Here is a 535,850-nt window from a genome sequence, read left to right as displayed (position 1 = left end):
AAAGAGCAACGTAGCTATGAACGGGCATAACATTTTCATTGAAGGATTTTGTCCTAGCGAAGTCGGGATTCTTTAGTCAAGAAACACGATATAGAATAATTACCACTACGGAGCTCCTCGCATAACTTACTTTAAGAATAGGCATCGAATATGATGCAAAACTTTCCATAACGGGCGACATAGGTGGCTTATAGCTGTTTTCAGCCCGGCGCAAACCAATACTTCAGCGGTAATATCTGCAGCGTCTCTTGTACCCATGTTTTGATCCCAGTAGTGCAGTCACTAACTTCACATTAAACTGCAGGACTGAGCAACACAGGCAATATCGAATGTAAACAATCGAAATCTAAAACATTGTCCATAACGACTGAGTTTCGAGAAGCAGGCTCACATTTGATAACTGCAAATGACGCCGACTGTCGTTCCTGATTTGGCGCACCTTTCCAAGGACCTCTTGCAGCTTTGGGGACTGGCTAGCTTCAGTGGACGCTGTAGCTTCGGCCGAGTACTCGCTGTGTACGGCAAGGGAGTCCGCTAACGTTGTAGGCTCCTCAGGAATAGCTGTTCCTTGTGGAGGCTCTTCGATATCGTGTAGCGGGATTGGCGGCACGGAGTCATGAATTTCGTCGGCTTTCATGGTAGTTATGGCCCCATCTCGCTCAAGCTGCCGCTTCGCCTCACCGCTTCTCCGGCTGTCAGGAATGATTGCTGCGATGAGAAAAACGAGTGCGAGGCCACTGACAAGCGCCACCAGCGTCTTCTGGGGAAGTGACGGTCGCCAGGGCAGGCCTTCGAATGGCGGCGATATTGAGTCGCCGTCGTCCTCCTCGGTGTCCTCGCTCTCAGAAGGCGGGTGGCTTGCCTCCGTACCGCTGTCGGCCTCGTCTTGGTTCCGTGCCGTGAAAGAGCGCCTGACGTCATTGGGGAACCAAGATGGCAGAATGAGTCTGCTGCTTCCCAGCAGATTGAACATCGGCGTGGTTGGGGCTCCTGGCACCGATACCGGGGGAGCACCTCTGCCCTCCACGGACAACTCTGGGCTGTGCGAGTCGCTGCTGGCATGCGAAAACGAAGTGATCGAACTGCGGCTCTCGTTCAGGCTTTCCTCGATGCTCAGGGACAGAGGCGGTGATGTGTCGGTTTTACTGCGCACTTCCTCGTTGCCTTTGGGCCTGTACTGGGTCGTCGGAACCGGCCGGGCGCCCATTTCGGAGAGTGGTTTCTGTGGCGTCTGTGCTGTTGGTGCTAAAGGCGCCGGAGGCAGTGGCTGCGCGGGCACGTCAATCTGAAACCTCAGCGTTTTCGTTGATGCTTGTTTCAGGGGCTCGAACGAACTTTGGGTCGACTTCAATATCCCGGGTCGCGAAGGCTTCGGCGGCAGCTCGAGCTCCTGCTGCTCTTCGTCGGCAGGCTGCTGCCGCGTTCTCTGCGGTAATGGCTTCATTGCGGGGCATTGCTCCTTGAGAAGCAGGGGCAACTGAGGTGCTGTGCAAGTGCGCTTTTTGGCCGCTCCCCGGGCTCGTGCCACGTGGAAACCAAGCACGCTGCTCGATCTTTTCTTCTTCAGGACCGGCCCCGGGCCACGGCTTATAACTTGGAATAAACGCCAAGCAACATTTTTAAATATCTCCAACTCAATACTCAGAAAGCATCCCTGTCCGTATTACTCATAGGCTACGAATGGTGACGTTATCTAAAAATATTCCCTGCGAAAATATCATCGCTTCGTTACAAAGTTCGTGTGCCGTGGGCTGCTTGGGCTGTGGATGGTGGCACCATGTAGAAAATGAAGCAGCATTGTGAACGACAAGCGCTTGCTGCGCGTAGAGTTTGTCGTCTTGGGTTCGCAACATGTGCTCTTCGAATTCAGTTTCAGGCGATGCAAATTAAGCATGTAAATAATGTGAACGTTTACTATTGAATAAAGACAACGCGGCTACAACTTACCAATTTGCATCCATCTGAAAACAAAACGAGCCCTAATCGCAAAATGTGATTTTTTAGGGAACCTGATAGAGGAGGGTGATGTTTCAACCATTTAGGAGCTTGTATTTCTAAAAACAATGAGAAAAAATTCAGGGCGGTTGGTGCAGGTGGCATTTACAGCACTGCGCAGCACGCATCGTTCGATCAGAGGGAAGTGCACTATGGAAGAACAATTCAGAAGATCAGTTCAAATGTATCGACTAGGTCTCCGGCACACATCGATGATCTGAAATAAGAGTGCCGAGCACTGATTCTTCAAGTCATCAATTTCGTTATTTTATGTTTTCAATCGGGGCATTCCACGCGCCAGACATGTTTTAGTTAGGCTGCCAATATCGCTGTCTGTCCAGAGCCTAAATATCCGAAAACGTGTTCAGCGAAGACATGCAGCGGAGTATGCAATGCTATATATATATATATATGTGTGTGTGTGCGTGTGCATGTGCGTGTGTGTGTGCGTGTGCGTGTGTGTGTGCGTGTGCGTGTGCGTGTGTGTGTGCGTGTGCGTGTGCGTGTGCGTGTGCGTGTGCGTGTGTGTGTGCGTGTGCGTGTGCGTGTGCGTGTGTGTGTGTGTGTGTGTGTGTGTGTGTGTGTGTGTGTGTGTGTGTGTGTGTGTGTGTGTGTGTGTGTGTGTGTGTGTGTGTGTGTGTGTGTGTGTGTGTGTGTGTGTGTGTGTGTGTGTGTGTGTGTGTGTGTTAGGTTTATTTACAGAGATGACTTCACATTAGCTGGTGCGTTCACTGAACGTGGCGAGCTTATTCACCCTTCCTTCTGGCGAGCTTCTTTTTCACACTTCCTTGTCCTCTCCTCTGCGCTTCCTGACATTTCCCCCTTCGCCGAAGAAGCCCCCTGGGCTGTCAGTCAGAGTCTTGAGAGTGACAGCGCTTCATTCTTGAGACATGGACGACTTGTGTTTTCCGAGAGGGGCGACCTTGGGAACATTGGCGAGACACCCCGTAGTTCAAGTCATTGATGCGTGGGAGCACTACAATGGGGACTATGTAGTACGGCAACAGTTTCTGGGACAAACTACGCTTGCGGAGACGTGTTCAGAGCCATACTAAGTCGCCGATAAGGTAAGAGGCATCCGGATGCCGACGACTGTAGCGCTGCTTAGAGCGGTCCTGCGAAGCGAGCGTGCGAGTGGACGAGCCTCTTCAGCACGGGGGACGGTGCTGGAAACAGGAAGCTCGGTGTGGAGAGAGAGCGGCAAAATGGTGTCGAAAGCACGCTGAGGCGGACGGGCATAGAGAAAGAAAGATGGACCATAAGCAGTTGTGACATACTTCGAGGTGTTATAGGCATATGTAATGAAGGAAAGCGCGTCGTCACAGTTCTTGTGCTGACAGTCGACATAACATCGCCTATATATGTTTGTCAGTGTCGGGTTTTACGTTCAACGAGGTGGTATGGTGTAAAGTGACGAAATTGGCAAGTACAAAAGCGCCGAAGCTGTTCCACTACATCTGCCGCAAACTGGCCGCCACGGTCACTGATAATGACACTATAAGAGGCCCATGACGGAGGACGACAGCTTGAAGAAGAAGAGATGTCAGCGGCGGTGGTGGAAGGGATGGCGGCAGTTTCACAGTAATGCGTGAGATGATGAATGCACACGATGACCCAACGATTGCCTTTGGACGTGCGGGGAAACGGACCTATGAAAAGAACACCCATTTACTCATATGGCGTGGTCGGTGTGTTACCGGATGTAAGCAGCCCGGCGGAGAAGTCGGGGGGAGCTTGAACTTTTTGCACTGCACACAGTAGGTCAGGTAACGCTGAGTCGTTCAACGTATATTTGGCCAGTAGAAACGTTCCTAAATGCAGGTAAGGGTCCTGGAATCCCAAGTGCTCAGCTGTAACGTCATCGTGCATTGAGTGTAGAACAGAGGACTAGAGACTAGCCGGAACGACTAGCAGAAAGCGTGCACCACCAGACGAGTAATTTTTCCGGTAGAGCAAACTATCGCTGATGCAGAAATAGGTTTCAGATGCCGGATCACGAGCTTTTTCAAAAAGCGGTACCATGTCTTAATCTTGGCATTGTTTTCCCTGGAAAGTGGCAAGATCCGGAAATTGTACGGAAACGGCGGCAAGATAGTCATGAAAGTTGTCATTGCAAAGAATATTCGCGATAGGGAGCCGCGAGAGGGAGCCGCGAGAGGCAGTCAGCATGGGCGTGTTGGCGACCACTTTTGTACGACAATGTAAAGTTGAACTCCTGAAGGCATAATGCCCAGCAGGGCAACCGACCGCAAGGGTCGCGCAGATTCACCAGCCAGCAAAGCGAATGATGAAAAGTGATGGCTGCAAAGGAACGTCCATAAAGGTACGAGCGAAACCGCTGTACGCCGAAAAATATGGCAAGACACTTGCTCCGGCACGGTATAATTGCGTTCAGACTTGCTGCAGTTGCGACTTGCGTAAGCGACAACGTGTTGATTCCCACCATACCGTTGTATGAGCACAGCACCTACGCCGATGCCGCTAGCGTCAGTGTGGAGTTCAGTGGGAGCGGCCGGGCTCAAATGACGCAGTATGGGCCGAGAAGTAAGAAGAAACTTGAGTTGGCGAAAAGCAGGATCATATTCTGGATTCCATTTGAAGGGAATATCTTTCTGCAAGAGGCACGTGAGCAGGTATGCTACGTGAGCAAACTTAGGGATGGAGCGCCAAAAGTAAGAACGAAGTCCCAAGAAGCTCCTCAGTCCTTTCATAGACTTGGGCTCTTTGACGCAGTTGGCAGTTTCAATCTTCTGTGGGTCGGTAACACCCTTTTTGTTAACCAGATACCCAAGCACAACGATCTGGCTTTCTCCGAAGCGGCACATCTTGGAGTTCAGCACGAGACCGGCTTTCTCCATACAGTTAAAAGAAGAACAACAGCTAAACGGCTGTTACGCTGGGCAAAGGTCCTCCCGAAAATCATTACGTCCTCTAGGTAATACATGCAAATTTGTCATTTAAGTTCACGCAATAGGGTATCCATGAATCTTTCAAAGGTAGCCGGAGCGTTGCATAGGCGTAAAGTCATCACATTAAATTCATATAACCAATCTGGAGTCACGAATCCAGTCTTTTCTGTGTCTTTCGGATGCATCGGGATCTGCCAGTATCCGGACTGTAAATCAACAGAGGAAAAGTAGGAAGCTGAATGGAGGCAGTCAATGGCATTATCACCGCACGGGAACGGGTAAACATCCTTCTTTATGAGAGTGTTGATGCGGCGATAGTCGACATAAAATCGCCTTGTGCCATCTTTATTTTTCACGAGAATCCCAGCGGCGGCCCACGGGCATAGATGATTCCTGAATAATTACTAGTTTCATCATGTCACGGAGCTGTTCGTCAATTATCTTACAGTCTGAATGTGAGACAAGGTATGGCGGCCGTCTAATCGGGTGTGCTGACGCAGTGTCGACCATGTGATGGGTGCGGGAAGGTGGAATCGGTAGTGGCTGATCCCGAGTAGAGTCGAACACGTTCACATGTTTCACAAGAACTTCCATCGATATTCGGCGGTCGTTGGTGGGTAGCGATTCGTTTATCATGGACTGGAACTGGGAATCGGTAAGACCAAGAGGTCTAGTTGAACGAGGAACGCCGTCACTGAACGCGGCGATGTGTATATAGCAAGTCGTTCTATACTTCGCGGCTGCGAATTTCGACTACGAGTGCTCTCAATTATTTTTTATGTTTCGGTGTATTCTTGAAGTTTTCCTCCTTTGGGAGGCTTATGGTAGCCTTCACAGCATGCTCTGATATATACGTATACCTTCGCGGCTGCGAATTTCGACTGCGCATGCTCTCAATTGTTTTCCACTTCGGTGTATTCTTGATGTTCTCCTCCTTTCAGACGCTCTGATATGTACTTCCGAACTTCACGGCTGCGAATTTCATCTATGTGTCCCTCAATGTTTTCTTCTACTTCGGTGTATTCTTGACGTTTTCCTTCTTTGAGCTTGGTTGGTTTCTGGGGTTTAACGTCCCAAAGCGACTCAGGCTATGAGAGACGCCGTAGTGGAGGACTCCGGAAATTTCGACCACCTGGGGTTCTTTAACGTGCACTGACATCGCACAGCACACGGGCGCCTGGCTTTTCGCCTCCATCGAAAAGCAGCCGCCGAGGCCGGGATTCGATCCCGCGTCCTTGGGAACAGTAGTCGAGCGCCGCAACCAGTGCGCCACACCGGCGGGGCTTCCTTCTTTGATCTCATGGTAGCTTTAGTGGCGTGCTCTGATATATACCAGGGCATGCGGTTAAGGCTACCATAAGTGTCCCAAAGGAGGAAAACGTCAAGAATACAACGAAACAATAAAAAATTGACAGCACTCGTAGTCGAAATTGCCAGCCGCGAAGGTCGGAAGTATACATCAGAGCATGCCGCTAAGGCTGCTATAAGCGTCTCAAAAAAGAAAAACGTTCTCAAGAATACACCGAAGCAAAAAAAAAAAAAATTGAGAGCACGTGTAGTCGAAATTCGCAGCCGCGAAGGTCGGAAGTATATATCAGAGCACGCCGCTAAGGCTACCATAAGTGTCAGAAAGGAGGAAAACGTCAAGAATGCACCAAAGTAAAAAAATTGAGAGCCTGCTTAGTCGAAGTTCGCAGCCGCGATGGTCGGAAGTATATATCAAAGTACGCCTAAGGCTAAAGACAAGCGGTTAAGACGAGGGAGCTCCTGTCGTAGCATTATACAAGCTAAGCAATCAGAACTTAATAAGGCCATTAGGGAATTAAAATAGTACTATTTCAAGCGTACCTTGCCGAATTTTATTCGAACTGCACCAAATAAATTCTGGAAATTTTTATGCAAAAAGAAAAATTCAATTGATTAAATATTGCATGACGGAGTGGTTCTCGTCGAAAAACATCCATTGCAGAGAAATTTCATTGCCATTTTCATGGTCTGCTTTCTGAGCGCTCTACAGATGAGCACCGTTAATCATGCATGCTTGGTTGTCTCAGACATTGTATCGCCTTCTGGTGTGGTTGCTATGCTGTTAATTCTCCAAACAAAAACATCCCCAGGACCTGACGGAATACCTAACAGTTTGCTTCGTCGTTATGATGAAGCGATTTCAAAAATTTTGGTTATAATTTTTAATGCCTCAATATCATCTGCTAGCCTTCCTTCTGACTGGAAAACAGCACGCGTTGTGCCGGTGTTTAAGAAGAGAGATGGTATTTAATTATCGCCCAATTTCCATTACTTCAAGTTGATGTAAATTAGTTGAACTTATTATCGCAAATGAAATTACTAAATTTCTAACTGAAATTAATGTCTTGTCTTCTTATCAGCATGGATTTAGGAAGGGTTTTTCTACTGTAACACAGCTATACCTCTGTTATCCATAACTTTGCAAGTGTTTTGAATAAATCAGGCCATGTTGATGTTATATTTTTGGATTTCGGTAAAGTATTTGATCTAGTTTCACAACGTAAGCTAATTCACAAACTTCATGTGATCGGTCTTCCAAACCCTATATATTATCTGGGTGTCTTTATACCTGACTAACCGAACTCAAGTTGTTTGCATAGGTGATCATTTCTCTAAACCACTTCCAGTAACATCAGGAGTGCCACAAGATAACGTACTCGGGCCGCTGTTGTTTCTCATTTATATTAATGATATCAATGCAATAGCTGACCTGATTCAAATTCGGCTCTTTGCAGACGATTGCGTTCTTTTTCATGAGATTAACAATCTTAGTGACCAATTACTCCTTAACTCTAGCCTTAATAAAATTCAAGAATGGTGCAATAAGTGGGATATGAAGCTTAACACAGATAATATGGTCGTCATGAAAATAACGAATAAGCGAATCACACATTCATTCCCGTAAAATCTTCCGTCTCATCCTTTAACTGAAATCAATGAATACAAATACCTTGGAGTCACTATAACTAATAAACTTAAATGGAACCGGCATGTTTCTAAATTATGCGCATCCTCATGTAAAAACCTTTCCCTTTTACGACACAAACTAAAACAAGTTCCGCCTAATGTAAAGCTGTTAGCATACTCGTCAATCATAAGACCCAAGCTTGAATATGCCTCCACTGTTTGGGACCCGTACACAAAACGCAACATACACGCACTCGAAATGATCCAACACAAAGCTGTTCGTTTTATTTTTTTCCAAGTATCGTGCAATGAACTCACCAACCGAACTAATGAAGCAATATAACATCCCAACACCCGAATTACGAAGAAAGATTCAAAGACTCAATCTTCTGTTCTTGCTGAAACAATAAATTGTTAATGAACTCCTGGCCTTACCTGTAACCAATAAACACACATCTGACAAGAAATCGTCATAAACATAAATTAACTCTATAGAATTCTAGAGTAAACGCTTTAAATATTCCTTTTTTCCTCGTACTATAGAAGACTGGAACCGACTGCCACCTCACCTAACAAACAGCATCGACTCGATTGACCTAATTCAGTCTTGACTACCTTGACTAACCTCTTATTGTGTTGCTGCTTTCAGTATTTCTGTGTGTTTGAAGGAATAAAAAAAAAATCTCTTATACTGCTTTCACTGACGTATTTCATGTGATTATTGTACAAAATGTTCGATGTTTTCTACCCCTGGCTGCCATGATTATTGTGTTCTAGGTGTGTATAATTTTTTTCGGAGCGCGCGTTCTACTGCAGGCCCCAAATAAACGTTTTACAATCCAAATATATCTAATGTAATAGTATTATTGTTGCCACTCCTGCTAGGGCCCACCAAAGGGCCTGCAGTATATTGTAAATAAAATAAATAAAAAGAAGAAATTCATCTAACAAACAGCATCGACTCGATTGACCTAATTCAGTCTTGACGACCTTGACTAACCTCTTATTGTATTGCTGCTTTCAATATTTCTGTGTGTTTGAAGGAATAAAAAAAAATCTCTTATACTGCTGATTTCACTGACGTATTTCATGTGATTATTGTACAAAATGTTCGATTTTTTCTACCCCTGGCTGCCATGATTATTGTGTTCTAGGTGTGTATAATTTTTTTCGGAGCGCGCGTTCTACTGCAGGCCCCAAATAAACGTTTTACAATCCAAATATATCTAATGTAATAGTATTATTGTTGCCACTCCTGCTAGGGCCCACCAAAGGGCCTGCAGTATATTGTAAATAAAATAAATAAAAAGAAGAAATTCCTGCGTCACAGTTATTTACAAACGCTTTTTCGTGAGGTACGGTATTTGTGAGAAATATTCACACTCAAGCCGATTTCCGCGTCTCAATATCAACTCCAGATCAAGCCATTCAGTTTTCTCAATATTTCTTGTTGATAATACGGTACGCCCCTCCTATAGAGTTACACTGGACAAATATTTGATCAAGCGTCACGAGCAATCTTTTGCCGCGATCGTATTCCTCCTGAATTCTAGGAGCACCATGAACACTGCCGCCTGCAGAACGATTCTGGTTGAAATGCAGCGCAAATTGCACAAGCGGCACCATTTTGTTATCGTCATCCTCTACGGCTAACCTCTTGAAAGGGACGTGCTGACAGCCTCTCTTTTTTTTTTTTTTTTTTTTTTTTTTTGCGGCGTGCTGCAAGATTGAAGTCTAGCTTCGAGTTATGTAATCTTCATCCTTTATACGAAACCAGCGGCAGGCGGCGCTTTATGCCGGTACAATGTAGTACAATGAAGGTGCCAGAATGATCAAAAGGAGGGAATTGTGGGAATACAACAAGTATTAGGTATTGAGGGGCACTTGTAAGGTAATAATAGTGCTAGCGCGTAATAATGATAATATTAATTACATCACAGAAAAGAAAAGGCGCAATATCTGTCACACTTGTTCCGTAGACACCTGAACCTCGCCGTAAGGGAAGGGAGTGAAAGTGGAAAGACAGAGAGGGGAGCCATAGTGGAAGGCTACGGAGTAATTTCGACCACCTGCGTATCTTCACCGTGCACTGACATCGCACAGCCCACGTACGCCTCTCCTCTTCGGCTTCATCGAAACGCATGCCGCCAACGGTCGGCATCCAGAGCGTACTTTCAGGAATGCGTTTTCGGGCCCAAAGTCTGAAGTTTTGTCAAGATTACACATAATTCAGAGAGATGTTGGACGAATAGCACTAGGTTCCGACAGCAAAAATAAAAACGAAGTGGGTCAGGGAGATATGGGCTCGGCATCTGTCCAAACACGGGAAGCTGAAAAATATTAAACGAGGAATGAATGAAGAAATTGAACGAGAGAAGTTGGGAAGATAACTATGCCGACTAAGTGTTGCCCCCCAGTGGAGTAAAAGGAATGTAAAACTAACCATTAAGTACACTGGACACAAGAAAGGAGAAATAAAAAGCGTGAACCTACAAGTAAAACACAGTAGGAAAATTTGTAAAAAATGTATGGAAAAGAAGCAATGTGTAGAGCTGTACCGAAATGGGAAAATGGAGATAAGGTCTTTCTCTGTTAACTCGAGACATTTCCTTGCTATTTGAAGCTATATGATCTACCTTATTACGCGAAGCTACAAAAGTAACTAACAAAAGATTGAACATGTGCAGCGAGCGGTAAATCCGTAGAAGCAATTGAACATCTAATACTCGAATGTGATGGTCTCCATCCGGACGTCGACGCAAGCACATTCACTTTAGCTGAGGCCATTGGGTTTAGAAATGCCAACAATCAGGTAAGCGAATCTGCTGTGGACGTTTCCGAAAAGCGAATGAACGATTGGTGGTTGAAAAGCACAAAATAGTATAAGGTTACAACTTTACGAATAAAAATTTACTAAACATAATGCCGAGCTAGTTAAACTTTATAACATTGAAGAAATGTAGGGAAAACTGCGAGCATAGTGGCAACAACCACCACCCCATTTCAAAGGGAACGCCCTTGAGTTCGATCCATTCATCCATATTCACCCCGCAGGGGTGGTCCAGGGGTGAGGGTGCTCGACTACTAGTCCCAAGGATGTGGGATCGAATCCCGGCCTTGGGGGCCGCTTTCCGCTCAACGGGAAAAGTGAGGCGCCCGTGTGCTGTGCGATGTCAGTGCGCGTTAAAGAACCACAGGTGGACAAAATTTCCTGTGTCCTCTACTACAGCGTCTCTCACATCCTGTGTCGCTTTGAGACGTTAAGCCCCACAAACCACAAACCAAACTCTCACCCATATTCAGCAATGTGGCTAAAAAAAAGCGTTCGAAAGATCACCGAGTACACCATTCCAGCATTGCATCTGTAAAAAAATGTTTAAGCATTTAAAATGTATAAAATACACGTTTGTAATCTATCAACTACAACACGCGGTTTGTGTAACTGATGATGCAAATGAATATGACGTGATTTTGTGGAAAATAAAAGTCGCAATGACAATCAAAAGATAAGCAGTGTCGAAAAGCGCACTCAACGGACTCTCAAATACGCCATTTTTAGGATACAGCAGTTAGCGATTACAAAGTTTGAAAACGGAGTCACCGACTTTGTTGATTCATTTTCGGATAATGTTAATGCGCACAATATCGTAAATTTAATACTTGAGTGCCTTCTCTTCATCAAAAGTTTTAAAATTATTGTTTTCTACGACATAGATCATGGCCGCCTTGCTCGACTAGGGACCTTCACTGACTCCATAGACATGTCTCTCATATTTTTCGAAGTGCGAATCTTTAGATGTTAAAAATCCCGAGAAGGTTAAAATGTGCGTATGTTGTGTTGGTGGCTAAGGAAACGCCTGGTATTGTCACCTATAATTCCTCTCACTACAACGCAGCTCAAGGCTTCTTCGTTGAAAGCAAATGGAATGTAAAGCATTGCATCATAGCTAATAGTGCTGGCGAATTAGCTTCATGCCAAGATACGGATCAAGTACGCACCATAGAAAAGAAAAGCTTTGAACATAAAATGCGAGCCTATTTGAGCAACTGTTCACAAATACGCGCGACATGGAAAACGGGAATAGTAATGTTTTAACGACCAGAGAAATTCGAAGGAAGCTTTTGACCCCAATTAAACTTGTTTTATACGCGTTCACATGTTGCTGGAAGACATGTCTCAAGCTTCGTCAAAGTAAATGGAAGCAACAATAGGAGCTCACACAAGCTTGTCGTGTTTACAAAACGTTTCTCGAAACGATGTGCCTGTCCAACTCACGTATATCCGGGGCCGAGAGTGTGCAGGAGCTCCTTTGAAATTTTGCGCGGGAGTTCGAAATCGCAAAACCCTTCCAAAGGCCCTGTACGCTAACTCTGCGAGTCTACGCTGTCGCAAAAGATGTATGCAAGCGTCTTGCAGTACAGACGTGCGACCGTCCATGCCCGAAGTTCAAGAGAGGAAGGAAGGGGGTGAGCGAAAGCGTGCGTATGGAGCGAACATTTTTCTCTGAAGACGTCCCTTTAACTTCAAACATTTTAATAGGGGCTGTGTCACTCGGCCTCTACGCAGGAAGCAACCGAGGCGGTAAGGCTGGAAAAAACATTCAACACACTCCTTGCGTCTCCATTGCGACCAAATATGTGAAGACCCCACGATGTGAGTTTTAGAAATAACCGCAAAAGTGCGGCTCTCTGTCTTGCTTACGGCAGCGCGTACTGCGGACGCGGCTTTTTGTATGGGCGCTTTAAAGTCCTATCATCGCTTACATTAAAATTCCTTCATGTTAGCATTAATTTTATAGTATTTTGTAATAACTGCATTTCGTTAGGCCTGTGCATGTTAGCAGTCATCCAGTCTGTGTTAGCTGCATATTTGTGAATTTCAGAGCTTCGAAATGTCTCAATGAAACGGAATCCAACGAGGGTTGTAAAATCGTCCTAGCTCTCGGGATCCTTAATGGAGATATCCCAAAGGACTATATCATAGCTGTGTTGTTTGCGTATCTGCTTGTTGTTCGAAAAACTAGCGTGAGATTATATATATATATATATATATATATATATATATATATATATATATATATATATATATATATATATATATATATATATATATATATATATATATATATATATATATATATATATATATATATCTCACGCTAGTTTTAAAGCCGTATACAGACAACATAAGGTTCGTATACAGACAACATAAATACCTAAGAAAGTAGCAGGGGGGACAGCGGCCGATGTAGCTCAGTTGGAAGAGCACCGGACGCGTTATTCGGAGGTCGTGGGTTCGGATCCCACCATCGGCACGTTGTTTTTTCTTCTACTTTGTATCTAATTATCTTTCGCCTAAACAGATTACATTACTAATTTCTGTGATTATTCAAGTAAACATTAAAAAAAAAGACATAAGGTACCATCCCCAACGCTTTCCTTGGCCTCACCGACTGTTGGCTTCTTTCCTTCATATATATATATATATATATATATATATATATATATATATATATATATATAAAGGCAGTGAGAATTTTCGTCATGGCTACCCGTTATATAGCCCGTGAAATGTAGGCTCTTCCCGATTCCATTATTCCGCATTTTGTTTCAACTTTGGGCTCAAGGGATACAGTTTATTGCTACAGGTGCGTAAAGTGCCTATTTGCCATTGTACCCATACGTTTCATGTCGACTACACACCGGAGCTTTCACTGTTAGCTCATGGCTAGATAGCAAAACCCTATTTGTTTTTTTATCTTAAAGGCCACCTCGGTGATGTACCTTAGACAACTGAACACTGTTCCGCAATCTCCAAGGACACGATTTGGTTTCGGGACATGTTGAAAAGAATACTCAAGAAGTACTCTTTTCTAGATTCCAACAGTGTACGATACAATGCTGTTACTATAACAGATTACGAACCCTGGGACAAGGTTTCCTAATTAGACTCCGCAGCCCTTAAAAATTCCTTGCGTTGGATCTCATTGGTGCACCTTTTGCTGCATCGAGAATTCATTTAGCGGCTTGAAAACCGGCTAAAGGACATTTACCTGAAAAATGACTCTCCAAAGGACAGGTTTGCGCTCTTGATACGGTGTCTATCCTTGCCACCCTTTTAGATAGGATGTATTTTCTTGTGACTAAAAACAACGTAAACTCGAAACTAAACGTAAACGACGCTGTCCCCCTTCTCTGACGAACGTGCAAAAACAAATCTGGCGTTTAATTAGCGTCGTGTCACCCTCTCTCCATAGCTGTTTTTAGCCGCAGGATCATGCACCAAACCGCCCATATCGCCACCCCGTACATGTGTTTTCTGAACAGCTCTTAGAGAGAAGCCATTATCTAAAGGCTTTGCAAGCAGTCTGCATACATAGCCCCTATTGTAAATACCCGCATCCAAAAAGCCAGGCACGCTCAGCCTCCGCATGCAAGTCATACATTTGGGACATTCTGTCCCCGAAATAAATATTTTTGGGCACCTCGGTTGAAAACGCCCACTGGATAGAAAAACATTTCTCTCCGGACGAGTCGTCACTTACGACGTCATCACAATTTCTGAAACGACAGCTGTGCAACCACATGCTGGAAAAAAAAAAAATGGGGGAAGGAGGAGGCACACAAATTCCCCCATTGAAGGGTATTGCGGGAGAGCGTCAACTGATATCCTGTCCGCGCTTTCCCTTGAGGATCGTCGTGCGCCTACATGCACTTTCCATCATCACTTAGGAAAGTTCGCTCAATTTTTTCCTTTATTATCTACGTGTGCTTTTGCCATAAACAGCCGCAACGTACCGAACTCTACGAATAATGCCAGTCACAGATTTCAATTCTCGCTTTAACCGTGCCGTATGAATGCATGCCTAGGAACAGCGTCTTCAACCTTTCATATGCAAATAGCCAGTCATTTTGAAATGAAATATCACACAGCGTAGGTATAGATATCCGGTTCAGTCATGCCTTCCCAAGGCGCGGAAAATGCGTCTATCTGCTACAGATGTCGGCCTGTCGGAGAAAACGCCCATGTACGTTAACGAGCATCTCAGCACGCTGCTGAAAAAGCTGCTAGGAATGACAGTGGCAAGAAAGAAAGAGATGAGCTGGCTGTATGCGTGAACGAAAGACGGAAAAATATTTGCCCGCAAAACCGAAACATCCGGAGTGCTTCAGATAACGAGCAGCAGTGATTTTGAAAAGATTGTTTAACAGGTTTGGGTGACGCCCTAATCGTTTTATGATATATAGTCGGATACCAGATGGCACCACAAGCATCGCCCTTGCCCCTTGTTCGAGAAAAGTACATTTCTTTCTTGCATATAAATGCTCAGTCAGCCAGAAACAAAGATGAAATAACTACACTTTTGGACTGTTTTAATTTTAAGTTTAATACAAAAATTTCCTATGGTCAGCTATAGAAAATCATTTGTATGGTCGGCTATAGAAATTTGGCCCAAATATCTATAGCTGCTTCTATGGCTGTCTTTAGGTTTTTCTATAGTCTGTTCTATAGAAGTCTTGTTCTATGGACTTATGGCTCCCTATTTACTCCAGTCTTTAGCATTTTTTATGGTCAGCTATAGAAAATCCTTTGTATAGTCGGCTATAGATATTTGGCCCAAAAAGCTATAGCCGTTCCTATGGTAGTTCTTAGGTTTTTCTATAGTCGATTCTATAGCAGTCTTAACCTATTCTATAGACTTATGGCTCCCTATGTACTGCAGTCTTTAGCATTTTAGCATTTTCTATTGTCGCATACAAACGTTTATGGCCAGCTATAGAAAATTCCTTGTATCGTCGGCTATAGATATTTGGCCCGAAAAGCTATAGCCTGCTATACAAGCCCATAATCTCTGGACTGATTCTGGTGTCCTAATGTAAGTATTGCAGTCTTCAGCATTTTCTATGGTCAGCTATAGAATATTCACGCACGTGTGTGTGCGTGTGTGTGCGTGCGTGCGCGTGTGTGCGCGTGTGTTTGTGCATGCGCAAGTGTGTATGTGCATGTGTGTCATGCTCTCTATCTTCGGACGTTAATTTCAATTCGATAAATAAATAACTGAAAATTGTTCAGCAGTCCCCATGAACGAATATACCCATGAAACCATCATGGGTCAAAAGTACTCACTGCAGGCGTACCTCCATGCGGCGACATTGCTCCCACCAGCTACATCATGATTGTGACGTAATTCATTTGTCGTACAGCATTGTAGTTGATGACACACGGTTTCTCGTTGCATACAGCACACAACTCGTATTCAAGCTAGAGTACAAGTCGCACGAAGGATTCGAACCGGCGATATATGTACTTTCATATAAGGGAGTACGCCTACTGGTCTATAGCTTTTGGTATATACAATATTCTTTAGCCAGCTAAAACAGGTTATATGAATTGCAGTCTGTAGCTTTAGAGGCATTGGCATTTCTATAGACGGCTAAAGATAACTCTATGGCTACTAGTCTATAGCTTCGAGAGCATGCAGTTTTCTATAGCCAGTTAAAGCAGCTTATATGACTTACAGTCTGTAGGTTTAGAGGCACATACATTTCTATGGACAGCTAAAGATAACTGTATGACTACAAGTCTATAGCTTCAGGAGCATACACTTTTTTATAGCCAGCTAAAGCAGCTTATAAGGCAATCAGTCTGTCGCTTTAGAGTCATTTAAATTTCTATAGCCAGCTAAAGATAACTGAATGACTAATAGTATATAGCTTTAGGAGCATACACTGTTTCATAGCCAGCTAAGCAGCTTATATGGCTTGTAGTCTGTAGCTTAAGAGACATTCACATTTCTATAGACAGCTAAAGATAACTGCATGACTAATAATCTATAGCTCCAGGAGCATAAACCTTTCTATAGCTTACTAAAACTGATTCTATGGCTTGCAGTTTGTAGCTTTGGAGCCATTCAAATTTATAGAGACAGCTAAAGATAGCTATATGACTAATAGTCTATAGCTTCATGGACATATGGTTTTCTATAGTTAGCTAAAGAGATTTTGTATGGTTCGGAAGCTATAGACAAAGTGGTATAGAATTTTTTATAGCTGCCTATAGATATTTCAATGGCACTTTATAGCCGACTATAAAAGTCCATAGACAGACATAGCTAACCATAAATTTTTCCATTGAAGTACATAGACGATTTTTGTATGGAAGTGATGGTAACTGAAACTTGGTACCAGGATGATTCAGAAGCCCTTCGTGTGCGCGGCTGTCAAACCTTCCACTTGAATCGCAATGGGAGGATAGGGGATGGTGTAATGCTGTTTATTGAAAGATGCATTTCAATGCGACATTGTTGACTCTTTTTCTGTTATAGCTGATGATTACGAAATGCTAACTTCGAGATGTAATATGACTATTTTTTCTGTGGTATACCATCCGCCTAAAGATATAAATAGTGCTTTTTTTTTTTCGTTTATTGAAGCATTTCTAAGTTGGGTTAACGAAAACGACTGCAAACTAATTCTCGGCGGAGACTTGAACATTGACCTTCGCATTCGTCCCCACAAAGTGAAGAATTGTACTGCACTTCAGAAACTAATGTGTTCCCTGATCTCATAGAGCAACCCACTCGTGTACAGCATGGTACATCCACACTCATAGACATTTTTATCACAAACACTATAAATGTACCGATCAGTTCAGGAGTTCTTCAAACACATATTAGTGACCCCTTACCTATATATTTAGTGCTTAGTCATAAAACGTTCCAATTAAAAGACACGAAGCGGAGTGTTAATACATAAGGGCAGATAAATTAAAGCACCCTGGAGGTTTTTTATAAATTACTTTCTAAGATATCCTGGGAGAGCGTTCGTTCAAGCACTGATGCGGAGGGGGCTTACAACACCTTCATACCTTCATAAATGTCTATAATGATTGCTTTCCCTTCAGAGCCCACAAACGGCCACGCAAAGCACGCAAACTTTGGATTACTGCAGAACGTATCAAAGCTATAAAGCTGAAAAATGTTATTTATCAAAAGTTTTTGAAATACAAAAACAAAACCGAATTAGGGTGAATTCAATAAACGTAGAAACAGAACAAACAGCTTTTTACGGAAAACTAAAAAAGAGTACTTTGAAAACATTTTCATACAGGACACGAAGCAAACTCCATAATTCATTTGGAAAAAATTAAATACGCTCCTAAACCGTCATCCTGGTGCAAATGATAACCCCAACGAGATAACTGTAAATGGTACAACTCCTGCAGGAGAAAATTTAGCTGTAGCTTTCAATAATTTTTTCACATCAGTAGGAAATAGCCGTCATGACCCAAGCTCTACAGATTTTATGCACCGACGAACAGAAATGAGTGCATTTTTATCTCCAGTAAATGCAGACGAGATCGTGTCTACAATAATGTCTCTAAACAATACTACTTGTACTGATATAGATGATTTACAGATTCTGCCACTTAAGTATGTTACTACTATTATAGCTCGTCTTTTAGAGTACATAATAATAAAATATTTTCATGCGGCCAAATTCCTCGCCGGCTCCAATTGGCTAAAGTTACTACCATTTTTAAAGGAGTGAGAAATCTAAGACGTTTAACTACAGGCCTATTTAAATACTCCCTGTTTTCTCCTAAGTCGTTGAAAAACTAATACACGTTCGAATGAGCTCATTCCTAACCAAGCATCACATCATGACACAATATCATTTTGGGTTTACAAAGAAAACGATCCACAGAAAGCGCCTTGCTTGCGCAAAAAGAAATCATTCTGAATAATTTTGAGCGTGAATTTTATACACTTGGAATATTCGTAGACTATTCGTAGACTATTCAAAAGCATTTGACAAAATAAATCACACCATGATATTAAATAAATTGAAATATTATGGTTTCAGAGGCTTTTTCTTATCTGTCATTAAGTCCTACCTACAATACCGCCAAAAAAGGATACACATAAATCACTCTTGCTACAGCTTCGAACCGACCATACGGCGTTCCACAGAGAATCATTTTTGGGCCGCTGCTATTCAACTTATATATTAACGACCTTGTTAACATATTCATTTGTTATTTATGCCGACGATACGAGCTTATTTTTCTCACATCACAATTCACCCCTGCTTGTTAAAAAAGCGAATGAAGTGCTTGATGTACTGAACACTATTAATTCTTTAACTTTAAAGGTCTCGAAGACAAAATCAGTTCTTTTTCGCCCTAAAAATGAGCCAGTTAATTCCAATATTGACCTTCGACAAGGTATTTCGGTCATAGATTTGGTACCAGTTATAAAAACGTTAGGTGTTCTTTTTCAAGAGAATATGCAGCTGAGCGCGCATACTGACCTTGTTCACTCCAAACTTTCGCGAATAGTAGGTATTCTTGCACGCTTTCGCTATTTTTGACCAAAGCACATTAAATTGCTCTTATACAACTCCCTTTTCTTGTCCACACTGTCGTATGGTTATTTGGTACGGGGAACAACGACCTACGCAAAAATGTCCAAAATCTATCGGCTACAGAAAAAAGCTGTAAGAATTATTTCCAATGAACCCAATGACGCACACACAGAATCTATATTTCATGACCTTAGATTACAGCCATTACCGAACCTGTTCAACGCAATTCTGTTAAAACGTTATTATACGTATCGCATAAATAGTGACCCTTTCCTTGAAACACTTGCGAAGCTGACTCCAGTTGAAAAAACGTATGGCACACGAAGCAGTAAGGTTTGGAAGATTCCCCATACCCGTACCAACTATGGCCGCCAAATGTTGATGTACATGCTACCACAAGCTCTTACTTCCTCTGTTAACAAGTCCAGCTAATCTATACAACAGTATATGTCCTCAAATAAAAATATTGTTAACACATGCAGTTCTGTACCAGCCAATACTAGTTCTATTCTCTAAATGTACTTTGTAATATAAAAGCCGTCGTTATGTTTATAATGGTTTTTTCTTGTTTTGTTGCGTTTTGTCCGCTGCTGTATTGCACTGTAACGGGGTGCTAGCCTTTGTCAAGCCATCGCAGGCTTTTTACTACCACTCTGCAGCATCACGAGTACTGTGTAATCAGTGTTGATGCCAAATAAAATTATTTGTATTTGTATTTGTATGACATGTTTTTCCTTATTGAGCTTCATAGCTTGTGGAAGACACGCATGTCGGATCGCAACGCTAAACCTGTTGTTCCACCTAGACTCTATTTGAGCAGAATGATGCTGCAACTGAACGACATATATGATGAAAATGACTTTCAACCTGATTGGTTTTCGCTGGTGACACGGTGTTTATCTTTGCCTGCCTTTTATCTGTGTTTTCTGTTGTGCAGCTCAGCAACGGCTGAGGGCTTTGTATATAGTCTGTGTACATAACACTTTCTGCACACAACCACGTGTAATGAATACCATATAAGAAAAAGAAAAAAAAAAGCCTTGGAGGCGCAATGCATTAGCACTACTTACCTGGGCACTCAGCGAATAAATCATATGTTCGAATCATGTATGTGCGACTTTTTTTGGATTTTTATTAAATTGCAACAATAAAATAACCTACCAATATCGTTTCTGGAGGTGTTCCCTTTTAGGTTGCAGCACATGATGTTTTTAATTCTTAATAGCCACAAAACCAGCCGTGAATATAGCCGCGAGGGGATAGCTTGACAACAGTAACACTAATTATTTTCGCTGTTATCATTTCCTGCCTTTAATGAATGTATGTTACCTTTAGGTTACATTCAGAGAAACCTCTTGGTAACAATCGCAGTTTAGCCCGCTGACAGGCAACCAGTGAGGAGAAAGAAGTTTCGGGACCGACGTATCTACGCATCAGCCCCAGCCCAAGGCGTCCAGGCACAGAGACTGAACTAGAAACGAAACGATTAAATTGCACTAGTGAATATACTATTTACATAATTTAACCAATGCATGCTTCGCAGCCTTTGAACAATGCTAGCAGGGATGCTTTCTGAATATTGTGTCGGAGAAATTTAATTATATTTCTTGGCGTTTATATTCCGCCTCAAGACGTGGCCCGAACCGTTTCTGAAAAAAAAAAAAAAAAAAAAAAAAAAAATGATCGAACAGCGTGCTTGGCTCCCACGAGGCACGAGCCCAAGGTGTCGAAACTACACCAGCTTCGCACCCATGGCCCCAACAGTTTTCAGTCAAAACGAAGCTGTCGCCTCAAGTGCGTGGAGACCAAGTGGCCAAAGAAGCACTGCTTCCGTCCGATCAACTTTAACAATTGCCCAAAGTGAGATAGCAAGCCAGGGGATGTTGTAATGCAAGGGAAGAGACTTCTCCAAATGGCTCACCGACAACGATAAAAACAGGATCCTTCTCCGGTTCCTTGCGGAAAATAATTTACACGGGTTTTATATTATGCCTTATGGCAAACTTGCGTATAAAAAAAAAAAAATCACTTCCACTTTTGTCTCATGGGGTTGCAGGGAGCTCTGCACTTAACCTCAGCAGTTCCTCGCATCACAATAGTAAAGGTGTGATAAATGCAGAGGTGGTGCTCTGATGCATTGGGCATATGTAATAGCATACTTTAAGTGTACTTTCTACAGAGGCTTTAACAAATCAGGCTTTAACGCACACTTTCGTTGGGGAAGCTGTTTCCCTAATTCAGCAACCGCGATTCCCGTTACGCTAGAATAGCCTTGCCAACATGGCAGAGCGATTCGAAGCAGCACGTCTCGATCTCATCGGAGTGCACTCGACGTTTTTACTGTGTACACGTTCAGTTTGCAAGTTGAGGTGGCCGTAAACGGCACATCGGGATTTTGTTCGGCATCACCCCGCTTACAGCAATATTCAAGAGCGAGTTAGCTACACAGACAGTTGGCCGTCAGACATACTGAAGGGAATTTTAGCACCGCCAATAAGAAAGCCCACAAGTACCCATACTCTTCTCTTTCTTGCGTGATGTCTCCGTAGCGAGAAAAATCCAAGTGTAAATAGCCTTTATTTTTCATTTCGAGGGAAGGCCCTGCTTCTCCTAAGTTTAAAGAAAAATGTCGGCGTGTTGGCAAAAATGGCTCAGCTTCCAAAACCAGATGACTTTGTAGGACTGAAGTTTTCATCGCATCTTCGTTTGCATACGCTTCGCTTGACATGAAGTTAGGATAAACTACGTAATAGAATGCAAACTAAATGGAATTCTAAATTTTGGTAGATTTCTTCTATCGTTCGCCACCTAAAAAGCATGTATTGTAGGTTGCCGCGAACAACTCAAATGTTTATTTGTTCTTTCTATAGGCAGCCGCCCGTATTCGTTCTTATCACTGTGATTCTAGCGCACGAATCAATTCTGCATTTTTGCTTCTTCATGCTCGTTGTCACGAGACGCGATTTTATTATTTCCTTCGTTGCGGCAGATGATTTGAGATGTATCTGGAAAGATTCCAGCCACGCGCTTGTATTTACAGTGTTCTATGCTAAACTAGTCTCCAATCGCGGTTTTATCTAGCTGTTTCTTCAACGCTTTTAAATTGAGCGATGACGATTGAAACGGGCTTTCTTAGTTCGATGACTGATGAGCACATTTGTTGTTATTGCTGTATATGCTCTCCGGCAGCCATATCTGCGCAAGCCGCAAACAGACGATGTACAGATCGCAAAGCGCACAAAAACACACTTAATGCACTCTTGTGATTGGCTGAAGAGGTTTGTTGCATGCAAAGAACTTATGAGCTATTTTGTATGCAGTCCTTTAGTATATGAACCTTCCGGAACATATCACGTGACCTTCGAGGCCGCTGAGTATGGGACCAAGGACTCGGTGCTCTCGAGACGTCCTGTGGAGTCACGTTCTGCACTTGCCTCATTTTGTCTTATAAGATGGGGGCTTTCACGCTGTATTTTAAAAACGCAAAGACAGGCGTGAAGACGAGCAAAGAACACACTCTTCGTCGTCTTCACGACCCGCTGTATGACGTCCTCGCTAATCAGCCCACAAGCTTTCATGTCGCCACAAAATGACTTGATAACCATGTCCTTGCTGGTCGTGTTAGGCCCTCACGACCTTTGTCTTCTCACTTGGGATATACTTGCACTATTGCATGATGACAGCGCGGTGATCAAATTCCAACGAAAATGATAGCTACAATATTTAGAGACAAGAAGAGAGCAGTGAGGGTAAGTGAGCAAGCAGGATTTAGTGGTATATCCTATATACATCTCAGTAGTTCTGAGCCATAGATGTGTCGGTGACCCTCTGTGAACCGTTGGAAGTGATGGGGGACCCCTGCAGTAATGAGGGGGAAGGGAGGCTACAAACACAACATGCGGCAGGAAACAGTTTCCTTTTATTGTTTCCCGACAAAAAAGTGGTCGCACAAAGGGCCACATCACTTGTCAATTAGTGGTGGAGTCAGGTTTAGATAAACTCAGCGACATTTATATCTTGTTTCAGTATTTGCTTGTCAAGTATGCAGGTCTGGAAAAAGCACGTTTGCATGCACGTGTTGTGGAACGCTCGAACAAAAGCATTCATGCAATCTCACGGAGAAATGGAAACATTTCTGCAGCCCCCAGCAAGAATGCCTGAAGGCTTACTGTGGCGATGTTTACCTGCATGGCTTTGTTTTCCTGAAGCTCCATCAACACATTTACAGCTTCAAGATGATCATGTGCAAAGCAAAGTATGTCATCTTCAAAAGTAGCCACAGTAAGCCATGAATTTTGGTAAGATTTTGGGAAATACTTCATTTCGCACCTTTTGGCCCTGCGGTGGTGGGAAAATCGAATTTTTGATTCCTTCATTTTCGCGGTCTCGAGAAGTGTGCTGAGCTATCTGAGCTGAGCATTTTTCTTGAAAAATACCTCCTAATTCGCACCCTTTAGTGTTAAAAAGTCGCGAATATGTGCGCTTGGCCCTTTTATAGTGAGGCCAAATCACGCATTGTTTCGATCGACCGCAGTACGAGAAATACACGCGCTCCTCCGGCATTCCCAGTGGCGTCACGAGGGGGGTGCGGTCTATACCGGGTGCAGCTGGGCAGCGGGTGCAGCTGGGGGGTGCAGGGAGGGTGCAGCTGGGCAGTGAGAGGGATGAAAAGGCGGGGTGGGGGGTAGGGGGCGAAGTGAATTATTGAGGCGCGCATTGATGACGCTGAAACACTGACTGGCAAGTGTGGTCTTCTCATAGAACGAATATTTGGTTGTTGTGCGGAGTGCTTGAAAACACATGCCTTAGTTTATGCCAGATACCGCACGCCATCTCAACGTTGGACCGAGCCTGCGTACGTGCGTGTACCCTGGAAACACCAGCATTAACCTGATACCCATCGGAAGCTTCTGCGCGAGAGCGCGGCCGCGCCGCCGCAAGGCCTCTTCTTGTGTATGTGCAATTCACTCTCCTTTCCCATGCGAGGACCGCTAGCACTATCCTCCGGCAGTCTTTTGTGTTTATCTTCCGTCCCTTTCTCACCCCTCGGCCCAGTCACACATCTGCCTCACACTTTCTTAATAATAATAATAATAATAATAATAATAATAATAATAATAATAATAATAATAATAATAATAATAATAATAATAATAATAATAATAATAATAATAATAATAATAATAATAATAATAATAATAAAATTTATTATTTCCTTTTTTCAGTACAAATGCAGGCCTGCCAAAGCCTCCGGAGGACTGAATGGCAGTGCCCCGCAGTAGACAGCATATAAGCCATGCACCGAGCAGACATGTAAAAACAACAACGAAAAAAAAGCGCACGAAACAACAAAAAAACATTGAGAGAAGAAAGTGGATTCAAAAGAGCGAACGCAAAAATGTACACACGCCAGGTGAGAAAACATGTAAAAACATAAGTAACAAAGCTGTGTACTGGAACTAACATCTTAATTTCACAAGACAATCCTTCACTGTCGTTTTGGAATTAGCAGAAAATATTTCTTTGGGTAACCGGTTAAGAACAAAGAGAACATAATGTTTTCGAAGACGCTCGCCATAGCGTGTACGCACTCTAGGCACGAGAAAACGATATCGCGACTTCACAGATCTTTCACAGGAACACAAGGTGTGCAAAAATCATTTGACCTGATGTGTTTAAAAACTATTGTTTCAGAAAATAGATGAAAAAAGTCAGGCATACGTAAAAGTTTTAAAAACGTTACTATGTTAATCACGTGACCTACCATGTAATACTGATTTAAGGGCGGATTTCAGTAAACTGTTCACTTTCATTCGCCAAAAGGCAGAGCAGAAATAAAAGCAGTAAATACCATAGCGTAACACACTGTAGGCTAAGGCGTATACTATTTGCTTGCATACATTCATAGGGCAAAGGGACTTGACATGTCGAGTACAGCAAACACGCAACTTTCTGGAGCTGAGAACATACAAAAGACGAATGAGTATTCCAAGACATGTCGGAATCAAAGAATACTCCTAAGTATTTGACTGTGGGCACAGGCAATATTGACGGACACTTGCAATGAACACAATTAGGTTTGTTCAAAAGAAATGACACGCCATTAGGAATTCCCTTTATATAATTTGAAAAAATACTAATTGTGTCTTTTTATTGTTAACATTTACTAAGTTATTGCTAAACCATTCCATAACAAACTCGCTGTCACATTGAACAAGACATAATGCTATCTTATGGTCCTTGTTTCTAGAAACTAAGAGCGTATAATCAGCATATTGAAAAACACGGCACAGTTTCCAAACAGAGCTCAAATCATTGACATATAAATTAAATAAAATAGGTGCAAGTATAGATCCCTGAGGAACACCGGATGTTATCTGCTGCTGGCCACTTCTATATTTGCCTAATGCAACAAGCTGTGAGCGATTGGTTAGATAATTAACAAGAAGAGACAGAAAAGGAGCTCTAAACCCAGAATTGTGGAGTTTATCTGACAACACATCATGATTAACGGAGTCAAACGCCTTGGACACATCCAAAAATATAAGGCACAAGCAAATTCATTTTCTTCAATGCAGCTGTTTAGCAGATCACATAGATCATCTAGCGCATTCTGCGTACCACGACTCTTAATAAACCCAAACTGATTACCAGAGAACAAGTCGCGAGCTTCAAGAAACCTGATCACCACCGTCTAAATATGTTTTTCTAAAACAAGCGCAATACCTGGTAGGATTGAGATACCACGATAATTTTCAGCTTTATTTTTTACTCCATTCTTGTAGATAGGGATAACCATCGCCTTCTTCAAGCCCTCAGGTACTGTTTGGGGGAAATTATGTCATTGATAATCGCGAGCAGAACATGCTTTAATCGTTCAAAATTTCTGATAAGAGTATCGACAGAGATACCAGCCCACCCTGGAGACTTTCGCCTGCTAACGCCATAAAGGATGCAACGTAGATCGTCCTGAGTGCAAGAAGGCAGAAATGCTCATTCAAGCACCAATTGCATGCTGTGAGATGACCGATTACGTACTGTTGAATGTGCGGCCAGACCAGCAGTCGAAAAAAAGGCATTGAACTCATCAGCAAGTGTTAGAGATAACACCCCAAAGTTCGGAGTAATGCGTTAGCCCTGTTGCGGGCAGACCTGTGCAGTGCCCTGAATTCAGTGTTTGTAGGCGAACGCCTACGACGGGTCCAAGCCATTTCCCTTTCTGCAATAGCCTTTATAACATCGTTAATAATCCACGGGCAACCAGTCTTTATTTGCTTAATGATTATAGTTTGTTTTTTTTTTTTTAACAGGACTCTAACAACTGTGAGAATGTTTCAACGAATGAATCGTAGAGAGAGCTTTCAGACGTGTGAGTTAGGAAGAGATCCCAGTCGTACTTTTCAACTGCGGAGTCAAGTTGATGTCTGTCAACGACATCGATTGTGTCCAGTTTATCTTGCTTCATAGCCGTTATACCAGCATGTGGAAAAACAAGGCAGCCAACAAAGAAATGGTCAGACATTTTTTGTTCTAAGATAAATGAACTGGATTCATTGTGTTCAAGGCGAACGTGCACGTGGTCAAGGCATGATGATACTAATTTACTACCAAACATTTCAACGCACGTGGGAAGGTTGATTATGGCAACAATGCCGGCATCGGCAAAAGTGTTTAAATAATCGTTAACAGATTGTTTTTTAGCTTTTAGAAGGTCGATATTAATATCACCAATCATGCAAATACAACCCTGTGCAAAGGTGGTCTTGCTGAGCTCTTCGATGAAGTAGGCAATATTTTGCAATGGCGGGCGATACATTGCAACCACAGTTATTTCAAAAAGTCCCTTGTGAATGCAGACAGCTAATGTTTCTGCTATGTAGAAAGAGATAGTAGTCGTTGAAACCCAACAGTCCTTAACAAAAATCACTATACCGCCCCCTGACCCAGAGTCACGAGTAAAGAAAAAGTTCTTGTATCCCAGAATCGAAATTTTCTGCGAATGGTTATGCGAAGTGTTAATCTCAGTCAAAACGAATGCATCAGTGAAATCATTTAATACATTTGCTACAAAGCAAAATTCGTCCCAGTGATTCCGTAGGCTTCTAATGCTCACATGAAGAACAGTAAAACAACTTTCAGTGGTAGTAAGGAATGTGTCATGTAAAGCAGAAAAATCACGAAGTGAAAGCAAACTAGAATACATGAGAAGAAAGGAGGCGATTAAGATAGCTTAAGTCAACTCAGATGAGTCCGACAATTGCTTAACACAAATGAATGGATCCCCTTCCTTCTTACGTAAGTAAATGGGACCGTTCTTAACCCACACGAAATCGTAGGCCTTTGCCTTGGCTGCAGTGCGTGACGCCCAAAAAAGTTATCTGTTGTTTTTTGAAAGGTTCTCAAAACGCTTAAAGGGCCGGAACGCATGTTGCTCACTGGAATGGAATGTCTGATCACTATGCGCTGACTAACAAAAAAATAATAATGAGAAGGAGGGTACCCTTAGCACGGCCAGGTTAATCAAAAGGGGAATTGAGAGCGAATGTACCCAAGTAGTCAAGTAGTGCATTATGCTGTTCTTACCTTTTTTCTCTGAAAAAGGAAAAGACACTGTTAATATGAGAAACGCAACTGAAAGCATTTAAAAAAAGATAGCCTGGAGACGCCCACCGTTTCCCAGCTCCAAGAGGGCATTTCGCGTTTGAGAATTTCTGTTGGTAGGGCATCAATGTGCGTTGGTAACTTTGCATTCTGTATGCAGAAGTCAACTTGCACCTTTTGGAGAAAAGGAGAGGAGAAACGTTAAAGCTAGAGAACGCAAAGAGGCTTTCACCTATGCATATTTGGCATGTGAAGGTCTCTTCTTGGGATCTAACTACAACGCATAGCATTAAATGTTTCGAGGAACGGGTTCGGTTATAGAAAGAGCTGAAATAGTGTTTCTCGGTGAACTGCTTGTTTTTATGGTGTCATGCTTAGCGATCCCCCTTTTTAAGCTTCTTCCTTAATGAATTTCCTCGCAACTTATACGTGCTGGCGTTTGTGCCTTTTTCGGAAATATGTGCTTTTGATGCGATGTTTTGCTAAATTATCAGTAGTGGGGCACAATCGCTGCAGCTGAGTGTTAAAAATAAAAATAAAATAAATGCCACTCCACTCGCATGGCATGTTTGGGTGCAGAACGAACTTGACCCTAAAGCAAACCATGAGGACAGAGGAGGCAGAAAGGAAGTTACGATTCGGTGCTTAAAGGGGCCCACAAACACCTCCCGAGCATTGCTCGCAAACTATCTCTGTCGCTAGGTTATGCTGCGATACACATAGGAACGTAATAAAACACGTCTACGCGCAGCACAGGCCCCGCAATCCTATTCGAAAGTTGGCGCTCTCTTTCCTTCCACTTTTGCTGTCCCCCCTCCGTGCAACGCGTCTACGTACATGCGTTTTGGAATGACTATTGGTCTGCTTCTTTGCGACGTCACGCATCCATAAAACTACCACTCATGCCAAAATAATTGTAATATCAGGAAAGAAAATTAGAATGTTTTGTAGACAGAAACATTTTTTGAAAGCATTTTTCCTTGCACTTCCGGTGTCACGCGGACACCGCGGTAACCACGGTAACCACGGCGCGGTTGCGCGCGGCGACCTCGTTTCAGTTCCCTGCGGGGCGCTTTCCACCTGTGTATGTTCTCGTTTCTTGTGTCTCCCATGCGAAATGGACCTCGAAATCGGCTTACCGGTCTCCAGCATTAGGTCGGTGCCTTAAATGCCGTGTCCCAGTGCACCGCGCCGTACGTAGTGCAGCAAAATTTCGGAGGCAACCGCTCCGTTCCCGTGTCCACCAAACCAAAATATGCACCTCGGATCGAGTCAAGGCGACAACATACGCTGGTAAGTAATGTGTTTACTAGCCTGAATATAGCGCATAGATAAAAGACGGTTTCACGGGTGAAATGAGTTAGTCATTGTTGTGATCTATCAATACTATGGCGGCTTTTAAAATCCTACAGCTTCAACTGTTGACTTGATTGCATCAAACTTGTTTTGTCACGTAGTAAGTTTGTAGCGTATGAACTTTTGTCTTATAGTAAATTAGCTAAGACAACTGTACCTACCTGGCTCGGCCGTGCGCGATGGGCGAACCCGTGGTATCATGTGCCGGCGTTGGCAGCTTTCGGCCCCTGATACTGGCGCAGATTGCGGGTTCGCATTGTACGCAGCAACAATGAATTAAGCACCCTTACCTAACTTACTACGAGCAAATAAAAGTTACCGCAATATCAAAGCTCCGTGTGCAGTTTCACCACAAACTACTGATCGGTTAGGCCGGAGAGATACAAGACGCCGCGGTAAACACGTATTAGGATTCGCATGCTGTATCTGCCCCTTGCAAGGTTTTACATGACGTTCAGTTATGAGGAGGCACCGAAGAAACACAGAAAACAACTTTATTTGGAGAGGAGGCCTACAGTATTTCTCTAGATAAGTCCTAGAGCATATTCCATTATGTCCTGAGGCAGTAAACAATTGACGTTATTAAAGAAAAACTTCTCTCCGCAGCGAAGCGTTGTGCTTTCTTAGTCGCTGAGCAGTATAAGTTACCGCTAAGAACACAGTATTATATCGCGCACATAATAATAATCAGCGCAATTACACTGTTGTCTTGTAAACTGTGTACCTCAACGGATGGGGAACAGCGAGCCTGTGAAAAGAGAGATGCGACATGGTCACTTGTGAAGTCGGCTCACTTTAATTACTTCCATTTACTTCCAGCTTGACCTCAAGAAGCTGAACAACTCTGATCGGCATAATTATTTGCTATCTAGCTTTACACACACCCTGAACTCATAGTTGCTCTGTCTTTCCTACTTTTTGTTTCAAGCGGCAGCTTTGATGCAATACTTGAAGGGCCTGCGAGCGGTCGCACACCATGTGGAGTTGCCGCGATAAGCAAACAGCAACATGTTTTGTGTGCACATTTGCTTGGCCTCAGCCAGAAGCGAAACACAGAGACATGGGTACACGACTGCACTCACTACGACAGAATAAGTCATATGAAACTGCGCTCCAGCTATTGTTAGTCGCAGCAAACATATTGAAACAATTGTTTTGGCTCCAGCGGCCAATGCTTTGCCTTGCTGATGCCAGTCTGTTGGCAATTGGGTTAAGTGTACTGACAGTTGTACTTTGCAATTGAATAGTCAGGATGAAGCACAAATCTGCGCCTGTGTGCAGCAATTAGGTCTTCTTTTGACGGTCTTTCATAGGCATCAGTCATAAGGTGGCGCTCTGAAGCTATGCTTGCAGCTGTGTCTCTGTGTGAAGAGCCCTGAGACCGTTTCTCTGCATCCTGGAGGAGCCTCTGGACGTACGCTGCGTGAAATAGTCATCGTGATTACAACAGTTCACTCAGTTTTTTGTGTAATAATATAAGTAGAACAAAGTTTTAACTTACAAAAAGTATGCTCCATTTTCACTGGAGCGGCACTGAAGTGTCCTTTTCTTGATTTTGCCATTTTCACTTTCCAGCCGTCCTCTCCTTTTTTTTTCTGTGCTTGGAGCTTGAAAGAATTTTCATTGAAGTGAATACCAACCAGATGTGACCTAAAAAGAAGGTAAATATGAATGAATTTCTCATACTTTAGAAAAAAATGTGTTTCTTGTTGCCTACAAGCAAAATTATGCCAAGTAGAGGCTACTATAAGAAACCATTATGCATTATATTCACATCACTGCAGCAGAGATTGCTTCTGTTTTAGCTTCTATATCCAGCGCCTTTATATCAAATTAAGAATGTAATGCAATGATCTTCAAGCAGCAAAGTGAATGTATGACATGGGCTATAAAACTTCATATCGTGGATCACCCGTGTTCTCCCTGCTATCGTATTCTAGCGATCATCATTAGTCCAAGTGATCAAGTGAACCTTGAGCATTCTTTCAGTTTCAATACATTAGCTTGGGGACATTCGAGACGGTTCTAGAGGGGTCAGAAACTTGAGCTGATAACTTCCAGTTCTTTAAAAACTACCTTTGTCTTGGGACTGCACTAAGATGAGGAGCACAAAAGAGAGACGAGGTGTTTTTCCAGCCAGCCCTCCATGCTTGCCCTCAACTTTGTGTCATTGCAGTGTCTCAGCTCATGTCATTTCTGTCTGTATGTATTCCTGGTGCACTGTTCTTTATCTCATCCCCATCTGCCTATTCTAATATGACAGCAATGACTTTCAATGAGGACCCTTGGGTGGCCTGTGCAGGGTCTCGTTTTACCTGGCCTGATAACATGAAAGCTCCAGATAAAGCACTGCACTAAGGAGACTGAAGTCAAGCCCAACTTCCATAAAAAGAAAGCGCCAAATGCGTCCAGTAACACAGCAGCTTCCCCCTCCTCGCATTAAAGAAAACCAAAAAAAAAAAAACCTTTGAACTCTTTTTCTCTAAACCTCAGCACTAGACCATGAGAAAGACTGTTTTGAGGTGCTTGAAATTGGTCACAAAGCAATTTTTCAGCCCTCCAGGGCTATTCCATAGCACAAACTAAAAGCGATCTGCTTAGCTGCAAGTTCCAATGGGCTGCTTAGCAAGTTGAAGAATCAAAGGGAGCAAAAGGAAATGGAGAAAATGATATGAACTTCTGTTTTTCTTTTTCGCACTGTGCTCTATTTCCTTTGGTCTCTGTTCCTTTTATAATGACAATATTATGTACATACATTAAAAGCTTCATGCAAGGATTTATTATTTGCACATGCCATGCAGAAAAGTTGGACTACATAGTCACACTGGAGTGAAAAATAATGTCTTAGTCTTCTCTTTCATTCAACAAACCTTACTTACATCCCACCATCCGAGTATGCAATTGATTTGGGATCAAACCTGATGACAAAGTTGTGAAAAGATTCAAGGGAAGATGTTTGGGCTTTGGGAGACAGTTGTCGAGTGTCAATCAAAAACTGGGAGTTCTTCAGAATGGAGTTCAGCTTCTTAAAAGCATGTGATGTTAAAAATATATACATAAAAAATATATATATAAATATTTGGCTGAGGAGTTGCAGTGTTGGTGTGTGTTCTAGTCAATCGTAGATGCTGAACCTGCTTACAGCTGCTGCGTTGCAGCTGAAAACAGTTTTAGCATCATATTCATAAAAAGACCCCAGGTCTTGTACTACTATATTATGGTGAAAAGAGGCATCATACCTGCATCTTTTCGGTCAGCAGTCCAGTACCGTAACTACTGAGCCACCATGATGACCGCACATTCATTTCTCTTTTTCCTACCTTCCCTTACAAGATTGCAAAATACAGAGGTTAACGTCCACAAGAGGAACATGCGCTATGAGGGATGCAGTGGTAGATGGCTCTAGATTAATTTCCTCCACTGGTGTTTTTAACATGTGCCTTCAGTGTACACAACACGATTGCATTGTTTCAACTCCATTGAAATGTGCCCACTGTGATTGAGTGTAATACTGGGTCCTCCAGTTGTGTAGTTAAACACCCCAACTGGGCTTCCCATGTTATGTACATTGCGTGCATTGTTATGTGCTGTATAGGTATTTTGTACTTGTAATAACATCTGCTCACACACTATCTCCTTCATGTATGTGTGATTTTTGCACTTCTCTGTACATATATGAGCAATTCATATGGTCATGTTACAATCATTGTTTTTTGCAATATGTATGATGTATTTAGCTGTGCAGCATTCTCCTCGCAACTGCTATAGTGTTTACTAATGAAAAAAAGTTGAAGGCACGTACAGTGTAATTAAGGCACGTAATTACTCCCTTATTTAAATAAGGGAGTAATTAAGCATTACCATCCACCCAAGCGCAGCCATGTGGCAACAAAGTAAAGCTGTACACCTTTCACAGAAACTTTATGGCATACTTTTCCTGGTTAGCTCAGGTGGCAGAGCTACTGCTTCAGTGAAGCGGTGGCCACTGTCTCCTGCGTATCCAAAAATGATGCACAGTTAAGCCAGTCATTTATTGTTGATCTCAGTACCATTCAAGTTCGCTCTACTATACAATAAAACATTAATATCAAATAGCCCACAATCAGGCTTTCAGGGGCATTCAGGGCATGCAGAAAACTATTGTATTGTTGTATTGTATTCGGTTTAGTGGCGCATAAGCAGCTCAGGCTATCATGCACCAGGCACAAGGTTGTATCTTGAGTTTAGTGGAGTATATGTATTCATTCTACAGTTTCTTTGAAACATTTACTTCCTTTAGGAAGCTAAAAACGCATGACAGATCAGCAAGACCATTTCCACCTAAAAAAAATGCTAGATTGAACGGAATGTGCTCATTGTAAAATCTAGTAAAATATTTTTTCCTGTGTTTCAAGTCCTATGCACGAAAATAAAACATGGTTTATGGTGAGTTCCTCTCCGCATTCTTCACACAATGGTTTTTCTTTTCTCAACAAGAAATGCGTAAAGTGTGTATGGCCACATGAAGAAAACGCATGCTTAACATGTTTATCTGCGCATCGCGGTAAGGGCAGCCTCGAACCTTTTAGAAAATCGATGCCATATTTCGTGCAGAACACAAACGCCTTCTATCTTGGTTTCTTGAATAGGAGAGGCGATTTTCAAGAGCGTTGAGTGCGTCTTGTGTTTCTGCTATTAATAATTGCAATATTAGGGGCTACATTACACGCCACACGTATGTATCGTACAGTAAATTGCACCTTCCGCAGATATGCCCACTACGTGATGCTATAGCTTGATATATGTAGCCGCGAGGTAGCCAGGCTTTCTGTGCTTACCCAGGAGGAACTCCTCATCGTCCAGCAGGCCTCGTTGTACGTCTTCGCGCAGCCATGAATAGCGCCATGAGAAAGCGTCGTGGTCGCTTCCAGGGCAGCGGGGGTCAATAGCCAGGATCTTTAAGTTGGCGTCGCAGACCTGAGACAAAACAAGTACAAGCTTGTTAACTTCCGCTGTCGAGGCCCGAAAGCGATTCAATCAAAAACAGGATGAAGACTACTCACAATCATGGTGTTGAGGGCGTAGTATCCCTTCTGGCACCAAAAGGCGGCCTTGTATGCAGCATCACCCCTTGGCTCTATGATGGCGATGAGGGTGCCGTCGATGCAACCGACGACACCGGGGATGCTGCCGTGGCGAAGGAAGCCTTCCTTCGCCGCCGCCTTCTCTTCGGGGCTCACCAGAAAGCCAACCCACCCCTTCTGCGAGCCAACGTTGACTATTGCCTCCGCCACCCGACGCACGCATTTACTCACGGTCGGCTGAGCGATGCCGACGTTCACTTCGTTTCCAACAGCGGCTTGAAATCCGCCGGTGGCAAAGAAGCGCAGCGCACACAGTACCTGACGCTCCACAGACAGCGCACTCTCCCGCAAACCTCCCAGTTCATCGGCTAGTTCTTCACACAACCACCGCGCAGTCTCCTTCTCGAGTCGAAACTGACGCTGAAACAGCTCGTCTAGCAAGTCAAAACCGTCTTCGTGCACTCTCCTAAGCCGTTCGCTGTGCCGACGCAACAAGCGCACGATCATATACACGTCCGCCATTTTTGCTCTCAAACGTTTCCGACTGCTTCGGCCGCTCTCAAAAAAACGCTCTCAATTGGCGGCCATATTTAGGTGCTCAACGTCATCGTCTCTTTCGTGTTCATGACGTCTGATTATGTCCACCGGTGATGCAGAAAACCAATATGGCCGCCGGTCAGAACTGACCAATGGGACATAGGCCTTTGAGAGCGATTTTGAGAGCGATCCGTTTGATAGCGGTGCGTAATCCGGCCCCTGATTTTTTTTTTTTTTTTGAACTTGTAGGTCTGCACGCGGAAAGAACAAAATTAGGAGCGACACATAAGCTCCACCTTTAAGGGTATGGCTACGACGCGATAGCGACCACACTACATTTAAAGCCCCGCTTTAACCGAGCAGTGTGAACGAGCGTGCCTAACTCGGCGTCCAAGCGTATTATGAGGTTAGCTCTTATTAAAAATGGGGGAGGGGGAGAGCCTTGGCAGCGCCGGCACGAGAAATGCAGAACGCTCGAAGCTCGGGACTGTGTCATTTGGCCGACACTTGTCTGTGCTACCTCTGGTGACCACACACCAATCTTTTCCGGTGTTAATTTCACCTTAACTCCCGAGACTTCACAGTTGGTCATTCATTAACTATAACAATTTTTAGTTAACTTTGTGCTTCACTCTTGAGTCAGTGATTAACACGGACGAAGAACAAAAATCAAAACGCTTATACTCGGTAATATAGGATCGCCGTAAGAAGTCTGAGTTCTTGGTGCGGAGTTGAATACTGCAGCTGTTTGGTGGAATGCTGATTGTTCCCGGGATTACAGACGCAGAAAGACTTCATGAAAGAAACTCCTCCACAACCAGTGCCCTAAAAACTGGCATGATTTTAAGTCCATTGCAGCTACTTTTAAACGTACAATTGCAAAAGCGAAGGAAGAGTATGACGCTTAACATTTCGATTTTCTTTCTTATTCTGGCAACCGAAGCGCTCTTTTCGGGTTTTTACGGTCGCGGAAAAAAATTCCGGCTTCCCAAAATCTACCTTCTCTTGTTTTCACTTCTCACGAAGCAATAGACACGATTGAACAATTGCCAAAGGACTGGAGAAGCGTTTCTCGCCTGCTCTTTCACGCTCAATGTCTGTGGTACCAGTGGGTACAGTTAAGTATAGTTAAACATGACCCTCAAATTAACCTTTCTGAGCTTACTCCTATACTGATGAGATTGCCAGCTGTTGCTCCTGGCCCTGATTATGTAACTTCGAAAATGATAAATATCCTCTCTGAGGAGTCTCCTGACTCGTTATTAGAGCTAGTAAACTATCCCCTCAAAAGTGCTTGGGTACCTCCAGAATGGAAACTTGCCAAAGTGGTTCCTTTATCAAGAACAATGGTGGTGCCCATTCGATCTCCAGCCGAGCCAGGTCACCTACAGACTATATCTGAAGTATCTGAATACGCACCGCAAACGGCTCGACCGGGATGTGATCGTCGATCTTGAGGATTCATTTGACGGTGGGGCAGCGGTCGGCTACCCAGCACCTCCACCAGATCTGTAACGTAACGTTACACAGAAAGCGCTCTGGCACCGAAGAACACCAACAACCAGTCAGGTCAGCACGAAAGCGGAGCACAGTTTTCGCTTCGTCGTCTTCTCCGAATCGCCCGTTCAAACCTTCGTCGTCTATGAATGGCATGTGACAATATTAGACCAATTTAAGCACCATCAAACATTGTAAGATTAATTGAAAAGGTCATACTTATACGTATTGCGGACTTCGTGAACCAAGAAAATATTTTCAGCCCGTTCAAGCTGTACCATCTGGAATGCGCATGCCGACCTCGAGAGTCTAGCTTTTCGTGCACGGCGCCAAAGAATGCATGTTGCCTTGATAATCATCATCATCATCATCATTTATTTCCAACATGTCTTTGGGGTCCCCAGACGAAAAAGCTGTTGAGAAACAGCTTGAGGGTACCTGGGGCCCTTACAAGGCAGCAGCATACAAAGCATGTCTGTGCCACGACCGCTCGATGGAAGCGGCCGTGTCTGTGCATTAGCATCTGACAAAAATCACCATTTTTTTTCAGTGTACATGTCAAGATCACAAGCAAAACATACACAGATCACAAATATCGCTAAAAAGGAAAAGTAACAAAGAATATTCAGCAATATTGCATACCCAAAGCTTGTGATAGTGTAGGACAAAGCATTTTATTCCAAAATTCGTGCTCTTCAATTTCCACTTTACCAAATAGCGTGGATATCTGCATTCTTTCAAAACCGAGAGTTTTTCTGCTTATTAAATGGTGTTCATTCTGGTAGATCCATCGAGCCGGGAGTTTCTCAAGGGCAGTCCTCTTCACCTGCGCTTTTATACTTACTACTCAGCCCAATTCCAATTAATCATGCATCTTTTTCTTTCTTTTTTTTTTGTATGAGTTCCGGACGAAATAATTTTTAAGGCCGGGTTTGGTCTTGGGGATGTTTTTTCCTAGTTGCCGCTTCTCCAGGGGCCGTTTCTACCGAGGACGTTTTTTCCGGGGCCGTATCGGGGGGCCAATACCCCGACCCCTTCGTTTTGAAGGACTGGAAAAATGTCCCCAAATTGTGGCCAAATGTTTGTTTAAGTGACATACACGTGTACCTTGTTCAGACGCCCGGCCCTAGCTAAACCACGGATAGCTCGAAGTCCTATCGCTCGTTGAAGGCCTACGTTCTTGCAGTGGTAGGGCAGTTTTCATTGCCGACGCTGGCTTAAAGTGCCGCTTTTTAAAAGCTAAAGTGGCGCCGTCGCAGAGGACCGCCGGCAAGCTATATGAAGCCTGGACGCTTTTGCACAAGGACGGAATCCTACAGGCAGCTGACTGCACATGCATGGCCGGGCAAGCTGTGTTCGGTGTGACGTCGAGCAATAGCGTTTTAGGCAGGAATATGAATGCATGCGGCAAATAGGAAGTGCATTACCCGCAAATCGTCCCGCCAGAATATATCATTCACGCGTGAAATCAGCCTTGATACGTAGAGCATAGGATCTCGCATGTTTTGATCGTGTTTTGCGGTTTTCGACGTCGCTGGTTCGATCCTGGCTGTGGTTGCATGCCACTAATCGATGGGGCCAAAGTTGAAAGCGCGCTCGTGTGTCGTGCAGTGTCAGGCCTTAGGTGGCCAAAATGCGCCGGATCCGTACTATGCGACGTGCCTCACAACCCATATGCCGCCTGAGCATTTCAGATCCTGCCTATCTGTCCTTTACGCTTGAGAGTCTAGCCTTTACACTTGTAAGTCGTACTACCAGTTTGCTACAATTAAAATGCTTATTACCCTCTACCATCCCTGTGCACGCTGAACTTTTTCTAGAGGTTCTGGCACTTAAGTTGCTGCAATAGCTCGATTGGTAATCTACAAGTTTCAAAGTGTGCGCGCTCTTGTAATGCTTGACATTTAACCGTAATAAACATTAATCTTTTAGGTTAGGAGAAGCTTGCACGCATGTGGCTTATTTACTCTTAAAAGTGGAAATGCTCGTTTCATCTGGACTCACTCGGTCCACTACTTCGCAGCTTTGCCAGTGGAACAACAAGTTCCGCGAGGTGTACGTAACATTTTTTTATTCCCTCTAACTACTCGATCTTCATTACCTTAGTTTTAGCTTAAACTCTCTGACAACATACTTTACTTGTTGTTACTTGACATTGAGATGAGCTGCGTATATATGAGCTCAACAGAGGTTGAGTTGAGCACCCTTTTTGAGGAAAAAAATGTTAACGAAGAAGGTAAAGAATGAGCTATGGCTTGCCTTCTCAAAGCCCCTCATTTTCTGGACACAAAATAACCTGCAGTCAAACAGTTTAATGTAAATCATCAAATAGTGTAATAAGTCCAGTGAATGATAAACTAGCTGAATTCTAGAACAAATCAGCATAGTTCCGCAGATCCGGTCTGTGGGTGTTGGCTTCCATTTATCTCGTCGCATGCGTGCTCCCACACTTTCACGAGATTTTCGTCCCTTGGAAAACGAAAAACGCGTATACCAGCTGCCTTTCTTGGCGCAGTTGGCGCATCCCGCTGCACAGCAGCTCGTAGTCATTACGATTCAGGGTCGAGGCAAAGGCCCCAATGCCCGCAATGAAGATTTTTGTTGCTAGCGCAGCGAATCTCTATGCGATCGCATGCATTCAGGGGACTGTTTTGCCCATCGGCATCTGCGGCGTAAACCAGAAACGTCACAACCGTGACGTCGCTCGCATCGTGTGGTACGTACCCGAGGAGATGGTCTATTCGTCTATTCGTGAGCATGACAGATTCGGCAGGCCGTCGCCCGGCAGGAACTACGTCGCAGATAAACGCCACTTTGGGTTGGGCGGCTGCGCTGCTCGAGCCGAGGTCGAGAAACGGGTGGTGGTGGTGGTGGTAGTGGTTTATTATTATCAAATAATCAAAAAGAAGGAAAATAGTGTTGCCGACCGCGACAACTGCTATCTAAGAAATCTAAAGCACCTGAGCGGTGGCCAGCGGTAAAGAAAGGGTATAGGGAGAGGATAGCGAGGGGAAGTACAGAGGGGAGCGATAGGAAGAAAGGACAGGGGGAGCTTTGTACATTATTTACAAAATACAAAAGGTCAATGAGTTCGCGTCGCTCGCGCGCATGTGTCCGAGCACTGTCCACAAATGCCTGCGCGCGAGCGGCCACTACAATATTTTACAATATAGTTGCATGGGTCTCGATGCTGTCCGGGATGATTCCGAGTATCTCGCGACGTGGCTCTGCGGATGCGGTACAGCGAAGCAGCATGTGCTCCAATGTCTGCACTGCACCGCAATCACCACACACGTCGCTCGACGAAAGTCCGTGGCGCACTCGTCTTACCCCGGGTCACACGCAGCCGACGCGCACTCGGATGAGCATTGCACGCTGTAGGCGCGACGATGAGCGCGCGCCGACAACAGGGATGCACTCTGTGGTCCAGGTGTTGCTGACGGAGGTGGTCATAGATCACCGCACGCACGTCCTCCAGAGTGAGAGGTTCGTCGCTGGGAGGAAGCTGATGTGCAGCGGTGGCGAGTTCATCGGCTCGCTCTTTGCCGTGTATGCCGCAGTTGCCGGGCACCGAGAAACGGAGTCCAACGGCGCTGACTCGCAGCGCAGATAATCAGCGCTTCCGTGAAAACGCAGTCTCGGAATTTGGAAGCTGACTAGAGTATTTCTTCTTTTTTTTTTTTTTCACATAAAGGTGGCTCTCCACTGGCGCATAGTAAACTGAGTTAAGTGAACGGTAGTGGTTCACTTCGCCGTGCGTGTTGGCTAAACTCGACACGCGAGTGCATACGCGATGCTGATGATGATGATGATGCGTTGTGGCTGCACCCTTTGTATCAGGTGGGCTCAGTAATGTGCCCTAGCCGAGTGAAATAGATGCGCAAAACGCCGACAGCGCCGCCTGTCGCCAAAGCCGCAAAGCGTAGGCGGGCTCGGTCGAGCGCTGTTCACGTCAGCGTCTATGCGCGCGCGCCGTGTTTTCGTATTTGGTCGCGGTTTAACAGATATAACGCCACTGTCAACCTTTAGCAATGTCCGGGAAAAATTGCTGCGTAGTTGTTTTTTCGAAAAAACATAAACCCTTGCTAGGAACACGTTTGTGTAAGTTTCCAGTGATGCTATACGAGAACGACGGCGACCGTGAATCGCGGCTGTTCGACGCAGAAAGCAAGCAATCGCACCGAATGACATTTTTTTCATGTTAATGTCATTTTTTCGACGAGCTGCTACACGGCCAAAGCTAAAGCCATTTCCAAATTATGGTAACTGTGATTGATATGCAAATATTGGAGTGCCTTCAATATGTTGCGAAGATGACGGCGCTGTAAACGAAAGCAGCCTTTAAATTGACGTTCATGTCCTGCACACCTTGTAACCAACCTCTTGATTAAAACGATCAATTACGAAGTCAGCGGTTGTCTCGGCAGCGTTTGTTTACGAAAGGGTACGGAAGGTACGCACGTCTGCGCTCGACTGTGAAACGCGTACGAGTTTCAACAATGTACGTTTTCCGCACTAAAGCAAGTGTCAAGAGCAGCACGTAACATAATTAGCTAATTAAGTAATTGCAAAACAAAAAATTGCCTGTAGCGCGTAAGGAGGCTGGCAGTTGTATGCAACTGGTTTCACTGACCTACCTGATATATATTATTTTGTAACCCTTGGTTCAAGTTAGCTGGGACACCCGGTATATATATATATACCGGGTGTCCCAGCTATATATATATATATATATAGCTGGGATATATATATATATATATATATATATATATATATATATAGCTGGGATATATATATATATATATATATATATAGCTGGGATATATATATATATATATATATATATATTTTTTTTTTTTTTTTTTAAACAATTGCAGTGGCCGCTCGCGCGCAGGCATTTGTGGATAGTGCTCGGACACTTGCGCGCGAGCGATGCTAACTCGTTGACCGTCTGTACTTCGTAAATAATGTACAAAGCTCCCCCTGTCCTTTCTTCCTATCGCTCCCCTCTGTACTTCCCCTCGCTATCCTCTCCCTATCCCCTTTTCCTTCCCGCCGGCCGCAGCTCAAGTGCTTCAGTTTTTTTAGATAGCAGTTGCCGCGGCCGGCAATACTCTTTTCCTTCTTTTTGATTATTTATAAAAAAAAAATCGACCACTACCACCACCACCACCACCACCCTTCTTGTCAGCCGTTGTAATAATGGAGGAGCAAGGGTCAGCGTCCTACCTCCCACCCCACCTCCACAGCTGTTAATGGTTTTAGCAAGCCTCTTGAAGACAAACTTCCACTCGTCTTTTTTTTTTTTTTTTTTTCTCCTACTGTGTGGGGGAGTAGGGGCTCGGGACAGAGGTGACTGTTCTCAGAGAAAAGGGGGAAAATTGCTTTTCTTACACATTCTCTCTGCGAGCGTTGGTGTGAAGACGCAGTAGATGATTGTGCGGGAATTTTTCTCGAACCCATACTACGCCGCGTGTTCACACAATGGCGGCTAAGACCACGAGTGGTCGCTTGTCTGTACTCGGTGGTCGCTGCGATGTCCAGCATTGCTTCTGGGAATGCTTTTGTACGGGTGGGTGCGGCTCCACGGTTTCAGTACAAGGTCACGTTGGAACTTCTCATGGTGGCGTTTTTAGAGCCGACAAGTGTTCATTCAAATTAGCCTGCCTGCGATTTTTTGGCAGCACAATAAATGCATGCATCGAAGGGCGGAGGGATTTGTCTACGTAGTGAAATAGGTGGTATTTGAATAGCGATGAGCAATAATACTGTTCAGGGTGTTTCCTGTCATTTACGTGCCGCGATAAGATGAGGACGTGTAATGAAGGCTGGTCCCACATATTCAGGAGGGAGGCTGGGCAAACCCTTCAATTTACTCCGTTTTATTGTTGCCTGATTACCGGAAAAAAAATTGATGCAATTATACCTCCGCATTTAACGTCGTAGCAATATACACCCGACTTTTTTTTTTTTTTTTAGTCGGAACTATACTCTTACTCCGCGCAATTTTTGTGTTGTAAAGTTTTATTTTCAATTTTGTAATGCCAGTAAATCTCGGCTAATTGAAAACTTTGTTAGAGCGTTTTAGAGTATTTTAGAGCGACAATACTTTTATATTGCAGCCGCCTTTGCGGGCGCCTGTGTCAAACTGCGGGAGGCCGTTTTTACACGCTCTAAGTTCTTTTTGGTCCTTTTGGGATCAACAGGGACCGTAAGTATCAAAGACTTAGATGTGCTAGCAAAAAGACTAACGCCATGCGGGGAGCATGCGAGACTGCCGATGTACACATTTCACTATATAGGCTAATTTCTCGGACTATAAACGATAGCCTGGCACCAAATATTGCAGGGACTGTAACTATAATAATGTTGGCATATATTTGGGATTTTCAAAATTAATATGCAGATTAATATGCCGATAAAGCTAAAAAGTGCCAAAGATTTTTTTTTTTTTTAATTCTTTACACGCCTATGTAGAATGAGAGGAAGAAGATGGCTACAAGGTATGAAAGGGTACTGAAGCTGAACAAGGGTAGAGGGAGAGGGGGAAGCCTCAGTTCCCAGCACGAGCCAACTTTTCAACAAGTGGACTTGTCTTCGTCTGTGCAGAGCGTTCATCACTGGCAGGGGTTTAAATACGCTTTTGCTCCCGAAGAAGAAAATCTGGGGAGTGGGAGGGAGCAAGGTGAGTGAGAAGAAATTGTACAGTTAACGCTATATAAGATTGTTAGGCCAGCACTTCGACGTTCGGGTAGCCCCATGCGTAAGCTGCGGCTCCTTTGCACGCCGCCTGCACAGCGCCAAGCTGGCCGTTTCAAGGTGCGGGCACTTGGGGTGAATGCACGAAATCTCTTTTCTCCATCAAGAGCCTGTTGCAGTGACCTTGGACTCTCCGGTTCCCTCTTCCCCTTTCGGAGTCGGCTTTGGTTGCTTGCGAGGCCTTGTACGACAGAGCTCCCCCTCCCCAGCTAGGAGGAGGAGAGGGACCTCACCGGGGGCGTGGGATGGGTGATTGTAGGTTGGTGGCTTATGTGTGACCTTGGTACATAGCACTTTCGCATCCCAACTCCTCTGTGGCAACTGCGAGTTTGATCCGTCCTGTGCGGCACTTTCGACATACGTTTGAGAAATTTATTCGAACCCGACGTTTCGGGACCAACTCGGTCCCTTCCTCAGGGGCGACTAAAGTTCGAGGCCCGCAGTAGCAAGCAGCGGCCCTCGCTTCCCCGTGGTGGAGGGTAGCGTCCCGGGTTTCCTGTTCACTGCTGCAGCTGTCAGCCGGATGAACCATGACTGGACGTGACGTCTATTGAAAGGGTTGGTCTCCACATCAAGTACGCTCACCTTCTCAAAGGCGATTTTCTGGTCGCCGCGTTCCCAGTGCTCGGCGAGGGGGCTGCTTTCCGAGTTCTGTTGCCGGACGTCATTTTTGTGTTGATGCGTACTCCTCTGTGAGAACGGGGAGTTTGATCCGTCCTGTGCGGAGGCCCCGAAGACGCGTGGCTCAAGATCTTCGCAGCGAGCATCTGCATCCCGGCGATTCCTGCGACAGGACTTTGCACCACGCAGATAAGCAACGCAGCGTTTCTCGTGCTGTCCAAGTCCAGCTTTCCGGAGAATCATGTGAGTGCTGTATTCGATAGCAATGATCTCAGCTTCCAACGCGTGCGAAAGTTTGCGTCTAGCGTTTACCTCCGCCGAGAACGAGCACTTAAGACTGCCGTAGAAATGCAATGATGGGTTTGTCTTGCTTGATTGGGTTTAGTGCCCCAAAGTGGCTCTGGCTATGGGGACGCCGTAATGGAGGACTCTGGATAGTCTCGACACCCTGGGTAGTGCAATAAACAAGCCTCTAGCATTTCGCCCTCCATAGAAATGCGACCGCCGCGGCCGGGATCAAAGCCGCTATTTCGGGCAGCAGCCGAGCACCGTAACCGAACAGCCACCCAGCAGCTTACCGATGGGGCGCGTTTAAGAGCACAGCTCTTTGGGGCCCGTTCTTGGGTTTCGCGTTGGTCTCGTAACCAGCTCCGCCCCACTCTTCCTGCGTGGCGCCGACCACGCGTGTTATGAATGCTGCCTCCCTCCCCCCTCCCCCCCCCCCCCCCCCCCTTTTTCTGCTCCCGTTGCCGAAGCGGCGGCTCGCTATCAGCGATCACGGTGCATGCATCCCAAGCCGAAACGCAGAGCCACGTTATCTTGACTCGCTAGCGGCGTCAGCGGCATCAGTCAGTCGCTGCTATCTGTTCGTCGCGCAACGTACCTATGCAACCTCCCAATAACTTAACTGCTCTCTTCGTTTCCCCGATCACGAAGCTTCTTTCATGACAGCCAAGAACTGTTAGTGGAGCGTTTCTTGGAATACGTGTGAAAAATTAAAAAAAAAAAAAGAAATAGTTGTCTGTAAGTGCACATACGTGTCTTGCTCGAAATCTTTGCCTCGGTCTATCGAAAAGGTGAGATAGCTGATGAGCTCCGCTCAAATTTCGCATTAGGAAGTAACGTAATCGTCAGAAATTTTTTATATTAACCTGAAGCAACTGTGGAATATATTAACGTACTAAAATCATGATTAACCAAGCTATGCCTTAGCTTTCGCTATGTATATCCTGGCATAGCCGAGCTAAGCCACTGCCAATTAGTTTCGCCATATAACCGAAGCGAAAAAATCCGCAGGAACCGTTCCGAACCGTCTGGAGCACTGTACAGCCTTGCTTTTAGTGCATCGCAGCAGAATTTGACACGCGTGCAACTTTTAGGTATTTTCGAAAGCATTTATTCTCTCAGATAGCGCGTACAAAGCAAAGCCTGGTTATGAAATCAATAGTACAATTGCAGAAATCTGCAAGTGAGCTTCTTTCCAAGGCTTGTTTTCGAACCAAAAGGTCTCGTTCCCAGACGTCACAGTCACATTATTTGAAGAAGCGAACAGAGGCAACTTTCCTTTTCTAACAAAAGTCTGGAATGTCCAGTTGACTTCAAGATGACTCAGGGAGAGGCATCGAAAATATACAATGGTTGAACGCCACCCCTTTATATGCAAAAAAGGGGATGAAGGGGGTGAAGATAGTCCAGCGCGTTGCTGCTCCCGCATTACTGGTTTTCGACCCATTCGTCGCGCTCCCTCCCTAAATCACTTTCGCGAATCGCCAGCATCAGTGCCCCATTGAAAGGCTTCTGCCTCTTTTCGTTTCAACGGTTTGAACAAAGACTGCGAGTGCGTCGACTGGGGACGAGACCTTTTCATTGCAAAACAAGCCTTGCAGAGAAGCTGACACAGATTTCTGCAAATGGTCGATTCTTTTACAGAACCCGGATTTTTTTTTTTTCTTCAGACTACGGAAATAAGAACTGCAGCTTTTTGTTGCATAATAGTGTTTTCAGCTCCCCTTCAGCGAATTTGTCGAATAACATCAGCAACTGTCGCATATGCAGTGACGAGAAGATTTAACCTCGTCCATAGCCATGAACTTCTGTACCTTGTGCATGTGAATCCGATGCGAGTCGTTAAATTCCTTATGCGAGTGAAGGAACGAGTTTGTTGGCTTTGAATAGGAAACGCGGGACTCTTTCCATCTATATGTTTTCTTCCGTTTCCAATAAAACTGGAACCGACTCGACTTTTGTAGAATTCATAGGCAGGTCCCTTGCACCAGCCCACTGGCATATACTCCGACGAAGACCGACCACACTTGGCAATTCCAAGCATGGCCGGTCTCGAGGGAGAGCGCGAGTTCTTTCTTACGGCCTTGTGAGTCGCCGCGGGAACAATGGGAACGTTTCTCCTTGAGTTACGCTCTCCGCCGCCGCAAGGGGCGCGACCTGCTCACTGCTCACTGGAACATATTAAAAGAAGAAGGTATCGGTTATGAGATAATAGAGTTCCTACAGGAAATCTACCGGGATAACAAAGTAGAAATTACGTGGGAAGGGATAAGAAGTACGGAGGATGTAAAAGTATGCCAAGGATTAAGACAAGGCTGTCCTCTATCACCGGTGCTGTTCATGCTTTATATGATAAACCTGGAACGGAGGATACAAGACAGTAACCTAGGTTTTAACCTGTCATATATATTAGGTGGAAAGGCGGTAGAGCAGCGCCTCCCCGGTTTAATGTATGCAGACGATATTGTGCTGCTAGCTGAGAATCTGGAAGAATTGCAAACTCTAGTTAAGTATTGCGGAGACGAAGGGGACGCTCTAGGCTTCAATTTCAGCGCAGTTAAGTCGGGTCTGATGATTTTCAACGGCTCAACTGATCAGGGTCTTAAAATACAAGGCCATGAAATACATAGAGTAGCAGAATATAAATATCTGGGGTTATGGGTAAACAAAGGATTGGCATACATTGGAAAGCATGAGCAATCACTTAAGGCCAAAGGGCGAAGGAATGCCGGGATAATGAAGCATAAGGCATTGTGGGGATACAATAGGTATGAGGTTTTGAGGGGTATTTGGAAAGGAATTATGGTGCCCGGACTTACTTTCGGAAATGCGGTTTTGTGCCTAAAATCACAGGTACAGTCGACATTAGAAATAAATCAGAGATCCGTTGGACGATTAGCACTACGTGCCCACGGCAAAGCTACAAATAAGGCGGTACAGGGAGATATGGGCTGGGCATCTTTCGAAGTACGGGAAGCTCAGAGTAAAATGTTATATGAGGAACGCCTGAGGAAATTGGACAGTAACTGATGGGCAGCTAAAGTATTTAAATACCTGTACTTAAAAAGAAAGGGGACTCTAAGGACCTTAAAAATTACAGACCAATCAGCTTACTGTCTGTTACGTATAAGGTATTTACTAAGGTAATCGCTAATAGAATCAGGACAACCTTAGACTGCAATCAAGCAAAGGATCAAGCAGGGTTTCGGAAACGGTACTCTACTATCGATCATATCCATACCATCAATCAGGTGATAGAAAAATGCTCGGAATATAACCAGCCCTTATACATAGCATTCATTGATTACGAAAAAGCATTTGACTCAGTTGAAACCTCGGCAGTGATGCAAGCATTGCGAAATCAGGGGGTAGACGAGCCGTACGTGAAAGTGCTGGAAGATATATATAGTGGCTGCACAGCAACTATAGTTCTGCATAAAGAAAGTAACAAAATTCCCATAAAGAAAGGTGTTAGGCAAGGAGACACAATCTCCCCAGTACTATTCACAGCTTGTTTAGAGGAAGTATTCAGAGACTTGGAATGGGAGCAGTTAGGGATAAGGGTAGATGGAGAATACCTCAGTAATCTGCGATTTGCTGATGACATTGTCTTGCTAAGCAACTCGGGGGATGAACTGCAAATAATGATTGATGACCTAGACAGGAAAAGTAGAAAGGTAGGCTTGAAAATCAATATGCAGAATACTAAGGTAATGTTCAACATCCTCGGGAAGGAACAGCAGTTTACATTAGGTAGCGAAATACTGGAAGTAGTAGGCGAATATGTCTACTTAGGACAGGTAGTAACCGCAGTTCCGGACCACGAAAAGGAAATAACAAGAAGAATAAGATTGGGATGGAGCGCATTTGGCAAGCACTCGCAGATTATGACTAGCAGCTTACCGGTATCGCTCAAGAGGAAAGTATACAACAGTTGCATCTTACCTGTACTCACCTATGGGGCTGAAACGTGGAGGCTAACCAAGAGAGTTCTACTTAAGTTGAGGACAACCCAGAGGGCTATGGAACGAAAAATGGTAGGGGTAACATTAAGAGATAGAAAGCGTGCAGAGTGGGTCAGAGAAATAACTGAAGTTACCGACATTCTAGTAGAAATTAAGAAGAAGAAATGGACATGGGCAGGACATGTAGTGCGAAGAGAGGATAACCGATGGTCGCTGAGGGTAACAAACTGGATTCCAAGGGATGGAAAGCGTAGCAGGGGGCGGCAGAAAGTTAGGTGGGCGGATGAGATTAAGAAGTTCGCAGGGGTCAAGTGGATGCAGCTAGGACAGAACCGGGTTAAGTGGAGAAATATGGGAGAGGCCTTCGCCCTGCAGTGGGTATAATCAGGCTGATGATGATGATGATGATGATGATGACTTAAAAAGCGCTGACTCACAATGGAGGAAAAGAACTAGGAAACTAACTAGTAAGTATATGCTAGTCACAAGGACGGAGAAATAAAGAGCATTAAGCAACAGGTGAAAAACATAGAAGGTAAAAATTGGATAAATTCGAAGGAAAAGAAACAGAGTGTGGAATTATACCGAAAGTGGAAAATGCAGATCAGGAAGGAAGATTTCTTTGATAACTCAAGAGGCAGTGCCCTACTTTTTGAAGCTAGATCAGGGTGCCTTAGAACACGCAGCTACAAAAAGAAATTTAGCAATGGAGATGACGCATGTGCTGTATGTGGAAACTCCAGGGAAACAATTGACCATGTTATACTCGAATGTAATGGTATCCATCCGAAAGTTGATGCAGGAGTAATCACTGTTCCTGAAGCTCTGGGGTTTAGAGTAACAGTGGCCGGGTGAATAAACCGGCGGTGGAAACTAGCAAAAACGACTGGAAGATTGGTGGCTTAAAAGCAGAGAAGTGACATAATGTTAGTAATGTAGGAAAAATGAGCATGATAGCTACTGCTACCACCCCGTTTCAAAGGGGACGCTCCTATATTCCATCCATCCCATCGCTCCCCGTCTGCTCCCGCGGCAGCGGGTGGCTTTTGGCTGGTTTCGCGCTGTCGCTCGCGAGTTTCGTGGTGAGTGCAACCCCGAAATGAAAGAACACAGAAGGTAGATGCTGCAGCGGCATGTCCCCAACGTACTACACACGTGAACGGATATAAAAAACAATGTCGTTCAGCAAACGTTCGACAACCATGACATACATTGCGGCATGGTAGCTACTTTTGTCCATTTTAATCCGAATTTTTCCCAAGCCTGTGCAAGAATAGGAACAAAAAAAGAAACTGAATGACCAGTGATCACATCAAAGCTTCTTCAAGGCTAACATGACAGCAACTCGTCTGCAACAGCAAAACAGTCTTTCAGCGCTAGATGCGAAACCATCCATGTAGCACCGAAGATGAAAATAATTTCATAAAAATGTAATGTAATTGCAAAATGCTTGCACGATATGAAGTATTATTATAACAGTCAAAGTAAACGTTGTAGGGTTGAGTTTTAATTGTTATTACAATTCATATATTAGCCAATGTGTGGTATTATAAACATTATTTTAATTTTGCAAATAAACATTGTTTTAATGAAATTTTTTACATGATATTAAGCTTATTATGAAAACAATCAGAAATGGCTTGATATTCATGACACCACTTGTGCTCTAAATGGTAAAAAGAGGCCAATAAATGATGAAGGTGATGCTCGATGCTGTCGCTTACAAATGCGTTCACCTGCTAAATCGAAAGTATGCAAGAAACTTCTAAAGCGTTAAAGAAGGACACTCTCATTGAAGACTCATTTCAAGCCCTATATAGCGACCCATTGAGGCTCTCTTCGGGAAAGTAAGGTTAATGTGCGGAAGGGAACGACATATGCTAGATGCGAGGGCCGTAACAGCTAGCGGCACATGACTACATTGTCAAGACGGGCGTTTCATCTGAGAGCAAAATCGAGGCACTGAAGGAAGTGATGGCATCTCCTACCATCCCATTTCCCACTGTCACATACTCCGGTTTACCTTACGCCGCTGGATATATCGTTTAGTTAATCAACTTCGGGTGTGACGCTTGCGCTATTCTTGAAACTAGCGAAAGAAGGAGCCCCATGTAGTACTCTCTTCTACGAGGACAATATTCTAGAGGACTGCATTATCCGAAACCAGAGCTTGTTGCCCTTGGGCAAGCCTTTTTTTTTTTTTTTCGAAAAAGCTGCCGTGCACCTACTGCACACAAATGTTTTCGAAGTACTTAAGATCCTGATTCAGTCAGCATTTCAGAATTCAACTCTGAGTTGCCCGAAAGAAATTGACAACAGCTGTGTTATTAGGTCCGCTTCTTTGATGTTTGAAAAATTTTTCAGAATTCTTCTTCTCAATTAATTATACCAGGAAAGTGACACAGAAGACCAAGAGGCCAGCTCATTCTTATGTGCACAAGTCGTGCAGGAAGATTTTGAGACTGAATTTTCTAGACGCAAGTCGCATTTTGATGAATTTTGATGATAATATGTAGTGCAATGTGTAACTTTGAAGGAAATTTTTTTATTGTTTGCCGCTCTTTTCTATTCTGCTTAACTGTTTATGCCCGTTTCCTTGATTAAAAGTAGTTGCGAGACTACATATACATCTTCGGTCTTTCAACCGACTGATATGTTTTGAACGAAGCTAGAACAACCCACTCCACTAGACAAGTGAAATTTTAACTATATGAGTAAATTTTTGTTTTTTACTCTGAATCTGTGACGCGCCATGAATTTTCTCCGGTTCCTCTTTTGATCTAAATGAAAACGGTAGCGGTTGACAGAATCTCCACCCAGTAGTTAACTATGCACTCCAGTCAGGTCGCGCAACATCTGCTTCCAACATTCAAAGGCACATTGCATAGCCTTGTAAATTTATTTTTGTGCAAAACTTAGGGGCAAAAAGTATTGAAGTGTACTTGAAGCTTCATTCGACCGTGCACGGCCGCACTGACAAAGGCGCGCGCGCGTGTGAGCGGATTGTTGGCTGTATTTTATTCCTCGTACGCGATAAATGTTCGATGCTGATTACGGCCTTTGTATAAACCATAGGGGCGGAATGGCAGGACCTGCCGGTTGCAACTGACGCGGGCGAAGCTAAAAGCGAGCACGCGTTTCCCTTGCGCGTGAACGGCTGTAGCGGATGAGCAGCAGTGGGTTAGCAGTGGGGCGGTGGCAACCCCACCGAGGCGCGGCGGGCGGTGGAAACAGTCCCATTGGAGAGGCCGTAAGAGAAGAGGAGCGCGCTCTCCCTCGAGACCGGCCATGGGCGAGGGTACTTGCCCAGCTCGCGGACGGCGGGAAGGTGCTTGGTATCTCTAGACCACGGTGGAAGAAAGAGAGGTGCTCCGACAGCGCCGCGAGGAGCGGCCGCTTAGTGTGACTTTTACGCATGACGCAGCCGCCAGGGGCAGCACTGGTACTGGGGGCCTATGTCGTCGCTCGTTTCGCTTGCATTTCTATGGGCGCGCCTGGGACGGGCGCTTGATTTTGACACATAGGGGCGCTCGCCGGCTCTAAACAATTTTTTTTGGTTGCAGGTATGTACCTTTATCTTCCTGACACGTTTCTGGGTTATAATTCGACTCGGGGCCGCATGAATGATTTTTTAACTGATATGCAGCTTTGCAACTGATATGCAACTGATTGCAACTGATTTTTTAACTGATATGCAACTGATATGCAACAAACACGAGTAATAAAATATTTCCTGAAAGCACTCCTGTGAGCGGCGTGAAAAAGCATCCAAAGCAGTACAAGACGACCATGTGAACCTTCACAGCTGCTAACATATGCAAAGCTTCAGGTACTGTCGCGCCGAAAAAAAAAAAAAAGAAAACAGTTTCGTTCGCGCACTACGATGTTTCAATTTCTTCTCGCCGTTACTTTTTCCGGTTGATAAAAAAAAAAACGCTAATGTCCTGACTTATTGGATTACGCACAATTGTAGAAGGCTTTTGCTGCAACCCAAATGTAAACATGACACAAGAAACGTAAACAGCGGAACTCGTAGGCGCACCTTTGCTCGCATTTCTTTTTATTACCATGCACATGTACGTGTCGTGCATTACAGCGCAACTTGAAAGTACGATGCTATAAGGCGATTCCATGTAAGCTCAAACAAAGGATAGTCTGCCGACCTTATAAACTGATTTTAAATTTTGATATATGGTTGACCGATGACTGGAAAGAAGACATCTGCAATTGGTATTGCATGCAGCCAATTTTTTTTTCGGGGCACAGGAAATTAATAATAACGAAGGAGTGGAGTGACGCGGTTATCTTCTGTGCTGTTTTTGAGAAGTTTCGTTATTGATTACAGAAAGGATAATAAAGTTAGGTAGCTGAAAATGGCCTCACTAAAAATATGCAAATTTTTGTTTGTATTCAAATATTTTGGCTTTTTGGAAAGAGTAGGTTATTTTATTTGCATGAACAATAAAGAAGAGGTTGGTGCCGCATAGCGGTTGCGGCTACTCCTTCCAACCAAATAAGAAACACCTGGCCTGTTTTTATAATATTTCTCAAAGTATAATATTTGGTTCAAAGGAAAGGTAAGGTGCAGTATTCGTCCGAAATGTTCTGTGGACACCTGACCCGCGCCTTAAGGGAAGGGACGAAGGTGGGAGTGAAAGCGGAAAGAGGGCTAAGGAGTAATGGGGTCTTTATTGTGCGCTATCACACAGCACACGGATGAATTTTTTTTCGCCTCCATGGAAACGCAGCCGCCGGCGGTCGGTAATGAACCCTAGTACTCGGGCACTGTAGTCGGGCATCTTAACCACTGCACCATCGCAGCGGTGCGAAATCGGCCCAGGAAATGAAATTTTGTCTAATTTGCAGTCCTTTTTCTCAAAAAACGTTTGTGGTAGAGCGGCAATATTTCAACACTATGTTCTTAAACTTTGTCCACATATTCTCCTTTCCTTCAGCTTTCAAATTTATTGAAAACATATTGCATAATTTCATTGTGCTAGTAATTACGGCCACTCAAATAAAGCCCTTGCGCAAGTCTCAGCGCACGACGCAGGTTTCAAGATTCTACGACATTTGTGTATCGCGCACTATTTTCCAACAGTGGCATAATATTGTACTTAGTCATTTATGTCTTGACGTTGCAAATTAGCTGGCAGACACCGTAGTGAACGATTCGGAAATTTGTACGCGTGGTGTTCCTGATGCGCTTGTGGCATCGGGCAGCACAGAGATGTTTTTCGAATTTTTCCTTCACCAAAACACGGATTGCACAAAAATAAGATAAAGTTCAATGAGCAAGCAACGTATTCCGAATATTGTTAGTGAAATGAAATTGCGAAGGTCATGGAGAACGGCCTGATTAAAACAGAATGTTATTGGCTGCAACCGTTTATTTTCATAATTCCACGATGCACATGCCCTTCATTCCTGTGCAAAATTTCTTTGTTTCTTTCATGCAGTCCAGGCTATGCGTGCCGGCATGAAGTGTGAACTGCTGATCAAACGCGCGGCAATAGACACAGTCTGACCGTGTGGATGCCGTCATCTGAGATAGGCACGCGCATCCGGCTACATATAGCTTTGATTTTCTTTGTGTTCGAAGCTTCGCTTTACCACTGAGCGCTACGTTCATTCTGATACCATCTGGCGCAGCGCAGTTTCTCATGTGGCAACGGCTATCGTACTTGCGAGGGTGAAGAGGCGCTCAAACCTCCCCGACGGCGCTTTGATCTTGATTCCTTCACCGCAGTGTTATCGGCGTCTGGTTGCCGTGCGAACAAGGGGCAGGCTCCATTGCACGTGCGTTGAACAGCTACTCAACAAACATTGCAGCGGCCATGAGGCCAGACGTGGCAATAATCCGCTAGAAGCGCGCCCGGTGCGTGCTCCGGAGCGGCGAGCGCAGCGTGTCGTCTGCTCGAGCAGACGACGCGTCTTTGTTTGATCGGAAATGGAGTTATTTCATTTTGAAGGTAGCGCGAAAAACGAGGACCAAGAGTAGAAGGACACAACACGAGCGCTTTTTCACAACTAAACTTTTTATTGAAGAACACGGAATAAATACCCATCTCGCGAAACTAAAACACAAGAAACAAAAGGGATAGCATCAAGTACAGGAAAAGTGTAGGGCATGATACAGCTGGTGGGGGTGCTTACTGATTAAGATAAGATGTAAAAACGAAAGCACAAAAGCCTCATAGACACGAAAGCAAACAAGACTTACCAAAAAAGATGAAGGAAGCGACGGTAGATATTAGTTCCATGTCTGGTCTAGATATGAGAGTTCTTTTTGTGTTAGAGCAATCGACGGTGCGCTTATGCATGTACTCCCTTGTCTTGATATGTAAAAAGCCTCCGTGATTTCACGCTGAAGTCGTTCCTTATGAGTTGACAATATTTCTGCTTCCTCGTAAAGGGGCTCACATTTTTTCTTGCACAACGGCTTACACTCCGGCTTACAGTACGGCTTACAATCTTGACATCCCTTGCAATGGTCAACCAAATGCGAGGACTTTGACCCTGATAGCGATTTTTCGTGTTCCTTTAGCCGTACATTTACAGTAGGTCTTTCCACAGGAAACTGGCAGCTCGTATACCACCCCCGTTTTGCAAGGAATGAACCCTGAAGCATGGCATACTTTAGATCTTTTCTTATTTTTGTTTTGTCCGTTCCGATTAGCCATCATTCTGCCTACTAAGCCACACACTTTCTTGAGCTTGTTTGGAGCGGAAAAGATTACCTTTACACCATAGCGTTTGGCCACGTTGCTGAGATTGTGTGAAAGTCGATGCTTGTATGGTATCACCACCTTTTTCTTTTTTGCCATATCGTCAGAAGACTTCTTTGGTGCGTTACCTTTTACCCAGCGGATAAGTTTATCACATGCGAACCTGATTGCGCTGTCCGGATAACCTGATGTCTTTATTCTATTCACCTGTTCATGAAAGCTTTTCACCATGTCATGGATGCAAGATTTTACCAGGACTGAACGCAGACAAGAAAGAACAATTCCGTTTTTTACAACTTTCGACTGTATCATGCCCTACACTTTTCCTGTACTTGATGCTATCCCTTTTGTTTCTTGTGTTTTAGTTTCGCGAGATGGGTATTTATTCCGTGTTTTTCAATAAAAAGTTTAGTTGTGAAAAAGCGCTCGTGTTGTGTCCTTCTACTCTTGGTCCTCGTTCTTCGCGCTACCTTCAAAATGAACCAGATTCAACTCGCCCAACTTTCAACCTTACTACCATGGAGTTATTTGTTTAGTCAGCGTTACGAAAGTTTCTACCTGCTCAGACGTTGGGGTGTAAATATCGCTAAATAAATATCTAAGGGTTAGAGGCTTTTGATGCTGATTTAAGTGCGAAATTGTGAGCGCGCGCGCCGGTGCTTCGTAGGCACGCCAGCAGAACCGGCGGAGAGGATGGGCCCCAGAACACGTGCTGCCCCTAGCGGCTGCCCTCTCTTCCGGCCACGCGCTCGCTGCAGCGCGGCCGCGCCGTCGGAACACCTGTCGTCCACCGTGCTCTAGACCAAGACCGCCGCAGCGTTGGCGACCGCTAGCAAGTTGTTCATGTTTTTGAATTCTAGAGTCGGGTCGAGTCAGCCTGTCGAGTGAAAAAAAAAAAAAAAAAGAGTTAGGTTGTAAAGCAGGCGCCAGAGCGGGTCGAATTGACTCTCATGCAGGTGGTAGGTTCCGGAGCGAATGGGAGCGTCAGCGAAATTCTGTGCTTTCTATCCTCATCAGCGATAGAAAATAAACGGAACTCTCGTTAGTAAAAGGAAGCCGAATCAAACGCGAACAGTAAGTGCAAATATCAGACGCTAGCAAATAGCCCGTTTCTCCTCCTTGAGAAGATGGCTGAGTCGTCTCAGGCTTTCATTTATTTATTTATTTATTTATTTATTTATTTATTTATTTATTTATTTATTTACACATACTCCTAGCCTCGTATTTGAGGCCGTTGCAGGAACGGGGCACAATATACATTGAAACAAAGTTTCACACTTTTTGCACACTTCATCATACATCGCTAATGAATTTTTAGGCCCTATGCCCCACTGTTTTAGAGATTTTACACAGCGAATGAATTTTTAGGCCCATCCTTTACGTCACTTTTCATCTCTTCATGAGACCTCATAACCAGCCCATTCTACCAGCTGGGGTGGGCTGTTTACCTTGTGTTTGACACTCTTTGGTCTGAAATGTTCTCACGCCATTAAAACCCACTATCATCAGAGTTCATGTAGACATCAAGCGCAGTCGAGTAAGAGTGATCGCGCTTACCCGACGCTGACTCACGGTGCTGTCGAGTCCATGCATAGAGGGCCTATCTAGTGCGATTCCGAAATGGTTAGTTGTACATGGGCACTTTCTACACCCCCCTCCCCTCCGCCGCGGTGGCGCAGTGGCAAGAGCGCTCGGCTTACTCAACCCAAGGACGCGGGATAGAATCGCAGCCGCAGCGGTCGCTTTTTGTTAGATGAGAAAAGCACAGCGACCGTGTGCTGTGCGATGTCAGTGAACGAGAACCCCAGGTGGTCGATATTTCCGCAGTCCTCCACTACGGCGTCTCTCATAGCTTGAGTTGCTTTGGAACGTTGAACCCTGCTCAACAACCTACTATTCGGATTGCGCTGTAATTTGGTCCCCAAGTTATCCCCACTCCAATAAGCTTGAACACCTCTTACTTATACAGGCCGTTGATAACAGCGGTGAGATTGCTTCAGCTTGGGTGAAAGCCTTCCGGCTTCACATCTTGCATTTCCTCGCACAGGATCATGATCTCGCCGGACAAGATACAAAGAGCGAAAAGAAACGTTAAGGTGGCGCGGGTATTTGATAGCAGCTGTAGCAGACACGTAGCCAGGATTTTCTTCCGAGGGGGCCCAAGGCAACTTTCACCCAGCGAAGGTATGCTTTCTGAGAACTTTGTTGTGCCTCGTTTACGTAACTTTTGGGAGTAGACTTTAGTTTTAGTGCCTCATGTTTTCAGTTCCCATTAATTAGGATCGCACTTTCGTATGATCTGGATCGTTTTTCCTATGTTCGTTAGTTTTTGAGGTTTTACGGCTCATAAGCAATTACGGCTATCATACTCCAATGCGGCTTTGCCATTTTGCAACGTTTGCATAAAACAATAAAAGCGGCGAATAAAGTTGTCCACTCATCACGTACTCGCTCCGGGCGTCAAAGCCCAAGTTGATCCACCGCAGAGTCGTTTGAAGTCAATTGCAGCTCTGCTGGATACACAGCGCGGGTTCCAGTAAAAACGTCCCCGGAAAATATAACCCCGGAAGAAAAGTGCCCATTTGCCAAGCAGGAAATAATGTCCCGAAGCGGGTGCAATCAAACGTGCTGTAACGCAAAGCTTCACCTTGCCTGGCACCCACATTATTAAGGATGAATTATTTTTAACGTCATTGGCTTTTACTGATTTTGTTTTGCATCTTTTATAATTTCAGCGCAAATTTAGTTTGCATTTTGTTTATAACGTTTTTTGATGTTTGAGATTTCACGCTGTGTAGATTGCATTGTGCTAAAAGGCGTAGATTGCTTTCCCCGTGGCGTGCTGCAATATTGTATGTTATACATTCCGTTAATTCTTCTGGTTTGAAGTCATAATGATACGAGGCGTTCATAACAAAAATAATGATGATAGCAGAAAATTATTGGTCGGTCGAGGGCAAGTGCCTCTCTGGATCATACTGTGCTTCAACAGCATTGGTCGAACTGAGCTGTAATGTGATGTTTTATGACATGACCTGCACTGCACTGTCGTCGTGTGATCTGGTACTGCAACAGCGACCCCGTCGATAGCGCCTTCGTTTTCGCTTTTTTCTTTTGCGGTATAGAGTGTGCGCTGACCGGGTGTAGGTAAAAACGTTATCGGAAAAGAGGTCCCCGGAGTTACGGCCTCAGAAGAAAAAGCCCCTGAAAAACCGGCCACCATAGAAAAAAACGTCCCCAAGGCGAATATTCGACCCAAGAATTCACGTCGCAACAAATGCACATTTATTCCATTCTTTTCTGGCTTTGACAAAAATGCAATCATAATTTGGGACCTGAGTCATCTGGGCGCCTAACGTGTTTACATGCACTGCGAAAAATCGTGGTGTAAAAGTCATCTGACTCTTTATACTTTGCGTGGATCCGAGCTCTGCAGGGCATTCAGTACTCATTAAGGCAGGTCAAATGAGGTCGGTAATATTACCTGCTGAAAGCGGTAAAAGCATCTCGGGACGTGATAGTCTTGGGGAACTGCCCAAAACAGAAGGCTTCTCTAGAACTACCCCGAACACCTTCCGAGGATGAGGTTCGGCTGTTCTTCTGATGGTGCACAATCCTTGCTACACTACTGGTAGTAGTGGCGATGCTGTTGGGGAAGGCTATGCCGAGGCTTAACCAGTTGTTGACCACTGTCACCCTAAGGCGTCGCTCAAAGCTTCCGATCCGATAGAGCCAGTGGTGAGCGCTCATTTTCCCCGGAAATGAGGCGAAGACACGGCGCTGGCGTAGTTTACCACTGCCATTCTTTCTTTTCTTTTTTTTTTTTTTACTGTTATGAACGTCCCCCTATCAGTTCGGTCACTCACAAGCCTGGAAGCACTGTAGTATATATCACTGGAGCTCTTTTTTTTTTTTTTTTTTTTTTTTTTACTGTTATGAACGTTCCCCCATCAGTTCGGTCACTTACAAGCCTGGAAGCGTTATAGTATATATCACTGGAGCTCACCACGGGCAACTGCAGTCCCTGCTTTGGGACATTTTTCCTACATCGCAAATATGGACTTTTTTCGGGGACGTTTCTTTCGGGGACGTTCTTACCGGTGGGCCGGACGCTGCGAACAGTGCTTCACATGGCCATTGTGAACGACCGGTTAAGGCTGGGACTGCCGTCCCTCAAAATCTCCATCACCACTGGAAGTGTGGCAAGAATTCTACACTGTCGATATCGAAAGACCTGACGCCCGCTGCTAGTACGTCGGCAACGATGTTTCAGTGATTCCTCCTAGCTGCCATGTATCTTCGATACTATCTTTAGAAATGTTGTGTGTATTGGTATTAGTTATCGTGTCCTGGTTGGTTGGTTCACAGGAAGGGAAAGGCGCAGTATCTGTCACACTTGCTCTGTGGACACCTGAACCGCGCCTTAAGGGAAGGGAGGAAGGTGGGATTGAAAGTGGAAAGAGAGAAGGGGGAGCCGTAGTGGAGGGCTACGGAGTAATTTCGACCACTTGGGGATCTTTAACGTGCGCTGACATCGCACAGCACACGGACGCCTCTTCGTTTCGCCTCCATCGAAACGCAGCTGCCGTGGTCGGGTTCGAACCCGGGAACTCCGGCACAGTAGTCGGGCGTCTTACCACAGCGCCACCCCGGCGGGGTTTACCGTGTCCTGAAAATGAAATTATCGGAGTATCGGCATCGAAAAAACATTTTTAGTGTATCGTGTATTTTAACGATACCGATACTTAAAAAATGCAAATATTTAAGCCGCTGTGAGACTAGGTTACTGCCCTCACTCAGGTCGTAGTACATGCCCCGAGGCAGCCGAATTTCCTCCAAATGCCCCGTCCCCTTGGCGTCAACCATATTTCCAGATTACCATTCTTTAAAACTGATGGAGCCAATGGAAAGTAGTTGCTCACAAGGTTCTTTACTTGTGAGCACCGAGTGCTAACCACCAAGCCGCTATGCCCTTAACAGGCACACGGAAACAAAGGAACGAAACGAAAATTAGAAGGGTTCAACGCTGCTGAACTAAATATTGAGCGAAAGCATTAGCTGCGGGTGACCGAGTGTTCTTCTTCCTCAGCCCACATATAAGACCCCGCTTTAGCCAAGCCGTATGAACGTGCCTTAGTGGCCTATAGGGGTAACGTGAATGCCAGGGTCCTAGCAGGCTGATTCCGACATAGCACTCCCATGTGAAACGAGAGACCCAAGTTGGGCAGCTCCTGCCAACTGAGCCGCGGCTTCGACCGCGCCACGCCGACCGCTTGAGTTGGGAGCCCATCTCTCGTTTTTGCGTCACGTGGGGTGTGACGTACGTCACATCGTCACGTGGGTAAGACGTGCTACCGCCACGCTACGCCGACTGCTTGAGTTGGTAGCCCAGCTCCCACGTGGGGTGTGACGTCACAGTGTCACGTGGTTAAGACCTGGCTACGGCCGCGCCACGCTGAAGGCTCGAAACCTAGAGTAGTATTGCTTTCGCAATAAAAACGCAAGGAAGGCGAACATGCAGTGGGGACCATGCACGCTGCTGTACCCCTAGCTATTCTCCTACCATTTTCCATCCGACCCCTGTCCGTCTCTGAGGCTCCCGATTCCAGTCAAGCAGCGTACTCAATGTAATATCTAACGCAGTAAATTATGCACGACCCTTCTCCAAACCCCTGGGCTCAGCGTGTCGGCTCCGTTTTTCGGCAAGAACACGAGCTTCTAAGGCCTCAGTCGGCCACGGTGCAGTCAACTAACGGCCGTTCTTGTATTTTAGACCATTTGATTGAAAACAGATCTATTTTTTTTTTTGTAACTGCGCTGGAAAGGGACTTTCACTTTACTTTTTTTTTTTCTGGGAAAACTGTTACGTCTAAAATTTCATGAAAAGCACGACTATAAAGCTATGAATGTAATATTACTGCACATAAGTTTAAATAACATTTAGGCCCTGCGAAAAATTTTTTTTGCCAAAAAAATTTCTGCAAACTTCTAATAAAACGCGTAAAAATATTTCTGTATCTTTAGAAAAACTTCACTTTTTTTTTTAAGTATGCGGATTGATCGACACCATATTCGTCACTCTCTGGTGAAAAAAAAAAAAAAAAGACTTCTATTTTATATCTACAACCAGCCGTATTCTCACGCGATGCTAGTGAAACTTGAGTTTCATGACCACCTCTAGAAGTCTTGAGTTGATATGGCTATGGTTCATTCCCAGTATCCGCTTTAAGGCATCTTCTTCTATTACAGCACTGAGGCGTACTGAAGTGCGTATGTAGACTGACTTCTCTCATTTGCCTCGCTTTTAGCACGCCCACATCGGTCTCTTTCCGGACTAATAAAAACGTTTAGCCATTTTATTTGTTATTTTCCTTCTAGCTTTTAGCAATATGCAGAGCTTCAAAAGTCCGTTATCGCACTAATAACAAGATAACTGCTCAGTCCTCCAAACGCACGCAGGTTGCACTTTTTAGCACAGAGAAAACGAAGGGGCCGCCGGCTAAGTAAAGTATATATATAGTATTAAATGAAAACTAACACAAGGAGTTTCAGACGTATTTGTATGTATAGTTAAGTGGTCACAGGTTGGTTCGTGCCCCGCCGGTGTGGCGCAGTGCTAACGGCGCTCGACTACTGCTCGCACGGATGCGGGATCGAATTCCGGCCTCGGTGGCCGCTTTTCAATGGATTCGAAACGCAAACCACTGTGCACTGTGCGGAACGATGCCAGTGCACGCTAAAGAGCCCCAGGTGGTCGAAATTTCCGGAGTCCTCCACTACGGCGTCTCTCATAGCCTCTGTGGCGAACATCCATTCCGCAACCTTCCCTTTCGATCCTTCCAGAAACATGAAACACGATATGGTGTCCCTCCAGGCAAGAAAGCTGGGGACCGCCGATGGCCTTCCTGGCGAAAAAAAAAAAGAAAAAAAAAAGAAACCTTGGTCTATTATTCGACCTCGAAGCCTAATCAGCCGGCGCCTGCCGGTTGTACCACCTGGCGGCAATTCCAGCCCTGAGCCTGCATTGTCCCACATTTTACCTGGAAGCGTACTACCTCGGTTCAGTGTCCGAGCACTATGCTTTTGTAAGCCGTTGTACTCGGCCTTGCTTAAATGGCTGAATGGGATGAGTTCGCCACAGCGGCGTCTCCAAGCCGGCGTCTGCTAGAAAAGGAAAGGGCCTTTCTCGCGTGTCCGTCCACCCCAACACCGCGCCGGGCATTCACCACGACAGTCGGCAACCGACGCAATATTTCAGGAGTGGCAGGTTGTAAAATGCTATACCTGCATGCACGCCTTGGTCTCGCTGGGGCACAAAGGGATTGCAGGTGACCGCCAGAATGTAGTTATAGTTTCTCAGTCTTATTTGTGGTTGACCACAGTCATGTAATTCTCTTCTCAGAAGGCGAAAAACCTCTTTTAGTAGAGCGAAGATGTTCTAACGCAGACATAAGTGGCTTATACCCTAGTTACACGCCGTCTTAACCACGGTTACGCTTAACCGGGGTTACCGGGGTTGTTCTTCACCTCATTCCACGTCTGTAGCGCTGTTTTTTCATCATGTCACCATATCAACTCGTCCAGATGTCTCTTCTATTACCGAACTTAACCACGGTTAACCGCCAAACGCGGTTCGCTGCAGCACCGCCGTTCTCGGTTACGGCGCCCATTGCGGTGATCGGCGGAACGAAGCTGCATTTACAAATATCCTATTTATATATGGTTCTCGGAGTTAACCGGAGTGTCGTCCGACAAGGCGTGAACAGCGCGGTCAAGCACAGCACGATGGCAGCACCTCATCTACCTCCGTAAAACACCGCCGCGGGGGCCCCTCGGCCCCTCCTCCGGCAAAACGTTTGCGAACGACACAGCGTATAGATAGCGCCGATCTCAGAAATAAAGCGAGCTAACATTTGTTGGTGTCTGCAATACTGCGCAGAATATTAAGAATGAATCACTCTTTGTAATGGCTGACCAGCGGTAAATTGCTGGTAAGAGCGATAACCGCGACACAAGCAAGTTTCTGCTGAAGCTAGCTGCCGCCGGTGCATTGGGCTCTACCGCTCTGCTTGTGCTAGCGTTGCTATTAATGCTTCGCCAAAGTTAATCATATCGTTCTTTTACTATGGCAGAATAAGATTCACAAAACGGTAGTTTCATGAGTAGACCATTTACGAAAGCGTCGATTAGTTCCAAAGCCCCGACTGCCGCGGCTTCGAAGCGAAACAAATTAGGCCTAGTGACGACTAGGGGGTTACGCACGACGCCGTCGTTCGCCGCGCTAGCGCGCTCCACCGCCGCGGTAAAACTAAGCTCGGCCTGCTCGCAGCATCCAATGATTCAAGCGTTGCGAACTTGCAGAATACAACTAAGGTAGCGATTTTTTTTTTATGTTCCGCTCAACTACAAGCCCCGCAAACGATTCTGCAGAGACAGGACGGAGCTTCAGTACGTAATCGCTGCGATGTCGGCCGTAACCGATGACTTCGGGTGGCACATTAGGCAACGGCTATTCTATGCGCCTGTCTTTAAATGTGATATAGTAGGCAAAGGAGTACATTGTTGAAGCAGACCCGCTCGTACGCTTCGCGCAGTCGGGCGCCGACAAGCAGCCTCCGTCAACAGGCGCCGCCATAACCTCGGTTAAAGACGCAAACCGAGGTCGCCAAGCTCGGTTTGCGATAACCGCGATTAGGGGTGTAACCATGGTTTGACCACGGTTTTGCGTAACCGCAGTTACGGTAACCGCGGTTAACCCTGCCCGTGTGTATTACCTGACTGCTGCTACGCAGGCGAAGTACAGTCGCGGTTGCCCCCGCCCCTGTCAGCGCGCGTGCGCAAGAAGCTTCTGGTAAGCTAAGCGATCAATACGGTAAGTTTGGCGCCTTCGTAATATAGCACTCCTTTTTCTGGAGCGCTGTATGCCCTTTTTTGTTGGCTCAGTTTTCGGCTCAGAATGTGTACGCCTTCTGTGCCCTCCCGTTTCACCTTTCTGACCCGCTCGCATATGTGGCATGGCCGCACTATGTAGTCGCAAGAAGATCTCCCTGCTCTTGGGCTCTGTCTTTTTTTTTTTTTTTCCTGATTTCTAGGTTACTAGAAAGTCGCACGCCATACTCCTGATTAGTTGGTTCACGGGCTAATTATGTTACTATATCTCGTCCTCTTACTCGTGCTGTGACGCTCTCTAATCGACTGCGTTGTTAGCGGACACTCATTGATAAGGTTGAACCCTAATTTATTGAAGGTCGATTGAATTTTGAGGGAAATGTCCGCAGCACAACATAGGACAAACACGCCTCGGCGCACCGATTGGTTCGTTCGGTTCGTCGCCCGCGCTCGTCTCGCCCGCGTCCATTTCCTTCGTGAGGTGGGGGGTGAAGTATAGTGTACTATCCTCTCTTCCCTCCACGCGCTGGGCAAGGTGTCACTGGAACCGGTGGGTGACCTTGCGGCGCCCGAGTGTGTTGCCTGGCCGGTCGTTGCCACAAGCGTGAGGGTTGTCAGAGGGTCTGAGCTGCTCAAGCCGACGAGTTCGCGGAAAGAAGGAACATCTTTGTAGTAAGCACCTGGGCTGGCAGCATAGTGGGCCGCTCGATTGCTCCCCACTGGCGGCAACGTAGCACTCCCAAGGGCGTTGTTGCTCCGTGTTTCGTCACGGTCATTCTCAGGTTGACTAGATTCTCCTGAGCGCAATTAACAGCCTGTTCTAACCCCCGCTACAGAAGCAAAGTGCACTTCCCTTGGATCGAACAACACTTCCAGTGCGCGCTGTCGCATGGCAAAAGGTGTCATTTTGAAATGATGGTGGTTGCGATGGGTATTTATTTATTTATTTTAAATACCTTACAGGCCCATTAGGCATTGTGTAAGGGGGACGAAAAAATTATACAGTGCTATATATATATATATATATATATATATATATATATATATATATATATATATATAACGTAAGGAAACATTCAAAAATACAAAGCATGGTGATTAATATATCAACAAACAAATTAGTACAGAAGAGCGCACGAAACGACATGGAAATGATTATATCACTAAGAAAAAGATATACGCGACACAGATTAAAGCACAACGGTACACACACATATTATGCACAATGAAAAGCAAGCGGCACACAGTGCCCGGTATAGCGCTTAAAAAAAAATGGTAAAGGGGAAAAATATAAACGGAAAGAGTGCATGGGCAAACACAAGTAAATAAAACCCATCTAAGGCATTTAACATCTGCAACAAATTTAATAAAATGTACATATAAGACAAATAAGGCTAAGTGAAGGCTTCAGTGGTGTAATGTGATGAGTTGGCGATGGAACGCTTCTAGATTAGGAAGAGAAGCGATAATGTCTGGCAGGTTATTCCATAATCTGATGGCTCGTGGAAGTGCTGATGAGTTGAAGGCTGATGTGTCACCATATATTCTTGTAAAACTGAGGTGATTGTGCAATGTTTTGGACGTGCGGGATGGAACATCGAAACGAAGCGAACTTGATCTATGGGGGTATACATACTTGTGAAATAGTGTTAGGAGAGCGATGTCGCGGTGTGTACCTAAGGATTCTAACGAAAGGTTACTTTTAATTACAGTGACACTTGAATGGTAGTTATAGTTTCGAGATATGAATCGTGCTGCCCTATTTTGGATGGATTCTATTGCGATGATCATGTTATGATAGGGAGACCATATGGATGAAGCAAATTCAAGCAGTGGACGAACAAAAGTAAGCTAAGCTAGTTTACGAATATTAGACGGAGAGTTCCTGAGATTACGTCGTAGGTTTGACTTTGAGGCGGCAGCGCATATGGAAGGACCGTGAAAGATCAGAGGAAAGATATTTGTAATGGGATACGTCAGGGAGTGAATCATCTTGAATGCGGTATGGAAAGCTGGAATTGTTTCGTTTGCGGCTAAATGGCATTATTTTGCACTTCGTTACGTTAAGGGTCATTAACCATGAGTTGCACCATTCGTTAATAAGCACAAGATCTGACTGGAGCGCCAAGTGGTCATTAGAAGAATTTATAGGGCGATATAAGATGCAATCAGTTGCGAAAATGCGCATACAAGAGGTTATATTATTAGGTAAATTATGTATATAAATAAGAAATCATAAGGGTCCGAGCAGGCTATAGCTTGCGGCACACCGGAGATAACAGGGGAAAGATTAGAGCACAGATTGTTAACAAACACGAATTGTCGCAATGTTTGAAGCTTAATATGTGTTTGAGTGCATACCTAAAAAAATGCAATTTTATAGCAGATACCATTCTTCCAAGCTCATTTTTACTGTTTAATTTAGCATCTCATTACGTGTCTAACTACAAAAAGTGCGCGATGTCACACGAACATCCTTATCTGCGGTTACAGTAGCGGCAGTTTTCGCTGACGCGGATTTTTCGCACGGCATAACCGACGCATGCACTATGATTATGAACCGTGGACAGAGCCACGGCCGCTCGCGTGCGCTTCCATCGAGCGGCCGTGACAGAGCGAACCGCTTCCTTCGGCCGGCGCTTGAGCGCATGCAACGATGTCGCACAGCCGGAAGCTTTCCAGGCACGGAGTTGCAGAAAAGACACATTGCATTGATGCCGCCTGAGATTGAGCGGCGGTACTCAAGACATCGGAAAGTGGCTGCAGCCTAACGCTCTTCGACCACGGCGGCACTAATGGGCCTTCGTCTGGGACTGGGCCTATTGCTTAGCATTGCTCCGCCACTGCCCAGGTGTGCACTGCTGTGTGACTCCCGCGCCGCCCTCAGCCGCCTGCAGACTCCCGGCCGCGGCACACCGCTGCTGTGCGCGATACGCGAGCGCCTCGAGCACCTCGCCGAGCGAAAGTGCAGCATTCGCGTGCAGTGGGTGCCCGGCCACTGCGGCATGCACGGCAATGAGCAAGCCGACGAGCTAGCCACCGCCACACATCAGCTGCCTCCCAGCGACTAACCTCTCGCTCTGGAGGACGTGCGTACGGTGATCTACACCCACCTCCGTCAGCAACACCCGGACCCACGCATCGCGCGAGGAGAACGCATCTCTGTTGTCGGTGCGCGCTCATTGTTGCGTCTTCAGCGTGCGATGATCGTCCGAGTGCGCGTCGGCTGCGTGTGGCTCGGGGTAAGACGGGTGCGCCACGGAGTTTCATCGAGCGACGTGTGTGGTGATTGCGGTGCAATAGAGACATTGGAGCACTTGCTGCTTCGCTTGACCGCAGAGCCACGCCGCGAGATTCTCGCTGCCTATAGGGCGCTCGGGTATGGTGGCTTAGCTCGGGCTCATCCCGGACAGCATCGAGACGCTCCTATGGCCGCGAGGCAGTGCGCGCACCCGTGACAGGACAATGGTGAGCCTCTGTGCATTCATCGAGCAGGCGGACTTGAAGTCTCGCTTGCTCTTCGCCAGGTAGTGCGTGCGGGGCCCGAACGCTCCGTGTGTACTACCTTGGACGTATGCTGCCGGGCGCCCCACACCAGCAGCTTGTGCATTGTGTCGCGCACGCGATCTGTCTGCGATAGGACGCTACGCGCGCGCTGCTATATACACCAATGTAACTATATATATATTGTAAACAATTTCATTGGCCGCTCGTGCGCAAGCAATTGTGGACAATGCTCGGACACTTGCGCTCGAGCGACGCGAACACGTTGTCCTTTTTGTATTTTGCAATTAATGGAAAAAACTACCCTGTCCTTTCTTCCTATCGCCCTCGCTATCTTCTCCCTATCCCTTTTTCTTTCTCGCTGGCTGCCGCTCAGGTGCTTCAGATTTTAAATAGCAGTTGCCCCGGCTGGCAGCTCTTTTCCTTCTTTTCGATTAATAATAAACAATTACCAAAATTGAGAAAAATATTTCAGGACTTAATCATATGCAGCTTGTCCCACGTAACTTGAACCGAAGCTTAAAGAATGAAGGGCACTTCAGACGCGAATAGAACTGGATGCATAATGTTGCTATTAGCTTGGAATTATTCAGGGCATTTCTTATTTTCCCCCTAATTGATTAAATGTTTTATTTTATTTATTTATTCAAGTACCCTAAAGGCCCGGGCGGGCATTACATAGGGGGGGGGGGGGGGGGGCGGAAAGTGGGACAACAGTACAAACAATGCATCCAAAATTGCGATAAGTATACAGTGGTTAACAATATAGCCAGGCGCAAAATGTTGAAAAGCTAGTGCTTCAAACACTCAAAATAAAGATACAGATGGCACCTAACATTCACGTTTTTCGAAGAGCAGCGCTTTAATACGAACATAAAAAAGAAATGCAAAGATGAAGGTTACAGCTCGAAGTGATTTTTAGTCCGGTTACAAACGTTTCATAATCACTGGAAGATGCAATGGTGGCAGGCAGCAGATTCCATTGACGGATGGCGAGGAGGAGAGGCGAGTGAAAGAACAGATTGGTTCCAGCAAAGATGGATTGCACTTTCAGTTGGTGATCAATGCGTGGGAATACATGATGAGCCGGCGTGATATGATACAACGCAAAGGAAGGATTACTATAATATAATTTGTAGAAAAAGGACAGTAAGGAAAACATTCTTCGTCTTTCAAGAAGAGGTAAGTTGAGGGCTGTTTTTATTTCAGTTATACTTGCTGATCGCGAAAAGTTTTTAGATATGAAACGGGTGGCTTTATTTTGCTGAGACTCCAATTTTGTTACTAGGTATGCTTGATGAGGGTTCCAAATTAAAGAGGCGTACTCCAATTTAGAGCGCACTAATGTGGTGTATGCTGATAGCTTTGTGTCTGGATTAGCTAATCGCAGGTTGCGTCTGAGGAAGCCGAGTGTTTTGGAAGCCTTATTGATGACCGTATCTAAGTGACAGTTCCATGAAAGGTGTGATGCTAAATGTACACCTAAATACTTTATGATGAGTACCGATTCAATACGCACGTTGTTCAAAGTGTAATGGAATGGTTCGGTGTTAGATGTTGTGGTAAATCTGACAAGTTTTGTTTTTGAGGAGTTAATTTCCATTTGCCATTGTGTGCACCAATTGTTGATCTTATCAATGTCTGATTGTAAATGAGTGCAGTCTGAAAGATCAGTTATCTGTCTGTATACCACACAATCATCAGCAAATGATCTGACCGTGGAATTTAGGTTATTACTGATATCATTTATATAAACTAAGAACAAGATAGGTCCGAGTACAGACCCTTGCGGCGCTCCAGATTTAACGGAAGAGTGGGAGGAAGAATGGCTGTTAACAAAGACTGATTGATAGCGATTAGCCAAAAAACTCCTTATCCAACAAATAACCTTATAATTTATGTTTAAATTTTCAAGCTTCTTTATTAGACGTATGTGTGGGACTTTGTCGAATGCTTTGGCGAAATCTATAAATACGGCGTCTATCTTAGAGTGCACATGAACAGCATGATGGAGGTCAGTAACCAATTCAAACAGTTGTGTTTCGCAAGACCTACCATGTAGGAAGCCGTGCTGACTGGGAAAAAAGAAGTTATGCTTCACCAGATGACCCATTATGGCGGAGGAGATTATGTGTTCTAGCAATTTGCAGCTTATATTGGTTAAAGAAATTGGTCTGTAATTTGATGGCAGAGAGGAATCACCAGATTTGAAAATGGGTATGACACGCGCAATTTTCCAGTCGTATGGTACACAACCCGTATCAATGGATTGCTGAAAAATAGCAGCTAAGATGGAGCATATTGCAGGCTTCGCTATTTTTAGTAATTTAGGACATATGTTATCGAGGCCGGGTGCAGAGTTAGCAGGGAGGCGGTCTATGGCAGAGGATACACCTTCTGCTGTGACAGTTATGTCGGGCATGCTTTCGTGTAGCTCTGGAAATTGCAGGTCAGTAGGTAAAGGGCTCTCATCTGTGAAAACTGAGCAGAAAAATTGGTTGAATTCCTCTGCTACTTCAGGGGAGGTAAGGAGCTTTCCTTCTTTAGTTATATTGACACTGAGGTGTGTGTACCATAGTTTAGATTAACAACGCGCCAAAATTTTTGAGGATTGTTCTTTGACAGACGTGAAATGTCACTGTTATAGAACTTGTTCTTTGCGATTTCGATTTCAGTTTTGCACTGTTGGGCATGTGTACGATACTGATTCCAATCGTGCTCAGATGCTGACTTTTTAGCTTTCGCGTACAACCTTTTCATTTTGTTTATACATCTTTTGACGCTCCTTGTGAACCATGTGCTCTCTGTAGATGTGGTGATGGTGACCTTAGGTACGTACCAAAGTTAGTTTATCCCGAATAAGAGACCAGTTTTCATTCGCGTCCCGCGAACTGAGGAGCGAAAAATATCTGCAGAGAACAATGATAGCTCATTAAGTATCATATCAGTATTTGCTCTGGTATAATCAAATATAATTTTATTTGCTTTTTCTGGTTTGTTTCTGGCTACTGTGAAATCGCACTGCAAAATTTTGTGGTCACTGAGACCATCCAGCAAGTTTACAGACGTTTGGTCAGGCTGCGTTGTCAGCACTAGATCTAAGATTGAATCACCACGCGTAGGTGTGGAAACCATTTGATGTAGGTTGAAAAGTGCTAGCACATCCATAAAATTCTGACATTCACGCTTTCTTGCGCCGTGGAGGGGCCGGCATTCCCGCCACTCAATATTCGGATAATTGAAGTCACCTGCCAGGAATATTGGTGAACGTGGAAATTTGTTCTGTAGGTAAGTTAGGGATTCATTCAGTTTTTCAGCGAATTCCTCGCGTGAATCAGGTGGGCGATAGCAGACCCCAACGGCGCAAGTTACCGATGATGATAGACGTAATGCAACCCACAAAATTTCCAGGCACGATCCTGTATCAACATGTGCTTGCAGGCTTTTCCCATACGGCAACTAGTACCCCACCACCGCGCGAAGTAACGCGGTCTTTTCTAAATAATGAAAACTGGCTGGACAAGGATAATTCAGTATCAGCACTATCGGGCGATAACCAGGTCTCTGTACCCAACAAAAGGTCGGCTGAGCATGCGTCGACATATGCACACAAATTATCTTGCTTTGGAAACAGGCTGCGAAAGTTTGACACTAAAATTGACAATACGAAGCTTATGGGTTTATTCTGTAGTAAGTGTTCCTGAGCGGCCTCAGAATCAGAAAGGGCAGACATTTCATTTGTTCCGCTATTGTCACAAACATCCACTTCTTTGGAATCGCGCTTTGGGAGAGCAATCACTTTTCTAGTGGCACTGTTAAATGAGTACAGCACGCGTTCCGCGTGATTCTCCTTCCGTTTGCGTGCATCTTTCTGCACGGACGCCGGCGCTTAATTGTAAGGAAGCTCGGGCCATCTTTGCATGGACCTCGTTGCTTGTAAAGAAAAGTGCACCACAACTGCGTCACAGGGGGCCGCCTAAAGCCTTGGTATTGCGGAGCAGTTGTGCTTTGATATTCGCCGGTGTTTCCATGCGAGATCAAACAAAGGATGGTCGGTCAGCCTTATCAATTTATTTCAGAATTTTATACATTGTTTCTTGATGACTGGAAAGAAGAGATCTGCAATCGGTTTTGCCACGAAACATTTTTTCAAGGCGCAGAAAATTAATAATGACGAAAAGGTGAAGTGCCACACTTATTTTCTCTGCTGTTTGGTTATGATTGACACATTATATAATAATTAGGTAGCTGAAAATTGTCTGGCTATTAACGTATGCATGTTTTCATTTGTATTCAGTTATTATTGGCTTTTGTGGGTAGAGTAGGTGTTTTTATCTAATTTTTCAGTCTGCCCAGGAAACCAACTTTTACTTCCCTTGCAGGCTTTTACCTCAAAAAGTGCTTGTGAAAAAGCTGCGATAATTCCACGATATGCTCTCAGCATACTTATCTCTTGACTCCTAAAGCTTACATTAAATTACTGTTTCATTACAGAAATACGATCGCGCTAATTTCAGGAAAACTCCGAACAGTAAAAATTTCTGAACCCAATTAAAAAAAAAACATTTTTCAGATTTGCTAAACTTCGTCAACGTTTTTTCCTTTACTTCAGCTTTCAGTATCATTAAACCTATTTCGTAATATTGATGCATTAGTAGTTACAGCCACTCCAATAAGACCTTTACGCAAGAATTTGCAATCGTTGTAGATCCGTCTTCTTGCAATTGCCCGCAAGCATATAAAATGCAATCAGGATTGGATTTCAGGTTCTTAAAAAATGCTTAGCTATACGGAAAAGATGTCGATGGAACTGAGGACGTTAATTTTGAGACGATTTGGTTACGCTCAACCCAGAATTTGGTTTCAAGAGGCGGCCCACTGGCAGCTTGTTTTCGGACCGAAGGAGTTCGAGACAGTAGTACCTCTCCGGTAGCTGTTCAACGCACGTGCACTGGAGCTTCGCTATTCTACCAGCTCTTTGTTCGCACCACAACTAGACGCCAGTAAAGCGATGGTGAAGGAAGTGAGATCAAATTGCTATCGGACAGCTTTGAGCTCCGTTTCACCCGCTTGTGTGACAGCCGCTGCCACATGCGAATCTGCGCTGCGCCAGATGCGATCGGTGGAAATCATGAACGTGGCGCTCCAGTCGCAAAGCGAGGTATCGAACGACAAAAAAAGAACTTAAGCAAAACTAACGCTAACCGGATACTCGCGCCTATCTCAGATAACAGTAGCCAGGCGGCCTGAGTTGGGTCTTTTGCCGCGCTTTCTATCTGCTGTTCACCTGCACGCATAATCCGGACTGCATAGATAAAAACTATGCGTAGAGGAATGAGGGCAATGTGCGTTATCGAATCATTCGAATAAACGATTGCAGCCCGGAAACACTGTGTTTTGAAGCGGCAGTTCTCCATGACCCTCACAATTTTTCACTTTCACTTGGAATACGTTGCCTGTTCATTGAACTTATCGTCTTTTTGTGTAATCCCCGTTTCGGTGAAGGTAAAATGTGAAAATCGTCTGTGTGGTGCCCGATGTCACAGCGAATCAGGAACTCGACGCTTACAAAACTGATTCCGAATCATTGACTACGGTGTCTCTCACAGCTAATTTGCAACGTCGGGACATAAATGAGTAGCTAGAATATTGAGCCAAAATTTAAAAATCGTACGCGATTCACAAATGTCCCAGAACCTTCAGACCTGCGTGGCACGCTGATCATTGTGTAATGACCTTATTGAAGTGGCCGTAATTACTAGTGCAACCAAATTATGCAATATGTTTTAAGCAAAGGGGAATAGGCGGACAAAGTTTAAGAAATATAAAATTATTTGTCTCCATAAATTTTTATTGTTCGCTGTTTTCTTGAAATTAGCGCGATCATACGTCTGAATATTAAAACGTTATATAAATATAAGCTTTCGCAGTTTGATAGATAAATATGCCGAGAACATAGTGTGGAAGTATTGCCGCTCTACCACAAACATTTTTTGAGACAATGGCCTGCAAAATAAGCAAAATATCATTTCCTGGGCCGATTTCGCCCCGCCGCGGTGCTGCAGTGGTTAAGATGCCTGACTACTGTGCCGGAGCACCCTGTTTCGATCCCGACCGCCGGCGGCTGCGTTTCGATGGAGGCGAAAAAAAGAGGCGTTCGTGTGCTGTGCGATGTCAGTGCACGTTAAAGATACCCGGGTGGTCGAAATTACTCCTCAGCCCTCCACTACGGCACCTATTTCTCTCTTTCCGCTTTCACTCCCACACTCCTCCCTTCCCTAAAGGCGTGGATGAGGTGTCCACAGAACGTTTCTGACAGGTACTATGCCTTTCCTTTCCTGTGAAAACCAATTATTAGAGATTAAGAAATTTCATAAAAACAAACTAGGTGTTTCTAATAAATTTGGTGGAAAGGAGTAGCCGGAACCGCTATTCGGCACCAACCTCTCCTTTATTGTTCATGTAAATAAAAAAATGTGCACTTCCCAAGAAATCAAAATTATCTGAATACAAACAAAAGCATGCATATTTTTAGTGAGATCATTTGCAGCTACCTAACTTTATTATAATTTCTGTTCAATGCAATCAATAACCAAAGTTGCCAGAATCAAAAGAGAACATAAGCGCGGCACTCAACTCCATCGTTATTATTAATTTCCTCAGTTCAGTCCAGTTCAGTTCAGTCGCTCAGTCGTGTCCGACTCTTCGTGACCCTATGGACTATGTCACGCCACGCTTTCCAGTCTCTCACTATCTTCCTAACATCACATAACTTCATCTGCAGGGCCTCGAGGATGCCATCTAACCATCGCGTTCGCTGCCTACCCCTTCTCCGGCAACCCTCAACTTTTCCCAACATCAAATTTTTCTCCAGCGACTCCTCTCTTCTCATCAGATGACCAAAGTAGCTGAGCTTTAACTTTAGAATTTGACCCTCCAATGAGCAGTCAGGGTTTATGGTTGACAATATCGACTGATTTGATCTTCTGGCAGTCCAAGGAACTCTCAAGAGTCTTCGCCAGCACCACAATTCAAACGCGTCAATTCTTCTGCGGTCAGCCTTTTTCACAGTCCAACTCTCGCATCCATACATCACAGCTGGAAAGACCATAGCACGAGTTATACGGATCTTGGTTGACAGACTAATGTCTCTGCTCTTTACTAGGCGGTCAAGGCTAACTATTGCTTTCTTTCCCAGAAGCAGGCGTCTCCTAATTTCATGGCTGCAGTCTCCTTCCGAGGTAATCTTGGAGCCCAAGAAGAGAAAATCTGTCACAGCTTCCACTTCTTGTCCATTGATGCTACAGGACTTGATAGGGCAAGACGCCATGATCTTTGTCTTTTTAATGTTCAGTTTAAGCCCAAACTTCTCACTCTCTTCTTGTACGCGCATCAGAAGCCTCTTGAGTTCCACTTCACTTTCTGCCATTAAAGTGGTATCATCCGCATATCTAAGGTTGTTGATACGTTTTCCAGCAATCTTCACTCCAGCTGAAGACTGGTCCAGTCCGGCCTTCCCCATGATGCGCTCTGCATATAGGTTAAATAGGCAGGGCGACAGTATGCAGCCTTGCCTCACTCCTTTCTCGATCGGAAACCAATCAGTAAGACCATGCCCAGTTCTGACTGTGGCCTCTTGCCCGTCATACAGGTTCCTGAGGAGACAGATTAGGTGAATTGGAACTCCCATCTCTTGGAGAGCTTGCCACAATCTGCTGTGATTTACGCAGTCAAACGCTTTCGCATAGTCAATAAAGCAGAAGTAGATGGGTTTCTGGAACTCTCTTGCTTTTTCCATGATCCAGCGAAGGTTGGCCATTTGGTCTCTAGTTCCTCTGCCCTTGCGAAACCCAGCATGCACGTCCGGAAGCTCCCGATCCACATACTGCTGCAGCCTACCTTGGATGATTTTCAACATCACCTTGCTAGCATGCGAAATAAGCGCGATCGTGCGGTAGTTGGAACAATCTTTGGCACTGCCTTTCTTTGGAATGAGGATGTAAACTGACCTCCTCCAATCCTGTGGCCACTGCAGGGTTGTCCAAATCTTCTGACATAATGTATGCAGAATGTTAACAGCGTCATGGTTGAGGTTTTGAAGAACTCAGCTGGAATGCCATCAATTCCGCTAGCTTTGTTCTTAGCAAGGCTGGCTAAGGCCCATTCAACTTCACTCTTCAGGATGCCCGGCTCGAGATCAGTAATCACAACCGTCTTATGTTGGGTTTGCACATTCGGGTCCTTCTTGTACAGTTCTTCTGTGTATTCCTGCCACCTCTTCTTTATCTCTGAGGCTTCAGCGAGGTCCTTGCCTCGTTTGTCCTTTATCATGCCCAGCTTAGCACAGAAGCTTCCTTTGATATCTTTGATTGTCTTATACAGAGCTCTTGTGTTCCTTAATTGGCTATTGTCCTCAACTGCTTGGCACTGTATGTTCAGGAAGGCATTCTTATCTCTCCTTGCTATTTTCTGAAAATCCGCATTGAGAACCTTGTATCTTTCTCTTTCCCCCATAACTTTTGCCATCCTCCTTTCCTTAGCTATTTGCAAAGCCTCTTCGGATAACCAGTTTGCTTTTTGCATTTCTTTTGCTTTGGAACTACCTTAGTAGCAACTTCTTCTATTATATCACGAACATCAGTCCACATCTCTTCGGGCTCTCTGTCTTCTAGATCTAATTCTTGAAATCGATTCCTCACTTCCACAGCATATTCTAATGGAATTTGATCCAGATCATACGTGAAAGGCCTTCTAGTTTTCTGTGTTTTCCTCAATCGAAGCTTAATTTTGGCAACAAGAAGCTGATGATCGGTGCCACAATCGGCCCCAGGCCTTGTTTTTACTGCTTGTATAGCGCTTCTCCATCTCTGCCGGCAAAGAATATAATCGATCTGATTCCTGTACAGACCGCCCGGTGAAGTCCATGTGTACAGGCGCCCCTTGTGCTGTTGAAAATGAGTATTCGCTATGGTCAGGTTGTTTTCTTGACAAAACTCTACTAGCCTCTGCCCAGCTTCATTTGGGTCGCCAAGACCGAACTTGCCTATAATTCCGGATATTTCTTCACTCCCGATCTCAGCATTCCAGTCTCCTATGAGAAAAACTACGTCTGATGATGGGGTGCGGTCTAAAAGGCATTGTAGGTCCGCATAAAATCTCTCAACGTCAGCTTCTTCAGCAGTAGTGGTCGGTGCATAGACTTGGATAACTGTTATGTTGAAAGGGTGACCTTAGATCCGAAGTGAAATCATTCGGTCGTTTTTGGGGTTGTGCCCTATATATAGCACTGCTTTGCCCATTCTTCTGTTTACTATGAGAGCGACCCCATTCCTTCTCTTGGATTCGTGCCCACAATAAAAGACATAATGGTCGCCGGAGTTACATTCTCCCATTCCGGTCCACTTGAGCTCGCTGATACCCAAGATATCAATGTTCAATCTGTCCATTTCTCGCTTGACTACATCCAGTTTATCTTGCGTTATAGATCTTACATTCCATGTTGCTATGTGATATATCTCCTTGCAACATCGGACTTTCCAGTCGCTTCCCGACACATCCACAACTGAGCGTCCTTTTGGCTTTAGCCCAGCCGCTTCATTCGTCCTGGAGCTACTAGGAATCGCCCTTTGTTCATCCCCAGTAATATGTGGGACGCCTTCCAACCTGGGGGGCTCATCTTCCGGTGCCATATCATTAATGGTATTGTGACTGGCCATAGAGTTTTCTTGGCAGGAAATACTGGAGTGGGCTGGCATTACCTTCTCCAGTGAATCACATTTTGTCAGAACTCACTGCCGTGACCTGTCTATCTTGGGTGGCCCTACACAGCAGAGCTCACGACTTCATTGAGTTTCGCAAACCCCTCCGCCACGACAAGGCAGTGATCCAGGAAGGGGATTAATTTCCTATTTCCTATGCCCCGAAAAACAAAAATTTGGCAGCAAAACCAAGTGCAGATATCTTCTTTCCAATCATTGGGCAACAATATAACAAATTTTAAAATGAATTTATAAGGTCGGCCGACCATTCTTTGTTTATCTTACATGGAATCGCCCTATAGCATCCTACCTTCAAATTGTGCTGTAATGCACGACACGCACGTGTACATGGTAATAAAAAAAAATGCGAGCAAAGGCGAGCCTACAGGTTCCGCTGTTTAAATTTCTTGTGTCATGTTTACGTTTAGGTTGCAGCAAAAGCCTTATACAATTGTCCGTAATGCCATAAATCAGGACATTAGCGTGTTTTTGCTATCAACCGGAAAAAAGAACGGCGAGAAAAAATCAAACAGCGGAGAGCGCGAACGTAACTGTGTTCATTTTTTTTTCAGCGCGACAGTACCTGAAACTTTGCACATGTTAGCAGTTGTGAAGGCTCACATAGTCATCTTGCACTCCTTTGGATGCTTTTTACACGCCGCTCACAGGAGTGCTTTAAGGAAATATTGTATTACTCGTATTTGTCGTAAACCGGAGAGCTGCATATCAATTAAGAAATAATTTATGGGGCCCCGCGTCGAATTATAACCTAGAAAATGGGCAGAAATATAAAGGTACATACTTCCAACCGAAACAAAAATTGTTTCAAGCAAGCGAACACCCCTATGTGTCAAAAACAAGCGACCGTCCTAGGTGGTGGTAGAAAACATTTATATAGGACAAATACAGGAGGTTATGCGTGAGCTGACCCTGAAGGGCCCAATCCTCACAAACACTAGGTGGAGGTCCCTAGTTCGGGACCCCAGTGGCGTCTGCCGCCGCTCGGGCTCGCCCGACTAAGGCCCGTTGGGCCTTCAGCCGAGCAGGGTCGCCTCCCAGTCCTCCCGGGTTGGGTTGGGGTGAGGGGGGATAGCCGGATTTGAGGGGCAGGCCCACACCATGTGGTAGATGTCCGAAGACACCACCCCACAGTGCGGGCAGCTGCCAGAGAAAGCAGGGTCGAAGTGTTTTAGAGCTGCCGGGCACAGCAGTGTGTTGGTATAGAGGCGGAGTAAGAGCCGCTCATCCGCCTTTGAAAGGCCTTTACACGGGCGGGGGTAAAGGCTGTGGCTAGATTGGTAGTAATTTACGATATCTTTGAATGTATAAGCCGGATTAGGATCAGCGTCCTGGTCGGAGGGGGAGGAGGAGGAAACTTCCCGGAAAGAGAGCGCGCGGGCGGCGGCGTCGGCAGCCTCGTTTCCAGCCAGCAACTGATGAGCAGGAGCCCAAATAATATATCGGGTAGCGGGGTCCCCAATGTAGGAGCTATGTTGAAGTATTCGGTAGGCTAGATAAGGGGTCCAGCCCTGTTCGACATTCCGACAGGCCCCTCGCGAATCGGAAATTATACATTTCGAGTCAGAGTGGGAAGCAGCCAATGCTATGGCGACCTCCTCCGCATGAGTTATGTTGCGGGCCCTGAAGCTAAGACCGTTGACTGTTTTCGCCTCGTGGACGACTGCGGGGCGAAAACAGTCAACGGTCTTAGCTTAGGCGCGCCCATAGAAACGCCCGCGAAACGAGCGACGAGACAGGCCCCCAGTACCGGTGCTGCCCCTGGCGGCCGCGCCATGCGTAAACGTCACACTAAGCGGCCGCTCCTCGCGGCGCCGTCGGAGCACCTCTCTTTCTTCCACCGTGATTAGAAGTGACAGTGCTTGCGAAGGTTTTGCGCGCCTTTTTTAAAATCAATGCTGTGCACGGAAGCCGTCCGTATATTGGTCTCGGAGCAGAGTTTACCTTGAAGGACTCAGGACACTAGTTTTCCATTAAATGAAAGCGAAAGCAACTACGCCTGACCAGCCAACAGATTTCTTTACGAAGGAAAGCCTAGAACTAGACGAGAATCTGAATTCAAAAGCGGTTAAGGGGATTTGTTTGCAAGACCTTGGCATCGAGAGCCAGCTGTTAACGCTGACAGAATTGCAAGAGGCACTGCAGACTCTTGACAACTTTCGTGTCTGTGCTACTGTGCTAGAGGCCCCTCAGGGGAATGCGTACCCTCACGTGCACCCGCATAACTCATTCGTTGATGCTGACGCGAAGGGGCGTTACAAAGAATGCTTCATATCCGTGTTGAAGGCAGCCGAGTAGTCGGTGCGCGCGTTTGCGACATACGCCTCTAATTCACACACACACACACACACACACACACACACACACACACACACACACACACACACACACACACACACACACACACACACACACACACACACACACACACACACACACACACACACACACACACACACACACACGCACGCACGCACGCACGCACGCACGCACGCACACACACTCACACACACACACACACACACACACACACACACACACACGCACGCACGCACGCACGCACGCACGCACGCACACACACACACACACACACACACACACACACACACACACACACACACACACACACACACACACACACACACACACACACACACACACACACACACACGCGCGCGCGCGCGCGCGCGCGCGACTCCGTGGGTCGTTTAAACACGCGCGCGTATATATACGTAAAAAATGCTTCATATTGCTTCTTGTTTCAGTTTTATGTTTAGGTCGACGCTTCAGGAGCCCTGCCTTTCTCAAGACATTCTCAGTCTTGAGAAAGGCAGGGCTCCTACCGAAACTTCGACTAATAAGACAAACAAGAAGTATGAAGCCTTTCTTTTTTGCATGTGCATGCATCCAGCAACCACACACACACGCACATATATACATCGGGTGTCCCAGCTAACTTGATCCAAGGGTTACAAAATACAAAATAATATATTTGATGTAGGTCAGTGAAATCAGTTGCATACAACTGTCAGCCTCTTTGCGCACTACTTGCAATTTTTGTTTTGTAATTACTTAATTGGCTAATTATGCTAATCTTTCTCATTTATTAAATATCGACTTTAGACCAAAAATGGGAATGGGAAACTTGGAGAGCGCCTTCAGAAACCTCCATTCCAGTAATTGCGATAACGTAAGCATCACGTATATGTTTTTCCGGGTTCAGAAGAAATCCCGCCAAATACAAATAAAACCACCTGATTAGCCCATTCGCGCGCCACGATTGTGGTGCTCTCTGTCGTGGTTTGCGTGAACAAAATCAGCTGCGGCCGTGTCTCCTCGGCCTCGTTAAAGCGGCCGGCCGATATGCCTGCGATCATGGAGGATGCCTGTGATCAACGTTATAGAACCAGGTTCAGTTTGCAAACTCCCCGCCTCCGCTGTAAATTGCGGGCGGCGCCCGGCGCCTTTCTCGGGTAGATGGCGCGGCGGTCGAAACCGGCTCTTGACTGACGCCTTGGAGCGGCAGCGAAAGCTGCATCGCGATGGGCAAAGGGCAGCATTTCCGAAGTAATAATTTGTCTGAAACAATAATGCGCTCGCTTTTTTTTTTTCAATAGCTGCAATCTTCATAGTCATAAGGTTACGAACTAATGTAAAACCTTGTAAGCAGCCATTCTTAAAATGCAGCAGCCCGCTCGCGGGATGTTTGTCTGGTTTTCGCCAACAGGGAAGACTATACTTTTCAGGTATATTTTACGCGATGTGTGCGAACAACCAAACGCCACACGCCTGCTTTTGAGAAACTAGCTGTGTGTGCATGCTTTAATTAAGACGAGTTGTCTATGTGTCAAAAAGCTTCGAAAGCAGGCTTTACAATCTTTTCCCTGCCACACTTGACAATTGGAATAGTGAAGTACCGGAATAGCGGCATGAGGGACCGCCGGTCGTGCAATTTGCCAGACTCAATAGGTACTATTCCGCTTTTGGTTATTGTTGGTTAAATAATCTGAAATGAAATGACCCTTCTTGCGTATATTGATCAATGGGCAATTTTAATGCGTAGCTTTACTTGTTTCTTACCCGCCGTGTACGGAATGTGTGTACAGAATGTGTCCGCACATGATTGCACTCGACTAACTGTAGTTCTCCGTTATTACCCTTTAATTAGTTAATTATGACTATACTGAGCGTTACATCATTAAGTAATATATTGTTGGATTGCTTTGTAAAGTATATACTATCACTGGATTAGTGTAGGACTTATTTAGTAGTCAATAATTAGTTATCCGTGAATAAAGTATATACCTTCATGCTGCAGCATCAAATCCAATATCGTTAGATAGCTTATGACTAATATAACTGCACTCCTGTATTGATTATCGTAATTAGTGAATTGTGATTAAATGCGAACGCCACACTACAGCATCAGATCATCTATCTTTGGACAGCTTGTATCGAGTACGACTGCACCACTGATTCATGCTGCTAGACAAGTTGGTGTTGCATTTTGCTGTGGACAGAAAGCGCGGTAACTTGCAGAGGGATGAAAGCGTAGACAAACGCAGGCGACCGCGCTGCGTACGTATTTTCTTTTTTCTCTTCAAGTTGTCGCGCTAAGTTCTCCACACCGCGCACTGTTTCTTTTTGTTCTTTTTTTTAAGGTTTTGAGGGTTTTTTTTGGAAGAATTTTCGGAATGTAAAGGCGGTGATATACTCCGACGTAGCGCGCGCGCGCGCGTTTCACGGCGACGTCACGTCGGCCAAAACGCGACCTGCTACATTCCGGCGGCTTGCGGCGTTTTCCGACGCCGAATGCATCCGGATGCATTTCGCGCGGGTCGCGCCGGGGTATTGAGAGTGTTGCTCGGGGAAGGCCGCATGTGCATAGAGAAAGAGATTGGTAAAGAGCGGACACTCCCATAGGGCCCAGCGGCCCATTTGACTGTAGTGCACCGAGCGGCCGGCGGCAACTACTTCCGGTCTTGCTGAAAGGCGCGGGATTTGAATGCTAGCCACGCGCTGCGCCCTTCCCTGCCCTTTTGGCGCATTATATTGGTTTTAAATGGTCTGCTAGTGTTTCTATTTATTTTCAGCATGCTTAACAGGAAAAATAGCTTCCCAGTTCTCTAAACTAGCCATCAGCGCAGCTCCGCCGCTGCGCCATAGCCTTTGCAAAACAGTATTGCAGAAAAGACGCCAAGTGCTTTGTGAAATGAACATTTATTTTGCTGCATATAAAACACAAGAGATGCAACAGATGTAGACGGATGCATTGACAATACTTGACACACATTAGGCGATGTGCACAATACAGAAAAATAAAAATACACAAGGTGAGAAACAGCACTTAGGTAGAGACAAAAAATAGCATAACTGATTTCCGAATTATTGCAAATGATATGTAACAAAACAGGCAGTATACATTAACTACACACTCCCAGTCGCGGCTACCTTAGCAAGGGTAACTTGTATTTTCCAGGGCAGGGAGGAGTACCGACGCTTGAGGGAAGGCCACGCCATTCACTCGTCGCATCTGCCGAGTTTCGGCTGCAGTCCGTGGGTTCATGCAGTGCTGTTGGAAAAGGAATGAACATGATGCAGAAGGTTGCAATGAAACGTAAGGCCACTGCACCGCGCACACATCTGTGCATGTGGGTGGGTAATGGTCCAGAACAGAAAAGCTGTCATTCGTAAAATTGACACAAAAGCTACTCTTGCAACGTAGAGGTCAGGAAATGCAGGCTAACCGAACCTATCTGAAAATGCATTTCTACAGAGCGTGAAATAACAGCCACTAAACTAACAATATTCCTCAAGAGCACTGAACAGCTGAAGCAATGAAGCTTGCCGCATAATGAAACATTTTTCACTTTAACGTTGTCCCGTTAAAAGCAACGCGACACCACGCAAAACTAGCCGTTCGCAAAACCGCGGCCTGGCCTCACCGCGGCCGGCGAGCACGCCATGTTGGCTTGCCTTGCATACGCGACTTTGTGAAGCGCAGACCACCGCGCTGAGCTAAACTGCCCGAAATGCCTCGCAGTTTTACTAGAGTGAAACATTTGTCACCTTGCGGTTGCCCTGTAAAACGCGACAGCACGCAAAACTAGCCGTTCGCAAAACCTCACGCCATGTCACATGTCGTCGCGGCCGGCGAGCCATTTTGGCGAGCGCCTTGTCATGCCTGTTGGCTGCCCTTCACGTGCGACTTTGTGAAGCGCAGACCGCCGTACTGAGCTAAACTGCCTGAAATAGTGCGTACTTTGACAAGAAAGTCAAGAATAAACATTTCTCACTTTACCGTTGCTCTGCTAAACGCGACACTTAGCAAAACTAGCCGTTCGGCAAACTGCGTCAGCATGGCCGCACCGGCCGGCGAACACGCCATTTTAGCGCAACGGCGTGCCTTAGTGCCTTCACATGCCACTTTGTCAAGCGTGACGAGCTAAACTGTTCGAAATGACGCTGTTTCCCGGGAACACAACATATTACACCTCGGCGTGGTTGGGAACCGCCAGAGTTAAGGCGTAACGAACTGCGCCTGAACAGCCGGCGCGCCTCACGAGCTGCGAAACTTATTGGCACCGGTCGGCATGGTCAGCATAAACTTCTTGAAATGCAGCGCAGTTAAGCAAAAAACGTTGCTCACCTTGCCGTCGTTTCAAACCGCTGTCGTTCCGCGCAGCAGCCCACGAGAGGTCTGTGCCGCGGCGATGCACAATCACCCAACCGCTCCCTTCGACAACTTGTCGTCTGCTCCAGCGGACTACCGCTGCAGCGAGTGCCGTCGCGCGCGCGTCCGCGCACGCGCATGTTGGTGCCGCCATCCATCAATCGGCGGCAGCGCAAAAAGTCGCGCGTCATTTCCTGGGGCCAGTTTTCGTCGAGTGACCGCTCTTTACCAATCTCTTTCTCTATGGCATGTGCACCCTCTCCCCTCGTTGCTTCTCGCCTTCTGCGCATGCGCCTGTCTAGCTGCAGGCGTCTCTCTGCGGTGGAACCGGTTTCACTGTAGGGAGCCGGTGTCGTGCCTGGTGTGGTGTCGCCGACTTGACGTATCCGACTTCGACCGGCGCTTGCCTGCGTGCCGAAAACGACGGAGTACACTGGCGACTCGCGGAGGTCGCGCGGCTCGATTCGTCACGGAGGGGTGACCCGCGACAAGCGCCGATCGACGACGAGTGTTCACATCGGCATCGAACGAGATTTGAACGAAGAGCCGACTTTCGCGCCTTTACGGACTCTGCTTCACTGCTAGTGGTAGATCAATTGGAACTCATTTCGGGTATGAATATGTGCAATAATCAGAGAGGAAGTAGATCTTATGGTTATGCCCATGTTTAGGGCTGTTTCGACAGTCAAAAGCGCTCTAGTTCAATGAAGACGGAAGCGGCGGTGGTGTGCGCTCTGTTGTTTGCAGTCTCGCGCAATAGCAGGTCACGAAATCACCTCATGCCAGAGCGTCGAGCACATGATAAACAGTACGGGTACAAACCTGAATTAGTACGTTTCACTCTCGCAGTGATCCTTGACATGTGTGCCAAAAAACTGCGGGCGCAGTAATTCGTGCACACGCACGCATGCACACTTGAATTTTTCCGCCCAAGGAAGAAGGAAGAAGCGCCGCGGGTTGGCTGAGGAGTTCTGCGACTTCAAGTCGCGTCGCAAGAAATAGGTCAGCGAGCGACTCTCAAACTACAGGCTGGTTCACACTGGCGACTCGAGGAGGTCCTGCGGCTCGATTCGTCACGGAGGGGGAGACCGGCGACAATCGTCGATCAACAGGAAGTGTTCACACCGGAATGCGACTCGCTTAACGGCAAACCCCTCTCCGAACGAAATTTTGAGGAAGAGCCGACATTCGCGTCTTTACGGCTTCTGCTACCGCGCTCGGGGTAGATCAATTCGGACTCATTTCAGTTATGAATATGTGAAATTATCCCCATGATTATCCCCATGTTTAGGACTGTTTCGACAGCCAAAGCGCTATAGTTCGACGAAGACGGAAGCGGTGGTGGTGTGTGCGCTGTTAGCGTTCTCGTGAAATAGCAGATCACGAAATCGCCTCATGCCCGAGCGTCAAGCACTTGACTAAGAATACGAGTACAAACGCGAATTAGTACGCTTCACTCTCGAAGTGATCTTTGACATGTGTGCCCAACAACTGCGGGCGCAGTAAGTCGATCGTGCACACGCGCGCATGCACTTTTGAAATTTCCCGCCTTGGAAGGACTCAGAAGCGCTGCGGATTGGCTCAGCAGTTTTGCGACTTCAAGTCGCGTCGCAAGAAGTCGGTCAGCGAGCGACTCCCTCAAACTACTTCAAACGGGTCGCTGGCGACTCGTTCGGGTCGCCCCCTCCGTGACGAATCGTGTCGCGCGACCCCCGCGAGTCGGGAAGTGTGAACCAGCCTAGAGGGATTTGAGCGCTCGTGTAAATGCCGCTTATTCACGGTCACCTGAAATGTGCGTTCAATGCAGCTGCTTTCGATTCGCAGACTACCGCCTTCGATTACAGCCTCTTATCTGTTCCCTTGATGTCCTTCTCCCACTGGTCGTGCAGGGTCCGTCGGCGCCGAGAATAGATACGCTATCGTTGCTTGAGCGATATCCACTTCCACACACATCGGCACAAAACATGTTCGTTTTTTAGAAGGCCGCTTTACCGTGGACATGCTTTCTTTCAACATTACCATGAAGAACGACCATCACGATACACACGCACCAAAAGTTACACACACACACGCAGACGACAACGGCGGCTGAGCTTAACGCGACCGTCTGCAAAGCGGAATCCTCTGCTAGCGTGTGTTTTCGCACACCTACTTTGCATGCGCCCCTAAGCGGCGTCTAGTGGCAGTCATTGCGAATGTTGCCACCCCTTCCTATGGGGAACTGCCGGCGCACGGCACACTAGCCAGTATATTCTAGGCACTGTATCGAAACTGCTGCAGGCGACACAACCGAATCCGCGCTATGGTGGTGGTGGTAGTGGTTGATTTTTTTTTATAAAATCAAAAAGAAGGAAAAGAGTATTGCCGGCCGCGGCAACTGCTATCTAAAAAAACTGAAGCACTTGAGCTGCGGCCGGCGGCAAGGAAAAGGGGATAGGGAGAGGATAGCGAGGGGAAGTAGAGAGGGGAGCGATAGAAAGAAAGGACAGGGGGAGCTTTGTGCATTATTTACAAAGTGCAGACGGTCAACGATTTCGCATCGCTCGCGCGCAAGTGTCCGAGCACTGTCCATAAATGCCTGCGCGCGAGCGGCCACTGCAATTGTTTACAAATTATATATATATATATATATATATATATATATATATATATATATATATATATATATATATATATATATATATATATATATATATATATATATATATATATATATATAATACCATTGATGTATATGCATAGTCGCGCGCCCGTAGCGTCCTGTCGCAGACAGATCGCGGGCGCGACACAATGCACCAGTGGGGCGCCCGGCAGCATACGCCCAAGGTAGCACACACGGAGCGTTCAGGTCACGCACTCACTACCTGGCGATGAGCAAGCGAGGCTTGAAGCCCGCCCGCTCGATGAACGCACAGAGGCTCACCATTGCCCTGTCACGGGTGCGCGCACTGCCTCGCGGCCACAGGAGCGTCTCGATGCTGTCCGGGATGATTCTGAGCGCCCTATAAGCAGCGAGCATCTCGCAACGTGGCTCTGCGGATGCGGTACACCGAAGCAGCACGTGCTCCAATGTCTCCACTGCACCGCAATCACCACACACGTCGCTCGACGAAAGTCCGTGCGCACCCGTCTTACCGCGGGCTTACCCCGCGCTGTTACCGAATTGTGGCGGATCACTACCATTCATTGTCTGTTCATTTCATTATTGACTGGAACGTTCGGTGTGCTTAAAATATATACAGGAATTGCGTTTGCTGTGTTTTGTTTGAATAATACCTCTTGATTGTTGATTTAAGGTTGTGATATTTGAGGCACTATTTTTTGTGTTCCTGCAGTTCTGATTGGACGCAATGTTACACTGATCGGCCAATGGAAACGGGTGTAAGGCGGGAAGAAAAGGGGAGGGGGAAAGGTAGGCTGCGTGCGTAAGCACGGCAGGTCTCGAGGGAGAGCGCGCTTCTCTTCTCTTACGGCCTCACCAGTGGGGTCTGTTTCCACCTCCCGCCACGCCTCGATGGGGTCGCCACCGCCCCACTGCTACAGGGGCTTTAACTGCTTTAACTGCTACGCCTCTGCTACCGCCGTTCACGCGCAAAGGAAACGCGCGCTCGCTCTTCACTCCGCCCGCATCAATTGCAACCGGCAGGTCCTGATATTTCACCCCTCATGGTTTATCAAAGACGCCGTAATCTGCATCTAAGATTTATCGTGTATGATGGAATAAAATAGTCAATAATCCGCTAGTGCGCGTGCCTTCGTCAGTGCGGCCACGCTCGTGTCGAATGAAGCTTCGGGTACACTTACTTCAACACTTTTTGCCCCTAAATTCTGTGCCAAAATAAATGTACCAGGCTATGCAGTGAGTCTTTGAAAGTTGTAGGGTGACCTGACGCGAGTGCATGGCGAACTGATGGTGGAGATTTTGTCAACCGCTGCCGTTTTCGTTCATAGCAAAAGAGGACCGGTGAAGATTCATGGCGCGCCTCAGATTCAGAGTAAGGAACAAAAATTTACTCATATAGTTAAAATTTCAGTTGTCTAGTGAAGTGGGCTGTTCTAGCTCCGTTTAAAACATATCAGTCGGTTGAAAGACCAAACATGTATATGTAGTCTCGCGACTGACGCACATTATGACAGTCAACAAAAATAGCGCAGGGACAGAACAAGGAACAAGCAAGGACACACATGAGTGCTTGTTCCTTGTTCTGTCCCTGCGCTATTTTTGTTGACATGCGTTTCCAACAAGCCCGAACTACCACCTTAATGTATGACCGACGTAGTCTGTTTAATACATAAACAACTTTTAACCAAAGAAATGGGCATAAACAATTATGTATAATTGAAAAGAGCGGCAAACACTAAAGAAAGAGGTCCTTCAAAGTTACACATTGTACTGTATATTCATCAGTTCATCAAAATACGACCTGCGGCTAGAAAATTTAGACTCAAAATCTTCCTGCACGGCTTGTGCACATAAGGAGTTGGCCTCTCGTTCCTGTCTGTCACTTTTTGGCATAATTAATTGACAAAAAGGATTCTGAGAAATTTTTCAAATATCAAATAAGCGGATCTTATAACATATGACTGTTGTCAATTCCTTCCGGGCAACTCAGTGGTGAATTCTCAAGTGCTGATTGAATCAGGATCTTAAGAACTGCATGGCAGCTTTTTCAAAAGTCAAAACTCCACTAGAATATTGTCCTCGTAGAAGAGTGTACATGGGGCTACTTATTTCGCTAGTTTCAAGAAGAATAGCGCAGTCATCACACCCGAAGTTGATTAACTTAACAATATATCCAGCGACGTAGGTTAAACCGAAATATGTGACAGTAGGTAATAGGATATGGCAGGAGATGCCATCACTTCCTTCAATTCCTCGGTTATTGATTGCGGCACAGCAGAAATGATCTTTTTTGACATCGACGCAAGGTGGCTTGATTTTGCTCTCAGATGAAACGTCCGTTTTGATAATGTAGTCAAGTGCCGCTAGCGGTTACGACCCCCGAATCTAGCACATGTCTATCCCTTCCGCACATTAGCCTTACTTTCAGAAGAGGGCCTCAATAGGGTCGCTATAGGGCTTGAAATGTGTTATCAGTGAGAGTGTCCTTCTTTAAAGCTTTAGAATTTTCTTGAACACTTTCGATATAGCAGGTGAAATCAGTTGGAAGCCACTGCATCGAGTATCACCTGCGTCATTTATTGGCCTTTTTTTACCACTTCCAGCACAAGTGGTGTCATGAATATCAAGCCACTTTTGATTGTTTTCATAAGCTTAATATCGTGTAAAAATCTCAGTAAAACAACGTTTATTTGCAAAATTAGAATAGTGTTTATAATACAACACATTGGCTAATATATGAATTGTAATAACATTTAAAACTCAACCCTACAACGTTTACTTTGACTGTTATACTAATACTTCATATCATGCAAGCATTTTGCAATTTGCATTACATTTTTATGAAATTATTTTCATCCTCGTTGCTACATGGAGGGATGGTTTCGCATCTAGCGCACGAAATACTATTTTTGCTTTTGTAGACGAGTTGCTGTCATATTAGCCTTAAAGAAGGTTCGATGTCATCACTGCTCATTCAGTTTTTTTCTATTTCTATTCTTGTACAGGCTTGGGGAGATTCGGATTAAAATGGACAAAAGTAGCTACCATGCCGCAATGTATGTCATATGCTTGACAAACGTTTGCTGAGCGGTAGTGTTTTTTATATAAAGACTCCGTTCACGTGTGTAGTACGCTGACGACACGCCGCTGCAGCATCTGCCTTCTCCGTTCTTTCATTTTTGGGGCTGCACTCACCACAAAACCAGCGGGCGACAGCGCGAAACCAGGCAAAAGTCACCCGCCGCCGCTGACGGCGGAAACAGATGCACAGCGAACAGTGAGCAGGTCGCACGGTCGCACTCCTTGCGGCGGCGGAGAGAGTAACTAAAGGAGAAAAGCTCCCATTGCATCCGCGGCGATTGAGAAGGCCGTAAGAAAGAGCGCGTGCACCCCCTCGAGACCGGCCGTTGCGTAAGCTAGTCTTTCTTGTGTTTTGGCGGCCGGTGGGTGTAGTCGGTGAGTGCGTGTAAAGCTGATTTCTGGGTTGTGAATTTTGAGCTCATCATTTCTGCAGTGACCAAAATGGAGCCAGAAGCAAAGGCGCCTCATCAGAAGCGCACGCAGCGCGCAGCACATCGGGCTGCCGGCTCAACTTCAAGTCCCGAGCCGGGGTCCCATTCAGCACTCGATTGTTCGGTGAGCCTATTTTGTCACGGAAGGATTCGCATACCTCCTTTCGATCGTTTGGTCACTGAAAAGTCGAGATGGGTTACTGATGAATGGTTTCGTTTTCCCACGTGTTCGCGAGCTCATCATTACCAAGAATGAAGTGGTGAGAAGTGGCGTCGCGTAGTTTATTTGTTTTAAGCGCGCGCCAAGATTTTATAACGTGCACCTTCTGCGCTCGCGTTTGCTGTTTCTTACAGTAGCTGCTCATTACTGCATCTTTTAAGGGTTCCACTTTGCGTTTTTAGTTGTTTAGACGGAAATGTGGCTTATGTGTGGCACGTTCAGAAAGTGTGGCCGCCGAGTAGTAACAAAAATGTAATGTGACTTCGTATCAAATTTGTGACGTAACCGTTCATTGTGCAGCGTTTATAGTGGTGTCATACCCTTTTGATTCCCATTTAGCATCCATATGCTTGTCAAGTTTGGAGTATAGGTCGCGATAGGGATTCGAATCGACAGTACATGTACAGGGTCGTCCACTTTTCGGAGGGCCATTACACGCGATACGGCCGCGTATGCAGGAGAAGTTGAACCTGGAGGAGCTTCTTAGGGTGACCTGCTGCCGCTTCGGTTCATTGTGACTGGCCGTGTCGGATGACGAAGCCCTTTGAAGAGCGGGGCTACGCGCTGGCGTGTTCACCCTGAGAGTGGACGACTAATTCTGTGCCATTAACTGTTGGTGTAGGGGAGACAAATAATACATCCACTTGTGGGAAGTAAGCGGTGTTTCAGTGCTGAACTGCCAAGTACTGCTTTTGCAAATCTTGAACAGAAGTTGTGCTGACTCTCTGGTAATTTCTTTAAATCGCTTGTGTAGCAAATATAAAGCAGTATGGTCATCACTGCTTAATTGCATTCTATAGTGAATGAAACAAGTTAGCTATATGTCCTGCAAAACTCATTTCAATCAACTGCATGAAGGCCGTAATTAACCTCAGAGACATATTCTGTGTGCCAAATCTCATGGGGCTTCATTTCCTGCAGACACTGTTAGTGCAGAAACTAATTTAAATTTCAGGGTGCATTAGAATGCCTGGTGCTATGGAAGCATTTGTTGGTTTTCATTAAGAGTCATAATGTCTGATGCAAGCCGACACAGAATGAAAAGAGGAACATAAATTAGTAAGCTCTAAGAGAGGTCTGGAATTAAATTGCACCTCCTCTACAGCTAACCCTTTAGCTCGCTGTTTTGAAGCACATTAAAATTTAGAGCACCAACACCATGAAGTGATGCTTTTAGGTGCTACATTGCCGGTTGCTGGTGGACCAGCATGAAGCAACGGGACTTGGTGATAATGCAGCACGTTTTTATTGTCGCCGAGTTGCTGCCTCATCCTTCAGTCGTCTCTAGCAATTAAAGAATCATAATTCTGATACACCGTTTTAAAAACTAAATAGTCTAAAGTAGGATAAAAGTACTGCTGAAAATTCGGCTAATGGATCACATTTCTAAGGGGTACACAGTGAGTTATGTTGAACTTCATTTTGCAGTGTGCACAATCATATGAGGAGATTCTCTCCCAAATCTTTCAATTTCATTGGCTCCAAGCTATCACCGTAATATAAGAGCAATGTTATATTTTTGATGTTGTTAATGACCTTTTTTTGCTAATGTTTTAGCAATGTTACATATTAAGACTGGTGTAATGTGTCGATAAACATTTAAACAATATAAATCTAACATATGTGCAACATAAATGTAACATTCCTGGAAATGTAGAGCAACCTTGCACACACATGTGCTTGCGATAGTACATGGCTGGCACGCTTTACAACAACTTCGTCAAACAGTACAACTCCTACATTCGCCTCTGAACAATTATTGTTGGTTGGTTGGTGTGACTGTAGGAAGAGGGAAAAGAAAATGCATGGGCCTGCTACTGGCTCTGTAGCTGAGTCACTTCCACTGCCTTGTGCGGACAGAGAAAATAGAGAAAAAGAAGAGGGAGAGAGACGCTCATCACAACAGCCGTCGTCTGGCACTGAAGTGGTGGCGGGTGCAATGATGGCCTACTGCGAACAATATCAGAGTCAAGCTGTTATGTTCATCATCGAAGGATGCGCAACAAGTCATATTGGCAAATGGATATTCATCAAAACTTTCTAACAAAATATTAGGACTATGCTTGCATTTTACGGCAGGCATCATTTCAAAGCTATAGTTGCAAAGAAGTGTATTGAAAAAACATGCTGGGATTTTGTTTGACATGTACATGCTATGTTGCCTTATAGTTAATATCCAAATATTATTTTAAAGTTTAGAAGACAATATTAGAATAACATTTATTTGTAACATTAAAATATTGTTTGCAGTGCAACATAAAACAATATATAACACTATTATACCATTCAAAAGTCAGCATTAGTATAATGCTTCTTTCTGCTAGTATTAGAAATATATGAGGGAACATTAGGCAACTTAGGTAACAGCTTTATAGCATTATTCTAATGTTCAGTGCTACTGGGGCTGTGTTTTTCACATCTGTACAAACATCAACGCAGAATGGGAATGCTGTCTTTAAGTTCACGCATTTCTGTCCTGCAGTCACGTTTAAAATTCTCAAATGCCATCACCAACTCTTGCATGTCTTTTTTGTTTCTTTTTCAGACTCTTTCCCAGTATTTTTCACATTCCCTTTTCTAATTTAAAGCATCACGTAACTGTGGCAGTTTTTGACAGCAGTGCACAATGAGAAAAAAAAATATACGCTAATTAGGAACTGTTGTACGCAATGATTCCCACTTGCAAAAGCAGAGAACATCCCTTAGACCGGTGTGCTTGGTGCACTGTCATCAAACTGCATAGTGGACTCGTTGAGGATGCCTTTTTATGCTCTGGATGGCTCTAGTAACGCTGACAGCCTCACCCCATGTAGGTTTCCATGATGTAGGCACTGTATTGCAAGCAATGATCTAGCTTGCTTCCAAAATGCTGGCTGCTTGTGAACAGGGCATTTTTGTTGCGAGGTAGAAATATGCCTTGCAGAAGATTTGCAAAAGCAGAGAGCATTCCTTAGGCCAGTGTACTTGGTGCACTGCCATCGAAATAGATATCAGTACTTGCTGCATCAGTTATTTAAAAGTGGCACTTGCTGACATGCTAGAGGTGGTATTATCCTCTCACATGACCTAAGATGGGAAATGCATATTAACAGCATTGTATCTTCTGCTTTGAAACGGTTGTTCTTGTTGAGAAGACGACTTCGTGAAGCACCACCAGAAACTAAACTATTAGCATATAATACATTTATACGACCAGTTCTTGAATACGGTAACACAATTTGGTTCCCTTATACACAACAGCTTATTAACAAAATCGAAGGAGTACAGCAAAAGGCAGTTAGATTTATATTTAACAAATATAGGATCACTGATTCGCCATCCCACTTGCTTAAAAAAGCCTCTATTCTTACTTTACAAAACCGCACCAAACTTGCACGACTGAAATTACTCCACCAGTTATTACACAATGTGCTAAACATAGATAGCTCGTTGTATATATCCTTAGATGAATGCAGACCTTCCTGCCATAAACACCCACAAACTCTCAAAGAATATTCTTTCCGTACCGAGTGTTTTGGATATTCATTTTTTCCACGTACAACTACCGAATGGAACGGTTTGGATCCACACATCACTAACAGCACATCATTGCCGAAATTTGTAACCCTTCTAGAAGAACTACTACACAACACGTAAATCATTTCGAACCAAATATAACAAGCCAATCACAATACTCTACATGACAGCTATTGTTTTACTGCATTATTTACCTTGTTTAACTGCATTATTACCTATATGCTGTGTATGACATTGTTTATCACCTGCTATTTGTTTTTTTTTCTATATTCATGTATTTGTAACCTTAGTATTGCCATTATTGTAGTCATTGTTCAATTATATGCCCATCCTGTAAAAATCCCAATGGGGATTGACAGTATCTGAAATAAAAATAAATAAATATGGATTGTTTTATTTTCTGTTTAGGAGGGGGAGGAAAAGCAGTGAGAGGCTACCGAACAACCTCCCGGAATTCCTTTTTTTAGGATCATGCAAAGCACACTGAAAATGAGCATCTAATAGGACCTGTTAATCTCTAAAGCATGCTGTTTGCTTGTATGTTAAGCCATATGTAGCAGCCATTGCAGCTGCATCTGTAGTTATAATAGATATATAATGGCTTGACTTATTTTTTTTTTACTGGTGATAACTTTTAATAAATGCAGTAAAAGTGAGTACAATGGTGACTAGTTATTGAAATGAAATAGGTGGCAATGGGTGCTGTTCAAAATAAAAAAAAATAAAAAATGAATCTTTGCACCTGCCGTCATGTGTTTAACGGTTTATGCCAGTGCTGTCTCTTAGTTTTTTTTTTGACACTTTTTGATGCATTCACCGCTCGTTGCCCACCTTAGTTTGTTTTTCCTGGTTTCTGCTGGTTACCTTCACCCTTTTCGATTGTTTGCAGATAATTATTCACTGTTCTTGCTGCACACAAGTGGCAAGAGTAGTGAACAGCAACAGAGTCCTTAATACACTTGCTGGGGGTGGAACTTTGTACATGCTCTATTATAAAATGTTGACATACAGAAGCAGTCATTTTTTTAAATTTGTGATCTCAAATAGAAGTGATATATGCATCGGGATGACATACCCCGCACCTCCACCAAAAATGTTACGTGCCTGCCACCAAAATGTTACGTGTCGTTATGCCTGCCATTTACATGGTCCTTGGAGGTGCATGTGTGACTCCACAGCATGCAGTTCAGGTTTGAGCAGCACTGTATAGGTCACTTACTACGCTGATCACGTGGCCTGCCTTATTAACTAGCACAAGACCTGTAGCATATGTCTGATGCCATAAGCTGATGCCCTCTGGTCAGAATCATCATCATCGTCATCAGCCTGCTTATACCCACTGCAGGGCGAAGGCCTCTCCCATATTTCTCCACTTAACCCGGTTCTGTGCTAGCTGCATCCACTTGACCCCTGCGAACTTCTTAATCTCATCCTTAATGATCTGGTCAGGATCATGCAGTGAGAAATAATCATGTACCTAGAGAGTAGAATTAATGAGTATCTTGGAGGTCATGTGGGACCGAGGAGAGTCATGGCGCCAATGGTGCCAGTTTGATTATACCCATTCCTCCATGGGGGGCTCTATTCAGTTCTACCCTCGCTTCCTGTTTTGGAGGTTTTGCAGCCTTACGTCTAGGCCATCCTATTGAGGGCATTTCTCTCACCCCGTGAGAGAGTTTACATAAATAGATGAAATAGAGTTCAGTTGAAAACTCAGTCCCAGCTTTGGGTCTTTGGCCTGGTTCTTTCTTATTTTATTTTGCAAAATCGATGCCTAATTAGTTGATTGCACCATAGTAATTTTGGCTAGTATCCAAATGCAGAATAGTTGCAAAGAAATAGCAAACATTTATTTTAACAGTATATAACATAAACAGTCATAACAATGTTGATTGCAAATTTAAGAGGAAAAGCACAGAAAGTCAGGCCACAAAAGCACAGACCCAAGCATGAAGCATATGCACTTTTATTCCTAGTCAGCCAAGAAAAATATATTTCAATAAATCAAAATTTAAGTTATTTTGTACCATCATGAGTTTTATTCCTTATCAGGGTATCATAGTATTCTAATAGCTTTTGACCATAAGTGTTGTGGCAGGTGGTAGGTTGAATCTATTAGTCCCCATTGTTGTTTGTCTCAGTCGTGTTCTGAACAGTGTAATTCATGTTATTGTGTTTATTACTTGGGCTTTTTCTAGTCTGAATTCAATTGATGTGGGTAGTATCCTCAGCTGCAGAATGAAGAGCTGGTTAGGGGCAGTTACCTTGGGAAAGGCCATAAGGCAAACTGTACACTTCTGCACACAAGTAACTCATTCTAAATGTGTTTTATCGATATGGCTCCATGGCTCTAGGCAGTAGCACAAGGGACTTTGCTCAAGCACAAGATGCAATATATGCAAAATTAGATCACAAAAGAATTCTTCAGCACTTTTCAAAATGTGACGTCCTTATACTAACTTAGAGAAAACACTTCTAAATTATGCTGCCAGTGAATATCTAACATGAAGACAATACCCAAATACTTAGTATGAGAGACAAAAGCGAACATACTATTCAGGATCAGGCTTGAGTTGTCGCAATTATATAATTCTCTTTCCTTGAGTGGTCACTCTATGCTTAGTTTTCTTGGTGTTAAGAGTGAGCCTGGCTTTGTCTCATCTTTTTCTCTTTCTTGCTGTAAAGATGGCAAAGTGATGGATGCATGAACCTAGGCAAAAAGTTAATTGTTACATGTTACAGTAGACAAAATTGTTTACAGTGCATTTGAAACTTCAGCTCATCCAGATAGAACTTTTCGCTTGAATAGCTGGTGCTTGTCATTGAATAAAGAAGCATCAATGCTGACAAAGAGGAGAGAGCATCTAAGACAAGTACTTAGGAGAGGCATTCAAAGGCATATCCTTTTCACTGTGTTTTCTTTATCTGAATTGGCATCTGTTTTTATAAGTAACTGCAGCCCGTTATGTGGCACAGGTATAGCGAGTTAGAATAATATATAGCATAATGGCCAAGGGTCAACACTTGGCCCCTAAAACATTGTTTCAGCATTATTTCAAGACACAATGATCGCAGTGCTGTTGGAAAAATATGGATTGTAGTGGCACTGGAGCAGCTGTCGTTTGGCACACTGTTTGTTGGCTTACTGGCTGCACACTGAAAAAGGAACTATTTCATTGTTTTATGCACCAGACACAAGCAGCGTAAGACGAGTTACCGATCTCCTTGCAGACAAACTAAGAAAAGCCACAGCAATTTGTAAATGCATTAAAGAGTAGCCGATAGAAGTGCCTCCACTTTGTGTGGTATTGTGTGGACAGGTGTCCCATAGGAAAACGCTCCCACCCACTTCATTGTATATCCTAGTTCACTCTAGCACAGGCTCATATTGCTCAATTAGACTAGCCAGCACAAGGAGATAGTGACATCATTCTGTGATTCTGTGCAGGAAGGTGATGGAATTCCTGCAACATGTTCTTGTCAGCTGGCACAATGTATGCTGTTGTATCAAAGTTGCAGCTCTTTGGAACTGACACCACTGCATGACTGCAGAGCCAACAGTTTCTTGTGTGAGTGAGCAGTTTCTTGCATGCAGGTTGGCTCCCTGGTGTGGGGCCAGCTGGGCTCGGCACGTCCTTGGCCAGCTGTGGTCGTAGACTCGGCCATGTGTGGCCAGGCACCACCTGCGTCTGGCCGCGTGTGGGTCTGCTGGCTCGCGGAATACAAGGTCTCCCAGGTGGGTCTCTCTGGGCCACTGTTTTCATGGGGCCTCACTGCGGGAGTGTGTGGTTGTCAAGCAGTGCAGTAGCTGTCGGCAGAGGCTCTAAATTTTTTTTGACATGTTCCCCAAAAGACATCACGCAAGGCACAATATAAAATCATCTTCAGTTCATATTTGTAGTTTTGGCTCTTTTCTGTGTGCGAAAGCACTGATCTACAAGTTCAGAGTCTAGCAATTCGTATAATGTTTGCGTGTCCACAAACTGGTTGTGGCAGCAGTGCCCTCTTAATCTTGCCTGGGCAAGTACACTGGCTTCTGAGGCTGTACAATCAATATTTAAGAGTCAAGACACAAACACTGTGGCAGGTGGTTTCTTTCATTATAACCAGGTTCAAGTAGGGTTAAATCTCCATCATTTTGTAGCGTGAGCTACAGTGGCCAACATTTATAGATCCTTTTCAGTTCCATATCTCCTCGGCGCGCCCGCAGGGAGCAGGCGGCCTGTTGCTGCTCCCGCCACCGCGGCGCTACTGTCGACCTTTGCGCCAGGGAAGAGCATCGTCTGCTATATAAGCGCCACGCTCCACTCTGCTTCCCGAACTGCTCTGAAGCGTTGCTCACGCTCAGTGGCGTCATTTGGACTTGAGTGCCATGACACTAAGGACAATTGCTGCTTAGAAAAAAATGGGTATCTCTAATCATTACTGCTTTGGGCAGAACAGTCACTTTTTTGCATGTGTATTTCGCCATTTGGTTTTAATGCCTGCGTACATATACATTTACGTATACGTGCAAACAATGACAGGTGCCACCGCAGGCTCCAACACTTAATGATCATTCAATCTTGCCAGTCGTGTTAGGTGTTAAGCGATAGGTTATGCAAGTACTCCGGTCGAAAATTCATCGGCGTAGTAGTTGTTGTCCGCATCGCGCTTCGGAAATATAAGGGGGCCTGAGTAAAAGATATCGTACCGTGGTAATCTCTAGTTCTAGTGATTGATGACCGATTGGTCTGTGGTAGACGATAGTGAGTTAACGAAATTGCTGAAGCTAATTGAACGGGGAATTAAAGAAATTGAAAAAAATATGAAAAATGGGGTTCAATGGTGTCAGGATGCTCAGAATGGAAGCCGATGCTCTAGGATGCTAAATAAGTAAATTTCAGTGTGCAGTTGATGAATTAAATAATTGAAATAGTTGAAAAAATGAAAACTGGGTTAAGAGGTGTACTGCTCAGAACGAAAAGACAGTGTTAGCTGATGCTAAGTATCGGTGAGTAAAAAATTGTAGAAATAAAAAAAATTAAAAGTGACAAGCACTGTCTGTATGTGCAAAATGCTACATCATCTTAACAGCAGAGCACTAGTGTCCCCCTTTTTTTTAGATTTTCCAATGTGATCTATGTATGTTGCCTTGGAAGCGAGAGCATGCTCGTTATGCTCACTCATTTTTCATCACGTTTCGTACAAATTAACGTTTTCCTCATCATTATTGTGTTGAGCAATAGCAGACACGCCACCCCGAAAAAACTGTGTGAGGCGTACGTGTGAAGCCTCTGACAGTTGATACAATCTGAATCCTAGGCTTGAGGTGCTTAAAGGACTGCCTTATAAAGGATCGACACACCTCCTGTTATTGGGATATATTCTAACCTGCCAGGTCTCATATACTTTCATAAGGGCTTTTGGTGCTTTCTTCACTCCCTTTCCAGAGTTGGTTAATATTTTTTTCTGCTGGCTAAAACCGCACGAATCAGCCAGCCCCTTGAAATTACAGCCGCGAAGTACACTTTTTTTATAGGTTAATATAGTGCACTTTATGTTTTCTGAACCTTCATCATTTTCAAAAGCTTTGCACCCCTTCTATATTTAAAAAGAAATTCGTCCTGTTTGTAGTTAACAGTTTCTCCACTGTTAAAGGTCCAACAAATCTTGCATAGTTTCCAAAGCGTGCACAATCGTTTTTTCATCTCTTAGCGAAGTCATTGTCAGGTCCATATGGGTAACATTAACACCAGTTGTCTGAAGCCAGATATTCTGCGATTAATGATTCGCGGACTGCGGCACTAGCTGTTAGTAGTACGCCTGCATGAAAAAAAAAATCACCTTATGATCAATGCCCATTTTCATTCAGAGCCGATCTCTAAGTAACCATAAAGCGGAAATTTTTTTCCCCAATCAATTGATTCAATTTCACTTGGCTGATTTACTCGGTATCATCTGCACATCGCTTTGCGTTGTGTCACTTAGTGCAACTCTGGTGGTTCTTCTTTCATATGCTAGGAAATGCATGTTGCCTACGGGACCATGCCGCTCGCTAGATTTTGACCACTTTTTCGAGAAACGCATGTTACATGTTTGTACAGTTTAGCAATATAACCTCTTCCCAGAAGTGTGTGTTGCACACGCTTCATGTTCGCAACAATTTGGCTCTCCGGGGCACCGTTGTCTCCCAGTTGTAAGATAAATGGCCATTTGGCGGCGAAGAGAAGTGTCTCTTCTCCCAGTTACGCCGGTGCCTGCTGAAATATTACGGCTCAAAACATATTGTAATATGTTTCCTCAGTCCTAACAATTTCTGAAAAAGATAACAGAAAGTCACCACCTACCCTCGGAATGATTATTTTCAAAATTTTGCGTTCGATAAACATTCGGTAACGCGGGGTACTTGTAAACTGAATAATAATTCATGGCCAATACTGCCGCCCACATTGAACTGCAGGGTTAAATGTGCAGTACAGCTGAGGATTCGCAGACATTCACACAGAAAAACAGGATATTTGTATGATAAAAAGCCCCCCTAAATTAGTGCACCCAGCTACTGCAGCGTCGGTCGCACTGCCGTATCGGCGAGTAGTCAGCGTGGTGCAAACTTCGACTGCAGCGTCATCTCAGTGCCTAGGTGCAAAACACGGGCGCTTTTGGAGGTGCAGTTTCAGAACTGAAAATGATCTATAAATGATGACAATGACAGCACTCTCGCTAGCTTCGTGTGGCTGTGGCAATCGTACTGTGCATGTGCAAGGAGCAACTGATGTCACTGTGCACGGCTCGTGAGCGTCACCATCACGATTGATTAACAGGAAAGGAAAGGTGTAGTATCTATCACACTTGCTTTGTGGACCCCTGTACCACTCTGTAATGGAAGGGAGGAAGGTGGGAGAGAAAGTGGAAAGAGGAGCTGTAGCGGAGGGCTATGGAGTAATGTCGACTACTTGTGGATCTTTAATGTGCATTGATATTGTAGAGGTGGAGGAGGGTGGCTGGGTTGGGATGGAGGCTACCAGTCCCAGCCTGCCACTGGTGGTTGTACCTGTTGTAGGCCTTCATTGAACCTACCACCGCTTCAGTGGCAGACGACGGCTGTTGCAATGCACGTTGTGTAGCATGAGCTACACTGGCCGCACTCTCGCTGGCTTCACGTGGCCCCTGGATCATCAGCTGGGGAGTTGCAGATGAACTATGTGTTGTAGAAGGCGACTATAACTGGACGCTGGACTCTCTTAGCACTCCTCTGAAAGAAGAGTTTAACCTGAACCTGGCCAGTGATCCTTACATCCAGACCACTCAGTGGGGATCTATGATTGACCTCGTCTACCATAGGCAAACCCTCCGATCAAAGTACTGTGTTAGAGCCATAGAGATGGCTACCTGCTACTTTACCGACCATTGGGCCATCTTTGTGGAAATTTAGAAGCAGCAATCTGGAGAACAAGGACAAGAACAATAAGAATTGCAATAATAAATAAATGCTTTACAATTTACTACTGCATAATGACTCATCTTTAATGTAGCCATAATTACTGTCGTGACGCTGTGACTAAGTCGACCTGGCCTTCACTTGGTAGCGTGCAGAGACTCGGGGTTGATGAAGGATTGAATCTTCGAAGTTGGTAAAATATATACAAGCAGGTTTATAGGCACTTTGAGAAAACTTATTTACATGAAAAAGAAGGGTATATCAGAAAAATGGCAAGCGTTAGGAGTTCATAGCGAGAAGCATCTGGATGAGCCGTTTACCCAGGGCTCAGAGCCTCATTTCGTGCTCTGCAATGTCCTTAAAACCCCCTATGTCCAGCCCCTCTCTGAAGATGCTGACCAACCAGTTCCAGGGCACGCCCCTCAGATATCGGCATCCAATCGAACACATCACTGCACTGATGGTCTGATGCACTGACTGGTCCGGCATTGTTTCGTTGGGCGTGGTCACTTGTTGGCGGGAAGAGCTTGGGAACGGCGAGGAGGTACATTTCTATTCTTCAGCAAAGATCCGATATGCTGGTTCCAGCAAGTGGATTTCCTTCTCAGAAACCCAAGTGCATGTGCGCGCCAGCATTGTCCCTTTCCGACAATTGCAAATCTTTCCTGCCTTCCCGGGAAATCCTCTAATGGCCGTGCTCCTTTCTTGTCCTGTACGTCAGCAGACGTGTCACTTTGTCGTCTCCTTTGGACAATAGACATTCTTCACTTGACAATAGCGCTTGACGGGAAGGGTGAACAATTGAACAAAAGCACATCCGGCAATTTCTCACAGGGCGACGTTTCTTTGTATTTTTCTTGACGTTCCCTTGACAGGGCCAATTTGGCATTTGCAGGGTCTCAACAAAGCAAAACAGGCTCACACAAAAGGATTCATGGAAACAGGCTCACTTAGTGCCCTTGCACCAACAGCACATATCCACAGCACATATCCATGCCTACAGGCGAACAATAGAGCGCGCAAGTGTGGACCATGCACGGTCATAACATTACACATACTGGCGGAACTAGTGGTGTAGTCATAGAGAACCAAGATAGTTGATAAAGCTTTACCCAGGTAAACAACTGGAATAGCCAGATGTGTAATAACGGAGGACCAAGGTAAATGACAAAGCTTAACCAAGCTAAACCAGTGCCTCATGCTATGTATATCCTGGCATAGCTGAGCTAAGCCACTGCCATTTTCTTTTTCTGATGTTGCAAGCTGTCAGGTGCACTTAATGATGTGTTGTGAGAATCCAGAACGTCATTGGGTGCATGCAAAAGTTATGCATGTAGCACTGCTAGCAAATGATAACAGGCACTTGGTATTTGTTTTCATTGATAGTAGGTTTACACAGGCGTGATTGTCACTGATTATAGACACCTGGGTCATTTAGGTATGAGGGTGGCACCAGTTGACTGTTATTCCATGGAAGTATTGGTGGCTTCACCAAGCTTTCCCAGAGCATCAGTGCTGCTGCTCTTGACATGCACTGTGTGATCCACAGTATTGTGTGCAGTGAACAAAAATGAATTTGGTGTGACTCATTTCCTAAGGCCCTTATGGTGGATAGCCGCAGATTGTCCTGCATCTTGAACTAAGGCAGAGCTTTCTATGACAGCCAGTAGCATTGCAACCCTGGTAGTGATTTTTGTTTCTTGTACCTTTGGCTTCTCTATTATCTAAGAGGCATCGCTCATCAGACAGGTGTGCAGGTTGCTTTGCATGCGATGGCTCAATGAATGTATATGGTAGAGCAAAACGGGTGGCACTTAAATTCAAGGGACAGTGAGAATTTACAAGAGTTTACAAAAAATTTCTGAAATCTGTATCAAAATGTACGAAACTAAATGGAGCTGAACAACTGTAGCCAGACTTATAGTGCCTCATTCTTGGATGTTTTTTCATGTACAGTGACTATTGCAAAAAATGGTCTGTCACACAAATTTTCTGGTGTGGTCAAGTGGGCCATATCCGATCTAACTGTAATTGGTGAGCATTTCTTGGCTTAAGGGGACACTGGTCTTAAAACTATTTTCGTTATTTACCAATCAAAATTGATGCAACTTGGTGGGTTTGTGTAGTTTTTTGTGCAGATTCCAAAACTGCAATTATTTCTTTTGTGATCCAATTATTTCACGAGATATTACACAAATTATTCTAACTCTTACACGAACAATTACAAAATGACCACTGAAGAAAAACTTTAGATGAACACATTGCTGGACACTAGAAAGAATGTGGAACACAATGTTGCAAGCAATTTTTTGATTAAGCAATTATTTCTTGTTTTATTGCATAACAGTTCAAAGGGCAAAATATAGCATATAATGGTCACAAAAAAAGCCATTTTAAAAGTTTTGAACAAGAAATTAAAAAAATCTTCTTGCAACATTGTGTGCTCCACATATTTGGCTTCATGCTGAAAAAGAAATTATTACTCTATCTTCAATAGGTACCGAGATATTAAGGCCGCAAAACTGCAAGTGTTCGACAATGCATGTTTTGAGAAAAGAGCAAAAAAGAAACGGGATTATTTAACAGACATTCACTGGTGCAATGCAGACATTTACAATTTAAAATGGCTAGAAACCTCCAGGAATGTAGTCTCCTTGCTTTCCAACGTCCAAGTGTCGCCTCTTTCATTTTGATTTGCAGTTGCAGCACATTCAGTTGTCACTTTTTCGGCTGCGCGAGTCACATGCAGGCAGCGTTTTTTTTTTTTTTTTGTACGTACGTCATTTTGCTACGTCCCCTCATCAAGACCGCGGTGAGGAATGTTTATTGCGGAAAAGAAATGTAATTTTGAGCTGTTTGCTGCTTCCCAGTGCTCTGAATTGCACTGGAAGCAAGTGCATTCACTAAGGGCTATGAACGAGGTCCGATCGGTGCAAACACGTGGCGAGGTCTACGAAAACGACGTGTCCCGCAGTTTACGCATTGGAGAATAAGTTTGACGGTGATTTCTTGTCCCCTTCACTTTTTTAAATGCCAATATCGCCGCCGTATGTTTTACGCTTCGCCAATCTCGGCAAACTGTTTAGATCTGATGATCGTGAACTCCACCTCGTCAAGCGGACTGTCCGCCGCGCTACCGTCATCATCACGAAAACAATCCGTCTACTGCTTCGTTGCGTGAGTTCAAGCTTTTTCTGTTTTGAACTTATCTTTCGGCTCAGCTGTGGCCTGCGATATCACTGTTGTGGCGGGTGCGACCGCTGGCAGTAGCAGTCTCCCGTGCTGAGGAGCACGCTAGGCCTACTTCAGCTCGTACACACGATCGTTCGGCGCACGACTTTCGTCGGTCTGAGCGCACACAGCCGGGGCAGGGCATCACTTGAGATGATTATTAATCTATTTTTTTTACTTTTTTTCACAAATTCTTGCGTGAACGCACCTCGCGGTTCGGAAATAAGCGCGGCCGGCGTCACGTCTCCGCCGTCTCCCTGCGGCTCGGGCGCGCCGAGCAGACGCCGTCAGCCAGCTGCACCAATGCGGTGACGCCTTATCGTCACATGCACCCCGAAAGCCAATGGGATTGCAAATGCCTCGTTTTCTTTTTTGCTATTTTTTATGCGATCAATGGGCAAATGTAAACAGCAGAGGCGGCAATTTGAAGATGAAAGATGGCTCTTTCGAATGAGACCAAGATGGCTACGGTGCCGCGCAAAAATGGGAGCTATGCCTTGCAGAAAATGGTTGTTTCTGGGGTCGTTTTCGGCCCAAATTTGGGTGACATCGAATATATAAATTGGCATTGTGACTAAAATACCCACCCTAGAGATGAAAAACTTAGCAGATAGATAGATAAAGAGCTACTGATTTCGCAAATCACATTTTCTAAAAAGTGATTTTTTCGCAATTGTTTGGTCCGAAGGACCCGTGTCCCCCATTAATGCAGAAATATTACTTCTTGGCCAGGCCGTGTAGTGTGCAGAGATTAATACTAACGCCAGGTTGCTGCAGCATGATTTAGTATTGTACACTATGTAGGGAATGACAGAGTGAAGAAAAGGTCGTAGAGATCAGCAGAAAGTTGGGTTAGGAAGTTTTGTGAAATAAATGTACACAGTATTCTGAGAGTGGAATTAGTGCATTGAACTCTGCTGATGATGATGAACATTGTGGCATTGGTACAGTTGAACCTCGATATAACAAAGTCTTACTTGCAGCTGAAAATTTCGTTACATCGCGAATTTCTTTACGTCGAGGTTCCCATGTTTCAGCTGTCAAAATAAAGTATAACTGGTTCGCTGAGCACTGCTAGTTGATGGGAACTTGTAAAGCACTTATTGAGGGAATATGCAAGAAAATCTAGTAATAGTAGCTCTAACAAGGGCACCGGATGTTTTTTTCTGTATCAGGAGCATAATGAGTGATAGCAAACACCGCGACAGCATCATTTTTCTCCCTGTGCGCATAGCAAAGAATGAGCGCAGTGCCTAGTACTCCAAGCCGCCACAAGATGTCGCCACTGGCATCATCATCATCATTATCATTTAACATTTGCAGGTGGGGACGCATCAATGGGGAAAAAATAAAGAAAAATATGTTCGCATCGCTCACGCCGGCGCGGCTACCTTGGGCATGGCTCGTTCTTGCTGACGGTGGGATTGTGCTCGTGACAGTGCTTGGCGAATGCTTATGTGACGGTTAAGTGAACGGTTTCTATCAGTGCTTTATTATGTCGCTTTTCTTGCTCTGCACTTTATTTTAATCGCTGTATGCGACCAGGGCACGTTTTTATTTCATTTTTCTTTCGCCGCTCGCCCGTTTTAACGGTGCGGTCACCTAGCTCTATCAGTTTGTCAACACTGGACTTTTTTTTTTTCTACGAGGACATCGCACGCAAAAAAAAACGGATGCTGCAAGAAAATTCGGTTTACTAACTCAATGGTCATGTTATTCATGGAATTACGAGACTGTTTCATGAATGCAAAAAATGTTCATTGGAACTTTGTGGAGTATGTGCAGTCGATCCAGTTCATTTGGCAGCAAAGAACTCCGTCAACTTCAACTGACACTTTTTAATAAGCGTCGGCGTTATAAGGCGCTCGTATGTAGACAGGGCTACCAAGGCCTGCTCATGTGAATGCGCACCCGCGTGCGCACGCAGAACATCCAGCGCATCTATGACTTGCATTGGTGTAGGCACGCTGCTCGCCACATGGGCATCTTGGTCACAGTCGTCATCCTCTATTCCCATGTCGGTGACACTGAATTATAGCGGCATCATCCAGCTCTTCAGTTGTAAGAGCAGAAGCGTCGCTGAGAACAGTCTTCAAGCATCACGTCGCTGGGAGCACCACCCTGATCACAGAGCAGCTGCCACGAGTCACCGACGTCTGTGCTGGATGTATATGGCATGCTTTCGTGGTCGTCGTCATTAGCTTCGCAACCCAGTTCTTGGTTTTAGTGCATGCTATCCTTGAAGCTTGCCTTTTTGAAGCAGTTCGCTATAATCTCGCTGCTCGTTGACTCCCATGACTGCGATAGCATCTCCAAGGCCATGAATACGTTGATTTTGGTCTCTCTTTTGAGCTCAATGTTCAGCAGCAGCCTTTCAATCACCCGCTTGCGGTACGAACACTTCACGCTGTTAATAATACCAATACCCTGGTCCAGTGGTTGTATCAGGGAGGTGCAATTTGCGGGAAAATATTCGAGCTCGCTGTTGGTGAGCGCACAGTCTCGATAATGATGCGCGGAGCAGTTGTCCACAAGTAGGCAGATGCTTCTTTCCTGCTTGCGCATTTCAGCATCCAAGTCCTTCAGCCATTTTGTGAACAAATCCCGTGTCATCCACGCCTTCGTGTTTGACGTGTATTTCACCGGCATCGTTTTCTTGCCGCTAAAGCAGCGTGGCTTCTCACTTGTTCCAATTACAAATGGCACGCGTTTATCACTGCCATTCATGTTGGCACAGAAAAGAACAGTTAAACGCTGCTTACTGTGCTTGCCACCATGGCATTTTTCATTTCGCAGCGGCAACGTTTTCTTTGGCAACAGCCGATAGGAAAATGCCGTCTCGTCACGGCATTGTAAATGTCGGCGACGTCGAAATATGCCAAAATGCCCGGGACACGATCACGCAGCCAGTCAGATGCTCCAATCTCGTTCGCCTCAGCCGACTCGGCACTGGCCACCTTTCCAACAATGTTGTGCCTCTCCTTAAATCGTTGGAGCCACCCGCTGCTGGCTTTGAAGTCGTTGCACCCAAGAATGCAAACGAAGTTCAGGGCCTTCTGTTGTAGAATGGCCCCGCTCAACGGCATGTTTTTGGCATGCATATCGAAGAACCACGTGAAGAGGGCCTTTTCTACGTCGACGTAGCTTGCCTCCTTTAATCATTTCCGCTGCAGGCCCGAGCCACCCGCACTAACGGCAGTCACAATGCTGTCTCAATTTAAGAATCGTAGACAGGGAACTCTGTGAAAGTCCATACCTTTCGGCAACAGTCTTCTTTTCGTCGTTCATTACTTCAGTGATGATCTTGGCTTTTATGTCCATAGACAAAACTTTTCTCTTGCGAGGAGCACTCATCTTAGACACAAAACTCACTGCACAATGAACGGAGCCAAGCCAAAGAAACGCTGCTGCTGTTCGTAAGCCTCAGTCGAGCTCAACAACGCGATGCTCTTTGTCAGCCTCCTCAGGCCTCACGTACGCATATTTCCGGTTCGCGCTTTCACGTTCCGAGTCTCCGACTCTCCAGTGGCATCATGGCGTGACGCGTCTTGAAACTTCCATGCCACGGATTTTGTATGCGTACCACAGATGGTGCGGCTGTACGTTTTCGCAGATTTCCGACTGCCGGCAAAATTGGCGCGTAAAAGGGCAAATACAAAATGCATTTTGTCTCGGCTAAACTTTTATCTCTCATTCAATTACGAAAGTCGCTCCTGGCACATGTATACGATGCGCAAGGACTTCATTACATCGAAAGTGCGGTACAAAATTACTTCGTTAAATCGCGAAAAAAAATACATGGTTTTCAGTGGGGAAGTGATCGCGAAATGAAAAAAATGTGTTACATCGCGAATTTCGTTACATTGAGGTTCGACTGTATATCTTTGTTAATGCCGCTTATCACCATATTATTACACGTGTTACAGGGTACTAAACATTTCACCAATAATACACTACTTCACGTTATATTCAATAATTCAGCAAAGGCTCATTAATTCCAGAGACAAGTTGACATCATACAAACTGAATGCGTTGTGATGAACATACAATTTGGGCTCATTGGAAGAATGAACCCACTCTGATGGAAGCAGAGGGAATGGCTTAGCAACACTGAAGTGGCCAGAAAAAAATGTAGAATGGAAATCACATACACGCCAATTACAGTAAAAGCTCGTTAATTTGACTCCCGTTAATTTGGAAAATCGGATAATTCGACCTTCGCGCCTGGTCCCCAGAATTATGTAAAGGAGTCTATGGGACGAAACTCTCGTTAGTTCGGACGGATTTGACCACACAACGGATAATTCGGACAACTTCGGGCAGCTACCGTGGCTCGAAAACGAAAATAAGACGAGCGCGGCACAATGGCGATACCCAAAAGCAGCATCGCCATGCACATCAATTAATCAACTTGGCTCGACTTGTGGCTGGACGGGAGCTTTTTCTTGTTTTTTCACGAGTCGACGTTACTGGCGGTGCCATTTTGTCGTTTTGCTGCTGTCGGTGCGCTACGCTGTTGTATTGAAGACTGCTCGCTTTAGTGCGGCTCATTGCTTCTCTGTTGTGCGCTGGTATCACCGCACTTGTCCCCGATGGCAACACCGGCGAAACGGCCAAAGAGCTACGAGGTCAAGGACTTGGCTACCGAAGTTGAAATTTTGCGGGCCCTTAAGAACAGACTCTCCCGACAAGAAGCAATGAAAAAATATTACGTTAAAAGGAGTACTTTAAGCACATATGTAAAAAATGAAGAACAGATTCTTCAGGCATTCGAAAGCGAGACGTTCCAAGCGTCAAGAAAGCGTCTGCGAACAGCAGCTCATCCGGAGTTGGAAGAAGCCTTGCTTCGGTGGGTGGTCAACTCGCGTGATGCAAACCTCCCATTGAGTGGACCCCTCATCATGGCGCAGGCCGAGAGGTTTGCACTGATGATGTATATCGATGGATTCAAAGCGTCAAAAGGGTTCTGCGTGCTTTAGAGACAGACATGGTCTCGTTTTCAAGACTGTGCGGCGAAAGAGGTGCCGTCAACGAAGATGTTGCCAACAAGTGGAAGAACGCTCAGCTGCTGGAACATATCGCAGCATATGATCTAAATGACATTTTTAATGCTGATGAAACAGCACTTTTCTTTAAGGCAATGCCTGACAAGACTGTGACAATGAAAGGAGATCCCTGCATCGGAGGAAAAAGGAGTAAAGAACGAGTCACCGTTATTTTAGCCGCAAACATGACAGGGACTGAGTGCTTGCCGCTTGTCGTCATTGGAAAGGCACAAAAGCCACGGTGCTTTAAGAACGTGCCTGCTCTTCCGGTGGTGTACCGGGCTAATAAAAAGGCCTGGATGACATCGGAAATTTTTCGCGGCTGGATACAAAAGTTAGACCGACAGTTTTCCGCGAAGAACCGCAAAGTGTTAATTGTCCTTGACAACTGTAGTGCACATAACAGTGCCACCAGACTGAACAATATTGAAGTTATTTTTTTGCCGCCCAACACTACATCGGCCCTCCAACCGATGGACCAAGGTATAATTCAGTATGTGAAGACTAAATACCGCAGGCGCGTGCTGTAACGCATGCTACTGTGCAATGAATCGGTAAGCAGTATGACGTGGATCTTCTGAGCGCGGTCAACATTCTTGCCTACGTTTGGAAGAAAACACATGCGCACGTCATCGCTAACTGTTTCCGACACAGTGGCTTCGTTTTGCCTGAGCCCTGCAATGACACAGTGGCAGAAATGTCTCTAGACGACAATGCAGATGTCTGCCCGGATTTCGGAGGTGTGCTGCTTTATGCCGTGACACTCGCCGATTACATCAGCATTGATGACGGTGTTGTCCCAGCCGGCTCTCTAACTGAGGAAGAAATTGTCCGGGACGTACTGCACGGCGAAGATACGGAGGAGGAATAGGGGCTACGAGAGGAGCAGCCTCGGCCCCCTCGCACTGTGAAGGAAGCAGCAGAGGCCCTTGTTGTGTTAGACCCAGCAGTGGATAGGCCCCGCAATCCCAAGTTCAGTGTGAAAAACCGTCAGGAAAGGCACTTTGCTAGAGTTGGAAACGAAGAAATGAAGGTTTAATTTTGGTGGGGCACTGCAGATGGCATGCGCGCTGCTGAGCAGCTGGAAGGACTGAGGAAAATAGTATCCGCGCGGGTTTCGGCGGGAAAGCAGACAAACATCCGTGATTACTTTAAGTAATAAAGGTATGTTGAGATAAAATCGTGCATGTTTTTTTTTGTTCTCTCGATAATTCGGACATTCGGTTAATTCGGACATATCTTACGGACCCTAGAAGTCCGAATTAACGAGCTTTTACTGTACATCCAAAACTATGCTCGGCTAGGTTAGCTTTTTTGCTGGCTGTTACTTGCTGGTTGCCACCGTTACTGTAGATTGGCAAGAAGTCAGAGCTGTAAAACTGAAACTTGTGATCCAAATGTTCTCAGAGATAGTGATGTGTTGTCATGCCCAACATTGTGTGCACGTCAGAGATGTGTGAGCGATTCTGCTTTATTGAGCTCGGTTTCTAATTAGGCTTTTTTTTATAATTGCTTGTTACACTGTCATAACTGGATGCAGCCATTCATGCATACCAGTTTGCATTATTAGGTGTCCAGAATAGCTCACATTTAATTGCATAGACATTGGCTGAGGCCTAGCATGCATATCAAATTATTGGGGGAAGAAATATTTGGCCTTTTCAGTATTAACTTTTCTGTTTGAATATCTTATGCTCGGTTCACAAAGGTGAGATGCTGTGATTGGTTATACAAAGCTGTCACTTTTGTTGTGTTGCAAAGTAAACATGCACTGTTAGGTAAACGGTTCAGAATTTTACATGCATGTTTTGTTGCTCAGTGCTTACAGTCAGGGGGTCTCAAGGTGTCTGAGACCCCCCGCACTCAAAGGTATACTGATTGCATGAATAGAAAGCAGGCTGTCATCTTTTAATCCTGTCAGTGGTTGTTAGAACATTTCTATTGTTTTGGCAATTTAGCACTGTGTTTTGATAAGAACCATTAACGTATCTTCTATAACTCCATGACAAGGAAAAATAATATCTCACATTTGTATAAAACGATGTTAGAAGCAGGCTAACAGCTGCTTTCTTTCTCTTCCTTTTTACATCCCTTCCCACCTGTGCTCGAATCAGTAGAAACCCCTCTCTGATGATGCCAGACTTTAAGCCCTGGTGTTGCTACTGTTTTAAGTAGATGTGTGGTGTATTGGGTTTTCAGCAAACATTTTCACAAAACGAGGGGGGATGAGCTTTCTGAGAAATGAACTTGCATCATCTTGCTGAACCTTCATTTCTCGGGAATGTTTTCTAGCAGAGGTGTTTGCCACCTTCTGTGATGCCAGTCTAAGAAAACTTATATAGGTATACTATTTGTGTGTGAATAATAATACTGGTGCAGTGAAGCCGTCTTGAAGTTTGGGTTCATTCAACATAGCATATTCATTGTATATGCACACGATGAGTGCTATTCTAAATTTATTCAACCATCTAGCCACCACAGATATTGTTGCAAACTTGTGAAGGCAACATTGACTTTTTCTTTTTATTCTGTGCATTTGTATTGAGAGCTTGCACAATCTACAGTAATTCAGACTATCACTTACTGTAAAAATCTGCATATAATACAAGGTGTAATTTTAGAATAGTGAAAATGGGAAAAAAGTTGTCATTCATGTATAATGCGAGTGAAGAAAGATCAACAAAAGTATTTTATTTACATAACATTTTGTGGTTGCTTCACGCTTTCGTATTCAACACCACTGTGTGCCAGGCATTGAATAGGGCCACACACCTTCATGCGTTGTTGTTGGTTTGCTCCTCTTCTCATGCTGACACGCTTGATCAGAGAATTTTATGCAGTGTGAGGGGAAGAGCAGCTCACATTTGGCCTGGCAATCTCGGAGGCGACATGGCCCTTCAGTTTTAAATCAGTAGGCCACTTACAGCTCGAATGCGGGATGGCAGCACATGAACTGTCAGTTAGCAGGGCCTGCGCTAGCACAGTGCATGGCATGGAAGTATTTTCGCGATCACCATCGTTCGATGTGTCGTCTTTCGAGAGTCCTTTGCTGAAAGCCTTTCCTCTAAACATGTTCGTTATCGCATTGTTTTGAAAATGTGACCCTAGGAATTCTAGTGGCCTTGTTGCTTTGTATTAGAGCATCCGCCTCGTGTTCGGGAGATACCAGGTTTGATCCCTGGTGCCGGTGGGTACCCACTGGTTTTTCAATGGGTACAAGCTTTCCCCCAGCCTGGTGCTCGGCTCTGGGGTGAAATGTTTGGGAAAGGGGTCATAGGTCTCAAATAGCTGCTCCGATGTGGCAGTGATTTGTTCCACCATCGGACAACAATAAGTCCATCTCGCGCGGCAAAAGCCCATTATGTGGCCCTTGAGCCCGATACCACGCAAAGCTTGAAGCCGCAGTAGCAGCTTGCCGAAGTGGCCTGGCTGGTCTGGGTGATGCCGACGGCAATGCTCCTCAAGCGCTGCATAACCTTTTCGCGGAGCACCTCAACTCTGGCCACATTCGGAGCCTGTGATTCCCCTTTAGGACATGGCCAGCATGGTTGGTGAGGCCCATGGGAGAAAAGGCTTAGTGCTGTTTTTGCCATTCCTGCATTGTGCGAGGTGCGATCTGTTTGCTACTAGCTGAGCGTACATTGCAAGCACCATGGTGATGCTGTGGTTGCAAAAGATGGGGGGGCAGCGTGAAGAAACTGAGACCATTGAAACAGACAACTGATGCCACCTGTGGGTGGCGCTTCCTGTCACTGCAAGCCTGATGCTGATGGAGCTAAAAAATAACGAGACCAAAACTATGACATTTGGCTGACATTCTTTCGGATCCATATATAATACGAGGCAGAATTCTGACATGACAAAACATCACTACTACTACAACAATACTACTAAGCCTAGAGCAAAAGCGATGGCAGCACTCCTATGCAAACCTTCTCCACTGAGTTTCACTTCATATTAAGAACTGAAAGGCGAACATTTTGGGGCAGGAGATACAAAGGACCCAGACTCTAAACAGCTCAGCACGTCTTCCTGCGCGATCATTGCACACACTAATTATATATAAAAAAAAGATCCAAGCAGTAACAAGATGAGCATATGCTCGAAAACAATACATTATTATGTGCAGTATAATATTCTATCCAGCAAAAAGCTCCTTTGATCAAGACCAAAAAATTATGTACTTACGCATGTTTTGGGGAACTTCGGCACGAAGAATCTGTATAGAGGCTGCAATAATCAGCTGCATATGTGGGCTGTTCTCTTCAAATGCTGACTGCTGCAGGAGGTTGAGAGAGATTGAATTTAAGCGAAATAAAAGCAGACAATAAAAGTAGGCAGTGGGCATTGTGCTCACACAGAGGCTGGCCGTCGACTGAGTGGGATGCATCTTATGCTTTCCCGCTATTTGGACACGTGACCTTAACGGGGTGGGCAGGGGGGGGAAGCTGCAAAGCCGGGAGAATCTTTCTCTGTGCAGTGCATGCACTTCTTTTTCCTTTTTCTTTTTGCTGCTTTTTCTCTCCACTTCATCATTCCTGTCGCCCCCGCAGTAGGGTGTCTCGATGCCTTTCGCCTCCCTATGATTCTTTCTGCTTTGAGGAAAAGAGATGGACCTATGGACTCGGTGGGGCAGCAGGTCTTGCGCAACGAGAAACAGCTTTTTTTCTCCTCACCCTATTCCCCCATCATTCAAGCATCAAGGTCATTTCTGTTCTTTTTTTTTTCTACGGCTTTTGTGGAGCGCTCGTCTTGACTGTCAGCGGGTGTTGTTCTTTGCATGAAAAAAATATGGCTTGGAGTGAATGCATGTAAGTTTCTTTTAACCGAATATCTTTCACACAAAGCAAATGTGGGGCAGTAGAACACCTGCAGCTTCATTTAGCCAAAATAGCACGACCTACGTATACAGTGTTCTGTAACTTTATCAGAACCGTCTTGGAAAATTTTCCCACTGGTCGAGGTGGGAAAATTTTCCAAGACGGTTCCGATAGAGTTGCAGAACACTGTACGTTATGAGTGCTTTTGCACAGATTATATAATTCATGCGAATTTATATGTCCCAAAATAGTACATGGGTTATTTAGAGCACCTCGGGCTGTCATATCGATCGCAAAGCACATTTCCGTTTTTGCAGTTTCCATCATAATGGGGCTTGGAGCTCGACTAAAGCCCGTGACCTTCAGCTTAAGCTGGTAAATGCCAATTGAACCACATAGTAACTGCTGCAAGTTCCTCACAAAAATATTTTGTCCATTTGTTCACCGGATCTGGGTGAAAGCTCATAAAAGTTCACCGCCTCTTTTTTTGGCCCCGTACGAAAAGTAAACTCACCTAGGCTTATACATGCAAAATGAATTTATGGGCGTTTAGGGTTGATAGGCTTTGAGGGCACTGGCAAAAGTAATTGACGGTTAACATCTAATCCTTAAAGGCACCTGATCTCTTCGGTTTATCGTGAGTTTGCTTAGGGTTAGGTTATAGGTTAACTTTATGATGAGGTTGTTTTAATGCTGAGGTTACCATTTAACCGTAAAAAAATGACCAATTACATTCGTAGGTTTATAGCAGTTTACTCCGCAAATCCTAGGCACTTAATACTAAGTATGCTTCAGACAATCAGCACCTACCAGTTCATCCTTTTTCTATGTCACTCACCTCTTTGATTTCTCCTACCTGTCTCCTGCTATCCTTTTATTTTTGCCGCCCCAGTTCAGGTGCTTCAGCTCATTTCAAAAGCAGATATCAGGGCAGACAAAAAGTTTTTTCTTCCTTTATTATTTTTATATTTTTCTATAATAATAAAACTACTTACTACTACCAGTTCACAAATTCAAGCATAAGCTCATGACAACTCGGGATCAACTACAGAGTGTGCCATCCCCGCCACGGCTCAATTAGTGTGCGGTTAAAGCTTTATTTCAAAATATGTATGAATAACCGTTAAAATCACCTTTTGTTGAGCAGTGTATATCAGCAGGCTCAAATGATATAGTGTCAATGCTACATAAAATTAGCTGTTTCAATGGTACGAATTTTTCACTTTTTTCCTGTTTGCCTGCTGCCTCATGGAACTTGGAGGGAAAACTGCTGTATTGCAGGAAACTTTACTTTGATATGCACAATGTTATGATATATTTAGCAGCAGTGAATACGCGGCTGGGGAAAAGGGGATTCGAGAAACTTCATATATATTCTGGCATTTCATACCATATTTTTGCGTGCGAGGCTGATGTTAAAGAATTTAACACAATGTAGACCGCCACTGGTGCAGGAGCCAATCGATCCTCATCATGTTGTGCGGGATTCTCAAAACATAATCCTTTTGAATTTTCTTAAAAGAACCAAAGGTTACTCCTTTACCAATGCTTCTGTTTGCAGGAAGTTATGTTCGACAGGCGAATCATCCGGGTGATCGGCTCATTGCGTGCCTTTCATTTTTATTTGGAAACTATCAGGACCACATTTGTGTTCTGGATAAAGTCAGTCGGCCTCGGCATATTGATAAATCAGAAATAAAGCTTTCTTAATTCCTGTGTTTTAACTGAGGTGGGCAAATATTTATCCCAAGCTGTTCCATTTATCCTCATGTCGACACTGTCGAGAGTGCAGCATATGTATATTATGTGAAGCGTTACAGCTCGTTTGGTCCAAAAGCTACCTCGCTACTCCGGTTTTCACTTGAGTATTGTCGAGTTTGGTGTGAAATATTCGGAACATGGTAGTAAATATGGATGTGCGGATCAGGTTTCTACCGGGATCTGTGACAGATGCTGTGCCTTCACTTTCCTATAAACAATTTACAAATAACTGCGGTTGTCCACCGAAATAGAAGTAAGAATGAGAAGGTGTCGTATCCTGTCGACGTAACAGTCTATGCTTGGGAAGCTTGAGCATCCCCAAAATTTTTATTTCCTTCGTTCAATTATTAACTATTTCATCGTATCATCACTGTGTAAGGTTGTGGAACAATTTATTCTGTGTGATTGCATATGTACGTAAGTGCATGTGGTCGTGCGTGCATGCGTCACACACGGCTTCGTGCCGATGTCGGGATAGACTATTAACTCAATAATCTCGGACATCTTGTTCATCCTAAAGTTATAGCTAATTAAAGAATGCATGAAACTTCTGATAAAAGGTGCCAACTTTCACACATCTGTGTTCCCTTGATTGTTTTTTAATCCAGCCTCCCCAATGATACGACCCTGCTTGTCTTAGCACGTGTTTTCTCTTAATGTGTATTCCTCTTGCAAAGTCAATGTACTTTGATTATATTTTCACTATAGCAAGGTGGTGAGGCCTATTTGGTGGTGAGGCTTTGTCTTCATTCTGCCCTTTGTTGTGCACTAATGGGTGTCTGAATTAGTGGATCACATAGGCTACATTGGGCAGCCTTCACTTTACACTGGCTTGGAAGTAGAAGGCAGATGTTTGTAGTGCATGGTAAGGGGAAACAGGCGCATGTGTTCGCATAGTTAGAGGAGATGTTTGTAGACGAAGCATGGATAGCAATGACCGTATCTAATCTCTGCGAAGTGCTCTGCTATTCTGCGTCCCTAGACATATGGGCTAAAGGTATGCGAAGTAGAAGACTCCTGTTGCACCCAATCTCCCGTGTGCTGGAAGAGACTTTCGGTGGCGCACTGAGTGTAGCGTACTTGATCCCCACCAAATTAAGACAGGCTTTACAGCTGGCATATTTATATGCACTGTATTAACTGTGCTCAGGTTGAGTCTCACATGCATGTGTCCTTGAGGACTGCATCGCAGCTTGGACATTCAACTGCCTAGTGCCGTGAACTTTTTCGTCGCACAGAGAAAGGCTGCGTGAAGCGTTCAGACAACGTTTAGTGAAGTCTGCGGGATTGATCATTTGGCAGAATAGGAACGCGGTCATGTTTTGTTGGCGACCCCATCGTCTACTGCTCCCCATGCTAGTGCTTCTCCCCTAGACATAGTGAGCTGTTAGCTCTTGGAGAGCAAAGCTTTGTCTGGAGGTTGTTGACTCGGCACATCCACCTCAGGAAGGCCACTTGTAGATCAAAGTGATTTGAACTAGGTTCTTGTCTTAAAAGACGCAACCCTGCGGCTCACGCTTATATGTGTGAGCCCAAAGGAGCAATCAACTGTCTGGAAATTTGTTAGGTGGTCAGAGCTCCCGAGGCAGTCCTGTTGCAGCTGCATTATTGATATATAATGTGTGACCAGAAATTTACCCACTGCATCATATATTTCTTGCCGCTACCTTATATGTTTTGTACTGTTTACTGTTTTACTGAAACATTATTTATTGTCTTTACTGTTTCCATGATTATCAATAAAATTTCTTTGGTTCCCTTCTGTGTAAATGGTTCTGTGTAAAGCGATCTCTTGGCTTAGTACGTACGACAGATAATTTGCTCTAATCACTTTTGATACATGTTCACACCTTACCTTAAAATTAATTAAAATTACCTAAAAGTTCTCCATATTATTATTTTGCAAGCCACAACAAAAACCTGAAATTGTGGCAGCTGCTTCAGGAAAGAATTCTTTTCAATTAGCTTTTTTACTTGTGCGTACCTCGTGTAGCTGTCAATAAATATTCTTAATTGTCAATCATGCTGTACAATATAGGGGTCTCAAACTCGTATTGATATGCAGGATGCATTGAGAAAATATGTCTCTCGCAGACCAAGAGTGGACAATAACAAGCAAAAAAAAAATGAGAAGAATCAAAACAATCTGTAAAAAAAAATACTAATAAAATGAATAAAAATCAACTGTTTCATTCCTATGAAACCACACTCCCATTATTTGAGAAAAAAAAGGGGAGCCGATTTTTTTGTGTCCAAATGCACCGGAGGAGCATGTTACTTGAGGATGGCTTGGCGGAGTTACTGAAAGGGTACAGCAATTGAAAACTACCACAGTCACTTGTCCTGACAATATATAAATGCAAATGAAAAAGAGGTCTGGTTGTCCAGCACCTAGTTATTGAAGGTAACAAAGTTGACTGTCTCGTAATTTTCACTAATGCGCAACTTTGGAAAACGCGCTCACATTCCCAACATTTCAGTCACATGTACAGCGTCCTTGCGCACTCAAGATAGTCTCTTGGTTTGCACTCTACGCGTGCTCTACGCTTTTGTAACGAACTTGAAAGCAGGCACCCATGAGCACAAGCTGGCTAGTCTTCCAAGAACTGTTGACAAGAAGCAGGGGAGGAGAGGGGGGTAGTTCCTGGTCTACTGTAGAATCGGACTGCTTTCTGCGAAAATGCGCCCCTCTGACTTGCGAAAAAAAAAATGAAAAGAGCCGCGGTCCCACCCCGGCAAACCGTAAAAGATGAATGGGCCACAGGCAAAGAAACAAAACCGAATGACAAGGACGCTGGCCTGTTTTCCCGCGGCTCTTAGCTTTACCAGTCTGTTGTGAGAAAAAAGTATGAGATTAATAACCTGGTCAATAATCGTTTTCCTTCATTTTTTTTCATATATTTGCTTGCAAGACAACTTTGTTCGAAAAGAGCTCTCCCAAAAAAAGTATACAAATACCACAAAACTTCATGCTCTCTTCAAAGTCGGCGTGTACACTCTCTTCTCTCACCCAGTCAGGAACGCTCGCCACCAACTTTCTAGCTGCAGGGGTGACACAGTTGCCCTGCACTTTCCACCATTCCCTCCCTTTCTTTTCCGCCCTTCCTTCAAAACGTCCGAGCGCGTGGTCGGTTTGTTTTGGCCAGGTCTCCTTCCGTGTATGCATTTCTCTTCTCCAGCTGCGAAGTCATGTTTTTAGTTTGTCTCTGCTTGCCTGCTGGAACGTTCCCTGGCCAAGGCTTGCCTGTGCCCTGTGCAGTTTGTCTCTGCTTGCCTGCTGGAACGTTCGCTGGCCAAGGCTTGCCTGTGCCCTGTGCATGTCTGCCCCCGTGTGCTTTTTCTCTTCTGTCTGCTTCTTTTATTTCACACAATAGCGTTTTTCCCACTTACAATGCGAAGTTGCGTCCACTCAAGTACCCTGCCCTATAGCAGCAGAATTTCAGTGAGTCAGACGGGCTAAATGGGGGGGGGTTGTACGGGGTGTGTGCACCAGAGTATAATTCATGTTACATTACCTATTGCTACACTTAGTAACAAGCAAACAGTATAATTACAAGATTTACACATGAAATCGCGGTCACCTCGTGGCTTGCTGTTTATCAGGAGAACTTGGTAAAACATTTTACTAACAGATAGGGTTCACTAAAAATGTGAGCGACAGGTTAAACAAACAATAGCATTGTAACAAAACATTTACAATAAATAGCATGTAACATTTGGTTCCACACTAAGTGCCAATTACATAACACTGCAAAAAACCAAAGCCAAGTAAAAGGCAAAAAAAAAAGTTGCAGTCGTGCTCTTCATAACTTTTTTCTATGTACAACCTCAACGGTCGGGCCGAGGCATTGCTGCACTCTTGCCATTAACCTGGTGCCGTGCCTGGCATTTAGTCCGCTTGCGAAGTCCGGCCAAAGCTTGTGGCGAACTACTTGCCAAAATGGCTCACGGCCACCTCAGGGCCTACCACTTGCCGTAGTTCACTAGCCGACTAAATCAGCTACCAATCATTTTCCGAATGTCGGCCACACGCAAGTGGTGGGAGCACACTTGGGCAATTGGGAGCATACTTGGGCAAAATTGCTGTTCAAAGGCAACTAAGTTACATTACCAATTGCTGAATGTCGTAAAATTGTAATGAAATTACTAATTAGTGCTCCCAAAAGTAATGACATTACAATTACCTTTGCAGAGCAAATTCCTTCTCAATTACTGTCTGGATTTCATCTGTGTAGAAACTAAGTGAAGCTTGTAAACAAAACAACTTCTCTATGCACTATGTGCACATTCTTTCACCTTCCCACCAAATTCTATCCACTGAAACTATGTCCTCCCCTTTTCCTACAGACCAGGCTGTAAAAGATAAAACAATGGCAACAAAACAACAAAAACAATTATGGTCAAACAGTCGCCACTTTCATTACACTCAAAGCAGTAACAAGAGGTGAACCCAGTGCCTTGCTCTGAAGGAAGTGATTTATGGAGTCCATGTTTGTAGGACTATGGCAGCTTGTGCTGGGTAATTTTCACACCAGGGACACTTCCACGTGTTCCCCCCCCCCCCCCCCTTCCTTTTTTGCCCATGATGGCGAGTGTAACCAAGCACTAATGTGCCTAGAGCCAACACAACTGTGAGTGCTACTGCACACTTTCAACTATAGTTTTGACCTTTGACCATCTTGCACCATCTGCCCCTTCAATGGACCCTCAATGTCTTACACATGCCTTCTACTTAGAGAATGTTTGGGACTTAGTGACACAGGACACTGCAGGTCTGAGGCTTTGGACACACCAATTTTATTCACTTCTGTCTTTTTTTGTGGATCCATCACATTGGAACAAACTTCTTGTGCATCATTACTGCTTTCAAGGCTTTGTACTGGATGTATGTAGTAAGATGTATAGAAACAGAAGTTATTCACTTCAGCAAAAGTAATTTTGAAATCAAATAATGACTTTCAGTGCTTAAAATCTGGTTCTATCAGAGGGGGACTCTAGAAATTCTGGCAGGTAGAGAGGGAACTCGGAGGGGGAAAGAAAGGGCTGGTGGTCTTTGCACATCTGTTGTTTAAATGAGAAAAATTATATATATATATATATGAAGGAGGTTATTGTTATCATTTTATGACATGCACTCGAAAAAATTATTCCCTGCACTCTGCCAGCATGATTGACAATATGTGACGTAAAGCAGTTTATAGTGAAACAACAAAGTGTCAGCACTTGTAACATATTTAATTTTTTTTCCTGAAACACTATCTTGTAGCACATTTTGCACTGACAAATGATTTTCGGACTGTTTGGTGGAGAAGGAAATTTTGTCAGAGTAAATAAGTTTCATTAAAAATTTGGCAAATAAATGTCTTTGAATACACTTTATAAAAGCAGTGAGATTGCTGTGTGTTTTAAAGCACATTACATAGGTAACAGAGATTTAATTGCACTTCAAATGTAAAATCAACAGACAGGAAAAATATATACTTTAATTTTAGTCCTCAAGTGAACGCAGTGAAAATTAGCAAAAAATATTGTAAGAACAACCAGCTTGGTCTGACTGGTGACGAGTATAGCATCTGAATAAAAGTGCATAAGCATGTTAACAATTTGCTTAGTCAGCACCTAAAACACAGTGCGAACCGGCAAAATCGAAAAGATGTCATGTGTATAGGATACCTTGATTAGTTCCAGCTCTAAGTGACTGACTTTTGTTTTCTTCACCTCCAGATGTAGAAAACTTCGATCCGTACTAAAACTAAGTAACAATTCTTACTAAAGCTTTCTGCAAAATTTTCTAATGATCATAAACATTCTGATCGCCCCTAAGAAGAATAAAAGGATACACCAGCTTCATTTCCCTGAAGTGCCATGCACCCAATATATTCAAGTATGGGGGTCTCAGACCTCTCTTAAAAACTGATGATGGAATTCTCCGACACCACGACACCCCCCTGACATTAAACTCTGTTATGTGTTCAGATGTCTGAAATAATAATTCGGACTATTGTGAGTTGCACCTTTATTCTAATGCCAGTGTAGTGCCCCCAGCAAGTATATTCCCACTAAAATCACAACTAGCAGGTAATGAATATGCCTCACAAGGCAAGTATGATACCTTGCTTGTGACCATTATGAGATAGAAACTTGATGAATGACAAAATGACTGGAAATTGAATCACATAATGCAATCTAGGGAAAGTAAAATGACAGGCTAACAATAACAGGTGGGAAGAGAGCCTAGTTCTAACAATTGGATATCTTGCCTTTGAACTCCTGCTTGTTCACTAATCCATTAATGGATTATTGAACAATTAGGAGATCAAAGGCAAGGTATCCAATGGCTAGATGTAAAGAAATGAATTCCAGGAAAAGGTATATGTAGCAGGGGGACCCAAATAGCCAAGTGTACAGATGAAGTAGAAAGCTTGTAGGGATGCACAGGTAATTTGCACTGGGGAGGGTCAGCTGGAGAGAAACGGTACAGGCCTTTGTCCTGTAGTGGATGCGGTTATGTTAATGATCTAACTTGAGACTTACATGCCCTGGAGAGGAATGCTGTGTTGAACATCTTCATTGCCGAAGAGAAACTCTTTGAGATATTTAATGTTTAAAACATCTGCATTGTACAGTTATTAATACAAGCTGTTTCATAGGAATCAAAATTTTACATGTATTTAAGATGGCGTAGACCAACCCATACCTATCTAGTAAGCACAATTTAGTGCACTCAAATAATGCACTTGATATGTAGAGCATAACATGAGTGTACTATAAATTGTGCTTAGTAGAGTTACTGAGGATATGTAGTGGAGGGCTTCATAAATTATGACCACCTGGGCACCAACATCGCACAGCACATGGGCACCCTGTGTTTCGCCTCCTCCGAAAAGGGGCCTCCACAGCCATGATTCGATCCCATATTCTTGGGTCCCCCTAATCACTGAGCCATCAGGTTTGGGCTCTATTTAAATACCTTTGTTTACTATATGGATTGTACTATATATTACATATGTGCATCAAACAAAAAAAAGTGCAGTCATCTACAGGAGGCAAAATAGAATTGCAGTGTCACTTCACTGTACCCATGTTCAACAGCATATAGTTGTTCTGATTCTGACAGAATTTAATGAATATTGATGGTAATAAGTGGTAACATGCATTTAGAAACACCGACCTTTGTTCACCAAAACTGATGCAACATAAGTATGTCCAGTGCAGGAGGGCTCTCGCATCAACCTTTCTGTGTCAGCTAGTGGCTGCCTGGCACAACCAGGTAACTACAGCTCAACTGCCAGAATATGTTAATGTGAAGATGTGAACTAATTTAAGAATAAATTGTGTGTTCCATATGACAAGAAATGAGGCTCACTATAATGTGGCAAACTGAACATGTTTGTGCTGCATGACAGAATGACAGTGCACAAAAACTGATGGGGGAACATGGAAAGAAATGACGAGATGTGTGATGAGCACTCATGTGTCTCATCGTTCTTTTTCTTAAGAAAAGAACAATGAATTGTGTCTTCGTCATTTATGAGCTGTTCATTCCTGGCCGCCAAGGTTTCAGTTATCTTTAGGGGAGCTAGGACATAAGAATGAAATATCAACTCTAGAGAAAGTTATAATTCAATAAACACTCTTTAATGACAGTCAGTTTGGCTTTTGCAAATGATGGTTCACTGGATATGCTCTGCTGTTGAAGAAAGAAATTATTTTACAGGGTATGGAGTGTAAGAACACAACACTAGGTATATTTGTACTTTAATGAGGCGTTTGATCTCCTGATTCGTAAAATGTTACTTCATAAACTTGAAACGTATGGCATATGAGGCGCTTCTCTTAGTCTGTTTCACTCATATGTAAGTCAGCGTAAACAGGCCGTCTATGGTAACCTGTCTGTTTAAAAGCTATACAATGTGGAGCTTCTCAGTGTAGCCTTCTGGGTCTGTTTCTTTTTAGTGCTTATATTAATGATATAGTTATATAAACTTGCTTTCATCATTAGATATGTTCTGTAGGCTGATGATACAAGTTTTTTCCTCTCTGACTTATCAGCAGATAATCTATTAAAAAGAGGAAACATAGTGTTCTTTATTCATTAAACAGATGGTCAAGATCAAATGGACGTTTTCAATAGGGCCTTTTTACATAATTTACTAGTATAATAGAATTGTCAACAGCTTTAAATCATTGGGCATCATCTTTGATGCATATATGAAAGTGACAACAGATTACACAATAGTTTTATTATTCCAATGTTGCTACCTAGCTGAAGAATTATTTGGAAATTGCTGAATTGCTTCTTTATTGTTTATGGGCATAGATGAAGCATGTAAGTATGAGCAAAAACAGGTCTTGTCATCATCTTTGCATGGGGTTCACTCTGCGGGCAAACACTCTACATTAACATAACCAATATTGCAGCAATCTCGTCCTTTGAGATGAATTGTAGTATAGTTATTGCAAAATTTCTAGTTATAAATTTTCAACATGGATCTTTTTATCATCACATTAACTGATTTCTATTACTGCTTTTCCAGCTTCTGCACATGATTTAGCATGACAGCCAGTGAAGAGGTTATCAGGCACTTTTTTGCAAAAAAAATATTATAATGGGTGGGCTTTACAGCAACATGAGTCTACATGCAGAGAAGCCCCCTGTTTGACAGTTTGTATACTGAAAACATCCTTGCATTCCATCATTCTACAGCGTTCCTTTTTTTTTTCAAAAAATAGGGTACCTGGAAAGTTATTGGAACGAGGCAGTAAGTAAATATTTTCCAGCGCTGAAAAATGCGGCAGATGTGCCGCTACACGGGTTCAACCAGCATGCAATAAAGATTTTAGTTTTTTATTATTTTGCATGATCACCACAGCTCGTTTCGTAATATATTCTGCCAGCTGTGATGCCCAAATGCGAGCACCCTGTTCTGTGGTTTATGTCATGTGGCACATATAATAACTGCAAGTACACCTCACATACTACCACGGCCGTCTAATGTGATTCGCATTTCATATAACCTGGAATTGCAGAACACACTTGGCTACGCACATTTCGTCGAAGAAGCACTCAAGCAACCTTCAGTGCCAAGACAAGCAACAGCGTCTCCAAGATTTCTTCGGTGCACAAGATGACAGTGATGTCATCCGTGCGGAGTGCTTGCTTACCGATTTCTTGTTGAAGCATAACGTCCCGCTGAGCTCCTCTGAGCACGTGGGACCTCTTTTGTGCAAAATGTTCCCAAAGTCTGACGTTGCGAAGCGCTACGCTGCTCTAGAACCAAGACTACAGCTATTGTCGCTGAAATGCATGTCACGCACAAGAGAGCATGGTGAGTGCCCTGAAAAAGAATGTGTTTCAGTTGCTGTGGATGGCAGTAATGACAGCCAAGTGCAGCTGTACCTGTTCGTGGTTACTTATTTTGTTGAAGAATGGGGCGTGATCGATAGCAAACTTCTTGCGCAGAGCACCCTAGAGGGCCAGTCAACTAGGCGCAATATTGCCAGATTACTGATAGATATTCTGAATTCCTTGGACATACCATTGCCTAACTGCAAAGCTTTTGACTCTGACAATGCCAATGCCATGCTGGGAAAGAAAAATGGCGTAGTGGCAGCGCTGACTGAAGCCCATGAAAACGTTATAATTGGCTGTCCGTGCCATTTAATCAACATTGCAGCAGAAAAAGCGCCCAGTGAAGGTGGACGAAGTCCTCGTAAATATTTTTTTTTATTTGGAAACAAGTGTGAAAAGAAAAGCTGCCCTTAAGCATTTCCAAGAAATGCATAATGTTGAGTACCGAAAAATTCTCAAACACGCGCCAACCCGATGGCTGTCACTTGAGAAATGCCTAGAAAGGTTAATGAATCAATGGGGACCTCTGTTGAGTTTTTTCATCATGAGGTGAAAAAAGAAGCCAAGTGCGCAATTTCTGTCATACTACCAAATTCTAAAGACTCCAGTGGTGTCGTCGCAAAGTACAGAACTGGAACACATGCCGTGCAAATTGAAGAGAAAGAAGGCAGCAGGCGCTGCACCAGTCGCAGTGAAAAAGGCTAAGGCCACTGATATGGTGGACCAGAGTAGGCCACCATGCATAACACGTGAAGAGAGGTTGTTTCAGTTTTTGAGCTCGGACCTCAACAAAGCGTGCTGTATTTTTTTGAATAACACCATTCCTGTCTTTGAGGCATGAAACTGTCGGCTGCAGTCTCAAGCTCCTCAAATACACATATTGCAATCTTTACTTTTTGGGCTTCTTGAAGACCTCCTTTCAAGGTTTGTGCAGCCACACCTTCTAAAGGAACACAAGGACCTTTTTACAGTCGATTACCATGACAAAGATGGAAAGAAGGATGATGAAGACATTGTGGTGGGACTGGAAGCCAAATGCATTGTTCAGAAACTGAAGCCAAGTGAGCAAGAACAATTTTATGAAGCTGTTTGGAAGCACATGATCGCTGCCTGCGATTATATTCGCCTCAAATTCCCTGAAATCCATCGACACTATGTCCTTTCAGAATGTGCTTTTCTTTGTGGAGCGGCTTCCGGTCTCACTGCCACTAGAGCAGCAAGAGTCGAAAGACCAAGCTTTCAATTCTCTGGAAAAAGAATTTGTCAAACTTCAGGCGTTTGACATTCCCCAAGATGTGCTGCAAGAGGAACGTGCTGACAGGTAGTGGAACACCATCTTCCAGCTGAAAGGCGCAGATGGACAAAAGAGATTTAGCCGTATCTCATCAGTAATGCTTGGAATCATCTGTATACCACACAGCAATGCTGAATGTGAGAGGCAGTTGAGTATTGTAAAAAAAATTGCACGCAGGTCAGATCATCTGTCTGACACAACCCTCGGTCACATTCTTTTGGCTAAATGTCGCAAGGGCGAACACTGTTACTCTCGGCAGTACTCAAAGGAATTTATGAAAAGGGCAGCATCTACCACATCGAAGATTCCCTAACAGTGAACAGTGATGTGGCACGTCAGTAGTTTTCAAACAAAAAACACACAATTCCCGCTCTTTTGAACCAAATAAAAACAACTTATTCAATATAAATGCCTAGTAACTTCTTCATCCCCCCCCTCCCCCTTTTCGGTCTGATGAGATTTCCCTAATGCCTTTTCTGTGAACATGGCAGGTATGTAATTTGCATAGTTTATTTGATGTAAGGTATATGTAGATGTAAAATCGGCAATGCAAAAAGTAAAGATGCAGTATACTGTACTAAGGGGCAACTTCAATGCCAAGGTAGGGAAAAAGCAGGCAGGAGACCAGGCAGTAGGTGACCATGGCATTGGATCTAGGAATAGCAGGGGGGAGTTACTAGCTGAGTTTGCAGAGCGTAATAACTTAAGAATCATGAATACCTTCTTCAGCAAACGGAAGAACCGGAAATGGACATGGAAAAGTTCTAACGAGGAGACTAAAAATAAAATTGACTTCATACTGTGTTCAACCCCCACCATTATGCAAGATGTAGAGGCAATCGGGAAAGTGCAATGCTGTGACTACAAGATGTTGAGGTCCCGAATTAGCCTAAATCTGAAGAAGGAACACAACAGATTAGTAAGAAAGAAATCTATCAACAAATTAGCGGTGAGGAGGAGGGCAGAAGAGTTCATGATCTCACTACAGAATAGATATTCAGCTCTAATTGAGGATAACGATATTAGCCTAGGAGCAATAAAGAATAATTTCAGAGATATCATTACTGAATGTGCTGTAGAAGTAGGCAGTAAGATAGTTAGAGAGGATACCGGTAAGCTGGCTAAGGAGACAAAAGATTTGATTAAGAAACGCCAGAGTATGAAAGCCTCCAATCCAACAGACCAGACAGAATTGGCAGATATATCAAACCTAATCAATAAGCGCAAAGTGGCCGATATAAGGAAGTATAACATGGAGAAAAATGAGCATGATGTAAAGAACGGGGGAAGCTTAAAAGCTTTGAAGAAGAAATTAGGCGTAGGCAAAAATCAGATGTATGCGCTAAGGGATAAGGTGGGCAACGTCATCACGAGGCGTTCTATACTGAGATCTACAGTAGCCAAAGTGGTCAGCACCGTAATGAGATTGGCGGTAGGGAAAAACAGTCAGACGCTCCACCATTGATGAAGGACGAGGTTAAGAAAACATTAGAAGCTATGAAAAGGGGGAAAGCAGCTGGAGAGGATCAGATAACTATAGATTTGATGAAGGACGGGGGGGGGGATATCGTGCTAGAAAAAGTGGCCACCCTGTATATGCAGTGCCTGGTGTCATCGACGGTGCCAGAACCATGGAAGAACGCAAACATTATCATTTATAGGAAAGGGGACGCTAAGGACCTTCAAAATTACAGATCAATCAGCTTACTGTCTGTTACATATAAGGTATTTACTAAGATAAGCACTAATAGGATCAGGACAACCTTAGACTGCAATCAAGCAAAGGATCAAGCAGGTTTTCGGAAACGGTACTCTACTATCAATCATATCCATACCATCAACCAGGTGATAGAAAAATGCTCGGAATATAACCAGCCCTTATATAGAGCATTCATTGATTACAAAAAAAAAAAAGCATTTGACTTAGAGAAACCTCGGCAGTGATACAGGCATTGTGAAATCAGGGGGTAGACGAGCCGTAAGTGGAAGTGCTGGAAAAAATATATAGTGGCTGCACATCAACCATAGTTCTGCATAAAGAAGGTAACAAAATTCCTATAAAGAAAGATGTTAGGCAAGGAGTTACAATTTCCCCAGTACTATTCACAGCTTGTTTAGAGGAAGTATTCAGAGACTTGGAATGGGAGCAGTTAGGGATAAGGATAGATGGAGAATACCTCAGTAATCTGCGATTTGCTGATGAAATTGCCTTGCTAATTAACTCAGAAGATGAACTTCAAAGAATGATTGGTGACCTAGACAGGAAAAGTAGAAAGGTAGGATTGAAAGTCAATATGCCGAAGACTAAGGTAATGTTCAAAAGCCTCGGGAAGGAACAGCAATTTACGTTAGGTAGCGAAGCATTGCAAGTAGTAGGCGAATATGTCTACTTAGGATAAGTCGTAACCGCAGATCTGGATCATGAAAAGGAAATAAGAAGAATAAGATTGGGATGGAGCGCATTTTGCAAGCACTTGCAGAATATGACTAGCAGCTTACCGGTATCGCTCAAGAGGAAAGTATACAACAGTTGCATCTTACCTGTACTCACTTATGGGGCTGAAACGTGGAGGCTAACCAAGAGGATTCTACCTAAGTTGAGGACAACCCAGAGGGCTTTGGAACAAAAATGGTAGGGGTACATTGAAAGATAAGCGTGCAGAGAGGGTCAGAGAAATAACTTAAGTTGTTATTGACATTCTAGTGGAAATTAAGATGAAGAAATGGGCATGCGCAGGACATGTAGTGCGAAGAGAGGATAACCGATGGCTGCTTACGGTAACAAACTGGATTCCAAGAGAAGGAAAGCATAGCAGGGGGCAGAGAAGGTTAGGTGGGCAGATGAGGTTAAGAAGTTTGTCGGGGTCAAGTGGATGCAGCTAGGACAGAACCGAGTTAAGTGGAGAAATATGGGAGAGGCCTTTGCCCGGCAGGGGGTATAGTCAGGCTGATGATGATGATATGTAGATGACTTTTTCTGTATCATCTTGCCTGCTGTTCCTTGCAGCGCTTGGCACATGCCTCTCAGCATTTGACAATGTCACAAAGGACCAGGCCTGCTATCTTGAAGCAGGCTCAAGTTCAGGATAGTTTATATGGTTAAACTATGCGACAACATACATCACTGCTGACATCACACACACATTTAATGCAAGTAAACGCAAAGGCGGGTAACTTGAAGACAGATGACATCACAGAAACAGATAAAAAGTGGCCGGCCATGCCACCTGTCATAGGCATGCTGTAAGGTGGACCTTAATGTATGCTGCTCAAGCTGCCAGGCATGACATAGATACAAAGCCCAGCTTTAATCAAGCATATGAATATTTTTGGGGGCATAGGGCAGCATGGTCTAGCCTAGGACCCAAGAGTTCTGGAAGGCTGGATTCTGATCTCATCCTTCCATCTCAATGGCAAAGCTAAAGTTAGCAGCACCTGTTGATTAAACCATGACACAGTTTTGCGACATAACAGGAGCTGCCTGTTCATGTTACCTGCCACGTCCTCAAAAGGTTGAAGTCAAAAGCCATGGCCTCAGACATACCTCAGATCTCTTTTATTTACCCTATGCTGTATATCTTTTGCAGTAAACCTAAATTTGGCATAATTTTGTTGCTTTTTCTTGGTTATTGAGAAGTCCTACCTTTGTTAAGAAAAGAAGGTGCTATTTAAAAGCTCTCGATGAAACAATGTATATAATATGCACAATCTTTTGACTTTTTATGGGGCACAAACGACCCAAAGCTCAAGATGTTTTGAGGGTGAGAATGGTTTCACTTGCTTCCCTGATAAGCTTTGGCATCTTCACGAGTAAACACTTTTAAAGTATACTGAATAAAAAAATTGCCGCCAAGATTTTCATCGTAGATGGTAGCTATCACATTGGGATTGACCAAAACAATCCACCTTATGAACAAAATCGAGTGCAAAGTTAGTACTTTAATGAATATTTCTCCAATTGCCATGCCTAGTGGGTTCCTGCAAAAGCTCTGACAAACCGGATGTCATGTCACATCTACCCACCTCCCTAGCCACCCCCACCATGAGCAGTCGCTCCTGTTCATTTTTCCTTGCCCCCATGGCACTGGCAAAGTGCACAGGTGGACGTGTTTTAGTTATTTTTTTTGCTGCTCATGTTCCTGCGCACAATTCATTGTTCCCTCCCAGCGCGCAAACAATTGTCCGCAATACGCGCCCTCCGTACACGTCCCCCTCGACCTCTCTTGCGTGCAGCATTCCACACTTTGCAGCATTGTGCACGGCGCAATGCGAAGGAACCGACACTGCATGTAGCTAAATTATCGAGGAGCTTTACGTTTAGCCAGTCAACCAACTTCAGGTGGGGGGGCAGCGGCGGCGGGATCGTGAGGCCGTGACATTGCTAAGGGTAGATGTGACGTCACGCCCACCGGCTCACAGTCGGAAGCGTGCTGTCTCTGACATGGCAGCCGCTCAAAAAACGTAAAAAATACACTCATCCACTCAAAACTAAACAGAAATATGTGTCTGTACTGTCTGTACCAGTTTAATCCGGTCTTAAAAGTCCACTGAAACGGCCCCCAAGAAGCCACTGATAAACGTGTTCAGTGTGTAGAACACATCCTTTTGAGCATTAACGCAAAGTATAACTCCTTGGAACAAAGCCAGCGATTTATTATTAATTCTTAAAAACATCGTTTTTTGAAATTCGCGGGCAGAGAGAATGTCGCTTGGCGGTGTTGCATGGAACTATTTCCTTAAACCGTGACGTCACGGGTGAGTTGACTGGCAAGGCTTGCTAGAAGCTGCCATTCGCTGCGGCCATTGCAGCCATGATGTCACGGACACACTTCCGGTACCTGCGAAAGTCGTCTGCTCGTGCGCTGCTCGAACTCTGTGCGGGCTGTTACACAGCTCGCCGCCCTTATCGGAGAGGTGGCCATTGCCCATTAAGTACAACAACCGAAGCGACGCAGGGACCGGAAGAATGAAGGTGCATTTACAAATATCTTATTTATATAACGTGGGTTCAGGAGCACTGGAGTATCGTCCGACGAGGCGTCAACAGCACGGTCAAGCACCGCACGATGGCAGCACCTCCTCGACCGCCGTAAACACTGCCGCTGTGGCCCCTCCTCCCGCATACCGTTCGCGAACGGCACGGCGGATCGTTAGCTCCGATGTCCGAAATAAAGCGTGCCAAAATTTGTTGGTGTCTGGAATACTGAGCCGATTATCAAGTATGAAGCCCCCGTGAGGACCGCTGACCAGCAGCAAATTGCTGGTAAGAGTTATAGCCGTGATACAAGCTAGTTTCTGCTCAAGCCAGCTGCCGCTGGTGCATTTCGGCTGATCCGATCTGCTCGTACTAGCTCTGTGATTAATGCGGTGGCAGAGTTGATCCTATAATTATTTCACTATGGCAGGATAGGATTCACTATAAAGCAGTTTCATAAGTAGACGATTTACGACAGCGTTGATCATGTTCCAAAGCGTCGACCGCCGCGGCTTTGAAGCGAAACAGTTTAGGCCAAGCGACGACTAGGGACGGTCACGCACAGTGCCGTCGTTCGCCGCCCTCACGTGCCCCACCCCCGCGGTAATTGTGTAATGTACCTCAGCCTGCTTGCGGCATCTCGTGCTGCAAGCGTTGCAAACTCGTGTACTTTCATAGCTAAGGCCGCGCATCTTTTGACATTCTGCTCAGCAACAAGCCGTTCAAACGATACTGCAGGCAAGACAAGGCTTCAGTACGTAGTCGCTGCGCTGTCGGCCATAATCGAAGACGTCGGGCGTCACCATATTCTATACATAGATCTTTAAACGTGATACAGTGGGCAAATGAATAACTTTGTAAAGCAGACCCGCTCGTACGTTTCGCGCACTCAGGCGCCGACGAGTAGCTTCCGTCAACAGACACCGTCATAACCTCGGTTAAACGACGCAAACCAAAGTCGTCAAGCTCGGTTTGCGATAACCGCGGTTAGTGGTGTAACCATGGTTTGGTCCGCCATGTAACATAGGGTAACCACGGGTTCGCGGTTACACTAACCGTCGCTGCGCGAACTGGCGAACTCCTCAGGCGTGTGCGAGTGTGGACGGGTTGACGCGAGTTACGCCAGCGAGCGAGCGTGCGGCAACCGGAAGTTTGTCGAAGTGACGTATGTCTGGGCGGAGCTTTGAACTTGCTTGTATTCTTTATTTTTTTATGGCTCCCTTCGGCGTATGAGTTGAGAGAAAATTGGAAGGGTAATTTTTAATCACCGATATCCCTGGTGTTGCAGAAGCTAGATCGAAAATTTTTGTGGGAGAATGATGGGTGGTTCAATAACTATCAGTGTTATGGCGTTGTTTACCCTTCTTGGTGACCCCTTTCAGTGGACCTTTAAGAATGCAATTGTGATGCTTTCTCAATATTCTTGGATATTTATTCAGTATACTTTCAAGTTCTCTATTAGGCAGCTTGAATATAACCTACATGCAATAAGTGTGCTACGAAAGCTTTTGCAAACGTCCAAGAGGAATCTGTGCTTGGCTTACTGACTACTGCTGTCAAGCCTTATGGGCCACAATGTCATGCAAAAGGTGCTGTCTTAGATACCAAAGCCAAAGGAGTAGGCTGGACATTTAAACAAGAGCAAGCATTTTTGAAATGTTACAAAATCCTAGGAAGTGCCATGCAAGCCTACTCTCTGCCTTTGCAGAGAATCAGGGATGCCATAATGATACTCTCAGTGGGGTGGCACAAAGAAAAAAGGGGGAGGGTACTGCTCCTCATAAACATAACTAAAAAAAAAGAAAAAAAAAACTAACAATGAGAGCTTCACATGCTTATCAAGAAGGGAGAATTATATGAGTGTTCTGTCAGGGCCTGAAGAGGGTTATCGGAAAGCTTTGCAAGGGGAACTGCCTCTCGCCTTTCTTTGCCATAGTCATTGCATACAATGCATTAGGAGTGTGCAGTAAGTGTTTAAGCTTTGCAATCTGGCACCAAAGTTGCCAGATCACTTGATTGGGTGGCTGCAGTGCCTTGAGCACTGCATGGGCTTAAGACGGCCTTAGATCCTGGGCTGGGGCCAGGTTTAAAGTTGCGGGCTCGTACAAAGAGTTCCAATGTCTATTTAGTTATATGGGGTTTTATGGCATATAAGCAGCTGTGGCTATCATGCACCAAACACAAATGTCTGGGCCCTGGATTCACTATTGGCAAGTGAAGTACACTTGGGGTGTTACAGCAGAGACATGCATGAAATAAAGCTATGGTTTGCGTTGAGAAAAAAGTAAAAGTTTATTGACCGATTTTTTAAACTTTTACCCAACTGCCGTGGTTAAGATGCTCAACCACTGAGCTGGGGTGCCGTGGTTTGATCATGGCCATGGCAGCTACATTTAGATTGATGCAGAAAGCATAGCACCCGTGTACTTTGCAGAGCCAATGCATGTTAATGAAGTTAAAGGGGATTGAAATGATCCAGAGCCCTTCACTACAGTGTTGCACATTGCTCGACTTGATCTAGGATGTATACAGCTGTTTTGCTTTTCGCCTCCATTGAAAGGTGATCAGTTTGATTATAAATTCAACCCATGAAACTGTTGATTAAAAAATACAATTCCACTGGCTGCAAGGATGATTTAATAATTAGACCTAGTGGGTCCTAAAGTATGACTGATTAAACATGTGGAGTAAATGCTAAGCAATTTAATTATGTGTGTATGCAGCCTTCATTTAGGCTCTTGGAACATCTGATTTATGTTCAAAAGGGAGATGGTCAGTGTTACACCTGATCAAAGTAGCACTACTTGCTTATTGTTTCATAGAAAGGAGTAGGTGTTGCAGACGACTTGTTGACTGCACCTGAAGTGAAAGGAAATAACCCTGTAGGTGGAGTCACCCTAATAAATGGCCTCACTGGTCAGCTCCAGCCCAGAATGGGGAGTCTCTACTATTCCTCCAGTAGCTGCGCTACACGAAGCACTATTTTTATGTGAGCAAAAGTATGGAACATCCATGTAAACTGAACCACTCAGAAACGTTCATTGTGCTAAAGCCCGACTCTCGCATGCAACATTATGCACATAAGGCCAGAAGGACTATGTAATGTATGCAAAAGACTGGCTGATTCCTATCAAATGCCTAAACATAAATTGAGCAATGCTTTATTATGATCAGCCAGCTGCTGTTCTAGAGCACCTGGGTTTGAACCAAAGAAACAAAAGGCAATTTGTATCGTAGACAAGCAGTAATGTAGCCATTGACTACTCTGAAGCTATTCTGTATTTCGCTTGTTTTCTTGCGTGTGCACGTGCAACAACACTTTGTCATTACATTTCCATCTCACTTAAAAATAAGGATGCTGGCGAATGGTTAAAGATCCTCTAATACATACATAGTCTTTTAAGCTTTGTGGGAGTCTTCTTATGTGCTTCTGTGGGGAGCAGGAAGAGGAGGAGTAGTTGCTGCTGTAGAGGTACGCTTGGGCTGAGGAGAGTGTCCGTTTTGTGTCAGGCAAAGTCAGGCACGAGGAAGTTTCTGGCCTAACATCAGCAGTATTGGGGTTATGCAAGGTTGGACTCTGGCCTGTGTTTCCGGTATGTGGACTGGTCGACACTTGGGTGCAGTCAGCGGGCAACAAAATGTCAGCAAATAGAATCATTGGAGCTGAGGACACAGGTTGATGCTGAACAACTGCTTTGCTAACAGCTCAAAATTTGGACAAGTGCAAGTGATGATGCTTGGTTGCACTCTGCTGGTCTGCATAAAGCTTATATTTGGTTTACTCTGACCACTGCCATAAGAGCTTAAGCACTCTTTTAGGATCAGTTGAGAAGCACTTACCCGGCAGGTTCATGACGTTGTCTTGTGCGAGGCATCTGGCCATGAACTAGGACGGCTGGTGTGATTTCTGATGTGGCATGTGGCGTACAGCGGTAGACACCGAGGTAGTCAATAATAGCTGTACCTAGGTCATGTCGCTCGCAAAGAGCCAGCTGAACATATGCCCTGAAAACTTTTAAATCACTCTACAAGTCTATTGTCTTGGGGGTCATAAACCGAGGAGTAGCAGTTGCATATTCCCCTTTGATGAAGAAAAGTTAGCATATCTGAGGATGAGAATTGTGGTCTGTGATCCGACACAATCTCTTCAGGGTAACCTTTGTGAGTGCATATACCTAGAAGAAATGCTTGCACTGTTGCAGCTGTGAATGAACCCACAAAATGAAAAAAGGACTAGGTGACATCTAATAACTTGAAAAAAAAAAAATCAGCATTCTATGAAGGTTTTCCGTATTGCATCTTCCATATCAGCAATTATGTCCATGTCATGCAGTTCGGGTCCAATTCTGTAAAAACCCCATTGGGGTTGACAGTATATCAAATAAATAAATAAACATCTCAGCTAGACCAAACCTAAGTCTAGTAGAAGTCTAGTTATAGCTGTCATCTAGTTGTAGGAGGCTTGAAGCGTTCTTGTAGCAGTGCTAACATTAGGCTAAAAGTTGACTAAAAACATCTTGCAAGAACATTTCAAGACCGGCTTTAGACATTGTACTTTTTTTTGCTAGACCAACCCCCGATCACTAGAATAAGCAGTTATGCACCATTCGGTGTACCTCTGCAGCCAGCAAGGTTTGATCCTGACCGTATTGGCTGTTCAGCTCAGCTAAAAATTAGGCACATATACGGCAGCCCAAATCTTTAACTAGCATGCATGCTCCTGCACCATGGGACCTATCAAAATTAAGCAAGGGCTTTATGACCATATGCTTAGCCTTGATCATTTTGGAGGTTAGCTCTTTTGAAATGTGAAGGTGGCCGTCGTGCTCGCTAGCTGAAGGTTTGGGTGTCTGTATAAATATGGCATTTGTTAAAAATCAACATATTTCAATTCATTTTGCATAACAGCCTTTTGATATGCTATGCCAAAAAATAGTATTCCCACAAGGAGTCCTGAAAACTGCGCAACAGCTTCAGTTGCAGCTGATGTAGACATGCAAAGTGGCTGCAGCAGCCTTAACAAATGCATGGCAACTTTGTAAGTTGACCTGTACTACCAGCAGAGCATAAGAAAACACCCAACTTTTACTTTTCTGAACAAAAATTTTATTGCCTAAAAATAGGCAAGTAGTATTTTACATTGAATACGTAAAATACTTTTATGTAGGAATAGCAAGCCTGGACAGTTGTAGATGCAGACTTCTGCTTCATGTGCGATAATTGAATCATGACCACCCAAGCAGTCCACGATACTGGCTGGCACTGGAGGGTTGCACTGCATTGTCCTGAGCAGGCACTGCCTTATTAGAGTGGAACTACCTGCATTGCCAGAATAGGTACAACAGTTGAACAACAGTCACACAGTAATGAGCTGAAAACGAGATATGAGAAAAAAAAAGCTCAAGCTGGAATACACTAGCATAACTCATCTATGCATGCCTTACTGCCCTTTGCCCTCTCTATGAAGAGCATAAAGCCTTCTTATGCATTATCTCTACCATCATCCCCTTTTCTACAAACCCCTTTCAGTACATGATATTCAAGCATGGAGGAAGAAAAAAAACTGGGAGGGAGCACGCGCAGCCTCCACAAGCCAACCTCCTCTGATGCCGCTCCCTTCTCTCTCTTGCGCAATGGTTCTTGGGAATAACAGGATACTCACCGTTGGAGTGACAGTCCCGAGAGGTATATCCGTGTAGTTCTAGCATCCCGGCACTCAGCATTTCGTATGGCAGTACTTGTTGGGCTAGTTGGTTTGATTCTATGCTTGCCGGACTCGGCATACAAAGACGGAGCACAAGAACACAAAGGACGACAGGACAAACAGCGCTTCGTCCTCTTGTCCTTCTTGTTCTCGTGCTTCGTCTTTGTGTGCCGAGCCCTGCAAGCATTTTGTATGGCGCAGCTGAGGGGACCGAGCCATACATGCAAAATACACGGGTGCACTGTGCGGTGGTGGCAGCTCCTACGGGATCGGCCCATCTAATAGGCCAAAGTTCCATCCATTGCCTGCTCGCAGCGCGTGCCTAAGGTTTCTAGCGCAAGCGTCGCATAGCGAAGACATTCCTTCCTAGCGAAGCACGCGAAACTGCAACCGAAACCAGCTACCGGCTGCCGCTTGCTGTATCATGTGATGGCTAATTTCCCTTTATGCTTTCTATTATATTTTTTACGACCAGGCTTCACTTTTCCGCTGCGGTGCTCCCTCCTAGTTTTTATCTTCCTCCATGTCATCAAGGCTAATACTAGTTAATAGGCCCATTCCACTTTCTCCTATGTTTTTCAAAATAACCTCAATTAGAAAGTTAAATAATGATGGTAATGAAGCATGGTCTTCAAATCTGGTTACATTAAAATTCAAACTGCCAATCCCTTTCAGAAACATGCAATACACAGTCCATAATTGCTAAAAAATGCTTAAAATTCATTCTCACATTCAGCTCAAGCCCAGAATGGTGCTTGTGAGCAGTTACAAGCACCATTCCAAACAAAACAATTAAGCTGCCCTTGCACCACTTATGAAAAACCATCTGTTGCTTAGAGAGCAGAAAAATTGGAAAATTTGTTTTAGTGAAGACTATATGGTGGTAAAATCACAGTGTAACAACCATTAGGTTTCAAGACAAAAGCTTACACACAGCAGTTATCAGTTGTCATAAAGAGCTATTAATGATTATTGCTTTCAGCATTCACTGTTGAATTAGCTGTTATATAAGGCTCATTTGAATTAGGCAGTTCTCTTCATTACAGCAAAATGATGGTACAGGCCACCATTAGCCACAGGAAAATGAAGGCAAAGTATCTTTCTTTGCTTACATCCTGTTTAACTGCATGACATGACTCCCCTGGATGTAGCACTTTTTTTTTCATTTGATACTAAGCAGTTTTTTTAAATATTTCTTTTATTTGGATTGAGTCTGTTATATTCAAGATAAACAAATTCAGGGCACCTTCTTAACTATCTTTAATAAACTCCCACCATACCAAAACAAAAACAGCTTTCTCTAGAGGAGCAAATACGACTTTTATTTTATTTCATCGGTCACAGTACCGCACATATATGTGGAGTGGAACAGAACTATCTGAAGACAACTATTGGTCTGAAATGTTTTTGAAGATCAAATTAATGGTAGAAACCAACATTAACTCATTTCATCATACTTATACAGTTACAAAATGGCAGTATAATACCCATTTCATCATACTTATGGCTGAATAATCATAAAATGCTCATTAGAATTAGCAGGCAGTTGAATGGAGGTACAGGTCGCTATTAGCCACAGGAAAATGAAGGTGCAGAGCTATGCAACCCAATGCCTGCCCAGATGTTGAAAAAGGTAAACAAAAATAAAGTTCATTTGAATCAGCTTACCAAAAACAATCAGCACAGCTGCCGTCCTCTGCTCCAACAGGACAGAATCGTTGTTAAAATACCTGCATACACGAAAAAAATTGAGAGGTGATAACAGTGAGCTAATTAATCTACATGAGTTAGCTTACCTATAATGTAACCAAAAATAAATGCTTGCTGCTGAAACTGTTCAATGTAAATTACAGTAATATTTGCGTGACTTCTGCACATGATGACGCTGCTGCTTTGCAGTACATCGCTGCTGGAGCATATGCATCCCCTTCGAAGTTGGAAGTACTAAACCAAATAAAAATAAACAACAAAAGATTCTGAACAAACACTGCATTTATTAAGTACCAAACTAGACTGACATACCCTTTTGCAGAAAGTGGAAGATTGTGGAAATTGCATGCATCTTAATAATGCGATGTTTATTATATGAACAGACCACAGGCAGATACTAGAAAGCAGTGGGCCTCACAAGCAGCCAAATCTTGACTTGTGCTAACCATAAGCACAAACTGCCCTGTGCTGACGACTGGGACACAAGACAAACATCTTGCTTTGCTGACATCCTGTTTAACTGGTTGACTTGACTGCACTGGATGTAAAACTTTATTTTTAATTTCATACTAAGCAATTTTTTAAAATATTCCTTTCCTTTGAACATGCTATGTTCATTATCAACAAATTCAGGACCTCTCCTTAATTCTCTTTAATAAACTGCCAGTACATACCAAAACAAAATAGCTTTCTCTAGAGAAGCAAACACGACTTCAGTTGTACTTCACTGGTTGTAGTGCAGCACATGTGGAGTACAGAACTATCTGGGGTCAACAATTTGTCTGAAAATTCTTTGAAGATCACTTAAATTTCAGGCTAATATTAACCCATTTCATCATTTATGCAGTTACAAAATGGCAGTTAATTTTGTGCTCTGTATTAGACATTTCTCAATTTTTTGCAAATCAGAAATTTCATAGCTCATGAAAACAAATGCATATTTTTCAAATGATTATGTTGTTTGATGCATCCCCCATTTTGCCAATTTCATTTTTACAAGAACAGTAACGGTGTGGAATCAGCATACTAACGACAGTGAAATTCTACAGCAATCTTTGGAGTCATTCACAAGAAACTGAAGTTTTAACTTATAACTACTTTCCTGTACTGCGTTCTCTTTTCTAATTTGGTTATAAGATATTTGGTAAAAGCCATAGTATATGTTTCTCTTAATTTAAATAGTCCCGCTGGGGTGGCGCAGTGGTTACAGTGCTCGACTACTGTTCCCAAGAATGCGGGATTGAATCCCGGCCTTGGCAGCCGCTTTTCGATGGAGGCGAAAAGCTAGGCACCCGTGTGCTGTGCGATGTCAGTGCATTTTAAAGAACCCCAGGTGGTCGAAATTACCGGAGTTCTCCACTGTGGCTTCTCTTATAGCCTTAGTCGCTTCGCGACATTGAACCCCACAAACCAACCAACCATCTTAATTTAAATATATTTTCTATTTGTTGCCAAAGAACAGCGGTTGATTATTTTGATTTTTGCCTCAAACTGACATCTTTACACCTAACTTTTCTCCTTTTCATTCTGTACCCCCTATGAAGATCCCTTTTGTGATTCAGATATTCATAAATAAAAATAAATCACATGGGGATTGCACACTTTGATAAGTGTCTAATATTGTGAATAGGCTGAATTTACACTGAATGCTTGTAAATGAAAGCTGGGCATGACAAATCACTATATAATAGACAGATAATAAATTATGGCACATAGAAAAAGTACCTCTTCATTGTAGTGTTCAAGCGTGCCTGGCAGTTCTTTAGCCAAGCCATAACGGATGAACGTACGTCCACTTCTGATGCCGAGCGTGTATTGGCATTTTTTCGAACTGATTCTATGAAAGGCACAATTCTTTATTTTCTTTATTCAAGAGTTACCGCGCATTGCCCAAAGGCGTTATAGCAGGGGGGGTTACAGATTGGCAAAAAATACATCTTCACTTGCAGAGCACACAATGTCACGTTATAGGCTGTAACACATTTTGATGTTGCCTTAATACAGAAAAAGAAATGCGAGAAACCTGTCAAACAGACAGATTACTCTCGTAACATACTAAAACAATATACAGAATGCCTTTATCTGCTCTTGCCTCTCCTTTTAACAAACAGCTTTCATCGGGCAAAATATAAATTGCATACAGGTATCATGAAATCCTCAGGCTGCTTTTGTCATCTCTGCAGTACTCTTACATATATATTTCTAGGCCAAATATTCATTCTCACTCTACATGTGACCGATAAAAAGAATTCTATCTGGTCTTGGTACTGTTCCTGCATCTTTATAGTAATGAAACTGTTTGTGAAAAGGACATTGTATAAAGGTGTTTAACAAGCACTTTTTGCATGTTCATTTTCACTCAAGTAGTCAGATATTGCAAAAGTATCAGCATACTTCGGTCTAGATTAGTTATTCAGCTTAGATTTCTTTTACTATATGTCGGGTTGTAAGAAATAGGGCACCCGTCCTTAAAATGCATTATACCCTCGAAAGTGATAACATTCCTTACTATGAACACATGCCAAGTTAATGCAACAGCGCAGATAGGAATGTCCTACAGCAAGGCCTTTAGGATTTTTATGTACAATTTACTAAAATGTAATATGGACTTGGCAGAAATTTGTTTTCAATATTTGTGTTTTGTCTGTTGCCTGCAGTATGCTGCCTTTTCATTATTTGCTACAGGATGGGACCAGGGTGGTCCCCACAAATTATGATTATGAAGTCCTGTTTCTACATTTAGTACAATGACTAATGTTTGGAACATACACTCTCTCTAATGCAAGCATGACTGAGACTAACTTTCTGTTCTTCACTCGTGCACTTGTAGTCTGACCACTGGCCTGTTCCTCTCGGGAAGTGTTCTATTTTCATACTGGCTTGATAGTCATCGAAAATTAGGCAACACATGAACAGGGGCTACAAGAAGCTCTGCTTGGCTCTGAAGCACCGACTAAAGCAGTGCACTTGCTGATTATATAATGTTAAAGGACTACAAAAAGAATCAAAATTCACTACCACTACCTAAAGTGTCATTGAAGATCGACTACTGTTCCTAATTGCTCTCATTTGTAAGGCGCAGATATAATGAGCACTTACCAACAATAACCTTGAAGATCTCTATTATCACTAAAGCCTTCTTCCGTTTTTGTCCCTACAAACTGTAGTTGATGCCCACCGAATCATGGAACAGGTGCTTGAACATATTGGCTGTGTAGTGTTGCGCACAGTCGTGTCACCGATGTGCGACAGAATCTTGCTCTGCTTTAAAATAGCCAACCATTACCTTGTGCAATATTAAAGAATCCATGCCTTGTTTACCAGTTGCTTGCGAGCTGCCTCTTAGTTTTTCAGACTGTCTTCCAGCTCCTCCACATCATTTACAGTCAATAAAGGGTAACTGTGCAGAGCAAGCTCTTCAACATTAACCTCATCCTGACCAAGTAAAGAAATTATGACCTTATTTTGTGCTTTTACAAATGCAATTTCTTTTAGAACTGTAAGTGTTACCACTGAAACAAAAAATTGAAATAGTTGAAACATGTGAACACCTAGTGCTACAATTTTTTTTGATGCAAATACAACAATAATTTTGGTGAAAGCATTTCCTGCACTAACTAGTATGACAGGCAGACAGCTATCTTAATGTTTCTACATCAGCCAAATACACCATTTTCATCACATAAAATGTCCTCATTGACATGAAAATCGGATCAGCATGAAAAGAAGTGATACAGACGTTAAGCAATTTGCTTTAATGGCTATGAAATTCGCCACAAAAAACTCACAGACAAATCTGAGCTACTCTTTCCACAGATCCACAGTATAACACACATTTTGAACAAGACCTATGATGATTCATGCACTGAAGATTGAATTTACTAGAAGTGAAAACATTAAAGTTACTTTCAACTATTAGAAAAAGAAATCTTGCACAGGACATTTAAATGAACTAATTAAATGCACTCCCACAATATTTCAGTTCTGATCAAGGCTGCCAAGCTTTCATGATTATATCCTGAAAATATAAGATACAGGCAGAAAGCAAGCACTTTTGTATTATCAATTTAAAGAAAAGGATGCAATATCAGATGATTGATATAAGCCAAAGGTAACATTTAATTTCCTGCAGGGACTCTGGTGCAGCTAGAAGGTCATAATTTGGCATTGGTACATGAGCACCTGAATACAACATAGCAAGAAAAAAAATCTCTATAGCATAATGCTATAATGATGTGACTAAATTAGACCAAACACATATACTATGCTGTTTCTTTTACCCAGCAATAAACACGAATTAAATCAGTGCAGATATTTTGTACTTAGGATGCAATGTATCATACCTCCTTTGCATGAAGCATTGCAGAAGGGGCCTTTTGATGTTTCATCTTAAAGAAAAATAAACTGCTCCATTTTCGAAGAATTTAGGTAAATGAAGTCAGATACTTGAAGCACTACATTACCAGGTCCAGCCACCAGTTCATGAAGCAGCTTTCTTAAAAACAAAATTATACAGTAACAATGAATCAGATCTCTCTATGCATTCTAGGCATAACTGCATGCTGAACTAGAAAATAGCATGTCTTTCAGTCCTTACCTCATGCACTCTGTGCGAATCCCTGCTGAGAGACTGTGGATGTAGCACGAAAGGAAATAAATGAAATTGCTGTATAAATGTAACAAATCAATGGAATAAGGGATAAGATAAAACATGCATGCATTGATGTCATTCTTTTGTCATGAAGGAGGGTGCTGGCCTGCTAGAACATACCATACTGGTCTGTCTGGCTTTCTGGAATCAAAGAAGAGATGCTTCCTACACAGAACAAAGATAAATGAACAAAGCTTCAGCACAACTGGCAAACAACTAATGCAGCAAAAACTTACCCTGGGTAAGCCTGCCCCAAAAAAGCACAAGCAGGAAGACTTCAAGCAATTAAAACGAATGAATGAGACAGAATAATTATGGTATCAAACCCCTGCCATGAACCAGGGAGCTGGCATGTGAATTTTACCGGAATGTCGTGACTCGAGAGAGCAAGTGTGGCCTTCTGCGAAGCAGAACAAACAAGTGCACGAAGGATTCAGCAAGCCAGCTTTCCCACAGATTTGCCAGCAAGGACTTACCCGAGACTGCTGACAGTGAGCTTTGTGGGGAGGCTTCACCAAAGAAAAAGCAAAAGACGTCAAACATACCAAAGAAATGAATGACATAAAAGGCACGCATGCAATTGTATTACTGCCTGCTTTGAACCAGGGAGCTGGCATGTTGGATCTTGTGACTGCAGAAAATGAGTGGGGCCGTCTGCAAAACACAAGAACAAAAGCACGAAGGATTTAGCAAACTAGCTTTCCTAACCAATTTGCCAGCATGAGCTTACCTGAGGCAGTCCGCTGAGAGCTTTGCTGTGGAGCTGGATCAAGGAAAAAAAGTGAAAGACGTTAAACAATTAAAAGGAATGAATGACATAGAAGACATGCATGCAATTGTATTATGTCGCCTGCAGCAAAGTAGGGAGCTGGCATGTGAATTTTACTCGAATGACATGACTCGAGTGAACGAGTGTGGCCTTCTGCAAAGCAGAACAGACAAGTGCACAAAGGATTCAGCAAATCAGCTCTCCCATTAATTTGCCAGCAAGAACTTACCTGAGGCAGTCCGAGGGCTTTGCTGTGAAGCTGGGTCAAAGAACAAAAACTGAAAGATATCAAACAGTTCACAGGAATGAATTTCATAAAAGACATGCACGCAATTGTATTATTGCTTGTAGTGAACCAGGTAGCTGGCATGTCGGACCTTACCCAAATGTCATGACTGCAAGAAACGAGTGTGGTCATCTGCAAAACACAAGTGCCCAATGGACTTAGTGAACCAGCTCTCCCAACCAATTTGCCAGAAAGAACTTACCTGAGGCAGTCTGCAGAGAGCTCTGCAGGGAGGCTGGATCAAAAAACTAAGATGAAAAGACGTCAAACAGGTCAAAGGAATGAATGATCAACACGCATGCATTTGTATTATTGCCTGCAGTGAACCAGGGAGCTGGCTTGTGAATCTTACCTGAACGTCGTGACTCCACTGAACGAATGCTGCCTTTTGCAAAGCAAGTGCATGAAGGATTCAGCAAAAGAGCTCTCCCTCAACAATTTGCCAGCAAGAACTTACCTGAGCCAGTTCACTGAGAGCTTTGTGGGGAGGCTGGATCAAAGAACAAAAACAGAAAGACGTCAAACAGTTCAAAGAATGAACGACATTACAATGCGGCAAGCAGATGAACACAGGAGAACAGAGAGGTGATGCTCGATGGTCATGCGATGACGTTTAATAAAAATGTTAGCAGGCCTAGCGTGAGCGCTCCTGCCCATACCACTGTCCACGTCTTCCTTGCTCATCCGTAACATGACCCTGGGCCACCGAGCAACTGTCCTGATAGTGGATGAGGGAGTTTACCGATGTTGATGATTACACGGCATGATGATGGGTGTATCTGAATTCTTGAAGAAGAGGAAGAAGGAAGAATAGAACAGACTGCCGGAACGATGATTCCCGATGAACCTTGGCTCAAGACACTCTCGGGCCACGCATTGCGCGACGCGATGGCAGAGGCCAAGGCACGCACCGCATGGCATAGGCAGGGAATGATGTCTTGAAGTGTAGCGGTGTCTTGAGTCCTGGGGTCTTTGGTCGGCACATTAGGTCAGTGAGGTCACATATGGTCATTCGGGTTTCTTGTGTCTTGTGGTCGTGTGCCGTCTCGGGTCGGTCTCTCCTTCGTCGTGTCTTGTGGTCGAGCGGAAAGGACGGGGCGGAGGAACAGCAAGGTCTTGCTGGGTCCGGCAGGCTGGGGAACAGCCATGCGATGCCCCTTAACCTTCAGCCGACGGTGCAAGAAGTCGCAGGGTGCCGAAGCTCCGGACCAGGTTGAGGGGGTGATGGTGAAGTATCCCGCACCTCCAACCAAAGGTTACGATGCGGCAAGCCGATGAACACAGGAGAACAGAGAACAGAGAGGTGATGCTCGATGGTCGTGCAATAACGTTTAATGAAAATGTTAGTGGGCCTAGTGCGAGCGCTCCTGCCATGCCACTGCCCGCATCTTCTTCCTTGCTCGTCTGTAGCAGTATTATTGCCTGCAGTGGACCAGAGAGCTGGCTTGTGAATCTTACCCGAGTGTCGTGGCTCCACTGAACGAGTGCTGCCTTCTGCAAATCAAGTGCATGAAGGACTCAGTAAACAAGCTCCCCCCCCCCCCCCCCCCCCCTCCCAATCTTCCAGCAAGAACTTACCCGAGCCAGTCCGCTGAGAGCTTTGAGGGGAGGCTGGATCAAAGAACAAAAACAAAAAGACATTAAACAGTTTGAAGCAGTGAACAACATGAAAGACACACATGCAATGGTATTATTGCCTGTGAACCAGAGAGCTGGCATGTCTGATCTTACCAGAACGTTGTGACTGTAGTGAATGAGTGGGGCCTTCTGCAAAGCACACAAACAAATGTGGTAAGGCTTCCAAAAATGAACCCTCCAAACCAATATGCCTGCAAAAACTTGCCGTTGTCACTCCTCACAAGTCCCTGTGCTGAGTCTGGCTCAAAAAACACAAATAAGTAAATATAAAAACAATTCAAAGGATATATAAACAGAAAAAGCCTGCAGTGCACATTGATTCCTCTGCTAGGGACCAGGAAGCTGACATATGAGACCTTACCGGGTTGGCGTGGTGCGCTACATAGTACTGAGAAAGAATAGCTTCCTGCAAAGTGAAGGTACAAAGGCTTCAGAAAAATGCTTTCCTTGGTCCTCAGCACGTTACATCTAGTATAAAAATAGCTGAAATGCCTCACAAGGTCTATTTTGGACATTTTGTTCAAAGAGCAGAGATGTCTTTGAAACAAACACAAAGAAAAAAGTGCTATTGAACTCATTCACATAATTGTATTTCATGTGTAATTGAACAGCATGCTGTTAACTTTAACAGGAAATGTTAGATCCAGTATTGTCCCGTGTACTTCTTTTCCATGTGTTCTGTCTTTTCCAGTGGTCGATAATCATTAAGCAGAACACTGGATGGCATTCATTAACTTACAAATTTCAGTGAATGTAATATAGTAATGTCAATTGGATTTGAGTTTATATTAAGTGATAGAAGAAATGTTCGTAGGAGGGAAACCAACTTACCTCTGTCGTCACTTTCTCCCATCTGAGGAATCCTGTAAAAGTCTCCACAATAGATGCCATTGCTACAGTAAAACAAAATAACCATTACTTTTGGCGATGAAAAGCTGGCTCCGGAAGTTTAAAACTTTGAACTCTAGCCTCATCCTCGTCATCAGGTGAGCTAGACAGCAGCAAGAACTTTTGCTGTTTGCCTTGTTCTTTTTCTATCAAAATGAAATTCAGTGTGAGAAAAAAATTTATTCCAAATTGAAGACAATGAAAAGGGAATACCTTGATCGGTTGATGTGTCCAGATGGTCTGTCTCTTCTGCTTTACAAAGTTTTTGCCGTGCTTTATCGTATTTGTCATATGCGTTGACGAAAAGCATGTGGTTTCAATAATGTGGTTTCAATGTCAAAAGCATGTGGTTTCACAAAAACCCTTGAAGATAAGTTAGAGTTTGTTCAAAAAAGGGCTGCAAGATTCGACATGGCTATCTACGACTACAGAATTAGAGGTTCTCAAATCAGGGAAAGTCTAGGTTGGAAACTGCTTTCCGCATCAGGAAAATCTTCCGGTTAAAGCTTTTGAACAACATTGACAATAGTAACACAGGAAGTGATAGGAATACATATTTAAAACAACCTCATTATCAGTCTGAGAGGAGACAATTTCGAAAAAATCAGGCCATATCGAAGTCGCATAAATGTGTTAAGTTTTCATTCTTTCCGCGCTCAATTTCAGATTGGAATTTACTCCCGGATGAGGTCGTATCTGCACCCAATTTTTCACTAGCCATCGAGAACATTATATGAATCTGTATTATGTTACAGGCAGTGTACTTTGTTGTGAAACTGAGTCACAAATATTTGTTGGGTGTCTTTTACACTTGGCATTGAATGTGCTTTCATTCTTTTTGTTAAGACGTTTTTTTTAGAACTGATTGTATGCTTTCGCTTCAGCATTTCTGTTTGCTTTATATTTGCAACTAACCCCTCTACGATAATGCCCAATGGGCACTGTAGGTATTTGCAATAAATAAATAAATTGTAATAAAAACCAAGGAGATACAAATTTACAAGTACTTCACTCCACTGTAGCACCAACACAGCAGTGGCTTAGCGGTTCATGCATCCATTTCACTTGAGGCAGCTGCAAAGTTTGGACCCCTCTGTTAGTGGGTACTCACTGGTTTTGCAATCTGCATATGCATTCTCTTCCCCTGGGGCTTGTATTCCTTGGGTAAAATGCTTTAAATATGGACACCCCATGAAATGCAGACTATTTTCGGACATGACGCTCTTTTAAAAAGCTATTTTAATTCTAATAAATCATAACTAATCACATATTCAGGAAAGCTAGATGCTATTAATGACATCCTGAGCAAGATATTGAGTAACATGAAAGTAGCGGTTCCCATATTGCTACTGTGCCTCTAGGCACAATAGCAAGGGACTCTAGACAAATGATACTCATACCAGACGACAAAGATTACGAAAACATCAAATCTGAGAAATGGGGCACACATGCTGCTAACCTGAATGCAGTGCTAGATGCAAACAGGTGAGAGCGTGGTGCATAATGGCTGTCTGCTCGTGTGCTACCATCCCGTGTCTGAGCTGGAAGTGACCTATTGGTTTTAAAACAGCCGGAGGATCAATTGGCAGGGTGGACACTTGATATGCTCTTCTCATCATGGTGCATGAATTTCTCTGATCACATGTGTTGGCACAAAAAGGGGAGTGATACAGGAGCGACACAATGGTTCGTGCCACCATTGATACCCAGTGTGGGATTGCATTGGACACGAAAGGGCAGAGCACTTATGATTCACAATGCAATTGCGAAATGTAGTGCGTATGAATACTTCTGCTGATCTTTCCTTGTTCGCATTAAACGCAGATAAAAACAAAATTTTGTTCTCGAGAAACTCAATCTTTTGAGAATTGTCGGCAAGTAGGGGTTCCACATGAGCCTCTGCCCCATCATGAAATGAAACGCAATGTGCCAAAAACTTGCCCCTCTGGTTTCCAAACAAAGAGAACCGCCCATCACCCCGGTCATAAAAAGGATGACTGTGCCTCATGCACACAGTGTATTGTACCTATATTTTTAATATTTAACCTACCTTGTCCCTCCTCCCTGTTGCTAACCTCTTAAGATTTCCTCTCCCTCTCCTTGCTATCCCTTTCTGCCACCCCAGTTCAGGTTCTTAAGTTTTATGGTAACATATACAGAGGTTGGCAAGCTTCTTTTTGCTTGTTTTGCTTTGTTTAATCAATAACGATCTATGTGCTCCTACTGCCACTCATGAAAACATGCAGAACAACATGAATGTTGGCTAAAAAATGGGAATTGTGGCTTTATTGGGCTGTGCTATTTTGATTAAGAATTCAGTTTAGCTGGCCAATGATTCCTTTCGTTTCTTTCATGCTCATTTTTCATCACTGGGGGGCAGGAAGCAATGCACATCTAGAGGCAATCATTACTAACATTGTTTTGTACAAGTTTCAGTTTTATGGCAGCATGAAGAACTGATTTCATGTATTTAGTGTCGTATTATTAGAATAGGGCAAACTGCATTCAAGTGAAAGCTCTCTCCACAACTAGTACAAACGCCACAATTCTACATGCTGTCTGTAATGTCAGTACATACCCGGCCTTGTCTTGCTCTTGTTGGGAAAGCACAGAACAACACCCTTTCTTTCTGCCTCCATCAAATAGCGGTAGCCATGGCAGGGAATCCATCCCACAGTCTTAGATACAGCAGTTGAACAGCATAACCACTACACTGCTGCAGCAGTGTCCTGTTTTAATTGTTTTGTTGTCACTGTCTGCTTTTTGTAATGGCATGTGCTATAAGAAAACAGTGAGGGAATAAGTCTGGGACAGAAGTGGTGGTAAGACGAAAGAATGTGTACGTCGCATCCAAAGTGAAATGATGTTTATTTCTATTTGTTGTGTGTACGTAGACTACAAAGTAAATTAAGAAGAATTGTGTTGCTCTTTCGCAGTAATTTTAATGTTATGTCATTACATACCTGCCAACCCTTCTGATTTGCCCTGAAGGCTTCTGAGTTTTAACTGCCTTCCCATTGTACAATTCGTGTTATTACTGCCCTACATTTCTCAGTAAGTGGCCGCTGTCCCAGGAGTGGTGGCAGCATGATGGCCTTATTTTGTAAGCAGGTGCAGAAGCTTTGGTGGCTTTGCCTTCGATCTCGACTAAAGGGCAGCCTGTTAGTGCAATTGAAGTTTAGTTGTTGATGCAGCTTTGCCTAAAATTTGCACCATCTGATATTCCTGTATCACTCTCAGCCATGTGTTTCATCTTACTGAGCTGCACTATGCCAGATAACATTGTAATAGCTCATCTGTCAGAACTATTGTGGCCAACAATGGTTTTGGATGGAATCTCTTGTAAAGAGACTATATTCCCAGACAGTTTTTTAAGCTGCCAAGGCTGTGGGGGTGGAGCTTCTATCATGGTTTTACTACACCATGTAGATCTGGCATATCTGAACTCAGTTACGGTTTCAGTTTCAGTTGCATCTTTGCTTGAAATTTATTTTTTGAGCTGCCAATGATACAGAAACAGCTTTCTATAGAATACTTTGGGCTATAGAACGTTTTTGTTACCACGAGAAAATGGCTGCTTTTCGTAAGTCTCTGAAGATAATTTTTATCATACTAATAATACTGCAGCACACATTGCAGCATACAAAATGCACATAGCAGAATATTCTTTCCAAAAACATAAGTTACAAAGCAAAACATTTATTAGAAAACTCAAAAAATTGAAAAATTGCCATTATTGGGGCGAGTTAATAAAAGTAAGATAGAAAAAGCACAATATCTACTGATGCATTATTTACAAAAAAAATTTAGAACATACATTTTAAAGATTAATGAACCAGGAACATTCTGCATGGAAATGAACTATCAGTACACTGCCTTTCTTCAGCTACATAAAAAACTGCAGGTGGAAACAGCCTCGTTTCTCGTGCCACGCGGTGAAACAGTTTTTGGCTTTCATGAGAAGCGAATCCAAAACTGCTTCAAACTGGCTGTATATGGAACCCAAGCTAAAGTTTTGGCGCGCAACTTCAGCACTGAGAGGGCACAGCGGCATTACTGGAAATAGCTGGTGCTGGCACCGCCGGTGTGGCCTCTTTGACACTGGAGGTGGCATGCATGCACACATGCTCTTCTGTCCAGCTGGGGTGCAGTGGAGTCTTCGCACAGGTAGTTTGGTGTGCTGCTTCGACAGCAGTGTAGAAGCGGATTTTTCGCGATGGCAGGAACAACCCAAAGAAGCTCAAGTTTGGCTGCACGATGCCAGTGGTGAGCCGTTTATGCCTCTGGGGCTCAGGCGCAGCCGGCCAGACGCCGGCGGTAGCATCAGTAGCTCGCGCGCTTGTGTGATCCTCAGTCCGAGCAGGGAGTACGAGGGGAGCAGCGCCTCTCAGTGGATGTCTTTGCACGAAAAGATAAAAAGTGTTTGATTCAGTAGGTTTCTGTTCAAGAATGTGGCAGTCTCCTTGCCAGCTATAAAAGTCTAGAGGAGAGCTGAACAAGCTAACAGTTTGTTCAGAGAGTGTAAGCTGCCTATTAAATTAACAATGAACTGTTGCTCGCTGGAAATCATTTCTCGTGGGTTTCATTTTACCCTATTGATTTTACCGAGGCACTGAATTTATAGCATGAATGCTTTTCCGACTAGCGGGCAAAGAGGTCGAAACCTTGGCTATTGCCCCACTGGTGCATGAGTTTACTTCGTAATAATTTAAATGAAGCCCACCGCGGGTTCATTTTGAAATAAGTGTTAGTTCTAGCTTTGCAAGGGCATCTTCCGCCTAAAATGAAAATCAATTTTTATGTGATGACCATGCCTGCTATGAATAAGCAAATGTGAGCTAGCATTGACTTTAATCACTCTCTTAAAGGTGCTATTAGCTTCCCAAACTTTCCCCAGCAAATGCTAACCTTGGTAGCATCCCTGCCTAATCCTGAGGGAGTGGATGTAAAGAAACATAAAGCACTAAAACTTGTTATAAATTTTCTTAACATCATTGCGCATGCGTTTGCGCTCAAGCTCTTTACGCGTGTGCATCGCGTACACTGGTTTAGCCCCATCGGCAACAAACAGTGCATTTTCACACACTGTCGACCAACTCTTCCACCTTATTCAAGTTCGATTTCCAGAAAATAAAAGTCAAGGAAGCAGATCTTTCTCAAGCTGCGCCGCTGACGGTACTCTGCGACGCGCCGCAGATGCAGCGCTAGAGCTCTGCACATGCTCAGAATAGAGGGAGAGTGTGACAGTGCAAGGAGAACGCGCAGCTGGCACAGCCCCCCTATTCCCAGTTTCTATTTTCCTGCCATAGATGGTGCTTCCTGTCAGGAGCAGCAGTGCCACAGTGCATTGCTTTGGGAGCCTATAGGCTGGGTATACACGTTGGATATGTAGCAGACCTTCAGGATTGTATTCTCATGAAGTCAAACCTGGACTCAGTCAGAGCTCACTAGTGAATAGCTGGCACCACTTTCGGGTAATTATCACCACTCAGCATCATCAGATAATAAAGCCGGCAATATGATTTGATATTTGACTTTCTAGAAGTCTTTTGATCACAAAAAGTTGATGTTAATGCTTCATTAGCATGAGTAGCAGGTTTTTCTTCAAGTGCAGCTGCCATGCCCCTTTTCGTAATAACACATGCACATTAGTACCCAAAAATGTCCATCAAAAATTGGAATGACGCCAGAGTGAGAAAATTAAAACTGGTTCTACAGTGCAGTGCCTGCACTAATTAATGAATGGTACTAGGTGCATGAGAAACAATTCCAACATGTTGAAATCGGCAATTTAAAGCATTGATCACTGGTGATTGATTTCAATGGGTGTGGTAATGAACGAATTAAGGTCTAGGTGAGCGTAAATTCGTGGTTAATGGATATCATGCACAGCGGATCATTGCCGAAACAAGCACATTGTGAAGGCATGCAGAAACTGGTGGGTACAGCAGCAGAAGCAGCCGATGTACTCTTCGTGAGGCTCTCAGCACGTGGCGCAACCATCCGATTTGCTTGGTGCACTGTAGTGATTTTAAAATGCACTACATTAACATTGTACTAACTTGTCTCTTAGTAAAAACACGGTATAGTAATAACACCAACATTTCATTAATGATATAATATTTCAGAGCACGATCCGTCAAATTTATGAAGGGACTTTGTTCTGTTGTGCAGTAAGCTGATAGTTTTGGCTCTTGTAGCTTTGGCTGCAGTCCGACAAAATTGTCCAGGAGTAAGTAAATGTTTAAGCATGAAAAGCTAAACTGGTACATCAAGAAAAAATGGCTACAGCACCACGTGATGAGTTTCTGTTGGCTGCAGAGGCATAGTGAGAATGCTCGGTGGCGGCATATCAATGCGCTGTGATCTTGCCAGGTTGGCAGCTACGCATTGCTCTTAAAACCAGTAATTGGTAATATTTTAATTTGTTCATGCTATTTAAAAGTAGTTGGTAATGTATTTGAATTTCTTTTCAAAAATAATTTTGCAATCCTTGGGTCTCTCGACTCTTGGGTTATTCTTGCAGGTATCCCGGGAGAAATTGTCAAATTTTGTCCTGGCCTACCAAAAGAGCCTGTCCCGGGTGGGTGGCGCACGGTACCTTGCTGCAGTGCGAGAAGCAGTTGAGGTATGCAGTATTCTTGCATGTGGTCTGTGCTTCCCTGATGGCTCTTGTTTCCCACTGATGTCCATGAGTAAGCTAGGCATATAGAAGGCCAACGGTCTTGGGAGATGTGCATGACACAAACAGTCATCCATTTTTAGTGTCCTCGCATGTCAAAGCGGCACTAGCCCAGAGGGACTGGTAGGAGGTGTTTGGCAGGGCTTTTCACTTTGCTTTAGTGCATAGAGAGGTTGTATGCAATAGTGCTTTGAAAACAGCGACCACCTGCTCATGTGTGTGACTCGAGAGTGGTTGACCTTCTACGTTGTTGTCCAACTATAACAATATAATAATGTTCATTATGGTGAGATTGCCCAAAAAGATCTTGGTAAGCATGTACTGGCAGCAGGCAAAGGGAAATTCATTGTAAAGTTTCTGCTTAGGTTTCCCCACTCTTTCATGAATATTTGATATGATGCACCAAATGCACTAGTCAGGACCCAGTGCTTAACCAGTGCCTTTCCCACACCTCTCATTTTGCAGAATTGCTGTGACAGGAGTTTTTTTTATAAACGGGAACCAAGATTGCTTTCATTTGATTGTTAAAAGGCTGTATTTTAATGACTTGGAAGATGAATTTGTGTATGTACTTGAATCTTACATTTGGTTAATCTTTGACTGAGTATCTGAGCATACAGTAATGTTGGAAATTAATGCAATCTGATTAGTACCAGGTGTACTTCTGGTGTATGTCTCTTTTACGTGCTGGGAACTTGAACCATGGAAGACCCTGTCTCTCCTTTCTTGGGACAGTGCCTATTGGGGCAGCTGCTTGCAGCGCACAGGTGGCACTCCTGTTGTGTATAAGCATACGACGTTCCATGCATTGTCATGATTTCTCACATTTTTTTAGGTGACTTCATTGTAATATTGGTAATGCTGAAATACTGTTTCATTTCATTCTTCAGACATTTCTTTCGGACATTTGTCTCCCAAGCAGGTGAATACTCTTCTGCAGGGTGTTCATTGAGTTGTCTCCATCTGATAGCATGAGGAAGCAACCTTCTCAGCCCTAGCTTGCAAAAGCCTGCAAGCCCTGCAAAAGCAGAAAAAATTTCCGGGAGCTTTTTGCAATGGGCTTTTTAGTAGCCTGTAGTTGGAGGCTGGGACTTACTACCAATAACACGTGTAAATGATCTGATCAATGCCTAAGAAAAATAGAAAGGTGCAAAAAAACTCATATATTTATTGTGTGAATAACTAGTGCATTTAAGCAGAGTGTGTGCCATTGTCTTTTTTCCTTTATATTTAAAATGTGTGATTTTGTTGTAGGTGTTACCAAGCATAGCACAACATGAAAACGTTGAAATTATCTATATATTGCTGCAAAACTGCTATGAACTCTGAGTTAACAGCATTCGAAATCGTTGGCTATCTTCTCTCTCCGGCTATGTTCAAATATTGTCTCAGTTGCAAACCCTAGTTTGGAGGTGAAGCTCTTTGTCACTAAAAATGATGCATTGTTTGGAGTTTTAATTAAGTAGCTTCTGCATATATACAGTGTAGTGCATGTTTGCCGTGGAGGCTTTTAGAAATTTTTCTACCTCATCTACTGGTTTGTTAGTGGGGAAGCTGTGCATGGAGCTTGCACATCTGGTGGCAAGTTTCAATATGCTACTTACCTGTTTTGGCCGTGCGTCATGAAAATGCATTATCGCCTGCAACGAGATTGAACAACCAAGAGTCACTAATGCCAGGCTATCATCAAAGACAAGCGGTGGAGCCATCTGTTGACAAAGAAAAACATCAGAGCAAAACATTAGAGTGATTCAACACTGATGAATCAAATGTAGAGAGAAAGCTTTGGCTGCGGGCAACTGAGCATTGCATTGAACACAATTACCATTCCGTTGAATGGATCAAAGTGCACCATGTTCTATGCAGAGCCCACTTTCATGCTCTGCGCATGCGATGCCAGCAGACACTTTCCCGCTGCACTCGATCAGTTCTTTGTGATGACATGTACATGTGCAGTGTGGAAATTACCCTTCTTCTCTCCATGCCAGTATGTGCATCTGCTGTGATGTTGCTACCTGCCTTCTTTCTGTGGCGAGCCCACGTGCCTGACAAGTCACTAAGACAGCCATGAACAGTTTGCCCATGCACAGTGAGTCTGCATAACAAGATATGTGATGTCGTGAGTTGGAACAGTGGTGGAAACTGGTGTGGCGCAGTGGCAGAAAACCTGTGGAATGGCACAGCTGGTTGCCATGGTTACAGCACATGTGCAGCTGTGGCCTTGCACAGGCACAGTGAAACTTTTTTCAACTGCCTAGCATAGCTTCCGCTACAAAAAAAGGTATCAAAGCTGGCATTGCATGGCTTGTGAGCCCCCTGCAGATGACAGATATTGCACCCACTGCCTTTTGGCAGCAGCCTGTTTGTAGTGCTTGACTCCTTGATCTTGGTACCGATGATTACATGTTTCCACAACGTGAAGTCAAACCAGGTAAGTGCCATTGTCAAACTTACTGTAGGACAAGTTACCATAAGCATAAGCTCGATGTGCAGTTTCACTTCAAATGAGAGCAGTTCAGGTAGGAAACTTTTTTAAATCTTCACAGTATAAATGCACACTATTGTGCGTTAGAGTAAGAGAAAAATAATACTGTCTTGCATAACTCCCAACCTTTCCAGTTCTCTCGGTAAACTCGTGAATTATGGCGGCACTTGCTGATTATACAAGCACTGCTATCTCCTGAAAAGTTGTTGCAGATGCAGAATGGATTTTTCAAAAAAGTCCAAAGGACCTGTGGCTGCATTGCAATTGCTAGTGTTGCCATGAGCCATGCAGTCTTACTATACTATATATTGACAATTATAAGTTGTATTCCTTCATAACAGCTGTGCGTAAATATTACGCTAGTTTACGCACACTGTTAGGGAGGATGATGAGAGGAAGGGCACACCGGTAACCCCCCATTGCTTCCCTGTCGTGGCAGTGATGCCGCCAGGGATTTTGTCTCTTTCCTCTCAGCGTAACCCGCAGACTTCTCCACAGTTTAAGTTGAGGACGCCTCTCGCGATTCTCTTGGTTATTTTTGGCTGTTAATTGCACATGTACACAGTTCTGATTTTGTGCTGGGGAGACTGCCACTGTCACATTTGTTGCCCGGTCATCGTATGTTCTTACCGCTGTGGGCAGTGAGCACAAAGCCATACCAGGTGAGCGGAATGCTCCTCCAACCTCCTTGCATGCGCTTTCCCATTTGGTGGTTTTATTTCACCTTCATATGCTAGCAGGATGTTCACTCACTGCAGCGGTTGTACAGTCAAACTCACTTATAACAATACTGGTTTTGACAATATATTGGATATAAGAATGGGCAACTGCTGCACCGTCAGGTTTACCTAGTGTTCTATGGTAAAATAAACTGCTCATTACAATGGTGTCATATATTATTTTTTATAACTATCAAATAGGGTCACTGAAAGTCAACAAAAATGTGAAAATGTGGCGACCACGAACGCGCGTGAGTGTGCGGAGAAGTCGATAATGCTGATGCAGCGACAATTCAAAAAATCAGGACAAAGTGCATTGAGCCAATGTGTAGCTCGGGTGCGCCGGGGAAGCTTGCATGCCGCAGAGATGCAGGGGAGGATTGAGTGTTTCCCTCATGTGGAGGAAGAGGGCAGGCGTAAGCCACTGCTAGGTATGGCCATTCTGAGGGAGAGCTTTGAGCACTCCCTCTCGAGAATGCCCGTGGCCTAGAGAACTCATGTCATTTCTGCCTCTGCATGGGTGGAGCAGTCCATTCTGAGGGTGCGCTAACCATGGTGTGCTGCACTATCTTCCCCTATTTGTTTTGTCCAAGTTCCCACTTTGTGGTTGTACATATTTTGTGGCAGGCGGGCAGCAGTATTCATACACGTGTCTTTCTAGTGTGGTTCTCCTAGTGTGCCATCATCATTGCCTCGATCTTGGTGGCCCTCGATTTTTCGTAACCAGCAATGGAGGACCTACTTTCAGGAAGCGCAACACAACCGGTGCAGAAGAGGAAGCAAACGGCAATACCACCAGAAGTCAAAGGGGACACAGGTCTTAGAAACTGAAAAAGTGCAAAAAATATGATTTTTCAAAAACATTATTCTTGAAGTCTGCAGGCAGTTCTGAATCTGCAAATCTCGCAGTTCTAAGTTCAGTATTTTGCCCGCAAGAACAATTTATATTGTTGCCTTTGGCCGAATTTCAACTGAAATCGCTATCAAAAATGGTAATTTTCCTACGGCACGCAGCTCCGGCTCCATGCAAGCTACTGAAGCCATCTTTGTCCCGATTGAAAGAGCAGCTTTCCTTCTTCAATTTCCTGCCACTACCATTCTTACCAGTTTATTGGGAAGAGAAAAAAAATGCCAAAAGAACATCCCAACGCACAATCTTATTCGTTACTCGTGTACATGCCATGAGAGTACTGCCCGATTGGCTGATTAGGCCTGCGTCGTCTCTATGATGCCCTCGGTCGCAGCCCAGCACAAGAGGCAGCACCATTTTGTTTCTGTGTTGTGATTGAAGCATCAGCAGTTGTGATCGACCAGTGGTGATATTTCCCCCAAGAAACAAGTTTGGCATGAAAGCGAACCGTTCGCAGATTGGAAAACTTCATGAAAACATCACAGGAAGCACAAGATGACGAACCTGCATACGGTGATTGTGACATTGTATTCACCATGCAAGGCCTAATGTTTCTAGCGGTAGCTTCGTACATCACGACACAGTGATTTTGCTGCCCGAAAAAACTGAAGAATAGCAAAATACAGCGACAGACACGATATACCAGCAGGTTCAAATGTGGTAATGGACAGGAAGAATGAATTTCTCGCTGACAGTGCCAGCGTCACGACTCAACTTGACCGCCCAGTGGAACCTTGTTCTCCATTGGGAATTTAAATTTCGTGAACTATTTACTTGCATCATTTGCGAACTGTAAACTGTGCTGTGGTGCTCTGAAATTAACTGGAGATAAGCGGGAATACATTTTGTGCGTGAAGGCTGTGGTGCAGCATCATCAGTTCTCCACGTGTCGAGGGCACTCATAAACAACCCTTTTGTCGCGAACGTTTTCATGACGCGCACATGCAGGCTACTGCCAATTGTCAAAGGGCTTTGAATGATATATTTTCAAAAATGAATGTTAGCCACAGAGAACGGGGCAGGCTTATGTGAAAAAAAAAGCAACACTGTCTGCTGCCAGTCTTGCAACCGAAAAACGAACGCACAGTCAGTTCACAAGCTGTATGTGAACTGAACGACCAGTTCGAGAAACATTACAGCATCCTATGACAGAGAGACCTTGCCTAGGGCTTATTAGGGTTTCACAATGTAATTGTGCAACTATTTCTCACTTCCAATGAGTAAAATTACTTTGGTGCATTTGTTGGCATTTTCTCAAAACCTTCGAGTTCAACTATAAGTTTGCCCAAAGGATATCTCAGCAACTAGAGAGTAGCTGGAGCTATAATTCTTGTATTGAGAAGGTGACAGTCAGTGTTGGAAGCACATTTTTTATTTTGACTATAAATTTTAAATTTTATCTTGAAATTATTATACAGTTGCCATGTTAAATCTTTAATATTAGCTCAATTTGCAAACTGCTTCCAAGATTGCATTCCTACAATTTGTTGTGCCCACCTGTATATTACAAATAAATTTCTGATGCACATTTTTTCCCCTGTAGTTTAGGCAGACAACAGTAGTTTTCTAACACATTTCTAATAGCTCTCGGGACTAATTGTGGCAGAAAAAACATGTTTGCATATCTGGAATCAGCAGAAGAAACTGGGCATTTCTGTAAAGTTTCATCAAATTTAGTTGGTAAATAAAATTGATTTCAAGACGCATGTCCCCGCTTAAGTGGAATATTGCACATGAGCACAAAGACTGCACAAGAGTGTGTAACTTGGTGTGCAAGTACAACTTGACGCAACTGACAGCATCAACAATCATCCACAATTCACTCAGTATTGAGAATGAAAGTGATGCCAGTGCTGGCCATGCAATGGACGACGGTCGGAAAAGGGCTGACACGAGGCCTACAAATGCACGGAACAGGCACTTTACCAGTTGTTCTTGAATGCCGTGCAGTGAACTTGTGAATAAGTGGCCTGATTTTAACAGAGAGGGCGAAGCACTTCACCTCCTGCTGACACAGCGATGACCAAACATTGGTTCACACTGAGGGTTAGTGACGGTGAAGAATCAGGAGTTGAGGAATTTTTACATGCCAACAATACTCACAACCGATGAAGACCTGACAGGCGAGGTTATCGTTGCAGCAGTCACTGACACAGAGGATGGTGACAGTAGTGTTGACTACGATGAACCGGAACCTGTGCAGGTTGCGTCTCACCGGGAGCCTTTGAGTATGATCGACTTCATGCAGGACTTTGCTTTTGCTAAGAACCCTCCACTGTACTATGTTCAGCAGGTGGATGCCCTGCAGAAAGATGTCGGCCAGATTGCCATGAAATAGACTACGCTTATGGATTACGGGTTTCTTCCCACTACAAAATGAAGTGTAAGCTACCTCATCCTCATTAACTGTGTAGTTTATAATGCTTTCTTTGTTTTTTTTGGTCTAACCGTGCTCCAATTCTTGATTATAACAATGACATTTCCATGGCACTTCAGTATTGTTATAAGTGGGTTTGACTGTATTTAGGTGTTGTTTTGCCATGTAAATGGGCAGAATAAAGCCTGCTTGAGCACACAACTCGGTGTTTGTCCCATCTGGCCTGAACCCACTGCTGTGGCGATGTCTCGCACAGTGGGTTGGGGGTTCCGGATTTGTCTGCTAGGGCTGGCACACTGGGGATAGAAGAAGACTTCTGCATCTAGCCCCCTTTGGGACATATCTCAAAGTAACTCTTATAACTCCTACCTTTCTTTTTTTTTAAATGAGCTTTAAAAGTTTGGGGTTCAACTTGGAGTTGATTCATTCATGGAGTAGTAAAGTCGACCTAGATGCAAGGCTAAAGTAGTTTTGGTGAAGCTATTGTAATGTTATGCATGTTCATGCATAATTCTGCAATATTTGTCTGACATGGCATGAAAGTGGGCTGGTTTGAAAATGGAAATTTATCTACAGCACCAGATTTTTGTTTCGATACAATAGAAATGCTTTGTTTGCAAACTGTGGGTGTTCACATGAAAACTGCCAGTGCGGTGCTTCAGATCCAATCCATTCCAGTCCCAAACCTTGAGGCCAGTCACATGCTCTCGTGCATTATTTATGCCTAGTTGCCATTTTTCCATTTCAATTCATTCTGTGGTGCACATGATTTCATTGCTCGATGGATGCTAGCATTCTGCTGCAGCCTTGGCAACAACACAGCGCAGCTCACTGTTGCTGCCCTTCCAGGGCACATCACTGACCAAACGAAGAAAGCAGTAAAAGAAAAATGATCGAAAATACTAATGAAAAGTTTCTGTTTCCTGAAATGCCAGAAAATAAGCTCATAATTTGTGTAAGAGGTTATATCCCATCTGAAAAAAATATTTGCACTGAAAAGCGGCAGCTGCCCATATCACACAAATTGAGCCTGAGGTACTGCCATCCATGCCCCAAGTGAAAGTGGCTCACACTTCTTCACTGACCAAAACAGGCTATGCAGCCTTAGGGCCGACGAATTTTGAACATGTGCTTGTGGCATATTCAACCATCATCTCTAAAGAGGTAATGGACACAGCATGCCAAGACATCTGTGTGCCATCCTTGTCGCAGTAACAGTGAGCTTCTTATATTGGCCCACAAAAGACAAGGCCCATATTTATACATACTACAGCCCCTTTATGGGGCCATTGCAGGTGTGGGTTAAAGAATTATATACTTCATACATAAACAGATAAATGATAAAAACTAAATTCACATGATGTAAGGCAGATGACAAAAATTTAACTCGGAATATCATGACAGCAACAGAAGGATAGGGTACCAAAAAGGTCTCGCAGCAATGCACTGTACTGCAAACAAAATGCATAAATCAGATGGAATTAATTTCTAAGAGGAAATTTTGTATGACAGTGACCTAACTGTTCTGTATAAGCTGCAGTATTCAATAGTATGTGGAAAAAAACTATTTAAAATTATCAATGTGAGCAAAGTAAAACCGAACATTAAGGTTATGATGACTTCTACTTGACTTATAATATTTGAAGGAATATAGGCAGGATGCAAGACATGATAAAGATTAATGATGCAGTGCAGAAACTTCAGTGACTTGGTGGTGTGATGGCATATAGGTAAAGTGGTTAGGTTCATAAAAGACAAGGCATGAGAGGGTGAATTTTGTTGATCATAGCGAACCTGATTGACTTTCGTTGTAGGATGTGAATGATGTTAATGTCACAGTGTTTGTGAGGGTTCCAGAGAGAGCATGAGCTAGTATTGAAGAAATCAAATTGATACATTAATAACTTAGTTGTGCCTCAAATACCCAAGCTTACTAATTGCTTTAAACCAAATAAAACTAATGTTTTGACCAGGACATGTTCGTGATGTATATAAAGCCAAAATACTTGTACTCCAAAACCATGTGCAAGGATGAGTCATTGAAAGTGTAACTGAACATTGAGGGAATCACATTTTTAGAAAATGATATTACCATAGTTTTAGTAAAATTTATTTTCATTTGCCAGGTGTTGCATCAGTACAGAAGCTGAAAAGTGAGGTATTTTGTTGCAGATGATCTTATGGTCTGTTATTCACGCGATATAATATACAGTTATTCACGCGATATAATATACAGTCATCCACATAAAGGCATGTGTGAGGTGATGTTTTGAGGTAAGTCATTAATGTATAGTAAGAATAATGAAGGATCAATACCCAACACTTGAGGTACACAAAATGACACGACAACAGAAGAATTCGTTGAATTATCGCCAGCTGCGCAGTACGTACGCACCACGAGCAGTTGATTGTGAGTTTTGGACGGTCAAGTATTATGTTTTGAAAAACCTCATTGGGCCATAACGAGTCCCGACTGTTGCACAAAACCCCACTTTTATTAAAGGCTTATAGTTGACTCTATTCAGAGGAATCATTTTTTTTCTGCTTAGATTGAAAGGTTGCATAGTCCTTTAGCTTAAAAGAGAATTACTGGAATTTTTGAGTATTTTGAGTTTATAGGGTCATCACATTCTTTGGAGTTGAAAAATATTTTTAAATATATCTAATGTAAGAGGAAAAAACTGAAACCCTTAAAAGGAAGCTTTAACTATTTTCCTGCAGCAAATTTGAAGCAATAACGGACAGTCATTCATAGGTGATGTCATGCACTCAAATAGACCTAGGAAATCCCCCATTAGGCTGTGAATTGAGCAATTTTAATATTCATTTATGCTGCAACAAAACATCAAACCACTGTGAAATTTGGCCCCCATGACCAGCAAACTGAGAAGAATCAGCCAATTTTCCAGTAAAACTTGAGGAAGTGAAAAAAAATGCTGGAGCTGCCCTTTAACACCCATCGTTATATCTAATGACTCAAGCGATTGAAGAGAAAGTTTCTTCCCTGTAGGCATTTGCAAATTAGACAAGATCAGGGTTGCAGTTGGTTTAGCCTGCTTACATGCCCGAAACTGCAGCGTGAGCCCTGGGTCTTGAATTAGTCAACATGCCTTAGTACTACTGAGGCAGTGCAGTCTTTTCTTGTTATTTATGCATTCCTACTGTTCCACAATGTTAAAACTCGTGCCTGAAATGGTGCATCCCACTCAGTGCGTAGTACCCAGAGCGAGTGAAACTAAACTGTACAGTTACCATCAATATGAGCTCCAAGGTGTTGCAAACTTGAGGTGACACTTATGAATTCTATTGTCTTAAGAGTTTCAGTCTGTACAATTTTGGTCTGGGCTGGTTGGTTCATTGCTGTTAGTTAATTTAACCCAGTGCATAGAAGCAAGGACTTGAAAGAGAACACAGGATGGGCACTCTTTTATGCCCACCTCTATGCCTCCTCCTATGCCTTCTCTTGCATGTCCTTGTTTGCTCACGTTGGTTTAGTCTGTTCTGAGATAGTCTGTTGACGGTCTCTTTTTGTCTCATGTGCGTTCAGATTAATGCAAGTCTGACAGTGCTGCATACTTAGCTCACTGGATGCCCATTTCCTTCTTTTTGTTGGAGATCCACCAGTTTCTTGGGATCTGAGCTAATGTATGTAGTGTGTTATGCTTGCCCCTTTCATTATGCACATTGCCTGCAGGTAGCTTCTTGTTTTCATGTCGTCATCATTTGTGCCTGTATTCATGATAAAGCAAAAAATTGATGCTGCTCTCTGGAAGTGCCCTCATATTATTTAAGCAGCCATTTGTCACCACTGAGTAACAGCTGCTGCAGCAAGAGCAAAGGGAACTGCTTGTTGCTGCTGAAGGGATCCTTACAATTCTATAAACTGCTTTTGGTTGGCTTTTTCTGACCTTTCTAAGAACCTATTCATGCCAAAATAATTGTGCAGCTTCATGATTTTTATTGTGCCTGTAAGACCTGCAGAACTGCTTCACTTTCTTGGCACCTTTTCAGAGATATATATGCGGTGTTCTTTGGTTGCGTATTAGTTGCAATAAATTCAGATTGAAGTTACGTCTCAAATTGGCAAGATACGTGAACTCTGCATAATCTGGAAATGTATCAAGCTCTATCTTGACATTAGCTAAAAGGCACTTGGTCAAAGCACAACTAGAAAATGTGTTAAGTAGAGTCTCTGTGTAGTCTTCGTAAGTGTGAAGCTTAATAGGAAGTCAGATGCTTATTAATGTGCATCTGTCAACCCTCCTGATTTGCTCGGGAGACAACAGTTTTTCAATAAACTTTCAGATTGTATGACCACTGCCCTATATCTCCTGACAACTTGCCTCTGCCTGCTCAAGATTGTTTTTTTCAAAGTTAACACCTTGGAACCTCAAGCTGCATTTTAATTGCCAGCATCACTATCAATGGCTCTACTAGCACTGTCTTTATCATTGGTGGGCCTGTTCCCATGTGCAATACTTCTGGTGGTAATTGTGTATGGCTCTGACACTGGTTTCCTTGCAGGCAATAGCCTCAAGATCACACACATCTCTAGATGGGGACTTGCTCGACTGGGCCAAAGCAGCATTTCTGCCGGGAAACACAGCCATGGCAGCATATACTGCAGGTCAAGGTGATGCTCACTTGCACATTGTGCACATCTCACAGTGTCATATTTTTGCTGTGCTTGTGGCCTCTTGCACATTTTTGAGATGGTCTCATGAAGGAGTTTAGTTTCATGTGCAGTGGTACTTTCGGGACTTGTGTCAGTTTATGAGGCACACCAGAATGTGCTGAATTTAAAGAAACAACTCTACATAGAAAATACATACAGGAGCTTGTTTCAGCTCTAGCTAAATTTGCTTCATCTGTGAAGAGCTATCCATACACAGGCATGTATCACATCACATTCTACACCCTGCGGTCCAGACAACAGAGAATGTACACAGCTTCGATAAAAAGAGACCAGGTGCAAGGTCACACGTTGCATGAAGGAAGCCTATTTTAGTGCCAAAGTTAACAAAAGGCATGGGCCTTGTTCATGTGTTGCCTTTCTCATTGATGAAATATTCATCTGATATACACCTGTCATCCTGTAATCTTTCATTTGACTCTCATTGGTTATTCTCTCATTGGGCATGTAAATGTGTTTTTTTGATTGTCAAGGCGGCTTTGATATCCCTCTGGGAATCAGCGTGATTGCTATTGGAGATCTGTGATTATCAAACTTTGGGTGTGAAGCAAGTAGGAATAATGAAAACTGTCTACAAATAAAATAATCTAAATAATGTAGAAGTGTTTTATCAGTAAGTTATTTGAACCATCAAGGACACCTTTCTATAAAGCACAGCTACAAAGAAAAAAAAGCGCTATTTTTTGGCACTCATCAGGATAATATACTACACCTGTAACATCTAGGTCTGCCAGGCCTTAAGTAACGGAAGGGGAGTTATGCAGTAGTAAACTTTATATTTCATGCCCAGCTTTCTGGGACATGTACTACTCACGCCATCTACTGGCAGGTGGCGGCGACAGGGTGCGTTACTTAATGGGAACGGGTACAAAAAAATACGTAAAACGTGAACAAAAGCAGGTACGCAAAATGATTCCAGGATTTGTATAATATATAGTTAGCCAAAGATTGTGTCGAAGTTTCATCTCTGTGCTCTTATTACACGAGCTTCCCAGCGCGTCTGAATATTATGCATTGCTTCCTATGGCAAGGCACCAAAATTTCCCTCTTTTTCAGACTTTGAAACTGTATAGTGTCGTAACGCGGATAGATATCGAAAATGATTCGCGGTTTTAGGTACCCTAACATATGCTGATTAAAATGGTTTGCGTCGATATGGCATAGATTTAATCATGCAGCTTCCTGGGTCTGTTTTATGTGCAACCTGATGTCGCCTCGCATATGAAACACGGTGCCTGCAATGCAATGGGCAGTTACGCAGAAGAGATGGTTGGGTGATTCCACGTAAGATGGATGAAAGCAGGGCTTGTCGAAATTTTTATGTGATGTTTCCTGATGTTTAAAAAAAGAAATCTGCAACTGGTTTTAATCCATTTTTGTTTTCTATAAGCACCGGGTATAATCAATGGCCAAGAGGTCTAGCGTCGCGATTAAATGCTCTGCTGTTTGGCTAAGCTTTTATGAATGACATAAAATGTTAAAGCTATGTAAATAAAAATCTTCGACTACATATCAAAATGTTTTTATTTCCGCTCAGTTATTTTTATTTTTGTTTTTATAGCAAAATTTTTAACGAAACGTCAGCCCAAAGAAATGACTTTCTTTTGCTATTTTTCGTATCTAAATAAGAAAAAAAAGGTTACTACAAAGCAGCAGTAATGCGCATTATGTTTCATGGAAACTTATCTATCAAACTGCCAGCGCTCCTGTCTAATGTTTCCGATTAAGCGCTATGATCGGGCTAACTTCAACAAACGCTGCGCAACGGAAAATTTGGACAGCAATGAAAATACTTTGTATCTCTTAAAATTTGTCCGCATATTATCCTCTACATCAGCTTTTATAATCACTAAAAACTTATTGCTTAATTTCATTGCACTAATAGTTACGGCTTCTTTAATGAGGTCCCTGCGCAAGGCTCAGTGCGCAATGCGGGTTGTAGAGTCTACGGGGTCATTCCAAGCCAACTCATCCAGACTTTGCACTCGACCATCTTCGATTTCTTTTTAAAAAATTATGGCGTGTTGTATTACTGTGATGAATATTGGCCTGGCCTTCTTTTAACGGAAAAACATTTTCCAACGTGGCCGCCGTTTGCAAATGGAGCGAAACCTAGCCGCACAATCAAGTTAGTAAAAATTCAAGTTCTTGACGCACTTTTGAACTTTTTCATGCAAATAAAACAAACATGTTTAAAATGAGTGCATATATAGATTATTTATTATAAATAAAATGCACATAGTTATTATTTACAAACATTTCAAGCTCTGAAAGTTACGTTTCGTTCTGCTGTATACCCTTTACAGGAGGCACTCAAAGCAGTGGAATAGGTCTCTGTCCGTGCCGTCGCAGTCAACCGCATCGCCCCTGTTACGCTAGCTGCTAGCTTTACTAAAAAAAGGCAGTTCGTTTTGAAAAGGGCAATATAGTGCGAGCATAAAATATTTTATTTCACACTGTCCTACGCAACAATCGGAAACAAACTTTGTGCAGTCAGAATCACCGCGTCATTACAATGTATTGCTGTTGCATATACAACCTAAACAGTCCACTACAGATGTCGCTATAATATGAATGTACCTAAAAACATTTCACAACAGACAGGACACATAAAAGAAGCAATGTTCTAAGAAAAATAAAGGAAGGCAAACTTCTCGTCGGTTAGCAAAGAATATCAGTCAGCAAAAGTTGACGTAATTTGAATATAAATATGCTCACGATTTATACAGCCAATGCAGCTTATGTCAGGCAATGTAACAATATCCTTGTGAGTTTCAAATGTTGTGGCTCGAGCTCCCCAGATGGTGCAGAAACAACGGCACAGAACGGCAGATTATCACATGCAGGAATAAGCGGACAAAGGAGTCAGGCCCTTTTAAATAGCCTCGGGCGTAGTTTTGCCGCCTTTTTTGCTGGACAGGAGTGCTTTCTTCTATCTTCAGTCCTGCTGTACCTGATTGGTGTATTTTCCCTCACCGGAGACATCTCCGCAGTCTCGCTGATTTTAGATATTTAGCTTTTGGCATCACAAGTGTGTGTGTGTGTGTGTCGCGCGGCCCTGGAGCCTAATATATGTATATGTTTATTTATCCACTGCACAGACGAGAGAGTTTTCTTCTTGCTCTCAAATTTAGTGTGCCGCCTGTGCTACGCTATGAGCAAGGAAGGCAGGCGTGTGTAGCTTAGAATGCTTCTTTAGAGTATCTAAATATACACTCTGCACGTTCGCTACTCCCAAAAGCACGATTCAGCCCCATGTCTCATTTCGTTTCTCCATATGTGTACATGAAGTGCCCCTCTCCACCCATAAAAACTGGGCAGTAAATCGTGCCTACTTAAAGCACTCAAATGCTGCACCCTTCGTTCTCTTTGCGCATTTGTCCTGACTCTTGGTATCATACATCAATATGTCATCGGGAAGGCCAAGTCAGGCAGCCATATCAGTCACATAGAACTGACAAAACGAATGGCAATGCAAGGAAAAAAAAAGTGGCAGTATGGTGCTCTTTGTTCTGGTGCCTGTGACGGGCGTAGCTGGGTTTTAAAGCAAAAAAAGAATAAACTAAGACCCGAGGATAAGCCCCTTAACCATGCGTTCAGCAGGGAATCTCAGAATGTGCGAATACGCTTCCAAGAAAAAAACAATTACCCTGCCCGCAGTGGCCCAAGTGTCCGAACCCCACTTTGCGGAGACAGACATCTCCGTTCTTTTTTTTTGTCTTTTTTTTTAATATAGCCTTCGTGAAGTTAAGGAAATGCACGTGACCTCTTTTTGCAGCTGGTCGTGTGCTCGAATTCTTGGTAGCTGCAAGGAGGAAGTATGTACACCAGTTCTGTAGCTTCAGGTCAAGCGCAGACGTTTTGGCCCCACATTCTTTACTTGGGCTTCCAATGTTTCAGGCTCGTTAGGCGAGAAATAAGTTAGGCTTTAAATCAAGAGATGTCAGTTTTATTGCCTGGCTCGGCTGCAAATGCTTTCTTCCTTTGTAGGACACACGAGGGGCGCAGGCCAGCAGAAAGGAGTCAGTGGCAAAAGCTTGCTTCCGCACAGAGCCAACGGGCACAAAAAATACAGGCAGTGAAGCTTCTTTAGTTAGAAGACTCCCCATTTCTTTCTCTTTCTGTCCCCCTCTTCACACTGAGCAGGCGACTGGCGTCCCACAAGAGCAAACAATAGTCAGGCAGAAATAGGGTCGTGTAGTGTTACAAGACACAGAATATTTTCCGGAGCTGGGAATTGTTAGCTGTGGTGTCACGTCACATCGCGATGGCACTTTGCAATCACTGCAAACGCCGTTCGCAAATAATATAAGAAAGTTGCGAAGTGTGTTCAGTGTGTGGTGGTGCATCAAGGAAATGCAGTATCTAAATTAAAGCGATAATAACGCTTATGCTTTTACCCGTAGGATGCCTAGGTCGAAATAAGGTCTGGTTAGAAAATGGAATTGTATATATTGCTTATAAGGGACCTCTGATATTGGAGATGAAAAACTGATCCCCAGTGCACATACCTTAAAAAACGGTTCAACTGTAGTTGTAAGATTTGCAAAAGGAGTCTCCAGGAGGTTGAGAAGTGATGCACCCCGGGAATGAAGGGCACAGTGACAAACAGTGTACCATGTCTCTTCATGCAGGGGCATATATTTTCGTTGTGTAATACCAACTAGCCCAAAAGCGCCACTTTAGTAAACTCAGATTAACACCCGTGATCAGAAGCCAAATTAAAGTTTATAAAAAGAATTATGCAGTCATTGATGCTGAAAGCAGGGATACCGAGTGTTTGGGGAAGCATCTTTGGGTGAAGGAAATGAGGGCGTCTAACGGACCAATCTCAAAAATCATTCAGGGGAGCTGCAGGTTGCCGCTAATATTCCAGAATTGCTTTCACCTGTCTTTGCTGTGGCTGAGTGAACTAGCTGTTTTATCGACGTAATGCAAGTACGTGTTTTGTGTCTGGAACTTAACTTATCTGATATGAACCAACCATCACGGATAGCTGCGCTCTTCACGAATTTTGTGACGAGGGTGAGACACTCTGGTAGAAGCCGAAGAAACAACGTTTTGTTAGACGATGTCTCTCGCTTTGTGCACGCTGAGCATTCGTAAAATGAGCGGCCAACAGTGACAAAAAACACTCTCGAAGTTTCTCGTGAACTTTGGCTTTAGCGGACTGTGGTAGAAACTTGATCTTCAAGTTTGCCGACAGACCGGAGTAAGGATAATCACCCCATAGACACCACCACCACTCCTCTCGCAAAAAGCTGCACAGAGCACGAGTAGGATTATTCCTTAGTTGTTTTACATAGTTGTCAAACAGATGCATGTATCCTTGCTTGCGTTCAATTGTTCAATTTTAATTTAACGGTTCCAATGACAACATAAGCATGTAAACTTAATTCAGTATTCCCTTACCACATTACGCCATTACTATGTTCTGCTGAATCAAAGCAGTTGCTTGTATAAATGTAGGCTGCACTTTTCATGACTCCAGTGGTATGTAGTCCAAAATTTACAATACAAGGTTACAGTGAAGTTAATCCCAAAGCTGCGTGAGGCTATAAAAGTAATTTTCCCTCTCTTGAAGTGTCGTCCGGGGTTCTCTTGTTTCTGGGAAAAGTAGGGGGAGCTACTGGGGTCGGAGTACAAAGCCCTTTTCTTCCGAGTGTGCTGTTTTTCTTGGCTTGCGAGCGCCCTGTTCCTGCCGGGTCGGTCTACAGATGATCAGGCTTTGTGTGCGAGAGGCATGTCCCAGAGGAGGCGAAAAAAAAAATAGAGGGAAACCTTCGAGCAGCTTTTCGGAATATGCACATGTGGGAAGGGCGCGTTTGTTTTCAAGCGAATCCTACTGTTGGGCGTAAACCTGGTGGGCGAGGGTCGGTGTTTTCGTTATTTTACTTTTGTTCTTTTTTGTAGAGTCTTGCTCTTCAGTGAGCGCACAGTAGGCAGTCAGTTGACTGCTACTTTCAATATCTAGAGTACTGTTCGAATTTTGTTTGTGATGGCTGTCGCTGGTCTCACCGTCTTGCCCCAGGGCTTGCGCACATGCTCCTTGCATGGTGTGCAGTGCCTGCTGGACGAGGTTGGTGCAATGGCTGTACTGCATGGCTGAGAACGATTCCATCATATGTATATAACGTAGCCCCGACGGACTTTTCTTGAAGTTTGATACTGGTCACCTTTCATGAGCTTCTGGTCGCGCACGAGTCCGACACTGACAAAGCTTGACTTCGGCTTTGCATATACAGTTAGAATGTTTAGTTCTCGTTTTCGATCCACGCGGTTCTATTTTGAATAATCATCTCATGTTATCAACATGTTGGCAGCGTTGTAAGGCCTAAGGTGCTGGTTACGTAGTATTTTGTAAATGTTAGCACTAAGTCGAAATAAGTGCCAAGAGGGTGTGATTGAGAACGGGTAATAGGCTAGGCAGCAAGACTCATTGCTGCATCCATATGCAGCGAGTGCAGCGACTGTTGTGCTATCTTTAATGACCGTCGCTGTGCTTTCTAACTCGCAGAGACTTTAAAACATAGAACATGCGGACATTGTCCACTTCATTGAGAGCATAAGTGCGGGGAGAATTCTTACTGTGTGCCTTGGGCATGCACCACCCCAAACCTGCGCTGCGTGAGTAAAAAGCACTTACACCTGCGAGGCACTCATCATCAACATCAAGCCGGTGTATTCTCAATATAATAGTATCTTGTTCTTGACCAGTGAGGTTCATGCAGTAAGAAAGTGTCTGATGGCCGTGCTACTTTCCTAGCAAAAAACGGAAAAAATAATGACAAAAAAAGGAAGAAGCAAACTTTTCTGTGCAGTGTGGTGGGCAGTCGGGCTGCACAGAAGAGGGGAACTGAGGACTGCATGCCGACCTATCTTTGGTATCCAAGTGGATGTTGGCTCTCCACGTGGATTTGTTGGCGCGGCGCCCAGAGACATCTTCAGCGGGAAGCTTTGTTTCATTTTTTTTTCATTATTACTCACAGCCTGCCCTATGTGACTCGCTTAAATGGTCCCAGCGCATCATTTCTACAGTTGTCTTTCCTGACAATTACCACAATGAAAAACCACGCCATTTTCAAGCGTAAGCAACGTAAGCTGAAAACAAATGCCTTCATAATACAACTCATCAGAGTGCTATTGGTATTTACTGAGCTCTACCAATCTATACAATCTAGAAAGCATCACGAATGACGCATTACGGAGAAATGAATGCTCAATTGAAATGAATGCAAATATGCTCCACTGACTAAAAAACATAATCCAAGAAGCTCGGCATACTGATTAAATTCCAATTTTTTGGAAAAATCTTCCGAATTTAAATGCCCTAGAGTGTATATTAGAGAGTACATTTCATGGAGAACTCATATAGAATATGCAACTAGCAAAGCACACATGGTATTGAATATCTTGACGAAAATTTCACACAGCCTCACATGTAAAATATCTGCTGCGCCTCACACATATATTACATCGATTGTTGAATATGTCAGCGTTGTGTGGGATTTACGTATGGCTACATTATCAGATATCTTAGAACGCGTAAACCGCGTCACCCGCTTTGTTCTACAATTTTCAGCAAAGCGTTTCAAAGGTTTGACTGGGAGTTTCTTAGTAGATCTAGTAGCAGCCTGCACAGCTTTATCAATCCCACTTTTATCAAAACAGAGCACATCCGCCTACTAATAGCAGTACTATAAAATTTCCAGCCAAAAGATTCCATCACGGCTGAAACGTGTTGAAAATTGTAGCCATTAACAAAAAAAAAAAAAAGGCTACACGGTTCAGTGTGCGTTCTAAGAGTCTGATAATGCTACCATACGTGGATCTTACACTGTGCTGATACTATTAAGAATTGGTATAATAAGTGAGAGGTACAGCAGCTCGTTTACATTTCAGGCTGTGTGCAATTTTTTGCCGAGAAATTCAATATCCTGTATGCTTTGCTAGTTAAATATTCGACATGAGTTCTTCATGAAATGTCATATTTTAGTATGCTCGCCCATTAACTTAGATTCGGAAGCTTTTTCCAAAGGATTGGAATTTAAACCGTATGTTGAGCTTCTTGATATACGTTTTCTAGTCAATTGAGTATATTTGCATTTATTTCAATTGAACGTCCATTTCCCCGTGATGCATCAATTGGTGGAAGCTGTCTAGATCATTTACTATATGGCGCAAATGTATTCGTTGAATGTCGGGCTGTACACGATGCAGTATTGTGCGTACAAGCGGATTTTGCGTGAAACTTTATGAACAATTGTGTTGCTATGTATTAATAACAATAAAGATGCCAGAAAAGACCCCTGAGATAGACTGTATGTAGCATCTTTTAAGGCGTAATGAGGTCTACTAGACCGGTAGAGCTCATTAAGTAATAAAAGCACTCTGACGAGCTGTATTATGCAGGTATTTGCTTACGCTTGAACATGGCTGGGTTTTCGCTGTGGTAATTGTCGGGAAAGAGAGCCCTGAAAAATGAAGCGTGATAACCCTCGTATAAGGGAGCCTCGCAGGGCAGGCTGTAACGAATAATGAACAGAATGGAAGAAAGCTTCCTGCTGAAGCAGTCCCTGGGCGCCACACCAAAAAATCCACGTAGACGGCCAACATAGACTTGGTGGCCAAAAATAGGCCGGCAGTCCTCAGTTTGCTTTTCCTGTGCCTGCCGAGTTCACAGCACCGGACTAGAAAGCTTTACCTTTTCTTTTTCACTATTATTTTTCCCGTGTGGTTCCCAGAAAGCAGCATGGGCATCCGCCACTTTCCGACTACATGAATCTCGTTGGTCAAGAACAAGACCCCTTTAGATTGGGAATGCACCGGCCTGATGGAAATGATGAGCGCGCACGCACGTATAAGTGCTTTTTACCCATACCGCAAGAGTTGAGGGCGGAGAGCAAGCTCAAGGCACACATTCAGAATTCACCACGCACTTACACTCTCAATCAAGCAGAATATGATCTCATGCTCCACTTCGTAAATTCTTCATGTGTTAATAAGCACGGCAACGGTCGTTAAAGACAGCACAACACTCACTGCACTAGATGTAGCAATGATCTTTGCCTCCTTGCCTCCGTTCTCAATGACACTCGCATGACAGGTACTTCGACTAACTTTCACAAAACACTACGCAACCATCACTTCAAGCTGTACAACATTGCCAACATAACGATAACATGACAAGAATTACTCAAAATAGGACCATGTGCAACTAAACATTTCAACTCATGCATGCAAAGCCGAATTCAAGCTTGTATACTGTCAGACTCGTGCAAAACCAGAAGCTCATGTAAGGTGACCAACGTCAAAGCTCAAGCAAAGTCTGTCGGGGCTACGTTATATATCTGACGGAATTGTTCTCGGCCACGCAGTACAGCCATTGCACCATCCTCGTCCAGAACACAATACATATCCCGGAGAACGTGTGCAAACCCTGAGGCAAACAGGCACTGAGACCAGCAGCAGCCATAACAAACAATATTCGAACAAGATTCTAAATATGGAAAATAGAAGTTAATTTACTGCCCACTGTGAACCTGCTGAAATGTGAGACTCCACTTTACAAAAAAGGACAAAAATAAAACTACGAAACCACTAACCCTCCTCCCACCAGGCTTACGCCCAACAGTTAAGATCTGCGAGAAAACAAACTAGCACTTGCCAGCGAGCGTACATTCCGAAACACTGCTCGCAGTTTCCGTCTTTTTTTTTTCTGTTCGCCCCCTTTGTTGGATGCTTCTCGTGCTCAAGGCCGGAACATCTGCAGACCGACTCGGCAGGGATGAGGCGATCATAAACACAGAGAAGGGGAAGAAAGACGGCGCACTCGGAAGGAAAGACATTTGTACCCCGACACCAGTAGTTTCTCCTCCTTTTCCCTCAACCAAGGGACCCGTGGACGACACTTGACGACACAGTGCCAAACTTACTTCTAGCACCACGCAGAATTGCGGTTAACTTCAGAAAAACATTGTATTGTAAATTTAAGACTACACAGCACTGGAGTTATGAAAAGTGCAGCTTATATTTTAAATAGACGACATGTTTTGTTTCAGCGGAACAGAGTAATGACATAATGTCTGTCGTACGGGAATAGTGAATTAAGTTTACATGCTTATGTTGTCGTTGGAGCAATTAAATTGAAATTGAGCAATCGAACTCAAGCAATGGTGCATGTGTCTATTTGACAACTATGTAAAAGAACCAAGAAATAATCCTACTCGTGCTCTGTGCAGCTTTTTGCGAGAGCAGTGGTGGTGTTGTCAATGGGGGGATTATCCTTACTCCGGTCTGTCGGCAATTCCGCGACCTGAGTTCTTAAACTTGAAGATCAAGTTTCTACCACAGTCCGCTAAAGCCAAAGTTCACGAGAAACTTCGAGAGTGTTTTTTGTCACTGCTGGCCGCTCATTTTACGAATGCTCAGCGTGCACAAAGCGAGAGACATCGTCTAACAAAACGTTGTTTCTTCGGCTTCTACCAGAGTGTCTCACCCTCGTCACAAAATTCGTGAAGAGCGCAGCTATCCGTGATGGTTGGTTCATATCAGATAAGTTAAGTTCCAGACACAAAACACGTACTTGCATTACGTCGATAAAACAGCTAGTTCACTCAGCCACAGCAAAGACAGGTGAAAGCAATTATGGAATATTAGCGGCAACCTGCAGCTCCCCTGAATGATTTTTGAGATTGGTCCGTTAGATGCCCTCATTTCCTTCACCCAAAGATACTTCCCCAAACACTCGGTATCCCTGCTTTCAGCATCATTGACTGCATAATTCTTTTTATAAACTTTAATTTGGCTTCTGATCACGGGTGTTAATCTGAGTTTACTAAAGTGGCGCTTTTGGGCTAGTTGGTATTACACAACGAAAATATATGCCTCTGCGTGAAGAGACATGGTACACTGTTTGTCACTGTGCCCTTCATTCCCGGGGTGCATCACTTCTCAACCTCCTGGAGACTCCTTTTGGAAATCTTACAACTACAGTTGAACCGTTTTTTAAGGTATGTGCACTGGGGAGCAGTTTTTTATCTCCAATATCAGAGGTCCCTTATAAGCAATATATACAATTCCATTTTCTAACCAGACCTTATTTCGACCTAGGCATCCTACGGGTAAAATGCGCAAAAAGGAAATGTATATCCTTTAGCATAAGCGTTATTATCGCTTTAATTTAGATACTGCAATTCCTTGATTCATCACCACACACTGAACACACTTCGCAACTTTCTTATATTATTTGCGAACGGCGTTTGCAGCGTTTGCAAAGTGGCATCGCGATGTGACGTGACACCACAGCTAGCAATTCCCAACTCCGGAAAATATTCTGTGTCTTGTAACACTAAACGACCTCAAGTAAAAAAAAAAAAAAGAAGCGCCACGGTATAGTGAATGTAGCCAGCTTACCACCAAGGTGCTAGAAGCAGCCAGAACTATAAAACATCACCAGCAGAAATATCACTCGGAAAGTTTTGCTTGTTTGTCAACGGGGAACATCGGCTGTGAGTAACAAACTTGTGAATGTCGCTACTGAGATGAAAAATAAAAAAGCCAACAGGGCATTTTTGAGTGAAGTTGGAACAGTTGTGGAATAGCAACGAGAGCAGTTTATTTGTCTTGGTTGTTTATTTATTGTTTACTTGGCTTGGCTATGTCTTGCTTTCTAGTCACAATATGGCGTGTCTACGTCAGCAGCACCAGCTGATCGCTTTCTTCGCATTTATTGGATAGATTGTTCATATTGGAAAGGTACAGTGCAAAAAGACTCAAGACGAACTGTCGCAACTGTGTAAAAGATGAAAAGAGAAAGAAAACAAAAAAACTGCCGCCCTTTAGTTGCGAACACTAAGATTTTATTTCGACACCGAGATAAAACAACAAGAGAGCTGATGGAAGCTTGCTTCAAAAAAGACAGTCGCAATGTTTAAGCGAGCCTTCAGTTATATTAGTAGATAAGGAGGTATCGTTCCTGGATAATTCATAGTCTTGGCCTTAGTTTTCACGGGAGATGGGAGGAAAACATCTCCCAAAAATCTACCATCCGGTGTTTATGACGCATGATATGTTTTGACCCCTTGCAATGGGGCTTCGCGCCAGTGCTATAGGCTTCTTGTAATCGCTTGAAAGACACATAAAAATGTGTTTCTTTCCAATAAATTTAGTCGCGAGTCAGCGAACGTCTGTCTTCTTTTTGCCTTGTGTCTTTTTGCGCGGCATCTTTCCAATGTGAACCAATACCCAATTGTCTATCTTCGGATAGACTGTTGTTTATACTGAAAATCAACGTAATTGACAATTCCCGCTGTATTCTTCTAACTAGCGGACACAACATCTACGGTATATCCCTGATAGGAAGCTCCAGTAATTGGATAACACAACGGCACCCCCAGTAAGCTCGCGCAGAAGTTTGCATTTGAAGTTGCGCTTGTGCTGCTCGCGGCAAGCCTGAGCAGCTCATCTACGTTGCATTCCCACTGCAGGTGCTTTTTTTAGTCATTTGATAGGTGACTGACTTGCTTTTTTTTTTACTGAAGTTGTAATTATACGTGATAATGCAAGCGTGTCTCTTTTTTGTTTTGACTATAGCTGTAACTGAATGGCGATCGATGGTGCCGGACCTAGTGTTAAAATGTCTTACAAGTGAGACTGAGTATACTAAATTCAAGGCTAACTTGTCCTTTATAGCCAACTGTCTTCTACACCGAATGTCTGTTAAAAAAAAGTCCAATTAGTAAATTTCACATGGCAGCCATCCATTTCGGTGAACGGTGTTTCTTATATACAACTACCTGTTATATCCATGCCTTTTATGACGAGGTTTGACTTTATAAAATTAACATTATATGAACGATGACGTCAACAATTATCTGCCTCTCCCATAATCGACAGTAAATGTAAGCATGAAATGGTTAGGGGCTCCAGGATGGGCGTGGTGCCTTCTTGAGACTATCAGTTTGGGCTTGCTTGTAATACATGACATGGAATCATAAGCGCACATACAGGTGAGGTCCAGGAAGGACAGGATACACACGAGCACTAACTCGCAACAATTTGCTTCAAGTCACAGAGGCATATAACATACTGACATACAGTCGAGCCCGGTTATATCGAACCCGGATATATCGAATTTTGGTTATATCGAACTCACAGAATATCCCCTTGAAAATCCCATGTAAAAGTATAGGAAAGCCACATCATATATCGAACTTAATTTCAGCAGTCGTTCGATATATCGAACTCCGCACCACACACTGGAAAGTGTGCCTTCCCCAAAGACGATCACATCACCCTTGGCCGTTTGCCGCGTGACGTTTTCAAGCCATGCGCGGAAGGAATGAGAAGGAACAGTTCGGCGACGGCTGGTCTGGGCAGCGCCGCGCCCATTCCCCAAAGGTGCGCGCATCTGCAGTTATCGTTTCCCGTGCCAACACGTGACGTTTGCAAGCCATGTGCGTGGGTGTGACCATTCTTTTGCCGAGCTGTTTCTCTCCAGCACGCGCTACACATGCGCCAAACCAGCTAAGCCCGTTTTCAGACAGACCCTCTGCGTGCGGCGGCTGACGTGGCTATGGCGCCTGCGGACGTTAAGAAGCGGCAGCTCTCTCTTTGTTTCTTTTCTTTTTTTTTTTTTGAGAGTCATCCTTTCTTATCGTTGTGCCGTTCGGACGTTAAACGGCGGCAGTTTCTTTTTTTTTGTGTGGGAGTCGTTTATCCTGCATGTATAAATCAACGAAAGCACGCGGTCAGCTGCTGCGATCATGACGCCCGTCCCAAGCGCGGCGTGGCTTATGCAATCAAGCCATCACGGGCACTCTGCCAAGTTCGCTCCCCGCCACCGCAGGAGCTATCAAGAGATAAATGCGCCCCAGCGTTATCGCTGCGCAGCATCTTGGCATGCTGCCAATGAGCTGTGGATGAGACGACCAAAACGGACTGACGCGCGCCATCGACATGCAAGCGAAAACACTCGCGATTTCTGCTGCCGCGACACAGAAACCTTGTTTTGAGCTGCCGCGGTGGCTCGAGCGGCGAGAGAGACGCAGTTTCAACAAGTTTGAAATTTTTCGCTCTGTCACTGCCGCTCGTTGCTGAGATCGCTCAATCGCTTACATGTGAGCGAGCTGGCCTTTACGCATTTTTGTTTTTCAAATTCTCGGGTGCAAAAGTGGAGAGTGGGTTCATTATGCGAGTGGGTTGATTACGCCCCAAATACGGTATCGTTTTTTCGCATCGTAATGCCGTCACAAGCCGATTTCTGTATATCGAGTTATCGATATATCGAACTATTTTGCGATCCCCGTCGAGTTTGATATATCCGGGTTCGACTGTATTGTGGAAAAGGTGTGTAGAGCAAATTGAAAGGTGTCCTAATGATCGCCTCCCTGAACACCGCAGGAATGTGTGTGCACACACATCCGCCGCGCGCCGTTCGTGTGTTGATGGCCGCCCAAACAGTTTTGTTTCTTCTGTACGTTTTTCTTTTTTTTCCCACACGCACTCCGCGTGCGTGGCGTCCGCTTCTCTTCCTTCCTTAATTGTTTGTTTGTTTTCGTTTGCTTACGTTCTCTACCCCCCAACCCTCCCACCCCTTTTCGCCTTGCGGTTATCTTCACGAAACGTACTGACAAGGAGTTCTGTGTACACGACTTGTTTCGTTTGTTTGTTGCTTCGCTAGGTTGTGCTCCAAAGTGCTTGACCTGGTCGACAGCACTCTAGGCTTATGGCTCAAAGTTGGCAAAAAAAGAAAAAAAAGTAGTGCGCAGCGCTCAGATACCAGCGGTTCACGATAAAGGGCAGCAAAATTAAACAAGAACCGACTGCTCATATAGTATCCCAACAAAAAGTGTCATGGCAGTTTGGTTCCAGGTGGAGCGCCAGACGGAGCCGGTTTGTTTGCATGCAATAGTGCGCCGATGAAAATTAAAGCACAATGAGGGGCTCGCAATGAGATACATAAAAGGGGAGCCGACAACCACTACCCACACAAATGAAAACAAGGAGTGTGTGTGTGTGTGTGTGTTTGGGTGGGGGGTGAGTCACATCAATGCGAAATAAATAATATAGCGTTATTGGAAAACTTGTTATAAAGAAGAAGAAAAAAAACTTATGCAAACTGTGGAATTTGAAACAGTGAGCTCTAAATTTCAAGCTAGAAGTAAAAATTAGACGAATTCTTGGGACATCGAGCAGCATTATTGAATTGGCATTGCATTTTTAATATTGCGGCGCAGTATGGATTCGGCGGCTCGTTGCCGTTACGGAAAATATCTTAGTGCGATTTTCCACACTTCACGCACGTTTTAAAAGCCTCTACTGTGCTTTTCTTAAATAAAGTGGTAATAAATGCGATCTGGAGAGTGGTGGCAGTTTCGTTCACTTAGTTTTTGTTTTGGGTTTTATGCATAACTGGAAAGTAATCTGAGACTAAATGAATTACATATCAGAAGTAATTGTAATTTAATGGGAATAATTTTCGGAGCCGTAATTGGTATTGGTTTTTTTATTCCTTTTGAAACGCAATTTTCCCGTGTATGCATCGGCGGCATGCACTAATATATGCAATTATATACCTGCTAATATTCGCTAGGTTACGCGTGGCGAGAGTTTTTATCACCGAGGCATGCTTCATATTATTATGGCTGGGACTGTACATACAATGCGCCAGTGCAGCGCTGACGCGATCGTCGTTCTGCCAGCTTTCTTACCGACTCGACTTCCTCGCTGCTCCGCTCGGACAGTGGAGACTGCTGCGGCGAGCAACCGCGCGACGCTGCGCGACGATGCGAGTGGCAAGAAAGCGAGGGACTGGTGCCCGAGTGTGAGCTTCGTCTCCCCGTGCTCATGCATCCCCATCCCCTGTGGTGGTGGTGGTTGGTGGTCGAGCGTTCCAAAAAAAGAAAAAGGGCACAAAAAAAAAAATAAGTGCGTGGTGCAGTCTCCTTTTATTCTCTCCACTCTCCCGTTTGCGAAGCGATGTAAAAAAGCCCCACCTATAGTTCACTATAGCCCCACCGCTGAGCCCGGCAGCTCTGGCCGATACTCATGCCCTCCCTTAGGCGAGAGAGGGAAGGGCAAAAGAAAAGGGAAAGGAGGAGTTCACGGTGGTACGCCATGTGGTGCCAGTTTGCCGAACTAAAGACCCGTGTCCCGGAAAGCTGGGCATGAATATTACCTCCCTTCAGTGCCTAAGAGTCATTGAGTGTAAAAAGGTGTTTACTATCAGAATTAGACTTAATGCTCACGTGACTACGGAGCTAGATGAATGTTATCATGGAGCACTATAAGACACTCTACCTACACATTAGAGGAGTTCCAGTGGTTGTACTTGTAAATTAGAAGGGCAAGGCGCAGATCATTGCTGGGAGGATGCAGGGAGGTGATTCTTCAAGTGGGTACAACAGTGGCAACTTGTGCAGCAGCATGAGGGGAACCATCCCATTTAAAATTTCTCCTCATGATGCCTGAAAATAAAGTGCAGGTTGTGGGATTTAGCAGCATTCATGGCAGAATTTGCCTCTTGCATGTCGGTTTCAACAGACTGCAAGCTATAGGCAAAACATGACCTTGAACTGAAGGAGGAATAAGGAAATCATACCAACTGATGCACTACCACAAACACTGCACTGAACATGTGGTTGCATGCACTTGCATGAAGCCTTGTGTTCCAATCTGACATTCATCTTTTTGTCCATTGTGGCTTGAAAAGCAGTTTCTAGATCCTTACTGGCAATAATGGAGAGCAACCACCATAAGGCAACTGCTGCAGCCCATGTATGCCGCATCATAGCTGATTCCTACACAAGATGGGCCACTTCATGGGCAGGGCCTCTTATCAGTGATCGAAAGCAAGAACATTGCAGTCATCAAGCTCACATTCAATTTTTGACTGCATTGTGACGAGACCTTCTGATGGACAACATGACTTCTTTTCCTGACCATTAAGTGCACAGCGGCCACACCTTGGTAGCTTTGAATGGCTGTTGGTGTATCTCTGCATGCAGGTTTCTGTCTCAAGCTGGTAGCTCCTTTTATAAGGAAAGAGCAGAGCAGGTTAACTCATCTGACAAGTGCTGCTGGTTTATCATGGGTTGTGGAGAACTACGAATTCATAATTTCTGAGCGTTTAGAGATTCGAATAGTTCAAGTCGAGGAAGTGCAGTGTGAATCGAAGAGCATGTACTATTCGGGAAATATTTGTAATTTTGCTTATCTGCCCACCCCAACACTAAACATATGTGGGATGTTTTCTGCTATGCCATCATTCGGACTTATATGCCATGGTATAACGGACTAGCCTGGTGTAATGGACTAGACTGAGAGACTGATGTAAAGTGGCTTTTCATTGTTCTTGTCTGTGGGTAACACAGCAACGTATATCAATATTAAAACTTTTTGTAATATGGCCTAATCTTTTAAGCGGCTTTCTGGTAGAATGTATTTACTTAAGAAACCACACACATCGCATTGATGTGTGCAGTAAAACCTTGTTAATTCAGCTTTCAAGAGACCAAATAAATGTTAAAATTAACTGAAACTTGGGATGATGTAATGTTTTTAGAAAAACTGTTGTAACTTTTTGCATCACAGTAATTTACTCTGATGAACATAGCTTTTGTCTTGTTTAAATTTGAGGGGAAAGCCAGATAAAAACAGCAGCTGTTTCTCTGTTTTGTTAATCACACTGCTTTGTGCACACTGTCAGGAATGTTTAAAAAGACTTCAGGATTGTAAACACCTCCACTATCTTTTTCATAGTGTGATGCAGCAGTAGTGATTCCTCTTTACAAACTGCCATGCTGCATTTTAGGGATGTCTCTGAGCACACTTGGGGTGTCTAGCAACCAAGAAAACTGGGAATTGTCAGGGAAATTTTATGCACCAGTAAAAAATCTGTATGTCAGGGAAACCGTCAAAAATTTTGCCTAGGCAGAGAAAATGGCATGTTATGTTCTGCAGTGCATTATCATTTTAAGCTGGCGCACAGCAAAATATGTTATTCATGCAGATTTATTTTTTTTTGTGTGCTGTCTTTCCAGCATGCAGCTGCTACAGCAGCCTTCGTCATGATAAGGTGTGATATATTACTTTAACGCCAACACATGGCTAAGCTACTACAATATGAGAGCCAATATGCGCGTGAGGTGGATGCTCAATAAACAATGCAGAAGCACTGAATGAGTGTAAGTAGTATGCAACAAAAAGTAGGAATAACCATGATGGCAGCGGCCAGCACGAAAGCGATCGGCGAGCTGCGCTGCAAAGTGCGCATGCGCAGCCTTATTGGATTTGATTGGCTCTGTTTTTTACGGGGTGGGCAGCTCACATGCTCTAAAGCTGCATCAATGCACTTTTAATTCTTCAGTAAACTTCTGACATTCTTAACGGCCTATAATACTAATGACAGCTTTTCCACTATTATAACTTGGAGACTACGATTAATAAATAGCTTTTTGTTGTGAATTATATTTCTATGCTTATTATTATCAGCAGCTACATTTTGAGCCTCTTCACTTGTCAGGGAATTTGAACTGACATAATTAGGGAACCTGGAAAAGTCAAGGATATTTAAAATAGTGGTTTTGCTAGACATCATGACACTCTGTTCAATGGAGCATTGCAGTAAAGTGCGTGGTGCCATGAAAATGAATATGGCCAGCACATATTTTGAGCTGACTGGAAGCACCATGTGGATGTGTGTAAGGGATTTATTCGTAGCCATCATAATAGCAGGATGCATCCTAAAATAAGAATAAAAGAACAGTGGCACGCCAAGCATCATCTGAAGTGGCGCCACTGGCTGATAAGCATGATCGATGGCAGCCATGAGATGGAGAAAAAAAGAAAATATGCAACAGCTTTGCTTCAGAGATGATAATCTTCCAAGTATTGTGCCTCTGGGATGTCTGCTTCAGTAACCACTGGCTGTGAAAGTTGTTCTTGATGCAATCTTTCATTTGATTTAACTAAAGTGTGCTCACCCATGTCCAAATAACGAGCTTCCCATGCCATAGACTGACATGGGCATCAGATGGGACAGTGTTTTAGTTTGAATTACTTGAATTGCCAAATTAATGGAGGTAAAATTAACAAGATTTTGCTGCACATCTTAGAGCTATGCGAATAGAGATGTTTTATTGCAAAGCACATATAAACATAAAATTTGATTGAAAAATAAATAAAATTCTTTTCAAATTCTGTTAGAAAAACAGTTCCATCTACTAATCCTCTGCTAACCATGCCAGAAAAGGAGGATATTAATTTGACGTATGTGAATAACAAATGTTCAGGTGCAAAGTGAATACAAATAATGCAGATTGGTTACAAATAGATAATTTTTGAATGATTTCAAAAATTATTAGAAATACTTAGAAACTAAATATTTTTCCACAAAACACGGCTGGGTCATTTTATGTGAAATGTCCCAGCCCCAAAGCCATACCACTTCCACTTCTAAAAAAAACTGCATGTTGGCAACTGTGCAAAATGTTTTTCATCAAAAAACTTTTTTCACAAAAACTTCTTATTGACGTAGGTTTTAAATTTCTGCCAGGAACCCAATTACTAAATGTCAAGGTACAGGTGCAAACAGAAGAAAATGGCGCATTAGATCATCAAACTTTATGTGTTGCCTAATGAAAATTGGGAGGTATGGCAGCGATGGCATAAGGTCTATGGAAACACAGTGGATGTTGATGTCCGTTAGGGTAGTTGTCATTGCATTTGAACAGCACACTTTGTTTACCTCCACACCTGCACCTGCATGTATTTTTCCCAGTCATTGCTGATAACTGTTCTGCTTTGATTTGTGAATCATGTTTAAGTACCTCTCATGTGATACTGTTTGATCACTCAATTGGGTCATCTTGCTTTATATATATATATATATATATATATAACATTAATACCCAAGAAAGTAGCAGGGGGACAGCGGCCGATGTAGCTTGGCCTCGCCGACTGTTGGCTTTTTTTCCTTTATGTATTATAACGAGCACCCTAATTTCCCCTTCATTTATCTGCTTGTAGCTTATGGGGGTCTCGGTTCTGGTAGTCTTGAAGTCAGAGGTAGCGTAAGAGGGTTCTAGCACAGCTTTCGCCCTCGCTGTTGATCACGTTCTACGTGACACTGGCGGTAACACAGGATGTTCCACGTCCACCGCTATAGTTGAGGGTGGCGCTGGTGAACACTCTCAAGGTTTGTATACAGACAACATTAATACCCAAGAAAGTAGCAGTGGGGACAGTGGCCGATGTAGCTCAGTTGGAAGAGCACCGGATGCGATATTTGGAGGTCGTGGGTTCGGTTCCCATCATCGGCACATTGTTTTTCCTTCTACTTTGTGTTTATTTAGCTTTCCCCTAAACACATTACATTACTAATTTATGTGATTATCAAGTAAAAAAAAAAAGACAAAGTACAATCCTCAATGCTTTCCTTGGCCTCGCCGACTGTTGGCTTTTTTCCTTTATATATATATATATATATATATATATATATATATATATATATATATATATATATGGACTCATGTTGTATTGTTGCTCTTGTTTCCATAAGTTTTACACTTGGTATTAATCTTTTCACTGTCTATTTCTCTGTTTAAATATTGTTTATTTTTATTTTTTTCTGTTAGTGTTAATTGTAACTAAAATTTTCCTTACAATGTTATATGTTGTGTTTTCTTTTTTTTTTCTTTATGGCTTTGTACTTTTGAGGATTTGGCTGTAACACCTTTATTAACACCTTCAGGTGTGATGGTCTATTTTAATTTTATGTAAAAAAATTATTTACTTGAATTGAGTTGCATGTTATATATATATGTGTATATATATATATATATATATATATATATATATATACTGTAAGTCGTATCAGAGGTTCACTGAGGCCATTCTGTCTGCAGTACCCACGGCTGTACTTACCATACTTGGGCAGCTCAAGAAGGTGCCAGCTCTGCAACAACATGTACCGCAACCACGTGCTGCACCCCGCAAAGTGAAATCACGTGCTGCACCTCAAGAAGCGGGATTGTGCGAGACAGGTGAGATGGGCAATGCGATATGTTTTATCAGGAGAGTTTTGAGCTAACAAACATCAAAACTTTCTCTTTTCAGCCTTTTGAGACTAGTGACTTAAAGTTTAGTAATTACTAACAGGTCTCAAAGGCACGTGCATGTTGAAGTATTGGCTGAGTTAGGAACGCTAAGCAACAAATTTGATGACAGACGATGACCTTTGACTTCAAAATGGAGTGGTGAGCCTATTGAGTAGGTTTTCTTAGTGGTAACTAAGCCTTATTCCCAATTGTTTACACTACTCGAATTGTTATTCAGAACATCGTACTCATTTTTCTTGTGAGAAGAGATTTATCAAGATAGTGCACAGTCATCTTGAAACAGCTTGGTTTGTACATTAGGATCAACTACAGTGGTAATGTAATTGACATACAGTAAAAAAAGTATTTATTTATTTTCTTGTGTAACTCCGGAGGTAACTGGAAGACAGCACAGTTATTCACATAGGTTGGCACTATGAGGAGGGATCGCACTCACAACCAGAAACACTCAACCCCACTGGCTCGCACTCACACTCATGCCCACTCAACTCATATCCACTTACTTGCAGTCACACTTATGCCCACTCCCATTCACTGCCACTCACTCACACTCCCACTCATGGCCACTCCTATTCAGTCATCACACACAGATACATGTCCACCCACTCAGACTCGTGCCTCTCCCATTCATGGCCACTCACTCACACTCATGCCCATTCACATTTGCATCCACTCACTCATACTCATGCCCAGTCCTGTTCATGGCTACTCACTCACACTAATTCCCGCTTCCATTTGTAGCCACTCGCACTCACACTCATGGCACTTCTATTCGTTGCCACTCACTCACACTCATAGCCACTCTCATATGTGACCACCCACTTGCACTCACACTCATGGCCTCTCCCATTTGTGCCACTCACTCACCCTAATGCTCATTACCACTCTCATATGCATTCACTCACTCACACTCACGCTCATGGTGTGAGTGTGTAGTGATATGAGTGCACTGATGAGTGAATGTGCTGACCTATGCTAGTAGTGCAGGTAGGTTTAGCACACTAAACAGGCATTATGCAGGACATTAAGCTGTTTGTCACTTCTGCACGTTTGGCTCAGCAGATAATCCAATCTACTGGTGCTATCTTGTTAGAACAGTAGCTGTTCTTATAAAAATAACCAGCACCTATTGTTAGGTCACATTTCTGCAGCACAATCACTCTGTTAAAAATAAACCAAAATTGGAGCTAGAGGTCTCTCCTAGGCGATGGGTCCGGAGTAAAAGTATGCTGCATTTTGGAAACGATGAACAGAAGAATCGCGCATGCTAAATGACAGTTTCACGTGCAGCAGTTTCAGCTGCCGACACTGTGGCAGGACAGAGTAGGTATTGCTTCAAACAGTTTGAGTAGCATCACTGTGCTAGCTCTGCGTGCAACCATTGACACACATCAAACTCCAGGATATCCTCTGATGTACAGTCACGTGGGAGGAGTTGCTGATGTGCAGTCACGTAGGAGGAGTTGCTGTGGCAGAGGTCAAACTATTTGTTCTAGTTAAACTGAATCTTGCACTCTCTGAAAGCATGCTGATTATAATATCAACATATTTTATGCTATCACTATTGCGAGAAATCTCGGATTGCCTATGCAAATATCGAGCAACCCTGCATGCTATTCTCGCATGTCGTTTGAATTGTACTTCAAATTTATTCTTTTAGTGATTGTTCCTTCCACACAAACACACTGCATGAGGACAAAAGCTCCTTTTCCTGACTTGCTGTAGAATTTACTTTGTTGCCACTTTTCTGTTCTCGGATACGTCAAAAGAGGTGACTGATGCACTTCTCTGGAGGTCAACATGCTCCTGAAAATGGCGAGCCATTTGTGGACCCACTGTGACACGCTCTCTCCCCGCTCCGTTGACCCTACCCCTTAAAGGGGGGACGAAGATCTTAAAACTAACTTTTTTAGTTATGGCTAGAATCTCACAAAACTTTGCACACAGATGCGGCTTTTATCTTCTGATTTCAAAAATGTAATCATAATTGAGCTGATGGTCTTAGATCAAAAGTTATCTAACAAAGTCCAGAGCATAATTAGTGAATTTCTTACCCAGCTTTTTCTCATTGCATTTCGTTGCTTTTAATTAGATAGATTGATAGCCAAAGTCTTCCCATACCCGATGACATCCTTCAGTTTCCTCAAAAAGGCACGTCATCCTCACATATTATGTTGAGAGTAAAAGGCTGCATTATTTGACACGAACTCATTAGGCTAATCTCAAACTGACAATTATCCATTGCCTAAACTAAAAAATTAAAAATGTCATCGGGTACTTCATGTCTCGCTGAAGAAAATGATACCAAAGGTATTTGTGCGAACTAAAAAGAAGTTAACAAAACCTTGCGTAAGACTGTAGAGATCGACCAAAAATATAAAACTGAGAAAGCGGCATTTGATGTTTGACCACATATTATAACTTGAACAATCAGTAGCCTCATTGTGATATTTCTCACCAAAAATGTCATGCTCTTCCCATTTCCAAAACTCTTTGGATTTTGAATATGTCAACTAAAACTGAAGCTATCACCATTACCCATGGCCAAGGTAGTGTATGCCACTAGGAAATCAGCAAAATGTTTTGACATGCAATATTATTTTAAAGGCAATTTGCGAAAATCTCGATAGAGTGGTGTAAGTTTTGGATCACCCCCTGATCTTTTCAATATGACTGCAGTAATGCTTAATTTGTCATTGTCACTCGGCGACAATGTAGAGAAAAAGCACAGTAAGGCTGAGTACAGTGTCCACAAACAGCCCTGAGAAAAACGTATTTGCATTTTGAGACAACCATTAACTTTTGGTACACTGCAGCTATGGTAATATAAATGGAATCGTTGTGAGGCTTTGTTTTTTATGAGAAAGGCTATATACTAAACATATAACAGTACCCTCCCCAAATACTGGTAAAAGCTTGCTACAAAGTCTAAATATACCGCCACTAGAACCAGCGTGAGAAGCGTCATTTACCTGTTCATATGCCTATGGCAGTGCCCTTCAAGGCAAACAAATATTAAAAATTACGATAAAACGGTCTTGCAATATTAATAAACTTGCACAAAGTTTAAGGCTAAAACACAGCGGCATACTAGAATGGCCTAATAAATTGGCTAATGTTCCAGAATGAAACTTTGCTACTTTGCTGTAAGCGCATGCAGGGCAGCATGCGCGGTCCTTTGCTGGAGCTAAAGATCGAACGTTCACACCCCTTGAGCGCAGCGATGCGATTACTTAGGCAATCTGCAAAAAAAAAAAAGAAAAAAAAAAAAACCGTCCGCGGAATTCGCGGGTGAGGAACGCGGGCAACGGCGCGATGTCGGGCTCGCCTGTCGTCTGAAGCGACACGATAAAAAAGCAATGAAGTGGTAGCGTCGGTGGGGACCATGAGTATCAGCTGAACAGTGCAATCTATTGATGCTATCTTGAATGCCTCTGAACCGCTCGCAAACGATTATATGCCGCTGAACGTGCTGCAGCTAGGTCGAGAATACGGCGCGTGACCCTGGCAGCGCGCCGCCGTACTCGTTTTCAGATGCGCACTCGCTAGGCGCTTTCGTTTTCAATACACTCCTGATATGGCTACGTCCATCGAGCTACGTCTAAAGACCAGCACCGGCTGCGGGAATGACTGATACGATCGCAAAAGCACATCATAAACGAGCGAAGCAGCAGCCGCGATGGCGAACGAAAAAAAAAAAAAAAAAAAATGGCAAGTCAGTCGCGCTGGCCAATGGGAAGTGCGAGACGAGGGGCTCGCTTCGCGAGCACGAGCTCCAGCCAATCAGCGGACTGGAACAGCTTTCGGAAAAATTGCGACGGTGGTCTTCTGTTTGAGCGACATCATTTGGAGATTCCACAAAATGCGCACAAAGGAACAGGCTTCAAAACAAGTCCAAGATGGCGGCGGCCAGCCGGCTGCTTCACCTGCTGCACGCGGTTTTAACAATTTTCACCCCTTTTTGGCCATTTCGAGGCTCCTGTGGTGTTTTAAAAGTCGATTTTACCGTATTTCCCGACTGAATTTAGTGTTGATATTTTGAAGGCTAGTGCTCAAAGGTACAAACATTCCGAAAATGCGTTTTTCTCAAAATCAATTTTTCACCCATTTCTAACCAGTTTAGACCTGCGTCCCCCGTTAAGACTTGACAACAGGGCGGTGATGAACCTAGCCATGTCTTCTCACTTGAAGCGAGCTAGGGGAGACGGAAAATGCAGTGCATGCATCCTGAAGGCCTAAGGATGTTAAAACTGCACACAGTTATTGTGCAACAGTTCTTCTCGTTTATGAAGCAAGGGACATTGTTTTGCAGAAAACCATGTGCAGGGAACACCCGCGTCATTTTCGCGTGGTATCCCGGTGATAGTGGCGGCCAGAGAGGCAGCATGCATGTGCATTATGCTACTTGAAAAATGCCCATTGTTACGTCTTGAGCAGCTGAGCTGTAGCTGGCTAAAAGAAAGTTATGAAGGTTTGTTATATAGCTGTGCAAAAAATTCATATTCCTGATGCCTTCACTTAAGCTATGACTTCATAGATTGCACATGTTGCTGTGCATTTCTTTTTAACTGAGCAATCACATGGCAAGGGCGTGAGGGCACTGCAAAGCGCCAACCAAAAGAGGTATGTGATATTTCTGACTAGAAATTAAAAGAAAATTATATACTGAAGATTGCCTCCTTTTTATACAAACAAATGAAAGAGAATAGGAACACATGAAGCAATGCGCAAAGACATTAAGGGGGGACGCGGGTGTTAAACTGGTCAAAAATGGGCGAAAAATTGATTTTGAGAAAAACGCATTTTCGGAATGTTTGTACTTTTGAGCACTAGCCTTCAAAATATCAACACTGAATTCGGTCGGGAAATACGGTAAAATCGACTTTTAAAACGCCACAGGAGCCTCGAAATGGCCAAAAAGGGGTGAAAATTGTTCGAACTTCCCGCGCGCGCCGCGGGTGAAGCAGTTGGCTGGCCGCCGCCATCTTGGACTTGTTTTGAAGCTTGTTTCTTTGTGCGCATTTTACGGCATCTCCAAATGACGTCGCTCAAACAGAACGACCACCGTCGCAGGTTTTCCGAAAGCCGTTTCCGGTACGCTGATTGGCTGGAGCGCGCCCCTCGTCTCACGCTTCCCATTGATCAGCGCGACTGACTTGCCATTTTTTTTTTTAACGTTCTTCGTCGCGGCTGCTGCTTCGCTCGTTTATGATACGCTTTCGCGATCGTTATCAGTCGTTCCTGCAGCCGGTGCTGGTCTTTAGACGTAGCTCGGTAGACGTAGATATCAGGAGTGTATTTCAAACGGAAGCGCCTAGTGAGTGCGCATCGAAGAACGAGTGCGGCGGCGCGCTGCCAGGGTCGCGCGACGTGTTCTCGACCTAGCTGCAGCACGTCCGGCAGCATATAATCGTTTGCGAGCGGTTCAGAGGCATCAAAGATAGCATCGATAGATTTAACTGTTCAGCAGATACGTATAGTCCCCACCGACGCTACAACTTCGTTGCTTTTTTATTGCGTTGCTTCAGGCGACAGGCAAGCCTGACATGGCGCCGTTGCCCGCGTTCCTCATCCGCGGACGGTTTCTTCCCCCCCCCCCCCTCCCCCTGCAGATTGTCTAAGTAATCGCGTCGCTGCGCTCAAGGAGTGTGAAAGTTCGAGCTTTAGCTCCAGCAAGGGACCCCGCGTGCGGCCCTGCATGAGCTTTACAGCAAAGTAGCAAAGTTTTATTCTGGAACATTAGCCAATTTATTAGGTCATTCCAGTATGCCGCTGTGCTTTAGCCTTAAACTTTGTGCTGGTTTATTAATATTGCAAGACCGTTTTATCGTATTTTTGAGTATTTGTTTGCCTTGAAGGGCACTGCCACAGGCATATGAAGTGGTAAATGAAGCTTCTCACGCTGGTTCTAGTGGTGGTATATTTAGACTTTGTGGCAAGCTTTTACCAGTATTTGGGGAGGGTACTGTTATATGTTCAGTACATAGCCTTTCTCATAAAGAACAAAGCCTCACAACGATTCCATTTATATTACCATAGCTGCAGTGTAGCAAAAGTTAAAGGTCTCAAAATGCAAATACGTTTTTCTCAGTGCTGTTTCTGGACACTGCACTCAGCCTTATTGTGCTTTTTCTCTACATTGTCGCCGAGTGACAATGACAAATTTAGCGTCAGTGCAGTCATATTGAAAAGATCAGGGGGTGATCCAACACTTACATCACACTATCGAGATTTTTCCAAATTGCCACTAAAATAATATTGCATGCCAAAAAATTTTCCTGATTTCCTAATGGCATACACTACCTTGGCCATGGGTAATGGTGATAGCTTCAGTTTTAGTTGACATATTCAAAATCCAAAGACAGTTTTGGAAATGGGAAGAGCATGACATTTTTGGTGAGAAATACCACAGTGAGGCTACTGATTGTTCAAGTTATGATATGTGGTCAAACTTCAAAAGCCGTTTTCTCATTTTCATATTTTTGGTTGATCTCTACAGTCTTACGCAGGGTTTTGATAACTTCTTTTTAGTTCACACAAATAACTTTGGTACCATTTTCTTCAGAGAGAAATGAAGTACCCGATGACATTCTTAATATTTTAGTTGAGGCAATGGATAAATGTCAGTTTGAGATTAGCTTAATGAGTTCGTGTCAAATAATGCAGCCTTTTACTCTCACCATAATATGTGAGGATGACGTGCCTTTTTGAGAAAAACGAAGGATGTCATCAGGTATGGGAAGACTTTGGCTATCAATCTATGTAATTAAAAGCAACGAAATGCAATGAGAAAGTTCATTAAAGCTGCGTAAGAAATTCACTAATTATGCTCTGGACTTTGTTAGATAACTTTTTATCTAAGACCACCAGCTGAATTATAATTACATTTTTGAAACCAGGAGAGAAAACCCCATCTGTGCGCAAAGTTTCGTGAGATTCTAGCCATAACTAAAAAAGTTAGTTTTAAGACCCTCGTCCCCCCTTAAAAGGACATACAACTATCCTAATTATAAAATGGCTAGTGTTCAAATTTCTGGCTTCATTCAAACATTTTATTTGAGAGAGTCAGAGCTGGGATTCTTAGAGTTATAGCCCTCATACAACGTTTTCTAATCGCTCATGATTTGTCTTTGTTTTATTCTGTCCTTTGGATGTATTTTAAATTCTCATCAAAAGATTAAGAATTTACTACAAAGGCGTGCTAGCTAACAGTGGTTATTTTGAATGACACTTTCACTAACAGTTGCAAGTCTTACTTGGCAGATGTCAATTTGATGACTGGTGGTAGTAGTGGTTTTTTTTTTTAGTAATTAAATGAGAGGAAGAAAGAGAGTGCTGCCAGCCACGGCGACTGCTATCTAAAATCTGAAGCATCTGAGCTGTGACTGGCAGGAAAGCAAAATGATAGGAGAGGATAGTGAGGTGAAATGCAGAGGGGGGCGATAGCAAGAAAGGACAGGGGACCTTTGTACATTATTGCTAGTTTGTTTTTCAACCACTGGAATGTCACTGCAACATAATAATAACTGTCGTGATATTTGGCCTGCAGCCTTTTTACTTGTAGAAGAGACCATTTATTTTGTCATTTAATGGAAACAATACAGATAGCAGTCTAGAGTGGCAATAAATGAAATTGTATAACATGATAGGGACAACTTATACAAGTAAGCTGTGCACAGTTTCCTGGTAACACGTTTTCTCATTCTTGCAAGCAGTAGAGTGCAGACCATGAACTGATATAATATTACTGCTTGAAATGTCTTATAAAAATGCCTGTCAGGCTCAGCTGAGGCCTGCCAGCCTAAGGATCTCAAAAGATGCGGAACAGGCTGAGCACTGGCTTTCTGGTGTGCCCCGGTCGTTGTAGTGTATGAGTCAGATGTTGTCACTTTTTAAAATTTCCTGCCATACATAACTGCTGTATCCTGCATTTACCACGCACTGCTTTTTAAGGGGCATTCACTGACATTGCCTTTTATTGATGTGGTAATTAACAAAGATAGTAATAAGACCAAAACGCAGATTTTATAAGGGGGGAGAGCCAACAGTCCGTCTTTCTTCCTGTTACTCACCTTTTGATTTCCTACTCCTCTTCCTTGCTATCCCTTTATTTCTGACACTCCTGTTCAGGTGCTTCTGATGATTATATAGCAGATACCTGGGCTAGCAAACATATTTTTACTTTCGTTTTTGTTTATGTGAACAAAACTACTTACCACTACTATACTACTACTGCAGGAAAGGCTAGAAGTATCAGCAGCCCTCAATTCGTGATCGCATATCATTTATAAATGAAATAGGGAGATAAAATGTATGAATTGTTTGTTTTCACAAAAAGCAGAGTAAATATGGAAATGTCCCTAATTTTGCATAGTTGGCAGCATAGTGGGTCCTTCCAGGCAAAGTTTGCTTTAATCATTGAAACTGCTGTGGGATTATAATGATCAGAAATAAAGCTGGTAACGTGAGTTTGGATGTGTTCAAGTTTTTCTCCGAGATAAAAGTGACTAGAATATGGCGTGCAGATTTGTAAACAAAAGCTGTTCTTTTGCTTTTTTTGGGGGGTGGGGCTTAATGCAAATGACATCAAGAAAGGGTAAACATTTGAGGATACTCATCAGGTATTGAATTTGTTTACTCCCATGTCATGCTTACTTAAAACTTAACCTCGAGATATTTATGATGTTAAACCCTTTCAAGACGTCCCATTTGGCAGATGTGCATGGGTAATTAACGCATGTTGACATTCACCATTCATTGATATGCCCCATTTGACAAAACTTAAGTTACTGAGTACACTGTTAAAGGGGCGATGACAGTGTCGGTCAATGTATTGCCGTTTTGTATTTCTGTGAATTATAGACAGGTATGTGATTCCACACGCGAAGTTTTAGTGCCTAGCGAGTAACACATATTCAAAAAAAGTGATAGAAATCGGAATCGAGAAGCTCCTCTCACAGAGAGTGATCATCATTTTGAAATGCTCATGTGACATCACAAAGTGTATGTGGCGGAGCGTCATCTGCAGTGCAGGCTGCAGTATCAAATGATACCGTATTTACTCGAATCTAACGCACCCTCGATTGTAACGCGCACCCGTTTTTCGTGACCCCCACCCCCGAAAAAAAAAAAAAGCTCCGATTGTAACGCGCACCCGTTCTCCGCGAAAAAGAGTACCGCGCACCTAACGCTTTCATACAGCAATACAACTTTGTCTCGTTTGGAAAAGCAAAGATTTAATCTCGGTGCACTAAAAAACACACACACAAAAGGAAACGGCTTATCTTGCCAAGATTGTCACTATGCCGGCACAAGGTTCACTCGTCGTCGCTGTCAGACAACTCCTTGTCACTGCTGACGGACCAAAGCATCTCATCCTCGGTGCCGTCCATGGCATTCGATATGCCACATTTTTTAAAGGCCTTGATGACCATGGCAGACGGTATCATGCACCACGCATCTTTCGCCCATCCAATGAACTCTTGCAGCGAGGCACGCTTCATTCTGTTGCTGGGAGTGAATTCATGGCAGCCACTCACAAGCCATTCGGTGTAGAGCGCCCGAATCCTATCTTTCACTGGCTTGTTCAAGCAAACATCGAGCGGCTGGAGCTGCGATGTCATGCCACCTGGTATCACGACAAGGTCGGTGTTGCACGCAGCGAGCTTGTCCTTGATGCGTTGGTCGAGATGGCACTTGAAAGCGTCGAGCACAAGCATCGCACGCAGGCCCAAACTGCCGCCGGGTCTCTTGCGCCAGACGTTATCGATCCAGTCGGCGACCAAGTTCGTTGTCATCCAACCTTTTTCATTGGCGCGCACAATCACGCCACTCGGAAACACGGTTCCTTTCGGGAGCGTCTTGCGCCTGAATATGAGATACGGGGGCAGCTTGTGTCCATCCGCGGTGCAACAAAGCATTGCGGTGACGCGTGTTTTTTCGTGGCCGGAAGACAACACGCGCACTTGCTTCGCCCCCTTCTTTTCAACGGTTGTGGTGGCAGGCATGTCAAAGTACAGCGGTGTCTGATCGGCATTTCCAATCTGGCCGAGGTGGTAGCCGTACTTGCGGCGCAAACTTAGAACGAACCGCTGAAAACTGTGCAGCTTTTCTTCGTACTCTTCAGGCAACTTCTGGCATATCCCTGTTCGCCTTCGAAGAGAAAAGCCTTTTCTCTTCATAAAATTAGACAGCCAGCACCTGCTCGCTTTAAAGTCGCTCCGCGTTAGCCCTGTTTGTAGGGCTAGCTGCATCGCCCGGACTTTGAGCAGGTCCGTCGTCACTGGCCGCTGCGCCGCTCGCTGCTCTAGAACATATTCTGCGAGCCGCTCTTCTATTTCGGTGAACCGGCCCTGCTTCGGTCCACTGAAACCTTTTCGTGTAGCCTTGCTGCCGAAAATCTTTTCCTTCTGCTTGCGCCAGTCCCGCACGCATGTTTCCGGAACTCCGAATGCGCGTGATGCGGCCCGATTTCCGTCCGTCTCTGCACACACGATGACTTTCCGTTTAAATGCGGCATCATGATGAACTCGACGAATCTTCGGCACGTCCATACTGGTCGGTCAATCGCAGAAAACGGGTAGGCTAACCAAAGCACATGTACCAGAGCACACAAAGGACGCTACTGCAGCTAGGCATAGACAGCTAGACCAGCTAGTAGGCTCGAAGTGCATACCAGGCGGCCATTTTGAAATGCCGATGGCGATATGATATCGGAGATTTAGGGTCGTACTCGATTCTAGCGCGCACCCAATTTTTGGACACGATATATCGGAAAAAAGGTGCGCGTTAGATTCGAGTAAATACGGTAATCTCTCTCAATTCTGAATGATTGCCATAGTGGTCGTCCCTCTTACAGATGTGCTCGATGAAGATATGCTGCCGCATGAAAGCTATGTAGAGTAAGGCATGTTTTCTTCAGCATAAGGTTTAGTCACAGTCAGTGAGCTGCATGGTTAGGTTCTATAGCTTATCGACGCACGATCTGTAGCATTACATAGGCAATGAAGCCACAACAACCATTGGTTGCTTATCAACATAGTGTGGGGTTTCCGGCCCCGTGACGCTGATAGAACTGAGCAGAGAATGGTCGCCAGATCTGTTTTGGTCAGATTGCAATCAGAGGTCGTGTGAGAACTTTACACCCAATAAGTTAACAGCTTGAACAGCTGCGCTTGTCTGTAGCTTAACTATGTTAGAAAAAGGAAAACAAGTGGCTACATTTTATATGTTCCCCTTTCTTATCAGCAGTGACCTTGGCCAGAAGTATTAGTCAGCTCCAAACTACCAGCCCGTGAGTATGTGGGGTTCGAGTCTAGAGTTACAGAGCGTGCATTCACAAGCTTTAGCAGTTGCATGTTGCCATCGAGTGTAGTTCTGGCAGGGGTGACCCCAAATTGACTGCTTACATCACAAAGCGCATGCGCATGGAAGCGTCGATGTGACCTTGTCTAGTGAGCACAGCCGGTAGCTGTTGACGCCCCTGGTGGGTAAAGAAACATGCTGCGCAGTCGTAATCTGCGAATCGGCATATTCCTGTGGGAGTTCAGGGCCCGCACACTAAATACTAAATGGTGTATGTTTACTTTTTTTACATTGAAGCACTCACGAGACATCATTTGGCTTGGGGGTCGGTCCCTGTCACGTGCGTGGCTGTGGGGGAGGTGAGATGCCGAGACGGCAGATTGGAGGCTCTTGTTCGATGCTGGCAGTGAAGTGTATTCGAATCGCTTTGGGTTTTGCGATAATGAGACTGGAGCGGCGGTGATGGCGCATGCTTTTGTGTGCTGGCCATGGAAAGATAGTTTTACAAAATAAAAATTGTTTACCAGCTGAAAATAATTAATTTCGACTATAACGCGCAAGTCAAGGGGTACCGCTTCGTTGAAAAGTTTTGTCTGCTTCTCCAATGTCACAAGGTATGCTCTCGTGTCATTGTATGCCCGTTTGGGATTTCCTCTTAAATCTGGACCTAAAGAGCAACAATCATCAAAACAATGATAAACCCTTCCATCTTTCACTGCACACATGGCGGAAGGAAACGTTGGAACATGTGCCTTTTTATATGCGGGAGTGTTTTGTTGCTAAACAAGCAAACTCTCATAATACAGTCAAACCTCGATATGAAGAACACGCATATAACGAATTATTGAATATATTGAACTCTTCCAAAATACTTTTGTCAAACACATGTATTTTTAACTTCCCATAGCGAACGCGGTTCGGCATAAAACGGATATTACGAACTTCGCGACGCCAAGCACTACCTCACTTTAATAGCAGGAGGCAGGCTTCATTGCACTACATGTGTGTTGTGCGGCACAGCAAACGTTCAGGACTACCTCGCAAGCGCTGACAGCGCCACAGATGCCACGATGGCATTGGGAGTTGACAGCCAAAGAAATTCATGGCCTCCAAGATCACCTTCGCGTGCCTTGAAGGCCATGAAAAATCACTTCTCACAATCGCTGACAGCGCCGCTTCAGCAGCGGCGGCAGCAACGTGATTGAATGTTGCTTTTGCCTTTTTGGTTTTTGCGTGTTTCACGTTTTTTGGTTTTAGTGTTAGCAGTGGCGTCGCGGCGTGGCCGTCGTAGTCGTCATAGCGTTCGGCAAGGCTGCGTTGGTCGTCATATCAAGTGTGGTGCGCGGGTGTGCGTAGTGCTGTGATGGCGGTGAACGGGAAAAAAAGAGTAGCACTGACGCTAAAGACCAAGCTCAAGATAAAATCAGGGCTGCCAAGGCAGTTTACAAGAGGAGGCTGATTGACACTCTTCTCGTGAAGCTTCTTATGAAGCAGGACTTGAAGATCGACTTGCTGGGAGCGACCACGGCTGTACCGATGCACGCCGAAATTGCTGTGGAAGTTTCTGAACATCCCGCAGACGAAGCTCAGGCTGACCCTGCAGACGATGAGAACATTCTGACTTCACATGAAGCGCTTGATGCATTGGATTTACTGCGCCGCCACTGCAGTGCTATTGAGAGCAGTAGGTTTGCCCTTGTTGAGTGTTTGCGAACTGTGGAACAGGGCTTGATACGGAACGCGATCAACACAAAAAAGCAGGCCGCGATAACGCAGTTCTTTGCGCGTAAATAAATGGACGTGACCCAAGTAGGCACCCTCCAAGTTGCTGTACCTTTTCTGATTGAATTTTGATGCTTTTGCATGTATTTTTTACGAAATTTTATATTACGAATTAGGGATAGAGCGAACTATTTTCCAATTTTTTAACTGTTCGTTATAACGAGGTTTCACTGTATGAGAATAATATGCTTCTAATTGTATGCTTAAATAATACAGAATGAGGCCACCAATTTTGGCCTCCTTGACAATCTCTAAATGAAGCCCAAAGCAAATCTGAGGATCAGTAAGGTTGCATATCATAGTGAAGGCTTGTAAAAGAATATGCGAATAAAATATTTTTGCTGAAGAAAACAAAAGCTCTCAGTGACCACCGGCCACAGCGTGCATGCAAGAGTGTAGCCGACACACGAATAGCAGATGACATGGGGATGAGATCTTGTGACATCAGCGGCTAATGGTTGCCAGACCAGAAAGCTGCTTTAGATATTAATAATAAAATTCATTTTAAAACTATGTACTATTTTCTTTCCCGCCGGGCGCAGCGCAGCTCCGGTGCTTCAGATTTTAGATAGCAGTTGCCGCGGCCTGCTGCACATTTTCCTTCTTTTGTTTGATTATTCAATAAAATAACCACTACCACCAGGTCCCAAGCTAACATGCAAGCAGCACTGTAGTCACTGCATTCCGAACCTCTGCCTACTCCTACGTTTGCTCTTCTGCACACGTGCATACAGGACAGACGTATGCCATGGGAACAGTCACTCAAGCTTCTTTATAAAAAAAAAAGAAAGCTGTCATTGAGGGGTGAAGTGCTCAGTGGTAACTCCAGCTTAACCAGGTGCCTCTTCTAAAGTCCAGAGTTCAAACGACCCTTTATTGCCGCTTCGCGTACTGGTCAGCTCCTGTACACCTGCTTCCTCGCAATAAGGTGTGTTCATACATGAGCATAGTGAATGATGCACTTATAGGGAAATGAGAGGACACAAAACATGCCTACTATCAACAGAAATGACAACTGCATGCATTCAAACACTGAATACTGTGCAGAGCTGCACGCTGGAAAGACATTTGTGGCAGGAAGGCAAGATGGGGATGTAACGAGCGCTTAGAGCAGCCACCAAGCCTCAGTCATGCTCCGCAGTTTTACCAATTTGGTAATCGCTGTGATCAGGGACAGGTGCACACTGACATCTCCAAGCAGCTACCTCGCTTCGTATACTTTGTGTGAGAGAGTGAATGGCGCATCAGAAAGTTGAGCGAACTTCAGATGCTTTTTCGATTAAAAAAAAACGCTTGGGATATTGATGTCAAAGTCAGCTTCTATTCATTGCAGTCCTTTGAGTTTCCCCAATAAATTAATTATTTCTGTGTACATGTTCACTGTGCGAAATAGCTCGTTGGATTTTTGGTTTCAATTTCCACGCCGTCGCCGCCGTCCGCATGACACCGCCAACAAAATGTCCAGCACCACGCCACCGCCGACTAAAAATTGAGCACCACGCCGCTGCCAGTCGAAGCCAGCACGGCACACAACTGTAACTGTTAGTGAAAGCAATGTTCAAAGTAACTGCTGTTAGGGGCACCTTTGTAATAAACTACTATACTTTTGATGAAATATATAATTCATCCAAAGGACAGAATAAAACAAAGAAAGGCTAATTCTGAATGATTAGAGAACGTTATATGAGGGCAATAACTGAGAATTCCAGCTCCGGCTCTAAAATAAACTGTCTCATTGAAGCCAGAAATGTGAGCACTAGCAGTTTTATAATTACGCTTGTTGTATGTCCTTATATTTTTTCTGCATTGTTTTAGGTGTTCCTATTCTCTTTCATACATTTGTATAAAAAAAGGAGGCAATCCTCAGGCATAATTTTCTTTTTATTTCAGTTAAAAATGTCGCATACCTCTTTTGGTTGGTGCTTTGCAGTGCCCTCATGTCCTATCCCTGCGAACGCTCAGCTCAAAAGGAATGCGCAGCAACACGAGTGACCTAGCCTTAAATGAAGACGTCGGGCATATAAAGTAATTTTCTGAAGGGCATTAAAAGAAAGCTTCATAACTTTCTGCTGGCTGCAGCTCTGGTGCTTATGATGTACTACAACATTTTTCAAGTAGCACAACTGTCCATGCGTGATGCCTCCTAGGCTGTCACTTTTGTCTGGAGGCCACCCAAAATAACGGGATATGTTTCCTGCACGTGGTTTTTCTGCAAAACTACATTTTTTACTTCATCGACGTGCCTAACTGTTGCACAATGATTGTGTAGAGCACTAGCATCTTCACAATGCAGGCATTGCATTGTTCCAGTCTCCCCTGGCTCGCCTCAAGTGAGGAGGCATGACTAGGTTTGTCACCATGCTGTTGTCAAGGTTTGAAGGGGAAGGGCGGGGGGGGGGGGGGGGGGGGTGCGGAATTGACATGAACCTGACACGAGCAGGTTGAGTTTAGTTATCGGGTTGAAAACTGGTTATCAGGTTCATGTAAACCTCATCGGGTCGGATTGAGAAGATGGGTCGAATCCAGTCAACTCCTGCGCAGAGGGTGGGTTGACTGGACTTTACCCCACTGCAGGAAGCTGGGCTAAGTCTAGGCACAGTGGGACAGAGAACAGTATGGAAAACTAAATAGAGATGGGCGGGGAAAAGCCGGAATCTGGCACCGTTTGCTAGTTCTTCCCCTTGACATGAGATGCTGCCGTAATTGCCGCTTGTCCAGAGCCAGTTCTGCACTCGAGTCGGGTTCATGTAAACCTGGTAGGGTCGAGTCCCTTCAACTCATTTCCCCAATTCGACTCTGCTGTCGGGTCTATGTAAACAGGGCTGACTCGCATCTCTGCCAAGGTTAGGCGAGACCAGCCCTGTACACAAGTACCGCTTGGAAAATAAACCCACCCCTTCTTTGTGAAATAATTTCTGCACAGTTCTACAGCAAGGCAGGAAAGGAGCTTTTTTCCCCATGCAGTTGCGTCTGGGGAGGGGACGGGGATATGAACAATCACTAAAAGGATGAATCAACCCAAAGCTTATGTTAACCACATGACCAGTGAGCAGCAGCAGGGCTGCATCCTTCGCTTCCTCTTTTTGTTACCTGGCACGTGGGGCATAGCTAGTGGACTAGCGTTTCCCGTAACCTGCTCGCAATCGCCTTTGTGAGCTGGGTGTGATGCAACTTGAGGGCAGTATGTTTCACAGCTCACTTCCTTGAAGGCGATCTTACGGTCAGCGCACTCGCCGTGGTCGGCGAGGTGGTCACATTCGATGTTGTTTGACCGGAAGTTATTTGTGTGTTGCCGGATTCTCAGATTTAGGACTTTAATGCAATACATAGGAGAAGGGCTGTGGCAGAAAATGGGCTTTTACCAAGATGCATGGAGGAATGGGCAAGAACGAAAGAAGCCAGGACAAAAATTATAGATTGGGAAGGAAAAAAGGAAGTGCATGAAACAATGATAGCATGCGTCGGACAACCAAAAATTTGAGCGAGGTGAAATACAATGTTTAGGCGACCCGATCTGGCAAACATACTTACTTCACAGTTCATCCGCTCCAGGATTGCGGTATTGTCAAAAAAATGTTAATTACCTGGAAAACAAAGGGTGAATATATAAAGAGCTCTAGAAGTCAATCTTTCTAAAGAACCACAGCTATACTCGATCTCAGTACTTCTTGGCAGCATTACCAAGCTGTGATGAATATGTTCAAATGCTGCAGAATAAAATCGGCATGCAGAAAACAAATACCATACTTAAAAGTGCGCTTGCACCAAACGAAAATGTTTATTCTGATTTTGCAGTGATTTTCGATAGTACTTTCGCATGCGATGCTTATGCAGTGAGTACGATTTGACCGACATGCAAGGACAGCATGCAGGGTTATTTGACATTTGCATAGGCAATCCAGGATTTCTCACAGTAGTGGTAACAACACGGAATGCCTTGACATTATGATCAGCATTCTTTCAGTCTCGGCAAGATTCAGTTTAACTAGAACAAATAGTTTCATCTCTGTTGTGGCAGCTCCTCCCACGTGACCGCACATCAAAGGATGTCCTGGTGTTCAGTTTTAGTCATTGTTCGCATGCAGAGTGAGTACAGTGACACTGCTCAAACCGTTTAAGGCTAGACATACACTTTGTCCTGTTGCAGGCTGGTGATTGCAATGTCAGTGGGTGAAACTGCTCTACGTGAAACAGATGTTTAGCATCGCAATTCTTGTTTATGTTCATCGTTTTCAAAATGGTGGCTCACTTTGTCACCGGACCCATCGCTTGGAAAAAATCTTGTAACTAAATTTTGGTTTAGTTTTTATACCGAATGATAACTGTGCTACAGAAATGGGACCTAACGATAAGTGGTGATTTTTGATAAAAATGGTCACGGTTATAACGAATGATAACTGTGCTACAGAAATGGGACCTAACGATAAGTGGTGATTTTTGATAAAAATGGTCACGGTTATAACAAGGTGGTACCAGTAGACGAAATTAACTGCTGAGCCAAAAGTGCAGAAGTAACAAACGGTAATGTCCTGCACAATGCTTTTTAACGTGGATAAACCTATCTGCGCTATTCTAGTTAGTACTTTCTTGCATAGGTCGGCGCACTCACTCATGAGTTCACTCAGATCGCCTGAGTGAGTGGATGCGTATGAGCGGTCGTGTGAGTGGCCATGAGTGTGAGTGCGAGTGAGCGGCTGTGAATGGGAGTGGCCATGAGTGTGTGTGGCTGTGAACAGGATCGGGCATGAGTGTGAGTGTGAGTGAGGGGCTGTGATTGAGAGAGGGCATGAGTCAGTGGGCATATACCAAAGTAGCCATTGTGAGTGTGGAGTGGCTGTGAATCGCAGTGGGCATGAGTGCAAGTGAGTGAGTTTGAGTTTCACTGGTCATGAGTGAGTGAGCCCCTCCTCATGGTGCCGACCTAAGATTGTGGGGCATGCATTCCGTTTGTGGTATTGTGGGGCACTCTAAGCCAGGCAAGCTAACTCTGGTCCATGCAGGCATGTTCATATGCCTTGGTTAAGAGGGGCTTTATAACTGATGGGCGATCATTCACTTGATGTGGTGTCTTAAAACTGTATGCTGAAAAGTATTTGAGAGCTCAAGGTGGAAATTAAGTTAATGGTGATTAAGTGAGTATGAAAGTGTGTGTGTGTGTGCAAGTGAGGATGTGCAGGGGAGGTGTAGGCTGGAGCCAATATTTCTGTTTGTACTCTTAAAGGTGGAGCCTTAATGCCCCCCCCCCCCCCCCTGTAATTTTTTTTATTGAACTTTCTGGTTGTATGACCCCTACTGTATATATCCTGAAATGTTTCTGCCCACGTAAGGATTATTTCTGGGTAACCAACACACATGAGAATCTGCAGCTACATTGTAACTGCCAGCATCACTAGCACCCCTGGCATCATCAAGCCAAAGCCAAAGTAGTTGTGGCTAATTACATTTCATGCTTTTTGTTGCATGTGCTTTATTTCCTTCATCATGTTGCAGCTGCTTGTGAATATATTTAAAGCTCGTTAGGCCACCTGTGTGCATTCAACACTGTTGTTACGATCTTTGGTACTGATTTGCCAGCGGGTTGTGTGGAGTTACAAGACCACATGGCATGGCAGGTGCTACTTACTCGGGCTGCTCATTTGAGATGGTTGTGCGAGATGGGAATTAAACCTTTCAGGACTCTGGGCAAGGAGTAAGAGACGCTACTTCTACCCCGTGCAGGCATGTGTTGAAGTGGGGCTGTATAGTTGTATGTGTTGTGAGGTCTTTCACATAACTGGGTAGCTTACCGATGTGCTTGTGAATATATGTGCCACGATAGAGTCACTAATTAAAGGGGTTAATGATAAAATGAGTAGCAAAGTGTATCTACTTGAATGAGGACCTCTGAATGATTCGGAGACGGGTGCTTTTAACACTTTTGTGTCAAGTCTAGGTTTGTGTGAACAGTGCTTCGTTGGTTTGAAGTGAATGGTAATTACTCTAAAATAATTTGAAGCAAATACTTTGATAGTATCAAGTAAAGAAAAAGACAGCAGTGGGCTACAGTCTAGGATTTATTCAAGAAAAGTTAACGACTTGATTATTTTTGAAAATCTGCAAATTTTCATGCAAAAACAACAGCTGCTCCACTTTGCTAGGTTTTGAAATGCTCCTTTCTGAAGCTTACAGCATCTTCTGCAGTCAAAAAAAGCCTTTCACTTGTTTGTGTGGCTGATATCAAAAGATACCTACAGATGGGCAGCTGCAACCAGGGTTGGGTAAAGGTTGCTGCCCTTGCTTTTACACCACAGAAGGGGTCTCTGGACCAGGAAAAGAGGGTGGCCTTCAAGTACCCAGCAACTTAATTCGAGACTGTAGGGTTTGACTGATGATGTACATGCAAATAGAAGTATGTAAAAGCGTACCACACAGAATCCCCTATAGTTCAAGAGAACTTGTTCCTGGGTGAGTTGGTTACATTCCATTCTTAATATTTAAGGGGGAACATGGCTCTTAAAGCTATTTTTCTTAATTTTTGACCAAACTTGATAAAACTAGGTAGTCTGATTTAGTTGCTTGCGCTGATTTCAAATATGTAGCTGTTTTTCCAATTGGCCAATTAGTTCAAAAGATAGATGAAATTAATTGTTCACAATTTCCAGAAAGAATGAAAAAGTAACCACACTAAAAAAAAATTCATATTGACACTTTGCTAGGTATTAGAAAGCATAATGTATACATTGTTAGGAGCACTTTTTTGATAAAACAAATATTAGCAATGTTATAGCATTTCAGTCCACCATTCAAATGTGGGTGCCCTACTGTCTGACCTAGAGCAAAATTTAAAACTTTTTAAAACGTTACTTGCAAAATCTGCTCCTAAAATTATGTGCTTTGCACTTTTAGCTACATGCCACAACAAAAATTATGGTTCTACCTCCATTGAAGGCAGAGATATCGCTTCTGCAAATAAGAAAGAAGTCAAGAATTGGTGTTTTGAGAAAATGAGAGAAAAGAGATTGGCTCTCTTTTAATCAAAAATGTAGAGAAAATATTGCAATATTTTGCAATGTAAGTGACTAGAAGGCACCAGGGATGTAGTCAGACTGACTATGGCTACTCAAATGACATTTTTTGAAAGTGTGCTGCATGTCCGCAGTGGTCTTGCACTTGCTTGCAGATGCCACTGCTCGGCGGTGGTCTTTCTCAGCCATGCGCTTCATGCTTGTTGTCCCAGGGTTGAGGTGCAGCTCTTTCAATATTGTTGCAGAGGAGTTTTGACAACCAGCATTAAATCTCATAACAGCCTCAGCCTCAGTGGCTTGCACTGAGAACAGGGAGGCATGCCGTTCTTTTCGTGCCAGTGACCATATCAGGGAGTGGAGACATTCATAGGTGTTTTGAGTGCTGCCCCGTTGGCACTGCTCAAGAAGCCTTTCATCAGACAGGTGCTCATAAAAGGGCAACAAGGCCTCACACACATGCTGAGGCAGATTGTAGCGGTGCTTAGGGGCTGTCTCATCCTTGCTCTTGCTACATTTTGCCGGCACCATGAGCTTGGTCCAGGTGGGCAATAACTGTGGTCCGACACCAAGTCATTTGATGTTATGTGGCGATAAGTGGCCATCACTGCCCCCTTTATTCCTTGCACATCACCCTTGTGAGTCTTCAGGGCCCAGCCATAGTACCTTGTCATCTTTGCCACTAGGTCCGTGGTCAGTTTGCCTTTACCACCAAGGCTCTCCAAACCAGTGCCTTTACGTTTTGTGATGAGGTTTTGCAAGCTCGTGCCCATCCGTTTCTGTACATGGTTGATACAGTTTTCTTTCTCAACTGAAATGTACCCATACACCCGGGCATCCTGCAGTGCAAGAAAAGCACGGCTGTCACCATCTGAGAGTAGGATGGTGTATCTCAGGTTGTGCCATTGCAGTGATCTCTGGGAGAGGGTGAGAGCAACCTCAACTTCCATTTCACCAGCCTTCTTGGTGGTGTTTTCTGGCATGCATGGGTCTCCTTCCAAGCCTTGTATGCTGGGTCATCTTCGCTTAGGGCACGCTCGCAACCAGCGCAAAAATTACTCAGGACCACGTAATCGAGAACCAGTCCTGTAAACAGCTCGATGACCGTGCCGACGCGGATATGGGACGAGTGGCCGCGCGCCATCCAGGAACCGTCGTATGACACAGCAGTGTTTCCAGGATTCGCAACCTGCAACTCATCATATAGATACCGGACCAATTGCGTGCACAGAGACGCTTGCTTGTCGGCAGCAAGAGCTGCGGCGGGCACCAGCTTCTTCTTCACGTATCTTTGCCAAGTTTTGTTGTGGAGGCCACGGTGCGAAATGTTTATGGTCGCAAAAATGTCATTGAGTGCCGTTTGTCGATTGCCGGTGGCTTGCATCGCACGTGCAGCAAGGACGTTCACAACGAAAGGGTTGCACTTCTCTTTTCCATTCACACGGGGGGAGCGCTACACCAACGCAACATCACCACAGCACGCTCACTCAATAATCTTTGGTGAGGCCATATTCACATTCACCTTTCCCTACCGTGACGCCACCGCCGCACACCTTGAACTTCACAAACGACATCAACGCGCTCATTGAGTCCAAACTGATGACAACAAAGCCCGTCTCGATGTCCGATGACGCAGCCGCAAAATCATCAGCGCGAGTGAAAAAATACATCTTTCGCTTGGTGGCCGATGTTGATGAAAGAACTTGCAGCTTTTCGTGGGCTTCCATCTCTCTCTGCAACAACTCCGTACGCTGCAATATTTCGGTGTCGCGCTGAATGCGGCTGCTGTCTGGAATGTGTTCACTCATCAGCGATCCAGTTAGGCCTAAGTCCACTTCGAAACTGTCCGCGGCTTAGGCATCACTTGCTGTTGGCGGTGGACAATTCTCGACACCGGCCGAAGGAACTGAGTGCTTCTTGAAGTTGTAGGCCGATCGTTCCTTCTTTTTGCCAAACTTGTGACTCGTGGCAAACTTCGGCGTTGCTTCCGGCAAAGTGCTGCACTCGTCACAATCCTACGACTGAACAAGGAGAGACGCGTCGCCTACGGAGGAGCAGATGATGGGAACTTTGCGTGGCCAATCACGTGTGCTAGCTCGACAAATAGAACCGTGCGTTTGGACTTTTTTATGCTCAGATTTTAACATCACCAGTAAGCCGGCACAGGCACTTGTGGTGGAAAATGGGAAAAGAAAAGCCACTCTTTCCGAGACCGAGATGGCTGCGATTGCGCGTGTAGAAAACGACCTATGCACCTCAGAAAAAAACATTGTTTTTGCGCGGATTTCAGCTGACAGTGATGCTATAAATTGATTCTGTGGCCCAAATACTGCACCGCGAATATAAAACTTGGCGAAATTAAGAAATAATAGCTACAGATTCTGAAAATGTCAGTTTCCAAAAATCAATTTTTTTTCGTCTCAAAGAGCCGTGTCTCCCCTTAAAGGCACGAATAATATGTGACAAACACATTGAAGACGATGGGACAAAGTGCCCCTAGGGAGACTACATAGCAGGTGTTGCTCTCACATTGTTATACCATGTTGATCAACTGGTATAGTCTCTTCTGCTATTGTTCTGAGTAGTCAGTGCCCATTGATTTGCAGGTCATTCAGTTTAAGAGGTATATCTTTGTACCTCAGATCGACCAACATTGCCAGGGCAGTAAGGTGCGACATATTGATACCAGGGAGCATCATTTTGATGCTACACAAGACTTGAGGCAAGCAATGCTGCCTCATCATCCTCAGAAACATGTTCAGCTAGAGTCACCTCGGTACACAGCAACAAGGAAATAACATGCTACAGCATGGCATAGATAGTTCAGTCATGGCATGGTCAAGCAACTTGAAAAATTTCACTGCTACCTTCATAAGCTTTCACTCACTTGTGTTCAAGTTTGGAACTGCATCAATTTCTTAAAGTTCTACAGTGATGACTGTACAGTGCTTCATGAGCCTGGCCATTATGGCATGCTCGATGTTCCATCCCACCGGAACATCTTGTATAACATTGAGAGGGTTCAGCTGCTTGTTTCTCTGAATTTCTTGAAGTGCACTTCGTTTGTATCTAGCCACTCTTTGGCATTGGAAGAAGGCTGCAAAACCCTTGCCACCCTCTTTTGATTTCACTTATACATAACTGAATGCTTTGTCTGAAAATCTGCATGCCACTTTAGGATGACCACTCAACTGCTCAAGTAAGCTTCCTGCCATTGTCTACATAGCAGATAATGGGATAGTACTATGGGCTGGAAGTTTTCATTGCTGATGACACCTGCGATGAACAGTTGTAGTTCTGTAGTGTGAGTTTTTTATATCTGTGTAAGCCAGTTCATGCACGTGTTGTCAAAGTTCCTGTCTATGATGTGACAACTTAGAAATATCTCTCATTTGCCTGTGATGTTGAACCATCAGTCATGATCGGAGCGACTCCACTCCACTTGCAAAAATGTCCCCGAGTTTCTTTATCTCCTTCATTTTTGATACATAAAGGTCTGGAATAATGGCTCTCGGGAATGTAGTCCGAGATGCTATGGTGTTATCCAGCATAGCAGACGTCGTGTCGAGAACCCCAGTTCTTCAAGAGGATTGTAGGGGTAAATACCATGAGCTATGAAGCAAGCTATCATTCTTGTAATCCATTGGGCTTTTGGGGCCGACATCTTCATTTTTAGCTTGAAAATTTCGGCTATGGATGGCTCTTAACTGCTTCACCTTGCTTCCTTGGGCTTGGATGACCTGCATGCATCCCCCTTCTCTTGGTAGTCATTAGGTAAGTCCAGATGTCTCTTTAAAATTCTTTGATAAGGTTGTCGCACAAGTTGGGGTCTTCAGGACCGCCTTGAATTTAAGACATCTAGCTTTGGTTCCTGGTGGAATTTTTTTGAAACGTTTCAAATTGGTTGGCTGGCCACATACATGTCCCATACATACATACATACATGAAGACCTAATTTGTCATGAAAAAGCATTCAAATGTGGCAAATGCAATTGTAGGTTTTATTACTAGAAATATTTTTAGTATTAAGGCATCAGCCACTGCAAAAAGCACAAAATGGCGCATCCCAAGTTTGCTTAGTTGTATGCAGCAAGCAGTAAAGAGACAAGAAAAAGCAATGTGTGCTGCTCTGCCATGCTTGCTGGCATATCTAGCAGTTGCTCAAGCAAGCACTGTTCTTCACTTGTGCACAGCACTTTGAGCATTAAAGCACTGAGCTATATTCTAGCAGCAGGTTTAAAAACAGAATAAAATTTCATTCAGTGCTACGAGCATTAGCATCAATGAATATTTTTTAAGGTAAACTATTGTGTGTGTGCCTCAGTTAAGATGTCCATACAATAGCTGTCGTGAGGCATCTGCGCAGCACCAAAGAAAAAGAAAATATAAAATTCTTCTCAAGACAGTGCACCTTCAAGGTAACTTGTGGGAAAGAAACCTGCTTCAGCACTTGTCCTTAGAGTGAAGCTTCCGTGCAGGTGTAAAAAAGCAGAGCGCCACCGGGCCTGCATTGGTGCTGAGATCTGGCCAAACGAGATACGAACTTCGCACGTGCATCATGGGCCACACATTGCTTCCCTTCATTGCAGTGCAAGTATGACCAAATATGTACTCCGTTTCATACATCAGGTGCAACGCAGCGAAAGCTACGCAAGCAGTCCGCAAGAAAAAAAACAGGAGGCGTATCACTACGCGCTCGTTCTGTAGGCGAGTGGTTCCTGCCGAAACGGGCTCTATTCCGAGCATACACATTTGCAATAACATGCTTCGCATGCTTAGACATCTTCACAGAGCAGATCTTATAGAAAAAATGTGCACCAAAGAACCATTTTCTCAAAAAGAGATGCGCAGCGCGGAGGGCACAGCCAGCGCCATCTGGTGGCACAGCTGGCAAGGTTGCGGGGCAGCAAAACGCGGCACGAACAAAAACGACATAAAAAACATACAAATTAGCCGAATCCGACCTTTTCTCCCTAAAAAGGTGCTTTTTATGAAGTTGATGGCAAATGTAAAATGTATTAAGCTTGCAGACAAAGCAACTATGATTTTCATCCGTCAAGAGCAGGCACTATTTTTTATCGCGGATGCAGAGAGCGCAAACAAGAGCTGTAGCTTTGCACTTGATGTATGAAACGGAGTATAGTTAAACCTAAATAGAATTATATTGTAAAATGTTTTTAATTTTTTGTGACATCCAGGTTTTTGTTATGCAGTTTTTGCAGGAAGAACGGAAAGCTTTAAAAATTTAATTTAAGAGAAACTACCTATAAGGGGGACATGTGCCATAAGGAAAAGTTTTTGCAATATTAGAGACAAGTGGTTGAAAATTTCACATTTCGTCAATTTTTAGAAGCTGTTTTCAAATCTGGTGTTAGTTCCTGCTTATCTAGTTTGGTTGAATTTTTGCAAGTTATCCATTTGAAATATGAAGGTGTTCTTATGAACCTAGATGACAGTGTGAATATCACAAAGCAGTGAGCAATATGTCATTTTCTTTATTGTGATGCTTTGTACACAATGGGACAAAAGCTTTGTATCCATAGTTTTTAAAGGTTAAAAAAGATATTACTCTTTAGGTTTCTTTTCATTAATTGATTTGCTATTCATTGGCAAATTTATATCTGATTCACAACAATAAATTCTTATAAAAACAGCATAGCAGTATTTTTCAAATACTAAAGAAAGGAGGCTGTTGCAGTTTCAAAAAACATTTAATAACTGAGTATCATGCAGGGAGCTGTAAAGTAGCACGTTTCCTTGAATTGCCAAAGATGGCAATTCAATGGTAAAGATGGCACTTGGCCTCAGCAGTTTCCTTAGCAGACATCCTTCTGACTCGCAGACTATCAGGCACAAAACTCAATTAAGCCGTTTCCCAAAAAGGAAGGATACCTAGCTTCTCTAAAACTTGCTCAAAGCCTGTGTGTCCTTGATTGAACCATAGCATGGCAAATTTGACAACATGTGGTAATGACAATGGCAGTTTTGAGAGTGGTGGTGCACCTTTTGAGGACAGAAAAAACTAGCTTCTAGTTTCTTTTTGAATATTGCTGGAGGACTCGCAAAAGGTAAAAAGGTTTTTCTATCAGCCTGCAATGCCACAAAAGCAGTATATGGCATGTTTGAAATTTCTAGTCACCATAAAACTGTCATTGGTTCGTCACCTCGTATGCTCACATCACAGATTTTAATCAGTTCTCATGTACATACAAGGCTGGTGTTGGTGGACATGAAAGAGGAGGAGATAAAGATAAAACCAGCAAAACAAAAAACAATTTTATGAATAAAACTGCTGTTTTTTCCCACACATCCCATTGAAGTGTTTAATGTGGATCCTCATTACCCAGAAGTCAGAAGTGGCAAAAGATTTTGAATCGCTCTGAGGGTACGGTATAGTGTGCTAGCAGCCTTCACCTGTACAGTGGCTAACACGAGGTGTCTGCAACGGAATGGCAAAAGGGGTGGTAGCAGAGGAGTCGAATGTTGGAGCTGGCTGAAGGCACATGGCCAGGCTAGGGGAGCATATACATTGTAGTTGGAGGAGGAGGCACTTGTATTTTCATGCATGTTCCTGGGCCTGTATTCACTTTGCGTCGTTATTGAAAGTGTTGGTATCTCCCCGACTTTGATTCATCTGATCTGATTGGTGGAAGTGTCAGAACTGGAAATGGTAGTGGCATCCAGGCCTGGTGCATCCACCAGTCAGACTGCTCACATCACTTTTGATAACGATGCAAACTTGGAATATGGGCTCTGCTAGCTTGCCCCCACTGCCTTGAGAAACCAACTCTACTTCACACTACTGGTGCTGTCTGCTGTTCCCGCTGCTGATATCAAGAGCTAGCAGTGGCAGAATCTCATGAGCAACCGTGTGACGGCTGCGATGGGTGCACATAGCTCATTCTGGGTATTTTTCTGTCTTGTTATTTTTGACTGCTTTTGAGCATGAGCAACTGTAGTGCCACATTCCAGAAGTGAAAGCTGCGGAGACTTGATACGCTGTTGGCTTTGAAACACAGCATGTTGCATGCTTGTTCCGATTGTAGACATTCTTTTCACATCAATTAGTGCTTTATCGTCATGAAACTTATAGGGAAATTTTTGGTAATTCAGCGATAGCTAAAACAGTGGACGCCGTGAATTTGTTACATCAAGGTCAGCTTCTGCAACATGTTCGTTGCATCGAGTTTTCAAATACGCACTTTTATGGGGGTGATGTTGTGAAACTGAGGAACATTATAATATTGAGGAATTGGGTACCAGGAGGTTTGTTACATGGTGGTTTAACTATTGGCATCTACATATTGCTTGTGACATAAGGAAAGGCACATGGTCTGCCAGCCCATGCATTGGTAGCAGCAGTACTGAAGATGTGAGGTGAAAGAGATGCAATGCACGGCTACTTGGCTAAGTACAGTATTTACTTTAATGTAATGCTGGTTTTCTTTCAAAGATTTTCAGCTCTCAATGTCTACCCTCGCATTACAACCAAAATATTGTGATTCAAATGGCCTGAAGCAGCACCGAGGTTCGGCAATATTGAATTTGTTACCATGGTTTCGGTTTCTGTGGTATTATGATTTTATGTTATGTGGGCTACGTAGGTACCAGGTAAGCCAAATCCCAATCTATCCAAAGTCAAAATATTGTGCTTTTTGCTCGTAGGCTCAGGATCATGTTAATTTCTAGTTCGCACTTTCTGCATCTTTCACAGTGGATTAGTGTGGGGCATTACGTTATCGTAGTTCGCATGATGGTAATGCTTCACTCCCACAGTATGATGCTTGCTTCAAAAGAAAAGCTATTCAGATAGAAGAAGTCAGAAACTGCAGTAGCTTGACGACTAGACGTTAACTAATCTATCATACGTGGTGGGGGATACAGCAGGAAGTGATCTTTAAATGTGAGCCTGACTGCAAAAGCTTCTGACGATATTGTCTGGGAGGACGAGAGGTAAAAGAAAGACTCGGTTCGCGAGAACTCTGTCTGCAGTGACAACGACAAATGAGTGCTCTTGATGAGACTGCAAGAGCCACAATGTCTATTCTGGTGCTTTTTCAAGTGCTTATCTCGCATTAAATTTGTGGCTTTGTTTTCATTGGGCAATATGCAAAGTCATCCCTTGCATTATATTTTCAGTCGTGTTACAGTTGAGTGAATGCGGTGCATTCGGTTAGAGCAAGGTAGGAAGCAAAAAAATATTGTGCAAACATCTGTCATGGGGTACTATGTAGTAAAAATAGTGAAGAAATTCATTTCAAGTAGGAGATTATGTCATGGTCTCGATCCTCGGTGCACTTCACAAATGAGAAATAAAAGCTCCTTTTGCAATCATATTTTTGATCTGGTCCTTGGCTCACTTTATAAATAGAGCAGTAGATGCTCCTGTTTTCAATATCCTTATCTGGAAGGTTGTTTCATTGTATTCATGTAACATATGAAAACATTATTTTCACTTAGCATGCTCCATATCTTTTCTAGGGGCACTTCTGTTAACACAAACTTAAGAAAAGAGCAAATTTCCTGGTCCCTTCAAGTTTATACTAGGATTTTTTTTTCTGGAAGGAGACATGTTCTTTACAAACATCCTTTTTTATTTGGTTAATGCTCTGGTTTGGCATTGGTTCTAATTACCTTCCACTATAAATGTATGACCCCAGCATGGAATATTTATTAGTTGTGGAAGCTGAATGAAGTATGTAAGTGGCAATAGAACTGCTTCTGTGTACATTAGAGGTAGTCCCATGGGTGCTTGTTGATCCTGGCCTTTTGATGCTTTGAGCATAATGGTGTTGGTCTTAAAATGTTACAGTTATGATCGCAGGAATGTTTGGACCCACAAGTGTGGCTTGTTGCTCATGTGTCAGGAGTAAAATACAGCGGTTGTTCAGGGGCTGGCACTTAACGGTTGCAAATGCTAGCCAGGTAATTGGTCATTCAGAAGTGCAAGTGCGTAGTGAGAGATGGTGATAAACTTGATGCTGTGTGTCTGCCAGTGCTCCTTTGCCCTTTTGAGACCTTTTTAAAGAATAATCTTTTTTTCAGAATATTTAATGTGCAATTCAATGCAGGCAATCCTGGGTATATCCATTTACTGGTTATATTGAATGGTCAGAATATTCCCTTGAAAGACTCGCAGAAATTCAACATTATTAATCAAATTTGTCGAACCCCCACCCATTGTAATGTGCAGTGTATTTGAACTGCTCATCATGCCCTTGCAAGTAGCGCTTCTAATGGGGCTCCTCAAATTGCCTTTTACGCTAGAAGCCAGGTCAGCTCTGCAGCTCGTGAATATGCTAGCACTTTGCACTGTGAACAATGTGATTAGGGGAATGTGGTCTGATGTTATTTTCAGCGTTACACTGTTGTCGTGTCGGAAGATAGTATTCAGTGAACCAGTTGTCATGCAGTGAAGCCAGCCTAGCTGATTGAAGGATTGCAGCTGCTCTTGTCTGGGTTGCTCAGCTGTTGAAGGCAATGCAGAAATCAGCCACACCTGAGTTTAATTAAGGTATAGGCGCCTGCAATGGAATTTCACGAAACAAGTCGCACCACCCGGTGGCTGAATAAAGAAGCTTGAAGGCACTCGTGTGCTGGGCTTGCTTTGCTGCCCATTCATGGCATATGTTTTCGGGGTTGTCCTTTGTATGCAAAAGTGGTTTCCCATTTTGTAACTATTAGTTGGACACCTGCTTGTGCAGTTAATGGGCTGATGGCATAATAGGAACTGAGTAATTGCTCATTAACAAAGTCCAAGGAAAAGTGGGTGCAGGATGCTACTGCTTCAAAGGCAGCCACAGTCATGCACTGTTGCCAAGTGTGAGGCTGTACAGTTTTAGCTTAAAGCCTTTGGAGGAGGTGAAGGCAAAAATGAATGATCATAGTGTGATGAGTTAAGAAAGTGAACTGCAGCTTCTAATGATGCAACAAAATTAACAAAAGTGAACTGCAGCTTCTAATGATGCAACGAAATTAACAAACATGAGGGAGGTTCCTTATCTTAGGTATTCTCAATCAGATCATTTTTGTTTCTCACGGTACAAGTAGTTTTCAAGAGGTGGTCAATTAGATGTTTCAGTTCACTGCTTTGTTAGTGTTTCAAGTTTTGTCAGTTGGAAAGATCCCCATTAGAACCATAGGCATGGCTTCCCGAAATAAGCAGAGTGCAACATGACTCTTGGCGCTTGTTTGCAATGCACTGTGCTCTGTCTCATCGCATAATAGATTTGTATTTCATAGTGACGGCCGAACTACTCGGAGGTAGGTTCGTTGCAAGTTACGAAAAACAGTATACGTATGTTAACCAGGAGCCACGCAGCACTTTTGGCCATAATTTGGTTTGCCTCGATTTTTCATGCACTTTGGGATGGTGCAGGGTTGACGCCACTGCACAAGAGGCACCCTGGTCACCCTGGGTTTGTTGTGTGCAGTCTAGTTTATGATAGCGCTCTTCATTCATGTGGATAATTAGCACATGTGCTGCTGTTCATTTGTACAAAATGAAAAATTGTAGCTGTATCAACGTAGGGAACAAAATAGTACGGCAGCCATATTTTGATGAAGGAAAAATGCAGGACGCCCGTGTGGTGTGCTGTGCGACTGCAAGGTAACAGAACTGTCAGATGGTTGTAATCACCCAGTGCCCTGCACTACGGCCTGAAAGCTACCTGAGACACTTTGGGACACTAGACCCAATTATTTGGAACAAATTCATAAAGTTGGTGATAACTAGACAGTTTGTATGCACCACATTTTTTGCTATTTCAATGACGACCATTCTATTGGTTCACAGTGCTACATTTGGTGCAACAGACTGATGGTGATATTCATGTTTGACATACTTCACCTTCGGCATCCCCTCAAGCTAGCACTGTTCTCATGATTTCAGGGTGTGTTTCAAGCATTTTGGTAATGGTAAAAAGAATGGGACTGAAAGCCACACAGGCTATGTATAGGGGTGATAAAAAAATGCTAAGAACTCTTAGTCTTCCCACCCACTGTTCCAACTACTCTAGCCATACATGTGCCAAGGTAACAAAATTGAGCTAGAGTCATCTACGGTGTAACAACAGATGACTTCAGCATATTTTTATTGGAACCTTAATTAGTAGTGCAATAATAAGAAATTTGCACTGCAGAAACTGTAGACGCTGCACTGTTTGCATTTCTTTATATCGCAATAATGCCTGAAGTATTCCTTCCAGTATGCATGAAGCATCCACTTCTAATTTAGGCTCTGAGCACGCGAGGATTTTCGTGCAAGCAGCATCCTTTGCACAGCAGTAGACACCCACAGAGTTGAAATCATATTGTGAATCCACACTGTCGTGGTTATAGTGTGCTTTGTCTCCGATGATGCCTATAGTGAAAACAGAACACATCCTGAGCAAATGCACCTGCGCTGCAGCATTGAAGATTGTAAGATTGCTAGCATAGCCTAAAGCAATGACCGAAAGAAGTACTAAAACAACTCCCACGTCCAATGGAGTGCTTTCATGATTGGCAGCACCTCCGTTGGTGCGGATGTCAGTGGCTGGTGGTGCCGTCCAACGATTGCAGGTTCCCTATTATCATGTATATAGCTTACCAATAACAGAATTGAGACTTATCTATTTCTGCTTTTCAGTTGCAAGTAGCTTATCTTGTTTTATGACCAAAATATCAATATATTAAAATAGTTTGATATTTTTCGATTTTCCTATATTTGGAATAAACTATGCATCCTTTCTTTGCCAGATTGTCTGATATTTTTTCTGCAGTATTACAGGGAAGACAATCTTTGATTTTTTTTTCAATTTTGCTATATTTGGAATAAACTATGCATCATTTCTTTGCCAAATTTGTCTGACATTTTTTCTGCAGTATTACAGGGAAGACAATCTTCTAGGAATCATATGATGCAGTGAAAAAATATTTGTCATCAATAAAAAATGACCAAATTTTATATACTGAAGCACAGAAAAATGCTTTCATAGTGATGTCATTCTTGCAAAAAATGTGCCAAACAGCAAAATCAGAAAAGCTGTACTGTCCTCACGAAAATGAGAAAACTGTGCCAAACTGCTGCATATTTACAGCTTTCGAATTGTGTTTCCGCCAATTCGAAATGTTGGCCATCTGCTGAAGCCTTCTTATAACGAACATGACTTTTTTTATGGAATTTTGAACTGGCATGCTGTAACCACTAATTTAATTGACTTTTACACTATTTTGACTTTTTTCTTAAATTCTGTTAGGTTAACTCCTGGGTAATCAGTTCAGTACTGATAATGTTTTAATCATGCATACAGTTGGGGACTGCTGGTCAAGTAATTACAAAGTGCTTTTTACCCCTGTCTTACATATGCTGCGCTTTTTACATCATTTGAATAGTTTAACTAACAAAATAACATTTGTATGTACTTATGCATTCATGAAGTAAAACCATGTTTATTCTTAATTCGGGCTAAGTGCACTTCTGACGATTGAGACAAAAATCTTGGTCCCTGTTAGCTTGAATAATTTAAATTTTACTGTATTTCCTGAAGGTCTCTTCAATGATGAAATGTAAAACTTATAATTGAAACCTCTCGAGTGCGATATTATGGCGTCTTGCCTGAGTGGTTTAATGTTAAGGTCCTTTACTGCCGAACTCAGACACGGAGTTGAATCTCGACTGTAGTAGCAGCTCTTTGATGGAGGTGAAACGGCGCTTATGTGTTGTGCGATGGCAGTGCATAATAAAGAACCCTAGATAGTCTATATTTTTGGTGCTCATCACTACAGCATCTCTCATAGCCTGAGTTGCTTTGGGATGTTAAAGCCTATAAAATCAAACCAAAACTAAAGTAATTTTGTTGGAGAAATAATGAACCTAATAGCATAGCAGTTTTTGCATCACACTAACATTTGCAACATACATGCAAACCTAAGGTATTTGGAAAGTTAAAGCATCATTCTCCAGAGTGATTTTAAATCAATACTCTTGCTCCAAAGTCTTCCAGAGATTTCATTTGCTCCAGACTGCTCCAAATTGGAAATGTTTGGGTTCCAAGGCTTGCTCTGATAACATTTTACTGTTTCATTGTTTTCTACTGTGCACTGTGGACTGTGTGGCTGGCATTTGTGTGTTGGTGATGTGAGATTCCCATGGCACTGCTTAGTTTTCACAGTGAACAGTATATGACTGTAAATTACAGTGTTGCTGGCGTGTTGGCTGCATACCACCATTTTCTGCCCTTTATCAGCACTGCACAACTAGCAAGTGTAGATTTTTAAACCAGCCAAAAGACACGACACAAAGAATAGAGGACTATAATATGAGGATCATCTTGTTTGCTCTTTTCTCAGTGTCATGGATCATTTAAAATGAATACTTATCAACTAGCCAAGTTGGCATGTGTGGCTTTGGCAGTTTTGGTGTCATACAGCTTGAAGGCACAGTCATGATTACTACGTTCCATTAAGGGAGTGTTCGGAGCAGCTCAAAATTTTTCCATTATGCAAAACATACTCCAAACAAGGAAATATGTGAAGTTGTAGCAAGTATGTTTGTGTTTTTGAAATTTTGTTATAGGAGGTGCTAAGATTGTCCTAGCTGGCATTTCTTTTATCTGTTTGTGCTGTAACCACTGCAAAAGTGCTATTTTGTCCATATGAGTCCAAGAAGAGGCCTAGATAATCTTGGAATGGCATGTTTCACACACACAGAGAGTGCTCTTGAGAGATGCTCTGCAGAGAGATCTTGTAGCTGGCTGTGTGCAGCATTTCAGATCCTAGTCTTTTGGTTGTAACTATTGCTGCTGCAGTAGTCAGTTTATGGCTCTTTAGGAACACCCATGTTCATTACTATTGTTTAATAGTCAGTATTGGGATGTATACTGTGTTTATGTCAGCACATATTTCAGCATAGCTTGTCTGTAGAGGTGTCTTAAATTGCTAAGATGAATTTTGTTTTCTGTTCACGTATAGTAGTCATGAAAAATGGGTCCGTTCTGTGCTTTTTACCTTGCAGGGGGAGTGCAGTCAGTACGGAAACGCCAGCATCGTCTCGAAGGTGAACCATGCACACTGGCTACATGGGCTGCTTTTCCACTGCCCTGCAGGCAACTCTGGTGAAAGAAGCTTCATGTGGTGTGCTCATGTGGCTGTTTTTGCATGTGCAGAAGTTTGCATCTCGTGTGACCAGGTGCTACCGATGGGTGAGCATGAAGAGCACCCCATGGTTGAAGGCGGCGTTTGTGGCAGCTGCAAAGAAAAACTCCTTGATACTCTATTCGGAACGTCGCCGGACGGCTCTAGTGTATGTGGTGTTTGTTTCATGTGTATATGTTTTGCCTGATTAATAGTGTAGTGCTCTTTTTGCAGAGACCCAGTCTTTTTTTTTTTCCTCCTCTTCTCCAGGGTACTTTTTGGGTCTGCATTTTCTGGGGCTTCATCCAATAAATGCTTCCAGTAAACTTATAATATATTATTATGTATTTTAGACAGGTGCAAAGGAGAAAGGAAACTCAGGATGTGAACTGTATTCTCATCTGCTCAAGCCATTCTGGAATTTTGTGCAGACATTTTTATTGAGGTGTGAACAAACTCATCCGGAAACAAGCATTAAGTGGCAGTTACTTTCAGTATCTATTTAAAAGTTCATCCCAATAACTGGCAGGGAGCAGTACATTCCACAGGCACAGTGTCTGCTTTTCAGATACATGCGGTTTTGATGGATCTGGTAAAACAGTGTAGTTTTGTTAGTAGTGTAGATATCCTGAGCATAGTCCTTATTGTGACATCACAGTGAAAAAACAGTGAAAGCTTGCACTGTAGGTGATCCTTTAGTTCTGTATTTACTCAATTCTAAGCACCCCCTTTTGAATCTGAAATGATCTGAAGTACCCCCTTCCTCTCTTATTTGTTTTCGTGACAATATATTGATGAGGAAGGTGTGAGAAATAACACTTTCTTTGGCAAACAGACTTGGCAAACGTCTTTGGTATATACGATTACGGTTCACTTCAACTTTAACCTTCTTCAAACTCGATTCTGACTGCCTTTACAGCTGTCAAACAACTGACACCAAACAAATCAACAAGGGCCCGCAGAGACAAAAACTTGTCGAGCTCTACCAAATGGCCGCTGATTCCAGGTCCAGGTGACAACTTGCTGATAGATATCGGGGTTGCTTCCAATCAGTTTTTGATGTTCTGTAGCCCCAGTTCTCGTGTTGTGTGGAATGCTAGAGCACAAGAACCTGGAGATTAGGCTGCAGGTTCCGCACCACCTTGGCACTCTGATGGCTCTGCCCAGACTATTTAATGGAGCAAGCGTGCTAGCAGCCTTGTCCATATGCTCTTCCTGGCAAAAAGGTCATGCTTATCTCTTATTCCAACTTCTTTCCAATTTATGGGAGGGTGCTTAGAAATAGTGAGCTCTTAGAACCGCTTAAATACAGTAATTATGTCGCTTGAAACATTCTGGAGTTCATGACATGCTGCTTGTTTTGCTTGTATTTTTCTCCAATGGACTTTGCTTGCCTAGACATTTCAGGTAACATTGTGGAATTATATGCTGGGACGATAGTATTCTGACAAAGTTAGCTCTCTGACTACCAACAATGTGGTTGATAAAGCAGGACAGATGATATGGGGGGAGTTGACAGGTAAATAAGTAGAGAGAAGAGGGATTTTTGATCAACCCCAGTGTGGGAGTGTGGGTATGTGGGGAATCTTTTGTAAGGCTAACTACAACAAAAAAAGGAGGAGAACAAGTGAGGTACCATATATGAGAATGCTTGGGAAAGTCAGTCGCAACCAACAGTAATGAGGAAAGGAATTTAAAATAACACATAAATGGATTTGATTTTGAATAATGTTGTAAAAATGGAGCATTGTAGCACCCTCTTACCCTTTATTATGAGAGATTTGGGGTCCTCTTAGACACTTAAGTGATACATGCACCTGCATACATGCATGAGTCACTGTGATGCAAAACTCCTTCACACCTCATAAAGCACCTACACTCCATCAGGCCCCTTAAATTACTGCGATTTTCTTGCAATTAAAATAAATCAGACTCAAAACAATAAAGTAGCACAGTGCGTAATGATTGCTTAGCTGTGGCATAGTGCACATTGGGAATGTGGTTTATTTCGGTTAGCTTTCTTGTGTAGAAGATTTTATTGTTTCCTGAGCTTCCCGTGCATTAGTTCAAATGTTTTTGCAAGAAATTCAACATACTGGATGGCCTCAGTTTTCTTTAGGCTTTGCTTGACTTCAGTTATGAATTGTTATGAAGCACTAGTTATGAAGCAGCTATGAAGCACTAGACATTAGGAAAGTTTGACAGCCTTAATTCCTCCAGTCTTCTGACTTTGACAGGTGAAGTTGCTTTTATATGTGGTGGTAAGAGGATCTGATTAGAGTTTTGTACTGGAGTCACTGCTAATTGCAAGCTTCGTTTATCAACTTTTTATAAGTGGACAAGGGCATGAATTTTTTTCTTCCATAAGGAGTGCTTCTTTTGATACTTTGTGGAACTACAGACAGAATAATATTCATTGAAAGGATCTGATTTTCACCAAAACTTTGGCCTGTAGTAAAGACCTGTTAATGAACACCTGTTTACTTTCTTGCTTCTTCAAGGACAGAAGTATCACTTTTTAAGATAATTAGATATTTACCTAACAGTGCAGTCCATTTTTAACAATATTAAGAAAACAAGCAAATTCAGTCATAACCAGTTATCATTATATCTAGACCAATGAAAAAAAGAGGAAAAACAAACAAAAGCACACACTCATGTATTTTTCCATGCATGTAGGGTTGCCTACTTTCCAGCAATTAGTCAATCAGATTGAACAACTCTAATCATCCTAAAGAACACAACACTTTATTGCAGGATACATCAATAGTCATAAAATAACTTAAGCATACTTAAAAAAATTGGTAAATTCGCTCTTACTTGAGGAGCAGCTGAAGCCTGACAATCGCTGTCAGCATCACTTCCAGTAGTGTGTATGCTGGCAGCAGTTCGTTTTGTGTGTATGAAACTGATTAACGACAGGATGAACTGCAGGACATCCCTAGCTTTGATGATAATTAAAATTGTAGAGTGCAAATGGTCAGTATTTTTTGCTAGGCTTCCAACCTTAATACCCTGTCAGAAATCATAATGAATCTGCTGTGTCATCTCGGGAGCCATTGCGCCGTCATTGAAGTCTACAATCGTCCACAGACACCATAGAGGTTTTTACTCTTGCCTAGAGAAAGCTGTGCTGTCATCTATGAGAGTTCGCATGGAGCTTCCTGACGACCAGATCAGCCACCATGGTGCCCAAAGCTTCATAGGGTGGAGACCTATTGGGTACAGAACTACAACTTTTGGTCAAAAATATTGCAAAATAACTCTGTTCTATATAAATTATGCCCGAACATTCAATATTTTGACTATAAATTGCAAAAAGAAAGCAAAAGAACATGTAAGTTTAAATTTGTCTAAAATAAGCAATGGCTCTCTACAATTGCATAAGTGTTGAGCAGCGTGGCAACCAATATTTTGCAACTAATAGGTGCACTTTGAAAAGAAAATACATCATTTAAAGATACATATGGTTGCCCAAACACTTTAGGAAGTTTTTAGTGGCATTTCAGAAAACAAACCTTTCATTGGCATCGTCTGCTTTTGCTCCTTCGCTACTTCAGCCTTTACACTCTATCTTCGTGCCTCAAGAAGATGATGATAATGAGGATGAGACATCTGAGTAACACCACTGTGATCACAAAAAAATGCTGCGACTGTCCCACATCAAGTAGCACACCGTCCCATGATTCTTAGCACGCCCATGCTTTTCCTTTATGTAAACGTAACAAACTCTATCACAGATGTGCAATCGGTCATGGCGGTGATGATAGGGCCACACCCTTTGCATGGTGATAGGCAGCGATTACTATGATGATAGAGCTCATTTCCTAACTTCACATATGGGCCTCGTTGATTTCTTCATGACACTCTATTTTTGTAGCATATGTTGAGTTTTCATGTCATTCTCTTCTTAGTATTTTATGTTTTATAAAATACAGTTTCCAACCATTTTTTTCATAATCAGTGGAACCGGGGGAATGCTACAATATTCAATCTCAAAAGTATATGAACTCAAAAAAAGATCACTTTTCTGCAAAAAATCAGCTTTCCAAATTGCAAACCTCACCACTTCTCATTTCACTTATATGTTGGCAAAGTTATAGCATGCGTGCACTGCCCATTTGCACACACCAGTGCGATCCGATACGGCGGACACAGCAACCTGTGCTGGTGCACTGACTGGTGCCAATGCACTAGGTATGCATGCCGCTGGGAAGCATGCTACTCAAGGCAGTCACACATGTACAGTGGTGCCCAGCAGAAGCTGACTGTGCTAAGCTGTAACCACTGTACCCCTCCAGTTGGAATATTTTTTCAGTTATGTTTTTGTCATGTCCATGGCATTTCTTGACGTACAGTGATGTAGCTATAGGTCTTGCTCATGCCATGAAGGAATGCTTGCATGTACCCACCACACAAAGAAATAACATCCAGTGTCCATACTGCGAGATGGAACTTATGGGGAAAAAACTAGCAGGACGAGAGCCTACATGAATGCACTTCCCTCCTCCCTCTCCCCTGCTTTTCCCCATGGGCGGAGGCGCACAAGCTCTTCGTAGCAGAAGGTGCTCATGCTCCATTTTTCCATGCGATTGTGTGCTGTAGACTACTGCAATGACAAGGCTGAGCATTCCCTTATTGAAACTGCCTTTAATGGCAATGATGCAGAGAGGCAACCTAGTTCGACTAAATGACCTGCTTCACCTAAACTTTCATGGCCGTGCAAAAAAACCTGATTCTTTGTGAGAATGATGTCTGCTCTCATCTATATCATGGCAAAAAAAGCCTTTCGTTAAAAGCGATCTTCATAAGTATTGCTGGCACCAAATTTGTTCTGTTGGACAACATAGAGTCCAACATACTGGTCGTGAAAATGTGCACGTTTTTATAGACGGTCGTCATGTTTGTAAACAAAGGTGGCGCGATCGGCAGCGACATGGGGTGTAGGCAAAAACAGCGTGCCTACAGACGCTGCCTTTGAAACCAGTTCGCGCGTGCAGATATTCTGAAGCTTAAGCTTGACTTGCATTTAGAAATAGTTTGGTTTATGCCCGGAGAGTAGTTGCAGCCGATTACTGAATTACCCAGCTAAGAGCTGCATTGGCTTCCTTCTCCACAACCTCAACAGCGCGCAGCTATGGTTGGCGGGTCTGATTAAGTTAAACGAGAACGAGAAAGTGCGATGTACAAGAAAAACTAATAGCCAACACTGTTAAACGTTCAACTCCCGGGTCTATTGCTAGCGCATGAAAGGAGGACAAAGACTGGAAGTGTTTTTATATGATGACTCTTTTGATGGACTTCTGCTACTCTAAGCACATAACTCACTCTAAGAACAATGTTACCAACAACTATAGGGAACCAGAAATCATGTTTCTAGCTCACTGTACCTGCAACTTAACTGACAGAATTTCATCAAATGAGAACTCAATCTTTTAGTTCTTTGTAACATTCACCTATAGTGCACAGCCAAGTTGTTCTATTCACGTCTGTTTCTTAATAGACATGTTAGGGCCATTCACAGGTAAATATTGTGGAAGGTGCTCACAAAAAAAAAGATGCGGCTCACAAATGAAAGATGCAGCTCACAATATATATATGAATGCTTTTAAGAATACTCTCATTTATTCTCTTCGCTCTACAGGAAAGGTACATGAGCACAAATGCAGCATTATCTATGATCACTTGCAGCAAATTTGAGATCTGCTGACCTTTTTCATATAATTGGAACATTTTTATTCAAATGCATGTCATGTTATTCTGCCTATTTTGCCCCCCTCATAGCCGACTCAACTTTGGGACACTAAACTCTATATGCCATGTATACCATACTTAAATATCCTGCTTGATCAGAGCTAGGCTATACGTGGATATTTAATTAATTCGTCAGGTTCCTTTGTAAAGAAAATTTAATCAGAGAAATAACGTTACGTGACTTTGCCGGGATCCTAACAAGGTTTACTTGTTTTCTAGGACCGGTGATTAAGTATCACTCGTTGAAAATCGCGAAAGTGAAAACAGAGAAAAGCTACCTCACAGTCCGGGCCGTTTCGGCAATATCACGCTAGAGTGTTTGCTCAAGGTATATAAATAACTGCAGCTACCTCCACAGCAGATTTTGTGTCCTTTCCTATACAAACATATACAAGGGCAATAGTGCAGAGGAATGAGATGCACACAGCGCAGCTTTCCTATCTTCGATTAAGATCATAGGCACACGGAATATTGCGCCAAAACTTCTTATGACTTGATAGTATATACAGCAAAACATGCATGAGTTGTAGACATTTGCTGCTGCGTTATTCGTCGTGCAGCCGAAAAGCAACCAGAAAAATTAAAGTTGCAGATGAACAGATCTGCAAGTTTCAATGCAGAAGTGCAATGCACGTTAGCTGCAAAGGCAATCCATCGCCGTAGGGTCTACTTGTCACGCTTGATGCTGCTGCCTTTCGTTATCATCTTTATCTGACTGCAAGAAACATGTGGAAACAAGTACGATTTTCTTTTTGTGCCTTGTGGGGCAACCAACAGCACGACAGCTTGCAGGAATATCGGTAATTATGCTTGAAAACACAGCAAGTGCCGCGCATCCAATGCAGATGGTGCGGGCTTTTGCCTACACCCCGAAAGTCACTGCTGTCGCCAGCGCTGCCGCATCTCCACTGACGTCACTAGCTGATGCTTGTCTATAGGGCACGCGATGGTTCCTGAATGAAGCTCGAAATATTGTTTAAGCCCACTTTATTGGAGTCCGAAAAATCAGTAAGCAGCTGTATAGACCCTTTACAGAGAGTAGTTCCATTCCTAACAGGTGGCGCCGCTAGGACGGCCATCAGTGCACAGTGTGGACTGCTGCTTTTTGCATAAATGCTGGTTGACTTTTAAACACTGCTGCTTTGATGAAGGGGTCATCTGTCTTGTCGAAGTAATCTGGAGAGAAGCAGGTGCAGCATAATTGTCTTTTGAAGCCAGGACATTTCCAGGAGATAAAATTATATCTTATCGAATGTTGGGGATTACACGCGCACCCTTATTGAGCAGTAAATATTGTGCTCAATGCTAAATGTTGAACATTCATAATGAGTCTCAGTCAGCGCAGTCTAAGCATGTGTTTGCCATTTGCACAAGAAAATTAAAAAATAAAGTTTGAGGGGATGATTAGTTTTACAGTAAACCATGTTTTCCACAAAAAGCGTTAGAGGGGAAACTGACCAAAAAAGAAAGCCGATGGCTGATGGGCATGTCGACACATTCTAGCCAATGCAGACAATTTGAAGGATGCAGTATAAGAAGTATACATGGTTAAATTAAACATTTTGTAGCACCTACATATACTATGAGCATTCACATGAAGTTTTTGGGCTGTCTACAAGCTTGTCCCCTGTGATAGCGGTTACGCAGTATCGTGTAGCCAGGTGCCAGCGTACTGGAAGCCATCAAACCAGAAGACCCCGAAGACCGGCGATAGCGGAAGGGTCACATGATCAAATATGGCAGTGCCCATGTGCTCGCACTGTAAAGGGTCTATTGAGACAAATTTTTGTGGCGGGCATTGTATGTGAATGCCATCATTTTGTCAGTATGAAGGAATGGAGGGTGTGAAAACAGAAAAATTAAGTATACAGCATCTGTATATGTGACTGTAACAAAATGTAACATTTCATGGGAATGACTTAGCACTGGGGCAGAGCAAAGCTCAGATAGTGACTAGGACTTAGAGAGCTAGAACTCAGGTTTTGCATCTCTAATGCTTCAATCAATGCATGGGGCACTGTAAGATTTGCAGAGAAGGGATGTAGAATTCGTGTAACTTGTGCATGGATATTTGTTTGTTAGTTTTTTGTTCATGTGCCATTTCCTAAAATTTCCACATGCTTCTGTGCTGCATTCTCATGTCATATCTTTGTCCATCTCCACATTGGGTATGTGGGACATTCTGGGCCATAAAGAGAGCACTGAACAATGGTTTAGTGGGAGACCCAGTTTGAAACTGAGCCAGCATTTTGGCAAGGGGACTTGCTTTTGTCTAGGCAGTATGATCATCACTAGCAGGCTTAAATGCGCTTTGCTTTTGCAGAAGAAAAACTTGGGAGAGGGAAAAAGAAACAGGGCAAGGAGTGTTGAGTTTCTGTGCACCCGGAATCAGTCTGAGGTTTTTCCCCAATTTTATTATATCAGACTTCCACCTTGTATTATATGCAGATGCAGACAAATTTCCGCCCAAATTTGCAGTTTCGTCCTAGCTATTAATCAGTGCTTTAGTATCAGGCTTACAACCAGAGGAGGCACTACCTTATGGTGGTGTTGGCTGACTGTTGTGATGATTTTGGCTTCACCATGCTGACCCCACGATTCTTGTGACCACAGTATCCGTGATGCACACATGACCGGAAAGAGGCTGATCGCACCTCACATGATGTAGGGAAAGCAAAACTTAGGATTGCTTGTCTCGCTACATGAGTCTCACAGGCCTGTCCAACCATGCTAGCCACGCATGACCAGCATTCTTAATGAGTGCCTTGGTTGTCCTTCGAGAAATGTGGGATACCCAACACACTTAGAAGTATGAAAAGGATGTCCTTAGCAAGGGACTCTCAGCAAGTGATACAGTGGATGATGACAATCATGAGAACCCTAAAGATACAATAGATACAAGTGTTTTCATCACTTTGTTCGTCACGCAGTTGCCCCCTTTAGATGCATGTTTCTCATTCTGCATTATCACTTGTGTTGTGTTATTTTCTTCATATTTATGTATTTTATCACTGGCATTCCCAGCAAGATTATTTGTCATCTCCCCCCCTGCAATAATGCCTTTGGGCACTGCAGGAACCTGTAATAAATAAATAAATAAGCAAACACCTACCAAAAGCAGTTTCCAAGTATTTCAATCAGATGGCCATAAGTTTGATGAAGTTACATTATTTATTCTGCAGTCAGCCTTTAAATCTTCAAGGGACAGAAAATATAGGAGGTATATCTAATCCATAAATTTAGAACATTAGAATCAATAGGAATAAACATCTAGAAAGGAACATTAGAATCCCTTAAATATATTGCTTTTGTGCCATAACTAGTCGAGAAAACAATCCCACAAAGTGTTAATAATTAAGTACAGCTTATTCACAGCATGTGTACACTCTATTCCCTCCACACCCCATCTCCCAAATAGTGTAAGCTGGTCAGATATTTAGGGAAATCACCCAAGGTGGAGTAGCATTTGTAATAAGAGAAATTACTAATTTACTATCTTGGTTAGCTTAGCAGAGTGACTGCCTCAAGAGGTTGTCCCGGGTTCAATCCCCGGATCAGGACGAGGATGAATTTTTCTTTAACTACGAAGTGTCGGAGAAAGCTGTATAGCTTTGCTTTGTAGCTGTATGGCTGTCCTTGGGCGGATGCCAATGAGTAATTACTCCCTTATTACAAATAGCATAAGCTGCATGTGTTTTTCCAACCATGCCTCTTATCACTTCTTAGTTTGGTTCTTTGAATCCCTTTTTTCAGATAATATTGGGCTTGGCAGGTGTAGTTTACTGTGATATATTACTATTGTATTTTCACTTGTCCTACTGTCCTCCTCCTGCAAAGTTCTTGATAACTATTCCCCTGCAGCTGCATTGGTGTCGGGCCCCTTTTGACTGCCTGTCCCTTTGTGTTAGTGTTGAACCTTGCTGACCATCATCTACCTCACATTGTAGCTTTTCCTACTGCTGCCACTTTTTATTACTTCTTACAGGACACGAAATTACTGGTTCCAGGTTCATTAACTAGAGCGAAAGTGGTGACAGCACTGCCATGTAACCCCTCTCTACTGCTCTGCTAATTGTGTTCGCAGCCATCATTTTACTGCGCACATAGTAGCCAGCCCTTTCCATGTGACTTCTGGACCAAAATTAGCACAAGTTACGTTGTACCAACCTGGAAATTTTGGCAGAACAGAAACCATAGAGGTTGCAAGCATCGCAAGATCGCAAGCAGTAGTATGTGCAGAGCGGAGCGGTGCTTGTAATGGTGCTGCAGTGCAATTCAATATCGCTAGTTGAATATTTCTAGTTTGTTTGACAAGTTTAGGTGACTTTTTAATTCAGAAAGTTGGTTAAGGTGGTGGCGAGCCCTGATGAGCGAAATGCGAGAATCTTGGTGGCAATACAGCTGGTAAAAATGCATTTGGGAAGGTATCCCCATTTGAAGTGAAAAAAGAACAGTATTCACACATGAAACAAAATGCCTAATCCTTTTTGGCATCTTGTTTTGCATATGATGGTGGCATTTCACTGAAACTTGGTTCCTGAGACAGTGGTGAATCATGTTGCAGGAATCAAGCTGAAGCACACTGTGTGCTTCTGTGCCTAGGGGGCAAAACATCTGATGGGATGTCATGTGAATGTAGATGGTTGTGTTGTGTTCTATAGCTTTCGAGCAAAGGTAAGCCCACTCTCACATAGCCCACATCTAGCACGAGCAATGGCAGTTTCGCGTGTCTGCTTTAATCTCAGGAATGGGCTGTTAAAGTGCCAACTGCTTCGAGAATCAAGTTTCTGATGCACAATTGACTGATGCACGCACAAGAAATACTGTCAACCATAGTGTCCACAGGAAATGACTCGTGCAATATATGCCGCAAATAGTAAATGGCGGTACATGTACAGAAGACGAAGGAAAAAAATGCAATTTTAAGCCATTTTTTGATATTTATTGTTTGCTAGGTTTAATTTTTCGTCTGTTGTGTGAGTAATGTGAAAATAGATCATTTAATAAGCAAAACATACTAATGAGTGCAGGCAGCCCTGGGAGTGCCACGAATGTGCTACATGAGTTTAGCACAAGCTCTTTGCCGCACTTTACCCCATGATCTGACGAGTCACTCGGTGACCCACATGGCACAAATGGCAAGAGCAAGTGAGCAGAGCAAAAGTCCGTGCTGGGGCTGAGGTGACTACAAAGTGCACAGCTGTGGTAGCAGCGTGGCTTCCTTTAGAGGTCACTTCCAAGCCTAATTTGACTTCAGCTCAGTATGTCAGAAGTCAAGGCTCGCTCTGGCAGTATGTCACATGCCCCACTGCATTGGCTCAGTAGGCAAGACTCTAGATTACTGAATTGGAGTACCCTGGTTCAAACCTGGCCATCGGCAGCTGTGTTTTGCCGTAGGCGAAATGGAGAGGTGTCCGTGTGCTGTGCAGTGTCAGCCAAGTGGTCAGCTAGGTGTTGGAAATTGCTCCACTTCTAGTTTCACGATTACCTATCTCCTTTCCCTTACGGCACAATTAAAATGCCTTTCCTTTCTATAAACCATTCCAATAAATGTCTTTTTTAAGTGTAGAGCTGAAAGTAGAAAAGGCTTGCAAATAAACTTTAACCTTTAAACAGCTTAAAAAAAGAAAAGTGCATTATCTGTCACGCTTTCTGTGTGACACCTGAACCATACAGTACAGGACACTTTCAAATGATATGACCTTCAGTGGTGCATGCAGGAATGGGAAAATGACCACTAATGGAATGGTAGTAAAGGAGTGTCAATCACACTTTCTTTGTGGACACTTAAACTGACATAGAGGTTATTTCCAAGCTTGACGTGACCTTTTAATGACCTCTGGCATTTCCTTCGTGGACATTTAAACTATGCTCTAGAAGTCATTTCCAATTCACCTTCTGCTGTACATACTAGAAGTGGAGATTCACTCTGAAACTTGAAGGGGGAAGGAAAATGTGTAGATGACCAGGCATGTGGGTCTCGTGCTATCTTCATTATCCTCCCGTGAGCACATGTGGTCTTCTAATCACCCTGTTAATATGACCTGCTACCTTGTGTCTAGTCTAACATTTGCTGATATTGGTGAAGACCTGCACTTGCATGACACTTTCAAAGGTTGCAAAAAGCCTCCCAGACACTGTGCACATGCCGGAGGCCAGAGCACGAAAACATGTGGGAACTTGTACAAAAACCTACTTAGGTGAACACAAAAAGGAAGCGCTTGGGACCCTGGCCAAAAGAATGCTGCCCAGTAACATATGCAAGTTCGGGCCCACGTGGTGCCCAAGCAAAAATAATGTTTATGCCACATGGTAATGCATAAAAAGAAACAATGTTTAATATAAGGCACAAAAATTTGTATGTTGTCTTGGCTATTTAACACCTTCTTGTCTGCAGGAAAAGCACAGTTTTTGGGTGATGCCACTAATGTTTTTTTTTTTTTTTGCATTTAACAAGAAATGCTTTTGCTAAAGTCTATAGAATAATTTGGTTGGGGGATTTTCTTTTTAATGGTATTAGTTTCACTTGACATGTTTATTCATGAGGCTATGAAAATATTTTTTTGTAAAAGCATTTGTGACTAAAAAGGAAAAATAGTTCAAAACATGCTTTTCCACATAGGCCAAAACTTCCCTTATATATTTTCTGCAAGAAGGACTCTTGCACTAAGCAAGTGAATGTCAACTCGTCATGTACAGAATATTTGGAGTTATGCAAAGTATGCAATGCTTAGTAAATTTCATGCTGAGGTTGACACACAGCAGTCTCATAGCACCAGAGGCGACTCTGCACTGTCATTAGCAAGTGAGCCCTCCCGAATGACAGGACACTGCAGATAAAAGTGACCTTTAGAACACACGTCTTTAAATCTCATGGTAGCCATTAAATGGTGTGGAGATGAACACAAAACTTGCCAGCATATGCCTGTTGGCATTCCAAGTCAGTTGGATGCAGTTTCACTGTAACTGCTAAAATCTGATAACTTGAACTTCTCCTTGTCACTGGTCTTTTCATCATCCAAAAACTTGTCCTTTGATGCATCAGACTGAGGAAACACTGTTTTCGTTGGGCAGTGGCATGCAATGCAGACAGAATGTAAACAAATGCATACATATGTCACCACATCAGACTGTGGTGATGTTAGATCTCCACATGTCAGAAAAAGGAAACACAACTGAGAGAATAGTTCCTCTACAATCCGGTGGGTGACTTTAGCTTTAAGGGGGGACATGGGTCTTAAAATTAATTTTGTTATTTATTGCCCAAATTTTATGAAACCTCACAGAATTATTCAGTTTTTTCTACTGATATCAAATATGCAAAAAAAAAAATTCTAGGGCAATTAGTTCTAAAGGTATTAGAGAATTATTGCTACTATCTGCCCAAACAATAGGGAAAAAAATGCTCATCAGAAATTAATTTTAATATACAGCTAGATACAATAAAGTGTAAGGAATGCAATGTTGGAAGTAGCTTTAAAATTGAGCTCATAGTAGAGATTTAGAAGCTCACTCAACTTTGCGCTCATAGACATGGCAACTGTGTAAGGATTTCAGGATAAGATTTAAAAGCTTTACAAGTGAAAATAAAAAATGTACCTCCAACATTGTACTTCCAACATTGCATTCCTTAAGCTTTATAGTATCTACCTGTATATTAAAAATAATTTCTAATAACCTTTTTTCCCTCTATTGTTTGAGCAGACAATAGTAATAATTGTCTAATATCTTTAGAACTAATTGCCATAGAAGAAACATTTTTGCATATTTGAAATCGGCAGAAAAAACTGAACAATTTTATGAGGTTGCATCAAATTTGGGCAATAAATAACAAAGTTAGCTTTAAGACCCATGTTCCCCCTAGAAAATATGACTTTGAAACCATTGATTGATAGATATAGGCATAAGCATGAAATGCTTGTGTGGCATCAATAATGGCCCCATTCGTCATAAAATGGAGAGTCGGCACTTTGTTGCGAGTGCAAAATCTCAAAGATGCCTCTGACAGGTGGTGGTTGACAGGTGATATGGTCAGGGACTGATTGGTTGGCAGTTGCATGATGCCACGAGACCGAATGAAATAGTCAAGCTAGACTGGAGACAGTACTACATGTATTCATTGCTCCTGTGCAGCTTGACCTGGGTCAAGGCAATGTATAGAGGTGGCGCTGGCATCAAACAGAACAACAGGAAATATGCTGCCCAACAGAAATATTTGCATGCCTGCAGTGGGTCGACCGCGAGCAACATTGCTGTGCACAGCAAGTTTATTTTAATGGGGACATGACCTTTTAAAACCGAAAACTCAGTCTATTTCTGGAATAGTATATATTCTGATTGGGAGCCTTCCATATTGCCTTCATCGAAACATGGCTGTCGTGGTCAGAGTTGAACCTATCTCTTCGGACTGAGCAGTCGAGCACCTTAACAACCACTGCTGTGAACACGAAAGTTTTCCTCATTGTGTTAACTTGTATTATTGTTAACTGAGAAGCCAGCTCTCATTACTGAAATCTTCATGTCTATGAAAGTGTCGAATAGCCATTGGGGCTAGTGCCATAGAATGTAATAAAACCATGTTTATTTTGTTTTGACACGGGCTGGTAACAAAAAAAAAAGACTCTATAGGCTCTGTCGTTTTCCGTGTTGTTTTTTAGCAAGCAGAAATACCCATTTGTATTGCTCGCAGTCATGATTGCATTGCCATAAAAGAGTAAAAAGAAATAGACTAATCATTTGGTGGCTGAAAACACATTTCACCTAAACATCCTTATGTTATTCCAGTTATGTCTGACCCCATGGAGACAAAAAAATCTCATCCAAAAAATCAAAAGGTGAAAAAGAAATGCTCATGAATTTATCACATGTGAAGAACACGCACATAAATAAAAATACTGCTGCATGAATCTACTTATATCCAGTGACCTTCAGTTTCTAACTTGCCTGGTAGACTGCACACAGATATTGCATAAACAAGGTGAGCAATGCACTTCAAATAGCTGTAGAACTCTGGAACAGAAAAAATGAGTTTGATGTACAGCAAACACCTACATTCATAGTAGCAGAGCATATTAACGAGAGAATTGAAGAGCACTTGTACAAAAACGTTCATTCTATTCATGACACCTGCCTGACCTTCAGACCCCAAGATGTGGGTGCTCACAGATGGCACCTGGGGCCGAGAGTGGGAGCACGACCCATCTGACTGATATTGACATACTCCTGTAACTTCAGAATGAGCCTACCCAGCTCAATAAAACTTAAATGTCCATGCTATGAACCTACTATGAAAACTTTAAATATCTTCACAAACCAGAAAGTTAGCTTTCCTTAACTTTCTAGGGCTGTTTTATCAAATCAATTTTTTTCCTATGTGGTTGCTTAGTCCAGCTGTATCTTTGGAACTGCTTATCATATTTTTATGAGGGTTCTTTAGTTTCATATCTGAATAAATTTTTGAGACAAGGACAATCCCGTTTTTCAAGGAATTGTGTCTGGAATCAAATAATAAACAAATTAAATTTTGTTTAATTAATGGCATCAAAATTGGGGCTGGGCTCAGTTTTCAGGAAGTAAATTTAAGAAAAGACTTGCTTTGCCCTGGGGTAACTATCTAAGAATGACCATAATGAATTTCACAGTGCCAGCAAAATGTGCGAATTCTCAAGGCATGTCCTAAGGTACCTATGGAAACCATTTGTATATACTGCTCTATACTAGTGGACCTATAAGCCCAGCTCCAAGAAATTTGCTAGTTCTTCAAATGTTTGTACTCTGAGCCTACCCTAACAATTTCATGGAAATATCTCTATAAAAGTTTGTGCAGAGTGGTAGCCTGCCACATTAAAGGGCCACTGACCAGAGTATGGCATTTTAAACGAAACTCCAAAGCTTTGATCAGGTATCGGATATAGTTCAGCAAAGTACTACAGTGATATTGCATGTTGGAAAGCAGCAAAAACATAAAAACATAAAACACTTCCATGTGCCCCTTCAAAAGCAGTTTCCCTGCTTTCTACTCTGGTCGCTGATCCTGAACATATATCCATACTCATGATGGCATCAGGTCTGTGGAAAGGTAGGCAGAGACCACTAATAGTGTGAGCTGCTTGTTGTGTGCTTCTCTCTTCCCCATTTTGTTATCATGCATGCGGTGTCCATGCTCTGAGGTTGACCATTCCTGAAGCCTTTCTAGTCATACCATGCCTCCCACCAAATGTGGAGGAGGAAGGGGAATTTGGCTTGTAGAGGCTAGCTAGACAGTCTGGCAGGAGAGGGAAAACCCTCTGCGAGAGAATGGGAGGAGAGAAACATGGAACAAACAGTTGATTTTGAAGGCTGTAAATGTGTTACTAATTACTCTTTTAAAAAATGTTTCCTGCTCTGCATTCTGGGGGCAAAACCTTGTCACTATAGAAGATATTTTCAACTGGAGGGTGGATCATGGCCATTTAACTGTATGCTGTGTGTAGAGGGTTAGGTTACTGGAGTCTCGACTCTTAGAACAAAAGTATTAATGCCTCATTCTTCAAAAAATCTGACGTCAGTGTTATGAGTGAAAAATCACACTAGTGTGCCTATGGCTGGTCATAGCTTGCAGGTGACAGCCTGGTACTAATTCGTGGGTAGGTTGTGGGACGTCACAAAACTGAACTACATCGCTGAGTTGGCTGGGGCAGTTTTCTTTGAGTGAGATGGGAATCGATTCCATCTCGTCCTTTGGGGCCCCTGGGCCACAAGTCTGATGCACTACCCTAAAGCTACTACGCAGGCATGTTCATATGGCTTGGTTAAAGTGGGTCTTGGTAGCTGTGTTGTGTGGTCTTCCATATAATGTTTTAAGTTGTGATGTGGCTGCGTTCTGTAATGCAAGACAACAGGGGCACCAATTAAGAGGTTATAATAAGTGAATAGCAGAGTGTATGTGCATAAACGAGGATCTGCAAGAGGGAGCCAGTGAGGCTGTTGCATCATATCCTCTAAGGGGGAGCCTAATTATGTGCCAATTTTTTAGTTTGCATAAGTGCAATACACCTGCGTAGAACTGGCAAGGCTTTGTGGCTCTCATAATTACTCTGCATATGTAGAATATTGTTAAGGTTTATTTACAAAGTGGTTCTGCACCTAAACCTGATGTGCTAACCAAGATATAGTGAGCTTCCTCTTCTTCCACTTCTATTCCGGAGAGCCTCTTTTTGCACTTCCTTGTTCTCTTCTGTTCGCATGCCTGACATTTCCCCCTTCGCAGACAAAGCCCCTGGGCTGTCAGTCAGAGTCCCGAGCGAGAGTGGCAGTGCTTCATTCTTGCGACATGAACTACCTGTGTTTTCCGAGAGGGGCGACCTTGGGAACATTAACTAGACACGACGTAGTTCAACTCATTGATGCATTTGAGCACAATAAATGGGCCTGTGTAGCGCGACAACAGCTTCTGGGACAAACCACGCTTGTGGAGAGGTGTCCAGAGCCACACTAAGTCGCCGGGAAGGTAGGAGACATCCTGATGCTGACGATCGTAGCATTGCTTAGAGCGGTCCTGTGAGGCCAGAGTGCGTAATCAGGTGACCCGACGAGCCTCTTCAGCACGGCAGAGGGTGCTCGAAACAGACGCCTCGGTGTCGAGAGAGAACAGCAAAATGGTATCAAGAGAACGTCGAGGTGGACGGGCATAGAGGAGGAAAAATGGACTATAGGAAGTTGTCTCATGCTTCGAGGTGTTATAGGCGTAAGTAATGAAAGGAAGCACGTCATCCCAGTTCTTGTGCCGCGAGTCAACATACATCGCAAGCATGTTCGTCAGTGTCCGGTTTGTACGTTCGATGAGGCCATTTGTCCGGGGATGGTATGCCATAGAGTGACGAAACTGGCAAGTACAATAGCGCAGAAGCTGTTCTACAACATCTGCCATAAACTGGCGGCCTCGGTCACTGATAATTACACGAGGAGGCCTATGACGGAGGACAACAGCGCGAAGAAGAAAGAACGAGACGTCAGCGGCGGTAGCGGAAGGGATGGCAGCAGTTTCACAGTAACGCGTGAGATGATCAACGCACACGATGACCCAGCAATTGCCTTTGGATGAGCGGGGAAACGGGCCTATGAGGTCAACACCCACTTGCTCATATGGTGTGGTTGGTGGTGTCACCGGATGTAAGTGGCCCGGCGGAGAAGTCGTGGGGAGCTTGAACCGCTGGCACTGCACGCAGGAGTTCATATAACGCTGAGTCGTTCGACGCATATTTGGCCAGTAGAAACGTTCCTTAATGCACATAAGAGTCCTGGAAAACCCCAAGTGCCCAGCTGTAACGTCATCGTGCATAGACTGTAGAACAGAGGAGTAGAGGCTAGCCGGAACGACTAGCAGAAAGCGTGCACCACCAGACGAGTAATTTTTTCGATACAGCAAACCATCGCGAATGCAGAAAGGGTTCGCAGATGCCAGATCACGAGCTTTTTGAAAAAGTGATACCAAGTCTTGATCTTTTTGTTGTTCTCGCAGGAAAGTGGCAAGATCCGGAAATTGTACGGAAACGGCGGCGAGATAGTCGTCAATGTTGTCATCGCAGAGGGTAGTTGCGAGAGTCAGTCAGCGTCAGCGTGTTGGCAGCCACTTTTGTATGACACTGTAAAGTTGAACTCCTGAAGGCGTAATGCCCAGCGGGCCAACCGACCGCAGAGGTCGCGTAGATTCACCAGCCAGCAAAGTGAATGATGATCGGTGATGACTGTAAAGGAGCGTCCATAAAGGTACGAGCGAAACTGCTGTACGCCAAAAACGACGGCAAGGCACTCTTGCTCCGTCACGGTATAGTTGCGTTCTGACTTGCTAAGGGTGCGACTTGCGTAAGCGACAATGTGTTGGTTTCCGTCATGCCGTTGTATGAGCAACCCACGCCGATGCCACTTGCGTCAGTGTGGAGTTCAGTGGGAGCTGTCGGGCTGAAATGACGCAGTATGGGCCGCGAGGTAAGAAGAAACTTGAGCTGGCGAAATGCAGAATCACATTCAGGAGTCCATTTGAAAGGAATATGTTTCTGCAAGAGGCATGTGAGGGGGTAGGCTACGTCAGCAAACTTAGGGATGAATCGTCGAAAGTAAGAGGAAAGTCCGAGGAAGCTCCTGAGTTCTTTCACAGACTTGGGCTCTTTGACGCAGCTGACAGCTTCAATCTTCTGTGGGTCAGGCCTAACACCGTCTTTGTCAACCAAATTCCTAAGCACAACGATCTGGCGTTCACCGAAGCGGCACTTCTTAGAGTTCAGCACGAGACCCGCTTTCTCCATGCAGTTAAGGACCACAGCTAAATGGCTGTTATGCTCGGCCAAGGTCCTTCCCAAAATCACTACGTCATCTAGGTAACACATGCAAATTTGCCACTTCAGTCAACGCAAAAGAGTGTCCATGAATCTTTCAAAGGTAGCCGGAGCGTTGCATAGGCGGAAAGGCATCACGTTAAATTCATATAACCCATCGGGAGTCACGAATGCCGTCTTCTCCTTGTCTTTCGGATGCATCGGTATCTGCCAGTATCCGGACCGTAAATCAACAGATAAAAAGTAGGAAGCTGAATGGAGGCAGTCAATGGTATCATCAACATGCGAGAGTGGGTAAACATCCTTCTTGGTGACAGTATTGAGGCAGCGATAGTCAACACGAAATCGCCAGGTGCCATCTTTCTTTTTCACGAGAATCACAGGGGCGGCCCATGGGCTAGATGATTCCTGAATGATTCCTCTTTGCATCATATCACTGACCTGTTCGTCAATTATCTTATGTTCTGAAGGTGAAACATGGTGTGGTGTCTGTCTAATCGGGTGTGCAGATCCAGTGTCGATCATGTGATGGATGTGGGAAGGCAGAATCAGTGGTGGCTGATCTCGAGCAAAGTCGAGCACGTCTGCATGTTTCATAAGAACCTTCATCAATATTCGGCGGTCGTTGGTGGGTAGTGATTCATTTATCATAGACTGAAGCTGGGAATCAGCATTATCGGGACGTCTAGTTGAACGAGCAATGCCGTCACTGAACGCGGCGATGTGCATAGAAAGGCGTTCTTCAAAGTCGGCGAGTTTCAAACCACGCGGCAATACAGCAGGTTCATTGGTATGGTTGAGAGTCCAAAGCGTGGCACGGCCCTCGTTCACTCGAACAACGCTGGGGGGTACCAACACACTCTTTTTGGCACCGGAAAGGGAAGCGGGTTCCACCAGAGCGTCGAAGGCATTGGGAACTGCACCCAAAGACACAACTGGGACGAAGATGGCGGACATCGACGGAATGACGGTATCCTTGAAAACAGAAAACACTTGGACCACCCGCGGCGATTCTTCTATGAGGGCGGATCGAAGGCTGGGGCTTATTGATATCTCGCCACTGTTGAAGTCGAGAGTTGCGCCACACTGCTGTAAAAAGTCAACTCCTAGATTAACGTCGTGCGTAGAGCGAGGGAGCACCGTAAATTCAGTTCTAAACTCGTGTCCAGCCATTGCTACATTTACATAACAAATACCAAGCGGAAGCAACGATTCTCCCCCTACACCTCGAAATATGACAGTTCTATCCCAGCCAAATATAATTTTGCAGCCGAGATAGTTCTTAAAATCTAAGCTCATCACGGAAATTGTAGCACCCGTATCCACTAAGGCCATAACACAAACACCATCCACTAACACTTCCAAGTGGTTCTTCAGCATAATGATCGGTAGAGGAATTGGCAATATCGATAACCTGGCGACCGCACCTCCATCGGCCGCACACGCTAGTTTCCCGGTGGCGGAGAACGGCGGGGAGAAGGCGATTGTCGGGAGCAGTGGGCAGGAGGAGTCAGGCTGTGATCAGAAGCTGGTGAGTTTCTGATCGTTGCCAGCATTACAGTGGCATCCCAGCGATTGTACTTGCTTACCCGCTGGTAATTGGTGAGCCAGTCGTCCACGTCTTCGCCAGCCTTGCCAGAAAAGGTCCGCGGCTCACGGTAATGCTGCCATGCGGGTGCCGCTGGACCTGGCTGCCGTGCATCGCCGTCTTGGATCATTGTGGATGTCAAAGGGGAGAGCCCAGCGAGTTGTCGGCTCGAACGAGGTAGAGAGGAATCCGTGATGATCTTTGCAGCACCTTCCACCACACTGTTAAGGTTTATTTACGAAGTGATTCTGCATCTTTACCTGATGTGCTAACCAAGATATAGTGAGCTTCCTCTTCTTCCACTTCTATTCTGGAGAGCCTCTTTTTGCACTTCCTTGTTCTCTTCTGTTTGCATGCCTGACAATATCTTAAAACACCATGAGATGGCTCTTCATTGGCAGAAGCAGCTGTTGAAAGAATGATAGCATCAAGGGTGGAGGATGGGCAGAACTGGTTAAGCTGTGGCACCTGTGTGTGTAAGCATTGCTTTTACAGCAGCCCAATTTTTTCTTGCCCTGGGCTTCTGAGTCATTTTTATGGCGGTCACTTTATTTCCACTCAGTCCTCAAGTATTGAAAGCTGCAGGGGACAAGGGAAGCCAAGATGAGAGAAATAAGAACCTCTAAGCCAGTGCATGCAACTTCATTTTACAATGCTCTCACACCATTTTTATTTTTGAAGCTTTGATTGTATACACTTAAATCACTTCTGCAATAGAACTACACCAACGTGCACAGCTAAAATCCATGCTTCCCATAAATGTGCGGGTAGGTGTCCATGTGGGCAGTGGTATGGAAACTGCTGAATTCCATTATAGTCTGTTTTTATAGCTTTACACAGTCCGGCATGGGGTATAAAACACTGCAGCACTCGATGACCTTTAGTATACCATGTGGGAAGAGTGTTGGAGTTGGGTGGTAAGGGCTGAGCTTTTAAGGGAGCTACAGCAGTACTCGTTCACAACAACATAGCAGCTAGAAAAATGCATTGGCCAGGAACCTTACAGGGGTTCTACAGTACTTGTTAGTTCTGTAGTATATTTACCACAAGCCACATGATGCATGAGTTTATGGGAGCTACAGAAGTGCTCCTTCAGAGCTACATAGGAGCTTGAAAAATGCAGTAGCCAGGAATGTTATGGATGCTCTACTGTACTTGTCGGTCACCTGCAGTGAACAGTGCAAGAAAACCTATATTGCATCTTACTTCTATGCTGTATCTTGGGCTCTTTGGGTCAGCACACATTGTGATGAAGCATCGCCGTTATAGCAAATTATATGCAGTCACTTTCATTGCTCAGCATGATGTGTGATCATAGCATCTGAATGTGTGGCTCCTTCTGTTTTGCTTTGTAGTACTTATATTTTGATCACTGTCAAGCTTTTCTAGATAGTGTACTGGTGTGACATTATATATATAGTGTTTTACTAGCCTCTCATTCCTTAGCACAGTGTCCTTGGCAGTGTTCATAAGTGGTTGGGTTCTCTTTTCAGGCATATTGCTTAATTTGTGGAGGTGGCGATGATCTCTTTGTTTGTGACAACGACGCCTGTGCAAGGTCAGTGCATTTCATTTTTTTATATTATTGTACCAGAACGGTTTACCTGTTCTTTTCTTGGTTAATTTTTTTCACTTTCAGTTGGTCCATTGTACATTTAGAACCAAAGCAATGATTTTTATTTCTTATTTAGTTTTTGTTAATATAGCCACAAGTTAATCACCATTGATGGAAATCCAGCAAAGAAAATTAACTTGAAAACACTGCCCTGGCTCTATTTTCTTTGTCTTATACACTGTCAAGGTATGAGACCTTTTCATGACCTTCAGAGAAACCAGTTTTACTAGGCTGTTGATAGGGCGTGGCGAGATGATCTTTCACCTCTTTCCCTGCTACAAGTACAGTGCAGTCTCCATTATAGCGCACCCTTCAACCATGTTTTGAAGAGACAGTGAAAAACTTGCACACTAACTCGCACTATTCTTGGACCGAAAACTATTTGAATTTATGTATTGCATGCTTGACTAAGGGAGGATGCTACCATGAGTGTTTCATGGAAGAAACCTTTCATAAATAAATATTTAATTTGGTTCATTGAAAAGAAAAGGTGGGGTATTTGTTGCACTTCTCGCTGGACACCTGACCATGCTACAAGGATAGTAGGGTGGGAGTGAAAGAAGAGTGAGGGAAGAGCTTTAGTGGAGGACTGCGGGATAATTTCAACTGCAATCAGGTTTGAACTGAGCTACTCTAGTTCATTAGCTGAGCGTCTAACCATTGGGCCACCTTGGATGGTAAGATTGTCATGCTAACTGCTCTTGTTGAGCCACAAGAATTCATCACTTTTAGTTCTCCCCTGAGCAAGCCTTGTGCCATTAGAGGAGCTTTGAAGGTACTTTAAGCTGTGCCAGTGGCCCACATTTTCTTCAGCTTTCACATCGGCATCACTTAAAATTCCAAGAGCACTTTGGAATCTACATGCAGAAATATAAAAACCTAAGCATTGCTGGTGCATATGGTGCATCATGTTTGCTATCATCACCATTGCAAATGTCATCATTGTCAATATCATTAACAGCATCCTCACTGTCATCGCTAGTATCATCCTCAAGGTAGACAAGGAGAAATAGGATGTGTGCTTCATGATCCCAGGTGTGGTACAGTTGGTTAAAGCACTCGGTCGGGGGTCCAATGAATGGAGGTTTGATTCCTATTTGAGACAAGATATTTTATTTAACTACCATCCTCACGATACACAAGAAGAATTATGTGGGTTTCATGATCCCAGGCATGGTGCAGTTAAAGCACTCAGCTGGGGATCCGAGGGATGGAAGTTGGATTCCCAGTGGAGACGGGATTTTTTTTTCATTTTTAACTATCTTCTTCTTGGTAGAGAAGAAGAATTATATGCAATTCGGTTGATGACGTATGTGCAGGGGTTGGAAGTGTAGCCTACTTATGACTTTGTAGGAGCCATTTCGAATGCCTTTTGGTGCTGGTTACCATATCACAGTGGACTCTAAGACAAACTTGGTTAAATAAATTTTTAGATAAATTGAACATGGAAACATTATTTGATTTCCCATAGGGCTCAGCTTAAAAAAAGAAAAATCCTATTTCAGACAACTTGTTCAACATATCCTATAGTTGCAGCAGCTGTTAACCATGGTAAACCTGATTAACGGCTGTCACTTAGTATTTGCGTAGCACTCTCATGAAGTAAAAATTATGTAACTTCTTTTTGTAGATGAAAAAACACCTCTACTACTAGCTAAGTTCTGTGTACATTTGCACAATGCTGCAGAGATGCAGTTTTGCAGGGAGCTTTCTTTTGAGAACGTTTCTTGCCCAAGTAGAAAAGGCAGGGCACCATTGAGCCTGCAGTGGTGCAGAGAACTGACATGGTCAAATCTCAGCATCACACGTCATGGGCTGATGGGATGCTTCCCACAGCTGCTTGGTCTTATGTTTCTACCATGTGATGCTGATCACCTAATGAGGAGTGCCTAGGCCAAGTCAGTGAGAGGAAATGGCTGACAGAGGAGTGAGGTGCGGTTCAAAGTTTGGCTTTACTTTACTAAATTTGATGGGCTCTACCTTTGCCAAATCTTAGTGCTATCTGGTTGGTACCCCACCAAGCTTCCTGTGATGCATCTGAATAAGACCCTCCTATCAGCTGGGTTGGTGCTCTTACCTTGCATCGATGGTTAAACCGTTGCATGAAACCTTTGGAATTTTTTCCTATCAGCCATTTCACAACACCCAGAGATGCAGTTCGACTGCGCTGTTAAGGTGGGCAGTCATCAATCCTTTTCAGTGATACAAGCACAGCCCAGTGTTTAATATAGCAGCAATCTTTGTGAAATTGTGTATAGAACTGCTATAAACTCTCTTTTCGGATCGGACTATTTGCTCTAATACAGTAAAAGCTCATTAATTTGAACTCTGCGGGATGGCAAAAAAGGAATTATCTCAAGTTTAAGTTATCGAACGAATGGCCTTGAAAAGAGTGATGAGAACGACTTGTTTTTTTTGCCTGCATTTGTACTGCAACTTTCCAAATTACACTCAGTGCTTTATTGTCGGCATGCTGTCTGGAGTGTCAAAGTAGAACTGCTTGAAAATGCAAAGGGCTGCCCGGGATGCTGTTTAATGTTTTTAAATAGTGCAAACCCATATTTCTGAATTAATTAGGGTCAAATTAACGAGTATTTTGTTGCAAGTTTTGGAGGTCATGTGCCACTAACTCTTACCCACTGGAAAACCAGCTGCCACGCCACTTATGGTGCCAATTTGTCTTCATCCATTCTTCTGGTTTCATTTTTCCTCCCAAATTTGGAGGTGCAGCTTCACAGCTATGCCATCTTGTCACAGGGGCTTTTTCGGAAGGTCATAGGCCAATGGCCTGGCTGCCCAGACGCTGTGGCACATAGTTACAATTATTTGTGACTGAACTTACTCGCACTCAAATAGGCTTTTTGGTCGATCAACTATGGAGCTTGTGGCACTGAGTAGCGAAGTGTGAATCTGCCTTTTTCACAAGACCGCTCTGTGCATGTGCACCTTTTTCCTGGCTGAAAACAGACCACCAACCCCAGCTGCGCATGTGTAGTTTTTAGTCTCTGAGATCGGCATTGTCGGAGCTTACCTTCGAGGCAATGTGCAGTTAATATTCGTGACAGGTGTATGCAACAGATGGCGGTGGCTGTCAAGAACACATCAGCATTTCGCAGGCAACTGCATTTCCCAAGGACGTTAAACCAGTAGCAGATGAATTTTCAGCCACTTTCATATGGTGCCACATTTTGTGAAAAAGGCATATTAAACGAAAGTTAAAATTTTCGAGGCTTGGGATTATGAGCTCTCACTGTACCTGCTATACCTGGCATTTTGATTCACGTCTTTTGTGAGCTATTGTCAGATGTGACCAGTACTGTTCCTTCTATTTCAGGGTCGGTTTTCAGCCTTAAATCATCAAAACCTAAGTGACATCAACAAAGGTCTTGCTTCTGACATTTTGTGGCTGTACTTTATCTTTCATTGAATTAGTATTGTGGTCCAGAGCCCTGTGCATGGTAGGCTCTGTGCATTTCCCATGGCAGCATTTTTTCGTTTGGACTTCTATCTCCTGCACTTGTCAGTTATATACCAGCCACAAGTCTGCTATCAGGTTCTGAGCTTTTGTAAGGTGCTGTGCGTTGTTCGGTCCACTCCACACAATATTGGCCTGTTATGTGTTGCAAATTTGTGTTTCTGTCCTACATATTTTTGCTGCTTTGTCTCACATTCTCGTTTGCTGCTTTTGCATTCTGTTGGCTTTTAATGCCTTTACTGCAGCAATGGCTGGCTCTCATATATAGTGTTGTTATGGCGATATATGCTCTTGCTGCTGGAGTTCCACTGCTAGCACTGGCTTTTGAGTGGTTCATTTTAGATGTTTTCGGCATCCCAAATATCCTTGTCATCCACTGTATTGACACCATTACCTACATGCATTAGACAATAGTTCAGCACTGCAGTCTTTCTTTTGTGTTTCATATCATCGCTATGATTTGGGAGTATTCATTCACTTAGATCTTGTCCGCTTGCATGTCTCTTTGTCGCTATTTTGACTTATGGTCCACACTGCCAGTTCATTGTGCAGCATAGTCTTGATTGTGGGTGTAGTAAAGGCAAAATGCATGCTGTGGTCCATATAGTGTACTTGTCCGTTGCCTATTGATTGGAACCTGCTCAACTGTAATATGTGCAGTGCCGGCGCTGCTAGCAGATGGAGCTGGCCATATTGTCGGAAATACATGCTGTAAGGCTAGTCGGTTCATGGCGTAATTTGGAACAGGGCAGTGTACACGAATACAGAACAGGACAGAAAGAGCACCTTCTACTGACCAAGTTTATTGTGGAATATACCACAATTTATATGCCAGTGCATATCTGGATTTGAGCGCAGTGTAGAAAAAAATTTAAATACAGAATCATAGCGTTCCAAAGGCAGTGCATATCACAGCTGGAACAAGGCATCAAGAAAAACAAGCATAATAAAATACCGATTCTCAGAATCTAGAAAAAGCTGTCTAAAAAACCCACTTCCTGGTCGCTGAGTTATATTGTCACGTAGTGGTGCCAAGGTCGTTGACACTAAAAGAAGACACAGGCTTGATGGTACTGAAATTAACCCTTTATTGGGCTGACTTGCACCTGCAAAAGAAGTAAGCAACCCGGCGGCGGCGATAGCAACAACCGTGCTCGTTGATCGTCGAACAAAGAATGCTTGTCACACTCGTCAACGCTCAATTTAAAGGCTGCTCAGAACAATCTAGATAACATCGCAAACTGCTACTAGCACAACCTGGAACATTGTACAAACATACGCAAGTGATCGGGATCATCGGCACAGATCTCGGCTCATCTTTCTCGAGAAAGAAAATGATAACACGTCGTATCGCGACAACGAGCATGAACAAACACGGGATACAGAATTGATACGTGTGCCAGGATTACAGTGATAAGCCCGCACGCCGGCGGCTAATAAAAAACAATACAGTTTTGAAGGTTTCGTGGCAGTACTCCCCCCTTAAAAAACATCGCCTCGATGCTCCAAAATAAACAAAGCAAACTAAATAGAAATATTACAAAGTTTATACACCATGGATTCATTAACACACGTAATAAGGCTTCAGACGAACATGCATGGTTTCTGGGGATGCGCGTCGCCGTTGTGATGCTGACTTTTCGTTGGGAATGACTTCATTGTCCAGTGGTCCAACGCGGCAAATGATTTTGTACGGCCCAAAAGTATCGACGCAGCATCTTTTCACTTACTCCACAACGACGAATTGGTGTCCAAACCCACACTTGGCCTCCTGTATTGTACTCTGCATGGCGTCTTCATAAGTTGTATTGTTGGCTGTCGGTGTGCTGTTGGTCTTTAATACGCAGCTGTGCAAGTCGTTGGGCTTCCTCTGCACGCTGCAGGTAGGCGGCGACGTCAAGATTGTCTTCGTTGGTTACGTGCAGCAGCATTACGTCGAGCGTCGTGGTGGGCTGCCTGCCGTACACAAGCTTGAATGGGATTGCTCTGGTCGTCTCCTGAGCTGCCGTGTTATACGCGAAGATCATGTACGGCAAGATGGCGTCCCAGGTCTTGTGTTCAGCGTACACATACGTGGTGATCATGTCCGAGATCGTTTCGTTCAGGCGCTCTGCAAGACCATTGGTCGAGGGATGGTATGCAGTTCTTCGTCAATGGCTTGTATGACTATTCCAGGATGGCTTGCATCAACTCTGCCATAAACGCCTTTCCCTAGTCCATGAAGAGCACTTCTGGGGCACTGTGTTGCAAGAAAATTTGTTTGACAAAAGATTTAGCAACTTCTGCCGCTGCACCATTGGGCAGTGCTTTTGCTTCTGCATAATGAGTAAGGTAGTCAGTGGCCACGATGATCCACTTGTTACCCATAGACTAAGATGGAAAGGGGCGAGGAGATCCATCCCAAGTTGTTGAAAGGGCATGTCTGGGGGTGGAATCGGGTTTAGTAGTCCTGCTGGTCTGAATGGCGGTGTCTTGCTTCTTTGGCACTCACGACATATCTTCACGTAGTGGGAAACTTCAGCAGGCAGTCACGGCTAGTAGTACTCCTGGATTCGACGCAACGTGCACGCAAACCCGAGATGGCCTGCTGTGGGCTCATCGTGCAATGCCTGCAGAATTTCTTGCCGGAGGTTTTTAGGCACAACAAGAAGCTGCGTGGTCCTGTTGGGAGCAAAGTTCGTCTTCATGAGGAGGCCATCTCTTAACACGAATGATGATAAATGTCGTCTGAACGCAGCAGGAGGGGAAGCGGTCTTTTCTTCTAAGTAATCGGCTAGCACTTTCAGCTCAGAGTCTGATCGCTGTTGTTCTGCAAAACTGCTGGCGCTTACCGGTCCCAAAAAAAGCGCTTCATTGTCTTCTTTCACCGGTGCATCAGCGGAGCTCGTGATAAGCAGTCTGCGTCAGAATGCTTTCGGCCCGACTTATAAATTACAGTCAAGTCAAATTCTTGAAAACGTAGGCTCAATCGGGCAAGGTGGCTGGATGGGTCTTTTAAATTAGTCAGCCAGCAAAGTGCATGGTGGTCGCTTACCACCTTGAATGGTCAACCGTATGGGTATGGACGAAGCTTAGAAGTGGCCTAGATGATTGCGAGGCACTCCTCCTCTTCGTTGAGTAATTGACTTCAGCTTTTGTGAGGGACCTGCTAGCATAGGTGATTACTTTTCCCTGTGCGGCACTCTCTGGATGAGAATGGCTCCTAGGCCCACACTGCTCACGTCAGTATGAATTTCGTCTGCATTTTCATCAAAGTGGCCATGTACTGGAGGGTACTGCAGACGGCGCTTAAGTTCGCTGAAGGCTTCTTCTGGCAGCGCTTCCCATTTAAACATTACATCAGCCTTTGTGAGCTGTGTCAACGGTTCGGTGATGCGCGTAAAGTTTGTGACAAATCGTCGATAATAGGTGCACAGCCCAAGGAATCTGCGCATGCCTTTCTTGTCAGCAGGCAGTGGAAATTGCGCGATTGCAGCTCTTTTCTCCGGGTCTGACCGAACACTATCCTTGCTAACGATGTGACCTAGGAACCACAGTTCCTCGTAGGCGAAGTGGCACTTCTCTGGTTTTAACGTTAGTCCCGATGATTTGATGGCTTCCAACAATGTCTGCAGCCGTTTCAGGTGGTCTTCTAAGTTTGACGAGAAGATGACATCATCCAAGTATACCAGGCAAATCTGCCACTTCAAGCCCACCAGCGCAGTGTCCATTACTTATTGAAACGTTGCTGGTGTGGAGCAGAGGCCAAATGGCATTGCCTTGAACTCGAAAAGACCATCCGGTGTGATGAATGCGGTCTTCTCGGATCTCTTTGGTCAACCTCAATTTGCCAATATTCGCTCTTTAGGTCCATCGATCAGAAGTCCCTTGCATTGCAGAGCTGGTCCAGTGTGTCGTCGATGCGGGGAAGTGGGTAGACATCCTTCTTAGTTATGCTATTCAAGCAGCGGTAATTGATGCAGAAGTGAAGTGTGCCATCTTTCTTCACTAAAATGACTGGTGCAGCCCAGGGGCTGTTGGATGGCTGGATCATGTCATCACGCAGCATTTCCTCAACTTGATTGCGTATGGCCTGACGTTCTCGTGGCGATACACGGTAGGGACTGTGACATAGCGGTCGAGTGTTTTTGTCTGTGATGATGTGATCCTTTGCCAATGGAGTTTGGCACACCTTCGACGCTGAAGAAAAGCACTCGCTGTAGTTTTCAAGAAGAGTGCGAATCCAGTCTTGGTCTGTCTCGGGGGAGCGCTGGGTTAATGTCGAAATTGGGCTGCTTGGCTCGGTTGGGTACATCGTCTTCAAGTTGGCTGGGGAGAGCGAAGATGTCTTGGGTGTCCGCTAGCTCGTCAAGGAAAGCAATCGTCATACCCTTGTTCAGGTGCCGGTATTCGTCGGTGAAGTTTGTGACATCAGCTTGTCCATGACAAAACAGACGATGCCTCTTGCGATGCCAAGTCCTCTATCCAGTAACAACTGAGTGTTTCCTTCGACAACCCCTTCCGTGATTTCGACTTCTGTTGTGACCACAGAGATGATGACGCTTGATCGGGGCGGTGCGGTCGATTCTCCATTGAGGACATTGAGAGTGACGTGATGCGTCGAAGTTCTCATAGCCGGTATGGCCTTGTCGGTCTAGAGCTTGATGAGTTTGGATCGGAGGTCGATGATCGTTCGATGTTTGTTCAGAAAATCCATGCCGAGAATCACATCGTGAGAACAGTCCTGTAGGACGACGAAGCTGGTAGGGTAGGTACATTCGTTTGCTGTAATCCGACGGCGCAATAAGGTTACTGTGAGTGGTGCGGATTAGCGGGCCGTCGCTATTGGTCGTCACTTTAAAGGGCCTGTCACACTAGCATGACACGACGCTGACGCAGACCCGACAATGGTACCGACCGTGTCTGCGGCCGACCAATCTGTCACACTAGGCCGACGACGACACCAACACGACCGAAAACCAGATGTCTTCCCAGTGTGACAGGCTTTGAGGCCGGGGACACCGACAAAACCAGTCTGCCGACTGTCGGTGACCGAGTCTTCCCGAGATCGGCCGTTGAGCAAACACTTTCTTGAAACGCAAAGCCGACTCTGTATACCATGTTGACGGCAAATACCTTTCAGCCCTAATGTACGTAAAAATGTAGAATCAATGCCTAATCTCTGACCAAAACATGAGCGTGAGCCGCCAAAGTATACTCGGGGCCGCAGAATGCACATGGAATATCAACGGCAGTGAATTCGGGGCGCATATATTTGCGGCGCGCGTGGGACCATGAGTAATCTTTCCGCGTTTTCGAACAGCACAGAATAGTGCAAAATGAACATAGTGTGTGACAAAGAAATTATCAAAAAAAGCGATTATTTTCTTGAAGCCAGCCTAGAGCTACCGATCCTCCTACGCACTTCAATCGTTGTGTTTACAGTCATAAGGTCTAGTTGCTGCGTCGCTACTTCGCAAGCCTATTTCAACGCTATGTTACGCATCACGCAATAAATTCTTGTTCCGTAATTCAATGTGTTTCAGGAATTGTGTGCGCAAAAAGTTCAGAACTTGCGTTTACACTTTACAACAGAACCAACAGCAGTCGTGGTCCCGCGGCCAGCCCTGTGAAATCCGGCTAATGTTTTACTAAATCCGCAGGAAGTTTTACCTGTTACTGCACAACACGGCAGGATTCAAACTATCTGCAGTTTACTCTCAGCAATCTGGACAGTCAGTTAAGCAGTAAACGCTCCTACTGACTTCGCGACTTTCACACTGCAAGACAGCATATTAGCTATCTCAACCTCTGAAAGCGCTGGTTAGGCCTAATTTTTGTGGTGCAGTGGTTAGCGCAGCTGGCTATCAAACAGGAGGTCGTGAGTTTGATCCCAAGGGTAGAAATTTTTTTTATTTTTTTTCAGCTTTTAATATACACTGTCTCTTATTCGCCAGGGACAGCTTTTATTTTTCGAACACTGACGCTCTGACCCGGCAACCGGAGCCGTAAAATACTGAGCACTATTCAGTCTCGGCCCATAATCACGACTGTTGAGGTGCTTGTTTTGGTATGGTCGAATATATGAAATAGAATTAAAATTAAGCGTTCCTTAATTTAGTAGTTCCGAGAATAAACCAAGAAAAATAAGATAGGGAGTAGCTACAGAAAGGAAAATTTTGCATGGTAGAAAAAAATAAAAGGATTAAGAAAAGGAACGTATAATCACACGAGAAGAGAGTGAGAATGAGAGGACCTAGTCGGTGGGGAGGTTTCGCATGTTGTCTGGCTAGTGTGACATAGGAGTTGGGCGACCGTTGGTCGACAGCCGTCTTGCGAGTGACACGCCACCGACACCGACTGTTGGCCGACTGTTTTCGTCGGCGCAGTGTGACATAGACGCAGACATCAGGAAGACGCACTGTTGGCAGACCAAATCGGCATCTTGTCGTGCTAGTGTGACAGGCCCTTAATGAGCTGGGCGGCGAAAGCTCCACTGATGACAGAGTAGTCGGCACTGATGTCCACTAGGGCGGTAACCGTGCGTCCGTCAACAGCAACCTTAAGGTCGCTTGTTCGCATCCTAGTATTGCACGTTGGCTTCAGTGTTTGATCTCTGCTTCGTCTTGTGCTGAGGTCACGGACTGGGCACACCGTAGTAATGTCGTTGGGCGGTGATGTCAACTTGGTCTGGTCATGATCTCGTCGATGTTACCGTTTTGTGGACTGGCGATTTAATGGCTGTGTTGTCGTCACTCATCGTCGGCGATGGAGGATCTTCGTGTTTTCGCCGTGAAGCTACCTCACTTCCAAAGGTTGCTCTATTTATTTTCCCCTGTGCAGGCTTGGCGACCTTCCGTGCACTCTTATCGTAGTTACGACCAAGCGATGCAAAGCAGGCCCTGTACCGCGATGGGGACCTAAACCGATGGCTTGGTGGCGCAATATCACCGCTACGCAGATAGTTGTCGATTTCTTGCGGTCGTTCACCTGGGCATGGTCATGGAGCATTGATTGCAAATCCACGGGGATCGATGGTACAGAATGTAGCCGGCCTCACTACCGTGGAAGCATAATTGCTGGTTGTTCATTGTCCTCCAGGCGTCGCACTTCCTGGGGCTTGGGGGTGGTTGGTAGTCTTGGTGGGCGGGGGCCAAAGGGCAGCTTTTAGGAATAGGACGGTAGCGGTGAGGGCTAGAAATTCATCACGTCGGGGCACAGGGCGATGTAATGCAGCAGCGTAGTTCATCGCTGTTACCTCTTGTGCTGGAACAGTCGCAGCTGTCGCTTGAGGAACGCCCAGCGCATGCTGCACATTTTCACAGATGACGTTCGCGAGTGTCGCCACCTGGAGTTGTTGCGATGATGGCAGCGATCAGCAAAGTTTCTCTCACATGATCTCCTGGATGAGGTCCGCAGGTTCTCTCCGCTTGCAGATGCGCTGGGGTAGTGGCTTGAGTAGTCCGGCTGAAGTGGTCGCTTGTAGTGGTGCATCCGGGTGTCAAACGTCTTTTGATGGTTGATGCTTCCCTTTCAAATTCGTCCACAGTTTTCGGCAGGTTCCAGACAAGTCCTGCAAGAAGCGACTCTTTAATGCCTCGCATTAACAATTTCACTCTCTCACCTTCGGTCATGTTAGGGTCGGCGCAGCAAAACAGGCGCTTCATCCACTCTACGTACACCAGGACGGGCTTGTTTGGGAGTTGGAGTCTTGATTGGAGGAGGGCCTGAGCTCTTTCTTTTCGAACAGAACTTGCAAAGGCCATCAAAAACTCTGCTTTAAATATCTCCCAATCATTTACAGAGGTCTCGTGATTTTCGAACCAAACTCGGGCATGTCCTTGAAGAACAAAGTAGACTTGCCTGAGTTTCGCAGCGTCGTTCCAGTCGTTGAATTTTGCCACAAAGTCAAAAAGGTCCACCCAGTCTTCCGCATCATCCGGTCGTCCATGGAAGCAGGTGGGCTCATGTGGTTGGACAAAAACAACCGATGCTGTAGGCTGGGCCATTGTCAGCATGGATGCCTTCCGAGATCAAATGAGGTCTGGCAGCAGACCGTGTTCAGATTGGAGCCCTTGAAGCCGGCGACTGGTTCGGTGGCCTGTTGGCTGGTCCTCGAGGATCAAAGGCAGCACCTCCACCAAATGTCACGTAGTGGTGACAAGGTCGTTGACATCAAAGGAAGACACAGGATTCATGGTACTGAAATTAACTTTTATTGGGCTGACTTGTCCCATCAGCGGCAATAGCAACAAACGTGCTTGTCGATCGTCAAACAAAGAATACTTGTCACACTCATCAACGCTCAATTTAAAGGCTGCCTAAAACAATCTAGATAATGTTGCAAACTGCTAGTAGCACAACCTGGAACATTGTAGAAACATACGCGAGTGATCAGAATCTTCATGACAGATCGCGGCGCATCTTTCGTGACAAAGAAAATGATAACACGTCGTATCGCGACAATGAGCATGAACAAACATGGGATAAAGAATTGATACGCGTGCCAGGATCACAGTGTTAAGACCGCATGCCGGAAGCTATTAAAAACAACAAACACAGTTTTGAAGGTTTCGCGGCAATATCAATGTGAAATGCTAATGCATGTGAGCCCAGCTTTCTGTATATGATAAGCCTCAGTTACTTCCCTTTCAGTTTTGCTTTCTGCTTAAGTTCATGAGCTTTTGTCCCTTCTAGCACTGGTTTGCAGCCTTTGTATTCTCTGCAGTGATCAAGGAGGTTCCTCTTTCCATTGTTTTTATTTGACCATTTTTGCTTGCTTTCTCATTGAAACTGTGGCCAGTCTACTTCAACAGTATCAAGTAGATGACTTCTGACTGGCACTCAGTAAATTGAATGTTATGCTTGATAGCAGATTTCGGGGGTTGCCTGGTCATCATGGAGCAAACCTTTGTCAACTTAGATGGTGCTGTAACACCATGTTTACTTCGTACCATATCCACTTTATATCAACCACTTGTCTTCTGGATGCTATGCTCTAATTTGTGCATAAAAGAAATCAAAGCCACAGACCTCCGGTTTTTAAGCTGACGTTGCAGCTGAAAAAATGAAAACTTAGCTGGGGCTTAGCTTTAGTGAAGCCCGGCAGGTTGCGAAAGCAATAATAGCTGGCTACGCTATAGTTAAGCTCGTAGTGTAACCAATTGTGGTACACCACAACATGGTACACCACAATTGTGGTGTGCCATGTTGACCGTACGATTAACACAGGACACACATTGGAGTTTACTATTGTTTAGCTTTATTGATTTTACCTATGAAGGACATTTTGGTGATCACTGTAGTGAGACTTTGTCTTCACACGAGTAATCACGTCGACAAAGAATTTTCACTGTTCAAAGCGTCCATTACATTCCATTTGGAGTCATCACCGATTGAGGACGATTCAAGAGAAGCGCAATGCGCTCGTCTAGCTGCATCTTGAGCGCGCTGTTGAGCGAGATGCTTTTCCTGTTCATCTGCCTCTAGCCTGCTGTCGTTTCCTGGCTTCATCGAGACAGCATGACTTCTTTCTGTTTATCATAATGCATAGCGAGTACCTCAGCTGAGCAAATGCGAGCATTTATATGCCCATCATTTTCCTCTTGCTCTTAACTGCGAGAGAAGAGATGACAGCAGCGTCTCCACTCAGTAGCAGCGTGGCTCCAGCTACAGCACGTCGTGCCTACCGATTGCCACTACCTGATGACTCAACTTGGTAGCTCATCTCTTGCTCGTTTTCCTTATCCTCGCAACTGTGAGAGAAGAGGTGACAGCAGCGCTTCCACTTGGTAGCAGCGCGGCTCCAGCTGCAGCGCGCCTTGCCTACTGACCGCCGCCATGTGACAACTCGACTTGAGAGCCAATCTCTCACAGCTGCTATGATGTCACAGCCATCTGGGGTCATTAGGGCCAAATGTGCCCACCTACCATGGCTACGCGAAGGGCTGAAAATGGGAGTAGTATTGCTTTCGCACAAAAAAAAAATTGCCTCCAAGGGTGAGCTGCTGCTTAAACTGAAAAACAAACTGTGATTTCATACATGCACAAATCAGTGCACAACATTGAGAAGATAGGCAGTTGATATAAGGATTATGTTGTTTTCAGTACCATTTAAGCTAACAAAGGTTTGCACCATGATGACCAAATCATTTCGGAAATGTGCTATCAAGCATGATCTTCTGTTGACTCAGTGCCAGTCAGAAGTCATGTATGAGATATTGCCTAAGTGTGGATGTGTCTACCTTGGCCAGACTACCCATTAGTTCAAAATGAGTGAGTGAGCACAAGTGGTTAATAAATGATGAAAGGAATAACCTTCTAGATCACTTGAAAATGCAAAGGCTGAAAACCCATGTTGGAAGGGGTGAAGAACAGAGAGCAAGTTGAAGGGGAAGTAATTGAGTAACTGAGGAAGTAATGGACAGAAAGCTGGCCCCACATGCATTTGTACCTAATGTTGATAAAATTCAGTGACCAGGAGCTGGGTTTTTTAGAGTCGTGTTGATCCTGATAATCAGTCATTTTATCATGTTTGTTTTTTTTGATACTTTGTTCTGACTGTGACCTGCGCATGCAAAGCTTTTGGAGCATCATGATTCTCTATTTTTTAAATTTTTTATCTGCAGGGCTATAATTTAGACAGCTCCGGCCTATAAAAAGTGATGTATTCCACAATAAATTCAGCTGATAATAAATGCTCTTTCTGTCCCTTTTATTTCCTGTGTTTGTGACCTTTGCACCATTCCGATGTATAGCATGGAATGTCAGGTAGTCCAGCGGTCACTTATGGACAATCAAGCTTTTTTGGTCGATTCATGCTGTACCCTTTCGCCTGCTTTTGTTTTCTTTGTTAGAACTGCTACACTCATTTTTAAACAGCAGAAAGCATGGAAGTAAATCAAATGTACCACCTAACACTCCAGCGGTGGTAATATCTTTTCAGCACTTTCTCCTCTTGCACATCGTAGACATCTCTGAAGGACATGTGTGCATGAGTAGCTTTGCTGATTTATCCTTGTGCCTGTTTGCTGAGCACAAGATGAGTTTATTTGTAATGAATTCCAATTCAGCTGCCATTGGTGACAATGAATTTCTTATGCCTGGCCTTCACCCGCCTCTTGGCTGCACATCAGGTCTGAGGAATGTATGGCAGTTACCATGTGGAAGGGTGAGGCTGGCCACTTGAGTATTCTCTCATTATTAATGCAATAGCATTAAAGGCCCCATTCTACAGTATATGCAGTGCTGTTGATGTTGCAAACAAAAAATAATGGGCATGGCTCTAGCAGGTGACATGGCCAGGTGCTGATTGGTCAGGTGTTTGTATAGCATCACATGCAGAAAGCACCTAGAAAAGGAGAGTTGAAGAGGCTTCCTGTCTGAACACCAATTGTGGTGCTTATGCAACCTTCTCGCGCATCATGGTTTTGCAAAGCCAAGAGTAACTACAGTTGTGGCTGTACAGGCCCTAGGGCACATTCCACCTGCTTTTGTTTGGAAGCTAGAGGGGGTGAAATGCTTGGTGGTATCTGTGCTTTGGTTGATAGGACTAATGGGCAGCTTGAATGAGTGCTGATGTTCATTGTTAACCCTTTTGCTGTTGGGTGTTTCTGGTCGTGATGCACCCCCAGTGTCTGCTGGTTTCAAGAATATCAGAGGTCAAACATAATTTATTTTTGATTATGAACTTTATAGAAACAACACAGTTTATGAAAAATGTGTGGTTGTTTCAGTGTTGGAACCCCTGCCCCCAACTGGTATTTTGTGTGCTGCATGCCACCACACTTTTTCAGCCCTAGCAGCATATGACACACCCTCGAAAACTATTTCTGGCTATGCCACTGAAATTCAGGCTCGGCTCATGCAGTGAAATCTCATCACTATAAGGGAACCCAAGCACAAGTTTCGCCGTGCGACAGCAGCGCTGCATTCCTGTCATGGTGGCGAAATGTGAAACGATGGGGCTTCGCCGAAGCAGATGCTCCGCTAGCTTCCTGTGCACGCGCAGCAATCGTGTTGCGCCTGGCGGTTATTTTGCGATACAAAAACGCTTCCGCTGATGCGAAACGGATGTAATAGGTAGCATTGTATCATGGGAAGCCACAATAGTAGGCGAAGCACCAAAAAACGAGGCTCACTTGTGAAACTTTGCAGATTCCTTGGGAAGCGTGTCTGCAAGACCAGTTTTCCAACCACATGACAGCATTCTGAGAAGTCTCGGGTTCTTTGTTGAAACGAAAAGAGCCAATTTCCCCTTTTATTGTAAACTCAGAAATGTTGACAGTTCACTAAGACGGCTTGGAGAGGCATCAAAAAAGTACAGTGGTTTAACACCATGCATAAAAAGTGAAGAGGATGGAAGATTATCCTGCTCTTCGCTCCCCACGTGTCTAGTTTTGCCGATTTTCTGTGCTCTCTCCCTGCATTGTGAGTGAGCAACCAAATCAACAGATGCGACGTCCGCGATCGAGACTGACGTGTGAATGTGTCCTAAGTGTCCACAGCTGCCTTTTTATTTTTAGATTGACCAAGAAAATATTTAGGAATGAGGCCTTTTTTTTTTCGGGGGTGGGGCGGCATTGGAAAACATCTTGCTGAGACACTTTTACAGATTTTCGCAAATTGGCCAATAAGTGAACCAATTATTGTTATTGTTATTATTATTATTAATAATGAAGGTATGTCGGAAGTGTAGTATAAAAGTGATCCTAGCTATGGCTCGACTGACACTACTCCCACGGAGCACCCCATTCGCGTCACAGGGTTCGTGAGTGCAAACCAATATCATAAATGAAGCACAACCTTTTAATAAGAACCGAAATAAAACACTATGTAGTACAAGCTTGGATTTCACGTGCCTTCACCTGCTATTGTATGGTTATTTGGTATGGGGAACGACTTACACAAACCTGTCCAAAATCTATCGACTACAGAAAAAAGCTTTAAGAATCATTTCTAATGAACCCAATGACGCACACACAGAATCTATATTTCATGACCTTAGGTTAAAATTATTACCGAACCTGTTGTACGCAATTCTGTTAAAGCGTTATCATACTTATCGCATAAATAGTGACACTTTCCTTGAAACACTTGCAACGCTGATTCCAGTTGAAAAAAATGTATGGCACATGAAGCAGTGAGGTTTGGAAGATTCCCCATACCCGTACCAACTATGGCCGCTAAATGTTGATGTACATGCTACCACAAGCTCTTAATTCCTCTGTTAACAAGTCTAGTTAATCCATACAACAGTATATGTTCTCAAATCAAAATATTGGTAACACATGCAGTTCTGTACCACCCAATATTAGTCCTATCATTAAATATACTTTGTAATATATAAAGCCGTCGTTATGTTTATGGCTTTTTCTTGTTTTGTTGCATTTTGTCCGCTGCTGTATTGCACTGTAAGCAGGGTGCTAGCCTTTGTCAAGCCATCGCAGGCTTTTTGCTAGCACCCTTCAGCATCACGAGTACAATGTAATCAGTGTTGACGCTAAATTAAATTATTTGTATTTGTATTATTCCGAGCCAGCGAGCTGGTTATGTCACGTGCAGCGCACGGAGCACGCATGTGCTTATGCGATTGTTAGCGTTCGTGTCTTTGAAGAAACATCTCCTTCGGACTGTATACTTACTCTTCTACTGCAAGATTTCCTTTGGTAACCCCGTAATAATAAAAAATAAATCCGTATATATAGATCGCATGTACAGGCCAAAACGATGGTCAACGAGCGGGCCACTTTATTTCACAGTACTGACGATACTTTACCAGTTTTTAAACATATTATGTTTAAATATGCGTCAGGTTGCCCAATCAATAGGGAATACAGGTGGCATGTCACGGTACGCCTGCGGGGACGTGTCAAGGCACGTGCTTATGCGAGAGAAATCGCACGCACGGTGTACGTCGTGAAGGCAGTGAGCTGAGCCGGCGGCGTCCAGCGTGTGCTCGCGTGACAAAGCAGCGCGAGATGTCTGCACGTGCGTGGAAGCAAGCGAGCGAAAGGAGAAAACTTGCACAGGATACTTAGGTGGTGCCGCTGCATGTATCCCCAGTTTCTATTTTTCTGTCAGAAATGGCGCTCCATGTCAGGAGCAGCAGCACCGCTCGACGGTGCTTTGGAAGCCTATGAATACCACATTACCAAATTGTTTAGAAATCTCTAACAGATTGCTTAAATTTTAATGTAAAAATATTTTAGAACTGCAAATTTTAATATATAAGATATTTCAAAATAGCATGTCATTATTTTCCTTCTGAAGAAAAAGATCAGTATTATGCCAATATGAAAATGGACATTTGGTAGATTTTCTCTAGGAGTACCCATTTCAGCTGGAAAAGCCCTTTTACAGTTAAAGTTCCAGCTGGATATGATTTCCAGTTCAATAACCCAGCATGAAATCGACATTGTTCCAGCTAGAGTCGCCATTTTCCTGTTGGAAAGATTGTGTGCATAAGTTCAATAAGCCAGCTGGCAATGTCTTTTTCTGCCTGTGTTTGGCTAAAACTAAGATTGCCACAACTCAGCTGTGAAACAGAAACTGCCATTTCTGTATGTCTCGTGGGCTGTAGCTGTCATTATCACCATATCTAGTGCTAACTCCTAGCACCACAGCAAAGCGGTGGTTCAACATGCAGTAGGCAACAGGCCTAGCTGCTTGCCTTTTTTTTCTGTCTTGTTTGTCTCTCACCAATTGGTTGTTCGTGCCATGAAATAACCGAATTGTTGTGAATGATCTTACTGAGGTATTTGTGCGATATTCGACTATGAAGGCAGCCAATGGGGTTGCTAAAAGAAGGAAAAGTAGTTTTTGCTGCAGAAAAAGGTGGCTTTATTGCAAGCAATTAACACAGGGAAAAAGCAAATCTGCCCATGCAGACAGCTTGGCATTGCCCTATTGACCATTGCAGTCATTTTGAAAGACCAAAACAGGATCGTATAACATCACTGAACTCTGCAGATGAGGTCAGATAGAACTTTGATGTTCTGCCGCATATAAATGAAGTTTGTACTTCAAAAGCACAGTGCAGTGATGTACCCGATGGTGCACTATGCAAATTGGAATGTGTCGAGGGTTTTTATATCATCGTGTGTGCATTACACAGCAGAAGAAAAGACACAATTTCTTCAAATAAAGTAGCTTTGAAGTTAGTGCAACATTTTCATTTGTGATTTTGCTTGTCTGCGCATGTCTACTGCAAAGGTACACCATTTTCATACCTAGGTTTGACTACAGGCTTAAAACCGCAAGTTTTTCATTACAAAATTTAAAAATAACAAACTAGTTTTGGCAGCTCTGCATGATTTGTTATATTGAGATTAAATTGTATCCAGAATCAGAAGAGCCACTGCTCTAGTTCATTGTCAAAGGTCCCATTCGGCAGCTCTTAGAAAGCAATCGCGCACCCATAGAGAGCACTTTCAGTGGCCCGCACAATGCATAGAAGTGGAAACTAAAGATGTAAGAGACATGCAGAGAATGCAACCACTTTGTTAGCTGCTGATAGATCAGCGGTAAGCTAGACTGACAAGCGAGTGAATGTAGCTATCGAGTCATGTTTCGAGAGGCAGTGGTGTGCACGTCTGTGCTTGACGCAATGTTGCAGACACCGCAACAGCATAGAGAACCTGCAAAGCTGCGGCAGATGGCAAGACAACCTTTGTATCCCAAGTTGCACAGGCGCATGTTTGCGCAAGTTTGCTGCAGGGGGACATAGTGAGAGTAGTGCACATAAAACGACCACTTCTCTTCAGTTTGAAAAGAAGGGTGTGTGTGCAGTCACTTTCCACTCTTCAGTAAATAGACTACAAAGTGCAGGGCGAAAATATGAACTTCTGAAATGATTTGACAGATGATGCGGCAAGTCCAAGCTTGCCAGCTTCATGCTTTGGTGGGAATTTCGAACACACAGAACCTTCGGGTGCGTTGGGACACAGCAGAAATGAAACCTGAAAACATGGTACATTAGCGATACTGAAAGGGTTAGGGTAGCCACAGCAGCGTGGCATTGTAGACCTACCATGAGTGAAGTGTTTGTTTGGTGAACTAAAGTCACCGTCACTGTGTTAACTCTTTCGGTGTCAGGGGTTTCTGGCCATGATGCACCTCCAGTGTCAGCCTAATTTCAGGGATAAGCATATTGGGGAATGAGCATAGCGATTTATTTTTGATTACGATTGCTATACAAATAACAGTCAACAAAATATGCACATTTCCATATTCTCCAGGTATTGTTAATACAAGTTGCCATCATCAGCCTCACTATAAATGAAATAAAGATAACATGAAACAAAATGGCTCAATACTTCTTAAGAGCCCTAATTTGAGCTGGGCTTGTATTAAGAATCAGAAAAGCCATTGCGGCACACGTACCTGAACATGATGTGCCATACTTGCCGACTGAGGATCCATTTGGGGTTAGGTCAGGCTAGGTGGTTCATGACATGCAAAGAAATAACTGTCTGAGCGAAATTCGGATGAAGAGGCAAAGTTGCAGACAAACTCAGAGCCAGCGAGTCACAAAGAACTGCGTGAGTGCTGCACTGCGAACAAAGCGGGAGTTACACCAGAAGGGGTATGAAGGAAGAATCTCGCAGGTGTATTAGTGGGAGAGAGGAATCACAAGGATGCCGATGCCGTGCATCTGCACATATGCAGCTCGTACCCTAAAGGTAGTGCCACATCGCTGCAACTGAAGTGAGGTGCATTGATGGCTCCCATTGTAAAGCTGCTGATTCAGCTGGCATTGTAAAAATAGATGAGGCACTGGCCCCATGAATTCAAGGCATATGTTGCCTTTTTCAATGTTTCAAAGTTCACACCTTGTTTGTAAATAGTGGTGGGTGGTGCCAAAGTTTGTTAGCTTTTGACTTCTGTTTTCTGTTGTCTTGATGATCCTCCAGTCAACATATATGAAATGCCAAAAGCCCGTTCACAAACAAGAAATATGACTTGGAAGCAAGGGTAGTAGATTGAATTATAAAAAAGGGAAATAGCAGTGGACAGCCAGGAGGGAAATGAAGAGATGAGGTGAAGACATTTGTAGAGCTAATGTAACTACCTTTGCAAGGGGCAGGTCTAAAAAGAGATGAAGTTGTCTGACAGCTGTAAGGCTGGTTGTAGCAATGATGTTGATATCTTACAACGGATATGACTATGCCAGTAGTTGTAATGATTGTGATTGTTCCAATGTCCTGCAGATGCCTATGCTCGCAGTGCCTCAGGCGGCTGGTGGGTGACAACGAACCTGATGAGGTGGGTGCACAGATGAGCCGATGACAGCAGTGCTTGTTGTCAGGAGCATATCAACTTAAGGGAAACTACAGCCAAAATTAGGCCTTAAGCTTGCCATGAAGGAATGTAAATAGCTCATGCAAGTGCTTGTGATGACCTTTGTTTCCATCCTTGCTGGTGGATGCTCCTCAAAGTAATTTTCAGGAGTGGTGAGATTTAATGGGAAGGGGTCCTTTTGAAGCCAAGGGAGGCTAATTGTGGTTAAAACGGTGTCTGCCAACTGGGAAAACTGGGAATTCTAAGGGAATGTGGATAATGTGGAAAAACTCATGAGAAGCTCCAGGAATTTTTGCTTACATAAGGTAAAAATAGTTGTATTTAATGGTAACTAAACTCACGATAAAAATGAGTTGGCATTATTTGGGTTGCACAGTATGCCATTCAACATTCTTTCCTCAGTGACCACCAGTCTCCCACATTATGCTGTTAAAGGTATACTGAATAAAAAAATTGCTGCCAAGATTTCCGGCACAGATGGTAGCTATTGCATTGGAAGTGACGAAAACAATCCACTTTATGAACAGAAATGAGCAGAAAGTAAGTATTTTATTGAATATTTCGCACGTCGCCGCACCTAGCGGGCTTCTATCGGACCTCCATCCTGACCGGTTGTGCCTGTTCATTTTCCTTTCCCCTGTGGCACTCACAAAGCACAGGGATTGACATGTTTTTTTTTTTTACTGCTTGTATTCCTGTGCATAATTCATCGTTCTCTCCCTGCGCACAAATAATTGTCCGCAATACGTGCCCTCTGTACACTTCCCCCTCGACCTCCCTCACGTTAAGCATTCCACACTTCACATTATTGTTAACGGCACGACGCGGGGGAACCGACATTGCGTGTAGACGGTCAACAAACTTCAGGTGCAAGGGCGGCAGCGGCGTCGCAGAGCCATGACATTGCTGAGAAATTGTGACATCACACCTGCTGGCTAACAGTCAGGAGCACGCTGCCTCTGATCCGGCAGTCGCTCAGAAAATGTAAAAATATGCAGCTATCCTTTAAAAACTAACCTGAATTATGTGCCTGTACTAGTGTAATTGTGTCTTACGACTGCATTTGTGGTGCTTTCTCAATATTCTTGGATATTTGTTTAGTATACCTGGCACGGCAAGTGTGCGTGCTGTCAGAAATCATGCAACTCACGCTCAAGGCAGCCATCACATGCGCAGTGGTGCCCTGCAGAAGCTGATTGTGCCATAGTGCTAGGCTGTAACTAATATAACCCTCCAGGTAAAATATCTCAGCCAATCAAGATTTTGTCATTGCTGTGATGCAGCTGCAGGTCATGCTTATGCGGTGAATGAATGTACTTGGTGCGCAAATAACATTGTTTTCATGACTACATGCAGCGAGGATTGTGAGATAGAATTAATGGGGAGAAAAGTAGGGGAGAGAGCCTCCATGTATGCACACCCTCCACATGGGCTTTTCCCCGTGGCAGGCATTAGTGTTAGATTGGTCCGTGGCAGACGATGCTCCCGATCCATTTTCAGTCAAATCACATACTCTTTGTAGGCTACTGCAATGACAAGGCCAAGGGTTTCCTTATTGCCATTGCCTCAAATGGGAGTGAATAGAGAACCAAACAAGTCTGTCTGAATGATTGCTTCATCTAGCTTCATGGCTGCACAAAACCTGAATTCGTGATCTGAATCTTAAGGGATAATTCACACTGCCGACTCGATGCAACAATATGGTTCCCAGACACACTCGTAACGCATCACACTCTAAACAAAGGGGCTTGTTTTGGGTGGAAATGAACCAGCAGTTTTTCATTCTTTATTGCCTTTTTAGATGCTTTGAAAAACCGTCTGCTGCTGTTTCCCCAGAACCACTTCACGCCTTTCTTTAAGAACACCTGTAGCGGCATCAGTAGAGCTCACTTACTGAGATGGGTCACAGGGCATCGAGCAGTGCTCTTATGTTATTGCTTTCAGGCCATCAGCCATTGCTATCAATGCAGTGCCTATAAGCATAACTTGCATTTGTCTGAGCTTGCATTTCTCGGGCCTTAGATGCAGGTCACGCTCCCTCAGATGTAGCGCTTGCTGCGAGACAGTGTAGTCGTTTGTCTTTTCAGCCACAATAATGTCGTCCAGATAGACCTGTACCACAGATGGCTTTTATGCATTGCTGGATGATTACTGGCACTGAAGACACCCTGAAGGCTAGTCTATTGAAGCATTATAGGTCCTTGTGTGTGTTCAGAACAGCTAGCTTCGAGTGTTCGTCCAAGGGCAGCTGATTGTAGGCATTATGCAAGTCAAAGGTGCTGAAAACTTTGCCATTGAGATTAACAAAGATATCAGCAACCTGTGGCAAAGTATATTGCTCCATCAGGGTTGTGGAATTCATTCTGAGAAGAAAGTTACTGCACAACCGTAGCCATCCATTCTTGACTACGGGCACAACAGATATGGCCAATTCTGAAGATGTCACTGAAGATAACACCCTATCATGGACTAGCCTACCTAGCTTTTCTGACACCGTTTGATTAAGCATGTGCAGCACCATTCGACCTTCATGAAACTGGGGCCTGGCATCTTCTTGGTTGGACAGTTGTACCCATGGCTCTGAGCAATCCTAGCCCCAGAACAAAAACATTCTACCATTAAAGAAGGATTCCCAACCTTCTCTTTGTGGGGCCTGTTTGAATGCATGCTGCAGCAGAGATTACTGGCACACCAGCTGTATTGAAGTGCTTTGGATAGTGTCATGGCTGCAGTGCATCAGTCCCAGACAATCAACAAGCTCGGACTGTACAGTCATGCCACCCAGGCTTGCAATGAGTTGCAGCTTCCCAGCAATAGGAAGTGGAGACCTGAAACATGATGGCTGCATTGTCTGCAGTCATGGCGACTTATCTCAGTGTTCTTCGAACATTACCCATGGAATCATTCACTAGTGATCCAATGGCTACCAACATATTGAGCGGAATTTGTTTCCAACTGATTTGGCAAACAATAGGCTTGACGTAAACACTGTTCATTGCTTGATGTGTAATCAGTATGTGAAAATTCGGAGTCTTTGGAACTATCTTGCTGACTTTGAGAAAGTAGGCATGCTGCCCACCTATGCTCAGTGGCTATGTCCAATGCTATACACACTCATGCTAAGTGGCCGCATTTTCAGCATTGATGATACTGTTCTGAGATGGCACAAGTCATGTGCTCTGTGTGAGGAAGCACCACATTGGGCGCACGGCCAGAGCTCATCGTGAGAGCCTACTTGGTTTACTAGACTTCAGACGAAGACGAGCAAGATTATGGACGAAATTGATTGTCTGACTGTACAGGAGGTAGTCTCCGCATGTGCTGTGTGTTTTCTTCAGTGTCCTCAATAGAAATGACGAAGTCTTCTTTTAATGACAGCAGCCTGCGGATCAGCAAGTGATGTCTGACGTCTTCATCCTGAACACCACATATTATGCGGTACAGCATCTCTTCCTAAATTCAGTCTTTGGCCAAGGGGCAAAGTGCATCTATGAAATCCCCAACACTCTCACATTCTGCTTGTGTGCGCTTGTAAAACTGGTAACTGGCTGCTGTTTCATTGACTTGTGGCTCATAGTAGCTTTGTATATGTGCAACGACATCACTGCATTAAAGGTCACTAACGTTCTTTGGGTGGCACCATCCTTGGAGAATCTTGACAGTGCAGTTAAATAGAGCAGTGACTAGAAGAGCTTGTTGCTTTGCCATATCCGTGATTTCTTGTGCTCCAAAATATGCTTCCAAGCATACCCTGTAGGCGAGCCAACCTCCTTCCTCTTTGGTGAAGGCAGGCGCTTGCCCCGGCGCCATTGGATTGCCTTTGCTGTCCAGTCTCAGTAGCTGCTCTTCAAGGGCACTGGCCTACACTGTTTAAAACCTTGTTACCACTGTTAACATTTCAAATGAACCACTCCTCTCGGTAACACGAGCAAAGTGATCGGGTTTTATTTCACGAGTGTCGTATATGCCACGGGTGATAGGCAGCACACAATTGCTCGACATGCTGCCATAGAACTTGCTGCCTGCGGGCGGTTGATGACAAGCTTGCATGCCACAGCGTTTCAGGTAACCTCTTTGAGCACTTTCTGTCAACTGGCAAAATTATGTTAAACATATAAAACAGTCCAACTGAAGGGTGGTAATATGAAATGATTGCTGCCAAACGAAAAATTTGTGCACAAAATCAACAAAGAAAGAACACTGCACAAGGAGCAAACTAAAGAATGTTTAGGTCGATGCAGCTGCTTAAATTATTCAAAGTCTTGTCTCAACACTCCAGCTTTTAAAGTTCATTGTAATGTAAAATTAACTCCTAAATAGAATTAGGCTTAAATCTAACATTTTACATTGTGTTGTGTCAATGTTATGTTTTTCGAGCTCGCTTGCTGGTGTTTGGGCTTCTAATCTATGCAGCTTAAAGGCTGCTGACGACCACCTTTCTTGTCACATGTCATCTGCTAAAGTCTCGAGGCTTTGCTGCGTAGCTGCACATCAACTGCCTTTGGAGCAAAGACCCAATTCTCAAAGCCTTGCAAGTGCCCTTGTGATGGGTATTATTTTGGTTCCTTAAAGGCTGAATTAGCTGGGCATTTCCATGCAAAATAAAACAGAGTGGTAGGTCAACCTTGTAAATTTTTCAAAATATGTATATTTTTGTTTGTTGACTGGAAAGAAGTTAACTGTAATTGGCTTTGATGCCAAAAAGTTTTTGGAGACACAGGAAATTAATAACGATGAATAGGGGTGAGTGCCATGGTTACCTTTGCTGCTGTTTTGGCCAACTTTGGTTATGAATTACACAAATGTATAAAATTAGGCAAATTAGGCGCAATACCAGTCTTGTGTTGGTGAATTGTCTCGAGTTAAAGTTCAGCGCGCCTACATGATGATCATTGAAAATTATCTAAATAAATATATACATGTGTCTATTTGTATTCAGTTATTTTTTACATTTCTGAGTAGTGTAGATGTTTTTATAAAATCTATCAAAATCAGGGAAATGAAATTTTTTCTAATTTGTGTGCAATTATCTTAAAAAATTTTGTAGCGTATATGTTTTCAGCATATTTAGTTATCAAACCACTAAAGCTTATTTTTATATAGCATTCCAAAACAGATACAACCACTTTAATTTCAAGCAAACAGTGACCAATAAAAATTTCTGAAGACAGTTAAAGGAAAAACCCTATTTTCATAATTAAACTTTGGCTTTTAAGATCATTAAAAACGTATTGCACAATATTAATGTAGTAGTAGTTACGGCCACTGAAATGTGACTTACGCAAAAATTGGCTGTTGTAAATCTGAATTATTGCCCACTAAGTGTATAAAATGCAGAGAGGATTGCATTTAAGGTCCTTAAAATAAGCCCAGCAGTAATGAAAGGTATCGGCCACACTGAAGATGTTAATTTTGAGACGATTTGGTCACCAAGTGGCCATGAGCGTAGGGGAATACCAAGCAGGCATGCATGCACCCAGGCTATAGTGAACTAAAATACTTTCTAGTGGCGTGAACGACGACCCTCGGGCATGCCGTTTCTCATCGACTCCACGAGATGGCACCAGTGGAACATCTTCTAGTTAACTTTTCAATGCTTTCTTGCGATAGTGCGACATAATACTGATACTTTTGTGCGCTTATTTAGTAAAAGTGATGTTTTTTTTCCTCCACCGACGTACGTGGACCTCCACCCATGATAGAAGACGTTTCATTCGAAATTATGCATGTTTTCACGGTTGTGCTAGGGTGAAAGTGCTCTTATTTTGCTGGTGTCTGCTACAGCTAGCTTATGCAGGAGGAGTTCTCACGCACTAAATTTGTACGGGATAGATATCTTTCTGAGCCCTGCAGAGCCTGCTTTATAAATAGCCTACTCAATTGTCAGCAGCAGACTGGTAGCAGAGTGGCCAGGCATCGTGTGCATGCATGGGTTCTCACATCTGTTCAGCCTCGCACATCGCAGTAACAAATTTCCTTTAGCTAATAAGGATGATTATAGTATACTGCGCAATGCATATGCACTGCTAACCAGGAATACTCATTTTAGCGTGACATCTGTGTAGCGTTCAGAAATTTGGGCTGTTACATTTTTTTTGACAGAGGTCACAAAAAAAATTCTATTCTTTGAAATGAACCATCTGGCAAAATACTGTGGTGTCATCATTATTCCCCGTTTACAGCCACAATATCTGCTATAAACTATCACTGTAAGCCAGGTGCTAATCCTTTCATATCTCATAAGCATGGAGTTATGCATAACACGCAAAAAATACATGCATGAGGAGGGCAGAGCAGTTTTGTTTAGGTACTTCACAAGGCTTCTCCACTGCTATTTTATTTGATTCGAGTGCATGGAACAAAAGCTATCAATAATGAGTTGTTTCGTGAAATGATTGGCCACACAAACAGTCCTAAGAGCATCTGCTCATCTTCAGGTGCTTTGAAGCTGGACGTCTCTTGTCGTCGCGCTGGTTAATGCATTTTGTGAAAAAGTGCATGCGGGTGGTTAGGTAGGAAGCAGTGATTTCAGCTGCAACACTGACATTGATTAGAGCACCAAAGTTGCTTGGCCAGGAGCATACTGAGTGCATCCAAAATGCCTGCATGAATTGATGTTGAAGCAGGTTGTAAACACATTCTCAAGGTCAGCCATAAACTGGTATCACTCGAAGGGTACAAATGGCTTCATATCCCTTCAAATGAGTAAAATTAGCCAAGCTTATTATGTGTGACTTATCTTTGCTCTTAAAGCATTCAGTAAGCTTAATTCAGAAGACATTTCCTATAGAAGACGTCCAAGAAAGGGTTAAAAATGAAACATTTGAGGTAGGACAGAGAAACCACTTGTATACAGCTGCCAGCCATCTGGTTCACCACAGGCAATTTTTTATTTTACAATTAAATAATTAGTAATAATTTTTTTTCCAATTTAATAACTATTGCCTTTAGATAATAAATGGGTGTACAGTTTGAGAGTGCCTTCTAAAACCTCCATTCCATTTATTTCCGATAAAGAAAACCTCATCGTTTTCCAAGCTCTAGAGAAAGTATTGCCTTTACACAATAAATGGGCTTACAGAGTTTGAGAGTGCCTTCTGAAACCTCCATTCCATTTATTTCCAATGAAGAAAATCTCATCGTTTTTCCAAGCTCTATAGCAAGTCCGCGAAATACAAAAATTATCAGCCTACCACTGGGCCTGGGCTGTCGAGTCAGCCGCAGTTAATTTTGATCACTCAAACCACGGTTGAAGCACCACATTCGTTGTGCAGGAATGCATTAGTCATGTGATATTGTTTTTTATTTCATGGGCTTCCTATAGAGGTAGAAAAAACAATGCATGTGATGCTTTCTTTATCGAAAATAAATGGAATGGGGGTTTCAGAAGGTCCCCTACAACTTTACAAACCACATTTATTATCTGAAAGCAATACTTGGTAAATTAGACCTGCAAAATGAAACATTCCTTGTGGTGCACCAGATGGCTAGCAGCTGTTTACAAGTGGTTTCTCTGGCCTATATGAAATGTTCGTTTTTAACCCTTGGCTATAGTTAGCTGGATACACGCTATAAAATATGTCAGCTATCATTTGGTGCCACAATGCAGGCTGAATAGCCAGAATCTACTCTGAGCACAACTGTGCAACACCAATATTGCCCACATCCAGCCTTGGCTTTACGGGCTTGACGGTAAGATATGCTGTACAATTCGGCAAGAGCATAGGCACCGCATCAGATGCCAGTGATGGTTTTTGATGCAGTATCCGCACTTCTGCCATTGATCATATGCACACAGTCACGCTGGATGAGATGCAGCTTGAAATGGTGCTCATACACCGCCGATGTTTCTGTGAGAGGTTTCTCCTGCCTTCACAAGCTCCGTTCTCACTTTCTGCGATGTTTGTCATCCCTCAAAATGTGCAAACAAAGATGGCTAGGGAGCACCCGGATAACCGTGCTTCGGCATATTGGAGAAAAACAGTGCGAGTTGGTCTTTTTCCTTGCCTTTTCCAACTGCACATGGCACTTCTGAAGAGCTGAGATGTCTTAGTTGCTGTGATAGGAGGCACAACTGAAAATACGAGGACAAAATCGCATTTTGTCCTCGCATGGAGTGCAAAGCCTTGACTTTCCTTTGTGGACACGTGCGCGGTCCTGGCATCCGGCATGCCCGAAGCACCCATTTCCCTGCTGTTCATACCACTAGAAAGTATTCTAGTTCACTGTAATCCACGCACTCCTTTTAAGAGGTGGCACAGTGAGTTGTTTTCGCATCCTCAGAACAATAGTTATAAACAGTCTCACTTCTCAGGTAGCTGTTCAATGCATGTGCACTGGAACTTCACTATTCTATCCACCCTTTGTTTGCGCCCTAACTTACTGCTGATAACACGGCAGGGAAGGAAGCAAGACCACATGTTATTGGGGAGCTTTGAGCACCTGCTTTATCCATGTGAGTAACATGCACTCCAGTGGGAAATCGAAGTATCGAACACCAGAAAACAAAAAAAGCAAAACTGTCGATAACTAGATGCACATACCTCAGACAATGGCAGCCAGATGGCCTGAACTGAGTTATTCTATCGGCTGTTGACTCTTCATGTTGATATGCAAAGCCTAGACTGCCTGGAAGAAACTGCGTACAGTAATGATAGCAGTGTGCATTGTTGAATCTCTTGAATAAACGATTGCAGCCCAAATACATTGTGTTTTAATGAGGCATGTCTCCATGACCTTTACAGTCTTTCAATTTCACTAAAAAATTATTTGGAATATGTTGTTTGTTCATTGAACTTTATCGTCTCTGTGCAATCTGATTTCGGTAATGAAATGTAAAAATGCCTGTGTACTGCCCAATGCCATAGTGCATCAGGAACTCGGGAACTCCACATGCACAAAAATTATTCTGAATCATTCTCTACAGTGTCTCTCACAGCTAACTTACAACTTTGAGGCACAAATGACCAAATACAATATTATACCAAACTTGAAAAACTGTGTGCAATTCACATATGAGATAAAATCTTCAGACCTACATTTTGTGCTGAGCCTTGCGCAAGGGCCTTTTTGAAGGGGCTGTATTTACTAGTGAAACAAAATTAGGCATCGTTGTAATGATTTTGAAAACTGAAGTAGAGGAAAATATATGAATAATACCTAAAATGTTTTTTTTTGTCTTCAGAAATTTTAATTTGCATTTTATAGGAAATTAGTGAAGTCGTATATGTATTGAAACATTAATAAATTATAAGCTTTAGCAGTTTGATAGATATGCTGAGAACACAGTATTATTGCTGCTCTGCCAGAAATGTTTTTGAGTAAGGCTTGTTAATTTCGTAAAATATTGCTACGAAGACGATAAAGCGAGCAGTGGCGTAGGGCGGAGTGCTCGCGCTGGGTCAGCTGGCAATTAAAGCATATTTCATCATGTCATCACATCATTATATTTCTGTTGTGTCGCCGTGTTCCATTGCTTGTCATTTCACCAGTAACGATACCGTTTCCTGGGACAAATTTGAGAAATTTTATAAACGCACCTACACTACTCAGGAAAGACAAAAATAACTCAAGAAAGACAAACATAATAAAAGCTGGCCAAAAGGGCAGAGAAGGTAAGTGTGGTGCTCCCCCTTTTTATTATTAATTCCCTGTGCCTCAGAAGATTCTTTGTCATCAAAACAAATTGCAGATCTCTTCATTGCAGTCATCAGGCAACAGCATATAAAATTTTGAAATAAAATTAGTAGGTTGATTTACCATTCTTTGTTTGATCGTACACGAAAATATCCAATTATAAATTCTTAGTATTAAGAAGCAACAAGGCAGCACCATCCAGCTTCATGCATTTCCTCCACAAAGTATTGCATGTGGGACCCTTTGTAAAATTTATACTGCAGTTTTCAGTAGGAAACACTTCAGTGCATTTCTAATTTTATTTCCAAATGCCATGGGAATCTACAAAAAATGAACACTGCTTGCTACTTTTAATTTTTTGTGCTTTATCACTAATCAGATTTTTTATTTTTGAAGGCATGTTTTTCTCATTTGTATTCTATTTGCATTGAACATTTTTGATATTAGATTACCCATAAAATTAAGGCAATGACAAGTGGTATGCACAGGGATAAGAAGGCTGCTCACAAAGGAAAGACATTAACAGGGCAGGAATAAATAGGGAACTACAGGAAGGGGGCAAATGTTGGCAGTTACAACACTGCACTGGTGCTTCTGCTCGGCGTGTGGAATTTGGAGATATCCTTAGCTATTTATTGCCTGCCAGTGACATGAAGCAGTGGAAGATGATATTGTACTTACAAACACATTTTTCACGTGGAATGAAACTCTCATATGTAGCTATTCTATATTCTTGCGAATAGCATACTTTCACAAGATGTAACAGACTTCAAAATGTGGGAGCAATAAATGATAATTTCAGATAACAATTCTTACATAAAAATGTTGGGAAGGGGTTGTTTCTTGGTGCTTCTTATGGAACCCGCAGTATATGTTCAGTAGATTACCAGATAATTACCAGGCAGCATCCTCGGAGTGATGCCAGTATATCACCAGCTACTGATGTAGTAATGACCCGATATAGTAAAGGTTTTACTGGTCTTAGTCTACTATAAATGGGTTTTCTTCTGTTAATTATGCAAGCCATGATCGGGATTTTTCGCTTGCAATACCATGTTGCCGGATTTCTCAGATTGGTGACTTCAATGCTACGTCATAACATATAACTGCCAATCCTTCCGATATACTTGGAGGACTTCTCACATTTTGACCGAACTTCCCAATTGTGCAATCACTGCCCTAACTCCTGACAAGTGGCTTCTGTCCATGTAAGAATGGTGTTTACGAATCTAGCAGCGAGGAATTTACAGCACCAGTGTAATTGCCATCATCACTACCAGGGGCCAAATAGCACCACTGGCATCTCTTGCAGGTGGTGGCACATTTGTTGGCAGCAATACACAGCCAGTGCACTACAGTAGCTGGAGGAGCTTTGTTGGCTTTGCCTTCAGTCTCTACTAAAGGGGGCCTTTCAGTGTGCTTTGTTTAAGGGTCATTGCTGTGGCTTAGTCCAAACATCATGCCATCTGATCCTGCTGTATCGCTCTTGGCTGCATGCCTAAGGTTACTGAGCTGTGCTACATCTCACGGCAGCTTGATAGCTGATCTTTGGGAACCATAGCAATAAATTGCTGTTGGGACTAAATTGTGTCCATTGGAGCTAGAAATGGTTTGACATTAAAAAGAAACTAAAATGGCGTGAACGGTGCTGAGAAAAAACGGTGGCAGAGCTGTGCTGATCACTTCGTATCAGCTGTGGACGCATGGTGACGGCACTCGGCAGCGGCATGCAGACATGGTGCACATTCCTAGTGTCATTTCATGTTTGCTGTCACTGCTTATGTGTATATTTAAAATGTTTAGATTGGGACTCATTAGAACTTCCTGAACAATTTTGCACAGATCTAAGCTGGGATGAGATTTGGGCATTTAGTAAAAAGTTGCAAAAAACATGGCTACACTATGATGCAAGCAGGACACAAAAAGGGAATTTTAAAACAAACGGAAGAATAAGTGGTTATGTTGCAGACAAAATGGAAAACAGATGGCAAAAGTGCAAAAAAGTTACTTCCCACACGGCATTTGGCATCCGACGGACGACCGTCGGTACATCCCCTTCGGACGTTCGGACCTCTGTCGGTCATGCGGTTTTTGTCCCGAAGTCATCTCTTGGATGTCCTACGGACCATCTGATACAAGACCACAGAACATGTACAGTTAATTTAGCGGATGTCTGAGCACAGACATACGGACTATTCTCGGACGTTTCATAGTAGCATGCATACCTAGCAAATCCGTGTGGTTTTTACATTCATTTGCTTATAAACGATGGCAGGCCATTGTTTTTATTGAAAGAACTAGTCATAAGTGAAATGAAAGTTATTTCACGATATGTACGTACATAAAGAACGTGCTTAGATGTGCTCTTGCAGGCTGAGCTGACCGTTCCGATGAATACCTCGGCCACAATTGCGCGACAGCCTCAGAGGTGCCCCTTGAGTCCGAGTATAAGCTCCTCACGTCAGCTAGAAAAAAATGCAGTTCAAAATACCACAATGAGAAATTGAAATTGTTTGGTCGCGCAAACATTTGCACACCGAATGATAATCATGGGATGAGATTACTCCTACTAGGTATCTAAAAAGATAAAAGCAGTGCCTCTGGGAGCACACAGTAGGAATGTATGCAATTTTAACCAGAGCTGCGTTCTAACTGTTGCAACTTGTAACGCTAAACGCGAATCCCCGCATCTTTCTATCGGTTTATCCACTCACTTATTCGACTGTTATTTGCCAGATAGTACATAACTGTATCGTTTTTAATACCAGTTTCTGCAATTTACTTGCCTGATATGATTAGAATCAAGCTGAAACGTGTCTGCAGCATCGGCAGTCGGCGACCCAGATAACGAGGCTTGGCTACTTATGGGTCGCTGCGGTAACGATGCTGCAGAAGGATTTCGAATGATTTGCGGTTGAATCAGGCAAGTACATAATCTAAACTGGTATTAAAAATGACAGACGGTTGTATGCTATATGTGTGCCGAATTTCAGTGTGAATAAGCTAGCGGTTTAACCGACAAGCATTTTGCGATCCGTGTTGACCGTTTCAACACTCGTACCAAATGAACCACTCCCAAAACCAAATTTGCACTCTTAATTATTAGACAGATTGCAGAGCACTTAAATAACCCTGATGGGTGCATTAAAAGATGTTTACTTACCACAACACGGCTTGATGCACCGGATTGTGAATCACACGCCGACGAGCGAAGCTACGGTGAGAACACAGCCACTCGTACTGAGTGGCTAGCGGCTATGGCCAGCGTAGGCTCAGGCTGGCTTAGCCGAGACCTTGGCCGAGCCGCCAGTAACTCATAAGTGGCATGTTACGCAATTATGCCAACATAAAACTTCCAATTAAAATTTTAATGTGTCACAATAAATAATATGCAGCATTTTGTATTAAAACAATTTTAACAGCAGTTTATTACTATTATTTGTACACTTTGAGTCAAGACAAGCCAAAGCCATCTGCGATATGTAAACAAACATGGCGGATAAAACGTCGATAATATATTCAATAGTGCATTCGAAGCACAGGCTCAATGCATTTGTGATTGAAGTTCATGAACTGAGGACGTTTCTTTGAGGTTAGTGACATCATAAATGTAGTAATTAGTATCAGAGAACTGTGAGCGTGTCCAAGGAGCGCTGCAAAAAGGCCAGTGCACTGCTGAACACCGCAGAACTGCCCTGACAGCTTCTTAAATGAATAGCTTTTTGTGAAAAAACGTGACCATTGATAACTTGATATAAATTGCAATGACTGGCAGGGACTATTGCTTTTTTACTGGTACATTGATGTTATAATGAGTGCGCTCAGGTTGGAATTCCCTTGGTAGCCCATTCCACCGATGAGTGCCCACATGAACTGATGAGCATGGGTTCTGTTGAGGTCTGTATCGAGAGCTTATTTTTCTGAAATAGTTTGAATGTTGATCCGAGAAAGGTTATCTCTCGTAAATCCTACGGACAACCCAATTCGGATGATCCGTTTTTGGATGTGTTTCATTCTTCCGGCGGACGTCCCGCTCCGGCTTCGGACGTGCGGACTTTAACCGGACGTCCGACGGATATTATTTGGCCGTGCGGGTTATTCTATCTCTGAGCAAAATCCAAAAGAGCTCGTTTTTGTGCCTGAACTCCATTCGTGTCATGCATGTTTTTTTTTCACTTATTTTGTGTTGCATGCCACTTTAGGCATTTTTGTGCAAGAGCACAGAGGTAACAAAGTCCTACTTGCATCCAAAATTTCATTAAATCGAGAATGGCGTTATGTTGAGGTTTGAATGTTTTGGCTGCTCAAATAGAGTAACAGGTTTGTGGAACACAGCTAGTAGATGGCCATTAGCAAATTATGAATTCAGAAAATCAATTTTAGCAATGTGCTCTAACAAGGGCACCGGATGTTCTTTTGTAGCAAATGGACCTGAACAGATAATTTTTCTTCATGTGTGCGAAGAGTGAGTACAGTACCTAGCGCTCAAAGCTGCCAGATGTTGCCACTGGTATCATCATACAACTTTTGCAAACGGAAACGAATCCCGGTTGACCTAGGGACTTTAACAGTGACGTATGTGGGCATCGCCCATTTCAGCGCGGCCACCTTGGACATGGCAATCTTTTGCTGATGCCTCAGATACAAATACCGTTTTACTTGCATAAGAACAAGCCTCCCACTTTTGCCACTGAGAACTTGAAAAAATGATTCTTGTTAGTGCATTCCTCTGTTTCGTGCCATTGCACTCCAGCGTATTGGCAGCATGCTGAGATGCAGTGCAGCGAGAGCATCATTCTATGTCGCTTGGTGTTGGCTCTAGTGGTGGGATGAAGGGGGGCAAACTTGGCAGATTGGCAAAGTAGAGTTGTGCATGAGGCAAGATTCTGAGTTCGAGTCTGGCCCGGTCCTCATGCTACAGACGGTGCCTGACCCAGCCCGACACTGAATAGGCCTGAGCCCAACCTGAGCTGGTCTGGTGCCCACACTTAAGGCCTGGTCCTGGCCTGGTCCGACATGGAAAGGGATAGTACAGAGGGAAATGGTTTCAGGATTTTAAGTTTAGCTAAGATCTTGACAATCTGAGTTCTCACATTTAAGACTACAAATTTGTAGTATATTCGGGGGCACAGCACGTAAGTAGAATAACCATTGTTACTTATTGTCCAAAAACAGAGTTATGCATTGGTGAAGGCTGTATACTTCATCTCAAAAGATATCTGCAGCACTGCGAAAGGCAGAGGAGCCCTTGCAATTCTGCTCCTAAGTGCTCCTTGCCTCCTCCACACTATAATAAAGAATTGTGCTCCTACTGTTACCCCCCCCAATTTAGGGGGTTAGAGGCCTGCCTGTAGGAGCACAATTGCCTATTATAGTGTGTGAACCTGATTGGACTGGGGTGTCTCTGCTTTTTGGAGTGCTGCAAACATCTTCTGAAATGAAGTATAGGCATTTGCAGGATTCCTGAATAATGATTCTGGTTGCACTGAAGTTTCAGTAACTTGTGGGTGGAATGACTTAAACATTCTTAGAAAGGAAATCAAGCTGAATGTGTGCTAGCTTGAAATCTAAAAAAGAGGTTTATTCTGTCATGAAGCACTCAGTAAGCTCATGTGGCTCACTGTGTGCATTTCACGTGAGCTCTTCATGAGACTGGCAAGGTGCCACTGCTGCATTACGTTAGCCCGGATGCAAGAGGACACTCATGCACAATAGATGCTTTGAGCTGTGTGCCACTTCAACTGAAGCCATGTCGAGGCCACAACAGATGCGTGATTGACAACAGCATGGCACGAATCTCAAATGGATACCTGAACATCTGCACTGATTTTATCAAAGTGGAGATGCAAAATTCTAAACTCGATGGCCTAAAAGCAGCCCCTCTGTTCGGCCACTGATGGCTACCAAATATCTATTCATGGCAACTAGGCATGGAGGAAAGGCAGGTCTACACTGGGAAAAAACTCAAAAGCTCTCACATGGGCAGAACACAGCAAAATGCTGTGCATTCTACTCTCCTATTGCATCATGCCCATATTCGCACTTTCACAAAAGTTGCATGCATTCGGGATCAGGGTGACTGCCAGCCTGACCCAGCTGTGTATGGACTTTTGGGCCAGCCCGAGCCCATGTACAGCTCGATGGCAGAGGTCCAGTGGCCTTGAGAGGTGTGCCTGTGGTGGCTTGCTTGGTTCATCCAGTTGCACAAGCCTGGCTTTCAGTATGCTTGCTTTATCCTGCAGTGATTGGGGTAGGCACCATCTGCTACAACAAAATTATTGGAATGTAGGATAGCAGCAAACACCCTTTGAAGTGAATGATGCTAAAAGGAGGGTTGAAATCTGGGTCAGTTGGTGCATAGTCTTAGCGAATAATAACCAGCCAAGGGACGACGACAAAAACGATGTACACACGGAAGCTGTAACTGACAACTGTGCTTTATTGAAATAATATTTCCCAAGAGACCTTGCAAGGCATGCACAGCTCGACGTCCAACACACAGCATAAAAGTGACAAAAACAAAAAACAGACAAAAAAAAACAGCAACGCTTCGGAGATAGCCAAGGCACTAGGGTCTTTGAGATAAAAACATTTCTTTCTGCATCAACGATGTGGATGCTATGCTAATACAATTATCTCCTTGCATACTTATGTGATAGGCTTCAAGAACTTCGCACTCTACCTTACCCTTGCCCCTACCAAGAAACGTGACATTTGAAAACAGCGGATAACAACCGCAATCCCTACAATGGCAAGATAAATTAGCTCCACTGGTGTGTGACAAAAGGTTGTGATGCTCTCGCAGCCTATCATTAATACACCAGCCAGTTTGGCCGATGTAAACTTTTTCACATGTTAGAGGGATCTTATAAATAACACGTGTAGCACAAGGAATATTACAATCATCATGTCATGTCGAGCACACAGGGGCATTAGATCTGCCATGAGCAACTCGAGAACAAAGACTTGATAGCTTGCAAGGAGCAGAGAAGACAACCTTAACGCCTTGCCTCGCAGCAACCTTTTTGATATGGGAAATTCCATGCACATATGGAATCACCTCAAATATTTACAGCGACATCTCCAGTCTTTCGCAGTGCAGGATCCTTTCAACGTTCTGAACGCGGCTAAAGTGGTTCAGGTACTCAGCAACGGCTTACCTGGAGCCAACTGCGGCTTCTTTATTGATATCGAAGACCTGTTTTATAGCATCCCTCATGACGAACTTTTGGTTGCTGTGCGTGAACTGATTGAACAGAATGGCGTGATCCCTTCCAAAATGCATGTGGTGTCTCTGTTGACATGGTTTTGGAACTGCTGACAGTCTACCTTTCATCCACCATAGTAGTTTTTAAGGGCACTCTGTTTATCCAGAAAAAGGGAATTTGTGTGTAGCTCCTGTACTGTGCCACATCTTTTTAGCAAAGTTTGACAACTTACTACAAGGCTCTCGACAAATGCATGTGCAAAATTTTTGGATATGTTATGATTTTTTGATAATTTTAAAACTTTCACCAAATGACTCTTTTCATGAGGTTGTTGGCGACGTCTTGATGGCCTTTAAGGCTTGCACTAACGCCCTTTGTTTTACGTACGAACTACCCAATGACCAAACGATCAGATTTCTAGAACTTCAACTAACTTTTCTTGATGATGGGCACATCTGCTGGTGTTTTTTACCAGGAAGCAAGGAAGCGTTGTTACCGTACTCGTTCGCTCACTCTAAAATCGTAGAGAGGCATTGTTACGAATTGCTTTCGCAGTGCTCTGGAGAAAAGTTGCCTCCACCAAATAAAGAGTAGCTTTGACTACCAGGTTGGCCGGCTGCTGGCCGCAGGATCCCAAAATGCACTTCTGAATGCTGTAGCAGAATCGTTGCTACAAAGAGTTAAGAGGGGCCATGAAAAAGTGCCCAAGCTTACTGAAGCCGAATGGAGGAAACTTGAGATGATGCCGTATGTGCATGGGATTTCCCATAATATCAAAAAGGTTGCTGCGAGGCAGGGCGTTAAGGTTGTCTTCTCTGCTCCTTGCAAGCTATCAAGTCTTTGTTCTCGTGTTGCTCATGGCAGATCTAAGGCCCCTGTGTGCTCGACGTGACATTATGAGTGTTATGTTCCTTGTGCCACACGTGTTATTTATAAGATCCCTCTAACATGTGAAAACGTTTATATCGGCCAAACTGGCTGGTGTATTAATGATAGGCTGTGAGAGCATCACAACTCTTTGTCACACACCAGCGGAGCTACTTTGTCTCGCCATTGTAGGGATTGCGGTTGTTATCTGCTGTTTTCAAATGTCACGTTTCTTGGTAGGGGCAAGGGTAAGGTAGAGCACGAAGTTCTTGAAGCTTATCACATAGGTATGCAAAGAGATAATTGTATTAGCACAGCATCCGTATTGTTGATGCAGAAAGAAATACGTTTTTTATCTCAAAGACCCTAGTGCCTTGGCTATCTCCAAAGCGTTGCTGTTTTTTTGTTGGTTTTTGTCTGTTTTTGTTTTTGTCACTTTTATGCTGAGTGTTGGACGTCGAGCTGCACATGCTAAGAGCTCTCATGACTGTGGCCGACCGCATGACTTCTTTGATAAGTGATGGCTGGAAGGGTGAACGACCATTGTAGGCAAAAAAAAGAATCAATTTTTTCATGTATTGATCCCTCCCCACAAACTTGCATGAATTTTTCTTGAAAATAGTGGGTTCATTACACGAGTGAATGTATGCTTTGTCATTTTGACTGGCCAGTGCCTTCATGACATGATGTGTCCTAAAACTTCGACATGGGTTTTGTATGTACACAACAGAGCGAGGCGATACGCACCTGTCATTGTCATTTTGTTTCACTTGCAGATTCCAGACTGCCGATAAAATAAAATGTATGTCTTGGCTGAAGTTTCACTCCTCATCAGATCATCAAGGTGGCTGCTGATACATGCAATGCACGACTTCATTCAGTCAGAAATGCAGCATAAAATTACTTTGATAAATCATGAAAAGATACAGAATTTTCAATGGGGCAGAGGTTGGGAAAGAAAAAAATGTTACTTAGTGAATTCTGTTACATTTAAGGTTTGTTTTATTGAGGTTCAACTGTATCGGGACAAGTTAGTATGCATGAATGTCTGTAGGGCTTCTCTGGATGAGGACAGTTTTCTTAGTGTCTTGATTTGGTCAGTGTGGTAATAAGTGATTGTGACTTTTTCCTAAATTAACATGGCCCCAGTGGTGTCTAGATTCTAGGTGGGGCTTGCCACTGCCAGGTGGATAGGCGCTTCCACTGCCTGTTGCTGTTATGGTGCAGGTGGCTAAATGCTCACCGTGGCGGTGTAATCTCTGCTGTGGGCGCTCAGCAGGCCTTCAGCAGTGAATTCTGTTACATTTAAGGTTTGTTTTATTGAGGTTCAACTGTATCGGGACAAGTTAGTATGCATGAATGTCTGTAGGGCTTCTCTGGATGAGGACAGCTTTCTTAGTCTCTTGATTTGATCAGTGGGGTAATAAGTGATTGTGACTTTTTCCTAAATTAACATGGCCCCAGTGGTGTCTAGATTCTAGGTGGGGCTTGCCACTGCCAGGTGGATAGGGGCTTCCACTGCCTGTTGCTGTTGTGGTGCAGGTGGCTAAATGCTCGCCGTGGCGGTGTAATCTCTGCTGTGGGCGCTCAGCAGGCCTTCTTCTACCTCGGGATGACTGGAACGCAAGGGTACTGCAATTTTTTCAGCCAGAACACCAGAGCACCTTGCCACTTCCAAAACCAGTGCCCCCTAACCAGCGCCGGGGTGTGCGTGTCTTGTCCCTCTTTGATGGCATTGCCACAGGTTGGTTCCAACAGTCTGCCAGTTTCATTTTGTTATGTGTTACTGGTTATAAACCAGAATATTTTTTTACTACTTTGTGTTTAAATATGGCAATGTATTTGGCTTCAACATAGTAATGGCTTATTTAGCATGTATTTATCACTTTGAGCCTAACAGTGAAGTGTCTTCACGGAAAGGAAGAAAACATTTTGAATCATGTGCAGTCACAACTGGTAGCAACCTAATGTTCCCAATGTCTGACTGCTTTGTATTTAGTGTATTGCACGTATAACCGCAAAAAATGTAATGTTATATAACACATAATGAGTGTAAATTATAATGATTACCATTCTAAGATTTATATAATTGTACCCCTTTACAAAAATAAATCATGTAACAATAAAATTGTGGACACATTGGATACAGGGTAACTTTCTGGCTGTCCAGACATGTTTGCTACAGAAATATGTCTGAATGTTTATATAAACTATCCCTACAGTGGAGGCCACTTACAATGTAACCGTTTATATTGCAAGACTGGTTATAACATCATTTTTGCTGGCCACCGGTCTGGGTCCCATAGGACTGAACATAAAGTCATACTGCTTCTTGTGCAGTCACGTGAAGCAAACTATCGGTCATAGTGCTGTTTTTAAAATTTGCTCGGTGAAAGCACGGGATAGCCAGTGCACATCTTTGTGCAGCACTGGGCTTTCCTGCGTGGAACAGCACAAAGCACCACATGTTTACGGCATTCCTATTAGCGAATTCAACTGCATCACCAAGGAGCAAAATATATCCTTTACAACAAGCTCTGGAAGTATACAGTTCCTGTCATATGTCCAGAGCTAATGGAGACTTTCAGGCTTGGAGTATTTTTCACAGACTAAGCAAAATGAAAACACAAGACTGTGACCTGTTTCTAGTTCTAAACATCATCCTAAAATGTCACACAACTAGCATACGCCACTGGTCAGAAATTTGCCTGCATCTTCTGGACATAAACTGTTGAGTAGGAGAATACAGGCACGAATTAAGGGACTAGTGATTAAGTGAGCATCAGAATGAATGTATGCAAAGAAAAATCTGCAAGGTGAGATCCAGACGAGAGCCAGTAACACTCGTTTCATATCACTTCAGTGTCCTCCAAATTATTTTTCTGACCTTCTTTGACACCTACATAGGAAAACGTGTCATTTTATTATGAGAATGTCTTTTGCCAGAGCTATTGTTGGTGGTTCTAACCAGTACATGTCCTTTATAAGGAGTGCTTCAAGCTTTTGCGATGTAATTGCTCAAAATGTCTTGCAAAAAAACCTTTACTTGGACTCTCGGGACACATTGCATCCAAACGATCAGCTTTCTGCAGGGCTGGAAAAGGCAATTTCTTCGAGCCGATCTTTTGCTGGAATGTCACAGGGACACTAAGCATCGTTTTTTCATTTCACTTCTCTTCAAGAAGTCATAATTCCTTTGTGATAATTGGGCTATCAGACAAGAGTAGGACAAAGTGATATACAACTGTAAAAGGCAAGCACAAAGCACGAGGATGCGAATAGCACATCAAGAGTGAAGCCTCCTTAGCAGTGCTGCACCCTGGTGGCAGGAGAGGGAAGCGGGTACCAATTTTCTCCTCTGGTCGCTGTGTGGCTGGTTTGATGTGTTCTTTCACTTGAAGAAATTCTTACACTGGTTCAAGGCATGAGGATGTCAACTGTTTCCTTAGCTTGCGTGTTGATCATTGGCTGTTGGTTGTTTGCTTTCGTAATGGTTACAATTTTCGGCAGTCAACTTTCACATGCAATGGTTTTACACAAGCATAAGAGGGACAGAGTTAAAAGTGTGAGTGATTTATTTCGTGTTATTCAAATCGGAGTGATTTATTTTCTGCTCAAAGTGACAAATTTTTTAAACCACAGCATGTATTGCAGTTCACATTGGAGTTTATAACAAATGTAGTGCATATGTTCACAAGAAGCTTGGCTCTCAAATTTCGATCCCATAGTGGCAGCTTTGCCAATTGAGTTGTGTGTGTCTGGAAGCTGATGAAATGTATAAGATCAATGTTAAAATGGGCAGTTTTTGGCCACTGTGCAGGCAAGTTTGTGCTCGACCAATTGGGCATTTCTGTGGAGGCATACTTTGCTAGTGAGGTGGACAGGGATGCCATCCATGTCGGCATCACTCAGCATCGTTCCAGCATCACCTACCTGGGTTGTGTAAAGAAACTGGATGCCTCTAAGGTTAGTGATTTGTTGGCATTTCCCTGCTTTTAGTTGGATATGCTGGACATGATCACAGGAGAGGTGCTCACATTAGATCCTTGATAGTCCATTAGTACTGTTACCAATCCATTAACTGGAGTGATGTGAATATGAAAGTTAAGCTCACTGTGCTGGCTTAGTCGCTTGGACATTTGGCTGCTTACGCTAAGTTCATTGGGTTGCATTCTAGCCATGGTGGCTGCATGTCAACAGAGCCAACATTATCTCAGTGTATTGCACAACATTAGTGTGCATTAACAAATTCTCGGTGTTCTATAATGGTTTGGAGCCCTCCACTGTCATGCTGGTGCAGGTATAGACCCCTGTTGGTCAAGGACATCAAACCTGGCCTATTGTATCATGGAAGAAATAGCCCAAGGCCTATATTCTAAGTTTGCGTTGTTTTCACTAGTGTTATTTTTACCACTTTTGCCCTCACTTGATGGGTAAAATACCAGAAGCAGAAAAGGGGACTGACATCCAGTTTTGATGTTTTCACCTTGGGTGACTCGAGGTGATGGTGAAAACAGCACTTCTGAAAACAATGTGAACTTGGAATATCAGCCATAGGTGAAGGAGCCTTAACCTCGACATTAACTACAACCATGTTTTACAAAATATAATGATGTAATTTTGCTAAGATTACTTATTTTTCTCTCCACAGCCCTAATAGCATGGTGTTAGTAGTGTGTGAAATACATCCGTTACATTGCCCCTGCCATTAGGAGACCTAAATCATGATTGGCATATGAGCACCCTTGATGGCATTGTGTTGTCATGTTTATAAAGTTTAATTTTGAACCAAGCTTGTTTTATTTTTAATATCTTCACCGCATCGGTGGTGCTTTCTCTGAATTTGAATTCCAAATTAGTTTCTTCTCTAGGGTTTCTGTTTTAAGCTGGGCATGTCAGGGAGGTAAATAAATGGTGCATAGAGCATCCACATTATTTTTTTTCATGTTTTTCATCACTGCTGAAAATCACCCTATTATTACTGCTCATTTGGTGTGGAAAGTTCCTTGTGCTGTGTTGCACGCATTTTGAAATACTGCTGCGCGAAAGTTTTTTAGTGTTTATATTTATGGGCTTGCAACATCTCTTTACCCTTTTTGCTAACATTTATCTTATTGTTATAGTATATTATTACAGTTCTTTTTAGTCTAGAACAAATTACGACTGATGCGGATAGTAAATGGCGTCAGCATTTCATGTCTGACACAAGGTCTGCATCATCTGAAATATTGTTTATTTAAAATTTATTTAGTTCATTACTGTTTAATATGACAGTTAAAGTCTAAAATCAAGGAGGACTGTGATGTTTCAATGTCACTGAGTGGGAAGGATGAAGAGTAGTAGTGGAAATGAATATAAAAAATTAGGGGACGTCCAAGCTTTGCCTTAGAGTAGACTCGAAGTGCCTTTAGTACCGTGTTGCAAAGATTTTCTTGCTTAATACATTTTAATTTTAAAATTATTTTTGCTGCAACATCAGTACACATGTTAGTAAGTCATACATACCACAATGCATTCACTAGGCGCCCCTCTAATGTGCATAGTACCAACAACCCTTTGTGCAGAGGACCTGGGTTCGTACCCCAGTGGCATGGAAATGTATGTATACTCTCATGTATACTATGTATACTTTCTTGGATGGAAATGTATGTATACTCTCAGAGCCTTTTAATTTTTGTCTCTACCTCTATAAATTACTTGCCCAGAAAATTACTTTTACACATGAGGTCTGAGACATACCATGCATCAAACTAGTTTACTCCTATGTGTATCCAGTCAGCCGAGGCAGCTGTGAAGAAAGGCATCAAGATGGTTTGGTTTATAATGTTTAATGTTCCAAAGCGACAAGCAGAAATGAGAGCTAAACAAAAAACAGCACACATAATGCAGTTGAACTCCTTAGGGCATGCACTGGGGAGCAGTTTTGTTGTGAGAGGTCCCTTATAAGCAAGATACCATGTTTACATTTCCTAACCAGACCTTATTTTGGTGCAAGCATTCTACGGCTAAAATATGTCAAAAAAGAAGGGTGCATCATATCACAAAAGAGTTATTATAGCTTTCATTTACATATTGTATTTTCTTGGCAGACCACCACACTAGCCACATCTTGTAACTTTCTTACATTTATTTACTACTGAAATAGTTGTAAATCTTGATTCACTTCTGGCTGCACTGACACTGTTCATTACTGTCTCTCCCAGCTTGAAAACCAGGGAAGAGCCTCATGGCCATTGTGCCAAAGCTGTATATAACAGCAAACTATGTTTGCAGTGATTGCAAAGTGGGATCGCAATGGGACATGACACCACAACTTGCAATTCACAATGAAATTATGTCTGGTAGCACTGTAGCACTACAAGAATTCAAGTCAGTAAAGTGCCATGAAATAGTAAAAGTAACCAGCTTATCACCAAGGGGCTAGAAGCAGGCAAAATTATAAAACATCACCGACAGAAATAACCCTCAGAAATTTATGTTTGTATAACAAAGTGTAACAACGGCTGTAAAAAGTTTGTGAATGTCGCTACTCAGACGAAAAATAAATGGAAAGTAAGTGAGGCATTTCTGAGTGAAGTTGAAACTGGTTGAACTGCAGAACAGTTTATTTGTCCTCGGCAAAGAAGAACCACCTGTTTCTACATAATTTGTTTTGGTCTTGGCTTGGCTATGTCACTTTCCAGACACAATGACTTGTTTATATCAGCAGCACCAGCTAAGCAGTTTGCATTTGTCAGATAGATTTGTTGCTCATACTGAAATGCCACTTAATACACAGTTTTTTCTATTTCCTTCAGACACAACACCTACAGTAATTTTGTGATAGGAAGCTCCGCTAATTGGAGATCTCAACATGCACTCCCAATATGCTCACATATGCAGTCATACTTGCACTGTTCATGGCAAGCCTGAAGAGCTTCTCGGCATTGCATTCCCACTGGAGAGGATTCTTTTAGTACCTTCATAAGTGATTGACCTGCTCTTTGTTTGCTAACGTTATAATTATTAATGATGGCCCAGGTGTGTCTCTCTTCTTTTGCTTTCATAGTGGCTGCTATTGAACCTGGCAATGGATGGTGCCAGATCTAACATTAAGACGTCTTTTACAAGCAAGATTTAGTATAAAACTTTAAGGCTAATTTGTCCTCTATATCCAATTGCCTTCTACATTCAATGTGTGTTGAAAAAGAGGTACAAATAATGAAAGTCATAGGGTGGCCAATCGTTTGGGTGGATGAAGTATCTTATACCCGATTGTCTGTTACATCTGTCTCTCTTATAAAGGGGTTAAGCTGTATAACAGATATTGGTTCGGAATTTCCCCTTAACATCCATAGCATAAAGTTGCTGATACATGCAAAATACATATACATTTTTAATGTATTTAGTTTGTATTTTTCGCTCAGATAAGTCCAGGATGTAGACAACTGCACACTGAAAGCAAGCTCACTAACCAGTGCTCAATGCCCACAGTGATTGCATATGTCTCAAAGTGACAAGAGCATCACCCCTCGAACAATGATGCAATGGGTCCACTTCTCCAGAGCGAGTTTAAAAACTGACGGCATCTAAAAAAATTGGTTTGGGTTGGCCAGGCCGCATGCACATTGTTTTAAAAGGTGCTTCATCTGAACTGAAAGGAAAGCTTTTGATGCTTCAAGAGAAGTTTCAACACATGGGCTTCACTGCTCAGGAGGCCACAATGGGTGCCTCTCCAGAGGTGGAGCTGGCAGTAGAGGAGGTTGAACTGTTTACTACCTGGCAGGAGCTGCTGCATGGTGTTGAGGAGACGATGCCAGATTTAGATGACGATTTCTCTGTTAATGAACATTTATTGCACACAAGGAGGTACAAATGATGTCCAAAATATGTTCTACATGACTGAAGAGAGGGATGATAAGGACAGAAACAGGCACTGCTGTCTGAGAAAAAGAAAGTAAGCCTGTGAGATGTGCTCTATGTACTTGGCACCATCCAATCATTCCTTGGCAGCCACAGTGATGATGCAGCCATTCAAGGCCACTCTGCTCTGAAAGTAGTATTTTGAAGCTGCTCCAGAGTAGAAGAGAAGATGAGAACAATTAGTTTTTCAAAGGTTCCTACAGTCAACTGATTTTTTGAATGCCCGATTTACAAGGACTGACTGATTATTTAGACTCAGCCATAGCAATGTCACGCACTCCATAGAGTCAATAACACCAACAAAATTTTCAGATGTTTCAAACTTTTCTCGTTTGATTACCAGACTTTTCTCTCAAGTGTAGGTCAAAAGCTAGAAAAAAATTGCCAATTTTGTTTTTCTGCAATCTCGAACCTGCATTGTAGGCATCCTGCAAACCTGCTATACTCTTGATAGCAGGCACTATCCTAGCTGTGATGAGTCAATGAACCCATTACCCCCCAAAATCGGGTAGCCTGCATCATGGGCCCCTGCTTCAATGTTCCATCGAGCAGCAGCGATGGATCTCCGCCCCACAAAGGGCTGGCCAGTACGTTATGGCTTGCCCATACTTGCAAATGAAAGAGCCAGTGGTGCAGGTCTTCATGGTGGCATGAGTCTAATTCTGGACAGCAATACACAAGCATGGTGAAAAAAATATTGTGTGCCTGTCTAGCGCCTCGAAAAGTGCCCGCTGCTAACTGACAACAGACACTGCTATTCATTTTACACTACCCTGGGTATCGCTACTAAATAAGACCTCTGAGAAAGCTTGTGAGACAGTGTCATTTTTTTGTTTGAAACCAATGCATGCAGCACGACTTCTACTCCTACCACAAAGACAACCAAACCACCACTTTTTTTTACGTGGCAGAAAAAAGAAAAGGCACTGACATAGTGTCACATAGGAGCAACAAGGTTCTGGTTTGCTTGTGTCCCTTGCCTGTTTCTGTTTGAACATAGTGCCCCTCTGACTTTTGCATAGTTTTCCTCTGTATCGCCACTGTGATAGAGAAGGTTCTGAGAATGAGAATATTGACTGATAAACAACTGACTAGATTTTAAACCTCCTTCATAAATAAAGTGATTTTTATATTGTGAATGTGGTTTTTGGACTGCCTGATTTTCTGGACATTTTTTCGGCCCCTTTAATCTTGGTGAGCAGCTGTATTTGCAGGGTCAGGCTTGCACTAAGTTCAATTTGTGATAACAAAATCCTGCGGATATGGTTCCCAGAATATTTGTTATTGCAGGGTTCAATTGTATTACATTTCATGCAAGTACAGTAGCCTTGAATCTGCGGACTGTTGGTTCTGCACATGAGCTGCACTGTCTGAATTTTTCCTTAGCTTTGTGTGCACCATTCCACTTGGTGCCTGCAATATTTTAGTCTTTCTGGGAAAAACTTGCAGTTAACTAAAGACATGTTATGCATGTACTGGGATTCGATCTCGTGTTTATCCACAATTCTTTGCTGTGCAGATTCAGGAGTTGTGCCCAATAGACCTGCTGATTGGGGGTTCTCCATGCAATGACATTTCTCTTGTCAATCCGGATAGGAAGGGCCTCTACGGTGAGTGCATAGAAATATTCCTGCTTTTTCTTGTTCACCAGCCCAGCATGACATAGTACTCTTGGGGTAATGAGATTCTGCACCATAACTGCGCATTTATTTAACGTTTGACCTTAGCTCTAGTGGTGGGAGGAGCGAACTTGGCAAAGTGCTAATGGCCTTGTGAGGAGTGCCGGTGGTGGCTTCCTCAATTTTTATGTTCTCCATGCCTGGCTTTTCTGTATTTGCTTTATCATCCCATGGCTGGGGTGGGTGCCATCCACTGCCACAAAATAATTAGGAAGTGTAATGGCAGCAAATGTCTTTTGAAGTGAAAGAGGCTAAAAGTCAGCTACATGATCGACGCTTACTACATGCTTTTGTTGACTGACTGATAGGTGGAAGGATAAACAACTTGTAAAAAAAGAAAGCCTTGTTTCTTGTGTAATTCTGCCAAACTGATGTCAATTTTTATTGAAAAAAGTGGGTTCATTATGTGAGTAAATATGGCATTTGCCAGAGAATTGGAAAGTGGTCGCCTGCTTATTAGATAACAGTGTACTATTGAGTAATTTTTGTGTTGAAATCAATCCTGCATTGTATGCATACTGTCGGGGGCACCAAAGCAGAAGTGCGTGAAAATGATAAGCACATACCTGGCATCCTTCATGATGCGACGTGGTAGTGGCAGTGCCTCAGCAAAATCCGTCTGTCGCTTGTGAGGCTTCAGTACATGATGCTCTGATAATGGGAACCCAATATCAAGTTTGACTGCTTGATTGCAGCATGTGCTTCTTCCTTAGCAGTGAAATTTGCAGTGCTCACCTTGTGCAATGCAGCCGCAGTGACTTGATTAGTCATACAACATGGGCTGCACAAGCTTATCTCTCCATGTGCTTCTTGCACCCATTGTGCTATCTCCTCAACCGTGGTAGGCGCGAGCAGACAGACAGTGGCAGCACTGTGTTTTATGTTCATTGATGGGCAGTTTTGTGATGCTTGAAGCAGCATTGCAACTGGCTAAAAACAGGGATGCACCTTGCTTGTCTTGTTTGCTTGCCTTGCACCTTGCTTTCATCAGACGATGCATTCACCTACTGGCTTGTGTGTCATGCTCTGAAAATCTAGGCAGGTGGCACAAATTGTATATGTAAGTGGAATATCTGCGCAGTAGGTAATGACTCCTGTAACTGGGAAGCAATTGGAGCGATACATTACCTGTGGCAACAAGATAGAACAAGCTTGTGGTCTGTCACTATACATTTTGCACTTGCTCGACCCCTGCAAACCAGTAGTGCATACAATTTCAAAGTCAAAAATGGCAGACACCATATCATTTGTAAAGTTCTGTCATGCACACATGGCTGCAATTAAGCAGCTCGGAACTCTCTGCCTTCTAAAAAGGGACCCCCATAGACTTGACCCTGGGTCAGTTTACTTTTTTTTTAACACCTAATCAGTAATCACTTGAGCTTATTCATGTATGCCTGTTTAACAAACTCCCCAACAGAGACCTCCTCAGTGCATTCTATTCTCTTCCAGCATGATGCCGACTCGGATATAGTGACGACAGGCCTGCTATAAGTATGGTTGTTCAAGATCGGTCCCATTGCACTGCCCACGAAATTTACCCATTGCACAGGGATGCTGAGGAGATGAGGTGCCCTTTAAAGTCACAAATATGCCGGTACTATTGCATGTGGTTTGAGAGATGCTACTGTGCCCAGTCATTGGTCAATTAGCTAGCACAAGCAACTTCAAAAAAACAAAAATGATCACACTGTTTACTCACACTCATTGACACAGCACCATGTTGCAGAGTCCTGGGTAGTTCATGCAGTGCAAACCCACAAGTGGTCAAAGTATTTAGCCAATCTGGCCCAAACCTTCCTCCCAAGAATAATTGGAATATTTTGCTGATACCATCAAATTGTAATGCCGCATTCTGAGTGGTTCATACGGCATGAACTCGGGTGGTCTCATCTAATTTTCTCAGGCCAGCAGATGTCCAACTTAGCACTGCTCTCTTGATGTGGACAAAGGGTAGGAATGTCATTCCCCAATTTCTATCAACTGTGTTCATTCACATGTAGCAGCATCACAAAATGTGTTTTCACATTTTGTCCACATCAAAAAGCGCCAAGAGTGAATTGGGGGCATTTGGGTCAGTAGCCTGGAGCCGAAGTGAATAAAGCACCACTGAAACAGAAAAGCAAAAAATAACTGACGAATGCAACCAGGACATAAACATGGAAGCAAGCACAGCAAGCTGAGCAAGTATGGTATGAAGACGCAAAAAAGCAAAACAGATCCATGCTGCAGATTTGTTTAGTATAGCCATTTAATTTTCATCTCATGTACTGTGCAACATTACCTCAAGAAAAAAATTTGGATGAGTTGATACCTGCATAGTACCACTTCCCTAAACCACAGGATCATGTACGAAGTGAATCTTTCACAACGGCCTCGTTACACAGCCAAGAAAGCTCATGCACACAAGTTTCACATGCAGATGGAGCACATGCATTCAATTCAGCAGGAGAGTGAGTCCGCTGGCCTGGTAGGTTATGCGGAGCTGCATGTTGATGGCACTGTTTACTGGACCCCTCAATGCCACACTGCAGTGTTTAGTAACCCTATGACTCTTGCCGTGCACGCATTTTTTAAGCAGAAGAACCATGATGGAAGTGCAATAAAACTTACTTCCATCCAAAATGCCACACAACTGTGATCGGCTACCTGGCTGATACACCACAAGCAAGTGACCACTGTTGCCATGGGCTGGTGCAGATGGTGAGAAGCTCACAAAAGTGAAACTGGAACCAACTAGCAGACCTATTATTGGAAATGAGGTCATCTGTGTGTTGTAACACTTTCCATTGTGTGCCCGTCAGAGGTGCATGGTTAACTGCACAATACATAGTTCAGGTTTGAGGAGTGCTGTTTTGATGATCACTTACACTGCCATGCAATCCTACCCAGACATGGCCTAACCACTCGGCAAGACCTGAAGTGCCTGTCTGATGCTATCGGCCACAAGATCAACCAGAGGTGTCACTTTGCGGTGCTGCAGCAAACCCTACTGAAGTGTGTGGATGTGTTCTTGTGTCATAGGCTAGCCAGCAGTATGTGTGCATGACCTGGTGTCTGCTGTTTCACAATTAGGCAGCTTTTCTATTTAATGTCTGACTTTTACAAAAGAAATATGGGCATACTGCCATCCCAAATTACATGAAGGCAATAACTCTGTATTGAGCGTTCCTTGCTGCTCTGTATCTGTAGATGCAAATACCCTCCATTGGTATTTGCATCTTGATACCCTTTGCCATGCTGCTTCTTAAAAACAGCAATGACTTAGTTACGCACCTTGTCAAGGAGAGCTAACAGGTCACTGCCATCGGTACAATATATGCAGCCACTCAGAAATCAAGAAATCACTTATTCCTCTTTCTGCTTAGAATATTGCAAGGTAACACTAGATAAATATACAATCGGGAACAAAAGTGGTATACAACATGCAGTTTGTGACAGTGCTCAGAAAAATTGCATTTCAACGCTATCTGGCAGCAGCTATCTGGGATCAAGAAAATTGTGACGGTGCTCCACTTCATCGACATACATGCGCCATTGTCCCTGTTGCTGTCACTAGATGACATTTAGATGAAGTTTTCCCAAGGTCCACTACTGGCTACATGATGTATACTTTTGCTGATGACTGCACTACTGTCAACCTATTACAATCATTTGTAATTTCTGCACTACTGCTGTCTCGAAAAAACTCATTATTTCTGTCTAGCAGAGTAAAATAGCCATATTTTTTATATTTGCTTAACTATCTCACTGCTGTTTTTATTCCACCGTGTTTGCTTTTGGGGATAAATAGACCTTGATAGTCACATGACCACAAGGAAATCCATATCTCTTGGACTGTTTTACATACAGCACCTGTTTTGCAAATAACTTATAATTTTGATTGCATCAGACAATTACAATTTAATATTTATGCAATAGTAAAAAAATTATTACCTTAAATCTCTTTCCCCGAAATAATAGTGCCTATGTGCAGTTGCGGTGGCTTCGCACCGACTGACTTGTAGGTTGGTCTTAAACTTAGTAAAGATTTATTGCAGAAGGTACTGTTAGAATATGTAAAACTGCTGTCACATACTAAATTTATTGGGATTGTCAAAAATTATTACAGTACTAACTTATGAACACAGTTACATAAAAGAAACTGCAGTTTACTTTTTTCGCTTTCATAAAATTGGCCATCTTCATACTTGGTTCTAGTCATTGGTACAGCTATTCACTCAAGTTTTCTGACATTGGTCACAAAAACCATTTGCCTAATAGTGAGCTCAGCAAACTTGCTCCACTCTTCACTCAATGCGATCAGTCAGCTTTCCTATGCCATGCACTTACACTTTATGGCAAACCCGCCTAGCAGTATGCTGTAAATGCTATATTTATTAACATTAAGGAGGGACATGGCACTTTGCAGCCAAAAATTCTACAAAATTGAATTTTGGATTTCTTCAATTTTGCAGCTCTGAGCCGTTTCCACAACTACCTGCAAATTTGGTCAAAAAATACCACCTGTTTCACACGTTATGGCATTTCAAAGTTGCAACCTGAATGCTTGGCCCTTTAAATTGAGGTCAAATCGCACTGAGTTTTGATTGGGCTCAGATCGAGAAATACGCATTCCACCAGCTCAATTTGGTCTCATTCAAAAGTTCGTGATTTAACCAGTTCCCATATTATGTTTGGCATCCATGAGAGATTGCCCGAAATGGAAAATGAAAGGACAAAATTGTGTAAAACATGCTGTTATTGGGTTCCGAAAGCATGTGACCCAAATGACTACATTTGGTTGGCTGCCGGCATCGACTGCTTGCTGCCTAGCATCATTTTTAAAAGGTCACATTGTTAGGCCTATTTGTTTTAGCGACGTTCATCATTAAGACCACAGCATAAAATGTAAAATTTAGGTTCGAGCATCACACTGGCCTAAAAGTGATTAAAGGAAGAGATAAGAGACACCAGTGATGTGGCAATGCAGCAGCATCCTGTTATCTGCAATCAGTGATGAAGTGCTGACTCTGCAATGGGCTGATAAGGGTGTAGTCAGTGGTGATGGGTACGATAGATAGGAGAGAGGACACACGAATATTCATTCTTGTGTCCTCAAAAGCTCACCATCACTAAAGACGTCAACGTAGCACTAGAGGCTTCTGTCCTTGTGCCCCTTTCTTGTCCTGCCTGGTCGACCGTCACCGTTTTATTGATGCTGTCTGCTCCTTTATCCATTGCAAGCATCTGCCGCTGCGGTCTGCTGTTCTCTGTGTTCATGGTGGCTTCACACAGCTACTCATCTACAATTTGTCTTTGCACCTGCCTTTTATGCTATGTAGTCAACCTCCAGTTCCATTCAACCAGCCTACCTTCTCTCTGATTTGGACAGCTCTGAGATCTACTGCAGTAACTACATCGATGCTTTGCATTTCGATCCCATGCCTGATCCGTTGCCAGAATACTTCTTCAGAACCATCAATGATAATGCTCTTCCTTGGTTGAAATTTTTGGAGTCCTCCACTACGGCGTCTCTCATAGCCTGAGTTGCTTTGGGACATTAAGCCTCACAAACCAAACCAAACCATCCACTTACTGGATGCACCTACTGGACACAGCCTGTGGCCCTTTTATAGATGTTTCACTCAACTTTCGATAGCACCCATACGCCTCTCGGCTACACTTCCACAGTCGCGCATCACATTGAGACTAGTTCTCACTTGCCTTTTTGACAGCAGCCCTATCTTGTGTCAGTAGCAGGGCTTCGAGTAATCAATGAACAAATAGAAGACATGCTACGTTATGGTGTCATCAGTTCATTACAAAGCCCCTGGTGTTCACCAGTGGTGTTAATAAAGATGTTTTACAGTAAAAGCTCGTTAATTCGAATTTCATGGGACCGAGAAAAAAGTTCGAATTATCCGATACAGTCCACTCAATAATTCAAAGCCGCTTATTTGGAATTTTCGGTTAATTAGAAGTGAAGTGCTGGTCCCGTCAGTTTTGCATGTAATCCTATGGAAGAAATTGCTCGACAATTCGAAGTCCTCAGCCAATATTATTGTTTAATTGGAAGTTAATTTTCAGTCGAGATCCTCGATTCGACCGTCATTTTTTGGTAGAATGTGCAATTTTTAAGTTCCACAACAGCTCCATGCTCCGCGTTGGTGTCATCGACACCGCAGCCGTCCGCAGTGCTGCCCTTTTTGGAGCGGCGCGATTATTCAACGCTACGGCTGCCGCAGCCTCCAAGATTGGCTCTGGCAGGAGGCCAAGCAGCTGCCTCGCGCTGCTGGAGCGTTGCCGGAGCTGATCGCGGAGGCTAAGTGGGTGCCATAGGTGCGCGCAGAGCTGAATACTGACAGTGGCGAGATTATGCGAGATTAGGCTTGCAGCGAATGTCGACTTTGTCGAGGCGTGTGTTGGTCGAGCGCCCTTGTTGCATTATGCAAGTAGAGTGTTGGCTAGTTTGTGCCGCAGGTGATTCTATGCTTCGGAATTGTAGTCGTGCTGTTGATAGCCATGGAAAACCGTGGCTCTTATTGCATTCTCGACCTGGCAACGAAAGTCGAGGTTTTGAATGAAGTGGACAAGGGAGGTGCCTCCAAAAAAGACATTGCGCGGAAGTACTGTACCAAAGCGAACACGCTCTCCAACTTCATCAAGAACAAGCGCACAATAATGGATGCATTTGAGAACGACAAGTTCAAGATGTCTCGGAAGTGAATGCGCACAGGTGCTTACCCAGAGTTGGAGAAGGCTCTGCTGGTTTGGATTAGGGAGGCCCGGAGCAACAAACTTCCGCTCAGCAGAGATATTGTTGCAAGGAAAGCCTGAACGCTTGCAGAAATGTCGGGGATCGGTGACTTCGTTTCGTCTGATGGATGGCTGATGCGCTTTAAAGATCGCCATGACCTGGTTTTTAAAAGCGTGTGTGGTGAAAAAGCGTCCGTTAACCAGGAAATGTGCACAGCTTGGAAGGACGGAAAGCTGTGGGAATACCGAAGCGAATACAAGCCGGAAGACATCTTCAACGCAGATGAGACTGCACTCTTCTATCGGCTGTTACCAGAGAAGACCCTGACGTTCAAGGATGACGACTGTGCTGGGGCAATTGCAGCAAGGAAAGGGTGTCAGTGCTAATCGCGGCAAACATGACTGGCACGGAACGATGCCGCCTACTCGTTATCGGGAAATCCGCCAAGCCGAGGTGCTTTAAAGGCATAAAGACGCTGCCTGGGGACTATGAGTCAAACAAGAAAGCGTGGATGACGGCCGAAATCTTCAAGTGGTGCATAACCAAATTGGAGTGCAAGTTTGCTGCCTCGAACCGCAAGGTGTTGTTTCTTGTGGACCACTGCAATGCTCACGTGAATGTGCCAGCCTTGAGTGCTATACGCCTTGCCTTTTTACCTGCAAACATATCTGTTTTGCAGCCAATGGACCAAGGCATCATAAAGAATGTTAAGGTCCTGTACAGGCGGCACCTCCTCGAGCACGTGGTTTTGTGTATGGACAACTCCACAAAATACGAGGTGAGCCTGCTCAGTGCCATGCATATTTTAGCGCAAGCATGGGATCGTGTAAAGCAGGACACGATCCCAAACTGCTTCGGGGCTTGCGGTTTTGTGGGAGCTTTGGGGGATGCCTCTGCAAATTCTTTGGAGGAAGCGTCAGCATGCGAGCTTGCTGATTTTGGTGATGCTCTTGGGAACTTCAACTTTAAAGAGTACATCACCGTAGACAAGGCGGTCGCAACATGCGTTGTGCTGATGGATTGCAAGATTGTAGAGATTATTCGGCCCCAAGAATCGACCCAGGACAGCGACGACGACGACGTTGAAGACGAGCCGCAACCAAAGGCTGCCGATGTAGCTGCGGGCCTTGCTCTCGTGGAGTGCTTTTTTGCTGCTGAAGGTAACGCAGCAGAAGCGTTCCGCCACGTCTACAGCCTGTTGAACTTGCTTTCAGCAGCGCGATTCGGCCAGAAGGAGCAAAGCAAGAAGACCGACTATTTTTCTTAAGAGAAAATCTCGATTTCATTAGTAATAAAGATGCTCTTTTTGTGTTTTATGGTTAATCGAAAGTTCGTTTAATTCGAAGTTTTTTGCGGTCCCCGTGAACTTCCTATTAACGAGAGTCGTCTGTATTTGAATTATTGAATGGCCTCGAAAAAACTGACCAAAACCATTTCTATTACGGTAAATGTACCGTATTTTGTCATGTAACAAACTCGCTCGCATAATGAACTCGCCAAGCGCCGATTTGTGCCTATGAATCTGAAAAAAAAAAATAAAGGCGTACATCGCTAGCGCGTCCCTCCGTTTCGCGCTGTCACAGTGCACAACACATTTCTTGGCAGTGCGCCAAGATGCTGCGCAGCGATAATGACGTGTTTATCTTTTGACTCTAGCTCTGGCAGGGGGAGGAAAGCGAACTTGGCAAAGTGCCAGCGCTTGGCTGGTTGTGCAAGCCTCCTTTTCAGTACGTTCGCTTTATCATGCTATGAGCGACTGGGGCAGGCGGCGCCGTCTACTGGCACTCCAATCATCAGAACGAACAGTGCTAAAAGCCGAGTGCTAAAAGCCGGCGTTATGATCGCGGCTGACTCGCGTGCTTCTGTTTACAACTGATGGGTGGAAAGATGGATGGCTATCGCAAAAAAAAAAAAAGTTTAATCCATAGTGCCCTTCCGAGAGCATAGCCTTTTATGGGCGTTGTCTGTGACTGCACCGACAGTACTTATCTCTATTTCCAAATTAACAGGGTTAGAATTAATGAGTATTTAGTTGCGAGCTACGAAGGTTGCGGGTAAGAAAGAGCAGACAGCCGCTGCCGCACAGCCATGCACTGACCTTGCTGCGGCCGCCGTCCCCTCCCTTCAATGCCGCTGGCCGCCACGCCGGTTATGGCGCCATTTAAGTTTTACCCACTCTTCCATGGTTTTACCTGGTTCCATCTTCTGTCCCTGTTTTGGATGTGCACAGCCTCTAATTACCTCTACCGATTGCGGAAGTGTGTTTCTTCACTTTTTTTTTTGCCGCATGATGTGCGCCAAGCTGCCCAGACGCGTTGGCGCATAGTTCGAATTATTCGTAGCAGAACCGACTTGCATTCAAATTAATGACTTTTTTATACACAGATCTCTATAGAGCTTGGCTGGATCAAGTAGTGTAGTTCGAATTATCCGAAAATTCGAATATCAAGGTTTGAATTAACGAGCTTTCACTGTATTTGCTTTTGTATTGATTCTTAGGGCCTCAACAAAATTACCCACAAGGACAATTACCCCCTTCCACATATAGACGATGTTCTTGATTGCTTCTAAGGTGCTGCCTACTTTTCATCTCTTGACTTATGTTCCAGCTACAGAGAGAAAACCTCATTTGTTAGGCCAGATTGCCTCTATGAATTTAACATGATGCACTTTGGTCTGTGCAATCTGCCCGCTACATTTTAGTGGCTGAGGGATAACAACCTGCAGCAGTTCGAGTGGCAAATCTGCTTCGGCTACTTTGATGACACTGTTGTCTTCTCCACTGACTTTGCCGTGCACTTAGTGCTTGTGGCAAGTTTTGGTTTGCCTCTCTGATGCCACCCTACAATTGAATCTCAAGAAGTGGCACTTCAGTGCCCAGGAGTTCATCATTTTGGGGCACATCATCTTTACGGAAGCTGTTTGCTTTGATCCAGCCAAGCTGCGTGCTATGGAAGAATTTCTTAAACCAGTGTTGCTTAAGCAACTGGTTAACTAACTGTTTGCCCTGATCTGGCCATGCTGCATGCTGTGGTAGTTTTCTAAACCAGTCTTGCTTAAGCAAATTAGAAGTTTCATATGTCTGTGCTCATATTTTCAGCACTTTGTACGCAATGCTGTTTCTATAATTGCACCTCTAACAAAGCTACTCAGGGGAAACAGTGACTTAACTGTGGTCAACCAAGATGATGTGTTCACGGCCTCGCACTATCTTTTGACTTCACCACCAATCCTTCGTCACTACTACCCTACAGCACCACTGTGGTCCATACTGATGCGAGTGGCATTGGCTTCAGAGCTGTCTTGGTTCAACGAGAAGATGGCTTTCATGAATACATTGTTGTGTACACAAGTCATGTCCTCTCCAAAAGTGAATGCAACTACTCTGTTATGGAAAAGGAGTGTCTGGCCATTGTATGGGCACTAACAAAAATCCTGCCCTATCTGTTTGGTTGCCAGTTTGATGTCATCACAGACCACCATGCTATGTTGGCTGTCCTCTCTTAAAGACCTGTCCGGCTATGTACAATATGCCCTCCACCTTCCGGAGTTTGACAGCCATGTTTTATATCACTAGCCGTAAACACATGGCTGCTGACACTTTGTCTCGTCCTTTATCCAGTTATACTCATTTTTCACTCATTTTTGATAATTCGAATCCCTGGGTAATTAAAAAATTTTTCGCAGTCCCAAGGACTTTGAAATAATGAGGTTTTACTGTATTTTCGTTGCAGTCCAAGAAGAAGTTGGAGTCAGACATTACTGGCTTCCCAAAAATACACTTGCTATCTTCTTGCCCTCTACTGCTGACAGTGCATGGAACATGTCTACCGTGGTTGGTGTGCCACATCGGATCATCTCACAGAGTTCCTCGGGAACAATGTTCTTCCACAACTGCTGAACAAAAAAAAGAGGCTTATAAGAAAGCAAGTTTTTCACTTTCATTGACCAACAGATTCCTGAGAGTATCAGTAATGTTCTCAAGCTAGGCCTTAAGCATACCTTTTGAACCCACACCAGATGAGGTGGAAAAACTAGCCATGTCAAGGTCAATAGCCAGGAAAATGAAAGAAAATGACAGGACCCATTGCATTGCAGAGTGCGTGGAAGTTCCAAACTTCTATGAGATTCAAAAGCCATGTCCGCAGTCTTTAAGAACTTTGAGGTGTCTCACACTGAAAGATGCCATCATCAAGGAGCAAGCCGTCTCCCTTCTCAGCAACCTTGGCCCTGAACCCTTGTCTAAGCAGGTTGGCCAATGCAGCAAAAGGCACCTGGTTATCTTTTTCACCATGAAGACCTGTAAAGTTGACGAACCCTTCAGAGCAATTGTATCGGAAAGGGGCACATGGCAACACCAGGTGTCAACTTTCTACCATGGCACCTTTCATCCCTCAATTTATTTGGCCATCCAAAGATTTCCAAGCCCGATGCCCTCATGTCTTTCCTAAGGAGAACAACCTGAGTGGTTGTGTAGCCTTTCGTATCAATGTCACAGACCTATTATAGCCTTCCACATGACTGCCTGTTGAAGCTTGTGAAAAGATGATAATGATGAAGTGGTGTTCATAATGTAATGTGGGATGTCTCCAGAAAATTTCTTAGAACTAGTGCGGTTTTACCTGCATTCCACTTTCATAGGGTGGCAAGGCAAGATATTTGCACAGAAATCAGGAGTGTGCATCGGGTCAAGCATCGCTATGGTATTAAGTGATATTTTTTGTGGTATGTTGATAGAGATTTGGAAAAGAACTAGCCTACATCTTAAGACAGTCAGATATGTCAATGACTATGATTTTTGCAGTATGTGGGAGTTTTTCAGCTCATTTAGTTGACATTCTAGAAGTGTTCAGGGAGTGTGGGTCGGGAGAACAGTTATCCTTTGAGATGCCAGTTAACGAGAAACTAGTTTTTGGACCTAAGGATGCATTTCGAGTGGAACCATGTATGCTAGAAGTACAACCAGAGATCGTCAAGGCCACTTCTTAATTTCCACTCAGGTTATTCCACATTGGTAAAACATAGCATAATCAGTTCCTGTCTGCAAAGTACCCTGACAAAATCATGTTATCATGTCATTGAAGATAGGTTTCAATCCACATTATCTAGACTTAAGTTTGCTGGATATCAAGACCAAGTTATAGCTGGGGCATGCTCTCGGTTGCTTAAATCCTTAAAACGTGTGACAGATGTCCAGCCTGAAAAGAAGAAAGTTGCTGTTTTGCCATATGTACATCACATCTCCCATCGACTAAGGAATGTAGGGAGCAGATATAATGTTGGCGTGTTTCAGCCCCCCCATCAAGCTCAAAAAGCTATGCCTTGCCATTGCAAGGAAGAAAGAGACCAAGAAAAAAGAATGTGGCATTGCACACAAGGATAAGATTGCGGCCTGTAAAATATGGTTGTTTACAGTGTCCCCCTGCCCTTTGAACTGTTTATATTGGTCAGACCAGGAAGTTCCTTAACAAGCGCTTATAGGAACACAATAATAATTTAAATAGTGAGAATGGCCTTTCAAATTTGCTTAAGCATTGTCTTAAATGTAAAGTGATAATAAAGGAAAGGAAGAAGTACACTTCATTGTTTAATCACACACGTGTACTGTACACCTGCACAGATCAGACGACATGGGAGATTGTATGGCTTTCCATATCACAAAGGACAAATGGAATTGCCTCAGCAAGCCAATCATTTTCTTTTGTGATAGGGAGATTGCATATCTTGGGAGTTCTTGATGATGCTACGAGCATACCTGAGAACTGTTTTTATAAAAGTGTTGCGTTTTTCAGGTTTTTGTTATCTTTTCTTTGATTGAGCTTTTATATAAATGAAGGTTCTAGCGAATAAACTAGTTGCGAGTCAGCACTCGTCCTGTGTCCCTTCTTTTCTTGTCCCTTGCAGTTTGTCCTGTTTGCATTATGAGTACAGCTGATGACTATGCTGACAATATTCCCGCTCATCTGAACCAAGATATTTACTGGAAGCTGTGACCAAGGCATTGACGAACCATCAGATTCACATTTTGTCCATTAGCCTCTCAGTGATGATTTTGATGACATGTTTCGGGATACTTGGTTCATCGAATCAAAACATGACAGGAAGTTGCAGCCATGGTGTTCTATACCATCATGGTTCACATTTTGTCTATTACCCTCTCAATGATGACCTTCATCACAAAAAATTTTGAAACTTAAGAAGTGCCATGAAACTGGGGGCAATTTGAGAATTTACAGGTAATTTGAGTTTTGAATTTGCAGAAAAATGAAAGTATCAGTTTTCCTAATACAAATCAACATATTTTATTTACATTCAAGTTTCCAAATATTTGTACACCTCTAAATGGCAGAGATCTTGAATGAAAAACATCAATAGAAAATTATTTGCATTTACACATACTATTTTTTTGCCAGTGCCAACTACGGCAGAAGACATTCGACTTTTCATTATCACTTTTTTAAAGTGCAAGCACTCGACACCCCTTCTCTAGCCCTAGACTTTTTTCGTTTTTAACTTTGTTTATGAGAATGCCCCAGGGAAAAAAAATCTCCAGAGTGCGTTATATGGTGTCTGTGCAGATCCGGCGGGCACTGGAATCCTGTTTTTTGAATTTCACCGAGTGCTCTATTTGGTGCGGCGGTTTAATGGTGACCGGCATCTCTTCTGGATGTTTGAGAATGTTGCTGCCATGCCACGTGAGCTTCGACGCACCATTTCACACTTCCTCCAGGTATATTTCATGACCTATTCTATGTTTCATTCCCTTCTGAAATTTGTAGTGACACCTGCAATGTTTGAAAGTGATTATTTATGCGATATGGCCAGTGACTTAGTTTGATTGGAGCCTGTGACAATGGCATTAAGGAAAATCTCATTGCACTGAAAGTACATCTTAACAATGATGTTTTATTGTTGTTTTTGGTACCATTTCTTTTTTGTGTGAAATGTAAATTGCCTCCAGTAAAAATATACCTTCTCATACATTTTAGCTACGTTTTGACATATGGCAGATGTGACTGCCAACATCAATGAGTAACTCTGAAAAAGCTTTGCATTCATATAAATAGTAGGGCAAGGATGTAGGTAAGTAGATGGAGTTATGTAGGCACATTCTGGGTTTTTATCTAAACAGACGTTGCATAGGAGGGGCATGGCACTCGAAAAACAAACATATACCCTAAAATAGCACTTTCAGTCTCTTTATTTTCATATTCCTGAGTCCCATCTGCACCAATCTGCACATTTTGGTTTCAAAATCTTATTTCATGTGTTGTAATCATTAATGGCAGCAATTAACATGCTTGCAGATGTTTGTTTGAGGCCTAGACTCATCTTTTTCGACCGACTGCAGCTTGGGAACTACTCACTCCGACAGTGCTATTTTGGTTTTGTTTGAAAGCTTGGTTTTCGGCGTTGGGCTGCACATAAGCAATAAAAGGCACAAAAATGATGCACAGTGCATGCTTTTATTGGTTACTCGAAACATGACCAAAATAGCAGTTTTTGACTGGGTTGATAGACTAAGGAAGCTTTTATTTTGTCCAGGCCACCATTTTGAAGAAGCATCACTTTTGTGATCATGTGGTTCGTGACACCTGGCAGTGCAAAAAAGTTTCATGTTAAATATCACTTTGGCCATTCATGGAAGAAAGGTAGGGGCAGAAAGCGTAATGATGGTGCTGCTATGTTGTGGGAGCATGCAATGCACAGCCAGACTCGTAGATTGCACAATAACGTCACTGTGACCAAAGACACCTATCTTCACATCATTTGCGGGGACCACAGAGGCGACTCCGGCCTTCGCTGTGGGGAATCTCCGGCCGCGTAAACATTGATGCTGTTGATAGAAAGGTGTTGAAGATCACTTCTTCTGATAGGGTGAGTGGTGGTGACTGGCCATGCTATGATATTGGCGATAGAGGTGTGCAAGATCACTTGCCCTGACAGCATGCACGATCTGGACTCTGGTCATGGGTGGATAACTCGTGCTATGGGCGAACGAGAAGTGTGCACCTCTGAGCATGAGGAAGCTGGTCAAGAAGAATGCAGATTAGGCCCCTGGTGCATCTCCTTGAGGTTTTCTTTTTTCCCAGTGAAGGTATTTTTGATGTTTCTGCTTGGCTTTTCAAAACAACAATTTTGGCACATTTGGAATCTTGGATGAAAAATAGCATCTGTTTTATTTCAGTTATCAATGCATTTTTTTGCCATAAAGATAAATGCATGCAGTATGCAAGATGCACATTTTTAATGAAGTATTTTCAGAATTTTTTTAAATAGGGCATGTGTTTGATGTGCAAAGATGGCACTTTTCTCTGGCAGAATGGAGGAGATCTAACTGTAGTTTAAATTGACAGAGAAATTTTTTATATTCTAACATTGTGCAACGAGTTTTTTTGGATGCTAATTTTTCTCTAAACAAGAACCCAGGCTTTAACTTTTTGTAGTATTTCAGAAACTACTTGCCCTAACATAATTCTGATCTCTCAGCAGCAGTGTCCTAGAACTTCCTCATCACTAGCTGTATGTCAGCAAGCTAAACAGTAATTCTGGCACAGAAGTGTCTGAACACAACCTTAAGGTAACACCCACTGATGGTGGGTAATAATTGAATAATTAAATTTTGTGAGCATGGCCGTAGCACTATCTTTGATGTTGCCTCCTGGCCTCTACATGGCTGCTTTTATGGGTACTTGTAAAAAAAATCACATAATGCAACTTAAACAGAATGCACCCAATGAATTATGTAATTCATTTTATTGTCAACTGTAAAAAAATTATTTGGGGTTTAGCTTTTCATGGAAAATAGCACAAAAAGGTACACAAAGGACGGAAGGAAACAGGGACAAGTTCTAACTCGCAACTGCAGGGTTTATTGCTGAAGCACACAATAAATACAGGTCACTTGAAAAAAAAACAAAAAACAAAAAAAGAGAGAAGCAGCCTCCTAAATGGGAAGCTAGGTCATAACATAGGCAATAACATACAGTAACACGTGCTTCTCATTGCTGGGGAGGGAAGGAAAGGGAAGACACACCTAAGTAGATAAGTAAAGTCAATGTAAAGTGGAGGCTAAGAAATCAAATTTGCAATCTACCAAGTTAACCGATGGCTAGCTGACACACACATTTTAACATTTTTTAATATGGTAAGCCTCCATAATTTTACGAACCAGCTTGTCACGATGTCTAAAAAGAACGGTGGCCATAGAAAAAAGCGGTGTGCACTTTTGTTTCCCCTTATGGTCCTCTTTAATGCTACAAGCGTGGCAATGCTCCGGAAAATTCCCAGACTGTTTTTTTAAGGAGTTGTGCTGTTCCCCTAGCCTAACGTTGAGACACTGCCCCGTTTGTCCTATGTAAACTCCTCCGCAAGACAAAGGCAGCTTATACACCACGCCAACCCCACAGGGTACAAACGGCGAGTGGTACTTAACGGAGCAACCACGCCTCTTTTTCTTGTCGCTGCCAGTTTCCTGGCAATTTTGAAAATGTGAGCACAAACTGTTCAATTTTTTCGGTCCAGAAAAAACCACGGAAACGCCATAGCGGCTTTCCACCTTCTTTAGTCCATAGAATGACACATGGACTAAAGAAGGTGGGAAGCCACTATGGCATTTCCGTGGTTTTTTCTGGACCGAAAAAATTGAACAGTTTGTGCTCACATATTCGGAGTTGGTAGGAAATTGGTGGCGACAAGAAAAAGAGGCGTGGTTGCTCCGTTAAGCACCGTTCCCCGTCTGTACCGTGTGGGGTCGGCATGGTGTATAAGCTTCCTTTGTCTTGCAGAAGCGTTGACATAGGACAAACGGAGTGGTGTCTCAACGTTAGGCTAGGGGAACACCACAAATCCTTAAGAGAACAGTCTGGGAATCTTCCGGAGCATTGCCGCACTTGTAGCATTAAAGAGGACCAGTTCAGTTCAGTCGTTCAGTCGTGTCCGACTCTTCGTGACCCTATAGACCATGTCACGCCACGCTTTCCGGTCTCTCACTATCTTCCTAACATCACATAAATTCATCTGCAGTGCCTCGAGGATGCCATCTAATCATCGCATTCGCTGCCTCTCCTTCTCCGGCGACCCTCAACCTTTCCCAACATCAAATCTTTCTCCAGTGACTCCTCTCTTCTCATCAGATGACCAAAGTAAATGAGTTTAACTTTAGAATTTGACTCTCCAATGAGCAGTCAGGGTTTATGGTCGACAATATCGACTGATTTGATCTTCTGGCAGTCTAAGGAACTCTCAAGAGTCTCTGCCAGCCCCACAATTCAAACGCGTCAATTCTTCGGCGGTCAGCCTTCTTCACAGTACAACTCTCGCATCCATACATCACAACTGGAAAGACCATAGCACGAGTTATACGGATCTTGGTTGACAGACTAATGTCTCTGCTCTTTACTAGGTGGTCAAGGCTAACCATGGCTCTCTTTCCCAGAAGCAGGCATCTCCTAATTTTATGGCTGCAGTCTTCTTCCGGGGTAATCTTGGAGCCCAAGAAGAGAAAATCTGTCACAGCTTCCACTTCTTGTCCCTTGATGCTCCAGGACTTGATAGGGCAATACGCCATGATCTTTGTCTTTTTAATGTTCAGCTTAAGCCCAAACTTCTCACTCTCTTCTTGTATGCGCATCAGAAGTCTCTTGAGTTCCACTTCACTTTCTGCCATTAATGTGGTATCATCCGCATACCTAAGGTTGTTGATATGTTTTCCAGCAATCTTCACTCCAGCTGAAGACTCATCCAGACCTGCCTTCCTCATGATGCACTCTGCATATAGGTTAAATAGGCAGGGCGACAGTATGCAGCCTTGTCTCACTCCTTTCTCAATCGGAAACCAATCAGTAAGACCATGCCCAGTTCTGACTGTGGCCTCTTGCCCTTCATACAGGTTCCTGAGGAGACAGATGAGGTGAATTGGAACTCCCATCTCTTGGAGAGCTTGCCACAATCTGCTGTGATCTACGCAGTCAAACGCTTTCGCATAATGAATAAAGCAGAAGTAGATGGGTTTCTGGAACTCTCTTGCTTTTTCCATGATCCAGCGAAGGTTGGCAATTTGGTCTCTAGTGCCCCTGCCCTTATGAAACCCAGCTTGCACGTCTGGAAGCTCCCGATCCACATACTGCTGCAGCTTACCTTAGAGGATTTTCAACATCACCTTGCTAGCATGCGAAATAAGCGCGATTGTGCGGTAGTTGGAACAATCTTTGGCACTGCCTTTCTTTGGAATGGGGATGTAAACTGATCTCTTCCAATCCTGTGGCCACTGCAGGGTGTTCTAAATCTTCTGACATAATGAATGCAGAATGTTAACAGCGTCGTGGTTGAGGTTTTGAAGCAACTCAGCTGGAATACCATCAATTCCGCTAGCTTTGTTCTTAGCAAGGCTGGCTAAGGCCCATTCAACTTCACTCTTCAGGATGCCCGGCTCGAGATCAGTAAACATAAGGACCATAAGGGGAAACAAAAGTGCACGCCACTTTTTTCTATGGTCACCGTTCTTTTTAGACTTCGTGACAAGCTGGTTCGTGAAATTAAGAGGCTTATCATATTAAAAAATGTCAAACTTTGTGTCAGCGAGCCGTCGGTTAACTTGGTAGGTTGTGAATTTGATTTCTTAGCCTCTACTTTACATTGACTTTACTTATCTACTTAGCTGTATCTTCCCTTTTCTTCCCTCCGCAGCAATGAGTGGCACGTGTTACTGTGTGTTGCTGCCTATGTTATGACCTAGCTTCCCATTTAGGAGGCTGCTTCTCTCTCTTCTTTTTTTTTTCTTTTTGTTTTTTCTGTCTTTTTTTCAAGTGACGTGTATTTATTGTATGCTTCAGCAATAAACCCTGCAGTTGAGAGTTAATGCTTGTCCGTGTCTTCCTTCTGTCCTTCGTGTACCTTTTCGCGCTATTTTCCATCATGAACGTTAACCAACTCGCCCAACTTTCGGCATTACTTAGCATGGTTTAGCTTTAGTTAAATCTGGTAGGTTGCGTAAGCAATACTGCATTAAATTTATAATTGCAATAACGTTTTTCATCCATTCAAAATTTTTAGGCTCGTTGCTTCCTGGCTGCAGCAAGCTGACGTACCTCTTTTTCTGTTTATCAGACAGGATGTCGAATGGTCAGGCAAAGCGAGCAAACACACATTTTCTAAAGCCAGTTACCACCTCCTCTCCACATTCTGAAACATCCTGCATGAGCGCAGTGCCTTCCCTTCAGCGACGCCAGCACCTCCACTCTGCAGTGTCTCAGCTGTAGCGGCGGCACGGCTTGGCTACCGACCTGGTTTACCAAACGGCTTGAAGAGAGGCCCCATCTGCAGTCGCTCTTGTTGCTATGGTAACGACGCGCCATCTGCGGCGTGGCATAGCTACCGACCGGGTTTACCCGATGGTTTGGAGAAGGGCCTCGTCTGCGGTTGCTCTGAATTTGAAATGTGGGTTCTGGCTGGGTTCACGTGACAGGCTGAAACCTGGCGTAGTATTGCTTACTCAATAAAAAGTGCAGAAAAACGTGCCGCATGAAACGAATTCGAACTGCCTTCTCGGCATTTGAAAAAGCAGCATTGATTCATCGCACTACAGAAGCAGCAGGAGCAGTGGGCTTTAATTGTGCTGTTCTTCGTTTTAACAATGTTTCTGCTATTTGTTGCTAGTTGACCCTGCTCAGAGGACCCTACCATTGAGAAAATCCAATCACACCTTGCCCTATGTTAAAATAATTGCACCTTTAGAATCAGCATATCAAGGTACACAAAATGCGAAAATTTGGTTCAGATCTGTTTATAAATAAGAAAGTTTCCAGCAAGTGTATCATCCCCCCTCAAAGGCCCACTGTCCACCCTCTGGTCAAAAGTATTCTTCCCTGACTTCGCCACCAAAATGCAAAGCCGCAAAATGTTTTTGAAAAGAGTAACTAATAACGCAGTTACAGGCACTGCAATCACCCAATTCTGTTGTGTTTCTCTCCTCCCGTTCCCTCGCAAAGGTTTTTCACTTTTCTGCCCGGTCGTCTAGCCTCCGCAAGAAAAATTTCCCTTCTTCCTCCACGTTTGGTGGGAGGTGGGCTGTGGCACTCTGCAGGCACGGAAAATAAAAACGGGCAAGGGAGCGCGCCGCTGAATTCAGTCTGGCCGTGGAGAGGGAAAAGCATGTAGCGAGCGGTGGACACCCATCCTTCACTCTCAGACAGCGAGACAGACCAGTGGACATTGTTTTCGACTAAGATGTCATAGCTGCAGCTCGACAGGCCAGTGCAGGGAACGGGCAAGCTGGCTTCCCAAAAGAGAACATGATAGAGCTTTGATTTGTATTTTCATTGCTTTGTGGTGTGCATGTCGCTGTAGCATTTTGCACAGAATATCTCCGGTACCTGATCGAAACACTGGGCTCCTTTGCTTAAAAGGTCCTTCCCTAGACAGTGGCCTTTTAAGACCCCCAATATGCACGGACAAACCTAGACCATCATGTCATAAAGTAGCCACATCCAGCTCATCACAGCTCGTTAGTAGAAGCCATAATAAAGAACAAATTTTCCTTTAGTGTAAGTTCAGGACTGGGATTATTTCTTCTTTTTATTTATGTTGAGTGCTTCTAAACTTTCTTTGGTTAAACTGCATAACCCTTTGAGTGTTTTTTACTGTACGGATACTGTGGTCGAATTTCGTCCCATAAGGCTTCTGTCGTATGCATACTGCAGTGAGCGTGCATCTGAAATTTTGCACTTTTCTGAAGAGATGTGCATACTGGGAGGTGCTGCCATCTTCTAGAACACAAAAAATTCATAAAAAATTGTCTGTGCACAGTGTTGCAGAGGAAAAGAAAACTGACCATGACCATTGTGTTGCATGCTGTTTACAGTTGCACACTCTTGCGGTTTCAGTTTCCCTGTATGGTCGCAATGACGACATAAAATTTGATCTCCACATTTGTTGACACACTAGCGGGAGGCCCATGAAGAAATTCTAGGACTTACAAGAAGTGTTACAAAATTGTTCACACTATCATCTTGCAGCAAAAAAATTATATTGTGACCTTTGGTGCTACGCACGATTTGTAGCAACTCGCCCTAATAGTTTTGTTTCCTCTACGTGATTGCAAGAAAGCATGAAATCGATCTATCTTGCTGGGATGCTAGCGGAGGCCTATATAGGCTGTTTTTTACCTTTATTGGTGCTCTCTCAGTTTATTGACACTAATGAAGTGCATTGCTCCCCTGTTTAGTTAGATTAATTGATGCTATGACTGTAATACTTTCATTTTTTGCCTATTTATCTAGGCTTTAACAGCTTTGTTTAAAATCGGCAAAAAATATGGCACTGGAGGTAAATTTGTGACTGTCAATGGGTTAAATTCTCAAGTAGCTCTTTTATCATCAGCCTGACTACAGCCACTACAGTAAAAAGGCCTTCCCCATATCCTTCCAAGCACTTCACTTCTGTGCCAGCTGCAACCACCTAATCCCTGCGAATTTAGTCTCATCTAGCTACCTAACTTTCTTCTGGCATTTGTTTTTGGCAAACATCAGTTATCTTGCCATTGTGTTACATGCCCTGCCTTTGTCCTTTCCTTTTTGATTTTGACCTGAATGTCAGTAACTCATGTTTGTTCCCTGACCCACTCTGCATCTTTTTTTCAGTTTTAGACCTATCATGTTCATGTCTCTTCATTGTTCTAGATTTAAGTTAGACCCTTTCCACAGTTTCCACGCTTCTCCCCCATAAGTGAGTACCTATAAGTTGTATGCTTTCTTATGAGGGATGCTGGTAAACTGCTAGTCATGATTTTGGTGGAATTGCCAAATGGGCTGTACCTCTGTCTTGTTCTGTACATTTCACTCCTTTGCTCCAGATCTGTGCCCATGAGCTGCCCTAAGTAAATGCATTCTCTTACCACTTCCAGTGCCTGACTACCTGTAGTAAACTGCGGTTCTTTTAAAATCAAGGTGTTGAACACTAGTTCTCTGCAAATTTTACCCCCACTATCTTGCCTTTTTTTGTCATGGTAATTTATCATACTCTGCAATTCACTCGAATTTCATCAGGGAATCTGATATTAAGAAAATTTACACTCCTTGCTGTTTCTAATCTGGATCTCTGAATACTTCCTGTAAGCAAGTAGTGAAATAGCACTGAACTAATCATTTCTCCTTACTTGCACCCTTCCTTACATGGATTTTATTACTTTATCAAAGACTGGTTGCTGCTCAGCGACTATAAATATCTTCTAGTGCTTTCACTTGTGGCTCATCTACAACCTAGTTTTACACTGACTTCTTAACTGCTGTGGTTTCAACTGAGACAATTGCTTTCTTATAATATAGTAGAAGCTTGTTAATTCAAACTTCATGGGACGGAAAAAAAAAGGTATAATTTTCGAACAGTCTCAAAATTTGACAACAGCCATTGCATTATGGTAAATTTACCATGTTTATTTGTATAATGAACCCACCCTTCACATTTACTGCTGAGAATGTGAAAAAGAAAGTGTTAGTAGGATGTTCCTCAGTTTTACATCATCACAGCCCACACTAAGTTTCTGGGCTGGGCATCAAGATGCTGAATAGCACAGCATGTTAATTTTTTTCCTTAGCTTTATCAGTGAGCATGGGGGGTCCAGTTGTGCAAGCTTGGCTTTCAGTATGTTTGCTTTACTCTGCCACAATTGGGGCCAGCACCTTCCACTGCCACAAAACCATTGGTGAAGGCATGATAGCAACAGCCTTTTAGAGTGAATGATAGTAAAAATTCAACATTATGATCGCAGATGACTGCATGCTTTTATTGATGATTGATGATTAGAAGGATGGACAACTTGCAAAAAAAAACTTGCAACAGTCTGATAGACGAAGTCCATGAGTGTTAGCTCATGGGTTCTTTAGTGATTATAGCATGACTTGAATCATGGCTCTGTGTATGTTTGACATTCCTTTATTTATCTTTTTTGCATCATCTTGAACACACAATTGCATCAGTTTTCTAAATACTACAATCCTCACTTTCAACGCTCGGCATCAGGTCACGATCTATGGGACATTAGAAGAACCTAGGTTTTGCCACTCCCTAATCTATCAGAGTTATCGTTCATCACAACTTCATTTGGCGTAGATCTCACCGTGACAAATCGTTTGGTACCACCTACAAGTATGTACCGCTAGTGGTTCCTGAGATACATACTCCCCCCTCAATGCGAATTTGACCATTCTGCACCTCTAAAGGTCGAAGGTGTGACAACTGCATCACTTAAGAGTAGATATAGACTACAAATTTTACACATATGAACCAAACTGATTGTCAATACAAAAATATCTGAGGGTCATTTTCGGTTCTTGACACTTGAAATGACGTGTCCTGAAGAAACTCAGAAAAAATTTATTTTTCTATGGTTTTTGCAATGTCCCCATTTGGGGACAGGGAGCCTCAATACAGAAAAAGCATTGCATGCTATAAGCAGAATGTTCAACAGTGTCCTTAACAAGATATCGGGCACAAAAGATGTTTACAGATTATTACTTGATTTCTTAATTAAATCAATCACTTTAGATTATACCTACTGTGAAAATGGTAAAAGCAGTTGCTCTTAGTCGGCATGCTGAAAACGATGTCACTTTTGGCAGCTAATCTGACACTTACTTTGCATCCTTCAGGGCAGCAGCACTGTAAATTTGATGTGTTGACATGCTGCAGCCAGTGGTTGTAGCCGTCTTATCTGGTGACAGCGGTCAGTTGCATATCCGGTCTAGCCTTCATTGCAACAGAATCTGGATACTCACTACTTGGCTGACAGTGCCATTTTTGAGGGGTTCTGCTGCATGTGATTAGGCTGTTCACATCAGTTTTGAAAGCTGTCATGTCCAAAATAATTCCCTATACGAACTTCTCAGCCTTTTCATTTCAAAGTATACTCCATCCAGATGTTGCACAGTGCAAAAGATTGAAAGTGAGGAATTATCCTTGCCAGACACTTTCTGGTTCTTGACCTAAGATGGTACAGTGCTATAAGGAAGTTAAGTTTGTCAGCTTGTTGAGTTTGGCAAGTTTTGAAACATCCAAAATGGCACTTTTATTACTTTTTTGTACAGTAGGGTGCATAAGTAAGAAAGTGATGCTGAACATTCAGAAAAGGACTGCTGGCAGAGGTGGCATTGAAGCACCCTGTCCCCGATCAGAGATGCTAACATTCAGAAGTGCATGCAAGGCTGAATATGCTAGTCACAAAATTGACAGCAATTATTCCCAGTAAGGAGCTCTTCCTCCGATAAAAAGATATGCTAATGTTTTGGTCAGCATAGATTTTTAACAGTTCAACATCACAAAAAGAAGCAATTGCTGTTAGCTCTGTAGAAGGTAGCCTTGTCCATGTTTGCTGTGCTTTTCAGGCAGGATTTTTTTTGGGCCAGTTGTCCAATAAAGTGGCTCAGGGCACATGTTTTGAAACATTCAAAATGGCATTTTAAAGTGCCTTTTTACACAGCAGGCTGCACAAAGTTTGCATTCCCATACAGGGACACGGTGCCTGAAGGGGATATACATACCTCTGCAAGGGCGTGCTTCAGGGGTCGGCAAGCCATACCACAGAGTGGTTTTCAGTGCTGGTAGCTTTGGCAGTGGGCACTATGGCATAGGGACACATAAGCATCTCTTGTGGTACCGCTTTGCAGCTCCAAGGTGCCGTTGCTTTATTGATTTACAGTGGAATCAAAATCACACATTTCAGCAAAGCAGCAAAAACCTTAAAATTAACAGGGTTTGTGCAGGCCCCCCGCTTCAAATTGCACAGGTGAATTTATGGCAGAAATTATGGAACCATAGAAATTCTAGCTATCTGGGATTTGAAATTAAGCATGTTGAATTATCAAGGTATCACTTTATCTGGAGACCTCCGCAGCTACATCCTTCATTGCAGTTGCTTTAGGGCATTAAACTCCATATACCCTACTAATAACAAATACCAGAGTGCTCATTGTATACATTACCACTTGAAATTGTGCATTTGTCATTTTGATATGAAACTAGAACTCCCATTATAATAGAGATTGAAGCATCTAACTCTTGTTATTACATTTCTTTATCCAATTGTTCACTCACAAAAGTATATACGGTGTAAGTGTCCCCTCTCCCCTCCTTTTTTTTTGAAGTGTACCAGTAAGATGACTAAAATTCAAAAAATGGGTTTCCTTGGTCACTTGTAATAACAGGGTAGGGAGTTGCATTGCTCTCATGCCTAGTGTTATGACACTCATAGAGTTTCTGCTGCTTGCACCATGTGTTACAGAGTGAGCCAGCAGTACTGGATGGCCGCTTCTTCTCACCCCAAGTCAGGGCTCGTTTCTTCTGGGGAAACGTTCCTGGCATGCACGCGTGAGTACCTCAAGGAGTTTTCCTGTGCATGCTCCTTCCAAACACAAAGAAAACATGCATGTCAAGAGCTCCCAGTTCAGACTCCTTTCAACCATATTGTTGACTGACCTATCAAGCTAAGAAAATGCAAGTATTGTTTGCAGAGAACCAGTGATGAGGTCAGGAAATTCAGATTGCTTTTGTGGTCTCATTGACTGGGCTAGGTGAAGGCCATTGGCTGTGGCTTTTCTGCAGAATAGCCATGGTTTAGACAGATAAATCCCAGCCTAGCAAATTACAATGGTGGGAATGCTGTACCAGTATACAGCAAAGGTTCATTATATCAAACTTGATGAGACCAGGAAAGTTTTACTTATCCAACTTTTGAATTATCAAATGGCCTTGAAACTACATACAAGAACCATTTACACTACAGTAAATTTACTGTATTCCCAGACAGCACTAAGCCATCCTAAAAATGTCCTCAGGACATCTCTGGGGAGGTTCCATGGTCCTCATGATGTCCTTCAATGATCCTCAAAAGTTCACAAGTCCTACTGTCCGGCCTTAGGACATCCAGAGATCATCCTCAGGATAGCACGAAGGACTTCTTCAGGGCATTTTCAGGACTTGGCTCTGAACCTAGGACATACTGTGAGCGTCCTGAGAAGTGGCAATGGTGACTAATTTTGTACATTTCCAGTACATTAAGCAGAGGGCTTAAATACACTCGTTGCTCAGTGGTGTGCATTACACCTGTCCTGTGAGGTGCACATTCACACCCGCGTTGGAATACTGGTGACATAATGGTAATGTAAAAAGGACACAAGCAATTCACCAGTACAATTTGACAGAGCATAAAAATGCAAGCAAAAACAAGAGCACATACTGCAAAATACTTTATTTTCCCATTTTAGTACATGATCATTATTGCAGGGTCTTGCAAATCTTCGGAGGCATCAGATTCTAGGGCTGGTCCAGAAAAAAAAATTCTGCTAAAGGCATTGCATGTTGAAGCCAACACTATGCACTTACACCTCGTTTAATCCTACTGCCACTGCCTCAAGCAAGTAAAGTTTCTTGACGAGACATGTACAGGGTATTTCAGTGACCATATTGAACGATTGTTTGAAATAGGTACAAATATAAAAATATCAGAAATGCTTAGCAGTGATAGACCTACTATACTGTAAAAACTCACTTGCCTACCTTTCGATTATCATTATTATTTCCACTACTATTATTATAATCACTATTATTACGAACCAGTAGGCAAGACAATGTGATATTAGTTTCTGAAATGAGAAAAATCTTGTTTTCTAGACCAATGCAGAACGGGGAAATGTGGCACTCATTTTGCACAAAACTATAGCTGAGTTCAATTGACATTGAGGAAGCTCTGGGGAAATGTAACATTCCTATCCACTTTGAGCAGCAAGCACTAGTGTGCCATGTCTCATTCCTAAATGCTTTTGCTTATGTTACTAGATGCAAAGAAAGGGGTAGCCATTGTCAACAACTTGGTAATTATTTTTTAGTGACAGAGCAGAAAACATTTATGGGGGCTCAAATCGGTTAAGCCTGGATATGCGTAGCAAAAGCTACCAAACAGATTGTTCAAAACAGAAGGAGCAGTTCAACCTGTGTTCTTGGCATCTTCTGAATCATCTTGCTCTGAGCAGCTTCTGCTGCTCCCTTCTCTCTCTCTCTCTCTCCGTCTTACTCGAAATGCACTGCTGACTAGCCTACTGTAACTTTTGCTACAAAAAGTGTGTGACATTGCACATAAAACAAGCAGTACAAGTTTGGCCCCTTAGTCATTGAAACACATCATCAGCAAACTTGCCATTACATAGAGGGTTTTACGCATCTATTGCACTCGGACTCCATATTTTCTCATACTGCACGATTTTAGAAAAGGAGTTTTTCTCAATTTGAAAACATGATGTGGCACTGTCTTACCAACTGTTTAGAATACCCCACTTATCTTAACCATCTGTTATATTAAAAAGTTATTTTGTGTGTTATGGCAAATTTGACATATTATTAAAATATTCCGTAAAGTACATCCACTGGGGTTCAAAGCTTCTGTAAACTTCTTTTTCATTTTAGAAATAAACATTATTAGGAATATATGAAAAAGTGTTCACTGTAGCACATAATACAATAGTCTTAATAGAGCACTGCATGTGGAAAGTGAAACAATAGGTTAGGTAAGAGGGCTGAAACTTCAGAAAAGTCAGAATGTTTTCACTTCAGTGCATACATATTACATCTGAGCTTCCATTGGACAGCACTAATAATGTGTAGTACAGTGTACTAGAAGAGGTAATGTAGCAGCTGGGAGAGACTTCCCATGGGGGAGGTGCTTTTTTGCCAATAGTAAACATAGTAGTCGCACTGCTTTCACCTACTTTTGATTTGTTGCTATTAAGTTTGTCCGCAAACAGAATAAACAGCTTGAATTACGCTGGTTTTCTGGTCAATAAAACGAAATATTTTTTTTTGGTAGTGCAGCCAGTATCTGAAAGAAAGCAAAACAATGTGATCCCAAAAACGCTTCTGCAATCCACTGCTTCCTGGCAGCTCAACGCATGCAACCTCTTGATACGGGGCTAAAACTGGCAAGGATTCTAGGGACATGCGAAGACTTCCATCAGCTACATTGTTCATTCTAGTTCATTGCTGTCATATGAAGAGAATCAGCATTTAAGAGAATCCCTTTCATTCACACCCTGGGTTGAAATACATATGAATGAAGCCACCAGTCACCAAAACGTAGGAAAGAATTTGATTTTTCTTATAATTTGGTGTTCATTGGAAATTATTCCTGTAATTGTTTTGCGAATTAAGGATACTTGATTAGGTGGTGGTGGTAGTAGTTATTTATTGTATATAGAAAAGGAAAGAAAAGATGTTTGCGAGCCCCGGTATCTGCTATCTGATATCTGAAGCACCTGAATTGGGGCAGTGGAAATAAAGGGATAGCGAGGAAAAGGTAGAGGAAATCAAAGAGGTGAGTGATAGGGAGGAAGAAAAGGGTAGGTAAAAATAGAAAATATATACACTATGGTACAGTATACTGTAGTTTGCTTGAGGCCCACCCGCAAATGTCTTAGGTCACTGAGCACTTGGCACATCGGGCGGGCCTCCGCAATAGCTCTGCATCCAGGCAACTGTTCACAACACACGCACTGGCACACTGTACAAAACACTGGCGGCTGTCATGGGCGATCGGCCGTTATTGTGCGAAATAGCACATGCGGAGCGTTCAGTCACAGCACGCACTATCTGGCGAGGTGAAATAGGCAGGTCATCAAGCCCGCCTGTTCGATATACTCACACAGGCTCACGTGTGTTCGCTCGCGGACGCGTGCACTGCCCGGCGGCCACAGAAGCACAGCTACGCTGTCCGGGATTACCCCTTACGCTCTGTAAGCCACCAGCAACTCACGTCGTGGAGTTCGGCTAGCGTGGCGCAGTGCAGTAGAAAAGGTTCGAGAGTTTCTACCGCGCCGCAGCCGTCACACACGTCACTGGTGGCAAGTCCGTGGTGCATCCATCGTTCTCCAGGCAACGCACATCCAATGCGTGCACGGAGGATCATTGCGCGGTGGAGCCGAGTCAGCGAGCGGCCGCTGATGCACGTCCTCCAAAGCAAGTTGCTCGTCGCTAGGAGGGAGTTCATGTGCTGCGGTCACGAGCTTGTCGGCACGTTCGTTGCCCTCTATGCCGCAGTGCCCGGGGATCCACTGTGCCCGTATAGCGCAGCCGCACTCCGCCAAGCGCTTGAGACGCACGCGAATCTGACACAGCAGTGGAGTTCATCCCTTTCATTCACACCCTGGGTTGAAATACATATTAATGAAGCCACCAGCCACCAAAACATAGGAAAGAATTTGATTTTTCTTATAATTTTGTGTTCATTGGGAATTATTCCTGTAATCGTTTTGCAAATTAAGGATACTTGATTACAAAGCAGCTAATAAAATGTAGATCACATATCCCCACAATTTTATTGTGCTTTTGCACTTTGTGCACCATGAAGTTAAGGCGATTTAGCACTCTTTTGCCTAATTAGGGCTGCTACTGCCACTTGCATTTCATTTGACACCAACCATGCTGTACAATTTTTCTTTTCATCTGCACTGGCCTCCTTGTGAGTTGTTTTTGAGCAAGTAGTACAAGCTACTTGCAATACTTGATACTTGAGGGAAACTTGATTTCTATCTTCATGGACGCTTCGCTTCGGTGCAGGGGATAACAGAACTGATCCCTAGCTGCAGCTTATGGCCCGGTCAGCGGCAAGGCCCTTGCATGGTTTCGGTTACCCCCCTTTGTGATCGCAATGGAGAAGAGCAAAACTTGATTTTTATCTTTATGGCCACTTCGGGTGCAGGGGCCACAGAAACGAATTTCCATCTTTATTGACTGGGGCTGCTGTTTATCATCAATGCTTACAAGGTATTCCTGCTCTCCTTGTGGTTTCCTGAGGTTCCTGAGTTTGCACTCTGGAGCAACGTTGACTCCAAAATAGGGTTCCTAGTATTTTTCTACAACTTTACTTTTATTGAACTTTCAAAATCCGCAACAAAGTAATTTGACCATCTGGGGGAGTTTTTTTCAAAACAAATCGACCCTAAAAGGGTTAAGCATTATTTATGTTCGGCATATTTTTAGTTCACTACAATAGTTACAATGTGAAAAAGGACAAGAGAGGAGGAAAAAAACACAGTGCTGGTTCACAGCTTGAAGCTTTTATTACCAAACCAATTGGTTTAAAACCCCCACTGGTGGCCAGGCTTAAAATGAGAGGATACAGTTCATGCATACGAAACAGTGACAAAATAGAACTGGCACCTGTCAAAGCTCACATTCAGGATAGACTCATTCTTTTTCTTGCAAAGCTATTGAAGGCATGCCAATACATTCTTCATATAGCCGTGTTATCCTCAGTGCTTCGATGGTTCCTCTTGCCAATGCATCATGGTTTCCTGGTATTACAATCCAGTCCAGAAACAGGGACTCACAATGTTTGTCTTGATCGTCACACATCTTTCTTGCAGTCTCTGCGGTGCTTTGCCACATGCCCTGTGGTGGCAACACGTGAGATGTATTTATGTTCTTTTAATCTTTCATTAAGACCGCAGTCACTTTGGTTGATGTACTTCTCTCTGCATGCAGGATACTGGTAAGGAATAATTTACTCCTTCCTGGCAAGAGACAAAACTATTAGCATGACTTTTGGAGCAAGCTTGAGGTACACTGTTCAAGGAATTCACTTTCAGGACAAGACTAGACAATCAGGTGTCGAAAAAACACCGTCCACTCCACAAGCTTTGAAATCCTTCTTATGTTGGGCGAAACCTATTACAGTTATGACACAACAACAGCCTTTCTTTTCTTTATGTCAGTATTAGTTTTTCAACTCATTGCTGTTCAACTTTTTCTACAGTTTTTCTGCCACATATACCATAACATCTGAAGGGTAACAGGTTACGTCAGGTGCCCTACTTGGTGTTGGAAGCTTTGCTCCAGTCTGTGTTCACAAGTCTTTTGTGCTGCATTATTAAAAACAGAATATACAATTGCTCTTTTCGTGAGCTTTGAATTTGCTGATGAATATGGCAGAATGGGTTTCTGATCACGGGATGCAAAACTTCAGCACATGTGGGATAAAGTGCAATGAAGTGATACCTAACACCTTATTAAATCATCAACTGCTACTTCATGTGAAACCATCGAATAGAGGCACTCTACAAACTTAGAAATGACATCTAGTCCTGTCTTGTCCAGAAAATGAATTGCTAGAATAGTGAACCTCAAGTCTGCTCGAAAATTCATGCTGTTTCGTCTCTTGCCAGGAGGTTGTTATTTATTTCTTACCAGTGTCCTGTGGGAAGAAGTACATCGGCCATACTGGGAGCTATCGTAATGAAAGACTAAAAGAACATGAATACGTCTCTTGCGTTGCCATTACAGGGCATGTGGCAAAGCCTTGTAGAGACTGCAAGAAAGATGAAAGTGAGGATGAAGATAAACATTGTGAGCCACTGTATCAGGGCTGCTCTGCGATAGAAAGATACCGTTATGTATTGGTGAAATTATCGAAGCACTGATAACAACACAGCTTCACGAGGAATGTATTAGCGTGCTTTCAATAGCTTTGTCAAAGAATGAAAGAGACTGGTACAAGTGCTGTGAATACTAGTCTTATAGGAGCGAGATAATGCTCTTGGTACGTTTCTGGCTTCTTACAATAGCGGGTGTGCAGTCTGCTTTGAACACTTTTTTGACTGTGCTTAACCACCACCTAGACAGTGTGCTCGTTATGTAGGTGTTTCTCTCGCAGCTGTGGTCTCATACGGCCAGGCCACAAAATGCTAATTTCTTATTGCGGGAACCCCCAATTGTGCGCGAAGCTTTCGCAGCTTGCACATCTCCTCTGAATGCTTCAGATCTAGCAAAATAAATGTTACAGCTAGTGTCATGCACTTCAGAAGTAACGCAGGTTGTGTTGTAAATGAGGAAGGAAAAAACAAGAAACAAAGCAAAAGCAACATAGAGCAGCCTGTAAGGTTTGATAATAAATCAAATTAAACTGTCGAATGACATTATACCTTGCATACTTCAAACGAGGCACCCAAGCTGCAGCAGCATAGCACGCAATTCCGGGTTTTCGAAATTGCCACGCATTGCCTGGTCATGTGAGGCCGCATAAGCAAGGAAAACATGGATAAACACCTACGGAGCGAGTGCTCTATATATGCAGCGATCACGCAAACTCGAAAAAGCTATCAATGCAAGCTGCACACTAGTTATTGTCCACCACTGTAAACACACCGAGGGCATCATCTCCAGTACGGATGAGTATCGCTTCACAACGCTGGCGGCAGTACAACAACGCTTTCGGCCTTTCTTGTTTCGTCTGCGGGCAGCTGTCCTGTGCGATTCTCTAATTCAAACGAAGAGGACGATGTTTCCACAAATTCTTCTTGCTCAAAATATACCAGCCAAAGCATGAGTCAACACGTCATTTGTGAATGTCTAACAGCAAAGAAATCTTTTGTCTGTTCAGGTTGAATTGAATGGTGCATGCCTGTCAGTTGCAAAGCTACATTTCCCATCATATTATGCATGTTAAACTTGTACTGCTTGTTAATTGCAACATTTTCCTTCAGAAATTGAATAACAGATTTGTCACTCGGCATCAAAAACCTCACCTTTTCCGCCGTGTGCATGCTTGGTTGGATGCAGTGGTCAGATTCATGGTCAAATTCATTGTGCTCATTACACTTCTTGACTTTGGTTTGGCTTGATTTGACTTGGCCAAGAGGCACAGAGATACTGTGATTCTACCAAACACCCTTGCCAAAAACTGTACTAAATAAAAACTTACAATGCTTCCACAAAAATGACGACGATTACGGTACTTTCTAATGCGAAATTTGAGTGCAGCTCGTCAGCTGTTCCAGCTTTTCTATAGATTTAGGCAACTAATTCGAGCAAGACATATATGTTCAATTACAGGCAGCTGGTTACGAGGAACAATGGCGACGGCGACGACGACGCGAAACCCAGGAACAGGCGCCAAAGTGCTTAATGCTGGAACGATGCCATTCGAGACATATTTTGAAAAGCGAAGTTTTTTTTTTTACTGTGGTGAACTAGGTGTATATAAGCAAGCTACATCAAAATATGATGCTTTTCTCTGTGAGTGTGTGAATTCTCGGTTACTGCACATGTTACCCTGCAGTTCGGTGTGGGCGCTTGCATTATTCATGAATTATCTTTGCAGTGTGCACCATTTGTGGTCGCGTCTTCCACTTGAGCTGTGAAGCGTGCCTTTCATAATTATTTACACGAATGTAAAAGCGAAGTGTTGGTCACTTGTTTCTGTGGACACCTGAATCGCGCCGGAAGGGGAGGAAGGAAGGTGAGAGTGAAAGTCCACTTGAGCTCTGAAGCGTGCCTTTCAAAGTTGGTTCACATGAATGGAAAGGTGCAGTATCTGTCACACTTGTTTCTGTGGACACCTGAATCGCGCCGTAAGGGAAGGAAGGAAGGCGAGAGTGAAAGTCCACTTGAGCTGTGAAACGTGCCTTTCATAATTGGTTCACATGAATGGAAAGGTGCAGTATCTGTCTCACTCGTTTTCTGTGGACACAGCAACCGCGCCGTAAGGGAAGGAAGGAAGGTGGGAGTGAAAGTGGAGCTGGTTACGAGGGACAACGCCGATGCCGCCGCGAAACCCAGGAACGGGCGCCAAAGAGCTGCGCTCTAAAATATACCTTACAAAAATAAAACTATAAACACTCCTCAGTATAGTGCACAAAGCATATTGCACCCGAGTCTCGAACGAAAATATTTCGGCTTGGAGGAGTGAAAAGAAGGGCGAAAGGGTGTGGGACCTCGGAAAGGGAGCTGCGGCACAGAAGACTGATAACAGAGCCCGATTGCTATTTCATGTAACCAGTCAACTGGCATAGGCACTTCAATGAGGTATCTGCACTGTGTGTGTGAAGTATAGTGACAAACTCAGAAAATTTACCAATGTGTACATGTCCTAATATCTTATGCGTAATTTGTGTAATGTCCTGTTTTAACATCATTTAGAAAGACAGGACAGAATTTCTTTGAAAAAAGGCGTCCTTATTACTTCTTTGAGTTGACCTTTCTAGGACCACCCACTGACCGTCATCCTGAGGATGCCCTGGAAACTGCGCCATAACTTGTGAGGACATCTGAAACTTTTGAGGACATCACCAGGATATTTGGTATTGTCTGGGTTTACTTAATGAACCCATCTGCATAATGGACATGCCACCTGCCACTCTGATGGCTAGAAAGAAGGACGACTCGCAAAATGCTCCCCAAAGCTGATGTCAGTTTTGTTTGGAAAAAGTGGGTTCATTATACGAGTAAATAAGGTATTTGAAGGGATTTGTCAGTGGGCACCTGCTTTAATTCTAGACTGTGCACACTATTGATAGTGTCCAAGCAGAAGTGCTTGGAAATGGTAAATGCCTCCCCGCCATTCTTCACGGTGTGATGCAGTAGTGGCAGTGCCGATTCACAAGCTGGTCCCACATGGCATTTGACATCCGACAGACAACCATCGGTCTGCCTGCTTTGGACATCCGCTGGTCATTCGGTTTTTGTCTCAAAGTCGTTTCTCGGACGTCCGATGCAAGACTGCAGAACAGACTCGGTTAATCCAGTGGACGTCGGAGTGCGAATATACGGACAATTCTTGGACGTTTTACAGTCACATGCATACCTGGCAAATCTGCGTGGTTTTTACATGCATTTGTTTGTGAAACGATGGCAGGACACTTGTTTTTGTTAAAAGAACTAGTTGTAAGTGAGATGAAAGTTTTATTTCACGAGTTGTACATATATAAAAAAAACTTGTTTAGTCAGATGTGCCCTTGCGGGTCAGAGCTTATCGTTACGATGAATGCCTCAGCAGCCATGATTTCGCAGCAGCCTCAGCAGTGCCGCTCGAGTCCATGGGAGTAGGCTCCTCTATGCAGCTAGAAGAAAAGCAGTTCAAAATACCACTGAGAACTCCAAATTGTTTCATCACATGAAACATTTGTACAGCGAATGATGATAATCATGGGATGAGAATGCTACTAATGTCTACAAAAATAACAGCAGTGCTGCTAGAAGCAAACAATGTGAAAGCATGCGATTTTAACCAGAGCTGTGTTCTGACTGTTGTAACTTGCAATGCTAAATGCAAATCGTAACATGTTTCTATTGGTTAATCCGCTCGCTTATTCTTGCTGAATTTTTGCAGATAATAATTAACTGTGTCATTTCTGTTACCAGTTTCAACAATTTAATTTTCTAATATGACCAGAATTAATCTGAAATATGTGTTTGCAGCATTGTCAGACGGTGACCCATATAACGAGGCTGCTTATTGGTCGTGGCAATGATGCTGCAGAAGACATGGATTTTGAAGGAATTGTGGTCGAATCAGGGAAGTACAGAATCTAAACTAGTATTACAAACAATAGAAGTTGTATGCAATATGTGTGCCAAATTTGAGCATAAATAAGCAAGCGGTTTAACCGACAAGCATTTTACGGTTCGTGTTGACCATTCGAGCAATACCAAATGAACCAAGCTCAAAATCAAATTTTGCACTGTTAATTACTAGACAGAATGAAAAGCACTTAAATAACTGATAGGTGCATGAAAAGATGTCTACTTACCAGCACCAGGCTAGAGGTTCTAGGTCGAGAATCACTCATGCTGATGTGCGAAGCGGCAACAAGAATACGGGCACTCATGCTGAGTGGCTAGCGACTATGGCTGGTGTAGGCTTAGGCTGGCTCAACCCGAGACTTTAGCCGAGCTGCCAGTAACTTATATGCAGCATGTTTCAAACTTTTTTTTTTAAACTTGAAATTAAATTTAATCTCACAGTGAATAGTATGCAGCATTTTTTATTAGAACAATCTTTTAACTTCTGCTTATTACTATTATTCATACACTTTCAGTCAGGACAAGACTGAAGTAACCTAAGAGTTTGATATATATAAACAAACATGGCAGATGAAGCACTGGTTGTGTTGGAAGCATTCGAACTCACATAACATAGTAAATCTTTGCCATGCATTCGGAGCAATGGTAAAACGAATGTGCGATTGAAGCTCATGAATTGAGGATGTTTCTTGTGCTTAGTGATATCACGATTGTAGTAAATAGGATCAGACTGCACTGAGCATGTCCAAGCAGCAGTGCAAAGAAGCTGGCACACTGCTGATCTTTGCAGAACCTTTCAGACAGCTTCCCAAATGGATACCTTTTCACGAGAAAATGCGACCATTGATAACTTAATATAAATTGCCATGATTGGCAGGGACTTATTTTTTTACTGGTACATGGATGTTATAACAAGTGCACTCAAGTTAGAAATTCTCTTTTTAATCCATCGCATTCATGAGTGTCCACCAGTGATGTCTATACATGATGTTGAGATCTCTGTCAAGACTTGTTTTTCTGAAACAATCGTTTGGATGTTGATCCAAGACAGATGACCTCATAAAACCAAATCATCCCAATTCAGATGTCTGTTTTCGGCTGTCCATTGTATCAGCTCATGTCCCAATTCGGGTGACCGTTTTTGTATGTGTTTCGTTCTTCCAGCGGATCTCCCAATCCAGTTTCAGATGTATGGGACTTTAACTGGACAATTGTTGGACATTGTTGGCCATGTGGGATGTGCCAGTTGACAGCACACATTTTGGGAGAAGTGCAAGAATGACAATAGGAGTGCATAAAACCTATACTGCTCACTGCACTGTGTAACTGCTATCGATTAGCTGGCTTATGCATGGCCAATGACTTTTTGCCATGGGCTGGCACTGGGCTCATAAAAGTGAAAGTGAAACTAAGTAGTCTGCCTGTTATTGTAGGTCAGGCTGTTTGTGTTATGTAGTTCTGGTTTGGGAAGGGCTATTGTGATGATCACTTACTGTGCTATGCAATCTTAGCCTAACTGTTACAAGGCCTGCAGCACCTGTCCAATACCATAGCCTTACATGAGTGTCAGCTGGAGCTGCACCTACAGAAATACTTATCCATATTTCCAAAGTAAAGAGCCATTAGGTCGTCACCGAGGTCATGTAGAACAGACAGCAAGCAGCTGCCTCATCTTACCTGCCCCTCCACCACCGGCTGCCCCGTCGGTCATGATGCCAGTTAGGGTTTACCTCTTGTTCCAAGGTTTTACCTTGTTTTATCTTCTATTCCCATCTTGCACATGCAGAGCCCCGTAACTATGCCACCCTATTGCGAGAGCATTTCTTTGGCCATGTGTTGGGTGCCAGGCTGCCGTGATGTTCATCTTCAAGAATTAAAGGATGAAAACAGCTGGTAAAAAGAAGGGAGAAAGATGCAAACAATGCACAGAGTTGCTGCACAAGTTGTGTTTTAAAGAGATGTTTGTACTAGGCTGACACGACATCAATGGTTGGTGGGGCAGTTGTCAGATGTCACCTAATGAGGGCTTGCTATATCAGAGAGCAAGCGAAGTATAATGTTGATAACCAGTGTATGGTGCACAGATGCACTTCTCTGGGCCATATTCTGGCTAAAATTACACAAGAAAAGGTGACATTTCAAATGTTCACATTTTGACACTCGTGATCTGTGCCCTTTTCACTAGATTCCTAATTATGGGTTGAAGCCAGCCCCCTTCTACGGCTAGTAGGCCTAGCAAGTTCGCAGGATTTGTGCGTATAATTTCAACAGTCATGGAGAGCAAATTAACAAGCTTTAGCAACTGCAAACAGTTATTGAGTGTAGTTTGGTGGAAGTGACCTGAGTGTGACATTTGCTTTATCATAGGATGCCAGTAGAGAAAATGGTAAGTGCTGATGTGAACCACTCTGTCCAGTAATATTGAAGGCTACTTCAGCTGGTAGAAATCGTCACCATTGCATTGTGGGGCAGAAATTATACTGTTTTAACCCACGTAAACAGTAGCCGAACCTACTTCTAAGCAAAGGGATTCAGACTCGGGTATTGACAGCATCAAAGAAAGCAAATACAATTAGAAGGAAGCCTGCCGGTCTTGTGCGATCTTGACAACAAAAACCCAAACATCTCTCATGCAGTATGTTGCATCATCGGCACTTCTTGTGGAGTTATCATACTGTGTAAATTCATAATGCTGCAACTGGAAAACGATGAGAAAAAAATTAAAGTGAAGTCTTGCCTGTGAATTTTCTTGCCGTGCAAATGAGTAGTATTTGTTTGTACACAGATGAAACAGCAGCAGGGATGGCGTGCAGTCATCATATTTGGCACATTCTCGGGAGAAGTTTTGCTCACATGGAAATGCTGCAGTGTGTTATATTGTCTTGAAGCATTCATTTAGCTAATACATGAGCCATTCACTGAACAAGAACCAGAAATGAATCGGGACGATGAATATTGAAAACACCCACAGGGTCTGTAGCAGATTTTCGTCACAGCTGGGGGCCAATAAAAGTGAAGATGGCAGCAGCTCTTGGTCAGTTGCAAATGAGGCATCATATCGTCATAGTGCGACAAAGAAATCGGCCCATGGCTGCCCTACCACTCTGCTCTCAGTGTTGGCTGACCTTTGGTGCACTGTCGTAATCGGCACAGTGTGACAAGCATGAAGAGCACGCAAAAAACTTGTCTGCTGATGGTCTGATAACCCAGATTGGCCTAGTGTGAATGTGCCTTAAGCAGGCTTTCTCTACCATAAAATTTCGAGCAAGAACCCCCACCCGTGAAAGCATTCCCCCTAAATTTATTACTAATTTTGGCTCTTTCTTGTCATTCTGAGAAAGTGCCCCATCTCCTGGGCTGCACATCGCCACTCCCTACCCTTGGCATGAACCTCATCCAGGGAGTAATGCCAGTCCCTATCCAGTCCTAGAATCCTATCCAATCTTAACTCTCAAAAACATCACAAAGAAAATGGCACTCATATGGTGCTGCCTTGCCTGGGCCACCACCAGAGGTGGGCACTTGGTGTCAAAAAGTCCAACCTCATCTAACCTTGATAAAAATTTTTTGACCTCAATCAACCTCAACCTCATGCACTGAGGTTGAGGTTTGCCCAGGTCAACTCACCTCAATTTTTCTGAGGCCCGCCACCGACCTCACTCAGTCTCACTTCCAACTAAAAGCGTGAGTTTGAGTTCGGTTGCTCGACCTCAAAAAGGTAAAAAGCTTTTCGACTTGAAAACTCTAATTATAAAATGTCCTGTTGCAAATTCTGTGTGGTGACACGTCAGAATTATGATATAAACTGTAAATAATGCTGATGACATGAGGCTTACTATTAAAGTAAAGAAAGAAAATGGACCTTTGCTGGCAGACCTACTGATTTATAACAGTTTGACTTTATAATGGCAGTATAAGACCTGTCTCATGCGTTAGGAGATTCGGGGAGGTCGTCGTTCGGTAAGGCCGGCATGAGTAACTGTCACAGTTAACTCAGCCTACAACGACCTGCGTCTGTTCTAAAGAGGAACTCGGTGCCCAATGAAACTTGGTGTTCGTTTGCAAGACTGCCAGGACCCACTTTCCCAACTCTACACAGGACATTTCCTGCCGGTCTTCCCGGAAGGAGTGTTGCTGCCGTAAAATTGAGCTTTTGTGACAGATACTGAGCCTTTCCTCTGCTGTGAACCAATTATATATATATATATATATATACCGGGTGTCCCAGCTAACTTGAACCAAGGGTTACAAAATAATATATTTGAGGTAGGTCAGTAAAAACAGTTGCATACAACTGCCAGTCTCCTTGTGCACCACAGGCAATTTTTCAACTCTTCAAATTTTACTGTTATAATTTGTTTTGTTATGGTGACATTCGTATGAACTACTTCTCACTTTGCTGCTAGTATGTCCTTGCAGCTACTGGATGCGAACTCCCCAAGGTAGTTTAGCCTGAAGTGAAACTACACATAATTGTGACCATCCCACCATTTCCTCCACGACAAGCAAGTGATAATTTCCTAGTGAAACCTTTTCGTGCAATTCAAATCGAAGCAGATGAAAAAATTGCAGGCATATATTGTTTCTTCACTGTTACATCTCTGCTATAAAACAACAGATCTACCACTTAAGTATAAGGATAGATTGAAACTGTAATATAACATTTTTATGAAATTAACAACTCACCTGTGATTTATCACAAAACGTGGACAGAACAAAATTGCCATATGCAGGAGCATTTCGTTGCAAAAAGGTAAAGCATGCTTACACTGTTAACTTTACGCTACTTTTCATAATCCTGACAAGGGTTGTGCTGCATGGAGCAAATGCCGTGAAAACTTTGGAAATATTGTCCTTTCTCTGCTTATAATATAATGATGTATTTGCAGCCCTGCAGAAGTCTTCATCATTGATGCAAGTTAAGGAAGTAATACATTGAATTCATTGAGACAATGAGATAAACATTGAATACATTGAGATAATTCGCACATTACCTTGAGATTGAGAGAACCTTAACTGCTGGTTCCATTGTCCATACAGACTCCTGTCGCAGTAAATGCATTCCAAGTGTACAGTGCTTTTCGTTTCTTTTACATGGCCAATGTAGCGAAAGTGATCTTAGATATCTCAGTTTGTAACTGCATGCACACATCATTGGCATATCTTAATTTCTTTGCTAGATCTTTCATAACGGCACCCAGCAGCCTACTGTTGCATTGGATGCCGAACGCAACAATGCGACAGACCTCGAAGAAGGACGGATCTCAGATGGGAAGGCAGAAACTTCCGTCATAAATTGCAGCAAGCTGTCAAACACTGCCATTGTGTGTCTTCGCTTCAAACAGAGGCACCCTCTTCTCAGAGTCCGAATGTGGGAGGAAGAGGTGGCCTCGGCAAATAGCAAACATAGCATGTTGTTTAGATACTGACATTTTTGCTGATTTCTGGTTGGGTTGCTCACCAATGCCATGGGGGGGGGGGGGGGCAGGCGAGGCGTTCTCGCGTCTGCTTTGTCCATAAGTTGAGATCGGACACCGGCTGCAGAGCCGAATGGGCACAGAGCCAGCTTACAAACAAAAGGCACGTCTGCCACTTTGGCTGCAGGCTGTAAAATGGAGGGGAGACGCTCAAAGACACAAACATGCAAGTAAAAAAGGCACTCGCTCACATAGGTTATAAGGAAAGGATGACAGCATTTAAAACAGCGGGGTTTCAGAACTGTCCTGCAGTTTTCACTTCAGATGGTTGCCACCTTGTGTGTGGAGAAATGCTGTCTTTCCATAAGAAGTTGTCAATCATTTGTCTGTCCTTCAGTGATTCTTCGATAAGGGCGCTATAAATTCATCTTTTTAGGTAATGGTTAGTTTGTCTAGCGACAGAGAGCAAACTAATAATAGTAATAATGATAAACAGTGAATTGCACTAATACAACTACGATCTACAGTCATTGCTTTTCATTAGATTAGCTCGTACCATATACTAATCGCAAAAGCAACTTTTATTCACTAAAGTATATGATCTTCGTGTGGTGCATTCTCATCAAGGCATTCATCGCTCGTCTCTTCTGCTTCCTAGCTTGTTCTTTCCATATGCCCTCGGAAACCACTCTTGTACCATCCACCCTTGAGTAATGCCTTGGTTGCTGGATCTTGCATTTCCCTCTTTTCTACCATTCTAGTTTTTTTCTCTTTTTGTCCGAGAAGTCGACACACCCATGTAGGTCTTGAAACCCTTAGATTTTGCACACTTTCTTTACTTCCGAAATCTGCTTGGAATGGTGGCAGGATCTTGTCACCTTCTTTCAAAGGCTTATGTCGTCATGCCCCACTCGTTTGCCGCTCTGCTATATCAAATCTTGCCCTCCCCCGCTCTGTTTTTTCCCGTATTGAATGTAACACACACACACACACACACAAACCGTTTGGTATGTGTGTGTTGGTAACCAAAAAAATGTATATGGCAAGCATTATGAAAGGTGTTTTGATGGCTGCTTTATCACTGGGGAAAACAGTAATTTCGACCTCACTAGCTGACCTTACTGAGTTACAACCTCACTCAATCTCAAACTAGCATTAGGTTGAGGTTTCATTTGCCAACTTCACAAAAACATTTCAGCTGTGGACAACCTTACCTCAGCCTCACCTCACACCGTGAGATGAGGTCATCTTGAGGTTGATGTTGACCTCATGAGGTCAAAACCTGATGAGGTTGCCCACCTCTGGCCATAGCAAGCCAGACATCTGGTGACCACTGTGGCAAGCAAGACCTTCGATACGTGCAATCTAAAGAGCAGACGGCTGCTATTCTAGGCTTGAGCGGGTGACGAAATGAAAAAAAAAACAATAGTTAACATGTTTAAACATTGGCAAAACAGAAAACATTGGCAGCACCAATCAACATGTAGCCTTGCTACATAGCTATGTAGCATGATGTAGCATAGCTTGCTATGTAGCATGATGAGAAGACTGCATAGCAGCTCGTTGATGACTGTGCACATTTCTCAACCTGTTTGCCCTGATCAGAGATAAAATTTTAAATCCATGTGCACTGCATTCAGTTTTTTTTACAAGAAATTGGCTTGTGAGAGAAGGGGCAGAGTCTTGCTTGGAACTGTACGGTAGGTTACTGATAGAATAAGAGATTCAGAAAGGGAGAACTAATTTAATTTAGAGGAGGCTCTTAACCACTTATAGTGCAGAACAGGTTATCACTCAGTTTTTTGCCGCCCACCGCCAGCTGAAGACTCAATTTAAAACAGCATGACTCATAATAGAGTCGCATGAAGAAAAATATTAGTTATAGCCTGGTTTAAGAATTCAATTGATGGCAATGTTGAACAGCTTGTGCACTTCACTGCACAGCACCAAGTGCCCTGCATGAATGATTCTGCCAAAGCAAAACAGATGTATGATGCCATCGGCAATCACAGCAGTGCAGTAAACACTGTTGGGTTCACTGTGAGGCTTATTTTCCAACAAAAAAGTCTTGCTGAGATACTTTGCATTCTTTGTGGGACTACATATCTGCTAACACTTCTCATTTGCCTGGAACACTTTTGATTTTTAACCTAACTTTCAAATTGTATGATCGGTGCCCTAAATCATCTGATAAGTGTCTCCCATGTAAGAATTTTTGCAAAATCGATGCTGAGGAATCTAGCCGCTTCATAATTGCCAGCAGGATCATGAGAGGCCGCAATGGTATTGTCGGCTAAGCAGTCAATCATGGCTGATTCGAGGCAACACAAAGTATCTGTGGCTAGAAGCATAAAAAAATCTGCTTTGCCAATTTTTGCCAGTGGCAGCATGTTGGTCATTTACTGGATGCAGCAGCAAATTTGTCAATGGCTTTCTGTAGCAGATGCGACTGCACGAGATATATAAGCTTCGCCTTTGATCTCAGCCAAAGGGTGGCTTTTCATTGCATTTTGCGTAGCAGTGTTACACTGCGGCTTTGCTCTAAGTCATACCATCTGCATATGCAGCCTCACGTTACCAACCTGCGCTATGCCCAGCATGGTATGGTAGCTCATCTTTCAGAACCATCATGGTCAACAAATGTCACATAAATTGTGTGTAAAGAGGCAGTAATAATTTTGCATTAAAAAACAAGAACTGCATGTTGATGGCACTCAGAGAAAATAGCAGCGGCGCTACATCAGCTGCAGAGCTTGGCATAACTAGAACATTCGGCAGCAGTGTGCAGATGTCTTGGTGCACACCTCTAGGACTCGCATTTCATGCTTGCCTTTGCTGCTTTTGTGTATGTTTGGGAGGTTTATATTATGACTTGTAAGACACTGCCTGAAAGTGCCTGCACCATCCCCGCCATCATTGAACTATTGAATGCAGCATCTCCCCCTCTCTATGGCACAAAGGATAAAAAATCTTCAAATTTTGATGTTGCCAGGCTGGAAGTGTTGGGATTAAAAGAATCAAGCTGTTTTAACCTACCATGTTGAACTGCAGTTATCTCAACTGCCTTCAGGGGCTGGTGGCCACATTAATTTTTGCGCTCTCACTATTCGTGGTATGCTGAAGGTAATCTGAGCATGCAGTGAACTTAATGGGCAGTTTTTTATTCACTTATTTTTTTGAGCTACCAATCTGGGGTGTATTTTGACCTGAAAAAACTAATGATGTAGTTGTAGTGCAGTACCACTTATAGTGTGGATTTTCATGGCCCCCGTGGCCTATATATAAGCGGTTTCCACTGATCATATTTTATACTTGTAAGTTTCCTTTGGAACAAAAAATTTGCAGAAAAACCTTTGTGTATTTCTTTATTCCTCATGCCTTTATGTCTCTGTAATACTAATGTTCTTACCTGCAGCTGGTGATAACAAATAGGAGCCATTGTTGAAAGGTTGTATTTGCAGGTCCCTCAACCCAGATCAACTGCAGCAGAGTGCCAGCCTGGATAGCATCGTGGATCCCCTGCTTAACCGGACTGCAATGGTGGGTACTAGCAAGGGAGGAAGGGAAATGAAACATTTATAAGAAATTTTCAATACTGAAGTTTTCGGAAATGTTTTGAATACTGTTTAGAAAAAAATACGCTTTTGAGTATCGAATTTATTATCTGATGAGTAGAAAAAAATTGAAAATAAAAAGCACCACATTCACATGGTATTTGTAAATAAAATGAACGAGTTCCACAGAAATGTGTACCCTATTGAAAAATTTAGCACAGTAAAAGCTTTCCTAGCACCACCTGTTACTTTCTGTGGGCATTGCCACGGTGGCTCAGTGGTTAGGGCACTTGACTGCTGATCCTGGGGATGTAGGAATAAATCCACGGTGATGGTGAAAGCTTTTTGATGGAAGCAAAAGAAAGGTGCTGGTATGCTATGCAATGTCAGTGCACATCTCTAGGTGGTTGCAATAACTAATCCTCCACTGTGGCATCTCTCAACCTGAGTTGCTTTAGAATGTTGAAGCCTTTAAACAAAACTACAAACAGATGTCACGTCAACCTATGGTGTTTAGAAGCATAATTAACACAGCGACAAATGTGCACAGCATTGGGATCCACTGCATGATAGCCTGTAGTGACAGTTCTGCCGAAGGGTTTGACTACGCATGTTACCCACTGCCATCAGTGTATTGCAGCTCTTACCCAAGCCACTTTTCTGCACACTGCTGATAGAGGCAATATGAAAATCAGTTTAATAATCAGATTCAATAACAGTGGCTTCAGTGTGGAGAAACTTGTTAGACTTGTGACACCGAGTGAGTAATGCTAGCTGGCAGGCCACACATCACTACTTGTAGCGCAATAGTGGCATGGGTGTACTGAAACAGTACATGTTGCTGGCAAAGAGTAAAATGTTTTACCTTCTAATGATGTGAATGCCTAATACATTAAAAAGTAGGGAATATGCATTAGCACCAATTTGGTTCCTGTACTTAGTGACCTATACCATGTGCAGCTTTATGGGGTCTTCCAAGAGCGACTTGCCAACTCTTGAGCTAGAACAACTACCAAGGTTCCTCCAAGTAAGATACTCTAATGACGTGGTTTCAGTCACCAATATTGCTGAAAAAAAGTCCATCAATAGTAAGGTCAGAAAAAACAAAGGAAGGTGGCTGTCATGCCTTACATTCATTGTGTTTTGCACACTCAAGAAAGTATGGTAAATGTTTGCATGGTTTCTTCAACCTAAGAATCTACCATTCTTATGCAAAAGAATCCTGCCTGCAGAACAACCTCCACAAAAGCAGCAGTGCATCATCCTCCACAGGAAAATATTTGTTAAATGCACTGAGGGTATTGTTTACTGCATCCCACTTTTGTCTGGCAAGGAATAAGTCAGAAAATCTGGTAGGTGCCTGAATGAAAGGCCTCGTGAGCACGAAAATAACCTACTGGCAGTAATCTAGCTTTACACTGTAAGGATTGGGAACAGCTAGGGATAAGAGTAAATAGAGAATACCTTAGTAACCTGCGATATGCTGATGACATTACCTTGCTAAGTAACTCAGGAGATGAACTGCAAAGAATGTTTGATGATCTAGACAGGAAAAGTGGAAAGGTAGGCTTGAAAAACAACATGCAGAAGACTAAAATAATGTTCAATAGCCTCTGAAAGGAATAGCAGTTTACATTAGGTATCAAGGCACTGGAGGTAGCAGGCAAATATGTCTGCTTAGGACAGGTAGTAACCACATATCCGGATCATGAAAGGGAGATAAGAATAACATTGAGATGGAGCACATTTGATAAGCACTCACAGATGACTAGCAGCTTACTAGTATTGCTCAAGAGGAAAGTATACAACAGCTGCATCTCTACCAGTACTGACCTATGGGGCTGAAACATGGAGGCTAACAAAGAGGGTTCTACTTAAGTTGAGGACAGTGCAGAGGGCTATGGAATATAAAATGGTAGGGGTAACATTAAGAGATGAGAAATGTGCAGAGTGGATCAGAGAAATAACTCAAGTTGCTGAGATTCTAGTGGAAATCAAAATTAAATGGGCATGGGCAGGACATTTAGTGCGAAGAGATGATAACCAATGGTTGCTTAGGGTAACAAACTGGATTCCAATGGAAGGAAAGCGTGCTAGGGAGACAGATGAGGCTAAGAAGTTTGCAGGAGTCAAGTGGATGCAGCTAGCACAGGACTGGATAAATTGGAGGAATATGGGAGAGGCCTTTTCCATGCAGTGGGTATAGTCAGGCTGATGATGATGATACTGCAAGGAGTGTGGACGCCTCCTTTTTCTAGATAAACTCTCAGTCACTGCCAAAAGCAGAGATAAGCTAATTCTTGAAATCGTGGAAGTAGTGCAGATTGCTACATTGCAAGTGTCGGTCCAGATGAGAGGTGGTGTTCATGAGTTCAAAAAAGCCATGAATCTTTTCATTGGTGAGCGTCCCTTTTTTTCTTCTGCTTTTTTTCTGTTTTCAGTTTTTTTTTAGTTCTTTGTGACTTTGGTCATCCAGTCTGTTGGTTCCATTACACATTTAGTTATGCCATTCTGCTCTATTAATGTGAGTTCAGCGTTGAGTCTTCTCCCCAGACAACCATATCAGATCCAGTAAATGTCCATAAAATGCACCCCTCAAAATATTTAATATTCAGAGGATCTCCACAAATACCCACCATTGGTCCAGTGGATATTCCAGAGATGTCCCTATTGCCTCACAATGGACGTCCACATGGACATTCATTATGATGTCTAGAGGACATTGCCAAATCAGTCTCTGGACATTGCATGCCAAGATGTACAAGCATGCACTTTCAACGGAGCTAGGAATAGCTGTTGAGCAAAACACATAGTGTGAATTATAGTTTTATTCACAAAAGGACTGCAAGCTTTCAAACACCTTCCCCTCTTTATGGGTTTCAGTTTGTGTCCGTGCTTGTGCCTCCTGGAAAATATGAAAGATGAAGTGAACAATAAAGTGGGGCATTAAGAAATTTACAGGTAACAGAAAATAAATAGTCACAAAAAAAAGGCCGCATGCACAAAACAAACTTGTCTTAAAGTTGGCAACAGAACTTACAGCTATATAACACTGTAAAACCTTTACGTGCGAAGAAAATAAGCCTATTAACATGCCCGTAGTTAAAGGAATGTAAAAATTTCACAACCTGTTGTCTCTGTAACAAGGATAGTTAACAATTTGTGTTCACTTCTTTTTCAATTAAGGTTGGAAGTTGTTTTAGAGTGTAGGAATGTAAAAATTTCACAACCTGTTGTCTCTGTAACAAGGATAGTTAACAATTTGTGTTCACTTCTTTTTCAATTAAGGTTGGAAGTTGTTTTAGAGTGTAACCTGCACTATTCAGGCTGCAACTTGAGATTTCACCTCGCTGGGACTGAATGACTTCAACCTAATTAAGCATATAGGTGTCCATTAAAAACTGGCCATACTGTGCCTTCCTTTCCCCAAAAACCAACCAAATAAAAGTTTAAAAAATAGCGGAATGAAAAGGTGGTGTTAAGGCACTCTCGCATCTACTTTTAATGAAAAGCTTGAGCACCCCCCTAATTCGAACCGTGTACAGCCTTGGTAAACCATGCAAAATCACGCTTGAGCTTTCGCTCATTTAAATTTGTTCAAGCCATGCTTAAACAGCCATCTAACTGGTATGTACACACACAGTTTTGTACAAAATAGTGGCTAAATTTTCATATCTTGTTTTGCAAGCCTTTCCTGTTGCTGTTTAAGACGGCATGGAGCATGTTGGAGCCATTTCTTTATAACTGCTTGCACATCATCCACTGTTGCAACATACCGCATGTTTGACCTTGCAGCCACTGAAACAAATACAGCAGTATAGTAGCTATGGTTCATTATTAAATTACCAAAAAGAAGGAAAAATTGTTGCCAGCCACTGCAATTGCAATTTAATAACTTAAGCACCTGAGCACTGAGCTGCAGCCAGTGGAAATAAAGGAACAGGGAGAGGAAAACAAGGACAAGTAGAGCATAATGACAGTAAGAAAGGAAAAGAGAGTTTCATACACTCTTCATAATATCCAGAAAAATATACAGTGTGAACAAGCTAGCACCGCACGCATGGCAAGACAACAATCTTATTCTCTGAAGTGAGCTAATAAAAGCCCCCCCCCCCCCCCCCAGTCTAGCTTTTCTAAAAAAGAACTTGAACAAAAAATGGCAAAGCAGCAACCCATTTTGCAATGAAGGCATGCAAAAAGTGATGTTCGCAGCAAGTGCTGTTCACCTGGGTGTGTTTAGGAGGCTTCTGCAGTCGCGCGGCAAATCTGCAAATCAGCTATGCTTTGACAGCTTTTTAAGCAGGGAGGTCGCGGCCTTCTGCGTAATGTTCTCTTCTAGTATCCACTCCCACAAAATGCACTTTATGTCAATATCAGCAATGTCACTCGCACATTTGCTAGGCGTTGGACGCGCGCAAAATGGCTTGCCGCTTAAAGAAAAAGCTAGAAGTTCCGATGATGCAGGCGATCCTTGTGCGCCGGGAATAAACTCTGGGTCAAACATGGCAGAGATGGACTCGGCGGGCTGTCATTGCGCGCTAGCTCTCCAACTACCATTTCTGGTTTATGCACTTCTGCACACTCGTTGGGTTCACCAAGAGCAGAAAACGTGGCACGAGTATTCCTCGCAGCTGTGCGTGCTGCCCATGTCTTCGCTCTTGCTTTAGATATAGCAGAAAAAGTCGTGCTCTTAGGTGATGCTGAAACGTACGTACCTTTGAAGAAACGTATATCATGAACAAGGCAATGCACAGGGCGATTAACAACTTGAAATGACTGCTGCTGTCAACTTCGTCAGCGAAGAAGTGGCCATGTGACGCGCGTGCGACGATATGCGGCTGCCAGCAACTCTGAGAGCGGTTGAGGCGATGTGAGCTTGTGTCAGCCATGCAACATATGCATGCCAGGCACAATGACACTTCCGGCTTCCGGGGATCGCTTCCGGTTGTACAGGAATGTACTGGTTGGGTGCATAACTATTACACCAAGCGCGAGCTGCAATACTCAGAAGCGCCAAGATTAGCAGACGTTCCCAAAATACGACGCCACTCGCGACCGCTGAGTGTATTGCAATAGGCATGTACTACGGCATGAGTCATCTGTGGACACACGTCTGCGTTGCACTTAAATTGACCGTGTCCTCTCGCTCGCAGGGACAACACGTGCATTGTGTTATTGTGTTGTGGTGGCAGCTCAGCGGAGGCAGGGAAGGGAACGAGACGAACGCCGCGGACGCCATGAAAGAAAAAAAAAAAAGGCGTGCTACTCCGCGCTAATTTTGTGGTAGAGTTGCCGAAGATCTCATGAAAGTGACAGCGCGTCGCCCAATAAACGCATTATTCATGTTCATAACAAATGTATTATACAACAAGCCAGCAGGCAAATCATTTAATATTTTTCGCTCGCCACAAAGAATGCACTATTTCTTGATCGCGAATGTAGGCAGGCAGCGAGTCTCTCCAACGTCCTCTTCAACCTCTCTGGCATGAGCAACAAGCTGCCCACGTTTTTATCATCCACTACGGCATGAGTCATCTGCGGACCGCGTTTTCTCAGTCGCAGGGGGGGGGGGGGGCTGTGAAGAGGAGGCAGAAAAGGGACAACAGGGTCTTGAAGATGAAATTGAGGGGCTTTACTTGAAGGCTCTGCCTGCCTTTCCGCTTACCTCTATCCGGTCCGCACAACGAGCTACCCCCACGTTTTTCTCCGGTAGCGCCCGCAGACAATGAACCACATCAAATCGGTCAAATTTCCAGGAAGCTCGACTCACGGGCACGTGCTCACGCACAGTACGCTACGCAAACACGATCCAACACCACGGCGCGAAAAATAAACTGCATTAAAATGCAATTAAATTACTGGATATTTCGATTATTTAATTTCTTACTTCAATTTAAATTTCGCACCTTGTGACATTTTTGCAATAGCATATATTCATGTAGTCGACAATGTGAATATGTCAAATCTACATGGTATTTACCAGTGGAATTCGGTAGCTAAAGAAAAAAAAAAGTTTAGTAGGCCGGCACGGTAACATTCACGTTTGGCTAGTGCGCGCTGCCTGAAATTGCGGCAAACCGCTAGAAACACAATCTAGATGTGTCAGCAAAACAGATGTTTCATTAGTCCGAATCAAAATTTAAAGTAAAAATCTGCTGAACTATGCATGTCCACTGATAGTCACATTATAACATCGAAGTTGTGTACACTGTGTGATATCTTCACGACCACGCAAATGTAAGGTCATGAGGATATCCACTAAAAGATGATCTTTTAATAATGGACGCATGGACATCTCATGGGTGTACAAAAATGATGTTTGATATTGAGACCTTTTGTGAAGATCCTATGGATATTGCTGGTTGTGTGGGTCCACTACACAAGAGCAATATTTTAAGCTTTGCAACTAGCTACAGGTGTATGCTGTACTCTCCTAGTAGCTTACCAAATGCTTTGAACACATCAGAATATTATTGATGCATGGCTTCAATCTCTTCACAAGCCAAAAGGTCTCTTTCCTTGCTGTGTTGTTACTCTATGTACCACGTTTAACACTCTTCCTAGAGCTGCTCGAAATATAAGCTTGAGGTATTCTTACACTAAGAAAAATTTTAGAAAGCTTTGCTTGTTCTCTACTGAGAAAGAGAGCTCACATTTATATTGGATGTCAGGTTGTCCACCTAGGTAGGCCATAACCTTTGCTTTTGTTTCATAGTTGGCTGAGGCTTCCTTTTGAGTATAAGTTTGTTACGGATATTATTAATATCAGACCCTGTGTCATATTTAAAGTTCACATTCTAGTAATTCACTTTGACACTTTTAGGCCAGTGTGGCGATGCATCTTCTATGTGCACGTTAAGCTTCCCAAGAATTCTTGGTCTGAGTCATCTTGGCCAGCACTTAGCATCTGAACTTTTTCTCTGCATAGTTTGTTGCTTCTGGCAGCAAACACTTGCATAGTGCCTAAACTTTCCAAACAAATAGCTAGTACAGCTTTAGCCAGGACACTGCTAGAGCTGATTTATGGCTCCACCCCTGCCACATATACGTTGAGTCACTGTTTCATTTGGCTGCCTTTCTTCAATGAAACATTGTTTTCCCTATTGGTTGTTGCTGCCAGCTGCTTGTTGGAACTGCTTGCAATTTCTGTATTGTCCACAGTCATTTCTGACCCTTTCTTTGTGGTTGCTAGGGAACACTCGTGCTGTTTATAAATTTTTGCTGCTTTGCACAATGATCATCACCAATGTCAAGTAACTCTCACAGAACAGCCTTTTTCATAGTGCTGCATTACAAATGGGGACAATAATCTGGTCTTGTCATGGATGTTAAACCTTGCTACCAAAATTCAACAGTGAACTTTTCAATTGGCTAATTTTCTTTCTGACTCATGCTTTTGAAGACAGCAGTAATTTGCAACATGTTTTTATATGCAAGGCATCTCTTATCAAACCTCCCAAAAATGGCTGCTACCATGCTGCTGCCCTGCTCACCTTTAAGACAGAAGAAAATGAAATGTCTACATGACTTTTCTTGATGTGGGTCCCATTACGTGAAGTATAGGGGACCTAAGCATCGCAGGGTGGCGCTGCGGGCACCAGTGAACAGCGCCCTCTTCTGCCAACGCCACGTAATTGGTCTGGCAGAGTGAACAGCTTGCCTGTAGACTTTCGTGTCTTTACAGCTTCTGCATGCGGGAGCAACTCGCTTTGCGCACGCTCGCGTTCTTCGTCGCTCGCATTGTTGAAAGCTGCTTGCGCGCGCCCTGACTGCAGTCTACTCGCTTTGCGCGTGCTTGCATTTCCGTGCTGAAAGAAAGCTGTCTTGCGCGTGCGCACTTCTGCTTCTACTTTTCCAACTCGCACCTGGACGAAGGGGTGTTTGAAGCAAGTGTGCAGCAATGTACACGCTTTGATGTGGTTTTAAGAAAACAGCCGACAGCGGTGGCTATTTTCGCAGCACAACTGTTAAAAAGGGAGAGCTGTTAGTCAGCCATGTGCATTCTGTTGAGCAGATTATAGAAGATAAGCTGTTATTGTGAAGGCTAAGTGTGTGTCGCAGGTCAGTGACCACATCGCGTACGAGGTGGGATTTGAGGCAAGTATTTAATTTTTATTATACCCCTTTGATTAAGGCCCAGATTTGTAAGGCACATGCAACCATTCGATGCCCTCTGCTTTAATTTCTGAAGAGCTTGCAAATGTAATCTAGTTGGTGCCTATGAACTTAATAAAAGATACATGGGTTCATTCGCATCTTAGGCGCACTTTTCGGCATATGCCGATATGTTAATAGAATGTGCATTTACATGTATACACAGAAACATCAACCCTTCTGCTGCAAACGATATATTTTCGCGTTTTAATTTTCGTGAGTCGCATTCAGGTCCTAATAACTGGTCCCGCAATTTATCGAGTAATTTCAATTCCACAAAGTAAATGAAACAGTTCAAAGTTTCACTGCGTGGTTATTACTTCATTGTTCCTATAGCTTTTATATTGGTATATAACTGTTTTATTCAATCATTTGCTCTGCTGCGGTGGCTCGCGCGTTAGGGACTGCTGGTCATGGCGACGTGGGTTTGACCCCGGCCGCCGCTCGCTGGAGGTGAACTGCAAGGAGGTCTTTAGAAATATACGTGCCCGTTAAATAACTACGGAAGGGAGTAAGGGGGGGGGGATTTTTACAGGTCTCCAGTACAGCACCCCTCGTAGCCTTGTCGCGCTGAGGTGTACATTAAACACTACAAAATTAAACGAACATCTTCACTCAATTGTATCCTTGCTTACAGGCCATTTTATATATCCTGCCTTGGAGCTTCAGTGTCTGCTTTCTAAAGAAGAAACGATCTGTGTCTGAGCATGAGTTGCGCTGCAGCATATCCTTGTTCTCTTTTGTTAGTTTTGCTCTTTATGTCGTGGGTTCGAAGTGAACCAAATGGCCCGTCTTTGTTAAGTGACATGTTTCTTTGCAGCTAGCATGGACATGCACTGAAAAGCGGCAGCTTGCGATTCCCCGTGCCAAATGTAGCTGCAAAGCAGGAGTTCAGGGGCGCTGCAAGCATGCTGCTGCTGTGTGCTGTTTCATAAACTCCCATGAAAATGAGTCCTGCACAAGCCAGGCACAACAATGGGGCAAACCAAGCAGCAAAAATCTGAAGCCCTCTTTAGAGAGCATCTGGGCCTTAATGAAATGGGTATAATAAAAATGAAATACTTGCCTCAAATTACACGTCGTACATGATGTGGTCGCTGACCTGTGACACACACTTAGCCTTCACGATAACAGCGTTGTCTTCTACAATCTGCTCAACAGAATGCACATTGCTGACTAACAGCTCTCCCTTTTTGACATTTGCGCTGTGAAAATAGCCACTGCTGTCGGCTATTTTGTTAAAACCACATTGCAGCGTGTACGTTGCTGCACAGTCGCTTCAAACACTACTTCGTCCAAGCTCGAGTTTGAAAAGTAGAAGCAGGAGCGCGCGTACGCGCGCGACAGCTTTTTTCAGCACGGAGATCCAAGTGCGGCAAAAGCGCGCGCAAAGCGAGTAGACTGTGGTCAGGGTGCGCGGGAGTAGCTTTCAACAACGCGAGTGCGAGCAAAGCGAGCTTCTTCCACGTGCAGAAGCCACAAAGACACGAAAGTCTACAGGCGATCTGTTCCGACAGCCAACACGCTTCCCCACATTTCGAGCGTCACAGAACCACTCCAGCCATGTTTTAAACTCAGCTGTGACACCTGTTTGCATGCCTGCGAAGCCACGGCGGCGGGCCGACGCGAGCATTCACAAAGAGAGGTAACGCGAGCGACGCGAGCAGCACATGAAGCTGCCAGAACACGTTCGGTCAAGCGCCGCTTCAGCGCCGCGCCCAATCAATGCTTCAAAATTTTGCCGCTTGCGGAGGAGCGTGCGCTGCAGTTGCGCAGCCAAACTTGAGGTTGGGTTCTCGATTGCCTTCATGCTTCTGACTTAGTGCTATATTTGCATGCTGCTTTGTAAATCTGATAGGCTTCTACTCATGCACACTTCTGTGGGATTGCTTTGGTGGTTGAATGGGGGGGAGCACCAAGCTTCACTTGTGGTGCCACGTCACTGAATGGTCAGAGAGTTGCTACGTTGCATCACTTTACTTTTGACACTGCATTATATCTGGATGGCTGTAGATTATAATTGATAGATGGGACAGGAGAAAGTGGCCATTATGTGAGCCGGTATCGCTCAAGAGGAAAGTATACAACAGTTGCATCTTGCCTGTACTCACCTATGGGGCTGAAACGTGGAGGCTAACCAAGAGAGTTCTACTTAAGTTAAGGACAACCCAGAGGGCTATGGAACGAAAAATGGTAGGGGTAACATTAAGAGATAGAAAGCGTGCAGAGTGGGTCAGAGAAATAACGCAAGTTAACGACATTCTAGTGGAAATTAAGAAGAAGAAATGGACATGGGCAGGACATGTAGTGCGAAGAGAGGATAACCGATGGTCGCTGAGGGTAACAAACTGGATTCCAAGGGAAGGAAAGCGTAGCAGGGGGCGGCAGAAAGTTAGGTGGGCGGATGAGATTAAGAAGTTCGCAGGAGTCAAGTGGATGCAGCTAGCACAGAACCGGGTTAAGTGGAGAGATATGGGAGAGGCCTTCGCCCTGCAGTGGGTATAATCAGGCTGATGATGATGATGATGTGAGCTACTGACATGACTGGCCTGCTCCATGTTGGGAGTGGCATTTACCGTGTAACAAGGAAGAGGTTCGTAGCTAGCACTACAAATTATTGGTATATTGGTGCCAGTAAAGAAAATTCCAACTGCTTACAACTTGCTCAGCTAATACTGGTGGTCATTTTCTTGTATGGGCAGTTTCCACAGCAAGTTGACACTAACCTCTAGTGCGCTCATTGGAATCTAGAACTGCCGAATCAAGTTCCGTTTGCCATGTTGGCCTTGAGCAAGTTCTCATTGTTGCCATTTATCTCTGCCTTTGACTGCAAGGTTTGCGATTCTTTTGTTGAATGTTATTGTTTTGAACTATGCATAGTAGTATGCCCTTAAAAGCCATTGAATTGAGCCATTGTTTAGGTTTATAGGTTTATTCAAACTAATGTCTGGATCAATGTTCAGTGGGCAAAAGACCAGGGTCTGATACATGTCAGGTTTGCAGAGCTGCATAGGCTTAGAGCTTGACCTCTCCAGCTGATGAATTTGAGCATGGTCTGGAGTAGATCATATTAAGGTCTTAACAGCATTTCAAAGTGATTGCAGGCACACCAATGTTACGCAGTCTATTTATTGCACTTTGCTGCCAGCTCATGGGGATAGTGGCTGTGCAGCATTTCAAACGTTGCTTGGTGTGTCAGTGGTGCTTATTTTAGTGCAATAATTAGCTCTTTTTGCTTTTTCTGTAGTTTCTTGTGACTTTCATAGCAAGACCTTCTACTACAACAGGTGAACTTTGTAGCACACAAAATTATAGTGACATATCCGGTGAACTTGTCAACATGCCAGCAAGTTGTGGGGTTAGTAGTGCATGGTGTTTCTGAAAAATATTTGGTTTCACACCACAGAAAATGCACAATCACCTTATGTACTACTAGCCATGCTGTGAGCTTATAAAAAGGTAGGGAAATTTTTGTGTTGTAAATTGTGCGTAGCACTTCTGTAAACATAGAGCACGGTGTTAGAAGCGTGAAATTAAATTACGTAATTTATTACCATATTATTAGTGGCAATTTTGGTTCGTAGTTGCCAGGTTCTTACTTGACGTCAAAAAAACGGGAAACATAACATTAAAATGTCACATGAACCGAAAACCCATATTGTAAGTAGGTGCTTTGTCTGCTCCATTTAGAGATGGTGGAGGCACGCTATGTAAATAGCTAGTCAGTTGCATCTGCAAACATGACGTCTGTGTTGTGTTGTATTAGGCATTTGAGGTACTAGGCCAAGTTTAGCTTAAATAAGCTACACCAAAACAGCCACAATGCAAGATGCAAGTGTGTTACTGGCACATGTCAAAAAGAAAAACTGCTGAGAAAACCGCGACTTTTACTTTAAAGCACACCAATTGAATCCAGCACCTGCTTCAGCAGCAAGCAATGTCATGTGATCCCACTTGCTCCCCTTGGTTAGTACTATACTCCGTTTCATACATCAGGTGCAACGCAGCGAAAGCTACGCTAGTAGTCCACAAGAAAAAAAACAGGAGGCGTATCACTATGCGCTCATTCTGTGTCCGAGTGGTTCCTGCAGAAACGGGCTCTATTCCGAGCATACACGTCTGCAATAACTTGCTTCGCATGCCTAGACATCTTCGCAGCGCAAATCTTGTAGACAAAATGCACACCGAAGAACCATTTTCTCAAAAAGAGATGCGCAGCGTGGATGGATGGATGGATGGAATATAAGAGCGTCCCCTTTGAAACGAGGTGGTAGCAGTAGCTATCATGCTCATTTTTCTCCCTATATTTTAATTATTGATTTAGAATGGTTAACTAAACCATCATTCTATTTATTAAATTTTGTTCCTACATTACTAACATTATGTCACTTCTCTGCTTTTAAGCCACCAATCTTCCAGTCGTTTCTTGCTAGTTTCCACTGCCGGTTTATTCACCCGGCCACTGTTATCTCTAAACCCCAGAGCTTCAGGAAGAGTGATTGCACCTGCACCAACTTCCGGATGGATACCATTACATTTGAGTACAATATGGTCAATTGTTTCACTGAAGTTTTCACATACAGCGCATGCGTCATCTCCATTGTTAAATTTCTTTTTGTAGCTGCGTGTTCTAAGGCACCCTGATCTAGCTTCAAAAAGTAGGGCACTGCCTCTGGAGTTATCAAAGAAATCTTCCTTCCTGATCTGCAATTTCCACTTTCGGTATAATTCCACACTGTTTCTTTTCCATCAAATTTATCCAATTTTTACCTTCTGTGGTTTTCACCTGTTGCTTAATGCTCTTTATTTCTCCGTCCTTGTTACTAGCATACTTACTAGTTAGTTTCCTAGTTCTTTTCCTCCATTGTGAGTCAACGCTTTTTAAGTACAGATATTTAAATACTTTAGCTGCCCATCTGATACTGTCCAATTTCCTCAGGCGTTCCTCATATAATGTTTTACTCTGAGCTTCCCGTACTTCGAGAGATGCCCGTTCCATATCTACCTTTACTGCCTCATTTGTAGTTTTGCCGTGGGCACCTAGTGCTAATCGTCCAACGGATCTCTGATTTGTTTCTAATGTCGACTGTACCTCTGATTTTAGGCACAAAACCGCATTTCCGAAAGTAAGTCCGGGCACCATAATTCCCTTCCAAATACCCCTCAAAACCTCATACCTATTGTATCCCCACAATGCCTTATGCTTCATTATCCTGGCATTCCTTCGCCCTTTGACCTTAAGTGATTGCTCATGCTTTCCAATGTATGCCAATCCTTCGTTTATCCATACCCCCAGATATTTATATTCTGCTACTCTAGGTATTTCAAGGCCTTGTATTTTAAGACCCTGATCAGTTGAGCCGTTGAAAATCATCAGACCCGACTTAAGTGCACTGAAACTAAAGCCTAGAGCGTCTCCTTCGTCTCCGCAATACTAACTAGAGTTTGCAATTCTTCCAGACTCTCATCTAGCAGCACAATATCGTCTGCATACATCAGACCGGGGAGGTGCAGCTCTACTGCCTTTCCACCTAATCTATATGACAGGTTAAAATCTAGGTTACTGTCTTGTATCCTCCGTTCCAGGTTTATCATATAAAGCATGAACAGCACCGGTGATAGAGGACAGCCTTGTCTTAATCCTTTGCATAATTTGACATCCTCCGTACTTCTTATTCCTTCCCACGTAATTTCTACTTTGTTATCCCGGTATATTTCCTGTAGGAACTCTATTATCTCATAACCGATGCCTTCTTCTTTTAATATGTTTCACAGGAGTTCCCTGCTTACGTTGTCGTACGCCCCGTTTATGTCCAGGAAGGCTAAATACAAAGGTCTATTTTCCACTCTAGAAATTTCGATGCATTGAGTAAGCACGAACAGGCTATCATCTAAGCGCCTACCATTTCTAAAGCCGTTCTGAAGTTCTCCGAGTATCTTGTTACTTTCAACCCATGCTTGCACCTTTAATTTTACCGCCTGCATGGCTAACCTGTACATAACAGATGTTATGGTAATCGGCCTGTAGGATTTTATGTGCATCCTGTCTCCTTTTCCTTTATAAATCAAATTCATTTAACTCTGCTGCCAGCTGTCCAGAATTTGCTTATTTGTTATGACTGTTTCCAGAGCTTTTAACAATGTTTCCTTACTTTTTGGACCGAGTTCATTAATCAGCTTGATCAGAATTTCATCTATTCCTGTAGATGTGTTTTTAGGAATATTTTTTTCTGCCTTTTTCCAGTTTAGATTGGTCAGTTCTAAGCTGCTTTGTATTCTGCTACATTGTGTTGCTTCCTGATTTGCGGAGATTACCCTATCATTGCTCTTAAATGACTCGGCTATAACTGATGTAATGTAGTTCACTGCGTTATCTCCCTTTAAACAATTTCCCTTGTTATCTTGAATCAGATCCTGCTTTTTTTGATTCTTCTTCCCTAGCCAGCTTATATGGTTCAAGAATGTTCTTGCTCCGCCTCTAGAGGCATCGTGTATATCAGCCATCCAGCGATCGGTAGACTGTCTTATTTTACTTTGGACGAGGGACTGCACTTGAAGTTTCTTTTGTCGATATGATTCCCATTTTTGGTCGATTTCCTCCTGAGATACCTGTGCTTTCTTTGCCATTTGGTGTTCCCTTGAAGCAGCCCGTCTTTGTTCAATAGCTTCCCTGATTTCCTTATTCCACCAGCTCCATGGCTTCCTCTTTCCACTCCAGCGGTTTGCTACTTTAACCTCCTGAATTTTCCTCCTTATAAGTAGTTCTACATGTTCATAATCCCAGTCTTCCATGGGGCTTTTTTCTATTGCTTCCTCTGTCTGCTACTATCTGCGCTATTTGATAGTTGTTTAATTTTGCATTTACATTTTGTCTAAGTTCCATTTCTCTTTTCATTAAGGACCCCATCTGCAGACTAATACGTTTATGATCACTTCCCAGTCTACACTCCCCTTCTTCGTCTATTTCCATTTTTGTGACCTTGCTATAAATTTCCTGTGACATTAGACAATAGTCAATGGTCATCTGCCTGTTGCGGAATTCCCACGTGATTTGGCCTTCACATTTTGTTTCTCTATTTACTATAACTAGATCGTGTCGCTCACAGAAATCTAGCATTAGCTTGCCGTTACAATATGTGTATCCATCCAGATTGTCGATGTGGCTGTTCATGTCCCCCAGTAGAATAATATTGGCCCCATTTCCAAACTGGCTTATATAGTCACTGAGACATTCCACAAGATCCCTGTTTTCTTGCCTGCATTGATGTCCTGTTCCTAAATAAACTACCCCTAGCCATGTCCTTATGCCAGCAATTGTTCCTGAAACCCAGATATGTTCTTTAAAAGATGATTTAATTTTTTTGCCAATTTGTTCCCTGGTGTATCAACATACCTACCCCTCCACCCTTTTTTTCCGTTCTTGTTCTGTTGCACCCTTCCCAGACGTAGCCTTCTATAAACGGCGGATCTTCTAGATCCCTGAGATAAGTCTCACAAAGAGCTTACACACCTATTTTGTCATCCTTCAACTGCTGTTCTATCTCTAGCCATTTCGCTCTTTTTCTACCTCCTTGCATGTTTATGTAGCTGATCCTAGTGCTAAATTTCTTTTTTGTACTTTTCTTTCTCGACCTACTCTTTGCCCATTTTGGGGGCTCAGCCTCCATTATTACACTTTCTTCTGCTTCACTTCTAACTACCTCTGCACGGAGTCCTCGCGGACCCCCTAAAAAAGCTACAGTCCTGCCTGCCAGGCGCCAGCCGATTTCTGCTCCCACACTTCTGTTAAAATGAATGCCATCTCGCTGAAAGGCCCTACCAAAACCTGCTTTATGTGCCTCCCTGTTTACCTCAACCACTTCAAAATGCTTCTCCAGGCTTAACTTTCTTATGTCCTGATTAACTGTCACCACATCCTTTTCCATCTTTCCGTTCAATCCTAGCACCTCTGGTACTGTGCATACAACTATCTGCGTCTGCTGTGCTATCTCCCTGATCTCGTCAACCGACCCTGATCTCCGGCAGCGTCACCATTTAGGACATCGTTTAGCCCCGCGGCTACTATTACCATACTGCGCTCTGCGGAATTCTTCAACAGCCTATTTTTACTCTCCTTTAGCACTGCCCTCATTGTTCTCCCTGGAAAGGCTCCAACCAACACTCTCTTATCACCCCTTACACGTTCCAAGATATCTCGCTTGCACCTGTTCATGTTAGAATCTCCGGCGATAAGCACCTGGGCCTTCTCTCTCCCTCTCCCAACTGTTGGCTCCTGCTTTTGGTTGTCTGTGTCCTTATCTCTGGTATTTTCATTCTTCCTTACTTCTTCCTTTTTTCCGGCATCTTAGCTGCTTCTAAATAACTCTGACGGTTCGGATCCGCCTGACCTACTAGAGAGAGCGAGGAGGGCACAGCCAGCGCCATCTAGTGGCACAGCTGGCAAGGTTGCGGGGCAGCGAAAACGTGGCATAAACGAAAACAACATAAAGAACATACAAATTCACCGAATCCAACCCTTTCTCCCTAAAAACGGTGCTTTTCATGAAGTTGATGGCAAATGTAAGATGCATTAAGCAACTATTATTTCCTCTCATCAAGAGCAGGCACTCTTTTTCATCGCGGATGTGGAGAACGCAAACAAAAGCTGTAGCTTTGGCAGTGTTGCACTTGATGTATGAAACGGAGTATAGTGCCACCTGCTGCAGTGGAGGAGCTTGGACCTAATAGTTTTGGCAACAGTGAATTGAAATCGACGATTGTTTATATCGTAGGGCGTTCCTACAACTATCATGTAGTGCTGGTGTGACATGGTGCACCAAGCAATGCTGCAAGCGGCCCGCAACAATTGTTCGACGCTACTTGTGGAAAGCAAATTCAGCTAATTGAGGAAGATTGCCGAACAAACATCTTATCTAGCTTATCATGAGATGGGCTTAGTAAAGCAGTGACGAAAGGCAAACTTTAATTACAGCATTGACTCATTCCGAAGCAGAGGTCCCAAATACTACCAGTTGCAAAACTTTTCATAGCACTTATGTATCAGAAAACAGCAGTTTGATTGGTCATAATTTGGGTGTATGCAAATAGTGGTAGCACCTGTGGCCATTAAAAGAAACTGTCTAAATTGTAAACTTTCAGATTTTTGATAAATGCATAATCACCTGAAAATAAAATTAGTTGAAAACTTGCAGTAGCAAAAATTTTAAAAGATAACAGCCACACAGTCAATTAAGATGCAAAAGAAGAGAGAAAAAAGTAATTTCCAAAAGACAATGATGACGATTGCAAACCTTCTGTTGATTGTTTATAAATGGTGCTGCACTTTATAGACAAAACTGGTCACTTTTTGAAGTTGAGTTTCCCAGCTGGTATGATAGAAAAGCTCTGGTTCAGAAGTGTCTTTTGGCAAAATGGACTTAATGGGCCTGAGCCGTGCTCAGGCCTGCGAATCAACAGCTAGTTAACCAGTTGCCCACTGCTTTTGTTTTACATTGGTTAACAGGCTAAGGCAATGCCTGTCCAAGACTATTTCAAGACTGTAAAGTTTTTAATACACAGTAATGATTTTGAAATATTAGGGATCCAAATAGAGAATTAAAACAATCTTAAAAGCAAACGAATATAGGCAAATAAGACAGCAAATACATATGTAAAGTTCACTCAGCTTTTTAGCTGCCATTTGGTCCTCTGTATGGATGGATGACATGGGCAGGTCTGTTTTGAGGTTTTAGTCCTGTTATCCCTTTTCACAGCCGTCATATAGCTTGCAGAAGCACTTATCATCAATGGCCGCCCAACAGAGGGGTGGTGGTGGCTGTATTGTCTGTGCTGCCACTGCCAAATGACCAGTTTTTATCCCTTTTCCCCTTTCTGTTGCGATGTCTTTTGCACTCGATTCCCTGTAGTAGCCACATTGCTCGAAACCGCGTGCATTTGCTGTACATTATTAAGAAACAAATCTGTGATGAGCGACGTGTGCCATGCAAATGGTTATCTGGGCTGCAGGCAGCTGAAGAGAGCTTGGTGGTATGGAGGTACCAGTGCAAGTGGTGACACCACATGTGCAGCGTGTGCGAAGTGGACATTCACTTTTCATGATAGGTAATCGAAGAAGCTAGAGGTCTGCTTTCTACAGCATCATTGCATTAGAACGGAGCATTTTGTGACTGCTTGTGTGTCTTTTGCTGCAGACACGCATACGCCATGTGTGCATTTAAAAAAAAGCTGAAAAGAAACCAAAAAATTCCACTATCCTTGCTCGGAGTGCATTTTGTCCACCAGGGCCCGCTCCACCCTCCTTGTGCGGGCATTTCATTTCAAGATTTTGACTCTGCACACAAACATATGCTTTGAATTGAAGATTGTAAACAAAGCTCAAAGCAGGAAAGAGTATGCTTGGCTTTGCTTCCAGTGGATATGCACCAACGACTGCTAGCATGGCTCCCTAAATTCTAGGTATCTGTAAGTGGTAGTGTGTTTGAAAGTGGTAGTGTGTTTGAAAAAAAAAAGAAAAGAAAAAGAAACTTCTGCACGGTGTGGAGCCCCTGCACTCCAGTCTGCTGCTTGCTCATATCAGTCCAGCTCTGAGGCATTGAGCACCAAACATAAGGGTGCAAGTGTCAGCGCTTACCTGTAAGTTCCGTCAGATTCTGCAGAAGGGTCCATGTCCACTGTCATATTTCTTTCCCATTCCCTCGGTCTGACTCAGAGGTCATGCGTGATTCACCGTGGTTGTCAGATGTATGGTTGGGCAAACTCTGGTGTATGCTGTTAAGTGGCTTTATGACCATTGAAAATGTTAACATATATTTTGAAAATGACAAGTTTGTAGCATGATCTCAAATTGTACGTTAAGTTCATGCACAATACAGTATAATTCCACAACGAAATTCACGGTGCACGAAAAAAGTTAGTTATTGCAGAACTTCGTCACGAAAATTTGATGTTAAATGCAAAAAGAATTGCCCAAGCAGCAGCAAACACTTTTTGTGCCAAAACTCGGTAATCTTGGCTTGCTTGAACCTCATGGCAAGCAATGGAGTTGTGCGATGTTCACATTCAGTCAGCAAACAAATTACGACATCATCACAGGTAGCAACAAAAGTCCTGATGAAATCGAAAGCATCCGTAACCTGTGAGGCAGTTGCAGCAGCGGGCACATCCTGCAGGTCATCTTTGTTATTGGGAAAGTCCTCCTCATTATGGGCAGCTTTGATAACCTCCTCATCGGTCAGGTCTTCATGAACTTGCACACAAGCATCAGCACTGATGTACTCATCGAGTTCGAGGTTAGGCAGCACATCTACTTTTTTGAGCATTGTCCAGGCGGCTGTGATGACCGGAGCCAGAGACGTCAATGACGTCGTCATTTGCAATGTCCAGTTCTTCCCAAGCAACGTTTACTGTATAATTAATTAAGGAACAGCGCAAAGGACAGGACACAGAGACACAAGAAAGCACAAACACAATGCGCTGACTATCAACTGAGGTTTATTTCAAAAAGGCAGAGATTATATAGCGACGACACCTGGGGGTGGAATTATGCAAAACCAACTAGCCCGCCAAGTCACCCTTATTAAAATTTACTGGCCGAGCTTTGGCAAATCGAGCACGTCTGAAGCAGTTCACTATTACTGAATACACCAGTGTGCTCCAGGTAGCAGACATCATTTGTGGTGCCATGTACATATCCACTTCCATTTCTCATTCTGTTTCACAGTTGAAGAGCAGCTGCTTAATTAACCTCATGTGGTAAGCGCACTTCAGGCAGATTCAAACTGGGGTTGAGAGGTTGTAGAATAGACGTACAATTCAGAACAAAAAACCTGAGCGTGTTCACTTGACTTCGTTGGAGCGATGCGCTGAACATTGTCTAGAAGCAAACTTTTCAGCCCTGCCACTTCATGTCACAGTTGAATGCCACCACCCATTTGGTAAAGATAGCGCAGGTCATCCATGACTTCTTGTTTGTGATGCACGGCACAAGTAGGCTACGGCTTCCCTTGAAACAATGCGGCTTGGCCCTTTTCCAGCAACTAAACGGATGCTATCGGAACCATCCATGTTTGTGCAAAGCAGCACTGTGACATGCTTTTTACTGCGTTTGCCCCCATGACAGTGCTGCCCCTTGAAGTCGAGCATTCTAGTGGCAACACCTCTCAGAACAGCCATCTTATCGGCGCTGTACATGTCTGCTGGTGCAGTCACCTAAAATACTGGCCACATTGCTCGCCTTCGAAGCAGTCACTCCACCAACATCTGCCGACATCAATTTGCCGCACAGCACTTTTCTGATGATGTTATGGTGGTCCTTGAAATGATTCAGCCAGCCAATGCTTTCTTTAAAATTGACAATGCTGAGTAGGCACATATAGTTAATGGCTTTCTGCTAGATGATGCTGCCGCTTAGGGGGAAGTTCCTGGCTCGTGATTCAATGAACTATGCATACACTACTTTGTCCAGCTCTTCATTGAGTGGCTGCATGCCCTTTTTGTAGTTTGAAGACATACCTGAAGTAAGTTCCTTCTTTATGTTTCCTTTGTTACCAAGTATCATGGATAGCAAACTTGCAATTCCAAAGTCTTCAGCAATGGCCGCTTTCTTCCTTCCACTTTCTGCTCGAGCAAAAGGATTTTGCACTTTTTCGTTTTCATTGACATCATGTCCCGAAGATGAAAGCTGGCTATCACCTTTGACACAGGCAGTGAGTGACACAACTATGAAAGAAGTCCAAAATGCCAGAACTGGTAGAAACACAGTCGTGATTACATGCTGACTGTGGCTTTGGATTTGACTTGGACTTCTGTCTATCGCATAAAATGTGTTTTAGTGTAATTTTTTCTAGTGAAATTTTGTTGACGTGGAAAGGCACTGCAAAAATGATTTGTTCAGAAAAATTTAGAGCATTACTTAGTATGGCATACTAATGGTGAATAAAAAATTCTTTTGTGGCTAATTTCTTCACAGTGTAATTAGCTTTCTAGCACTGCAAATGCACATTATTTTTGCTTGCCTGTCCAGACTAAAGCAGATCATGAGATGTGAACATATAGATAAAATGCTGCAGGTGGGAGATATCTGCATGTCACCGTGCGTGTTGTTTTTCTTTCTGTCCTTGTTCTTGGCACTGCTTTTGTGCCATATGAACACAGATTCAAGCAGAAGGTAAAGAAAGAGCAAACTTTATACATGAAACGTCTCGTTCTTGTAGGCCGTACTGGGTGCTCTGGGCCACCACTGTTTATAGCTTTGCTCTCGTATGCATTCCACGTACAGGAGTAGAAAAAAATTTTGATTTTTGGCTGCTTTTCAGCTGTATTTTGGCAACTGTTATGACAACCTGAAACTCAATGATACATTTAGTTCCGTGCTTTTCGGTAAGTTTTATGTTTGTGCCTGCAGATAGCCACAATGTGATCGGAACATGGTGTTGGCGATATTGGTGGCATCACATCCAAATATCTGCTTTCCATCCACCACGGCTTCAAAACGGCGACAAACGCATGGCTGAAACTGCACTGCACCAGTCCAATGATTAAGTTCTAGCTTCCTTCCTGTAAAGGGTGTGTTTTTGAACAACCAATGAACAGAATATCTTGAAGTGATTACTCCCACTGCATCCCTTTGTCTCATACTGACATGTGTCTTACGAGTGATATGGGATAAAAGGCAGATGTTGGGAATGTACTGACTGCAATCCAGCTTGTTTGGTTGAGATGCTGATTTCTCCTTTTCCAAATTTTCGATTAGTTGAGGGAATTGGAGAAAATTGGTTATCGTTCTTTGATCGTTGGCTACTTGATACCCTCTCCCCAGACTTTTATTAATGGGCTGCAACATTTTTTTCTTTCCCTATCCATTAGTGAGGAGTGTAGACCATTATCATATTGGTTGCTGGCTCCATTAAGGGTAGAGACAGGTTTTAAATGTAAGTGCTCTAGCTCAATCTGGAGCTAAATTTGTGAATCAAATGTTTAGCCATATTTTATATTTTATTCCTTACTCGTGTCTTCTTGCCTCATTTATCGTTGTAAATTAATAGTTAGTATTACAAGTCCTCGGCGAACATGAATGTTTGCAAGTTAGAATCACCAAGGCATTGCAAACCCTGATTCCATCAACAAGATATTTCCTCTCATTGCCACTCCGAGGCAAAACTCTACATAGAATTCCAGTTTCCTGAAGCTCATTTAGTAATCACTTCACATTTTGAAGTGCTGAAAATATTGCAGGCTCCCAGGGTACAATGTAAGGAGGGGGAGCAAGGTGGCCTTTAGTGGTAAATATTTTGTGGGAAATGAAATGTAACATGTTTTTAAATGAAAGTGTGCATGAAACATGGTTCAAACAGGACACCCCTATCCATCTCCAAGACCCAATATCCACTGCTGCAGATATCTTGCTTTTTCTTTCATCTCTGCAAAAGACGGCATAACAGTGAGTGAGTTCATCTGCAGGTGACGAAAATCTGCATTGATCAGTAGACCATAGAACATCTGATTGGCTATCAAATTTTCAGAGTGTGAGAAGTAGAACCTATGAAGATGATGCCATGATAGACACAGATCTTATGGAGTCCACAGGAGGCTTTAAAAAGCAACTGCCATAAAAGCACGCACAGCACGAAACCTTTACTCTTACAAGTTGCCACAGTTGAATAGCTGTCTTATTCAACCAAGAATTGGTGGGTACTGTTGTGCAGTTGTTGATCAATGGAGATAGCTAGATAAATTTTGCGACAATTCATAGCGTGATACTGAGCTGTTTCATATTATTTCCAGAATAGGAGTGCAATAACCGCTGAAACCAATGAAGTGGGCTTTTTGATAATTGTTGCTGACACACAGAATAATTGAAGCACAATAGCAGGGGACTTATTTGAAAATTAGGCATGCAGAAGTTGGAGGATACATTATTAGAATTTTCACCAGTCCCCAACTGAGGCTGCGATTAGAATTTTGGATGCACTTGATTCCAAATATGTTTTTGACCTTTGTAATATAGTTGCGGACTTGTTCTCAAACAAAGCACGGAGGAAGGAAGAGGAAGAAGTGTGCACGCCCGTTCGACCTTTGTCTTGTGGCACCTGCGTCGTTTTCGCTGGCCGTCTGTACCTAGCGTGCTAAACTGACTAGAACGTCTCGGTAGCGACGCTAAGGGCGTAACAATATCTTTGGCTTTAAATAAGTAAATAAAATGACTTTCGGCAAAGCCCTGCCCCTTTCACCCAATCAAATACACACTGGAATGCACTGAGCAGATGTCTGACTGAGGAGGAGCTTCACAGGCTTCATTGATTGCATGACCTCTAGCAGAGCACTGATTTTGAAGTTTAAAGTTGTTTTACAAATCTTTAAATATTTGTAGCCAGGAATATCAGAACTTAAACCATCTTATTTGAATTTTGGGACATTTGTATCCATGGAATCTAAGCCACTGCTTTCTTTGGACACAAAGAATAACCAATGCAACCAGAGCCTATTGGAGTTTCCCGCTATAGTTCTAAAAATGGGGTCCTTTTTTATGTAAATCAACAAGAACATCTGTATTAGTGAACCGAACTTAGCTCATGAATTTTTTGGGGGCCTCAGCTTAACACGGTCACTTGGCGGGCTGGGCTGGGTCATAGTTCTCTCGTGCTCGGTCTGGGCCTGGGATTGCATCAAAGAAGCCAAGCTGGGCTTAGGCAGGTAATGGCAAAGGCAGCCATTACCTGCCTAAGCCTGTGGATGCAGCTAGCACAGAACCAGGTTAATTGGAGAAATATGGGAGAGGCCTTTGCCGTACAGTGGGTATAGTCAGGCTGATGATGAGTTTAATTCTTGACTGTGATGGTCTGCATCCACAAAGGAAGCACATGGCAAGCTTTGCATGAGCTTGTAATTTGGTGTCTCTACCCTTTAAAAAGGAGGGTGTGCAAGTATTGCACTCTACGCACCAAAGATAAGTTTTTTTTACAAGTTCCTTGGTTTTCATGTGGTGAAGCCTTGTTATATAGACACTGTCACAAGGGGCTGCATACTGTTTTGAAGCAGTTATGCTTAGATATTCCCAACAGTGATAACAATGCAGTACAGCTAGGTGGAGTTGTGAAAATTGTGCCTGCTGCCTTTTTTCTGTCTGCTGTGCTACAAAATGCCTCTTAAAAATGTTTTTTGCGGCCATTTGGCTATGCTGCCTATGACTAATTTGTACATTGACTTTAGTGCTGGAGCATGAAGGACCTGTTCTCCAGAAACTGGCCCAGCATCATTATTGTGAGTGAAAAATTGCCGGCATTACTCTGGCAAGTGGTAGTGGCAGATGAGGTGGCCAGCCACGGATTGGTTGTAGGGTGTTGTGATGCCGGATTTTGCAAGTGCTGCCTATGTGGGTTACATAGTTTGAAAGGGAGGATGAGAATTGATCCCTCCACAACCTTTGCATTTAAATCAAACTTGCTGCACCTAGCCTCTGTAGACACTTTTGTATGGCTTGGTTATGCAGGTCTTTGTATCTGTGCTGGATGATTGTTCACATGATGTATTTTGACTGTATGCTAAAAAGTATGTGTAAGATAGTAGAGGGTTAAATTAAGAAATCAGTTACTTAGCAAGTGGCAAATCGAATATATATATAAACAAGGATCTGCAAGGGCAGCAGCTGATTAGAGCTGTTAATGCTGCTGCATAGTACCCTTAGATGTGAAACTTAGGTCCCTCTCCCTATCTAATTCGTCCAATCTCTTGATATTCCAATTTTTGTGGCCACTGTGTTGGGAAACTGGTGCATTCTTGATAACATTTTTCATCCAGACAATTAGTTGAAGATTACTAGTTGACAAACATATCAGTGTCTTTCAATCACATTTTATTTTGTGGTTATAATAATTTTAACGATATATGCAGGAGAAATAGTTTCAAAATGCTACTTGCATGCATATATAAAGCAAGTCACATTTGTCTTGCATCATATTCAGCTTCACTTCTGATAATTCAAGCAAAAATCACTTAACACTTAGTTTTAACAGGAGTCTACTGTATGTAATTACATTTTGCTGGTCTGAGTACGGTGTTATTGTTTTTAGGCTCGCTCTGTCCTATCATATGATTATGTCTTCATAGTATCTGGTGGCAAAACAGGGCTTTGGGCTGCCACATGATCATGATGTTGGCGGGTGCAGCATCGCTTTGCTTAGCACTAAGACGCCATACTCTTGCAGTGGAGAAAGATGACTGCAGTTTACCGATAGGCTTGATTCAGCTTCACAACATTGCCACAATCAAGGCAGAGTCTGATATAAAGCACCACGAGTGATTGTTCGCATGGCTAGATCCTATTCCTAGTTTTTGCATCAAAAATACTGAAAGTGTTCCATCTGTGTTTAAGGGCTTTCTACAGAATACTGCAGATGCATATGACAATGAAATGGCCATGGTGTGAATAACAGCAGACATTAAAAAAACTGTCTTACTCCTTTGCTTCCTATATAACCCATGTATCCAAAAGATCGAACAAGTTTTATTCATTGTCTGGTGGATAGTGCACTCACTTCTCAACCAGCGAGACATCTGCTTGGTCTCTGGATGCAGAGATTATTTCTTGTTTTATCCTGTTGCTCACCATGGATGGGCGGTTGCACCCCTGCATTCCTCGGCTTGAAAAGATGGGTGACTTCTTCCCCTTGAAAAGCATTATTCGTAGGAGACTTATGGTTGTATACACAATATTCACTCATGCAATCATTCTTCAGAGTAGGTGGTATGCGATTTTGACAAGCCATGGCACTTCCCTGCATACTGCCTCATCAGGAAGCTGTGTTCTTTGTAGGTGGCATCATTGCTTTTGGAGTGGCCATATGCAGGGACATATAAAAACACAACCGTCAGCACATACTGTTTATACTTGTGTATAAGCCATCCTCATGTATAGCCTGCACACCCCACTTTATGCTCCAAGAATTTGAAAAAGAAGTTCGCCTAGTTCCAAAAAGTGCTACAAGACAGTGCCAGGTAGTTTTTTCACACCGTATCTTTTTAATCATTGCACAGTGCAACATTTCTATAACTTTTTGTCCCCAGTTTTTATGGTGCTTTGACCAGCACTGTGTGGTCTTTGTTATCAAGTGCTTCATTTGGATGTGTGTGAACTCCTCGCAGAATTTGTTTTGTTGTATGCCCCATCATGTGGCAGGCTGTGTTTTTGAACACAAACAAAAAGCAGTGAGCATGTGCAGAAAGTCTTGCACTGCAGGCTTCAAACTTCAGGTGGCAAAATATGCTGAGGAACAGATAAAATGAGAGGCTTTTTGTGGGAGGCAATACAAGTCTTCAACGCTTCAAGAGAAACTTGTCGAGTATGTTCACACTACTAGGAGCAGTGGCGTTCGGTGCCTACAGAAATGTTTTGCATGAAAGCAGTCGTTATCATTCAGCACATGAGCATTTGACCTTCAAGCTTCAAAGCCTAGTTGAGGGTGGCTTCAATGTTTTATAAAATGGCACCAGCTGACTATCTGCCATTAAATGATGTGTGCAAGAAGCTTCCAGCCAGATATAAGAATGAAATAATGAAGTTTCACCACTTTGTTAATGCACCTGATTTGGAGGGAGCATGTGTACAACTCACAGATAGGCAGTGCTAATCAGACACCTGTCTGGTTTGAGGCCCCTAAAAATTGCACGGTGGAAGCCAAAGGGGCAAAAAGTATCTCCATTTGTACTACTGGTACCAGATGGTAGAGGTGCATAGTGATGTCTTGCATCACTGCTGATAGAAGGAAGCTTCAATCCTACATTGTCTTTAAAAGAAAGCCTCTGCCCAGAGATAACTTCTCTGAGAGTACTGTAGTCTAGGTTCAAAGAAAAGGTTGGATGTCCATTGCTCATAGGCTGGCTGAAAACAATATGGCAGAGACAACCAGAAGACCTCTACACCACAAACCAATCTTATGCTTGAGAGCATTAGACACGAGAATGTAGACTCAGCTGGCAGGCTCCTGAATGGACTTGGCCATGATTCCTGGAGGCCTGACAAACATGCTGCAGCCACTTGATGTTTGCTTTAGCTGGTCATTCAAGACGGAATTTTGACGGTGATACGGTGATACTTGGAGTGGATGGCCACAGGCAACTATGAAACTGACAGGGCGGCTGAAGCGAGTGCTCTAACAAGTTTCTGCTTGGTTTCTGCATGCACAGCATTCGTTGTCGTCAGAAGAGTTCAGCAGGAATATCAAACACCATGGACAGCACAGAGAATGACCAGCTTTGGGAACACACCAATGAGACGAGCTCACCTGACAGCAGTGAGAGTGCCGATGAGCTGAGCTCATCGATGGTGATTAGCACGAAAGCAGCAATTAATGCTGAAATGGTGTTCATATCTGCTGCCAGCTATTTAATTAGCTTGCTCAGTAGCTGCAGTGGCACCACAATGTATCAATATTTAGCTATAAACCTGATTCATCTATAACCCACACCTGAGAAAGTTTCATGAAAAAGTGCAGCTTATGCATGAGTATATGCTGTCATCACTGTATACAACCCCTAACCATTGGTTGCTGTCTGGAGAAACCTCGACCCAATACAAAACAGTGCTAAACATGGCAGTTGGTATTTTGCTTGTTGCAGTTATCAATGGTGGAAAAAAGGCACTTACCACTAGAGAATATTATGCTTTTGGTGATCAGCAAGTACTGGTAAAAGCTGTGTTGGAAATAGCATACTGCAGTTTAAAAGCAGAGTGGCTATTTTGTATTCCATTAACACCTCATAGCCACAGCCATTTTATTTGGAAATTTCCGGTATACAGAGCTGTGAGCATTTTGCTGCAAGTGGACATCTAGTATATTGTAAACTGCCATCTAGAAGCAGAGCAAGCTTTTCTTTCTGTGAACGCCCTAGTCTTACTTTTCTATACATTTTGGCATGCAGAGTTGTGAAATATGTTGCTGTTCACTGGGGATCTAATATAGTTATGCACTGCTGTGTGCAGAGATATTCTAATGTTTTGTTCTGTAGTAACATCTCAGTTTATTTTCTTGCAAAAAAGGTTACAGCCAAGAAGGCAGAATGTAAAAATAAGAATGCTTGCATACTGGGATAACATTAGGTTAAAGTTTTTCTTTAAATGATATGTTGTTCACAGAATGGTGCTTGTAGTATATGGTTGAAAAAAAGATTTTGGCATTATAAACATAATAAAATTCTGCTTCCTTCAGTTATTGTCCTCAGGTTTTAAAAATATTTAGGTACAGATACAGTGTGCTGCAACTTAATCAGACCATTTTGAAAAATTCTGCCTCAATCAAAAGGTAGTTTGTGATGAAACTGCACAAAAAGCTTGCACATTGTTCACTGTTTTGTTGCATATGAAGTTTGATAGCAGTGCTTACCTGGTTTGTCTGCATAATGAAAAACATGACCTATCTAGGATGACATAAAAGTGAAAAGAGCCACTGCCAAGTTTTTATTGAAAGACCATCATGACACTTGCCTCAGCACTTGAATCGCAGCACCTTCATCCAGCAACACTAAATGGGTCCATAGCAGCCATTTGCCGGAAACTGCAATTCTGGTTTTCGCTCCTTCAGTCTTGTCACAGACGGCTCTGGTTTTTCATCATCCACAACCAAATCAGATAAGCACTATTGTTAATCAAGAAGACTAACCAATCAGGAAGACACACAGATAAAAAACATGCAGAAAGAAAGCTTTTCTGCATGTTTTTTTCTGTCTGCGTCTTCTGGGCTGGTTAGTCCTTGTTCATGCAGTGTACCAACTAGCTCAACACGTTTTACTATTGTCATACTTAATATGCAACAAAAGGGTAAGCAATGCTTAAGCTTTGTGCATGGTTTCATTGCAAACATGCTTTCAGTTGTGGAAGTTTTTCAAAACAACTTCATTAAAGTTGCAGAGCACTGTGCATAATAAATACTGATAACAATTTCTTCTTCTGCTATCTGCCCAAATGAGTGTGACGGTTCTACCTTGCTACATTGGAAGCCAACTAAAATGCATTGGGTGGCACACTGGTTCCCATTTGTATCAGGATATCAAAAGCAGTGACACATGACATGATTTATTATATGTATGTCCTGCCTTCTTCATTGATGCTGCTATTTATCATTGTGCCTTGGTAGGTAGAAAAAAGATAGCTTTGTGACACTAACGTCAACATTGTTTGTGTATCAAAATTGCATTGAAAGCTGCACAGAAGTGTCCATTTAGTCTGCCTGTTGCCTGATTAAATTCTTAGCTGTGAGTTTGGTTGCCTGGGATTGGTGCAGCTCTTAAACAGCTACTTAAGACAAGTTTTCACATCTTTCTTAAGGGTGCATGACAGTTGAAGCACGTTAATTTACAAAAGAATTTTCATTGGCATATGGCTCTTACCCTGAAGTTTAAGGCAAACTTTCTAGGTTATAAATAAATTCACTTATTTTATGTTTTTTTTTTCAAGGTGACTAAGATAAGAACGGTCACTACAAATCCAAACTCACTGAGGCCGACAAAGAATGGGATTTTACCCATAAGTATGAATGGCCGCCCAGATGTCCTCTGGACCACAGAGCTTGAAGAGTGAGTATGACTGAATGTTCACAATGTGTCAGTTTCTCTTGCCTTGACTGTTATGAAGTTTAGATCCGTAACAGAGTGCTTGGGCAAAAACAGTTTGCAAAAAATTATGTGAAGGTTTCCCATTAAAAATAAAAACTGGGTCCAGTTATTAGAAAATTTCCTATTAGCCCTTTCGCTGTCAGGCGCTTCTGGCCGTGACACACCCCTAGTGTCGGCTTGGTTTTTGAGGAACTAGCATATCTGGGAATGAGCATAACGATTTATTTTTTATTATGATTGCTATGCAAATAACATAGTCAATGGAATCTGTACATTTCAGTGTTCTGTAGGTGTTGTTAATTAACAGCAGTATCAGCCTGATTATAAATTAGATAAATGGAGATAATATAAGAAAAAAACTGCTTGTTACTTCTCTAGAGACCGGATCCGAGCTTGACTCGTAGTTATAATCAAGAGCCATCGCTCCAGTCCGCAGTCAAATGTCCCGCATGGTCAGCTATCTGAAAGTAACCACGTGAGGGCATACTTTCGGTGGCCCGCACAACGGAGATAAACGGCATGTTGTGAAATCAAGATGACAGAGAGAGATGGACAGAGGCTAAAACTGCCTCCTTTTCTGCTGCTAGCCGCAAGTAAGAGCACAGCAAGAGAGAGCGAAAGCAGCAATCTAGTGTCGAGAGGCAAAGGTGCGAGCCCCTGAACATGACGCATCGTAGCAGACATGCCAACAGAATAAAAACAAAAGCCTGCAAACCTGCGGAATATGGCAGAACAACCCTTGAACCCGTAACCGCACACAAGCACCACAAAACGTGCACACTGCAAGATCGCTTACCGCGATAGAGTAGCGCGTGCGGAGTGACTGTGCCCCCAGCAAAGAAGGTGGCGGGGGTGGGTGCGGTTGCTCCATACTCTTCAATATATATGTATCAACACATTGTGGGGTGAAAATACGAACTTGTAGAATGATTTGACAGATGGTGCAGCCTGTCCAAGCTCGTCAGCTTCTCATGAAGTTTAGAATGCATGATAGAGAACGTACCAGTACATCGGTGACACTGTGGGGGCAAAGCGTGAAAACATGCTGGTACGTTCGTGAGAGCGAAAGGGTTAAAACCAGTTTGCCTAAAATCAATTGTTTTCTGCACCTATTCGGCTCGGCAGGTTCAGCCCTATTCGTGCTTCCACTTGGAAGGAACTGGCCAGCCAATTGGGTCAAATAGCTAGCCTATTCAACTCATATGGTTGTATACCAGATAGACCTAAATCATCCAGTTGATTTAAACTGGAAACCTAAGCAGAAATGGGTGGCCAATTGGACCCAAATGGTGCACAAAGTTGGCTTAAGTGGCTAACCACTTTGCTTGAACTGGGTATCCAATCAGATAATGTTATTGGGCCAAGTAATTGCCCATTTGGCTTGAACTAGTTTTGGGTTACCTAACCTGATTAACTGTCTGTACTTCAAATAATACATCCATGGAGGTTAAATGGTTACCCAATTGAACTCAGATGGTACACCTAATGCACATGCAAGTGTTGTTCAAATATTCTGAACTGGTCACCAAGCTAGCCTCAGATGGTTAGCCAAGCAATTCACCTGTTTGTACAAATGGATGCAAAGCAGTAATTCAGTTGCCAATTGAAAGTACTGATTGTGAAGAAACTGGCATGTAGATTACTAGAATTTGCTCCTTATTTGTGCCTCTTGAGAGATATGAAAATACCTTTTATTGAAATGTATGCTAAAAAAACAGTATCCAGCATAGATTTCTTTCCTTCATATCCACTCTGAGCTTCTGCAGCAGCAAGGTATTGGTAGAATGTAGAGTGGGTGTCAAAAACACAGCAGCTAATGGTAGCAACATGAGTAGGTCCTGTACATTGATTTTTTTCATTCAAACGTCACAGGACAGGGGAAAATGGTTGAATTATTTGGTAGTAGATTTATCAAATGACCTGAAAAAACTGAGAACCATTTGCATTATGATAAATTTACCGTGTTTACTTTCATAATGAGCCCACCTCCACTTTTGCTGCTGTGAATGTAAAAAAAAAGCACGTCATTAGTGGGTTCCTTCTCTTCGTGTTGTCGCAGTCCCCAGTGTATTCCCAAGATGCTGTGCAGTGACATCACTATGTGTTTATTTTTTGACATTAGCCATAGGAGTAGGTGCTGTAGAGGTGCACTTGGCAGTCTACTAGTGGCCTTACTTCTACAAACCCCCTAGAATGTGTGATAGCAGCAAATGCCTTCTGAAGTGAACAATGCTGAAAGCCAGCAAATGATCGAGTGAACTGTATGCTTTCATTGATGATTTATGGGTGGAAGGAGTACTTGTGCCTTTCCCTCCCCCCAATAACGTCAAGTTTTTCTCATGCAATGAATCCTCCCCCAAAACTGACACAACTTTTCTTAAAAAAAAGTGGACTCAGTATGCAAGTAAATGTGGTATTTGGTAATACATTGGCAATGGTTGCCTGTTTTCTGGATGAGATCAGCATGCCAGCGAGTGTTTTTTGTATTGCAATCGATGTTGCATTACATGCACACCATCAGAAGCATCAAAGCAGAAGTGCTCAGAAATGGTAGGGCGCCCTTGGCATCCTTCACAGTGTGACACAGTGCGCCTTCACAGCTGCCTGCATCATATGTGAGGCTCTTTACCATACGGCTCACTGAACAGCACTTGAAGAGCACACATTTCGGAAGAAGCAGAACCATGATGGAAGTATGCAAAAAATTCACTACCACTATCTAAAATGCCACATATCTGCAATCAGTTAGCTGGTTGATGCAAAATCCATGACCGCCATAGCTGTAGGCTGGTGCAGCCTCATAAAAGTGAAAATACTAAGTAGCCTGGATATTTATCGCAGATTGGGTGGTTAGTACATGTTTCATCACACTTGCCATTGCATGCACTTCAGAGGTGTGCAGTGAACTGTGGAATATGTAGTTCAAATTTGAGGAGGGCAATTTTGATGATCACTTATAGTGGCATGCAGTCGTACCTGAATATGGCCTAACCGAGATGCAAGATCCATTCAAGGACATAGGCTTACATTTGCTTTGGCTGAGACTATGGTGACAGAATTATTCATATTTTCAAATTAATGGGGTCAAATTATGAACATTTAGTTGGAAGTCTTAGAGGTCATGTGGAACAGCAAGGAGCTGCTGCCCTCTCTCCCGAACTCTCCGTGGCCACTGCCGCCATGCCAGTTGTGGCCAATTAGGAGTCACTCATTCTATCATGGTTTTACCTGGTTTTATATTCTGTCCCCAATTTAGATGTGTGCAGCATATCAATAACTATGTCATCCTATATTAAGGGCATTTTTTTGGCCGTGTGCTAGGCACCAGGCTGCCCAGACATAGTGGTGCTTAGTTCGAATTATCCGTAAAGGAACCAACTAGCATTAAAATAAGTTTTTTGTGCACAGAACTCTATGGAACTTGGCCGAACCAGGTAGGATAGTTAGAATTATCCAAAGATTTGAAGATTTGAAGAAATTGACAAGCTTTCCCTCTACTACATTCTAAGGAATAATACACATATCTAACACTTGAAGACAGTGTTATCTGCTTTTGCTTTTTCACAGCTTAAAACTGCAATCAGGAATGAGAATACTGAATTTGCAATCATAAATGAGAATACTGAATTTCCAACTAAATTAAAATGATGTAGCTGAGATAACGAAAAGTGAACATTGTAGATTGCTTTAGCAAAAGTCTAGAATTTGCCTAAATTCATGACTAACCCTTAAAACAAAGTAAAAGATGCATGCAAGTTTCTACTCGGCCAAGTTTGTATAATAAAAATTACTGGAATATTATGGTCCAGAAGGAGCCTAAGACTAATGCATACATAAAAAATGAGCCTATAGATATACTGTTGGCAGCTTTTCAGTCCGTAGACAAATCTCCCATGAACTTCCTAATTCCTCCCAAAATTGAGTTTTAGCCCACACAGGGGATTTGCCTCTTTTCATCGTTCAGTACTACAGAAAATGCATATTTGGCTAGAGAGTCCACCATCTAGCAGTTGCTTGCAATGCACAACTGCGCCTTCCATGATGGCAGTAGGTTTTCAGGTAACTTCTCAAGAAAGGAGACATCTTTTGCCTGCACACAAAATATGATTAACAATATTATAAGCTTACTACTATTACTTCCAGTAATTAAAGGTTACCAGTGTAATTCATAATAGAACTTATATATTTAATTCAAACATCTTGCCAGTTCCCCATAAGGTTTTTGTGCTCCTTCCTTGCACGGCAACACATTCCAAAAACAAATATTTACATTAGGAACCCAAGCAGCACACCAGCATTGGTCCAACAATGGTTCATCACTGGAAAAGAATGGCATCAATAATGGACTGATATTGGCATTTGGGCATTTTACTACATTCTCCATTCTTGGCCCATCTTTCGTTCCAAGATTGGTCCAGTGTTCAACCAAGCTGGAGCCACCAATGTAGGCACAATATTAGACTTTCCATTCATGCACCATGATTCTTGCCAATACTGTCCAGCATTATACCATCATTGTATTACCAATATTTGTTTAATACCAGCTATTCCATTGATGGCCCGTCAATGCCAATATCATACCAATGGTTAGCCATAGCAGGTGCACTGGCTACTCCATTCATGCCGCATATTGTCGATACCAATATTAATCCAATGGTTTATGGGTACACCGGCTACTCCATTCATGTACCATTGATGATTTCAAGATTACACATTTTGTGGCACTGCCTTTTCAGGCCATAGAATGCAGCCCTTTTCATTCTAGCCATATTCGTGACAGCAGATCGAACTTGCTGGGACAATAATGGCCTTTCAAATGAGTGGCCATAATAATTCAAATTGTCGCTCATGAGCAACCAGTACATATTCACAAAACAAGGGCATGGTTCACAAAAAGATAATGTTTATTGCAATTGTTACTATAGACGGCAGTTGTTACTAGCCAGCGCTGAGGGCACACACAGCCGCAGTTAGCGGGGCAGTGGCAGGGTGGGCTCGGGAAGTGGAAGGGGCCAGGGAGCTGGAGGGCACACTCATAGGCGTAGTGAGGGGGCTGACCCTGCAATTGCATTCACAGGTGGCATGCCTGGTTCGCCAGGGGAGATTTCAGCATAACGCCTTTTTCTTCCACCCCCCCTGTCACAGGAACCAGGCAGCCACCTGCGAATAAATGCGTGTGCCTCCAAATCGTCCACCCCAACTTCTTCGCAAATGGCACCTGCAGAAAAACAATGAGGAAACAAAATTTACAACACTATTACGAGGCATATAAAATCGCGCGCATTATTTTAGGAAGATGTAGAAAATTCCAAGATTCATGTACCGAAATTCATGGTCAATGAGAAACACTATACTGATGAGTTCCAGATTAGTTTCAGCTGCCTTGGGTTTATTAGGATGAAAGACGTACATACATTGCATAGCATGTGCCCTGTTGCATTTTGATCGCCTCCACAGCAATACGGCTGAGACAGCCAGTGTTTCATCCCACACTAGAAATTAGTGCTTGATTGTCGGCTGTCTCCGCATATGACTGGCGCGCTAGTTTTTTGCCGCTCCTACACTTTCTGCAATGTGCAAACAGTTTATACTAAATATCATTACGAAGAGAATGTTCGGCGACCATTTGCATTTTTTTAAATGGCTAGATATAATATAGACAAGCGATCTAAGTCCACGACTGCTGCACTGGCCACTGGTTAGCTGATATACGCTTTTGACTGGTTTCGTGGGTAGTTCACTTAAACGGGAGCTCACTTAAACGGGTAGCTCACAGGTGCATCATTTTTACACATATACTGCTTGTCCAAGCAAATTTGATCCAAGGGATAAAAAAAAAACATTTCGGAGGCAGGCAAAGGAAACCAGATACATATTGCTGGAAGCTACCTTGAGCGCCACAGAAAAGGTTTTGTTTGGAATCCTTAATTGACATTATTTACCTAAATTACTGATTATTGACTTACACAATAAATGGTGTTGCTACTTTGAAGAGTACCGGCGCAAACCACGTTTGATTATTTGCGATAAAGAACCCTCATGTCTGCATTTTGAACGCCAGATACAGTAGAAAACCACGAAAATACAAAAATCAAATTCCTGGACAATACAATTGAGGACATGGCTTGGCTCGACAGCCCTGTGTAGCGTTAGACCTACAAGTTGCCTATGGTTTCTTCGTCCGCGCCAGCACATTCGTCCAACAAGACTGTATTTGTATTTTACAGCTGAAAAATACTGTTCCACTCATTTGTATCCTTACCGCTTTGTAGTCATTATCCGCATTGCAAAGTTCGGTGCGCTCATTGTAACTCGAGCCTTCATGTGCGCCAAAGGGCCGACACGAAGCAACCATCACCAGCATATCACCCATACTCATGCATGGGGCTAGCCATCATAGCGGCAGGTTGTATTGTCCGCTCAAAATCATGTTGTGAGCAGCACAATCGAGGTGCGCGAATGGGCTGGTAATGGTTTCGGTATCTACATAACCCGGAATTTATCTGCAGCTGGAAAAAAAGGTACACATGAGGTTTCTAACCGCAAATATTGAAACAGGGGTTTCCGAATGTGCTCACCGACTCTAAGTCCTACTTATTGTCTAAAGTGAATATTTAGTACTTGAAGCGAATAACCTCACTTCCCTATGTACAAAATAAAAATTTTCTGCGCTGTCCTTAGTGGCTGCCAGCAAAAATGCGCCACCAGTTTCCATCGTCTGTTTCTAATGGTTTATTTATAACCCTTGGCTCAAGCTATAGGGCGCAGCAGGTGTAATGTAGCTTGAATAAAACCTGCAAGAGATCATATATATGGGTAGATCTGTAAGGTTTACAGATTTCACTTACAAATTCTACAGGAATCGCGTCACTGCGGGCTTTCTTTAAGATTGACACGTAGTAGCACTATATTCATGGCTAAAATAAAGTACTCAACGTATTAATTCAGCTTAGCAAATGCAGCTGTAACAGAAAGTGAGGGCTGGCGACACCTAAGGTGTGCCTAGCTTTCAAATTTTCTTAGATGGCACAACCGTTCGAAATATGAAATATTAAAAAAAGCCCTTGATATTGGCTTTCTCACAGCGTATTATGGGTGCCTTAGATAAGAAACATAATCGAGGTCCCATGGCCAGCTTTCGTTTCCAATGAAATTCTTAATGTGGTGGGCAAATATCTAGACACAAAAGAATTAACCTTAGGTTTTCAAGATACGCGTAGTTTCCTCGAAAAAAATAATTGTATGGTATATCTCTAGAGGTAGAAAACGCTGTTTTTGCCATTTCAAAATGTTGCAAGTTTGGATACCATGATTTTGTCATCTACTCTTTTTTACTCACTAAATATATGCAGGTTTTATATTTACAAACACTATTAGAAACCAATTTTGTTTTTGCAGTTGAGTTATTAAAAAATCGCTAACTTTTCTACAGGAGCGATATGCTGCAAAAATATTCATTTTTAACCTTATGCACTGGCATATGATGCATTAGGTTGGTTGCACTAAATATGTTTTCACTTCCTGACGCATGTTCTTAATTCCAGGCAGTATCTGGAGCTCCAGACCACTAGGTGTGTTCTCCACAACGTATCAAAATTGCTCAGAATTCGAAAACAGCAGTAAAGGGCAAATTTGCTGCCATTAAAAAAAGATCATCTTCGATTTTTATTCAAATCCCTCTCAAAAATCTTCAGTACCTCAAAAATATCACGGACTAAAAAGTGTTGCGTTATACTGTTTAAAAATATAACATTAAATATTAAACAGAGTGCTTGTGCTGATAATGGCCAAACTCAGCCTGCATTCTTGCAAGATCCAATAATATCTTGGCACAGAAACTATTTCTCTACATCATCTAGGTTCCATTCTTTATTTCTGAAAAAATTTGAAGCTCTAGATTTGTGTGTGTATCTGCATATTATTTTGAAATTGGACAAAAGTAAGAAAATGGTAAAATAAGGAAAACTGATTAGAATTGAAGAAACGGCCGCAACATCAATTTTTATCAAAATCTGTGGAAACAATGCAAATTACTTTGTTAATTTCAGTCAGTAAATATATTGAATTCTGCAGAATGTAATATTAGAAATATAAAAATGCTTGTTTTTGTTTATAGATGTGCTGATATGTCTCCCCCTTATGGAGTAGGCATCAAAACTTCAATTTACTATTTGCTGAATTTAGTTACATTTTACCTTAAGTAAAATTTAAAACCTTGTCAGCGCTTATACACCCTTTTTCTGCTTCTGGGACAAATACTTAATATAGCTTAAAATGGTATTAATTCACTATTTCTGTCAATTTCATGGCAGAACAGCTGAACTTTTTCTCTGTCCTGCATTCTTTTTTATTGCTAGGTGCAATAGTATTCAATCTAGGTTATTAATATATTATTCCATTTCTCAGCTTTGAGCACCACTAACAATACTATATTTTTGAAGATGATTTTTCAATGTGTAAATTTTATAATTACAATCATAAGCAAATCGCTTTCCAGCATAATACTTTTGGTGGCGTTACAGAGAACACACATAGCAGTTTAGAGCTCCAAATTCTGTCTTAAATTAACAATATGACCTGCGTAATAAACACAGAATGTTTTAGTGCAAACAACGCAACGTGTCACGCCAGTATGTAAGGTTGAACATTGACATTTTTGTAGCGCGTTGTTCTTGAAGCAAAGTTTGCGATTTTTTACTAAATCAACTGCATCAATGAAACACACTTTTAATACTTCTTATACAAGTAAACGTTACCCAAATGCGGTGAGTAAAAAACAGTGGATGAAAAAATTTTACGCAACCAGCTGGCCTCCAAACGTGCAACTTTTTGAAACGACAAAAACAGCGTTTTCCAGCTTTAGTGATAGGCGTTTTCTTTTTCGAGAATACTACGCCGCATCTGGCAAACCTAAGGGTCATTCCTTTGTGTCGAGACATTAGCCCACGACATATGAAAATTTAATTAAAAACAAATGGTCATGGCACCACGATTACTGTTCCTGTCCGAAGACATCCATATTTGTTTTCATTTCGTCTCTTCAAACAGGCTGGTTTAGCCAAAGCGGCGAATAAAAATATCATTGCATATATTAAAGATTTTCACGCTATATGTTATACCTAAAGCTACCTATATTGTCACAACTGTCATACGTTATTTGTAGCTGAAACAACATCACAAAAGGGATTCGATTGCAAATTGTTCGCTAGTTAAATAGACGTACGAGATGACACACGTATACTTTGTAGAATACAATTTAGGAAAGAGCAGATACAAACTACAGGCGAATAATGCTATGATATGGAGCATATGTATTACTCCGATTAACAGTAAAAAAATCAACTTTTAACATATTAATATATTCGACAAACTATTGCATGCTCACATAGGAACACAATTAATGAGCTCATCCACACATCTAATGTCTATGGGCATTAGATGTGTGGATGACTTCGTTTTATTCCAATTCGTGCGTCACTCAAAATAATTGAACGAGAAAAAAGTCAATGTCTACACAATTTTCAGTGAGTATACCATAAACTAAGGTATATCATATATGTCACATCACCTAGCAAGTGAAATGGGATAACAGAAGTAATCAGACTCTAACCCTGATCAGCATTTCGCTTTTGCGCCATCTTTGTAAGTTTTTAGGCAGGCTTTTCCACTGATTATCCTCTTCTTTATACCCCTGCTACCCACAGGACACAAATCTTCTGGGCATACCAAACTGTTGGTTTTCGCACCAGTGATACAACTTAATCGATCCATTTATACGTAGAAAACACTCTCGATGCGCACCTAAAAAAAAAATGAAAGCATGTATGTGTAGGCGAAATCATTCACCGGCGATTTAATAATATGATTTGAACAATAAAATCAAAGGATCACACTCGAAGTAACAAAAAAGTGGTGGAGAGATAGGAATTGAAGCAATGAAAGGTGGTTGCTTTCTGCAAAAAGCCAATAGCAAGAGGTCCACCGTCCATAAGAATAGGCAATAAAAATAAGGCATATTTAAAGGTGCATGCAGCAGTTACAGTGATGCAGTGCTACCTTTTTTTAGGCAGGCTTTTCCGCTGATTTTCTTCTTCTTTATTGCCCTTCCAACCACAGGACACATATCTTCTGGGGGTTGTCGGTTTTCGCACCAGTGATACAACTCAATCGATCCATTTCTACGTAGAAAACGCTCCCGATGCGCATCTAAAAAAATGAAAGCATGTATGTGCAGGCTAAATCATTCACACATGATAAAACAATATGATTTGAACAATGAAATCAAATGATCACACCCAGAGCAACAAGACAGTGGTGGAGAGATAGAAATTGAAGCAATGAAAGACGGTTGCTTACTGAACAAAGCCTACAGCAAGAGGTCCTGCGTCTATAAGAATAGGCAATAAATTAAGGCACGTTTATAGGTGCATGCAGCAGTTAAAGCGATGCAGTGTTACCTTTCTTTTTCACTGCAGTGATTGGTATAAATATTACAGCAATTGCTAGGCATCTCAGGTAACCCCATTGAAAACTTCATCCAAGGTACTGAGGAGCAGTGGCATGTTATTTGTAGCTGTTAACGGAAAGACAGGCTATCCTATGAGTGCATGCGCATTTCCTCCTTTTTGTACCTTGAATAAAAGCGACTGAACAGTGAGTATTGTAAGAGGTGCAGCATCCCTAGGAATGGGGAACAAAATTAAGTTTTAGTAAACAGAGGTACAAAAAGAAGCAAATATGCCTGCAATAATAGCATGATGGCCTACCTTTTGATCACTAGCTGTAAACAACCTGTCACTGCCAGTCGGTTCTTTAGATAGGCTTATCAATGCCAAAGCTTAAAGCTAAGAGAAATATGAGTAATATTTATTGCGGTCACGGCCGTAAACAATTCTAGCGGAACACTCCATTACTGTAACTATTCAACCGTCCATTTATACATATTGTTCATTAAAGAGCCATGCACATCATATTAAGTTGCTCTTTTCTACTCCCAAACGATTTCCTATAGAATTAGAATACGTGGATTGCTGCTTCGGTTTCAACATTCTTGCACGATGGCTATGGCGTGCTCTTCATGCGTACGGTACGGTACGTGAGGTACAAAGAGCTGTAATTGCCGAACAGGCGGACCTGACGGCCTGTCCCATTTCGCCTGAAAGTGCGCGCCGTGATCGAGCGCTTCGCGAGCAATATATTTCGGACGATATGGTTGCCTCATACCGGCCGTCAATGTTTTGTACAATGTGTCCTGCGTGCACGTTGTTTACTTTGCAGTGACAGGGACACAGTGCAAACACGGCTTATGTGCCTTTTTGCTTGTATTGTTATTTTCCCCCGCCTTCGAAGCGCGTCTGCGAAATCGCTCTCCTATTGTCGCCGCTTTCTGATAACGCCCTCACCTGAAGGCGCGTGCTCAGAAGGGGAGGCGTCGATTAAGAAAATTTTGAAAAGGGGCTCACTTGCGCTGTTCACGGCTTTCAGTTCCTCAATATGATATTAACCATTATAAAAGTGGAGGTTCATTATGACTTAATTATAGCCTAATCATCAAGCGGCATCACGCACATAATGTCCGCCCCACTGTAAAATTCACTTGCACAGACGGCACGAACAGTTTTCAAAACTTCGTCTGTACATCTGAAAACAAAAAACTGCCCTTAGCTCTTAACAAAATCCAAAAACTGTGTGAACATGGCTTCCTGCGCGCAGAAGAGAGGCTGTCCAAAATATATGTACAAAGCCGGGCGCATAGTATCTGGTTACTAATTGATTGCGGCGCGCTGCATAGTCAAAAAACTGCGCAAATGGCTGCCTGCAGTGTTCTGTCACGTGTTGGTGGCATACACACCTGTTACGCACGGCTCCTCTATTTTCGGCTCAAATGCTATTCATATCGCAGCCAGCAAATAAGTCCACGCGCTTGCTTGCATGTAACCCGGACGAAAATTCGCTTAGTTCTTGAAGTCATGCTTCGCTCAGTTGTTTCGAGGAGAAAACGAAAAGAGAACATTTGGGACTGGTAGGAGATTATATAGAACCAATTATGAAGCAATGGCATGCTGCAAAGATATATACTCACGGTCTAAGATGACGGCGTTCACCGAGTCCGATAATGCCGATGGTATCCCGCCGTTGCTGTAATCCGTACTCCGGCGACATTTCACAGCTCAGCTATTCACTGATATGTAGCAAGCACAAACCGGAGCACATGGACATGTATAGGCGCAAGAGAAAATTATGCACTGCACAATGAAAAAGAAAATTAATGAGGGAAGAAATTAAAGAAAGGTTTAAGAAGCTGTCACAAGTCTTGTAGCGTCTCCAACAAGCTCTGAAATGAACGTTTCGGGAGGAGGCCACACAGCAGCGCAGCTGGGGATGCTGTCTGTTGTGTCTTGCACGTAGACGCGTAGGCGAGGGGGAACAATGAACCGCTCAACTAGTGGGCGATTCCAGCCGCGGTGTTGTGTTCGCAAGGGCTGCGCGTGGGAACGAAGGACCAACGATCCTCTCAAAATTCCATTCTTCCTTTACCCAGCCCTCTTCTGCTTGCACCGGCCAGCCGTGACTTCGGACCATGCCGATGAGCGGCCGCCAGCGCGCACCGCTCGAGTCGAGTTCTAATAAATAGTTTTGTTTTGTGTGTTCGGAAACGCATTGTTTCTTCAAGCCAACCATGGACATAACATTTTCTAAAAAAAATAGAAAGCCTCCCCATCTACCATCCACATTCTTGCGTAAGGCCATACAGTTGGTGCATCGACAAATGCGCGCGTCCCCTCCCTTTCGCCACCTATGATCGAACAAAGGATGGTCGTTCGACCTTTTATATTTACTTCAAAATATTATATATTGTTGCGTGATGACTGATTAATAATGTCAAAGAGGCGGAGTTCTGAGCTTCTCTTCTATTCTGGCCAACTTTGGTTATAGATTATACAAATTATGCTCAAGTTAGCTAGCTGAAAATTATCCGACTAAATATATACATGTTTTTATTTGTATTCAGTTAATGTTCACTTTTCGGGCATGAGTAGATGTTTTATAAAAATTCTCAGCATCGGCCCAGGAAACGAAAATTTTCCTAATTTGCAGGCCTTTATTTCAGAAAAGGTTCATGGTAGAGCAGCAATAATTCCACAATATGTTCTCAGCATAATGATCCGCAAACAGCTTAAGCTCATATTTTTATGACATTTGGATACAGAGAGACGATCGCGCTAATGTACAGAAAACAGCAAACATTGAGAATTTTTAGGAAAACAAAAACAGTTTTCACATTGTTTAAACTTTTCCCACCTATTCTACACTACCTCAGCTTTCAAAACCATTAAAACACCTTGCATAATTTTGTTGCGCAAGTAATTATGGCCGCTTCGATAAAGCCTTTGCCCAATTATAGCGCACCACGCTGTCTGAACATTCTACGGAATTTGTGAATTGTTCAAGGTTTTTAAATTTTGGCATATAATTTTGTAACAGGGAGAAATATATTTACAAAAGAGGATTAAAGATATATACATTGAGGAACAGCCAAGGAGCCAGGCTACGAGGGCCGCCCATTCGACGCACTTCTTTTTCTTAATCTTCCACAAACGAGCGCGCCACTTCGTCCTCATCATTCTCCAGCTGTAACAATATTTCTTCGCTCATGTTTTGTCTCGACTTCGCAAATCGACGGTGACAAACACAGCAATGAATGATTCAGAATCAATTTTGTGCGCGTCGAGGTCCTGATGCGCTGTGGCATCAGGCAACACACAGACGTTTTTCGCAATCACCTTCACCTTAACGTTGATTGCACAAAAAGACGATAACGTTCAATGAGCAAGCAACATATTCTAAATCATTTTAGTAGAATGAAAGAATTGGAAAGGGCATGGAAAACTGCCTCATTAAAACAGTTTCTAGGCTGCATTCGTTTTTTCGAATGACTCGACAGCGCACATTATTTTCATTCCTGTACAGTTTTTTTTATTCCTTTGCCACCGCCTAGCGCGGTTGGAATGGTCAAACTCTAAACTAATAGGCGGAAAAAACTTTTTTTGTTTATTGGCGATGTATATGTTGTGCGCCATATAAATGTACCGGGGCCTTTATGCTCGCAGTCTGCACGAAAAACTGTCATTTTTTTTTACCACCGTGTGAATGCTCAAAACTAAAATGGTCTTCCGGCTTTTCATTTTCCAGTGATTTCATCTAGAAAGTACACACATCGTATTCGGTCCTTTCTCCAGGTAAACAGACGATGCTGCGCGTAGTTCCTTACGGATAATACAAAAGCACTAGAACAAAAACATCGCTGAGAAAACGGTCATTTCTTCCTTCAACTTGAGGCAACATTTTCCTTCTCGCCAATGAAAAAGCTACCTTCTAATCAATAATTTAATGTCACATGAACATGCTATGGCGACACAATTTCGTTTTTATGCGCGTTCTCACTGACAACTGGATTTGTACTTTAGCTTAAGTATAGATGCAGGGATGTAATCGGCATCCAATACAGGCATATTGGGTCGTGAGTGCTAGCCGGTCTGGGGTATACATATGTGGTCGCACGGTCGTGCTATCATTAGATATAATTGTGCGACAGACGTATGCGCCTGCGACGAAATCTGCATGCATGCCAATAGGCTCTAACCGTAAACACATATAGCTGACCCCCAAAGGTGCGCCGCATATGAGCGCACCGAAAAGACGAATCCAGACTGTTGCAGAGGTACGTGCTTGAATGCGTTATAGTAATTGTCGTCCCGTACGTGGTACCCTGTGAGGTCTGAACGATTGGCTGAAATGTTGTCGGAATTAAATGCCGCGGTTTGGCGTCCAGCGCACGTGTATTCAACCCTAAAAATGGAGAATTTGTTTTGATTGAATGTTTAACAGAAAATATTCACGTCAGCAGCCCATTAAAGCTGCGTTTTTAGGATGGCAATGACAATTGCGAGATCAGGGGACAAAATGGTCCATCGTGGGCAGTTTTCATACAGGGATAGCTAATACTGGAAAAACACAAGACAAACTGCAATGGTCCATTACAGCCAGTTTAAGAAACAGAACGGTCAACGTCGGAAGAACACAGGACACCTTGGTCCATTGCAGCCAGTTTTAAAAACTGAGCGGGCAACGCCGGAAGAACACTGGACAACATGGTCCATCATAGCCAGTTTTAAAAAAGGAACGGCCAACGACGGCGGAACACAGGACAACTTGGTCCATTGTAGCCATCTTTAAAAAACAACATCCAATACTGGAAGAACAGAGGATAACATTGTCCATTGTAGCCATGTTTAAAAACCGGAACATCCAATGCTGGAAGAACACAGGACAACTTGGTTCATTGTAGCCAGTTTTAAAAAATGGAAAGCCCAATGACAGAGGAACGCAGGACAGCTTGGCCCATTATAGCCAGTTTCAAAACCCGGTGCGACCATTACTGGAGGAACAACGGCAATCTCGGTCCAATATAGACATTACGTATTTATGGCAGAGCCAATATCGGGAACTCACTGTACATCTTGGCCCAAGCTGGCCAGTGTCGGCTACTGGCAGCGCCAACACTCGGAGAGCATTGGCTAGTCTGGGCCATTGTTGGACATTGTGTTGACGGGCATATCCTATGTTGGGAGCATGCTGGTTAGGCTAGCCCAATGTAGGACCACTGTTTGCCGTCGTACTTACAACATTGGCCCAATGCTTTGTGCTGCCTGGGAAGGTTGAGAAGGTGCTCTTATCCTAGGCCCTTGCAGAGGTGATATGGTTCCGCTTTATCCCAATCCACTAGCTCTAGCTGGTCATCTAGACCTGAGCTGGATGGCACATCCTCTCATTATTGCTGTGCTAGGTTTTTAATTCTGGGCATATTGTTTAAGCAGTTCTATCTCATGCAATGTAGTATAGCCACCTCTGCAGAAGGGCACCTTGGTTATATACTAAGTTAGGTACAGTCGTGAGCAAAAGTAGTATACAACACTCAGCCGGTGGTGGAGCTTGAGAAAACTGCATCCCAACTTCATCTAACAACAGATATCTAAGATCGAGACAGTAGTGGCAGTGCCCCATTTGATCCACATGCATGTGCCAATGTTGCTGCCCCTTACGCTGTCACTAGATGGCACTTTGATGCAATTTTCTCAAGCTCTGTCTCTGGCTGAGTGTTGTATACCACTTATGCTCACGACTGTACCTTTATCTTACCATTTGGTTAGTATTGGGCTGAAAATTGGTCAGGCTGTGGTAACAAATCCAAAATAAATGTTTTTCCACTGCTAGCAAGCTGATACTAATAATGGATGGTGGTTGTCTGGGCAAGGTCCCTCAGAACAAGCAGGCATTATTAGTTTCTCCAAAATTTATGTTCAGGCATATTTGTGTTTTCACTAATAGTTGGTATCACTTTGAGAAAAATTGAAATCGTTCGGGGCAGCCAAAAGTATTTTCTGATCAATTCTTGAGTGCCATGTCCAAATCTTCTCAGGTGCATGACACTCCCATGTATGTTAAAGCTCAGTACATTTATGTGCTGTCTGTAGCTGATACTACATGTAGTTTTTGAAACCCTGCCATACTTTGATAAAACAGTGAGGAAAAACATATTCAAGAGCAAGCAGAGCACACAACTTTGCTTACCTTCTGTTATTAGCTGAGTAATTGTCTGAGCTGAAGTCGGGACTTCCAAAGTAATTTTCCGACCTGTCTTTGCAAGTATGATAAAAAAATCTGCAGCGGAAGTGGCTGAATGACATGATTGGTATCGGCTTTTTTCTATGGCCTGACACATGATTCATGTCATCTTTCACTAGTCGGCCGCTGCTACAATCCTGATAAAATGCTTATGAGTCACTGCCTACTGAAAAAAAGCACTATGCTAGAGCTAAATGGTTACATCCTATACTAGCTTCTATTCAGTCAAATATCAACCTCTTCTAAATGTCTGAACTATATGGATAAATCCATAGGAGATCAACCTGTTGAAATATTTAATATTTTATTGCTTTGATTAGATGACATGTAGTATGACCAAATTTTTTTATAGGCGAACAGTGAAATCCGTTTTGTGAAAATGCTAATATTCTAGAAGCAAAAAAATTGGGGACATCATGGCAGTGTTTTTGCTTACCTCTGTCCTCTGCAACATTGTAATGACCTACGATTGTAGATATGCAGGCCATGGTGAATATACTTTTTCTGCTAAGAATGAGGGTGAGAAAATGTATACCAGGTATATTGCCAATGCTTGGAGAAAGTCACTGCTTAGAAACAATTTTAATTAGGCCACTAGTTTCAAGTGCTCTTATTTTTAATATATTTCCCTGTGACTATAGAGTGCATCCACAAAATTACAGAATAGGTAAGAATTCAGCTACTAAAAATGTGCTTATTTTTATCACATATAAAAGGGAAGTGCAGGAAACGCTGGTCCCAAATATGGCTGTTGGAACATGAAAGTCATATTCAAGAAACAAAGGAAAAGTCTTGCAATTTCAAAAACAAGCCTCTAAGGAGTAAGTGAAAAACAATATGAAGAACACATTGAATTTGTTCAACCTCTATAATGAACTTCCTTGCAGTGAATCCCTCGAAAACAAAGTTTTTCAATTCCACAACTCTGCCCTATTGAAGTGCATATATTTGAAAACTCTATGTCGCGGTGGTTGACCTTCACATAACCAACTCGTGGCACTAACTCGGCTAGTGCTGAATTACTAGAAATTTGGCAGAACCCGCAAGTTTAAGGATGATAAAACATGAACTGACGTGAAACAAATGTCTCGGATACCAACAGCGATTGCAGTTAATACAATGTGCTGTCTTTCAGTGCCGACAGCTCATCTAAGTTGCAAACACAGCACTCTTCATTCCGTCCACTTTTGAAATGTCGCACTACAATAGTTTGGGCTTAAAGCAGTGAAATATAACAGAACGAAGAAAAAAAACACAGGGCGAGCAGTGTGCATTCATCACCGCCATGTAGTTGCTCGCAGGCTCCTGTGCATCAGCAGAGGGAACAATGTAGCTTGCAGTTACGTGAGGCAGTCTGTTTCCTGTGGCAATGCTGGTGGGCAATCAATCACACGCGGGAAGCTGCAGGCCCCTCCTTTCTTGGTGATGGCGTGAATGTGCATGCTCCTCTCTGAGACTGACTCCTTTTTAACCCCAATCCCCTTTCCCTCATGGGCATGTTGCATGCCATTGCAGAGGTGGAGGCTGCTGCCGCTGCAGTCACACTGTGCCCTCAGTGCAATTGAAAATGTTTCATCATTTAAATAACATCAAATAATTATAATTTACTGTAAACACTTTCAATGTGGTTTCCCATTACAAAGAGATTCTTAAAGCGACTGAACACTGCACTGTAATGTCCAATTTTTTTCAGTATCGAGGAGTCAATTCCATAAGGGTTTTACCAGAAATGCACTAGAAAAATTTTACCAAGGAGTTTTCGATCAGTAATGCTCCTGTTTTCATGTAATCTGCTGCTGGAAACAATGAGTAGTGGACATAATGATGATTGCACATCTGCAAAAGTTATTTACTAAAAGCTAATATAATTTGATGGGCGAGGCAGTAATAAGATATTTTTTAGTACACAGTAGGTCAAATTTAGTCACTACCGCCAAGGGTGTTATGGCAGTGAACATACACATCATCACCAGAAATTTTAGTGGGGCATTGTTATCAATTCACCCAAAAAAGTCAATACATTGTTGTGCCATCTAGTGACAAACGTTAAAATCACAAGGCGATGCAAACGCAGGCTGTTTTTTCTGGGCTTAGCTGATGGGCTAGCAGAGAGTGCGCAAAAATATCAATAAGCAATGCAAGAACTTTTCAAATAGAGAACACTGCACTTGCAAAAACTAGTGACATTTTCCCAAGATAAGATCACGTGGGTTATACAGTGATAATTGCAGCATTACACCACAAGAGGCGACACCAATCATCGTCATGCAATTTTCAGTGCCCAAATAAAATTATAGACCCTTATTTATTGGACATTGTAGTGTTTTATCTATACCATACGAGGCAAGGTTTTTTAATTTCCACCATAATAGTACATATTTGGGTCAGTGTTCTGTACCTTCAGTCTAATTTTCATTCTGCGCTGTCCTTCTGAGCCTTCACCAAAGCCGCTTATTACAAATACCTGGATGTAACGAAAAATTGCAAATATTTTATAATTTCGTTATAACCAGGCTTTAGATCACATTGTTTCGAATGCTATCAAAGCTGAATTCTCAAGCATTGGCTGAAGCATTTCTTAATTTTCTTTAGCTTTTCTAATCATGAGTTCTGTAATATGTAAAAAATCAGCTTTTTCTCTTTTGGGAGTATTGAATAGAGCCTACAACAGAATGTTAGAATGTAAAATGCCTCTGGCACAACCATTATTTTAGTGTTTTAAATAATTTGGTTTCTCAATGGCATTTTACACAACCTCATTCTATTCTAGGGTGCACTCAGTTATGCTAAACAAATAAAAATATTGCAGATGCATTGTGAAATTTTGAAATTTCACTGAAAAATCTTATATGCATTCCTAAGGATGTTGCCTCAAGCTATTAGTCAAACCTGGATATATCGAACTCAAAGGGGATAGTAAAATAGTTCGATATGTTGATAATTTGATATTACAGAAATCAGCTTGAGATGCCATTTGAAATGGTGAAAAATATACTGTATTTGTCATCTAATCAACCCACTCAAAAATGAACCCACTCCACTTTTGCCACCGAGAATTTAGAAAAAAAAACCTTAGTCAGTGGCGCGTCCCTCCATTTTGGCCATTGTATCTACAGCTCATTTCTTGGCAGCACTTCAAAATTCTGCGTAGTGATATCAAGTTGGTTTATCTTTTGACTAAACTTTTGACATTAATTCCTGTAGTGGTGGAGAGCAAACTTGGCAGAGTGCCCATGACGGCTTGATTATACAAACCTGGTTCAATTTATTATGCTGCACTTGAAGCAGGTGGAGTCCACAAAATCACTGGAGTGCGTGATAGGTGCATATGATATTTGAAGCAAACAGTGATAAAAGACAGTGTCATGATTGCAGCTGACAGCATGCTTTCATTGATTCATGGTTGCAAGGATGGACGACTCTCGTAAAAACAAAAAAATCTGCTGCTTCCTAAAATATGCAGCTGTCGTAGCTTATGCTACACAGCACTCTCACCACTATAACAAGGATGGACAACTACCACAAAAAAAATGTGCCACTTCTTAACATCCAGATGTTTCATAGCTTGCGCTATGGCACATGTTCAGCATGACGACAAGGATGGATGACTCTCGCAAAAAAAAATCTGCCGTTTCTCAATGTACGCAGATGCCATAGCTTACACTGTGCTGCACGTTAAGCATGATAAGTATGGATGACTCTCGCAAACAAAAAACTAAAAACTAAGGTTCCCTTAATGTCCGCAGCCACCGTAGCTTACTCTACACTGCCATTAGGTGCAAGGTTGGCTGACTCTGGCAAAAATAATTAGCTGTGGTTTAGCTTGTGGTTAAACCTGGAGTTATGTGAGAGACAATCTGCATGGCTATGCTTAGATTCGGTTTGAAAGTGAAGACATGGCTTTTGAACATAGTTTATAGTTTCAGCCATAGGGGAATCGCTTCATGTATGAGTGCCCTTTGACTCTCATTGACCTTTGTCATTCGGGCGTCGAAGACTTCTAGCAGTATGACATTGTCTCTACGTCGAACTGGAGCACACAGCTGTCACAACCTTCAAAGAAACCTTCTGTCCTAGTAACTTTGTTGTCGTTCGCCTCTACCATTTACCGAGTTATCTGTCTTCTTTTTTTTCATCTTTTACTTTTCTTCTCAAGGCAGGCACGGTGAAATGGTGAGACTGTGGCTAGTGTAGCTCTCGCTACAAAAATCTTACATCTTAACATCTGAAGCTGCCATAGCTTGTGCTATGCTGCACATTTAGCATGGTGACACGAGACATGCATTGCACGTCAAGCACTATGCACAGAGGATTCACAACAGCATGAAGAAACTGTCCGACTATCTATATCCCACGGGCTAGGCTGGCTTGTTGGTGCATGCATAGTGCGTGCTGCTGCGAATACAGACCAGGAAAGAGAGGGAGAAAGCTCTGCAGCATGGGCACATCCCTATGTTCTTTCCCCTATCTCATTGTTTCCCCTCTTCCAAACATCATGGCTGCATTGGCTGTGTCTGTTCTATACCGGCTGTTGCCAAACCAGTTCCCTCTCATTCCTTCACACACATGGCTTGCAAACATGGCATACTGATGTGCAGCAAATGATCATCACAGACAAACGAACCTTTGGGGAAAGGGCCCAACTCTGCTTAAGATCAGCCATTGCTGAACTGTACTCTCATTCCTTCTGTGCATCGCTTGAAAATGTCATGCAGCAAACGGCCGAGGGTGATGCGATCGTCCTTGGGGATAGAGCACCTTCTAGTGCATAGTGCCGAGTTTGATACATAAAATGACTGGTGAAATTGGGGTTCGATGTATGACGCAGCTTTCCTAAACTTTTATATGAGATTTTCAAGGGAAAATTCTGTGATTTCGTTATAACCAAAATACGAATATACAGGTTTGACTACTCTCTCCCACAGATAGTGGTGCCACAGCATCCATAAAACATGCAGATCAGCATTGGTTCATAATAATGTACCGTGAAATCTGATTGATAAAGTTTTTCCTTCAAGAGGCAGTGAAAAAGTACTAGCTGAAGAGGAGGGTAGTAGTCATAGCAATAGCAACAATCAACACTCGAGGCCGATGTTTCAGTATTACTTGCTTGCTTAATGAACCTCCCCGCCTACTTTTGTTCTTGAAAGTTTTCTCATCTGTGTTTTCAAATTTTTTGAGCATGTGCCTTTCTTGTGCACCCTTGCTGTCACATTCTGCAGTTCTCTCCTTGGGAATCTGCAGTGTCAAGTTTCAGATGCTCTTCAAGACTTTGTCACCATCTGTACACAGTTAAGGGATGGAACTGCAAGTCTTTCTATGGATTTCAGAAAATGTTAGCATAAAATAACAGATTTTTCAAAGTGCAGCCACTCACATTAGAAGCAAGTTCTGTGCCAAGTATAATTCACTTGGTATCTTTTGGGCCCTGTTTTGAACTATACAATTTTCAGATAATGCATTTTAATTTTCAGTTACTGTAAAAATTGCATCAGTAATCTTGTAATCTTGTGTGCCATGTCTTCATTGTGAAGGTCATAGTATTAGCAATAAGGGTAGCAATTTGAGAATTGGGAAGTGTTTTTACTGTTCTCTACACTGTCATTGGTGGTTGTGCCAAATACTTTATTTCATTCGAAAAATTTCACATTTGTCAGACTATCAATGGGCCTCTTTTCATTTGCTTTGTGATGTTGCCATCGCACCTTGTCTTTTGGCTACTTTGAAAGCCCAGTTCACCACCTGCAGCTGTGCCACAAGATAGGAGCTGGTTACCGCAGCCTCTCATTACAATGGGTTAGATGATTGCCATTCAACTTTGGTTTGGAACTCAGGACAACTTGTGTAGGAATGCACCTAATTGGTCTTTTTGGCTTCACAGAGCCTGCTGCTATGATTCAGATGATTGTGATATTGCTGGTGAAGTTTGCTGGTTTCACCTTAGGTACTATTAGTGGAAACAATATAATGCAACATTTCTTTTGTATTCTTTTTCATCTCCACCAAAGATTTATTTTTGAAGTTTCGACACAAATGGGCGATTTCATTTTCTTTTCCATCGAGTTTTGATAGACTATCTTGAAACATTTTCTATTCGTCATGGTGTTCTGCAGCAAAGTATGTTATAGAAATCGCTAAATTACAACCAAGTGACACTCCTGTCACTGGCATAATCGTTGTGCCAGTTAGATTCAACTATCCTGCATACAACATAATTCCCCTTAAAATGCTTGTTTTTACTGTTGCAAGCATACTTGAGAGTCTCTCAGATGTCAGTCTTCGAATCATGATGTTGAGGGCCTAGCAGCAGGAACACTTTTGTGTGGGTGGTCAGCCAGAAACAATTCACTATATCAATGCACTTGAAATGACATGTGGTTTTTAGACATTACTTACAATTCTCATTAATCACAATGCTATGGCTCTGGTTTAAGCTCACAAGTAGTTTTCAGGTACCAGTGGGCATGCATATGTTTTGTACTGTGTCAAATGCCTGCAAAGTCTCCGTGTGCTTACATGGAGAGAAATGCACAAATTATATCTAGGTCTTCTCTTTCTTTGTTTAGTGCAGAAAAAATGAATGCCCAAAAAGGATGCCCTGTTTATGTAGTGCCTGCATAGAGGTTCAATCAAAGCAGCAATTTACTACAGCATTGTTTCAGTGCTTAACTGCTGTATCATGATAACGTAGCATTGTCTAAGCTGTTCTTTTCCTCTTCATCACTGTACAGGGTGTTTGGGTTCCCGCGTCACTACACTGACGTTGGCAACATCTCACTTGGAAGGCGCCGACAGCTTCTTGGCAAGTCCTGGAGTGTGCCGGTCGTCTGCCACATTTTGCGGCCACTCCGCTCATTTTTCAAGCTGGTCAGCACCTAGGACGACCACTAAATATACCCACTGTCAATTTTTTTCTTAAGCTAGAAAAAGTCATTTTCTAAATGTTATAAATTTTTTTAAACGGTAATACCACATGCTATGGCCATTGTATTTTCTTTTTTGCCATTAACCAATTTCCACCATTTGGTGAAAGCTGGTTCAAGGAAGGCAACAAATTTTTCTCAAATTTCTCCAGAAGTGAAGAATGCTCAGTGGTTGTCTGGGTGGATGGAGAAGTTGTGAAGAATTGCAGTGGCCACAGTATGAGGTATTGACCTTTAAAAACGCTTATTATACTTTCATAAGTTTACTTGATTTCTAGAATACTTTCAATCAGCCCAACCAGAGGCAACATGCAACAAAAAATTTTTTGTTTCTTTTTCTAGTCAATCTAGTCCTTTTTTAAGTGTCATAAGCCTTCCATGAGAATTGTCATTTTTTAGATTAGTAAAGTTTTTCTTAATGATAATAAGCCAATATTGAGCTGTATCAGAATCACATTTTAAGTTGTACATTTTAACCTTGACATAACAAATTGCAAGGGACTGCCAAAAATCAATAGTTATTTTGAAAGTAATAAAATGCTCATGGTTATAGCCCAGTGGTCAAACCTAGGTATAATAATGACGTATGTTGGCAGTAGACTTGTGTTCAGAGATTTCAATTGAAAATGTTTCACTTACTTCGAAGGCCCTTTATTTCTAGAAATCAGTTTCATTCTCGCAAATGCAGCTCACACAGCCAATTAAAGAGCCTTACCCCTTCTACTTTTCACACCTCATTGGGTACATTATTGCACTCAATGATGAAAGTGCAAACTTTCTTCATGCACATTAAAGCAGTTTGATATGACCTCATCTTCAGCATTCAATGAAGTTTAACAATATTCTTTCACAATGGTCATGATTGTCGATGGGGCTATTTCAAGCTGTTTGCAGACACCGATTTGCTTTTTCCCAGTACTAATTTCTTGCAGCATGTACACTTTCCTGTCAGAGAAAACTGCCTTCACTTCTTGTTGCAATTGCTGGTTGCAAGCCGTGTATTAAACCATGTGCATGTGTCAGTGTACATATTAAGCCACATTTTTGTGGTGATGCTTGGAGTTGGCAACAGATATTGTGATAATGAAAGCTACTGCCTAAGGCAGTTTGTGCCAAGTGAGTGAGTTATGGCACTGTTAATTTTAGTCAGTTTTAATTCTGATGCTGCATGATTACAGGGGAAAATAATGTATATTCTGAAATGTGGGCTGTAGTGAAAGTTTATACTTCTGAACTATTTTTGCATTGAACATACTGAAAATCTCCAGGTAATTTTTTAAATGGCTATAATTTTGAAAAATTAAATAATGTGGGACACTTAGCAATGTTTTGACTACCTATTTTTATGTTGCATCATATTTGTCAAGCTGTATGTTATATTCAAATTTGCTGTAGTAATGTTTTTGATGTATATCATTTCTTTGAAATGTCCTTGTGATGTTCAGTTCAAAAACAGAAGATGATAAATATGCTTCTAGATCAGAAGCCAGTATCAGTATTTTCCTAGCATTTCTGGCCATAGTTGTGCCAATAAATTTTATTCTTCATGACTCCCTTTGTTTTCTTTCTTTTTTGTGTGGATTGTCATCTCAATGTATGCAGAGTTCTCTCCACCTGGACCAGTGTTTAGAAACAGTCAAGTAACGGCGCACTGCAGCCTTATGTGATTTTTTGGGGGAATGACTGTCACCACTGTGATTCACAACAGCTGTATTTCCAAAGCACTTCTAGCGATGGCTTTTATGCGAAACCGTTTAGGCCTAGCGACGACTAGGGCCTAGCACACGGCCAGAGCGCCGTCGTTAGCCGCCTTCGCGGGCAGCGTTGTTGCGGTAAGCTCTCGGCATCCGGTGTAGCAAGCGTTACTAATTTGCAGTATTCTTTCTTGATGAGGCTAAGCTCGAGCATTTTTCGACGGGCCCTAATACGCCGAGAGAACGATTTGGCGAAAACGTACGGGAGTCAATGAGGCTGTAGTATGCTGCGCTCTAGGGCAATACTCGAAGGCTCTATAAAGTCACCGTCGGAAAGTACACTAGATACTGCCTATTTTACGTGTTGCTCTAACGCTTTCTTTAGTGCGGAAAGTGTACATTGTTGAAACTCGTACGCGTTTCGTAGTGGAGCGCAGATGTGCGCACCTTCCGTACCATTGCGCAAACAAATGCCGCCTACACATCCGCTAACGTCGTAATTGACAGTCCTAATCAAAAGGTTGGTTACAAGGTATGCAAAACATGAATGTCAATTTAAAGGCTGCTTTCGTTCACAGTGCCTTCATCTTAGCACCATATTGAATGCGCTCCAATATTTGGATATCACAGTTAACATAATTGGGAAATGGCATTAGCTTTGGTCGTGTAGCAGCGCGTCGAAAAAATGACATTAACCTGAACAAATGTCATTCGGTGTGATTGCTTGCTTCCTGTGTCAAACAGCCGCGATTCACGGCCCCCGTCGTTTTCGTGAAGCATCACTGAAACTTATACAAACATGTTCCTGGCAAGGTTTATGTGTGTTCGAAAAACCAACTACGCAGCAATTCGTCCCGGACATTGCTAAAGGTTGACAACAGCGTTATGTCTGTTAAACCGCTACCAAAGACGAAAACACGACGCGCGCACGTAGACGCTGACACGAACAGCGCCTGACCGAGCCCGCCTACGCTTTGCGGCTTTGGCGACAGGCGGCGTTGTCGGCGTTTTGCGCATAGCGTATACCAACAGAATATGCGACCAGATGGCGCTAAACTTCTGCTCGTAGTCCCAGAACACCTGGTACCACCGTTCTTCAACAGTTGCACGACGCACCCACAGAGGGTCATCTTGGCGTATCTCGTTGTACGATAGCGTCCGCCGGCGCTTTTTTTGGCTAGGCCTCTATCGCTCTGTTCGTTGTTACGTGGCTTCTTGTGACGGGTGTCAGCGACGGAAGAAGCCCTCGGTTATGCCGGCTGGATCCCTGCAGCCGATCGACATCCCAGTACACCCGTTTTCCCGAGTTGGCCTTGACTTCCTCAGGCCTTTCCCACTTTCTGCTTCGGAGAATAAATGGATTGCTTTGGCCACGGATTACACTACGCGCTACGCTGTCACCCGAGCGATACCCGCCAGCTGTGCAACTGACGTGGCTGCGTTTCTTCTCCACGATGTCATCCTGCTTCATGTTGCTCCACGCCAGCTGCTCACTGACCATGGCTGTTGCTTTCTTGCTCGACTAGTCGACGAAATTCTTCGGTACTCCTCCATTAAGCACTATATTTTACCACCGCTTACCATCCACAAACGAACGGCCTCACCGAACGCCTCAACCGCACGCTCACGGACATGCTGTCAATGTATGTCTCGAATGACCACCGTGACTGGGATATTACTTTGCGATTTGTAATGTTAGCGTACAATTCCTCTCGTCACAATACAATGGGCTACTCATCGTTTTATCTTCTATACGGCCGCCACCCTCCCCTTGCTTTTGACAGTGTACTGCCTCCCACCGCTAGCGCCTGTTGCTACGTTCGTGACGCCATCTCCCGAGCTGACGCCGCCCGTGTTATTGCTCGCCGCTGACTGGCCTCCTCCCAGAATTCTCAAAAACGGTGCCATGATTCTCGCCACCGGGATGTCCACTACTCTCCGGGCTCTCTCGTCTTACTCTGGATTCCCGCTCGTAAAGTTGGGCTGTGTGAGAAGCTCTTGTCACGCTACGCAGGACCCTACCGTGTTTTACGGCACTCCTGCAACATACGAGGTCCTTCCTGTATATCCGCCGCGACAGTCCTCTATGCCACGCACCGAGATTGTTCATGTCGCCAGAATGAAGCCGTACTACCCCTGCAGTAGTTCGTCTTTAGTACGCACCTGGACTGTGCTTTTCGTGGTGCGGGGGGGAGTTAATGCTACATATATGCCCTGCATCGCTGGATGTTAAAGAAGACAACGATCAGCAACAGTGACACAGCAGAAGACAAAGTGGTAGCAACGTTTGGTGCTAGAAGGTTGTCGCTGCTGTGCTTCTGTGCTTTGTGTTCTGTCATCCTGGAATAACCTTCGTGCACTAACCTTGCCACGTATCAATATGTTACTCATTTAAATTTTTTCAAATAAGTACAAAACAATTCCTGACACAGCCCACAGACTATGAAGGGTGCCGAACGTGATAGTTGTGTGTCCAATTAAATAACATTGAGTTCTGTAACGTGCGCTAACAATAGGAACTGACAGCAAGGAAATGTCATGAGAGGGGGGCATCACACTACTTTTCGAGTAGGATGGCTTCAGCGGTAAAAATAGCGTTGTGTTTTGTGGATAGCTGGCTGTGTGACTGATACCTTGCAAACATGCTGGTGAGCACGGGTCGCGCACCGTGCTTAGTTACTTTGAGAGCACATTATATCCTCATGGTTACTGGATTCTTCCGTTAGCCTACCGTTTTCATTCGCAGAGCTTGCCTGCATGTCAAGACTTACCCAAATGTTCTCCTCGGCTTGGAACTTTAATTATTTACTAAGTGGCGCCTCACCCAATTTCCTCCACCCCTTGTAAGTAACCGCGAAAAGGTTCCACTGGGCGGCCATCTAGCCGCGAATTCAGGGCCTTTCGTGCTAGCGTAGTTGGAACCGCCTAACATGTCACTCCAACTGGCGCGCTACAACACACAGGACATGAAACAAAAAATGTCGAGAAAATATAAATAACCTGATATACACATCACATTCCAGGCAAGCTCTCACGTGAACGTATGCAGCATACATGACTGCTGTAAAGAATTTGCCTGGTCTCGAAAACACGCGTTTGCGAGCGTTTTAGAATGACTCGTTTCGGCTATATAAGGCAGAATAACCTGCGCCGCAACAAATGAAGCACTATGAAAAAGCTTGCATCTTGCTGGGCGCGCACGCCTGGGGAGAGAAAAACACGATCGTGGCTTCGATTTGAAGCCATGCAACGCTTCAAATGCATTCATAAACTCTCATCTCACGTAAGATTTCCTTCTTAAATACTTTCATTTGTTATTTTCCGCGTAAAATAAACCGGCTCCTCCACAGCGCGACCGCACCAAAAGTCACACACATCTACTGAGTGCCAGGACACATTGACATAGCAGGGAACAAACGCGCCAACGAGGTAGCTCGAGGGTATACGAGCCGAGCTTCCTCCCAATCAGACGATCTACCGGAGCGAGTCGGCCCTACGTACTCACACATTCAATTACTATAAGGGGGTACGGATCCGCTATTCGCCGCCTCATCGTGATTTAAATCAACAAGAAGCACTGTAATAGCGAACACTGCAGACAGGTACATTCCCAAACCTGCATATCCTGAGCAAGATTTACCCGTCGCAATATCGGGACACGTGCCCGTGGTGTGGAAAAAAAACCTTCGTTATACGACAGCTTTCGTAAAGACCCGAGTGCGGAACAGTGGGAGAGCCAGCTCTCCAGCGGCGATCTGGGTTGTCAACAAGGTGTGATCCAGCACGCCCGGCGAGCAGCGATGCTCAGCGGAGCCCTGGAATAGGGGCATCGACCCTATGAGAAGAAGGAAGATGGACCTCTTCTTTCTTGTGTGCTACTAGTGCAAGACCTTTCTAGAGCAACAAACGTCTTTCCTATCCTATCCTAACCAACGATCGGTTGGTAAGGGCGACACCACGAGCTACATAGCGGAGCTTTCCGCGCCTAGCAGACGACGTGTTCGTCGCGATGGACCATTCCTGCCAACAACAAACAATGTTGCCCGCGCGCCGCCCGCTGATTGCGGTACTTTCAAATTTCAGAGTTCTAGTGACTTTAGTGGTTGGATGGATGGATAAAATATAGGAGAGTCCCCTTTGAAACGGGGTATTAGCAGTAGCTATCATGCTCATTTTTTCCCCTATATCTTAATTATTGATTTAGATTGGTTAACTAAACCATCATTCTATCTATTAAATTTTTGTTTCTACATTACTAACATTATGTCACTTCTCTGCTTTTAAGCCACCAATCTTCCAGTCGTTTTTTGCTAGTTTCCATCGCCGGTTTATTCACCCGGCCACTGGTATCTCTAAACCCCAGAGCTTCAGGCACAGCGATTGCGCCTGCATCAACTTCCGGATCGATACCATTACATTCGAGTATAATATGGTCAATTGTTTCACTGGAGTTACCACATACAGCACATGCGTCATCTCCATTGCTAAATTTCTTTTTGTAGCTGCGTGTTCTAAGGCACCCTGATCTAGCTTCAAAAAGTAGGGCACTGCCTTTTGAATTATCAAAGAAATCTTCCTTCCTGATCTGCATTTTCTACTTTCGGTATAATTCCACACTCTGTTTCCTTTCCATCGAATTTATCTAATTTTTACCTTGTGTGTTTTTCACCTGTTACTTAATGCTCTTTATTTCTCCGTCCTTGTGACTAGCATACTTACTAGTTAGTCTCCTAGTTCTTTTCCTCCATTGTGAGTCAACGCTTTTTAAGTACAGGTATTTAAATACTTTAGCTGCCCATCTGTTACTGTTCAATTTACTCAGGCGTTCCTCATATAATATTTTACTCTGAACTTCCCGTACTTCGAAAGATGCCCAACCCATATCTCCCTCTACCGCCTCATTTGTGGTTTTGCCGTGGGCACCTAGTGCTAATCGTCCAACGGGTCTCTGATTTATTTCTAATGTCGACTGTACCTCTAATTTTAGGCACAAAACCGCATTTCCGAAAGTAAGCTCGGGCACCATAATTCTTTCCAAATACCCCTCAAAACCTCATACCTGTTTTATCCCCGAAATGCCTTATGCTTCATTATCCCGGCATTCCTTCGCCCTTAGGCCTTAAGTGATTGTTCATGCTTTCCAATGTATGCCAATCCTTCGTTTACCCATACCCCCAGATATTTATATTCTGCTACTCTAGGTATTTCATGGCCTTGTATTTTAAGACCCTGATCAGATGAGCCGTTGAAAATCATCAGACCCGACTTAACTGCGCTAAAACTGAAGCCTAGAGCGTCCCTGTCGTCTCTGCAATACCTAGCTAGAGTTTGCAATTCTTCCAGACTCTCAGCTAACAGCACAATATCGTCTGCATACATCAAACCGGGGAGGCGCTGCTCTACCGCCTTTCCACCTAATCTATATGACAGGTTAAAACCTAGGTTACTGTCTTGTATCTAGCTCCGTTCCAGGTTTATCATATAAAGCATGAACAGCAGCTGTGATAGAGGACAGCCTTGTCTTAATCCTTTGCATACTTTGACGTCTTCCGTATCACTTATTCCTTCCCACGTAATTTCTACCTTGTTATCCCGGTATATTTCCTGTAGGAACTCTATTATCTCAGAACCGATGCCTTCTTTTAATATGTTCCACAGGAGTGCCCGCAGCGTGCATATGCCATCTCTCGGGACGCGCGCGAACCTAGAGCGTCTGCTTCGCACGCCCTTTCCGAAGGGAGAGCGGCGCGTTCAGGCACCTCCCCTATAGGGAACCCAACCTCGTTTGGCCTCCACAAGCGGCAAAATTTTGAAGCATCGGTCGGGCGCGGCGCTGATGCGGCGCTTGACCGAAAGTGTTTTGGCGGCTTCGTGTGCTGCTCGCGCCGCTCGCGTTACCTCTCCTTGTGAGTGCTCATGCCGACCCGACACCGTGGCTTCGTAGGCATACAAACAGGTGTCGCAGCTGAGTTTAAAACATGGCTGGAGTGGTTCCGCGACGCTCGAAATGTGGGGAAGTGTATTGTGTTGTGGGCTGTCACAACAGCTCGCCTGTATGCTTTCGTGTCTTTGCTGCTTCTGCACGCGGAAGCAACTCGCTTTGCGCGCGCTCGACTTGTTGAAAGCTGCTTGCTGGCGCGCGCGCCCTGACCGCAGTCTACTCGCTTTGCGCGTGTTTTTGGCGCGCTTGGATTTCCGCCCTGAAACAAAGCTGCCTTGCGCGCGCGCTCCTGCTTCCACGTTTTAAGCTCGCGCTTGGACGAAGTGGTGTTTGAAGCGAGTGTGCAGGAATGTACACGCTTCGATGGGGTTTTAAGAAAATCGCCGACAGCCGTGGCTATTTTCGCAGCGCAAATGTCAAAAAAGGAGAGCTGTTAGTCAGCCATGTGCATTCTGTTGAGAATTGAGAGAAAAAGGAGAGCTGTTAGTCAGCCATGTGGATTCTGTTGAGAATTGAGAGATTGTAGAAGACAACGCTGTTATCGTGAAGGCTAAGTGGGGCTCGCAGATCAGCGACCACATCGTGTACGACATGGGATTTGAGGAAAGTATTTCATTTTTGTTATACCCATTTCATTAAGGCCCAGGTGCTCTCTAAAGAGGGCTTCGGATTTTTGCCGCTGGGTTTGCCCCTGTTACGTTTGGCCACCGACAAGTGGGACAGCTGACGCGGCCACCGCATAGCAACAGGCAGAACCGCGTGCGGATCGGCCATTTCGGCGCCGTTCATCGGCCGCGCAACGCTTCCTCCCGCGGGCGAGTCTCAACGGGATCCTGCCACGCGCCAAATGTGTGTGCGTGCGTGTGTGTGCAAACGCCGGCCAAGCCTGGAGCTCGTGAGAGAGTGCGCCGCCCTCGTCCGTCTGCAGGAGGTGGATGAGATGAGGTCGGACCACCTGCGATTGAGTCATCTCGTCGTGAACCAACGTGTTTGGCTCTCCCTTTCCTGTGAGGGTTTACCCTTTCCATGTGAACTGGAAGAACTATAAAAAGCAGCGGCCGACTTTGCTGGGATAGAGACTACTTTGACGCGCCGTTGAGACGACGCTACCCAGTCGGAAAAAACTACAGAAAATTTTCTGATGTTACGACAGATTTTCTGTGCGGTTTTTGACGGGAAACCTGTTGTGACAACAGAACATTCTGTAGTAACATCAGAAATATGTGTAGTTACGACAGAAAAGTACTACAGAACTACAGACAACAGAAATATACTACAGAAAAACTACAGAACTACACAAAAGTACTACAGAACTACAGAAAAATTTGATGGTTACGACAGAACTACAGGATATTTTATCGTATTTTTGACACAGTTCTGTAGTTTTTTTCGACTGGGTAGACACCAGCTGTGTGAACGTGTCTGTATTCTCTCCGGGTCAGCTTCTCTGCCCGTTCCTTCATGATGTTTTAGTAAAGGTTGTTTCGTTAGAAGACGCCTCGTCTTTGCTGGGATCGTTGATGCCGTCCGCCGTCCACGGAGCCGCCAGGCCAACGCTACCGAGGGGCCGTGCGCCGCACGTAATAACTGCTGGCAGCGGTACGCTACCCAGGCGCACGCGACCCAAACCTAACAATTGGTGAACAGCGGTGGGACGACGACGACCAAGCCGTAACCGTGGTTGGAGGGACGAGCCAGACGATAACGTCGTCCAACAACTGGTGAACAGCGGAGAGACGAGGACGACCAGGCAGTGACGGTGGTCGGTGAAACGAGCCAGGCCTGCCCGGGGTGCAACATCTGGTGGGAAGAGCGGAGATGTCCCAGGCGTGACCCGTGAATCAAAGCAGCTCAGCGGAAAGTCGGGAGCAGTGCAACGAGCCCTGTGTGATGACTGTTTGCCTGCAGCGGAACGACTACGTTGGATTCTTGGCTGCGAGGTTTGGTGAGTGCGGGACTTTCTTCTACTGAGTTTTGCCAGGCTTTTGTTAAGTAGAGAACAGAGCTGGTAATTGTGTTGTCGTTGTTGCTGGGTTAATTGAAGCAAGGCAATAGTGAGCAGTAGAGAAGGCAGCACTCGGAACAGCCATGGGTTTGGATTTGAAGTCGTTGCGCAAACCGAAATTGCTGGAGCTTGCGGAGGAGTTGGGTCTGAATTTGTCAAACTCAGAAAACCAGAAGTGTTAAAGTCTATTCTTGAGTCGAAAGCTGAAGATGACGAGCTTTTGGAATGCCTTGAGATCATTGACGAACGTCAAGAAACAGAGGAACGTGAGCGTGAACGTGAACGTAAGGAAAGGCTAGAAAAAGGGGAACGTGAACGTAAGGAAAGGCTAGAAAAAGAGGAACGTGACCGTAAGGAAAGGCAAGAGAAAGATCAGTTGGATCGTCAACTCGCTATAGAAATGAAACGTATCGAGGTAGACGCGGGACGCGCTGGTAGTGCAAGTCGGGCTCACGGTGCAGGAGAATGGGAATCGTTCAAAATGAGTTACCTAATGCGGCCGTTTAAGCTTGGAGAGGACATTGGTTTGTTCCTGGTTAACTTCGAGCGAACGTGCGAGAAGCAAGGGTTTTCTCGGGAAACGTGGCCACAGCGCTTGGTCACTTTGTTACCCAGTGAGGCGGCAGACATAATCACTCGCTTGATAAAAGAGGAAGCAGAGGATTACGAAAAAGTGAAATCGAGTCTGCTAAGAAAGTACAGGCTGTCAGCAGAAGCATTCCGTCGGAATTTTCGAGAGCATGAGAAAAACAAATGTGAGTCGTATACAGAGTTTGCCTACAAGCTTATGTCAAACATGTATGAGTGGCTCAAAGAAGAAAAAGCGTATGGTAACCACGATAAGGTTCTGCAGTGTTTCGGGCTGGAGCAGTTTTACAGTCGGTTACCCGAGAACGTGCAGTATTGGGTCATGGATAGGCCAGGTGTTAGTACGGTGGATAGAGCCGCCGAGCTAGCTGAAGAGTTTGTGACGCGTCGGGCTCGTGGAGCTAAGGACGGTCAACAGGGGGAATTCGGCTCTAAGTTTGAGAGGCCGAAGTTCAAGCACTTTAAAGCTAAGGAGAATAAAAGTGGTGCGGATGCGAGTCAAAGCAGTCCGGCCGACGATAAAGCGACGGTGGTAACCGAAGCCGAACGGAAAAAGAGGTTCGAGGCAAGGCAATCGCGCATCTGTTATACCTGCCAGAAGCCTGGTCATTTTTCGGCGCAGTGTCCAGAGACGAAACCAAAGATCGTGTTTTTGTCGTTATGCAGAAGTGACGAGAACATGAAGCTTCTCGAACTGTACACTCGAGACCTCCTCGTGAACGGGAAACAGTGTCGAGTGCTTCGCGATTCTGCGGCCACCATGGATGTTGTTCACCCTTCTTACATAGAACCAGAGATGTTCACAGGTGTATGCGCGTGGATCAAACAAGCAGTGGAAGCTCACAGCGTGTGTTTGCCCATAGCCAAAGTGCTTATTGAGGGGCCTTTCGGCGCACTTGAGACAGTAGCTGCGGTGTCATCTATGCTTCCTCCTCAGTACCCGTACCTGTTTTCAAACAAGTCCGATCACCTCTTGCGCGAAAAGAGGCTTGTTTTTGGAGAGGCTAGCGTACTAGCCTTAACCAGATCTAGAGCTCAGGAGCTAGCTGCAAAGGCGGTAGTTCCGAAGATGAGGTTGTCAAGCAATGAAAAAGGGTCGGAGGAACACAGCATGCTGAGATTGAGACCACCTCCGCTGCACACACAAGTGAGCCTGAAAAATTGAAGGCACCGGATACAGGAGAGAAAATGCCCAACACGGGTAGTTTAGAAGAGCTATCTGCAGGTTTGTTCGTCGCGCCTACGTCAGAGAGACTTAACGTGTTGCTGAATGTCAGCAAGTCTGCTTTGATAGCCGAGCAACAAAAGGATCGCAGCCTTGAGAACATCCGCTGCAATCTAAAAGAAGGTATCATAAAAAAGATGTCAGTTTTGAAGCAAGAAATGGCGTCCTGTACCGAAAGTATCTAGACCACAGGGGAATTGAGTTCGATCAACTGATCGTGCCTGAGTGTTATCGTCAGGATCTGTTGCGCTTGTCGCATGGAGGTCCGTGGTCTGGGCACCTAGGAATTAAAAAGACTAAGGACCGCCTATTGCAAGAGTACTATTGGCCAGGATGTTTTCGGGATGCGGAAGAGTTTGTAAAGACATGTGACACCTGTCAGCATGTGGGCAAACCTGGGGACAAATCGAGAGCGCCGATGAGGTTGGTGCCTGTCATTACGGAACCGTTCAGAAGGCTCGTTATTGACACTGTGGGACCACTACCGGTAACAAACTCAGGGTATAGACATATTCTGACAGTGATTTGTCCCGCAACAAAGTTCCCCGAGGCAGTCCCGCTTAAAGAACTCAGTTTAGTGGAGATAGTGAATGCACTGCTGTCCATATTTGCGCGAGTTGGTTTTCCTGCAGAAATCCAATCAGATCAGGGCGCAGTATTCACTAGCGGTTTGACCACATCATTCCTGGAAAGATGCGGAATAAGGCTCTTGCATAGCTCCGTGTACCATCCACAGTCGAAGTCCGTTGAAAAGCTTCACTCTGTCATGAAGCGGCTTTTGAGAGCTATGTGTTTTGAGCGAAAAACTGACTGGGAGCTATGCCTGCCGGCGGCGATGTTCGCCCTAAGAACCGCGCCGCATGAAACTACAGGGTTTTTGCCAGCAGAGCTCGTGTACGGTCGGACGCTGCGATCTCCTCTTCGCATGCTTCGTGAATCATGGGAAGGCCAGGGCGATGACCCAGTCGTAGTAGAGTACGTGCTCAGATTGCTCGAACGTTTGAGGCGGGCGCAGGAGTTGTCAGAAGAAGCCATGATCAAAGCTCAGCAGAGGGCCAAAGTCCATTATGATAGGACAGCCAGGACCCGTCGCTTTGAGGTGGGCGATGAGGTAATGATTTTACGCCCATCGATGAAAAACAAGCTGGACGTGCAGTGGGAGGGTCCGGCACGGATTGTGCAAAAATTGTCGGACGTTAACTACACAGTGAGTCTGCCAGGAAAACGGAAGGTACATCAAGTTTACCATTGTAATCTGCTTAAGCCATACAGGCAAAGGGAAGCAGTGGTGAGTATGATGGTGAACATGCCCGAAGAGCTTCCGGTCGAACTTCCGGGACTAGGTACAGTGACGAACAGGGAAGTCACCGAACAGCTATTTAGTGACTTAGTCGCTAAAGCACCGCTTTCGCCTGAGCAGAAAACCGAATTGCACGAACTCTTGCAAGAGTTTCGAGGTCAATTCTCTGATAGGCCTGGTAGAACTTCTGTCCTTACTCATGACAACGAACTTATCTCCTCAGAGCCTGTACGGTCCAAGGCGTACCGTGTACCACCCCGCCAGCGCGATATTATGGAGGCTGAGGTAAAGAAAATGTTGGAGCTGGATGTTGTGGATGCCTGTGAGAGTGATTACACCTCCCCTTTGATTTTGGTTGAGGTACAAGGCAAGGACCCTCGTCCTTGTGTCGACTACCGTAAGCTAAACTCCATCACTAAGGATCAAATTTATCCGATCCCAAACATCGAGGAGCGCATCGAGAAAGTTAGTAGCGCTCAGTTTATTTCCACACTAGACCTTGTCAGGGGTTACTGGAAGGTTCCCCTAACAGAGCAGGCTAGTAGGTATGCGGCGTTCACTTCACCAATGGGAAATTTCCGTCCTAAAGTTTTGAGTTTTGGTTTAAAGAACGCGCCTTACTGCTTTTCAAGCCTCATGGACAAAGTGTTGCGGGGACTTGAGGAGTTCGCTTTGCCTTATTTGGACGATGTTGCGGTATTCTCGGCATCCTGGTCGGAGCACATGACGCACTTGCGGGCAGTGCTAACCCGTTTGCGTCAACAGGCTTAACGGTCAAAACTCCCAAGTGCCAGTTGGCACGTGCCGAAGTTGTTTACCTAGGTCACGTGGTTGGACAGGGTCGTCGCCGTCCTTCTGAAATAAAGGTTGCCGCGATATGAAACTTTCCTCAGCCGCGCACAAAGACCGATATCCGGTCGTTCTTAGGTGTCGCCGGCTACTGTCAGAGATACATCCCCAGGTATTTTGATATTGCGAGTCCCCTGACAGATGCTCTAAAAAAACGGAGCCTCAAACAGTCGTCTGGGACGAGACAAAGGAAAACGCTTTTAGAGCCTTAAAGAGCGCTCTAATGTGCCAGCCTGTGCTACGATCGCCAGACTACACTAAAGAGTTCGTGGTTCAGTGCGATGCTAGTGAGCGTGGCATGGGAGTTGTACTATGCCAGAAAGAGACTGGAGGAGAGGAACACCCCGTCCTGTATGCTAGTCGCAAACTGACCGGTTGTGAGCAGGCGTACAGTGCCACCGAGAAAGAGTGTGCCTGTCTCGTGTGGGCCGTTCAGAAGCTATCGTGCTCCCTTGCCGGCTCGAGGTTTATCATCGAGATGAATCACTGCCCTCTCCAATGGCTGCAGACAACTTCTTCCAAAAATGGTCGCCTCTTGCGCTGGAGCCTCGCTTTACAGCAGTATTCTTTTGAGGTGCGTTACAAAAATGGGAGTCTCAACGGTAATGCCGATGGCTTAAGTCGAAGCCCATAACGTGAGAAGAAGCCTCACTTTTCACTTCTTGGTGTTTTTCTTCCTGGCATAGGATTTTGAACATATTGTATTGCATTATTTTTGTTTGAAGTGATGTTTTTGAAAGCGCAATTTTCAAATTTGTGGACGCGTTCCAAGTGCTGCTAAGCTGCCCTTTAATATAGATGGGGGCATAAGAGGGAAATAGTCTGGCATAACTTAGTGAAGATTGTGCCGTGCTTGCTGGCTGACCAGTTGAGTTTTTAGCGTGGTTGTGACGTTGTGGGTTGTCAGAAATCTCTCCTGAAGACAAGTTGCAGAGTGCCTTGGAAACCCGGACTTGCCAAGGAATTCTTCAGGCTAACTGGCTCAAGGGAAGCAGAATCGGACGACCCCGGCTAGCAGCAACATCCCGATCCCTCCGGACAGCGGATGCAGTCCCTTGCCCTTCGGGATCTCCCTTCCCCGGCGGGGCAGTCTGTACGTTTGGCCACCGACAAGTGGGACAGCTGACGCGGCCACCGCATAGCAACAGGCAGAACCGCGAGCAGATCGGCCATTTCGGCTCCGTTCATCGGCCGCGCAACGCTTCCTCCCGCGGGCGAGTCTCAACGTGATCCTGCCACGCGCCAAATGTGTGTGCGTGCGTGTGTGTGCAAACGCCGGCCAAGCCTGGAGCTCTTGAGAGAGTGCGCTGCCCTCGCCCGTCTGCAGGAGGTGGAGGAGATGAGGTCGGACCACCTGCGATTGAGTCATCTCGTCGTGAACCAACGAGTTTGGCTCTCCCTTTCCTGTGAGGGTTTACCCTTTCCCTGTGAACTGGAAAAACTATAAAAAGCAGCGGCCGACTCCGCTGGGATAGAGACTACTTTGACGCGCCGTTGAGACGACGTTAGACACCAGCTGTGTGAACGTGTCTGTATTCTCTCCGGGTCAGCTTCTCTGCCCGTTCCTTCATGATGTTTTAGTAAAGGTTGTTTCGTTAGAAGACGCCTCGTCTTTGGTGGGATCGTTGATGCCGTCCGCCGTCCAGGGAGCCGCCAGGCCAACGCTACCGAGGGGCCGCGCGCCGCACGTAATAACTGCTGGCAGCGGTACGCTACCCAGGCGCACGCGACCCAAACCTAACACCCCACTGTTGTGCCGGGCTTGTGCAGGACTCATCTTCGTGGGAATTTATGAAACAGCACACAACAGCAGCATGCTTGCAGCGCCCCTGAATTCCTGCCTTGCAGGTACACTTTGCACGGGAAATCGCAAGCTGGCGCTTTTAAGGGCATGTCCATGCTAGCTGCAAAGAAACATGCCACATAACAGAGACGGGCCGTTTGATTCATTTCGAACCCATGACGTAAGGAGCAAAACTAATGAAAGAGAACAAGGATGCTGCCTCGCAACTCATTCTCAGACACAGATTGTTTCTTCTTTAGAAAGTAGACAATGAAGCTCCAAGGCAGGATATATAAAATATCATGTAAGCAAGAATACAATTGAGAGAACATGTTCGTTTAGTTTTGTAGTGTTTAACGTACACTTTAGCGCGACAAGGTATGAGGGGCGCTGTATTGGAGACCTGTAAAATCCCCCCCCCCCCCACTCTTCCGTGGTTATTTAACGGGCACGTATATTTTTAAGACCTCCTTGCAGTTTGCCTCCAGTGAGCGGCGGCCGGAATCAAATCTGCGTCGCCACGACCAGCAGAACGCGTCAGCACTGCGGTGAGGCGAGTGATTGAATAAAACAGTTATATACCAGTATGAAAGCACCTATATAAAAGTGGTTACACTATTCAATTACCTTCACCGTAATAAATTCCTGCCTTCAGTGAGTGTGTCACCTTTAGGCTGCGTTCAGAGACAGCTCTCAGCAACAATATTCTTTTAACATGCTTTAGTCTTATTTACAGATTTGCGCCGCGCCGATCTTTCAAGTTATTCAACGTCGGAAAGAATGCGCGACAGACGCCACCGATATATTACGCTGTTCACAATAAGTAATTTTATTTCATAAAACTATTTTATTAATATTGCGATTCAGTTTTCGCACTGCGCTTCATGCTCGAACAAAATCTAAGGTTGTGGTTTATTTTTGAGTGACGCACCCGGCACTTCCGTGACGGGCAATACGTGACGCTGCAAGCACCTACTATATATTAATAATGATATAATAATATTAATAACAATTTTATTATCATAAATCATTATCAGATGGGCCTCAGAGAAACAATGAACCGGCATGAGCAACATCAAAACGCTCATTCAGAATGTCAAGTCACGACTTACAGTAGTGCGCAAGCCAATGAGCACCGTTGCTTACGGAGCTCATTCAACTCATCATTGGCAAAAATTACAAGAATCTCCAATTTATTGCATCACATCCGCCATAATGCAAACGAATCATCTTCGTCCACGTATAAAACATGGAGGAAGAAAAAAGTTTTTTTCTTCCTCCATGGTATAAACTCTGTATCGTCCATCGTCTTCGCTCTTGCACATGCGCATTTTGCTGAGATCGCGCGGCGGCGACCTGTGAGATGTTTGCGTTCACGTTTGGTTCAGGCCACAAATGGCAAAAGTGAAGAGTTTGTGAGTGCGGCATCTACTACTTCCCGAGAAAGGGATGTAGAGTATAGCATGTGGGTTGCGACGCAGTTGGATTTGGACGAAGCAATAATTGAATGCGAGCCCCTACCTTGCCGCGGCCGCGGCCGGCCGCTGATCCCTCTAGAACTGCCTTTATTCCAATCAGAAGATCCAGGCTTCTTGGTAAGTCATGCATATAAGTTGAGCTCATTGCGCTCTCGGAAGGCTTAATTTCGGTAATGGTATGCACGGTCTAATATCTGAGTTACTTACTGCTTTCTGATGCCGCATAAAATTGCGCATATGTCCAGATGCATCATGCCGCGGGCGGCGTCGGGAGAGGGCGGGCCACCAAGAGTGTCTCGGTGAGTGCAACTATGCTGTGTTCGCGCCTGTTCACGCGGAGACCAAGGAGGTAACCCCCTGGAGTAGACGCGTTGCGTTCTTTATGTACGCAAAAAGTGATTGTTTTGAGCATTTTTGTTTATTAGCAATATATATGCAACACATATATGAAAAAAGATAGCACGCCGCGTTGTGACATTGGCTGATCGGGTCAAAAAATGGCCGTTGTGCTGGTCCATGCTGCTGCTGGAAGCAGGAGCAGATCCAGTTTGCATTTCAATGGAGTCAGCATGCAAAAGTTGCCCTTCTTCTGAGTTTTAGAATTTTAATTTTGCTAGTAGTCGAACCTAGAAATTTAATTTTGCTGACTTGGTAATAACAGCACTGTGTGAACTGCTCCTCTCTCTGATGCTGGCAAGCAGCTAGGAGGGTGCCACAGTGGCACGTTGAGTTGACCGCATGGTGTATTAGCCTTGTAATTTACTTGCAGCAATCAATTCCAGACGTCTCGTGTGACAGCGACGATGATTTTGTGGGCGATGGCTGGAACCTTCAAAGACCACTTTGTGCGCACACCTACAACACGACCTCGAAGTTCCTGGATGGTAAACTGCAACCGGGTGTGCTTTTGCTATGTTGTGAACCACTGGCAATGTGCAGTCTTTTATAATGATCACTACAAGGTTTGCTTGCTCCAAACTTAAATGGTGAATTTTTAGAAACCAGCTGCCCACTATCACAACAGTCGGATTTTTCAAGCCCTGTATTTGGTGCAATATAGCCCTAGCTGATTGTGCATTAAGAAGTGCCGGATAACGTGTAGCCGTCTATTTTCTTATGAATCTGAACTGTTGATGGAGAACCCAGTGGCTTGCTAGAAAAGCCAGATGATCCAGAGTCTGCCATCCTGTCCACACCCAGGAAGGACATTGCTGACTCGAAGAAGGTATAGTTGATGTGTTTGTAGTTTACCTAAATGGTTATATCGTTTTAAGCCACAGAGCTGCTCAAATGACCAGGAGATCGGGAGTTCAAGCTAGCTTCATCTTACAAAAATATTTACATGGCTGTTGATTTTACCAAACCGTGGCAGCTTACACAGCTGAGACATTCCATCTTAAGGTTGTTCTGCATGCAACACTTACATGTGCTCATAGGTCGACGAGATCACTCATGAATTGACTCACTTGGGCTCGCTCACGCTCATACTCAAATCATTAGTCTCATTATTTGAGTAATGAACATGTACTTAAGTTTAGATCAAGATCTAAGTCTCAAGTATGCATGTCTTGGGGTTCAGATCATGATCTGAGTCATGAGTGAGTCCAAACTCGTTCAGACAATGACCTCAGTCGTAAGTGGGGACTCGCTTTCAGGTACTGATCCGAGTTTTGAGCATACCTTTGTGAAATCAGAGTGCTTACTTGGGCTCGCGCAAAAAATTGAGGTCAATCTGTGAGCTGTCAGAATCCCTCACACATGCTTGGGCTCACTGAACTTGTGGATTTAAACTCGTTTAGCCTCACAACTCGATACTTGCTGTGGCTCATTCATAGTCAGCCACTCAGTATTACTCGGGATTAGCTATACATCTGAGCTCACTCACTCTGACACTTGATTCACTTCGACTCACAACTCATTTAAGCTCACTCACCTGTTTTAACTCACGACTCGCATTGACTCACAACTAATTTGGCCTCAGTCACCGAACTCAGAAATATTTTAGCCTGAGTTGCCCAATCAAGGCAGAAGTAGGAGACTTCTTTTTTGTTTTTCTGCCCAGTAGGCTATTTTTTATGTGTGTGAAATGCCAATATGAATTTTAATTTGTCATCAAATGCAATCAAAGTTTGATATCATAGATTGTCAGTAGGCATGAACAAAATGATAAAAAGAGCTTGACTGTGCCCCTATTCACATTAGTTTCTATACTACTGGCAATATTCGTAATGTGCAAAGGGCACGAGATTAACCAGGCAGCATACATAGGAAGACATTCCATAGATTTCTCTTTCTGTCAATGAAAAGTGCTGCTAAGACCCAGCATCCGCAAGTGTCCCTTGTCACAGTAATAAATGTCTCCTCTCCTCTGCTGTCAATAAAGGCAAAATAAGAGACCTGCACTTGCTACGAAAACAGCATGATCTTATCTAGGCCTGCCCTCTGAACTCATAACACGAGTCCAGACTCATTCACGATTCAAACCATAATCTAAACTTGCATGCAGGCTCACTGACAACTTACAATATGAACTCAGATCGTCATCTGAACTTTAATCCAGACTCAAGTCACAACTTGAATCATGATTTGAACATGAGGCTGGACTCAGTCATGTCTCAGATCATGATCTCAATGAGTTTGTACTGACTTCTCGGAGCATGACTTAAGTGTAAGTGCGAGTGAGTCTACCCATGAGTGATTCTACCAACATGTCGCAGTGATTTAGGACTCAGGTCCAGTTCATTATCCACATACTGTGTGTGAACTCAAGTTCAAATTATCCAAGTCGTGAGTGAGTATGGACTGACGTTTGGGTCAAGATCTCAGTTTTATTAAGTCTTACTGTTGGATTAATATCCGAGTCTGACTCTCGTTCGGATCATGGTATGTGTTTTTGTGATGGTGGTGTGCACCTAAGTTTCTCACTTTCAGACAACAGAGGGGAGAAAAATTTATTGCTGTGGCAAAGCATCATTGAGAATGCTCCAGCTTGGCAACATCTCTTGGCAACCAAAAGACAGAATTCTATGAAACATCTTCCTATTTGTACTTCCAGGTTTACTGTGTAAATTTTGCATCCAATTAACGTTGCCACTGACTGCAAGTCAAGATGGATAGAGGCACTTTCTGACGCATTACTGCATATCACTTGCATTATGAAAAATTATCAGCTCATAGTGAGCCCAGATGAGTCATGAGTTGGGATTACATAAATTTGAGTTCACAAGTTGTGTGAGCACGGGCATGTGCGATACCACTGTTGATTGAGCCCACAGGTTAACCAAAATTTTTTTGTGGGAGCACCTGTATTTTAATCGAGTTATGCTGGTGTGTAACAAAATTCCAAGATGCAACAAATCCTTACACCTCTAACTTCACCCTTAAGCATGTAACAGTTTAATCCACTTGCCTACTTCAGCACTGTCAGGGCTACACTTCCGCACCCATTTTGTATGCACGGATTATAAATGAATGAGTGACCATGCATCACACACGATGCCTGACACTTGTTATCAACAATTGTTCACTGGCCGCAAGTTATTTGCCCAGGTGTACCTCTGAAGCATCAACAGCTTTAAAACCTTTCTTTTTCGATCATGTTTTTATCTCTACCTTTTTATACTTGTTGACGTGATTGAGAAACACGATGTCATTTACATATGTTAAGTCAATAATGTGCATGCCAGAATAAACCTGACCAACAGCAGTTGTATCTATGCTTATCCCACATTAAGACAGGCTCCCTGCTAAACAATTATTTTATTGTGTGAGGCACTTTGTATCCTCTCTGCATTGTTAGCATGATCCAACCTTTAGAGGCACTTCTTTTTGCTTGCTTTTACAATTTTACACTGTGCACAATTGTACAAAATGTCAGTACAAGTGTACCCTAGCGCTGAAATGTGGCAGTGCAGGAGGCACGCTAATTCCCGAGTTGATCCAGCTCAAATGTATGGCCTTGGGTATCCCTAGAAAATTGACTATGATGCACAAGCATTAAGGAAAAAAACAGCACCAGAACATTTTAGGTCTATATTTCTAGTTCCAATTCTGCAATGTAAATATGCAGTCCTACACTGCTAGTTTAAGCTCTGTGTATGCCCTTTCTGTTAAAAATATAGATTATACAAATAAAATGAATAAATGAAGTGTAAGAAATCTGTAAGAAATTTTCGACATTTTTCTGTAACTACACAGTCTGTGCATTTGTCTGCCAAGCTTAGTAAAGATAGCCTTGATTAAGGAATAGCTGCCAAATAGTACATTATGGTACCGCAATAAAACCTGGTTTATTTGGATTGCTAGACACCAGCAAATACGTCCAAGTTAACCAAATTCCAGATTATCGAATTTGCCATAAAAAAAACACAAGATGTACGGGGCATATGCATAACTTTATCGCATAAAAACTGCCTTATCTTTGTTTGTTTCTTTATCGGAATTTGTGCGATAACAATTTGTTTTTAGGCCCATCAAGTGGGGGTGTGTACGCTCAATGTCATAATCCAACACAAAATTTCTCGAGTACAGCGAGACTCTCAGTGGCCTCTTGCACAGTGTGACATTGTGGCAGTAGCTGCTTGTGACTTTCCTCATCAAGACAATTTCCATCTTCATCAGAACTTCGAATAGTACGTCGTAATAAGTCAGCATGCCAATGCCACCAACATCGTTCTGCTTCACTGGAGTGGCGGTTGCCATCATTGTGGGGCGGAATGCCAGTGCCGACAGGCCCCACACAGTCTAATAGAGCAACGGGCACTCATTCGTATCATTCGTGTGCTGTCACCATTGCACCAGAAAAATAAGGACAACGAAATCGGGCGTGCAGTGAGCGCAGCCAATGGACAGCAGTGACAGGCATGTGACAGTAATACAGTCTTGCTACCCTGACAATGATGACTATGTTACTTTTCTCTTTAAAGTGCATGTTCACAGGTGCCGCTATCCACTGCACACATGATCCGCTAGCGTTATCACATTTCTTGCATTTCTTGCATTTCAACATTTCTTTGTTTTATGTTGCTGCTTTTGCAGAGCAGCACGCAGACCAACTCGTCTCGCATAGGTTTCCCATGGCTTGCCTGCTGTGGATGCACATATGTGCTGTACTGCACAGTAACTCAGGAACGTCGGTAGCTCTCATCGGAGCTCTCTGAGTTGAATGATATGCTGGTAAATGCTTCCAAGGTATTGAGCATTTGCCGTCATTAAACTATTAAGTATTGCCTGGACCGCGCAGAATCCGAGTTAACCGAATTTCTCAGTGAATGAGATCCAGATAAACGACGTTTTACAGTATGCTTATAAATTCTCACTTCACTTTAAAATCATGCAGTTGTGCAATTGTGCAGTTTGCTTACATGGTGAACTTGGGAAGCTTTGGACTTTCATGAGCCTATATTCTGTCCCCCTACTTTTTCAATGTGTGGGTTTTGTCCATGTATTGTTCGTTTTGCAGTTCTTTTCTCCCATCACCTGATTGGTGGATGGTTGTATAGGAGTGCTCTCGATGTGTTGGTTGTGTTGCTTTTGAAATGACTTCTGGAACGGTTAGCAATGGGAGCGGCGAACCTTTCAAATACTATTGCATGAGTTTCTGGTCGTACAGGCAGTGACTTTTGTGACAAGAATCATGCAACCCATTTCAACGTGTAAGTTGATCTTAGCTGAAAACGTTTTTTGATGCAGACGTAAAACTTTCCTGGAAATTTTAACATGCCAATAATTGCATGATAAATCCTTGTGCACCTCTGAAATATGTTATGAAAGGCTGAGGTTTGAAGAAATTGTGAGAACGTTTATAAAATTCGTGCGATTGGTCTTCCTTGGTATCAAAGAGCAAGTTAGATTATCCTGCCTGTTATAGAACATAATCTATGATGTTTGCGTTCATAGCATTACTAGAGCTGAGGGACTTGTTTTACATAAAATTAATGACATATTTAAATTCAGGATTCCACAGATGGAAATAAACATCCCCTGAATATTGTCACGTAGTGGTGACAAGGCCGTTCACACCAAAAGAAGAAACATGCTTGATTACTGAAATTAACTCTTTATTGGGCTGACTTGCGCCCGCAAAAGAGCTAAGCAACTCGGCGGCGACAGCAACAAACGCGCTTGTCGATCGTCGAACAAAGAATGCCCGTCATACTCGTCAATGCTCAATTTAAAGGCTGCTCAGAACAATCTAGATAACGTCGCAAACTGCTACTAGTACACCCTGGAACATTGTGCAAACATACGCAAGTGATCGAAATCTTCGAGACAGGTCTCGGTGCATCTTTCGTGACAAAGAAAATGATAACGCGTCGTATCGCGACAACGAGCATGAACAAACACGGGATACAGAATTGATACGCGTGCCAGAATCACAGTGATAAGGCCGCATGCCGGCGGCTGTTAAAAAACAACAAATACAGTTTTGAAGGTTTCGCGGCAAGTTTTAAAATTTGTATCTTTATGAAAATATTATAGGTCTCATATGGTTCTTAGGAACATACCAAAATCCTACCCTTCATTCCCAATTATTACCCTTTCATCGTTTGCCTCCTACTGGCATTAGTTGCTGTGCTACATGTAATTAATAATCAGTTTACAGGAAAGGAAAGGCACATTATTTTCACACTTTCAACGGCAAGTGTAGTTTGGATGGTGCACCATCACTTCTGTTACATAGCGTTCCGTGGCTCGCGTTCAAGTATGGAATTGCAGATGATGGGAATGCTAGACAAGAACTAAACTCATGCAATATGACAAATCTTGCGCATAACTCGCGTACCGGATTTTGTACGATGAGCTTAGAAATGCTTTCGCATTAAAACCTTCATTCAGAAACCCAAGCTTCTCAGGACTACCTCCCCCCTGCTATAAATTACCATGTTTGAAATATGCTCATTCAAACCTTTGTAGGCAATTACATTCTTCATGCAGTAGAAAGTTTTAAAAATTATGTTTTGTGATTGCTGAACTGCTCTACCCAAATCGTCCAGGACCCTGCAGAGCTATGCATTTCAACAGAGCCAGCTCCAGCCGGACAGAAAGTGTTGCTCGAACGGCCCCGCCACTGGTGAAGAGAGACATTACCAACAGCCTACTCCAGCTGGGCAGCAGAGGGCACCGGTCAAATCGGCCAGCCACCCACAGAGCAATGCAATTGAATTGCCTACACCAAGCGAGCACAGGGTACTTCTCATATGGTTCAACTGCCCATAGAGCAAGGCATTTCAGCAGCTCACTTCAACCAGGCAAAGAGCACTGCTCAACTATTCCGACCACTCACAGAGCGATGCATACCAACAGCTTCTTCCGGCTCGACAGAGAATGTTGACCGAATGGCCCTGCCAAAAGCAAAGAAAGGCATTCCTAAAGCCCACTCAAGCTGGGTAGGAAAAGACGGGGCTCAAAGGGACAAGCCGGCCACAGAGCAATGCAATCCAACTGCCTACACTAGACAGCCAGCGGACACAGCCTATAGGGTTAAACTGTCCAGAGATACATTCCAGCAGCCTACTCCGGCCGGGGAGAGTGGCACCCTCGTGGTCACTCGCGAAAGCAACAACGTCCTCATCGGCCAGCAGCACGCAAGGGTCGGCGCATCAAGCCTCCGGCATCTTCTGGTACGTTTCTGCCCTCGCAGCCACTTTTAGCGTTTTTTCTGCACTCCTTTGCACAGAACGACCAGAAGCAATGAGACAAGTGGAAGGAAGTGAAAACAGGCAGCCCTCATAGCCTGAAGTATTTCTAGTTCATGGAAGTACAGTAAACTTGTATTTGGATAGTTTTGGTTCGATTCCCAGTGCTGCTAGGTTCCCAACTTGTTTCGGACCGGCTGAAATATTTCCTCTAACCTAGTGCTTACATCCTGCGGGATAAAAAGCTTGTAAAAAGGCCTTTGGAGAACCTCATCTTTGCCTCAATAGAAAGTATCTCAGGAGACAGAAATCTATTTTTGCAGTAGAGACGCTCAGCATGGCACTTATTAAGGGGGTTGGATGCTGCAATGAGTCAACCCACCGGGAGCCACAGAGAATGATAAATGGCCTCTTCAAAACTCAGCCTGCAGTATACAGAGCTTTAGGTGCATATTGTTTTGTGTCTTGAAGTCCAGTGGCCCTTTTCTGGCTCTGTACTGAACCAGTTTTGCACAAGTGCACTTAGTATTGTTGAAATGCATATATAGGATTATTATATTGATAGAGTACATCATTGGAATGAAAGGGTATTGTGCAGCAATATAAAGTGCAAGAAACATAGCCAACAGAGCCAAACATCCTTTGACATAGACTCTCCCCTCTCGTCTTTGAGTAAATCACTGCACCTGTAGCTCATCTCCTCTAGGTTTCTCCATCAAGCCTAAAGGTGGTGCCTATTTGCCTATCACATAATTGTCTGAAATGCAGAGCAGTGCAATGCAGCACTTCAATGCACTCCTGCAGTTGCAAAGACTTTTTTCAGTACAAAGTGTCATGGCACCGTTGACGACACAGCTACTCAGCATCCTCTGTGGGACTGCAGTGATGAAATGGATAAGATATATTGTCTACACAAATAGTAGATTTATACGAAGCAGCAGGAATTGACGTGTAAAGTGTTTGCTTTTTATTTCATGGAGTGACCTGCAAGATATGAGAAACTTTGGCTGACAGAGTGTGAGTCGAGAGTGCAATTCCATCGCGAGGTTTGTCAAGACACTGAGCAGTCACCAGCAAAGAACACATTTTGTTCATACATCAGTGGCCAAGATCTGAGGATGCTCACCTCGGAATGGGGATAGTTGTTGTTGGGGGACCCCTATGGTGTGCTGCCTTAACTTTTCATTTTTGACTGAAGGTGATAGGTTACAGTTAGGTTGTATGTTTGCAGTTGTGTCAGTGGTGGAACTGCTGCGCCAATAGCGCCAAACTGCGCCAAATCATAAATCCTGCTACATGCTGCTACAAAATCATTTTGCCTACTTCTGTACTTTGCCTGCGCCGAATGTCGCTGATTAACTCTGCCGACAGCGAAATATGAACTGCCCCGAAATTAAAACTGATATCGGCTGGCAACACTGTGAAAGGCAGAATATTTTTGTAGATCCTGGGCCATGGAGGAAGGAAGTTCTGCCCAGGACATGGAGGCAGGAAGTTCTTTCCTTCCTCCATGTCCTGGGTAGACAATCATGTGACAAAATTCATGATTGTCTACGTCACGTTTGTATCTCCTGCTGCGGTTTATGTATTTTTTTCGATCTACTGGGAGCGAGTAAGAGGGGGTTGGAAGTTATTTCTCAAGTCCAAGGCGCGGGAAAGGTGAAGAGGGGCTGCCAGGCTGGCCATCAAAGGGTCGAAGCACGTTCGAATGCGCGACATGTGCGTGCGTGTGTGCGTGTGCGTGCAAAGAATGTGCAAGCAGGCTGGCAAACGCATACGGTGTGGTTTTAAACGAGTGACGGTTTAACGTCCTGCGGCAAACCACAGCTGTAGCAGTATGCACGCTTGCTTCCTTTTTTCGTACCAGTGAGATATGGACTGCGATGGCCTTAGTAGCAGTGGATGGAGCACTAAGGATTCGACTGGTTTTGTTCGCGCGCACTGGACTCTGTTGGCTACTTTTGTACCTTAAGTTCATCCCCTTATGTGGAACTACTTTTATAATTTCACAGCTCAGCTCATGCGCAGGTACACAATATATTTGCAGCTCCGCATACGGTCAGTAAGTATCCTTGTGCATTTTCACTAAGCATACGCAGAATCGCTGCAGTGCGTTGTGAAGAAGGAGACTCATGACTTTGACTCTCTGCGTGCCTTTGACTAACCAGCCACCCCGCCAAACCACGTAAGAACAAGGACGAATGCAAAGATTGCCAATAACACACGGAATCGGCCCTCATTCTACAGCCCGCGCATCGCGCCTTTTCACTGAGCAGCGCAGCAGCGTGAGAGGGGAATCGCCACCCAGGACCTGCAAAAATATTTCTCCCTATTTTCCTGCAATCAGCACGGGTCTTGAAGGAAAAATGCTCCTCGATGTTGCCTTGATGTACAGGATAAGGGCACAGAAATAAGGTCCGAATCAGGAAAAGGTACAGGATGAGATCAGGCTCGTCAGGAAAATGAGCACCAATGCTCGGGGTGGAAGCGCTGCTCCAATTGCTCAAATCTGCTCCAAACTGCTTTTCCTGTTTTATCCTGCTCCAAAATGCAATATTGCTCCCAAACTGCTCCAAACTGGCTGCCTTGATATCCCAAATATGCTAAAAAATGCTCGAGCCACATCCACTCCTGCAGACTTCCTCCTTTTTAAAAACAAACAAGGTGATCGAGGTGGTGCTGCAGTCTGCGATCCCATGGTAGGCAAAAAGTACGGGAGCGGCACTAGCGCCAACCTTATCAAGGTTCGTTATTGTGGTCTGAAGGTGCCTTTTTGACAGACAAAATAACCAATTCTCAGGAATTTATTCGATAAGCTCGGACATAGGATCAAAAACTATCATGTAATACCGCATATCTGGGGGCTCTGAGCAGTATTCTAAATAAATAAATAAATACATAGGTAGATTTGCTCAAGATAGGGAGCGAAAATGTCATGCCCATTCACCTGGACTCCAAATTAGTATCGCTGCTCAAGCACATCGAAGTGGTAGACTCGACAGTTGAATCCATCAAGTCATAATTGGTAAACACATTAGGTCAGACTAGATGTTCAGTTATAAAGTGCACCAGCAAGCATTACATTTGCTGCAGGTCTGTTCCAAGTGGTTACTCAGGTCAGCCTGTGATATATATATATATATATATATATATATATATATATATATATATATATATATATATATATATATATATATATATATGTATATATATATATATACATGCTTTGGTCTTCTGTCTTTTCAGAGATGAGTGTGAAGTTGGAAAGGCATCGACCATCATAAAAAGGAATCAGATTGTATATTTTGTAGTTCAGAAAAAGAAAACGGCAATTATCAAAGGTGTTTGACCTGAGAAACATGCTCCAAAACTCATTTCGTTGCTCCAAGGCTGCTCCAGAATGCATTTATTACTGCTCCCAAAGCTGCTCCAAAGTGCTCGAGCCTGCTTCCACACCTGAATGCTGCTTTTCTCAAAAGGTGTCAAGTCTTAAAATTTGCAGATGTTGAAAGTGGACAAGGCCTTCTGAAGAATGGACAGGAAAGGCTCGCAGTGGCACTGTCCAATCTGAAGAGACTGCATTTGAGCTTGAAGCTGGTTATTGTATGGCTATGGTCGTTATAAACATCTGTGCAAGTGGGTTCTAGAAATAAAACAAACTCCTTGATTTAAGCATCTCGAGATTTGAAATTCTGCTACAAAAGGTTCTTTTACTGATAAAAAAGCTCAAATATTTGCTACAAAATGCCATTTTTCTGTTACAAAACTTGAAATTTCTGCTACAAATTGCGATTTCATCTGCTACAAAAGGTGCTACACGAAGCCACTGAGTTGTGCGTGTGTACGGGGAGAAAGGAGGAGTGAAACATGTTTTTAACTGATAGTCTTAGGCATGGCAGCCTCGCTTGCGCACTGTGAAAATCGGTAAATTACAGCGTGCATCCATTATGCAGGCAGTTCCACAAGTACCAAATGGCAATCATTCGATCTTAGCACATATCTCCCCCCTGGCCTCGACGCATGGGTCGCATCCTTATTCCACCCACCACCTGAGCACGACGAGACAATGGAGGAATATACTGCATACCGCAAGGCAAGGCAGGCTGGTAAGAAAACACTATGTGCAGTCACTTCGCATTTTTGAAAAGTTGCTGAGCAGAGGTAGAGATACTCACAATTGAACATTATGAGAGTGCATACAGGGCTCGTACCAAATAAACATTGCCGAAACTTTACTGTACCCGACTTTGAATGTGGGCTTTGAAGGAGACACTCACAGTTGAGAATTACTATGAGAGTGGGCTGGGCTCCGGCCGAAAAGTCATCCCTGAAAATTTGCTGTTCTTTACTTTGAATGTGGGCTTTGAAGGACAAAGGAAATGCACCGGTGAAAAAATGCGGCACCCTCGTGCAGTGGCTACCAGAACTTAGACCTAATACATTGTTACCAAAGGAAATGGTGCCTCTGCATTTAGTTGCATACTGCATGCTTACTTGTATTGCCGTTTCAACAGCCGGGAGATGGCGGCATGACAAAAACCACCATATAATCATCGAATCTTCACATGCAGTGGTTGTTGTTATTGAGGCGGGCAGCTTTATTATTGCAGTGAGTTCAAACCACATAGGAATGATATTGGTATTTTTTGATCCCTCACCTGACATACACTTGACTTTGGCATCACAGTCATTGCTCAGCCATGGAAACCGAGACAGGCGAAATAAAATTCGAAAATAATATGTTAGTGTAGGCCAATATTAAATGGTGATCCATGCACAATAATGTAATAGGCATTATTACAAAGGATAAGACACAAACCCAAAAATTGGGTGTCTATACTTTTCTAACATAAAGCTTACCTGTCTGTTAAATTGGTTTAGTGTGAGAACATGGGCTATGCTTTGCATTGTTTTTCCCAGTTGAGGGAGAGCCGCTGAGCACAAATATACCCGTTCTTCACACGCAGAAGAAATAATCCCATGTTGCTGCTGACACCTTGTTATCGGGACGCTGTATACTGTGTAGTCCACTTACAATGATACCAGACATGACGATGTATTGCTTATAACGATCAAATTATTGGTGGTATATCGGATGCAACAATCGTTTATTGCCACCACCTAGGTAGATGTTTACCCGAAAAATTGCCCGAATTTGTAAAAATAAAATACTAAGAAGAAAATGACGGGAATACTTGACATATAGGGGAAAAGAAATAACCACTATCGTCATCGTAATAACCCTAGCAAAAAAACTGATACAAATTTCTACAAGTCTCTTAGGAATATGTATAAGTCCTGTAGGTCCTTCTATGAGTCTGGTAGATATCCCTACCTGACCCATAGAACTTTTTACCAGACTTGTATACGGCATATAGATATCAATGTGTCACCTATGGGTCCTTCTACAAGTCTGGTACATATTCCTACCTGACCCATAAACCTCTTTACAAAACTGATAGTCAGCACATAGATCTCATTGTGTGCCCTAATACAAACCTGAAATGATGATGTATCAGTCTTTTAAAGCCAAATAGAATTCATCACACAGCGCACATAAATCTAACTGAAGCAATAATAAAGCCATAGTAGAGATAGCATGAACTTATATGGCACCTCCACACCTGATGACAACAACCCCCAATGGGCTGCCTGCCATGTGTACAGATTATTAAACACAGTTGCATATTCAATGCAATAATAGAATATAAAATGAAATGAACTCAGACTAAACTGTGATACTATGATAATCTCTTTTTTTCATTCATTGAAATACAGGCTAGTTTGTTGTTATTGATGATTTTTTTTTTCAGTTGATATGCATAACCTTAAATGCATTTTAATTCAATGCACATGTCTTTTGAAGTGCAGCAGCAATATCTATTTTGTGAAAATGTAATATGAAATTTGAATAAATAAAGCACCAGTACAGTTTCATGACAGGCGTGCTCCACTTTATTGCATTATATGCCATTTACATGAGAGAGACTACAGCAACGAATGCGTATCTAAACAGAAATATTGCTTTGAAATATATTTACAAAGGCAGGAGAATGGTGGGTGATGACCTCCTTGTGAATACTATTCACATACTTCAGTCTAGCTCTCATATGTCAGCCTGAGTGTGAATACCATAAATTGAACTCTTACAACATGACTATATATACTTTCAACGCCTATAAGTAAACAACCAGATTTAAGCAAATTTAGATAGACACATGAATGAGAGTACTTTAGACCACCAACAGTGAAGTCATTAATAAGGAGCCAGCTTATCATCTAAAAAAGGACCAGTGTGAACATGATTTTCAGTTGTATAAAATGCCAAAACTAATTTGCAGATGTCACTATCATATTCAAAATTGAGATCATGGCACTTTGTACACACTGTGGTTTTTCCTTCATCCAGGAACTATTGTGATAAATGACAAAGCATTATTGAGTGAATGAACTTGAAAAACGACAATTTATCATGGAATATCGACAAGAAGCAAAAAGTATGCATGCAGTATTATTACTATAAGACACATTAAAACATGAAAACACAGCATTATTTAGACAACAGTTAATACAAATTGCAGAGCTTGCTCATGCAAGCAAGCATATGCGTTTGTACAACCCTATACTCACGGAAAGAACTGCCAAACATAAGGCACACATATTGTAAGAACAGAAGAGATAATTCTTCCACTGCGAGCTCTTAGTCTGACCACTACATGTCGCAATGGGAAAGAGAAATTTAATTTCAACAGCCTTCTACATACCACAGCAACCAAAACTATCAGCATGAGGGCCATATACAGGGTTTGGAGTCGTTGATACAAACTCAAAAACACTGATATATGTAAATCAAATTCATTTTTGGAAATTCGGTTTTGTCCAAACAGTCATTGTCTTGGTTGTGCCACCACAGCTAACTGGCAAATTTGAAAGAGCTATAATAACTCAAAGGAAAACAGCAAAGCAAACAGGCTTGAGGCAAGGTGTAACAGTGATGCCATTCTGTCAAAAACAACTGTGCTTTTCAGATATCATTCAGCTGCCTAGCATGACTGCATATATATTGAGGAGCTTCGCGTCATCATGATCTGCTATTGAAGTGCTGTTGATTCGATCACTGTCATCACCAAATGAGGGCAGTTGCATTTGGTTCTGCACTACTTGTAGGGCACTGACCCAAACCATGCATAATTGCCACCAAAAATTGTCATTTTTTGGCTACTGTGACTGTTGGCAGCTACATTACTGCTGTCAAAATGCATACTATGCAGTTCCCCACCCATTCCGTCAAATGAGCGTAAAATTGATTATGTGACAATGGTGTATTTACAAAAACCTTATATTTGCAATCTCTCAGCTGAAATGTGTTCTGAAACAGTATATGCCACATTTTTAAATGTATAACCAGAAAAGTACAAACATTATTTGTACGCATACAGTTCCAAGCCAAGACCTCCGGTATCATGGCTGAATACTGTTCACCAGACTGTTTTGAGCATGAGAGTTAGTCTTTTTCATAGAGGTTTGGAATCGTTGAAACAAAAATAATGTGGTCTATTTCCATAAACACACACAGGTGCATAACTTCACTGGGTTTTATGTAAGCTAACGGCTCTTCTCTTTTGACACAAATCAAAAGGTGCTTTGCATAGAGCCTTTCGACGAGTAGTAGTTCCTGGCACTGCAAAATTATGCAAGAATTTTCGCCACTAAGAATTCTATGAATTAGAAAAAAAGAGCCAGAAAAGCTGATAAATGCACTGTTGTTAGTCTTTATAGGCCTGGTATACTGAGCAGAGTGAAATGTTTGCTGACTGATGACCACTCGGTTATATTCAATAACACTTGAGTCACAGCCAAGCTTATCAGCAATAGCCTGCTTTTCACTTGAATCCAAGATTAAGCATGGCTTTCCAGTGCCTAGCAAAACTGTTTGCTGACTGGTTCTTTTCCTCTGTACACCCAGAAAATTTACTGCTCCTGGTGAAAGGTTTAAAGTTGCTTTCGCTGTCTGTAACTTTCGAGCAAGTATGTAACGTTCTAATATTTGCAGAGGAACACCATTAGCTCCACTCACCAGTTTAACAAGAAGTCCATTTCCACCTTCAAATACAAATGAAGAATGTGACCAAAGAGGTCCTAGTTTAGCCACACACTTTGGCAGATGCAGAAGTTGGTGTACATTGTAGGTCATTGCAGACAATCCATACAATGACTGTGTTTGCACAACAAACTCTGACAGAAGATCTGATGACCTGAGAATATCATCTGATGATATGGTGTCCTGTAGAAGTATGTAGATTCCCTCTACAAGCAAACTGAAATGTTTTATGTAAATATCTGGCAAAGAGCCACGAAGACACGGTAGTAAATAATGAAGAACCCACCACTTCCATTCGCTGGCTTTCCAGATAGCGAAGTCAGATAATCTTCGAGGTGTACGTGTGAACCAATTTGGGGGCTTAATTGCCAATAACCTCCTGTTTAAAGAGTTCACTGTCTCTCGTGCACCAATGTAATATTCAGCACCTCTCGAATGTAGCCACAAGGAACAAAATTGCTTAGCCACACCTTCAAGAACCACATGCATATAGTCTGGGCTTGTTCCCCAAACTAAATCGTAACCAGGCAGCTTCGATAGCACTGTTCTGCCCTTCATACCATTCACAACATTTATATGTTGTGCTTTTTTCCCATCTGCCTTCATGCTGTTGGAAGTCCTTTCCATGGCAGCTCCTCCATGATCAGGAAGGATATACCTCAGGGCCCCTGAAAGAATCAACAGGAAATAACACCAAAACATTACTGGCCATAACACCATTTGTGCTTTTAAGGTTAGCATCACACTTTATGAAATTTTACGAGTCATTTCAAAGTTGGGATATTAAAACTCACCATGAGCAAATTTTCCACGCAGCAGGCAGATACTACAACCATAATGTCCATTGAAGTTCTTCATGTGAAGCACCATTGCCCGGGCAGGTGTATCCACACAGACACCTGCCACCTTTAGTGCAGACCTTATTGTTTTGCCACTGTGCTTCCATACAACAAAAGTTGCACTCATGAGTTCATTTAGGAATGTTTCTAGGAACATTTGCATGTCAGGATGGCCACTGCCAAACCACAAGCCACCCAAGAGCACATTGGACCATCTCATGAAAATGGGCAGTTCGTTCACTACCAGTTGGATTGGCCATAAAGAATCTTTGCTGCAGTTGAACACCCTTGCACCATCCGTGTTCAGTGTGAGCGTGATGTCACACCAGCTGGAATTCTCTCTGACCTTTCTGACAAGTGAACCATCACTAATATCCTCAATACCCTCAGACATGTCCCTGTTCTTCAGATTTTGATACAAAGCTTCTGCCACTGCATTATCTTGTAGAAGTTCTTGAAGTTGGAGTTTGATATCCAAAGTAGAAAAAAGTTTCTATGTTTGAAGTTGGATATGGGTATGTTGCTGCCGCATTTGCTGCAGGATACATGCTGTTTGGCTGGCTTACCGGCATAAGTCATACAGGAAGGACAAAAAAAATGATGGTGCACTGTCTCTGTTATTGAACTTGCCCACAGTTTTCGGAGTGCATATTGTGAGCTTGGAATGACGGGGCTGCCAAGCAAGAAGTTGACCAGTCTGGCAAGGCCTTCAATTTGTACCCAGTTCAAACCTGACACGATACTGTAGCTCAGAATTCCCAGCAACTCTTCTGCAACTGTAACTGTAGAATTTGGGAGTGTCCTCTGTGACACCTCTTGCCAACCATCGAACAACGTGTTGTCCTCTGTGGAAGTGCCACTAGCTGAGCTGTCGCTGTCAGCGTTCGGGTTGGATGAAATGTCGCTTTCAACAGTGAGCCAGTCAGCATCTGACAAAAAAAAGCATCTTAACGTGTGCCCAATAACAGTTAACATACGTGCTAATTGCCACCACACTAAAACCTAGAACAAAAAAAAAAGTGTGTTACATTTGCCCCATGCTTCGTGGAAACATATTTGCCTAGGAAGGGAGCCGGGCCTTTTAAAATGTCCCGACACCAAATTTTACTAGTTACACAAGTACTTACTTCCACAGCGATGAGAGGTCAACTGAATCTTGAAGTTAATAGCCGGTTTGAACAGACGACATAAAATGGAAACGCGGGCAGGCATTAAATTTTGAGAGAATGTTTAAGGCTTGACAGCAGGAATTTGCAGATGGTTTAAATATTTCAACTCATCCTTTTTTATTGGAATATTGCCAGGGCAAATTAAACAGACTGATATCTTTTTTTCGTGAGCAAACAGGTCATACATAAATTATTACCAGCCTACTTACCATCATTCATTGTGGCAGGCGTGCAGTCATCGCTGTCCTCCGCGGGTTCTAGGAAGATCTCAGATGAGTCTTGCTCCTGCTGGGTTATCGTAGTCTCAGATGCACAATTTACATCCGCGTCTAGTTGGGACAACCGAGATTTCTTCCGCCATTTTGTCGTCCTTGGAATGCCACACAGTGCGTCCGGCTCAAGGTACAACTTTCTCTTCTTCGGGCGGTTCACAGAGGTGACGTCTATTGCACTTGGTTGTGAAGTAGAAGCCATTATACCACGCTAATTCGACTGCGGACAGCAACAGGAGTGGAAACAGAAGCATCCGGCTTTGTTTCGGTTAACTGCGGCGCTCAAGCCCCTCTTGAGAAAATTTTCGGCTGTGCGCGTTGAACATGCTGTCATATCATGTCATGCGAGCAGGCACTGATGCGAGTGACTCCGGGACCTTTCGCACAATTGCGATATGAACACCATGAAGTTTCTTCACACTGCTGAGAAAAGCTGGGAGGTGATCGTTTAAAAACTACAGTGATGCTGCACAAGAATTTACCAACCTGTAACAATGGTCAAATTGTGTGTACATCAATGTTAATTGCTACCTAACTGAACGCTTTGCCTTTTCACAGTAGTGTCGTAATTCAATAAAAAAAATCTAACCTCAGTAAACCCTTTGTTGCTTTGGCGGGGCGAAGTGCGGTATTTCAGCAAGAAGAGAGACTACAGAACATGCTGTTCTACTTAAAGTTCAATGCTCCAACCACGGCAATATGCCGGAATGGCTTTCAAGCACGCACGGTGCTTTTGAGCAGGCACTTGGATTCCCGCCTGTTCCCGTCTCGACTCTCGACGACTGCTTTATGGCGATTGGGCTGCATTTTGGGATGTTGAAAGCTCTGGTAGAAGCAACAGTGAAAACAATTAGAAAGCAATGACTTACGTCCTGCAATAAAAATTCCTTGAAGAATAATAGACTGTAGGGATGCTTATGTAATTCGGCTAGGACACTTGCGAAACCAGTCAGAAATCCAAATAAACAAGCAAACGATTTTCGTACATCGTTTTTCTTACAAATTTTTAGAATGCTTTTAATTAATTTAATTTCTTTTTAATTTAATTTAGGGTCTTACAAAGTACTAGCATGGCGGAAGTAGGTGCTAGCCATTGTTGGTTCTAGCCGAAGCCACTCATTTTAGCGCGCCAACATTCTAGTCATTGTTCTAACTGCGCGCCACATGGGCGCTATTCTTGCTGCGCGCCACATCGAAACAAAGGGTTTAGACGGGAGCGCCGTGGATGGGAGGCATGTAATTAGGACAAAGCATGTATGCTTATGTCAAGTTTGTTGATGACAAGGAGAGGCACATTGTGCCCGTTGAAGATATTCTGAACTTTCACCCTGACGGCTCTTCGAAGTTTGTGCGTGGGAAAGTGTACAGTGTGAAGTGGTCTGACAAAGTGCAAGACGGATATTTTGGTGCACAGATATTGGAAGTATTCGGTAAGTTTCTTTGTACTCTATGGTGCGCTAGGCCAGACAGCAAACGTTTATGGCATTTACCAGCCGACGTATTTTGAATGTCTTAAACCAAACTATGTATAATGCATTCTGTTGTTTACGTTATTGTGATTCAATTTTATACACTCGGTGTAACACGTTTTTTACTGCGAATGTTATACATTTTTAATGTTTTACCTTCAAGTAATATTGTTCGCGGGAAACGAACGTAGGGATGTTAGTGCCCTACAGTAGTGCGAAAGCCGCGGGTCACGTACAATATTCCATTGAGAAGGGATAGTGATCGGGAGGGCAGTTTTACTGAGGCTTGCACCTTGTAGCTAAAAAGCTAACGGCTCTCTGAAAATTTCCAGAAACTCGCGAAGAAGCGGAGTTAAAAGCGCAGCGCAAGCGGTTCTCAGTACCACCGATCATGGACTCGGGGTCAAGCAGTGACGAAATGGTAAGTAATGACTGCACTGTGCCTTGGCGGCCAATTAATATACAATCTCTGCAACAGGTGCAGGACAGTCCGAAAATGCGTACACCTTCTGCAAAACGAATGAAGCAACATCAACGCAGACTGCTGGAAAGTGACAGCAGCTCGAGTGACGAGCTAGTGGCTCGTTCGGAAGTTAAAACTCTTCGAGAAAAAAACAAGGCACTTTTGCAAGAAAATCGGACATTGAAAAAAGAAAATGGCCTACTTAGGGAGCTGAACATTCGACTGCAAAAAAGTTTGACAGGTAAGTTATATATATGATGTTTTTCATCCCATATATTTCGGGGCTGCCAGGAAGTTTAGCTCATGCGAATGAAAAGTGGAAAGCATTAATTCGAATTGTTGGGCTGCATTTGGAACCTTTACTAAAATCTCAAGCGTAGCACTGTGGCATTCCTTTCAGGCACCTAATAAGAAGCCTTGGTGCAATAAGCTTGTTTCATTGTGAGCGTGGATGTAAACTGCGATATTGCAGGTGTCGCTGTGTTTTAAACTTTGCTTCCTTCTCATGAGGGGTTTTATAAGCTAGCACATTTAAAATCGTTTAGTTATGTGTAGTGTATTGGACTGGTATGAAAATTAGGGGGATGGTCAAGCTTAGCTTATGAGTAGACATGATATGCCTTCAGAGGGACACAACACTAACCAAAATGTGTAATGAGATTAAGGTGCAAACAAAATAATCTTGCCTTATGCATTATAGATTGAGCACTGCAATATCGAAGAAACGAGAATCTATAATTTTATTTTGGCACTGAAAATCTCATAAAAAGGACTCAAGTGAACTTTTTTTTTTTGCAGACTTGTCATAAGGCATACTATAGAAAATCATGTAAAGTGTTCTCTTCCAGAAACCAGAGAAGGCTCTTGCAACATGTAATTATCACTGTAGTAGCCCACATGGCCACATGTCAGCAAAGTGTCACTGATTTTCTTAACTGCATAATCCTTCAAGAGTACATGCCTTATTTTATTCTATTTTACGCTCTCTCCAGTACACCCGTAGTTAAAAAAAACTTCTGCATAGTATGTGATGTGCTTTTAGTGCTTGCCAAAAGATGGTGCTGCAGTGTTTTGAATTCCTTGGTTGAACCAGTGACCACGGCCCAGTAAAACATTCGTCGATGAGGCTTGCATTCCTGTGCTATAACAGCCTTGGGTGTGGAAACTAAGACGGATGCCACTATGCACTAAATAAATGTCTAATTAGTGTCTGTGGATGAGATTTGTATTAGCTTTTAGTACATTACTTCTAATGACATGAAATCATTGAGGTCGCTCGCTGCTCATGGTTTCCATCATCAGTCTACGTAAAATTGGGCAGATACACTGATCAAATTTTTTCACTGCTTTTCTAACAAAACCCCTACGGACTCGACCACTCAAGTCGCGAAGCCTTTTAGTGAGACAAAAAAAACTGGATGCTCAAAGTGCAGTGTTCCTCAGCTCTGCCTGGAAATTCAGAGAATTTTTAAAATATTCTTTAAGTTGGTTTTAGGGGAAGGAAGGTGCAGCATCTGTCTGAGTTCACAGTGGATATCTAAACCTACAATTAACAGAATATAATCCGAGGTACACATATCATTGGGTTGAATCCCTGTTGCAAAACTAGACTCCAACTTTACTAGGAGATGGATGCTAAATAGGAAGTGAAATGGTATGACATCACCTTAAACTTTGCACCAATAACGGTGGTCTAATAATTTTTATATGAAATCACGTGCATATATTTTCTGTCACATTTGGAACGATGCCAGGTTTTGCCCCACAATTCTACGGTACCGGAACGGCTTTTTTGCATGAGCCCAGCACGCTCTCGTGCAAAATATGCACCTAATAAAATTTTCATGTGCGTTTTAAGGATGATGTAATGCATTGTAGGGCACTTTCACAGTTAAGTATAAACTGCAGACAGTTGACACACGCGTCAGCATAGCATTATGCATGGAAAACTGGGCAAGAGTGCATGCATAGCACAATATTGCTCTTAGTGTTATGATGCAGTCTGGTGTCATGCAACGATAAGGACATTTATTAAGGCACTTAGGAAATAACGGTAGGTGTATTGAGCTGTGAAGACCTTTCATGACGTATGCTTGTTATGCTTGAGGCACTGGCTTTGCTAAAGGAGAGAAATCTCCCTTGAGAGCTTACATGAGTTTAGACACATAATACATAAAAATTGTCCATTACTTTGATGTTTAATACCAAATGTAGATGCAACATCTCTTTTTTGTGTGACTATTTTTCTCTCAGATAGCCACCCAACGTCCCACCCACCGTCAGATTGTGTGCCACTGCATGTGGAAGAAACAAGGAGTCCTGCACTTGGAAAAGGTACTAGGCAACTCACGTTTGGGTTTCTTACTGTTCTTTATGGGTTGCGTTTTTCATACCTGTAGCTTTTGGAGATAACTTGTTCATTGCATTTTTCTTATTGGTTAAAACTGCATTGTTTATTCATCAAAAGGTATTTCGATTCAGTAATGTTTTGCATGAAAATCAGTCACAGGTAACAGTCATTATTTGGCTACTTCTATGGTCAGTGGACCTTCACTATGTTTTTTTTCTTAGTGTCTCAGAGGCATGACAGCCTGCAGCCAAAGGGATTTGCACAGAAAATCAAGCAAGTGAAACCCGAGGATGCCAGTAGCGTGTGCTCCGACAGACATGGTGATTTGCATTTTTGAAATTGGTGCATGTTACTCTAATGGTTTTGAGTCATGTGGATGGTCAAAGCACCATGCTGCTAATTCATTTCCCTCCAATCTGATTTTTTTTTCACCTGTTAGAGCTACCACCTTCGCCAAGTGTTCAAGTCGCAGTTACACAAAGCCAGAGAAACAGCGAGGACAACAAACGAATACTTTTTCAAGAAAGTGAAGGCCAGGTGACCATCACTGTTGCATTTTACTTGTGTCAAGCCTTGTGTCAGCAATTTGTATTCCTAAGTTGGCTGCAACTTTTTCCAGGTCTACATAAGCCAGCATGTAAGCTTGCCGACTTCAGACTTCAATGAAATAATGAGATCAAGAAACGATTCCACATTTGTGAGAGATGCCGCTACACGAATCTTCTCAACAGCTGGCCTTATCAATAGGAGCGTGACTGGGAAACCATCTAACAGGACGAAAACACCACCGAAGCCTCCTTTGGATAAACAGAAACTGGATGCACTAAAAGGTATAGCAATTTTACTGCACTTACTTGATCATTTTATTAGACAAAGTAAATGAAATGTCAATGGCAATTTAAACTACCAAAGTAATACATAGGTCCTTTACTGTATTAGTGGCACTTTCCAGCATGTGCAGATATCTTCATAAAAGTGCTGTAGCTAGGCTGACATCATGGAAAGGTGGGTTGCTTATTAGCCTCATCAAACTCTTAATTACAAAATAGGCTTTGTGTCCTTTTGCACATATAATTGTTATTTAGCTGAGGGATGCTAATAAGATTGAATGTAGCACCTTTCATTGGAGGCACTGTGGTTTTCTGTAAATGTTCAGTATTTTTTGCTGAACTACAAACAAGTGCATCGTTTTGTCACATCATCTGCTCTCCAACATTTGAAACTGTTTGGAAGTGCACAGTCATTCATGCCTGCCAGTTTGATTTGGTTTGGTTTATGACCCAAAGCAACTCAGCCTATGAGAGGTGCCATAGTGGAGGGCTCTGGAAATTTTCACCACCTAGGGTTCTTTAATGTGCACTGACATCACATAGCACACGGATGCCTTTTCTTTCGCCTCCACCACTAAGTGGCCGCTGTGCTGGGATTCAATCCCTCATGCTTGGGCACAGAAGTCGAGCATCCCTAACCACTGCGCCACCACAGTGGGGCTCATGCCTGCTAGTGAATACAAGGATACGCAACTTATTGCTCTTGGTTGGTTTATGGGGTTTAATGTCCCAGAGCAACTCAGGCTATGAGAGACGTAACTTTTACTGTTGTATCTGCTTGAGTATGCCACAGATTTTGTTGTATTCAATACTGACACATTTATTTGCAAAGTAAAATATATATAAGAAATGACCTGCAACAAATGCAAGAGTATACAGCGCAGTCTTTTTAACATTCTTTCAGGCCTGTTGTTTTCCTCTGTAGCATTGTTACATATGACTGCAGCACAGCCCAGAAATAACATTCACTTGCATCATGAAAAATTATACCTGTAACTGTACTGCTTTCCTGCCCAGGTTTTTTTCATCATTTTGTTAAGTCGGGGTCATCAGATGAAGACGCAAAAAAGCGGCTAAAGATGTTTGGTCGCTACCTTGCTTCGAAACTTTCAGACGTTTCTGCTGCAAAGCCCCTTATCACAGACAAGCAGTGAGAGACATCCACCTATGCTGTGTTTATTTTGGTTATTTTTAATGGTTTCAAAAGTTCCTTGAACCTTTTAGTTCTTGGCTGTGACTGCAATATTTTGCTGTTTTTTCATTCCTGTGTGTGCCTCATAAGAAGTCTGCACAGCAGCACAGTGCAGCGTAAGGTACTAGTCAGTGGCTGTTTCATTTGCTTTTTGGTTTGTCTTAAAGAAAAAAAATGAAAACATGATTTTTTTTTGTCGCTCCACCTATGGTGTGGTTAATGTTCATCACTTTCAGTGATTACCTGAACATTTTTTTTTTGTGCTCAACCATGTGATGTGGTTGATGTTAATTACATTTAGCTACTCTCTCATGGCAATTGTTTTATTGCTTGTGGGTCTAGGTTGCGATTTTCATTATTGAACTAAAAGATATTTTTGCTGCCCACTTGATATCGCGTTATGTGTTTACTTGTGAATTTCTAGTCACTGGCTCCTTGAATATTAGTTTTTTGGTTTCTGCCAGATAGGGGAGACAACTTTTGCATATTTTATGTTACTTCACGTGTGGTGTGAAAGCCTTAATTGCATTTAGTTATTTTCCTGTCGTGGATTTTTTGGCCGCCTGCAAGCCAAAGCAAGTGTGAGTGGGCTGTGGGTTTCATTGCTTTTATACTAGTCTCTGGCTCCTTGCCTTTTAGTTTTTTGCTTCCTGCCAGATAGGGAAGCCAATTTTTGCATATCTTTTATATGTAACTTTACCCATGGTGTGATAGCTTTTTTTTACATTTAGTTATTTTCCTATATAGCGGATTTTATGGCCGCCTGCAAGCCAAAGCAAGTGCGAGTGGGCTGTGGGTTTCATTGCTTTTATTCTAGTCTCTGGCTCCTTGCCTTTTAGTTTTTTGGTTTCTGCCAGATAGGGGAGCCAATTTATGCATATCTTTTATATGTCACTTTACCCATGGTGAGATAGATTTTTTTTTTCATTTAGTTATTTTCCTATAGCGGATTTTTTTGCCGCCTGCAAGCCAAAGCAGGTATGGGTTTCATTGCTCTTATTCTAGACACTGACTCCTTTTGTTTTACTTTTTTGGTTTTTGCTAAGTAGGGGAGGCAATTTTTGCATATTTTGTATGTCCCTTCACCTATGGTATGATAGCTTTAATTGCAGTTATTTATTTTTCTATGGTAGATTTTTCGGCCACCTTCAAGCCAAAGCAATGCCGAGTCGCCTGAGGGTTTCATTGCTTTTAATGTAAAAACCTGTTGTTAAATGTGATAAAGAAGCCTTTTAGTGTTGTTTTATATATGTATATATATATGTGTGTGTATGTGTGTGTGTTTAGATTTGTTTAACTTTTCCTTCACAAATTGTGAGCTTTGTCATTTGAAATATATGTATTGCCTTTTGTGATAATATACATTTTTCACTTGTTTCCGAAAGCTTGTTTCTTGTCATTGCATTACAACTATACAACACATAGAAACTGATAAACCATAGAACTTATATACCAATACAAATACACTATTACCCTAATAGAAAAAATAGCACTGATAGCTCACAATAGAACTAAAAGAAATTTTATGAGCATATTAGTTGTATCGTTTCATAATGCAATAGACAAAACTGGTAGCTTCTTCATCAGTTTATTGTATCAGAATTTTTTCTAGGGAACTGCCAGTCACCGTACAAAGGGCGCCGCCGCATCGCCACTGCCGATTGTATGTCTGAAAGATGGCCTGACCACAATAACGCTGCGATAGCTCTGAAATGAAATGACAGATTCATCAGCATTTCTGTCAGGATTTAGAAGTTGAAAGCCTCACAAAAAATATAGGCATTTGCACTGAATGATATTACCAATTATCAAGGCAGGGGATGTCCTGCAGTTCATTCAATTGCTAATTAGCTTCGTGCACATAAAAAGACGCAGCCAGTTCACGTCTTGGAAGCAATGCTCACAGTTATTGTCAGGCTTCAGCTGTTGCTGAAATTAGTGGCAATCTGCATCTTTTTTTTAAACTATGCTTAAGTTATTTTATGGCTTCATATATCCTGTAATAAACTAGTTAGCACTCTATCTGATTAATAGCAGTGTTCAACTCAATTTAGTCATTGCTGGTAAGGAGGCAAGTTTGCTTGTATTAGAAAATACGTGGGTGTGTGTTTTTTGTTTTTCTTTTTTCCAGTTCAGATACAATGACAATCAGTTAGAATGATAGAATTTTTCATCTTTTTCAGTATCGTTATAAATGGACTGCACTGTATATTCGTAACTTGGGACAAATGTAAAGTTGGGAAAAATGTCTGACATGACTGTCAATTTCCAGTCAGAGAGTGAAGGTAGAAACGGTTTGCTTGATTACCGCAAGTATCTCATTCGTTAGCTATCTCTTTTATGAGGTTTAACATCTCAAAGTGACTGAGGCTATGAGAGATGCCATCGTGGAAGGCTCCTGAAATTGAAGCCATCTAGTATCTTTTCGCTAGAACTGATGCTACAGAGCGCAGAGGCACCTTGCTTTTTGACCCGATCAAAGCGGCTGCCACAGCTGGGATACAACAAAGATTGAGTAATTCACATGTAGTCACTGTAGGCTTCCATTGATTGAGCCATGAGTATCTCATTCGTTAGCTATCTCTTTTATGAGGTTTAACATCTCAAAGTGACTGAGGCTGTGAGAGATGCCATCGTGGAAGGCTCCTGAAATTGAAGCCACCTAGTATCTTTTCGCTAGAACTGATGCCACAGAGCACAGAGGCACCTTGCTTTTTGACCCGATCAGAGCGGCTGCCACAGCTGGGATACAACAAAGACTGAGTCATTCACATGTAGTCACTGTAGGCTTCCATTGATTGAGCCATTTGTATAAGGGACAAGGTAAGACTGCACAGAGAGCACTGCACTAGACTGTCAGGTGCACTGTCGTGCAGCTAAACTATCTGGGGGAAGGAAACAGTTGTGGATGCTTGGTCCAGGTAGCCAAGAAAGGCTGTCGACAAGTTTCGTTACCACTTCAGTATTGCATTGCATCTGCAGATATTTGTTATGTAAATAATGTAATTTTATTTACAAAACAAAGCACATAGTACATCTAAAATAAACAGGAATTTGACCATATGTTTTGTAAATATGGAAACGTGGGCTACTTGGTAGTTGATGCTGTAAAGCATTGACAGTAGAAAGAGTAGAGTGAAAATGCAAATTCAGTATGGACTGCAATGCAGGTGATGCAGCAGTTTAGGACGCTTGGTGTACAGATGCATATTTACAAGTGTTACTTTTAAAACAGCCGGAAAGAAACTAAGGAAACAAACATAAGGGGGTTTGAAGCCTTCAGAATAGTAAAATATTGAACAAGACATCTCAGAAAACATTGAATATTGCGTGCATTCTGTGCTCATGTTTCTTTCTAAGATCATCCTGCACTTCAAGTTCGTTATTTACAGAGTTCTTTTTTGCATGTGGGTACGTGTGCATGGCGACTCATTACTGCTAGCAGTATATCAAATCTGCATTTTGCAACGTTGAAATGTTACAACTTCGAAATTTGTCTTCTCACATATAAAGAAACCTTCATAACATTTCACAAACCGATAACAAAAAAAAACCTAAGATGTAAGTGGACAATAATTGAGTGATTGTTACGACACCACTTGTAGTTTTAATTTGACTATCATTGTTGCTCTTCTCAAGGGTGAGTCCCCATCATATTATTGATTGGATGGCACGTTTGGCTGCCACTGCCACAGCATCCACAAGGGATGAAGGAAACGAAGGCCCGCAACTCGATATACAGACTTTCTCTCCTCACTTTCTCTGTGTCAGTGAGAGCAAGAACAGTGCCCTTCAGTGCAGCAGATAAAGTTAAGCGTGCTTCACGCTGTACACCATTGCTTTGTACTGCAAATGTGAGCATGCTCGCCTTGGCTGGCGTGTGCGCAGTGTCCGAGTCAGAAGGGAGGTCTACAGGCAGATTTGGGCGCCTGCTTTTTTTACCAAGCTTTAAGGGAATAAATATTAACAGTTGAAACCTCGGCGGTCATGCAGGCATTGCGAAATCAAGGGGTAGACGAGCCGTACGTGAAGGTGCTGGAAGATATATATAGTGGCTGCACAGCAACCATAGTTCTGCACTGAGAAAGTAACAAAATTCCCATAAAGAAAGGTGTTAGGCGAGGAGACACAATCTCCCCAGTACTATTCACAGCTTGCTTAGAGGAAGTACTCAGAGACTTGAAATGGGAGCAGTTAGGGATAAGGGTAGATGGAGAATACCTCAGTAATCTGCGATTTTCTGATGACATTGCCTTGCTAAGCAACTCGGGGGATGAACTGCAAATAATGATTGGTGACCTATACAGTAAAAGTAGAAAGGTAGGCTTGAAAATCAATACGCAGAGGACTAAGGTAATGTTCAACAGCCTCGGGAAGGAACAGAAGTGTACATTAGGTAGCAAAGTACTGGAAGTAGTAGGCGAATATCTCTACTTAGGACAGGCAGTAACCGCAGATCCAGACCATGAAAAGGAAATAGCAAGAAGAATAAGATTGGGATGGAGCGCATTTGGCAAGCACTCACAGATTATGACTAGCAGCTCACCGGTATCACCAAATAGCAAAGTATATAACAGTTGCATCTTACCTGTATTCACCTATGGGGCTGGAACGTGACCTGTATGTGACCTGTATTTATTGTGTGCTTCAGCAATAAACCCTGCAGTTGCGAGTTAGCGCTTGTCAGTGTCTTACTTCCTTCCGTCCTTCATGTACTTTCGCTCTATTTTCCATGATGAAACGTGGAGGCTAACCAAGAGAGCTCTATTTAAGTTGAGGACAACCCAGAGGGCTATGAAACGAAAAATGGTAGGGGTAACATTAAGAGATAGGAAGAGAGCAGAGTGGGTCAGAGAAATAACTCAAGTTACCGACATTCTAGTGGAAATAAGGAAGAAGAAATGGGAATGGGCAGAACACGTAGTGCGAAGAGAGGATAACCGATGGTCGCTTAGGGTAACAAACTGGATTTCAAAGGAAGAAAAGCGTAGCAGGGGGCGGCAGAAAGTTAGGTGGGCGGATGAGGTTAAGAAGTTCGCAGGGGTCACGTGGATGCAGCTAGCAAAGAACCGGGTTAAGTGGAGAAATATGGGAGAGGCCTTCGCCCTGCAGTGGGTATAGTCAGGCTGACAATGATGATGATGATGATGAAGGGAATAAATAACCGCAATAATTGTACTGCAGTTTCCATTCGGAACTGGCGGCACGCAGCATTCGGGGCACATTTTGAGGCAAGGTAACAACTGCTTCTGATGTTTGCTGACTGCATGTTGTGCAGGCACTCCTGCTGCCTTTGGCAGTTTCCCTCAACACTAAATTTGCAGACCTCAGCTGTACTCCCCAGCAGGTGATGCGCTCTGATTCCATCCTCATTCACAGTGGCCATGTGCTCTTTGTCTGCCTTCCGGTCAGTGCTCACCTTCACAAACGCTCTGCGGTGAACATTTGAGAATGTGCCTCATTTGACCATTGGAGCTCGTGGGGCAGTTTTCCTGTAGTTTCATTTCGAGCCATCAACAAAATTTGCTTTGTTGCAAGTGTGGTGTAATGCACTTGGTGCACTGAAGCTAAAAATTCGTTCTATGACACAAAGTTGTGAAAACCAAAATACTTTGTTACTTCAGAGATGTGATTGCATTGCAGTGCATTATATTCAGGCTTAATTATATGCCAACTAAGTATTATGAGGCTGGTACATAACCTGAGACATTAGTTTCTTCTTGTAGCCTTTTTTTTATTCCAGGAGTGCTTTTTCTGACCAATAAATAAAACCTTTATTTTTGCTGCTACTATGCGATCACTCAGCTGTTTTTCAAAGGGTGACAATTAGTTTTTATTCCTTAGTTTTTATTCCTAACTTGATGCATTTTACATAATTACTGTAGCACTGACACGCAGCAGAATGGTTCTTGTGTCATCAATGTGTGCACATTTCCTCGCACAAGCAATAACTGGCAATGCAGTCGCCATTATCTCCAAGTAACGGGTGGGAAAATCTGAACATTTCTTTTCATCCAGTGCAAAAGCAGTGAAACATAGTCACTCAATCCTTCTCAAGTTGCTCTCAGTGGAGTGGAAGCTGCAGGCTCTAGAGCAGCGCTGCTGTCGATGGCGCTGTGTTGTGCCTGTGCTTTCTGCTTAGCTTTGAACTTGGGGGATGAAGCATACAGATGGCACCACAGTGTATGTGTCTAAATAAAAATGTTGCTGGTGTTGTATCATGCATGTACCTTCTGCTCTACAGTGTGCTTGTGGGATGGGTCATAGATGGCTCTGCAATGTATGTGTATTCATCAGGAATCTGTGTTCACATACTACTAGAAACATTGTAGCTGCACTGTTGACGGAATGCACAGTATGGTATCTAATTGGCTATTGATCAGTGCTTGTGAAGGGACTTGGGAGCTGGTGGCAGACAGTGTCCTCATAGGAGCATGCGGTTTAGTGATGCCGGGAACTGAGCTCTAATGTTGGTGTGCGTTGTGACAGCACATGCTGCAGAGGAGCTGGCTAAGGAAGTGGCGTTCACATCATCGTCAGTTACTTCTGGGAAGCTGAAAGAAGTTTACATCTTGGCGGACAATAGCTCCACAATCACTGAGCCTTCAGTGAGTAGTGGAATCTCCGCCGACCTTGTCAGCATTTGTGTTGATGCTAAGGAAATGCAGGGGCTGACTCATATGAGTGCAGTGCATGTCCAATGTGCGGTTTCTTTATCCCCTATATTATTTTTGTTGAATGTCCAGTGTTATGATGTCGTGTAATAGTAGGTAAAAACAAAATAGAAATCTGACCAACATACAAAGGCTACTGCATGGGTACCATTGAAACCAGAGTAAATAATGATTTCACATGGTAAACAATGTTGAGATATTGGAAGTGAATAAAATAATGCAATTAAATTGGATTGAATGGTCTGCATTCTGCTGAGGGTGCCCAGAACTTTTTAAAAATTATTTTGGCTGTTTAGGTAGATTAATAAACTTAGTAGACGCCTTATTCCTCGCAAATCTAGACTGCAAAAGAACAACCACTCACAGAGAGTAATGCAACAGAACACTAGTGGTTTGTTGTGTGCTTGGCCTTTGTAGTAGTACTCTGTGTGGTTGTTCTTTGTTGTTTGCACTCTAACTGCAACAACTCACACAGAAAGAAGTTTTAATGTAGCTTATTCAGGCGTGAACTAATCCTTGCTGTAAATGCTACCTCCTGCGAATGCTATGTATTGCATTTGGCATACATCTGTTGGGAGGATACTGTATTTGTATACTTATATAAATGACGGACTTTGAAGGCATCACTCTAACGAAGAACAAATTCAGGTTATATTGCAACTTTTTCATGCTGGCTGCTGCAGAGGACTGAGAAAGGAAGAAATGAAAATGGCAAGCAAACCCACTGAAGCAACACATACATGGATATTGTTTGAAAGAGAACGCTTCAGAAATGCCTATGGCTTCATTAACCGCTGCTTCTGGCAGTTGAGGCTCAAGTCTTGAAATGGCATTAGTCATGTTCTAACTTGAATTAGTCTTTTTTCTTTGCACGATGATATGGCATTGCAAATTTTTTTTGGCCTCATGCCAGACTGAATTATACTTTTTTGAAATATATAGTTCATAGCCAGCAAAGCACATGCAGTACATTTCACTTGCAGTAAACCTTACATCAGGAAGAAAAATTAGTGACTTTTTACGTCTATAGCAATGAAGTTCCTACAAAGATCAGAAAAACTACCACACAAAAAATTAGAGGAGATTTCAATTCTTGTATTTACTGTGGGAAGTGAGCATAGAACCTTGTAGCTATTGCCAGAGCTGAACACCACTCAGTGCTTAACTGTCTTTTGCTCACACTGCATTGCATGTTGTCGTCTTCACCAACTTCCATCCAAGCATAATGGGTCCAAGCACTGTTACCTCATTGATCTCTTAAGGCGTGTTATGTTATCCCCAAGTCAGCAATTGTAATGGAACCTCTATATCAAATCTCAGTGTAACGAAATTCATGACGTAGTGCATTTTTTATTTTCAATCTCTGCCCGATCGAAAACCATATATGCTTTTTTGCAATTTAACGAAGTAAACGTAGGCCATGCTTTCAATTTATTGAATGCCTTGCGCATTGCATGCTTGTATCAGCAGCCACCTTGACAGTGGGATGAGACCTAAAACTATTCGAGACACACCACATTTTGCATTTTCCAAACCTTGACATAAGTTTGAGGGGAGTGTTCAGTAGACGAGAAAAAGCATACTTCTTTTTTTACGACAGTTTTTCGTGCTTCCACCCCTTTGGTCATCAAAAAAAGCCTATGGTCATGACACAGGCTTTTAACATCATTCACTTCAAAAGGAGTTTGCGGCTACACACGCTCTATTGATTTTATGGCAGCGGCGACAGCGCCCACCCCAATCGCTATGTGATAAAGGGAAGGCACTGAGCAACCAGACCAGCAAAGCTTCACCCCACCACTGGAGCTAACGCACACCATGAAGTTCTCATTGTGCAGTCATGGTGCCCTGCCAATAAATATGCTAGACTGCGACAGCACGTAACAGAGGATTGCACTAACAAATAGCGTTTTTTTTGTTGCTGGCAGAAAAAGTATAGGGCAAGTTCATAACAAGTGTATATTTGCTACACATACGTGAGACCTGAACTTAAGACTGCCGCACAAAGGTAGCCGTGCTGACACGAATGATATGCTCGCTCTTTGCTTGCCTGAAAAAAAAATTATGCATTGATGTCCATTTATTCTTATCCTCTATTATTACCCATTATACTCCTGATGCACAAAGCAGTATCTAGTACCTTTATTAGCGCTATTACTGCTATAAATTCCTGCTTAATTCCCGAATTCACAATATACAAGTTTTTATCTACTGTTAGTGTTCGACTAACCTGTTACTTTATTTGAGCAGCTACAACATGGGAACTCTAGCATAACGAAACTTGCGATTTACAAATTTTCGACTGCAAGTAGGATGTCAGTATATTTAGGTTTGACTGTACACCAATATTTACCTTAGCCCTTCCCTTAACACCCTAGACTGAAACTGAGAGCAAAATTTATAGCTATATGCTTTCACATCACTTTGCATTTGGTCAAGTTAGCATTTGGCATCATACTTTAGCACTTTGGCATTTGCCTAACTTAGCCAGCTTACCATTTGGCAACATCGGCTGCAGTTTTATTCACCAAGTATGTCAGGCAGCTTCAGAGCAATAGCACAGACAAGGGACTAAGAACGAGTAGACACACACAGCGTTAACTTCCAACAACTTTATTAGAAAAAAATGCACAAATTCTTCATGCATCATTGCCGTGTCATCCAAAAGCATCTGATAATCTATGCGAACAAGGTAGCCAGTTTTTTTGAGTCTGAAAGAAGGAGAGCTTACACAAACATTTCCTATTTTGGCAATCTTTTCCACTTAAATAATTTCATGGATGTCTTGGTCCTACTTTTGCCAACTAAAAAACACTTGTCGAGTAATAGGTTGCAGTTTTTGCATGTGTTGTAATGTTTGATAGGTTGACTGGCTTGTTCTGGCAACCATATATCGGGTGCTTTGATACCACTTTGCCTTTCATTTAGCATGCATCTACTAATCAAGTTAAATTCTAGTTTGAGGTATGGAGTGGAAGTTACCACATATAAACCTGTCTTCGGGCACAATATTCCCCTTGTCGCACCATGCCATGTGATGGTGCACAGCAGGCACCATCAAATGAGGAGGAGTGAAAGGGCACAGTCAGAGAATCAAAGAATACAGGGTATATTGTGTTACAACAGTGTGGTGGCGTGTGCCAAAGGAGAAAAATAAAGTCCTTTACGAAAGCACATCATGTGAGCCAGCTTTTACATTTGTACATGTAGCCATTCAAAGGTGTCTGCTGAATTTTTTTTTGTCAAATGCTGCCTACACCCAATAAATAATTTATAACTTTAATTCACTATTGATGCTTTTTTGTTTCAGTTTCATTAATAAACGGTGGATGCGATACGCAGCAAGGTAAAAAAAAACTAGTATTGGTAATATGCAGGTTTTAATTCATTAAGCCTGCTTCAAGAGCTGCAGTGGCAACAGACCGATTACTAGCAGTTTTAATGCCGTTTCTTTCCCTGCTTAACGTGGCCTAACCACCAATTACAAGTTGCCATCATCATTTAAATAAAAAACAACCAAAAACGGCACCAAAAATTTCAAAAATGATTTATTTTGTTGCAGAGGGCAGCCAATATGAGAAAATATCTAATGCATTGTTTTGAAGAAAACGTAGAAGCCAAACTTTGATGTCTATATTAAGATATTGTATTGCATGATAATGAGATCTTTTCCCTCATTTCGTCATAGAAATGGAGGCACATCTCGAGACCTGCCTGCAGCTTGTGGCCAATCCAGTTGTAGCAAGGCCTACATTCACTGGCAGTACAAAAAACAGTCTGCTATGTTATTATTAAAGGCAACATGAGCAGTGTTCCAGATTTGTTTCCTTTAAAAAGCCCTGTTGTCACTCAATGACATCATGCTATATTAGTAGGAGAAGCACAGTTCAGTAGCCACAGCGCAAGTAAAGCTGGAAATGTAGCAATACTCCACTCCAGTAGTTCCCTTCAGCCCTACCAAAGCTGTGGTGAGTTGCAGAGGCAGCATTCTGACGCAGCAGAAAATATTACCAGTACAAAATTTAATGGAACCCATATACTTTATACGGGATAACGTTTAAAGTGCACATTCAAAAATTATACTTCAAATCTAGGTGACTTAGGAGTAACATTCTGGACCAATGAAAACACAGGAACACAAGGAAAAGAAGTGTTCGGGGCTGGCACTGTCCCTTGTGGTTCTTTTTCTTGTGTTCCATGTTGAAATGCCACAGTAGAGGACAGCAAAACCTCTGACCATCTGAGATTATTTATTCTGCACTGATATCAGATTATACATGACTGCCTTGCTATTCACCTGTACTGAATAGTGGCCACTGTGGCCAGGGTTGAAGCCATGTTCTTGGGTTTAGCAGCCGTGAGTCAATCCATTGTCATGGCTTGTCCTTCATATATTGCAGATGCTTATGAGCCAAAGCTCCATTATTTTGTGTAGGAAGTGGCATAACTAATTATTTGTGATATACTTAATGTCTGATGCACAAGGCCTCGGTGCATGAAAACAGCTACCCACAGAACGCTGGCAACCAATTTTATTTGAACATATAAAAGGTGCACAGTTGCGCGAATCTTGTACCTACACATTAAAACCCCTTTGGGAACATGGAAGTGATCACAGTTTGCAACTCAGGTACATTTTCATGTGGTGGTGCGTGTAAGGGCCCTGCCAACCATGAAATATGTCTGAGAAGGGAGAGAGAAGCAGAATCGAATAGCAAGGATAACTAGGCAATTCCCACTAGGCTATTGTTAACGTGTACACAGAGATAAACGAAGACTATGATACGAAAGTGAAAGATGGCTGAATAAATTGTGACTTAAAGCTAGGGAAACACTGCTCGGGTTATCCAGACAGTAAAATGCCAAGCAATAAAGGGAGATTATTTTCTGGTTGTAATAAGCAATCAACACCAAAAGTCATATGAAACGAGCATATGACATTCATGACAACGATGCGGGAGAATGTCAATTTTAATGAGATACAATTATCTCATTAAAATTGACATTCTCCCGCAGCCGAAGAAATGATGCGGCAAGATCAGAGGATAACATTCAACGAACACTTCATAATAATTTCTGGCATTTCTAGCAGCAATATGTACTCGTAGAATTTTGACAGCAAAGTTGAAATATCGGCAAGTGTGTGCGCAAGACAGAGAGAGAGAACTCTTATTCGTCCAAAAGAGTGATTATCCCCCTCTTTGGGGGTTAGACCCGGAAGGTGGGACTTTCGCCTTAGTTGCAGGCCGGTAGGTTTTGGACTCCGGCGGCATCTTCCGCGAATGCTCACAGGCGACATCCACGGACAATCCATTGACTCCCGGGAGTTACTTCAGCGTGATGGAGATGAAATTTAAAGGACACCTTTTTCGATTCCATCGTTACTACGGGCGATGAAACCTTCACACCTGAGACCAAGAATAACATGAGTGGCGGCCTTTTTCTCCATCCAAGTCACAAAAATTCAAGCGAACAAAGTCTGCCAGCAAAGTCATGGCAACTGTGTTTTGGGATGCATGGCGGCAAGCTGCATAACATGGACATACAAAAAGTGCCCAGCATCTGCAAAAATTCATAGACTGCAATGACGATCTTGTAGAAAAGTAGAATGGTCTGCCTTTTAGGTGATTAACGGCAAGTTCGGTGCGGAAAATGTTTATAAATGCACTGTGCAGCTAGAATCCTGCGCTTATTATCTGTTACCATAATTTAAACGTAGATGTCATTATGAACAATTTTTCAGCATTTTATCAGACGGACTAAACGGCATTCAAAGTAGCAGAATTTTATTGGACCAAGCATGGTAAATCATCAATGGCCAATGCTTCCATAATTAGCAGAATGCTGGACACTACAAATTGGTGCTTGGATGTGACAAGCCTAGCATTCGACATGCCAAGGGATGCAAAGTATGGACAATAATTGGTAAGGTCATGAACCGTGATAACACAGACGCGGACACCATGTTGAATCCAAGAATTTTCTTTCATTGTACGGCCATCAAGTTGGCCAATATGTATTTTAGCTTCTTCCTAGCACCTGTTTTCAGTAACAGCCAGTTGCTGATGAGAAACTGTAGCAATTGATAGCGATGCTGCAAGCTTCCTGCAAAGAAACGTAGTAGGTACTCTTGGAACAGGCTTCCAAAAAATGCATGAGTTTTCCACTATGTAAGTAGTGCAAGCTGACTTTGTTGTTGGCTTGCTTGCATGAATGGGAGGCATAAATAATCTGTTCATGTAGTTTTACAATTCATAAGCTTGAATATCAGCAAATCCAACAGGAACATTGCCTGGTATATGACAGATGATTGTGTACTGCAAAATATACCACACTTAAGTAGTGCACTGATTTCGTGCATTTTTTATTTCAGCCATGTGATTCAATCCAAACAAGTTGCATTAATCATACACTTCTTGACGTTGCAAAGGCACGAAGCCTAGCTGTGCGGCAGCCGTCCTAATCGCCTGCGAACATGTCTTGTGGTGGCACTTGCAACGCATGCCGCCAACGTATCAAAAAGCCCGGCTGTTGCACCTGCAAAACAACACATGCACAAGTGGCAAAAAATGAATATCTTTGAACACCGAAACCAATCAACGACTGCATCTTTTAGGAGAAACAGAATGCAAAAAAGACAAGATAAAGCTAAGAACAGAAATGGCCAGCGGCGTATTGGGAGGCACGTGGGCCCAGTGCATATTATATTTACGAACAGACGCGCACGTAAATGTTTTCTAGCTGCTCTTTGTGACATTATTCATTACCTGCTAACTCGTACCGGTCAATAGTTTCAGTGCCAAATAACAGCCGCAAAGTGCTATACACCTTGCTTGAACAACTCGTTTATTCAAGCCAAAATTCATTGCACAGATAGCAACGACCTTCAATGTCACGTTTCCATGATGTACAAGGTGACGCAAAATGGAATATGCAATGCAAAATGCAATGATGCAATATCGGTGACGCAAAACAACCCCGATAGTAGAAAATGCAGCCGACGCGCAGCGTTCTATTTGTGATCAAACAACTGGGCGCATTGACCACACTTGAACTGATAATTACAGATAGTCTGTCGTATGCCACGTACGCCGTCTATAGGCGAAATTTCAGCCCGAAGAAGTGAGTTTTTCAACTGAATGAACCCTTTGTGGAGCAAAAGATTTTATGTTCCCACCAAGACCACTTTCTTTAGAGCATTAGCAATTTAGAATGTCAATCCGCGTACCTGCCGAAGTGGCAGTTGCAAACTCTACCAACCCAGAGCTACAGGAAATAAGAAAGGTTCGGCATCCAAAACTGCCCCTAATTGTAAATTTTAGGTTTACCATATACAGTGTTCTGCAACTTTATAGCACCCGTTTTTAGAAATTGTCGCCTCAAGAAAAGGCTCATTTCCGTTGAGACTGCACTGAAAGTTTGCACATTGTTGTCGCGTTCTTTATGTGTTAAGTTTGACCATGGTGCTTACTTGGTTTGGCCGTTCATGATGAAACACCGGAACCATCTATACAAGACTGAGGAGCAAAATACGCAAATGCCAATTTTATACCGAGTGGTGGCGCCATCTTGCACTATTACAGGAACGTGTCATACTTGCCTTGGCGCTTTCGAATAGCAGTGTTTTTCTCCTGCTATGCCAGATAACGCCACAGCTACCTTTTGCTGAAAACTGTGCTGGCATTTTTTGCTTATCAATGTCGTCGTAGATGGCTGTGGTTTTTCACCATGCGCGGCCAAACCAAGTAAGCCCCATCGTCAAACTTACCTCGTAAAGAAAACAACATGCAAGCTTTGTGCCCAGCTTCAGTGCAAATGAGCCTATGGCTGAGGCGGGAGAATGTTTCAAAAGGGGTATGATAAAGTTGAAGAACACTGTACATCTAACAGCTCCAGCCATAATGAGAGATGTGCGGCATGCCTAGGCGAACATATACAAATTCTCGAAGCAAATTTTAGGGTAACTTCACATGCGCAAGTTATCATGTGTAGTCCGCGTAAAATATGTTGTTTTAGTTCACCGCCATATTAGCTTATATGGAGGTGATTTTAATCTATAACTGAATTTTTATTAAAGCTATTTCTTTCACCAGCTTTGTTCGCTAGCTTTGCGCGCATGAACTGAAGCAAGCATGGCTAGATTGGCATGATTAGCACCTCCATGTTATAAGAACGTGCGCGAAACTGGCGGCTAAATAAAAACGAATGCAGGCAGGTATAGTCCCTGGCAGCTTATATATGGCATGAGTGTGTGACCTATTTTGTGAATTGTGGGATCATGCATGGTGGTCAAAGAGTTGCTGTGCTAAGTCACTGATGATTTTGCTATATAGTTGCTTTCTGCATGGTATCCAAGCTATTTGCTATAAAATGCATAGCATTGGCCAAGTGTGATGGCCACCGAGAGGATTCCAAGACGTGTCCAATGACAGGCCATCGGCCATTGCTCCTTGGGATCACAACTTCTTGTAAGACTCAAAAATATGAAGTGACTTCTACAAGGCCTACGACATGCTACTCTTCGGTAAGTAAACCATTTCTCTTCTATCGAGGTGATCCTGCCCTGTATAAGTGTTGAATTGGAGTTCAGCTTATTTTTCAGAGCTTATTAATTAGGGCAATGACAGTCCAACAATGACAGAAATGGGCCGATGGCTGCCAGCACAGTCTGGCGCTCATTTTACATGCAACCTCACTGGTTACACCAATTGTTACAAGGCATCCCAGGTGAAAATTTTCTGCTGGTATCCTGCTGGAATTCTGATTTTTCTAGCAGTGCTGGTTTATTAGCATATTCCAAGCAGCTACTGGGACCAGCAGCCACGGGGACCAGCCACCACTGGGACCAGCATCTACTGGAACCATTAGCTGCTAGGTTTCAACTGAGGGCTGCATAATGTCAGAATTGGCTGCATTGGTTCTCGGGGGGCTTGTCGGCCGACAAGAATTTGGTGCAGCAGCTGCCTTGGACTGCGCAAAGAAAATAAAGATGACAGAGGTTTCGGTCATGATTCATAGTTTAATTTTATTTTTCATGCCCATATAAATTCTGCAATCTTCATGGACACAGTTTCCATTCGAGACTGTGATACGGCAGCAGGTGTGCTCCAGCTCCAAATAGATGTTGCCGTGAAGGTAGCTCCATGGAAAAAAAGACCAAAAAATGCTACCACCACCATGCTACGGCACTTAAAAATGAATAATGAAAATTGAAAGCTTCTACCCCAGAACCACATATTTGTGCAAATCCGCATGAGAACAGGTCAAGTATGATAGGGAACCCAAACTCAAGTTTCGCCGCGCGATGGCAGCGCCGCATTTCTGGCATGGTGGCGAAATGTGAAACGATGGGACGTCGGCGGAGCAGACGCTCCGCTAGCTTCCTGTGCACGTGCGGCGATCGAGTTGCGCCTGGCGGTTATTTGACGATACAAAAACGCTTCCGCTCATGCGAAACGGAGGTACTAAGTAGCATTGTGTCATGGGTAGCCGCAATAGTAGGCGAAGCGCCAAAAGACGAGACTGACGTGTGGAACTTTGCAGATTTCATTGGAAGCGTTTCCACAAGACCTGTTTTCCAACCGCATGACAGCATTCTGAGAAGTCTCGCGTTCGTTGTGGAAATGAAAAGGGCCAATTTTCCCCTTCTCCATAAACTCAAAAATGTTTGACAGTTGACAAAGACATCTTAGAGAGGCATCAAAAGAGTACAAAGGTTCAACACCATGTGAAGGGGGTGGAGGACTATCCTGCTCTTCGCTCCGCGCGTGTCTTGCTTTGCCGATTTTCTGTGCTCTTTCCCTGTTTTGCGAGTGCTCTGAAAGCAACCAAATTAACAGATATCCAGCGTGCGACGTCTGCGATCGACAATGATGTGTGAATGTGCCCTACGACCAAGAAAATATCTAGGAACGAGGCCTTTTTTTTTTCTTTGGGGAGGAGGGGTGGAAAACATGCTTGGCTGAGCCGCGCTTACAGATTTCCGCAAATTTGCCAATAAATGAACCAACATTATTATTATTCATAGCAAAAATATTTTGGAAGTGCAATACAAAAGAGATCCTAGTAATGGCTCGACTGACACTACTCGCACGGAGCACCCTATTCGCGTCACAGGTTTCGTAAATGCAAACCAAATATAAATGAAGCACAACCATTTAATAAGAACCTAAATAAAGCACGATTTAGTACAAGCTTGGATTTCACCTTCCTTCCGAGCCAGCGAGCCGGTTATTTCGCGTGCAGCGCGCGCAGCATGTATGCGCTTTTGAGACTGCTAGCGTTCGTGCCTTTGAAGAAACATCTCCTTCGGACTATAGCTTATTCTTCTACTGCAAGATTTGCTTTAGTAACGTCGTAATAATAAAAACAAAACCGTATATAGATCTCACGCTACAGGCCAAAACGATGATCAACGAGTGAGCAGCTTTATTTCAGAGTACTGATAATACTTCCGCAGTGTTGAAACATATTATATACGACAATATAGTCACATAGCTGACTTTTCTCGAGATAAACTTCCTACGTTTTCGCTAACGTGGGAAACGCATTCACAATCAATATTTACTCATCGCCGTCTGTAGTCTGCTCTACAGTGCAGACGTGAATAAAAATTTTCTCGCCCATAATTACGTTTCCCCCATGGAATTACGCGGCAGGTTGTCTAATCATCAAGACGGAATGCAGGCGGCATGTCGCGATGCGCCTGCGGGGGCGCGTCAGGGCGCGTGCTCGTCCGAGAGAAAGCGCGCGGCGCAAGTCGCGAAGGCAGCGAGCCGAGCCGGCGACGCCCCAGTGTGTGTTTTTCTGCCACAGATGGCGTTGCCCATCAGGAGCCGCAGCGCCGCCCAGCGATGCTTTGGGAGCCTATACGAACCACGTTAAGAGAAAATTTTCAATGAACAGTGCTTCTACTAATGTGTGGGTGGCTCACTTTTGCACGTGCTTGTGCAGACTGCACCAATGCCCACATGCACCCATGATTTTTCATTCATTCAACCATGAGAATTCCATTCCTAGGAAAGTGTCAGTGCATTGCTTTAGGCAGACGCCACGTAACAACTGGCGTGTCGTTACCGGAAATGTTAGAGGTATACACACTGCTAGCCAGACGTGACTGTTTTGGGGCACATTCTTTTAACCTTGTTTGGTATGCCACTCAAGTCATATACCCAACCCTGCAAATGGATTGGCATGGAAAGACAGACTAGTTAGTCAGGGGTTAGCAATACTAAAGTCAGTGCAGTCAGTTTAAGATAGTGCCACATTGAAAAAAGCCAACGCATTCATCATCACAAGCTGGCTCGACACTGCATAGTACAACTGTAACGTACTGAAAAAAAAATGAAATGTGCAAGGATTTCACAATTTTTCTGAAATTTGCTCACTGATATGTTTATAGACATGTATTTACAAAATTGCATGTGGCATTCAGCATCCGACTCAGCCAAGTAATAAAAATACAGTAGACGCATTAATCGTCAGATATCAGCACTGCGCAAAAGCCTTCCACGAAACTAACGATAAAATAACATTCTTCTCAGTGCACTGAGCTCGTACGAACATCGCGCTCCACTTCGGAGAAAAGCTTTAGCTCAAGTCGTGATTGAACCGAGACTGACATCGAATAGCACACGGGCATCATGCTTTTTACCTCTACCGAAATGCGGCCAATATTCAATTCCGCATCCTTGGGCACAACAGTTGAGCGCCCTAACAACTGCAAACCCACTACCACGGTGGGTGTTTACACAGTTCCATTCTAGCTCTCTAGTCTGAAACTTAACTTTTAGCGCTTCAGAGGATCGCGGTTAGCATTAGCGTTCACCGGCATGCGGCGACAATTAAGAGGCACCAACAATCGGGCGACAAAGATATTATTTTACTTGCCGAAAATAATGCCAATGATACTTCCGAAAAATGCTATGACCTATTTTAAACTAGGACGACAAAGTTACCATCTCCTGTGGCATGTAGAGGACGCTCGTAGCGATGTTTTTCAAAATCCTATTAACTCGACATTTCCATGTGAAATAACTTAAAAAAAAAAACATACCGTATCGTCAAACACTATACCCCAGAGCATGGGCGATTAGTTTTCTGATAGAAAAAGGCATCATGGTTTTCAAATTAAACAACAAACATGCAACACTTCTAAGTTTCTTACAAATGTGGGTCAACTGAGTATTCCACGTCAAATCACTATGTGCACACCAAGATACTTAACCGACGGGACGCTAGCTATAGGTTGACAAGAACACAGATAACAATATGAGGGGTGTAAATATATGGAACCTACATTTGGTACATCTTTGTGCAGCTGGTTACGAAAACCGACAAGTCGGGATTTGGTGCTATTTATTTGTATTAAGTTTGAGACAAAGCAATCACTAACTTTAATAGCGTCCTCCTCAAGGTTAACCAGGGCATATAAAAACTCAGGGTTGCTTGATACTAGTAAAGTGTCATCGGCGTAAAGGAATATGGTGGATGCTTTCACGTGGTCAGATATATTATACACATATAAGTTGAACAACAAAGGAGATAAAATAGACCATTGCGGGACACCACACAACTGACTTACCACGTCACTGCAGATAGGCCGAAACCAAAATATTTCGGCCCGTCGTCAAACCCATTGCTACGCGCCTGGATGCAAGACTGGCTATGTGCATACTAAAGGGGGCTCAAAATAGCCCTGCTCGGCGTTCCCAAAGATGACGCTCTAAGGAAGCAGTGGGAGATCAGCCTCTGTCACTCGGACAAGCGGCTGGATGAGAGCTGTGCTGTTTTTGAGCTTCATTTCTAACCTCGTTTTCTTCTACGGGACTATGTTCCTATTGTGAACGGGGAAGAAGTCCGCATCCCTCGTGGGAAGCCAGCATTATCCTTCGATGCCGTACCGACGCTATTGCCGAATCTGCCGGCCTATCTTTCAAAAACGATACCGAAAGAAAAACAACAAAGAAAGAGGAAACCCACTGGTGTTGAAACTCATGGGCCCTCGAAAACAAAATTTTCAAGTCTGCCTGATATACCCGTAACAACAGAAGAGTAGGGATCGGCCCCAGACGAACAGATTCTGAAATTATTCTTGATATTTTGGAAGCGGTTAGAAATAGACTGCATAAAGAAGTTGATTGCCCCGTTCACGCAGAAGGCCGATCTGAAGAAGTAATAAGGTTTTATTTAGTCGCCAGACTACACTTCTATATGAAAGGGGTTCATTCAAAAAAGGCAGAAAAGCGAGAACGGGCGAAACACCTCAAACTAAGCCGTTGCTAACGCTGCTGTGAAATGCTGGAGCAAGCGAAGGAAATAAGCGGCAAAATGCGTGAACATAAATATATGCAGCGGTGACAAATCTGTTAATATGTTTCATAAAGCAGTGAGTTTGTATGTCTCTCCAAATAAGTATGCAAAAGCTGTTAATGCTGTTTGAAAACCTTGTGGTGCGCCTCCTGTTCTGCGAAAAACGCGAATTGTAAATAATGAATCTTCCCTTTTACTTTGTCAGAATTACATGCATTCATTCTACCTGTCATCTCCATACCCCTCTGTTTTTGTGTGCTGCATCTTGGGTGCTTGTGAATGAACAGTTGTTGCGGCCGACACCCCTTTATTTCTCGTTTGTCCCTGGCCTGAATCTCATTCTACTACTATTGACGTTAAGTATTAATGGAAAGAGTTGTATAACTCCCGGATATGCAGGGTATTATAATTTCTTTCCAGGGAAGCAATGCAGGCACAAGTGACATAGGCTACGTGAACGTCCCAACGAGCCAAGTGCATTGGTTAACGTTTTTGAACATGTGCACAGCGCAGATGTAAAGTTCTATTCAAGGTCCGCTTAGCCATTTCAGCAAAACCCATGCAAATGTCGCGGTAATATTTCAATTTGTCGGCGTGGTTATTGCGACGCCGGCTGAGCGCGGCATTGGCTTGTACTCACCCATGGAGTGCGTGCGCTTCGAGGCACCTACCGTGGAGACGCGCGCAGCCCCACCACGCGCCGCCGCGCGCCACAACTCCCCGTCGACACCGGCGGGGACACCTCGAGCGGTGCCTGTGAGCACACCACCCACTATTCTAGTTTACTGTACAGCTCACTACTATAGTGCCTAGAATACACTGGTCAGTATATTCTAGGCACTATATCACTACTTAAATGTCTAAACTTCGGAACGGCTTCTTTTGGCTTGTTGAGCATCAACCCGAGAATGGTAACGATAGTGCCATAAGCGCTGAAAATGCATGCTTGTTATTTGTTACGGCAAAATACACGTGAAATAATTCAAATTGTGCTAATATTACTATTTGTAACCTTCGTACACGTAATTATATTCGCTCTGCTCTGATCGTTGCACCGGATCGTCCGAAGGCGCGTCGTCTGCTACGCTAGCAGATAGATGAAGGTAACAGGAGTAACAGCCTCGTGCATCACGCTCTGATAAACAAAATCGTAAAGTCAAGATCAAATTTTTTGCATCTTTGATGTTTGCAATTTCTCATAGCAGCATAACACTGCGGCTGCCGGTGAGAAAAAAAAGCTTAGCATGTTTAAAAACCTGTCTTCCGCAGCTACGGTGATATTTTGATCACGGAGCAGAAACATGATGTAAAAACAGGGTATATGCTCCTCGTGCTGCTTTTTTGTAGAAAGATAAGCATCCAGATACATTGGACACAAGACAATGCTGAGAACGCTGAGCACAGAAAAGTTGACCAACTCACACACGAAGTTCCACACACTAATGCGCCCCCCACCAGGCTCCCTTTCGATGCCCGCTCCGCTGTTTCCATTTTAGCATCCTCTTTAAGGAAAAGTACACGTGCCCTCATTCCCCCGTGTACATTCCCACTCCCTCGTAACTTAACGAGATTGGAGGAGGTTTCCCTTAGAAGGATAAGAGCTGGGGCGGCCCTTACCCCGTCGGTAAAATGCCGATGGGAATCGCAAGCTGACATCGGACCAACCACATGCCCAAAGTGTTCCACACCAGCTGCAGAAGTGGATGTTCGCCACCTGCTATGGACTTGTGCAGGGACAAGGGAATCAAGGACACAGATTCTGCGCGAAGTGGGTCTAACCACAACAAGGGAAGATGACTTTTCTAAATGGCTCACCGACAACGCTAAGAGCGGGAGCCTGCTCCGGTTCCTCACGTAAAACCATTTACATGAGTTTATATAATATGCCTTATGGCAGGTTTGCGTACAAAAAAAAAATGAGCTCGCAGTAGGGGAATGGAGGTTCATACGTGCGTAAACGAACTCCAGTGTATGCGTTTGTAACCGTGGGCAGGTCACTTGCTGGTTCCAGTAGCATTCCAGGAGGAAACCAGCAAAATTCTAGAACCAGCAAAGAAAACCATCAAACACCCTACTGGAACCAGCAAAGCCAGCAAGTTGCCTGTTGAGATCAGGAGACGCACACTTCTGGAACCAGCACAGCCAGCAGGTGGCCTGCTTTGACCAGTAGAAAACCAGCAAGCACCCTGCCGGAACCAGTACAACCAGCAGAAATTCAGCAGGCTACGTGCTGGTTCCAGCCCAAACCAGCAGCTTCCAGCAAAAACCATTAAGACATTTTCACCTGGGATTGCTCTAAGGCCATGCACTGGCACTGCTCCAAGGATTACCTTTTTCATTTTTTAATAAAATAAACTTGGTGGGTGTCTGTGGTCTTTGGTGCAATGTGCATGTGCTCACTAAGCATGTGAGTGCCTACAATCTTTCACTTGTGTCATTTAGAAGCACCAGTCAGAAAAAATGTTCTTTAGAGATCACATGCATGTACAACATCCGACCAGTCCCTGTGGGGATTCCAGCCACATGTGTTGTACTTCAGAGGCTCCTTCAAAATTGTCCCTCATTATAGTACAACAATGTAATGTTGCATGCCTTCCTGAATAAGACATGGTTTTTCCAGTTAGCTAACTTCATGATATCATCTTGCCTAGAGCTGAAACACACCTGCAGCATTACCCAATATTCGAGAGAAAATCACGGCCATTCAACTTTATGAATGTGTGTCAGCATGGAAAATAAAATATGGTTTGTGATTTCAAATCTTTGCTGTCATCTTTGTGTTGGTTGTGTTGTCCAAGGTAGCCTCTGCAGTAGAATTTCCATAGAAGCAGTGTACCTGTAGAGCAATAGCCTAATGGTATCAGTATCCAAACAGTACCAATAGCTCAAAAGAACCAATAACCATATGGGACCTATAGAATAATTGGCGGCAATAACCCAATAGGTTATTGGTCTTTCTATTGCAGCGGCTGCCTTGGACCACACAACCAAAACAGAGATATGACAGCAAAGATTTTAAATCACAAACGATATTTTATTTTCCATGCTTGCACACATTTTTAAAATTGCATGGCCGTGATTTTTGTCTTGAAGATTGGGTAACGCTGCAGGTGTGTGGGTACATAAACACAGCCGGGCGCATGTAGCATCTTATCACAGATATATTGTGCACGCGACACAATACACAAGATGCCAGGGTGGGGCGACTGACAGCATTTGCCCATATGATACCTCGATCTGGACTTCCCCCTGCCGCCGTTGCAGGGTGAAGACAACCGCGTCGTCTGCTATGGAGTCGGCCATTTTGGTGCCCAGGGGTGGTGGTGGTTAAAACGTATATTAAAAAAGAGTTACATCGCAGGCAGCACCGAAACATTAGAGCAATGTTACATTTTTTGTTTCGGTCCAACATTATTTTTATGTTGGTAATGACCTTTTTCTAATGGTTAAATAGTGTATAATGTTTCCACAAACATTTAAGCAATATAAATCTAACAAATATGCAACAAAAATGCAACATTCGTGAAAAAGTAGAGTAACCTTGCATGAGCATGTGAGCGCACTGCACTTGATGGTACACAGCTTCCATGCTTTACAGAAACAATAGTACAGCACCACTCAACAATACAGCACCATTCCTACACTCACCTCTGAACAAATAGCAGTCAACCTTTTATATCAATCGCCGACGGGTCTTCCATGAGTGATTGTGGCAAATGGACACACAATGCTTTCTTGCAAAATATTAGGACTGTGTTGGCATTCTAAGGAGGGTATCATCTCAAAGCTCTAGTTGCAAAGAAGTGTTATTGTAAAAACATGAAACTGGAAGAAGAGGGGAAAAAGTGCTGGGACTCAGTATTTGAAGTTTGTACGCTATGTTGCTTGATACCTATGATCCATTTATTACTTTAACATTTAGGAGACAATATTAGAACATTTGTTTGTAACATTAAAAAAATGTTTACATTGCAGCATAAACATCGAATAACATTATCATAACATTTAAAAGTCAATATTGAACATATGAAGCTTTATGTCTATAAAGCAGGCCTCAATAATTACAGCCAATAATCCAGTAATATACTACGATCTCACTATAAGCCCACATTTTAAGATAATTTAGCATACATGTAACTATGTTTCTGCGAAAGAATTTAGGCATAATACCCAGAAATGTAACGCAACAAACACAAACAGAAGCGAAGAGACACAACACACGCGCACATCTCTTTGCTTGTGTTTGTGTTTGTTGCGCCACATGTCTGGGTATTATGCAGCACCAACTAGCCCCTCAAGCAATTTTGGAATTGAGGCATAATGACTGCAGCCTAATAATAAACCATGCTGGAGCCATAAGAATGTATAAAAGCCCATGGGATGCTGAAGTTCGGACACATCCAATCATGTGAGATGCATACAGAGTGCATACTAGGAACTGAGAAGTCAATGCACATAATTTTATTCATGGCGTATTGAGCCTTCCTTTCAGTATTAAGATGGCTCAAGCTCGAGCACAGCTCCGTGCAGCGGGATGATTACTAGGTGCAGGCAATATTCTCACTTGAACATTTGGTCCGAGATAGGATGTTTCTCTGATGAAAAAAACAAATAAAAGGTTAAGAATTTTTTAAGACAGTGATCAAACATTATTGAAGATGATACCTCTTCTGTAACTTTCATGCCACACACCAATGAAACCTCGCGGCATTACATAAGCATTTAAAATGCACACAGTACAGAAAATAAAATCAAGCAAGCAGTAAAACAAGTATAGTGAACTGCCAAGTGTTGCTTGCAGAGGTCCAAAAAAAGGAAAGGAAGGATTGAGGCAATTTTTCCTAACTGATTGTGGAGAAAATATAACAGAACACTCATGTTTAACAACTTACTGTTACAATTGTATTAATAGGCATGCATTGCCTTAAGCATGCATGCTTAAAGGCAATCACTGTGAAAGGCCTTTTGCCTACACCCGCAGCACTATGTATGCGATGCTGAAATAAAGTTCAAATTCTGATTCCAATTCTGAAAAGCTGAAACTTAAAAAAGACGGGTGCCATTTTGCGCTTTTCTTATATTGTAGCATGTCATCACTCAGCTTGCAAGACAAGAGCATACATTGTGCTGTGTGTGCACCTCCTCTCACTTATAAGGAATTGCCTGCTAGATGGTATGAAATAAAGGAAACTCCTCTAAAGGTAAAAAACTAGCATATGATTTGCAGTCAGGGATTGTAAGACTGAATGCTGTCAAAATGGCAGTTTTACACTGTAGCAGGTATCAAGCAAAATATTGCATTCAGAAACTGATGCACCCTTTCAGAAGCTGTCTGAAGCCCTATAAAAGGCAAGGATGATCTGAGCCATTCAGACCCTATGTGACTATAATAGAAACTTGCACTCCTACATGCCTGCCCCCTCCCCACAATTGGTGGGATCAATGCGGAAAGAATAATTATTTTATGACTGAAACTTGATTGATTAGGAAGAAAACAAAATACAAGCACATGCTGCCAGTAGGATCCGCACTCACAACCTCATAAATTTTAGCATATGTAGCTGGAAGACAAGCATATATATTTTCGGGAATTCACAACCCATAAGCAACAAAAGAGTATTTCTTGAAGTGTAATATAGGTTTGGTTTGGTTTATGGGGATTAACCTCCCAGAGACTCGAGTCATAAGGGATCCTATTGTTGAAACCTGGAAATTTCTACCTCCTAGGCTTCTTCAGTATGCACCGGCATCGCGCAACATACAGGCACCTTCCTTTTTGTCTCTAGAAAAGCAACCACATAGTCGAAATTTGATCACACATACTTGGACATGGCAGTCGAGCGCCCTAACCACTCCATCGCTGCGGCAAGACTGAAATACAATACATTTGCTTTCCAAACACACTACAAACACATACTTTAGCATAAAAAGTATTCGCTTATGCAACGCAGACACTATAAATATGAGTACTCTGAGAGCCCAATAAAAGCTGAAAGATTCAGTCCATTGCTTGCCACACAGTAGCAAGCTATCTCTGACTAAGTGTCTTGGCAGTAGGTTCTAGTGCACTGCCCTAAGCTGAGCATTCCCGAGACTGCATACTGCAGAAAGTAAAAACAAAGTGCTGAATATTGTGGGGCACCGCTCCACAGACCATTAAAGGCTGCGGCGCGTCGCATCTTTGAAGGGAGTGCCACTTCCCGGCATCCCCTTCCCTCAACTGCCGAGGGGAAACTGGTCCTTGATTGATCTCCGCTCGGATTCGCGCGGGTGTCTCGCTCTCTCTTCTCTATCCTGCTGCCCGCTTGCTGCCTGCTTCCTGGCTGCTCTCATGACCTGACAACAGCACGACTCCCTGACCTCCTGATCTATCAGACGGACCTGCCTATCCCTGAGTGAGACAGAGATATGTTTGTTTAACGGCCCGCTGCGTGTGTGTCTTGCGTCTCCCTCGGGTAGAGAAATCGCTCATAACATTGCATCCAACTGCGGCTATATTAGCGATGCGGCTGCCCTGATGAGGCAGATGAACGAAATGTTCTCGGTGTTAACCAGTCAGATCGGTTCGGTGGCTTGCGCCAATGTAGAGGTCCCCTCGTTTCCGGATGCACGGACGTGAAGTCCCTCCACGAGTTCTAACAAGAACTCGAGGATTATCGGACGGCACTGGGTTCCCCAGACGACGTGGTGCTTGGGCAGGTTATTCCCGTAGTTCTTGCTTAGAGCCCGGCGCGATGGAGACGCTGCCAGCCGCCCTTCCAGTCGATGACAGACTTCACTCATCGCTTCCGCGCCGAGTTCTTACCGCCTGATTACGAGCGCCGGATGCTTGAGGAGCTCGCGTTGCGCACACAACACCAAGAGGAGAGCCTCATCGAGTATGCACAATCAATGTAGGAGCTCTACAAGAGGGCATATCCCATGGCAACCAATCTTGATCAGGTCGCAAGCGTCATCAGGCAGTGCCATCTGCGCTTCAAGCCATATTTGTGGGGATGTTATGAAACCTCGAGGCCCTATAGCACAGGAAGCGAAGGTAGTGCAGGCGGATTTACTCTTTGAATTGCGCTACCAGCCGTCCCCCAGGCAAGCCGAAACGCTAGAGCCGCGATGCGCCTGGGCCGGAGGTCAAGACTCTGAGCCGCGCTAGAGGTGAAGATGTAATGACAGTAGGGCAAGAAAGGCCAGCTGAAGGCTCTGCTATTCCTCGCGCTCTTGACCCCTACGCGTTCGAGCAGCGGCGTCCACCTGGGCTCGTCAAAAACATCCGCGTAGACGCGGAGAGAGGGGAAAGACGTCCCCATCGCTTTGTGGAACGCGGCATCCCCCGACCGCGCGGCAGGTGAACGATCGGCTTTGCTGGAATTGCAACCAGCTGGGCCACGTAGCATGCGAGTGTCAAGCAAGGCATATACAGGGAAACGCGGACCGCCAGCGGCGATAATTGGTAGCTCCAGCCTGTCGCTGTAGGCGGGAGACTTTCGCTGTAGCCACGGCGGAAAATGGGAAGGGTATTCCCGCACCGCGTCATCCGGCGACCGCACCGGCGGCGCAGAGAATTTTGTTCCCTGGCCTGCAGAGTGCAAGGAGTGTTTTCACGCTCTAGCCCTTTCATGCTAGTGCGGTTAGCTGGTCAAAGCTACTCTGCACTCGTTTATACAGGCTCAGCGCTGTCACTGATCGGCGACGACGTGTTCGAGGCCTTCCGTAGATGTAACATCCGTATCGGGCCAGCTGAAACCCTTTTGAGCTTAGCAGTCGGGACGGCAAAAGCGGAGGGAGTAGTGCGTCTCGTGGTGCGCTTTGACAGCAGAAAGCGGAAGCATCGCTACGTCCTGCCAGGCTTAGCTATGCCAGTTTTTCTGGGAAGGGATTTTCTTTCGAGCGAAGGCATTGTGCTCGATATGGGGGAGAACGGCTATCGCTACAGCCCCTGTATCCTCTCATTCCCTTTGTAAGCGCAACCAGGTAGGAATGCATCGCCCAGCGGGCGGTCGTCCACGCTTGTGTGGCAGATGGCGCCCCCGCAACCCTGAACGATAGCAGCCCATTAGAAGCAATTATCGCGTCTTTCTCAGGACACGGTAGTCGGCGCTAAAGGTTTGCGTAAACTTTACTCCCGTCTTCGGATTGCTTCACAGAGAAACTGGGCAGAACAGGCGTGCTTCAGCACGATATTGAAACGGGGGATGAAGCTCGCATAAGAGAAAGCTTCTCAACAGCGCCCTTAACGAGATGATTGATACCGGCGCGGTGAGATCTTTGAAAAGTCCCTGGGCATTCACAGTGGTTTTAGCATCAAAGAAAGATGGTGTGGTCAGGCTTTGTGCTCATTATCGAAAGCTCAACTCACTGACGCCTACTGTTGCGTACCCTTTCCAGTCGATCGAGGGTGTGATATACGCGTTAGGGAACACAAGGTACTTCACAGTCTTTTTGCAAGCAGAGGGTATCTGCAGATTGAGGTGGCGGAAGGTGACATTCAGAAAACCGCATTCGCCCACCACTGCGGGCTCTTCGAGTTTACTTGACTCCCGCTTGGTTTGCCTAATGCCCAGAGGACGTGCATGCGATTGATAGACATTGTGCTGGATGATGCTAGGTTCAACTACGAGATGGCGTACCTCAACGACGTCGTGATGTTCTCACAGTCCTTTGAAGAGCAGCTAATTCATCTAAATTCCGTTCTTTAAAGAATGAGACGTGCGGGTCTAACTATCAACCAAAAGAAAATGCAGTTAGTAGCTAAGAGAGTGAAGCTCTTGGCTTTGTGGTTGAGGATGGCACATTGAGACCAAACGATGACCAACTATTGGCAATTCTGAACTATTTCTGCCCGATAGACGTGAAAAGCTTGCAGAGGCTTTTGGGAATGGTTGCTTTCTACGGACAATTCATCACTAAATGCTCGGAACTTGCAAGGCCATTGAACCTGCTGTTGCGTAAATGCTCGAAGTGGGTCTGGGGTATGGAACAGAACAACGCATTGGTTGCCTTGGCTCGCGCGATAGCGAATACCGCTAGTTTGCACCTCCCCGACCTGAAGAAGCAATTTCTCTTGCAGACAGATGTTAGTGACGCCGGTGTTGGAGCTGTCTTGTTGCAGGAACACGAGGGAAAACAGCGCTCTGTCGTGTTCGCTAGCCACATGCTCCCATCGGCGGTACGGAATTACTGCGTAACCGAAAAGGAATGCTTGGTTATAATGTTCGCATTGTCAAAGTTTGACGTGCACTTAGACGGAGCGGCTTTCACCGTGCACAGATCACTAGGCGATTTCGTGGATAAAGAGGCTGAAAAACCCACAGGCAGATTCGCGAGATGGGCGCTGACGTTGCAACGTTAAGCATATGCCATTGATTTCTGTCGGGGTGGCCGGCACTTTATCGCGCGCACCGTGGAAAGCTGGCAGAAGCGCGTCAGAGGCGGAGTCCAGCACTGCTAAAAGCGGCGTCGCCGCTATTGCAGAGGAGTAGAGGGTGGACGCGAGTGTTGCGCCCTGTTTAGTTAAAGAGAGCGAGGAGGCGAACAGAGGTCCCGCGCTGTGCGGCGAGAGAGAGAAGACGCAGCAGCTGGTGGCGGCGACTGCTCCCCTGCCAAGAAGTGATGCAGAGAAAATCCTGTCTTTGGGGAGTAGCGGTCAGCAGAAAAGAGCTGATTGAGGCCAGAAAGCAAACGGCCTATGACAGCTGGTGATGACAGAGGTTGCGAGTATTGCAGTATGCGCCAGGAATGCTGAGGGCAACTAAGATGCGTAGCTGCTGGGCGATGAGGGTTTACTGCTCCGATAAATCCCGCAATTTGACGAGGAAGAGGCGATTATATCCCCTTTCCGAGTCATGGTCCCGAGAAAGTCGCGGATACGATTCCTCCGGTACTTTCATGACTCAGCACTGGCAGGCCATGGCAGCGGAGTAAGACTTACAAGTTATGCCATGTCGCGACCTGGCCAGGTATGAGAAAGGATCTGCTGGGTTACGCCCGTACATGCCTTGTTTGCCGGGTAGCCAAGCCTCGGGCGAGGATGCCCGCTGGCATGATCAAGCGGGTAGTCAGCAACTACCCGTGGCAAGTGGTCGTGTTCGATATCATGGGACCCCTCCCCCGGTCCGCGCGCGAAAACCAATATATCCTGGTAATAACGGACCACTATTCCAACTGGGTTGAGGCATTCCCCCTTAGGAAGCTGGTGCCGGAAAGAAATTGGAAGACACTTTTGGAGATTCACTGGTTTCGGTTTCTCGTCTTACCTGATTGCAGACAATGCTTCGTATTTCACAAGCAAAGCCTGTGGATTACTCTCAGGCACTTCAATTCCGCTACAGGAAAACCAGTCTCTACCACAGTCAGAGCAACATAACCGAGAGGGTGAATCCGAATGTTAAGATTATGCTGGTCGCGACGACCCAGCAGCATAGAGATTGGGACGCACGGCTGTCCGAACTGGCATTCGCCACAAGAACAACTGTGAACAGGTCGGTGGGTATGACGCCCACCCACTTGAATTTTGGTAAAGAGATGGGTTTCCCACGAGAGAATGCCTTACGTGATGCGGCGGGGCCCGCGTCCCTTCCGCTTACGCAGCATAGGGCAAAGATCCGTGAGCGCCTTGAGGCAGCGCAGCGCGTGGCTCGCGAAAACCTCGATGTCGCGCGCATGGAGCAGGCGGATGAGTACAACAAAGGTCGTCATCACGTCGTTTGAAACACGGGCGACTTGGTACTGAAAAAAACGCACCCGCTTAGTAATGCAGCGCGTGGTTTCACCGCGTCGCTAGCGCACATGTGGGTTGGACCGTTCGAAGTTACGGCACGGACTACGAGCCTCACCTACCAGCTGCGGTTGTTGACGAGTGGTGAAACCGCCGGTCCGGTGAACGTGATAGATTTGAAGGCTTGTCACCTTCGCAAGGACGATAACTGCAAAGCGGTGGAAGCTCAAGGCGATGTAGCAATCTCACCACAAGTAAGGCATATAGGTAGCAACTCGGTTCGCAACCGACGCTATAACCTAAGACCAATGTAGTGCACTACTTCGTCTAACATGTGCTTCTTTCAGAATGCATTATGATAAAATTTTGCAGCAGCCAGAGGTACACCATCGCTGGAGGCGGGAAACCGCACCAGGTGCATAGTTCAAGGAGGCGCCACTTAAATGTAGACCATCCCCCTAGTCTGTTGTGGTTTGTGGCTCATCATCATGACCAGCGCTTCCATGCTGGCTATCTTCAAAGAGGCTGGATTAAGTGCCCGCTGCCCAGGTGGGGAGTACGAGCCTCTGGGAGCCAGGTGTGCCCAGGATGGAAAGGCCTGTTTTAAAGGGGTCCCGTTGAATCCAGCATAGCGCCACCTGGAAAGGGGTCGTCAGCGACTGGAGCAGCAGCTCCGGGCCGCTGCCGGGCGTAATCGCGGCCGAGCCCAGCTGAGCTGTGACCCCAAGGAAGTGGTCGCTGCCGGAGAGGGACCAGCTGGAAGAGTCCCGCCATGCCTGCTGCTTCCCTGCTGTCATACAGACCAGCTGAGGTGGCATCCCGCCAGAGCCAGGCGGCAAGCCTGCATATTGTAAGCCGACTCGGGCTCGGACTTGCACATTGCCCGGCAGTTGCCGGACCCCTGATCGGATGCTTATGGGACGGGGGAGATGTGGGGCCCCGCTCCACAAATATTTAAAGGCAGAGGCGCGCCGCATCGTATTTGACGGGCGCGCCGCTTCCCGGCATCTCCTTCCCTCAACTGCAGAAGAGAAACCGGTCTCATAAAACTAGGCACGCGGGCGTCTTGCTTTCCTGCTGCCCGCTTGCTGCCCGCTTCCTGGCTGCTCTTCCGACCTGACAACGTCACGACGCCCTTACCCAATGATCTGCCTGACGGACCTCCCTGCCCCTAAGTGATATTACAATGTTTGTTTCACGGCCTTCTGCGTGTGTGTCTTGCGTCTCCCTCGGGTAGAGGAATCGCCCACAATATATAAGGAAAAGGAGCCCAGCCGAGGTGGCGCAGTGGTTACAGCGCTCGACTACTGTGCCCAAGTAAGTGGGATCGCATCCTGGCCTCGGCGGTTGCGTTTCGATGGAGGAGAAATGGAGTGGCTTCCGTGTGCTGTGTGATATCAGAGCACGTTAAAGAACCCCAGGGGGTCGAAATTTCAGCAGTCCTCCACTACGGCATCTCTCATAGCCTGAGTCGCTTTGGGACGTTAAACCTCGCGAACCAACCATATAAGGGAAATGAGCTTTTGTTACAGTTCAAACTTGACTACACTCGCTGCTTGCTAGCACAGGTCACTCACCTCCATAGCGCATGCTAAAGAAAGGAAGTGAGAGAAACTTACGTAACACACACATGCAGCATACTAGGAGATTTCATGTTACCGCGAATGTAAGGATTACTCGGTATGAGAGGTTCTTTGATAATAGCAGATGTATGTATGGCTCGTTAGTGCACAATGCACAGAGGACAAGATGTCGGGCTAGTTGGTTTTACAACAGTTTCAGCTGCCAATAACAGGCCGAGGGCAGCCATCTGATCTGCAGATCATCCTGGTTAGCTCAGTTGGTAAAGCGACTGCCCCGGAAAGGTGGTGGTCCCCGGGTTTGATTCCCGGACTAAGGCGATTTTTTTCTAACTACGAAGTTTCTGATATAGCGGTGTAGCTTTTTTGTTGCTGTTTGACTGCGCTTGGATGTATGTCAATCAGTAATTTTTCTCGTATTACAAATCTACTCCACCTTGATGGATTTCCCTAAATATTTAACCAATCTTGTAGCTTATCTGTGCTTTGCAAAATGTATTGCTGATTTGCAGTGCTTAGCGACACGTGCTGACAATACCCACCCTACATTCGCCGTTTTTTTAACATCCAATTTTATTTTTTTTACTACTTAATTAGGTCTACACTATCTTTTTTTGTTCGGGATCAATTCCAGTGACAGCCAGAAAAGTAAAATTACCATATCACTAATGCCTACAAGAAACTCAGGCACAACTAAATAAAGATGTCTCGCAGCCATCACTGATAAAAATTTGTCCACTTTTCCTTTCAAGAAGAGGCAGATGTAGAGTCGAGATGCAATGCAAACACTGCCAAGAGAGCATGAACTTCAAAGCTAGTTTTTGTTAATGTCATTCATAATACTTGCATTATTACAAGTACTAGTGCATGCAGTGACTTTTTAGAAATACTCAATATGATATAGCCGAAACAGATCCTCATTTCGTCATTGTGTGTTTAAAAATCTCAGATGGAGGTCATCACATACCAGTGCACGCTTTGGCACTAAAGGACCCTCTCTTTATCTGCACTGCTGCGCCATTATTGCACGTGGCATGGCACAGAAAATGACTAGCATTGCAACTCGAAAGGTTGAATGAAGATTTACAGACTGTACAGCTTATTCGAAAGCATGTCAGCCAGCATCACGGACACCTGTTTGCATCAGGGAGCAAGAGTACTGCGCCTTCTGATAGCCTACAGCTCACTGAACCACAAGATGAAGGAGAAGGAGCTTCTACGAGTCAAGCTTACCGATAGATGACCGCGATGCATCAGGAAGTAGTAGTACTGCATTTCTTGTTAACCCAGAGCTCACTTAACCACAAGGTGAAAGAGAAGGACATTCTACTGGGTGGGCTCATCAGATGATCGTGATGACACTGGTGATGCTGGTGCAGCTGACCCAAATGATCAGTACGTCACGAAATTCTCTTCACTACAATTGAAGAGGCAAGAAGGTAGCCACTTATCTGAAAATGCAGTCAACGAAATAGCCAATGATGTGATTGACTTTACAACTGAACTCAAAACACTGTCAAACTGTAAGTACTAGAGACAAAAATGAGCACAGAGAAATGTTAGAATTTTGTATATAACTTTGTAGCTCCCAAAACAGTATTTTCTTCAGATGACGGAAATGTATCGCACAGATAGCAACAACCTTCAGTGTCATGTTCACACAATGTACTCTTAATTTGATCAGAACTTTGCGCACAGCTTGCAAAATCGGTGACGCAAAGCAACATCGAAAGCGGAAAATACAGGCGATACGCAGAGTTGTATTTGTGATCGAACTGAGCACATTCATGACACCTGAACTGAAAATTAGATAGTCTGTCGAATGCCATATAGGCCTGTTTATGCCAAATTTCAGCTCGCAGAAGTAAGCGATTCAACCGAAAGAACCCATTGCGGGGCAAAAGTATATATATGTTCCCGCTAAGACCGCCTTTTTCTTTAGAGCGTTAGCATTTCGAATATCAATCCACATACCTGCCAAAGTGGCAATTATAAACTCTGCCAATCCAGGAATACATGAAAAAAGCAAGGTTCGGCTTCCAAAATTGCCTGGAAGTATAAAGCTTAGGCTTACCTTAAACAGTGTTCTGAAACTTTGTTGTACGCGTTTTGAAAAATTTTCTCGCCTCAATAGAAGGCTCATTTCCACTAAAACTGCACTGAAAGCTAGCGAGTTGTTGTTGCCTTTTTACTAGGTAAGTTTTACCTTGTTGCTTACTTTATTTCGCCGCGCATGAGGAGAAACCAAAACCGTCTGCGACGAAACTGAAGAGCAAAACACATAAACGCCAATTATCCGCCGAAAGGCAGCTGTGGCGCCATCTAGCACGATTACAGGAACATGCCATGCATGCCTCGGCGCTTTTGTACAGCAGCGCTTTCCTCCAGCGATGCCAGATAACGGCACAGCTGCCTGTTGCTAGAAACTGCGCTGGCGTTTTCTGCTCCTCAGTCTCGTTGCAGACGGTTCTGGTTTCTCATCTTGCGCGGCCAAACCAAGTAAGCACCATGACGGAACTTACCTAGTAAAGAAGCGGAAAGCGATACGCAAGCTCAGTGCGCAGTTTCAGTGCAAATGAGCCTTCGGTTCAGGCGCGAGAATTTTTCTAAGGGGTACGATAAAGTAGCAGAGCACTGTACATAACTCTAAAAACAGGAGTACTAGAACTCAATTGTCCCATATAACGCTTGTCCCATATATGGCTCCTTCTCCAGAGCAAAAGAACTCGCTCTAGCCATAGAGTCATCCGACTTCACTCTTGGAGTACTGTACTACTCCTGCAATAGAGTGAAGGCACTCCTCTGAAAGGAGTAAAACTACACATTGTAGCAGTGTCCCACAACCCTTCCAGGAGAAGTTCCAGGACTCTACTGGATAGAGTGTTTGCATTCCTTGAAGGAGAGTTAGCCCCATTTCATTTTACTCCTTGTGGTGAAATGTTATGGCCTGTTTTACGTACCCTACCATTTTTTTTTCATTTCACTTCTGCAAAACCAGTTTAAGCCATATGCTTTGTAGGACTCACCTTGTCCATACCTTCCTCTGCAAAATGGTGCACAGTATTTGCACTATGCACTGCTTGCTGGGGAATGTACAAATTTTGTTCACTGTAGAAACTTAACCATGATTTGTGACCAAATTTTTTTCCACACTTCTTGCACCATACTAATAAAAGTCTCTGAATGAAGTCAAAACCGATAGCTGGGCTAGTTGGTTGGAATCCATTTAAAGTTTAGGACTAGCGCTTAAGACGAGGACACAGAAAAAAGGGAACATACATGACGAGCGCTCGTCCTGCACGTTCCCTTTTTTCTGTGTCCTCGTATTAAGCGCTAGTCTTAAACTTCAACCGTTAGTGAAATCAGTGCTTCAATAAATAGAAACGCAAAAGGGCACTGATGACAACTTTTATTTTTATTCTCACAATTGTGTTCGCCAGCAATGCATTTGGGATGTGCTCTGTGAGGTGTAGGTCCACCACAGCCTACTTACTTGGCATTAGATGCCCAGAACACTGCTAAAATCTAATTGATCCTGTCGCTCTAAATCCGCAGCTTGCTGAGCCCAGTGAGGCCGCTCAAGATATCCTTGCATTCTCCAGGTGCCTGCATACACCCAGGTAGCAAGAATGTGGGGCCCCAGTAGGTCCGATGTAGGCACGTGGGGCTGGGGCAACCACCATAAAGCCTGCATCGGTCCCCGGTGGGGCAAATCTGAGCAAGCCCCATTTGGGCTTGCCCATGATCCTTCCGCATGGGTCCCATAGCGGTGTTTCTCGGGCTAATGCAGAGCACATTCCTGCATCCAGACCGCAAGGGTCCTTTGTCTGATATTTAAGGGCAATCTAACCTAAATGTGGGCTCTTTATGGGAAAGCCCTCATAGATCCGAAATGAGGCAGCTCTCATAAAATCTTTGTGGGACCTACATCGGCCGTAGTGGGGCAAAAGAGACGGAAATGCCCCCCTGCTGCCACAATCGGCCCCTCGTAGGTTGCTTGAGGGCAGGAGAAATATGAATAAGAGCTCAATTTGGGCAAGCCCTCTTGAAGCCCAAATGAGGCAGCCTTAGCTAAACCGCTGTAGGTCCCACATCGGCTATAATGGGGCTGGAAGGCGTGCATGCCCGCATGGTACCAAAATTGGTCTCTTGTGGAAAATTTGAAGGCACGTGCAACCGCAGGTGGGCTCTAGGTTCAAAAACAACACCCAGCCCAATTGGGGCTGCCCGCACCAAACTGCTTTATTTCCCACATGGACCGTAATGGGGCTGGAAGGCGGGCAGGCCCGCATGATACCAAAGTCGGTCCCTTGTGGGGAATTTGAAGGCACATGCAACAGCAAGTGGGCTTTAGGTTCAAAAACAACACCCAGCCCAATTGGGGCTGCCCACACAAAACCGCTATAGGCCGCACATAGGCCGCAATGGGGCTAGAAGGCCTGCGTGCAATTGTGAAATGATTCTTTCCAACCTTTATTTGTATTAGATGTTGCCCTATAATATTATTATAGATGATTTGTATAACAGTTGTTGCCATGTTTAATCGGTTAGAAATATTACGCTGCTTTAGTTCTAGCGCTCATGCAAATTGCACTAAAAATACTAAAACATACTGATTGTTAACTGCTGCTCCTAATGTGGTTGCTGTGGATAGCCTGCAACACTGCACAATATTACTGTTCGGAACACACATCTCCATAGCCTGAACAAGATGTACACGAAGTCATTTAGGCTAGAATAATGTTATGGATTAGTGTAAAATTTAATATTGTGGCTGTTTGGAAAGGGCAGCCATGCTTAAAATAATTACTTAGTTAAGTGCATAATTAATGGTTGGCAAAACTTGGACAGGGGCTTCCCATCAATTTCATGCGTCGGACCCGAATGAGAATAATGTGGGCAAGCCCAAGTGCGGCTTGCGCTATAGAAACAGCATCGGTCCAATGTCATTATCTGAGGGGCTAACCGAAATAAAAAAAAACGTTTATCCAGAGCGGCTCCCCGAATCTGTCCAAAGTAAGACCATTGTGGGGAGATGGCGGGAGGTGCCCTTTTGGCGATGCGCCAAAAATGTGGGCAGCCCCGCAAGGGCTGCCTGCATCGGTCCCTAGAGGGGCCCATCGGGGCTTTGTCGACAGCCCCCTTCAGGCCTACGTCGGCCCCTCTGGCAGCACCCACATTGAGCCCACCGGGGCTGTCCTGCATTGCCTACATCTGACCCACCAGGCCCCCCCTTTATAGCCCACTTTGTGCTACCAGGGTATTGGTCGGTTGGTTCACAGGAAGGGAAAGGCGCAGTATCTGTCACACTTGCTCTGTGGACACCTGAACCGCGCCGTAAGGAAAGGGAGGAACGTGGGAGTGAAAGTGGAAAGAGAGAAAGGGGAGCCGTAGTGGAGGGCTACGGAGTAATTTCGACCACCTGGGGATCTTTAACGTGCGCTGACATCGCACAGTACACGGACGCCACTTCGTTTCGCCTCCATCGAAACGCAGCCGCCGTGGTCGGGTTCGAACCCGGGAACTCCGGCACAGTAGTCGGGCGTCTTACCACTGCGACACCCCGGCGGGGCATGAATAAAAACAATGCAAAGGAGGTTAAAGCAAATTATTATAAGCAATCAAACATAATTCTAATCTCAAGCTTTTCATTTTAACTTACAGTATGCAACAAAAATATTGGTGTGCACGCCATGGGGTCACCACCTAGGTATGCCCTAGGCAGTGGCACATCATGACCAAGAGTATTTTCATTCCAAATCATTAAACAGATCTGGTGATATTCTACTGAAAGCCACATACCTCATTTATTATGACTGCCAATTTGGTATACCTCAAGTGGGAGGGAGTTTCAGTATGCTAGTCTCCTCAGAAGGTAAACATAAGCCTGGTCTGCACAGGACCCTTTGTTGCCCGAGAACTGGCTTTGGATGTAGAACACTTGCAACTGTACTGGCGAACCTCCACTCTCTCTGGAGTTTACTGAGGTCGCTTCTGCAGAGTGGCATTCATTTAGAGGGCTGAATACCTTGAATGAATCCTTGACTTTAGTTATATTCAGAAGCCAGGTGAAGAAGGATTTGCTGTCAAATATCAGGAAAGGTCACAAAGGCATGCTATGTGTGATAACTGCTCCTGGGCTAGGCTAGCTTCAGCGATACTGTAAATACAGTTATAAAGTAAATGTTGCAGCTTCTTGTTTTCCATGCCTTCCACAGCCTATACTGATTTTTGACACAGCCATTGCTGTGGTGTTAAAATTGAAACAGATGATGGGAGAGATTGCATTGTTATTTAGCAGCCATGGTAATCCATGTATAGTCATACATATTGTTACAAAGACAACACAAAAAAATCGAGAGCACTTAAACTATACCATAAGTGTATGATACAGCATGCTGAGGCTCCCTTCTGAATTCACATTCATTTACATGCACTTTACTACAGGCTAAATGAGTAACCCCATAAGTTGTTCCTCTAATATGTTCTGGATACTTATTAACACAGTCGTAAGTGAACACATGTTAAAGATTACTTTACAGTGATATCGAAACAGGCTTTAACCAAGCCATCTGAACCTGCCATAGTCATCTGGGGATGCCTGGTTGAATGAATTCATGGTTCTTTGAATCCCTTGGATCCAGACAAAGACATGATACCCCTAGGTCACTCGGGAACATTTAGATGGCTTGGCTAAAGCCGGAGTTCCTATTTGCAAACTTGGCTGTGTCATGAAGACTCGTGACGTGCACAACCACTGAGCAGTGTCAGCCATGTCACCAACCAACCACCACCTGCTAGACATGCTCATCATTTTTGCTCAAAATGCCTATATAAGACTAAATTCAAAATTGAACCATCAATGTTTTGGCATCATTATGGTGTCTATACAATTTTAAGTTAATACTACCATGCAGGCAAGACCATGACAACGTAAATTTTGAACTGATGCTGCTTTTGCAGTAATGAATTCTATCAAATGATAAATTACATAAGGGAAGCCAGTAGTCAGGGAAACTAGGCAAAGCATAACAAGGTTTTCTACTTATATTCATATTTGTCTTGTTTGCACCTACTGGCAGCCAGACATGCCAGGACCATTTTATGCTGGTTGCGCTTGGAGGCAAAGCATAACAAGGTTTTCTACTTATATTCATATTTGTCTTGTTTGCACCTACTGGCAGCCAGACATGCCAGGACAATTTTATGCTGGTTGCGCTCTTTCAACAAGCAGACAATCGAGAGGTGATATGTAAGTGAGAAATGTATGCACTATTTTTAAACTGACTAGAAGGACAGGAGCATCATGCGAAATATCTTTTATTCGAGGGCACCATGGGTGCTATTAGCTGATCCGCGGTGCACACCTATGGCATGTTTTGCTTTTCAATTGTAGCTGCTCATATTTTTATGCATGTGACACTGTTCCCCACCAGGCAAATGACAATTGCAGAATTCTATTTCGTAATGGAACTCCCTGAAATTGGATTCCCAATATATTGCTACGTATATCATCTCAAGCAGAGCATGGAGGATAGAAGGAAGAGGAAGAAGGAGTGTGTGCGCCCGTTCGACCTTTGTTTTGTGGCACATATGTTGCTTCCCACTGGTTGTGTGTACCTGGTGTACTTAACTGGCTAGAATGGCTAGGTCACTCCCTGCTCAGTGTGCGATTCACAAAAGCCCCATCGGCACTCTTCCTGGTCAACTTTATCCTGCAACGCCTCCAAGATCCCCTTTTGAAAAGGTCGGGGTAGACCTTTTGGGACCCTTTCACAAGTCTCATTATTGCAACCCCTGGATCATCATCTGCACTGATTACCACACTCGTTACTGTGAGACAGCAGCTCTTCCTACGGCTACTGCACAACAAGTCTCCCTCTCCCTGCTGCACTCTGTTATACTGCGCCATGGGCCTCCCCGAATGTTGATCAGCGACCGAGGTCGTCAGTTCACCGCTGATGTTGTCCAAGAACTTCATTGTTTGTGCCAAACGCATTTCTGAGATTCTACCCCTTATCATCCGCAAACAAAAGGGTTGACCGAGCGAAGCAACCTCACGAGCATGCTTTCAATGTACGTCGCCGCCGACCACAAGGACTGGGACTCTGTGCTACCGTTTATAACATACGCATACAATACCGCCCAGCAGGAAACAACAAGCTACAGCTGCTTCTTTCTCCTCTATATCCGGTCTCCTCGACACACCCTCACACCATCCTCCCGTTATCCACAGACGACGATCCTGCGATTGCTGATCCTCTGCCGGGCTGAAGAAGCCATAGCCCCCCTGAGAACTGTGGCCTCACAAAATCGCTCGCTGTTACTGACACGAAAAAGGGGGTTAATACCATCCTCCAGACAAAATACCGACTGCAAATTATTATTGAAGGCTTCTGAAATAATCTGAGGATCAGATGAAGGACGATCGTTAATAGTGAATGAAGAAATGCCATGAGCAGTTGGCAGTACCGTTGTCCAAAACTTTCTTGAGTTTTCTGTCATGAATGTTGATACTGTTCTATTGAAATAAAAGTTTCTGGCTTCACGCAATTTGGTTTTTAGTTCACTTTGAAGCTTTTGCACTAAGCAGCAGCGGCTACTCTGGCTTATGTTTCTGCATTTCCGGACTCTTTTGATGCGCCTAATGAGATGTATAATGTCCCTGTTGCACCACGGGTGCTTCGCATTGCGCTTTATACACTTTTGGGGAACGAATTGTGAGATGCATTCTTCAATAATGTTTCAAAATTTGTCAAACAACTCATCAAAACCGCTAATGCCACTACGGTTAAGAAACAAGTCATAAGAAGATGCTAAAACAATAACAATAGAACTGTCATCAGCACGAGCAAAATCTTTAACAATCTGGAAATCAGGCCTTTTGGGCTCACAAGGGACACCAAACTTCAGCAGAACACCCTTGTGATTGGACAGGCCCTCCCCGATTTGACAGTTGTAACCATTTTGTAATAACTTTTGATTAGCAAAACTGAGGTCAAGAATTGAGTTCTCACAGGTAGCGCTGCCCACAACCTGTGTCAAATCTAGAGACAAGGCCATGTCAATAAGGGCGTCAAAAACGGGCCTGTCGCGACCATTTGGAGACATTGTATTCCAGTCAATACAAGGTTATTGAAATCACAAACAAGGATAAATTTACAATCATGGAGCCTGTGCTTTAGTATGTAATCACAACAATCGGGAAAAATATTAGCGGAATTGGGAGACCGGTATAAAGCGCCTACAGCCACAACAGAACCATCCATAACCAATTTGCACCAAACTGACTCGGTGTTAGGAAGGTCTGGCAGCAGAACGAAATCAATGCCTTTTCAATAATAGGGCTACACTCCCACCCCTAACAAGTATCCTGTCACGTCGTAAACAGAGTAATTAGGGTGCACAAACTCTCCTTCCGTAACCGAGCTGTTAAGACAGGTCTCTGTGACACAAAATACTGATGGTTGATAGCATTCAATTAGCCAATTAAAATCCGTTAGCTTATTCATAAGGATGCGGGCATATATATTCAAAAGCATTAGGTTGTGCTCATTACGAAGTCACTCTCTGCTGCTGGTAGGTATGTTAGGGGAAATTTTAATCGACTTGCTAATATCATCCCAGGAGTAACGGATGTTATCCACTATCAGGGTGCCAAAGCTGAGTCGAAAATTTTTTGCATCCTTCCTAAGCCCAACAGAATCATCCCAGAGCACTCTATGTATCTGTCGCACACGAAAACAAAAATCTTCACTGATATGCATGAGTGAACCTTTAAGTTTAAAAGCAATCTTTTGAATTATGACCTTCGCTCTGGGATCAACTAACTTCAATACCCACGAAACACATGACATCTAATCAACTTCTTTAAACAGCTCTGGAAGGCTACAAACATCTTGTTCTAGAACAAAACATCTCACAGACGTCGACGAAAAGAAGTTTCCTGGAAAACTTCTTTAGCACGTCTATACTAAGACGCCTTTTCAAAGACGTCTCAGATATGTTTTTTTTTGGAGACGTCAATTAGATGTTTTTCCAAAGACCTCTCAGCAGTGTTTATTCAGAAATGTTTCACAAATACTATTGTAGAAAGGGTTTACTCCATGTTTCACCTGTTCGGAATCTTGAATCCCTATTCAAAGAATGTTCACGAATCACAGCAAACATTTTCTACGCATGGTTTATTGCAGCCACGGAATTAAGCAATAATTACGGCACATAAATTGTTACACAGCTTTGCATTACTCCAATGTCTCAACTTGATTATTTGATAATCAGGAACAGAAGGTAAGACCGCTTTAAAATAACCTCTAAGTTTGAACTGCGGTTCGTTCTAGCGGGAGCCAAAGCCCCGTCATTTACGGTCCAGCTAATTTACCGCTCGTAAGGCTGCACTGGGTTGCACACCGGTCCTGAAAGACGAGGGGAGGCACGCGAATGACAACACGTTTTTCATGCTACGAATGCCTCTTCATTCCAGCTTGCCTGGCCAACGCCAGAAAACCACCGTATTGCCACCCGTAAGCCGCACTGGGGTGGCATACGCGTCCTGAAAGACGACGGGAGGCACGCGAATGACATGCTTCTAATCCGGCTTGCATGGGAGCACGAGAAAACCACCGCACTGCCGGAAAATGCATAGCAAATAATGTATACCAGTTGTTTGTTGCTTGGGCAAGAGAACAGTCAGCAGGAGAGCCGATCGTACGCTCAAACATCGTTCCGCATGCTGAAGCCTGCTGCGTGGTGCGTTCTGCTCGATGCCGATGCAATTTACAATTTGTCAACATTGCTTCATTGATTCAGCCTTTTTTCTTGTTTCTTTACAAACCATAAGGTTTAAATTGAGAAAAGAAATATAAAATTAAACCCATAATTGTTCTTGTTATAGTTGGGTTGTGTAGGCAGTTATTGCTTTATTAGCATTTTGGCGTTGCAGTCGCTAGCGACTGCTTGCTACCCGCGCGCACCCATCGTTCAACTCTTCTTTTGTCGTCTTTCGACATGCTCAGTGGTTGCTTAACGTGCTCTCGATGGTGTGTTCGGTGTGCTGTCTTTGTTTCCCGCGTTTGGACATTTACGCTCATTCCCGCACTATATTTTACAACCACTGCTGCGCTGTGATATGGAGCTGATATTTCTCAACAGTAAGTAACTTTCCACTTCTCTTGTATGATGAAAGCAGCACGCCGAAGCTGAGCCGCAGATGCGTCTGACTAGCGCACTAGGAACACGGGTAGATAGAAACACAAACACACATTGCGTGTTTGTCTTTCTATCTGTCCATATTTCTAGCGCTGTTTTAATGTACTGCCCAACCAACTCGCCCAACAAGCAACTTAGCTGTATTGTATTGGCTTTGTTAACTTCACTGATGCATGCTAAGTATGTGCGGTAGCAAATGTAAAACTGAAGTAATATATCTCGAGGAGTTATTTTGTTGCTAATGATCATGTTGAAGATGTGGAATTATATAGGTCAGTTCGAAAAAATCCGGCACTTCACCGGCGTCAGATGTAGAATATTCATGTTTTCTTCCAATAAATAGTTGGTAGTTTTGTGCATATGGTGTCCTATTCGTTTTTGTTGTCATCTTTGCACCATAGCGTTTTCAAATCAGTAACCTCAGCTCACTTTAAGGTTTTCTGTGTATGTACAGGGTGGATAAAGCTTTCTTCTCTTAAAACACATTAGAAAAGACTGTTCTTTAAGTTCATGTAGGTCAGTGCCCGAAGCATGAGGCCACTGCATCGACCTCGTTTTGTGGTGCGAGCTATGAGGGTTTTTTTTAATGCATGGGCTTACTAGGTGAATGATTTTAATGGCGTTCATGGTAATTCCGGGTATGGTGGCTAGCATAGTCCGGGCATTTTGAATAGATGTTAGTGGTATCACCTTATTTTGGTGTTTCCGTCCTCAGTGCATATTTTTCTTTTCTTAAAAACCCCACAAAAATCAGGCACGTAGCTCAACTGCCCCTGCCTTTGGCTCGTTTGATTATTTTGAGCTTTTTTGTGTCTTTGCAGGTTGTTGGAATCTTTTCTATCTTGAAGACCCCTGGAAAATTTAGAACCTGGAGTTTACGATAAGCCATTGAATTTAGCTGATCAACCAATGCCTTCAGTGTGTATTATGATTATATATATCAATACAAGTTAAAAAATATTTTTATGCAGAACCTTCGGGGTGGATGGTACCAGTGAGTTTACACCAGTCCATTTGAATGGATGCCTGTAACTTAACTACTTTTTGCCAGTGCAGGTTGTTTGGAATTCACTTTTCCAGAAGAACCTTCAAAAAAGGCTCCTCAAATCTATATGTCAACAAGTTTTTTTGCTGATTGCTTTTACTTTTGTAGATGGAGTGCAATAAAAATTCGGACTGGAGAAGCATGTGTTCTTCATACATTCAGCATGTGCATTCACTATTGAGTGTAGGGGTTTGTAGTTTGTGCTCATTGTCCTCAATTCTGCATGTGAGATCACACAAAACTCTGCTTTGAGAACATTTTTTTCTAAATTTTTAATTTTACAGTTAACTGGGGAGACGGTGATAAGGCTTGCACTTTTTACAGCACTATAAGACACAGCTAGAGATGAAACATAATCGGTGGGGTGGTAAAGAAATAAAATTTATATTTCTATAAAAAATTTTAAATTTTAATTCTCTTCAGGCCAACTGATTTTGTGCCATCTCTAGCTGTGTCTTATTGTGTTGTAAACAGTGCAAGCCTTCACTTATTCGCCTTCTCCCTAGTTAACTATGTAATTTCATTAAATTGAGAAAAAATTCTCTCGAAGCAGAGCGCTGTGTGACCTCACATGCAGAATTGAGGAGAATGAGCAGAAACTGCAAACTGTTACACACCTAAAACAAGGCTAGAAATGTTCTAGCCAAGAAGGTTTAAAGATGTCTACTAGCACAGCTATAGCAGAGCTACAGCTAGAAGCAATGTCTAGAACAACTATAACAATTTTCTAGGCGAGAAATTTTCAAGACTTCTACCAGCATAGAATTATCAGAGCTAAATCGGAGCTACAAGAAGGCTTGTAGCCTTTGGGTCTACAGAACGTCTCAAATGTGACTTCTTTTAGAAGTGCCAATTTCTTGGCCTAGACATATTGTAGATGTCAATTAGCTCTTTTTGTGTTTCTAGGGTATTACAGGTCTCACTTATTCATCTTTTTGTGCACCGAGTCTGTGACAGCGCTCAATACAGTCGCATTTGATCTTCAATTTGGTGGAGAGGAACTCCAATACAGAGGCAAGTAGCTGCTCAGGCGCTTCAGCCAACGGTTTAGGGAGGCCGTAGATTATTAAGTTGTTCCGACGTGGTCGGTTCTCTAAATCATCATTTTTCTTGTCCAGTTGCTTAATGGCTTTCCTAAGATCGGCAACTGTTTTTTCTAAATTAAGCACGCGCTGGTCGACGTTAGCGGCGGCCGACGCCCATGCTTCTATTTTTGAAATCTTATCCTGAAATGCGTCAATTTTAGCGGTCAGACTTTCCATATTTGGCTTAGTCGCGTTTGCCGTGCTAGCCGTTCTGTCAACATTTGTTCAGTTTTTCCAGGGCCAGGGTTGGTCTCCACGTCGCCAGACAGTAATAATAAAGCTTTCAAGGAATGTAGCAAACAAAAAGTGCTCTGGGTCCGGCAGCAGCAGCAAATAACGATCATCCCTTCTGAAGCAATGTACACTATGCTTATTGCTTACCTGCAAGATGAAGCAAGTAAGATTGAAACAGCAGTTCGCCATGCCGCTAGCGTGACAATGAAGAGCAGACCAGACCCAATGAAGGGCAGAGGCAGCAAGTCTGGCTTTACAGCTTCCTGTGACCACGTGAATGTCGCTGTCGTAGTCCGCCATGCGCAGTTTGTCCAGTTGAGCATTATTCGGTACGGATGAAATTCGTTGTCATTGACAGGCACGCTCCAATGTGATGCGAAATCACATGAGCCGCTGTAGATGGGATCCACGTTCACAAGAACCGTACTGCCGCGTGGCCGACATACAGATATGACATTGTCCTCCGTGTAGTGGTCATCGATGCAAGCGGTAATCTGCAAGATGAAGCAAGGAAGAATAAAACAGCCATTCGCCATGCCGCTACCGGACCCACTGAGTGGTAGAGCATCCGCCTCACCTTCGGGAGGTACTGGGTTCGATCCTTGGTGCCGCCAGGTGCCCACCGCTTTTCAATGCGTACAAGCTTTCCCCCGGCCTGATGTTCGCCTCTTCTGGAGTGAAATGCTTGGGGAAAAAAAAGGACCACATAATGGGCTTCTGCCGCACAAGGCGGACTTATTGTTGTCCGATGGCGGAACTGATCACTGCTAGATCGGAGCAACTATTTGAGACCTATGACCCCTTTCCAAACATTTCACCCCAAAGAACCGAGCACCAGGCCGTGGGAAAGCTTGTACCCATAGAAAAGCCGCTGGGTACCTGGCGGAACCAGGCCACGCTTCGAAGGATGAGATGGCAATCAAGCCCTTCCGAGTCGCACTCTTGTTCAATGTGGCTAAAGCAGATATTTATACCTGTCAGGTTGTCTTTCAGATAATGTTGTAGCTTACGACTGTATGCTAATGAATGTTTGAGATAAATGGATCAGTGAGAAAGCAAATAGCAGCATACCCTTAAAGGCGGACTTAAAGCGTCCCTCTAGGTTTGAAAATTAAGTTTAATTTATTTTTCCGATATTTCTTTTTAACACTTGCTTTCCTTCCGGATTTAGTTTCATTTGTAGCACCGCGTCGATTTAAGGTGGTCTCTGTGCTTGCAAGGGTAGAAAAATGAGCTAGTTGGTAGTTCATCTTGGGAAAAAAATACACAACGCACTCTTGAGACATGGACGAAGCATTGTGTTGTCATTTCTTTCTTTGTCAATGTATTAGGAGTGCGGTTTATTTTTTACTGAAGCTCTCTGTTCTTGCTGAGCTTTTTCATTTCACCCCAGGTGCATTACCTACAGTAATGAAGAAAGAGATAAATTTGTTTATGCCTTATTGCCTGCTGTTGTGGTTTTATTGTTTTTTATAAGCCTAATTCAACAGTTGCTGCATGGGTGTGTATTCGATATGCGAGACTGAAGAAAAAACCCTCGGTAGCTGGTACAAGTGATCACTTATTGAATTTGCTACTGGCCTCACTACTTTTTCGTAGCTCTGGATTACAGCCCACCTATATTGAAAGTTAGCTATAACAAGTGCTTATTGTGACCGAGGGTGGAGCTATTTTCAAAATATGTGTTGTTTATATAGCCTTGAGTTTCAGCCAAAAAGAACTACCGAGGTCAGCCCGCTTTGTTATAATGAACAACAGTCTACCATAAAGTGACCCTACTGTCAAAACATGCATGAAGATCAGAGCATATCCTAACTCCCATTATCACTCTTAAAGAAAGTGTCGAGCAAAAAATTTTAACAGAAGCCATTGCTAGTAAAGTTTACCATTGCCCGAGAGCATGCCTACAGGCCACAAGGCCAGTCCGTTGGTGTGTCAGTGTGCCGGCTAGGCAAAACTTCTGAACTGTGAGCAGAATTAGGGTAGCAGCAGCTTCAAACTCATGCTATTCTACACTGGCATCGATGAGCCACTGACAGGGCTCTGAGAAGTTTGAATGCCAGCCACGTAGTATGTTTTGTTAGCCGAACTGGTCACGTGGCAATGTGTTAGCTGCCCAATTGGATCTCCACCTCCTCTACTACTGGAGAGCGCGGATAGCACACAGAGAAAATAATCTGCACCTCTTCTTTGTAGGTTGGGCATTGCGCACTCATCAATTGAAACTAGACAGCAGCCGATGGTGTTATGGTATAGGGCCACTTTCTACCAGGTTTGTTGGTATGTGCAGATCTACTTGAGCAGAAAGGTTGCTTCAAAAGTAGAGCAACGGCGAACGCGTATAAGTTTATTTAAAGCTCGATGTGCAGCTGGAATGCTTTACACAAAAACTATGCGCACAATTAATGTTCTGCATACACACGTGCTTGGTTGGCCTTTAACTGTTCAGGATTGATGACAAAAATTCCGACCCACCTACACAAGCTGTCGTGAACACCTCAACTGCTTTGTTATTGCATTCCTGAAGCGGCTCACCCACAACCATTGACTAGGTCAGCCGCCTGAATGCTCGGAGGGCATAGAAGTTTGCTTGATAATTTAGGGTGCATATCTGACTTATTCGTATTTAACAGTAAACAAAAAGGCACTGTGGCAGTTTATGTATCTATAGATAGCTCTGTTAATGCACTGTAAATGTATGGTAAAAGCTGCAGATTACAAATTTAATGTAGTCATGTGATTTGTTTCCCAACAAATGGCTGCGGTTTTACCCCCAGAGTATGTACATGAAAAATTGAAGTGGCCTTAATTAGAGGTGCAAGGAAATAGCATCATGAAAAGAGAAGCAATTAGCTGAAACAGCCTAAGCAAGATCACTGTAGGGGCAAATTGTTTTACATTGCTAGTGGGGATGCCATACGTACACTTATTATGGTTGCCTATGCATAGTGTCACTTTCCCAGCAGCCTGAAATAACAGATAGATACATTGCTAGAGGCAGACAACAGATATCTTTCAGCAGGGTGGCAAGAACGGAGAGGTAGACTGCGGACTATTTTCGCATAATGCAGTCTAGAACTTTGCTGAGTGTTATTAATACTGAGAAAAGGCGATATTTTTATGCGATACATTTTCTCAAAAAGCCTAAACAATATGGGATAATCCATACCAAGAAAACATAGGGTACCTTTCACACTCGACTAAGGGCTACACTTATATGTGAACAGTTTCTTGTAAATTTAAAACCTGTTATCTGGAAGGAAACAGAATCTGCAAAGTAGAGTGGCACCGCATGCACCCCGAGGTACTGCAGCTGCTGGCTGCCATCATTATCATCGTCTAGCTCTGTGGCATATAAAGAACAATTCAGACATGTCTGTACTTTGAATGCATGGCAGCAGTCAATCATGTATAGACACCGTGAGGTTAGTTTGAAGTGTCATTTTAGCCTATCTGCTTGCGTATTTTCAAATCTTTGCATGTGGTGTCTCCAGAGGTTGTTGTACAAAGGTTGAAATATATAGGTATTTGGAATGCAGAGGCTGTAATTGATTACTTCATATACAAGGGAGATGAGGAGCGAGGTTTTAGCACTGCAGACAGCAGAAGCAAAGAACAACCCTAATGGTATGTACAACTAGCCAGATATAGCGTCATACTGTATTGCACAGTTTTTGCCGTATATATTTGCAAAATTGAACTGAAAATTGCTACTTTCATTTAAGATCCACGCACTGTCAAATTAATGAAAAAAAAGTTACATCTAGCAGAGTGTGAAGTGTAAGAACTGCCGCGACTTCCTGTTTTGCAAGGTCCTTGCCATACCCAATTCAGTACACACCCCGAACCAGTCAAGCTAACATCTAAGCTCTCTAGTGTGCTCGTGTTCTTTTGACCGAGTCATTGGTTTTGGATAAGCCACTGTGGAATGCAGTAATATAGTAATCGTGGTGTTCACGACAGCTGGCGGTAGGTAGGCTGGAATTCTTGTCATCGATCCTGAATAGTGAAAGATATTGTAGCAGTGCTACCAAGTACATGCGCCTGCAGAACATACATTATACATGTAATCTTTGTGTATTGCACTCCACCAATCTATCAAGCTTTACGTGATATCGGATCGCTGTTGCTTAAATTATAAAGCAACCTTTGTGCTGAAGTAGATCTTCACAGACTAACAACACACTACTCTACCTATACAAGATAGGTGCAGACTATTTGCTACGTGCTACATGCACTCTGCACTAGTGGAGAAGGCAGAACTCCAACTGGGAAGGGGATGTATTGCCATGTGACCAGTTGGGCCAACAAAGCATACTGCATGATAAGTATCCAAACTAATCAAAGTCCTTTCAGTGATTGATTTCCTGGCAGTGTAGAGAAGCTGCAGCTACCCTGATTCTACTCACACTTCAGAAGGTTTACCTAGCCCTCACACACATACACACCGATTGGCTGACCTTGTAGCCTGTGGGCGTTTTCAGGCGGCGATTAACTTCACTGGCATTGCCTACTGTCTTATGGTTTCTACATGCTCGACACTTTGAGAGTGATAATCGGAGGTAGGATGTGCTCTGATGTTCATGCGTGTTTTTAGAGCAGGATGACTTTGAGGTGCATTGTTGTTCAATATAGCAAAGCAGGGCGACTTCGGTCGTTCTTTTTATCTGAAACACAGGGCTATAGACATAAGAAAAAAAATAAAATACCACAAAATGAAGTGATGAGGCATAAACAAAGACGCATGTTTTTCTTCATTCTGTAAGTAATGCATCTTAGGTTAAATGAAAAAGCTCAGTAAGAACAAAGAATTTTAGAAAAAATAGCAGCGCACTCTTCAGAGATGGACAAAGAAATCTCAATACAGTGCTTTGTTCATTTCTCAAGAGTGTGCCATCATATTTCCCAATATGAACTAGCAACTAGCCCGTGCTTCCAAACTTGCAAGGAATGAGACCACCTTAAATCGACATAATGATTTCGAATGAAAATCAAATCCAGAAGGAAAGCAGGTGCTAAAAAGAGACCACGGATAAATAAATTAAACTTCATTTTAAAACTTGGAGGGATACCTAAAGTCCACCTTTAAGGGTATGATGTGGCAGTGTGACTGCCTCCAGTCCGAGTTTCTACTAGGTGACCCTCATTTTTGTACCTGCATACTGCTATTTGCTTCATCACTGATCCGTTTATCTCAAACATTCATTAGCATACAGTCATAAGCTACCACATTATCTGGAAGACAACCTGACACACACACACACACACACACACACACACACACACGCACATATATATATATATATATATATATATATATATATATATATATATATATATATATATATATATATATATATAGCTGCTTCAGCAACATTGTACAAAAGTGCGACTTGGAAGGGCCTGATTGCCATCGCACGCTTCAATCGCAAGGAGCTCCAGGCAATTTGGCTATCTCATGCGGCTTCATCATCCTACACAAACCAACACCAAAAATCAATGCCTGACCCACAAAACTGTCACCTGCTTATTACCAAATGCTGGAATCATGCTCATGACCTTTTGCTCACAACATTGTCAACTACAATGCAAGGTTTTGGGGGAAAACGGGGCTTTCAATGCTGTCGCATTAAAAATGAATGAGTAAAAGCACAGATGAAACGATGAATATGAATTAGGTTTAAGAGACGTTTGTCATGCTTACCCTTCATTCTTGGCTTTAGTTTCAGCATACGCGCCACCTTGTCACTAGACTTCGGTAATCCACAGCAGCCCAAGTGGCGCCCGAGCACGGTGCCAGCTCATGCATTTTTCGGTGTATGGGGAGGTCACTTTTGGCTGCTGCCAAAATGGGTTCACTTTTTCTCTGATAATATGCCGCTGGATGTCGGACTTTCAAAAGGATTATTTAGTGCAGGCTGCGCTCGGGCAGCTAGCAGACGACACCGGTGATATGGAAATGGTTTGAGCATGTGCGGCACTTTATAGAGCACAACGTCTAGTACAATCTCAAGAACAGTGCTCATTTCTGCCAGTCGTGGTGGACATTGTGTGTTTCTTTTTCCTCTTCCATTGTTTACTTATATTGTGTATGTGCGGCAACGTATCTCTTCTTACCATTTACAAGTGCAGACTTTTGCGTCATATTATGCTCATATTTATTTATTTATTTCAAAATACCGCAGGCCTTATGGCCCAGCATCCTCCTCGCATTCGGGAAGTATGGGGTTCAATCCCAAGTGTCGCCGGTACCCACCGGTTTCCAATGGGTCCAAGATTTCCCCCGGCCTGGTGCTAGGCTCTTCTGGGGTGAAATGCGTGGGAAAAGGGGCCATGAACTAAAATGTTGGTTCAAGAAACAATGGGCCTCATAATGGGCTTTTGCCGCGCGAGGCGGACTTATTGTTGTTCGATGGCGGATCTAATCACTGCTACGTCGGCGCAACTATTCGGGCCGTGACCCCTTTTCCCAAGCATTTCACCCCAGAAGAGCCGAGCCGGGGGAAAGCTTGTACCCATTGAAAAACCGGTGGGTAACTGGCGGCACCAAGATTCGCACCCGGTGCCTCCCAAATGCGAGGCGGATGCTCTACCACAAGGCCACCGCTTCGGGAGGCACCGGGTTCCATCCCTGGTGCCGCCGGTTATCCACCGGCTTTTGAATGGGTACAAGCTTTTCCCCGGCCTGGTGCTCGGCTCTTCTGGGGTGAAATGCTTGGAAAAGGGGTCACGGCCCAAATATTGCGCCGATGTGGCAGTGATCCGTTCCGCCATCGGACAACAATAAGTCCGCCTCGCGCGGCAAAAGCCCATTATGTGGCCCTTTGTGGTGGCTTTGTGGTAGAGCATCCGCCTCGCATTTGGGAGGTACCGGGCTCGATCTCTGGTGCCGCCGGTTACCCACCGGTTTTTAAATCTGTACAAGCTTCCCCCGGCCTGGTGCTCGGCTCTTCTGCGGTGAAATGCTTGGGAAAGGGGTCGCGGCCGGAATAGTTGCGCCGATGTGGCAGTGATTCGTTCCGCCATCGAACAGTAAGTCCGCCTCGCGCGGCAAAAGCCCATTATGTGGCCCTTTTTATTTTCCCCCATCCTCTATTTAGCTCAGTTAGTGAGATGTCTGTTTGGTGCAGGTTTCGGTAGTAGCCTCAGCGGTAGTCACTTTTTCTGCTGCGGTGATCCTTGTAGTGCGATGGTGGAAGAGGCTCCGCAAACCCCGCTTCGCTCCTTCTGGGGCAAAATAGTTTCGAACAGTTCAGCCTGCAAAGGTGGTTAGAGTTACCGTGTTACACGGGGGTCAAAACTGAAAACAAGTCGTGTCCTGCACACGCGAAAACTCAGAAAAGCCTTGTTTCAAGTGCGAAACGCTCTAAGCCAGCATGTCGAAAGACGTAAAGGTTCACTGTCACTGATGAAGTTCACTTCTCAGAGATCACTGCAGTCCCATGGCAAGTCCGGATTTTCCGGCTGTCTGACTTTGCGAGAAAAGTTTTTAGTTTTTTTTTTAGGACTGCTGCAGCTGAGGCTCAAAGGAAGTACCTTTGCAAGACAAACTGAACCACCTTTGCAGGCTGTGAGGTTCGAAACTGGGCTTGGGCCCACTGCGGAGGAGGAGCGCGCAGCAGGGTTTATGGAGCTTCTTCCAAACGCACACCCCTATAAAAGCCGAGCGCCAGGCCGGGGGACGCTTGTACCTATTTTTACCGGTGGGTGTCCGGCGGTGGGTGCTCAGTAAATTAACTGATTCGCAAAATGTGTTTCATCTATCAAGTCCGTACTCGATTTATTTTACTTGACTTGCTGTTTGAGGACCGTCTCGAGCATTGCCGCGGGTTGCAGCTTCCAGTACGTACCCGGGAAGGCACATTAATACGTGCATGTACATGAGTATCATGAGTGCATTCATGTTTCACATCTTCATTTCATTTTTCTGCACAGTTGAAAAAGAATGCGTTTTGGAAAACACTCAGAAGTATTTGAGAAATGCCAAATGCATGTACTATCTACCACCTTATTCGTTCCCAATCTTCCCTGTCTGAGCCATAATGCATGGACGCTAACATGCAAGGCAGGACTGTCATGCTGGTCATGCTAACGATTGTTTTCTTGGCATGTTTTCTTCAGCACAAGACACGGTCACAGTCAGTTGGCTGCACGGTTCCTTTAGCTTATCGACGCGTGATATTTCGCATTATATCGGCGATGACGCCAGCATGACCAACGCTGGCCAATCACCGTAGTGTGAGGTTTTCAGCCGCGTGACGCAGACGGAACTGATCAGTGGTTGGTCGTCTGATCTGTTTTGGTCGGATCGAAGGCTGAGCGAGAACTTGAAACTCTTTGAGTGAACAGCCTGAGCAGCTGCACTTGTTTCTTCACCGTGTTAGAAAAAGAAAAATAAGAAGCTAAACTTTCTCTGTTCCCCCTTGTCATCATCAATTACATTGGCCAGAAATGTTAGTCGTCGCAGAGCTGCTGGCTTGTTCAGCGATGAATAGGCCTTAACGCAAGTACGCGAAGTTAGGGCCTAGAGTTTTGGCAATTACGGAGCGCGCATTCACAAGCTTTAGCGGTTGCATGTAGCCATGGAGTGTAGTTCTCGCAATTACGACAACAAATCAATGATGCTTACATCCCAAAGCGAGTGAAAATTGAGCGTAAAGCGTCGATATGTGCCCTCTCTGGCGAGCGCAGCCGGCAGCTGTCGGCGCTGCTTGTGTGTAGACCAACACCGATCTGTGACGTAAGCACGATGCGGCGGTGCTTCTGTCGCCAGGCTGGCCGACTGGTGGTGAAAAGTAGGCTTAGCGCTCATAGGAACCCTAGCAAATATTCCAATAGAAAAACCAATAACTTATTGGGTTATTGCCACCAATAGACCTATTTGTCTCATACAATAGGCCTATTTGTCCAATGGGTCCTATTGTGGTATTGGTGCTGTTGGGATATTGGTACTATTAGGCTATTGGTCTACAAGTGGATTGGTTCTATGGGAATCGCATTGCAGCGGCTGCCTTGGACCACACAACAAGACAAAGTTGAGGGCAAAGATTTCAAATCACAAACCATGCTTTATCTTCCATGCTTACATACATTCTGCAAATTGCATGGCTGTGCTTTAGTCTTTAACACTATGTATTGCTGCAGGTGTGTTTCAGCTCCAGATCAGATGATGTCATGAAGTTAACTGCATGGAAAAAAAGCCTTGTTCTGGAAGACATGCAACATTACATTGCTGTACTCTAATGATGAACAGTTTTGAAAGCAGCCACTCAAGAACAACACTTATAGCGGGAATCCACACAGGGACAGGTCAAGTGTACAAGCATGTGGTCTCTAATGAACATTTTCCCTGAATGGTGCTTCCAAATGGAAAGAGTGAAAGGTTGGAGGCACATACATGCTGAGAGAGCACATGCACATTGCACGAAAGACCACATACACCCACTATGCTTCATTCATTCAAAAATTAAAAAGCCGGGCCTAGGAGCAGTGTGAGTGCATGGTCTTAGAGAAATGCCTCATAACTACTGGTGTAACCAGTGAGGTTTAATGTGAAATGTGCGAGCGAGGCTTGACTGCTTTGTGACAAGCACTTTCGTATTAGCTGGGATGCTACTTGAGACACACCAACCTGCAGTAGTTATAGTAACAAGACCCCCAAAAATGAATGAGCCCTGAAAGCCAGCCTACTCATGGTAGGGTTGACAGTGCAAAAGTAGTGCAGTCAGTAACCATGCAATAAATTAGGCAGCTTGATGATACCGCAGCAGTCCCGAGGATTACCTATTGTGTTTCTGAGGAAAGTCCCACATGGATTGAAGAGCATGGATTGAAGCACCTAAATTCCACTTGTGAACAGTGCATGCCTTCAAAATCACGATGCAGATTACTGGAAGCTAGCATGAGTGCATGCTGTCAGCAGCAGTCCAGAAGCAAGTTGATAATGACCTCTTACTGTGAGGCTTTTACAAGTTGTCACAGGAGCCATGATGGAGTCCAGGGCGTAGCTTACACAAAGCAGATCAAAGCCGGCAGCGATAAGCGAATTAAAGTAACTGCACTTAACCACGAAGTGATTAGTCAAGAGCCTGTGTGTTACTACCGAACTAAGCACTTTTCTTGCTACTAAATCAATCAACCATGGCTTTAAAGTGGAACACCTGCCTTTACCTGAAATGATGAAATGGTTTATCTCAGATAATACCGGCACCTAAACCTTAACTAGCGTGCTTGAGTGGCGAATATTTCGTGTTGCACTGCCATACGAAAGGCTGTACATGGGTAGAATAGCATGCCCACATCGGCTACACTGTTCTTTCTTAAGGACGTTACTCCACATTAGCACACATCAGATGAACAGACAGCATGAGTAAACAAACAGGCTTGCTCATATTTTGTTCTGAAGACGGTCCTATACAGCGAACCATTCAAGAAATGCAATTTAAACATCGACTAAACAAACCCATTTAAGGATCGTTCATTTCGCCCTTTCTGATGTGAATGCTTTCTTAATCTGTAAAAAGGACAGTTATCAACACACATTGATTAGAGCTTCAGCATGGCTATGGACCTACAGACAAGCGTCATGTTAGTAAACAAAGGTGGTGCTGCGGTCTGCACAGACATGTTGTGTAGGCAGAAATGCATCTGATTACACAGCGCCAAGCGACGCTGCCTTCAAAACCAGTTCGCGCGAGCTAATATTCTGATGCATAAGCTTCGTTTGCGTGTTGAAATGATTTGGGTTATTCCTGTATATGTAAATATGTATATGAAAAACAAATTCCCGAAGCTATTGGTAGCACATGGAAGAAGGTCGACGAATGAATGACTGAAAGTGTGTTTTTCATATGACGACTTTTGCTACTCCAAGCACCTTCACTCTCAAGAACAATATATCTAATAAATACAGAGAACTAGAAATTATATTTCTAGCTCAATGTACAGGCAACTTAAGTCAGAATTTCACTGGATAAGAAATCAATCTTTTAAATCTTTGCAGCATATTCGCCTAGTGCGCGCTGCGAACTTGTTTCATCCTGCTTGATAAAGAGACGTTTGATGTCTGTTTCATCGTACAGACGTAGCCAAGGTCATTAACAGCTGTACATATTTACATAAAGGCCCGTAAGAAAGCCCTCAGTTTGTTGTTTTTACTATTTAAGAGAGGTGGCATGAGCGCTAATGCAACGCCCTCCAAGATCGCTTGCAGCGAAATATACTTAGAAACAGTTTATTCAAGAGCGCGTCACCTTATGCTGCTTATTTTGCACCCCTCATAGCCCATTCCACTTTGGGACAACAATGCGTATTTACCATATGTTGTGGGCGCCACTGACGACAGCGCCCAAGCGGCCAGCTAACCAGGCGGACCGCCGGGAGACCCCGGCATGGGCGACCGCTCCAAGCAGAGCGAGAACGAGCGCCATTACCTTATGTATAAATAAACAGTTTTGCTTGTTATACCGGCTACGTCTATCACATGGTGGCAGCGGCGGGATAACCAACGCAACGTGACACCCGGAAGGACAGCGAGCCCAACGTAAGCGGCCGCAGCCAACGCTAATAGAACTAAGTTCTATTAACGTTGGCCGCAGCCTCATGCCAGACACTCGCGGCGCGAACGAACAGCGCGCGAGCGGCACTCCGAGAATGACGTTCAACCCGCTCGCCGTGGAACTGCCGACAAAGCTCGATTGCCGCAAGCCCGAAGATTGGACACGATGGCACCGCAGGTGGGAACGCTACCGACTCATCTCCGGTTTGACAGTACAGGACGAGACGACGCAAATCTACACATTACTCTACGCAGTGGGCGAAGAAGCGGAGGTCGTGCTCGTTGCTTTGAAACTGACAGACGAACAGATGGCATTATACTCCGCCGTGGTGAGTGCTTTTGAAAAGCATTTCCTACCTCGAAAGAATGTCATCTATGAGAGAGCGCGATTTAACTCTCGGAAACAAGAGCAGCATGAAAACGTCGACGCATTTCGACTGAACTGTTCAAGATGGCTGATGGAACTCTCGAAGACGAACTGATTCGGGACAGGCTCGTGGTCGGCTTGCGAGACGTAAAACTTAGCGAGAGCCTGCAGCTTGACGCAGAACTCACTCTCGAAAAAGCAATCACAGATGCCCGCAATTCAGAGAGCATGAAACTTCAACACAAGGAAATTCGCTCCATCGAACAGCCAGCTCTCGACATTGGAGAAGTTCGGGGCCAGACAAACGTCAAAACTCGCCGGAACGAAGCGAACGTGCCTTTCAAGCCGCACCCTCAACGTACACACAAGACGGGAGACGAACACTGCAAGTTGTGTGGTGGTGTGCATGACCACACGAAGACACACTGTCCCGGGATAGACAAGACGTGCAACCAGTGTGGGAAAAAAAGGCCACTACGCCCGCGTCTGCATGTCTAAGCCGAAGGACGAGACCTCGAGTATCTGACAACGACCAAATGACGTCGGAGAGCTATATCTAGGCGAAATCAAAGTGGGAGTGAACACGCCGTGGAGGATTACTGCTACCGTGAACAACTTGCCTTTTACCTTCAAGGTCGACACCGGCGCTGATGTGACTGCTATCGCACACGAACAGTAGGACAGAAGCGTCATGGGACCCATCAAGTCAACGCAACAGCTGTTGATAGGCCCAGGCCAGACAGCGATAGCCACTGTTGGATACATCGATGCAACAGTCACCTGGCGCAACACTGAAGTCCAAGAAGCAGTCTTCATCATCAAAGGATTAAAAGAACCGCTGCTCAGTCGACCAGCTATAGAATCACTTGGGATTCTACAGTGCCCTCTAGAGCTAGACGAAACCCTCGCACAATCGACTGATGTCCCCAACGTCTTGGCATCATACCCAAAGATAACGTCAGGGCTTGGTGTAATGAAGACTGAGTACCGCATCAAAGTCAAAAATGATGCTGAGCCATACGCAGTCAGTTATCCTAGTCGCGTGCCTCTTCCACTGCTTCCACTTGTGAAGAAAGAACTAGAAAGGATGGAATACTTGGGAGTCATCCAAAAGATCAAGCGAGCAACCGAGTGGTGTTTTCCAATGGTTGTCGCACGAAAAAAGAACAATGAGCTGCGCATCTGCGTGGACTATGGTCAACTCAACCAACAAATACTACGCGAACGTGTGCTCAAGTCTACGGTGGTCGAGTGACTTGCAAAATTAGCAGGTACAACAGTTTTCAGCCGCCTAGATGCACGAACAGGGTACTGGCAGATGACACTGTCCAAGGACTCTCGCGAATACACAACTTTCATCACAGCAGTTGGCGGGTTCCAGTTCCTGAGGCTTCCCTTCGGAATCTCCACAGCGCCAGAGTTCTACCAATGAGAAATGCTCCATTTGCTCAAAGGACTAGATGGTGTGAGTTGTCACAAGATGACATCATTGTCTCAGGGAAGACAACTGAGGAACATAACACCAACCTACTGCTGGTGCTGAGGAAGCTGGAAGATGCAGGTGTTACCCTCAACATCGACAAGTGCTCATTTCGACAAACAGCAGTAACATTCTTAGGACACGTCATAAACTCAACACGAGTCAGCGCCGACACGGAAAAGGTAAGGGCAATAATCCAGCTCGACCCACCATGTGATGTGTCAGAAGTCAGGTCTTTGCTGGGCTCTGCAAACCACCTAGCGAAATTTCCAGAGCTAGCACACTTTACGAAGCCTCTCAGAGACTTGCTCCACCAAGACGCCGACTGGCACTGGGGCCCAGCTCAGCAGCAGAGTTTTGATAAACTTAAGCAAGCTTTAAGCAGGACACCGATTCTCACTCACTACAATGCTCAGTCGCCTCACACAGTGTCTGTGGATGCTTCCTCATACGGTCTTGGGGCTGTACTTCTACAGCAATCGCACGAAAAGCTCCTACCTGTGGCATATGCATCACGCTCCTTTACGGATACAGAACAAAGATATGCCCAAATCGAAAAGGAGGCACTGGCAATCACATGGGCTTGCGAACATTTCCGCAAATACCTGCTGGGATCAACCTTTCACGTGGAAACGGACCACAAGCCGTTAATACCGCTGCTGATGACTAAACGACTTGACGAGCTGAGTCCTCGCCTTCAACGTTTTAGGATGCGCCTTTTGGAGTATGACTGCACCATGTCCCACACTCCCGGTAAAAAGCTGTACAAAGCTGACCTTCTGTCCCGGTAGCCATCTGGGAAACCAGCAGACAAAGAAAGAACTCTCGAGAGTGCAGTGCGCAAGTTTGAAGAATTAGCACTTGAACAGCTCCCTGCTTCAAACCAAATGCTGGACAGAATCAGGGCAAGCATCCAGTCAGACGAAACACTTTCCAAGATGGCTACCGCACCACATCATGGCCAACTGTGCATGGGCTGTCGCCTGACCTGAAAAGGTACGTCGAGGTGGCTAGTGAGATTTCGCTCGTTGATGGTCTGCTATTCAAAGGCGACAGAATAATCATCCCGCCAGACATCAGAGTAGAGGTTCTGGAAAACCTCCATGCAGGCCACTTGGGCACAACGAGGTGCCGAGCGAGGGTAAGAGAATGCATATGGTGGCCAGGCATAGGCAAGCACATTGAAGACTACGTGGAAAAGTGTCACAGAAAGACTGGAAGAGCACAGAAAGTCAGAAACAGAACCCCTGCTCCTAACCCCATTGCCAGCACACCCTTGGGACACAGTCGGCATGGATTTCTTCACGCTGGAGGGGAAAGAGTATAATGTAGTAGTCGACTACTACTCCCGATTTTTCGAGCTAGAACAGCTGCCGAGGACAGCTACAAAAAACATGGCCATAGTCTTGGAGCCAATGTTTGCTCGGTATGATGTTCCACGGACAATACGCACAGACAACGGGCCGCAGTTCACTTCCACAGAGTTCAAAGAACTAGTGCATCACTGGCGAGCCTCACACGCAACCTCAAGCCCTTACTACCGCAGAGCAACGGTATGGCTGGGAGGGCTGTGCAGACAGCAAAGAAGCTTTTGAGGAAGTCTTCCAACATACACGAAGCGCTGCTTGCCTACAGGGCCACACCCAGCGTGGAAGGATTTTCACCAGGAGAACTCTTAATGGGTCGTCATTTGAACACCACAGTACCAACCACTTCGAAGCTGCTAGCCCCGAAGTGGGAAGACAGCGAATACAGACAAAATAATGAAGCCTACAGAGCTCGTGCAAAACGATCCTACGACACCCGGCACAAAGTACGGAGCCTAGAGCGCTTACCACCAGGCACAGCGGTGCGCATCTTCGCTGGAGCTGCATCACACTGCGTGGTAACACAGCCAATATCAGAACCAAGGTCCTCCGTTGTACAAACCGACAGAGGACAAGCAAGACGTACAGCAAGACACCTGCAACCATTGCAGGACACGAGCACCACAAGAAGTGGACGTATTTGTAAGCGACCAGAATGCCTGGACCTGTGAGATCAAACCATTCAAGAAAGGGGTGGATGGATGGAAAAACTTTATTATCGTCAGAGAGCACGTATGGATGGTTCCGTGTTACATGGCCATCAACCCATGGCTGACGGCGACCTGGGTGGCCCACTCCACGGCCCTTGTCTGGACGACCGGGTCTGAGCTGGCCAACACGGCCTCCACTGCTCGAGGGAAGGATCACGCATAATATCCGCCGGTGGCGGTGCTATGCTACAGCTCCATAATATGTGGTCATAGGTTGCCAATTCCTGACACCATTTGCACTCCGGCAGAATGTCCGGGTAGATTTTGCTCAACACGTATGGGTTGAAGAAACATCTAGTCTGCAATCATCGCCAGACGCATTCCTGCGCCTTCACCAATTGCTTGTCCGGGGTGGGTAAACCCTCCGCTCAAGTTTGAAATGATTAGTAATGTCATGAAAGGATACCAGCCCATCTCTCGTGGACCTTCCCGGAACGTCCGGCTCACCTACTCGGCTGACGAAACCTCAAGCATTCATGTGAGCCGTCTCGTTCCCAGGACTCGCAGAGTGTGCTGGTACCCAGACAATTTCCGCCTCCGTAGTCCCTCGCCCCGTGGCCCGATTCAGTAATCGCGCCGCTGGGACAGATATTGTGCCCCTCACCAAATTTCGGATGGCTGTTTTGGAATCGCTGAAGATCAAGTCAGCATTACTACTAGTAATAGCTAGTGCTATCGCCGCTTCCTCTGCAGTTTCTGGGGAGCGGGTTTTGACTGATCCGGAGGCGATCAAGCGTCCCCGCCCGTCCACCACCGCAATTGCAAATGCGTCCTTGTCCCTATACTCGGCGACACCTACATAGACTGCCCCGTTGTACTTCCCGTACTTAACATGTAAAGCTTTGGCTCTTGCCTTCCTGCGGTCCTCGTGATGTATTGGGTGCATGTTCTTGGGAAAGGTTTTATGTACAAGCCCTTGTGCATTTCCCGCCTAATCTGAATTTTAGTGTCACCAGCTGGAGCGTCAACTCCAATGCCGATCCTTTCCAATATGTCCCTTCCTGCTTTTGTTTTTGAAAGCCTACCGAGCTGCATCACCAAGTGCGCCTCCCGTAGTTCTTCTAGGGTGTTGTGCACCCCTAATCCCAGCAGCCTTTCGGTAGACGCATTGTGAGGCAACCCAAGGGCCGCTTTATATGCCTGCCTAATCAAAGCCTCCACCTTGCCGTTTTCCGTCGCGTCCAACTTCAAATAAGGCGTCGCATACACTATTCTACTGAGCACAAACGCCTGCACCAGCTTACACAAGTCCTTTTCCTTAACACCTCTATTACGATTAGCGATTCTCCTGATTAGCCTCACGGTAGCATTGACCGTATTTTGAAGCCTTTTCATCATCATCATCATCAGCCTGATTATACCCACTGCAGGGCGAAGGCCTCTCCCATATTTCTCCACTTAACCCGGTTCTGTGTTAGCTGCATCCACTTGACCCCTGCGAACTTCTTAATCTCATCCGCCCACCTAACTTTCTGCCGCCCCCTGCTACGCTTTCCTTCCCTTGGAATCCAGTTTGTTACCCTCAGCGACCATCGGTTATCCTCTCCTCGCACTACATGTCCTGCCCATGTCCATTTCTTCTTCTTAATTTCTACTAGAATGTCAGTAACTTGAGTTATTTCTCTGACCCACTCTGCACGCTTTCTATCTCTTAATGTTACCCCTACCATTTTTCGTTCCATAGCCCTCTGGGTTGTCCTCAACTTAAGTAGAACTCTCTTGGTTAGCCTCCACGTTTCAGCCCCATAGGTGAGTACAGGCAAGATGCAGGCAAGATGAAGCCTTTTCAAGGACTCGCTATTTTTCCTGTTATTCTGCAGATACATACCCAGGATCCTGATCGTTTGGACCTCAGCGACCAGTACGCCCCCCACTTTGACCTCTAAAGGCGGTGGCGGCACATAGTGCCTCGCATGTATCCCTCTTGGTTTGTCCCTCAGCACAAAAAGCTCGGACTTGGGCTGAGAGCACGAGAGTCCTGCTTCCTCTGCTAGCTCCTCAACAATATCCACCGGGTGCTGTAGAGTTTCTTCCAAATGTGCGTCACTGCCTCTTGTTACCCAAAGAGTAATGTCATCCGCATAAAATGCATGTTTAAGTCCCGATATCCCTTGCAGCCTGGGTGGTATCTTGATCAAGGCGAGATTAAATAGGAACGGCGATAATACCGACCCTTGCGGTGTCCCCCGGCCCCGATGGGAAGGGATCCGATTTCATTTCTCCGACTATAATCTCCGCAGTCCTACCCTCCAGAAACGATCTGATGTACCGGAAGGTTCTACCCCCCGGTCTTATGTCCGATAGGTTCCTCAATATTGCCTCATGGGTAACATATTCAAAGGCCTTAGTTAGGTCGAGCCCCAAGATAGCCTTGGTGCCCGTGCCGTACCCAGGATCAACCACGTCTTTTTTTAGCTGTATCATGACGTCTTGCGTTGATAAATTAGCCCTGAAACCAATCATTGTTTCAGGTATCAACTCCTTGTCCTTTACATAACCCTGAAGCCTGTTCAGGACCACATGCTTCATCAATTTGGCTAAACACCATGTTAGCGAGATGGGACGCAGATTCTCAATGCAGAGCTTCTTCCCTGCTTTAGGAATAAATGTAATCCTAGCATGCTTCCACTCTGGCGGAATCTCCCCGGCCACCCAAAATTTATTCATCAAATTCGTGAGTGCCCCTACTGACTTGAAATCCAGGTTCCTCAGCATCTTATTAGTAATCCCATCCAGACCCGCTGCTGACGTGGTACGAAGGTGACCCATTGCAAACTCCACCTCCGCCACCGTAAAGTCTGCATCTAATTCAAGGTTTTCCTCCCCCGAGTAATCCGGCAAGCAACCGCCCGCCTCTGCATTTATGTAACGTCTTCAGAGTTCATGTATAAACTCCCCAGTCGTGCCTTGATACCGATCCACTAACCTAGCCATTTGCCCCTTCTGCGCAGATTTGGTTGCCGTCGGGTCTAAAAGGTGCCTCAACAACTGCCATGTTTTTTTGCATCCGAATTGCCCATTCATCCGGTCACAAATCTGCCCCCACTGTTTGCACTGCAACTCCAATGTGTACGTTTGGATTTCTCGTTCTAACTTGGCCATCTTTCTACGGAGCACACCATTATGCCTTTGTTTCCTCCACCTCCGGAGACTCGCATGTGCTTCCCACATGTGTAACAATCTGGAGTCAGCCGTAGAGCCCTCCTTCTCCGCTGGAACCTCTTTTGTGGTACTCTTCACGGCCTGCTTGAGTGCCTCAACCCAGGCTCCTAAGTCCTCAATTTCCCCGGTCACTGTATCATTCCTGACTTCCCGAAATCGGTCCCAGTCCGTCACTCGAGTTCCTTTCACCTTGTCTTTGTGCTTAGCAGCACTAAATATCGTGGAAAGGATATAGTGATTGCTTCCCAGTGGCTGTCCCATGTTTACCCACTTTGCATCCCTGATACCATTCACTAATGTGAGGTCTGGAGAGGTGTCTATGCTCACGCTGTTGCCTATCCTCGTATGATCTAGCGGGTTGTTCAAGATCGTCCATCGTAGGTCCTGGGCAACCTGCCAAAGTTTATTTCCCTTCGGGCTGGCTCGGATGTAGCCCCACTCCGGATGAGGCGCATTGAAATCCCCCACCACGATGAGTTGAGACCTAGCCGCTAGCCGTTGCGTCTTTATCAGGAGGTCTGGCAAGCCCACCCCCTTATCTTTTGGAAAAGAGTATACATTAAGAGCAAAGACTCTTATCGCCTTTTCTTTTGGGTAAAATCTCGAGCAGGACGTATAGTCCTCCCTGCTGCTATCTATGGTATGCTGAATCACTGTGGTGTTACGATGGACTAGCATGGCCGTAGAGACGCTCGATACGCCCCCTCGATCAATCTCTGGTGGTGTAAATGTCCTAAATCCCGGTAATTTAACCGAGTCGCTAGCCTCCTGCAAAGCTATAATGTCCGGCTTACTATCTAGATTTTGTATGTGCAACTGCAGGTTCCCCCGCTTGCAACGGAAGCCCCTGCAGTTCCACTGCCAAACCTCAATTTGCTGGCGAGGGGCCATGGTGAGGCACTAGGTTCACTAACATCGGCTCCTGGCTGACTACGGGAGGCAATCTAGCCTCTAGCATAGCATTTAGGTGTTTAAACATACCCATTACTTGGGTCTGGAAACCCCTTAAGTCATTGGTGAAGGCATCAAGACGCTCCTCAATCTTGCCTAGTCTGGCTTCGATCTTGTCGACCCGACCTTCCAACCTATCCTGTCTTCCAGTTTTCCTACTCTCTCCGCAAGGGTAAGCATGTCCCTCCTAAGACTAGTGACTTTAACTACTAGCTGCGGCGTGTCCGCCGCCGAAGTTTCTGCTATTCTCTTTGCATGAGCTCCCTCATCTGCCGGCGGCGGCCTTTTGACCGTCCCCCGATTCTCCACTACCATAGCTGTACAGTTATCGTCCACGCTAGAAGCGTTCGCCTGCGCCGCTTTCTGTGGGGCCGGGGCCAGCGGCGTCTGTACCCTTTCTACTCTGCCGGTTATAAGCGCGCGTTCCATCTCTGCCATCCTAGCTTCCATCTTTTTGATAGTTTCGGCTTGCTGCAACACCTGCCTTTGTAGCTCCTTCTCTCGAGCAGTCTCATTTTGGGAGCCCGCGTTTGGCCAGCTCACCTTTTTCCTTGTGGCACTTGGACTTCTTCCATGACCGGAACCTTGCCCTCCTTCTTTGCCAGGCTCGGGTCCGGTCAGTGACGGGAAAGAAGCTGACCGGTCCCTTCTCTTGCTATCGCCTCTCGTACTTCTAGATGACCGCTTCCTGGGCCTCGAACGCCGCTCTTCCTTGCCAGTTTGGCTCTTGTCCTCGTTGCTGTGCTGCGAACGCCGCTCTTCCTTGCCAGTTTGGCTCTTGTCCTCGTTGCTGTGCTGCAGACCCGTCGGCTGCTGACGGGCTAGACGAAATTTGCAGTTGCGGCTTCCCGTGCTGTGCGCCCCATGGAGAACGATGCAGTCCGGCGTGCAGGTCAGCGACTCTCCGTCCGGTGGTGCAGGATGTTCCTTCCCGCAACGGCGACACAGATTAGTCTTCGGACGATAGCAAACGTCCGCCCGATGTCCCACTCGTCTGCAGTTATAGCAGGTCTCGACTAACTCTCTATACGGGATCACAGCGTACAGACAGTTCCAATAAATAACTTGCCGGGGAACGCGCTTCCCGCCGAAAGTGATCTGAATCGCCTTTGACTTGCCCAAAGGTCTGGCATCCAAAATGTCCATGTCTTCGTTCTTCTTCAAGAATCCTGCGCGAACTTCTGCCAATGGGCATCCGTTGTACGCATTGTAAATTAATCCGCGCACAGAGTTCTCCGGCGCCGCCACGTACGCCGAAACCTCAAGGTCACGACCGCCCAGCTTTGAGCGTCTTTACATTCGCATATGCCCCACTACGATTCATACACGGCGTGCTCACCGTCATCGTGTTGTTTGTCTCATTGACCCGCACCAGGTCTTCTTCCACCACAGTCGCGTTCGTCAGCTCCGCTGCCGCTCTCAAGGCACATCCGAGCTCCCTCGGCGTTACTATACTCAAGTCCCAATTCTTGGGCCGGCCCACAACCTTGAAATCCTTGGCTGGCATCTTCAGAAACGGTCCCCGTTTCTTCAACACTGGCGCTTTCCCCCGCTTGACTTGGGCTGCACCGTGCGTCTGGCGCCCGTCGCTGCCCGCCTGTTTCTCGGTAGGCCTACTCTCGGAGTGATCCCCGTACACAAACTTCTTGAATCGATCTTGCGCCTTCAAAACCCAGTTCCATTCTCCCGCCTCGAACTCTTCGGGCGTTATAGATTCTCCCTCAACGGAGTACTCCATTGTCTTCAGCCTCGCAAAGGCCCACAACTACAAGTCACAGCCCCGGAGCCCGGTGCAGCAGGCGTCGGCTCGGCCTAATGATTAGGCCTGATTTGCCGCACCGTAGTCGAGTACAAATCGTGAAAAAACCCCTAAAAGGGGGGAACACTTGCCAAAATATGGTGTCCACAGGTACAGAGCAACTGCCTGCAGACGATTCCACAATAAGCAAGTCCAAGGCACAGCGCGTTCCGCCGAAAATCGCTCTCAAGGCGGGAGCTCATGCGGAACACGTCCGCACAGCGTCCGCTCTACAACAGATCTCCCTTCAAGAAAGGGGGGTGTTGTGGGCGCCTGTCACGAAATCGGCGCACATTTTCATCAAGCCAGTACGGCGCGAGGCCCGCGTGGCGTCGCGTGCAAAAGCATGGAGAGAAAAGCCTCTTTCCCCGCGCGGGAGAGCGCGTAGCTTTGTACGCGTTGCCGTCACCCTCTTTCCCATTGCCCGGGGAGGACGGTGGTTCATCGGACTGGAATACGCCAGAAAATTCCAGCATCTTCTATGGGACCTAGCCAATGACGACGCGCGGCTCGACGGGAGGAGAAGAGAGAGCTATAACCAGCGAAGCTAAGTGTGTGTGCGCGCTAGCTTTGACGCGTGCTAACAAACAGACGCAGCGCGCCCTATTTAAAGCGACCGCGCCGCTTGTTGAGTCAGTCAGTCAGTTCGTCAGTGTTTTGCGACGTGCTCGCCTGTGCTTCGGCTGGACTCCCGGGGATCACCCGCTACTGGCAAGCCCACGGACTTTCAAGGGAGCGGCGCTCGTCTCGTATGGCGGCCACATCGTGACTCTTGAGGCGTCGGACTGCAACAGTGCCCGGTGAACAATTTGGTGTTTGTTTATGTAACTCTCTCGTGTTTGATCTGTTGTAAAGCCTGTGTTATTGAATCATTCTGTAGTTGCATGCTTAGCGTTTGTATTCTGTGAACCTGGTTTGGTTTGTGGGGTTTAACGTCCCAAAGCAACTCAGGCTATGAGAGACGCCGTAGTGGAGGACTCCGGAAATTTCGACCACCTGGGGTTCTTTAACGTGCACTGGCATCGCACAGTACACGGGCGCCTTGCTTTTCGCCTCCATCGAAAAGCAGCCACCGAGGCCGGGATTCGATCCCGCGTCCTTGGGAACAGTAGTCGAGCGCCGTAACCACTGCGCCACCCCGGCGGGGGTATTCTGTGAACCTCTCGTCTGTTGTATTTCAAGTGACCTTGTGTATTCCATTGTATTGTCTCTTGCTGTGCATAAATTGTGTTTTGTTTGTTACTTCTGACTCCGATCCTTACTCTGGTTTGAACCGGCGACCTCTGGGCACCAAACGACCACCCCCTTCTGTCACTACAAGGTAGTTGAATTCCGGCTGAGCTTGCCACGCAAGTCGAGGGCATCTCCTTTGCGACCGGAACAGCTACCCCCATTCACTCTAAGGGTGTCTGGGAGTGCGCGCACCGTTAAGGGCGCATCGTTAATAATACCCTCATAATTATAAACGGGTGACAGCGCCACTGACAACAGAGCCCCAAGCGGCAAGCTAACCAGGTGGACCGCCGGGAGACCCCGGCATGGGCGACCGCGCCAAGCAGAGCGAAAACGGGCGCCACGACCTGATGTATAAATAAACAGTTTTGCTTGTTATACCGGCTACGTCTACCACGTCATACTTACATATATCCTGCTTAATTCAAGCTACGCGTACATCGATGCTTAATTCGTTCGTCAAAATCTTTCAGTTCAGTTCAGGCGTTCAGTCGTGTCCGACTCTTCGTGACCCTATGGACCATGTCACGCCACGCTTTCCGGTCTCTCACTATCTTCTTAACATCACATAGCTTCATCTGCAATGCCTCGAGAATGCCATCTAACCATCGCGTTCGCTGCCTACCCCTTCTCCGGCGACCCTCAACCTTTCCCAACATCAAATCTTTCTCCAGCGACTCCTCTCTTCTCATCAGATGACCAAAGTAGCTGAGCTTTAACTTTAGAATTAGTGACCTTCTTAGTGACCTTCAAAAAGACAGTTTAATAATCTGCGAAATAACGCGGCGTGACTTTGCCCGTGTCTTTACGATGTTTACACGCTTTCTAGGGCTGGTGATGAGTCACTCGTTGAAACTGGTGAAAGTGATAAAGAAAAGCTGCTTTACCAGTTGGGTCCTGTTAGAGCAATATTGCGCTGGAGTTACCGCTCAAAGTAACAGCTGTTACCGTCACAGCAGCTTTTCTGTCCTCTTCTGTAGCAACATATGCACGGACACAGGTGAATGGAACTCACAGCACGGCTTCTTATGACTTGATATAGTATATCCAACAAAACATCCACGAGCTGCAGGCGTTATTGCGCTAATCATAGTGTGGCTGAAAAGCAAAAAGTTGGAAATGAACTGATCAAGTGTCAGTGCAGAAGTGCAACACACTTTAGCCGTGAAGGCAATCCGTCGCCAAAGAGTCTACTTGTTGCACTCAACGCTGCTACCCATCTCTCTCATGATTTTCCGACTGCAAGAAACATGTAAAAACAGGTGCTACTCTTTTTCGTGCCTTGTGGTGCAACCAACTGCACCACAGATTGCAAGAATATTGGGGAATATGCTCAAAAACACAGCAAGCGCCGCACATCCAATGCAGACAGCGCGAGCATTTGCCTACACCCCGAAAGTCACTGCTGTCGCCAGCTCCTCCGCATCTCCACTGACGTCACTGGCTGACGCTTGTCTATAAGGCTGCCGTGATACCTCAAGAGACAAGATTCGGAATTAGAGGGTCGTGACTGAACAGCGCATCATAGAAAAGCAATTGGAGTGGCTGAGGCTTCAGAGGGGACAATCATACGTACTTACCGGGATGAAGACGAAATCAAAGATGCTTCCCGCTACCTCACCAAAAAGCTACCAAAGAGAATTCACAAATTGTTGCCAGTGTTAGTTACAGCTTGTTCATAACAGGGGGCGAGATAAGGGCTGGCCTGAGCCTTATTGTGTCTGATGAATTGATTAGGCAAAGGCGTGACAAAGCGGGAATCAGATAGGACGGTTACTTAAAAGCCCTAACTTTTAGCCAGTGCTAGGGCAAAAAGGCTTATTTTCGCTCAAACGCCACTTCAAAGAAAAGGTGATGACTGCTAAAAGGTCGCCTTTAAAGAAGAAAGTAGCTTCTGTACTGGGTGGGCCTAGAAACAAAAGGAGTGCCGCCTAGTTGCTAAAAAAGTAAATGATTATAACTGACTTTTGACCTGTGGCCTGCTCTTTTATATACCATATTTGTTTGGCTGCCGAGGCTTTGTACCTTTAATCAAATACTGCTATTTTAAGGTATGATCCCCTTTATGTGAATGGCCTCAGGACAAGCACTCAAAAATCCTTAATCGTATGAGGAGGGAGGGGGTTACCACAAAGACAACCTCTGGCCTCTTCCATGCATTGCGGGTCCACAGACCTCCGAACCTTTTTTTGTAATCATTACCACCAACTCTTTTCTCACTTGCTAGAAGGACCTTACAAGGATAGAAAAAGCTGTCGGGCTAGGGTTGTTGATTCATGATTGACAGCCGTTAATTAACCACACGGATAGATTAAACACACAAAAGATGAATACAGGCTCGGAACTTCAACTTTATTCTGGAACCACCAATACTCTGCTTATATACCCATAAAGGCACCGACTAGTGGAGATTTTCGACACTCGTGGCAACAAAAAATAACATGACAAATAAAAACAAAAATAGGTACCTTAAGGGCAAACGCGAACAAGGGGAGAACAAAATAGGCAAATCGATTTTTTAAGCCGCCAACACGTACAACAGCGGAATAATAAGAGCAAAAAACACAATGGCAGCAGAGGTAAAGCTAACAATTAACACAGCAAAGCGCATGAGATGAAGTACACTAAACACTGAAAGAAAAGGTGCATGAACAAAAAGATGAAGCTAACAATTGACCGCTAAATGCAGAAGATGAGCACTAAATAGCTAAAACGAAGTAAATGAAGCAAACACTCATGAGAACACGGGTGAAGTCAACAATTAACATAACAAAAGGATGAAGATGGGGTGCATAAAATCAAACAAATGGAATAACCAGAAATGAATTGAACAAATGTAAGAAAGCTAAAACCGGGCTAGATTGAACAAGTCCAGAAAAAAAAGCAATCTCTCTTCCAAGAGTGAAGTAGAGGGTGTGCGCTTGCACAATCATCTTTGAGCCTCAAAACTTTGCTGGCTTCCACTATTTCACATGCCAGCTTATTGCGGTGCATTTCTAACACTGTGGTTTTTTTACGATTGGGTGGCATGGCTTTTTGAGTCACTGTTCCTGCAGTGGACTGGCAGATTCCTGGGGTATATACCTGATAAGTCATTTTTATGCTCCATTAGCCTTTCATTGATGCATGGGCCTGTTTGGCTGATGCATACATTATGGTAAGTCAAAGGGATGGAGTAAACAATGCTTCCCGCTTGCCATCAAGGGTTTTCTGTGCCGCGTGTTGTAGCCTGTTTTTTTATTAACGATACGACAAAGCGGCAATAGCTGCTCGAGGGCAGAAAAGGCAACGTCAATTCTTGCTTTCTTTACAATCTTCTTATGGTTGTGGAAAATCTGGTGCATGTAAGGAATCACTGCAACCTTTTTGTGTTGCCTCTGGGCTTCAGCCAGTGGTTGAGTTTTTTCACACTTGGTATTTTTCAGCACTTCCTTCGACAGTGGAGAGGAGTTGTAATGGATACCCGGATTGCTTGAGCCTGCATATCTGGTTCGGAAAGCTTTTTTGATATTTGTGCCCGCATGACTTGTCCAAGGAGTTAACAAGGGCAGACCGGATTATATTTTTTGACCAGCTTCGAGTGAGTGGAGTCATATGGTAGGAAGGGCTTGTTGCCCGTTGGTTCAAGTGTCTAGCACACGTGACTGGGTGCAAAGAAGATGCTTAGTTCCAGGAAGCACATGGAATCATTGTCTGGCATTTCTTGCAATTATTCAAGGGGAGCCATGATACTCTTACACACTCAAAACTTCAGGCACTTCATAAAAAAAGCTTCCTTGTCACAGTTTAAAATAACTAAGGAATCTTCCCCAAAACGGAAAATTGAACTCGTGAGTGTTCAAAGCGGTCCCTGAGACATTTGTCACGCATAACTAAGAACAAATCACTGAGCAGGAGAGCAATACATAATGTGATGCAGATCCCTTGCTTTTGGATAAGGTGTGGACCAGTTCATTCTGCAAATGCTGATTTTAGATACACAGAAAGCAATTCTAAGAAACATCTACAGAAACACCACACTCATTCTGGGAGGATATGGTTCCATGTTTGTCGATAGCGAGGTTTACCGATAGCTCCGGCCACGAACACATTTTATGAGGACATCTTGAGATATAAAATAAAATAGGTCTTTTACGTTTGTAGAAAAGGCATGGTAGGCTTTGTTTCTATTCCCGTTCAAAACCCTAATGACTGCATCTGTATTCTTTACCCAAAAGACATCATCGATAGAAAGAAATTTCAGGCTGCCTTGCAAATACATAGAAACGTCATTCTGCCGGGCATACCTCTCGTGCCCTCGGCGCGTTGTTGTTTCGGAGGATGCCTGGCAGAAAGATGTCTATGTATTTGCAAGGCAACCTGAAACCGCTTTCTATCGATGATTCCTTTGTGGTAATGAATGCGGATGAAATCATTAGGTTTTTGAACTGTAATAACAAGAAAACCTACCGTGTCTTTTCTAAAGATGTAAAAGATTTATTTTATTTCATACCTCAAGATGACCTAGTGAAATGTGTTCGTGAAGCTTTCCACAAACCTGGAGCCGTATTCTTCCAGAATGAGTGTGATGTCTGTGTAGAAGGTTTCATGGATATGCTTTCTGTGTACCTAAAATCAACATTTGTAGGGTAGAATGATTCACACTTTATCCAAAGACACAAGATCTGCATTGCATTATGTATTGTCCCCATGCTCAGTGATCTGTTCTTAGCTATGCATGACAGAAATTTCAGGAACCACTTCGCACACATGGTAAAAAGTGTTCCGCTTTGTGGACGATTTCTTAAATTTTTCGATTGTGAAAAGCAAGCCTTTTTTTTCATGAACTGCCTGAAGTTTTCAGTGTCCTAAAAGGTACAATGGCTCTGATTGCATTAAGGCATTAAATGCCGGACAATAATTCCATGCACTTCCTTGAACTCTGAATCATCTTTACACAAAGTTACGTCAGCTGGGAATTTAAACCGAGGGGCAACAATCCCTCCCTAACATACGACTCCGCTCATTGAAAGCTGGTCAAAAAAATATCATCTAGTTTGCCCTTGTTAACACCTTTAACAAGTCATTCGAGCACAAACTGCAAGAAAACTTCTTGAAAAAGGTGTGTAGGCTCACGGAATCAGGGTACCCGTTACAAGTCCTCTCCATTGTCGCAGAAAAAGTGCTGAAAAACACCAAGTGCAAAAAAACTGAATCACTGTCTGAAGCGCACAGACAATGCAAAAAGGTTGCAGTGATTTCTTACACGCACCAAATTTCCCACAACCTTAAGAAGAGTGGAAAGAAAGCAGGATTTGACATTCTTTTCTGCCCCCGAGCGGCTATTGCAGCTTTGTCGGACCGTTAATAAAAAAGAAAAAGAAAGGCAAAAAAAGAGTGGCCACACCAAGAGGCACTGAAAACTCTTAGCAGTATGTGCGGAAGGCGTTCACTCGAACCCTTTGACTTCCCGTAAAGTATACATCGGCCGAACAGGCTGATTCCTTAATGAAAGGCTAATGAAGCATACAAATGACTTAACAGGAATCTGCAAGCCCACTGCAGGAACTGTGATTCAAAGAAGCCATGCCACCCAATCTTCAAAAAATAAAATCCACAGTTTGAAAACGGATCCGAATAAGCTGACTTGTGAAATAATTATAGACGTGAAAGTTTTGAGGCTCAAGGACGATTGTGTAAGCACCCCCTTCATTAAACTCTCGGAAAGAGACACTGCCTTTCTTTCTGAATTTGTTTGATATAGCCCGGTTTTAGTTTTCATTCATTTCATTTCATTTCATCATCAGCCTGGTTATACCCACTGCAGGGCGAAGGCCTCTCCCATGTTTCTCCACTTAACCCGGTTCTGTGCAAGCTGCATCCACTTGACCCCTGCGAACTTCTTAATCTCATCCGCCCACCTAACTTTCTGCCGCCCCCTGCTACGCTTTCCTTCCCTTGGAATCCAGTTTGTTACCCTCAGCAACCATCAGTTATCCTCTCTTCGCACTACATGTCCTGCCCATGTCCATTTCCTCTTCTTAATTTCTACTAGAATGTCGGTAACTTGAGTTATTTCTCTGACCCACTCTGCACGCTTTCTATCTCTTAATGTTACCCCTACCATTTTTCGTTCCATAGCCCTCTGGGTTGTTCTCAACTTAAGTAGAATTCTCTTGGTTAGCCTCCACGTTTCAGCCCCATAGGTGAGTACAGGCAAGATGCAACTGTTGTATACTTTCCTCTTGAGCGATACCGAAATGTAGTTTTCATACATTTGTTCAATTCATTTGTTGGTATGTTATCTTTCTCATTCTGTTTTATGCACATAATTTTCATCATTTAGCTATATTAATTGTTGTTGACTTCACCCTTGTTGCTCATGAGCGTTTCGTTCATTTGCTTTGATTTAGCTATTTAGTAGTGCTCGTCTTCTGCATTTAGCAATGCCAATTGTTGGCTTCATTTTTGTTGTTCATGACCCCTTTTTTTTCAGGTTGAGTGCAATTCATCTCATGTGTTTTGATGTGCTAATTGTTAGCTCTACTTCTGCTACCCATTTTCTGCTCCTCTTGAACATTTGTATTTTTTTTTTGTTCTTATTAGTCCATTGCTCCATGTGTTGGTGGCTTAAAAGATAACTTGTGTATTTCGTTATCTCCTCGTTTAGGTTTGCCCTTCTGGTACTTCTTTTGGTCTTCATTTGTCACATTACTTTTTGTTGCCACGAGTGTCAAAAATGGGCTCTAGTCTGTGGCTTTGTGGATATATAAGCACAGTATTGGTGGTTATAGAATAAACGCCTGTGTTCGTCTTTTATATGTTCCTTATTCTGACCGTGTGGTTAAGCGCTGTCAATCATGGCTTACAAGAATGGGCATTTTCTGCTGCAGCCTTATCTTTCCCTATCCTCACGGCGCACACTGTGAAAGTGCATCTTGAAAGGCTTTGTAGCCCATTAATTACACTATCTTGGCTTCCTAAGGTCGCTGACATGAACGGCACTAAAAACATCTGAGGCATTAAAAGCCAAATTGCAAAAAATGGTCCTGCGGACTGCAAATTCTGATGAGGTATGGAAGGCCATAAAAAAAGTGCGTGGGAAGAGCTGAAGCCGATGCAACACTGTCGTAAAAGCTAGTGCTCTATGACCCCTTGCCATGCTATGTCTGCTGTCATCGAGCTCAGCGATGACTTCCTCAGCTACTCAACGTCCTGTGTGAGCTCAACATCGGTCCACACCTTTCTTTTCTTTTTTTGTGTGTGTCTGTTTCAGCAAGCACGCAGCACGTCAGTGAAATGTTTCCCGATTTTTTTTTATTAGTATGTAGGACATTTTGCATTATTATGCCCAGCAACAAAGAACAATCTTTATGACCCCGACAAATACTTCGTGAGATGTTTTCAGCAGCTTCTCTTTTTTATGAGCACGACCTAAATGGCAGCTTTAAATTTTCGATGTTTCAGAGTCGCTTTATAACAGAACGTCTATGCTGCAGCTATAAAGCATGCGTACTGTTTATAAGTGAATTTCTTGCAGAAGAAAAAAAACATGCTTGGAAGTAAAAATGACCAATTCATTGTCTTCGGAATAACTCATGATTACTTGATTGGCTGATACACACGGCACTAATCTTCAGAACATAAAGTGCAAGCAAACGCATTCACACACTCAAGCTACTTGCCCATCTGAAGTGCCCTAATATGCAATGACGTCCTTAGAGGGAACAGCTTAGGAGACCAGCCTAGGAGACCTGAACGCACTTTGTGGGCATGTGCTTAGCCTGGCCGCGGTTCCTCCACTTGTACAGCATATGCAGGAAAATAAAGCATTTATCAACATTGATCTAGTAGTGCCTTTTGAGAATCATGTGAGGGAAGGAGAATACACTTACTAGCTTAATGCAGCTCACGGGACACCTTTAGCAACCAAGCAAGCATGCACCCTGAACAAGCAGCTGTCTTCCAGGACCTAATTTTCAAGAACGTCTATGTCAATGCCAAACATATTGCTGTACACCTGGAAGTGCAAGGAACAAAACTATAATGCCTCACTCACCCGGACATAAAAGTGTCTGCCGATGCATATTTGCGACGATAGAAAAATGGAAGTTATTAAAAAATGTATGCACAAGAACAAACACTTGTGTGTCTACGGAAGAAAATTAACGGTTACACCACTGCCAAAACAAATAGCGCCTACGCGCCTCCCATGTTCGATCAAGCGACAATGCCACTGCTCCCAGACCAAGTAAGTAGCGCTTGGTAAAACTGAGGCTTCAAAATATGCGCTAATGAACAGAAGTCTACACGCTTTTGCACGTAGTTTAAACTTGCAGTTGCGAAAAAAAACGAACTTTACCTGAATGATTCCATTATCGTCCGGAGACCTTTGATGCCATTGGCGAGCGAGAATTGAAAGCAACTTGCCAGTCATATCCTGTGTGTGCGCTGCAAATAGTGAACACTGCGAAGGCTTGAGGCTTGCGGTGCATTTCATAATAATACAAGGTAGTTTAAGACGTCAAGCCGCCGGTAATAAAGGATTGCTATGCGAAATACGACGCAACCGACAGGCCACCAGAACGAAGAACGCAAGCTTAGCACAGCTGACGCATCTTTTCAACTGAATAAACAGAGTAACAGTTGCGCAATGCAAAAAGGGGGGGGGGGGGGCAGTTTATAGCTATCAAACATTTGCAATTGTATAAATTGATCTTCAAATATTAAAACTACTCTGTAAAGTTAGATGGTTTTAGGTTATTCATTTCTTCATGTAACTTTGGTCTGAGTGGTTGACAGTTTCGGAGCAAACAGGAGCAGACAGGAGTGACAGGACCAGACAAAACGCCTGGAAGCCTTTACCTTTGATTGCTGATTACTACTATTTTATGTTGTATCACGTGCACAGGAGGAAAAAAAAGAAAGAAGGAGCTGGCTGTCAACAGCAATTAGACATCAGCGTCGATCTGCTATAGAATAAAATCGAAGAAATAACAACAGAAAGAGAGAATTCGTATGCACCTGTGGCCATTTTCACTTCATTCAAGTGAGAGCTAATTAAATAGTTCGCATTGCGTACGGAAGTACAACGACAGTACTGCGATAAGCACACGTTTTGACCATCATTACAGTGAAGCTCGGTGGGTGGTTGGGTCTAGTTATCATCAGAAACACTGCCTGTGCATCTATCAAAACCTATCCCAACGGCTTTGTGCACCCTGTTTTCCGCCGGTCCTTTTCGCTCCTAATATGCAAAAAATCACCCAGCATTACACGTATCTGTGCTTTATACTATGCAGCACACGGTGCGCTTCATTATAGACTCACCGAGCTGATCATTACAGTGTCTCCGCTCCGCTAACGATTTTAGGATACATTATTAGAGTAGCCACATAACAAATTGGGCCATAGGCCACGAATATGTAAGGGGACTAATTACATTTTATAAAGGATTGAAACACTGAAAGTTAAGCCATGTGGTGACAGGCACACACAAATCTATTCAACCAAACTAATTGATCCTTCCACGCTATAAGACGACGTCGCGTCATGTCACCAAAACTGCAGCACCGCACTTTAAATTTATCCCTTCCCACTTTACAGATGCCTATCTAACCCATCACTCAAAATAAATGTTGTTGCAGGAAAACGCAATAGGGGAAATGAAATTCGTTGTATGCCTCCAGCAGTTTCAAACGTAATGGTCAACGGCGTATACAACAAACTTCACCAAAAGTTTTTAACTAAGTGAAATAAATACGTATACATACCTGCGGTTGGCAGGAACACTGAAGAAGTGCTCTCTGCTTCTTATAGATGTGCTGCACCACATCGCTCAACAATACATATGCGACATTGCGCCAGGTGAAATAGTACAGATCTGCCATCGCTTCCGCGGCCAAGGTTGTCACCTGTTGTCTGCTCCTGCTGATGAGGAGGGCAGCGGCAACGTTACTAGACAGGTTCAGTTTTCAAACCAACGTTACTAGAACAAACTAGTTTGTTCTAGTAACGTTGTTTCAAACTTCCATGCTTGCGCGGACCCGCCGCCAATTCTCTCGTTGAGTGGCGCTGCCGTCGCACTTTGGTCAGTCAACGCGGCGCCACCGGTGCAGCGTCACATTGTTTTGGCTGGCTTGGCGTTGTGTATGGATGTATGTTTTCCTGCTGTCTCGGTACTTTCTGCGACCGTCGTAGTCGTGCCGCGTTGTTCATTCAGCGGTCGGCAAAAAAAAAAACGATGCCGTGATGCTTCGTGCCTGGCTGCACCAGCGGCTATGCAACTGATACCAACAAATCAGCCCGGCATTTCTTCTCTGCTCCAAGCGACGAGACGCTTCGCTCCGCAAAGAACAGGGCTGTCCCACGCGCCGACAAAGAGCTCTCTGCCAAGTCTAATGTTTGTGATATCCATTTCCACGACCAAGAAATCCTCAAAAACTATGTACATGTAATCAATGGGAATGTTGTTGAAACGCCGAGGGACAAGTGGAGCCTCATATAAAATGCCGTCCTGAAGAATTTCCCAAACCTTCCTTCCCACTGGTCCAAGCCACCTCAGAAGAAGCGGAAAAGAAAAGAAAGCACTCGGAAGTCTTATCAGTGTGCTGCGCGATGTCTCGGAAATGGGGTTCTTTAATGGAGTATAGACACGTACAATTTCTGTTCCGGTATTTTCGCTTTATTCGATCCACAGCGGTCCAAAACAGGGGGACTGCGACCCAAAAAGCCTCAGCACAGCTTAATTTATTATCAGTGCATTTATCAGGGCCAGTTTCGGTTTCGATCTCTCCAGAAGCGAGCGCGAAATGACGTCAAAGATACGAGAAGGCCACACAAGTGCCCTCTACTGGCAAGGTTGGTGATCGCGTAAACACAAAATCTGATGATGCATTCGGGTCGCGTTTTTCGTCGGCTTGCTGTCGCACGTGCAAGAAAATATCGTTGTCGAGCAGCGCTTCAGTGTAGCATAATTAGTACTGCGACGTTGTTTCCGTCGATAGCGCGTATGTTACTGACGTTGCCGGGCACTTGGATCCAAACCCGCTCGCCTGCGACTCAAGCAATGAAGCAGGAATCAGCAGCATCGATGAAAGCTTGGTGGGTTGACGCGCAGGAAATGTCAACTGGAAGGAATGTTGAACAAAGGAACTGATTACCGTGAAGATGCTGATTTATCAGTCCGATTAGCCAGCGCTGTTAGGCAAGTTTGTGTTCTAAAAAATATTTTAATAATAACTCGATCAGCCACCGTAATCCGTAAGCTCTCTTCTCACACGCTGATTGGTCCCGACGCGGCAGGCCTGCGTGCCGCCGTCCAAGCATGTGGCGCCATCTGGCGCAGTCAAAGCAATCTGGGTGCGTAAAGCCGCGGCCGCCGCGATCGGCTCCCAAGTCATAGCGGCCTCAGAGCATCCGCTATCGGTAATCAAGATATCACGGATCGCTGTTCATTCGCTTACATAAGTCACGATTAAATTCCCAGGATTGCTTGGCCAATACTGAGGTCCTGGTAGCAGTAATTAGTGATACAAGCGAACTTTTTTTCCTACAGCTGCTGCCCGGTGCGACGCACCTGACGTCTGCTAGCTCCGCTGCTGAAGGCGTCGCGCAAAGCAATAAAATATTTTACGAGATGGACTTACCAGTAAAGCGGAGCTAAAGTCCGACGTTTATTACAGCGTTAGCCCATTCCGAAGCGCCGTTCGCTGGCGCTTCGATGTGAAACCATATATGGTTAGCGATGTCTAGGGTAGACGGGAAGTGGCGAAGCTTGTTCTCAGCGCGCCATCAAGAGGCACCATAGCCGAAAGCACTGCACTTGTGCAGGCATGCTGTTGGGGCCCAAGTATAGCAGGCAGTCTTCATGCGTACACTGGTGAGGTAATTATAAAATGCACCAACGAAGAAGCCATTGAGTAAACGAGCAGAAGCGCACTACTTTCACAGGGCACGGCCGGAAGTGGCGGCAGTGCTTCCGGCCGTCCGTATTCGAGTCCGGCCATGTGTCGTCACTTTTCTTTGCTTTGCCGACTCCACGTCACAGTTGTTTGATTACGTCATGTTGTTTACGTATGTACACGTTTTCGTCACTGAGATGCCGCTGCCGATGATTTTTGACTTGTTTTTAAAATCAAATTAAAATATCTTCGCGGCAACGCGCGAGGTTGGGATTGCTTGGGGAGCATCTCTGTATAACCAGGAACAGAAAATAAAGTGCTGAAGCACGAAGTGTAAACCTGCTTTTTAGTGTACTAACAAGGTATATAATAAATGGTGCCTTGGATTTATTCCATTATATTATTTCGAAGGAATCATGAAACCTAGTTGTCTGAAATATGTTAAGGTCTGAGGCGCCGTGCGGGCTCTATACGCTATTATTAATACCACGTAACTGTTCGAGGCAGGGATATAACATTTTTTTTTACCCCGAGACAGACGTCCCATTAAATTTGGGTCACAAAACTGAAATGCTACGAACGAACTTTTGAAAGCAGCTTTGGTGTGTGAGTGGCAGTGAAAAAATGTAATGGGAATCTTGATCATGACACTGATCTACACGCTCGAGAACCAGGAACAGCTTATTAGCGGATGCCACGGCTGCTGGAGCTACAGCCGCATTTTCAGAGCTCGTTACAGTTTTTTAGACAACCTCCTAAATGCGAGGCTTTGGAGATATTACAGAACAACACATTTGATAGTGTTGTGTTGGTAAGCTAGTTCGTCCAAAGTTTGGTTTGTGGGGTTTAACGTGCCTGAGCAACTCAGGCTATGAGAGATGCCGTAGTGGAGGGCTCCAGAAATTTCGACCACCTGGGGTTCTTTAACGCGCACTGACATCGCACAACACACGGGCGCCTTGCTTTTCGCCTGCATCATAAAGCGGCCGCCGAGGCCGGGATTCGATCCCACATCCTTTGGAACAGTAATCGAGCGCAGTAACCACTGCGCCACCCTGGCGGGTAGTTCGTCCAAGAAACTGAGCGCCTTCGCATACCTTCCCCAACGCAGAGCTGCAGTCGCGTAAGCTGCCTGCGGCGCTTCCGCCCTCTGACGCTGAGCCAAGGAATGGAGGCACCCGCGGTACTCGGCACCTGTGGAGAGTTCGGCAACTTATGGCCTCCGATATGCGTGATTCCGTTCTCTCAACGGCAGGGTCCTCTGAACAGCCTCACCTGGCGACAGATAGTGGAAATATTCTAAAAATGAATAAGACCACATTTAAAGCCTGCCGTACTCATTGCATCAGTGGCGCAACATTTGGTGCATAAACGCAGAGAATGCGCCATTCACTGTTATGCAAGACCAGGTCACAAGCAATCAATCTTCCGCACGTAGACGAAATCACGGCCTGCACTATAAGTCCTGGCAACCGTTTGACAAGAAGAAGGCAACCAGCCGACGTGCCCACTGCGTGACTAACAGCCACTTCGTACCGCGACGTGAAACGCTGTGCCATGCTCCCTGTCTCCAATAGCATCGAACGATACTTAGATTCAACAAGGCAGCTGATAATTATCGGTGACTTCAACTGTGTTTTAAGCGCCCGAGACAAAACCTCTAACCGTCCCTTTAAATATGCAAGCACCGATTGTTTGTTGCAGATGATTGCAGAGTTTTCATTAGAGGATGTTGCTGAGTGCTTGGAGGGAGCACGCAGCGTGCAATACACACATTTTCAGAGTTCTAGTCATGCTCGACTTGACCGAATTTATTTATCATTGGATGTGATACCCAAGTGTAAAAATTATTCTGTTATCCCAATGTCCTTCTCCGATCATTGTCTGGTATAATGCACTGGAGGAGCTAGACGCCCAAGCAAAAGTTTTGTGTGGGACCTTTGGAAGCTGAATTCCAAACTTTTAGAAGACAATAACTTAATCTAAATTATTGTACAGAAGCTAAATGAAATAAATAAACGACCTAACAGCAGCATTGGGGAGCAATGGGAACTGTCCAAGCAAGAAATTAAAATGAAAGCGATAGAAAGAGCCAGCTGTATTCGCAATAACGAAAAGCGAGAAGAAGCAGGCCTAAGATCAACATTGAAGAAGTTAATAGCGCAGGACTGTAAGGAGCCGGGGGTTTACAAAGAGGACATCAGAAAGATAAAAAAGAAAATAGAGTTGTTAGACGAGGACCGATATCGAGGAGCGATCGTTCGCGCCAGGGCCGAAAGATGGGTCGCCGGCGAGACGGCCGCTAAGCGGGCTCTGGGTCTTGAAAAAGCACAGGCTCATCGAAATGACATAACCGAAGTACAATGGAACGGAACCCTCGTGACAGATAAGAACGACATTGCACGTGCGTTCTTCGACTATTATCAGGAGCTGTTTGCTTTTCGGGACATGAAGTTGGAGACGTTTAAGCAGGTGTTTCTTTCCTCCTTGCCACGACTGGATGCCACCACAAAAGAAAAGTTAGAGCAGCCGATTTCCGAGGACGAGGTTGAACGCGCCATTGTTAATCTGAACCCAGGAAAGTCGCCTGGGCCGGATGGTTTCAAAGCAGCATTTTATAAAGCATTCAAGCTAGATCTGTCCCCATTGTTAGCTGCAGTATTCAACGAAGGCTATGAACTTGGTGCACTCCCTCCTTCGTTCGCATCCTCACACACAGTGTTAATTCCTAAGTCAAACCAAACAGAGAAACTAAAATTTGTGACGTCATACAGGCCTATTTTTTTAACAAATGTGGATTACAATATACGGATGAAAGTTCTGGCAGCCAGGCTACAGACAGTGATAAAACATATCGTTGGCTCCCACCAGACGTGTTGTATAAAGGGCCGGTTCATTACAACAAATATTCATAAGGCGAGGTGCGTGCTGGAATGTTGTGACGTTGCTTGCGCGAGGGTCGCGCTTCTTCAGCTCGACCTAGAAAAGGCGTTTGACTGTTCACATGATGCATTGTTTGCAATATTGGATTATATCAATGTTGGGTCATTATCAGAGAGGGCGTAGTCCTGGCGTACCGGAACTGCACAACGCGTTTGATTGTTAATAAAGTACTAGGGGAACCCATAAATGTGCGGCGTTCGGTACGTCAGGGTTGTCCCCTCAGCCCTCTTCTATTCTGCATTTATATCGAAACTTTATGCCTGTCTATTATGCAAAATCCATCTGTTCAGGGCTTTCAACTGTACATGTCAGAGGTCAAACTTTTGGCGTACGCTGATGACGTAGCAGTGTTTTGTGCGAACAAAGAAAGTATTCGCGCCGCAGTTGAAGTTGTGAAAGATTTTAGTGCGACCACAGGAAGTCCAGTAGACTGGGGAAAGTGTCTTGGCTTCTGGAACGGGGCGTGGACATCAACGCCTGAATTTTTTTGCCAACGTTACATGGGTTACAACACCCGCGAAGTATTTGGGCGTACCTCTAGAATTCTGTGAAGAGAGCAAACCATTTTGGCGCACCCAAGTTCAGGAAATACGGGAGAAGGCTGACAGGTGGAAAGGAGTGCCGCTGTCTATCTTTGCACGAGCCACTGTGTGTAATCTATTTTTTGTTGCCATGGTGTGGTACGTCATGCAAGCACTTCATTGTTCTAGGTTGAGTGTTCAAAAGCTACACCGAATCTTTGCTGTGTTTTTATGGGCATCAAGCTGGGAAAGATGTAGTCGGGATAACCTGTTCCGGCCAATTAAAGACGGAGGTCTCGGGCTTGCTCACTTATTCGTGCGCCAGCTTGTAAACAGATTTATTTTCTTTCGCGACGTTACCGACCCCTTTTTGCGCACTGTGTGCCAAGTGAGGCTCGCGCGGGCGTTGCCCAATTTAGTTGTTGCCACGGAAAGCATGCCAGAGCGTCTTTCTAGTTTTTTCAAAGAGGTTGTCAGCAGTGTTCGAAATCTGTCAGCTCGCTTCTCGACAGAATACTTCAGTGAAAAAGAAGAACCTGTATAAAGCTGTTTGTGACGACTTCTTCTCTGTTCCTGTGCACAGAGCCTTGTATAGCGGCCGTCTAGGTCAAGACGTACTGAAGCGTGTCAAAAGAATGCCAGTTTCTCCTGGGGTAAAGACGTTTTTCTTTAAACTACACACATTAACATTATCGGTACAAACGTTTTTTGAAAGCAAGTGCTTTTATCTGCCATGGGGTTCACTTTGCTTAATATGTAAACAGCCAGAGACAGTAGACCATGCATTTCTGCACTGTTGAGAGGGCGTCTATTTTTGGGATGTGCTGCAACGAACTTTTAAAAAAGAATTACCATTAGACTTATACGGGATTAGATGCCTGCCAACTGAAAATAATGATGGGATTCCACTTGATACGGTTATGCTAATAGGCCTGCACAGTCTATGGCAGTCCAGAATGGCGGGTTTTCACTGTGACCCTGGCGCCCGCACTGCAAGGCTCTACTTTTGCGAGAGTATACACGCATTGGTTGAAATGCACAAATTGAAGACCACTTTGCCAGACTGGATTTCAAGAGTCGAACCACTATGCGAGCTGAAGGAATTTTAACTTGACAAAGGCAACTCGTATGAGCCTGCTGGCTTCTGTATTAAAAGTGTCATGCTTGTGGCAACCACTCTGCTGTGAGCCTCTTGTTTGTAGCGCGTTTTTGTTGTTTTGTTTTTTGTTGGTGATGACCGGCAATAAAGAAAAAAAAAGAAACATCAGTGGCGCAATGGATTAACATTACTTATGTGAGCACTTAGCGAATAAAATGTATGTTTGAATCCTGCGTTTGTAACTTTTTTCGATTTTTTTTTAATTGCAACATTAAAATAAGCTACTAATCTTTGTGGAGGGTGTTCCCCTTTAGGTTTCATCATGTGATGTTTTTAATTCTTAATATCCACAAAACCTTCCATGAACACAGCCGCGAGACAACAGAATGATAACGCTTACACTATTTAATAATTTTCAACGTAATCATTTCCTCCCTTTAGTCAGCGTATATATTCCCTTTAGGTTGCGTTCGGACACATCTCTCAGTAACAATCGCCGTTTAACCCGCTCAGTGGCAACCAGTGACGAGAAAGAAACTGCGGGACCCTACCGTTGAGTAGACGGAATTACGCCTCCGAGATCACCCCCGCGCGCGTTTCTTTCCGGCCATTCCAATCGGTGCGCGCCCCAGCCAAATATTGTAAGTTTGTCAGTTCCTCCAGGCGCCACAAGGCGGCAGTGCGCACCTATGCATCTTGCAAATCTTGTTCTGCTTGTTTTTTATTTTCTCGCTGCCGCCATTAAACTGCCTCGTCGTACCGTTCCTGTGGCTTGCGCGCGTGCAGTTTCGTGCGCGCGATGCCGTGCTGCTGCGCGTTTCAGTGTTTAAGTAGAACAGAAACAGAACATAGAATAGTAGAACAGAACGACTGCCGTGCTTCGCTGATTACCAACACGGCACCGGCAAGGTTAATTGAGTTGAAGAACTTTTCAGTCTCACATGTCACTGACGAACCCATCGCCAGCCGTAATCGAAACCGTAAAAATTGCTGAGAACTTTTTCCGCAGTAACAGAGAGGGTCTCCTCAAAAATTCAATCAGCACTGCACAACTGCAGGCCCGGATAAAAGATAGCATTTCATTGGTATCTTGCTTCCCAGCCTGCCACGATGTTGTAAAAGAGATTGTGAGTGTTTTCGTGAAAGTACGGATCCAGATTTTTGTCCGAGATGAAGCCTCCAAAATATCTCCAGTGACTAGTAGTAAATGCGGTAGCAAAAGCGTAGGCATGCGGGTCGCTGCAGCTCAGATTCGGTGACAGTATGCATTCGTAATTTCATGTTTTATTAATTTGAAACATTTGTGAAAGTTGTGGTTTGAAAATCTGCATACAATTAATATTTTGCCTGTCGCCTGAATGAATCTGTAAACTGTTGAAAATTTCTGGTAACTGCTTGCATTTTTTAAAGATATTCTCGTGCATATCTGAAGCTTATAATCATCGAAATTAAAATTGGATTGTAGCGTGTGTGAAAAATGTTTCTACGAAAATTATTTGCTTGCACTTCCTTTTCATATCTTTTCATTTTGTTAAGGTTTCTCAGCATCTTCCAATTGTCTAACAGCGTTTTTCTGTGCATTTATTTTTATTTGAAAATGTGTGTTTTCAATTAATGTGCCTGCGCCAGTCTTAGGACCCTTTTCAAAGCGACCTGTGCTGTGTCAGTAAAATCAAAGACGCTACTTGGTTCCAATGTGCAACAGTGTTTATCGCTACATTTCTTCTGTATTTGGAACTGTGTATTTTGTATGCGCCACATCTTACGACCAAACCAGTATTGTGACAATAAAATAAACCCTATTTTGCCTGAGTCACTTTGCCGATCAATTGATTTTGCGAAGAAATAAAAGCTACTTTTTCACTTACACTGCCTCTGATTAGCAGCTGTAGGAACACTGCTTCATCGTTTTCTTACAGATGTGATTTGAAAATGAAAGCATACAACAATCGACGCTTTTGCTTATAGGTTAGCCAGAAGCGATCGAAGTTAGAATTCGCCGGTTTGCCGCTCACGCGCAAAAATGCAGAAGATTTCTGAAGGGGCCATTGGCTCTCATTCAGGGTCATCTATCTGTCACTCAACACAGATGACACCATAATTGCCTGCTCAGTTTATTTCCCGTTCTTGATGCTTCAGAGTACCCGAGCGCGATGCTGAGTGCAAACATTTCTTGCCGTTTTGAGCGTGTCTTCTCCTTCCTTCTTTGTTATTGCGAACAATATGTGCCGCTAAAACCAAACATACCATTTTCAAATCGATTAGTAGTTACCTGTGCAAAGCAGATTTAAAAGAACGCTTTAAAAGGCAGCACAAAAAGTCCCCGCCATTCACTATCATTGACCCTTCCGCGGCGCCCCTCGAGCGCAGGCAGGTTCAGCGTGCCGTGCGCAGCGGTCCCGCCGGTGGGAGAGTGAAATCGGAGGAGGATTGAGGAGGAAAGCAGCCGAAGGGAGGAGAGTTTCGCTACTTTCCACATAGAGGGGTTTTAATGCATCGATGAATCGTCCAGCCAGCTCGCGGCGCATCTCCGCTGGCGGTTCTCTCGTTTTTTGCGCCTGTACATTGACGAAAACTTTGTTACGAGTGTGTCATGTAGCCTTTCATTTTTAACTGGATTTCCAGCAAAGACTGACCGCAAGGAGTGTCCGAAATGTTTCACAATGTAAGTGTTGTGTTTACTACCGAAGCTGAGTGTTGCTGTTTTTGCTGCGTTCACATAATGCATTCCGTTCTACTTAGAATTTACGCATTGTGCTGGTGCAGATAGTTTTTTTTTTGCTTGTGAAACAGTTACTCGTCAAGACTATCTCGTGTAGGTGCTATTCTTTGAGTGCCGAACGGTCACTCATGAAGTCGGCATTCATTCAACGTTACGAGCGTATGCTCGAGTGGTCAAAGGCATGCATATGTGTCTCAGCTGCAAAAACCTTGTTGCAGTTTGGTGAACTGATGAGACATTCGTTTTCCTCCCCATTTTTATTCCTAAGGCTTCTGCGCTTGCTCGCAAATATAACAAATTCCAGTGGAGCGTACATCACTACATTCCATGTGTAGCGTACATGTCGCTAGCTTATGTTGCTTACTTCGAGAGGTGCTCTCTTCTAGCTTTTTGAAGCAAGGAAGGACCACGCCACTGAAACAACGAAGATAATCATAGAAAAGTTGCTTAGGCAACAGCTTATCAGCGAAGGAAAAATAGTAATTGGTCAAGCAGCTTTCCGGAAAAAAAGCTGCTGAGCAATATAAGAGTTGCGTGTTTAGTATGGCGAGTTTTATCTTTGCGAATAGTAAGTAGTCATCATGTGGGGATTTAAATTTGTAAATAACAAAATGTTTGTGCGCACTTCTTGATTGTGCTTGCCCATACGGTTTTTTCTTTGTCTCCCTCATGAGTTTTGTAAATAAAGAAGCATGTCCTTTTTAAATTGTTCACAGTGTTGCCTTGTAATTTTGTTCAGAAAGTGGCTGGTATCATTACTACCGGCAGAGGTTTAGTGCCAAAAATGTTGTAATAAGTTTCGCATATCATTCAATGTTAATGAAAAATTGCGAACTAGTGTGGCAGGCGTGTATGATAGTGCCCTTATTCTATAGTCTAGTCATAATTGGTTTGAATTAACCCACTTGCTCGGCTTGGCCCCCTGCGTGTATAGACATAGGAGTAAAAATAAAAAAAAGCACTGCAGGCAGTCTGTAGCTTATGCAAACAAGTGAAAAGCAGAAATGAGCTGCAACTCGCGTGACAATTGCGTACATTTATGCTATGGCGGGCCGCGTAGTTTACAAACGAGGTAATAACTTCTCCTCACTTCCGATCGTGTAAGCTGATCCGTTTTTAACGGGATCACTTCCGAAAACCTCGCATATACTCTTATGACGGCCGAGGTGCCTGAACGTGCCCCAATTACCTTTAACCTTTATCGAACTTTTTTTTTTATTACGCAAGCTTCCCATAAGGCCATAAGGCAAAATATAAAATCCCAGGTAAATTGTTTTCCGCAAGGACTGTATCGAACTTGCGTGCTTAAGGTCTTCCAAGGCTTATTTAAAACCGTGCGAGAAAAAAATAGCTATCGTGACATGCATCTAAGTAAGCAATAATCATGTGGCTTTGGCAGAACCATTTAGAGAATTGTATTCATGCGATGGATGTTTATGTAAGTCGCCAAACTCGTAAATACTGTATTTAGCGACTTAATGCACTCGCAAATGTAAGGCGTGTATATACACACTGACAAAAAAAAAGGCTCGGAACCGCACCAGAGAGCGCCAGAGCAGGCATGCATGCTTCGGGCAGGCATGCAGCTTCGGGTAGTCGCTGCCTAACTTTGCGCATGTGGGCCTCATATTATTAGTACCTTAACAATCGTAAATTGTTAGCTGCCGTCTTGCCCGTCGCATTTTAAAGCTGGCAGCTCGACTGTGTTACGAGCACGAGCTGAGGAAACTCGTGTTTTATAGTTTGCGCCAAGCTGCGGCGGAACACGTGATGCATAGGTGGCGAGCGCCACGGTATGGCGAAAGACGCTGTCATACCCCTTTTCGAGCTTACGCTCTCCGGCCGATTGGAACAGCCGGAGAGAAACGTGCGCGCGGAGGTGATCTCGGAGGCCATGGGAAACTGAGCCTAATCTAGTAACATTGGGCAGCGGCGCTGTACGCGCGGCCGCGGCCACAATGTGTAAAGTGCACTAAACTTTTTTTCAAAGGTCTTATACTTTAATAGCTGTTGATGGCTACAACTTTATACAAGAACACGTTTTTAATGTTTTTTGTGGTTAAGTAATTTTATCTCAAACAATCTTGACTTCAGCTGAGCTTACCGCCAATACCAGGTGCGCTGCAATCATTCCGACTGTGGCGGCATCTACGGCGCGAACAAGCAACTCGCAGCACACAGGCTTGCCCATGATAGACTGCCGCCTGCGACACTGCTGAAAGCACACCTCTCGTGTTGCGAAAGCTCATGCTTCTTTAGCCGCCCGCTATCTCTAATTCTTAACCCGGAACTTATAACAGAGTTCTTGTGCTCAACTGACATCGGCAGCAATCCCGGGTATGTTTTAGACGGCTTTTTACATATACAGCCACACGCTCGAAAAAGACGGCGCTAGGCCTGTTAGGCCTAGCAGCTCTCGCTACAACGCTATGCCAGATGTCTCGGCTGATGCCGAGTCCACTGACCCGATGGACACTGACGCCCAGAAACCATCCTGTGCCAGTACGAACGCCAGCTACTTGGCGCCCGAGAACCTGCAAACAGTTACCAACTACCGCACCGATCTACAGGCGAAATGGAGATCCCACATGGATTACGACACACAGGCCAACAACCCGCACCAGTGGCAGACTGTGCCCGGCAAGAAACGTCTTCTGCAGCAACGTAAGCAAGCCAATTTTCAAATCTTAAGAGACATGCCTTACCATGTGGTAGTTATTAAACCCACGGAACGCCGAGAGATCTCATCGCTCCCACGTGCCCGACTAGCAACATTACTCAACCAGCACGCCATAGACCCCAGCCTTGCCAAACTTGCAGTGTACCGACCTGACAGTTGCAGCAATACAATAACGGCAATCGTGAAAGAATCGGAGCATGCTGTAAACATAACCCGCCATCTTCGGACGCTTTGCGACCCCACATGGGGCTCAGTTGGAGTTACCAGCTACGTGGCACCGCCTAAAAACACTGTACGCTTTGTGTTGCATTCCATCGAGCCAGGCAGCTCCAGCAAAGATTTAATTGCCAATATTTTTTCGCCGCATGGAACCATACTTGCCGCACGGATGCTTGGGAAATCGAACACTGCCCTAACTACAATGGAAGCCCCGAGCATACCGAAACGTGTTTATTATTACAACTGTCCTGTAAAGGCATACCCGTTCGAACATCGACCTGTTGTGTGCCTTCATTGTCACGAAGCAGGACACATGCAAGCGTTCTGTCCGAACGCCGCTGTATGCGGCCGTTGTGGAACTGCACATACTGGAGACGCGGCCTGCACCTTGCCGTACTGTGTTAGGTGAAAAGTACAGGGTCATCTTGCTACCAGCACAACATGCCCCTCTAAGAAATCGTCCGTCCCGCCGCCGACGCAGGCCCGGTCACACAGCAATAACCTCGGCAATGACACCGGCTCATCTGAGATTACCTGTTCTACATCGCAACTACAACTCACCCAAAAAACTCTCAAAGAGTCACATAACAGTCAAAAAAACAGCGAAGAATCCGCCTCAAGCAACTCGCAACAGAAATTACAACCATCGGATTTACAGGTCGCGTCTGATCTAGACAAGGCACTCGCCAAAGCACAAGCTGATCTCGAACGCGCGCGTTCCCTCATGCTGGACAATGGGGCGATCCCCCCCCCACCCCCCTTCTTCATTGGAACCGCAGATGAACCAAAAAGGGTATCTTATTGTATGATCCCCAGACATGTCAAAAGAATTCCGGGGCTGGCAAATTTCAAACTATGAAATCATTGTCAAGAAACACATGTGCTTGTTGCAAAGCGGCGCATATTTAGATAACTGCTCGTGATGTCGCACTTTTCTGGTCGTCTTATTGCTCAGAATATGTTTATTTATTTATTTTATTTACATTACCCCTCAGGGAGGCATTACATATATTTTGAATATATTTCAGAAATATGTTGCACTCACGCGCTCGAGTGCTGCTAGTATGGCAGTCCGCTTTCTCAACGCACCTTAAAAATGGCGCAACAAGAGCGCAGACTGACTTGAAACTAGAGCTCGCGGTTGTTATTGTAGCTGGAGTACCATTACTAATGTACGCTTACTACCAGCGCTGGTGCATTCGCCTTCAGCCCACCTGCTCATGTTGCTGTATATAGCACAAGGAGCTCAATCTAAAACATCAATCTATTCGTTGTGTCGTCTTCTGACCTTGTGCTCCCGTCCACGTTCCGCGCTGTCACCTCAAGATGCATAAGCAACACGCCCAAGCTGCTATTCTAAATAAAAACAAAAATGGGGGAGGGGCGGTTAGCTTACCGTCAACACTGTATAGCCTCGTGTGTTTCAATGGAAATGCCTCCACCCCCCCCCACCCCCACCAGGGAAAAAAGAAAGCGGTCAGCGCGTTATGAAAAGGAAAGTACGCACACCCACATATATCAGCGCGCGCGTTTTTTTTTTTCTCCTTTTATTACAACAGAAAAATTACCGACGATTACGTTGCTTCCTAATGCGAAATTTGAGCATATCATTGGCTGTTCCAGCTTTTCGATAGATTGAGGCAAAGACAACTTTTTTATTTTATTTTTCACACGTATTTCTTCAAGAAACACTCCACTAACAGTTCTTGACTGTCATGAAGGAAGCTTTGTGGATCAGGAGTTCGCGTAATGCAGCGTATGGACCTGTAGGAGCGTTGCGCAGCGAAGAGATAGCAGCGACTGACTGATGCCGCTGACGCCGCTAGCGAGTCAAGTCAACGTGGCTCTGCGTTTCGGCTTAGGATGTATGCACCGCGATCCACTTACACCGGAAAACACTGTCGCCGCCACAAAGGAAAAAGGTGGGGGGGGGGGGGGGACACGCAGCGGCGAATGGTGGCAGGAGCGTGCGCTGCCCTGGCTGCGGAGCTGGTTACGAGGGACAACGCAGACGGCGACGCGAAACGCAGGAACGGGCGCCAAAGAGCTGGGCTCTAAAAAAAAAAAAAGAAAGCTGTTCAGCCCGTCAAATGGCCACATCAGGGCAGCGCGAGGAAGTACATGTCCGGACAAATTCTAGGGGCAGTAAGCAACCGAAGGGCGTCTTGCATTATTCTTTTGTTGCACATACAATGACAGAAACGAATCCTTTGACTCAAATGAATGCCTCAGTGGCAGCCAGTTATGCATTTTACCGTGGTTAGCGCGAGTGATTGCCGTTCTATGCTTGTTATGAAAGCAGGTGAGGCTGGTAGTGAATAAATAAATAAGTAAATAAATATATAGAAAGTACACTGGATTCGCAATGCAGCAAAGACGTACATCTAACCAATGAAGAGTACAGAGGAGATTCAAAGGGGAAGGGTCGAGAAGGAGCGGTCTAACGCGCTTGCGAAACTAACCCGCTTCTACTGGCGACGTTGCCTCATAACTGTCTGCTACCCTCCCCTCTCCAATTCATTTCCCCCAAAATTTAGCCTGAATGCATTGCGGCAGCTGCGTGGTGCTTACCCTTTTGGTAGGCATTTCACACCTATTTCGCAATGCCGACTGTCCTCTCTAAGGTAAAATGAAATTGGCCATCGCCCTTTTCTCAGCTCATTAGGTTACCAACGTCAGTTTCTATGGTTAGAAAAGCCCGAACTAAAAAAAAAAAGAAAAAAGAAAATGATTACTGTTGATTGAAACCGACTTTATTGCAATTTTATTTTGTGCAATAACGTTTGATAAAAGTAGTTCTGCACCAGAGAGCTCGCAAGAATATCCTACTATAAATGCCATAACTTCAAAAGCGATAACAGCTCAAAAGATGGGTATCAAAGGAAAGACAATACAGGTGTCGATTTCAGCCAGAGTTCATGACGAAACCACCAAAGATGTGTACTTCGTCTCACAAAATGTTTTTAGTACTGTGAAAGGCAGGGGCGCCATGGACCAAGAGCACTTGGACACTTGCGCGCGAGCGAGGCAAACGTGTTTCCCTTTTTGTTTTTGTACTTTGTAACTAATGTACAAAGCTCCCCCTGTAATTTCTTGTTATAGCTCCCCTCTGCACTTCCCCGCTTTCCTCTCCCCATCATTTTGCTTTCCCGCCGGCTGCAGCTTGGGCGCTTCAGATTTTAGATAGCAGTTGAAGGGGCCGGCAGCACTCTTTTCCTTCCTTTTGTTTGAATAACCACTATCCACACCACCTATAATAGACAATTGCTCCCACTGTCGCCCTTGCCGATTCGAGGGGTGCGTCGGAGCACAATTACCTATTACAGTGCGCATTTGAATGGGCCAGGGAGCCCCTGCCTTTAGCAGTGGTGCAAATCTTTTGTGAGTCAAAGTATAGTATACAAAGGCCACATAAATATCTTCCATCATATCGCACCTTTCCATTTTTGGTATACACTTGAGCTATCCTGAACATATATCGACGATGTATCATCAACTCGCTCAAGCTTCCACTCTATCCAGAACAGTGAACAACAAAACGAGGTGGTACTTTTCATTTACGTTACGCACATTCGGTCATGGCCGAATCGAGCGGCGGCGGTCCGCGTCGCCGCTCAAGTTCAGCCGTGGTAAGGCAAGCTAGCACCCCGCAGTCCTGCTATCCGCAGTAGACAAGCTAGGAACAGATGAACGCTTCCCCCTGCGCACGGCTGGGAGAAGAATGGGGCTTTGAAAACCCACCCTCCAACAAAAGAAAGCTTCTCTACAAAGCAATGGTTGGGCCCCTCGGCCAACTGGGGGCAAGGCCGATAGGCACTTTCTCAGTCCTGAATCAGTGGCGTAGCCTGGTGGCAGAATTTGAACTAATACCAAGATGGCCACCGTGGGACCCCCGCCTTAATGTAGCAAATTAGGGAGTTTAAAGTAGCAAACCACTGGAATGGAAAAAGGAAGCCACGTAATTGGTGGAATAAGGAAATCACTGACGCCATTGAGCAACAAAAGGCCGCTTCAAGGAAACACCGAGAGGCAAAGAAAGCACAGGTATCTGAGGAGGAAATAGACCAAAAAATGGAATCATATCGACAAAAGAAACTTGATGTACAGGCCCTCGTCCAAAGTAAAATAAAGCAGTCCACCGATCACTGGATGGCTAACATACAAGATGTCACTAGAGGCGGACCAAGAAAATTCTGGAACCATATAAGCAGGCTAAGTAAAGAGAATCATAGAAAGCGGGACCGGATTCAAGATAACGAGGGAAATCGTTTAAAGGGAGACAACGCAGTGAACTACATTATATCAGTTATAGCCGAGTCATTTAAGAGCGACGATAGGGTAATCTCCGCAAATCAGGTAGCAACACAAGATAGCAGAATAAAAAGCAGCATAGAGCTGACAAACCTAACTGGAAAAACGCAGAACAAAATATTCCTAAAAACACATCTACAGGAATACATTGAATTCCGATCAAGCTGATAATAAACTTGGTCCAAGAAGTAAGGAAACGTTGGTAAAAGCTTTGGAAGCACTCATAACGAATAAGCAAATTCCGGACAGCTGCCGGAAGAGTAAAATAAATTTCATTTATAAAGGAAAAGTAGAAAGTATACACATAAAATCCTGCAAGCTGATTACCATACCATCTGTTATGTAGAGGTTGTCCATGCAGGCGGTGAAATTAAAGGTGCGAGTATGGGTAGAAAGTAACAAGATACACCGAGAACTTCGGAACGGCTTTAGAAATGGTAAGCGCTTAGATGATCACCTTCTCCTGCTTACCCGATGCATCAGAATATCTAGAGTGGAAAATAGACCTCTGTATTTGGCTTCCTGAACATAAACAGATGATACGACAACATAAGTAGGGAACTCCTGTGGAACATATTAAAAGAAAAAGGTATCGATTATGAGATAACAGAGTTCCTACAGGAAATATACCGGGATAACAAAGTAGAAATTACATGGGAAGGGATAAGAAGTACGGAAGCTGTCAAGGTATGCAAAGGATTAAGACAAGGCTGTCGTCTATCACCTCACCACTGCTGTTCATGCTTATATGATAAACCTGGAACGGAAGATACAAGACAGTAGCCTAGGTTTTAACCTGTCATATAGATTAGGTGGAAAGGCGGTAGAGCAGCGCCTCCCTGGTTTCATGTAAGCAGACGATATTGTGCTGCTAGCGGAGAGCCTGGAAGAATTGCAAACTCTAGTTAAGCATTTCGGAGGCGAAGGGGACGCTCTAGGCTTCAGTTTTAGCGCAGTTAAGTCGGGTCTGATGATTTTCAACGGCTCAACTGATCAGGGTCTTAAAATTCCAGGCCTTGAAATACCTAGAGTAGCAGAATATAAATATTTAAGGGTATGGGTAAACGAAGGATTGGCATACATTGGAAAGCATGAGCAATCACTTAAGGCCAAAGGACGAAGGAATGCCGGGATAATGAAGCATAGGTCATTGTGGCGATACAACAGGTATGAGGTTTTGAGGGGTATTTGGAAAGGAATTATGGTGCCCGGACTTACTTTCAGAAATGCGGTTTTGTGCCTAAAATCAGAGGTACAGTCGGTATTAGAAATAAATCAGAGAGCCGTTGGACGATTAGCATTAGGTACCCACGGCAAAACCACAAATGAGGCGGTATAGGGAGATATGGGCTGGGCATCTTTCGAAGTACGGGAGGCTCAGAGTAAAATATTATATGAGGAACGCCTGAGGAAATTGGACAGTAACAGATGGGCAGCTAAAGTATTTAAATACCTGTACTTAAAAAGCGTTGACTCACAATGGAGGAAAAGAACTAGGAAACTAACTAATAAGTATGCTAGTCGCAAGGACGGAGAAATAAAGAGCATTAAGCAACAGGTGAAAAATACAGAAGTTAAAAATTGGATAAATTCGGTAGAGAAAAAACAGAGTGTGGAATTATACCGAAAGTGGAAAATGCAGATCAGGAAGGAAGCTTTCTTTGATAACTCAAGAGGCAGTGCCCTACGTTTTGAAGCTAGATCAGGGTGCCTTAGGACGCAGCTACAAAAAGAAATTTAACAATGAAGATGACGCATGTGCTGTATGTGGTAACTACAGTGAAACAATTGACCATATTATACTCTAATGTAATGGTATCCATCCGGAAGTTGACGCAGGCGCAGTAACTGTTCCTGACGCTCTGGGGTTTAGAGATACCAGTGGCCGGGTGAATAAACCCGGCCACTGGTATCTCTGGGTGAAGGTTAGTAATGTAGAAACAAAAATTTAATAAATAGAATGATGGCTTAGTTAATCAATCTAAATCAATAATTAAGATATAGGGAGAACAATGAGCAGGATAGCTACTGCTACCACCCCGTTTCGAAGGGGACGCTCCTATATTCCATCCATCCATCGATGCATCGTCCAGCCCACTCGCGGCGTATATCCACTGGCGGTTCTCTCGTTTTTTGCGCGCGTACATTGACGAAAAATTTGTTACGAGCGTGTCACGCAGCCTTTCATTTTTAGCTGGTTTTCCAGCAAAGACTGACCGCAAGGTGTGTCCGAAATGTTTCACAATTTAAGTGTTGTGTTTGCTACCGAAGCGGAGTGTTGATGTTTTTGCTGCATTCACACAATGCGTTCCGTTCTACTTAGAATTTACGCATTGTGCTCGTGTAGATAGTTTTCGTTACTTGTGAAACAGTTAATCAAGACTACCTCGTGTAGGTGGTACTCTTTGAGTGCCTAACGGTCACTCGTAAATCCGGCAGTCAATCAATATTACGAGCGTATGCTCGAGTGGTCAAAGCATGCATGTTTCTCAGCTGCAAGGTCTTGTTGCAGTTTGGTGAACTGATGAGACATTCGTTTTCCTCCTTATTTTTAATCCTGAGGCTTCTGCGCTTGCTTGCAAATATAACAAATTCCAGTGGAGCGTACATCGCTACATTGCATGTCGAAGTAAGCAACATGTCGCTAGCTTATGTTGCTTACTTCGAGAGGTGCTCTTCTAGCTTTGTGCAGCAAGAAAGGACCACGCCACTGAAACAACGAAGATAATCATAGAAAAGTTGCTTAGGCCACAGCTAATCAACGCAGGAAAAATAGTAATTGATTAAACAACTTACCGGAAAAAAAATTACCGACGATTACGCTACTTCCTAATGCGAAATTTGAGCGCAGCAAATAAGCTGTTTCACCTTTTCGATAGAGTGAGGCAAAGAAATCGAGCAGCACATGTATGTGCTATCACAGATTTTTTTTTATTTTTCACACGTATTCCTTTAACAAAGACTCCCTTCTCGGCGGCGGCGATGAGCTTCTGCTTCAGCCTCGCTTACACCTGGTTGCTCTCGACGGTGGCGATGAGCCTCCGCTTCGGCGGTGCGAACGGCAGGGTCTTCTCGACGGCGGCGATGAGCTTCTGCTTCAGTCTCGCTTACTGCTCTGGATTCTGGCGGCGACGGCGCTGGGCCTCTGGTCTGGCAGCTCGTTAGCAGCAGCAGCAGCAGCAGCAGCAGCAGCAGCAGCAGCAGCTATAGTGAACTAGAATACTTTATAGTGGCGCGAACGACGGCGCTCGGACACGCCGCTTTTCATTGACACCGCCAGATGGCGCCACTGCAACATCTTCTAGTCGACTTTTCAATGCTTTCTTGCAATAGTGCGACATAGTACCAATGCTTTTGTGCGCCTATTCAGTAAAAGTGGTGATTTTTTTTCCCCATGCCGACGTATGTGGACCTCCACCCATGATAGAAGGCGTTTCATTCGACATTATTCGGGTTTTCGCCGTTTCACTAGGGTGAAAGCGCTCTTATTTCGCTGGCGTCTGCTACAGCTCATGCGGGACGAGTTATCGCGCACTGTAAATCATTACAGCACATTAATTTGTACGAGACAGGCATTTTTCTGAGCCCTGCAGAGCCCGCTTTATTACAGAGCCAACTCAGCTGTCAGCAGCAGACTGGTAGCAGAGTGGCCAGGCGCACGCACGGGTTCTCGCATCTCTCCAACCACGCCGCAGTAACTTTCCTTTAGCCAATAATGATGATTATATTACACTGCGCTATTCGGTATCCACTGGTAACCAGGAATGCTCATTTTAGCGTGATATCTGCTTAGCGTTAGGAAATTTGTCAACTGGTAAAGTGAGGTGCAGCTTCAGGCTGTTACATTTGTTGTCGTTTTTTTTTTTTTTGACAAAGTGGTCATGAAAAAAAAATTTCCACGCTTTGAAACGAATCAGCCGGCGATATTCTGTGGCGTCACCATTATTCTCTGTTCACAACAACAATATCTGTTATAAATCACCGGTGTAAGCCAGGTGTTAAAATCCTTTCATCATCTCATATGCATAACATATATGCCAAAAATACATACATGAGGAGGGCAGAGCAGTTTTGTTTAGGTACTTCACAAGGCTTCTCCATTGATGTTTTATTTTATTTGAGTGCATGGGACAAAAGCCATCAACAATGAGTTGTTTTGTGAAATTATTGACTACACAAACAGTCCTATGAGCATCCATCTGCTCATCTTCAGGTGCATTGAAGCTTGACATTGCGCTGGTTAATGCATTTTGTGAAAAAGTGCATGTGGGTGGTTAAGCAGTGATTTCAGCTGCACCAATTTGACAGTGGTCAGAGCACCCAAGTTAGCAGGTTTGCTTGGCCAGTAGCATACTGAGTACAAGCTGTCAGCTTGAATTTAAACTGAAGCAGGTTGTAAACACATTCTCAAGGTCAGCCACAAACTGGTATCACTTGAAGGGTACAAAAGGCCTCTGTTGTCCTTAACATTAGCCAAGTTTAATACATGTGACTTATCTTTTTCTTTTCAAAAAAAGATTAAAGCCTTTCTCACAGTTAGTTCGAGGTAGGATTTGAGGTAGGATAGAGAGACCACAATTGTATACAGCTGCCAACCAACTGGCTCACCCCAGGCAATTTCTTATTTTGAAGTTAAGTAATTAGTAATTATTTTTTAATTACTAACTATTGCCTTAAGACAATAACTGGGTTTGCAGAATTTGAGAGCGCCTTCTAAAACCTCCATTTCATCTATTTCCGATAAAGAAAGCCTCATCGTTTTTCCAAGCTCTAAAGAAAGCCCGCGAAATACAAAAATTATCAGCCTGTACTGAGACTGGGCTGTTTAGTCACGGCCGCCACTAATTTCTGTCACTCAAACCATGCACGGTTGAGAGCACCACAATATCGTAGCGCATGAATGCGTCAGTCACGTGATATTTTTTTTTATTTCGCGGGCTTTCTAAAGAGGTGGGAAAAACTATGCACGTGAGGTTTTCTTTATCGGGAATAAATGAAATGAGGGTTTCAGAAGGGCCTCCCAACTTTGCAAATCACATTTATTTGAAAGAAATACTTAGTAAATTAGAATTGCAAAATGAAACAATGGCTGCACCGTTTTTTTTTTTATCGATATTTATTGTCTTAGGGCATCAGTAGGGTATGATATGAAGGATGAATAAATGATTAAATAAATGTACCAGCTAGAGATCCAAGGACATACCATGATTACGCGGAATTGAATTGAATTTAATCTCAGCTGTGTGCTTTATTGAGCCAGTGGTAGTATTCGAGATCACGCAAACAGTACGTCGAAGCTTTCTTCCCCGAAGTCTTCCTTTTGTTCAGACCTGGTGCGCCAGGTGGCTGTCAGCAAGTGGTTTCTTTGGCCCATCTCAAATTGTTTATTTTTAACCCTTGGCTGAAGTTAGCTTGGACACGCGGTATAAAATATGTCGGCTATCGTTTGGTGTCACAGGCTTAATAACAAGAATCTGCACTGAGCACAACTCTCTGCAACATCAATATTGCCCACATCTAGCCTTGGCTTTACGGGTTTGACGGTAATATATGCCGGACAACCCGGCAAGAGTGTATAGGCACCACATCAGGTGCCAGTGATGGCTTTTCAGAGGGTATATCCTCACTTCTGCCGTTGATCATATATATGTGCGTAGTCACGCAGCAGGATGAGATGCGGCTCGAAATGATGTTCACACACTGTCGATGTTTCTGTGAGAGGCTTTTCCTGCCTTCACTAGCTTCGTTTCCACTTTCTGCGATGTTTGTTGTCCCTCGGAGCAGCAAACAAAGGTGACTGGAGCACCCGCGGATAGCCGAGCTTCGGCATCTCGGAGCAAAACAGTGCGAGTCAGTCTTTTTTCTGGCCGTTTCGAACTGCACATGGTGCTTTTGAAGAGCTGAGATGTCTTAGTTGCTGTGATGAAAGGCAGAACTGAAAGTTCGAGGGCGAAATTGCAAGAATGCGCAGACTGCACGGCGCGCCAAGCCTTGACTTCCCTTTGCGGACGCGCACGCGGTCCTAGTAAACGTAACTGCAGCGCCACCAGCGGCGGTCAGTGGCGTCCGGCGTGCAAGAGGCGCCCATTTTCCTTCCGTTCGCGCCACTAGAAAGTATTCTAGTTCACTATAGCAGCAGCAGCAGCAGCAGACGGAGGACTTCCACCGGTCGTCTCGCTCATGGCTCAGAAAGAACTGGCAGATAATTTCGCAGTGGCGAACGGCAGCGGCAATTTCGGCTCGGGCGGTACACATATACGGATCCGCCGCCACCGATCTGGCTCTCTTATTGCCACCGCACAGGGGTTGCATTGGAGGAGGAGCGAAGAAAGGAATTAAGTTCGAGCCGGCGCTTTGACAACCGGAGACTCGCAGGAAGAGGGGGGAGGGGGGCGGCGTGTACACCCAGTGGCAAACGATGGGGGCAGAAGCGCGCGCAGCAAGCGGACAACGCGATAAAGGGAGGAGGGAAGAGATAGCAGCGACTGACTGATGCTGCTGACGCCGATAGAGTCAACCCCAGCTGCGGAGTTGGTTTCAGGGACAACGCCGCCGATGCCGACGCAAACAATAGACAGTTTTAGTTTCACGTACGTACAGAGTTACGCACGCAAACGTGAGAAGTCTACGTGCGCTACGCGCATTACGCCAGGACTACTTTTAGTTTCACGTGCGTGTCTACGTGTACGTGAAGCAAAATGTATGGACCTTTCATACAAGCCTCGAAAAACTGCGTACGTGTTATGCCGCGCCATCTAGTACAGATGAACAAAACTAATTTTGTTTAATCGAGCTGCCTTGAGCCGAGCCACGCTGCGGCCGTAGCCAAGAGCCGGTCGGATTGGAAATTGCTGTTCTCAACGTCGTTGCTCTACAGTGAACAATTAGCAGTTCGTGCTATGCCATCGAGGCTTTGTTTTTTGCTTCCGACAGGCGCATACCTATATGCGTCCACCGCACTGCGTGTCGCATGCAGTTTTCGAATGGATTACATTCTCTCACGTCGCGAAGCATATCCAGATCGTCGCTTTTGGAGAAGCGAATTCGCTGGACAACAGAACCAACAGAACTCATGCTTACAACTTCACAACCTTCCCCCTACAACAGATTAGCTCTGGTTGGCTGCCGGCTTGCATCTGGCACTCTAGCCACTTCTCGCTCAACTCTGGTTTGACGTGATCTCGCGAGATCGTTGCTATGACGACGACAAACGCTTCTGCGTCAGGCTTAACAGCTGAAACATCGTCCTTCTATCTAAAAAAAAGGCTGTTTGTCACTTGAAACTTTACGCGAGGGTAAGATTGGGTAAGCTGAAAGCGAATACAACAGTTTAGAACACGATATCGCGCCGAGGAATTAGTGGCGAAGCTGTTATTGCTGTGAAGCGGGCGGGCAGGGCGTCGCCATGTTGTCAACTCTACGTACGCCAGCAACGTAAATACGCCAACGCGGCGGCTGCGTTTCGACGGGGCGAAACGAAGTGGCGTCCGTGGCTGTGCGATGTCAGCGCACGTTAAAGATACCCAGGTGGTCGAAATTACTCCGTAGCCCTCCACTACGGCTCCTCTTTCTCTCTTTCCACTTTCATTCCCACCTTCCTCCCTTCCCTTACGGCGCGGTTCGGGTGTCCACCGAGCAAGTGTGACAGTTACTGCGCCTTTCCCTTCCTGTGAACCAATTTAACTTTTTTTAAAATCCGAATCTCACGTACGTCCGTAAACGTCCCGCGGACTCTTCACGTTCTGCGCATGCGCACTGGTCACACGTAGGCGCTTCACGTACGCTAAGCTCCCACGTACGTGAAACTAAAACTGTCTAATATGATACCCTCGCTTCCGCAGCGCCAAGAACCAGGTCTAGCCGTGGGAAGGTGGTCACGTATTCGTCGACGTGCCGGAGCCTACGTGAAATAACCGGCGCGTCGGCAACTGGAACAGGGGGGGGGGACCCTCCCCTCCTCTTTCTGCATGGCGGCGACGGTGTTCTATGCAGTCACGTTATATGCCCCGCCGGGGTGGCGCAGTGGTTACGACGCTCGACTACTGTTCCCAAGGACGCGGGATCGAATCCCGGCCTCGGCGGCAGCTTTTCGGTGGAGGCGAAAAGCAAGGCGTCCGTGTGCTGTGCGATGTCAGTGCACGTTAAAGAACCCCAGGTGGTCCAAATTTCCGGAGTCCTCCACTACGGCGTCTCTCATAGCCGGAGTTGCTTTGGGACGTTAAACCCCACAAACCAACCAACCAGTCACGTTATCTTGACTCTCTAGCGGCGTCAGCGGCATCCAGCAGTATCAGTCGGTCGCTGCTAGCGCTGGGGGGATGAAAGGGGGGCGGAGCTGGTTACGAGGCCGACGACGACGCCGACGCCGACGCGAAACCCAGGAACGGACGCCAAAGAGCTGCGCTCTAAAACTGCTGAGCAAGATAGGAGCTGCGAGTTTAGTCTGGCGAGTTTTATCTTTGCGAATAGAAAACTACGCAAGTAGTCATCATGTGGTGATTGAACTTTGTAAATAACGAAATGTTTGTGTGTACTTCTTGATTGTGCTTGCCCATAATGTTTTTCTCTTTGTCCACCTCATGAGTTTTGTAAATAAAAAAACATGTGTTTTTAAATTGCTCACAGTGTTTGCCTCGTAATTTTGCTCAGAAAGTGGCTTGTATCATTACAACCAGCGAATGCTTAGTGCCAAAAATGTTCTGATAAGTTTCGCATATCATTGAATGTTAATGAAAAATTGCTAACTAGCGTGGCAGGCATGTATGATAGTGCCATTCTATAGCCTAATCATAATGCGTTTGAATTAACCCACTTGCTCGGCTTGGCCCCCTGCGTGTATAGGCATAGGAATAAAAATTAAAAATAAAAGCACTGCACCCAGTCTTTAGGATATGCAAACAAGTGAAAACAAGAAGTAAACTGAAACTCGCGTGATAATTGCGCACATTTATGCTATGGCGGGCCTGGTAGTTTACAAACGAGGTAATAGCTTCTCCTTACTTTCGATCGTATAAGCTGAACCATTTTTAACGGGATCACTTCCGAAAACCTCGCATATACTCATATGACGGCAGAGGTGCCTGAACGTGCCCCGATTACCCTTCACCTTTATCGAACTTCTTTCTTATTACGCGAGCTTGCCATAAGGCATATTATAAAACCCATGCAAATTTTTTTCCGTAAGGACTCTATCGAATTTACGTGCTTACGATCTTTTTAAGCTGCTTTAAAAGCGTGCGAGAAAAAAAAAATAGCTATCGTGACATGCATCTAAGTAATCAATAATCATGTGGCTGTGGCGGAACCATTTAGAAAATTGCATTCGTGCGATGTATGTTTATATAAGTTGCCGCACTCGTAAATACTGTATTTAGTGAGTTAATAAACTCACAAATGTATGGCGTGTATATACACGCTGACAAAAAAAAAAGACGCAGAACCGCAGCAGAGAGCGCCAGAGCACGCATGCATACTTCGGGCTGGCTTGCAGCTCCGGGTAGTTGCTGCCTAACTTGGCGCATGTGGGCCTTATATTATTAGTACTTTAACAATAACGAAGTAGTTGGCTGCTGTCTTGCCCGTGGCATTTTAAAGCTGGCAGCTCGACTGCCACGCCCTTTTTCCAAGTTACGCTCTCTTCGGCCTATTGGAACGGCCGGAGAGAAACGTGCGCGCAGAGGTGATCTCGGAGGCCATGGTCTGCTTCGCACGCCCTTTCCGAAGGGAGAGCGGCGCGTTCAGGCACCTCCCCTGTCTTACACCATGGGCTCGCCCTAGTTGCAGCATTTGTAAGGTCTGTGTACAATTGGTCGCGCAACTTGGAAGAAAACGCGTGCAGTTGCTTACTGCCAGCGGCATCAACTCGATGTTGAGGGCTCCTGCGAACTGTGAGGCAAATTACTAGCGCACAGAAAATAAGATCTGCCAGAACTCCAAAGAACTAGAAAGTAAACATAATATTCGCGCTCAGGAATGAATGCAGTTTTTGTTTCTTGCGTAAGAAAAAACGTGTCACATTTATAATAATATTTTAACTTGTTTCTAACGGCCTCTCTCGGCCATTTACTATCCGCTGCGTAGTTGCCCAAAGTTCGGAAATGGCTCAGACGGCAGACCAAAGCTTTTTTCATCCGCAAAATGGGTGCGTGATCGGCCCCCGTTCAACGTTTATCGTTGCGTGCTGCGTACAGAGTGGGTTATCTGTACTAAACAGTCAGTATTTCATTCTACTGGTTGTGGTAGAGCTTTACAGCAAGGCGAAGACTGTCTGTGCTCGATGAGAAACTGATTGCCGCTGCATGTGCGCATTTCCGGACGATGGGACAATGCTGCGTTACAGCTCGGCGGCTCGGCTCGGCCTCCCAGGCGCGTCGCAAAAGCGGTGGTTTGTTTTACGGATACACGTCTGCATGAGCGGCGTATCGCTGCATGTTTTAATTGAACGGTGAAGGTGAGATTTTATTGCCCCCAAGACGCGTGTCGCCTTGCTCAAAGCCTTCCGTTCCGCTCCTTTTGCTGCGTGTTTTTCTAACTGCGTCGTATTACCGCACCAATGTTAGCTGAACGTGCTTTAGCTGTTATCACAGTGATGTTCCTATTGTCAATGGGATCTTCATCATGAATATGTTAAATGCTTAAGTTGTAAATTTGTAACCTCATATTGACTCCTCTCAGTGGCAAATGAAGCGCGAGTAAAATAATGGAATCGTGAGCAGGGCGAGATTTATTGGAGCGAAGCTATATCGTAGATATTTTCACTTCTCAGACGCATTAACTTCTAAATACTAGCAATCCCAATATGAATTGCTTACCTAAGCTCTTACAGGTTGGCGTTCTAGCGCTAGCGTTAGTTATTCCGTTCGTTTGTTTTTTGTTCTTTGACAATGATATGTTCTTTGTTTGTTAGCAAGATGTTTTACCCTTTTATAATCTCACCGCGTCTCGTTTGGAGACCTACGCTCAGGTCATTTTGTTATCACGAGGATTTTATGAAGACCGTGACGAATGAGCAGTGGTCGCTTTCCTACACTTAAAGATTTCATTGTCATGAAGCGTCTATCAAAGTAATCGTGAATTAATAAAGCCTGGCTTTCTATGCAGCACAGCTTCACTCATTATGCCCTTAGTGAAATGCCTCAAGCCATGGTGATTCTATCCCTGTGCTTGCCGAATTCACTTGAAGGCCCTTGTTCACAAACGTGCCCGAAGAAATAAGCCCCAGAATGCGTTTACAGGACGCGCGACGAAAGACGACGACGACGAAGGCAGAACGATGCTATGATAAGGTGGTTAAAGATGCCGTAACATTTCAGTTAACGTAAAACTTGACAGTAGAAATCCATGTCAAGTAAAGTTGGCTGAACAGTTACGGTGTCCATTTTTCTGCCTTATCCGAGTATCGTTCTGCTTCCGTCGTTGTTGGCCTTGTTTTTCGCTCATACGTAAAAAGACAAATTCCCCGCCAAAAGTACGTCACTGTGACATCACAAGCAACGTCACGTGTTTATTTCGCCTCACAGTTCGCAGGGGGCGCCGGGAAACTTAAGCCTCACTCAGAGTCGACACGCAGGCTTCTATGGGAGTTACGTGCTCCATTTGTTCTACCATGACAGTTGGCAGTTGCTGGTAGCTACGTCAGCTACGTTGCAGTTCCTCTCGGACCTTCGAAGGGTGCGGCCGTACGTACTCGTTCTCCCTCGACTCTGTGCGTTTCTCCTCTCGTCATTCGCCTCTCAGCCCTCGGCAAGAGCGGGTGTGCGCGGTGCTCGCTCCGGCGAGCTCGCGCGCGCCCGCTCTCGCCGCGCGTCGTCCACCTTCGCCTCCATTCTGCGTTCGCGCGTCCTACTCACTCGTTCGCGGGCCGCAGTCCTTTTGTGCCCCGTTATCGTGTGGCACAATCTCTGGGCCATCCTGGCCCATCCTCGCTGGTTTCATCTAGTCCTGCCGAAGCGGAGCCCAGATCCGTGTCTTCCAACACGCCCCCCCCCCCCCCCCCCCCTCCCGTCGCTTCAGCATGCGAG

At 43.9% G+C, this 535,850-nt stretch overlaps 1 protein-coding gene, 2 long non-coding RNA genes and 2 pseudogenes across 3 annotated transcripts; 2 read left to right on the top strand and 3 right to left on the bottom strand.

Moving 5' to 3' along the window:
• Nucleotides 1-96,785: 96,785 nt before the first annotated feature.
• On the top strand, nucleotides 96,786-389,297 carry LOC146172501 (DNA (cytosine-5)-methyltransferase 3A-like). Its single transcript, XM_084585778.1, has 18 exons — nucleotides 96,786-96,824; nucleotides 96,926-97,066; nucleotides 129,731-129,742; nucleotides 153,413-153,502; nucleotides 164,572-164,680; nucleotides 185,650-185,787; nucleotides 219,946-219,987; nucleotides 220,097-220,233; nucleotides 242,213-242,277; nucleotides 262,999-263,053; nucleotides 282,343-282,544; nucleotides 284,621-284,766; nucleotides 290,222-290,312; nucleotides 303,699-303,850; nucleotides 315,395-315,480; nucleotides 334,337-334,415; nucleotides 364,029-364,147; nucleotides 387,604-389,297. Exons 1-18 carry the CDS (start codon nucleotides 96,786-96,788, stop codon nucleotides 387,749-387,751), a joined length of 1,851 nt encoding a protein of 616 aa, XP_084441904.1. The 3' UTR covers nucleotides 387,752-389,297.
• LOC146172502 (uncharacterized) lies at nucleotides 373,938-376,446 on the bottom strand. The gene is made up of 3 exons (XR_014702585.1): nucleotides 376,269-376,446; nucleotides 374,243-374,392; nucleotides 373,938-373,987 (listed from the first exon to the last, which is right to left on the bottom strand). It is a non-coding gene; the product is annotated as an uncharacterized LOC146172502 (long non-coding RNA).
• A 30,387-nt stretch (nucleotides 389,298-419,684) lies between the features above and the next one.
• LOC146172500 (uncharacterized) lies at nucleotides 419,685-422,054 on the bottom strand (annotated as a pseudogene).
• A 5,187-nt stretch (nucleotides 422,055-427,241) lies between these two features.
• LOC146172499 (uncharacterized) lies at nucleotides 427,242-427,627 on the top strand. Its single transcript, XR_014702513.1, has 3 exons — nucleotides 427,242-427,278; nucleotides 427,398-427,495; nucleotides 427,578-427,627. It is a non-coding gene; the product is annotated as an uncharacterized LOC146172499 (long non-coding RNA).
• Nucleotides 427,628-470,819: 43,192 nt separating this feature from the next.
• LOC146172498 (uncharacterized) lies at nucleotides 470,820-496,160 on the bottom strand (annotated as a pseudogene).
• Between the last annotated feature and the right edge of the window lie 39,690 nt (nucleotides 496,161-535,850).

The sequence above is a fragment of the Amblyomma maculatum genome, unplaced genomic scaffold, assembly GCF_055883805.1.
Source record: "Amblyomma maculatum isolate TAMU_Amacu unplaced genomic scaffold, ASM5588380v1 scaffold_13, whole genome shotgun sequence".
NCBI classification, from domain to species: Eukaryota; Metazoa; Arthropoda; class Arachnida; order Ixodida; family Ixodidae; genus Amblyomma; species Amblyomma maculatum.
The sequence above is the reverse complement of the archived record's forward strand: the minus strand, read 5'-3'. Positions and strand labels throughout refer to the sequence as shown.

Bases quoted from the DNA above. Each gene is read 5' to 3' on its own strand.
- LOC146172501 (XM_084585778.1), top strand. From the start codon at position 96,786: ATGGAATTCCTGCAACATGTTCTTGTCAGCTGGCACAAT. The intron at 220,234-242,212 runs GTATGTGGTGTT...TTCTCTTTTCAG, and splicing joins CGTCGCCGGACGGCTCTAGT to GCATATTGCTTAATTTGTGG. The intron at 315,481-334,336 runs GTGAGTACCTCA...TTGTATTTGCAG, and splicing joins AACGTTCCTGGCATGCACGC to GTCCCTCAACCCAGATCAAC.